General features: G+C 43.8%; 14 protein-coding genes, 3 long non-coding RNA genes and 1 pseudogene across 112 annotated transcripts; 13 read left to right on the forward strand and 5 right to left on the reverse strand.

The window, feature by feature from the left end:
- The first annotated feature begins 39,963 nt into the window (after positions 1-39,963).
- Positions 39,964-42,172, forward strand: LOC144984079 (uncharacterized). The gene is made up of 4 exons (XR_013647716.1): positions 39,964-40,102; positions 40,245-40,306; positions 41,118-41,210; positions 41,700-42,172. It is a non-coding gene; the product is annotated as an uncharacterized LOC144984079 (long non-coding RNA).
- A 54,073-nt stretch (positions 42,173-96,245) lies between these two features.
- LOC101171606 (transmembrane protein 121) lies at positions 96,246-100,495 on the reverse strand. Its single transcript, XM_011484726.4, has 2 exons — positions 99,749-100,495; positions 96,246-99,512 (listed from the first exon to the last, which is right to left on the reverse strand). The coding sequence occupies exon 2, from the start codon at positions 99,314-99,316 to the stop codon at positions 98,372-98,374; it is 945 nt and encodes a 314-aa protein (XP_011483028.2). The 5' UTR covers positions 99,317-99,512; positions 99,749-100,495; the 3' UTR covers positions 96,246-98,371.
- Positions 100,496-132,133: 31,638 nt separating this feature from the next.
- Positions 132,134-140,101, reverse strand: LOC111948796 (uncharacterized; annotated as a pseudogene).
- A 23,143-nt stretch (positions 140,102-163,244) lies between these two features.
- Positions 163,245-170,236, forward strand: LOC111948844 (uncharacterized). Of its 2 annotated transcripts, none has more exons than XR_013647720.1 (3): positions 163,245-164,758; positions 166,806-168,394; positions 169,773-170,236. It is a non-coding gene; the product is annotated as an uncharacterized LOC111948844 (long non-coding RNA). The 2 variants fall into 2 exon arrangements; XR_002874835.2 differs by having other exon boundaries at positions 163,250-164,758; positions 168,267-168,394.
- Positions 170,237-189,835: 19,599 nt separating this feature from the next.
- On the forward strand, positions 189,836-241,160 carry LOC101172103 (phosphofurin acidic cluster sorting protein 2). Of its 4 annotated transcripts, XM_023962983.2 has the most exons (25): positions 189,836-190,188; positions 211,893-211,980; positions 216,438-216,527; positions 218,608-218,733; positions 221,499-221,661; positions 222,878-222,969; positions 223,126-223,206; positions 223,476-223,535; positions 224,447-224,592; positions 227,484-227,577; positions 228,231-228,314; positions 230,182-230,309; positions 230,424-230,556; positions 230,674-230,778; positions 230,965-231,071; positions 231,248-231,402; positions 231,473-231,583; positions 232,608-232,710; positions 234,597-234,629; positions 236,085-236,127; positions 236,205-236,247; positions 236,394-236,532; positions 236,609-236,832; positions 238,209-238,322; positions 238,884-241,160. In XM_023962983.2, the coding sequence occupies exons 1-25, from the start codon at positions 189,983-189,985 to the stop codon at positions 238,997-238,999; spliced, it is 2,784 nt and encodes a 927-aa protein (XP_023818751.1). In that variant the 5' UTR covers positions 189,836-189,982; the 3' UTR covers positions 239,000-241,160. The 4 variants fall into 4 exon arrangements, with proteins under 4 accessions (XP_023818751.1, XP_023818752.1, XP_078787690.1 ...); XM_023962984.2 differs by lacking the exon at positions 234,597-234,629; XM_078931564.1 differs by lacking the exon at positions 223,126-223,206 and having other exon boundaries at positions 189,843-190,188.
- mrpl2 (mitochondrial ribosomal protein L2) lies at positions 241,122-244,304 on the reverse strand. Of its 4 annotated transcripts, none has more exons than XM_011484728.3 (8): positions 244,174-244,304; positions 243,219-243,302; positions 242,977-243,145; positions 242,012-242,153; positions 241,812-241,927; positions 241,628-241,738; positions 241,482-241,555; positions 241,122-241,407 (listed from the first exon to the last, which is right to left on the reverse strand). In XM_011484728.3, exons 2-8 carry the CDS (start codon positions 243,288-243,290, stop codon positions 241,198-241,200), a joined length of 894 nt encoding a protein of 297 aa, XP_011483030.1. In that variant the 5' UTR covers positions 243,291-243,302; positions 244,174-244,304; the 3' UTR covers positions 241,122-241,197. The 4 variants fall into 4 exon arrangements, with proteins under 4 accessions (XP_011483030.1, XP_011483029.1, XP_004077536.1 ...); XM_011484727.3 differs by having other exon boundaries at positions 242,977-243,148; XM_004077488.5 differs by having other exon boundaries at positions 243,219-243,358; positions 244,174-244,278.
- Positions 244,305-246,164: 1,860 nt separating this feature from the next.
- klc1b (kinesin light chain 1b) lies at positions 246,165-267,808 on the forward strand. 16 transcript variants are annotated; one of them, XM_011484729.4, is made up of 17 exons: positions 246,165-246,277; positions 250,938-251,208; positions 251,365-251,595; positions 251,703-251,784; positions 252,105-252,333; positions 255,365-255,452; positions 257,092-257,193; positions 257,643-257,816; positions 258,183-258,282; positions 258,837-258,889; positions 259,007-259,074; positions 259,150-259,258; positions 259,400-259,408; positions 260,134-260,286; positions 266,475-266,599; positions 266,685-266,742; positions 266,816-267,808. In XM_011484729.4, exons 2-17 carry the CDS (start codon positions 250,960-250,962, stop codon positions 266,891-266,893), a joined length of 1,908 nt encoding a protein of 635 aa, XP_011483031.1. In that variant the 5' UTR covers positions 246,165-246,277; positions 250,938-250,959; the 3' UTR covers positions 266,894-267,808. The 16 variants fall into 16 exon arrangements, with proteins under 16 accessions (XP_011483031.1, XP_020565440.1, XP_011483033.1 ...); XM_020709781.3 differs by having other exon boundaries at positions 266,819-267,808; XM_011484731.4 differs by having other exon boundaries at positions 251,706-251,784.
- Positions 267,809-271,160: 3,352 nt separating this feature from the next.
- ptk7b (protein tyrosine kinase 7b) lies at positions 271,161-325,239 on the forward strand. Of its 4 annotated transcripts, XM_078931569.1 has the most exons (20): positions 271,735-271,750; positions 296,197-296,210; positions 307,059-307,355; positions 311,886-311,988; positions 312,082-312,266; positions 316,667-316,814; positions 317,232-317,362; positions 318,230-318,496; positions 319,141-319,413; positions 319,692-319,811; positions 319,885-320,034; positions 320,121-320,268; positions 321,221-321,348; positions 321,498-321,698; positions 321,923-322,084; positions 322,162-322,394; positions 322,482-322,562; positions 323,487-323,638; positions 323,725-323,903; positions 323,973-325,239. In XM_078931569.1, the coding sequence occupies exons 3-20, from the start codon at positions 307,136-307,138 to the stop codon at positions 324,131-324,133; spliced, it is 3,042 nt and encodes a 1,013-aa protein (XP_078787695.1). In that variant the 5' UTR covers positions 271,735-271,750; positions 296,197-296,210; positions 307,059-307,135; the 3' UTR covers positions 324,134-325,239. The 4 variants fall into 4 exon arrangements, with proteins under 4 accessions (XP_023818847.1, XP_078787695.1, XP_078787694.1 ...); XM_023963079.2 differs by lacking the exon at positions 296,197-296,210 and having other exon boundaries at positions 271,161-271,750; XM_078931568.1 differs by lacking the exons at positions 271,735-271,750; positions 296,197-296,210 and adding an exon at positions 289,259-289,301.
- Positions 325,240-327,016: 1,777 nt separating this feature from the next.
- On the forward strand, positions 327,017-345,301 carry srfb (serum response factor b). Of its 4 annotated transcripts, none has more exons than XM_011484747.4 (8): positions 327,017-328,152; positions 330,028-330,294; positions 341,217-341,445; positions 342,722-342,883; positions 343,058-343,168; positions 343,340-343,537; positions 343,613-343,714; positions 344,005-345,301. In XM_011484747.4, the coding sequence occupies exons 1-8, from the start codon at positions 327,523-327,525 to the stop codon at positions 344,043-344,045; spliced, it is 1,740 nt and encodes a 579-aa protein (XP_011483049.1). In that variant the 5' UTR covers positions 327,017-327,522; the 3' UTR covers positions 344,046-345,301. The 4 variants fall into 4 exon arrangements, with proteins under 4 accessions (XP_011483049.1, XP_011483048.1, XP_078787740.1 ...); XM_011484746.4 differs by having other exon boundaries at positions 343,613-343,689; XM_078931614.1 differs by lacking the exon at positions 342,722-342,883.
- On the reverse strand, positions 345,158-354,853 carry fhip2a (FHF complex subunit HOOK interacting protein 2). Its single transcript, XM_020709784.3, has 18 exons — positions 354,698-354,853; positions 353,686-353,840; positions 352,390-352,468; positions 351,277-351,446; positions 351,083-351,187; positions 350,872-350,994; positions 350,596-350,790; positions 350,322-350,518; positions 350,133-350,247; positions 349,969-350,045; positions 349,698-349,890; positions 348,138-348,301; positions 347,679-347,822; positions 347,514-347,604; positions 347,295-347,438; positions 347,050-347,190; positions 346,781-346,884; positions 345,158-346,712 (listed from the first exon to the last, which is right to left on the reverse strand). The coding sequence occupies exons 1-18, from the start codon at positions 354,702-354,704 to the stop codon at positions 346,601-346,603; spliced, it is 2,316 nt and encodes a 771-aa protein (XP_020565443.1). The 5' UTR covers positions 354,705-354,853; the 3' UTR covers positions 345,158-346,600.
- ablim1a (actin binding LIM protein 1a) lies at positions 353,837-394,149 on the forward strand. 50 transcript variants are annotated; one of them, XR_002874683.2, is made up of 25 exons: positions 362,417-363,008; positions 373,718-373,855; positions 375,338-375,521; positions 376,981-377,090; positions 378,751-378,877; positions 378,980-379,073; positions 380,628-380,715; positions 381,320-381,384; positions 381,611-381,655; positions 383,185-383,262; positions 383,355-383,513; positions 383,594-383,638; positions 383,727-383,762; positions 384,868-384,997; positions 385,317-385,436; positions 385,829-385,933; positions 386,072-386,119; positions 388,322-388,462; positions 389,003-389,088; positions 389,157-389,280; positions 389,457-389,518; positions 391,486-391,546; positions 392,264-392,338; positions 393,009-393,089; positions 393,314-394,149. XR_002874683.2 is itself a non-coding variant. In XM_078931604.1 (25 exons), the coding sequence occupies exons 1-25, from the start codon at positions 366,238-366,240 to the stop codon at positions 393,425-393,427; spliced, it is 2,289 nt and encodes a 762-aa protein (XP_078787730.1). In that variant the 5' UTR covers positions 366,075-366,237; the 3' UTR covers positions 393,428-394,143. The 50 variants fall into 50 exon arrangements, 38 of the variants coding, with proteins under 38 accessions (XP_078787713.1, XP_078787729.1, XP_078787724.1 ...); XM_078931604.1 differs by lacking the exons at positions 362,417-363,008; positions 381,611-381,655 and adding exons at positions 366,075-366,259; positions 391,746-391,753 and having other exon boundaries at positions 385,329-385,436; positions 393,314-394,143; XR_002874684.2 differs by lacking the exon at positions 392,264-392,338.
- A 5-nt stretch (positions 394,150-394,154) lies between these two features.
- On the forward strand, positions 394,155-398,535 carry LOC101172603 (putative E3 ubiquitin-protein ligase TRIML1). The gene is made up of 6 exons (XM_078932410.1): positions 394,155-394,175; positions 396,083-396,178; positions 396,240-396,515; positions 396,588-396,625; positions 396,694-396,836; positions 396,911-398,535. The coding sequence occupies exons 1-6, from the start codon at positions 394,155-394,157 to the stop codon at positions 397,480-397,482; spliced, it is 1,146 nt and encodes a 381-aa protein (XP_078788536.1). The 3' UTR covers positions 397,483-398,535.
- Positions 398,536-398,770: 235 nt separating this feature from the next.
- LOC101172520 (factor VII-activating protease) lies at positions 398,771-402,161 on the forward strand. The gene is made up of 13 exons (XM_004077493.5): positions 398,771-398,923; positions 399,128-399,272; positions 399,358-399,450; positions 399,539-399,649; positions 399,728-399,844; positions 399,918-400,028; positions 400,116-400,287; positions 400,371-400,468; positions 400,545-400,860; positions 400,935-401,077; positions 401,273-401,407; positions 401,507-401,652; positions 401,727-402,161. Exons 1-13 carry the CDS (start codon positions 398,864-398,866, stop codon positions 401,889-401,891), a joined length of 1,812 nt encoding a protein of 603 aa, XP_004077541.3. The 5' UTR covers positions 398,771-398,863; the 3' UTR covers positions 401,892-402,161.
- Positions 402,162-403,817: 1,656 nt separating this feature from the next.
- Positions 403,818-407,357, reverse strand: LOC101172841 (E3 ubiquitin/ISG15 ligase TRIM25). 2 transcript variants are annotated; one of them, XM_011484749.4, is made up of 6 exons: positions 406,692-407,357; positions 406,514-406,609; positions 406,202-406,435; positions 404,840-404,862; positions 404,632-404,765; positions 403,818-404,544 (listed from the first exon to the last, which is right to left on the reverse strand). In XM_011484749.4, exons 1-6 carry the CDS (start codon positions 407,238-407,240, stop codon positions 403,952-403,954), a joined length of 1,629 nt encoding a protein of 542 aa, XP_011483051.2. In that variant the 5' UTR covers positions 407,241-407,357; the 3' UTR covers positions 403,818-403,951. The 2 variants fall into 2 exon arrangements, with proteins under 2 accessions (XP_011483051.2, XP_020565444.1); XM_020709785.3 differs by having other exon boundaries at positions 406,202-406,609.
- A 1,279-nt stretch (positions 407,358-408,636) lies between these two features.
- On the forward strand, positions 408,637-417,180 carry LOC101173087 (delta-1-pyrroline-5-carboxylate synthase). Of its 2 annotated transcripts, none has more exons than XM_023963373.2 (17): positions 408,637-408,832; positions 409,220-409,343; positions 409,434-409,585; positions 409,668-409,817; positions 410,097-410,201; positions 410,269-410,427; positions 410,864-410,954; positions 413,117-413,241; positions 413,328-413,472; positions 413,554-413,627; positions 413,730-413,829; positions 414,070-414,290; positions 414,375-414,512; positions 414,591-414,786; positions 415,932-416,053; positions 416,151-416,433; positions 416,514-417,180. In XM_023963373.2, exons 2-17 carry the CDS (start codon positions 409,238-409,240, stop codon positions 416,693-416,695), a joined length of 2,349 nt encoding a protein of 782 aa, XP_023819141.1. In that variant the 5' UTR covers positions 408,637-408,832; positions 409,220-409,237; the 3' UTR covers positions 416,696-417,180. The 2 variants fall into 2 exon arrangements, with proteins under 2 accessions (XP_023819141.1, XP_023819142.1); XM_023963374.2 differs by having other exon boundaries at positions 410,269-410,421.
- Positions 417,181-417,398: 218 nt separating this feature from the next.
- Positions 417,399-464,000, forward strand: ate1 (arginyltransferase 1). 5 transcript variants are annotated; one of them, XM_078931617.1, is made up of 14 exons: positions 417,399-417,571; positions 422,129-422,192; positions 422,453-422,515; positions 422,667-422,770; positions 422,868-423,077; positions 426,985-427,181; positions 429,814-429,942; positions 430,740-430,868; positions 434,841-434,873; positions 438,959-439,140; positions 442,740-442,839; positions 458,054-458,174; positions 458,292-458,378; positions 463,446-463,582. In XM_078931617.1, the coding sequence occupies exons 1-13, from the start codon at positions 417,463-417,465 to the stop codon at positions 458,327-458,329; spliced, it is 1,479 nt and encodes a 492-aa protein (XP_078787743.1). In that variant the 5' UTR covers positions 417,399-417,462; the 3' UTR covers positions 458,330-458,378; positions 463,446-463,582. The 5 variants fall into 5 exon arrangements, with proteins under 5 accessions (XP_078787743.1, XP_078787741.1, XP_004077543.1 ...); XM_078931615.1 differs by lacking the exon at positions 458,292-458,378 and having other exon boundaries at positions 463,446-464,000; XM_004077495.5 differs by lacking the exons at positions 430,740-430,868; positions 458,292-458,378 and having other exon boundaries at positions 463,446-464,000.
- Positions 464,001-476,821: 12,821 nt separating this feature from the next.
- Positions 476,822-480,553, forward strand: LOC144984082 (uncharacterized). The gene is made up of 2 exons (XR_013647731.1): positions 476,822-476,904; positions 479,973-480,553. It is a non-coding gene; the product is annotated as an uncharacterized LOC144984082 (long non-coding RNA).
- An 8,189-nt stretch (positions 480,554-488,742) lies between these two features.
- Positions 488,743-523,786, forward strand: fgfr2 (fibroblast growth factor receptor 2). Of its 13 annotated transcripts, none has more exons than XM_011484752.4 (18): positions 488,743-489,501; positions 491,139-491,378; positions 497,373-497,630; positions 499,114-499,188; positions 503,316-503,485; positions 504,571-504,694; positions 508,521-508,711; positions 509,739-509,883; positions 511,334-511,533; positions 512,440-512,579; positions 514,589-514,710; positions 515,457-515,567; positions 515,951-516,141; positions 516,710-516,832; positions 518,597-518,667; positions 520,683-520,820; positions 521,127-521,232; positions 522,300-523,786. In XM_011484752.4, exons 2-18 carry the CDS (start codon positions 491,210-491,212, stop codon positions 522,462-522,464), a joined length of 2,499 nt encoding a protein of 832 aa, XP_011483054.1. In that variant the 5' UTR covers positions 488,743-489,501; positions 491,139-491,209; the 3' UTR covers positions 522,465-523,786. The 13 variants fall into 13 exon arrangements, with proteins under 13 accessions (XP_011483054.1, XP_078787746.1, XP_011483055.1 ...); XM_078931620.1 differs by having other exon boundaries at positions 511,334-511,527; XM_011484753.4 differs by lacking the exon at positions 509,739-509,883 and adding an exon at positions 508,921-509,059 and having other exon boundaries at positions 488,803-489,501; positions 491,111-491,378.
- Positions 523,787-572,040: the final 48,254 nt, after the last annotated feature.

Genomic DNA, 572,040 nt, shown 5'->3' on the forward strand with positions numbered 1-572,040 from the left:
AAGGAGCCAGTACTCGCACCTTGATAACGACACCATACGACGGCATGTAATTTCCATTATCCTTATGAAAACTTCACGATAAATTTGCCAAACGCAAGGCAATGGTATGTTCCATTTTCATTGAAACCCTTAAGTATCCCCAAGTGAACTGCAAGACACACCCACTCCCTTTAGATGCAGCTGCTCCAATCAACGACCCTCCAGGAACCCGGACGGCCCATAACCCCACAGAACCCACTGTGGGTCAACCCCTGTACAGGTGCATGTGACTAGGTCTCAACCCAGACACCTCTATTGTTAGAAACTGGGATTGGGCCCTACCTGTCATGAGTAAAAGATCTTATCACAAACTTACTGAAATGCTTTGGATTTTGCCAAAAAAAACAACCCACAACAACAAAGAACTTGACCAATGGGTTCAAACGTTGGCAACAGAGCTGCAGGATGCAGGAAGTGATGGCAGCATTCCTGAATCTAAACGATGTCATTCATTAACTTATCAAGAACACGATCAACAGTGAAACAAACATGCTAAGTCGGACATGTTAATTAAAAATAAAAACCATTCTGGACTTGCAGTCAGAACGTGTCACTGTGGAGGTTCGTCTCTTGAACCCCATTGAGGGATTTGGAAGAAGCAGATTTGTAGTTACTCAAGGATGGAGGGGAGGACTGACGTGTGAAACAACAATGAATAAATGAGGAAATGTCAGGTTGGTAATTTTATTTTCACACTTTAATGGCATCTTCTGTCGTGGTATAAATGAGAAGTGAAAGAAGCGCAGATTTTATTGACTGCTTGACATTTAAACCATTGCAGGATCCCCTGGCTTCTCCAATTATTCCAGCTTCAAACAAACGTTGCCTTCCAGTTTTGCAGAACAGGCTCTTGCCTGGCTTCACCCTGCTGTCAGGCGTAGCAAGCAGGCAGCAGGAATTGATGGCGCCAATGACGAGTAAATACACTCCCCAGGGCAAACATAAATATTTGAACAAGGACATTTTATTTTAAACGCTTCGGGGCTGCAGGGTCGTCCCACTCTGGGATTCTCTGAAATGAATCTATTTGGAAAAAGTTTAGCATATAAAACCGCTGCAAACCCATTTTAACTTTTCACAAAGGTACATTTTTGGAAAAATAAACTGCACTTGTGTTTAAAAAACAAAACTTTGTATGAAAAAGGGAGTAGTTTTAGTTCAGTTATGAGCTTTTTCCCCCAGTTTACGGGTCTGATGTCATTAGTGAGTAGTTACTGCTCTTTGACAAATGACTGTTTTCATTCCAGTTACGTGCGAACTCTCCACCTGCCCTGTCCAGCAGGAAAGGTGAGGACAAAGCTTGCAGGTTGAATGGAGGATGTCACCTTCACCACATTAAGAAACGATGTTGTTGCATCTGATCTAGTAGAAAAACGGGCCAGGATTATTTGCTCCCGGTCCAGTAGAGTCCTTGAAAGACTCTGCATTATCATCCATCAAATCCTAATATCTACAGTCACAAAACTGATGGAAGCAAAGGCATTTTTCTGTGTCATACTGACAGATCGGCTTTTCACTGCAACAGCTCACTCTGTGACAGCCAATCATCTATTCTCAATCTACCAAAGAGGATTTTAGTGCATCATACATCACTGAAATGCAAAAAGCCTTTTTCCTCCCTCTGAACCAAAACAGCACAGAAGAAAAAACACTGATTGGGATTTTACTTTGAGGCAACAAATCACTTTCTTTTCTGATGTTGAATTCTTATAAAAATGTTTACATTTCTCCACATTCAATCAATATTTTATACCCTAGCAGACAGAGAAAAGTTAAGTTCAGCAACCTTTTCTCTGAAGAATTCAAATTAGCTGAATAAAATAACAAGACATGTTCAGGAATTCCTCCAAATAAATAATAGCCATGAGGTTGCCTCCCTCCAACCAGTATTAAAAACTACACATTGAATTAGCATATATTGTTGGTGTTGGTGTCTTATCAGTGTGATGGGATAGAGAGCAGAACATTTTATTATTACTGTGGTAGAATTACACCAGGCTTTATTGTTTGTTCTGATCTCAGATTCAGATCAACTCTGTTGTCCATGGCAGGAAATTGCCTGCGACAAAAAAGGTTTCTGCTAGAAAGTCATAAAGGATGTGATGTTGTTTATCTGGAGGAAAAATTAACTTAATTTGTCCTAAATGATGAAACAATAGAAATACCCTCACTCTGTGTTTTCCTCCTTTCACATGATTGAAGTTGAGGTCTGGAACGTTCTTTAGTCCTCACATCTGCTACCAGTCAGTTCAGTCGAGTTGGAACTCATAGAAGGAGCTCAAACAGCAAAATGAATGCATGCATTCTGTTTTGGGAGATCCTTGAAAACATGAAACGGTAGTTCAGAGGAGATTCTTTGAGAATTCTTCTTGCAGCTGCATCGTGGCGACCCTCCTGCTCATTGCAGACCCGCCCTCAAAGCTCCCGTTGCCGGGTCATTTCGGTCCTAACTGGCACACAGGAAGGTGCAAAGCAGGATTTGAACCCGGGTCTTCTCACTGTGAGGCAAGAGCCCCAAACACTGTTCCCCCATGCAGCCCCCATGTACTGTGATAATTATAATACAGGGGGGCTGCAATAATAATTATAATCCATTTCTCTGACGTTGCTCATCATAAGTAACTCCATAGACAAGCATGGCTTACTTTGACTTTGCTGTTGGTGGGAAAATTTGGCGAGATTTTTAAAATCTCTCATCACAGCTCATATAAAACTCCGCCCACTGACATTGAGCCGCCCTTTAATTTTTTCACTCTGCTCCAGCGACATGACCAGAAAAGGTGAACTCAGCTGTGATGTTACATAATTAAGCTTTCCCGTTAAATCCAAATGAAATGACTTCAAATTTGCCTAGAATGTGTTCAAATGCTCGTGTTATGGGTAGATTTTCATTTATAAAAGGCTACATCATCCACACTGTACAGATGCAGAGCGTATGTGTTGAGGAGCTTCTGGTGTTTTAATGAAAGTAAAAATCTTGAGATTAAGGCACAACATATCCCTTCAGGGATTGCTACAGCCAACCAGCTTCCACTGATCCCCACAGGTGGTTAAGCAGAGATTTTCACGCCGGATGCCCTTCCTGACGCAACCCTGTATTTTGTCCGGGCTGGGGACCGGCGCAGGGAGACCCAGACTTGGGACCCGTATTGGATACATAGTTGGGCAGCAGCATGAGGGCCTTGTCCAAGGACCCACACTGGCCAAAGCCCATTATGCCCCCTGGGAATTGGACCTTGGTGCTAGTCCTACATGCAGCCAACTGATCCACCCAACCGCTTTAAAGACAAAGAAAGAAAATGCTGCAGGTTCTTTTTTAGTTTTTAGGTTCTATTGGTGTCCAGAGGGTGACGAAGGAGCTGCTAGAATCTATCTGAGGATAAAAGAGGAAAAGTTCACACCACTGACCTGAAGGAGACTTGGCATGTAGCTTTATTTTTGATGAAAGGCAGTCCTGAAGTTCCCCTCTGCTGCCAAAGTCACTACTTTAACCCCAAAACATTCTCTCCTTCCATCTCAACACTAAAACGATGATGACCAACCACCAGCCAACCTAACTTTTATGAGTCTCTGTGGCCCAGAGAGAACTAAGGCATCCATGGATCCTGCAAGGTGGAAGCATCAAAAAAAGTTCCAGAGTAAATAAAAATCATCTTAGTGGAGAGGTTTGTTCAGTTTAAGGTCCCTGACCAGCTGGGTGTCCTGTGTGCTGGGCGTTCTTTAGGGAAAAAGGAGATTGCCTTTAGACCGCCTGACCACTCTGACCACCCGGATCCCCCCACAACCCCCCGCTCCAGCTTTTGACTAGAAACTAGAATGTTTTTTTTTCTCTTAGCCCCTTGACCCCTATTGATGTCAAAATGCAGTAAACCACTTTCCCTGAGGCTACCTTATTTCCGCATCTACTTGAAAGCAAAAACAGAAGTGACATTTTTCAGGCGTCAAGGGGTTGGAGATGGAGTTTGTATTTTTTCTTTTTGCATTTTTCCAGGAAGTTATTTTCAAAGCACAGTCTTTTGGATGTGGGTCCTTACAGAAAGACAACTGAAGGATGGTCAGGTCACAGCGGCTCTTACATCCTCTGACGTATGTATGTACGATCATCAGCCACAGGAGGCAATTATGTGAAGCATCCTCTTCAGTGGTTGCTGGCTGACGTGTTCTGTGCATTTCTGTACCTTTAATAAAACATAAAAATGTCGTCTGTGTTGAAGTGAGGCGGCCGCTTTGGCCACAGGTGCTTCCTCTGCAGCCTACAGTTTAGTCTCATCAGAAAGAAGAGGTTGAAAGGACACAAAAATAATGACTCATGTCAAACTCTGAGCTTTTATTCCTCATATAATTTGAACCAATTAAGCAACATGTGGTTGAATATTTTTAAAAAGCTTGCCCACATTTTTTTGCCTTGCATATCTTCAGAAGATGAATATTTCTCTGTACTTTATGCCTGATATAAAGGTTGGAAACCTTTTACCATTTACTTCGTTTTTGAATTCTTTTTTTTTCTCCTTATGGTTGCTTGGCAACTGATCCCAGCCCTGAAGTAAACTCCACTTAGAGCAACGGACAACTGTTTTCTCAATCATTGTCTCCTGCAGTTGTACTGGATTTGTGACCATCGTTTGTGCTCCTTCTGACTGCAGCTCCATCGTTCTGTGGAAGACAAACATGTCCAGAATTTAGTTTTGTCTCCTCTTAAACATTTCCCAATTTGACTTGACTGCATGAAGCAGCGGCCACAAGTCTTTGTTTTGGGTTCTGCCACCACAAAACATTTATATCTGTGTCCCCCAACCGGCTTCAGGCTACCGATGGGTAATATGGGAGGGAATCCTTTAACTATTGATGTCGTCATGCTTTGTAAAATATCTCCAGGTGCTTTAAGGTTTATTTGTACGCTAGATTTGCTGTGGAAACCATTAAAATTTGATATACTTGACCCATAACTGTCAAAGTAAAAGCTTAAAAATCTTTTTTACGGCTGGGTAGCTCTGTTGGTAAGGTGAAAGATTACCACGCAGGAAACCAGGGTTCGATACAATGGTAATGGCGCAATTACCATATCAATGGCGAGCAATTAACAACACCCAGGTTAAAAACCCTTAAATGCTACAGCCACGTCACCTGCAGCTCACCGCTCCCCTAGGGGGTGTGTGCAGTGAAATGCAAAGAACGAATTTCACACACCTAGGAGTGTGACAGACAGTGGGACTTAAACTTTTAACGATGGATGAAAACAAAACAGAACCACTAAAAGTACTATTTTCAAAAATATAATAATAACATGAATCTACCATTTGAACAACTTTATTAGCAGCAACCTTGTGACAGACAGCCGGTTTCTGGATATTCTGCATTAATATTGTTATGGTCTGTGGGAACAACTGTCAGAATCTGTATTTGGAAGAAAGACTTCTAGTTTTTTCCTGGTAAGTGTAAATTTCTTTTGTTTTTACATTGAATGCTCTTATTCTGTTTCCTCTCTGGAGCTCTTCGGAAAAAAAAAAACTTTCCAAATGTATTTGCTTTTTGTTGAGTTTTCCAGCTTTGGGAGCTTGAGGGTGCAGTTGCTTTGAGAAAGCGGCGGATGGATTTTGGACCGAGCGACTTGAGATGCGTCAAAAGTGAGTCTGATATGGAGGAGAAAATCCAGTAGTTTTCCAAAACGTAACTTCCGTCAAAATCATATTATAAAATAAACGGAAAAAATCGTAAATCGGCCCAGTACGCCTGCTTTAAGGTAGTATTTTATAAAGATACCATCAACTGAAGCCACGTCTTCATTTTATCTTTTCCACACCGAAAAAAAATGGAATTAAAGCTGCAGTAGTTCTCTGGACAAACTGAAAGAAAGCAGCAACCACAAACAGTCACCTAAATAATGATCACACCCATGAAAATGCAACTTAAAGCCACACTTTCGTTCTAAAAGTTCCTGAGAGCCTCTGGTCTCAAAATTTTACCAACATGTTTGTCCCCAGGTTGAATAATGGTTGGAAGTCCGTTTTTCTAAGTGGCTCAGCCAGGTCCCGACAGACTGCAGGTCAGGAACCCATGAAGTTCTGGTGATGGCAGCGGGTTCCTGCAGAAGGAACAAAAACATTTGGAGCCGGACGGCTTCATTCAGAACAAGAGCTGAAAGCTCTGAAGCGTGACTGTGCCTCGGAAAAACCACCAACCCCTGAAGGTAACTAATGACTTAGCTTGAAATTCAATAAAAATCATGAAATGCTTTAGTTTCTCTCCATAAACTGGTTTATTTACCCATAATGCCCTCTTTTGAGACACTTCCAGCATAAGCCTCTTTTACTGAGGAACTCATGATAAATAATTTAGGATTAAAGTCATTAAAAAAGCTTATTTTGGTCATTTTTTTTAAGAAAGCGTGTGAAAGCTGTCAGGAAGTGGAAATTCGACTTAACAATAACCATAGAGGAGCATCAACAACCTGCAACAAAGCAGTTTGCTAAATAAAGACAGAATAAAATAACTGAAAAAAGTCTTGAATTGATTCTGTTTTTGAGCATGTAGTTTATCGTTTCCATCAGCTAAAAATGATTGACTTCCCCTCTGTTCAGTTGTAATGTTCTACGGTCACTCTAAACAATGCTGACTCTCAAAACAATCCAGCTGAATGGTGGGTGCGACTTCGTGGATATTCAAAACCTTTTCAAAGCTCAATTTATTCTGTTTAGAACAGAGTGTTGGGAAAAAAGCAGCTCTTTCTTTCCCTTTACCTGCACTTCTTGACTCTGATACGCTTTAAAATGATTGTCCAAAAATAGTGAGTAGCAAAAAATAAGAAATAAAGCATCTACCCAAAAAAAAGACTCCTGAAGGACACGAACTGTGGTGTCAATATTTAATCAGATTCTGCATCCAATCTGGGGTTTCTTCTGGACCAGAATTTTTCTTGTTTCTCCTGCAGGAGCAGCAGGATGTGGTGCAGAGCACATGGATGTTATAAGCTGCTTAGCATTTCCAGAAACCCCTGAGACCGTGCTGCATCCACAATTGATTTACTTTTTCTGTTCATACTTTGAGTGCATCAGAGCATCAGTCCACTCGAACACAAATATAAATATTATCTATAAAATAAACTGTTTTCGTACAGTACAGCTACAGCGGAAGGACTTTCACTTGAAGATGCACGTTCTGCAGAGCACCAGTCTTAAAACTACAAAAAACTGTCAAAATTTCAAAATCGCTTCTACATTTGTTTTGTGTTTTCTTCTGGTCTGTAAAGGTTTTAAAAAATTCTGTTCAGACAGAAATCCTTTGTTTAGATTAGATTAGATTAGATTAGATTAGATTAGATTAGATTAGATTAGATTAGATTAGATTTGCTTTATTTAGACAAGCTGCCAGGCTGCTCCAGAGTTTACCAAAGGTAACAGCTTAACTTTTGGGTTTTCTTTGTTCCTTTGCTGCTTTTTTGTTTTCTCCATCGGCTGCAGTTTTAGGATAATCTGTGATTCAGATTTGACTGTGGGGTGTAAAAAGCGTAGTCTCATTGGCGGCCTGTTGACTTTTCCACAGTGCAGATCAATGCTCAGTATCTGATTTAAAAAACCAAAAAACATCGATTCTCCTGCAACCTTAACTGAGAGGAATGAAGATAAACAAATGATCTTCTGCTGTTTGTTGCCTTATTACTTGTGGGTTTATTGCAGTAAGGAGTTGCAGCATGCATAGCGGCAGCTGGACGTCATGTTTCCATTGCCTTGAGGAATAATTTTAGTTCTTGCTGCAGAGACGTGTTCGGGTCAAAGATTACTCTTCAGTATTCATCTCGCCTCCAACAAGACAACAATTTTTCTCCCAGTTTGTTTTACTGTTTTTGCAGATCTAGTGATTTTATTTTTTTTATTTTTTAGCTCACTTGTGTAAAAAATATTGACAACATTTACAAATAAAGCAGCTGAAACTGAGGCAGTCAATCATTCTTTACATTCACTCGTGCTGCAGACGTAAAAAGAATTGATTTGTCTGAGCGTTGGCGTGAAAACAGAAGAGTCTGACTCATTATGACCCTTTAAAGAAGACCCACTGGATTGGAGCAAATAGTTGTAAATGCATTAAAAAGCAAAATCTTTTTGGGTTTGACAGAGAACAAACATGGAATGAGGATTGTAGTCATTAAAAAAGGAATGTGCAAATAAAGAAAGCCCGGATCAAACGCAGGTGCATGCTTCTAAGCGTAATGAGAAGAACCGAGTCAGACAAAGGAGTTTCTGCTTCTCAGGAGTCCAGTCCTTTGATTCTCATTTAGATTAATTGGTTAAAAAAACTGTTTGTGTTTTTCAGACATAATCACCTAAATAAGTTTCTTAAACCAAATTGTGTCCATGAATGCTAATGTAATTAATGTTAGTATTTTTTAAATCTAAATATTACTGTATGGATGTATTTAATATGAATTTAAATAATATTTTTCATGTTTTGGAGGTTTCAGCGCTGTGAACAGTTTCAGGCTTAAACCTGCAGCTCCTCTCCTCAGCTCAGACTGCCTTGGCTAAAGTCAAATGCAATAAGGGGATTGTATGGAAACTTCCCAACCAAAGGCAGGTTGATGGGTCAGCAACAGTTGCTTCCATCAGATGATGTCTTCCCTCCTCGGGATTGCATTAACACAAACCTGGATGCTTCAAAGCAGCAAGCTTGCAAAACGCCTGCATTAACAGTGCTGCTCACACTTAGCATCAGATAATCGAGTGCTTTTGATCGGCAGCACTTGGCTGCTTTTCACCTTCTGGAGTGAAGTAGCAGCAGCTTGTTCCACCCGCTCTGCTCATGTTGTTACAGCTTTATGTACATCAGCTTTTCTATTCCTTCTTGAAAGCATTTTTCTGAGCTGTTTTAAATGCTAAGTCATTAAGAAAGAAAAATAAGCATTTGAAGTTCTCTGTGTTTATAATGGTGTTGATTTTGCATTTATTAAATTATTTACAAATCAACAACTTCTTCGTCATCTGTAAAAAAAAAAATCTACTAATGTTTTTGAGACATTTTTACACTAAATTTCTTGTAGTAGCATTTCATTTTAATAAAAAAGCTTTTTTTAGACACCAAATCTTTAAAATATTGAAAACACAAACTTCGGTCCCATTCAGACCGGTCCATGATAAACCGCAACGCAGCCTGAAAAGGTTCTGAGGCGACTGCCTAGCTTACAGCCGCTTCCGTCCCCCAAGCTAACATTAGCGGTGTGGCAACACTGGCAGCAATATCGGAGCTATTCGTCCGTTCAGTTCTGATCCAGATTCCAGCTCAGACGAGGAAAACAAAGACCTTCATGGATCTGTTGGTCTGACAGTGGATGATCAGAATGGAGCAGAGCAGAGAGGTTGTAGCCCCGCCCAGAGTCTTTTCTATGTCACAAATACAATAATAATAATTTGTCTGCTCCAGATTCACAAAGATTTGAATAAAGAAATACCGTAATTTCCGGACTACAAGCCGCTACTTTTTTCCTGCGCTTACAGCCCTGCGGCTTTTTCAGTGACGCGGCTAATTTATGGATTTCATTGACAGCCGCCGTGTATGTACTTTTGAACTCAGTGAATAGTTTGAAGTCTTTATCCAACTCCAAGCACAAGGCATTTCTTTTCAAAACACCTCTTGGCAGCCAAACAGCATGGACTTGGCTTTAGGTCTTAGACACTTCAGTCATGGTTCAACAAAACGAAACACGCATGCCCGGCCGCATCCCAGAATCCTTTGGGGCCATTAGACCCAACGTGCACGTGATCGCCGCTACAATATGATGAAGCTTTCAAGTTAAAAGCAATCGTTAAAAGCAGCGTAAAAAAGTCCACCATCACCAACGGGTTTGGAAAAGCCGGTTTGCTGCGTGACGGAGAGAACAGCGCATGGAGTGAATTTACACTCCATTTTGCTTTGAAAAACTCACAGCCTCCGTGTGAGCTGGAGACATCTTCTCCTGCTGATTGAGCTGCGGGGCCGATGGCAGTCTGATGGCTCCCACACGTAACAACGCATCCGCCCCTCATACACAAAACGTACAGTATTAAGTCCGATTGCTTTGCACAGAAACGATTTGCTCCGTCCACCGGCGCAACGGACACGAAGTGCTCCTCCTTGAAGCTGCCCTGGCCAGAGGTGTCGGAGTAGATAGGAAGGGGAGACAAGGAGCGCGCGGGGCGGCAGCGGAGCGCACAGGCGTCCGCGGAGTGCAGAGGCTTCTGAATTCTGACGCACGCGCCGCACTGAGGCGCGCGTATCGCGCTGAGGCGCGCGCTTTTCAGTCGCCGCTGCTTTATTTTACCGGTGTGTTTTTTAACCAGCCCTGTTACTCCCATAACGCTGCCGCGACACAAGCGGAAGGAGAGCTTTACCCGTTCACCCCTCCATGCACTGCTGATACTTGCTCATTCTTAAACACGTACAACAGAATGGCGAGCCGGGCGTTGGCCCCGCCTTTAGCCCCTAAGACTCATGGGAAATGTGGAATCGCGGATGTAAATTTCCTCATAACTGAGGGATGTAATGTTGATTATATGGCTACTGTTTGTAATTTTATGTATGATACCTAGATTGTCAATAAGTAAAAAAAAAAAAAAAAGAATGAAATAAAAACACCATAACTGAGGAACTTGTGAACAGAATACAGGTCCATGCTGTTTGACAGATGTCGATACACTCAAATGCATGGGCCAGAGGCAAAGCTGGCTACACCCACAACATACTAATGAACTGCACTCACTCTGGGATGCTGGCCGTGATCTGTCAGGATGACAGTATCGCCTAACACATGCACGGCTTGTACTCTGACGCGGCTTGTGTATGTATAAAATTAATTAAACACGTAAAAATGGGTGGGTGCGGCTTGTAATCGGGTGCGCTTTGTAGTCCGGAATTTACGGTACTCAGAAATGCAGTTTTAAGGTTAATTAACTTTATGCATATCCTTGATTATCAGGAAAATGCTGCAACAACATGTTCAAAACACCATTTTCATCAGAGTGGGTCGTTAACCTGAAGAGCAGATGAGGAGGAGGAGGAATTGAAGTTGCAGAGGCCATCCTTCTTCCAGATCTGCTTCACATATCAAAAGTACAGGAGAATATGCTCAAATTATCACAAGAAAACTAAATCTGAGCAGGAATGAAGCCAGATTGAGTCCCAGTTCTCCATGTGAAGTTGTATTAAACTGTGTTCTGAAAACATCTTTGATTTCCTGAACTCGGATTGATTTTCAGACTCTCAGAGACACTTTGCGCAATCCCCAGAGATTTAGTCTCTATAGAGGTACTAGTACTTTGTCATAGCTGCCTTTGAGAAGTTTTACTGTGTTCCAAAGAGAAGGAGGAACAAGGAGAAAGTGAATAGTATAAAATCTCACATATTGCTGAGATTCAGTTGCAGATATACTTGCAATATTCTCAGTTAATGTAAAACATGGAAGCTTTGTCTGCATAAAAATGCTCTTCGCACATGAACAAGTCTCTCATTCTGAGGCAGAAGGGGAACCAGAATATTCTAAATCTCATTTGGTGTTGACAAAACATTTCCTGTTTTTCATTTTCTCTGTTTTCTGACCAAAATCATTTTGTAAATTCAGACTAATACCGTAATTTAAAGAACATTTCTGTCACCACTATAATGAGTTGAAATGATGCAGTGTGAAATATCGGCTGATTTATGAGGATTTTGTGAGCACCTCTCTGCTTGTAGCACGTGAGCGCAAAGCCGCTTCACAATCTGCTGGAGTTAAATGTATAAACGGTTGAAGAGTTACAAACGTCATCATTGGAGCTGAATTTAGGAGGTTGAGGAGGAAGTGAGATCCTTCAGGTCAGCCGTCTGTGTCTGTGCAGTTTGGGTTTGTTACAGTCAATACAGAAACCTGTCACAACAATTTTCTTTCAATCAACTTTGGTCAAATGTGGTCTAACTGATAAACAGTTGTTCATTTCTTCCTATGGATCTTCAGATGTAATTTATTGTTTTTAGGTTTTTTGCTGCTGTCATTTCTTTGTGTGGAGGTGATCAGGTGTTGCTTCCTAACCCCTTATAAAAAAATGATTTCTCACCAGCGGTTCAAATGTTATTATTCTATCTGTAAAGAAAAAAAAACACCCATAATATTATTCCTGGAAAGTCTCAGAGCATTGGCCTCATTTGAAAAGGCCAGCAGGCCTTTTCCTCAAGTGTCTCCTTTTTGTCCAAATTAGACCATCAGACCATAAAGCAAAGGAGACAGAAAGCAGACGTGGAGCCCTGGGACTGTCGGGTCACGGCGGTGCCGCTGGATTCTTTTAGTACAACCGTTACCCCCGCGAACCACACTGACAACTCCCTCTTCAGCAGATTAAAGCAGACACCAGTCGATAGACGGGGGAGCGTTCAGAATGAGAAAGAGATCAGATTGTTTTCATTGTCTGCTCCGGGCGTTTCTTTGTCTTTGCTTCAGGTGAACTTCTTCTGCTGAGAAATGTGGACAAACAGGAATCAAGTCATTCAAGCTAAATTAAAATTCAAACTAATGCATCATGAAATTAGAAAAGCAATGATTCGGCAGAGCGTCGATTACACGGAAAATGGTCAAGTTGTTTTCAAACCATTTGATTGAATTGTAGCTCAGCTGATCCACCAAAAAAGAGACGATTCAAAAGCCCTCAGATGAGTTTCATTCAATCCCTTCAGCTGTTTGACTGTGATGGGGGAAATAAAAATACTCATTCTCTTAATCTTTTTGTGCAAACACTGCAAAAATCCAAAAGCGATTGCATGGTTCATTCCCTTTATCCACAAAAACATGAATATTTAGACATTTTGGATTGGGTTTTTTCATGTTGTATTTAAAACAGATGCAGTTTCTTGTGATTTCAAATTTCAGAAATAGGAGGGTAAAAATGACCACAGAGAATATTTTGCGGGTAAACCTTTTTGATGCCAAACAGAAGTTCCTTAAACTCAGACTTTAGTTTGATGGTGTCACAATGAGACGTCCCAACAATGGCAGAAATCGTCGTGTTCCTGTATCGTCGTGTCCTCACCCTAACAATGTTGTGGAGTCATTTTTATGAGGAAAAAAACCTTATTTGTTTAATTCCAATGTTTATTTTTCTGATGTTCAGTGTTTGACTGTACATACTGTGCAGCTACAGAAATAAAGAGATCTCCTCTTTACCTTTCTGTCTCAGGCTCCTCCCACCAGAAAAGCCCTGACATTTCTCACTGAAAGTAATGGGGAAGCTGAGACCCCACTTAGAGTCCTCTGTCAGACCCATTGATCCAGCATGTCCCCCTCCTCGGAGGGACCTTTTGGACTCTAAAGTGGCTCTCCTGACCTGCTCTGAGGCTGTGTGTAATTGGCCACAGCCATCACTCACAGCTCACATTGTCGACATTTTTAAAGCTGAAACAAAGACGAAGATGGAAAAAAAAATCTGCTTCTGACAAACTACTAAAACAGCCAATGAATATTTTCTGGGTCCGGTCATTAAAATCGTGCATTTTGTGGTAAAAACATCAAATTAAACCTGATCATAGATGGATGTTTCAGAAAGGAACGTTTGTCAGAAGAAAAATCTATGATTTTATACAATCGTATGCAATAAATATATGTAACATTGTGCAGTTACAGATCATGTTGTTGAGACTGAGAGTTAAAATCTGTTTATTAAAATGGCATATCTGAATATTTCTTTATCCAAGTTGTTGTGAATCAGCAGCAGAGGGAAAAATGCTGCGCTCCATTCTGACCGTCCACCTGCACACAAACAGATCCATGAACGTCTTGAACGTCCATGAACGGCTAAGATACTGCTCGCCATTTTTGTAGCACCTGTAACATTAAGTCGGGGGCGTGAGAGGCTGTAAACTAGCGGGCGAGTACATAAACTAATGGGAAAGGGGGCAGGGTTGCCCTACGTCAACAGTCCCGCCCAAACCTCAGAGGGGAATTTCTGATGAACTCCTGCCGCTCTGCAGAAACTATGTCCCTGAAAACGACATAATCGTCATTGAAAGAGCCCTGGAAAATAGATGAGGGGATCTTACAAGGCAAATTTAGAGCTTGATCCTCAAAAGGCACGATTTTATCTGGCAGATCAACCCAACTGGCTATGGAAACAACTATGCTGCACCTCTGCATGACCAACCGCCAAACTGTGTATGTGTGTGTTTGCTGAAACGTATATTTTTTAAAAAGACAAGCAAATGTAATGATTTTTTTTTCATGAAACAGGTTTGAAATCATGTTTATGGAGTCAATAGAAATGCAAAAACACTTGTTGGTGGTTCAGAGAGACGATTGTAATGAACCAAAATGTCTGTTTGGCAAACGCTTGCCGGGAGATTGATGGGTTTATCTGTCCGAACACGTGAAGGCCGCGTTCCCAGCGCCACTCGCAGCAAAGGTTGACATGCTGCGACTGGTTTTTGTCTTCCGCCATTCAACGCTGCGCTCCATAGTTGGGGAGACACTGTCCTCATTTCTGTCCTCTCTTGCAGTCAATGTTTTGCCACAGGTAGATTGGTAATGATCGGGGGGGGGGGAACTTCATCTTTTGTTTCTGCCACATTTCTAATGACAGCTCGTTTGATACATTGTGGTCTATATTTGAAAATCTAGTGAGCATCCATACTCACTAGATTTTTGGCGAACGCCCTTTTCCAGTGCACCAATCAGGGAGTGGTGAAGCCAGGGTTTGCGTTGGTTCCCACCAGATCTTCGTCACTTGTTTTGGTTTTTCCTTTGTCACAGATTCGTCCATTTTTCCTTCTTTCTCTGTTGGAGGTTTGCCCAACAATTCTAAAGGAGGGACATCAGGAATGTGAGTAGAGATCGATTAATGTTGAAGAAAAATATGTACGTCTTTGGCGGTTCTGCTCTGGGCCGATGACGCCGTCACACTTGGGATGAAGAAAAGCTCAGAACCTAGACGCTGACGAGAGGCCGGACCATGACAACACATGACTCTCGGTGGAGATGAGGATGGAGGAGGGCCGGTGGACCGTCAAGAATGCAGAAAGAGACGACTGTTCATGAATTAAAAAGGAAAGATGGGTGTGGTTGGATGAGAAGAAAGACAGTCTAAAGTAACCTCTGGTTTTCTAGCGCGACGCACTGATCCTGTTAGACTTATTTTTGTGTTCATGTGTTCACACATGTGTTCATGGAGCACAGTAGAGAACATATATGATGCTTTGCAGGCAGAGGTGAGAAAAAATCTGAGCGCATTTTGCCTCCAAATTTGTATTTGGGTCCAGCTGGGACCTTTCGACAGTTTTCAAATTACAGGGACAAAGGATTTTCTTTAACCACAGCTTCTAAGTCCAAACACAGCATTTCTGCTCGACCTTCTGAGCCATCTTTCTAAATCTTCATATATTGAAAATACAAACTCACTTTCAGGACATGGCAGAGGGGATAAAGGTGTCAAATCCTGGTGACTTTGTGAGGCGAGCGGCCCAAGGTTGGCTGGTTCTGACGCGTGTGACGGTATCTGAAAGAAGAGAGGCCTTATGACTCCGAATCAGACAAAGGAAATGAGGTGAGAATGCATTAAGAGAAACGGTCCAGAGAGCAGAAGCTCTGCAGGAAATGTCTCTCCATCTGCAGTATGCACGGCTAACAATTAAGAAAAATATGAAGAATCTGCAGTTTTGAGTCTAATAAACGTCACAAAAAACAAACAGGCGCTTCAGGATGTTAATAAAAGGAAAATCTGGAAGACCTTCCATTGAGTCGTGACGGCGCTTAAAAGCTGGTGTTGTCAACAGCCGTCTTTTTTTATTTTTTATATTTAAAGGATTTTGTTCATAAAAGCTGGAAGCACTCTGTGGAAAACAGCCTCGGGATTCAGGCGGGTCAGAACTTTTCTATGCAACACCTCAAAGCAGATAAAAAGATTTAAATGACATTTCACTTTTCACAAATGAAATGTATGCTTCCTAAATAAAAATGACTCAATTTCTTTATTTCAATTCGATTTTAATTCAAAAAACATCTGAAACATCTCAGATGTTCTGGATCATTTGAGAAAGTCTATCGGTGCAGACTGAACATCCAGAAACGTGTTGCATCTGATTATATGCAGCTATACTAAGTTATTGAACCTCTGTAGGATTTTAATGATTTTTTTTTGGACAGTGTTGTTATTTTCTTTATGCTTCTGGGAAATAACCGAAACTCGCAGATCTTTAAACGCTGATTGAAGGCCGAGGCAAAAGCCAGAAATGCTCATCGACTCCTCGATGGAAAAGTCCAACTTTACCTCAAAAATACACAAACTGCCAGGATCAGACATGGATTTCTGCTGCCTACAGCTGAAGTTTGCATCTGCACCTAACCTCAAAGCTCTTTTCCAAACTGTGTGTTTATGTGTGAAGATTTTGAATCTGCTCATTCAAAAGAGCCGAACTCAGAAAAGCCAAAATCTTTTCAGGTTTGGATTCATTTCTATTCAGATTGAATTTAGTGTTTGAAAGATGAAACCTTTCACTTAGTTACATTTAGCTGCTTTAAGTCTCTTCATGAAAATCAAGGTGAATGCTGCTGACCTGAAACTAAAGTGATGACATTCATTTCACTTCGAATTTCCATGTTTCATCTCGTTCCTCTCCTGAGTCGGAAACTCGAGACTCGACTGCAGAAACCGGACAGGTCGCTTTGGTGAAAGAAAATAAACTTTTTCTGGCATTTTTATAGATTTTGGGACAATTCCACCTTTTGTTTTCCTCTCTGAGCCCAGCGTGTTCTGTTAACCTCCGTTTAACCCCTTCCTCTCCCTAAATCCAAGTGAGTGACGGCTCGTTTTTATCTCCAAACCAGCCACATTGTTTGAACTGTCAGAAGAAAAATCTCTCATTGCATAATTTGCCTTTTATCTCCATAAAGAAGCAAATTTGTTGTAATTTGTAACAAAAAGACAATAAATCAAATCTGACAGTAAGAACAAGCGCTATCAAGACAGCTGCCAGACGCTCCAGCTGCCATGATTGATATCTGACAAAGACAAATCAGGACTGTTAGATGAATAAAAAGGGAAAAACGCAAGGATTAGAGCTGCAAAACAGACAGGAAAAAAACAAATAGTTCAATGAAAGCAAAAGACCCTGACGGTTAAAACCACACAGCAGAGTTGTCCTTTTTTAGTCTCTCTGTCTGATATTTGAGCATGATATGAAAAGAAAGTAGAGGAACGAAGCAGAAATCCGTCGGACAGACGAGCCTCGGCTTCATGATGCCTTTTTGTTCCGGGCTGTGACCCCATGATTCATGAGGAGATGGTTCCGTCGCTTAAATTGAGATCTGAGCTTAATTCCAGCAAATGCAGATTAGCTCTTATTTAGATCCACATTTCTTCAAGCGGACTCATGCTGGGCCTCAGCATCGCTCCCTTCCAGGTAGGCCGCCTTTCACCAGACTCGGTTTGCATACGTGAGCCTTGAAATATCACATGGAGCTCCTGGTTTTTCGTTAACAGCCTGGGTCGCTGATGCTGTGGATGCTGGCGGTCAAAATGCAAATCTCATCAAAGGTGGCGGCGCTGCTTTGATTTCTGCTGTGTTGCTCTTTTCCCAAAAAGGTAAACACAACAAACTTCTGCTCTGTAACAGTGATGCTGTTTGTGTTTGTCAAAGATGAGCTGCAGAGAGAATCCAAGCACCAGCAGTCTTTATGCCATTTACATCACTTGTACTATAGGTTTGTAAAACCTGGATGTAAAGGATAACGGATACATATGGAAAAAAGTGTGGGAATAACAGCAGAATCCGTTGAAAACCACTGATAGGAACAGGATTATGTTGGTAAAAAAGTACTTAATTGATCAGGAAGTAAAAAATATATTTCCGTCAAACTTTTGTTCATCTTTCTCATGTACATGTGCTGCAAACAAAAAGACGTTTCGTTCTACCAAACCAGTTTCAACTGATGTGTTGTGTTCATTCAACTTGTGAAAACTTTTTTTCACAGCACTGCAATTAATTCCTGAACTGGAGAATAAAACAGTCTAAAAGACCCAAAATGCAGGTTTTAGCTGTTCCATCAAAGACCTTTTTGTTTTTGTTACTTTAAATAAAAAGGACCTTTAAGATAGAATGAGTTTCTTTTGTTAAAAGTCATTTTTGTATTAAACTGTTAAAACAACAGAAACCTCAAAACTTCAAAATCAAACTGATGAGAGCCATTGAAAATTGTTTTTAAAATGTTCTTTTGGCATTTTTCTGATGATGATATATACAGAAAAATAAGCTCAAAATGTCATTTCTGAGTATTTCTTTCTTAGTATCAGTAGCTGAGTTTACGTGGACTAAAGTAATCGGAGTGATCGGAATAAAAATGTGTCATGTAATCACGCCGTTTGGAATACCATGCTCCCATCAGACTCATTTGGATTTCCTTCCGATGGAGATAGGTGGGTCGTGCTGATTGTTGATGCGATCGTGGTGCATTTAAACAATTTATTCCGCTTGTGGGTCACTACTGCTCTGGCTTTACGTCAATGTGGCGCTTTGGGGCTCCCTGCAAGCAGACCGCATCTCTGAGCAGAGCAGCCGGACTCGTGGCTTTGTGTTTGCAGGCAGGGGAGGGTGCTTTGTTACGGTGTGCGCTCCGGAAGAGGCTTCGGACCGCAGTCCGTCCGGTCGCTCTGCGTGAGCGAGCAGCCGGACTCAGGAGAACCGTGTTGAATACAGAAATGCCGCTCTGCACGGTCCTGACAAAGCCTGTCAATTATCCTGTGAATTCATGTTTCCAGTCGTGTCCAGACAAAATAAAGGCGGATGTTTTTCCCACATATCTACGTTAATGGCGTATACTTATATAGCACCCTTCTTCCTACAAGGACACAGCGCTTTACAGTCACAGACCCATTCACCCAGTCACACACACATTCACACACTGGTGGCCGTGCAGCCAAGATGCAGATTGTAGCATCGACCGCATGGATTTTAAATGCATCCAGAGCTGTTGCTGGCACAAATTAGCCTACTCCTAACCTTTCTTTTGGGTCTGTGCGGCCAAGAATAAAGCACTGGCCGCAAAGATTTAAAAAATCATGAGCAAATAGAAGCACGATCAGAAGATCGTCTCGCTCCATGCTGCAGCTTGTTTGTTTACAATGGACTCTATTTTCTTCTTCTAATGGTCATTTCCTGTATTTTTGACAGTTCTACACATGTCAAAAGGAATTATTCTTATTGAAGGTGTGACATTTGTAAACGTGTGTTACATGCGGATGACGTTTTTCAAGCCCATGTACATAATTCAATTCTACTCCGATCTTTGGACCCGATCAGACATTTGGCACACGGAACCGCAGCTGCTGTGAATCAGGAGCCGATGATAAAATGCCGTTGGAAACGGGTCGTATTTCTGACGTTAAAATAAGCTGGGCGGGTCACAAGCTCCCTGCTCCTCGCCAACAGTCCCGCTGTAGGTACCATAACCGTTCAGCCTGGAATTTCCGTTCCGGGTCCTGGGACTGATGCTGGAGTCACATCATGTGATTGGCTGTCCGTTGGTCTGATGATGTGTCCGATAGTGATTGGTCTGGACAAATTAGATATTATGAAGTCTGTTGTCAACAAACGTGCCTTTATTATTGTTATGATTATTATTGTAAGTGCATGTTCTCTTATAGTTTATTAATCCGTGCGCCCAGTGCTTTATTATTGGCAGAACGGTCCTGGAAGAACAACATTTAGCCGTGCTGAAAACATTTTCAGCCACGGCTGAACTTATACTGGTACAACAAGCGGATTGTGGCAAAATCTCTTTATAAAAATTACGAAACCTATTGTCAGACACAATTTATGAGGGAAAATAACTTTAGGCTACAAAAGGGAACGTGAACTGAAAATTTGTAGAGCCCAAGCAGATCTCCACGCTACGTAGTGTGACGTTACCTTCAGTCGAAAGGACCCCGAACGGAAGTTCCAGGCCGAACGGTCATGGTACCTACACCGCCCACAACTTAGAGGTGGATTTCTAACCAACTCCTGCCGCTCTGCAGACACTATGTCCTAGAAAAGAACACAGAACCATTGGTCCAGAGAGCTACTTCCCCTGAGCCGTCCCTCTGATGAACTCTTGACCAATCGGAGTGAAACCACAAACATGAGAACTTTGAAACTTAGAAAATGTTTTACACATCTTTTTTATAATTTTTTCATATTCCTGTTTTATACCTTTGTATGCTTAGTCTTTGTCCTGAAGAGCATAAGTCACAGAAGCCACATTCCTTCTATTTTCACTCATACTTGGCCATTGAACTGAATTGCCCTTTGGGGATCAATAATGTTATCTATCCATCTAGATCCATCGATCTAAAGCTGATATTTTGGATCAAACTAAAATCAAACACACACAGCAAAAGCATTCACGCACATATATTAAAATTGTAAGTAGTTGTGTGGTAAAGTCACCTGTTTATAGCTTTGCTAACATTTTATGTAAGTACAAATAAAAAGAGGGTAAAAACGTGTTTGCTGGCTTGGTAAATGGTTAGAAAGTGGTTGAGTAGAGAGACAGTGAGAGCGATTTCCACCCCGTGTTTGTGCTTCATCCCTTCTTCTTATGAAGAAAGTGAAAGTGGTATATTTTAGCTGAAAAATAAAGAGCCATTATGAAACCCAGTGAACTCTGCGACATAAAATGCCGTTTTTATTCTCTGTGTCCGACTCATTTACAACACCGCCCAGACTCCGTTTCTCAGAACCACTTAAGCCGCCTCTTCTCTCTGGAGAAAAAAACACACATATTACTCTCCATCTTCCTCTCCTCCTCCTCCTCCTCCTTCTCTGCCTCGCCTTTTTATTTACATTCCTCCACAAAAATCTCCACGACATGTTTCTCTGTTTGCTGCTGGTTCGGTTTTAACCGGTGGAGCTCAGAACTTAATGAATTCACTCTGACGAGTCAGAATCTCCACTTCCAGTCCAGAATTGAATCAAAGGGACGGTGATTTGGTTATGTTTGATGTGCTGGTGTTCATCCTGCCTGAGATATTCCTACAGAGTGGGCTCTCCTCGCTGTGCTGGGGGGCGGGGGGCATAAATAAGCTATTTTCCCTGTTTCACTTCCTGAACGTTGCCATGTATTTCAAGCAACAAACCAATTTCAGTTTGACCTTTAAAGGTCACCCCACAAGTTGCTCTTTCATGTGTTGGTGAAGTCAGGAAAATCAGAAATGCTGCCAAACGAAATCTTAAAAACATTTAGGATAAATTCCTAAACATGTCCAGCTGTTGACACCCCCCCCCCCCCCATTTCCCACTTTAATGTCTAGTTTTACAGTTTTTCTAAGTTTTTTTTGGATCAAACTGACTGATAGTCTCATGATCAGAACACAAGACGGACCCAGATGCTGAAACCCGAAAGAAGGAGACAGGTAAGAGGTTGGTAAGTAGAAAGTTTACTTTCTTTGCTGGTCCAAGCAGTGTTGTGGGTAAGCGTGGCTGGAGCTCTTGGTGAGGCTGGAGATCTTGAGGAGCACGGAAGCTGAGGCTCTGGAAGGTGGGAGTCGTCAGCGTGAGTGGAATGAAGATGCTGCTCGACGTGGTGTCAGACTCAGGTGACCCTGAGATAAACCATCAGGGTTAACGAACTGGCGAAGAATGCTGGAGCTGGGTCTCCTTATATAGAAGGTATAGAAGGTGGCTGATGAGATGAGTAGTCAAAGCTGGTGAGTCTGGAGCAGAGCAGAGCTGGGCGGGGGAGGAGTCTGACAGAGGCACCATGACAGATAGTAGTATTAAATTGTAGTGTATAGTGGATTTCATGTTTTTAAATAAATAAGATTAAAAAAATATCTGGAATAGCACACCCATTACAATAAGACAAAGCCATCTTAGTTATATTCTAGTCAAACTGAGGCTTCAAAATTCTCCAATATGTCACATATGACCAGGAATCCGAACATTTCATAACTACAGACATTTATTTTAAAATATTTGCTTCAGTTTTGTTCTATTTGCTTTTTGTTTATTGTCTTTCACCTATTTGTTTAACTCTAGAATTGTGGGCTGGACCGTTGGCGCGGAGGAAGCCTGCTGTCGTCTGCCATCATCCCTTAGTTTACACTCTCTCCCACTAGCTTACAGCCCACAACCTCAACCTAACATTACATCAAAAATGGTGAGCATTATCAGAGCTAACCAGCCGTTCAGTTTAGATCCAGAATCCTGCTCAGACGAGGAAAAAACAGTTTTGTCTACAGGGGGATGCATCGGAGCAGAGCAGGGGGCTCGTGGCCCCGCCCAGAGTTTTTTTTTTGTCGCATTTATGTCTCCTGATTCACAACAATTTGAATAAAGCAATTCAATGGAATTTTTAAGCTTCATTTTTTTAATCCATCAGAAAACACCACAAGAACATTAAAAAAACACACCAAAAACACAATTTTTAATGGAGTGGATCTTTAAAATATGTTTTATTTCTTCCATACTATCAACATACTGCAAATGGTAATTACCCTATGGCTAAAATTTGACATATTTGTTTTTAAATGTTCATTATTATGCAATGACACTTTCTTAATTGGTCAAATAAAGTAAGGACATTTCGCTCTTCTAATACATCTAATAAAACGCAAAAAAGACAAAATATAAAATCTGTGACATAAAATGGGTGTCGGTCTTATAAAGATAATCTTTAAAATAAACGATTGACATTATTAAAGGAGCAGTTCAGCTCTGGAGGGTACAGGAAAATCACAGCAGAAAGGTCAGGACAATCAGGAAACGTGAGGATCTTTGTTGCTTTTTTACCATTGAGGTTTTGGGTTTTTTCTTTAGTTCTCATAGACCTGTGAAGGTTACTGATCAGTCAATCAGCTCCTGGTTTTCTCCGCAGGCGCACTCATACTTGTATAGATTAGCTGTGCAATAAAAAAAAAAGAGCGCCAGCCTTCCTTAGCACTTCCTGGTTGAAGATGCTTAAAAATGAAACCATTTGCAGTTCACAAGTGCCTACATATACCTACAATCTCAGCCAATCCAACTTTAAAAACAAAAAATTATGATGACTATAGATTTAACTGAGGAAGTATGATCAATTTCCTAAGCCAAAGAAAATGTGGCCACGCCCACCTGCCCATTTTTGGAATGATTGACGCCAAAGATTTGAACACACATTTTAGAGTCACATTTTTTATTTTTGCAGTAAGTGTAGAAGAATTTGGAGAAAATATTGTGATTGTGTCTTCTGCCATGTGTTCACACATTTATCAGAAACACAAGCTTTTCCAGAGGAATTCTAGGTGTTAATCTGATTCCTCATAATTTTAGACGACTGCATCACCGGACAAACCAGATTATCCTGTTTACATGGTCATTTCTAAAGCCTTATAAACCAATAATGAGTGGACATTTGGTGTGGATGTGGATAAGGAGCTGACGGAGGAGGAAACACAGTTTTTTTTAACTCAAAAAACAATTCACGATGTTTAGATCAAAAACTGGAATCATCACAGAGTGTAAGTGGACACCAGAAGATCTGGGAGTTAATCTGACAAAATGAGGTTAGAAAATATGCAGCAAATTTCACATTTGTGTCATTAAAGTTTTTCTGACAAGAAAATGTCAGAAAAATCTGGTTCTGTTGATCATTCTCACCTTGACTGCAGTCAGAGCACATTTTTGTTCATTTTAACATTAAATAACAATCTGTCTACATTCCTATGGCTCCATTGTTTGACAGAAAGAATTTGTAAATTCATTCACGGTTTAATTTCAAAAAAAAATTCAATGGAAGCAGCTTGAGCTTCAGACTGAATGGAAAAGAGAGAGAATGATTATTTAATACTGGAGAGAGGTGAGGATGAAATCTTACCGAAGGAGAGAGTCAAAAAGTTTTAGAATAAACTTTAGAAAATCATGCAAACGTCTCACTTACTGCACTTCCATTCAAATGGAAGTGCAGTAAGCAAAGATGGAGAGAACATTATAAGGCAGAAGAGGAAAACAAAAGAAGACCTAAAGAAAGACGGAATAGAACTGAAAAAAACAGAAAAATGCGATTAAGCGCTCCTGTTTTTAACTGTGCACAAATCATTTAGGCAGAAAACTGTAATCATTTGAAAGAGAAATAGATCAGGAGAACAGTGAAAACATTATCTGACCATCAACCGAAGAATTCCTTTCACGTCCACGCTGATGCTCAAACGGAGCCTTAATGAATTTGGACGGAGGCTCAGTGATGAGCATGCTGTAAACTGTGCGGTGTTTAATTGAATTTCCCTTGCTTTAAGGGTTAGTTTATATATCAATTTAGCATCTCCTTTATTTATGATTCTCAGCTGCTTGTTAGCTTTTACAGTCAGCCTAAGAGTGCAAATGGAAAAGTGGCTGAGAGGACGGAGCTGGAATTACTTCAGTCCCAAACTTTAAAAGAGAAGCTTCTATGTGGACGGATGAGTGTTTTCTTAACTCCATATAAGAAAGTTTTCTGATCCATTTTATCTGTTGTTCTTTCACTATTGACATTTACACAAGAAAAACTAAATCTCACCAAGTTTCTCAATGAAAGAGAGTATAACACTTCATATAAGGGTTAACCAAATTATTTGTCATTTTTTTGGCATCCTGAGTTTTACATGTAATATTTCTAAAGAATATTTTTATTTTACATATTTTAAAGCAGAAGTTGTATTCAATGATGATTTTAAAGACAGATTTTGCCTTTAAATGTGTAATTCCAGTCTAATCTTTAGGGGATGATGGTCTAGGTAAAAAGGACAGTTGGTCTGTTGTGCTGCTTAAAATTAAAAATATTAGGTCCAAACATGTATAAACATGTTAAAGTTGAAAAGGTCTTATTTTTAGAGATAATAATTCCAATTACAAATACACCTAAATAAAAGTGTTAATAGCTCATTTCAAGATTTAATTTTGTCTTTAGTGCAGGACACCATAACGTTTTTTAAAGAAATCTTCCCAAACAAACTCTGTTTTTTGGCAGATTTTTTACCTTATAGCAAATAAAAAAGCATCTTGTGTTTTATACTTTTAGAGTGTATGTCATGTTGTGGTTGTTGAATGGCTCCTTTTGAAACGTTTTTCTTAAGTTCTAAGTTTTTTTTTCTTAACCTAAAAAGGACTTTTATTCTAAACTAAAAGCAGAAGAAAAACTTTTACGTATTCGATGGGCGCTCAATAAGACCTCTGGACTCCTCTTTGCAGCTTTGTACCTCCAAGCTCCCACAAAAGAGCCCATCCTGAGGGGTGGGGGGGTGGGGGGGGGCGGCTTGTTTTGGAGACGTGAGAGGAGGTAACGAGTGTCGCTGCAGCGCAACTCTGATTACACAAAGTCCAAGGATGCCAGCAACGGCTGTGAGTGATTGGAGTCATTGTTACTCAGCTGGGGCTCCAAATAAACCTCATAATGTCAGACATCCCAGCAGAACGCCATCACCTGGCAACATGATGATTGATAGCAGCAGGGGGAGACTCCACCGCATCATCCCGGGCAGATTTATCCATCACCAGAATTTGGATTTGATGAACGATGATATGAGACGATAACAACAGAAGCAGCCGGGCGGGCTGTCGGGGGGGCAAAGGGACAGAAACGTCCGGAACAGATTCATTTGCTGTGGCTGACATGGACAGGGCAAACACGCATGTGGAGGTTGGGGCGCGTTTGTCTGCAACATGCTCTCCGTTCGGCAGGTTTTTCGGTACCTCACATCTGCGATCTGTCCGTCATGTTTAGCAGCTCCGCTGCTGCAGGAGAGGGCTCACTTTGGCAGAAATCTGCTGAGGTTTGCTCGCCTTCCAGGCTGTTTGCAGTGGAGGGTGACAACTTAAATGGCTGATATAAATTCTGACATGACTAATCCATCATACATCCCCTCCTGTCTGCTTGGAATTCCTCCTTTTAGGGATGGTTTATTGTACGGCTGTAAGTCATGATGCACAGTATTGCTGCCTGTGGCCTTGTACCTTGTGTTAGCGGCAGAGGAGAGAGCTTTGTGACGGTTGTGAACTTCTGATGCTTGCACACAGCTTCTCAGGACTACGTAGCAGCATTTCCGCATTCCGCGGTCCTCCTTCGGACGCACCGCGGTTCATAGAAGCTTCTCTCCGGGACTCGCTAACTCTAAATCATCAGATGAATTTGTGTTTCCAGTGGTGTCCAGACAAAATAAAGACTGATGTAATTCCCACATATTTACATGCAAGATGCTCATTGCGGCATTGCCCGCACAGAGTTTTGAGTTCCCCCACGGCCAATGTTTTTAGCACGTATTGGCCTAATGCTAACCATTATTCTGGGTCATTGCAGCCAAGAAAAAAGCACTGACCACACAGATTGAAACATTTAGGAGCGAGCAGGCCCTTAATAATAATCATAATAGTAATAAAGGAACATTTAGGAGATAGTCTCCTGCAGCTTCGCGCTGATTTTGCAATGAGCAACTTGGATGTAAATATGTGGGAAGTACATCAGCCTTTATTTTGTTCTGGACACAACTGGAAACACAAATTCATCTGATGGTTTTGAGTTTCTCAGATCTGTGTACCAGCACTTCCACCTTCAGCGATCTGGAGCTTCGGGTTGTGGAGCTTTGCGCTCCGCTGTGCAAAGGCGGCTGCCGGTCCAAAGACAAAGCTTGTCCCGCGGAAAGTTTTGATGAACCGCGGTGCGTCCGAAGGAGGACCGCGGAAGGCGGAAATGCTGCTACGTAGTCCTGAGAAGCTGTGTGCAATCATCAGAAGTTCACAACCATCACAAAGCCGTCTCCTCTGGCGCTAACACAAAGCTGCACTGCTCCTAGCATGTCTGTGTCTGTTACCAGACACACGGAGATAGCACTGACGTCATCGCCCCCCCTCCCCGCTGGAAATGCTTATTCGAATTTAATAATGCGACAATGTTTGCAGGGTGGATGTTAAAAAGAAAATGCAATCCCCTCTTTGCATTTTCATTGTATTTATGACACAGAATAAGCAGTTTTTAAGTAGAAAAGGAAAAAGCATTTTGAAGTATTGCTAATGCATTTTAATTTTGAGTCATTTGATGCAGTTGAATTTAGAAAATGAAACAGCATTTCTGTTAATCCATTTTAATTGTCAAATTAGACATTTCTAAATGAATTTTGCTACACATTTACCAGAGAAATTTTGAAAATGAAATGTCAAATACCATTTTCTTTATCATTTTAATTAAGTGACAGAATAAGCGGTGTTGAAAAAGAAAATGAAAAAGCATTTTTGGCGGATTGCTTTTTCATTTTAATTTTGAGTCAAAAAATGCAGCTTCAAAATGAAAAAGCATTTTTGGTTTTGACTTTTATTTTTAATTATGCTACACAAATGCTTCCATAGATTACAAGATAGGAGGAGAAAAAAACACCCCATGCCTTCATTTATACACAGAACTCATTCAGTAGGTTTAGAATTAAATCTTAAGTTTGACCTCGAAGGGCAGATAATTCTTTAAATGCCTATTAATGATCAACTTTTATGAATCTAAAACCCTTTAATCTGACAAATTAATTAGAATTATCTTGCAGTGTAACAGTTAATAATCCTTACAACTTTATCAGGCATTTCTGTCACTGCGAACTGTGAAACTTCAAAATAAGAGTCTAAATATTCAATAAGGGACATTTTAAGTCGTTTAGTAAAATGAAATTAATATTTTAACCCTAAAGAACCCAGAAAAAATTTTCTTGGGATCTTTTTAAAGTTCACTAAACTTTTTTTTTTTATTGTACGTTGTTTTTTCTGTGACACAACACTTAAAATTTTGCAACACAACACAAAATAACACACTACAATTTGTCAGAACACTAAAAAACGAAAACTTTCATTGCAGGTATACTTTCGTTTTGTTTTGAGATAAAGTATTCTGAGTTATTGTTTCATGTTGTGAGTAAATTTTTTTAGTGTTGTGACAAATTGTAGTGTGTTATTTTGTGTTGTGTTGCGATCCTTCTAGGCTGCATCTAACAGCAGCTGATAAAATAAAAGTAAAAGAAGTAAAAGAAACCCATTGGGTCCTCTAGGGTGAATTTAAAATTAGTATAGCATCACTGCTGCTAACATTCTCCATGAATGTACAGTGTGTCTCATTACTGCTGCCCTTTCTGCTCCTCCAGGCAGGTGTTTCCTCCCGGTTGGACATTTCTTCATCTCCATCTGCTGCTCTGTGCACGTTCTGGATGAACAGAAAGAATCAGATTAAGCTGGACTGAAAAGAAATAAATAGGCTGGAATTAGATAATAGGATTGACTGGGGCTGCATTTCATGGGATTTGTATCGAACTCATTTGCTTTGACTGTAAAGCGTCTCCAGATTACCTTTGTTGTGATGCGGCCCTGGACACAGAAACCGAATTGAGCTGAACAGAAGTTCGATTCATCAAATTAAAACCGAGAGGCACATTCTTGCACACAGCTTGTTTTTTTAAAATCAATGAAATTAAATGACGTAAATTAGTTGCAATATGTTCAAAGGCATAAATAAATTGTTTCAATGTTGAAATACCTCCGTGGAACTGAAATGAGACTAAAGTTTGTTGCTGCAACACTGAAATAAGTGAATGATCTATTTTCATTGCACAAACCATCAATTAGTTACATGCATCTGCACCTTAACTCCTTAAGAGCCCTATTAAAGTAAAATAAGAGGATCTGTGGCTTCAGCACTTTCAACGCAGCATCCAGACTTCAGCAAGAAATAGGAATGAGAGCAACGCTCATTTAAAATGATTCTGGGTCAAGCTGCAGCCCACTAAATGAAGAGTTACTGACTGCTGGAGTTGCATGAAAATAAGCAGCCAAAATTCTAAAATCTATTGAATTCTCTGTTTTTTTTAATTATTACGACAGTTTATGGGTCTCCTGCACATCCAGGAACAGGTCATTAAAATTAGCTTGAAAAGGTGACTTTATGAGCCGTGATGCAGCTCGTTTGGGCATTTAAAAATCTGTGCGGCGCCCTCTCATGAAGATGTCAGAGCGGCTCCGGCCGGCGCTCAAACACATCAGTCAGCAGGAAGCTGGAGCCTCTCCGCTGCATAATGCAACACCCTTCTTCCTGTCAAACACAACTAACCTTGTCAGGTGTGTATCGCCATGGTTACAGGGGTTTAGCGCTGCTGGTGTTTTTTTTTTTAAGTCCTGGCATTCTGCAGGAATACCGTTGCAGTAGAACTGGTTCACATTTAGGGTTCCTCGTTTCTCCACTCTAGAACGACCTCCTGTTGGCGGACACGACCACCGTCCCCAAAACACATCGCTTTAGTCATTCCCTAAGGCCTCTTCTGTTTGAAAAGTGATGCTTCTGATCAGCAGAGATCTGAAAAAAAAACGGCAATTAGAGGGTCCTTTTTTCTGCACAATAATACATACAAAAGGCTCTGAAATGATTTTTTTAAAGGTCTCAGAACAAACAAAATGCAAATTCTTTTGACTGATGGCTGTAATTCTGTAGCTATCTTCCTGGCATTTCTGCCTTTATTGCGTCATGGTCTGGAATTTAAATTGATTTTTGGGAGCGTTTTGAGCATTTTATCAAGTCGATGTTTCCTGACACTTATATCAATAATATTTCACAGTGATGACACATAAACATTTCTGCATCAGATGTAGACACATGTATTTCAGAGAGTGGTCTTTGCTACTCCTCACTATGGAACTGCTGTTTGAACCCTTTAACTCTGGAGATGTCAGCGGCGAAAGGGATTTAAACGTACAGTTTCATATTTTAATGGATAACTATCATTCTCAAATATATATATATATATATATATATATATATATATATATATATATATATATATATATATGAAAAAAAAAGTCCAACTGTTAACTTGCATATTTGAACTCGGCTGAAAACGCCTCTTACATCGCTCTCTGGGCCATCAGTGCTCTGCACGGCTTGGGTCCCTGTCTTTGTATATTAGAACTATTATCATATAGTCAATGGTCTCTGTACGCAGTGCGTTGCTGCTGTGACGTCGTTAATGTGCGACTTTGTAGTTCGTTACAGAACAAACCCAAACAAAGCCACAATGTCATAAGATTATCGATTATGTAAGGGATAAAGCCTTGAGGTGGTAGTTATAAATGAATCTTATCACATGGTACTGTAAACTGAATAAGATATGTCAATATATATATCCTAATATTGAAAATGTGGCCAATGTTTGTTTTAGATTGTACAGGGAAGTGTTCATCTGTTTTTTGGATATGTTAGAGTAATGGAATCTGGATCTGATGTTTTGTTAAAGTCTTTTTTTTTTTTTTGTTTATTGTTTGGGATTGGGAAGAAAAAGGTAATGTAAAAGTGAAGGTTGAAAGTCTTTTTATAATAATAAAAACTTCCTAAAGGCACTTTTCAGTTGATCTTTTAGTGCGCCACAATGTCACGAACGCAAATAAAAAATGTGCCTCAAATTTAAACTTAAACAGCAATTTTTAGGTTTGATTAAAAATAGATGAGATTGATCAATTACAGGCCACGCTTAATTGATCGCGTAAAAATATTAACTGCATGACAGCACTATCTTTGACATACTTTTCCACCACTTTTGCAGTCAACATAGAACAGCAGATTCTGATGCAAAGAAAAGCAACTTTTCAGATCAGCTTTGCACTAATATGTAATTCCTGCAATTCAGAATCAGATGATGAACATGCATAAACCTTTTTCTACGATAGTGTTGCACATCGGCGCATGGCTGCTTTTCCATTGGCAAAAATGGTGCTGCTTGCTGACGATGTCTGGCTCCAACATGGCAGCGTCCATATTGCGGAAAATGGCGACAAAACTGACTTCATTTGGTTGGAGCCGGAAGTAAACATTTTCCATGGATGAGTCTGTCCATTTCTCTGATACAGTCAGCCGTTCCACCTCAGAGGAAAAAAAGCTGTTCAGTCAAAATTGTTTGAAATCCACCAAGAACTAAAATTCCCAGAGCCCCGCCCCCTTCACATTTGGTGTCTTTGAAAAGCAAAAAAAGTCCTCTGTAGAAACCAAACGGAGCTCTTTCAGTAGAGTGCAGTGGTTGGGAGATTTGCGGGTTTAGAAAGTCCTCTACAGAAGACACATTTGCCGGTTTATATACATTTATCTATTACTTTAACTCTTATTCAGTTCATCATTCTGAATGTTTTTTTTTTTTTTTTCGTTTCTTGAGTTCACTTGCTTTCAGCTGGAGAAAGTTACCACTTGTTTGTTTGTGTAAACCTTTGGGACGATGTTACCGAATCATTTCCATCTGGGCTGTGGGGTTCTGTGTTCTGCCTGTTTTTTTATATTTTTATTTATTTGCCTCCCCCAGCTTCCTGCCTCCTTTGTAACTTTTTCTTTTCCTTTTTCTTCGGGATGTTCGGATCAAAGGTGGACACGGGAAATAAAAGCATGTGATTCTTTGAAGTGTTTGCACCTATAGGACCTGTCTTTGATTTTGTAACCTTGGATCTTTTTGCTTGTTGGTTGAAGACCAGAGACTCAGGGTGAAGTAAAAAAGCCAGACTTCATTCTGAGTGAAACATGAATCATGGGAAAATGAGCGGCCCTGTTGGAGATGTGAGAAGCGTTCTGCCTGCAGAGCGAATGCTGAAATGCTGTTTGCTGTAATTGCAGAGAAGCAAAAAGGCCAGTCTGTCAAAACTCATTAAACCTTTTTGTCTGCTTTCATTGAAGAGAAATGGAAAAATGGCAGCTCAGTCACTGGGAAGAATTTGGAGGGACAACAAAAACATGAACGGCTGAAGACCCACTGTGACAAAAATGGTGTTTTTGGTGTTTTTAACATGTTCTTGCAGCCTTTTTCTAATGATGGAGGACAATTATGAAGACAATTAAGCTCAAAATTGCATTTCTGGGTATTTCTTATTTAAATCGTTGTAAATCAAGAGAAGACCAAAAAGAATCTCTTTGTCTGTGATGTAGACATAAGCTGGGGAGGCCACAATGGTGTTGCTTCACACAACGGTCCTGCCAAAAGTTGGAGGTGAATTTTTTTTTGTTGGGGGGGAGTGTTAAGGGCACAAAAGAGAGGGAGAAAAAAGGAGGGGGGGTTAAGGAAATAGGATTATTATAGAAGGGGGGGGGGGATCATGTAGCAGCAAGTTTCTGGAAGTTCATAATCATTACTGTCAGGTTAGTCTAAAAGGGGCGGGGTCTGTCCACACACTCAGATGTTCCAAACATACCTGTTGGTTCCAAAAATGTTCACATACAGGCACTTTGTAGTCTGAATGCATTCATTTATAGTTTTATTATTTTTCTGCTGAATAAATGGGCTGTGAAGTTGGCTTTTCTGCAGCTCTGGCTGAAGGTTTCTCACTACCGTGATTCTGATTTGTGGGGTTTCTCACCAAAGTCTCATACGTCTCTCACTTCCTCCCTGCTGTCACTGCCCTCTCTTGTCTCTGGATCTCATACTTGTTTCATTTCCCAAGGCGGCTGTTTTTTGTATTTATCGGATGCAGCCATTACATTTTTTCATCTTCACATGCTGCCAATCAAAGCAGAGCTCAGCCTTTGAGGGAAACAGAACATTTGACACAATGGTGGGTGAAAGCTTCTGAGTTTTAGGGGGAATATTCTGGTACTCTGGTACTATGCTGCACATTCACAACTGAGAGTTTGCAAATATTTCATGCATAATTGATGAGCACTAGTTTCAAACCAAATAAGCAGAAAAATAAATAAATGTGTGCCTTAAATAAAACCTAATGCTGTCATGGAATGTATGTTTTCTCTGGTCTTCACAGGAGATTGGGATTTAATGTATTCATTCTGATGCTGCAGTCTTAAAAACGTGGCTGCTCTGTCTTTTTTTTAGCTTAAGGTTGTGTTTGAACCTGCAGAAAACATAAACATCCTCTTTGTGGAGAAGTACTCTCCTCCTCAAACAGTGTTGAGCATTTGCAGAGTGAATCCATCCATAACTATCTGTGGAGGATCCGAGGTAGGAGTTTCGAGGAACCAGTCTGGATCGCTGTGTGGGCGTCTGGTTAGTGGTTTGGTTTTCTTAAATGATGAGCTCCTTCACAGAAAAAGCAGTGCAGAGGGGTCAGGCTGTGGATGTAAAGCTCAAGCCTCACGCTTTCTTTCATGCACCACATGTAGATCCATCATTGAGTGAAAGGACTAGAAAAACATTCTATAGTATTCAATTTAGAGAAGGAGTTTCAGCAAACAATATTCCTGCTAAGAAAAAAGGATTTAAAAAGGTTCAATTCAACATTTGTTTCTCGTATAATTAGGTGGAATTTTTGCCATAGTTTTCAAGAAATTAGTCATACTTTCATTGTTGTTTAAGTTTTCAAACTATAAAGGTGAGAATGTTGCCACGGTACCATAATCTTTCTAGTTACTAGACGTCCATGAATCTTAATAATCCATTAACTGTTTATCTGCCAGCTTTTAAAGGGTCTGTAGTAAACATCCTCATTAAAGCAGCACCTTCTCTGCTGGACGCGTTTACAGAAAGTTTCTTCCAACCCTTTGGAGACCCTGAAGCAACTCGAGCTCTTCTGGGCTCCAGCGTGGCCTTGTGTCAGAACTTGACCTGGGATCTGTGCACGCATAAGCAGCTGCAGAATCCTCTCCCAGAACTCCTTAGCTGAGCTTTTTGTTAATTATTAAAGCATCTGCACAAGCCCCCCCCCCTAAATACCTGGCTCCGTGGTTCATGGTAGGGCCGAGAGCGGTAATGAGTAAAGCCGGGCTGCAGCAACAAGACGTGCTTTTACTAATTCATGCTTCACCAAGAGCAATCCAGATCCCTTCTGTTTTCAAACAGATCCAAAAACTTTTCCCGTTCCAGTTCTCCGCTGAGCATTGTAGCGTTGTGTTGGTCTTTTTTATGTCTGCCACTTCCACAGGGGTGTAACCTCCACAACGACAGAAGAATGGAGCCTCAGAGGACATGCCCTTTTATGTCAGAGGAGTGAGAGGAAGGCAGGGAGGTTTGTGGGACGGTGGGGGAGCCAAGCTAAACCTCCACCCTACTTGGTATGCATGTCTGCGCTCTCCGGCTATGCTTAGCGCAGGGGGAAGGCAGAATTTGTCACCCAGCTCAGGAAATTATTCAGAATTAGTCAGACATGTTTGATATCTCGGGCTGCACCTGCCATTTATATGATGTATTTACATACTGGGGTTCAACAGAGTTGATGGGGGAATAAGCAAAAGCCTGTGCATGGGTGTCTGCTGTCGTTATCGGTTAATTCTTCAGCATTTTAAAGACATGGGACATTTAGGCCTTCCTCCTCCTGTTGTGGCAGACGAACAACGTGCAAACAACAGTGAGAAACCACAAATAAAAGCAAAGATTCAAATAAATCAGTGCTTTCAGAGATAAAAAAACTATTAAAAAACATTGTGGATTTCATCAGTTTAAGACACCAGAAGTAGAAAAGTTATGCAAACGTTTCATTACTGGTGCTAAAAAGCATAGATATTTATTCATAACGCAGACACAATTTACATATCTGCTTCATCATCACTATGATTTATGAATATTTATGGTCTAAATTAAGTTAATAATTTGATCAAAGTGGATCATTGTTAAGATACCATGGATGAAGTAGAGCAAACTCTGACTATATTTCTTGGCTAAAACCGACTCCAAAATAGGGTTTTGGGTGTTTTTATTTAGTCAAATCTGTGCCTGAAGCTAATAGAAGTTACCCACAGCTCAACCGGCAGACTGAACAAACTGTTTATGTGCACTCTGCACAGTCCCACAGATTTATCTAACGATTAAAAACACAATCCAAACTCAGTTAAGGATGCAGATTGAAACTTAAATCACTGTTTATGGTGATTAAAGTCCCAATTTGAGACATTTAAGACGGGGCAGCAAACAGCTGCCTGCCGTATGGAGGAATGCTGGTGCTGATGCTGTTCCCTGGCAGCACAGCGCTCTCATAAGCTGATGGGTTTTCATGAGGAGAGTCCAGATATGATTTTTTATGGCTAAAACATGCGAAAATGATCATCTGTCTTTAAGTAAAGCATCACTTTTATGTTTTTATTTTATATTTTTCTGGCGGTGAGTTATCTAAGGCCTTGTATTTATCTTTAATCCTAAAATGTTTGACGTTATTTTCAGATAAAGACATCTTCTCAGAGCTCCTCTGGGAGTCTACATCTCAGAGCCGACAGCCTCCAACGCCATCGAAGGTGACTTTTGACAATTCTTTAAGAGATAATGGCGAGCCAGAGGCAGCACACAGGGGGAATTTCTCCTGATAACCACAGATTTGCTGCTTCAGACCACCTATCATGAAGTTTAATGCATTTAGGTTGAAGAATCCAAAGAAAAATTCTTTCCCTTTAGACTGAACCAGTCTTTTTTCCCCTCTTTTATTTCAGACATTTGAAACTCATAATGCCCCAATGCAGACAAGAGGAATTCACTCATTGTTTAGATCACTGTAATGTGGCAAACCATAACCAAATTTATGTTTAAAAAGAATGTTTCAAAAGAAAGCAATGTATGTTTACTCTAAGCTTTTACATGAACGGAAATGTTTAAATTATGCAACATTTTCCAGTTCTAAAAACTGGATTAAGCTGAAATCTATAATTTATTATCACACATTTTAACATTTTCCTCTTTTGAGTCTCTTGTTCTACCCACAAATGAACAAAATTCATCCTGGTTTAGGATTTTGAAACATAAATGTTTATGGATTTAATGCATCAGGAATGTATGAGTGCAAATATGTTTAGTTCTAATTAAGAGTAAATATAATTACATTGTCTGGTAACTTATATAAAGATATGTACACTCACCGGCTGTATTATTAGATCCGCCCCAGTAGTACCGGGTTGGACCCCCTTTTGCCTTCAGAACCGCCTTAATCCTTGGTGGCATCGACTCAACACGGTTCTGGAAACATTCCTCAGACTTTGGTCCATGTTGACATGACAGCATCACTCAGTTGCTGCAGGTTTATCTGCTGAACATCCATGATGCTGGTCTCCCGTTCCACCACATCCCAAAGGTTCTCTACTGGGTTCTGGTGACTGTGGAGAACGTCTGAGTCCAGAGAACTCATTGTCATGTTCTAGAAACCAGTCTGAGATGATTCCAGCTTGATGACATGGAGCCTCATCCTGCTGGAAGTAGCATCAGAAGATGGTCCACTGTGGTCAGAAAGGGATGGACATGGTCAGCAACAATACTCTGGTAGGCTGTGGTGTTGGAACCATGCTCAGTTGGTACAAAGAAAACATCCCCACACCATGACACCACCACCACCAGCCTGAACTGTTGATACAAGGCAGGATGGATCCATGCTTTCATGTTGTTGAGGCCAAACTCTGACCCAACCATCTGAATGTGGCAGCAGAAATGGAGACTCATCAGACCAGACAAGGTTTTTCCATCTTCTATGGTCCAGTTTTGGTGAGTCTGTGTGAATTGTAGCCTCAGGTTCCTGTTCTTAGCTGACAGCAGTGGTACCCGGTGTGGTCTTCTGCTGCTGTAGTCCATCTGCCTCCAGGTTGGACGTGTTGTTCTTTCAGAGATGCTCCTCTGCAGACCTCTGTTGGAACCAGTGGTTCTTTGAGCTCCTGTTGTCTTTCTATCAGCTGGAACCAGTCTGACCTCTGACCTCTGGCATCACAGAGACATTTCTACCCACAGAACTGCTGCTCTCTGGACATTTTCTATTTTTGGACCATTCTCTGTAAACCCTAGAGATGGTTGTGGGTGAAAATCCCATTAGATCACTAGTTTTTGAAATCCTCAGACCAGCCCGTCTGGAACCAACAACCATGCTACGTTTAAAGTCATCAATCACCTTTATTCTTCATTCTGATGCTGCTTTCATCTGGAGATCATCTGGAGCATGTATACATGGATTGAGTTGCTGCCGTGTGATTGGCTGATTTGAAATTTGTGTTAAAGAGCAGATGGACAGGTTCCTAATAAAGTGGCTGGAAAGTGTAAATGTGTATGTGTACGTAAATGTAAAAAGATTTAATTGATCCTTTAACAGAGAAATTAATTTGTAACCAAACTCCATAGAATAATAGATAATAACAGATGATGAATAGCATTAAAATTATACAATAAATAACACAATGAAGCAAAACTTAACATGAATGCATATGTGTAAGCCTATATATGTACAGACATTTTATTTTACTTCATAGCATTACTTTATCATAAAAAAAGATAAATAAAAAACAAAAAAAAGAATAAAACAAATGATTAATCAATTATTGAAAATTTTCAAATTGATTGACTTTTAATGCTATTATCTCACTTGCTCCAAAAAATTGATAAGCTGATTCATGAACTTTTCCTAATGTAACATAATTTTGCACATATTATTAACTATTGATACTTGATCAAATTTTGCCATGAAAATTCCTGAAACAGTGTTATGTCTATTTTACTGATATAGTATTATTTTTTAATCATATCAATGACTTTTATAAGTAACATAATCTGCATATATTTTGGATACTTCATTGCCATGTTGATTTCTAAAAGTTATTTTTTACAAAATAATTCAAGTAATTCATCCAAGTTTGATTAGTTATTGTATGAATGTATAACTGATAATTGTATTGTTTTTGTGTATTCCTTTTTGATTGCTTGAAATAAACCATTTCAAATAAAATAAAAAATAAAAACATGTGCGTATTTCATTGTTTTCTACTTTGTTGTTTTGTCACTAATTATTTAAAGTGTGATATTTATGTATATACTGTATAATTCTTCCTTTCCGCCCTGAGGTGCACGGACAGTTGACAGAATATGGTCTGCACTAATAAGAGAAAGTAAAAAAGCGTCGTGACAAAAATTCCAGCAACTGAAAGACTGGAGCTGTTCACTTATCAAAGCAACGAGCAGCAGCTGAGCAGACGGATATGAAGGTGCGGACATGACGAGAGCCGGAACATGGAGCAGAAAGCCAGCATGAATTTAAACAAATACCTCTATGCTGAAACTGAAATATCCTCCAACATTTTTACTGCTTGCATTCCTGCCTATGAAAATTTGTTTTTCACCAAATCTTTTTAGGGAAAAATAAAACAGAATGAAATGTTTACAACCCAGAGACAAAAACCCTTTTAGGGAAACATTTTTTCTCAGGTTTCATGGTGAGGTTTAAAAAAAACAAAAAAGCCTAAAAACGTCTTTACATCGACACAAATGCATGACAAGCGAGAATCCTGACGCTCTGACCTTCGTTATAAGTGAAAGCATTCATCATGAGCGAGAAATTCTCCCAGAGCCACTTGCATATAAATTGTTTTTGATGATAGCGGGGGTGAAAAAAGCAGATTGCAATTTTGGTGTCAGTCCATTTATTTACTGCAGCCTGAAATAAAAAAGGCTGTGGCCGCTCCAGAGTTTGGCTCACACAAAGAGCAGAACATTTTCTGATAACCTCACTGCACAACCAGTCCTGTAAATCAATGGAATGCAGACAAAGTTGGTGTTAAACTGAAGAGCAAACAGCCTTGACTGTGTTTTCATGTAAAAATAAAAAATCCACCTACTTTCAAAGGAAGAGGAAACAAAACACGTTTCTATGAGGGGCCGTATAAGACATTATTTATTCTGAACCATTCACATTCATACATTCTTGCTCTCACAGTCATATATACTCTCTTTCGCATACATATATTCTCTTACGCATCCATATATTCTCTCTCTCACATTCATACATTCTTGCTCTCACAGTCATATATACTCTCTTTCGCATACATATATTCTCACTTGCACATCCATATATTCTCTCTCTCGCATGCATATATATTCTCTTACGCATTCATATATTCTCACTTGCACATCCATATATTCTCTCTCTCGCATGCATATATATTACTTTACACATACATACATTCTCACTCTCATTGTCACTCTTAAAAAAGAATGTATGTATGTGAAAGACAAGTATATATGAACGTGTGAGGAAGAGTTTATATGTGTGTGTGAGAGAGGAGTATGCATGAAACGGAAGTTACTTTGCATGAAAAGGAAGGCACTTTGAATGAAAAGGAAGGCACTTTGAATGAAACGGAAGGCAGATGATTTCTCGTGCTCTGATTGGACGAGAGGCCGCCACCTCCCATTTTGAACACACTCTAAACCCTATCACTTGTACTGACTCATAACTATTAAGGTTACACAACTTAAATGTCATTTTGTAGTTGATTCAACTATAAAGTATTAAGCTTTATCAAGATTTTTTCAAATTTAACTTAACAGTGCTAAATATTTTAAAGCTTATTTGTATCTGGCACTCAAAAATTTTAAGATCCGTGAAGTAGCGTTATGACGTCATCACGTACTGGTGGGAGGGTCTTTCGTTTTCTCTACGTTAGCTCAGGTGGCCATGTTGGATTTGCCGAATGCGAGTATGCGACGTTTGAAATTGAAAGTCGAGCATTTTATTATTCTGCAAAGCGTTGCGATTTCGTCCCGCTTCAAGACGCCCCAACCTCGGGTTTTTTTATTCATCCGCCTCATCGCTGATGGTGCCGTCTTGTCTTCAGCCCTGATTGAATTTGGTAAGTATCGTTCATGGTTTATGAATGAATGCTTTAAAAATGCTCTTATACTACCGTAAATGTGATTTACTGTTGTTTAAACATATGTGTGTTACGATTGTTTTAGAGCTTAATGTGGCAATGCATACATGATTAGTTTGTCATATTAGCAGACGTATGGCGAGCCAAACCCAAAATGCATTTCTGCCCGTAAGTTACGACAGTGATGAGGTTTTTTTTTTTCAGAGGTAGAAATGATCTGTTATGCTGCAATCACACTAAACATGATCCGCGTGTGAAATTCGCGTTGGAGGCCTCTGTCTGTGGCTAAAGTTTGCTGCTGGACATTTGTCCAAAAATGTCACTGAAAGCCTCTAACGGTTGTGTGGGAGGAGCTACCGCCAACAGTTTTAAGCCTGGTTGCTACATGGAAGCATTGGGTTTTGAATGCAGCTTTAAGCTTTTATAAATCACTGATCTCCGTTATAGAAAAGGTTTTTGTAAAAATAAATTAATCAACGTGCTCGTGTTGTGTTCAGGTACCGAACTACAGAGTGTTCAGTGTTTCACCTCCAGGTAGACGCCAAGGCCAGCGAGGTAACTTGTCTCAGTTATTTGTCTAGAGCTATTTAAAAAAAACAAAAAATGCAATAGGTTGTGTAGTGCAATAAATGTTTTTTGATCAGAATATAATTGAAACATTTTTTAACATTGAAAAATCTCTTTTGGACTTTTTCAGATACTGAACTTCAGAAAGTTCACCAGAAAGTCACCATTTCACCAGAAAAGAGGTGTCAGTGGGTGAGTTTTATACTTATTTAATACATTCATCCTGAACTATTACCATTATTAGATTTATACGGCAGCATGGAAACATTTATGCACATTTTAACTAGCCAAAGGTCTAAATAGAGCTGAAATTATTTACAATTTAACTAAACATATTTAGATTGCAGGCTGAAGGTGGCACAATGGAATGGAGGTGCAAGTTGTGTTCTGTTACTTTGGCACTATGCAGTACTACATATAATACTGCAGTACTACATAGCAAATATTCCAAAGTGTTTCCACTGCCATGTATGTGGAGACACTTTGGAATATTGTCATGTCTTTATGACAGTATATTACAATAATAAAATGATGTTGCATTAGCACCATTCCATCATTTGAAACCATGAAAACTCATCTGTCAAGATCTGAAATGGATTTATGTAGAGTAGATGCAGTCAGAGGAAATTGTGCAGTTTTTACATGTTTGTGTAACTTAAAGCTGCCCTTTTCTGAGACTAAGTCCACCAAAACAGACAGGAACTGGCCAGCTTGGTTAGGATTTATGACCTCCAGGTGAATTTCTAATGTGCATAATTCAAAAACGGATAACAAATCATTTGTAAACAGCTGTAAGAAGCCACGGTGTAACTTGCCTTCAAATGACTTTGGGTCTTTGACCTGAAGTGGATCATGACATAAACACTGTATTGTCCTCTTACTAGAAATAGACATCTAGAAAAGGTATCATTTTATTATTTCTTAAAGTTCCTTAAGTAAATATTGGAAGTGTTTGCTCTGCATTTGCTTCAAAGGTAATGGATATTTCTTTTTATTCTTTTAGGACCAGCGTGACGTGAACATGAGACGGGCACTTGTCCTTGCACTTCCTGTTTATCTGCATGAAGATGCCTCCAACTTCTTCAAGACCTGTACAGTAAGTGCACACGACTCCCTGTCAATGGTTTTCACTAATCCTTTAATATTGATTGAGATTTTATTGAGTGACATAATAAATAGGGCAATTGTTTGTAGTTTGTAAACTGAGTGATATTTTTAAATGGTTTTAAAACTGAGACGGAAGATGAAAGGCGAACATCAGGGACTCCTGATTGGAAGGAGTGGAGTTTCGTTTACCTTTTCTGCTCCTGATCCATCATTATTTGAATAAAGAAAAATGAAGCTTTAGTCTTAAATTATTTTATAAATGTCCTCCTTCAGAAAAATGCTAAAGAACTTTTTAAAAACACAATTTTAATTGGAGTTGGTCCTTAAAACATCATAGCCAGTTGATTAAAAGCTAACAGAATGTTAGCATGAAAAGATTCCTATTGACAGATGGCAGGAATGTCAGTTTTGGACATTAGTGTGATGAATATCTTTGAGGGTCTGAACTCATCTGTGTTTTTTGTTTTGTATTTTCCAGAATACCAGACCTCACAGACACTGCTGTGGGTATCTTCTCAGTTGTCGTGGTGACGCTCCGGATGCTGCCGTCAGTGGTCCCACAGATCTGGCTGACTAATCTCTTCTAACTCTTCGGGGACATCTATGCTCTGGACCTACAGCACCCCAAAAAACTTGAACTTGCCTTCATATTTATTCAGAATGCTGCCTTGAGGACAGCAAACCACTGAAAGGACATTTATTGACGCTGAAGAATGTTTCGTTGAGTGAGTCTTCCAGAATGGACTATTTGTTGGTTTAAGTGTTATGTAACTAATGTGTTTTGTTGTGATCATTTGCTTTTTCTGCCGTAAAATACAAAACCAACTCTTTTTGTCAATATGTTGTGTGGCACTCTTATAATGCAGTTTTATTGCACTTATTGTTTCTTCATCCTCTTGATATTTGTGCTTTTTTTTAAAGAGCAATTAAAAAAAGTGTATTAAGCAATCACTATTGTGTGGCCTCCACGTTTGTTGGTTTTTATCAATGTTAGCCTTTAAAATGTAGTGGGGCAGTATCAATATCTCTGTTTAGAATACATTTTAAGCTGAAGAATTTTAAATATTTTCAATGCTACACATTTAATGAGTTAAAGAATTTATAAAGCATTTGAGTGAATTTTACATATTTTATGAGTTGAGTAATATAAAAATATAGTTAGTTAAAGCGTTTTTTAGTTGGAAAATATTAAAAACTTTAAGTAAATAATCTCTCTTTTATAAGTTGAGGAATCTTAATATTTTTTATATGAAATAATACAAATGTAAGCCAACTGACAATATGAATTTTAATAAATGTTAACTTAAAAGTTTTAATAATATAACTTAACTGTTGTGTAATCTGTTACAAAATAATTTTTAAATTCAGTCAACTCGCTAGGGATTACAGTGCAGACGCTAACATGAACAAGCAAGAAATCCCAAATTAACAGACTTGTGTTGTGGAAAGGTATGTTTTTCAGCTAGCAGGAATAATCAAAGTATCTGTTCTCTGTTTCAAAATGAGATTGCCACAAAACCGTATGTTATCTCATACTGGAACAGCTTTGGATGTAGAATTCAGTGGGAAAAGGTTTGGACCCTGCCACAAAAGTATTTCATCACCAATAAAATCAGAGAAATTTCTTTCAAAATTCTTCACAAATTTTATCCAGTGAAACATTTCTTTACTAAGTTTAAAAAAGATCTGGACATAAACTGTTCATTCTGTCATTCCTCACCAGAAACTGGGCCTCATCTTTTTTGGTTTTGCTCTTTCACTCAACTATTTTGGAAAGATGTGATACATTTTATAAGAACTCATCTATGTGAAGATTATAGATTATTTTACGAGCATATTATTTTTGGATATTTTACACAAGAAAGACTTAATGCAGAAAAAATATATGTAGTTAATTTACTTATAATTATGGCTAAATACTTTATACACAAGTGTAAATATGCCAACAAAAAAACCGTGTTTTATGTTTTCCAGAAAGAAATGGTTTTGTATGTGAACAGTATTAAATCTTCCACTAACAAAAAAGCTGTCAGAACAGTTGAAACATGGTCTCTCCTGAAACTTTAACAGATTCCTTTGCCTTATTATTTTTGTTTTCTTTTTGCATAACCTGTTTTACATGGTTATCATTATGTTTTTTTGTTCATTCTCATGGCGAACGTGAAGATTGTATTTTGCACACAGTGGAGTTTTGTGTTTGGTATTTTGTATGTGCAAGATATTGTTAATAAAGTTTATTTTTAAAAAAAAACGAACCGGCAAGAAGTAGCCACGGGGGTCCTGCAGCCATCGGAACCTTAACAAATATTTCATCTCCACCTCACCGTTGCCTTTTTTAAGAAATGACAGCTGGTTTTCCCACATTTATATGTAGTTATGGATCGAAAACAAGAGGAATTTGTTTTAATGTAAATGCGTGTTCCAGCGTCTACAGGAAGTGTCGCCCATAATTCACGCAAAGGCTCATGGGGGCTAGGAATAAGGTGGATACGGATTTTCTGTTTAGGTGGCAGTTCTATTACCATTATTGGTATTTGAGACAATCCTTTGTGTCTCTAGAGATGCAGACAGATTTGTGACCACTTGAGGTGAAGATAAAATATTTCTTAAGGTTCCGATGGCCTTCTTATTGGTTCGTGTTAGCGTCTGTTCAAAATGGGAGGTGGCGGCCTCTCGTCCAATCAGAGCACGAGAAATCATCTGCCTTCCGTTTCATTCAAAGTGCCTTCCTTTTCATTCAAAGTGCCTTCCTTTTCATGCAAAGTAACTTCCGTTTCATGCATACTCCTCTCTCACACACACATATAAACTCTTCCTCACACGTTCATATATATATATATATATATATATATTTTTTTTTTTTTTTTTTTTTTAACTTGTTCTGTCCAACAGCTGAGCAAACAGATTAGAGCTGAAGGCTTTTTGTGTTGGACAGGTTTTACTATTACAAAAAGAGGTTATATAGCTTCAAGAAACTAGAGTGTAGATTTGTATAAACCCCTTTTTGTCGTATTATTTTTTATTTATTTGTTACATTTAGTGTGTGTGGGGAGGGAGAGGGGAAGAATGTGAGGGGAGGGTGGAAGAGAATAAAAGGAAGAAAGGTGAAAAGGTGGGGGATACAAGCACTGATTTGACTAAGTTATTAATTTAAGCTGTAACAATTATACCAGATCTGCTGGAAAGACGAATGTTACATCAAAGGTGAAAATCTGACACTAATATGAGCGAGAAAAAAAAACTGTCCATCAATACACTGTAGGTAAGGAGGAGGGATGAAGCAGACAGGGAGCAGTGTGGAGTGTGCACGTGCACGTGGGGGTGGAGATACATGCATGCTGCCGACGTGAACCGTGTGTTCATAAAGGGAGCCAGATCCTACCCAGCCAGACCAGCCAGACCAGGAGAGGGGAGGAGAGCCCCCCAGGCCAGAAGCCCCCCCAGCATCCGGACCCAGGCAGCCCGGGAGGGGAGGAGGAGGGGACCGCCCACCCCACCAGCCAGGCACAGAGAGGGCCCCCCTACAGGGGCCCCCCCAATGCCCAGAGGCACAAGCGAACCCAGTGTCCGGCCCCCAGGCCACAAGACAGGAGCGCTTAGCCGTACCAGGCGGCAGCCATGGGGGCCACCGGGCGCCGGACACCGAGACAAAGGCCAGGGACGAAGCCAGGGCCCCCGGAACCCAAGAGCCGGCCACCACCCGACCGGCGCCCCGTCCCCGCAAGCCAGCCCAGGCCCGCGACCTTAGCAACCCAGGGATCGCCACACAGCCACAGCCACCCCCCTAAAACCCTACGCACTACCACCCCCCCCCCGCCATAATATCTGACCCCCCCTCCCCAACCCTCTCAGTGCCCTCCCCTCTCTGTGATGGGGAGGGAAAGCCCCAGAGGGTCCCAGCGAGCCAGCCCCCAGGTCGGTCCTACCCATGCACTCACACACACATACTCACAATCATCTGGTTACCCTCCCTACCCCCGCCGCCAAGCAGCAACCCCCCCCCCAGCCGGCCGACCCCCAGCGCCGCATGCCCGACCCCTCCCGCAGCCGACAGGACACCCATAAGCCCGGCCGCCCTGAGAGGACCAGGCGGGTGAAGACCGGCCGCCCCCCCCCGACCCCACCCATGTATGGAGGTGTGGGAGTGCTGTGTGTGTGCTGCAGGTAAAATAGGAGGTCACCAGTGTGGGGGGATCCACCGCTGCCAAGCCGCAAAGCCCCCCACTCCGGAGTCCCTCTGTGAGTGGTGTGTATTTGCTGTGTGTGTGCTGCTAGCATGCAGTGTGTGTGTCTACAGAGGAAGTTAAAATTGTGGGGGGGCCAGCGAAAGGTGAGCACGGATGTTTCACCGTGCCCCCCTCCACCAGACCCTCTCCACAAGGCCCTAGATGAATCAGTGTCTAATATGCAAGTAAAAAGCGGGGAGGAGGGCGGGTGCCAACGAGAACCCAGAGAGGGGCATCCCCAGTGAGCCCCGCCAGCATACCCCTCCCATCCAGATCCCGGGGCCCTATGTGCCTGTGTGCAATATTTGTTTGGGTGAGAGCGGGGAGGAGCGGGCGGATGGGCACAACCGGGGGAGAAGGCTCCCCCGAGCGACCGGCCCCCCAGCCGGCCGCGGTAGGCGCCCCCCCTCCCAGAGCGGCCGGGCAGCCAGAAACGCCAAGCCAGCCGCAGTCGGAGGCCAGAGCCTCGCGGCGCCGAGAGACAGCCAGCAAGGAAGGGTCCCGGTGCCAGAACGGGGGGGCAGGGGGTCCAGCCCCACCATTCATACCCTGGCCCCCCTAAGGACTAGCACACTGCCCCCCCAGCCCCCCCCCCCCCCCCCCAAAATAAATAAGTAATAATAATAATAATAATAATAATACTAATAATAATAATAATAGTAATAATAAAATAATTAATATAATAATAATAATAATAATAATAATAATAATAATAATAATAATGAAATAAACCCACCCAAGTGAACCCATTAACCCCTGCTGTGACTGCGGCGCCGACCCCCGGGGGGCCAGGCCACGCGCCAACTACCGGCCACGGGCGAAACACCGGCCACGGGCAGACGACCCCAGGCCCCAGAGCCCCAAGCCCCCCCCCCAGCCCCCGCCACGGCGACCAGCCACCCAGCACGGCACCCGGCCGCCGTTCCCGGTCAGCCGCACTGCCTACCCTGCGCCCAGCAGGCACCCGCCCAGGAACCCCTGCCAAGTTGCCGGCAGAGTGTGCGCCCCCACCACCACCCCACCCAGGCAACCAGAGCCCCGAACCGGGAGAACGACAGGCCCGGCAGAGCCCACCCCCCCAAACCCACCCCGGCCCACCCAACCAGCCAGGACCCGGCTCAACCTATCACCATCCCACCCCCACTAGGTGATGTGACTAACCAGCTGGAGCCAGGGAGAGTCTGAAGCCGACAGGTTTTTTGTGGAGGACATTATCTCTGAACTAATATGCTCTGACATGAGGTTTCTGTAGTGGTTGATGCTAAGATTATTTTTAGATTTCCAGTTTAGGAGGATAGTTTTCTTTGCTATACATACAGCGGTGAGAACCATATAAGCCTTGTTAGATTCCATGTTGATGTTATTCAGGTCACCTAATAAGCAGAATTTGGGGCAAGCAGGAATCTTATGATTAAACCAGATTGATAAATCCTCACAAACCTTACGCCAGAATGATTGGACAGGTGGACAGACCCACAGGGCATGCAAATAGTCGTCTATGTTGTTACCTATGCACTGTGTGCATGTAGCAGACTGATTGAGACCCATTTTAAATAACCTCTGTCCGGTGTAGTGAGTTCTGTGGAGAATCTTGTATTGAATAAGTTGCAGATTAGGGCTTTTGGTCATATTAAAGGCATTCAAACAGATCTGTAGCCAAAATTGATCACTAGAATTCAATGATAGCTCAGACTCCCATTTTGTCATGGGTAAGTAAATGGTTTCATCTATGTCTGATAACATCTTATAAATTTTGGAGGTGAGTTTGGGATTTTTAAGGTCCATGAAATGTGTTACTGTAAGGGGAGGGTCTAGGTCTATTTGGGTCAGGCAGTATTTAGTGCTTATAGCTGATTTAAGCTGCTGATATTCTAGAAATTTGTTTATATTAATTCCATAGGTTGAGGATAACGTTGAGAGGGACATAAATTTTCTATTCTGAATTATATGCTGGAACTGCTCGATTCACACGTTCATATATACTTGTCTTTCACATACATACATTCTTTTTTAAGAGTGACAATGAGAGTGAGAATGTATGTATGTGTAAAGTAATATATATGCATGCGAGAGAGAGAATATATGGATGTGCAAGTGAGAATATATGAATGCGTAAGAGAATATATATGCATGCGAGAGAGAGAATATATGGATGTGCAAGTGAGAATATATGTATGCGAAAGAGAGTATATATGACTGTGAGAGCAAGAATGTATGAATGTGAGAGAGAGAATATATGGATGCGTAAGAGAATATATGTATGCGAAAGAGAGTATATATGACTGTGAGAGCAAGAATGTATGAATGTGAGAGAGAGAATATATGGATGCGTAAGAGAATATATGTATGCGAAAGAGAGTATATATGACTGTGAGAGCAAGAATGTATGAATGTGAATGGTTCAGAATAAATAATGTCTTATACGGCCCCTCATACGTTTCATTGAGATGAATATGATTTAAACCATCAGGCTGGAAGCATCACTGATTTTGTTTTTATGAAACTTCCGTTTATGACAGACTCTGAACTTGACTGATGCTCAAAACTGCGTATTTGTAAAACAAATGATAGTTAAGCCAGTTTCAGTGTGAACGTCTGCCTCTGTCCGTATTTTCGTTTTTTCACTCTTGAAATGTCTGAATGTCTCATCGGTTCACAATAAACCTACATTTCTCTGTCTTTGACCCTTAACTTCTTGATTTCAGCCCCTCTGATGGGTCTGTCTGCCTGCAGGAGACATCATCAGGAGACACGGCATTAACTTTCATAGCTATGCTGATGACACTCAACTGTATGTAGCTGTGTCTCCTAATGACATTGGACCCGTGAATAGCTTTTTACATTCTATTTTAGATATTAAAATATGGATGGGAGAGAACTTTTTGCTGCTCAATCAAGACAAAACTGAAGTCTTGGTGAAGTCTGAACCTCGGTGTGATTCTAGATGCAGATCTGAGCTTTGACCAACATGTGAAGCAAGTAACTAAAACTGCATTTTACCATCTGAGGAATATCGCCCGAGTGAGACCCTTTCTCTCTAGAGCCAGTGCTGAAATCTTAATTCATGCTTTTATTACATCAAGATTAGATTACTGTAATGCGGCGAGGCCTCATTTAGAAACCACGGGCCTCGTCTGTGGAACAGCCTGCCTGAGGATGTGAGGGCCTCATCCACTGTTGAGGTTTTTAAAAAGAAATTTAAGACCCATCTATTTAACTCAGCTTTTAATTAGATCTACTATGGGGGAGCTAACATTTTCCTGTTATATTTGATGATATTTTACCACATTTTTATTTGTTTAATATGTGTTTTTTATTATTTTTTTATTTGTTTTTGTCTTAACCTCTTAACTTATTCTTATTTATATTTCAGGTGTTTTAGAATTTTTATGCATTAACTTATTTTAATTTTTTATATTTTAGCTGTTTTTACTTTTACATTTGAGACAGTTTATGAGTGTCCCCCCCCCTTGGCTGGGGGGTTTGTGTCTATGCTGACACCCAGGCCAACAGCAGGACAGAGCAGACGGCGCCTTCCTGATTCTCTCTTCATTTCTCTTTTACTTGTGTCTGTTTTTGTGTATTTTATTATGAAGGGCTTAGTTATTTCTTTTTTGCATCCTTGTTGGTTTTTCTGTACAGCACCTTGAGCTGTTTTCTTTTAATGAAAGGTGCTATAGAAATAAAATTAATTTGAATTTGAGTTTGAATCAAGGCCGTGGAGCGTTCGCCGGCGTATCCGTAATGTGTCGTGGTCTTGGGTGTTTTGGTGTTGGCTATTGCAGACTCCTGATTGGGTGCAGCTTTTTCTTTTGGTTAATTGTGTTTCAGGTGTTTAGGGAGTCCTCACAATGTCGCTGGTGTTGGAACATTCTGTTGGTTTTTCTTTTTTCTCAACTTGTCCCGTCCAACAACTGAGCAAACAGATGAGCCGAAGGTCTTTAGTGTTGGATAGGTTTTACTTTTACAATAAGGGTTTATGCACCTTCTGATAGCCAAGGTGTATATTTGTGTAAAGACACTGACAGCATCACCCACACGTCAAAAGTGTGTGTAATTTCCATTAGCCTTACAAATGCTTCACAATACAATGACCACACGCACAACAATGGTACGTTCCATTTTCACGATGTCCTCTGAGGTGGCCGTACGAGCCTTAAGGGAACTGCAGATTTACCTGAGCTCCCCCTAAAGATGCAGCCACTCCTCTCTATGACCCTCTATGACCCTCCAACGATCCAAAAACCCGCAGAACCTGTATATTTGCATGTGACTAAAGTTTTACTGAGACTTTTTCCAAATGCATGGGTACCAAGGACCTTCAGCACACAGCAGCAGCTGCTCTGATTCCATAACAAGCCCCTAGTGGTTAATAGGTGAAGTAGCACGGCTCCAGTTAATTAAAGTTTTAAACATGCTTCATTCTGGAAGTCACCATGTCGCTCTACAGATAAAACTAACAGACAGACAGATCCAGATGCTGCAGCCTGACATTACTTCCCTTATCTGTTTGAGGTGTAAATCATTTAAATTTTAAAGTACCCTTAAAGCAAATCCATTTGAAGTTATTGCAGGGAAAATATATTCTTATCTGAAGACGCAAAGCGACAGCTTTCGTGACTAGAAATAAAAATCGTCGCAGCGAGAGTGAGATCATTTTTACGCAGCTTGAGTTTGTTGTGGTGAAACTGCCTGATGCTCTGAGTATTTGATGCAAACTGTGTCTGTCAGCAGCTCTCATCAGGACCATCATTCAGAGACGGCAGAGACACAACAACACAAACATTTCTGTGGGGAAACTGCAAGGTAATTAATTTCTTTAAGCCGAAAACAGATTAGACTTTCACCCCACTTGATAGTTTTTAAGATAATAAACGGTTTTATCGCAGATGAGGTGTATGTCAGATTTCTGATTACACATATTTAAAGCTGATTTAATTCCGATCTCGTCCGCCGCACTACTTTAAAAATTGTTTTTATGACAAATGTCGTTATTAGGCACTGCGCGAAAGCCAAACACTGCATGGCTCCATGTTTACGTGAAGCACACACCAAAAAAAAATCTGTTTGCTGCATAGAATAAAGTTTCCTTTCCTTTGTAAAGTTCAGCGTCACTGAAATTACACAGGAAGCAGTGAGAAATGTGTGACTCCGTCCTGCTGAATTGACCGTTGTTTGTTTTGGTCTGACTCCTAAAATATTTACAGCCAATGAATATGAGAGCAGGCGACGCAACCATCCTACCTGTCCCGAGTTGTAAAGACTTACGGCGACGTGAGGGTGCATCTGTCACAATGGGGTAAAACAAAGCAAGGTTATGGTCAAATGTAAAGTGGTGCAGGGGGCTTAATGTGGGGACATCCGTCTCTGTCAGAGCTGGCTGAGAGGGAGTCGTGTACAAAGCTGTGCGACATGGCGAACATCCGGCGATGTCAGCAGGGTGAGAACGGCCTCATTTACCTTCAGTCAGCCGCAGCCTCACTTCAGCGCTCCTCATTTAAAGAGTCTACGCTCAGCTGTCTTTGGGACTAATTAGTGGATTTAAACTTCAGACAAATTAAGTTTTTGCAATGGACTTCTCCTAAAATCAATATATTGAAGAAGGTTAAAAAGGTGGAGCTCTTTATTGACGAGGAAGTATAATATTTTCACATCGCATCAGTCCAGACAGGTGATGCTGGCTCCCACATTTCTGTGAATTTTCCATTTGCAGTGCATGTTTTATTCATGCCGTCACTTGTCAGCCAGAGTTCACCCCCGAGTCTCAAAAGTGTTTTGTGTCTCAAAGTGCCGGAGTGGAGCTCGGAGGGATTCCACGCCTTCCAACACAAACACGTGTTCTGCGTCTCACTGGGTCACAACAACGCGACCTGCGTCTCCGTGTGCAGATCTCAGCTGCAGCGCAACACAGTCGCAGCTTTTTACTGCATGTGAAAGATGGGAACCAACTTTCAGTATGAATAATAAAAACCATTTTCATCTCATTTGAAAATGTAATGTGTTGATTTCCTGTTCAGCCAACTGCCTGCATTAAACTTTAACATCCTTCACTCATCGCTTCTTCTCAGATCAATACAATACACTGTATTACCAAAGGTATTGGCTCCCCCATCCAGATGATCAGAATCAGGTGTATTGATGACTCGGCCCGAGCACAGGTGTATCAAATCAAGTTCTCAGGCATGCAAACTACTTTCACAAACATTTCTGAAAGAATTGTCCGCTCTCAGGAGCTCAGTGAGTTACAGTGTGGAACTGTAATAGGACACCAGCTGTGCAACAAATCCAACGGAGGAATGTCCTCGCCCCTTAATATTCCACAGTCCGCTGTCTGCTCTATCAGAACCAAATGGAAGAGTCTGAGAACAACAGCAGCTCAGCCACCAAGTGGTAGATCATGTAAACTGATGGAGAGGGGCAAGCAGGTGCTGAAGCGCAAAGAGGTCGCCGACTTTCTGCAGTCTTTTGCTACAGAGCTCCAAACGTCATGTGACCTTCAGATTAAGTCCAGCACACAGAGCTTCATGGAATGGGTTTCCATGGCTGAGCAGCGACATCCAAACCACACATCACCAAGTGAACGAAAAGCGTCGGATGCAGCGGTGGAAAGGACGCCGCCACTGGACTCTAGAGGAGTGAGACACCTTCTCTGGAATCACGAAGCTTTTAGATGGATATGCCTTTATTGTCACTGTCCACTTGGAAAGTGAGAATAAATCTGGTAATCTGATGCGACTGGGTTTGGAGGTTGCCAGGACAACAGTACATTTAGGACTGTACTGTGCAAAGCGTAAAATTTGGTGGAGGAGGAACTTTTTTCTTCAGGACTTGGACTTGACCCCTTAGTTCCAGTGAAAGGAACTCTGAATGCTTCAGGATACCAAAACATTTTGGACGATTCCATGCTCCCAACCTTGAGGGAACAGTTTGGAGCGGCCCCTTCCTCTTCCAACATCACTGTGCACCAGAGCACAAAGCAAGGTCCATGAAGGCGTGGAGGACAGAGTCTGGAGTGATGGACTGGACTGACCTACACAGAGTCCTGACCTGAACCCCATTGAACACCATATGGGATGAATTAGAGCAGAGACTGAGAGCCAGGCCTTCTCCACCAGCATCAGTGTTTGACCTCACCAATGACCTTCTGGAAGAACGGTCCAAAATTCCTAGAAACACTCCTCAACCTGGTGGACAGTCTTGCTAGAAGAGTTGAAGCTGTATCGCTGCTAAAGGTGGATGACATAATATTGAACTGTATGGGTTAGGAATGGGACAGCAGGTACTACCAAATACTTTTGGTAATATCCTGTAGATCCAGTGTTCAGATTTTCCTACATTCTTCTGTGATAAACCATTCATGAGGAAAAGTAACATTTTTCCAGCGTTCATGAGCTTTAATGTGGCGGTCCAGGATGCTCCACCACTTTTTCTCAGAGGCCACAGAGAGCAATATCTGAATGACATTGCAGACTAATTGAGTCTGTGCAGAGAGCTTTTTTTTGCTGAGAAAGTGGCTCCAAAGCAGAGATGTACATTGCCCAATTATTTCCAATCCTGTGTGATTGTGTGGAGCCTTTTTTAAAGTGGCTGTAATGACAGTCTGCCTGTGTCTCGCACATCGCTCCGTCTTAAGAGTGACTGCAATGATCGAAATCTTCTATTATTCCATTCTGATGAATTTGTGTCTGAATACATCTTGTTCAAGCAGAGTTGCACTCTTGTAATTAATGTTGTTGTTTTTGTGTTGGCAAATAAATGGATCATGTCAGAACTCCTGGGAAATGAGCTTTCCTTTTTTCCACTGGAACTGTTTGGATGCGGTGTTGCGTTATTCTTGAATCAACTAATGTGAAGATCTGCATTTTAATAGAACATTATGCCCCCCCGCTCCACCGGGAGCTTGGGAAAAAATCCATTTCATGTCAACTCACTCGTTCATTCGCTTAATCACCTCTTTGTTGCCGTATTGACATAATTATCAGATGCTATTTCAAAATAAATACATTATAAAGTCAATTTAAATGGGTCCATTTCAAATGGTTCCTTTTAAAAGTATGAAATTATAGATTGAAAGATATCCAATTACTGTAAAGCAACACTTCTTGGCAGCAGACAAGAAAAAACTGAAAGGAAAAGATGTATTTTTTGCAGATCTGCTCACAGCACTGAAATATTTCACAATAATGTAATTCATTTCAAAATAAATGGCCTGACTTGGGTATTTAGAGTAAACTGGGAGTTCTGCAAGCGTGGCTGAGTGTTTGATTGGGGTCTTTCTGGTAGGACATTTTGGTGCCTTTGCTGACCTTTTGTTCCTGCCTCCAATCTTTCAATGTGAGAAATCACTAATTAGCAGCTCTGCATGTTAAAGGGATAATACTGTCTTCTGTGTATGAAATTATATTTATGCTTGTAAATAAAAACTCTTCCTCTCTCTGTGCCACCAAGAAGCTAGAAGAAGTACAGAAGCTCTCTTTTTGGTGAAAAATTACACACTAAAATATGTTTTTCTTAAGCTAAGGCTATATTCAGACTGGACACATTTGGTTCGCTTAAAGTGAACCAGAGTTTGTTTCCACCGAAAATCTGGAACACATTTTCAGGCTGAATAAACCCAAAGGTTCACTCTGAGATTCCTCAGTCTGAAAACAAACTGGATCAAAACATTCACCATAGCCGGCGTAAACAGAGTAGGAATGAAGCAATAAATGAGCGACGGACGATTGTCCTGTTCTCAAGCAGAAAAAAGGTCCAAGGTTTGTATGGTTCAGGACTCGAGCCGGACCAAAATAAGCGGACTGGTTTCGGAACAAACAGCTTTCCCATTCTGCAAAACACCCTAAGATTACTTTATTTTGAAAAACTTTCCTAAAAACAAGGGTGTTTAGGACTCAGTTTTTACAGTGCAGATCCTATCAGATTCCATCAGGTCGCATCTTATTCTATCAGATCTCATCAGATTGTGTCAGATGCTGTCACACTACAAAATTAAGCCTGTGTCACAGCTATGTATGTTTTCCATGCATGTAATATCAGTCTTTCGTGAAACATGCATGATGTGATTCTTAAGTCATGCGTACGTCATTCGTCGATGTGCGTTGATGCTCATGTAGGGTTTCAGCCAACAAGTCTTCAACTGAATTCGATTTTGAGCTGCACAAAATTTTTGGTCAGGTGAGACTTGCACAGTTTATGCATATTTTACATAGTTTATACACAATTATTACATCAATCTTACACAATTGTGCATGATTTTGGGAGGATGCATACGCAGATTTGTGTATTTTCACGACCACGTATCCATGCGTGTCTAAAGGACTTGTCACGCATGCACCACCGATTTATAACTTTTATATTGTGTATCGGTGCACATATCACGTACAAATTACATAATTAATGCAACAATCACGAATGTATGGCATATAAACAGTGCAATAATCAGATAGTTCTTTGCATGTACATCGTGTATTTTGTATGGCGTGCCACGATGTACATACATGATGGTAAGTCTAAAATTTGATAAATTCTCTTTGAATAAGCAAAAAACATTTTTTTTTTCCCTTTCGTAAGTCTTGGTGTCTTAGATTTAGATCCCATCAGATTGGAGACTTGTATCGGCACAGGTAGCCCTCAGACTCCTTGATGTATTTTTGCTAAGCTCTTTGTAGGTCACTGCGATCCCACTGTGAGGAGCTTCTGATGAAGCTTAGCGCTGCTGACAGGTGTGGACGGGATTACAAGATGGCCAGTGGCGGTTCATTTACCTGACACAGCTTTGAATGTAAAATCTGACTGGTGTAAATGGCCTTTCCCTTTCCTTACCTTCAGTTTTAGTTGTTATCAGATAGAAACTAAATAAAATCTGAGAATTAAACAGTTGTGAACAAGATCACATTTTCAAAACTGTGAAGATATTTCTTTATGTAGCTAATATTTTACTTTTTTTTATCGTTGTGGCTTCTTCATCTATGGACAATAAGGATGTTTGCACACAGAAATAAGATGGTGATTTATTGTCATTTTGCTTTTTACCCCGAGAGTAAACACTTCAGCTTCTCTCCTATCACATACTCAGGTTAGGAAGCCAAAATCTAACCCTGTGTGAAGAAAAAGAGGTTACTTCTGCAGGTGCAAGTGCCAGTCAAAAATGAAAGATGTACAGAAACTAGAATGGTTTACATCTGAATGTTTAACCTGCAAATGTTGCATCAAATCTGACCTCATGACTTGTTCTCCAACACAACAAGGCACACACTGCGTTGTGGTCTTGTTAACGTCTAATTAAGAGCCACAAATCGGGGTTAACATCAGCTTGATCATCGATCAGCACCTTCTTTCATATTGGCGAGCAACTGAAGGATTCAGAGAGTTTGCATTTAATGGCTCTCTTTAATTGAAGTCATTACATTGGGATGTTTTCACAAGGACTGTTTCATTCATTGGCTAATAACCATCTTTACTAAATAAAAACCATTTCAATGCAATTAAAGAGGATAGTGGGAATCCAGCAGAAAACTCCTCGGATGAAAAATGCTCGATTTATCTGAGAAAGCCAAAGCAGCTGTTCTGGTGTCTGGTTTTACACATGGGGGGGTTGATTTTCTGCAAGACTACAGTTCATTCTTATCACTTTTCTTCTCTCGTTGTCTTGATAAGAAACAAAAATGGCCAAGCGAAAAGGTCCTCCTGTTGTTTGGCTGCAGAAAATGTCCCCAGAACCAATTAAGGACGGAGTTTGTGCTGCATAAAAGCATCTACAGCTAAAAAGAGAGTGCAGCAGCTCAGTAATGCACAAACCAAACATGCCCATGGTGTGCAGATTGATCTGTGATTTGCTAACATGATTAAGCGTTCACCCGGGAAGAGCGCCTCAGCAGTTTTCCTGCAGTCATTGGACTGCCCTTGTTATTGGCAGAGGATGAGCCAACGTGTCCTCCACTTTCCATGGACATGAACAAATTCTTTGGAAAGGAAAGGTCTTGGTTTGTTCCAGATAGAAGCATAAATGAATTCAGCAAGTTGCTCTTCTTTTAACTGCAGCTAGAGTGGCACAGAGGTTACCGTTGTGACAGATTCCAGGCTGCATTTGTCTGGATAACAAGCCGTTAATAGCTCTCATGCTGCGTTTACGGTTTTATATTCCCACAAAATGGGGCTCAGATTTGGATAGCCTTTTTCAGAGATGGAGACCACTCGCTGAGAAATGGTCTTTATTTTTTCCACACTAAAGCCGTACACTGGGTCATTTAAACTCCATTTGCTTGATTGTTATGCAGCCATCTCGCAGACGTAACATCTGATCACAACCTGCATCGTAACATCAAAGCTGAGTAGAAAGTAATCAGAGGATTTCCGAGCAGATGATTTGCGGGACCAGAATAACCTCATCTCCCTCCCATCTGAATAAATCCATAACTGACCATTCATGGAAATGGGAAGCCCTCTATTAAAGCCAAAGTGGATGCTTTCCTGACTTCGTTATTTCCTCAGGCGCTTCCTTAAGAATACAGATGAACTCTGACTAAATGTCAGGACTTTGCCATTGGCTAACCACACATTCATTTCAGAATTATCATAATTCATCTGCGTCAAAAAAGTGTATTTTTTTTACAGTTTCCATTCTTTCTGCAGTCTTTGAGTGTTTCATTCATTGGCATGTTAAACAGCTTTGGGGGTTTTGAACTTTGTCATCAGTCCAGATCCAACCAGGAGGCTTTTAAAAAAGGAGAACTGAGTCATAATTAATTGTGACAGTCTGTTTCTGGGAATAATCTTTGAATTGCAGCCTGGTGGAGTTCACGGCCTTCACACCTCTGCGGTCGCTGTCTTTTCTCTCGCGGTACATTTGTGGCTCCAGCAGCAGAGCAAAGAATTATTCTGTCGGTAATGAATCACCGAGTAACCAACTCCATGACACCGCGTAGAATCCATGTCAACATAGGTTCTCTGACTGCGGGAGATAAGCTAATTCTGTGATTTTATTCAACCATCACGAATGGAAATCTATTCCAAGGCGGGATTTGTGGAAACTTTTTCAGCGTTTTGGTCTGCATCAGGTTTGGAGGACAGCGTATGACTCTGCACACACTAAAACCACAGATGACTAACCAGGCTAAAGCCTTATTTTATCAGCAAGGACCCTGCCATATTTTCTGTGTCTCCTATAATGGATGTTGGATATCAGGCCATCTACTTAATAAATGAAAGCATAAGAAAGAGAGTTTCAGAGGATGATTATTTTGGGGCTCCTTTATTGCTCTGCCCCTTTGCACTGCCTGCGCGCTGTGATTTGTAGACGGATTGAAATGAGGCTGGCTGGTCGAGCAAAGACTAGCACTTGATTTACACACCCTGTTAAATCACACAGACAGCCGGCTGCCCGCTCTGCCCACCACCCCGCCTCAGACATCCTTCTCCACGCAGGGCTTCTTCCTCAGCCTTATGGCACAGTAACGCCGAGCTTCCAGTCAGCGATGCCGCCCGCTGAGGACGGCGGCGGCTTTTGTGCAACAACCGGGGGATAAACGTCCTCTGGCCTACAGCTGTGCCGAAAGAACACCAGAGCAAACTGCAGAGAGAAGAGCAGAACGGGTGGCAGAGAAAATGGGGGGAAGAACCTTGCATTCCTGTCTTATTCTGGTCTAGATAGACATGTTAAAAAGGCCAAAATCCAACTTTTCTTCATTTGTCTTGTAACCCTGCCCTGAGAATAGTGGACTCCGCCTTAATGATCCCAAAGAAAACAGTAGCTCCATGGTAAAAATCTTGTTTAACTCGACAACAACAAAAACTATAGGATATTCATAGATTTAAAAAAAAAAAACACTCTATAAGGTGAGTGATAATGTACTGAACTGTATGCTTGTGATGGGAATGACGTTGTCACATATGTGGTTCAAATTTGAGGAGAACAGTGAGAATCATGTCCGGTACGGTTCACTGTGGAGCTGAACGGGTCTGTTGGACAAAGAACTCCTCCGCTTTTACAGTCTGGTGGAGGTTAATTCCCTCATTGCATATTTAATTCAGTTCCCTTTGATTTATGTAGCCCAATAGCAGAGCACTGCTGTTCAAAAACATCAGTCATAAAATATGAACAACAGCTAATTGCCAAACTAAACGGACCCTGGACATCCCGCCCTTAGACCTTAGAAGGTCTATCAGGAGTTGGTCGTTTTTTCTGGGTGTCTGAATCTGTAATTCCACAATTCACTGCTCTAGAAATTTCCCAGAAGTCTCTTCAAAAAACAAATCAGTGCTCACTAGATTGGTGAATATGGACCATCATTGTTTACGTTTGAACCATTTGTCATTTGAATAAAATGTAAGTAAATGTAGCATCCATAAATAATCCAAGTTTTCATCATAACAACCCAGTGAATTCATGCATTAGTCTTTATGAAATAATTATATTCATTAGGTTTTTGTCGCAAAAAATGGGTGATGTTACATTTGACACTTGGAAATAAAGTAGTTAGCATGTGTCGGCATTGCCTTAAAATCCAGGGAATAGTCCCGCTCTATTTAGTCTGGTAGGAGTTAAGGAGTGGACAGTTGCACCTTTATTAAAAACCGGGTAGTGTTTGAGGTTTAAGAAAAAACAGAAAAAAAGGGTTCAGTCTCCAAATGAAATTTCTAGCGGTGACTCACGCCGGTTTTCATGTCAGTGTTGGATTACTGAGTCATCACTGAAACAACAAAGCTTCACTCTTGCATCATAAATCTGGAAAATGCCCTTTTTTGTTTACCTGATGCTATTTTTGTCTTGGCTTTTGAACCTACGTTCTCCAAGCGTTTGCTCAGGAGCATGTCGGTGTGTTGCCTCTCCCGTATCCTTGAAGTCTTGGAACAAAAAGTGACATTTACAGAGCTTCGATCAGGACAGAAATCTGTCACACAGAAGCTCATTTGAACAACGGCTGAAACGTTGCGGCCAAGCCCTTTTAATGGAGGATTAGTGTCGGTGTGGCTTTTTACCTTCTGTGCCGCACGGCTGGCATGAAGCACCTGCCGGCAGCTGAACTGAGGCAGCCGCTGGGGTGTTGCCACTGTTTAATCTTATTAGTGCAAAAGACCTCTTTTCTTCAGGCGACAACATGTTTCCTAAATAATTCCATGTCAGCTTTCAGTAACCGTGTTACTTTTTAGTCATAACGCCATGGAGCAGCGTCAGTACAGCTCAGGTTTTACACAGCTGGTCCTCATGATGAAAATATTCATCATTGGTATGTAAGAACTTGAAATAAAATGGACATAAGTTTATCTAGTATGACAAAAAAGCTAAATTAAACTATGTCAAATATTTTGACCAAGGTTTAAAAATGGATTTGAGAATGGCTGATTAATTCAGATCCTGTTAGTTACCTGGCAACTTCTGAAAGTAAAGAAAAGTCCATTTTAAACTTTGTTGTTTCAGACTAACAACAGGGTGTTAATTAGTAAGGATTTTAGTTCCCCTAAAGGGGATCTTGTTACCCATGGACACAGGGTCCATTAATCTACTTAAAGAGCCACTCCAATGAAAATGGTGTCTTTAGTCATTCTAACATGGTCTAATATGGTCTAACAAGGTCTAACATAGTTTTAAGGTTAGATGAAAATTAAATGTGCTTGAAAAATGAAATACCAAACATGAAAAATCTACTATTAAAAAGCAACTTTAGAAAGGATTCAAAAAGTGAAAGAAGAAATCCTCATTTGCAGTTATAAATAGAAAACCAAGTTTTAAATATATATATATAATTTAATTTCTTTTTTCAAAGACCCCACCCTGCGACAGACTGGCAACCTGTCCAGGGTGTCCCCCCCCCCCCCCCCCCCATGACCCCGAAAGAGACCAAAACAGGTTTAGAAGATGAATAAATAATAAATGAATGAATTTTCAAAGACCCTCTGCAATGAAATCTGTGTTTCAAACATGTTCTTGTGGCATTTTTCGGATTACGGAGGACATTTAAAAAAAAAAAACTTAATTACCTGTAATCAGAGGATTTCTTCATTCAGATTGTTGTGAATCAGGAGCAGGTGAAAAAAGGAGTTTACTCCCTGCTCTGCTCCATTCTGATCATCCACTGTCGGACAAATACAAAGTGATTAGAGTGGGACTTTAGGGTGAGCAACTGACTGTAGCTCACCTCATTTTTCTAGCATTGATGCCAGGAAAAACACTAGACGTTGTGCCTGAAAGCTTGAACTGAAACAGATACTTTCCAATCCTTTTCTCCAAACCTCCCTGAACACTTATCTGTCTCTTCCTCCTTCAATCATAGCTCCCAGTTGCCAACATTGTCTCTGAGTTTAAGCTTCTTCCCACTCCATTCAGCTGCCCCGTCGCTAATTTGGTGACATGAGAGGAAATGTGTGAAGGAGTTTTATTACAGAGCAATGAAACCGGTCAAGGTCACGTAGGTGTTGGAGTGAAGAGTACATTTTTTTAGAAGAAACCTCAGCGGTGTGCGGGACGAGATGACTTCCCCCACACCGCATGCTGTCATCTGGAATATAAATTGCTCATCCGGGCATTAGTTGCATGATTGCCTCTTTTTATCTACAATATTTTATTAGCTTGGCAACTTGGCAGCTTAATATATTCCTCCTACTCATTGTCCAACACAATTTCAAAATTTATGGTATAATGAGCTTATAAATAATCCTTGAGTCCACAGACACCAAGAAGGTTAGCAAAGTCACTTCAGAGGGGGCGGAGACGGAAATGCGTCCTGTCCTGGGATGAAGGTTTGTCCCGGGAGACTTTTTAAAGACGGGTCACTTGAGTCAGCGTGGTTTGTGACGCACTGGCAGCGGGTTTTAAAACTCCTGCAGTGTGTTGTCAGTGACTAGCGGCTCTTTCCCTTTCTCCTTCCTGCTGCTGAACTGCAAACAGATCAACGGTGTCCAAGATACAGGATGGTGGCTGTTCTTTTACTGTAATCTACAGCATTCAGGTGGGATTTCACTTCAGTCAAGCACTTGATGCTGCCATAAAGAAGACAAACTATCAAAATGAGGGACAGAGCAATTTGACCAACTGGAAGGGGCGGGGCTAACAGCACAGTTCTTGCCACGAAATGGTTCATCCTTGTGAGCATCCTCTTTTTTTCCTTTTCAAATCTTCGGGTTCTGTTTTAACGGCATCCGTGGCACGCTGGTAGTGCTCAGCCTTCAGCACCATCCCAAAACTTTTTTAATGGTAACATTATTGCGACCGCGATCTCAAAGGAAAGCCCAGCGACTAATGAAATCGACAAACTCTTGGCTGAAGACAAATGAGCTACAAAGACTTCTTCTCACTAATATAGTCAAAAGTTACAGATGTGAAGTTTGGTGAAAACAGATGAGAGAAAATATCAAACCCACCTGACCTTTTGGAGGTTAAAAACGCAGCAGAAGGAAACTTTCATCTAGATTCTCTGATAGTTTATTTAAAGGAGCAGTTATGATGTAATAAAATGACACATTTTTCTCCCCTTCCTGTTTCAATTCCACCCCTCCCAGAGCACCAGAGACCTGTTCTGATTTTTGACATGTGGGTTTCCTGTTGGGTCGACTAAACGTTCCTGGCAGTTCAGCAGGGTGACCGTGGATCTCACTCCCCCAGGGAGTCAATCCCAGCTGTCATTCCTCCTCATTGTTAGGAATAATCACACCTTTTCTCCTGATCTGCCCCCAGAAAACCCATCGGGATAATCATTTTAGATAAAAGGTTTGATGATGAATCGGGATGAAAGGTTTTTAGTTTTTATTTAAGGTTGCTGATGTGTTTCTTTTTTCATCTTAATGCAACTAAGACAAAATGTGTATTTTATGACTCTTCTATTCAGTTCTTGTTTGAGTGTCTGCTCTCTAAATCTCTACAGATAATTAATGTGCTAAACTAAATAATCAGGATATATTTAGGGCCCGAGCACGTAGTGCAAGGACCCTATTGTATTTACTCGGATTATTATTAGGGCCCGAGCACGGAGTGCAAGGACCCTATTGTATCTGTTAGGTTTATTATTATTATTAGGGCCCGAGCACGGAGTGCAAGGACCCTATTGTATCTGTAAGAGTTATTATTAGGGCCCGAGCACGGAGTGCAAGGACCCTATTGTATCTGTTAGGTTTATTATTATTATTATTCTTCCGACTTTTCCGTCGCCTTTTTGAGGCCTTTAACATACCCCAAAACTCACCAAATTTTGTATACACATCAGGAGTCGCGAAAAATTTCATATTTTATAGGAGAACGGCATAGGTAAACAAAAATGGCTCGATAGCGCCACCTGCAAAATTTGTTTTCGCGAGCACCTCCATATGCTTTATAGTACAAACCTGATTTTAACAGGGCATGTTCATCGGATAGAAACCTACAAAAAAGTCTCTTGGGACCAAGCTGTCAGTCGCACAGGAAGTCTGATATTTTGATGACAATATGTCATTTTTGCTGTATTTTGGTCATTTGCAGGCCTCGCTCTAGAACGAACTCCTCCTAGAGATTTGAGAGTAATGACTCCAAACTTTGGTTTTGTAAACTAGACACATGTCCGATGTTAAATTGCAAAGCTTTTAAGTTTTTATGGATGTTTGTGACCATGGCGGCGCGTCAAAATTGGAGGTCGTTTCGAAAACACGCCATGAAAAGAAAAATGGCCATTACTCAGCCATGCATAATCCAATCTGATCCAAAATTGATGTGCATGATTGTAGTCTGACTCTGAACACATCTGCAGTGAAAAAATCTGGAAAAAGTGTAGCGCCACCTGCTGGCAAGAGGAAATGACATGTTTTACTTGGAGCATCACTACTCCGAGTAGGATGAGCCGACACACCTGAAAATGACGTCCACCTGTTGAAAAGCCATTGAAGTTTACTCTGACAAAAAACCATAACTTTCAATGCGGGGGTGTGGTCGTGACAGAGCGGCAAAGTTGGGCATCTCGCTATGCACACAAAAGTTGCTCTCACGTGCACATTCCTTGTCCAATCTCACTGAAATTCAATGGATATGATGAAGCTTCTATTCTGAACCCATGGATATGACAATCTTGGACGAGCTCTATAGCGCCACCTAGTTATTGCATTGGGCACATTCTGCCCTGTATTTTCTCTTTGCTTTGTCCGATGTGCATGAAATTAAAACTGGAGATACTCAGAAGGGTCCTCTCTCATCATGTAAAGTTTCATGGGTGTACACCTGACGGTGCCTGCGTAACAGGAAGTGGTCGATTATGTGCACCCAAATAATAGAAATTTATTATAAATCAGCCGTTTGTCTCAGGAAGCTGAGATTTCAGAATTAGATGCCTTTAATAACCTCCAGCTTTGATATGTAACACTATAGGGTCTACGAGAAACTTCATCACTTGATTTTTTTAATGAAATTTTGGACTGAACAAAGATTTTTAGCATAAATTCTGTTTAGGTTATCAGCACCAAGAATTCAACTTTCATAGGCATTTATGTGCTACTGCTTCCTAAAAAAATTCAGAATGATTGAAGTTACAGGTGACATCTTAGAGAGCATTACATCCAAAAAGGTCCGAAAACGTCTTTTTAGGCAAAACTACAAACACCTATTTTTTTTCATAACTTAATCATCATATATCAACACCATTTATTTTTTTAAATGTAGGGATCTGTGTTTGCTGCCTTCCATATTTTTTTCAGAAGTCCAGGTGAAACAGATGATTTTAAAAAAATCCTGATTCATCCCAAAACCTGTGCTTTTTCCGTCTGGACTCCAAACAAGTGTGTTTTAAAATTACTTATGCTTCAAATATCCACACCAAGTTTCACACGCATATAGCTGAACATGTCTAAATGCTTCTTGAATATTCTTTACAGATATAAAATGAACTGGTCAACTGTAGGATGTCATTTCCTCTTACATGCTTAAGTCTTTTCCTCATGCTGCAGCCTGCTCCTCAATCATCCCTGTTGCTGGAGTCAAATTTCACCCCCCCCCCCCCCCCCCCCACACACACACCAGCTGCCAGTTCATATGCTAACTAACCCAGAAGTGAGGTGACAAGAGTTTAGACACAAGAGGGAGGGCAGACTGCTTTTTCATTTGTTTTGTATGTCTTTCATAGATTTTTATGAATAATCATTGCTTTTCTAGTCATGTAAAATGCAATTAACCTAATATTTTATCTTTTTTTTTTACAAACAAAACATATGAATGTGCTCCAAAACAAAACCCAACTCTCAGTACAGTTCTACAGATGTAACATAAGACTTAGACAGTAAATGTCTCTTTTATCCTTTTTTAATCAATGCTGCAACTTCTTTTCCTTAATATAAATCCAATGAAATTAAACTACAAAACCAAAAAACACAACGTATAGCAAATTTCTCTAAATAAATTATGTGTATATACAATATGTAGCACTTTTAAACAAAATAATAACAAATCCTTCCAATACAAGCACAGAAAAATGGAACACAAAATTTAAAACCCAAATTTGAAATGGCAATTTTAAAAAGATAATTTTTTCAGCCTGCTAAAAGTGCACAATTGTAAAAGCTCTTTTATATAGACAACTGTTTGGTTGCTTAGAGCTCTAAATATAAAAACAATGCCATTATGGACGTGGCACGGATGGCACGGATGTTCAGCAGGGTAAACCCCAGGAAAGCGGCGGGACCTGATGGAGTTCCCGGAAAGGTTCTGCGGGCCTGCGCCGATCAACTCTCCCAGGTCTTCACAAAAATCTTCAACCTGTCGCTAGCTCAGGCTTTCATCCCTGCTTGCCTGAAGTCATCCACTATCATCCCGATACCCAAAAAGTCCTCATCCACAGCCTTCCTCACGGACTTCCGCCCAGTTGCACTCACTGCTGTCATCACAAAGTGTCTGGAGCGGCTGCTCCTGGGACACATCAAAGACTCCCTCCCTCCAATCTTCGTCCCCCACCAGTTTGCTTACAAAGCAAACAGATCAACGGATGATGCCATTTCCATCACCCTCCACACTGCGCTGAGCCACCTGGAACACAGAGACACCTACGCCAGGATGCTCTTTGTGGACTATAGCTCAGCCTTTAACACAATCATTCCTGACATTCTGGTCAACAAACTGTCTGAACTAGGACTCCACCCACTCACCTGCTCGTGGATCAAGGACTTCCTGACAAACAGACCACAGACAGTCAAACTTGACCCCCACCTCTCCTCCACCCGGACGCTGAGCACAGGCTCCACACAGGGATGTGTGCTGAGTCCTCTGCTGTATACACTGTACACAGCAGACTGCAGACCAGCCCACACCAGCAACACCGTGGTGAAGTTTGCAGACGACACTACTGTGGTGGGGCTGATCTCTGGGGACGACGAGACGGCCTACAGAGACGAAGTCCTGAAACTCTCAAGGTGGTGTCAGGCTAATAACCTCATCCTGAACACCACCAAGACCAAGGAGATCATCCTGGACTTCAGAAAAAACAGAACAGATCCACCCCCACTCTACATCGATGGAAACTGTGTGGAGAGGGTCCACAGCTTCACCCTCCTGGGCACCACCATCTCTGCTGACCTCACATGGTCTAACAACACCATGACTGTCATCAGGAAGGCCCAGCAACGCCTGCACTTCCTGAGAAAACTTAGGAGGAACGACGTCAGCCAGGAGCTGCTGGTAACGTTCTACCGCTCAACCATTGAGAGCATTCTGTCCTATGGCATCACAGTGTGGTTTTCCCACTGCACTGAAGCAGAACGGCAGAGCCTCCAGAGAGTGGTAAAGACAGCGCAGAGGATCATCGGCTGCCCCCTCCCCTCACTGAAGGACATTTACCAGTCTCGCTGCCTCAGCAGAGTGACTAGCATCACCACTAACTCCACCCATTCTGCTTTCCCTCTGTTTGAACTGCTGCCCTCTGGAAGGAGGTACAGGTCCATCAGAACCAGGACAAACAGACTAAGAAACAGCTTTTTTCCACAGGCAATTATCATACGGAATGCACATACGTCCACCAACCACACCTCACTCTAATTTTACTACAATGCGTGCAATATCCTGACTGTCTAACCGGGTCACTGTGCAATAACTTGATATTTATTAAGCTGTGCTCACAGCAACTCATGTAATTCCATTCTATTTTATTCACAAATATTTAATATTTAACAGTTTCTGTCCATATTGTTCATTTTTTGTTAAGAGTTGTAAATACAGTATTTCTTTTTCTATTCTATTTTTATTTTTATTTTATGTAACTCCTTCACTCCAAGGCTGCTGCAATTTCATTGTATCCCCATGTACAATGACAATAAACGATTCTGATTCTGATTATATCACTTAGACACAGATGGAGAACCATATCAACTGGATTGGTAACAGCAACAACCACCGACCAAGCCGGCAAGCCCTGGCAGAAAAGATCCCCACAAGAAACACTGCAGGCTGTTCCATAAAAAATATAGTTTTACCATTGCCTTGCAGATCACAGTTGAAGTGGTTTATTTTTCCTAAAAAAATTCAGAATGATTGAAGTTACAGGTGAACTTTTAGACAACATTTGATCCAAAAAGGTCCGAAAACGTCTTTTTAGGCAAAACTGCAAACACCTATTTTTTTGCATAACTTATCTTTCAAATATCAGCACAAAAAAATTAAAAACGGTAGGGATCTGTGTTTGCTGCCTTCCATATTTTTTTCAGACTTAAAAGTGTAACAGATGATTTATAAAAAATCCTTTTTCATCCAAAAACCTGTGTTAAATCTGTCTAGACTTAGTATTAAAAACTCTCCAAGATGAATGTGCCTGACTCCACCTGCAGGTGGATCACAGACTTCCTGACGGACAGACAGCAGTATGTGAGGCTGGGGAAGCTCGTCTCAGATACTCGGACCACAAGCACCGGATCCCCCCAGGGCTGTGTCCTTTCACCCCTGTTACTCTCCCTGTACACAAACAGCTGCACAGCTGGTCACCTGTCTGTCAAACTCCTGAAGTTTGCTGACGACACCACACTCATCGGCCTCATCTCTGACGGAGATGAGTCGGCCTACAGGAGTGAAATAGCCAGGCTGGTGTCATAGTGCAGCGCTAACAACCTGGAGCTTAATGCTCTGAAGACAGTGGAGATGACAGTGGACTTCAGGAAGGCCCCAGCCCCCCTCCCCCCTGTCATCCTCTGTGACTCCCCGGTGACCTCTGTGGAGTCCTTCTGCTTCCTGGGAACCATCATCAGCCAGGACCTCAAGTGGGAGCAGAACATCAGCTCCATCACTAAGAAGGTCCAGCAGAGGATGTACTTCCTGAGGCAGCTGAAGAAGTTTCACCTCCCTGAAAAGATGCTGGTAGACTTTTACACCGCCATCATCGAATCCACCCTCACGTCCTCCATCACAGTCTGGTTCGCTGCGGCCACGGCCAGAGACAAGGCCAAGCTGCAACGCGTCATCCACTCAGCAGAGAAGGTGATCGGCTGCCACCTCCCGTCTCTCCAGGAGCTGCACATCTCCAGGACCTGGAGGCGGGCAGCCAGGATTGTAGCCAACCCCTCTCATCCAGGACATAATCTCTTTCGGCCCCTCCCTTCTGGCAAGAGGCTCCGGTCCATCAGGACCAGGACCTCGCGCCACAAGAACAGCTTCTTCCCCACTGCAGCCAGCCTGCTGAACAGAACCCCAACTCCCCCAGGTGACCCCCCCCCCCCCCCCCCCACCAAAGGACTGTCGGTGCCACTTACAGGCCCCACCATCCCAGCCCATCTGTGCTCCCACTTTAATTCACCTTACTCTACTGTATATAGTGTGTTGTTGTTGTTAACTTAATTTTTAACTTATTCTTAATTGCACTATACACCAAGTCAAATTCCTCGTTTTGTAAAGTGCGCTCTACTGAACCTGGCAATAAAACTTTTTCTGATTTCTGATTCTATTAATCATTGTTTTTATTCATTCAAAATGCAATTAAATCAATATTTTATCTTTTTTCTTTTCCTTTTTCTTTTTTTTATCTCTTATATCCTTTTTTATAATCAATGTTTGAACTTCTTTTCCTTTCTATTGTCATGGTTTCAGTTTGTTGTCTTTTTTTTCGCTTTAGTTCTTGTTCTGTCTTGTTTGGTTCTGTTTCCTGTTTTATTTTGAAAGGTTTCCTGTCTTGTCATGTTTTTGAGTTTTACTTCCTTTGGTCCCCATCTGCCCTAATCGTGTTCACCTGTGTCTTGTCTGCCCTGTCTGTATATAAGTCTTGTCTCTGCCTTCCTCCTGTGCTGGTCCATTAACTTCTGCTCATGTTGATCACGTCTTCTTGTCTGGCGTCCATGTCCCTTGCCATGCCACAGTAAGTTTTTGTTTTTAGTTTTGTCATCCTGCTCTGCAGCGCTTTTTGTTAGTTAAATAAACCCACTTGCCCTGAACCCGTTTGCCTCCCGTCTCTGCGCCTGGGTCCTACCTGCTGTCGAGCCTCCCCCCCACACGACATCTATACATCCAATGAAATTAAACTACAAATCAACAAACACAACTGATAACAAATGTCTCTAAAAAAATGATGTGTATATTTGCAGAACCTTAAAAACACCAAACAAATAACAAATGCTTCCCAAATAAAGCACAAAAAATGGAACACAAAATGTAAAACCCAAGTTAGAAATTGCAATTTGAAAAGATACTTTTTTCAGCAGCTTTTCAAAATCAATCACCAATTCTACTCTTCTGTGGATGAAACAAAGAACTCCAGAACAATGAAGCCATTTCTCTAAGTCTCTCTCACCTTCAGTTTTAAACAAGGTCTGTGAAAATCCACCATACATTGGTCACATGAACTCAGAGACCTGCTAAAAGTGCACAATTGTAAAAGCTCTTTTATATAGACAACTGTTTGTTTGCTTAGAGCTGTAAATATAAAAAAAAATGCTTTTCTATCACCTAGACACAGATGGAGAACCATATCAACTGGATTAATAACAGGGTGGCATGTTTAGACAACATGAAGCTGTCCATCACATTTTTGACCTAAACATGTAAACACATCCTTGGCTCTGCGGTTAGGAAATGGTATTTGGGAATCTCTTTATACCAGGAGCCAGCCTGGCCATTGGAACATCGCCACAGTGCCCATCCAGACTGGGACAGCAACGGGGTCCACTTCAGAGCCGTGAGCTGCTGTGTTTAACTCCAGCTGTCCCAGCAAGGGAGACAACTGCAGCAACATCCACTGACCAAGCTGACAAGCCCTGGCAGAAAAGATCCCCACAAGAAAAACACTGGCTCAGGCAGGCTGGTCAAAAAAAAATAGTTTTGCCATTGTCTTGCAGCTCGCAGATCAAGTGGTTTAGTTTTCCAGTAATGTCAGTCAAGAATGCAAGTTCAGATTCACAATGTTCATATTCACCATATTCAACAGACATCTCCTCCAATAGCACCTTAAAAATCCTGTGCTGTTTTGCTTTGCAGCTGAGGTTGTTTACGATTTTCAGAATAAGAGTCATTATATGTCCAGAGCCAATCACTTCTGCACATAAGGCCTGCTGGTGAATGACGCAGCAGTAATGCAGACATTTTGGAAAGTCTGGGTCAGCTTTACAGTGAGTGATGAAACCTGTTTGTCTATTGATCATAGCAGGAGTCCCATCTGCAGTCACTGCTACCAGCTTTTCTAATTGTACCTTTTTCTGCACAAAAACTCCTTCACCGTGTTATACATTTCAACTCCTCTTGTAGTTGTCTGTTAGGGCAGATGTGTCAAGAGTTCTTCTCTTGTGGAAACCAAAAGCTATGCTGTACTGTTGCCGTCCACAGACTCATTACACTGGACGTTAACCACCTGCACTTTGCAAGATCCCGGTCCAGCTAATTGGCCAAGTTATCAGACATAGCTGACACTCATCTAGACATTGTAGTGGAAATTGAATGAGTTCTATTGTTCTCATCCTTAGGGACAGTGATAGCAATTATCATCATTGCTTGAATTTTTTTCATGCTATATGCAAAAGTCTTTGTCCCTTAAGGCAACAGATTACAGCCCCCCCCCCCCCCCCCAGGCTGCTGTCGTATTAACAATAGCTTGGAGCTCCAGAATGGACAAGAAAAAACGACGAGAATGGCTCGAGCAGGGCGTTGCTCACGGGGCGGTCGCTCGTGCCATGCGGTCGCACGTGCTCGGGCCCGCTAAATGCTACTTGTAGCTTTAATTATTATTATTCTTTTTCTTCCGACGGAAGAGTCGCCTTTTTGAGGCCTTTAACATACCCCAAAACTCACCAAATTTGGCACACACATCAGGAGTCGCGAAAAATTTCGTATTTTACAGGAGATTGGCATGGGCGCACAAAAACGGCTCGACAGCGCCACCTACAGTGACATTTGTCCCGAGCCCCCGCATATGCTTTGACATACAAGCTTGATTTTAACAGGGCATGTTCATCAGATAGAAACCTACAAAAAAGTCTCTTGGGACCAAGCTGTCAGTTGCACAGGAAGTCTGATATTTTGATGACAATATGTCATTTTTGCTGTATTTTGGTCATTTGCAGGCCTCGCTCTAGAACGAACTCCTCCTAGAGATTTGAGAGTAATGACTCCAAACTTTGGTTTTGTAAACTAAACACATGTCCGATGTTAAATTGCAAAGCTTTTAAGTTTTTATGGATGTTTGTGACCATGGCGGCGCGTCAAAATTGGAGGTCGTTTCGAAAACACGCCATGAAAAGAAAAATGGCCATTACTCAGCCATGCATAATCCAATCTGATCCAAAATTGATGTGCATGATTGTAGTCTGACTCTGAACACATCTGCAGTGAAAAAATCTGGAAAAAGTGTAGCGCCACCTGCTGGCAAGAGGAAATGACATGTTTTACTTGGAGCATCACTACTCCGAGTAGGATGAGCCGACACACCTTAAAATGACGTCCACCTGTTGAAAAGCCATTGAAGTTTACTCTGACAAAAAACCATAACTTTCAATGCGGGGGTGTGGTCGTGACAGAGCGGCAAAGTTGGGCATCTCGCTATGCACACAAAAGTTGCTCTCACGTGCACATTCCTTGTCCAATCTCACTGAAATTCAATGGATATGATGAAGCTTCTATTCTGAACCCATGGATATGACAATCTTGGACGAGCTCTATAGCGCCACCTAGTTATTGCATTGGGCACATTCTGCCCTGTATTTTCTCTTTGCTTTGTCCGATGTGCATGAAATTAAAACTGGAGATACTCAGAAGGGTCCTCTCTCATCATGTAAAGTTTCATGGGTGTACACCTGACGGTGCCTGCGTAACAGGAAGTGGTCGATTATGTGCACCCAAATAATAGAAATTTATTATAAATCAGCCGTTTGTCTCAGGAAGCTGAGATTTCAGAATTAGATGCCTTTAATAACCTCCAGCTTTGATATGTAACACTATAGGGTCTACGAGAAACTTCATCACTTGATTTTTTTAATGAAATTTTGGACTGAACAAAGATTTTTAGCATAAATTCTGTTTAGGTTATCAGCACCAAGAATTCAACTTTCATAGGCATTTATGTGCTACTGCTTCCTAAAAAAATTCAGAATTATTGAAGTTACAGGTGAACTTTTAGACATCATTTCATCCAAAAAGGTCCGAAAACGTCTTTTTAGGCAAAACTGCAAACACCTATTTTTTTGCATAACTTATCTTTCAAATATCAGCACAAAAAAATTAAAAACGGTAGGGATCTGTGTTTGCTGCCTTCCATATTTTTTTCAGACTTAAAAGTGTAACAGATGATTTATAAAAAATCCTTTTTCATCCAAAAACCTGTGTTAAATCTGTCTAGACTCCAAACAAACATTTTTTTATGGTAACTTATGTTTCAACAATCGACACCAATTTTCACAGACCTATAGCTAAACATGTCCCATAGCTCCCTGAATATTTTCATAGATATAAAATGAACTGGTCATTCTAACATCTAACATCTTACATGTCAAAGCCTCTCTCAGCCTGGCTCTGCTGAAGGAGTCGTGTTACAACCCCGCCCCCTCCTGGTGGGACCCCTGCTCCTATGTAAATTAGCAAGCAGTGAACAGAGAGATGAGGAGTAAGAATGGCCATTACTCAGGCATGCATAATCCAAAGACAGCCAGTTAAACACTGAAAGACATATTTTTTCGGTATGTCTTTCATACATCTTTAGTATTAAAAACTCTCCAAGATGAATGTGCCTGACTCCACCTGCAGGTGGATCACAGACTTCCTGACGGACAGACAGCAGTATGTGAGGCTGGGGAAGCTCGTCTCAGATACTCGGACCACAAGCACCGGATCCCCCCAGGGCTGTGTCCTTTCACCCCTGTTACTCTCCCTGTACACAAACAGCTGCACAGCTGGTCACCTGTCTGTCAAACTCCTGAAGTTTGCTGACGACACCACACTCATCGGCCTCATCTCTGACGGAGATGAGTCGGCCTACAGGAGTGAAATAGCCAGGCTGGTGTCATAGTGCAGCGCTAACAACCTGGAGCTTAATGCTCTGAAGACAGTGGAGATGACAGTGGACTTCAGGAAGGCCCCAGCCCCCCTCCCCCCTGTCATCCTCTGTGACTCCCCGGTGACCTCTGTGGAGTCCTTCTGCTTCCTGGGAACCATCATCAGCCAGGACCTCAAGTGGGAGCAGAACATCAGCTCCATCACTAAGAAGGTCCAGCAGAGGATGTACTTCCTGAGGCAGCTGAAGAAGTTTCACCTCCCTGAAAAGATGCTGGTAGACTTTTACACCGCCATCATCGAATCCACCCTCACGTCCTCCATCACAGTCTGGTTCGCTGCGGCCACGGCCAGAGACAAGGCCAAGCTGCAACGCGTCATCCACTCAGCAGAGAAGGTGATCGGCTGCCACCTCCCGTCTCTCCAGGAGCTGCACATCTCCAGGACCTGGAGGCGGGCAGCCAGGATTGTAGCCAACCCCTCTCATCCAGGACATAATCTCTTTCGGCCCCTCCCTTCTGGAAAGAGGCTCCGGTCCATCAGGACCAGGACCTCGCGCCACAAGAACAGCTTCTTCCCCACTGCAGCCAGCCTGCTGAACAGAACCCCAACTCCCCCAGGTGACCCCCCCTCCCCCCCCCCCGCCCACCAAAGGACTGTCGGTGCCACTTACAGGCCCCACCATCCCAGCCCATCTGTGCTCCCACTTTAATTCACCTTACTCTACTGTATATAGTGTGTTGTTGTTGTTAACTTAATTTTTAACTTATTCTTAATTGCACTATACACCAAGTCAAATTCCTCGTTTTGTAAAGTGCGCTCTACTGAACCTGGCAATAAAACTTTTTCTGATTTCTGATTCTGATTCTGATTCTATTAATCATTGTTTTTTATTCATTCAAAATGCAATTAAATCAATATTTTATCTTTTTTCTTTTCCTTTTTCTTTTTTTTTATCTCTTATATCCTTTTTTATAATCAATGTTTGAACTTCTTTTCCTTTCTATTGTCATGGTTTCAGTTTGTTGTCTTTTTTTTCGCTTTAGTTCTTGTTCTGTCTTGTTTGGTTCTATTTCCTGTTTTATTTTGAAAGGTTTCCTGTCTTGTCATGTTTCTTGAGTTTTACTTCCTTTGGTCCCCATCTGCCCTAATCGTGTTCACCTGTGTCTTGTCTGCCCTGTCTGTATATAAGTCTTGTCTCTGCCTTCCTCCTGTGCTGGTCCATTAACTTCTGCTCATGTTGATCACGTCTTCTTGTCTGGCGTCCATGTCCCTTGCCATGCCACAGTAAGTTTTTGTTTTTAGTTTTGTCATCCTGCTCTGCAGCGCTTTTTGTTAGTTAAATAAACCCACTTGCCCTGAACCCGTTTGCCTCCCGTCTCTGCGCCTGGGTCCTACCTGCTCTCGAGCCTCCCCCCCACACGACATCTATACATCCAATGAAATTAAACTACAAATCAACAAACACAACTGATAACAAATGTCTCTAAAAAATGATGTGTATATTTGCAGAACCTTAAAAACACCAAACAAATAACAAATGCTTCCCAATTAAAGCACAAAAAATGGAACACAAAATGTAAAACCCAAGTTAGAAATTGCAATTTGAAAAAGATACTTTTTTCAGCAGCTTTTCAAAATCAATCACCAATTCTACTCTTCTGTGGATGAAACAAAGAACTCCAGAACAATGAAGCCATTTCTCTAAGTCTCTCTCACCTTCAGTTTTAAACAAGGTCTGTGAAAATCCACCATACATTGGTCACATGAACTCAGAGACCTGCTAAAAGTGCACAATTGTAAAAGCTCTTTTATATAGACAACTGTTTGTTTGCTTAGAGCTCTAAATATAAAAAAAATGCTTTTCTATCACCTAGACACAGATGGAGAACCATATCAACTGGATTAATAACAGGGTGGCATGTTTAGACAACATGAAGCTGTCCATCACATTTTTGACCTAAACATGTAAACACATCCTTGGCTCTGCGGTTAGGAAATGGTATTTGGGAATCTCTTTATACCAGGAGCCAGCCTGGCCATTGGAACATCGCCACAGTGCCCATCCAGACTGGGACAGCAACGGGGTCCACTTCAGAGCCGTGAGCTGCTGTGTTTAACTCCAGCTGTCCCAGCAAGGTAGACAACTGCAGCAACATCCACTGACCAAGCTGACAAGCCCTGGCAGAAAAGATCCCCACAAGAAAAACACTGGCTCAGGCAGGCTGGTCAAAAAAAAATAGTTTTGCCATTGTCTTGAGGCTCGCAGATCAAGTGGTTTAGTTTTCCAGTAATGTCAGTCAAGAATGCAAGTTCAGATTCACAATGTTCATATTCACCATATTCAACAGACATCTCCTCCAATAGCACCTTAAAAATCCTGTGCTGTTTTGCTTTGCAGCTGAGGTTGTTTACGATTTTCAGAATAAGAGTCATTATATGTCCAGAGCCAATCACTTCTGCACATAAGGCCTGCTGGTGAATGACGCAGCAGTAATGCAGACATTTTGGAAAGTCTGGGTCAGCTTTACAGTGAGTGATGAAACCTGTTTGTCTATTGATCATAGCAGGAGTCCCATCTGCAGTCACTGCTACCAGCTTTTCTAATGGTACCTTTTTCTGCACAAAAACTCCTTCACCGTGTTATACATTTCAACTCCTCTTGTAGTTGTCTGTTAGGGCAGATGTGTCAGGAGTTCTTCTCTTGTGGAAACCAAAAGCTATGCTGTACTGTTGCCGTCCACAGACTCATCACACTGGACGTTAACCACCTGCACTTTGCAAGATCCCGGTCCAGCTAATTGGCCAAGTTATCAGACATAGCTGACACTCATCTAGACATTGTAGTGGAAATTGAATGAGTTCTATTGTTCTCATCCTTAGGGACAGTGATAGCAATTATCATCATTGCTTGAATTTTTTTCATGCTATATGCAAAAGTCTTTGTCCCTTAAGGCAACAGATTACAGCCCCCCCCCCCCCCCCCAGGCTGCTGTCGTATTAACAATAGCTTGGAGCTCCAGAATGGACAAGAAAAAACGACGAGAATGGCTCGAGCAGGGCGTTGCTCACGGGGCGGTCGCTCGTGCCATGCGGTCGCACGTGCTCGGGCCCGCTAAATGCTACTTGTAGCTTTAATTATTATTATTATTATTATTCTTCCGACTTTTCCGTCGCCTTTTTGAGGCCTTTAACATACCCCAAAACTCACCAAATTTTGTATACACATCAGGAGTCGCGAAAAATTTCATATTTTATAGGAGAACGGCATAGGTAAACAAAAATGGCTCGATAGCGCCACCTGCAAAATTTGTTTTCGCGAGCACCTCCATATGCTTTATAGTACAAACCTGATTTTAACAGGGCATGTTCATCGGATAGAAACCTACAAAAAAGTCTCTTGGGACCAAGCTGTCAGTCGCACAGGAAGTCTGATATTTTGATGACAATATGTCATTTTTGCTTCATTTTGGACATTTGCAGGCCTCGCTCTAGAACGAACTCCTCCTAGAGATTTGAGAGTAATGACTCCAAACTTTGGTTTTGTAAACTAAACACATGTCCGATGTTAAATTGCAAAGCTTTTAAGTTTTTATGGATGTTTGTGACCATGGCGGCGCGTCAAAATTGGAGGTCGTTTCGAAAACACGCCATGAAAAGAAAAATGGCCATTACTCAGCCATGCATAATCCAATCTGATCCAAAATTGATGTGCATGATTGTAGTCTGACCCTGAACACATCAGCAGTGAAAAAATCTGGAAAAAGTGTAGCGCCACCTGCTGGCAAGAGGAAATGACATGTTTTACTTGGAGCATCACTGCTCCCAGTAGGATGAGCCGACACACCTGAAAATGACGTCCACCTGTTGAAAAGCCATTGAAGTTTACTCTGACAAAAAACCATAACTTTCAATGCGGGGGTGTGGTCGTGACAGAGCGGCAAAGTTGGGCATCTCGCCATGCACACAAAAGTTGCTCTCACGTGCACATTCCTTGTCCAATCTCACTGAAATTCAATGGATATGATGAAGCTTCTATTCTGAACCCATGGATATGACAATCTTGGACGAGCTCTATAGCGCCACCTAGTTATTGCATTGGGCACATTCTGCCCTGTATTTTCTCTTTGCTTTGTCCGATGTGCATGAAATTAAAACTGGAGATACTCTGAAGGGTCCTCTCTCATAATCTGAAGTTTCATGGGTGTACACCTGACGGTGCCTGCGTAACAGGAAGTGGTCGATTATGTGCACCCAAATAATAGAAATTTATTATAAATCAGCCGTTTGTCTCAGGAAGCTGAGATTTCAGAATTAGATGCCTTTAATAACCTCCAGCTTTGATATGTAACACAAAAGGGTCTATGAGAAACTTCATACCTCTTTTTTTCCTATGCAATTTGGGACTGAACAAAGATTTTTAGCATAAATTCTGTTTAGGTTATCAGCACCAAAGACTACACTTTAATAGGCATTTATGTGCTACTGCTTCCTAAAAAAATTCAGAATGATTGAAGTTACAGGTGACATCTTAGAGAGCATTACATCCAAAAAGGTCCGAAAACGTCTTTTTAGGCAAAACTACAAACACCTATTTTTTTTCATAACTTAATCATCATATATCAACACCATTTATTTTTTTAAATGTAGGGATCTGTGTTTGCTGCCTTCCATATTTTTTTCAGAAGTCCAGGTGAAACAGATGATTTAAAAAAAATCCTGATTCATCCCAAAACCTGTGCTTTTTCCGTCTGGACTCCAAACAAGTGTGTTTTAAAATTACTTATGCTTCAAATATCCACACCAAGTTTCACACGCATATAGCTGAACATGTCTAAATGCTTCTTGAATATTCTTTACAGATATAAAATGAACTGGTCAACTGTAGGATGTCATTTCCTCTTACATGCTTCAGTTTTTTCCTCATGCTGCAGCCTGCTCCTCAATCCGCCCTGTTGCTGGAGTCAAATTTCACCCCCCCCCACACACACACACACACACACACACCAGCTGCCTATTCATATGCTAACTAACCCAGAGGTGAGGTGACAAGAGTTTAGACACAAGAGGGAGGGCAGACTGCTTTTTCATTTGTTTTGTATGTCTTTCATAGATTTTTATGAATAATCATTGCTTTTCTAGTCATGTAAAATGCAATTAACTTAATATTTTATCTTTTTTTTTTTACAAACAAAACATATGAATGTGCTCCAAAACAAAACCCAACTCTCAGTACAGTTCTACAGATGTAACATAAGACTTAGACAGTAAATGTCTCTTTTATCCTTTTTTAATCAATGCTGCAACTTCTTTTCCTTAATATAAATCCAATGAAATTGAACTACAAAACCAAAAAACACAACGTATAGCAAATTTCTCTAAATAAATTATGTGTATATACAATATGTAGCACTTTTAAACAAAATAATAACAAATCCTTCCAATACAAGCACAGAAAAATGGAACACAAAATTTAAAACCCAAATTTGAAATGGCAATTTTAAAAAGATAATTTTTTCAGCCTGCTAAAAGTGCACAATTGGAAAAGCTCTTTTATATAGACAACTGTTTGGTTGCTTAGAGCTCTAAATATAAAAACAATGCCTTTATGGACGTGGCACGGATGGCACGGATGTTCAGCAGGGTAAACCCCAGGAAAGCGGCGGGACCTGATGGAGTTCCCGGAAAGGTTCTGCGGGCCTGCGCCGATCAACTCTCCCAGGTCTTCACAAAAATCTTCAACCTGTCGCTAGCTCAGGCTTTCATCCCTGCTTGCCTGAAGTCATCCACTATCATCCCGATACCCAAAAAGTCCTCATCCACAGCCTTCCTCACGGACTTCCGCCCAGTTGCACTCACTGCTGTCATCACAAAGTGTCTGGAGCGGCTGCTCCTGGGACACATCAAAGACTCCCTCCCTCCAATCTTCGTCCCCCACCAGTTTGCTTACAAAGCAAACAGATCAACGGATGATGCCATTTCCATCACCCTCCACACTGCGCTGAGCCACCTGGAACACAGAGACACCTACGCCAGGATGCTCTTTGTGGACTATAGCTCAGCCTTTAACACAATCATTCCTGACATTCTGGTCAACAAACTGTCTGAACTAGGACTCCACCCACTCACCTGCTCGTGGATCAAGGACTTCCTGACAAACAGACCACAGACAGTCAAACTTGACCCCCACCTCTCCTCCACCCGGACGCTGAGCACAGGCTCCACACAGGGATGTGTGCTGAGTCCTCTGCTGTACACACTGTACACAGCAGACTGCAGACCAGCCCACACCAGCAACACCGTGGTGAAGTTTGCAGACGACACTACTGTGGTGGGGCTGATCTCTGGGGACGACGAGACGGCCTACAGAGACGAAGTCCTGAAACTCTCAAGGTGGTGTCAGGCTAATAACCTCATCCTGAACACCACCAAGACCAAGGAGATCATCCTGGACTTCAGAAAAAACAGAACAGATCCACCCCCACTCTACATCGATGGAAACTGTGTGGAGAGGGTCCACAGCTTCACCCTCCTGGGCACCACCATCTCTGCTGACCTCACATGGTCTAACAACACCATGACTGTCATCAGGAAGGCCCAGCAACGCCTGCACTTCCTGAGAAAACTTAGGAGGAACGACGTCAGCCAGGAGCTGCTGGTAACGTTCTACCGCTCAACCATTGAGAGCATTCTGTCCTATGGCATCACAGTGTGGTTTTCCCACTGCACTGAAGCAGAACGGCAGAGTCTCCAGAGAATGGTAAAGACAGCGCAGAGGATCATCGGCTGCCCCCTCCCCTCACTGAAGGACATTTACCAGTCTCGCTGCCTCAGCAGAGTGACTAGCATCACCACTAACTCCACCCATTCTGCTTTCCCTCTGTTTGAACTGCTGCCCTCTGGAAGGAGGTACAGGTCCATCAGAACCAGGACAAACAGACTAAGAAACAGCTTTTTTCCACAGGCAATTATCATACGGAATGCACATACGTCCACCAACCACACCTCACTCTAATTTTACTACAATGCGTGCAATATCCTGACTGTCTAACCGGGTCACTGTGCAATAACTTGATATTTATTAAGCTGTGCTCACAGCAACTCATGTAATTCCTGTCTATTTTATTCACAAATATTTAATATTTAACAGTTTCTGTCCATATTGTTCATTTTTGTTAAGAGTTGTAAATACAGTATTTCTTTTTCTATTCTATTTTTATTTTTATTTTATGTAACTCCTTCACTCCAAGGCTGCTGCAATTTCATTGTATCCCCATGTACAATGACAATAAACGATTCTGATTCTGATTTTATCACTTAGACACAGATGGAGAACCATATCAACTGGATTGGTAACAGCAACAACCACCGACCAAGCCGGCAAGCCCTGGCAGAAAAGATCCCCACAAGAAACACTGCAGGCTGTTCCATAAAAAATATAGTTTTACCATTGCCTTGCAGATCACAGTTGAAGTGGTTTAGTTTTCCTAAAAAAATTCAGAATGATTGAAGTTACAGGTGAACTTTTAGACAACATTTGATCCAAAAAGGTCCGAAAACGTCTTTTTAGGCAAAACTGCAAACACCTATTTTTTTGCATAACTTATCTTTCAAATATCAGCACAAAAAAATTAAAAACGGTAGGGATCTGTGTTTGCTGCCTTCCATATTTTTTTCAGACTTAAAAGTGTAACAGATGATTTATAAAAAATCCTTTTTCATCCAAAAACCTGTGTTAAATCTGTCTAGACTCCAAACAAACATTTTTTTATGGTAACTTATGTTTCAACAATCGACACCAATTTTCACAGACCTATAGCTGAACATGTCCCATAGCTCCCTGAATATTTTCATAGATATAAAATGAACTGGTCATTCTAACATCTGGCATTCTAACATCTAACATCTTACATGTCAAAGCCTCTCTCAGCCTGGCTCTGCTGAAGGAGTCGTGTTACAACCCCGCCCCCTCCTGCTGGGACCCCTGCTATGTAAATTAGCAAGCAGTGAACAGAGAGATGAGGAGTAAGAATGGCCATTACTCAGGCATGCATAATCCAAAGACAGCCAGTTAAACACTGAAAGACATATTTTTTCGGTATGTCTTTCATACATCTTTAGTATTAAAAACTCTCCAAGATGAATGTGCCTGACTCCACCTGCAGGTGGATCACAGACTTCCTGACGGACAGACAGCAGTAAGTGAGGCTGGGGAAGCTCGTCTCAGATACTCGGACCACAAGCACCCGATCCCCCCAGGGCTGTGTCCTTTCACCCCTGTTACTCTCCCTGTACACAAACAGCTGCACAGCTGGTCACCTGTCTGTCAAACTCCTGAAGTTTGCTGACGACACCACACTCATCGGCCTCATCTCTGACGGAGATGAGTCGGCCTACAGGAGTGAAATAGCCAGGCTGGTGTCATAGTGCAGCGCTAACAACCTGGAGCTTAATGCTCTGAAGACAGTGGAGATGACAGTGGACTTCAGGAAGGCCCCAGCCCCCCTCCCCCCTGTCATCCTCTGTGACTCCCCGGTGACCTCTGTGGAGTCCTTCTGCTTCCTGGGAACCATCATCAGCCAGGACCTCAAGTGGGAGCAGAACATCAGCTCCATCACTAAGAAGGTCCAGCAGAGGATGTACTTCCTGAGGCAGCTGAAGAAGTTTCACCTCCCTGAAAAGATGCTGGTAGACTTTTACACCGCCATCATCGAATCCACCCTCACGTCCTCCATCACAGTCTGGTTCGCTGCGGCCACGGCCAGAGACAAGGCCAAGCTGCAACGCGTCATCCACTCAGCAGAGAAGGTGATCGGCTGCCACCTCCCGTCTCTCCAGGAGCTGCACATCTCCAGGACCTGGAGGCGGGCAGCCAGGATTGTAGCCAACCCCTCTCATCCAGGACATAATCTCTTTCGGCCCCTCCCTTCTGGCAAGAGGCTCCGGTCCATCAGGACCAGGACCTCGCGCCACAAGAACAGCTTCTTCCCCACTGCAGTCAGCCTGCTGAACAGTACCCCAACTCCCCCAGGTGACCCCCCCTCCCCCCCCCCCCGCCCACCAAAGGACTGTCGGTGCCACTTACAGGCCCCACCATCCCAGCCCATCTGTGCTCCCACTTTAATTCACCTTACTCTACTGTATATAGTGTGTTGTTGTTGTTAACTTAATTTTTAACTTATTCTTAATTGCACTATACACCAAGTCAAATTCCTCGTTTTGTAAAGTGCGCTCTACTGAACCTGCCAATAAAACTTTTTCTGATTTCTGATTCTGATTCTGATTCTATTAATCATTGTTTTTTATTCATTCAAAATGCAATTAAATCAATATTTTATCTTTTTTCTTTTCCTTTTTCTTTTTTTTTTTATCTCTTATATCCTTTTTTATAATCAATGTTTGAACTTCTTTTCCTTTCTATTGTCATGGTTTCAGTTTGTTGTCTTTTTTTTCGCTTTAGTTCTTGTTCTGTCTTGTTTGGTTCTGTTTCCTGTTTTATTTTGAAAGGTTTCCTGTATTGTCATGTTTCTTGAGTTTTACTTCCTTTGGTCCCCATCTGCCCTAATCGTGTTCACCTGTGTCTTGTCTGCCCTGTCTGTATATAAGTCTTGTCTCTGCCTTCCTCCTGTGCTGGTCCATTAACTTCTGCTCATGTTGTTCACGTCTTCTTGTCTGGCGTCCATGTCCCTTGCCATGCCACAGTAAGTTTTTGTTTTTAGTTTTGTCATCCTGCTCTGCAGCGCTTTTTGTTAGTTAAATAAACCCACTTGCCCTGAACCCGTTTGCCTCCCGTCTCTGCGCCTGGGTCCTACCTGCTCTCGAGCCTCCCCCCCACACGACATCTATACATCCAATGAAATTAAACTACAAATCAACAAACACAACTGATAACAAATGTCTCTAAAAAATGATGTGTATATTTGCAGAACCTTAAAAACACCAAACAAATAACAAATGCTTCCCAATTAAAGCACAAAAAATGGAACACAAAATGTAAAACCTAAGTTAGAAATTGCAATTTGAAAAAGATACTTTTTTCAGCAGCTTTTCAAAATCAATCACCAATTCTACTCTTCTGTGGATGAAACAAAGAACTCCAGAACAATGAAGCCATTTCTCTAAGTCTCTCTCACCTTCAGTTTTAAACAAGGTCTGTGAAAATCCACCATACATTGGTCACATGAACTCAGAGACCTGCTAAAAGTGCACAATTGTAAAAGCTCTTTTATATAGACAACTGTTTGTTTGCTTAGAGCTCTAAATATAAAAAAAATGCTTTTCTATCACCTAGACACAGATGGAGAACCATATCAACTGGATTAATAACAGGGTGGCATGTTTAGACAACATGAAGCTGTCCATCACATTTTTGACCTAAACATGTAAACACATCCTTGGCTCTGCGGTTAGGAAATGGTATTTGGGAATCTCTTTATACCAGGAGCCAGCCTGGCCATTGGAACATCGCCACAGTGCCCATCCAGACTGGGACAGCAACGGGGTCCACTTCAGAGCCGTGAGCTGCTGTGTTTAACTCCAGCTGTCCCAGCAAGGGAGACAACTGCAGCAACATCCACTGACCAAGCTGACAAGCCCTGGCAGAAAAGATCCCCACAAGAAAAACACTGGCTCAGGCAGGCTGGTCAAAAAAAAATAGTTTTGCCATTGTCTTGCAGCTCGCAGATCAAGTGGTTTAGTTTTCCAGTAATGTCAGTCAAGAATGCAAGTTCAGATTCACCATATTCATATTCACCATATTCAACAGACATCTCCTCCAATAGCACCTTAAAAATCCTGTGCTGTTTTGCTTTGCAGCTGAGGTTGTTTACGATTTTCAGAATAAGAGTCATTATATGTCCAGAGCCAATCACTTCTGCACATAAGGCCTGCTGGTGAATGACGCAGCAGTAATGCAGACATTTTGGAAAGTCTGGGTCAGCTTTACAGTGAGTGATGAAACCTGTTTGTCTATTGATCATAGCAGGAGTCCCATCTGCAGTCACTGCTACCAGCTTTTCTAATTGTACCTTTTTCTGCACAAAAACTCCTTCACCGTGTTATACATTTCAACTCCTCTTGTAGTTGTCTGTTAGGGCAGATGTGTCAGGAGTTCTTCTCTTGTGGAAACCAAAAGCTATGCTGTACTGTTGCCGTCCACAGACTCATCACACTGGACGTTAACCACCTGCACTTTGCAAGATCCCGGTCCAGCTAATTGGCCAAGTTATCAGACATAGCTGACACTCATCTAGACATTGTAGTGGAAATTGAATGAGTTCTATTGTTCTCATCCTTAGGGACAGTGATAGCAATTATCATCATTGCTTGAATTTTTTTCATGCTATATGCAAAAGTCTTTGTCCCTTAAGGCAACAGATTACAGCCCCCCCCCCCCCCCCCCCCAGGCTGCTGTCGTATTAACAATAGCTTGGAGCTCCAGAATGGACAAGAAAAAACGACGAGAATGGCTCGAGCAGGGCGTTGCTCACGGGGCGGTCGCTCGTGCCATGCGGTCGCACGTGCTCGGGCCCGCTAAATGCTACTTGTAGCTTTAATTATTATTATTTTTCTTCCGACGGAACAGTCGCCTTTTTGAGGCCTTTAACATACCCCAAAACTCACCAAATTTCGCACACACATCAGGAGTCGCGAAAAATTTTATATTTTATGGGAGACTGACATGGGTGCACAAAAATGGCTCGATAGCGCCACCTACAAAATTTGTTTTGGCGAGCCCCGCCACATGCTTTGACATACAAGCTTGATTTTTTCAAGGAATGTCCATCAGATGGAAACCTACAAAAAAGTCTCTTGGGACCAAGCTGTTAGTTGCACAGGAAGTCTGCTATATTGATGTCAATATGTCATTTTTGCTGCATTTTGGACATTTGCAGGTCTCGTTCTAGAACGAACTCCTCCTAGAGATTTATGAATAATGACTTCAAACTTTGGTTTTGTAAACTAGACCCATGTCCGATGTTAAATTGCGAAGCTTTTAAGTTTTTACGGTTGTTTGTGACCGTGGCGGCGCGTCAAAATTCGAGGTCATTTTGAAAACACGCCATGAAAAGAAAAATGGCCATTATTCAGCCATGCATAATCCAATTTGATCCAAAATTTATGTGCATGATTGCAGTCTGACTCTGAACACATCTGGAGTGGAAGAATCCGGAACAGGTGTAGCGCCACCTGCTGGCAAGAGGAAATGACATGTTTGACTTGGAGCATCACTGCTCCAAGTAGGATGAGCCGACACACCTCAAAATGATATCCACCTGTTAAAAAGCCATTGAAGTTTACTCTGACAAAAAGCCATAACTTTCAATGCGGGGGTGTGGTCGTGACAGAGCGGCGAAGTTGGGCGTCTCGCCATGCACACAAAAGTTGCTCTCACGTGCACATTCCTTGTCCGATCTCACTTAAATTCGATGGAGATGATGATGCTTCCATTCTGAAACCATGGATATGACAATCTTGGACGAGCTCCATAGCGCCACCTAGATATAAACAAATACATTTTTTGTCACATTTTGACCTATCTTTTCTCTGTGCTTTGTCAGACGTTCATAAAATTACAACAGCAGATACTCACAAGGGTCTTCTCTCATTGTTTAAAGTTTCATGGGCGTACACCTGACGGTGCTTGCGCAAGCCACCGCCAAACAGGAAGTGGTTGATTGCGTTGCAGTCAGATAATTAAAAATTCATAACAAATCAACCGTTTGTATCACGAGGCTGAGATTTCAGAATGAGATGTCTCTTACATATCTCCACCTTACATATACAGCTCTCGCATGGGTGCACAAAAATGACTCAATAGCGCCACCTACAATGTTTGTTTTCGCGAGCCCCGCCATGTTCTTTAACATACAAGCTTGATATTTACAGGACATGTTCATCAGATGGAAACCTACAAAAAAGTCTCTTGGGACCAAGCTGTCAGTTGCACAGGAAGTCTGCTATATTGATGTCAATATGTCATTTTTGCTGTGTTTTGGTCATTTGCAGGCCTCGTTCTAGAACGAACTCCTCCTAGAGATTTGTGAACAATGACTCCAAACTTTGGTTTTGTAAACTAGACACATGTCTGATGTTAAATTGCGAAGCTTTTAAGTTTTTATGGTTGTTTGTGACCGTGGCGGCACGTCAAAATTCGAAGGCGTTTCGAAATCACGCCATGAAAAGAAAAATGGCCATTACTCAGCCATGCATAATCCAATTTGATCCCAAATTGGTATGCATGATTGTAGTCTGACTCTGAACACATCTGGAGTGGAAGAATACGGAAAAGGTGTAGCGCCACCTGCTGACAACAGGAAATGACATGTTTTACTTGGAGCATCACTGCTCCAAGTAGGATGGGCCGACACACCTCAAAATGACGTCCACCTGTTGAAAAACCATTGAAGTTTACTCTGATAAAAAACATATCTTTCAACGCAGGGGTGTGGTCTTGACAGAGCGGCAAAGTTGGGCGTCTCGCCATGCACACAAATGTTGCTCTCATGTGCCCATTCCTTGTCCAATCTCACTGAATTTCAATGGATATGATGAAGCTTCCATTCTGAACCCATGGATATGACAACTTTGGACGAGCTCTATAGCGCCACCTAGTTATTGTATGGGGCACATTCTGCCCTGTATTTTCTCTTTGCTTTGTCCGATGTGCATGAAATTAAAACTGGAGATACTCAGAAGGGTCCTCTCTCATAATCTGAAGTTTCATGGGTGTACACCTGACGGTGCCTGCGTAACAGGAAGTGGTCGATTATGTGCACCCAAATAATAGAAATTTATTATAAATCAGCCGTTTGTCTCAGGAAGCTGAGATATCAGAATTAGATGCCTTTAATAACCTCCAGCTTTGATATGTAACACAATAGGGTCTATGAGAAACTTCATACCTCTTTTTTTCCTATACAATTTTGGACTGAACAAAGATTTTTAGCATAAATTCTGTTTAGGTTATCAGCACCAAGAATTCAACTTTCATAGGCATTTATGTGCTACTGCTTCCTAAAAAAATTCAGAATGATTGAAGTTACAGGTGAACTTTTAGAGAACATTTCATCCAAAAAGGTCCGAAAACGTCTTTTTAGGCAAAACTGCAAACACCTATTTTTTTGCATAACTTATCTTTCAAATATCAGCACAAAAAAATTAAAAACGGTAGGGATCTGTGTTTTCTGCCTTCCATATTTTTTTCAGACTTAAAAGTGTAACAGATGATTTATAAAAAATCCTTTTTCATCCAAAAACCTGTGTTAAATCTGTCTAGACTCCAAACAAACATTTTTTTATGGTAACTTATGTTTCAACAATCGACACCAATTTTCACAGACCTATAGCTAAACATGTCCCATAGCTACCTGAATATTTTCATAGATATAAAATGAACTGGTCATTCTAACATCTGGCATTCTAACATCTAACATCTTACATGTCAAAGCCTCTCTCAGCCTGGCTCTGCTGAAGGAGTCGTGTTACAACCCCGCCCCCTCCTGCTGGGACCCCTGCTATGTAAATTAGCAAGCAGTGAACAGAGAGATGAGGAGTAAGAATGGCCATTATTCAGGCATGCATAATCCAAAGACAGCCAGTTAAACACTGAAAGACATATTTTTTCGGTATGTCTTTCATACATCTTTAGTATTAAAAACTCTCCAAGATGAATGTGCCTGACTCCACCTGCAGGTGGATCACAGACTTCCTGACGGACAGACAGCAGTATGTGAGGCTGGGGAAGATCGTCTCAGATACTCGGACCACAAGCACCGGATCCCCCCAGGGCTGTGTCCTTTCACCCCTGTTACTCTCCCTGTACACAAACAGCTGCACAGCTGGTCACCTGTCTGTCAAACTCCTGAAGTTTGCTGACGACACCACACTCATCGGCCTCATCTCTGACGGAGATGAGTCGGCCTACAGGAGTGAAATAGCCAGGCTGGTGTCATAGTGCAGCGCTAACAACCTGGAGCTTAATGCTCTGAAGACAGTGGAGATGACAGTGGACTTCAGGAAGGCCCCAGCCCCCCTCCCCCCTGTCATCCTCTGTGACTCCCCGGTGACCTCTGTGGAGTCCTTCTGCTTCCTGGGAACCATCATCAGCCAGGACCTCAAGTGGGAGCAGAACATCAGCTCCATCACTAAGAAGGTCCAGCAGAGGATGTACTTCCTGAGGCAGCTGAAGAAGTTTCACCTCCCTGAAAAGATGCTGGTAGACTTTTACACCGCCATCATCGAATCCACCCTCACGTCCTCCATCACAGTCTGGTTCGCTGCGGCCACGGCCAGAGACAAGGCCAAGCTGCAACGCGTCATCCACTCAGCAGAGAAGGTGATCGGCTGCCACCTCCCGTCTCTCCAGGAGCTGCACATCTCCAGGACCTGGAGGCGGGCAGCCAGGATTGTAGCCAACCCCTCTCATCCAGGACATAATCTCTTTCGGCCCCTCCCTTCTGGCAAGAGGCTCCGGTCCATCAGGACCAGGACCTCGCGCCACAAGAACAGCTTCTTCCCCACTGCAGCCAGCCTGCTGAACAGAACCCCAACTCCCCCAGGTGACCCCCCCCCCCCCCGCCCACCAAAGGACTGTCGGTGCCACTTACAGGCCCCACCATCCCAGCCCATCTGTGCTCCCACTTTAATTCACCTTACTCTACTGTATATAGTGTGTTGTTGTTGTTAACTTAATTTTTAACTTATTCTTAATTGCACTATACACCAAGTCAAATTCCTCGTTTTGTAAAGTGCGCTCTACTGAACCTGGCAATAAAACTTTTTCTGATTCCTGATTCTGATTCTGATTCTATTAATCATTGTTTTTTATTAATTCAAAATGCAATTAAATCAATATTTTATCTTTTTTCTTTTCCTTTTTCTTTTTTTTTTATCTCTTATATCCTTTTTTATAATCAATGTTTGAACTTCTTTTCCTTTCTATTGTCATGGTTTCAGTTTGTTGTCTTTTTTTTCGCTTTAGTTCTTGTTCTGTCTTGTTTGGTTCTGTTTCCTGTTTTATTTTGAAAGGTTTCCTGTCTTGTCATGTTTCTTGAGTTTTACTTCCTTTGGTCCCCATCTGCCCTAATCGTGTTCACCTGTGTCTTGTCTGCCCTGTCTGTATATAAGTCTTGTCTCTGCCTTCCTCCTGTGCTGGTCCATTAACTTCTGCTCATGTTGATCACGTCTTCTTGTCTGGCGTCCATGTCCCTTGCCATGCCACAGTAAGTTTTTGTTTTTAGTTTTGTCATCCTGCTCTGCAGCGCTTTTTGTTAGTTAAATAAACCCACTTGCCCTGAACCCGTTTGCCTCCCGTCTCTGCGCCTGGGTCCTACCTGCTCTCGAGCCTCCCCCCCCACACGACATCTATACATCCAATGAAATTAAACTACAAATCAACAAACACAACTGATAACAAATGTCTCTAAAAAATGATGTGTATATTTGCAGAACCTTAAAAACACCAAACAAATAACAAATGCTTCCCAATTAAAGCACAAAAAATGGAACACAAAATGTAAAACCCAAGTTAGAAATTGCAATTTGAAAAAGATACTTTTTTCAGCAGCTTTTCAAAATCAATCACCAATTCTACTCTTCTGTGGATGAAACAAAGAACCCCAGAACAATGAAGCCATTTCTCTAAGTCTCTCTCACCTTCAGTTTTAAACAAGGTCTGTGAAAATCCACCATACATTGGTCACATGAACTCAGAGACCTGCTAAAAGTGCACAATTGTAAAAGCTCTTTTATATAGACAACTGTTTGTTTGCTTAGAGCTCTAAATATAAAAAAAAATGCTTTTCTATCACCTAGACACAGATGGAGAACCATATCAACTGGATTAATAACAGGGTGGCATGTTTAGACAACATGAAGCTGTCCATCACATTTTTGACCTAAACATGTAAACACATCCTTGGCTCTGCGGTTAGGAAATGGTATTTGGGAATCTCTTTATACCAGGAGCCAGCCTGGCCATTGGAACATCGCCACAGTGCCCATCCAGACTGGGACAGCAACGGGGTCCACTTCAGAGCCGTGAGCTGCTGTGTTTAACTCCAGCTGTCCCAGCAAGGGAGACAACTGCAGCAACATCCACTGACCAAGCTGACAAGCCCTGGCAGAAAAGATCCCCACAAGAAAAACACTGGCTCAGGCAGGCTGGTCAAAAAAAAATAGTTTTTCCATTGTCTTGCAGCTCGCAGATCAAGTGGTTTAGTTTTCCAGTAATGTCAGTCAAGAATGCAAGTTCAGATTCACAATGTTCATATTCACCATATTCAACAGACATCTCCTCCAATAGCACCTTAAAAATCCTGTGCTGTTTTAGTTTGCAGCTGAGGTTGTTTACGATTTTCAGAATAAGAGTCATTATATGTCCAGAGCCAATCACTTCTGAACATAAGGCCTGCTGGTGAATGACGCAGCAGTAATGCAGACATTTTGGAAAGTCTGGGTCAGCTTTACAGTGAGTGATGAAACCTGTTTGTCTATTGATCATAGCAGGAGTCCCATCTGCAGTCACTGCTACCAGCTTTTCTAATTGTACCTTTTTCTGCACAAAAACTCCTTCACCGTGTTATACATTTCAACTCCTCTTGTAGTTGTCTGTAAGGGCAGATGTGTCAGGAGTTCTTCTCTTGTGGAAACCAAAAGCTATGCTGTACTGTTGCCGTCCACAGACTCATCACACTGGACGTTAACCACCTTCACTTTGCAAGATCCCGGTCCAGCTAATTGGCCAAGTTATCAGACATAGCTGACACTCATCTAGACATTGTAGTGGAAATTGAATGAGTTCTATTGTTCTCATCCTTAAGGCCTGTTCACACCGGGACGAATTTCGCCGGCGATTTTCGCCGACGTTTAACGCCTCGTGACTAAACAAAGGGCCCCAATGAGAGTGTGCACACCGACGCGAAAAAACGCCAGGCGTTAAAGCGTTAAAAAAAAAAAACGCCTCGGGTTCGTTTTTTTTTTTCGACGCGTCGCGTCGAAATCTACTCGACCAATGAGAACGGCGCTTTTGCTCACGTGTCTGGAGCTTCTGAAGTTACAGTAAAACACAACTTGGGGGCGCTCAAACACAAAACTGCCTTGCTGAGCACACATACCAGCGAAGAAGATAGACGCCAAGTAGCGTCTACACAGCCGCGAAGCAATAATGACGGACATTCTAAAACATCCCCGAACCAAGCACCAGTTGGAGCTACTGGTGCTTGAAATATTCATGTTTTCTTTGTTTGATTCTGACAAGCGTGTAAATACTTGCTCTCTTCTTCTGAGTGAAAAGCGACTTTAAGAAGCGTAAAGTTGCGCAGCGCCACCTTGTGTACAGGAGTATTTCTGTTTTACATTAAGCGCCATCTATTGTCAGGGAATGAAATTGCATGTTCGCTCCACTCATCGTCAGCGAAAATCGCCTGGGTGTGAACACAAAAAACGTGGCGAAAAACGCTGGCGAATAACGCCTGGCGAATATTCGTCCCGGTGTGTACGGGCCTTTAGGGACAGTGATAGCAATTATCATCATTGCTTGAATTTTTTTCATGCTATATGCAAAAGTCTTTGTCCCTTAAGGCAACAGATTACAGCCCCCCACACCCCCCCCCCCCCCCCCCGGCTGCTGTCGTATTAACAATAGCTTGGAGCTCCAGAATGGACAAGAAAAAACGACGAGAATGGCTCGAGCAGGGCGTTGCTCACGGGGCGGTCGCTCGTGCCATGCGGTCGCACGTGCTCGGGCCCGCTAAATGCTACTTGTAGCTTTAATAAAACTTATTTTTAGTTCTGGTTTATTTCCACCATGGAAAGTTTGTTGCCGACCCTAAAGTGCTCATTTACTGCAACACTTTGTCTTTGCTGCTTTGTCCAAATATCTTTCAGTGTTTCTGTGGCAAGTCTAGGTTTTAATCATATTTAAATTGAAATAATGTACTTAAGATGAAGATTGATTAAAATAATTGAAGCATTATCAAGTAAATTGTTTTATTTGCTCAGACGTTTCTAAAGCCCTGATGTGTTTCTCCTGTTCAGACTGAGGAATCTCAGAGCGAACCGAAGCTCAGTCCGATTGGAAACGAACCCCCAAATATGGGTTGGAGAGCGGTTCCTGGTTCCGGACCAGGGTCCACTTGAGTCTATTCAGACTGAAAATTTGTTCTGGATCATCGGAGGAAACGAAGTGAACCAAACGTCTCCAGTCTGAATACACCCTAAAATGATGTGGAGAGGAGGAAAAGACCAACTCTGGAGTAGAAGATAAAACGTTTTACTCAAAATAAATCAAAATAATGAACATTGATCTACATGTTTTATTTGTTTTTCTTTGACAATTAAAAAGAACATTAATGCATATTTCTAGTTAGCATCAAGTCAGAAGCAACAGTTTAAAGATGTTAAATTCTTTCAGCTCAGATCGCAGTCTTTTCAGGTGTGTGTGTCTAATCCTTGATATTTACCCCAACCTTTGGAAATGAGTTTATTTAAAGGATCAACCTAAAAACCAGAGATGCTTTTGCACCAAAAACATCATCAGGTCTATAAAGCCTCATTTAGCTCAAAGTTCAGCTGATGACATACTTACACTGCCGATTGCATAAAACATACAACATAAAAACTGCAAAATCACCATCACACAATAAAGGTTGAGTTTTGCACATTCCATACAACACTATCGGTCGTTAAAAGAACCAACTTTCTGCAAAAATGAACAGAAGAAAGCTAAATGACTGAGGTGGGAGCTCGCAGTCATATTTATAGTGTTTTTAAGTGTGTGTCATATTCACCTGTTGAGATTAGTAATGCTTCAGAAAAAAGAAACGTCTGAGGACCGAGCTTTTCTAAGCGGGGTGAAAACCTTAAGCCTGCATTTAGTTAAAGCTGACTTTACTTTTGGTTTTTAAGGACACAAAGCCTGTTGGGCTCTGATTTACCGTATGCCAAACACATTGTATGACCTTTGGTCTGATCAACCATTTATGCCCCTGACGGGCAGATATGGGCTTTCTGCAGCTGATAAATGGTCAAACCTGAATGGGACACGCATGTGACCAAATATGGAGTTTGTAGACCGTCCAGCGAGCCCTTCTTTCCAAACTCTGCGCAGACCTCATCAGTGCTGTTCACGTGGTACGTGCACAGTCCTGGCTGTTACGTAACACGTGCACAACCCAGGAGTCCAGCATTAGTGAGGAGCCAGTACTTCCACCTTACCAACAACTAGACTGTGGCGTTAGGACTTTTGTTATCCTTACAAAAACATTACAACACACACACGACAATGGTACGTTCCATTTTCACGATGTCCCCTGAGGTCTATGCATACGAGCCTCAAGGGAACTGCAAGTCACACCTGTGCTCCCCTTAAGATGCAGCTGCTCCTCTTCATGACCCTCCACGGACCTGGACAGCCCAAAAATCTACAGAACCCCCCCAACAGGTGCATGTGACTTAGGCTTCACCCTCCCCACTGCATCTAGTCTGTATGTCAGTTTGATTTATTCTGCCAGTTACACGTTTGTAATACATTTTCACTCAGTGAATCTCTTTAGATTTTCCTTTTTCTCTTTTACCCCCTCCGTCTTCCCTTTACACTCTATGAACAGAAATCTATTTGTTCTGTGTCCCACGGAGTCCTGACCTGAGGAAGTCTGAGCCCAGAGGGGGGAGTGTAAACACTCTCCCTCAGAAAAACAGCTGAATTGGAGCAGTTTGTTGGTTCTGTTCAAGCAGACTTGGTAGCAGCACACCTGCTAAAGCAGTAACTGCATCTGCATGAAAACAAAACAGCAGATCCTCATTGCTGTCCCGCATATGAACTGTTTAAATTCACTGCTTTCAAACTATTTCAGATGTCGAACCTCAGACTCCTGAGTGCACTGAAGGGTGAACATCGGCTACTACCCTCAAACATTTTCCTCAAAGCTCGGATGAGCTCTGCATATTTTAAGAGTCTTCTAGTTTCATTGCTGTGATGAAGCTCCATCTTCAGCAGCCCCGTTCTGGATGGATGGGACGTTTGGAGTTTCAGAGCAGCTAAAATAGAGTTGGCAGTGACAGAAATATGAAAAGTTATTCAAAGATCAAAACTTAAAAAATATCTTACTATACACTTGATATGAGAAAAGAACAGGGAAATGTAAGAACTGGTTTACAGACAATAAATCTTTAAAAAAAAATCCTTGTTGAGTCATTCAATTGAAAAAAAGGATATTTTAATTCTTTTTTTATTTCACATAATGTTTTTAAGCAAATGTTTTGTGAAGGGTGGATGGTTTTGTTTCAATAAACTAGCTTGAATTAGGAAAACTGGAAAGTTTAATTGGAATCAACATTCTTAGCACAAATCTATCTTCTGTTGTGTTTTTTAAGACTTTAATATGATCATGGTGGAAATAAGCAGCATTGGACTGTTGTATCACCTAAACAGCTGTATACACAGGTATATCTACACAAAGATGTAAAATGCTATTATGCTTATACAGGCTCATTTTAAGACAATGTGTTCATTTGCTTGAGTATTACACATACATTTAAGTGTTTAGAGCTAATCTTACCATGACAAACCCCAATTGTATTGTACACCTTTTATCATGTTTTCCAGTGTTGGCATTGATTTTAAAGTGATGGCATCAATGACTAGTTTTAGTAAAGATGTAAGTCCATTTTTAATAATTCTCCCCAAAGTAAAAGTCATGGAAAAGGAGATACCCTGCATTAGCAAAGGTATTGGCTCTCCCATCCAAATGATCAGAATCAGGTGTCCTAATCACTACGCCTGGCCACAGGTGTATCAAATCAAGCCCCCGGGCATGCAAACTGTTTTCACAAACATTTGTGAAAGAATGGGCCGATCTCAGGAGCTCAGTGAGTTCCAGCGTGGAAATGTCATAGGACGCCAACTGTGCAACAAATCCAGAGGAGGAATATTCCACAGTCAGCTGTCAGCTCTGTCAGAACCAAATGGAAGAGTTTGGAACCAACAGCAACTCAGCCACCAAGTGGTAGATCATGTAAACTGATGGAGAGGGGCCAGCGGATGATGAAGCGCAAAGAGGTCGCCGACTTTCTGCAGTCTTTTGCTACAGAGCTCCAAGCATCATGTGACCTTCAGATTAGCTTAAGTCCAGCACGCAGAGAGCTTCATGGAATGGGTTTCCATGGCCGAGCAGCGGCATCCATCCACACATCACCAAGTGAACGCAAAGCGTTGGATGCAGCGGTGGAAAGGACGCCGCCACTGGACTCAAGAGGAGTGAGACGCCTTCTCTGGAGTGATGAATCACACTTTTCCATTTAATCTGATGGACGAGTCTGGGTTTGGAGGTTGCCAGGACAACGGTATATTTAGGACTGCATTGTGCCGAATGTGAAATTTGATAGAGGAGGACTTATGATGTGGGCTTTTTTTTTAGGACTTGGCCCCTTAGTTCCAGTGAAAGGAACTCTGAGGACAATCCATGCTCCCAACCTCCCGAGCTGCAAAAGGTGGACCCACATCATATTGAACATATGGGTTAGGAATGGGATAGCACTTCAGTCAGAGCGGGGATCGATCAGCCAACCCTTTGGTTGTTGGATGACCTGATCTCCCGCCTGAGCTAAACTCCCGCCTTTTTTTTTTATTTATTTTTTTACTTTATTTATTATATGTGAGTCAAAGCAAGTGAATAAATACATATGTTGTAGAATGGATTCTGGAGATCTTTTTTCTTTGTCTAGATCTTCTCAGTTTTTTCCTAAAAGTGTCTGTATTTGGCTTATTCATCATCTCGATGTCGGTCTTATTATTTTACATGTTTCCTGCTACATTTTTTTCTGGTCGTGTTCATCAGATTCAGTTTTCTTTTGAATCTGTCCAACAGTTTTCTCTGCTTAGATATATAACAATGATTAATTCTACATTTTCCATCTTCACTCCCAATAAATCAGTTTTTCTTCACCCGGTTGCTGCTCGCTTTGCTCTTGCATTTCTGCGGTCTGACAAAAGCAACACAACAAAAACTTGATTTTATTGGTTTGTGCAACGTCTCTATCCGGAAGAATGCCAAATATGAGGGAACATTTTTTCATTTTCATTTTTAAACTGATTGTTTAAAAATATAAATGCTTGTCTTTCAACACTGTTGCAGTACTACCAAAACTAAAAGTAGATCTAAATCGCTGATGATGTAACTTTACAGGCCAACAACATTGAGAAATTATTGCTGACTAAAGCGGTCTAAAGCGGTTTGTGTCGCTCAAAGTTGCCTCCTTCCCTTAACTGAGCTGGGCTTAGATGGAAATGTTGGATGGATTCCTGCGCCCTTTAGAGCTTTACTTTACTTTACTTTGGAAAGTGTCTTGCTGTATCTATGGGACGACTTTATCATTCCTCTCTGAGCAACAAAAAAGGTTTGGAATGATCGTGCTTGGATAAAATTTATTCTGCTATAGAGGGAAAGAAAAATCCTCTGAGATTGTACAGCATAATTCAGAAAAACTCAATAGAATTTGTGTCATTTGTGCTTTTTCAGATCAGGACCGGAGGAAATGATTGAAAAATTTGCATTTCGATACAAAAAAATACCTGCACAAGTCTGAATATAACACTAAAAAGTCTTTAATTATAGCACTAAATAGCTCCTGCACCTTGCTGATTGAGAGGAAATGTGCTCCCAGCAGGAAAGCCGGTGCTGCAAACAATAAAAACTGCAAGAAAAATGGTTCTTTGAAGAACTCTACTTGGAGTGAGGGGAACGATGATTGTTAATCAGCTGCAACGTCTAATTTTTGGGACAGGAAGTAAATCTGGAAAAACACAGAAATTCAGTGTCAGATAACTAAATGCGGGGAATAGCCATCATGAGGTCAACATTAAAATAAAACAGCGAGATGAACTTCCACCAATGGTAGTGATTTAACATTTGCACTGGTCAAATGATGGGATTGAAGGAAGACCTTACTTTGGATTTTCATTTGTCAGAATGGACAACTGTGGATACATGCCGTCTGCGGCCAAAACATCTGAGCAGGGCATGAAGGTCGTCTCAAGGTCTTAGTCCGCTCAGTGAATCCGTAGAGAGAACATTTTCAAGGATATTTTTTCTACAGGCATGCTGTGGGCAACCGGTCATTGCAAACAGGTGTGTCTTGCAGTTCTCTTGAAGCAACATCATGAAAATGGAACGTACCATTGTCCTGTCTGTGCTAAGTTTATTGTGAAGCATTTGTAACAAATAGAAGCAACACACACATAATGTTTGGATAATGCTGTCGTACGGCGTCCTTACGCCACATTATAGTTGATAGTAAGGTCAAAGAACTGGCTCCTTACTGACCGCGCACAAATGCTGCATGCACGACATGTGCACGTGATATGTAAGTGCCCAAATGATGTCCATACAAACTAATTTCCTCATTTCTAACAGTGGCAAGGAGCCCAACAGTTGGGACTAAAGCATAAGGTTGTTTTTATGTATCTGTTGACTATGAAAAAAACCATCAGCAATAAGGAAAAAAGTCCAGCCTTGACTGATGCTGATGAAGAGAAACAGGTTTTGGGAAGAAAGAATCATTTTTTAAGAAGAAAAACGACGTGTTTTTGCACAGATTCACATCTCTGAACCACTTTGGTCTGAGAATCCCCACAGCCAGTGTGTAAACATCAGCACAGACTGCAGTTCCGCATCTACAGAGGACATGGAGCAGGTTTTCATATACAGAGCCGTTTGTCCTTCTGCAGATTTGCTTCTTATGAAATCCTACAGGAACAGCACCACACTCAGCCTTTGCTGTAATTAAACTGTTTGTCTTCTGCATTTATTTTGAATGTTTTCATCCGATCAGAATCGGCAGCAAAGACATTTGAAGCCATCCATAAATGACCTTGTAAAGGCACTTCTTCATCAAGTAAGTAAAGTCTCTGCCGGGAGACAATAACTCAAATAATTAGGAGATTTTCTGTGAAGTTTAATTGAAATAAAATCTGATTCATGTCTGGATTTCTCCTTTGATGAACCCACTAAAAGCCAATGAAAAAGCGGGAAAGCCTTTGTCTTGTCCACAGTACTTTATCAAAGAATCACATAGAAAAAAACACTTCTTTCAACACAGAGTTTGACTTCTTTTCACTCCCATCACTCTGATCGTTCCATCAGCTGTTCCATTTAAAAGTTTAAGCCCTCAATAACAGAGAAGAACCGAGCAACAGATAAACACAGCACAGGACAGAGACCCTACACTTAAGATGGGAATGCATCACACACAGGTAAAAAATATATCCTCTACTTTCATAGTTGCCTTTTTAAATTTGTACAGTTAGAAAAAATACACAGTAAATACGATTTACTAGGAGAAATGTTTACAAAGTCACACTTGATTTTGCACCATGACGGCTCTGACGCCACAGCGTGATCCTCGCCACGGCGTCCCGTATGCCGCTTCACCTTTCATGATTTCCTGAGCGTTCACACCACCCAAAAGGTGCGGAGCGCCGCATCCTGAGGGTCATGTTTTCAGTTCTAGGGTCCCCCCACCCCCACCACTGTTATGTCATGTGTGTTCACAGGTTGTCACTTCGGGGAGAGGCGTCTGCTCCTGCGTGACAACTTGGGGAGGGGTGGGGGCGGGCCTAGCCACAGAGTTCTTCTGCAGCTCCACGCCGAAAGCGGGCGGTGCATTCTGCAACTGTCTCCTGTACTGCACGAAGCTGCAGGTCTTTATTATGATGGCCAGAATGTTCTTCCCTATCAGGATCCCAGATACCCTGGCGTCCCTGTACAAAATCATGTTCCCCCCGCGGATGAAGAGTGTGATGATGTTTATGGTCACCAGGCTGAGGATGGGGTACAGCAGCATCTTGTGGGGCACGATGTTGATGCCCTGCATGCTGATCTCACTCAGTGACACGCAAGGCAGGACCAGAAGAAGGATGTAGCAGTAGAAGAACATCAGGCCCTCAGCCCAAAGAGGCAAGCCCTTCTTCTGAGGCTCCCACAAGTTTGCCTGGATGTCCAGTACGTCCAGCAAGTCCACCACCACCCAGAAGAGACGATTGCGGATCTCTTCACGCTTCTTGAAAGCCCGGACATATTCCATGTGGTCGATGGCCACCAGGACGATGAACAACACCGGGATGCAAACAGACAGCAGCAACGTCAACGCTTTCCTCGCAAGAGCGTCCAAGCTCTTCCGGTCCGCTTTGTAGTTCTGATACACAAAGTAGACCTTGATCTCCAACACGAAGATGTAAAGGAACCAGAGGATCATGGCGTAGCCTCGCTTGGCCGTGCGCACCTCAGCGCCCACCCACACTGCCACGTAGCGCAAAACAATCAGGAAGCAGATGTCACCCACCATCACCATGATGCAGATCCCAATCTTTCGTGGTCCGTGGTTCTGCTCAACCAGGTAGGCGTCAATCAGTGCCATGCTGCTCATGATGAGGATAGTAGATAGGCACACATGGGGCTTGTTAGTGGGGGGTGGGGGTACCATCCTTGCCCGTGAGGAAGGGGGGAGGAGGAGTGTGGTTGATCCTGGGAAGCAGAAATTCTTCCGTTTATCCAGCGAGGAGGCAGATCAGATGCTAGATGGTGGCGTTCCCCTCCATGGCTTCTGTGTCTGGCAGGAATCCAGGAGGCATTAATTGAATTCACTCAGATCAATCAATCCTGGTCTGTGCCCAAGTCACCTGCCAGGCAGACAGTACCGCTTATTTAGTTATGGATGTTCATTGGTAAATGATCTGTATACACGCCAAAATAATACAGCAGGATCTGCCCTTAATCTACACGTCAATCATCTTCCCTCCAACACAACAACTGCAGTTTGTTGCTGATGGCTGAGTTTTTGCTGCACACTCACTCTGACAAGCCCGTTTCTCTGTACAAGATCAACCTCAGCGATAGAAATCCAGCAGATACTCACTTGTGTCCCTGTTTGTACTTGAGCCCAATGCCTGACATCGAGTGTTTGTCCACGAGGCTGTGGAGGGAGATCATGAGATCCATGTGTAATCCACAGGAGGAGAAAGGAAAGAGGGATTTTTTGCCGTGCCCCTGCAGAAGTAAAGCATCCAATCGCCGAAAAGATCGTTTTCTCTATGAAGCAAAAGAGGAATCCCAGAAGATGGTCGTGGTAATCCTGGTCATACTGACGGAGGCATCCTCATTGTCGCCAGCAAAACTCAGTTTCTTCAATCAAGAGGTTGCTTTAAGTTGTGCTTAAAGGGTTTAGAGGCCCAACTCCAAGGAGAAAAGTTAGTTTAAAAAGATTCAGCTAAAAGCTGGACTGAAAGCCGGTTTTTCCTTTTCCTGACTGAAAAACAAAACGTTTTTTTTTTCTTTTCTGTGCATCTCAGCAGAAGAAGAAGAGCAGTGTTGGTTTTTCAGAGGAGCTCAGCTTTCAGCTGTCTCTGTTAAATGCTCCCCCCTTGGCATATCCTGTCTGCTCTGCCGTCTTCCATCTCCTGTTCTTCCACGCAGAGACGCCGCGATCAACAGTGCCAGCGGATTCCCCCGGTCTCCACTCAGCCGGCTCGCTCTGCCAGAGCCGTGATGCTCCAACTCTGCTTCCCGTCTGTCCGTGCGCTCCTCTGCCCTCCCTGTGAAGTGCAGGGACGCTCCTCTGGTGCGTTCAGGCGCTCCTACCGCTTCTCCCTCTTCTGTTCAAGTAAAGGCACTTGCTGTGTGGAGTTGAGCTCAGCTGCAGAGAGACGGAGAGAAAAGAGGCAGCGAGGAGGAGGGAGCCTTTTTCACGGGGGGTGGAGGGAGGGAGGAAAACTGAAAAGGGGGGGGGGGTTGCAGCTCAGCTGAATGCATAACTTCTCTCCCTCATCCTGTTTCTCTTTCTGTGCTTATAACAGACATGATATTTTCAGTGTCAAAGACCCCCCCCCCCCGGTGTCCTTGTTCTTTTACAGGGGGGCAGGTCTTTTCGCTGGAGTTGGAGATGCAGATGTGATGCTGAGCAGAGAGGATCAGTGATCTGGTCTGAGCATGTAGGAGTCCCAGAAGACTGTGTGTCTGCAGTGTGTGGAGTCATGGGGGGGGGGGGTCTTTCTGACAGAGAGCCTTTCTATTGATCGACCAACAGAGCAGTGAATCAGGACACTGAGATGGGGCCAGACACCAAAAGTGAAGGAGGTTAGAGAAGATTGGAAAGTACAGATGTGGAGGATTAGAAAACAGGACGAAGCGGCGGACCGATGAGTACGAGTCCCACTCCCATCATTGTTTGATCTGTTTTCAAAGCGTGCGGTGGTCTCTTAGTTATAATTACGTCCCTGTTGGTAGGGGTGTAACGACCAATCAGTTTATCAATTAATCGGTTAATATTTCTGCGATCCAAGCAGATCAATCTGTATGAGACAACTTGTTAATCGAATCATTTTCTAAATGAATTAAATCGATAATAATTCATTTTGGAAAAGGCTTAAGACAGACTGGGGGCCGGTCCAGGTTGGACCTTTCCTTTGCCAAACGCTAGCTGGGACAGGCTCCAGCAACCCCGTGACCACAAAAATGTACAGCAGGTTAAAAAAATGGATGGATCTTGGAAGATACCATTTGGATTGAGGTACAGTAGGTCTATGTGACTCTAAGGTAAAACCGACCCATCACAGCGGACAACACGCATGTGACATCAGTCCATCATTCCAGTCCAATGTGTGGACAGACTTTGAATAAAGTCATGTGACCATCCAGTGTCTAGAATGTTCTAAGAATGTTCCCTTTGGATTCTTTGGATGTGGAAAAACAACAGTGGTGAACTTTAGGAATCTAACATGTGAATGGATTTGACATTCATTCTAGTTTACTTGTTGGTTTGGACTCAGATTTCATTTACACTTAACATTTGTGTAGACTGAATGTCTTGTTTATTTATTTATTTTTGTGTAGTCGTTGTTGTGTTTCTTTTTGTCCTGATGCTGCACTTTGGTTATTTATTTATTGAGTATTTATTTGGTGAATTGAACTGAGTGACTGTTGTTGATGCTCCAAACGCATTTTCATTGTTTCACTGACAATGAGAAAAATAAAGGAAATCTTGAAATCTTACACTTGATAATCTGGAAGAAATCCAAGACTCTGGAAAACTTCACTGTTCAGTAGCAGGAATTTCTGTCTGAGTCTCACTGCTGGAAGTTTTGGAATAAAGTTGTTCTGAATCCATTTTAGGTAAGAGAATCTGATCGTTCAAAATGATCAAATATCAACTATGAATCCTATCAGCAACCACTAATTATAAACCGCTAATTATAATTAATTATACCACTAATCACTAATTATGATAGGAATCAATTAGTTGGTAAAAAGAAATCGTTCCACCCCTAGTTTCTGGAGACTGGTAGGAGTTTCATTCGAAAATCAACTCTGAGTTGAGGTCTTAATTGTTGAATACGAACCCTCACCCTGTTTCCGTTCTATTGGAGGGGGCTCATGACTCATGACATTCACTTTACACTGACTCTGTTGCATCACTAGTTTCCTTTTGAAAGAACAATGGAAGTTTTTCTTTTAAAACTCGGAACTTTGCTGCGAAAATGACACGTCAACGGACTGGAAGTGGAACTCTGGCATAAAGCTTGTGTTGCTGTGCGGAGGGTCAGATGTGGACAGCAGACATGACGGAGGTGATGCAAACATTCTGATTGAATAGTTCAAAGGTTTTTTTGTGTTGACGCAATGCAGACACACCTTTGGAAATCAGCCTTCAGATCCGTAACCTAGCATTACCAATACCAGCAATATCAGATCTATTCAGCTGAACAGTTCTGATCCAGATTCCAGCTCAGAGCAGGAAAACAAAGACGTTCATGGATCTATTTGTCTGTAGTGGATGATCAGAAAGGAGCAGAGCAGGATGCTTGTGGATCTTTTCCAAACAGCATCTTTTTGTCTACTTCTTATTCACAATGATGAATGAATAAATACTCAAAATACAATTTTAAACTTAACTTTCTCTTAAAAAAATACCACAAGAACACAAAGTGTGTCTTTAAGAGAAATAAGAAGCATCATTGAATTTTTTCTTTTAATTTTTGTCTCATAGGTGTCAATGCCAAAAAGAAAAACAAAGGATAGTAAAAAGTTTGCACGTTTAGTGGTGCAGTATGCTAACACTTAGCTCTGTTTATCCAGATGGGCCAATTAGGGATAATCCTTCTATAGAGGAGCCAAATTGCTTTCATTACTCCAGTAGAAAGCCGTTGACTACTTGCTGCATGAATTGAAGTTATTTCAGAACCAAACATATTGGTTTTCTTTGCAGTGTGGGGGCTCTTTTCATCCAACTGTGTCATGACAGCTGAGGATAATTACAGTCGGCCTTCCTGATGTTTTTTGCAGGAATGAATGGATGAGGCGACCAGCTGCAGATCAGCTGACAGTTGCCATCATGGAGGTTTATGGCCTCTATCATGCCTTTTACACACAGGCATATGGAGGTGGAGAAGTGCCATATAAGTCAAGCGAAGAGCCAGCTCCTTTCATATTCACCTTCCTTCTAGATTTATTGAGCATAATTGAGCCGTGGCCGCAGTGAGTTATCGTTTTCATTGGTAGAGATGGTATTAACCTACTTCAATGCTGTTGGTCGTTCAATCCTCTCGATCGGCAGAACATCCGGTGAAAACGATGTCCTTTTTTTTATTTTTTTTAACTTGTCCTGTCCAACAGCTGGGCAGACAGACGAGAGCTGAGGGCCTCTTGTGTTGGACATATTTTGCTTTAACAAGAGGGGTTATTAATCTTCAGACAAACCAAAGGTATGTCTGAATAAACCCCTTTTGTAATTGAGGCCAAACTTTATTAATTTCAATCATGTCTGAAAATCTTTGGTGTTGGACCGGACGGAAAAGGAAAGAGGGGAAGAAGAGAGAGGGACGTTAGAGAGAGGGGGGGGTAGGAGGGTGATAATAGGAGGGGAAGGGGGGTAAGACCATGAAGCAGCATAAAGCAACAAGTTTACTGGTTGTTAATCATTATGGTAAGGTTCAAATGCAGTACAAAAAGGGCGGGGCCTATCCACACACACACTCAAATGTTATAAACACACCTGCTAGCTGCAAGAATGTCCACCTGTCGACATGTACACAAAACAGATAGTGTTCACACGCATACTTATGCCTTTAAACCAACTAGTGTGAAATATTTCAGTCATTCAGTCATGCAAACTGTTAGTGCAGAAAACGATGTCCTTGAGTGGAATAGTGAACTGCTGCCTTCTTAACTGAAAGTTGCAGCACGATTCTTGCAGTAAGCTAACAGTACCAAGCTTCATGCAGCCCCCCGTGTTAGCTGGGTGTCAATCTCTCAATTTCATTTATTTAGAATTGTATTAATAAATAGTTATAAGCTTTATTTTGCTGAGTGCGTAGGGTCAGGGTGGTTGTGAGTGTTGTGTGTTGTTACAAATTGTGTGTGTAGGTCTTTCTTTCGCTTTTGTTTTGTTTTTGTTTTATATATATATATATATATATATATATATATATATATATATATATATACACACACACACACACACACAGAGACAAACAATAAACAGCTACGCACTGCCAGTTATCAGATACCCTGCAGGAATAATAAGATGCCCAAAGGAAGAGATACAGACCACGGATGTTAAAACACGAAAGCTCCTCACCATGCATGGAGGGTTCCATCCCAAATCCAGCACCCTGAGACTGTATGCTAGCCACAAGGAAGGAGGCCGAGGACTAGTGAGCGTAGAAGCCACTATCCAGGATGAAACATCCAAGATGCATGAGTACATCAAGCTCAAGGCCCCAACTGACAGTGTGCTCAGTGAATGTCTCAGGCAATGGAGAGAAGAGGATACAGTGCTGGAGGACAGATACTCATGGGAGGACAAACCCCTGCATGGGATGTACCACCGGACCATAACTGAAGTGGCTGATATCAAGAAGTCCTACCAATGGCTAGAAAGGGCTGGCCTACAGGACAGCACTGAAGCACTCATCCTGGCAGCTCAGGAACAAGCCCTGGAAAGACCTCAGACCTCTCAGTCCAGAAAAGAACAGGAACAGCTAAGATACTGCAGGACCTAGGTGTGAGTGTGAGTGTGGGTGTGTGAGTGTGAATGTGTCCCTGCGACAGACGGGGGACCTGTCCACGGTGTCCCCTGCCTTTGCCCACCAGTGGCCAGGATGGGCTCTGTGACCTCGAAAGGGAGAAAAACAGCTTAGAAGATGAAAAATATAATGAAGCTTTTTTATTTTGTTTTTTCAAATCAAATCAAAACCCTTTTCAACAGCAACTCAAATTTTTTACAGACTTTAAAAAATAAAAATGTGATGATAAAATACTCATGCCCTCAACCCTCCCAAACCTATGCATCCAACACTAAGAAACATAAAATGACACGAATAAAGTTCAAAATAGAAAATAGAAACCAGAGTGGACTTTTTAACTTCTCGTCTTCCCTCTGCTCTGCCTCAATCAGTTCCTGCTTCTCCTCAACAGAGAGCCGTCCTTGGCTTCCTGACAAGGCCTCTGCATCCTGACTGCTCCGCTTCAGGCATTCCCACCAACAGCAGCTGATAAAGCACCAGCTGCATGCTTTGTAATACCACCAACTGTTGGCATCTGCAGCAAACAAAGAAGTCAGAACGAGGACATTTAGAGGCGGTCACGCTGTGGTTTCCTCAGCTTGTTGTCTAAAGCTGGTCCCAAATTTGTTTCAAGTTCAAAATCTCAACGTCTACTTGTGGAAATTTCCTTTATGCAAATATCTGAAGATGCTTTCGTGGCGTCTTCATCCTCGGAACTCCACCCATCAAATGCAATAACCTTTACATTTGTTGGCATCTTTTTTTAAATTAGAAAAACTCGATGCTGCAAAACCGCATCTCAAACTGTACTTTGAGAAATCCTCAATAAAGTTTCCAAACACTGCAGCATGACTGAAAAAAAGCTCTCCTCAGTTACGGCAGAAAAATTGCGTTTCAAGATCCGTTCCTCCTGTTGGCTGATTGCGATTTCAATCAGAGGTCTATTCTTTCCTTCTCATTTGCTCTCACAGTTTATGGCGGTCAGAGCTAAGATGGGAGGAGCCACGTGCACCACACAAGAGGTTGGTTGTCAAACTGAAAGGCACAAAAAATACTGATGCATAAACTTAAAAAAAACGACCAAAAAACAGACGAGAGAGACGATGGAGATGTAAATGGAGACAAAAAAGCAAAGATTTGAAGAGGGGACAACAAAACCTCTTCAATATTTCAACAAAGGCACTGAGCCTAATGCATTACCAGCAAATGTAGATGTTTTAGTCCCATAAGCCTTTAAAAAAAACATTTAGAAAATCGTTCATTCAAACAGGACTGGAAAAGCTGGTTGAAGTCAGAGGTAAATAAAAAATCAACCATCAACCCTTTACAGCGTGAATGAAGCAGGAAAGTTCTGATTAGTTTGTAGCTTCTGACAACTGCAGCAAATGGAGCATCTCAATGTTTCATCCCACAGAGGAGCTTTCCTCAGAGAGTTTGGTAAATGTGGAAACTCAGACTCTGAAGTGTACAGTAGCCCAAGTAAACCTTTTTTCATCTGCTCGATAATGTGGGTTTTGGTTCTGTAATGATGTACCTGGTTCAGTATGCTTTACGGAGAACACAGACGAACCCAACAAAGAGGGTAAAAAACACATTTCCAGAGTAAAAAAGGCCAATTTGTTAATAGAAAACTGACTTCTCAGTTCCAGATTTTTAGCCACACCACAGTTTTGGGTAAACACAATATAGTAATTGTTACGTCTTGCTGCTGCTGTGCTGCAAAGAATATTTACTGGTAAGGCACAGCTAACCACTGTGAGACTGGACTATGACAAGATGAAAGCTGTGGTGCAACATGCACCACATGCCTGAGGCTTGTGGAGGAGATACTGGATGTCGTAGGAAAACAAAGCCCTGCTCAACCACCATGTCGCTCCCATTTCCAACCAGGTTTCTGATACAGTTGTAAAACATCCAGAAGTTTTCCCTGGAATCTACGGAAAAGGACTTTCAAGACCTGAGTGACAGTTTCATGGCTCATCTAGAGGCACCGACCTGCAGCCAGTTGAGTTTCATGCTCACACTGGTGGCCATGAGGCTAGAGTCCCTGATCCTTCTCCACTTGGATGTTTAGGCTTTTCTGGGATTACTTTAGAGGAATGACAGTGTTCCCTCTGAAGCAACTGGTCTTGAAACACATGTTTGCCCCTTCATTTACACCCCAATCGCATTTAGTAATGGATGCTTGTGACCATTTCCCTTGGATTGAGACAGGCTTGCCTGTCTGGGCCATAACAATGATGAGTTTCCTTTTTTGACATTTTGCTTTGGGTGCGTTCTAGGAAAAATTCTGCCCTCAAATGAGCAGAACTCTGCGTTTTTTGGGGTTTTTTTCATGGCAGCTTGGTCCGATTCAGTTTTGAGTTTATGAATCTAAAATATATGAAAAGGGTTCAAATTATTCCTGTCCATTCAAACCCAGTCCAGGGAGCAGCTCAGTGTGAAAACATCCTAATGCTGAGGGTCTGAAGTCTGGAGTTCAGAAAAGGAAGTGACTTAATAATTATCAATCAGCCTTTATTCAGTGAAAATGTTCAAAAGACTTTTATGAAATACTATTTTGACAAATACTTTGTCGTGAAAACAAAGTTGACATTTTTTGTCCTCGACCACCGATTCTTGAAGAATGCTGAGAGGAGACGTTGGTGTGCGCTTTAGAGCTGCAAGAAGAGGCATAATTATAGATCACTAAATGAAGAGGTCGATCTGATTTATCCTGTGTTCAGACTTCAAATGATTTACTTAAGAGTTAAGGAGCAAAATTAATTCCAGAGCTTCATGCAGTGTGAAGGTGAGCAGAGCCATGAAATCTGTGCAGGAAAACGGTTTCTGTCTTTGTGTCAGAATGTGTTCATGTGTTAAAACGCTGGGAAAAAAAACATTTAAATGTATTGTTTTACAAAAGAAAACAAGAAAAGAAAGTGTTGGCGAACACAGATGATTCACTCGGGTTTGGCAGCTGGTTTTCGGTGTCAGCAGGTTGTAAACAGAGTGTGGAGTTTACATCAGGAAAGACAATTTGTACACGAAGCATAAGAGTGGAAATAGAAGACATAAATCACATTAGCTGTAATCTCGCGTCTGCCATCGATTACCTGCAGGAAAACAAATGAGGGCGTGCAAGCTCCTCTTCCGCAAACACACCCATCAGGGGTCTTAACCCCAGAGGGGGATCAACGCAGAACATGGGCTAAGTAGCCCCCAGAGGGGCCGTTAGATTAAATTGGGGTGAGAGAAAGTGTCATAATGTCCAGCGCTCGCCCGCCTCCTTCCTGGCAGACATCCATGGCGGAGGGGGCGCATTTCCGCCTGTGGCTCCGGGAGGCTTAGTGTTGCACCAGTTTTCAGATCTCGTTCAGCTTTTTTCTTCATTTTATTTCGTTTTTCTCATAGTTTGTTCAAATTCAAATCAATAAAAACCTTAGATCAATGTGTGCTACATTTCTGACTGAGGTCAAAAGTGGTAGAGCTTCTCGTGTTCAGTGTGTTTCAGTTCATCGGCTCCTCAAGTAAACGCATCAGCTCTCTGCCTTTATGATGCCTAAAACTTAAATAATGTAATAAAAGGATAAACTTACAAAACAAAAACACATTTTTCTGTTTTTGCTACATTTAAAACATTTAAATTATCACAGAAGCTGCAGCTAATACAAAGAACTACAAGGAACTCTGCCTCAGTCCAAAACTATCCAAACTTGTAATTGGTTTATGTTTTCACTACCCACTCCGATCCTCTTTAGTGTTCCCAGTGGTCCTTTAATTATGATTATAATGTTTTTAGCCAAATGTAAAAAAACCTTTGTCGTTTTCTCCACTTACAGAAGAAGTTACAGCTCTGTGAGAGACAAAAATCCTGCTTTTTACAGATTTTCCACCAAAATTTACGGATAAATTCTCTAAAAATCAGACAGTGTGGTTTTCTGAATGTTTTTTCTCATTTTTTCTCTCATAGTTGAGGTTTAGCTATAGTGAAAATTCTTCTTCCCTCGTCTTTTTAAGAGAGAAAACTTGCACAATTGGTGGCTGACTAAATGCTTTTTGCCCCTCATATATTCACGTATGACCAGTTATCATTAGATTAATGTGCACACGCTGTATAGTGGCTGTGTGACACAGCCTTATGGTTGTGGTTTGAAAGACATTGTAGCTGAAATGTTGAAAGAAAATTGTCTTTTTTTCTTCTGTCTCCTGCATTTGGCTGCTCAATAGGACACGTTTTTATCTGCGCCTCTCCATCTGGCTCAGGCCAGCCGTCTCCATGCCTGCATCCAGCTGCCACTGCAGCTTTTGGCAAACCATCCGTGTCCATGTTCCTCTGATGCTCCTCATCCTGCCCGCTCCAGGAGGCTACCTGACAGGATTCTGCCCCGCATTTCCTCATGGAGCCGTTTTTATTGCTCTGTTTTTGCTGCAGCTCTCCTCCAGCTTCTCTCCTCCCACCCTGACCGCTGATTTTAGGACGACTGGTACCTGGACGTTTGAAGAGGGTCTCTGGTTTCCTTCTTCTTTCTAAATGGTTATTTAGGTTTTGCTTCCTTCCTGCCGCCTTATTAAATGTGAGTTTGTAGTTCCGTTTGTCAAATCTTCTTGGTCGTATGTGTTAAAAGTAAAATAAAAATTAGTTTAGCTGAATTCAACCTCTGCCTTTGTTTCCTAAAAATGATTGTTTCATCACCATGAAGGCTTTAATCATTAATCTTTCTTATGTTTGATTTTAAACCTTTCATGATGGACAGATTTTATTTTTAGTGTCCTTTTTCGTTTTGTGTGAAATAACCTACATGAAGAAAGACATGTCTGTAGTATTTCCAATAGCAGCCGGTCTAACCACAGATAAAGCAGAGCAGCATGAACAGAGAATCTCAAAGGAGCTTCAGACTCCGGTTTGGTCCAAGCATTTCTGATCAAACTAGCTTCAGACTAAATTACAGAAAGACAAACCTTATTTGGTCAAATTTAGTTTATCTTTATTGTTCTGTGCTTTAACTTGCCAAGTTTGTAGCTTAAAAAAAACAGAAATCCTGCTTTAATCTTTGATGATACAAAATTACAGCACTTACTGCTAATGAACATTAATGTAATAAACAAAGCCAGCAAATAAGTCCATCACAGATGGAAATAATTAAGAGGAGAGTCAATGATGCGTCTGTGGTACCAGAGCAGAGTTTCTCTAAATGACAACAGAGTTTGTGATATTATTGTAATGGTCGTAGATAATTTCCTCTATTAGCAGAAAGTTCAGACTTTCAGGACATATAATGTCTTTATAAGATAATGGAGTTTGATGAACAAAGTATTTCCTTAAAAGCGCCTTTGCTTCTGTGTAGAAATGTAGAGCACATTTTCACTTAAATGGCAGGAAATTAAAATGAAGTTTTTATTTAATAGATGTGCATCAGGGGAAGGTTTTTCATGTTTAGAGATGAACATTCTGGTTTTTCACATGCAGGTTTAGGAGGTTCAGGGCCACACGGCCAAAGAAACCAGATTGAGTCTACGATCACAACCAAAGTTTCGTTGACCTTTGACCTTAGGAAAAGACCAACGTCTTGAATTTTCCATAGGAGTTCCCTTTAGGACCAGCTATAACCTGAAACTCCTCCTATAGTGTTCAGCTCCTAACTCATCATTTAGGAGCTGATTCAGCATCAGTGGAAAAAATGTTGGTTGGTTGAAGTTGGAGATTTTCCGTGGCGAGCTAGCAAAAAGAAAAGTGGCGTTTCCCTGTTGATTGCATATTTTTTAGCGGGATATTGAGAAATTCTTAGACATGAATTGTCGGCTCAAGCTGAACAAAACATTATGATAGACAATATAAAGATATAAAGAATGTGGGTTTGGTTAATAAAAAACCTGTGTTTTCAAGGACATCCAAAAATTTACTTCTGCTGATTCTTCTAGACAAGGGGTCGGGAAACTATGGCTCGCGAGCCATATATGGCTCTTTTGATGGTCACATGTGGCTCGCAGACAAATCTTTAATTGTACTTTTTTTTTTTTCTTTCATTAGACCAGTCCTTCTCGGGCGCAATGCGATGCCAGAGGCGCGCAGTAGTAGCGGTGCTTGGAGAGAAAACTACAAGTTTACAATTATCTATTATTTCCAGAGTTTGTACCAGCCGGAAACCTGTGAATTGCCGTGCCTAAAACTACGCGCTCCCGTCTCTGAGAAAGAGCGCGCAGATGCGGGGACGGGATGTGTGAGGAAGAAAGCAGAGAGAGGGGGGGTTGTGGGGACCAGCAGCAGGTGAATCGCGCAGGGATTGTAAAAACGTAAAACCCGCTTCCCGTCACTCACTGCAGTGTGTGAGTGTGTGTTTGGGTCCGGATCTGCATATGATCAGTCTGTCTCACTTCTAAAGAACATTCAGACCTACGATGACGTTTAAAGTCTCAACGCCTGCATGAAGCAGAAACTCACCACGTATCAACCAGACTAGACCATCAGCAAAACTACCACGAGAAATACTCATCATTTATTAGCAACAGCATAACAATGTTATTAAAAAGAATCCTCAGACTTATTGTACTTTAAAAATGTTGAAATTACATCAAATACACACGTTCACTCGTATATTTAGTTTTAAACATACCGTTGCTTACTGACTTGGACTGGGTGGCTGTTGGGCCGCGTTAAAAGTTCTGGAGTTCATTGAACGCATCAAGCAGAGATCTGATTGGCCCTCAGTTCTGTCGCTCAGCCTGTTGTTAGGTAATTTGGAGCAATGGGGTTCAGCTATGGGCCGAATAAGGGAAATGGGAGGGCTGGAGCGGGAGGGGGGAATACAAACTTGGGAGAAGTGCTTTCATTTCATAAAGAACCTTAAAAGAGGTTAAGTCTCCGTGCCTCAGTGTGGGAAAGGGACACTACATTATTGTATGGCTCTTTGGAAATTACATTTCAAAATATGTGGCGTTTATGGCTCTCTTGGCCAAAAAGGTTCCCGACCCCTGCTCTAGACCTTTCCGTCATCCCAGTTGACCCAAAATAAAATGGTTGCTATGGAGATAAAACCAACAGAAAAGTTGCCATTTGTACATCACTCACTGCTTCAATTTGATATTTTTCAGTTGTTGTTTTTTTTTACCATCTGAGAGTTGGATGTACAGCACCACAGATGCAAAGAAAACTTTTCTATAGTTTGCGACCCAGTCGTCTGTTGTAAGTGAAATTGCTTCTTTGGGCTGGTTCCAAATGAAGAGCCGGGTCCTGCTCCAAATAAGCCTTTTAATAGTCCTAAACAAGCTTAACTTGGTTTGTCTTCCTCCTGGCAGAATCTGAACGGACTCCTCTGCCGGTCCTAGCCCTGAACATGCAGGCTTTAATCCAAAAAGGGTCGATGACTAATTCTCTGCAGCTGCAGTTTGGTAAAATCTGATGACCTAGTCACAGAGAAGTTATTATGCCAAAGGAGAGACCCAGCTGCAAGTGCACGCTTCTGTAAATTGTGTTTAGATTTTGTAATAATATGTCTTACTGTTATTTTTTAGCATTTTTTTTTCAGTGTGGATGCTCGCTGACCTTGTGCATAAAACAGAGCTTAGGAAAAGCCTCAAACCTTTGGATAAGTGTTGTTTTTGTGCCTCACAGGGAATCGCTGAGCAACTCAGAGGGATGAATAATGAGGGGAGGAGCGACTAACATCATGCAGGTAAAGCAGGACGAAACAGATCCCAGGTGTGAAAATCTTTTTTTAAAAGTTCTGCAACAACACAGATTTTAATCCAAAGGCATGACGCAAGAAACATACAAATTGTAAACAGCATTGAAGGTTTAGGAGGTTCAGGGCCACACGGCCAAAGAAAAGACTCTTTTTGGACAGAAAAAGTGTTTTATCCTTCAGTCCTGCAGCCGTCCTGGACTGAAGGACCAGGTCCTTTTCACATCTCTACACTCTTTCTGCGCCCCTAAGGAGAAATCAACCACAATCAAAATCTTCTGCTGCAAAGGAATTATGGACAAAGTGTCTGTGTTTTTCTATGTGAGGAATAATCAGCGTTTATGTATTTGGGTCTGGGCTTTTATTTTGTGATTATTCTTTTGGAAATGGCAGATCAGGGAGTTCCTGCATAAACAAAAAACCTCACCCTGCTTGTTTTTTGTCTTTTGCATAATTAGAAGTGTCCATCATTACAGTCGGACCATCCTCCTGCACCAGCGAAAAACTGCACCCCTGTATTAGGTGATATTTCAGATGTGCAGAGAGCAAAAAATGTCACTGCAAAAAAAATACACAAAAAATCTGTATATAATTTTAGCTCCTGGTAAATGCATGCATTAATATCTCACCAAACCTGGCAGTGCCTATTAATCACAGTGTGGGGGATAAGCTTGTTTTAAAGCCATTAAAGCTTTTGCCATTGCACATGGATTTTAAATCTGTGCATGGCAGTAATGAGCTGAAACACTATAGCCAGGTTGTAAATCAGGTCTGCAGACAGGAAACCTGTTTTCAGTGATACTAAAGGAGGACTGAAGCAGGACATGGACGGCTCAATTCAACAGTTTTCGACGTCACAAATGTGATTTTCTTTCACTACAGTTTTTCGTCTGCCCCTGTTTCACAACCACTTGAATAAAGAAATACTCAGAAATGCTATTTTCATCTTAATTTTGTGTAAAAGTGTCCTCCAGCATCATAAAAATGCCACAGAAACATGCTAAACACCATTTTTATCAGAGTGAGTCTATCATGCTGCTCAAATTGTGTGAATCAGATGGATTCTACTCTTAAATAACGGGGATTCTTCTATTCCAACCCATCAAAGCTCCATCCCAACAACATGCATTCAGTATGTGTGCACGAATGCTTATGGATGGCTATTTAACAGGACTATCACTGCCAATTATTTGGTTTGGAGTTGTTTTTAATATTGGAATTGACTTATTGACTTATCTGTCAATAAAACGTGAAACCGTTTGTTAGTGAGAAACTAAACTCAACTTAGGTGCAATTTATTGAAAAAAGTAGCAGAAAAAAAGCCAATTGGTCTTGAAGAAAAGGATAGAAGAAGTTGAGGTTTCTCCAATAGACTGAATGCACTTTGATTCATTAATGGTTAAAGCCAAAACTCCTTCTTCTTCCTCTTTTCTGTCGAAACTTCCCTGAAGCTGCTGCCTCTCTCTGCTCAGGCAGAGCAGACACGGTGACTGACAACAGCTCTGATCCGTCAGGTTCAGGTCCACGGCGCCGGGTAACTGCCGCCAGACGAGAATGAACCTTTCTTCAGCCGACCTTACAGCTGCTGCTGCTCCACTGTCGCTCTTTTTAAGCGTGTTTTGCTTCACCATTAGAACACTTTCTTAGCTTGAGACGGTTCAACGGCTCAGTTCTGCACGCAGCTGGAGACGTCACCAACCTTTTGACCCTTTTGCATCACGTCAGACTTGCTACATGTAGGTTAAACATACGGAATTCACAGGGACCGTTTTAGCTGAAAATGACCAACGACATCAAAATCAAACGACATTTGAGGCTTTGGGCGCCCTCGTTATGTTGTCTTCTTTGGTCCAGTGTTTATTTCTGTTCTCTCGTGTTGTTTCGGTCCAGAAGGTCGTTGTTTTTTATGCAATTATTACTGACAGAGACCATTTTAGAAAAACACTTTCCAGTATCTCTTCATGAGAGTAAAGATCCTTTCTTAAACAATATTGTAGTACTACTGTAATCTTTCTTTTTTTAAACATAATTTACAGTCAGATCAAGTCTGGTTTAATGTTGGATCAACTCTCTGTTTTCATCTCTGGATCTTTTCTTTTTGTTGTTTTTTTCTTTGAAGATGTTCGTAGTTTTACTTTGAAAGGATTTCTTGTTTCTTACAAGTTTCCTTTCGTGTTTCGAACAGCAGAACAACCAGAAAGAGGAATAAAAAACAGACTTCTGAGGGAAATCGGAAATCTTCTTTAGTTGTCATTTTTCCTTTTATTTAAACAGAGATTTTTCTCCTCCATCTTTGTAAATGTAAATGTAAATAACACCTCTACCTCTACTGGCTCATTTATGTATATATATATATATGTTCTGATTTTTATGTTATTATTACTGTTTTTTATATAACTGGTGGAGTATTTTTCACCGAAGGAAAAAAGGAACATGTGGCATCAGTGGAAAATGAAACCATGAACTTCTAAAGCATTGAGGCGCGTTTGCTATTTTCTTGGTTTGTTTATTGGAATTTCTATTGCTTGGAATTTCCCAATTATTGTTGGGGACAGTAATTCTTCCTATAACTGTAAGGTGGAGTTTCCTCCCATGATTTTATGCTGGATGAGAGATTTGGACTTTAAGTAAAAGTTGTGCAGCCCCCATCTGAGGGGGCTTTTATGTGTGTTAACAAAAACATCAAATGACGGTAATAAGAATAGTCTCCACTTACAACCAAATTTAGGACATTTTGCCAGAATTTCTTGGTTTCACATAAAATGTTATTGATGCAGAATTAATTCATTTGAATCTGTCTTGCAATGTCCTAAAATCTAAACTCTGTAAATAAATAAATACTGTCAACCTGCTGAGGAATTTAGACAAGTAAAGTTAATGTTTGCCTTATTTTCATTATTTCTACAAGTCGTGCCTTGTTTAGTATTTTATATTTAGCATCGTTTTTTTTTGTCCATATTCTGCTGAGCTTCTTTCATTATTATGTCCTGTGGGATAAGTTCAAAGGTGGGGAGGCCTCCATCCAGAGACCATCTGAGTAAAGTTTTGCAGTAGGAAAGATGTGTTCCCTGATGTCTGCATGGATGAATGTGCTGCTGCAGCTCATAGTCAGCCTGCCATAAAAATGTCCACGGTCTTAGAAAGTGTTCCACAGGTTTTTGAGGGTGTCTTTTTTTATTTTCGTCCTCAGTCTGAAAAGGCTCCATGCTCGGAGCGGAACAACTGGACAGAACGGCCACACGCCACTTTTAACCTTCTTAAAGTAGGTTAAAAGTAACAAGACACTTCTAAAGTGACACACATCATTTATCACGGTTTTCCTGACAATCCATATGTCGGAAAAACTTACCAGCGTAGTTTCCGCAGTAACCGCCTCGCAGCACGCCTCTACCGGAACAAAGTAAAAAGTGTTGAACCTTGATCAGTGAAATATAAAGTTTGAATTCCATGGTGTGATATTTCTACCACTACGTTGCACACAAAACCTTCTATTGAAAACGAAAATATTAAATATTTGCTTTTCAATTACATTTTTGGCCTTCGATCTTTATCTTTTTTTTAGTTTTTAAATTTTTTTTGATTTTTAAAAACTTTTTTTTGCTTTTGAAATTTATTTTTTTGCTTTCAAAAAATATTTTTGCGTTTCTAAAACATATGTTTTCGCATACATTGTGTCACATCTTGCTGTTTTCCTATCTTTGATTTTCCTGACTACTCTGAGCCCATCTTAGCGTGACATAATTGCCACCGCCAAAAAAGTTTTGGTTGTGTATCTTCTCACTTTTTTCCTATCTTTGAGTTTGCTGAGATAAGTTTCAGTTTAGCTCGACAAAGCTGCCATCAAACAGCTGCTGATTGGTCAGCTGCTTTGTCACGCTAAACTGAAACTTATCTCAGCAAACTCAAAGATAAGAAAAAAAGCGAGATGTGACAGCACGCGTGTTGTGCGAACGCAAAAAATGTTTTTTGAAAGCAAAAAAATAAAAGAAATTTGAAATCAAAAAAATGTGTTGAAAAGCAAATATGTAATACCTTTATTTGCAACTTAGAACGTTTTGTGTGCAATGTAGTGGCAGAAATATCACTCCATAGAATAGGTGAACTGCAAAGCGCAGGACCACCATTTCTCTTTCACTGGTTGCTTTGCCCCGCCCACATAATTCCTGGCCAATGAATGTCTAGATCTTCGGTCAAGTGGTTTTCTTTAGAAGCTCTGGTTGAAAACAGAAAAGTCTGCTCAACTGCAGTCTGAATGCAGACGAAACACGAGATTCAGGACTTGACCCGTCTGGCATTAAAGCGGTCTGTGGCCCGAAAGAAGGTGGAGACGAGTGGTCTAAACCATCCTCACCTGCAGCAGCAGGTAAAGATGGTTCTTCAATATCCTGCCTCACTCCTCTGGCCATTCATTTGAAAGCCAAAAAAACATTGTTTGTCCCAACCTCATGGTCTTACATGAAATTTTCTATGATTTTCAGAGGATCGTCCTCTTCTGTGTGAAGGTATAAGCCAAGCGACTTACTTTATTGCGGTTTAGCTGCTTCCATTCTAATCCAATGCTAATAGGATATCTGAAGGTGGAGAGGAAGATGCTTGTAGGTGGTAGTGATCTCTAAATCTAATAAAGAGAAAGACAAAGCAGCTAATGTCACTCATAAACCTTTACACAGTGCAGGGTTGAGCTTTTTAAAGAGGATTTCATTTGAACTTTTTCTGCACCTTCATATAAAAATCTAATTACAGCATTTATGAACCTCTTGAGCTAAAAAGTACGGTAATAATATTTAAAAAGATCATTATTTGTTTTTCTTCTTTCATGTGTCCTAGATTTCCTTTATTATTTTTTACTGAAACTTGGCTCTCAGTTGGTTAAAAGGGGGGGGGGGGGGGGGTCTGTATTTTCTGCCTTCTTTTGTACTTTCAATCATCTAAGGTGGCTAACTAGGGCAAAAAAAACAAACTGCAGAAATGCAGTGAGGAGATAATGTCACCATGCAAAATACTGCAGAAACATTTCTCTTTCATGTGCTTTTTTGGCCCAAGACTGAGTAGTGCTTGCTGGCGAGTGTTGCGCTCTCCTCCTCCATCCCTTAGTGTGGAGGGAGGGAGACGGAGAGCTTGGCAGTCCTTTGAAATTTCAATGGGGAGAGACGCTCCATTCCAAACAGCAGTTTACAATAAACCAGAAATGTGTTATTTCAGGCAGGAAGGCAGGTATGGAGCCAGATCTAAATCTTTGAAACAATAAAAAATGAATGTATTGTTTAGGGATATAAGACTGTTTTCAGGAACTGCAGGAAAGGGACTGGATCCATTTATAGAACAAAAAAAACTTTTAGAAGTTTTTAAAGACTCCATGAAAATTGTGTATTCAATATGATCTTATAGCATTTTTCTGATGATGGAGGACATGTGGAAACGAGATTACGTTTGTGAGTATTTCTTTTTTTAAATCGTGAATCAGGAGCAGACGACAAAATGCAGCCGGAAGAAAGCTTGTAGCAATGCGTCAGGTGGCATCCTGATGCATCCACGTGCAGACAAATAGATCCATGTGCGTCTTTTTTTTTCTCTGAGCTGGAATCTGGATCCAAACTGGATAGCTACAGAATTGCTCGCCATTTTTGTTGCACTGCTAATGTTAAGTTGGGGCTGCAAGCTAGCAGGAGAGCATGTGAATTTTAATGTAATTTTACGCATCTTATTTTCAATTGTATGTTTTTTTTTTCTTTCTTTTTTATGTTTTTAATTTTAGCATCTTATGATTTTAGCCCCAGTGTTTGTTGAGGGGATCTTTTCCTCCAGGGATTGCCGGCTTGGTCAGCGGTTGTTGCTGCAGTTGTTGCCCTTGCTGGGGCGGCTGGGGTCTAATTTTACAGCTTTTGGCTGTGAGGGGGACCCCAGTGTTGTCCCGGTCTGGGTGGGCACTGTGGCGATGTTCCGGTGGCCAGGCTGGCTCCTGGTATGAAAGGATTCCCAGATACTGTTTCCTCACAGCAGAGCTAAGCCATACTTGTTTATTTATTTATTTATTTATTTATTTATTCTTTTACAGTTACATAGTCATATTTCATTGTACGTGGGAGCCATGGGTCATGTGGTTTAATGGAGGGGAGTGGGAAGGGTGAAGGGTGGGTTGGGGTTTTTATTGTAATGTTGTGTGTTTACTGTTTTTAGTGTTAAAGCGCTTCGAGCTGCACAAAGTGCATGAGAAGCGCTATTTTATAAATAAAGTTTGATTTGATTTGATGTGAACAGATGGATGATGGGAAATGGAGCAGGGTTTACTTTGCGTTAACAGTCCCACCCACAACTCAGAGGAAACATTTGCCACTCTACAGAAAGTATGTCCTGAAAAAAGTTTTCTTTTATTTTGGCTCAAAATTACCTGATCATAGTTAAAAGACGACTGGGAACGCTTTAGAAATAGATCAAAAGATGATCGGAGTGAGACTTTACAGAATTTCCAGAACTGAATAGTGAACCCTTGTATTGTTCCGTCACAGGTAACCCCTTAAATCTGGCGTGAGGTCCATGAATCACTTTATCGTGTAAAAAAGAGGCGCCGCTACAGTATTTGGGTCAGTCGCGGCCCCGGGAGGCGGAAGAACGCCACCCAAAGGCACAGGCATCGAGACACACAAGCAGCTTCGGCAGCTGCATGTGCTCAAACAAAGAGGAGAAAGAAGCTGGGCCGCCACCGCCGCTTCCACCAGCCACCACAAAGGCAATTGTCAAGATGTTGGCAAAAGGTGAGAAACACATGTGGAACGAAGGAGGAGAAATAACGGGGCTGATGTTGTTTATTTGAAGAAATCCAATTTAGAAAACTGGTTTGCAGAAAACCAACAAGAGATTTGGGAGAATAATTCTCTTCTTTGAGGTTGTGTTTGGGTCGGGGGAACGGCCTCCGAAGGATGAGCGGAACACAAAAACATCCTGTCATCAGCACAGAATCAGAACACCTCCTTTTCATCCTCTTAGATGCAGAACAGAGGGAGGGAGGGAGCAAATACAAAGTGAGTCTGCCCTACATTTTGGAGTTTTTACTGTAAAGTGATGCTGAGGATGGGGGAGCAGAGTGTGTGTGTGTGTGTGGGGGGGGGGGGGGGGGGGGGGCTGTTTTCCTGAGCAGGAATAGAATCCATTTCCTTTTCAATGAACTCTCCAGGCCCTGAAAGAAACTCATTCTCGTCTCTTTTCAGTGGGAAAAAGCTTCATCAGATATCATGATTTTCTCCCTCACAGGGCTTTTCTCTGAGCCCCCCAGCAAATGTTAGTTTGCCCGGAGGAAGACAACGGCTACACGTTTGAATGGACAGTTGTACTTTCAGTTTTTGTTTTCTAACGTTGGAGAAAAGTCAAGATAAAAGCATTTTTTGTTTGTCTGCCAGCGTCTCCCAGAACAACACGTGTTTACTTCACAGACAGTCGGGAAAAACGAAAAAGGTTCAGAGGCAGTTTGTTTTACCAGCGCATTTCATTTTTAAAGACTACGACTGAGTTTTAGGGCCACCAAAAAAAAGTAAAATTATGAGATTTAAAGTGGGAAAAACTCGTAAATTTACGAGTTTAAAGTGAAAGTGAGCATCAGAGCAGCAAGTGAACGCCGCGCAGCAGCAGACCCACTAAATGTAATGGAACAGGTGAGTTAATGTTCCAAATGTTTGGAAGCTCATTTGTTTGATTTATGATTTATTCATGTTTTGTTCATTGATGGGTGGTTTGCAGGATCTCTGCAGCCGTCGGTGTCCCTGCAGATGTCCACTTCCATCCTTTCTTCCTCCATGAAACCAAGATCTCTACGTCTGTGTGACGCTTCCGGCTGAAGAGGAGCACTTTCTGGCATTTGGCATATAACAAATTTTTTTTCTTTCATCTTTGTTGTTTTATGTTGAAATTAGACGTTTCATCTGGAGGAGGGGGCTTGTGCAACACTGTTTACCTTCTGCTTTGGTGTTCTGCGCATGACAGGTTCATGACGTATTGAGAGAAATGGACTTCTGGTTATGTGGATGAAAAGGAGAATAAAGTAGTGGTCTTCTACACCCAAACGTGTCACTGAGCTCCTTATTTTACAGATGAAACTCCGCTTTACTGACACCAAACCCCGGGAAGCCGGCTACACTAACAATAATCTGATTTTGAGTCACCAAAAAGTTCAGAACTTCTTTGTTTTTTAAACCTATCCGGAAATAAAACTTTGGTGATTTTTTCTCGTTAATTTATGACTTTTTTCTCATAAATTTATGACTGAAAAGTCGTAATAATTTTTTTTTGTAAACTGGCCCTAAAACTCCTTTATAAAAGACAACTCAAAGCGATTTACATAATATATTAAAATAAACTTTGAATAGAAATATTGATAATTAAAATAAAAATTTAGCCTGAGATTCAGCTCAAAGAAAAATATGTTTAGCAATTACATTTAGAAATAAACTTTTCACTTTAAAAATTTGTGTGGTGGATGGGTAAAAACATGAAGATACAAAAACACAAAGAATGTCAATATGAAAAAATGCTTTGGGGAAAATTGCAGTTGGTATAATGTTGCACATTTTCTTGTGAAAGTAAGAGTGGGATGGGGCCGATCGTTCAAATTACACAGTGGTTTCAAGCTGGAACGCTGTGCTGTAGAGGTAGACAATAGCGCTTCTTCATCTGAGGAGCCTCAGTGCTGCAGTGAGTTCAGTGAAAAGAAACTGTTTTCTGTCTGTTTGGTGGGGGTTCGGATGAACCTGCAACAAAAAAGAGGGACAGTTTTACTAATAGTTTACATGTTTTACTGGGTTTTTGACCTTGTCTGACTCAGAAATCTAGATTTTGTTTTTAGGAACCTATAAGCTGTAATAGATGACTGCAAACTTAATCTCCCAAATTGTTTCATCCTTCAAACCGTCGCCGCTCCTGTCCGCACACCGCCTCAGCTTCAGTAATTTTACGTCAGGCTCAACCAAAACCAGAAAAACTGGAAGGAGCCAAAATAAAAATCCCCTTTTTAAAAAAGAAGAAAAAAAGCGGGATATTGTTTTTGGCTGTGTTTTATGTGGGCCAAATCTCTTTTGATTCATTCAAACGTCACGTTTTGCATCCAGGCAGGAAGCTTAGGTGGGTCAGTGGTTCCTGTAGAGTTGAGGACATTTGAGTGATTACAATTATGCAGCATTTATATGAGTGGTCTGCCAAAGTGAAACTCTTACAACGCTGAAAATGCAGAGTCAGATTAAGGCCAGATAAATCTATGCAGATCGGAATGAAAATTGACTCTTTTCACTTACAATAAATGCAAAAGGGTAAGTAGCTCATGGGAGGGAATCCAATTTGGCCAAACAAGCTCAGGGATTTTCAGTGTTCCCTCTTCAAGTCGTGACCCTGTCCACTCTGAGTGCAAATATCAAAACAGTGTTTTTGATTAAAAACCTCTGGAAACCCATTTGGTTAAATCTGCACTTTGGGTTGTGTGGAAAACAGAGAAAGAGGCACATTTCAGAGATGAGAAGCCTTGACACCAGGAGTAAGAAATAAATCGACTTGAAGGCACGGGGGCACACTGTAACAGGATGTCAGGATCAAGGAAATAGTGTGCAGCCGTTCCATAATACAAAAAGCAGCGGCGGCTCAGCGGGGTCACCAAGGTCAGACCACGTGTCCTCCTCTCGGCGTCCCCCGCCATCTCCACCTCATTCACTCCATTCTTGCTTTGAGCACGGAGAGATGAGCCGCTGGGGAATCAATTTCTCCACCGGCGGTTCAGGTCCATCTACATTTTTCACTTCATTTATACTCATTAGAAAGAAATGGCTGCAGGCAGAAGCAATTTACACACCCCTAATGTAAAGTCCCCAAAATAATTTCTTGTCACAGTGTTTTGGTTTTAAATTGATGTCATCAGTAATCAGGTGAAATGGAACATTTAGCATTGTTGTGGGAACATAAAACAGTGCTGCTTAAGGCTGCCTCCTGTTTACCTGACTCCATTTTAAAAACAAGGATAGAAGAATCGGGGAAAACAATATTTGTTGTTTCAAATTCAACAGTGGCGGCAAAGCACCACGTGAACGTTTGCTCCAGGAGGCTGTAACCTGCAGCTCTGGAGCCACATGTGGCTCTTTAACCCCCCCCTTTAACCCCCCCTCCCAATGTGGCTCTCTGGTTAAAGACAAATAAAATGTTTCTCAAAAAAAGTCAATTCAACCCATTCACAAACAGTTGAAGCTAGTGACATGTAGTCAGAGCGGGCAGGTGAGGCAAGAGAGGCACAGCCTCACCTGTCATAATCTTGATAAAATAGAAAAAGGTAAATTAAAAAAATATTATTTTACACTGATCTGTGTTGAATATACATTTTCAGTCAACTCAACACGTTTTCCACAGTTTCTGAGGTTAAAATCCTTGAATTCCAGTGTTGTGCAATCACAGACGGGACTAGGAAACTCCGGGTGAGGCTCTGAGGCGCGATGCCTCATGTCTGACGGCAGGACTCTTTGGCTACGTTCACACTGCAGGTCTTAATGCTCAATTCCGATTTTTTGAAAAAAATCCAATTTTTTTGCAGGGCCGTTCACATTTCCAATTAAATGTGATCTTTTGTGATCTCCTGTGTGACCGTGAAATGACCCAGAAGTGACCCGCATGCGCAGAAGAGTCCTCAACGGTGAACATCACTCGTTGTTTGCGGAAGTAGCTAACGTTAACAATGGATGTCAACAATAGAGTTGTCAACAGCAGAGCTCTGTTTGCATTATTACATTTATTTTCACAAAGGAGCCAGTATAATTACAATCTTCTCATTTTAAGAAGGCATTGGAGCCTGGATCGTCTGGACCCACTGTTGTGGAATGGGAATGTTTATGTGCTGCGGCCACGCGCGTGTGTGTGTGTGTGTGTGTGTGTGTGTGTGTAAGAGAGAGGAGAAGAGCGCGTGTGGCGAGGTAGAGAATGGGTGGGGGGCAGTGTGGGCGCGCATTCATGTTGTGTGTTATGGAGGAAGGAGAACGGTGATAATTCTGGCTTCCCCCAGAATAAACGCTATTGACTCTTTATTAACCCGCTCTGGAGAATCTGAGGGTCCGAGCGGGGAAATGAACCCCGAAGAAGGATCCGCCTTCGGTCCCCCCCGCTTCTGACCACGGTCGAAGGGGAGAATAAAAAGTCATGGCGGGAAAGGTTCAACACCACACACTTGTCACCCAGGCGTTATTCGCCAGCGTTTTTCGCCACGTCTTTTGTGTTCACACCCAGGCGATTTTCGCTGACGTTGAGCCAAGCGAACATGCAATTTCATTCCCTGACATTAGATGGCGCTTAATGTAAACAGAAATACTCCTGTACACAAGGTGGCGCTGCGCAACTTTACGATTCTTAAAGTCGCTTTTCACTCAGAAGAAGAGAGCATGTATTTACACGCTTGTCAGAATCATACAAAGAAAACATGAATATTTCAAGCATCAGTAGCTCCAACTGGTGCTTGGTTCGGGGATATTTAAGAATGTCCGTCATTATTTCTTCGCGGCAGTGTAGACGCTACTTGGCGTCTATCTTCTTCGCTGGTATGTGTGCTCAGCAAGGCAGTTTTGTGTTTGAGCGCCCCCAAGTTGTGTTTTACTGTAACTTCAGAAGCTCCAGACACGTGTGCAAAAGCGGCATTCTCATTGGTCGAATAGATTTCGACGCGACGCGTCGAAAAAAAAAAACGAACCCGAGGCGTTTTTTTTTTTTTGACGCTTTGGCGCGTGGCGTTTTTTCGCGTCGGTGTGCACACTCACATTGGTGCCCTTTGTTTAGTCACGAGGCGTTAAACGAAATTCGTCCCGGTGTGAACAGGCCTTAAGGACGTCTCTCTCCATTGAGAGGGAGACACTCATATAAACTTAAGGAAAACAAGGAAGACTTTACAACAGATCATAGAGCTTTTTGTTGAGAAGGATCGACACATGGACTCAAAAAGTATGGCCAAACATGTTTTTCAATGTTTGTTTTTTAAAAATAACATGGGAGTAAGAGGAAAGAAATGTAAGTAAAATCCTTTATTTTATTTTTCTGATCATTTTCACACAACATTTGAAAAAACTGATTAAAGTACCAGAATTTGAAGTTGGAAAAATACCAGAAATAGTTACACTGTCACGGAGAGCGGATGAGGGAGTACCCAGGCGCAGAGAGGAGAGGAGGCAGGAGGATGCAGGGAAACGGGGTTTAATAACAAAACTAAAGACAAAACCAAAACCACTGCATACGGCAGGCAAAACTCGAAACACTAGACAGACTCGAAACCGGGGAAATATACAATATGGACCAGCACAGGAGGAAGGGAATGACAAGACTTAAATACATACAAACGAGACACAGGTGGAAACACTCAGGAAGGATGGGGACCAAAGTAAAACTCAAAACTACAACAAACCAGGAAACACTACAAAATAAAACAGGAAGTTAAACTCAAAACATCACAGAACAACAAGGAAACAAGGCACAAGGGCAAAGAACAGAAACCGTAACATACACAGGGTCAAATGTGTGCTGAACATATCTGTATACTTTAATTTGTTTACACTACATATGAATAATTTATACACAAGAAGAGTGTTTTATGATCCATCTATAAAATAAAAAATATTTTCTGTAGGACAACAATTTTCTTGAGTGTATTTTATAAGCTGCTATTGGATGAATGGGGAAATATTTAGGTATTTCATTGTAAATCTGATTCCAGAGGAGTCGGTGCCTCACCAGCCATCAACCTCACCGCACGTCCCTGCAAAATGTAGCCTAAAAATACATACATTTAATAAAATAAATATAATTTTTTTAACAAAAATTAATAATCATTTTTTACACGTCTGTTCTATGATTACTTTTTTCTGTTTGTTTGGTTTTTTTTTTGGTTTAAAAAAATGTAGCGAACTTACAAATTTTCTGTTGAAATATATGGGAAAGCAGCAGGTGAGGCCCATGCCTCCCCTGCACCCAGGCTGCACTGCACACACTGACTGACACGTGCGCTTTCCTATTCCGGTCTTTCTATCATCACCAACCAATTGCATTGGTGCCAGTTTGTCATTTAGTCATGAAAAGTAGTCATGACTACTTTTGGGCGACCAAAAGCATGTCACTTTTTAAATGTCATTTATGCCATTTAGTCTTTTCAATTGGCTAAAAATGCGCATTAAAAATACAGCAGGTGAGGTCTGCAGTACGACTGCCTGGTGGTGGTGATTCCAGAGAATGGGACACCGCGGCTAAGGAATAATAGGTTTAGCGACATAGCAAGTCAAGTGCAGCCGTTCAGTTCTTTTTTAATATAGCTTAGCAGGATTTTCTAAATGGGGGATTTTGTGTCTAAACTGAGGAATTTCTGGAGACACATCTCTGGCGGTGATCTCCATGGAGACAGAGAGACTTTTAAAACTGCAAGAAAAGCAACAAACAGGTTCTCCATGCGTGTCTTCAGAAGGATCAGTGCATGAACTTCATTTATAAGTAAAAGTAAGTCAATAAAAACAATTATTGTGATTTTTTTTTCTCTACGCTACAGTTTGTTAAGAAGAAAAATGTTGAAATGAATTTATGAACTACCCGCCAATCAAATGGTGAAAAAGCTCCTGTGTAGGGTTTATTTATTTGTGAATCTGACTGATGACATCACTCCTTTACCAGCCGTGAACCTCACCGTACGTCACTGGTTGAAACACACATCACTCCACCGAACTCCAGACTACAGTAACCAGAATGCTCCAACAATCCATCAAGCTTTGTAGTTTTATCAAAGTCATATTAAAACATTAAAACAACAGATTTTGAGTGCGTTGTACCTCGGAAAATCAATTCAGTGTCAGTAGGCACAACCAGAATTTATACTTAGGGTGTGCTGGAATTATAGGGTGGACTGTCTTTATTTTGAAAAAAAATCTAAGAATTTAAGTTATGGAACAAAAAATAAGGTAAGGGTCACTTCATTATCTCTGATTTAATTTTATTTAGTTAGTTGGATTTCTGGCAGAGATGCAGAACAAACTGTGAAATTAAGTGCTTAATCAACTGCTGACATTACACTACCTACATTTGATGCATTGAGATATCTTTAATTTTGAAAGGTCATATGAGCTTCTCAAAAGATATAAACTATGTAAAAAAAAAAAGCAATTTTCTATGTAATTCTTGCTCTATTCACTAAAAAGAACAAACTTTCATTTATGGTTATCTTCTTCTTTCTCTTTCGGCTTTTCCCATCAGGGGTCGCCACAGCGAATCATCCTTTTCCACCTCACTCTATCATGAACATCTTCTACCCTAACGTTAGCCAACTTCATGTCCTCTGTTAAGACATCCATGTATCTCCTCTTTGGCCGTCCTCTTGCCCTCCTGCCAGGCAGCTCCATCTCCAACATCCTTCTACCAATATATCCACTATCCCTCCTCTGAACATGTCCAAACCATCTCAGTCTGGCTTCTCTGACTTTGTTGCTAACACAGGCAACATGAGCCGTCCCTCTGATGTACTCGTTCCTTATCCTGTCTAACCTGGTCACTCCTAAGGAGAACCTCAACATCTTCATCTCCGCTACCTCCATCTCAGCCTCTTGTCTCTGTCTCACTGCTACCGTCTCTAACCCATAGAGCAGAGCTGGTCTCACCACTGTCTTGTACACCTTTCCTTTGAGTCTTGCTGGCACTCTTCTGTCACACAACACTCCTGACACTTTCCTCCAACCGCTCCAACCTGCCTGCACTCGCCTCTTCACCTCTTTTCCACACTCCCCATCACACTGAACTGTTGACCCCAAGTACTTAAACTCCTGCACCTTCTTCACCTCAGCCCCCTGTAACCTAACGCTTCTACCTTGATCCCTCTCGTTCAGACACATGTATTCTGTCTTACTACGACTGACCTTCATGCCTCTTCTTTCCAGAGCAAACCTCCACCTCTCTAGCTGTTCCTCCACCTGCTCTCTACTCTCACTGCAAATTACAATGTCATCCGCAAACATCATTGTCCAGGGAGATTCCTGTCTTACCTCATCTGTCAGCCTGTCCATCAGCATAGCAAACAAAAAAGGACTCAAAGCTGATCCTTGGTGTAGTCCCACCTCCACCTTGAACTCCTCTGTCTGACCTACAGCACATCTCACCACCGTCATACTTCTCTCATACATGTCCTGAACTACTCTGACATACTTCTCTGCCACTCCAGACGACCTCATACAGTACCACAGCTCCTCCCTCGGTTTATGGTTATCATATTTGTAATTAATTATTCTACTAAAAGGTGAAGTGAGATTTTGTGGCTCCTACTGCATTGTCGTAAGTGAAAAGTCGATCTGATTGGCTCTCCAAGTGTTGAACGTTGGGGGCCCCTGGTTTAGTGGAACCACTTGTGGCCCTAGCAATAAGTCAAAATGGCTTACCCCATTGGCAGATTTCCTTTAACCCTTGTGCTATCCTATGGGGTCCAGATGACCCCACCCTTCCATTGACAAGTTATTCCTACCATGACAAAGGTGGATAAAGGTGGAGAGATTTTCATGTAATCCATGGACACCAGTGAAGATCACAAATCATTGAAGAAAAAAGTTCAGAGCTCTGTCTAGTGGGTCTAGATGACCCCACTCCCAATGTTAAAGTGCCTAGGATAGCACAAGGGTTAAATAAGCACAACAAATCAGCCAGAGGGGGTAAGAAAATGGTTTTACCAAGAACTTGTATTTTAAGAGAAACTAAGGTTTTCCGCTATTGAAAAATCTTTTTTTGAATGAAATTATTTTTCTTGCAAGACAGAAAAACAACTTTTCTTGAAGCAAGTGTTGATTTCCTTCCTAAACTAGTTTTTCTGGAAGGATTGAGGTCAGGAAGAAAACAGCTGTTGGAGATGTTTGGGCCGTTTTTGGTTGGTCTCTCACTCAGTTACTCACTGTTTACTGAAATTCTAGAAGAACATTTTCTGAGGTTAAACTTGTGACATGTCAAAAAAATCTGCAGCGGACCTAATCAGAAAAATCTATGCAAAAAAAATCAAATGAAATAACACAGTAGGGGTGGGATTACATCAATTTGCTCTTTTCCATTCCTTTTTAAGCAATAAATCAAACTCTACTTGATTTAAGTTAATAATCAGATTTATTTAATCTAATGTGACCTGAGTGTGTATCTATTTATGTTTATGAGTAATTATACGGATATTTTCTTCTTACGTTTACATGAATTAACCTTTGTTTTGTTTTTACATCAGTGCATTCCGTTTTCCTGTAATGAGTTTGATTTCTGTGGGATTTTTTTTGTTGCACTGATTACAGTCAATGCCTGAAATAAACCAATAAATCACATCAAATCACAACACAAAAATGGAGTCCAGGGGTTTGCTGCTTTCACACACTTTAAGTACTCTTAAGGTAATGTACTGAAGTGGACCTCTGGTTCCCTGGTTCTGAAGAGGAGCTGGTTTTCCTGTTGGATCTGAGTACAGGTGAGCTTTCACACCATTCGAGCAAAGTGGTAACACACTTTATGTCTGTGTCTGCTAAACGGTGGTACCTATGTTTGAAAAGCTGCTGTCTTCTTAATTAACAGCTAAAGTCAAGAGTATGGTTTGATGGTCCACCTCAGCCTTCACTTTCATTTCCCTTCTTTCTTCCTCCTTTGATCAGAGACATAGTAACAAGCAAAGATGAATCAGAAACTATCCAGTTATCAGGAGCCTGTTTATAACAGAAAACTCACACTAAAGATCAAGAGGTTTTACATTTTTTGGCATAAGAACACACTTCTAATAAAACTTAACTTCCACAGAACTTACAGATAAAACATTCAGCTGCAGTCAAATTAAACAAATCCTGGATTCATAGCATCATACACAATATTTTCCTGATTCTGAATTGTATTCTCACCCACTACCCTCTCTGCTCTGTCTTTATTTTCACTGCCCTATATTCATATGAACAAAATTTAATCCAACTGTTATAGCAGCAGAGGTTGTATCATTAAAAACGTTCTCATCTCAAACTGCTTCCTTCTCTCTGAATAAACAAAAATCCACCTGAGTGAAAGAAAGGTTTGCACCATGAAGCTGCTCCCTTAAATATTTTCTCAAAAAATTCTCTACCACATGTACGGCTCAGAGCGGTCTACGACCTACAAGTTTGACCATTTTATTCCCTGCAGACATCCCACATCAACCTGTAAGCAATGTTGGGACAAAGGCATAAGTGTACACCGTTTACAGTTTCCATAGAGAGGGAAACAGAAAAACCTGCTGGCCATCTATATGACTGGTTACAGGTAAGTCAGTCCATCCAGCCTTCATCTGATTCAAGCACACAATCCCATTCATTTCAATGGGCCATTTTAAATTTAAGTTGAATTTTGAAAAAGCGAAATCTCCTTGATATCAAGTGTCTTTATGAACCACTTTAATTTGAAATGTGTACCGGTACACAACTGTTTTACATAGTACTGTTACACAACTGTCTTAACCCTTGTGCTACCCTAGGCACTTTAACATTGGGAGTTGGGTCATCAAGACCCACTAGACAGTGCTCTGAACCTTTGTTCTTCAATGATTTGTGATCTTCACTGGTGTCCATGGATTACATGAAATCTTTCCACCTTTATCCACCTTTGTCATGGTAGGGAGAACACGTTAATGGAAGGGGGGGGGGAGGTCATCTAAGATAGCACAAGGGTTAAATAGTACTGGTACACAACTATCCTTATTTGTACTTGTACACAACTGTCCTAAATAGTACTTGTACACAACTGTCTTAAATTATACTGGTACACAACTGTCTTAAATCGTAGTGAACGATTAAAATAAACTATTGCTCTTCCTGAGTTTACGGGACCAAAACACATAGAAGAACAGCTATAAAAAATACATGTTTTCTTTAAAAGGCTGAAGATGTTTTATATTTATGAAACAGACAGAAAGCCAGTAGCATGTTTGAATTCCTATCAAGACTTTAACAGGAAGACAAAAGCAGGGAAGAGAGCAGCGTCCCTTTGATCCAGGACTACACCTTTTCAGAGAGCGTGATGGACAGACAGCGGGGAGAACGTCTCTCTTATAACACGTCCAAAAAACTGTGCAGCAGAAGAACCGTCCGCTTTTTTCCTTGGAGGTTGCAGCTCAAAGACGTGGCTGTTTGCTGCATCACTGAAGGATGATGTGATGGTGTCAGGAAGACTTGTGATTAAAAAACAAAGCCTGAAAGAAAACGAGGTAAAGAAGAAAATGATGCATTCATTGAAAATAACATCCGTCTCTGCTGAGATTCCAGGCCCTCTTGGGATGTTTCTGCCACAGAAAGACGTTTTTGCAGTGATTTCTTATTTGACCAGAGTTTTGTTGTCTGAGCTTGGAGTCGTTTTGCTTTTAAAGACAGAAACTATTGGCTGAAATAGACATAAACATTTAGGTTAGACCTCAACAGATTCAATTTATCTCCTTGAAATTTCCAAAGTGCTTTTACGAGATTTCAAATGGGCCATCTTGGAGCTGTTTAGTTTAAGAAAAAGGAAATAATCAGACAATCGTCTGGGGAATTAGAGCTAGAACATGCCTTATATAGCTTAGATTGCAACTATTCATCTTCTGGCTGCTCATCTATTGAACATTTAAACCTTTCTGCAGCTTTTTCTCTTGTTGGAAATTACTTTTTCATTCCACCCAAAAGCCAGATCTTCCAGGAGATAATAACCTGGAGCGGCCGTTCAGATGGAAGTGGAGCTGATAATGACCACTGTCACGGTCTGTCAGCAAGTGCAGCCAACAGCTGTGTGTCAGCGTGCCCAGACACAGGTGAGACCTGCAGGAAACTGCAGATGTAGTGCAAGCACAATGACCAACTCATGGGCTGCATGACTCACCATCAGGATTGGGGAGATACATACAGCGGCCAAGAGGTGCAAGACACGCTTACATTTAAGATACTACAACAACAAATCCCAGTACAAATGAACAAATGCTGAAACACAACAGCAAATCATGAAACTAATTACAGAGTCCTGAAACACAAAAGCAAATCCAGGTGCAAACCACCAAATACCGAATCACAAAAAACAACCCTGTTACAATTGACCAAATCCAGAAACACAATAATGAAAGCGGAGACACGGCTTCTAACATAAAAGGACATAATATAAAACCAATCGTGTATGATTTTATAAAGTTATTTATTACTGTTTTTTATGTCTATGAAGACTCTCATTCATCCAGGTTGATTCCATCATAGTAGTAGGTTTAGGGGATGTCATCTGGACTTAGTTTTTAAAGTTAGAAGACGTTTCACCTCTTATCCAAGAGGCTTTGTCAATTCTGAATTAGCTGGTAAAAGAGCTGGTTTATATGTGCTCATAGGGATGGTCAGACCTGAAACTGGATGATATTGTTTACTTAGACTACATGGTTTTGAGTCGTTATGAGTTCTTTGTCCTCAGCTGGGGTTGGGGAGACAGGGACTCCCTCCCCAAACTGGTCATCTCTTTCAGCTGTTGACGACCCAGGGTGGAACTGGTTTGGTTTGTTTGGGTTTCAGAACACTGCCGTAGATGGATGGAAGAACAAACCTGAGACTACGATTCACTCAACATTCATTTCACTCCTCGCTCAAACCATTCTTTCTCTCTGGCTAGAATTCGGACGTCACTGTCCTCGAACGAGTGGTTTTTGGACTTCGGGTGGAGGTGCACTGCAGACTCAGGTCCACTAGGGTTGGCTCTGCGATGTTGGTAAAGCCGTTTGTGTAGAGGTTGTTTGGTTTCTCCTAAATACTGTTCCTTGCAGTTCTCTTTGCAGTGGATAGAGTACACAACATTACTCTGTTTGTAGCTAGGAATTTTATCCTTTGGATGAACCAGTTACTGTCTGAGAGTATAAACTGGTTTGAGATTAACTGGGATGTTATGTTGTCTGAAAATCCTTTTTAGTTTTTCAGACAGGCCTATGATATTAGGAATTGAAATACTGTTCCCTTTCGTCTCTTGTTCCCTCCTGGCTTGTTTTCTTGTATGTTGGGATCTGGTGAAAGCCCAGTTGGGATATCCACAGGTTCGGAGGGCTTGACGGCTATGTTGCTCTTCTTTCTTCTTTCCGTCAGAGCTTGTGGGCACCTCCTGGGCTCTGTGTTGTAATGTCCTGATCACGCCTAGTTTGTGCTGTATGAGTAGGCTTCCTGTACACTTCAACCTGGAGCTGTATGTCATCTCCAATGATCACTGCACAGTCTAGAAAGGCTAGGGTGTTCTCCTTTGTGTCTTCCGTGTTGAACTTCATGTTCTTGTCTACTGCGTTGATATGATCCGTGAAAGCCTCCACTTCCTGGATTTTGATCTTGACCCAAGTGTCGTCCACATATCTGAACCAGTGGCTTGGAGTAGTACCTGGGAAAGAGTCCAGGGCTCTTCTCACGACTTCTTCACGACTTCTTCCATGTAAAAATTGGCCACAATGGGCGAGATTGGAGAGCCCATAGCACAGCCGTGCCTCTGCCTGTAGAAGTTTCCCCTGAATTGGAAATATGTGGAGTTGAGGCACACTTTCAGCAGTTCGCAGATGTGGTCAGTTGTCAGATTTGTTCTGTCTTGTAACTTAGAGTCCTGCAGTAATCTCTTCCTCACTGAAATCACTGCCTCTGTGGTGGGAATGCAGGTGAGGAGGGAAGTTACATCATAAGACACAATCGTCTCGTCAGAATCCAGCTTTGTTGTTATCTTAAATGTAAAGGTGTTTTCCACCTCTCGGCCACCGTAGTTACATTTACAAAGAACTTCCAATCTGCTCTGCTAGTTTTATTCTTGCTTTATTTGTTTAAAATGCAAGAAATTTACTTTTTTAAAATAAAGTATTAAAGAATTTGAAGTCATGCCTATGCCATCTCTCCTCTGATGTGGAAGGAGGACACAGACAGCTCCAACTTTGGGAAGAAATGACGTCATGAACTTTATCACCCAATGTCAATCATGTCCCAGTAGCCAATGGGCTCAAAGTCCCACTCCCCCAAAACAAAGTCTAAAAAGATAAATGATAAAGGACTCAAGGCAAAAAATAGAGAAAACAAAAATGGAACAGCATCACTTTTTTCATGTAGTAACAGTTTTAGGTTTATCGTTTTTTCTCTTAATATTTTTCAACGTTTCTTTTAAGTTTGCAACTTGTAAATTTTGAGCTTACGATGTGTACTCTTAAGCTGACAATGTGTACTTTGAGTTGAGAATGCATACTTTTAAGTTTATATTGTGTACTTTTGAGTTTATAAGGTGTACTTTCAAAATTACAATAAGTACTTTTTAAACTATATTGTGTACTTTTAAGTTTACCGTGTGCACTTTCAAGTTCACAATGTGAACTTTCAAGTTTACAATGTGAATTTTCAAGTTTACAACATATACTGTCAAGTTTACAATGTGTACTTTCGAGTTTACAACGTCTACTTTCAAGTTTACAACGTGTACTTTTACGTTTACAATGTGTACTTTCAAGTTTACAATGTGAACTTTCAAGTTTACAACATGTATTGTCAAGTTTACAATGTGAACTTTCAAGTTTACAATGTCTACCGTCAAGTTTACAATGTGTACTTTCAAGTTTTCAACTTGTAGTTTAAGGTTTACAATGTGTCCTTTCAAGTTTTCAATATGTACTTTTAAGTTTACAACGTGTACTTTTAAGTTCACAACGTGTACTTTTAAATTTACAGTGTTCATTTTCAAGTTCGCAATGTGAACTTTCAAGTTTACAACATGTATTTTTGAGTTCACGTTCAATTCAATTCAATTCAATTTTATTTGTATAGCCCAAAATCACAACAGTCGTGTTGTGCACACGGTAGTGTACACGGTAACGTTGTGTACCATTGTACCATTGTGTACCATTGACTTAACAATTTGTACTTTCAAGTATATAAGTTGTACTTTTTAGTCTATATTCTGTACTTTTACATTAACAATGTGTGTCTAACCCTTGTCCTATCCTAGGCACTTTAACATTGGGAGTTGGGTCATCTAGACCCACTAGACAGTGCTCTGAACCTTTTTTCTTCAATGATTTGTGATCTTCACTGGTGTCCATGGATTACATGAAATCTTTCCACCTTTATCCACCTTTGTCATGGTAGGGAGAATACGTCAATGTAAGGGGAGGTCATCTAAGATAGCACAAGGGTCAAGCCGATCCTGATTTGACCCCGTATTTTTAGCTCGTCAGCTGGTTCTGGTTGAAGTCTTCAGTGTCTTCAGCCACACCAGTGAGAAGCTCTAATTTACAGCCTGAACTCACTCTGTCTCTGTTAGATTGTCTCAGTATTTCCCTAAGATAGATGAACCTGTTTCTCTCTGACTCTGGTAACCTGTCTTTTTTCAGATCTACCTGTTTGAGCTCTGACCATGAATTTTTTTTTCATTTTATAGAAACTGTACACATCTGTTGAGGCTGAAGGTGACTGTGTTTTGTTCTTTTCTCACATATTTCAATGGTTTCATACATTTAAAAAGTGAATCTCCTTCACTCTATTTAATTAGCAACTCTCCTTCTGTTCCTTCTAAATGTTTCCCAGCTTGCTCCAATACTAAGATCTCAAACTTATTTCAGAACGAGCTTCATTGAAGAATTTATGACTTCATACTCGCTCAAAGACAAAAGGAGATCACAGCTGCACAGCATCACTATCTGTGCTAAAATCAGCCGTAGCATCAGTCGGTCCTAAGCTTGCTTTGTTACCAAAGTCTTTTCATACACTTTAAAGCTGCTATGACATCCAGCTTTAACCCTTAAACCTGCTTTTCTTTTGAAGTGTTTTAGACATTGTCTTTGTCCGTGCTAATTGGATATTCTCTCATGTGCTGGCAGCACAGGTACCCCCCGAACCCCAGCCTGACCTGCATCCCACACAGACGATCCACAGTCTGCCGGAGGGAGCCTTGAGGCTTTAGAGAAGATGAGCAGAGAAAAGACAGCTAACAGATGTTTGAAACTTACTCTTCCCTTTTAAACTGTGGCTTCACCTGTACGTCTTATTGTAACCTAATACAGCAGCTTTCCAAGGATTTATGTAGTTAAAAAGAAGATGCTTTCAATTGTTTTTGTAGTAAACCACTGCAAGTGCAATTAAAGTAATGGAAAGAGATGGGTTTTGCCCCTTTATTCTATGGTCATAAATACAACTGCCACCATGCAATAGGGACACACCGGCAGAATCTTCAAAATAAGCTGCCGTCCCTTAATTAAAAAATATATATATATTGTTTCTGTGGTCATGAATATAGACGGTGACCTTCAAGCATCAGTCTGTCAGACGGGGATGATGTCACTACGAAATTGGACGGCCACAGGACGGTAGCAGCCGGATCGCCGGCCAACCACAGCTCTGATTGGAGAATATGTAAATGTGCGATCCGGGTCGGGGTCGGAGGGTAGTGCTCCACAGGGACAGGCTGGCCCCTAACATGCTTTATCTCCTACTGCACAGACAGACAGGGACAGTTCTGCAACCGCTGTGGGTGATGAGCAGGACGATGGTGGACAAGGTGTTGGTGACTCAACAGCAAGGCCGACCCGGACATGAAGGCAGCCAGCTCGGTTCATTAACTGTTGCTTGGTTCAGTGGGTGTGTTCATGTGTTTTGTCGATTGTGTTTATTTGGGTATGGTAATTCCAAGTTTTGTGAGGGTTGGGGTAACCTTAACCCTCTTAGGTGGGGGCAGTGTGGCGACCTGAGGGTCAGCCCCGCCTATGGCCACTAAGACTCATAAGGAATCTGAAATTCTGTACCATAAGGGGGAACGCCGTTAAGGGAAGTGACCCTCATGTTGTGCGCTGCTTGTGTGTTGTACTCTAAAAATGGGCTTTAATGCCAGAAAGGAGACTGCATGATCTGCTTGTCTGTCACACCCTCTCTGGGACTGTTCGGGTCATGCGTTGTATGGGGCGCAGACAGCTCTCCAACTCAGCCAGATAGTTGCTTGGCTCTTGCTCCCCCCGCTACAAGTGATGTTCCAGCTGGGTGGATACAATATTAAATCATTTTCTGTAGCTGTGGATTTGCGTGATTTCAACTTTTTAATGAAGAGGATCAATGTTTTATTCCACTTACATTAACGTATAATCCTATGTGGACAGAATCTTACTTGTGGTAAAAACAGCAGCTCCTACATTTCACACGAGTGAAGCTCACAAACGGAGACTTTGGGCGAATGTAGAATGCAGCAGCTCTGATTTGACGGGCTTTATCTGAATGGCTCCATCTCTTCGTAAAAGCTGGCTGATGCTTGGCTCCCCTCTGTCAAAGTCCTTTGGAGAAAATGCAAAACAAAATGTCTTTGAAAAGTCTGCACAGCGCAGAAACTTTGGACTTTCCCTGTGTCATCAGTTTGGCTCCCGCAGTGTCTGAAGAGGCTTTACTGAAATCAACCATCTTAAAGGCTGCTCTCCTTTTATTCATCTAAACAAACAACAGAGAAACAATCAAAACGTACACAATGGTTTTATTGTTTTCATTGCCTCCTACATGGACCCCTTCAGCCCCATAAAAAGTCTGTCAGCACCTTGAAAACCTCAGAGACAATTGTGGAGTGATCGCAGAAAGACAAACAAGAGTGGCAGAAAAAGGCCTACGGCATCGTAGTACAGGAAAATTCCTCTGAGGCCCTTCAAGTCAGAGCAAAAGCTTTATATCCGCCTATTTATTATGTTTATGATGGACTGAAAATGAGGATAAAACAAATATGGCTCCAAATAACTGCTGAATGTGAGCCCTTTAGACCCGACCTAAAAAATGGTGGTTTGGGTGTTTTTAACATACTTTTTGTAAGCATTTTCTCATGATGGAGTACATCAGAAAATTAAGATCAAAATTGCATTTCTGAGCATTTCTTTATTCAAATTGTTGTAAATCAGGGGCAGAAAGAAAATGCTGTTTGAATTAGATCATATTTGTAATTCAGAAAACTCGCTGGGCGGTCCAGAAGCTTCCTGGTTATGAATTTCAGGAAATAAGTCTATTTACACATTTTTCTGTCATTTGAACTGAAAGTCATTTGAACGGAGAGTCATTTGGCATGAAGCAGAGCAGTGTACGCTTAGTATAGTAGCCTATGTGGACACTGAAGACACATTTGAAAAAACTGAAATGTCAAAAATCCAATGTCCTTATCATCCAGTCAGCGATGTCCCATTGTATCTACCTTTTCTGGTTTCTTATTGCGTTTTGTTTTTTGACATTTCATTGGATTTTTTGTTACTTTTGTTCTCTGAAACATTTCATTTTAATTTTGTCCCATTATTTTACAATGTCTTTTTAATTACTTGTTTTGCTTTTCATTTTGTTATAGTGAACTGTAATGTGTTTTTGCATTGAGTGATTTGTTCTTGTGATTTCCATATCAGATGCCCCCCTTACCTGGGTCATGTGACTACATCTGTGGTTAGTCAAACGCATCAAAAACATGGCCCATCATTCCAAGGCCCCCTGGTGGGGGCTGATAATCAGAGGGTCATTTGGGGGTGCATGCCTCTCATACCTGGGGCCCCTGGTGGGGGCCCATATTCATGGATCCCTTCAAGGGTACATGACCTTCATAGCTAGGGCCTCCTGGTCATCTAGGGTGGGACCCAGAGACGCCAATCCGGGTGACACAACTGATCTTTGATGAACCCAACTATGAATGAAGTTCAGAACCGCTCTTAGTCCGACTCTTCTCCTAGGATCTGTCTACCATAGGAGACCCCACCAGGGGTATTAGCCCATGACAGCTTAGCTCCTAGGAGAACCTGAGCCCTCAAACCCCTCCACCACGGTAAGGTGGTGGTTCATGGAGGGGGAATTTTTTTAATTTATTTATTTATTTTATTTTTTTAAAGACTGAAAACTTATTTCTTTACATTTTAAAATTAAACTTCAAAGTTCTTTATTTACAATAAGTGAATGAACATTTTCTTTCTTTCAGATTCCTGGTTACTGAATTGGGGCTTCCAGATTTGTGAACGTGTGTTTTCTTAATTCTGAGTAATTACCCCTCATGGCTGAATTCAGCATTGTTTTAAGAGCTGAGTTTTTTAGCTATGGCAGCATTGACCTTGACCTTTAAATCACTTGTTCTAATTACAATTTTAACCACATCCTATAATTATAACAAAATCCTACAAATAAACCTAAATCCTACAAATTTAACTAAATCCTAATATTTTAACTAAATTTACATTTGTTCTAACAAATGTAACTAAATCCTACAATTTTTTTTGTTTAACTAACAAGACTAAGAATCGCTCTCGACCACACCTCTGCATGGACAAAATAGATTGCGCATGCAGGTTGCAAAGCGAGACAGTCCTCTTCTGAAGCGACTCTTCTTGCAGGGTTCTTTCCTTATTCCCAGGTGCTCCTTTACACAGACCATAACTACTTCAACAACCGAGTCAGGTGATGTCAAAGCAGCTTTAAGGAACTTTTCTGAGTTGCCAAACTTTTCCTGGAGGTCTGTGATTAGAACTGTCTTTATGTTGTTCAGAGTCTCAGGTACTACAAGGCTTTTGTAGATTTCAGATGCTTTTTTGGGTAGCACCTGGACTGACAGACTTTCAATTAAGGTCTTGATTTCAGCCGCCTCCTTAGAGTTCTTCTTTTTCTCTTTAAGGTGGTTTGATAAAATCATGACCAGGAAGCCTGTCAAAACCGTGTTGTTCCAAGTTTCATCTGTGGGTGATGACGCTTTGGCTGATTTAGAAGAGACAGGTTCTCCACTTGATGTATTCACTGTTGTCTTATCTTCATCAGACAAGAGGGATGGTTCATCACCTTCATCATCATCGTCATCATCAGATGAGAAGGATGATTCATCACTGTCATCATCATCTTCTCCATCAGATGATTCTTCTGAAGACTCTTCCTTGTTAGAGTCCTCTGCTGTCCGTGGCAGCTCATTAAAGAGGTCCTCAATGTCTGTCAGAACTTTTTTGACTTTATCACTTGAAGACAAGTCACTTGTTAGCTCTTCTGTTGTCCACAGCAACACCTCATGCATAAATTCTTTTACGGCGTCTCTGGTGTTGGACTGGAGAACCTTCACTGCCTCTGACTTGGACTCCTCAGTTTGGTCAAGATGATGTTCGTATTTTTTCATCATGTACTCAAACAGAGCCTTGTCCAAATTTTGTGACACCTGTGAGATTCCCTCTTTGCTTGAGACGGTTTCCATGTTCAGAAGATGTGGTTCTGTTTCTTGGATCACGTCAAGAAAGCTGAGCAGGTCATTTAGGATCAATTCCCAGTCCAGCAGTGCACAAGCTTCTCTTTGTTGGGCTTCCACTGTGTGCTCGGATTGTCCAGGTAATGTCCCAGGGGATTTGGATGCCTCCATCAAAAGGAACTTCTGGCATTTGAATTTGAATTCTTCGTTCAGGTATCTCAACATTTGGTCGAAGAGTTTCCTTGCAAATGCCGCAAAGCGTTCCTTTGGATCATCTGCTGGTGAGTGTGAGGCAAGAAAGTCTTTGACAAGGCCCATCACTACACTGACACAGGGCTGAGCCCTGGTGGAAGTCCTGGACTCTTCCTCCATGTCATTCATTATGGTAGTGGTGATCTCAATTGCCTGATCCACACACGCATCTTCTGAACAGTTGGTCCACTTTCTGAGGATCTTGATCACACCCTCCACAGCCTCACGAAAATCATTTTTTTTCTCCTGAGAGCTGTCTGGAAATGAGTAAACTGATTCCTCAGTGAAATCTGAGTCAGTTGAACTCCTGTGTGTCCAGTCCTTTGTGATCCTTACCCTCTGTAAAAAGCTGTGCAGAAGATTGCCAGTGTTTTTCACCATGAGACGAAGACGTTTAAGGTTTGACACACATCCAGAGACATAAAGAGACGCTGTTTGGGACATTTCCAGTGCTTTCTTCAATGCCTTGTTCACCTTTTGTTGAATTTCATGCTCAATCATTTCTGTCAGTTCCTTGGTCTTTCTACAAATTTTCGTTTTTAATCCAAGGACAAGAGCAATGCTTTTGGAGAGGCCATTTCCCAGCACGGTTTTTATGGATGGGAGCTTTTGACGGGGAGAAACTTTCTTCTGGACCATTGGAATCAGAACCTTCAGAACATCAGTTGCTGATGTGTGTATGATTTCTGTAACCAATTCAGCCAGAATGATTAAGGTTTCCCCATCAATGTGTCCCTCCTTCAGCAAAGCCCACTGCACAGAAGAGATCTTGTTTAGGTGTCTCTCCACAACTGGAACAAGGGCATTGACTCCAATAAGCACAGTTTTGCCTTTTATTTGGACCCTTTCTTGAAAAACCCCGTCCGCCTCGTCTTGTGAGGGATCAGGAGATTTGGGGGTTTCCAACTCGTGAACCTCGGAGGTTTCAACGGATGCCATTGTTGGGCTCTGTTGTTGTTGTGTTTTCTGTCTTTCCCCGGGTTTACTTGTGGGGCGTTTTTTCTCTGGATTCATTTCCTCTGATCTTCCCCGCTTGCGTACACTTCAACAGAGTTGAATTTACAGGGGGTCTATATGTAAACTTTTGTGTCATATCTTATGATGTCATATGATGTCTTATAATGTCTTATGATGTCTTGTGATTTCTTATGATGTCATACGATGTCATACGATGTCTTTTTTAAAGATCTCATGACATGGTTGCATGCACAACTGCATCATGATGTGACATAATGATGTCACGCATAATTGTGTGACATCATGCTTATCATTGTATGATGTCACAAAATCGCCCTCCTGGCCCGTTGTCAGAATTTCTCAATTTTCCGACTTCCAATTGACTACTATCTTAGATTCTGATCAAACTATAATATTAGGGGATTTTAATATTCATGTTGATGACCCCAGTGACTGTCTAGGAAATGCTTTTGCAGCTTTATTAGATGATGTTGGTTTCACCCAAAGTGTGAATGAACCCACTCACTGTCATAAGCACACACTGGACCTTGTTTTAACCCGTGGTATAGAGATCAGCCAGCTGAGTGTCCTTCCTCTTAACCCCATCATTTCTGATCATTTTCTGATTACCTTCCAGTTTACATTAGAACATCCTTCTGCCCCAGTGAATAAGAAACAGCCTAGAAGAACCTTATCTGACCGTTCTGTGTCTGAGTTTAAACTCACAGTTCAGCCAGTACTTAGTGATATTCTGAGAAAATACTCTGAGTCCAGCTCCCATAGCATCAGTCCCAGTATAAATGACCAATTTGTTAATGATGCCTCTCAAGCCCTTAGGAGTACACTCCATGTTGTTGCCCCCCTGCAACATAAGCTTGTTAGTCAAAACCGAATAGCACCGTGGATTTAACACTGAAACACGTTCTCTTAAACAAGTAACCTGTAAGTTGGAAAGAGAATGGCGCCGCAGATACAGCTGCAATATTAAGCACTGCAGCTGTATCTCATATACAAGCGGCTTTTACCCAAGCAAATTCATAGTGCTTTTATTTTGGTAACTTATAATATAAAAAGTGAACAGTCAACACTGTTTGATTTTTACAACAAATATATTTCAGTACAAGAAAAAGAAGATTGAATGAATGTGTCTTAACTAACGAGGTTCTAAAAGTAGGATTTAGGAAATAAAGTTCTGTTTGTTTCCAATATTGCTTAATGTAGCTTCTCCAGAACATTTAAACAGTTCAGAAGTCTGCACGGTGCTTCAAAAATAAAGGGGGGAAAAAAACACCAATTCTTTCCAGAAACAATAAAGTGATGATGATGAGGCAGCACGACAGGATGGAGGAGATGCTTTAATGTGGCTGAGATGCTTTATTTCCACGACAGTCTGCTCTGCAGCTGCAACTCCGTTTTTTCACACGTGGAAGTAACCACGGATATCAGCGTTCATCGCCTTTTTTCAGAGCGTTGTCCACATCCCTCTGATCCATCAGGTCTCTGAACTAGAATCTATTGCTGTGAAGTTCTGCAGAACTTTAGCCCGCTTTGCCGACAGCATTTTGGCTACGTGCATTAGCTGCTGTGCAGCTGCAGAACTTCACTTGTTCTTATCTGTGCTACAAAGAACCACAATCCACATTTTTATATGATACTGGCAGCAACAAGGCACAGAGTTTGGGTACGGAACCATCCAAAGTAAAAACTAAGTAGTTCATGTCTCATAACAACAGAACAAGCTGCTTCTCGCTGAGATCTTGTAGTTGTTTTGTGCGTGTAGAGCTGCTCAAAGAGGCTCCGTGTTCTCTGCTGCCAACTAGCGGCTGGAGGTTGAAGTGATAAAAACAAGAGTCAGACGCTGAAGGACGCTCAGAAATATTTAATCAAATATCGTCCTGACAGCATTTTGAATCGATACAAATATCTCCAAACAAAATATCATGAAATATCGGCGAATTGATTTTTCCGTATACCCATAGTTGAGACAAGTAATATTGGGCTAGATGAATAAAACTGAATTAAATTGAATTAAACCTCTTCTTTCTATTGTTTATTTTAGGAAATCCGTTTTAATTTTCTTCTCTGTCTTTAGTCTCCCTTCATGAACACCAGTGTTGTAAAGTTTGCCTGTTTGCCTTTTCCTTATTTACATCTGTCAAAGTGAGAAAAAGCAAACTGCCAAGCTGTCTCCATGTTTGACGGTTATGGATTACTTTCTTTTCATTTGGATCAGCCTGCGGACAGAAAACTTTGACTCGTACTCCTTAAGCAAACACCGGCACAGGTACAAGTACAGAATGTAAACGAGTCTCCTGACAAAAGGCTGATGCAGACGCAACAGGAAATCAGAGACTATCAGCAAAAAGTATTTGAAAAGCAGCTCAAAATTACTCTCAGAAATGTAAAGTGGGGCAAAAAACGTTTTTTAATTAAACTTTACCATTTTAGATGTAGTTCAAGCAGAAAATACTTTAAGAAGAAGCAACAAAAAGAGGAATTTGATGAATTTAGATGTTTAAATAAAAAAACCTAAATGTGAAAGCTTAGTGTTCATATTTGACGAGATTATTCAGTACTTTAACAAAGTGTTTGAAAAAGTTTGTATTTCTAAAATTCAATTTTTTACTGAAAGTTCTTCTGACCCTAGAGTCACTTTAATGATGGATTAAAGACCTGAGGAACTGAACGTGCTGCTAAGGTCACCGTCATCCAACAATGAACACCGTCACGCAAAGCTGCACAGATTTTAGCCAAACGGGTGGAGACACCTTTGATAACAAAGTCGTTCCGAATTTTCTGAACTTGATTAGGCCAATCAGAGGCTCCCATTTTCTTTTGTCCATCTCAAATTAATGTCGCCCCCCCCCCCCCCCCCCCCCCCCCCCAAAATAAATACATTTTTCAGAATGATAAAATGATTGAATTCTCTTCTGGAGATTTGTATGTATTTTCTCCCCAACTTCGTAAAAACCCAGGAGAGCACATTGGCAGGACTGTGTTCACCTTCAGCAGCCACTTTTCCTTTCATTCCACTTTCATTATCCTACTAATGAGCCTCAATAAACGAGGAGCTGGACTCTGCTGCTGCTGCTGCGCTCCGTCCCAGACCGGCTGCACTTCATCCACATGCTTCACTGTCACTTTTCTGGAGATAATCACGCCAGCATTAAGTTCCTTCAGGCCTTTTAGTAAAGTATCTGAGGTGGTTAAAAACACTCATTTGACTCTATCTTTGCTATCCTGTTCTCTTTTTTTTGGGAAATATGGGTTTTAACTGAAGCAAAAGAACAAACAAAAATCCCAACAGTGGTAAAATAATGCTCCAGAAGCAGTTACATTAAAGTTCAAACAACTTTATTCAAGGTTTTGCTTCCACTAATAGATGTGATTGTGTGTAATGTTTGTCTCAAATCTTCCAAAACATCAGAATTCCTCTCAGGTCCGTCCTGTGATGAAGAACTGTGATGATGGGAGGTCGTCCTTTTACTAGAAGCCTCTGGAAATCTCCACACATCTCCACTTGCATCATCAGCGCAGTGATGCAAATGCATGTGTCGGACAAACCCTCATTGCCAACGAGGCCGAGCGACTGGACACCAGCCTCTAAAGACTTCTGCAAGTTTTCCTGAATAAATGAATATGCAACTAAATGAAGCAACAGTTAATCAGTCTGATGTGAGCACAAAGTGAGGGAGAACAAATACATATTAAGTAAATATTAATACAAGTAAATATTCTTGATCCGCAGGAAAACAGGAGTACGTCTTAAATGAGTTAAGATGTGAAGATGAATGAATCTAAATTGACCAGAATAGCTTTTTCCTATTCTATTTATCACTAACTTCCTGCCACTTTCCTTTTAAAGTTCTCCTCATACGGCCCACTTTAGCCTTTTTATGCGCCACTCATCGCTCATGTGGTTTTTCTGTTCAGCTGCTTTGTGGTTTTGAAGCCGTCGTTCCTGAGCCGAATCGTTTGGTTGTGTTTTCCAAAAGACTCTTTCAATTCTCCAGCAGTCCACAGAGCAGCTCTGAGCTCGCCTCCTTACAAGCAGGCTTTTTTTCTTCCCGTATCAGGAATATCCAGCGTGACTCCTGGACCCCGGGCCTGATTACGTCCTGGAAAGCGTAAAGTCGAGCGCATCATCGGCCGCAGACGCTCCGACTAAAAACACATCGAAACTGATTTGAAATTACATCTAAAAACCAGTTTGTAATGCTAAAATGCTGGTTATTTACTGCTGTTGTTCTTGTTTATCTCTTTTCCATGACGGAGCCCATAGAACAACCCCCCCCCCCAGCCAAGCCCCGACACTGTTACAGTAAATTTTTCCAGGTACTTCTCAGAAATGGCTTTTTGTTGGAATAAGCAATTGATTATCTCTGGCAAAAATGCTTTTCTTCCAGCTTTTTTCTTTTTTTTTTAATCGGGGGTGACCTTCAGAGCTGCTTGCAGGGGGGGCTATCAGAATAAATTACAGGCTGCTGCCCTTGTCAAAGAAGCCCTGCTGGTGGTAATGACAGGGGTGTGTGAGATCTCTCGATCTCTGTCTCTGTTACGCACACACAGCGCTTCTTACAAAATGACACAGAACATTGAAGGCTGCAATTATTACTGTGTGCCGGGTCGGCATGGGGCCAATGGAAATGAGACAGAAGAAGGCATCAAAGATTAACTCATGGAATCACTGAAAATATGGGTAAAAGATAAACACCTGAATCCGTTTGGTGATGCCCCACACATGAGTTTAAAGCAGGAAGTAGTCCGGGTTGATCTCACTTTGCTTTCCATCTTGCTAATACTACGACTTTTTGACATTTTTTTTCATTTTCCTGGCAAACGTGTGGCTAAACACACCTGATCAAGTCAATCAGCAGAAAACAAGGCAGGGTTTCTGGAAACCCAGCAGGACACCGACCCTCAAGGCCTGGAATTGGGCCCCCCTGGTGTGGAGTTTCAACATTTGGTATTTTGTATGTGTAATATTTGTTAATAAAGTTTATGTAAAAATAAAAAATCAATAAAAAAACGTACGTTTCCATCCAGCCGTCGTGCAGCCACGGTGGAGTGCCAGGCGACTTTGGGATGGGGGGACGAGCTTTCTCTGAGCCCACTTTTCACCCTTTTGCTTCCACGATCCGCTCTCTTCTGCATCACATTCCTCAATCCCACAGGTTTCCCTCTTCCTGCTGTCAGCTGGAAGATGGGCGTGTTTAAAGAACAATGAGGAAAAGTGTTACCGGCTCGCAGAACTAAATGTCCACCATTCGTCTGACCGGGATGGCGATCGATACCAGTGACAGGAAGTCACTCCAGGTGCTGATATATTTCTTTTTCTTAACATTAGGCCCTTTTTTTTTGGATCCTTATCAAACCTTTGACCTGCTTTATGGGGAGACGGCGCTGCCAGGAGGAGAAACGTTTGCAGAAAAACACTTTTTAAAAAGGGGTCTTCAGGTTCATTTCTCTTTTTTAAAATCTAAATGGTGACCGAATTTTTGATCCCAAAAAACAGCGGAACAGAAAAAGGTAGTTTATTCAGATTTTTCTAAATGGTGTTTTTGGTGTTTCTAACAGGTTTTGGCCACGTTCACACTGCAGGGCTCAATGCTCAATTCCGATTTTTTGAAAAAATCCGATTTTTTGCAAGGCCGTTCACATTTCCAATTAAATGTGAACTTTTGTGATCTCCTGTGTGACCGTGAAATGACCCAGAATTGACCCGCATGCGCAGAAGAGTCCTCAACGGTGAACAATAACGGCCTTTATTTTATTACTGCAGTGTACATTTGTACCTAATTGCTGTATTCAGCGCACTGTGTGCATGTTACCTACTGTATATATTCATATAAAGTAAACCTTTTTTGAACCTTTTTTCTTCAATGGTTTGTGATCTTCACTGGTGTCCATGGATTACATGAAATCTTTCCACCTTTATCCACCTTTGTCATGGTAGGGAGAACACGTCAATGTAAGGGGGGGGTCATCTAAGATAGCACAAGGGTTAAGCAGTTCTAGAGCTGAAGATTGGATGATCAGCTGTCAATCAAAAAACTAGTACAGTTTCAAGGTCAAACACAAAAAAGGTTTGTCAATTTAGCAAAAAGAAAACAAGTAACTTGAACTGTTTTTAAGGTTGTAAAAGTTTGAGACGGTTTGGGACGAGAAATGTTTAATCAGTGATTTATTTCTGTTTTTTGTTGCATAAATAAACACACAGGTCCTTGCTGTTTTAGGGATGCAACACTTTCAAAGTGTTTAGTTTCTGCAAGGAAGTTCAGTTTGTGTCTGTAAACTTAGTTCACACAAAATATTTGATCTCACTTTTCTGCATGAATCTTCATGTTACCATTTCTATGATCATGCTATCATCATCATACTGTTGTTAAAAAAATTTCTCCATAATCAGACAATGAAAGTTATTGACGATATAAATGATAAAAAGGTAATAAAATAAAACATTGAGAGCAAAGAAGCTGAGCATATAAAACCTTTTATAGGCTTTTTGTTTTACTGAATTGTTTGGATTCCAAACTTGCATCTGAATGAGGTAAATTGTGAAGAGTTAAATCAGTGACAGAGAAAGAAAGGTTTGTGTTTCGTGTTCTTCCTTTCATGAGTTTTGTTAGATGATTTTCCAATCAAAATGCATTTAATGTGTCTTTTTTTTAGATTTTTGTTTTTCCCACGTTGTTGTGCGGCACAACCACACATCCCAATATGACTGCAATGTTGTTCAACAACCTCACAAGTGCTGTGCGACTCCCGCGCCTGCATGCAGGCGTGCTCGGAATCAGCCAATTATCAGCAGCGAGCGGGCTGTTTTCACATAGAAAACTGGGGCAGCATTAAAAATTCCAACTCTGATTTCAGCTCAGGCCGGTGAGGAAATCCTTCTCATCAAAACGCTTTCAGCTCGCCGGGCCCTTCGTGTCAGCGGTCCTGCAGAAGGTTTTTAAAAAACATTTGGATGAATGCAAATAGATAATTAAGTTGAGTGGTTTAAAAAAAAAATGCAAACGATCTCAGAGTAAGAACTGCAGCGATGAGGGGCAGATGAACAGATTTTGTTTTGATGTTTTGTAATAAATAGAGCCAGAGCTCCCAGCATGTTTTGCTAACAAGCTGTGAAATAAGAGAAAATGGTGAATTCCCTCCCCCTGCATCCACAGCAGGAGTTCAGTCCCTCTTGTATCGCTGCATCAGGAAAGTGGAGCGGCCTCCCTGCAGGTCCTTTAGTGTTTGAGCCGTGAATTCACGGCTACAGTGACGGATTCATCGACTCACCTCTTCTCCAAGAAACTCCTTGTTTGTTTCCATCAAGGTGGGCTGACCTCTGACCTGCATTTATTCAAAGCAGACTGACCTGCCAGTCGATACAGAAAAAGTCTGAGTTAAATCCACCGTTTCTTCAAGGGATTCGCTTTGGGTAGGAGGAGCAGTAGTATTGGGGTAGGATTCCAATGAAAATTTATAATTATAAAATAATTTAGGATTAAAACTGCATTTCTGAGTACTTCCTTCATGTTGAATTGTAGACATCAACCCACAGTCTGAAAAGAAATCGGGTTTGTGATGCAGCAACCACAGTGGACTGAACAAAGTCGTCTCAAACGCTGCTGCATCTACTGTCAGACAAACGGATCTATGAACGTCTTTATTTTCCTCGTCTGAGCTGGAATCTGGATCCACACTGGCTGGGCAGCTACAATACTGCTCGCTGTATTTTTGTGTGTGTGTTAGCCTGGCTTGTGAGGTGCTACAAGCTAGCAGGAGAGAGTGTAAACAAAGGGTTGATGGGAAATTAGTTGAGGCTAACAGTCCTGCTCACAACCCAGAGGCCAATTTCTGATGATCCTCCGTCACTCTGCAGAAAAATAAAGGTTTTTTGATTTTGGCTAAGACCTTCAAAATCATAATTAAAAGGAAAAAACACTGCACAGGTGGAGTGGGACTTTATGTTTCATAAAATTCGAAATGTTAATATAAATATTGTTTATCTTGTCCTTGTTCATTTCCTTCTGTGCTTGGAAACAATTGATTGAAATTCAACATTTTAGTCTCCAAACCAGCCACGCATCTTTTTTTCTGATACTTTGTCGAAGAGCTACATGTACATGTAGTAATAAGAAAGTAGGTTATTGTTGAAGTTAGATGAAGGCTGTAATGTTTGTCATCAGATGCAGTTTCCCGTTGTGTTTCTGTTTTCTCTCTTCAAAGAAAACAGAAAAGCAAATCTGTCTAAAGAGTGGGATTCAGATCTGACATTTGGGAGTAATTCGTCTTTCACAGCCGCTCCCACTGAAATTAGCCTCTCATGAAATAGTTATGGCTATTGTAGAGCTGAACAGACTGAAACCAGAGGAAAAAGCTGGAGATGCTGGAAGATTCTGTTTTATTTAGTGTTCATCAAAAGCTTTCTGCTTCAGTTTTATCACGCAGTCATGTCAGTCTCCTTAAACACATTCAGATCATGTTGTTCTTTTTGCCTTCACTGAAAAGACGAGTTTGTGCCTCAAAGGCTGAACTGTGCATTCATGGAAGTTTGAGTGTCACTTTAAAGACTTTAAGGCTTCAGGCTGATTTGATTCTGTTCACTGCTGATTACTTCAATGCTAATTATTTAAACTGAAACATGCATTGTTACTTATGTATTGTTAATTATCACCCTTTAATTAGAGAGAATGCCCAGACCGCCTTCTTGCAATCCCTGATCAAGCATGTAATTGGACAGCTGGACGTCCCACAAGACCTAATCAGGAAGGTCTGGGTGGCTTTTTTGTAACATATCAGACATGAAGCCTATGGCCTGGTTTATACTTCATTAGCAGTCACATCTACAATCCAGCGGTCTAGGTTATACTCTTGTAGTCTAGTTTTGCCCACGACTGTCCACGATAACTGTGATGAAGTTTTGAGTGGTGTTTATATATTTTTCAAGCCACGCATTCGTCTCCAGACTATAGTTTTAACGTGAAGGACATCTTGACCCCACACGTTTGCATCTGCCAATGCAGGTACATAACAGGCAGAGGAGGAAGTGGCGTGTTCATCCACCGAAGTGACACACGTCGCCGATTGTGTCACCAGAATGATTTCCATGAGGAGTGTTGTATATTCTGCTCTTTAACTCAAATCCTTTTGTTGTTTTTTTGTTTTAAAACCTGCGTGTTGGAGACGCCATCTGAGCGGCGCCGCCTCTGGAGGACCGCGTGGCAATAATGCAGTGACGCACCAGCAATTTCTAATTAAAAAGTCCTTTTTTGGTAAAGAGCAGCTGTCTGCCAGAAGGAGGTCCCACGAGTGGGAAATGGGCCACAGGGATACTCGGCTAATAAAAGTCAATAAATCTACTTCTGTGCTTCCGTTCATAAAATTTGCTCACTCCCTGATGGACTCGTGGGCCCGCCACCGCCAGATAACATTTCTGTCCCATCAGGCTGCTCATGGCAGACAGGTAGATGTTTCTCCTGTAAACTCAGTCGCTCAGAGCTTCTGTTCAGAGGTTTGGACAGGCAGACACAGTTTCAGCCTTTTTAATCTATGGTATTTCTAAACATTTAAGCAACAACAGGGGGGGCAGTACTGCTCTCAATGATAGCAGATTCCTCTTGATGTGATGAAGCTCCTGTGCATTCACTAACAACCTTCCTTCTGCTTTATTGCTCCTCATCAGTAACTCTGCAGCATCTCCATGCAAAAACATGCAACCTGCAGCTCATTTAAGGCCCACTTTTCCCTGCAGAGGGAACAAAAATGTATGTTCTTGAGGCAGAGAAGAAATATTCTAAAGTTCATGAATGTTAGCTAATTTAACTTATTAGTAGTATTATTTTTTTCAGCTTTTATATTCTTGTTGTTCACATACATTAAAATATTTAAATACATTTCTGCTGCAACTTTGTTTTACACCCTTGGCTTTCTTTATAATTCCAGTACTTTGTCCAAAAACTGATTTCATTCAGGACAAAATGCTAAAAGTGCTCCCTGGTGGTGGTTAGGATTCGGCGCTCTCACCGCCACAGTCCGGGTTCGATTCCCGGTCAGGGAACTTATTAAACTGGCTTAATAGCTCGGTTGGTAAGGTGAGAAGCTACCATGCAGGAATCCAGGGTTCGATTCTCCGGAGGGGAATGAGCAATGGTACTGGGGGCATTTACCATATCAATGGCGAGCAATTGTCCTTAGGCAAGACCCTTAACGCTGCTGCCTCCCGTGCGTGGTCAGGCTGCAGCTCACCGCTCCCCCAGGGGATGGGTCGAATGCGGAGAAGAATTTCCCCATTGTAAGTAAAGTATCAGAAAATAAATAAATAAATGTTTGAATTATTTATTTGTGTTTACACTTGTAGCAGTGGATTATACAAAGGTCTGGATACACAAGTTGCAATGTTCCTAGTGTGTGTGTGTGTGTGTGTGTGTGTGTGTGTGTGTGTGTGTGTGTGTGTGTGTGTGTGTGTGTGTGTGTGTGTGTGTGTGTGTGTGTGTGTGTGTGTGTGTGTGATTAAATGAATGTGAACATGCAAACGAAAAAAGAAATCTGATATAGAAGATCTAAAGGCAGAGAGGGTGCAAAGGTAGTGGTTCTTGCATGACAAGTGCAGATAAGTGATGATGTGTTGATTTCAACAGAGCAGGTGATTCCTCAGCCCTGCGGGTGTAGGACGTGGCTCTGCGGCGTGCAGAGACCGCAGAAACATCAAAAACCCAGCCAGCTCGAGCTGCACCTTGTAAAATCAATAATAGAGGCTCCGTCTACAGCTGTTGGCGCAGGAGGTGTTGTTGCTAGAAGTGTGAAAAATGACTGGGAGCTCTGATGTGCTGTGCTCATTATGTAGACTTTTGAAGTGGTTAGGAAAACTCATTGGTAAACATGAGACGCAAATCTTAAGGAGAAGGGAAGAGGTCACTGAAAGCAGCCGATGCAAAGGAAACGCTTTATCGCCGTTCTGTTTGCTAAAAACTAGAATTCCACATCAAACGTAAAATTATGGAGAATGTCGCCGTATGAACCTAAACAGCATCCAAACATTCCAAGACATTTATTTATCTACTTGCATGCACATTAATCCACACCCACCGTAACTAGACAGTAACAGGTGTAAATAAAACAGATTATGGCAAAAAAGCTCATTTACATCCATCCCAACATAAAAAACAAGAACATGATGAGGCACTAGTAGACGTTAGATCACAATAAAAGAACATCAACAAGACTGTGCATTACTAAAGCCGTAGTCCCAACTCCTCTTCTGGTGGATACGGCTTGTTTGTGGGATAAATTGGTCAAACCTGTACAGGACTCGAATTTCACAAACACAATTTACTGCATCTTTTCTTCTGCTCCTGATTTACTAGGATTTTGAAAAAAGAAATACTCAGAAATGCAATTTTTGTCTTAAATTCTTTCATATATGTCCTGCATCAGAAAAATGCCACAAGTACATGTTAAAAATACCAAAAACAACACAACTTTCATCAGAGTGAGTCTTTAAAAACCCAGATCTTTTGTGTATTTTTTCCCAAACGAGGGATTAAGGAAGGAAGCCAAAGCAACTCTTTGGACAGACTTTTTAAATGCTTTTTGAAGATTTCAGTCTCACCAAGAAGACACACCTCCACACATTACTGCCCATGGTGGGATCATAATGAGACAAATGACACTCTGCAGGTTTCCATATGGCAGCAATATGAGATAATTACTGTAACTGCGTTGAGTTTTTTCCACACTCCAGACCATTTGCCCCACCAGCTGTCTTTGTGAAGGCACCTGCTGGATGCTGCTTCATGCAGAGCGCGCCTTGGTCCGCTCCAGCCCGCCCAAAGAAACATCTTCATTAGCTAACATGATAAGGACAAGCGGTAATGCCTCTCCTCTGTGGTCTTTGTTTTCCGTCCTCCCTGTAAATGGCACATCCGTTGGTTTAACAGGTTCTTCAGCTTAGCGGCGCCGTATTTAATGCAGGCTGCTGCTTCCTCTGTGGGCCGCACTAACGTCCCACTGAAGATCAGCCAGGACTGCTAACATGGCTGAATTTTAATTAGTTAATCCTGTGATATTGATATACTGTCTGGCCTTGTCTCAAAGGATACCCTTGGAGAGAGGTTTCTAAAGTGAACGTATGTTTGCCAACAACACGCCTCAGACATGTCATTTCATGTCAGAAATGAGAAGGAATGTGGTTTTATTGTTGCTTTTTTAGCATCTTCAGGAGTGCATGATGGGGAGGTTGGCCTTGAAGCATCATCTTTAGTTCCCTTCCTCTCTTACCCAAGGTCCTGCGTCTCCACCTGTCACTCATTTGGATAAGTCATCTCCAAAGGATACATTTAGCCTCGGGCTTGGAAAAGTGCTTTCAGTAAAGACACAACAAGCAGCGCTGGAAAGCACTCATGATCTGCAGGACGTGAACCAATGGCGATACATTCATTCAGCAGAGAAAACTGTTGCATCATGCTTTCACACTGAAAGGGGCACTTTTTCACATTCACTGAGTGTCAGCTTTCATTTAAGACGTTTCTCACAAGAGCAACGGTTGAAAAAGCAGCATTTGTTCTTCTGACACATTTACTCTTCCTTTGCTTTCTGCGGCTGGTTGATCTCACAGGCCTGTTGAGCTCATCTGACAAGCATGTCGGATTCATATTTAGACATTGCTGCAGTGATCTAATCTGTGCGGATGTGAAAGATGTCAAGCAATTTTTACCGTTCCTGTGTTGTCATAAAGTCCATGCAGACGTGGTCCATCCACCTCTGGATGGAAGGAATTGATTGAAACATAATAGAAAAAACTTTACTGGTATTCTGACCTTATAAAAACCTGTGAGCTTTCATTTCTGCAGAGGTGCTGGCATATCTCCACTTAGCTCAGCTTCTTGACACAGTTTAGAATTTTAAATCACATTACATTTGATCATGGTTGGAGGTTTTAGAGAGAATGCTGTTGGAACTGAGGCCAGTTTTATGAAAAGGGATTAAAAACCACAATTCTGTAGCTGACAGGGAATTCAACACATTTAGTTCTCCATCAACCCAACATTCACTTTCATTAATTGGGGTCTCAGTACTTTGTTACTTACCACTAACACTCTATTACCAGTGTGAGATCAGCATCTCAGATTAAAGCCTCAAGCTATGTCCACACCCTGCAACAAGCGTTCAAGTGGCCACTTCCAATGAAAGGTCTATGAAGACGCATCGAATAATGCACATTTAAGGCTTCCTCTCTAAAACTCTCACCTTCATGCGTCGCTATGCAAGTTCCTGTCATCTTTTTTGGGCTCTACATACGAAACGCGTGGCCATTGAACACACATTGAAAGTTAAAGAGGTCAAACTTTGACCAATCAGGGACTCAGATTTGGCAGTGGTGCATGGACGGCGTCCCTTTAATTCATGTAGGTGCTAACTGTTGGATCATTGATCACGAAGGAGAATTTAATCATTGCGGTTTGTGTCCGGCCAGAATTCCATGACGCCAAGTTTTACATTTATCGGAATAGAGCTGTGACAGAAAAAGTCTGGAACAAGACTCGTCCGATTTACACCGCTTCCACATTTCACAGCAAGCCTCTTCCAACTGTAAGTGGAGGACATCCGCTGGTAAAAAGTAGAAAAAGACAAAGAAGAAAAAGAAGAAGAGGTTTTCTTTTTTAGTTTTAAAACGTCAGTTTAATCAAGGATCACAGACAACAAGATAAACTACAATTACTCACATAAAAAAGGAGCATAACAAAGTTTACCATTTGACACACGACATAGAACATTGCGCTTCCTGCTTATGTGAATCGCAAGTTTCGCTTCACCAACAACAAAGTTAAGCAGTTGCCACTTTTCTTTGTCTTTCTGCTTGAACCCGGACCCATAAATAAAACAACGAACGGAAAACATCACATTAAAAAGCGCAAACACAGGAGAGTAAACGGACCTGAAAGCCTCTCACACTCACTAAAAACATGAAAAATCGTTTCTCTCTGAACACAAAATGGGCAGCAATCAGAAACAGTGGGGTTAAGAACAGAGATAAGAGTTCGAAGCAACATCACCATGTAAGATCTGCCATTGGAGGTCTCCGGTTCTCTTTCGTATGGGAGCCTTGTAAAGAACTCTCCAATGTGGTCCGTCCTTACCTCCACTCAGTCTGTCAGTCCACGCACTGGGAAGGCGGTTCTGTAACTTAGCCTTGTTTAAAACCTTCACACAGTTTATATACAATGTCTTTCTGTCCGCACAGTGAAGAGACGGGCCGTTGGGATTTCAGGGATGAAACAGCTGTCCAGTAAGTCCACCCAGATCAGGACTCAGAAACACGTCCTGACGCAGGAATGATGTATGTTGGGTTAAAGCAGCTTTTCAGACACTTTTATTCTGTTCTTTAGTTCAGTTGTTTGCAGGTTTCCGAACAATCGCCACATTTCCTTCCATTCGTCTGTCATGTTAACTGAAGACCGTGTTAAGAAAGCGTTTTCTTTAGACTCACTCTGTCTCGTTTGTGAGCAGTAAATTCCTTAAGGCTGGTCTTAAATCCTTCAGAAAATGTTTGTCATTCCTGTTCCCTCTTTTCCCTCAACCAGCATGATTTTAACTTCTTCAGAGCGCTTCCACTTCACTAAATACTTTAGAATGATAAACATTTTATTCACCAGGAAAAGTACCGCTGAGATTATTAATCCTGTCCTGGCCCAAACAGCAGGACAGATTAATGCAAAGCATTAAAAGACAACAATACAAATAAAAGTCTAATGAACGCATTTACAAGTTACAGATCTCATTTCCAAGCCTTTAAGAGTTTAAAATGGTCTGTTTGGACCAGATTCTTTTCATTTCCAGTCCTTTTGTTAATGAGTCCAGGTTGTGTGGGCAGAGGATTAAAACATCACCTTTGCTGCTTCTGTTTGAACACTTGGTACAGTCCATTTTGGAGACGGCGCTCTTGGTTTAATGTATTCATTCATGTATAGGGAGCAGATAGTCCAATAAATAAATCTGAGTCTCTAGTGTTGGCCACCCCACACGTGTTCAGTGTTTGACGTTCACAGTCTCTTGACGGCGTCCGTTGTCGTTTTGAAACGTATTATAGAATTAAATCGTTGTTTGCAGATGTTTTGTTGTCTGTCAAAAATTGTGTTTCACATTAGTTGAATTGATTCCCAGTTTGCGAGTCTTGACATATTTAAGAAGAATGTGACTGTGCACGAGCAGTTTCTTAGTCTAAGAATCCAATTACCAATCTCAACGTTTGCCATTGTGACAGTCCTATAAGCTGTCCAGTAAACAGCCAGCCCAACAGGCACAGCTCACTGCTAATGAAAGGCACAGGCTCCCTCGCTGAAGCATGGTCGATGTGCAGAACAATATCATTTGATTTTGCTCCAGAACAGCTTAAAGGCATGTCAGACTGATTCTCCACAGCCCCTAATGATCAACACTCCAGGGCTCCAACAGCCATCAAGCGAAAATGTTTCCCATCAATTCAAAGACAGGAAAACTTCTGGAGAAATACAGACGCTGTGCAATAGTGCTGGCTGAACATTTGACTATAAACCTGTTGCACCTCTCAGTGATTAAAAACACAGTTTCTGTACTTTTTATTTTAAAACAGTATAACAGAGTTTTTCAGACCACCTATCATGGAACGCGTTCATGTATTGCAGCTCCTTTGCAAACTTCAGTGGCCGGCCCTCGCGGTCCAGCTCCTGGCTCGCCTTGCAGAGGTGAGCTGCAGCACCTCTTCTCAAAACCTGGATGAGGGACGGCAAAAAGAAGGGCTAGTTACCACACCCTACTGTATTGATGTACTGTTAGCCATCCCTGAGACCTGAAGGTACTTTTAATTTGTTTAATTGGAACCCCGTTAGCTTCCACAGAGCAGTCGCTAATCTTCCTGGGGTCCATAAGCATTTGACCAATTCCACAATAATGGAAAATGATTTCTCAAAACTAATTCATCATTTTTACCTTAAAAGCTTCACATGTTAAAAAAGGTTAAAAACAATTTTTTGTACCAGCATATCAACAACACATACAACAGAAAATCACACAAATCATTAGTTACTGTAAGTAATCCATGTCTCTTAGTTTTCAAATCTTTTTGAAATGATATTTGTTACTAATAAGCCTTGTCCTCCCAGAAAGTTGATTCCACGCAGCAGAAGATCTAAATAGTACTGTTCTTCTCGTACAATTGGACCTTAAAAAATGAACAATCAAATCACCAGAGCTGACCAGACGAGTTTGACATTGATGACAATACCCACTTTATAATACTTATTTACTCCAAATTGTGGGCATTTTTTTTTAAAATTACGTTATGAGCGGAACACTGTACAGAGGGTTGTCTAAAATACTGCTCATCATTTGGACAAACAATGAGGAAGAAAAGCCCAGAAGCCTCTGAACTGTCTGTGAACCGGCTAAAGTGAACAACCACAAAGAACGTCTGTTGTTGGGTTTATTCTGTTAAGAAGAGGCCAACAAAAAAACAAGAAACACACGATGAAACAGTTACTTTGGTTAAACTTGCAGTCCAATAAAATACTAATCCCGCATAATAATGTAATATTTGCACATTTTAGTCATGGAATCCTTTATTTTTCATATTTGAAATGTGCTTTAGATCACTTCCTCCTCCTTCTGCAAAGAATTCCTGGATGGGTTCAAAGGCCGTGTCTTTCGTACGTTTTGCTCATATTGCACCAATGAAAACTAGTCGTTTACGTGAAGTTTTCACTGATGTATCCTAAATTTTCATTTTTGTTTTATTTTTTTTATTCATTTAACCTTTATTAAAAGCGTCCTGGCCAAGAGTGAACAAATGAACCACGTTAAAACCACGACAGAGGTATGAATAAACCACACAAAAAACACCTCAATCAACATAAAATCCAAATCTGGACCAAAATGACGTAATTTTAACATGATATGTGCGCCGTATACGTGATATAAGTTATACATCAGTGGTGCATGTGTGAAAAGTCTATGAAATGTCACAGAAAGCCACAAACTTGCATCTTACAAGTGTTACGCACAATTGTGTAAGATTTACGTAATATTGCATACGTAATATGAATAATATGCAAAAACGCCGTAATTCTTAACCAGTCAAAAATTTGGAGCAGCTCAAAATTGAATTCACGTGAAAACCTGTCTGCAAAACCCTCGACAAATGTAATTCCAAAATCGAGTGCCAAAGAAATTTCCCAGAAGCCTCTGCGAAAAACCAGTGTGCTTTGATGCTCACTAGATTGAGGAATATGGACCACAATGCATTGTGTTTCAACAACAAATGTAAATTGAAATGTATTTTTTATATGAACCATCAATGTTTTCATCATCAGAACATTAACAGTTTTTGTAAAATGCTTGTATTGTTTAAAAAAAATAATAAAATAGTGAGCATGGTGTCTGAATTGTTTTTCCAGGGCACTAGATGGTCCGACACCATATAGTTTTTTTATTAGTTAGGGGATAGGGAGAGAATTCAGACATAGTCACTATTTTTTCCATATCTCTCTACTTGGAGGGATAAATGTAGGAATAGGGAAAAGCCCTCGGAGTCGGGAAGAATCTGGATTCAGACCAGGTCTCCATTTCTCTGTCTGATGTTTGGAATTCCATCAAAACTGTATCTTCCCAGACGTTGTGCATTCGAACAAAATCTGAAAGTTTGGCTCCAAGTTCATGTTTGTTGTGACTAACTTTTGTTGTGTGATGCTCAGACTGTCACTTTGGTATACCTTGTGTCTTAAACTGTTGCTGTTGTTCTCTCTAAAAAAGTCCTTTGAAGCTCAGAGCTCAGACTGTTCCACGTCTTCATCAGCAACGTCTGGATGACGGGAATTTTTGCCTCACAGCACATTTTATTGTTCTCTCTGTGGCAGAGATACTCATTTGGGATATCATTTGCAAACATTTTTTTGTGTTTTTGAAGATTAATAGAATAAATGATCAATATGAGGTCAATGTTGTCAAAACAACAGCTTTTTTGCAGAGATTTTGTCCAAATTTGGCTAAACTAAAAGCTTTTTACAGTCACAGTCTTTTCAATTCCTGCAAAACTATAAGTTTGTGACTTTTATTTGAAGCAGTTCTCTAAGTATGTTGTTAATTATTTCACAAACTGACTAATCTAGTGTGTCTTTCAAAACGTCTACACTGTACTACACAGCCTGCTCTGAAAAAAGAGAATATTCTCAATCAAGGACGTGTTTGAATGAGCTGCAGTGTTTACATCTTTGTGAATGTTTACATGAAAAGTGTTTTTTTTTATTTTAAAAACAACCACATTTTCTGGACATTCTGCATTTATGTCAGTTTTAAAATCTACAGATCTTCACAAACGGGTTCACAAATTCAAGGAGCTGCAAGAAAACCTTTCAAAATGTTGAGAAAGGGTATCAGGTGATCCTGGAGGTTAATAAATCCTAACAAAAGGATCCCTTTACCCACTGACTCCACCAGAAAACACTGAAATATACATCGGTTCACAAGAAACCAAAGTTTTCAGAGGAAGAAAAGGCTTTTGTTGGGCCTCAATTTCACACGTCTTACCAGAAGTCACACACTGGGTTCCTGGCACAGAGAAAGTGGAGAATTAATGGCCGCATGTGTGAAACTGAAGGTTGTTCTGCACAGCGGAGGTCAGAGTAAATTAAACTTATCGTACATAATAAGAAATATGAGGCTTTAATGGAACTAATGTAACACCACACCTGAAATGGGATGAAGAAAGTGCATGAAAGGTAATCATGGTTCATTAGAAAAGTGCTTCTGAGGCAGAATTGGGGCATTCTCATGGGATTTCCTGCTAGAGGTCAGCGTGACCTGATCTTCCAGTAAACATTGGATTCAACAGAAGAATTATTTAGAGTCACCTCCTCAAAAATCAGCTATTGAGTTCCTCAGTTGGACCAAAATACAAGAACATGACCCTCAACCTGTAGGTCTGGGGGTCCAACCCAGATCATGAAAACAGATGTGGTCAGATCAGACCAACGTGGAGCTCTTTGGCATCAACTCAGAGAAATGCTGAAGAAGAACACCATCCCCGCTGTCAAGCACGGACGGAGGTGCAAGCATTATGATTTGGAGGGGTTTTTCTGTGGATGGGAGGATGGTCAAATCCTGAGTGAGAACCTCCTTTCCTCCACCAGGAGGCTTTAAATGGAGGCTGGATGGGCCTTCCAACAGGAGAATGACCCAAAACAAACAACCAAGGAACGACTGGAGAAGAAGCAGATCAAGGTCTTGGAGCGGTCCATCCAGTCTCTGGACCTCGGTCCTACAGAAAACCTGTAGAGTAAACAACCTGCAGTGGAAACTGCTGTAAATGCTAAACGTGAGCGCCGCTCCTCTCATGACAATGAAACACAGAAGAAATGTACTTTCTGACTCCAACCCCTGTGCCATCCTATGGGGTCCAGATGACCCGATCCTTCCATTGACGTGTTCTCCCTACCATGACAAAGGTGGAGAGGATTTCATGTAATCCATGGACACCAGTGAGGTTCACAAATCATTGAAGAAAAAAGGTTCAGAGCACTGTCTAGTGGGTCTAGATGACCCAACTCCCAATGTTAAAGACCCTAGGATAGAACAAGGGTTAAACAAGGAACCCAATGAGCTCTTCCAGTCCCTTTTCCGCTGCAGTTTCACCAGGAGCCTGTTTTTTTTTAAGTAAAGCGTTCACATCTCAGACATTTTATCTGCTCTCAGAGGGGTTATTTTGCACAAAAGCCCCGCTCACATCCCCTGCTAATTTCCTGAAATGTTAATCAAGGTGAGAAATTCTGATGAAAAACCAGCCAGCCAGCAGGCGGAGATCCCAGCCAAACACTTGGGCATCACAGCTCTGTTTCTTCTTCCCCTCCCTGGAGCCACAGCCTCCCTTCATGTGAGCGACTCCTTCCTCTGATCTCCTTCCTCCCGCTCAAGGCCCAGGGCCCAACTTGGCCACAGAAGTCCCATGGGGGCGGGGGCTGCACCGTCAGACTGTTGCATGGCTGTTCTGCCTCTTACCCCCCTTGAACCCTCAACAATCCTCCTTTAAAGGAAGCTCATTAATTATGTAGTGCTGCCTTTAATGATTCATCTTGCACTGTGCATGCATTAGCATGCAGGGAGGCTCTCCGCTTCCACCTTTTTCAGCAAGGGGGGGCTTCTACTTCTCCAGCATGCAGCCCCCTTCAGTCCAAAAATGAGGCTAACAGCTGATGCCAAGTTCTCCTCTTGAAAGGACTGTGATTTGGGAGCTTAATTTAGCTTCTGTCTGATTCTCATGAATCCTCGTGGGCTTCTTTAAAACGCCTCAGAAGTCCTTTAAAGCGGCCGGCCCACAGTGTTTACTCTCCTACCTCGTCTGTGAGTTTATGGCTTCAGCCAGCCAATATTCTGTTTACAGGATGCGACCTGAGCATTTTCTCTCACCCTGCAATCTGCTCGTAATTTTGCGAGGGCTGGACTCCCTCCAGGAAAGGTCCGTCTATTGATTTAGCTTGAGCGTGTGAGTGGTTAATGTGAAAAAGTTTGAAATTCTCCATCAGCTGGATACTTCTTTTATGGCGAACTTTAACTGTGTTTCCAATTTCCTTTTGTTTGACATATATGTATTTGAAAATGACGGGAAGCTAATCGAGTTTTGGACAGGAACAAAGTCGGAGGCGAGTTCAGAGAAGGAGGAGCTTTTCTCTTCTTCTTCTTCTTTGCTGTTCTCACCAAAGAAAGTGATAGTTTTTTTTTTTTTAAATCAGCTCAGCTTTCTACTTTTTTACAGTTTAATTGTTGGTATGGAATGAGAGACAGAGCAAGAAAAAAGCAGCCATCCCCTTTCAGTCTCGTCACAGGTTATCCTCAACGCTGGTTTTTGAAATCTTTCCATGAAGCCGAACATCTTTACAGGTCAGACTTCTCTGCTGCTTTGTATCCGTCTGACAACTCTGTAATTGAATCATTTCATGAGTAACATAATAATCCTCAGGGCTTAATTCCCCGTAGAATTAAAGAAAAACTTCACAGAAAGAGATGCTGGCACAACTATAGTCAGGAAGATTTGAACAAATACGACTCATGAATCCTCTCTAATTCTTTACTTTTATCTTTTGGAAAACAACAAATCATTGATGGTTCTGTGTGTGGATGACTCACGGCTGGAACTACCATCACAGATCCTGCTTCTCAGGCTTCACCCAAGTCATCCAATGTAAATCATTTCAGTCTCATCCGTCTCTTCTGGTGTGCCACAAGGTTCTGTCCTCGCTCCTTATCTTTTCATCACTTGCCTCCAACCCCTTGGAAATACTTTCCAAATCTAGTTTCATTGTTTTGCGGATCAGCTCTGGTAAACCTGACTCTTCTCTTCCACCTTTCTCCCACTCTGCCTGTCTATCTAAAATTAAAAACTGGTTCACCTTAAACTTCCTGAAACTCAATAGTGGTAAAACTGAACTACTTCTTCTCGGTTCCAAATCCGTCCTCTGCAAAGTTACAAGTTTGTCTCTTTCCACTGACTCATCTGTAGTCTCCACCTTCCTGCAGGTTGAGAGTCTGGGTGAACAGTTCAACATCTTTTCAATCACATGAATATCAGTGCTCGTTCGGTCTGCCCTTTTTTATTTACGTAACAGAAATCACCTTCTTCCCTCCCTCACCACCCACTCTGCTCCCTGTTCACAGTCTGGTCATTTTCTGTCTAGATTATTGTCATCCTTTCCTCTTTGCTTCCCTCAAAAAGCCCTCAATAAACTCCAACTGGTTCAAAACTTTGCTGCCTGCATCAGAACTCCATCCGTTGGTCATATGACCCCGATCTCCAGCACTGGCTTTCCAAAACCCCCACAATCAAATTCAAGGCCCTCCTTAAACTGGCTCCTCCTTCTCTTTCTAACCTTCTCCGTTTGAATGGTCCCTCCATTCGTCTGTGTTCCCCCCAGCCCGGCTCGACATGGGGACTCGAATCTTCAGCCACTCGGCTCCCAAACTCTGAAATTAACAGACTCTCCAACCTTCAATCCAAAATCTAAATTCATCTGTTTAAATCTGCATTTTCTCTCTGATTTCACGTTCTGTCAGCTGTGATTTATTCAATCACTGTATTTTTAAAATAATTTGTTGGGTTTTGTCTTTTAATTTCCTTGTTTTTTTTATCTTTTTCTAACTTGATTTTTTGTCTGCAGTCAATTGCTGCTATCCAAAATGAATAAACAACAACAACAACAAAATGTTAAATTGACTTTAAATGCCAAGGAGAAACATGTTTTTAAATCCCCGTAAGTGCCCCCCGCCCCCCCCGCCCCCCACTCCAGGGGGGTAATTCCAGGAAGCAGGTTCTGCTAGCTCCCACGATAAGTTTGAGGCTAAGGAAGTTGATAACCTCAGCTTTCAGTTCCAAAAACAGAGGTATGTTTCAGGGTAGGTCAAGTTGCCATAGCAACTCATGCTCTGAACATAATCTGGTCGGGAGCAGGTTTAGTTGAAGGTTTGTTTGTTTATAGAGAGGTGAAGCAGCATGGCGTGTCCATTTGAAGATGATTTAGTGGATGAAAAAGCTCAGATAATACTTTTTCCACTGTGAGAGGGTGATTAGACCACATATGGATGTTTGAAAATTAAACTTTTTTACTTTGATCTAACTTAGTTATTTGCTTCAGTTAAGATAAATTATTTGTTTGTTAAGTCAGTTTAAAAATAACACATAGTTTTCAGACAGTTATTTCACTTTCATTCAAATTAATTCAATTAAGTAGGTGTAACTTTGGTGCTGCTGTTAGATCGGCACCGCAAGGGATTGTGGGATACCATTCCCTTTGCCTGTCTGGACGGATTTTGGTTTAAGTGTGGGTTTTTGACCAAATGTTTTTAGTTGTTTAGCTGTTTTACTGTGTTTTGCCATGTTTAGCTGAGTTATTTTGTCCTACTGTGCTTATGTCTCTGCACCATGAGTAAGAGTGAAGGAGAGGATGATTAGTTTATATAGTACCCCAACCATCTATTACTGTTATGACAATGAGGGACAATTTTTCAATGAATTTGTGCACATTGTGCATTTTTCTCCCGTCCTTTTTATTGTTATAAAAATGAGCATATCTGCTGGCTCAAACTTAGACATATGAGAGATCAAGAAATATAATTAATTAAGATGTTTAACATATTAATTGAATTGGAGTAATATGACATTTAGTTAGATAAATACATAAATTTGAGTTGTATTAACAATTATTGAGTTTTATAGACGTAAGAAATTAGGTTGAATAAATTTAACTCAATTTCTTACCAATAGAAGTAATTCATTTAAGGTGGCAAAATTGGATAAGTTATATGCGTCACAAGGAAAATGGAAATAAGATCAGAAACTTGTGCGTTTACTTTGTCTGTTCTTCTACTACAAGCAGAATCTCTTTCTTCTGAAGATGCAGCCGTGTTACTTTTTTTGATGGACATATAATCTTCATACGCCGTCATTGAAATCTCAGACTCCGCCTCACTAAAGTATTGCGCTCTCTTTGGTTCTCCACGCGTTTCCATGGTGAATCCGGAAATCGGCGATCTATTGAGAATGTCTTTATGTACCTTCCGTGCACGAGCATTAACCCAGGGTTACTAAATCGAGCGTAATTACGCCAACTCATATCCGGTCTTTTGGAACCGACATACCCAGAGTAAGCGAGTTCAGGCGGATTTCAGCCAGAGTTCAGGGTTAAAGTCAGGGTAGTTTAACATGCTTCCTGGAATACCCCCCAGGAATGGTTTGCCCCGGCTTCTACCCAGCTGCCGGAGTGAATCACCGGACTCACCTGCATGGGGCCGGGCCACTTTCAAGCTCCTCACAAAACAAAGGTAAATAAACGTTTCAAATTAGATTAAAACGTGTAAATGTGTGCCCCCATCTGAGAATATCCTCCATTCTGAAATACAGTCAAGTAGAAAATAATACTTTTGTGGTTTATTTAAGAAAGACAAGTGCTAACATTATGGTGGAACCGCCACACTTCAGTCATATTGGTTTTTTCCTGCCATGCTTTAACTTTTTAACTTCATTGGATTTTTTTTTTTATTTTTTTTTCATGTTGGGTTGAAAATCCAGTTTTAAGTGTTTTGTTGTCCATCTGCCTCGCTCTTTTTGTTAACAGGAAGATTAGAAAAGATGTTTTACCTTCTGGTGATTTTGGAGCTGATGAAGGCTCACTTTTTATCAGTGTAATCCTGTTTGTGGGTTTTTTTGGATCTCGGTCCCAGTTTGTTTTGTGTTGAGTTGGTTTTTAGTTTCTCTTGGACTTTCTGTCCTGCTGTGACTTCAGTTTCTTAGGGAGTCATTGAGGTTTTTTGTTTTTCCTCTGCCCTGGCTGTGGTTCTGCTTTTGGATATTCTTCAGTGCAAAATATATCCATGGCTCTGAATTATTGCAGAGCAACGTTGCAATGGCAGTTTTTGGAGTTTTAAGACACTGCGTTGAAATGAAGGATTAGGAGATTGATAAATGACATGTAAAGTGTCGCACAGAGGTTGAACTGGACGCTCTGAGTCAAATATGGGTCAACCTTTGGTATTTGTTAGGGTTGGGCGATGTCCCCTAAATTGGCCGTTGACGATGTTTGCTGTCAACCATCAGGATGGACGATGACATCGTCGGGGGGGGGGGGGGGGGGGGGGAGTATTTTTGCATTTTTCGTTCTTATATAACTGCTATTCGTTATTTTGCTTTTTTCATTTTATTTCCCAACTAATGGTTAATCCGCGATGATCCAGTATAAACTGAGGGAAGTGACTTTAACAGAAAAAGTAACAAGCAAGATAGAAAAGAAGTAGTCCGCTCCCGCACTTAACTGGCGGAGTGGACCGGCGGAGTGCCCGTGTTAGCATACTGCTAATCCTGGCTACGTTCAGAAAAAGCACTGACCACACGGATTAAAATTCAAATGATGAGCGAACAGGTGTTTCATAATAACCGTAACATTATTAAAAGCACGTTTAGAAGATCATCTCGTATTTTACCGAGCTGACATGTCAATGTATACAGCCGCTCGGCGCTGTTATCGTTTTGTATTGAATTGTTACATTCAATAAAGTTTGGAAAAAAAGCCGCTCGGCGGAAGTTGTATCCCCTTCCGGTTTTCAAACTGCGCATGTGCGAATGATTTATTCCGACCGAAATTGTGACCTTAGTGAACGTTTTTATATTCTGAAAACATTTTTCTGGGCCCATGTACACGGTTGGATACTAATCCGACCATTGATCCCATCAAGATATTTTGTACATGTAACCGCGGCTTATGGTGTCGACGCGCAACGTGGCGGGGGCGTGGCATCACGATGGTGGTCTTTCCATCGGGATGTCAGTCACCCATCACGATGGACGATGATATCGTCCATCGGCACAACCCTAGTATTTGTACATCAAAATGATAAAAAGGAACCTTTTTTTGCTCTGTTTTGTGGCTTCAGGCAGGAGAAGTGTTAATTCAAAAACTGAAACTGAACTCTGACACATTTCTGATGCAAGACAGAAGCTTAGGCTTGTTGCTGCTTTTGATGCAACATTAGTTTTTCATTACAGAGAGGCAGAAATAGCATGAATCTGAACGGTCAGGACTTCCCAAATCAAGGGAAGATTTCATTTGGGTTCATTACAAATCCTGAGCAGCAAATTAAAAACTAGGTTTTGTCACCAGATACTTTTTTTTTAAATTTTCCTGGAGTAAAATTTGGATTTTGTAATCATTATGTAATCATTTTCTGCAGAGTCAAATAGGAGAGTCTCCCTGCGCTGACTTTAAAGGTTCACTCATAGAAAATCTGATTCATGTCTGGACTTTGATTTGTTAACTCCAAAACCTTTGTCTTATGTAATGATTTTGTTATTTTCATCATGTTTTTGCTGTGGCAGCCCCTAAAGGAGGCGGCAGGAGGAAGGAAGAGCAAACCAGAGCAGGATTTGCTGCAGTTTGTGATCGTTGTCCTGCTTTGTAGCAGCAGCAGCAGCGCCTCGGGTCTCGCACTGATGGATGGACTCTGCTTTACGATTAAAACACTCGTCTGGTCTGAACTTCCTTTCCATGGCGGCGTGACGCTGTGCGTGCCATGTCTTTTACTTACCAGCCGGCGTATTTCTCATTGATTTCTTGATTCAAGAAGTCTGGCTGTTGTCAGGCTGGACTGAGACTCGCCTCAACTTCAGAAAAGCAGTTTAATCACAGGCATCAATTACTTTTTTGCACTGAATGCTGGGAGATTTGGAAACATGTTTCCTTTAATAAGTAAAAACATTACAAATTCATGCTTTTTAGTTACTTAAATGACTTTTTCCATTGATATAACCTTTAAATACGACAAACATGCAAACTAACAAAAGAATAAACGGTTCTGTTGTGGGTATGTGACCGGTTCTGTCCCCCCAGCTCCATGAAAAGAACAGTTACTGAGGCATTAGAAGTTGACTTCTCAGATAGAAAAGGATCTTGGATCTGCTGCTGCACTGTGGCCGCCGTAACGAGACGTCATGCAGTTGCATGTTTGAGGGAGCGAGCACAAGGAAGGGCAGTTTAAATTGTAAAGCAGACGGTTGTCAGAGGTCCCATCAGACCTTGAAAGCATTTAAGTGCAAACGCAAGGCGCCACCAAGACGTCTGGCATCTTTCTGAGCCAAAACTGAGAGCAGTCTGAGTACATTAAACACTTCGCTCTGACTCGGCTTCGTCTGTGATCCCCTCTGAGTTCCTTTAATCCTTGAGCTATCTGAGCAATCAGAAAGCAAAACTTTCAAACAACAGAGGCGTCTGCACTCTGATTGGATAGACGGGACAAAGACAGACTTTTCACCAGATCAGGGGACAATTTTCACTTCTTTAGAAATAACTGCATCATCCCGATGCGCACATGTCTAGAGGTGACTTTCTGGAGCCGAAAAGAGCCGGGGATTCTTTCTTCTTTTGAACCAAATCAGACTACAGAGAAGAAAAATCTATTCCTTTGATATAATCCCAGGATAGAGAGCTCTGAAGAAAAGTAAGCTGCAAAGTATGGCAACTCTCAGGAAGAAGTCGCAGAGAGCCAGGGAACGAAAGTTGGCTAAGGTCATTGTTAAACCCTGCAGAATAAACTTCACAACAACAGATTTAGTGGAAGAGAAGCAACGTTTTACAGACGCGGTGCTTAAAAATGCTGAGCACACGAGGGAGAACTGTTGCTGTTCTTCAAAGTTTGACAGATTCCACTTTCGGAGTGACAAGAGGCAGAAAAAAGAAGCCGTTTTACGCCAATGCTGGCTTTTCTTCTGAACGCTTGCTGGTTTTGTGACAACTGTTTGACACAGTTCCCCCTCTGTTTGGGCTGTTTCACTCCCAACCAGGGGGGTGGATGTACCTGTTCATCTTTATGCTGCAGCTCCTCCGAAGGGCAGCAAACAGACGGAGGAATCGGCCCCTCAAAATGAGGACAGCAGACAGCTGGACCTTCGGGGGAAAACCCCAATAAGAGGTTTTTGTTCTTCTCATCAATCCCAAAACTGAATTATTTATCCACTGTAATTATATTCTGTATTTTTTGTGATTCAAAGTAAAATGTGGGCGTAAGACTCTGTTCTTTCAAGCTCGGAATTGTTGGCCGCTGGCTCTGGAAACAAGTTAACACAAAAGAAAAAAGAAAAAAACAGCCTCATCTTTAGAAGGCGATGCTTGTAAGACCAGCTCTGATTAAAAATGACAGAAACTGGGATTAGCATACTGATGCAGAGCTAAAGTTTTTTTTAAAAAAACCTCCACAAAGTCACAAAAACACATTATGAAACTCTGCAGTAAAAAATATGATTTACCTTAAGTTTTTGCATTTTTGTCCCCAGATTTGATGAGCAGTGATACTTTTGTTTTTTTAAGGGTTTTTTTTTCCTTTCATTTTTAAGGATTACAATCTTTGGATTTTGGTCATAATTTCAGTAACAAGTTGCGTCTTTTGCTAACAGCAGATTATCAGTTGCCCTTTACTGCAAACTGGGTTAAACCTTTTTTTTTGCATCACCCTGTTGCATCATTTATAGACCTGTGAATCCTCACAAGCAAAAATGCAATTAGATGAAAAGCCAAATGTACGCAGTAACGAAGGTTGTGGTCAAATGTTATTTAGCCGCTAGTATCCCACTCTGATCATCTTTTGGTCTGTTTTTAAAGCGTTCCCAGTGGTTTTTTAATTAAGATTAGGCCGTTTTTAACCGTCTTCTAGGACTTTGTTTTTGCACAGGGGCAGAAATTCATTAGAAATTCACCTCCGAGTTGTGTGCAGTACTGTTGTCTGGGAGTAAGCCTGCACTCATTTCCCATCATCATCTCATCCCAAACCTAACATTATAGCTGTGACACAGAAATGGTGATATGAGAGCTATCCAGTCTTGATCCAGATTCCAGCTCAGACGAAGAAATCAGAGACGTCTGTGGATCGATCTGTCTGCAGGTGGATGATCAGAATGGAGCAGAGCAGGAAGCCTGTAGCACAAATACGGTCGTTTTCCAAAGACAATATTTCATCTGCCCCTCATTCAGAAGTATTTGAATTAGGAAATACTCAGAAATGATCATTTTATACAAGAATCGTAGAAAAATTCCACAAGAACATGTTAAAGACGCCATTTTCATATTTTTATCAGAGTCTCTTTTTCTACAGTTTTTATATCTTTGGGTGAATTAACTTGGTTGATCAGGCAGATGAAGTAGAAACGCTGCAAAGTAGAAACTTCTCAGCTGCTGCATGCCTGCAGCAAATGGGGAAGCTTTGAGGTTTCTCCGGATCCTCCAGGATGGATGTTAGCTTGTTGTTCTGTCAGTTTCCCCCCCAGGAGACTGAAGTCTCATTGTTTCTGCTTCAGCTGTAATTCCCTCACTGCCAACACTGCTGGGACCAGAACACTCAGGTTCCACTCGTAATGGAACGGCAGCTCAGGCCAGACGGCAGTCACCACCAAAGGATGACCTGCAGTCCACCCCAGAGGCTGCAAAAATCCCTCTTCGTCCTCCTCGCCACGGTTCAGTAGGCAATGCCACCGGGGGGGTGGGTGGCGGTAAAGACGGAAGTGCTTTTCTCTAATGGGAAGGAGCTCAGGCAGGTGAAACGGGCATCAGACTTTATTCACTCAGGGCTCTTCAACTGACAGAGATTCTCTTTGATGTACTAAAACCAAAATAAAAGGTAATCTAGTTAAATTAAACCTACTAAAAACTGCAATTCCTAGAGCCCCGCCCCTTTGCTTTCGGTATAATTGACACCAAAAAACAAACTTTATTTTTAAAGCACATTTACACAACAGCCACATAAAGGGCTTTACAGACTTAATACAATTAAAAATGAAAATTTAAAAAACACCCTCAACCCTTCTGACCCCCCACACACACACACACACACACACACACCCATCATAATGAAACATTAAATGACTAAACTCAAAGTGGAAACCTGGCCTGATGCTCAAGTGAGGACATATATTTTTGGGATCAACTCATTCATGGGACACCCCCTGATGAAAGCAAGCTGCCCCACCAGGGAGGTCCCACCACAAAGACCCCCGTTTGGTCCATCAGAAGGGTTGATCACTGTGTGGAGGGGTCCTGCTGAGGACAACGCTGCAGTTAAAGTGAAAATACATACAGTTAAAAGATTATTATACAAATAACAAAATTAATAGACCTTAAGGGACAGGTAAAAACCCAAAGTCACGCATCTGTATTGTATTTCTGAGACCCCCATCTCATTAATCCAAACTTTCCTTAAAAGACACTGATTTTAAGAGTTTTCTGTCCTGCAGTTCATTATCATTCCACTAGGGGCAGTAGTGGAAGTTGAAAGTAGTTTAGCATCTTGAACTAATATTATTATATTATATTAAGATTATTGAACTATTGTTGTGAGCAAAAACTTACCGAAACACCCAAACAATCTTTTAGGGATTTCATCCTTCATTCTTAATTCCCCCAAAAATCTGCGACAGGATTTACAGAGTTAAATATCAACTAAATATAAATTTCAGTGAAAAATTGTTTAATTGACTGATCTCTGTCTTTCACAGTTGGTGATGATTTCTGAGAATGTTTTTCACATCATTCACACATTTTATTCATCTGCTCCTGATTCACAACAATTTGAATAAAAAAAAAACTCATTCGAAATTTAATCCTAATTTCCCCTACATACAGTACGTCCTCCATCATCAGAATAATGCCACAAGATCTTAAGTCAACTAGTGTGAATGTTTCATTGGTCTGGGAGCTTCAGTTTGAGTTCATCTGAGGATAGGTATATGGACTTTACTAAAAGTTTTTTACTTACTGAAAGCTTCTTCCTCATCTTGATCGTCTCGCACAGTTTTCTGGAAAAAAACAAAAAAAGCAAAAACCTCTCCAAATCCTGGTTTTTGCAGTGGTTTACTTCCAGGAAGAGAAGTCTTTCATGGAGCAGTCAGTCTGCATCGGCTGAGCCATTGGAAAATTTGTCATGCTTGTATCCCAAATTGAACTTCTAAGCTTGATAAAAGTGAGGATGACAGAATCAGAACTGTGAGAATATTAGCCGGCTGAGCTTTTTGATGATGAAAAGCCTTTGTTCTTTAGACATCACAAACAGCAGGCAAGCCTTAACTCCCACAGATATCAAAGCCTCCATGTCCAGCATTTGCTGCAATAGGGAACTTTCCAGAGCATTATTAGGATTATTGGCCTCTCTGCTCCCTTCATCCCTTTTATTTGTTTTTTTTTTTTTTATGACAGCCAGGAATTATCAAACAATATTAACAAAAGCAATTGGGACAGGGCATCAGCTAAAGTCCATACCGGGGGTCCCCAAACTTTTTCCAGCGAGGGCCACATGACAATTCCATTCTCTGATGGGGGGCCAGGGTCAGTTTGAAACAGAAAACGTGTGACAGTCGCAGGGGGGCCTAAATGTAAACGTTCATCGTTTCCCACAAAGCCACACATGACCAAATGTTAATAAGCCGATCTGATATCAAATAATCCTCTCTGGGTTCTTCACCAAATAAATAAAGAAATTATAATAATCAGCAAATATATAATAAGACTCTTTATGAAATCAGTTTAAAAACAAATAACCCTCTCTGGGTTCTTTACATAAAAAGTCAGTAAATATAAAGTAAAAGTATTTTAGATTTAAGAAAATCAATAATATCCAAATAACTCTGTGGGTTGTGTGTTGTTCATGCACAATCTTAGGTAAAAGTTCAACTTCAGTTGTTAGAGCAGAATCTCTTATATATCTTATATTATATCAAATATAATAGGAACATAGCAGATGTTTGCATAAAATGTGGACATAAAGGTACATTGGGCAGCGTGGTTTGGCCCCGCAGGCGCTACTTTTTTGACGGTATTTTCCATAACAGGTTTTGATGAAAAAGCGTAGTGATTGATTGATTCGTTTTGTGAGGATGACCTCAGTTAAAGCTCCTGCCTGTGATCGATTTGACGGGTTTGATTCATTTCTGACCAAATATTTTAATACGACTATTTTCTGAGTTCACCGTATTTTAGGGGGAAGACATTTCTAATCCACAACCAAGAAATTCCCCTTAGCTGTTGGAACACAGCATGAAAGTTAAGAAGCAGAAAGTCTGAGCTGGAAGGATGGGGGGGGGGGGTGGGGGGACTAGTATGTGAGTGGGGGGGTCTGTTTGTGATTTTGCATAAGATCATGAGCTGAGTCATTAAGGTGACAGCGGATGGCCTGGACCGTAAAAACATCACATCCTAAAGAAAGGAGGGAGGGACTGGAAGAAACTGATCTGTGCCTGAAGATGTGAAAACCCATCAACCACACAGAGATGACATCTGCTTTCTGGGCGATAACAGACCGTTTCACTCTTCTTTGCCTTTCTAATCCTCCTGCCACCACCACCCCACCCCCATGGCCGTAAGCAAACTCTTCATCTTCCAGACGCCCAAACTTCTAAAACTGCACAAATGAGCGACCTTGGGCGCCTTTCAGGCAGACTACTCTAGCAGTGTTTTATGCGGTTACTCCCCTAGGGCGGCTCAGTTAATCAACTCACCTGTTCAGCGTCCTATTTAAGTCCAGGTGTGCAGTTGTTCACTCTCTTCTTTTACCGCAAGCGCTGCGTTCGTCGCCCCATCCTCCTCCCTGGCTTCCACCTGTGAGCTCCGTTAGGGGTAGTTATTACCCAACGTTTTATGGAAATCTTATCTCATGGAATTGTACAGAGCCAAAACTAAAAGAATGTGAAAATGAATATTTTTTACTGCATGAGTTGTCTGACTGAAATGTTGGGTTTGTATAAATGATCACACTCTTTAAACCACCCGATTTGAGAGCAAATGGCTGACGGGGCTCCGTGTGAAAGCTTTGGACGCGTTTTTCCATTTTAAAAAAAAATGGTGGAGGTACAAACTGTTATCACCAACCTTACAACTTACTATTTATTTATTCTGGTTCAAAATGAACCAATATTTAATTTGCTCTTTTCAAATTTTGGAATTTTAACATTAATTATATCAAATGTTGAAGTGCTTCCTTCTCCATCCACCCCAACCCAGAGCTTCAGGTTCTCCTGAAGGCACTAAGGTCCAAAAGGAGGAACAAGAGTTTTCAGTCTGTGGAACCACTGAACATTCAGCAGAAATCCTCCCTGTCTGTTTTTAAAACCCTTTAAACTCAGTCTTTAACACAGTATTTACACTTTTGTGTTGGTACAGTATAAATAACTAATCAGAAGTTAAGAAGTGGATCATAATAATTTATGCCAAAAATACAAAAGTTAAGTAAAGCATCGCAGGGGTGGGATTCTCTCAATTTATTTTCTCGCTCTCTTTGTTCTGATTGCCTAAAATAAACCATTTCTAAATTCAAATCAATGAGTCTGCTGGTTTTTTCATGTGCTTTTGCTTTTAGAAGTGTTATTATTTGACTGTTTTACTTGTTTTTCAGTTGTTGTTGATTTGATTTGATTTAAAAACCTTTTTTATTTTACAATCTACAAAATCAGATTTTTTTTTTAAAAAGCATCTTTTTGTCCAAACAAGCATTTCAACAACTCAAAGGCCATCTGATTAAAAAAAAAACATCTATTTAACTGAGAAGAACCTTATTTGTCAGGTCTGAAGGGTAACAGCACAGGATAAATCAAGACGATAACTGTGGTCCTTGATGGGAGCAAAATCCAGCCAACAGCTGGCGAGGCGACAATCTTGCTGATTCATTTCACCGTGTGATGGATTGTGTGGCTGTTGTAATGGAGGAGGACACAGCCGTTATACTTCTTGACTTATTTCATGCAACTGTGCAGGATTAGCAGAAAATTCCATAAAAATAAGTGGATTTTTGAGAACATGTCTCAGCTGTACCTGCTGACGTTTTGACAGAAACTGATGCTTTCATTTGCTCTTTGCTTTCCTTTTATGTCCCAAAAATCTCAAATTGCTCAAATAAAGATGCTTTTGCTCCAGATTAAAGAAAATTCAAATAATCAGAGAACTTCAACTGAGTTTCCACATGTTAAAAGTTTGTGAATTTGCATGTGTTCTACTGTTAGGTAAATTCTTCTTAATGCCACATCATCACATTTTCTTCAGCACAAAAGGAAGTTAAGTCTACAGTCGCATATTCCAAAATGGCACCGCGCAGTCATCTTTTTTTTTTCTTTTTTTTTTTTACTTGTCCTGTCCAACAGCTGGGCAGGCAGATGAGAGCTGAGGGCCTCTTGTGTTGGACATATTTTACTTTAACAAGAGGGGTTATTAATCTTCAGACAAACCAAAGGTATGTCTGAATAAACCCCTTTTGTAATTGAGGCCAAACTTTATTAATTTCAATCATGTTTAGAAATCTTTGGTGTTGGACCGGACGGAAAAGGAAAGAAGGGAAGAAGAGAGAGGGATGTTAGAGAGGGGGGGGTGATAGTGAGAGGGGGGGGTAAGACCATGAAGCAGCATAGAGCAGACAGGTTTACTGGTTGTTTATCATTACGGTACGGTTCAAATGTAGTACAAAAAGGGCGGAGCCTGTCCACCCACAATCAAATGTTATCAACACACCTGCTAGCTGCAAAAATGTCCACATGTCAACATGCACACAAAACAGATAGTGTTCAAAAGCGCATAGCTATGCCTTTAAACCAACTAGTGTGAAATCTTTCATTCATTCAATCATGCAAACTATTAGTGCAAAGGTGAGCTAACACCTGTGCTCAAGTGAGTGTTTATGTTCTTCTAAAATGGATGGTGGAATGTGAAAAGGAGGAGGAGCGCCCAGCCACCCCCACACCCAGACCCCCGCCGCAGCAGCCGGAATCCCCCCAACGCCACACAGGAACAGGCAGGGAACAACCGCCCCCTGGGCGACCAAGACCGCCACCCAGGCCAGGGCCAGCAGGACCGCCGCGAGGCCCCCAGAGCCAGAGAGCAGGGAGGCGCGGAGGGAAAGAGAGCGCCGCCCCAGCCCAGCCAGGAAAGCAGCCCCCCCGCCGCGCCGGGAGAGCCCAACGCAGGACCCCACCGGAGAAGGACACCCACAGCCCCAGACGAGCACCCCACCACCACCCAGGAGTTCCGGGCATCCCCCCGCCCCAACCCCAGGTACGAGCCAGGACCCCCCAAGGGAGACCCGCTCCGCACTCGAGGCAGCCACCCACCCGGCCCACGGTTGGTCCAGGGAGGAGCAAGGCAGGGGCCCGCCGCCCCCGCCCAGGAGGGGGGAACCCCGGGGAAACCACAGCGCAGTCATCTAAATGCAAGTTTTTCAGCGAAATCGGCAGATGGTCAAGCGGCGGCGTTTGTATTCTGGAGGTGGCCATCACATTTTTACACGGCAGCCGCCAGAGTTTTAAGAAAAAGTTTACGTTAAATGGCAACTGGACGAAGTTTTGACATCGGCCGCCCGGGCACATCTGGAGGTGGTGCGGTGGCCGTCCGGTGGCATCAGCGAGATGACTGACTGATAGGAGGGTGTCCAAGGTCCCCAAATGACAGGCCACCCCCCCCTGCCCCGTCCTGCCGTCCCACTGCCACCGTCCGATTGTTAGAAATCCCACGGTAGCAGGGCGGGAACTAGACGAGGGCTCGGCGAAGACCGGACATCAATGTGGCGATCCCGGTCTCCGTAGATCAAAAATGAGGAGACGGCAGAAGACAGAAAATTTCTTGGGAGTCGTGTTGTCTAGGAATTTTAAAATTTGTGAATTGACAAGATTCGAATGCGAGTTCAAAATCTGAGTTGCGAATGACCAGTCCTGCAGAATGGTCCGCTTTTCTATAACCCCTGGCTACCGGGTGGCGGCAGCCGTTGGCACTTGAAATGGACGGCGGTCATCCATAGACATTTACACACCGTCCAATCGGAGCTACTGCCGCCCAGCTGTGCCTCATTCCATGAAGGCGTCAACCTAACCTGACTGCCGCCGACTGCATTCTTTTTCTCTCAGCCTCAGATCTGTGGACTTAGTGTTTTCCTTTAAAAAGCAGCTAAAAACATCTTTTAAAATTCTGTGTTTTACTGTGAAGCACTTCTGTGATTTTTATCTTAAAGGTGCTATACCAATAAAGTTTATAATTATTATTATTCAAGACCACGTCGACAATTTAAAAAAAAAACATCAGCGGCATTAAAATCTGACAGTTTTTGTCGATGCCTCCCCATCGCGTGGCGGCAGTTGTGTTTGTGACCGTAGCACAATAAAGAAGTCATTAAATGTTTTCTTGGCCAAGAGTCAAATTACAAAAAAATCCGAGACATTTTATACATTTAAAAGGGGTAAATAAAACACGTTTGTGATTTTATTTTCAGGTCATTCATAGCTTAGACAAAGCTGTGAGACGTGCTTATTTAGTTCCTGCAAATCTTCTTGAGGAGATGATTTTCCCCAAAATGGGAAAGTTTGGGCTCATTTAAATATAACTCTAATTTATTGACATCCTCCTTGTTGGCCAAAAAAAAAAAAACCTGTTGGCTGCGGAAGATGAGGACAAACCCAAGATAAGAAAAGGTAACATTTGAGACTTTAATAATGTCAGGAGCATGGTGTAAACTGCAAGTGCTTGTTTGCTCCATTTCCCAGCGTGTTCAATATACAGCAGCTTATTTGAACCTCCAAATGGCTTTTCGCCCGAGGCGTCCCCATCCTCCCTTAATGTCAGGCTGATGGTACCGGCCTCGCTCTGTGACAGAGCTGGTTCTGACAAGGGTCAGGAAAAAAAAGCCTGACATTTCAACAGGCTCACCAACAGGATCAAGACGGCGCTGTTTTTCTGCCGTCGGCCTTCAGGTGATGTTTGCAGAGCGATGCTCTCCCCGTTCTGCTCTGCTTGAATTCAGATTTGGCAGTTTCCCACGTTGCCTGGAGCACGCCACAAGCACAGGGGGGAGAGAAATCTGTGACAAGTTATGGACAAAGTTGGGGTCAAAGCGTGGCTTGTTGACATTCAGAGCGTGCCGCTTGCCTCCTGTCACACCCCAGTGCCTGCTAAAGGACAACTTCAAGCAAGGACAAAAACTCGGGGCCCACTTTATCTGCTAACGAGCACTAACCAGCTCAAAACAGAGACACTTTCAGGTCCTCGCCGGCAGCCTGGATAAATGGATCATACTTTCATTGCTGCGTGGGCAGTATTAAAAAACAGCAACATGTTGACGTTATCACAGAAGCTTCTTCACTGAAGTGCTTCTGCATCTTTTAGTTACGCAGGTTTGGAGCTGAAGGCCTCCAGAAGACGACACACATCAAAGCAGCTTTAGAGCCACTCTGATGAAAATTGTGTTTTTAACACGTTCTTGTGGCTTTTTCAAACGAATGCGGACATGGATAAAGAAAATTAGCTTTAAAGTTTATTTCTGAGCATTTCAATCTGAATCGAGAGCCAAAAAATGTTGGAAAAAGCTTGTAGCTCTCTGCTCCGCTCCATTCTGATCCATGAACATCTTTGTTTTCCTCGTCTGGAACCGCTGGGATCTGGGGGGGGGGGAGAGATGGGAAACTATGTCCTAGAAAAGGACACAGGTTTTTCTAATTTGGCTAAAAACGGCATCTGGCACAGTTTCTGTGAGAAAGATCACCTCACTTCCAGGTAAGCTGTATTCCTGCTCCACTCCTCAATCAAGCCCTCACTCTAAATCAATAACTAAATTCCCCGTCTTCTTTTTTCAGACAATCGCAATCATATTGTGTAGTTGATTAATTAAAATTGAAGGAGTAAATGTGCATATATTTTTTTGGTTCAAAATGCAGGCTGGGCTTAATACTTGAATAAAGATCATGTTAGTTTTCTTTAATTTGATGTACCTTGATTTACTTATTGTTGATTAGGCTATGGGGGCAGGTAATGTAAGTTTTCTTCTTTCTGCTCCTTTTCATTTATTATTTTTTTTTGTATTCTGATGTTGTGTATTGTTTTGATGTTATTAAATAAAATAAAGGTTAAAAAGTTTTTTATGTAAATTTCTGCTGGTTTGGGGACCACAGGATTTCCTCTCTGCTCTTTGCAGATGATGTTGTCCTGATGGTTGAATTGAGCCAGGACCTCCGGTGTACATTGGGGCGGTTTGTGGCCGAATGTGAAGCGGCTGGGATGAGGGTCGGACTGCAAGTTCTGAAGCCATGGTTCTTGACCGGAGAATGGTAGTTTGTTCTCTCTTGGTGGATGGAGTGCTCCTGCCCCAGATGGGGGAGTTTAAATATCTTGGGGTCTTGTTCATGAGTGAGGGAAGATCGGAGCTTGAGCTCAACATGCAGATTGGAGGCGGCGTCTGTCGTTATGCTGTCACTGTACCGGTCTGTTGTGGTGAAGAGAGAGCCGAGCCAAAAGAAGCAAGACCCCGAGATATTTAAGCTCCTCCACCTGGCGCAGGCACACTCCACCCACCGAGAGATGGCAAACTACCTTTCTCCGGTCGAGAACCATGGCCTTCATGATCATTTATCACAAATAAATCCTTTAATTTTCTCTCCTTATTGAAATTAAAAGACCACTAGAAAGACTTTGACAATAGATTAAAGGAGGATCGGAGTGGGACTTTAACGGAAAACGTTTGTTTATTGCACAGTTTGTGCCTGTAGTGTTGCTAACAGACATGCATCCTCTGAGCTAATGCCACGCTGACTGAACTCCTGTCTGAGGCTGATCTCATCCCCACACAGAGTTGAAGGAAAACTTTAGCTAAAGCCATCTGTCACCTCAGTCTGCTGCCGTCAAGCTTTATGTAGAGACGTTAAGATGAAAATCCCAACTATCAACCATCTGACTGAACCTCTGACTCAATCTGAAAATGTCTGAAGGGAAATGTCATTTTTGTGTGTTGATCTTGGATCCTCAACATGATCAGTATTTGCAGAAAAAGGCCCCATCACTGTTAAAAAAAAATGCCCTTCTCAACTCTTCCATGGAGGCTTTTTTTTTGCATGCGGTGACTTGAGGGAATCCTGCGACTCACAGATACCTTTCTGATTTGACTGGGAAGTTTAGGCGATTTAATTAGGGCTGAGTTCAAAGGAATGGGAGTGCGGAGAAACCCATCCCGGGGCTTTGGATGTGAAGGTTAATGGTGAGGAAAACAGAGAAAAATCCGGCTACAATCCCCAAACCCCAAAAATCTGTTTAAAATAACTCATTAGGACTCGATTCTCCTCTCTGAACAGCGTGCTGCCGAGCCAAACGTTCTCCTCTTTGCCTTTTTTTTTTTTTTGCTTTGGGAAATCTAAATGCAGAATGATTTCCCTAAACAAAGACTCCCATCTGAATGCATTATAGAGAAGGGGGCTGGCAGGTGTATTTGCTGCTTCTACATAAATAGGTATTTTAAAAGCTGCTCAACCTTTTCCTGATCCTGGCTGTTGTCCAGAGTTACCTTTGTGAGGCCGCCTCGCCTCGCCGAGGCCCGGCACAATCGCAGGAGACGCTGCAGGTCTGCAGGAGCCTTTGTTTTCCTGCTTCCTCTGACATTTATGCAAATGGCTTTCAAAGCTTCTTCTCTTATCTTTGTTGGCTCCAATTTTTTTTTTACTAAGCCAACACAATGAATGTCAGGGGAACGTGCTTGTACGTTCTTCAGAGATCAGTGGAACGCCACAGCTGAAAAGACGGAGATTAAATTCAGAGATGACATCACGTCTTTGATTTGCAGATATTTTTTAAATGTGTGCCATCTTTTTTTTATTTTTCTAACTTGGTCCATCTTTACTTTTATACCATTTTTTTAACTGTTCTATAGATCGTCTTTGATCTGTAATTATTCGTTTAAAAATGTCTAGAAAAGTTGATTAATAAAATGTTGATTTGCTTGGCAAATAAAATCCTGACTAAAATAGATGTGTCGTGTGCAGAAACACCTTAAAGGCATAAAAGACACCCTTTATTTTCTTTCTGTGCTCCACTTGGAATGTGATCAAAGCGCTGAAGAGTCTTTCTTTCATCTGAACCCTCAAATGAGATTTTCTCTTTAAAACAAAGTGTTGAAAGCAGCCACTTCTCCAAGTCATACATCTCTTTTTATTGCGCTAATATGTGGCACTAAATAAAAACTACATTCTTAAAGGCGAAGCTGTATCCATGCTCCTGCGGGAGAAAAACGTGTCTCACATGAACAACTGTGAGACAACAGTTGTTGGACGGTGTCCATGGAAACAGAAAAGCCCTGAAAATGCCCTGTTGTAAAAATAAATAGAATTTTTCATGATGTTTGTGAGAATAAAGCCTTTCAACTTGTCCATTAATGTTTGTCAAAGGTCTGCGTCCCGCTGGGCTGCATTTGTTTGTCACGTCGTCCAAGAAAGAGGAGCTCAAACGAGGGAAAGGACACCTCCGAACTAAAACTAAACCTCTTCAATTCACTCAATCTAAGGTCAAAATGATGATAAATGCCGTCAAATGTGATATCTTGGTGTAAGCTGCAATGAACCTGTTTAGGTTATTTCTGTTTTACGAGACAAAAGCGTCATTTATGATCAGACTGCAGTTTTTATTTTATTTATGATCACAGCAGCTCGTTTTTTTCCGATCCACCATGTCTGTCACAGTGAATCAGCCTCACAGGTCAAACTACACAAAAATATGTACAAAGTACATTTGTTCTTAAAGTGGAATAATGGATAAATGTATCCATATGTTGACCAGGGCTATGAACCAAGTAAACTAAAGAATTTAAGAAAAACTAGAAGGAGCTGCAAGAAAATCCAGGGTTTAATGCTATATTGCTGAATGAAAATGAAACGTAAAGGGTCATGATTGGAAAATAAATAAAGAAATGATCAAAGTTGACCATAAATAAAGTGAAAATAGCACAATAACAAAAAATATGTTTGTGAAAAATGCCAGAGCCGGGTATCGAACCAGCGAGCTTCTGCACCAAGGATTCCCCATTTATTTCAATGGAGGCAGAAATCCTGGAAATCCTGGAATATCTGGAAAACTTCAAGGATTTGAAGGACCAAAAGTCAGAGCTGGAAAAAGCTGAAAGAGCTGAACATTTGAATAGTTGAATGGTTAAAATAGCTGAAACATTGTAGGAGGAGTTAAGCGCCCAAAAACGGTGGAAAATACTAGAATAAAGAAAGAGAAACAGGAAAACAATGGGTTCAATGCATTATAGCAATCAACCAATTATAGAAATATGATTATTGATAGATATTTGCATGTACAGAATACAAACAGACATATATCAGCAAATCTTTATGAATTTGAAATGTGTGGGGGATGCATTTTAGTGGGTCGGAAATGAAGATTTAAACTGAACTAATAAGTGTTTTTACATGACAGTGTATCGGATTGTTTTATGTGTTTATTGGATTTGATTAAATGAAAACTGCAATAAAACAGATCAAACACTTTTCAGACATCAATTATTACGTTAAATATATGAATAACAAACGTGTTAAAAAAATGATGACATCTTCTTGACATTTTCATAGACCTTTTTGCAATAATCCATAGATGTCCCTTGTTTTAAATAAATCAACTCTAATCTCTGTATAGTGAAACAAAAATTAATTTCTAAGGTCCAGATGATCTGCTGCAGCTCAAAGCAGCATCAGAATGAGGAAGAAAGGTGATTGATGACTTTAAACGTAGCATGGTTGTTGGTTCCAGACGGGCTGGTCTGAGGATTTCAGAAACTGCTGATCTACTGGGATTTTCACCCACAACCATCTCTAGGGTTTACAGAGAAAATATCCAGAGAGCAGCAGTTCTGTGGATGGAAATGTCTCATTAATGTCAGAGGTCAGACTGGTTCCAGCTGATAGAAAGACAACAGGAGCTCAAAGAACCACTGGTTCCAACCGAGGTCTGCAGAAGAGCATTTCTGAAAGAACAACACGTCCAACCTGGAGGCAGATGGACTACAGCAGCAGAAGACCACACCGGGTACCACTGCTGTCAGCTAAGAACAGGAAACTGAGGCTACAATTCCCACAGACTCACCAAAACTGGACCATAGAAGATGGAAAAACCTTGTCTGGTCTGATGAGTCTCCATTCCTGCTGCCACATTCAGATGGTTGGGTCAGAGTTTGGCCTCAACAACATGAAAGCATGGATCCATCCTGCCTTGTATCAACGGTTCAGGCTGGTGGTGGTGGTGTCATGATGTGGGGATGTTTTCTTTGTACCAACTGAGCATGGTTCCAACACCACAGTCTACCTGAGTATTGTTGCTGACCATGTCCATCCCTTTCTGACCACAGTGGACCATCTTCTGATGCTACTTCCAGCAGGATGAGGCTCCATGTCATCAAGCTGGAATCATCTCAAACTGGTTTCTAGAACATGACAATGAGTTCTCTGGACTCAAACGGCCTCCACAGTCACCAGAACCCAGTAGAGAACCTTTGGGATGTGGTGGAACGGGAGACCAGCATCATGGATGTTCAGCAGACAAACCTGCAGCAACTGAGTGATGCTGTCACGTCAACATGGACCAAAGTCTGAGGAATGTTTCCAGAACCGTGTTGAAACAATGGCACATGTTGTGTGTTCAGAGATGTTCTTCTGGCATTGAGGTGGTTCTGAAGTCAAGAAATATGATTGAGTCTTAACTAGTCTACAGGAAGTGACATCCTCCATGTGCTAGCATTAATGAATTAACTGCAGTTTCTCTCCAGCCTCTTCGGTTGTCGGTGGTGTGATTAGCAGTGAGAGGAGCACGGAGAGGACGATGCATGCGGCCGATCGATCAGCTCCTTTAGATCCTGGAGCATGGCGGTCTTTCCACTGGATTACAAATAGACTGCTTACCAAACAGCCATCTCTGTGAGCTGTCAGTGGATCCAGCTTCCCTCATGAATGAGACCTCCTTTCAGCTTTGAGGCACTGTGAGGTTAACCAGGAGACGACTGCGGTGTAAAACGCATCAGTGAGAACTGAAAGCTCAATCAAACCTGCAGGAAACAACGACTTCCTTCTGTTGAAGCTAAAAACGGAGCAGAAGGTGGAGGTACTTTGATCTGCTTCTCTTTCAGGTGTGAAGTCACTCAGCATGAAACGAGTTAAGGAAGCAGATGTTGACTCGTCAGTCTCTGGAGGAGCAGAAGAATGGAAGTGCTGCAGGTAGCATGCAGGCCTGCATGCTGCTGTTCACTGCAGGGGTCAGTTTATGGCTGGCAGTCATCCTTTCTGTGCCGTTTGATGAATGTGTCCGTGCGGCCCAAATGCAGGCCCCCACCTGCAAGCGATTGACAGATCTGATGGATTTGCTTCTAGAAAAATGATGACATTGTCAGTATTGATTCATTGTGTGTTGCCAAACTGCGGTAAAATCCAGCCTGTTTCCTGTTTTTTCTGATTCTGGAGTTGAAAATATCTGCAGGCTCCTCCATAATTCTTGTCCTGGTCCTGAAAAGTTCTGCGCTGCTCTGACTGTTCTTCAGGTTTTTTAAAAACTCCACAAAGATTTACTTTTAGACTTGCTTGAGCACACTCTGTGCCACGGTTGGAAAAAAGTCTTGTTTTTTTTTTCATTAAAGTTTTGTTTTTAAGCCTTTTTGATGGTGCGGGGGCGGCACATGCGTGCACAGAGTGACGACGCTGAAACAACAGATGACTGCTAAAAATAAGGATGTGCTTGCAAAACATGTCTCTGTTGTTTTGCTCTGCGTTTAGGAGAAAACAGGTGTCAGGAGAAACACAAGAGGCTTTCGCCAAACATGCAGGGACGGCTCTCCTGCTTTTGTCGGACTGTCAGCCGGCTCCTCTGAAGGAAGAATGTCCTGAAATCTCCTTCTGCACTCACAGTCCTGTGTTTTCTGGAGCACTTTGATGCAAAGCTGTTGTTGCATGTTTGTGTGCCGTCAACTGTATTTGTTTTTTCTCCTCAGCAGCGTTCAATAATAGACTTGCTTATTAAGTGTCAGTCTGAGACTGTGGTGCTGCAGGAGCATCTGATGTGTCACAATATCTGCTCCCACTCGCTCTTGGAGGAGGAGATCCACTCAAAGGGGTGTCGACAGACTGGGGGAGTCAAAAAGGGGGGAACAGAGAAGCAGAGGAAACATTATTTAGACTCCAGCAGTGCGGATGGAGTGCCATCTACTGGACAGATCACGACGTGGGGCTGAAAACAGTAAAAAAACATCTTTCAGACACTAGATGGCGCTGCGCTCAAAAGATACACTGACATCATGGCGAGTTCTCTGGGAGGGGAGGAAAATTCTGTCACAAACTTTTTCAAAAACAGACACTTGTCACATTAGATCATGTTTTCTTTCGTTTCCCCTACCTCCAAAAGAAAATAAAATCAGGTCCACTTTGAAACAATGAATGACATCCATCATGTGAGGAATTTTTACGTGTCAGATTTAATATACAAGATCATTTATGGCCCATGTACAAAAAGATATTGAAACTCAAAAGCACCTGTTTCATGATTGCATTTTGGTTAAAATGTCCTGGAATGATTTATATAATTAGCTTTCAACAAAAAACTCAATCCCTACATTTTCATACTTTGATATTCAATTTGGTTGTTTAAGAAAAGGAATTTTCCATTTATTTTTAATAATTTTGTTACTTTTAGGTTAAAAAAAAAATCATAAATGATGTTTACTGAAAGACACGCCACTTTTTTTGTATTTCAAAAATAATCTCCTGCTTTTTTTTTTAATAAATCCCTTCAAAAAATACATAAAAAGAAAGCCATAAATCTCTCAAACTGTTTATCGGTTTATGCCTTTTTTTTTTATTGCCATTTTTAGTTTGGATTTATATGTCTATGTTTTAGTTCTTTTTATGACCTATTACTCTCTTTTTTTATATATATCGTTTTCATGTGCTGCTTAGACTTTATTCTAGTTTTCTAATTGTAAAATCCTACACTGCCTTATATTTTAGATTTGACTGTTCCAAATGGAAAAAGGGCTGTGTAATTTTGAATTTTGACAATAATTCAGTTTAATAAGACGAGAAGAGGAAGTTGTGTGTCAATGCATTAACATACTGCATGTGCATTTTCTAAATATTTAACACCCATGAGGAAAGATATGGACTGTGGTGAAACGTAAACTTTGAAACTATTTCTATTTTCTCATAAAGGACATTTCAAAATGTCCCAAAATGACTGATTTGCATGTTTAAGAAGTTCTTTTTAAGCCGAAAATAAACAATAAAGCTGAAATAAAGTGGCTGCAAGCATTTTCATTGGAAAAACAAATATGGCCTACAATAGAAGTTTCTCATGAAACAAAAAGACTTTTCCTGCATAATCATTAGGTGGAAGATTGCAAAATGGAGAAGTTTTGTCTGAGAGACGAGCTCCAAAGCATACAAAATAAAAAAAACGCTTCAAAAACATGACGCTGCAGAGTGGAGATCTGATCTGAAGTGTAACTTTCTTTAAATGCTTTATAAAAGACCCAGTTCCATAAAATCCTGTTTCTGATGTTTTTGCCAACAGCTCAGAGGTGAATTTCTTATGAACTTCTGCCACTCTGCACAAACTATGTCCTAGAAAACGACACGTTTTATGGGGGGATAAAAATAATCCAATTTAAAAAATACTTAAAAGACCACTGGGAACGCTTTAAAAATAGATCAGAAGATGATCGGAGTGGGACTTTTAGTGTTAAAATTACATTTCCCGTTGTCAGCAGAAGACGTTCCTCCAGACAGAGTAATATTTGCACATTGCATCACTGCACAACCGGAAAACCCATTTTAGGTTTTTTATTGCACACATTCTTCACTTGGTCTGATTCTGCACGTCATGAAGTGTTTCACATCAGTTACACTTTTTTTGCTGGCTTTACTGTTACGGTATCACGTAACCCAACCCTCTGGAGCGTGTCCAGTCAAGTCAGGTCGGCTGTCTTAACTCACAGTTCCTGTTTCACAACACTTCATCTGGTGAGCTGTGAATGAAGCAACTACAGTGCCAGGTGTAATACAAGAGCAGCTGAGACACGGTTTTGATAATAAAGTCCTTCTGTTAAAAACCGTACAGTGAAATAAAAAGAAGAATTTGAATGAACACTTTTTATGTTATACTAATCTCTACTCAACTCCCAAAAATCTACTCCAAAGATTTCGAGCAAACCTCCCGACAGAAACAAACCAATCATTGGTTGAATGCTATAAATCCTTCAACCATTGTTTTCCTGTTTCTCTCTTTATTCTAGTGTCTTCCGGTATTTTTTGGCGCCTAACTCCTTTTACAGTTTGTCACTTATTTGAACTATTCAACTATCCAAATGTTTCAGCTTTTTCCTGCTCTGACTTTTGGTCCTTCAAATCCTTGAACTTTTCCAGATATTCCAGGATTTCCAGGATTTCTGCCTCCATTGAAATAAATGGGGAATCCTTGGTGCAGAAGCTCGCTGGTTCGATACCCGGCTCTGGAATTTTTCACAAACATGTATTTTTTGTTATTGTGCTGTTTTAACTTTATTTATGGTCAACTTTGATCATTTCTTTATTTATTTATTTTATTTTATTTATTTTCCAATTATGACCCTTTAAGTTTTGTTTTCATTCAACGCTGCATTTTCTTCTGGAAAGGCCGCTCCTCCTAGATAATTTTCCAGTTGACTGTTTTTTGCTTTATGAGACCAGGCGTACATATTTAAATCATAGGCCACAACTGTAAATCAAACATGAATCTGTAATTCATCAAGAGTTAAACACGCTAGATTCTGGGTAGGATAATACCTAACCTTTGTTACAGTTCAGCTCGCCGGCGCTGACTCGACTTGGAATGGGAAAGATTGATGAGACCTGCAGCTCGTGGCAGTTGGAGAGTGGGCAGACTGGCTTAAACTCCACGGTTAGGCAATCGGCTGGGCGAAACCTGCAAAGCACAATTAAAAAACAACAAAAAGATTACCCAACTGCCTTCCACCTTCCCAGATAAACTCTTTTGTTACAGAACGGAGTGGTAGCTGCACAGGAGCCTGCAGGCCCTGGAGGAGGAATAAAGGAGATTCCTGTTCTAATGGAAGTAAAAAAGAACAACTTGACAAAGTCAATAATGTTACAGATTTCTGTGTCCTGGAGGAAGACAGGAAATGTGGGCATAAGTCTGAAGACTCTCATCAATTGACTCCACCCAGAGAGCTTTTGAGTTTCTTCAGAGGTTTAAAAGGGATTATTCTAGAAGGAAAGTATGTTTATAAAACAAGTTGATATACTATTTGTTTTTAGATGTGTTCTTGTGATACTTTTTGACAAAACAAAAGTCAAACCTCAACTATCATGGAGATTGGATCATTCCACTGTTACTTTTTCACCTTATATTAATAAAACTTCATAAAATACAGCAATAAATCATAAAAGTAAATATTGTTCTGACTGTTTTCTGTTCAAACCTTGACTTTGCACACCTTGTTTTTTACGCTGAGCATGCATATAAGTGGAAAATTGCAAAAATGCCAGCCTTTAAGATTTTATGAACACGTATAAAAAAGATAATGTGTGTGTAGATGAGCTGCAAGTTTTCATAAATTGTCAGATTTTTCCATTTTGGTGGAGAAAATGCTTACGTATCACTTGGCTGTGTGACTCATACTGTACATATGTTTCTTCACGTTAAAGTTGTGCTGTTGGCTTTAAATCAGAATTTCGGTCAGATGTTGAAAATTAACATCAGAGTTTAAAAATAAAATACAAAACAACCACAAGATATTCTATTTAATTTAGTTTATTTATCTATAAAAGGCCAGTTTGCAATCAGAGTAGCAGTTGGCATGCAAGGGAACACGCTAGCAAAACAATTCAAAAAGGTCCAAACACAAATAATCTTCAGCAAAAGTTTCTAAAACGCTGAAGCTGGAACAAGATTTAACTTTACATGTCCAATGAATAAACATCTAAATAAAAATGTGAATCTTTGGTCCAATTTTTGCATGTTTTCTGGCTGACAGTGTGAACCCTGAGGGGTTGAGATGTGAGGCTCCAGTCACCTGAAATCTACTCGAACGACAGCGTGGAGACCACATGAAGTGAGCATAGCCTTGTGTTGGGCCCTCAAGTTAGCCCTTTATAGAGTGGGGGTCTGCAACATGATGCTCCAGGGCCTCACCCCTCCCTCATTGTGGCTGACAAAAAGTAAAATGATATTTTACAGAATAAGGGTACTAGTGAACAGAGATTGAAACTTAGTCTGATAAATTTATTCATTTATGTCTCCTAACATGAGCAAAGTTTTTGTTTCATATATTGCTGTTGAAATCACGATCAAGAGGCCCAGTGGGATCTACCGTTCCTCCAGAATGCACACATTTTAATTACTGAGTAAAATATTAGTAAAAAGTTGATCTTCTTTCAGCTCACTGTATTGTTAGCGTCCATTTGAAGCAAAACAAATGTTTGGTTTCTGTCCAAGGAGAAAACAGAAAAACAAGTATTTGTACGGCCTTCATATACTTTTTACATTGGGTCTAAAACAAAAAAATCATATTCAGATTTGGATTAAAATGAATAAAAAGGGAAAAAGGATGATGAACCATGCCCCAAAGTAGACTTATTTAGCTCATATCTGCCTAAAATGAGATTAAAATGGTGTCTTGTATTTATACTGCCAAGTTTTTATTCATCCCCCAAAAAGCAAAAGTTCAGTCATATCTATATATACACACACACACACACACACACACACACACATATATATATATATATATAAACAAATTGATTGATTGAATATATAACAATAATACAAAGACGTGTTGTATTTTTCTGCAGGACGATCTTGCGGCTCTTAAAAAGTTTTGGTTCATGAGAAGCCGGCTTCAGTGTTGAAGGTTGCAGACGCCTGCCCTGGTGTGATGGTTGGGTCATTTCTGGAATTTGGTCTTAAAACTAAACCGTATTTTTACTCCATTGAATTGAATCGTGGGGAAAGTGAATCTTTGCTATTGCATACCAGTATGTTTACACTGAAGGTGTCAAACTCATAAGAACACGTAAGAAGGATTTTTTGTTTATTGTTTTATTACATTACACCAAGCCACCAAGCAAACTGAAAGGTCGTCCTGATTCTTACTTGCTTATTAGCTCATTTAAAATGTTTTCTTGAATTTATTTATTTATTTATTTTTTTGCTTTTCCTTTGTAATGAAAAAAAACACATGTCAAAACGAAACAAAACCGAGACCCAAAAATCAAGGTTTGAACCGAATTGTGGGGAAAATGAATTGTTGCACCCCCTATGTAATGCAAAGTGTGGTGATGCAGGGATGCCCTGCCCTCGCTACTTTTCACATCAGAAATATTAATTTTAAATAAAGCTAAAAAAAATTGAATACATGTTTATGTTAAATGGCTTTAAGCCTTTAAGGTGTGGTGAGATGCATCTTTAGGGGCCTGCTGCTCACTGGACGCCCCGCCCCGCTGCTCCCTTTCTGAGCCATAGGCCCCGCCCGGCTAGTTCCTTTCTCAGTGGTATGCCCCGCCCCGTTGCTCCCATTCCGTGTGACAGGCCCCGCCCCGCTGCTCCCTTTCTCAGTGACAGGCCCCGCCCCGCCCATCACCATCCACAGTCGATGAAGGGAAGCTGGGAGACCGAACGAACAGGAGCAGGCGGTACAGGGCTTAGCGGCTCCCGCGTTTGTCCGACCCTTTACTAGAACTGCTCCCAGGCAGTAGCGGTAATGATGGCGGCGGCTGTGGAGAGAGGAGGCGTGCGGGCCGCTTTCCTGAACCCGGGCAGCGGCGGTGGACCCTCACCGACCACCCTCCCGACAGGAGCGCTAGCCGGGGCTGTGGTCATGGGCTCCGGCTCGGGCAGCATGCCTGTACCCATGAACCTCTTTGCAACCTGGGAGATTGATCGCTCATCCCCCAGCTGCGTTCCGAGGTAAAACTCCTCATTGTCCCAACAGAGCACACATCACCTGCAGGGTTTGGAGAGAAGGAAACAGATATAAATAAAAATAACGGCAAAAAAAAAACGCCCACCGCAACACATCCTAAACACTGTCGGATTGGCTAACTGGCAAGCTAGCTAGCAAGGTGGCTAATGCTAATGCTACCTAGCAAATAGGACGGGCGCTTAACGTCTCGTTTTGAAATATACTTTAATCTTTTTTTATTTAATCGCAATAAATGTATATATTTAGTGCTTTTGAAGTTTGGCAACATGACGACGCCTTAATTTCACAGAAGCAGTTGAAGTGCCTGGAGTGTTAGTGTAAACATGGGGTGTAATCAATTTGTTTAGAGACCGTTAGATGAACTAGCAAACAAAAGTTCCGTCGGAACTGCGGCGGTCGTCCGCGCGCAGGCTGCGCGAGCCGCGTGCTCCTGCGGCCACGCGCCCGCTGAGATTTACGGAGCGCCCGCCACCTAATAGCTACATAACGGGTCTATAAATACAGGGACATGGATGCCGGCGGCATAATTGGCATCCTTTTCGTCCTGGCTGCAGCGAGCAGCTGGCTGGCCCTGTACATCAACACAACTCTGTGGTTGTTTGTTTGTTTTCATGTTTGTGTCAAAGCATCAGCAGAAACACAACCAAAAGGGGAAAATAGAAATTACATTTTGGTCGTTTTGTGGTTGCAAAGGTTCTCACCCTCAGGCTGTTCATCAGTTTTGTTTTGTTGACACGTTTTGTCGTCACTGCTTTACTTTGCAGGTTTTTTTGTTTCACAAGTAAGTGTGCAGTTTTGCCACCTGACCAAAAAACCTCTGGGGGGGCTGCAGGCGCATTAATCAGCTTTGACCCAGATCTGCTTCACTCATTGGAACAGAAGTTGGCTTGTGAGGGGAGGGTTTCCTTTGCTGTGAGCGTGCATGTGCGCTTGTTTGCACGCTGTTGCTTTTGCATCTGCATAACTGGAAGATGACGTGCTCGATTAACTTGCAGACATGCTGAGCTTTGAAATCCATATGTGAAAACTGTCCTGTTGTGGAAAAATGGCACATTTGGAAGCAACAGGGGAAAAATGCTTTTTTTAAGTGACTGTGTCCTAAAGGTTTTATGGACAAAGATCACGCCAGTGCAGTCATGCATTTTGCACTAATCATATCTACTTTCCCACACTGCAGATTACACTAGATAACTGTAAATCATCGTTTCAAAACTTGTTGGTGATTATTATTATTAACCAAACGATTGCATGTTTGTTTTGGCTGTTAGTCTTTGATGTGGAGTCCTTTACTTCCTCCATAAGCCCCGGCTCATCCGTGTTTGAGGCTGCAGAATGAACTGGTGTGCAGAGCTGTGCAGAGCTCCTCTCCAGACTGTTTTGGGGATTTTGCCTCTGCATTCTTTCAGGGGCTGGGTCACTCTGAGTGCAGCTGTTGGCTTCTTCTCAACAAATTGTGTGTCCAGTTTAGTGGCATGCGTTCAAATGAAGACATAAGGCTTTTATTACTGATTCAAAAACCAAGCCTCTCCCAATGCCGTTTTTGTCTGTTATTCCTTTGCAGTTAGCTTGATAACATTGAAAGAAAAAAAGAAGGCTTAAAACATATTGAATCCACCTTGAAAAGCATTTGTCAGCTTTATCCAACCCGTCTCCTGACAAGTTTTGTTACTGATCCACCTTTTGGATTTAAGCCCTAAGGTTGAGATAAACCTCCCAGTCAAGTGAGATTTTCCTTTTGTTCAGTTTATTCAGAAAATGGTACACGTTTGCATGTATGGTTTTGTTTAAGGTTAGACTGATTGGTGTCTGGACTAAGATTGCTTTCTAGCTTCACCAGCAGACACCACAGGGTTTCCTATCCGTCTTACAGCAGAACACAGAGAATGAATCTGCTGTTTACTAGTGGATCCATATTTGTTGCAGAACAGTTTCAGTTCCTCGTGTAAAAACATACTATGTTTACATGAAACAGATTGCTGTTTTAGAATAAATCCTTATTATCTGTCTAGCAGAAGAGATAATTAATGATGATCTAAGTTAAGATCACAGAAAAAATCAACCAGCTTCTAACTAACCAACCAGCTTTAGTTTAGTTTTTCTTGAATTATTCTAGAAATGCTTCATTTCTCTTTCCCCTTTTCTGGACCATTCCTCATGAACTGACTATTTCAATATATTTATTATTATTATTAATGGATTATTATTAATAATAAATATATAGTTATTAATACAAACTCTGTTATTATTATTAATTATTAATACTGCATTTGAAATTCACCTCTGAGTTGTGGGCGGGGCTGTTGGTGCAGAATTAACCCGCCGCAGATATCCCATCATCCCTTTGTTCACTCTCTACTGCTAGCTTATATATATATATATATACACACCTGTATGTGACTTAGGTTCTTCTGTCATCACACGGTTGTATTTTATTTCATATACGTCACATCACACCATCTGTTGACGACTCTGATCAGGTATGTGAAAAACACAACAGTGTGTGATTACAGAAGTACTTAAGAAGTCATATGTATGTATGTATATATGGACACAATTATACATATCCGTGACTTGTATAATTGTACGAACAGCTGGAGAGAGCACCAGAATTTTTATTGTGTCACAAGCGTCTTGTGCAACACTGACAATAAAAGGATTGCTGATTCTGATCAAAAAGTCCGAGCTCTTGTAACGGTTGCAGTCGTTGACATCTTGTGTGTGAAGTTTATCGTTGGTTTGTCTGTGCTTGAGAATGATCTCCTTCTTTGGTGTGCAGCTTTAGACCAAGAGACCTCTGGGAGCAGCTGTTTCTCCTGTTATTTTAGGAAGAATTGTTCTTTATTTAGAAAGACAGGGACGTTTCATTTAAGTGTTTTCAGTCTATGATGGTCTTAGTTTATTATGAGATATGTTCATCACATGTTCTGATTTTTAGTACGGGGGAGGTTGTCTGAGTTTTGGTTTTATTAGATTCTGTGCAAAGCATGAATTATTGGTGAGGTTTGGATGGTTTTCTGTCTTGTATCCAGGTTAATGCGGCTCCTCACAGATGCTGCGTCTACAGATCTGACTTGATGAATAGAATGTGCTGTAAGAAGGCCATTCCATCAGGGTCTCTCTGGTCTGTAGAGCATCCTCTCTGCTCATTAGATTCATCTGAGTCACAAGCTGTCTTGTTAAGGTCAGAGCCTTATCTCAGCGGGCTTTGCAGACTCTCATCAGATCTTTCTTTCTTTCTATTCGGCGAATCAAACTGATGTGCATCATTTGTGTCAACAAATGAAAGAGACAAAAGAGTCAAGATAGGAATGCAGCAATGCAGTTCTGTCTTCTAGGTCAGTAGACACGTAAACATCAAATGTTTTATCACATTGTGATGGATCATGGATGCAGGATTTACTGCGTACTGAAGGTTTCTCTGTTAGGGTCTTGTCTCCGCATCGTCTGAGATCCTGATCTTTTTACTTTCATTTGTTATTTTCTGTGTGTTACCCGTTAGACCAGGGGTCGGGAACCTTTTTGGCCGAGAGAGCCATAAACGCCACATATTTTGAAATGTAATTTCGAAAGAGCCATACAACAATGTAGTGTCACTGAGGCACGGAAACCCTACCCTTTTTTAAGGTTCTTTATTCTGGTTACTGCAGACCGCAACAAACGCCGTACAATTAATTCAGCAACTCCTGAATCTCTCCCGCTGAGACGAGAGCACTTCTCCCAACTTTATATTCCCCCCTCCCGCTCCAGCCCTCCCATTTTCCTTATTCGGCCCATAGCTGAACCCCATTGGTCCAAACTACCTAACAACAGGCTGAGCGACAGAACTGAGAGCCAATCAGATCTCTGCTTGATGCGTTCATTGAACTCCAGAACTTTTAACGCGGCCCAACAGCCAAGTCAAACTCAGTCCGCGACAATATGTTTAAAACTAAATATACAAATGAATGTGTGCTTTGATGTAATTTCAACATTTTTAAAGTACAATAAGTCTGTGGATTCTTTTTAATAACGTTGTTATGCTGTTGCTAATAAATGATGAGTATTTCTCGTGGTGGTTTTGCTGATGGTCTAGTCCGGTTGATACGTGGTGAGTTTCTGCTTCATGCAGGCGTTGGGACTTTAAACGTGATCGTAGGTCTGAATGTTCTGTAGATGTGAGACATTCTTATCACATGCAGACGCGGAGCCAAACACACATTCATACGCTGCAGTGAGTGACGGGAAGCGGGTTTTACGTTTTTACAATCCCTGCGCGATTCACCTGCGGCCTGTCCCCACAACCCCCCCATCCTCTGCTTTCTTCCTCAGACGTCCCGTCCCCGCAACTGCACGCTCTTTCTCAGAGACGGGAGGGCGCAGTTTTAGGCACGGCAATTCACAGGTTTCCGGCTGGTACAAACTCTGTGAAATAATAGATAATAGTAAACTTATACTAGTGCTGGCGCAGATTTCTCTCTCCAAGCACCACCACTACTGCGCGCCTCTTGCATCGCATCGCGCCCGAGAAGGACTGGTCTAATGAAATAAAAGTATAACTAAAGATTTGTCTGCGAGCCACATGTGACCATCAAAAGAGCCATATATGGCTCGCGAGCCATAGGTTCCCGACCCCTGCGTTAGACCCTAAATCCAGTAGGGGAAATAAAGAAAGACCTGTTTGTTTGCATAATTTCCCCCTTAATTTCCCATTTTACCTAAAAAAAATAAGGAAGTTCCTCTTAAATCAGGGATGTTGCTTCTCTTAAACAGAGAGTTGAGATCATCTGATTTCATAACAGGAAAAGAGGAACTCGTAATCTGATGCAGCACACTCTGACACTGGCTGCTTAATCCACTGCTTCCTTTTGGAATTATAAACAGGCCCCCTCCACCCCACAATCCAGTTCCAGTTTAGGACAGTGACACAGCAATATTTCACAGCAGCAGGGTCATATTTACATACTTTTAAACAAATGGCTTCTGAAAACTGATCATACGTGAACATACATAAAAAAAGTGAGAAAAGTTGTGGTCTTCACATGAAATTTTCACAGATGTGTCACGAACGAACCACGTTAAAACCACGGAAGAAGTACGAATAAACTACACAAAGAACGCTGGCTGGGGAGAGCGGGGATTGATCCGCCAACCCTTTGGCTGCTGTACCTACCGCCTGAGCTAAACATATAGTTACATGTGCATCAGCATGCTTTTCATGTTTTGTATTTCCTTCATGTGTCAGTGGGTTCCAATAATCTAAGTCCCATCTTGGCAGCATGACCCAGTGTTCTGTTCACACTCTTCGGTAACAGTCAACCAATCAACGCCTTCACTCCCTTTTTCATCCTCACTCCCACTGCCTGAGATGTGTCAGAATTCTCTTGCTTTCCTTCTTTCCTGGGGGAGGAGGAATTTCCTTGGGAAGCATTTCGCATTCCTGGCAGCCGGAGAGCCGTGATTGCAACTGAAGCTCTTCTGCTTCCATGTCTTTCCAGCTCTATTGTTCACTAACAACAGACTCTGGGGAGAGGAGGCCAGGTTGAAGCTGCTGATTGTCGGTTTGCTGACTCAATCTGCTGCTGTACGGCAAACATGTCCTGAACAGTCATGGTGAATTCCCTACTTGGAGAAGAAATATTCTTTTCCCTTTGCCTGGACCGCTGAATGGGAGAAAATCTCAATTCTTGTGTGGGCCTTTCCGTGGGTCCCAGAAAGCAAAAGGGGTCCAACTTTCTGTGCCAGAGGGAGATCGCCTTCTGATGCAGATATAGTGGATTTCTCTACACATTGCATGTTTATGCAACCAAAAAAACAAAAGCCTGATTCAAATGTTGTGAGGTTACCACACACGGGTGGTTTGGAAGGCTGCTTGAATGTTTTTTGATATGATCTACCAGAAACCACACCGTCTTTTACCGCAGACACCAGGCTTTAAGTTTCACTCCCATCATCTTTTGATCCATTTTCAAAGTGTTCCCAGTGGGTTTTTTTAATGATAATTATTTCCTTTTTCAAACAAAATCCAAAACTCTGTGTCGTTTTCTAGGACAAAGTGTCTGCAGAGCGGCAGGCGTTTATTAGAAATTCACCTCTGAGTTGTGGGGGGGACCAATGGCATGGCGTAAGCCTGCCCCAGTTTCCCATCATCCCTTTGTTTACATACTGTCCTGCTAGCTTACAGCCCCTCAAACCGCAATCTAACATTACCGCTGCAACAATAATGGTGAGCAATATCGTAGCTGTCCAGCCGTCCAGTTCTGATCCAGATTCCAACTTAGATGAGGAAAACAAAGACGTTTAGAGATCCATTTGTCTGCAGGTGGATTATCAGAATGGAGCAGAGGAGGGGGGCTTATGGCAATTCACAGTGATTTGAATAAAGGGATACTCAGGAATGCTATTTTAATCTTTGTTTTCTTTATATATGTCCTCTTTCAATAGAAAAATGCGACAAGAACAATGCTAAAAACACCTGAAACACAACTTTCATTGGAATGGGTCTTTAAAGGCAAAAAAATAGAACTAAGTTAGACTGGTGCTCCAGGTATTTCTGTGTCTTCAATAAAAATAAATATGAGTATTGAGGATATTAACAAAGGTACTGCTAAATATTTTTAAGGTTGTTTAATGTTTGTGTTTGCTATCATCGATCCATCCATTGTTAAAATAGACATATTCTATCTTTAGAACCTGCTTAATCCCTTTCTGGGTCACGGCCCGGTTGCTGGAGCCCACTCAAGCACTGTGGGGTAAAGGCGCGACACACCCTGAATGGGTCACCAGTCCGTTGCAGGGCTTCACGCTCACTCCTAATTCAGAAACATCAGTTAACCTATGAAACATGTCTTTGGACTGCGGGAGGAAGTCTGAGTGCCCGCAGAAAACCCACACACACACAAGGAGAACATGTAAACTCTGGTTGTGAGGTGAGAGTGCTAACCACTGCACCCATTTATTTTTATAAAATAAATATTTATAGTTAGTGCCATTACATTGTCCGTTCCAAGTTATTAATTCTCCTTTCCTTAAAGGAGCCCTGCCATAGTAAAGTAACGAGCACCAGTTAAGACCCGGCGTTTATTGGAAGATGCACCGTATTTAGTTGTCATGTTTTTTGTTGTAATATCATCTTCAACTACCGTACATTGTGTGTCATGATCTTTCTCCTGGAGGAGCGTATCATCTTTTGGACCGGTCACTTAGCCCCAGATTAATTACTGCACTGGCAGCAATGTTAGCAGCGTAGGAGGTGATGGAGTCGACATGAAGCATCCCTCACAATAACCTCGTGGCTGTATTGATATTTAATTCTTCTGATGCATCACTTTAGGAGCACAGGCTGCATCTGAAGCATCTTTTCATCAGCTCTGTCATCAGTTCTGTCTATATGTGGAGATAAACTGCTTTCTTCAACAGATTTCTCAGAACTCTCACCTTTCCTGTTATTTGTGACGTCGTCTTAGGTCACGTTTAACTGGTTCAGACAACTGCGCTGTAATATTGGGCTATATAAAATAAATTGAATTGAATTGGTCCTGATTCATGAGTCCAATTAAAGTGCTTTGCAGGTAATTGGGTCATTTGGGATGTTGATGGAATAGCAGTGAATATGCTGGTAAACACATTGGAGAGACGGACCACAATGAAGAGGTGTCAAACAGAACATCTAGACGGAAGCTATACTTCAGGGGTGCTCATTACATCGATCACGATGGATCGGTCGATCTTCATGGACATGATGGTAGATCGCAGGCCAGCAAAGATAAATAACCAAAAAAATGTTAATATATTTCTAAAAAATCCGTCAGCGAATGAAAATCCTCACCGAGTAGTCCATGATTGACATGCAGAATGGCCAATCGATCCCTATATATGTATATATGTATATATATACATGTATATATGTATATATGTATATATATACATATATACATATATATACATATATATATGTATATATACATATATGTATATAGGGATCGATTGGCCATTCATAAAAAGCTCTTATTTTGCTTCCTTGTGTTTACTGTTTGTTCATGTACAGCTTCTGAGTGCATGGTACAAATGTAGCAACTATTTTTTTGATTTTACTATAAACCCCAAACTCCTTTCACTTCAGAAGGAAGGTGGGATCAACATTTGCAGCACAAATGACCAAACTGATGATGTAAAATCTCATATTCTAATCCCAAAAACTCAGTACACATCTCAGATTTGTATATTTTATGGTTATTTATTCCAATCAGAGACCCTGCTGAGCTGATTATTTGGGATCAGTTCTTATTACTCTCCTTCCAGAAAAAGGTCTTCAAAGCACCAGACCTTGACATATGTGTTGGCTACAGAGTGGGCAGTACGAGAGTCAAATCCCAAGCTTCCATGTGTTTTTTTCCCTCCATGTGTCTGCCTCTGCCCCCCCCTCTTTGTGTAATCACAGATTAAGCGGACTGAACTGTCTGGAGTCCTGCTTTTGTCTTTGCATCTCTCCAAAGTCAAGCTTGTGTTGAGCTTTGCTCCACGGCTTCTTTAAAAACGACATTTTCAAACTGAATGTCGTTCTGTTGGCCTACTTCCTTCATTTTAAGAGGCGTCAAGAACCATACAAGCACCTTTACTTACTTCTAATTCTAAGTAAGTCTTGCTCTTTGTTTTAAAACTATGTGCTCATAAGGAAAAACTGGAAAAGGTCAAATCTCTGACCATTCATCCGTTGAACATCAGTAAGTGTTGGATCTGGGTTTGGATTAGAGTAAAATTCAACGAACATCTTGAATAAGACATTATCAAACATTAAAATCCAGCTTTAGTGGTCTCTTTAGTTTATGATGACGAACATGAAAGGTTTCGATGATTCAGTTAAACCGCCTGACTTTGTAAAACCGGACGTCTGAACAGCTGCAGTCAAGTTAACATAAACTCAGGCAGCAAATACCAGTTCATCTGGCTTTTCCAATGTCTGACAGAAACAAAGGAGTGTTACTGTGTCATTTAGTGGATTTTATTGTCTAGGAGGCACAAATGGAAAAAATGCGGCGTAAGCTTTACTAACAGGTGGGTATTTGGGTGAAAAATGGTCAAACCTGTACGGGACACGCGGGTGACCCACAGGAGACATCAAGGTGGTAGACCGCTCAGTGTACCTGCAGAGAGAAAATGTCCATGCACGTTTTTTCACGGGCACACTGCAGGGGACACTCAACCAACATGTAATGGTGAGGAAGGATGAAGTAGGTGAATCGCAGGCATGTTGTAGGGATTTTTCATTGTTTTCAACCCCCACCAAATCCAGCAGACTGTACAAGGTGCCCGTTAGTGCTGTTCACGTGACACGTGCGCGCTCCTTGCTGCAGCCTGACTGTTAGAAATGAAGAAATTAGACGGAGTGTAGTTTGTTAGGACATTTTATGGGCGTGTTACATGCACATCACATGCATGCAACAGTAATAAACCACTACTCACATCCTACTAATGACTAGAAGGTGACGTGAGGACGCCACCGTATGACCATCAGGCGTACGTCATGAGTGCGTAACTTCCATTATCCTTACCAATAGGCTCCGTGCACGTAACTAAGGAGTTCTACTTCCGCCGCCTTGAGTGTGAGGCCGACCATTTCCGGTTTGCGACTTCTGTAGCAGCGACACGGCAGATTTTGATTGCGAAAGATGGCATATATCACCCGTTGTATACAAGGTCTCCCGAAAATCGACGTGAACGACATCTACAGGATTGTCGACCAGTGCGTGGTTACATGGGCAAAATATCGTGTCGAAAAAATATAGTGTCGAAAATACCGGAAGGGAAATGTGTCCCGTTGTAAACAAACCTTTGCTGTCAGCGTGTCACATATATTATGCAGCAGCTCGGTAATATACGAGGCGATCTTCCAAACGTGCTTTTATTAATGTTAGGAATATTATGTAGTGCCGGTCCGCTCATCATTTTATATTTAATCCTTGTGGTCAGCGCTTTTTTTGTGGAAGAAGTACGGAGCTGGAAGAAGAACCCAGTGTTGGGAGAGGCTAACAAAACGGGCCAACAACATTAGCCTTTTGATGGACACAAAATCCAGGACCATGCGGGAAACGCTGCAATCTGCATCCTGGCTGCACGTAAATGTCTGGGAATAACATCAGCCTTTATTTTGTCGGGGCACAACTAGAAACATAATTCCATGTGATTTTTTTTGAACAGTTTCTAAGGACTGAGCGGCATTTCTGCTCTAAGCTCACACACACTGTGTGCTCTGCTCTGCCCTCACGAGTCCGGCCGCCGCTAACCCAGAGCGGCGGTTCGGCTCGCAGTCCGAATTCTCACACATAACAAAACAACAAAACGCACACGTAACAAAGCACCTTCCCCTCAAACACATTAATGAAACCGGCCGCTGTGCTCAGAGAGGTTCACTCGGCCCACTGGCACCGGAGCCCGAACGCAGAGCTCGGTTGATGCCGGGTCCAGACGTCAGTGGACACGCACCCCTCTGCATCTCCCTCATAAGGGGTGAAAGAGAGGGGAGAGCCAGTGGGGCGAGAGCGGAGCGGCGCTTTTGCGCGGGGCGTCCGCAGAGCAGCTGATCGGTCCTGTATGAGCTCCAATGCTTTCTCTCAGCGAAACACCGTCTATGCATGACGTAACCCAGAGCAGTAGTGACACACGATCGGAATGAACCGTTTTCATGCTCCACGATCAGATCAACGATCGGTATAACCCACCTATCTCGATCGGAAAGAAATTTTGATCCGAACGACTCGAGTCTGACCGGGGCAAAGTATTCCGAACGGCGTGTTTATGACGCATTTTCTTTCCGATTGCTGCAAATACGAAACACGACTCGTCTTGCTTGGGGTGAAGTCCTCCCGCCGTGTTCACCATCCATTCGGCTCTCACCGACACATCTACTGGAAAGCTATGAAAGCTTTTAGTACTGTTGTACTTTGACAAATTCGCACACGGGTACACAACAATGTTGTGATGTCTTTGTCACGCGTTGAAACACCAAACGCCTTTCTTTTACCCGAAATCCGCTCCTATTTACTCAAAACTAGCAACTCAACAAAACTCCCCACAACAATAACACGACCAACAGGAAGTTGTCAGCCTTACACTCGAAACACGGAAGTTAACCGGAAGTTCTATCGTGCACGTAGGCTATTAGGGGTGTAACGATTAATTGACTTAATCAATTAATTAATTTCTATTCCTATAATCTAACCAGATTAATCTGACTGAGGTTGTTATTTGAACTAACGTATATTATTAAAAATATTTTAAAATGAAATAAATTGATAATCAATGTTGGAAAAATGCCTTTAGGAAATGGTAGGTTTATTTTATTGTGCATTAGCAGAAACGGATCCGTCCATCATTCCAGTCCAATGTGTGGACAGACTTTGAATAAAGTCATGTGACCATCCAGTGTCTAGAATGTTCTAAGAATGTTCCCTTTGGATTCTTTGGATGTGGAAAAACAACAGTGGTGAACTTTAGGAAACTAACATGTGAATGGATTTGACATTCATTCTAGTTTACTTGTTGGTTTGGACACAGATTTCATTTAACTTGATGATCTGGAAGAAATCCAAGAATCTGGAAAACTGTTCAGTAGCAGGAATTTCTGTCTGAGTCTCACTGCTGGAAGTTTGGATCAAGAGGATCTGGATCCACTTTAGGACAGAGGATCTGGATCCACTTTAGGACAGAGAATTAGATTGTTCAAAATGAACAACTAGGGCTTTTTACCTTCATTGACTTCATAATTTGTAATGAGTTACATGCAATTATTTCTGACAGAGTGACACACGAGTAATGTCTAGTTTGTTCAATCATGTGCAGGAGATAATTATGTTGCAAACTGTTGTGCATCTCATGACCGACAGCACTTATGTTGACCTAATGAGGCTTAACTCCAGATCCTCAGTGACCACTGCATCAAAAGTGAACAGCAGAGCTGCTGTCATCACACATTCAGTTCAATTTAATCCAAATACAATTCTCTGCATTAGCAGGAGCTTTGTTTACTTTTTAGGACATTGAAATCATATCTTTTTTGCTGTCTGTTATAGAGTTATTGATTCTTGCAGTCTCATTTTGAATTGATTGTTAGTCTTTGTGTAAATCTGAGCAGAAACTAGTTTCAAGTACGAATGGTTCAGCAGTGACACTAGCCAATTTTCATTTGTAAAAGCCAGACCTTTTTCTGCCTGATGCACCGTAATTACTTCATTAGAAGGGTTTCTTCTGCGCCTGCTGGCAGGAGAGGCCTATTCTTAAATTTCTCATCACTAATGAGAGCGAACAAATGAAGAGGGTTATGGTGGTTGTGAGTTAAAGGGCAGGCTTAATCCTGTCTGATGCTCAGCTGAGGCTACATTAAATATGCATGATGAAACTCCACTGATGCTTTATCAGGTTAGCAATGGTGGTGCAGATGCTGTCAGATATGTCATTTAGCTGGTTTCCTGTTTTACAATTTGACCTCAAATGAAGTTAAAGAAAGGCCTTTAAGATGGGGTTTGGATTCTTTGTTCTCATGCACTAAGCTATGCACGTTAACGCCACACAAAGATTTGAGCTTCTCTGATGTTTCGGGAGCTTTGTAGGTGTTCAAGCACAAATCTCAAAATCCGAATGAAATACGAGTTTTTCTGTAAGAGAAATGGTCTTCAGTATTAATTAACAAATACCGTCTTTTTGTGCTTTTATCCATGATGTTTTGCACGTTCGTTTTTATTTTAAATCACAAAATTCTTGTACAATTACTCTTTTTGCTATAAAAAAAAGGTATTTTTTATATTTTATGTACCCCCCAAAAAAAAAGAAAAAAAAAAGAAAAATCTGGTCTCTTTTGGTTCCATGTTGAAATGAGTGCAGTTAGTGAAAACATTTCTTCAAAGTTTGGTCTGCAGTGAGATGATAAAGTCCTGTGACGTCTTCTGCATGGAAACCCTGTTTGGAGCCATTATGAAGCATTTCTGCGTCTGTCCTGCTGACTTCATCAGTTTAGGGTCAGGACAGAAACAAAAGAATTGTGAAGCACTGCAGGAACCACAACAAAGGATTAAAGCTGTGTAATGAGTTTTAGAAAGCCCGGCCAGAGCACTGAGGTGTGAAGGAAACACCAATCATTTCTGACTGTAGACCAAGAAGAAGAACTAACCGGGTTAGCTTCATTCACCTGGTTTCAGGAGGAAACGGCTTCTGTTTCTGTCTGTAGCATTTTTAACGTAAAAGAGGTTTTGTCTATTTTACTTTAGGAGAATCTATCCAGCAGCCTCACAGGCTAAACTTGATTGTCTTCTGCTGTGAACCCTTTTGCATCAGTTTAACCAAATAAAGATGTAATCTGGCTCGAAGTCCTAATGTGGCAGCATTTATGAAAAATTACATACAATTTGGCTTTAATCCCAACAACGAAGCTAAAACCCAAAGAGGGAAAATATTTAATGCTGCATGTTCTTGTAAAAACTGCATGTAATGGTCAAAAACTAACTAGTGAGAGAAATTAGACAAAAAATAAAAACAAAAAGTGGATCTCATTGAGTTACACAAAGACTTGGATACTTTTGTTTTTTACAAAGACTAAACTGGGAAGAATATGTTGGTGGAGTTGTGAGAGATGAAATACCAACAAATTAGACTGAAACTACAACTTATTAGAGCAGACATATTTACACCAGAACTGTAAAAGTTAAATAATATTTTTGTTTACAGTCATGTACCTTCCAGAAAACCAGAACATCAGCAGAACCCATACATTGATTTTATTTCTATGTGGGAAACAGATGCAACTGTGACTAAATAATGAATGGCAGTGATGCTCTGACACTATTGAGTGATAATATTTACTTAAGATTTCCCTACAAAGCTCTTAGCTGCAGCTTTCAGAATATTTTCAAGGTTCTCCAGGGAAATGTTTGCATTTTCTTCCGAGTCTTTTGACTATATTGCGTGTTAAACATTTGGTGCTGCTGCTGTAGATGTTGTGACAGTTGGAAATGCAGACATTATTATAAATACAGTGTTGTACGCCAGAAAAGCCTCGTCTTGCTGCCTCTTTAGTCTCTTCCTGTTCTTTCTCAGTGACTATAAGGAGATCTCATTCCGGGAATTAAAGTCTAACAAATATATGCTCATATGAGACACATAACCAGAAGTCTGAGATTTAAAATAGCTTTTGCATGCAAGCCTGAGTACAGGATAAGCTTTTATGGCTCATTTGGCTCCATATAGTCCATATAGTTTTAGGGTGTATTCAGACTGGACACATTTGGTCTGCTTAGAGTGAACCAGAGTTTGTTTCCCCCCATAATCAGGAACAGATTTTCAGTCTGAATACAGCCAAGCGGACCCTGGTCTGGGACCAGGAACCAGATCCTTTCAATGATGGTCTTGGTTTGTGCCAAAACGTGATGCAAATGATGAGACACAGCAACTTATTGAAATGTGTTCACAACCAGAAGATTGTGTGTGTGTGAGAGTGCATGGGTGGGGACAGACCTGGGGGCTGGCTCGCCGTGACCCACAGGGGCTCCCCCTCCCCATTGCAGAGGTTGAAAGGCATTAGAGGGGATATGGGAGGAGGGGTTGAGGAACATGGCGGGTGAGGGGGCCGTAGAGGGTAGAGTAGTGGGGTGGAGCTGTGGTTGCGCGGTGATCTCTGGGCTGCTTGGGTCGGGTGCCGGGGCTGGCTCACGGAGACGAGGCTCCGGCTGGGCGGTGGGTGGCTCATGGGTCCTCAGGCCCCTGGCTTCGTCCTGGGCCTGCGTCTCGGTGTCCGGCGCCCGGTGGCCCCCGTGGGTGCCGCCTGGTACGGCCGAGTGCGCCTGATGCCGGGTTCACCTATACCTGGTCGGGCTGGGTAGGATCTGGTTCCCCTTTTGAACACATGGTTCACCTCGGCAGCATGCGTGTATCTCCATCCCCATGTGCACGTGCACACGTGCACACTGCTCCCTGTCTGCTTCATCCCTCCTCCTAATTTCCTCAGAGTTTCACTTTTGATGTAATATTTGTCGTCTCAGCAGATCAGGTATAATTGTTACAGCTTAAAATAATAAATTATTCAAATCAACGCTCGTATCCCCCACTTTCTCCACCTCTCTCTCTTTTATACTTACCCCACCCCCACCCCCACACACACTAAATGTAACAAATAAATAAAATATAATAAAAAGCAAAAAGGGGTTTATACAAACGTACACTCTGCTTTTTGGAAGTTCTATAACCTCCTTTTTGATAGTAAAACCTGTCCAACACGAAAGGCCTTCAGCTCTAATGTGTTTGCTCAGCTGTTGGACAGAACAAGTAAAAAAAATGTGTTCAGATGAATGCAGGCTCATTAAAACAACTTTTAGTTAAGTCTGTTTAGTTTAGACTAGCAATTAGCTATTGAATTCTATGACTTTATATGATTCATGTTTATTACACAATCAGCGGCATGAAGCCCATCCTGAACACAGACCAAAACTGAATACTCCCCAAGTCCTCTGGGTTGCTTTTATTCATGTAAGACTTTGATCATTTCACTGGTTTGTGAATTTGCTGTCATGTCTGCATCATACAGTCTTTGTTATGCTTACTCTGAAAATAGCAACAATTAAAAGGCTGTTGCTGCATGAGCACATTTCCAGTGTTCTATGCCCCCCCCACCATTATATAAAATGCTACGAGGAAATGAAATATTCACAAGACGCAGCTTTTAGACCAGCGTTCCCATTATTTAGAGTAAATTATGCATAAAGACATGAACAAATCACTGTGTTATTAAAGAAGGAAGTGCTTTCGTCAGAACAGAAAAGGCTTTGACTGTATAGAAGTTTTTTGGGTCAGCCTCTTCCTCTAGTTCATCTGCAAACTTCCTTTAAAGCAGAAAGCTTTGTAATACAGGCTACAAGGATTGGTTTGTTGAAAGCTCTGAACGCATTACTAGAAGTCTTTCTTTTTCCAAGGAAGCCCCTCAGCACATTCCAAACGTACACAATGTCTTTTTTTCTCCTCGGTTACATCGGTCACCCCCCATCCACCACCTCCCCTTTCACTGTGCCCCCGACAACTGCTGCATTCTGATCCAGAAGAACCAAGCCGGGATGAAACTGCGTCAACTGCTGAACACAGAAAAAAGGAAAACTCGTATAGTTATAAGCCACATTCCTCCGCAGAAGGACGAATGTCATTTAGCGAATTCTGCACAATGAATCAGCTGGTTTCAAAGCAAAGAGGCTGCTCTGGATTCTGTGTTTTCAAAGCAAAAAACCATCAGTTTGGTGTAATAAAGCTAGAAGTTTAACAACAGCTGTTTTTTATTACCATATCTAAACCTGACTGTTCATGTTCTTTCTCAGGTTTTTAATCTAACCTCTGAAGGGGGATTACAGCTGCAGCCTCTTTGTAGCCTCTTATGCCAAAGTGTTCCAGCCACCAGAGTTATAAGTGATTTGGCTATCGCACAACCGTCCAGAAATAGCCCAATGATGGCAACCACATGTAGCTGTGAGTGGAGGCACAGGTCTGAGGAGAGGATGTAGATGGATGGATGTTTGATTCAGTACAGACACTCCTCACTGATGTTCTGCCGTCTGATTGATGGATTTGGGGAGTTTCTTTAGGGAATGGATTAAGAAAAAGGCTTTAAGGTCCTCATGAAGGAATGTCTTCCTTCATTTCTTTTACTCTACCGGCACCGTTACACCGGGATCTTTCAGATCGATAATCTTCATATTTACATTTAACCAGATATGCAAGACTTAAAGGAGGTTGAGAGCAAAGCTTTCTGTCTGAGAAAACCATCAAGGCCGTGTCACAAAACCACTACGTACATATTCCAATCTACGTTGAAAAAGTGAGAAAAGTTGTGATCTTTACATGAAATTTTCATAGATGTATTAAGAATTAACCGTGTTAAAACCGCAGAAGTAGTAGGAATAAACCACGCAAAGACGTCGTGAATCTACGTAGAACCAGAACCGTGCGTGATTATTTCACTGTTTATATGGAATTCATTAGTGAGCCGTGCGTCAATGATATCATTTTAACGTGAAATGTGCGCCGGATACCTAATATGAAAGTGATACATCAGTGATAAATGTGTGAAAAGTCTGTTAAATACGTTGAGCCACAAATTTGCACATCTTGCAAAAATCACGCACAATTGCGTAAGATTTATGTAATAATTGCCTATAAACTATTTAAAATATGCGTAGACTGCGTAATTCTCAACCGACCAAATATTTTGAACAGCTCAAAACCGAATTCACGTAAAGACCCGTTGGCCCAAACGCTCGACGGACATCTGCGCACATCGATGAATAACAAACGCAATGATTCACGTATATCACGCATTATTCACATAAGTCCGACATTTAAAACATTGAAAATTTGTATGTTGTACGTAGTGGCTGTGTGACACAACCTTCAGCTCAGGTGAGGCAGCAGGTGTGTGAAAGCCGTCAGTCAGAGGGTGGGGTTTAGGGAGGAAGGACATCAAAGGATTTTCTGTTTGTGTTTTTTCTTTTTTTTGTTTTTACTCCCGCTTTGTTTGTATAAGAGAACTGGACTGAGTGACCCCTCCCCCCTGGCGTTCCAAACAGGAAGTACTTGTTGGCTCCAAGAAGCCAAAATCCCATAGACTTCTATTGAGGAATAAACAGCTGTTACTCAGACTCTATTGGTCAGAAGAACCATTCTTGCTCTACGTCCTTTTTTAACATGTTCTTGACGATCCTCTTAAGGCCCGTACACACCGGGACGAATATTCGCCAGGCGTTATTCGCCAGCGTTTTTCAACACGTTTTTTGTGTTCACACCCAGGCGATTTTCGCTGACGATGAGCCGAGTGAACATGCAATTTCATTCCCTGAAATTAGATGGCGCTTAATGTAAAACAGAAATACTCCTGTACACAAGGTGGCGCTGCACAACTTTACGCTTATTAAAGTGGCTTTTCACTCCGAAGAAGAGAGCAACTATTTACGCGCTTGTCAGAATCATACAAAGAAAACATGAATATTTCAAGCACCAGTAGCTCCAACTGGTGCTTGGTTCGGGGATATTTTAGAATGTCCGTCATTATTTCTTCGCGGCAGTGTAGACGCTACTTGGCGTCTATCTTCTTCGCTGGTATATGTGCTCAGAAAGGCAGTTTTGTGTTTGAGCGCCCCCAAGTTGTGTTTTACTGTAACTTCAGAAGCTCGAGACACGTGTGCAAAAGCGCTGTTCTCATTGGTCGAATAGATTTCGACGCAACGCGTCAAAAAAAAAAAAAACCCGAGGCGTTTTTTTAAAAGTGACGCTTTGACGCGTGGCGTTTTTTCGCGTCGGTGTGCACACTCTCATTGGTGCCCTTTGTTTAGTCACGAGCCGTTAAACGTCGGCGAAAATCGTGGGTGAAATTCGTCCCGGTGTGAACAGGAATTTACAAGCCACTCCTGATTGGCGAGAGTGGTTGCCATAGAAACGTTGACTCAGACCGACTCGGACCAATCACTGCCTACTGACATCGTCTGGCTCCGACATGGCATATCGTGAAAAAATGGCAACTGAATTGATATCATTTGGTTGGAGCTGTAACCCGTTTTCTATGGGTGATGTCACACTCACCCACTCCAGATACAGTCAAATGGTTCCAGCTGGGAATCATCTCCCACAATGCATTTGGCCTCCTGTGAGTGATCAAAAGTGTGAGGGAAAATGGTGTCAGCCAAACCTCTGTTCTCTCAGCATCACTGAACGTAAAAACAGTTTCCTTTTTTCACAGCAGGTGTGGAAATGCCTCTTCACTTGTTGTCTTGTGAATAAACGTCTGATGGACTGAAACCAAAATCAGAAATGATGATAAATGCTACAATCACAGAACTATAATCTCAAAGCAAATATTTGAGCACTTTGAATGAGTTATTTGATAAGTTCTCTTGTTTGTTCAGTGGAGATAAAGTATGTTGTTGTAGCTGTCAGCTCCAATTTCCTGTCTGGAGAATAAAATCATACGGACTGGAGTTTAAACCAAAGGGGATGTTTAGGATAAATTACAGGTTTTCTTGACTCTGTATCTTTTAAACGGTAGAAGCTGAAGACTCCTTCTGGATTTTCTAAATCAAGATTTTCTACATTATTTCTTTTTCTTATTACCCTGGGAGATTATAAAATTAGTAACGCCTACATAGGTTTTAGTGCAAATATGTTTCCTTTTATAAATATGACTACGGTATTTCAATACAATTGAGTGTGGGTTAGTCTAATTCTTTAAGTGTTTTTCTGTCAGGTTATTTTGAAAGGTTAAATAGGACTTGGCCCGCAGCAAACAGCTGCTTAAGCAAACAGATATTTATATATTTATAGACTTTGAGAGAAATACTCCATCCTAACGCCCTCAGGATGTGGACGGATGGACAGATAGGACTGAATGCTTTGATCGTCCAGTGGTTGTTGATACGTTGCACAAATTTCAGATTTAAAAGGTAATACGCTGATAAAATCATTTTTACCTCAAATTTTTCCAAGTCTTTTAAACTTGGAAATTGTCCAAATTTAGGTCACAAACCAAAGAATAAAAGCTTCATAAACAGTGCTGCTATTAAATGGCTTTTGTGCTATTTTTAGGCTGCAAAGTTCAACCAAAAATGAGTGATCTCAAGATAACGGTGAGCAGTACTCTTGGTGCTGTGACAACAGACAAATAGACTTAACCTTCTTTCTTCTCCATTCTTACACTTACTGAGTGCCCTCAGTCCATAACTTCTCTGTTTGACTTCGTCACCCATTGAAGACGTCAGTGTGCAGTGATTTGCTGTTGACTGGAAGACGCAGACCGGAGGACTCGTCGTGATTACTCCTCTTCTGCCTCAGGGTTTGCTGTGGATTTACTGTCAGGAAAGTGGAACAGCAGCAGCTCTGAAGGCAGAGTAGTCATCTGCTGATGGCGGTTGTTGGTTTGATTCCTAGGGATGCTCCTCAGTACGACACCTGAGCATTTGTATCAAATAAGAAGGTTCAACATTAACTGGTGTGAAAATGCAGTAAATGAAGTGTAAAAGCATCTCAAGTGATGATTTAAAACTGTTTGAAAGCACAGTCAGTCTTAAGTCTGCTTTCAGGAAATGCTTAAGAAAAACCAGGAAGTGTAGGAAATGCATTTGTTGGAATAAAATGAGCAAACCTGTAAGATTTGAATTGTACTGCATATTTTCCCAACGATTATATACCGTATTAATTTTTTCAAAGGATTTTAAAATCATACATCCAAAGTTTTCATTTACTGCTGAGTGAGATGATGAATTCCCTAAAGAGCAAGTATTCAATCAAACCAAGCTGCTTTTGAAAGAACTTTTTCTGTATTTTGGTTCTTTTACTTCAGACGTCTCAAACCTTCTTGTTGCATTTCATATCTGACTTTATTCGGCATAAGAAGTGTTTTTCCTTTTTTCTTTAATTCTTTTTTATTTGTATGACAAAGGTGTTGCCTTAAGAAACACCCTGTTGTATTTTTGGGAAGAGAAATACAGAAAGTCTGTAGCATTAGCAGATTAGAAGACTGTTTTGCTCAAGCAAAGCAAAAAAACCTAAATGAGGAAAGTCGTTCCTCATTAATGTCCGGCGTTTCTCTTTAGGTTGACCTGGTCTGCGGATCGCTAAATGGACACGAGAGTCGATAAACAGGATCCAAATCGATCAAAACCCTTTTATGAGGCGGGGCGTGGAGTGTGAAGCCTTAACCAACGTAACCACACCAAAATTGAAAGGATTCCCCCTGGGGGGCACTTATCAGCTGAAGGACAGACTGTAAACGTATCGCTTATCTTTGGTCTTCACCGCCTGTTTGCAGAAATATCCAACTGCAAACAGACTTGTTGATGCTCCACCCACACAGCTTTCTGATAGCGGTTTGGTTTTGACCCAGTTTGGCAGGCGTTGCATGTTGTTCTGTGCCAGACTGTATCTGGGAAGTTTGGAATAACAACAGAAAACGAAGGGTTTGTGATCGTATGAGGAGCTTTTGTCTCTTCTCCGTTTAATTTAGAGCTGCATTTCCAGAGCGGAACCGCGGCACAGAGAACCACCGTCACACAAACACATCTGACTAAACTGCAGTCCTTTCTAAAGCTACAGAGACTGTCTTTAACTTAGTTCTTGCTGATAAGTCTGTCACTTCAGTTATTATTTGGGTTGCTAAACAAACTGGCAGCGAGTCGAAGCAGAGACAGCCGGACAGCAGGCGAGAACAGATGGCCGTGACTTTCAGAAAAAAGCACTGTGGCGAGCAGGACCGGAGAAGATGCTTCTAATAATGAAAAGGTTCCCTGGACCCCGGAGAACCTCCAGCCCTTTTAATTACATGTGAGTTAGTATCCTAAGAAAGAGCAAGACATGAGAGGAAAATGAACCTTCACCTCCTCTTTCTGTCCCTGAATTACCTCCACGGTTGTCATATTTACCCTAAAACTGCATGCTGTAAAAAAAAAAATAGTTATGTTGTTGCTGTTTGGGTCTAAAGGACAGGAAAGCTTCTCACAGCATCTGGATGTAGATGCTGAGAACTTCATTCACCAACTTGGAAAAGAAAAGTTAGTTGTTTGACTTCCTGGGCAGAAGAATGACAGAAATAAGAGCTGCTGTGTGGGCCGTGTTCAAAAATCCTTTCATGACTGTGTGAGACGTGCTAACAAGTGGCACGTTTCCCTAAATGTCTTTTCTCCTCCTTCTATGTTTCCCACAGGCTCTGCAGCCTGACTCTGAAAAAGCTGGTCGTCCTGAAAGAGCTGGATAAAGAGCTGAACTCCCTCTCCATAGCTGTCAAGATACAGGTGGGTGTGCTAATCTCCCTGTGTGATCGGAACAATGGGCTCAGTTGCAGAACATTTGATAGCAGTGTTTCACAGCGCGGGGTCTGTTCTTCGGTGTCTGTCGGTTTCTAAATGCATTCGCAGCCTGGTTGATGCCAAGGCAGGCTCCTAATCCTCCTCTCCTTCCTGTCACAGAGAGCTCAGGAGCTCCACATCCACGCAGGTCTGCAGAAAGCAGGAGCTTTAGCACCTCCACACAGAGCGGGACTCCTGCTTCCATCGTTTCTGCATGCAGGCCTTTCAGTCTATCTATTCAGCATTATAAACATGGGAAACATGAGTCTCATTGTGTTTAAGGACAACAGTTTATGTTGCCCACGTGTTGCTCAAAATATTGAAAGCAAATTGAACGCCAAAGCAGAGGTTTAATAGATCATGGATGGTAATGACTGATGACATGAAAGTCATTGACTCAAACTTGATCCTAAAAGGTGACTTTATCATAAATTTGAATCTTTTTATGTGGAAAATAATGATTCATTTGAAATGTGTTCTTTATGGGACACAATCTGAATGCATGGATGATATTGACACTTTTTTTATCCTTAAAACAAAGACATTCATGGATCTACTTGTCTGCAAGTGGAGAATATGGCCTCTAGCTCTTTATTTAACCAGGTGAAACCCCTTGAGGTCAGGATCTCTTTTTCAAGGGCGGCCTGGCCAAGAGGTCAGCAGCAAAGGTCACACGAGGCAGCGGTGGTTCAGGCGGTTGAGCAGGTCGGCCAATGATCGGCGGATCGAATAAATGAATAGTAGACACATTGTTAGCGCTTTGAGTATCTGGAAAAGCACACATAAGTGCAATCCATTATTATGATTATGAATAAAGTTAAAATATAAAACCGAACGATGACTTTAGAATCTTACAACCTAAAACGGATTTGAGGAAAACTTGCAATATTACTGATTCATATTGCGATGACGATATAACTTGCGATACATTAACAAATAGGAAAACATCCTAAAACATTAATTCCATTTCACTGCAACAGTTTAAATAAGAGTCGACATCACTTAAATTATTCTCCAAATGACCCTCGTCTACATAGGAGGCGAACATCTAACGAGCTCCATCTGATTCAACAACGTGAAGTCGTCCGTCCATCCGATTGGTCAAATGCATAAATGGATTTGTTTGATTGGTTATATACTTCAAGCTGCCTTAAGTTTGTTTTGGCACATTTAAGGTAACCATTTATTGCAATTTTCGCCATTTTTTGCGATATGCATATAGCACAGCTAGATATCGCGCTAAAAAATACATTTGCGATTTATCATGCAGGCCTATAGTCCTGGGTGTTAAAAACACACATTTCATTGGAGGGTGTTTCTGTCCCACTGTTCATGCTGACAGAACTCTGTAGAACTAGAGGAGCAGCTTTAGTTCCCTCTCATCCTTAAGGAGAACGCAGCCAACCAAGTGTGGCTGCCTCCATGAGCCACGTTCCCCCGCGAGCATCAAGTCTACAGTTTCTGCTGAGCTTCCCCGAGGAAAGGTCTGCTGACTGCCGCTCGGGAACTGGAGCATTTAATGCAACTTCCAGCAGGTCTGGAGGCAAACGGCACGGATCCTTAGACTCTCACCCATACATCCATTCATTTTCTTTGCTCTTTAGTGTCACAAACGAGTGTAATGACGACCCAGATTTCACTCCAGATTTTTATTATTTTAGAAAACTGGCTGTAGGTTTTCTTCCCTTTAAACGCATCAGGTTAGATGGTTTACATTCACAAACACATGATGATGTAATGGCTGACCATGTGATCAGCCGGAGCAAAAACCGTAAAAGCGCTGAAGAAGTAGTTTAGTTTCCTCTGAGGAAGATGCTGCACCACATCAGATGGTGTGGTTCACTGTTCAATATTAGTCTGGAAGTCTTCCTGTCAGTGTGCTGGACGGAGGCAGAAGGTCCACAATCTTTTCTGCAGCTTCAAGTCTCTGTCATTTCTGCAAATAAAGAAATGACTTTCAAACCTTTCAAAGTGTGTCCTGAAGTTGCAGATTCCTCCTGCTTTCCCACAGGTTTGCATGAACTGCTGAAGGGTCTGTGAACCCCCCTCAGGCCCCGGGAAAACAGAAAAGAGGGCCAAAAGGGAGCCGAGAACATTCAGTGCCAAGGCTTTGCATAGTTAATGCCTGTCATGTCGTAGCGGGGTGCTTGGTTTTGTCTCTTGATTCATTGTTCCAGTCAGAGCTTAAAAGAAAACAGACAAGGTCTCTTTGTTTCGCTTCTGGTGTTGACCAGGATGGATCTTTCTCTTTTTTATGCTAAAAATGTAACCAACAAGTAAAGACAATTTTCTCAGTTTCTATCAGTTGTCCTTTAGTTTTGCTGTTTAATTATTTATTAACAATGTGGCAGTTCAAGCTTTTAGAGCTCTTTCTGTTCAATCCAGTGGAGCAAAATGCTTCTAATAGTGATGGGATTTTAGTTTTGGCACACTTAAACGAAAGAATTTCCCCATTGTGGGATCAATAAAGTACCAATTATTACTATTATTATTATTATTAAACCTTTAATATTTCCTTTTGGATAATAATGGTTTCAAGTAAATGGTTATTGTCCTCAATAACAAACAAATAATATTTTTTTTCTAGTTTTTGCAGAAAAGCAAAGCAGCAAAATGGGACCAACTATTTGAATTTTCCATTTTTACTGATTTTGGCTGAATCAATCACAATAAACTTAAATAATTAGAACTAATTAAATTGATAATGAAACATTTGCCTTTGGCAGATGTTTCATTTTCCATCAACCCAGCAAAATTCAGACGGTTTAGGACTGCATGTTTGTTAAAGTCCCACTCCGATCATCTTCTGATCTGTTTTCAAAGTGTTCCCATTGGTATTTTCATAATGACGATGTTGTTTTTAGTCGTTAAAACACCATTTCCGTTGGAGTGGGTCTTAAAATTCACTGCATACACATTAGATAGAAGAATACGCTCTAACTTCTGTTAATCTCATGATATAATATTTTCGGAGGATATTTACAAAAACGACATCTCAATATTTTCACGTTTCTATATTTTTTTAACCGTCCGGGTCTTTCTTTTATTTTGTTCAACATGTTTAACAGTAAGCAGCATTTAAGGACCGCTTTGTAATCTGATGATCAGAGCATTTCGCAGATCCAGCAAAGCTCCATGCCACTGCCCGCCCTCTCTGTATATTTACTAAACTTACGCAGCTTTTACAGCCCTAATAAGAACTTTATAATCAGAGTTATTACTGCGATTATTGCTGTTTTTGAACTCCATTTTTTCCCCAAACATGTATGATCCAGCTCTGTTCTCACATACTTGGGGGTTCGAGTGTTACCTGATCTGGGCTGTTTAGCTGTGGAAGTTGATCCAGCTGCTGATTCCTCGACACCAGGAACCCACCTGTGTTTCAGGATCCCTTACGGCGCTTCTGGCAGCGCAGATGACGTTCGGATCCAGTGTCATTATGTCACATCCTAAGTAGGAGTTTATTCCAAAGGAGGCTTCATCATAGCATTGCTCATCAACATTGCCATTGTTGATAAGCGACCAAAAACGTTGCACAACAGACTTGCTCTCCATTGCTCATAGTCTGATGTGAAACGATGAGACAATAACCTTCTGAGTCATTCTTAACTAAACAATCAAAAGGTTCGATCAATCCTGCAGTTTGGCCGGTAGGATGATGGAAACCAATCCCTGACATGGAGGACGAGCTCCCTTAAGACCAAGTCGTTTGGGGATACTGACCGTCCTGTAGGCTCTCTATTCTTAGGAGACGGGCTTCATCTGGTTCAGAAATCCTTCAGCAGGTTTGTTCTGGCTCTCTCTCAGGTTGAGCACAGGTGATCCTTCCTCAGGTAGAGAAACAGATAGCAGAGTTAAGAAACCTTCATGCTTTGGTTGCTGACTGCTCCTTCAGCTTAAAGGCTTTGTGTGACGTGACCTAATATTCCATTTTCATTACATCTTTTGGGAAGTTTTGGAATTTTTGTAAAGAAGATGAATATCACTAATTCTCGATTTTCTTGAATTATTTAAACTTCAATGTCTGTCTCCATCTCAAACATTTGAAAACATATCAAATACATTTTTGAGAAAAGTTTATTATTATGTTGATTTCTTGTTTATTTCACTTTTGTGCTGATAACCGTTAAAAGAGTTAAATACAGTATTTTGTTTTCCATTAAGATTTCAGGTTTTATCCTAAAGTTTAGCTGAAGCCTAAATGAAAGTTTTTTCCTAAAACATTGTCTTTAAATTCAATGTTTGGTTTTGTCTGAATAAACAGCAAATATGTCAATCATTGTCTGTCATTTAAGAGAAAAGTATCCAACTGCTTAGCTTGGTTTGGCCCTGCTGGATTTAAGGCATCGTGGTATTATGGTCTGGTTTGCATTGTTTTTATGTTGTTTTTCTGTGCTTCCCAGGGTTCGAAGCGTCTTCTCCGATCCAACGAGTACGTCCTCCCTCCCAGCGGACTGATGGAGACGGACCTGGAGCTCACCTTCTCACTACAGGCAAGTTCTGACACCAAACTGAATTCTCCGTCAGACATGGAGGGTCCTTGAACAGCCCATGTTCCCTCTGCAGCTTCTGTCTACGTTTCTCTCACACTTTTTGTTTCCAAAAGCAAGGCATGTTAGTTTTACTGACCCAAAAGCTCAGAGTAAAGAGTTTTTTTTTATCAGAGCTTCATGTACAGCAGCACAGCTCCAAACTTCCTGTGTTCCCCTCATGTGAAGGTTTCCCTCTGCAGCCGACTCACAACCTTCCATTTGAATGAACAGCTTCATCACGGCTGTTCTCTTTTTAAAATGTCATTACTGAAGACCGATTGCTTTAAAATATCATCTGTATAAACTGCACACAAACCCAGCAGAAACTGCAGCTAAGTGAAGCTTTAAAAGGTCACATTGAGTTAGAAACAATCTCTGAAAGGACCTTATTTCTGTTTTCTCTGCACAGTCTTGCTTTTTGGGGAATGCTCTACTGAAAAACTTTTTCACTCATCCTGGGATTTGTTGTCTAAAAAAGTCTGAACTATTTTAAACTCTACAGAGTTTGTTATTTTTTGCTCTACTTACTCTACGATCAACCCACTGTCCGTCAAACATGCGTGTCTTATTGACTGCTCCTCTCAAAATGCACAAATAAATCTGATCAATACCTGAACATGCAGGAGAGGAAGGCTTGTTGTTATGTTGCAGCCAGGCTCGCATTTTCTGCAGACCTACGTCTTAAACTGTGATGATGCTCAAAATCCAGCAGCTTGATGTGCCTATGCTGCAGGCACCAAAGGAAGAGCAGAAACAGAGGAGCTGATGGGGGCATGAAGGGATCTAAAGCAATTATTGCTCCACTTATCTGTCAAACTATTCATATACCTATTCATCCATCCATCTTCTCCTGCTTATCCTGAGCCGGGTCACAGGAGCAAAAGAGATGCTCAGAAACTCCCTGAAACTGTCCCACAAAGTCCCTCCACTGGGTCCTGGGTCATTCCTGGGCCTCCTCTTCGTTGGACATACTCAGAACATCTCTACGGGGAGGCGTTCAGGAGGCAAACACCTGAGTTCTGAGTCACCTCGACTGGCCTGGATGTTGAGGAGCTTTACTCTGAACCCTAAGGGAGCGGCCAGCCAGCCTGCAGGGGAAAATCATTCCAGCTGCTTGAATCTGGGATTTTCTCCTTTCCTACCATGACCAGGAAATCCAGAGCTTTGTCTTTGGCCTCCGCTTCTTGTTCACGAGAAATGTATCAAGACAGCGACCGTAATACTGCAGCTGCTGCACCCACCCACCTGCAAGTCTCACCTCGGACAAGACCCCAAGATATTTAAACTCCTCCACTTGGGGCAGGAGCTCTCCACCAACCCAGACGGGATGAACTACCTAGAAGATTTGCCTCTGATTTGGAGATGATGATTCTCACACCAGCTGCATCACACTTGACTACAAACTGCGTCAGTGGACACTAAAGGTCCTGGTTTGATGAGGCAAACAGAACAACATCATCTGCATAAAACAGAGATGAAGTCCTGCGGTCCACAAACCAGATTCCTCTTCAGTCCTTGGCTATACTTGGAAATTTTGTCCATAAAAACTATGAACTGATTAACAGAACCGGTGACTAGGAGCATCCATGGTGGATGCAACACGGGCTGGGAACTGGTTCAAGAGACAGCCAGCAGTAACTTGAACATGCCGTTTGGTTCTGCCGGTAACACAAACCAAACTCCTGATCCGGTTGTTCTGGACTCTTATGATCTGAGATTATAGTTAATGCAGAGATAGATTTCATACATCTGAAATAATTCAATGCTGATAGAAAAAATCTCACTGGAACTTCAAGTTCTTCAGCCCCCATTTAAAGATCTACTGCTGGTGTTTAAAGTTTGAATTCTTATGTTTTATTAGGAACCATCTGACAGTTTCTCATTACTAATTCTTCTGACTTCCAAGACCAACAAATTCTTCTTTCTATTGTCTTTACATTTTCAATGTTTTTCATGAATGTTGTTTTTTTCTTACTGAAAAACAAATTTACAGCAAAGGTTTGATACTTTGTTCTTTTTTTTCCTTTTCTTTGTATTTTAGTACCCCCATTTTCTTAAGAGGGATGCCAACAGACTTCAGATCATGCTGCAGAGAAGGAAACGCTACAAAAACCGAACCATCCTGGGCTACAAAACGTTGGCGGTGGGAGTTATCAACATGGCCGAGGTACTGTATGCTGACCCTTTCATCTTCTCCAGAACAGCGTTCAGCTCCTGTTATTATTGCTTTCCTCTGATTAAGACGGCTCCGCCTTCTTTCTGAACGCTTCCCATGACAAACATTATTTAAATGATTCCTTTTATCTTCACAATACGGTGTGTTGATGTTTTTATAGTGCTCAATTCGGAAATGTTTAATAAGTGTTTATTTCTTGAGACATTATTTATAGGAAGTGCAGTTAAAAAAGTGTCAATGTGTTTGTTGAAACATTTTTAAGGTTTTGGTTTTGTAAAGTTTCTCGTGTCGTCACATAAAAGGTCAAATCCTTTAGTGTTTCCATAAGTCACTCTGGAGTTTTGGCTTGATAATGATGAGACAGTTTTGATCTGTTCAATATATCAAATGCATCGTCATCGCGGTTTGCGCATCACAAAAGGCGGCGTAAAATGTAAAGTAAATGGCTTCCTTAAATGTAAACGCAAAAGCTAGACCAGCTTAAAGTACCGTATTTCCACGACCATAGGAGCGCCCTGTGCTGCGGTGCGCCTAACGTGTTGTTGCTTGACTTGGTTAAAGAGGATGTAGGAGAGGACAGCATGAGAACGGTAAGGAAGGAAGTGAGGACGTGAAAGAAGACACCCCCCCCCCCCCCCCAAATAGTACTACAGTGCAGGTATGTGCATTATGCAGAACAGCATCATTTTGGAAACCCTGAAAATGCAAAGCGACACGATTATGAAGCCCAGTTTAAATTGCAAGCTATCAGCTATGCTGGGAAACATGAGAATGGAGCAGCTGCCAGAGAATTTAGGATGAATGAATCAACGGTTCACTAGTGGAGGACGCTGGGAAATGAACTCCAACGAGTCAAGAAGATGCAGCTGAGTTTCTGTGGAAACAAGGCGAGGCGGCCCGAGTTGGAAGACGGACTGGAGCGATTAATGATCAGAAAGCACCTGGGAGAAGCGTCTCTACAACCACCGTTCCACAGAAGGCAGGAACGCTTGCAGAGGAAATGAAAATGGAACATTTTGTCGGAGGTCCGTCATGGTGCTCTCGTTTTATGTAACGGTGCCATCTTTCTATCCGGGCAACGACTACGGTGGTGCAGCAGTGGATTACAATGAAAAGCTGTCCGTCTTTGCGAAAACACTTTTACTAAGACTGGGAGGCGAGTTACGCCACACTTTGTGAATGGACTGCAGAAGCTTGGGCTAACGTGTCTGTCTTGCACTGCAAAAGCCGGCATCATTGATGAGGAGCCGCACGGCAACGAGACGGACTCTGACGACGACGAAAGGGAAGCTGGCGTGTCTGATAGAAATGTGGCCCAGCTGTTCATTTCAGATGAGGACTGATGGATTTATGAACACTGACTGATGACTGAAAGATAAAAATAAAAAGCTCCCGCTGCCTTTTGTAAAACAAACACCAGCATGCTCGTTTTACCAGTATGTTTTAACGCGCCTGCGCCTTAAAACCCGCTGCGGCTTTTGTCTGTTAAATACAGATAAAGCACCTTTAACTGAAACTGCGCCCTATACTCCAGTGCGCCCTATGGTCGTGAAAATACGGTATTCAACAGATCAAATAGAGAACCTTGTGCATTTGACCAATCGGATGGACCCCTTCACATCATTGACCATATTGAATGGAGCGCTTTTATGTTAGGGTTCTAAAATTTGACAGAAAAACAACAAATTTTCCAACACCCAAAAATGCAGAATAACTCTGCACCAGAACAAAGGTCAATGTATTTATATTGCGACATTTATGGGTAGATACCAGAAAAGGCACAATAAAAAGGATTAAAAGTATAAATTATTACAGTTTGGCAGGCCTGAATAAATGGTTTTAAGGGCCACATATGGCCCCCAGGTCATAGTTTGAATCTAAATACATTTGAATGGATGAAGTTGTATAAGAAGTTTTCTCCTAATTGTTTTTCATGGAAAATTAAACTTTTTAAACAATCTTCAGTTTAAATCATTTCCAGCAATTAATTTTCTATAACAAAAAAGTTCATTTTATAATGAGAAATTTGACGAATAGATTAATATTTCCTTGCATCTCATGCACTGTCACTTTAGGAATGTTAATTATTCTAGAATTAAAACGTGAAAAGGGTAAAAACTGAGGTTGTTTGTTGGAACAGATATAGAAAAAGAACGTCACCCGTAGAACTCAGGTGTCCCGTCTCCTTTCCTAATTACAGTAGCAGATGTGCCGTTTTGTTCATTTTCCAGAAATAGTCTCTGGGCAATCATTGACTGGCATCTGAGAACAAGACTAATGCATTATTGTGTTTTAAATACCTCTCAGCCGCTGTGAGAAAAGCCACAGGCCTTTGTGATGGAAGCTAGATCCTGTTGAATTAATGACATTGTCATCTCTGGTCTGAAGCCATTGAAGCCTTGTGTGGGAGGAAATCACTTACTGGACTTTAGTGTGAAGCTCTCAAACACACCCCTGCCAGCACTTCACTCTGAGTTTTCTCCCAGAACAATAAAAATTCACCAGATGAACATTTCAGAGTTTTTTCTCCATATTTGGGGAAATGTAATGTAAATGGAGTTGGAGCATTGTGCTGCGTAGAGTTAGTGTCTGTGCATTCAAAGCCACAGAAGGGTTTTTTGCAGAAATATCAGGTCTAAACGGAAGGTCTTTGGATGGTTTCGGTTCCTAAAAAAAATCAGAATCTGTTAAAGATTATGACTAAGAACAATCATTTGGTTGTGGATCTCATGCTCAGTTTCTTAAACCATCATCAGGTGATGCAACACCCAACAGACGGAGGACAGATTCTGGGTCTCCATAGCAACGTGAAGGAGGCACCAGTCCGCGTGGCAGAGATCAGCGTGTTCTCTCTGTCCAGCCAGCCCATCGACCACGAGGACGGCAGCGGACAAGCTGGTCGAAAGACCAAAACCTCAGGTGGGCACTGCAGTCTTTACCCTGCCCCCCCCCCTCGCGGGGGTGTTAGACAGGCCTGGAGCCACGCCGTCCAGCCGAATCCTGCAAGTCGCCGCTCCGTTTCCCAACTACGAGCAGAACGAACACGTATCAATCCAAGGTCATCCTATGGCCCGGGGGTATGCCGTTCTTCTCAGCGATGGCCGCTGTGTTGATTTGGGAGTTGAACAGATGTAGGGGGCTATTTCCTTACACCGCTCTAATTCTGGACAGGACGGATCACTGGACCCCATTTGGGTCCTGAGGCCTCAGACTCTGGATGTGAAGGAGGCCGCTCAAACACAACAAATGAGCTCATGCAGCAAATACTAAACCCTCTTTTGTCAAAAGTGCCAAGAAAATATTGGTCTGTGTGCGCTGCGAGCACGCCATCAGAGCGGGCATTCAGTGCGGCTGGAAACATCGTCACCCCGTGAAGGTCCTCGCTGAAACCTGACAAGGTTAACATGTTGGTGTTCCTGTCACGCAACATGAAGACGGACAAATAAAAGCAGCAGCAGCACCACTCATTTGAGCGGCACTTGTTCACTTTTTGCTCTATTTTGCACTTTGGTTGTTAATGTTTACCTGTATAGTTGGCTAATTAGTTAGTTAGTTGTTGTTACTCTTATTTGTTTGTTACATTTACTGCGTTCTAATTATTCATTTCCATTGTATCCATTTCTATTACAAGCTTCGGTCGCCCGCCGGAGGATTTTGTGTTGGGGGGGCAAGAGTCCCGACACCGCGACTCTTGCTGCTTCATCACCGCGGTGATCAAAAATCCCACACCGTCACATCTCTACTCCAGAGCGGGTTAATAATAATAATACAGTAACAAAATAAAATAATAAGGTATCAATCACCGTTCTTCTGGGGGGGGGGGACCTTCTTTTATTACTGTTCTCCTTCACTTCGTAACACCAAACATGAACGCGCCCCCCCCCATTTCCATTGTATTCATCTGCGATGCGGCCGCCGGGGGAATTTTGTGGAGTTTTGTCTTTTGATCACCGCGGTGATCAAAAATCCCACACCGTCACAGCTCTAGTTTCACACGAGTCTTGTGTTCAAATGTTCATCTGAATAAAGTTTTCACTCTCTGGTCTTCATTTTAGAACAGAATTTATTGAAGAAAATCAAAGTTGACGTATTTCTGCTCTTTTTTTGGGGCTGACGTTTGTGTGTTTGTCTTCAGACCGCTCCCCAGACATGGACAATTATTCAGAGGACGATGACGACAGCTACTCGTCGGAGCAGGAGGCCAGCGACGACGCCGTTCACGGCCAGGTGAGTGTCAGGAGTCACCCATGAAACAGACCCTCGATCAGAGTCGCAGGTCCTCCTGCTCCTCACATCATCACATGTGAAGAAACTAAGCTTTGTTAGCCCCTTCACACTTTCCCTCCTTCAGTCTGACTTTAGTCATTTCATTTGTCCTCTCAGGATCTTTACGATGAAGATGATGAAGTCAGGAAGCCAAAGAAAGCTCGAAGGAAAATGATCAGAACCACCTCCATGACCAGGGTTCGTCACCCCCCCTCTGCCCTCCTCGCCAATCATTGACCGACTTTAAGAAAGAGAACACGCCGTTCCATTTGTTCAGGCCATTAGCGCGGTGTGAATGAGCATGTAAATGACGGCCTCAGCGCGCCGATTAGAGCAGTCTTCATATAGAAAGTGTGATCCTGTGGGAGGTCCGAGTGCGTCTGTCGTTCCTGGTTCCTGTTGGCATTTATTCTGTTTTCTGACACTTCTTTGTTTATGTGTGACTGTTTTTTTCCCCTCTGTTCCAGCAACCAAATTTTAAGCAAAAATTTGTGGCGCTGCTGAAGAGGTTCAAGGTCACAGATGAGGTGAGTTGTTTTTTTCTCCGGAGGGTCAAGTGTGATATTCAGATGTGTTAAAGTCCCGTTAAAGTCAACAGAAAATAGGCATTTAGCTCAAAAAACGCTGATGTGTCACTGACTGTCAAGAAACCTCTGTCAGAATCAAACTGCAGACGGCTGGATCACTTCTGCACTCAGAAAGGTCTGATGCTCTGGTTTCTACTAGCAGCAGCTCACTTATAATATCCATTATCGGCTTCATTCTGCCCTCTTTAAGCAGACAACTAATGTTGTGTCTTCGTCCTAAATGCTCTTCTATCAGTTCTGCACAGTGGCCTGTAACTGGATGACCTCCAACCATTGAGCTGCAAAATCACTCAAATACCCAGGGACTGCATCTTTTTTCTCTTAAATTCTAATTAATTAAATCAAAAGAACCGAAAGATAAATGTTTGTGTTATTAATCCAAATTTTTTTTCTGTTTTATTTAATCTTCTTCAAACACTGTTGTGTCTAAAAGCTCCGTTGAACCCAATTCCTCCAGATAAACGGCGCTGTGTTTTTATGGATGGTTCTGGAAGCTCCAGGTGGCCCGGTGATCTTTTATCACTCTCCGTGTTGCTAATCTCCTCCTTGTGGTGTGCAGCTCTAAAAATACATGAGCGGGAGGAGGAGAAGGGGCAGACTATGTTTATCTGCTCCCTGCCAACTCCTGCCTTTATGGAGTGGCATTAATCACCTGATTAGTCCCCAAGTCTGCCTGTTTGCAGCTCCCATGATGCATTTCCCTGCTGTGCAGCGGTCTCCTGGTCTGTTCCATCTGATTCCTTTAAGTGTGTATTCATCAGTTCTTCATTGGAGCATTGCTTTTTCCACCGTTTTATCCTTTGATGAAAAGTCTCTGATTACGGTGAAGATGTGTTTCACCTGTGCACTAGGTCCTGGATTCTGACCCGGTAGACCAGACCCAGGAGGTGGAGGAGGACCTGGATCTGCTTTACGACAGTCTGGATAACCAGAGTGACAGCGGGCCTGAGGTGGAGGACAACGAAAGCGTCCTGAGCACTCCCAAACCCAAACTCAAGTAGGCTTGCTTCCTGAAAAGCGCTACTTCATTTGAATTGATTTTTATTTGAAATGGTTTATTTCAAGCAATTAAGTAGAAAAAATACACAAAAGCAATATAAACATCAGTTATACATTCATACAGTAACTAATCATACTTAGGATAATTAGACATTAATAAATATTGCTTGAAATGGAGTGGAAGGAAGCAAACTTATATAATCCCACCCCGTTATACTGTAACCATTTTATTACATGATTTATCAATATCTGGTTCCCCGTTTTTATCAGACAGAATTGAAAATCATAAGATATCGATAAGGCACATGACAAAGATGAATTACTTAAGTATTACGTCAAAAATAACTATTTTAGAAATCAACATGGCAAATGCAGATCAGTCATCTGAAATATATGCAGATTATGTTACTTATAAAAGCCATTCATATGAATAAAACATAATACTATATCAGTAAAGTAGACACAACACTGTTTCAGGAATTTTCATAGCAAAATTTCATCAAGTTTCAAAAGTTAAAAACGTGCAAGCTGTGTAACCCGGAACCGGTTCATCAGTTTCATGTGTGTGAGGTCAAATCAGGATCAGCCTCAACTGAATGAAAAATACCCTAAATTTGATTAAAAATTTGAAAGAAAGAAAGAAAAAAGGTTAAACTTAAAAGATACATTGAAAAACCTTAATTAAACCTAAAACTGTAACCAAATGAAGATAATGTTTGTTCCTAACAGCTGCTGCTGTTAATTTACCTTCAGCTGATCCCGATTTGAGGCCATGTAAATAGGACAGACTCAGAAACTGATAAATAAAAAACACGATTAAAAGTCTTTAGTCTGATAATCTGATCTCCAAACACTGTGGTCCACAAGCACAATATTTTAGTATTTTAAGTTTATACAGTGAACGCAAAAAAATATTTAGTCAGCCACCAATTGTGCAAGTTGTCCCACTTAAAAAGATGAGAGAGAGGCCTGTCATTTTCATCATAAAATGAAGTAAATTAATAAAAAAAGAGTCACATTTTCTGAAATTTTTTTAAAGAATTTATTTGTAAATTACAGTGAAAAAAGGTATTTGTTCACCTAGAAACAACCAAGATTTCTGTCTCTCACAGACCTGTAACTTTTTTTGTAAGAGGATCCTCTGTCCTCCACTGGTTACCTGTATTAATGGCTCCTGTTTGAACTGGTTATCTATATACAGACACCTGTCCACAACCTCAGACAGTCACACTCCAAACTCCACTATGGAGACCAAAGAGCTGTCTAAGGACACCAGAAACCAAACTGTTGACCTGCAGCAGGCTGGAAGACTGAATCTGCAACAGCTTGCTGTGAAGAAATCACCTGTGGGAGCAATTATTAGGAAATGGAAGACATACAAGACCACTGAGAATCTCCCTCCATCTGGGGCTCCCCCCAAGATCTCACCCTGTGGGGTCAGAATGGTCACAAGAACGGGGAGCAAAGATCCCAGAACCCCACGGGGGACCTAGAGAATGACCTGCAGAGAGCTGGGACCAAAGTAACAAAGGCTACCATCAGGAACACACTACACCACCAGGGACTCAAACCCTGCAGGGCCAGACGTGTCCCCCTGCTAAAGCCGGTACATGTGCAGAACCGTCTACAGTCTGCTAGAGAGCATTTGGAGGATCCAGAAGAGGATTGGGAGAATGTCCTATGGTCAGATGAAACCACAATATAACTTTTTGGTAAGAACTCTACTCATCGTGTTTGGAGGAGAAAGAATGCTGAGCTGCATCCAAAGAACACCAGAACTACAGTAAAGCATGGGGGTGGAAGTATCATAGTTTGGGGCCGTTTATCAGCAAAGGGACCAGGACGACTGATCCGTGTAAAGGAAAGAATGAATGGGGCCGTGTATGGGCAGATTTGGAGTGAAAACCTCCCTCCATCAACATTGAAGATGAACCATGGCTGGGTCTTTCAGCATGACAACCATCCCAAACACACGTTGCCCGGGTAATGAAGGAGGGGCTTCATAAGAAACATTTCAAACTTCTGGAGTGGTCTAGCCAGTCTCCAGATGTCAACCCCATAGAAAATCTCTGGAGGGAGTTGAACATCTGTGTTGTCCAGCATCAGCCCTAAAACATCACTGCTCTAGAGGAGATCTGCATGGAGGAATGGACCAAAACATCACTGCTCTAGAGGAGATCTGCATGGAGGAATGGACCAAAACAGTTTGTGAAAACCTTTCGAAGACTTACAGAAAATGTTTGACTGCTGCCATTGCTAACAAACGTTACATAAAGTATTGAGTTGAACTTTCATTATTGACCAAATATTTATTTTCCACTATAATTTACAAATGCATTCCTCAAAAATCAGAAAATGTGATTTTCTGGGTTGTTTCCCTCATTTTGTCTCTCATAGTTGAAGTTTACCTTTGATGAAAATTACAGGCATCTCTCATCTTTTTAAGTTGGACAACTTGCACAATTGAAGGCTGACTAAATACTTTTTTGTCCCACTGTAACCGTTATTTTCTCTTCCTAGTGTAGAAAACGGCTTTTTCATGTACTACATAATTTAGCTTCCTTTTTCTTGAATTTTTCACTTTCTGTCACAAGTTTTTTTTAATCCTTCTTTTCCACGTCGTTGCTTTTTTCACAAGGAGCTCCAGAGGACAACAGCACTGTGCCAAATATCCTGCTGTTTCGCGTTAGCACAGCTCTCAACAGCTTGATTTATTTCAGATGAAATCTTAAAAATGTTTTCCTCCGTGTTCTGCAGGAGGACTCAAGTTTCTGACTTTTTACTCACATGTCTTGACTGTAGTACTGATTTGATCTGATTTGCTGCAGGGATTTGATGCTAACTTGAAAAGAAATGGCTCTAACGGTGTTTGAACCTTTGTGGTTTCAGGCCGTTTTTTGAAGGAATGTCTCACTCCAGCTCTCAGACAGAGATCGGGAGCATACATAGCCAGAAAAGCCAGCAGAGAGAGCTGTCATGTCCCGTAAGTACGCTCCCCGTTACCATGTGAGCTTGGGCCTCAGTGGGTTCACAGACTTTTCTTACAAGCAGCATTTTTAAACGGATTAGCTGGTTGTTGATGGTGGCTCGGGGATTCCCAAAGATATACCAGGCAGGGGTGAGCTTGAACAAGATGCAGCCACCAGCCTGAAAGCTTCTGAGGACTTAGCTCTTTATCCCATCAACCTTTGCAGCCTCTCGGTATTTTTAGGGGCTGACACCAGATGACCTCTCTGCTCACGAGCAGACGCTGCATTGTTGCCACGTTCCAGGAGATGAATGGATGGAGAAGTCCCGGACTGGTGGGATTTATGGCCTGTTGGAACGACAGGAAGAGATGAGGAAAACAGACATGTAGAGTTCGATATCCGGAGCATCGCAGCAGCTTTTAAATGTCTGGGAATTCATTTTAGCGTGTAGTAAAACAGCCCTCCGTTTTGCTTCAAATGAAAATCCTTTGATCTGAAATAAGAACAACTGGAAGCAGATGCTGCATCTGACAAACAGGAGTCCGGATAAATCTGCCTGTTCTACTGACCAGAGGCATAAACTTTCATTTCAAGCTCGGCTGTGTCTTTTTATTTCCACCGGTAGGGAAGGAAGGTCAAAGGTTGTTTTTGTGTTTTGACCCTGCAGAGTGGAGACTTTCTCACTGTGGACAGATGTAAGGTGCAAGGAAGCCCGTATCAGGAGGACGCCAGCGCAGACGCAACTGTCGGGGTACGTTTGTCAGCTCCTCATCATCACATTTTCCTCTTCCTCCACCTTTTTGCTTCCATGGCTCTGTGGAAAAACGGGGGAGTGGAGAGCGGACAGCATCCGGACGGAAAAGCACAGTCATCCATTATGGATCAATACAGCTCTGTGGGGCGGTTGTGGTTATTTGGGTGATGGGCTCTGCATCTCCGCTCTGACCCAGTTTCAAGAAGCCACCTGCTACCGGATCATAGCGTTTCATCTTCTGTGTCCTGTGGGGAGGGGTCTTTATCCTCAGCCTTCTACACAGAAGCCGGTTCTTCACTAGCTCCTCACCTCAGGGATCCTCGAGCTCTGAGGTCTGGACCGGTACCGGGCAGCAGACAAACAAAATACACCCTGTAACCTACATTATTTTTATTTTCCCATATTGAAAGACATTTTAATTTGAAGCATTCATTCCAGCACGTCCATCTATGACTCACTTTCGCCTCGGTCCTAAATAAATCCAATTCCTTCTGAAGCGGCGGCACCGGCGCTCAATCAAAAGCCCAAACTCAACAAAGTTGACAAAAAAAATAAATGTTTCTTTTTAGCAGAAAAAAGACTGAGAGGAAACCGAAGAATAAATAAAATGAATTAATTTGCCATGCATCTGACTTGAAGTATGGATTTATTGCGACAGATGCTCTTTCACACCAAACCTGCTCTGGATAAAATGACTCTAATAAACTCACTGTGGATTCACTATATTATTATTACTATGATATATAGAAAATACCTTTTATATGACAGCTGTATCCTTTATTTTGTGGCATAAATTTAAACTTACAGCAAATTTATGTTTTTGTACATGTTCTATGAAAAAGACCCAGTAATGTTGCCTTTATTATACATTTTAACAAATAAAGAACCAACTTCTACAAATCAACAACTTTGTTTTGTGGAACTTTAATCCTCTAAAAACCATCTACAGACATTTTCAGACTGTCTTTTTAAACTACATTCTACAAAAATTGATTATCCAGAAACGAGATCTTTAAAAAAAAGCAAAGGCCAACTTCAGCCTCGTTCAGACCAGTCTGTGAAAATACTGTCTAACAGTAAACCGGACCGTGGCCCGCTAAAGGTTTAGAGCCACTGCCTCATAAAGCCCACTGCACAGAAATAAAACATGAAATGAAAGTCGGTTCTTGATGTTTCATATCCCTGACTTTGATCAGGAAGAACCTAAATCTGGAAGCTTTAAAGAAAAACTATATCTGATCATGATCAAAACCGTGACACATCTGAAGGTTGAGGAGCTCTAAATATGTCCAACTTTCTGCAAGTTTGGCACAGAAACAAATCTTTGCCTGTAAGGGTTCACACTCTGGATACTTTAATAAAACTTTCAGATCTTTAAAAGACTATTTAGCTGAAAGATTTTCAATGTTTGTGAATGAATGTCTTTTCCCACATAGATCAACCTACAGTAGATGTAACTAGATTTGCAATTCCTTGAAAGAAATTGCGTCTGCTGAAAGCAATCAAGATTTTAAGCATTTTAAAGCTGTTGCTAACAAATGCCAAAAATACCCAGATTAAATTTGGATGCACCTTTAAGCTTCACAAATCTAGAGAAATAGCTGTTCAAACCTCCTTGCAAGGTGGTTCTAAAGAGTTTAAACTTTATTATACAGGACAATTTATCTTTTATAGTTTTAAAGGTCTCACCTTAACTGCATCAGCAAAACAAAAGCGTCCTGAAATATTTAGGGTTCTTTCTGTGTGTTTTGTTTCCTTCCTGGTTTCTACGTTGGGTTTCTTGAACGCTTCGTCCCGGTGTGTCTTCATGAATGTGTGTGTTTCCCCCTTCCACCCCGTTTCTAAATGTTCTCGTTTGTTTCAGGAGCCAGAAAATGAGGACAATGGAGCAGGACCAGGAGAGGTCAACAGCTGGGAAGTCAATCCTGAGCGGATAACCAGCCCCGTTGGCAAGCTCTGCAAGACAGAGTCCCAAAACCACATGTCTCCCAGGTAAACCGCCGATCCCAGCACCTGCAGACACGCGTTGTACTGGTTCTGCAAGTCTAGTCTTTGTTCTTATTTTTGAACCCATCCCTTGACATTTGCTTTGTTTCATTTCCTCAGTAAAGTGGAGAACAGGCTGCAGAGACGTCCACGCAGCACCTCCATGAAAGACCGACAAAACTCAAAGGCACAGAGCGATCGGACCAGCAGCATGGAGAGCGAGTGCTCACCAGAATCGCGGCTAATAGCTCAGGTAGACATCCTGATGCTCCTGCAATTCATTCTCCTGCTCCTTTAGGACCTTCCATGGATGTTTGGATCCAGGTGGAAGCATGCGGGATCATGTCAGACTGTGGTTCTAATCCTAAAGGTTCCCAGGAAGTCGGTGTACGACCAGCTGAACCAGATCCTGATCTCAGACGAAAGGCTGCCGGAGAGCATCATCCTCATAAACACCACAGAGTGGCAAGGCCAGGTGTGTTGGTCCACACCTCACAAATTAAACAGAGGTCACGAGGTCACTCAACCTGATGGCTCTGAAGTTTGACATCACTGTTCTGACATGCAAAAGTCTTCATTTCTGCTTTTTCCGAGCCAAGCGGCGCTGCCTCCTGCGTCTCCGTGAGCTCATGGCGTTCCTGTTGTGTGTTGTTTTGTTTAGTACGTAGCTGAGCTGCTCCATGAACAAGGCCAGCCCATCGTCTCCACCTGCTCTGCTGCAGACGTTCAGGCGGCCTTCAACACCATCGTGACCCGCATCCAGAGATTGTGAGTCTCAAACACGCACTGCGTTTGCGTGACGCGTCTCCTGCAACAGGACATCTGTACCCAGACATCTTCTATAGCATAGGCGATGCAAAGTTCATAAGCAAGAGCATCTTCCTAAGAAACATGAACCACTTTTGTATGAAAATGCTTCTTCTGATCCTTTTTGACTCCTCCAGCTGTAACTGCAACGCACAGACCCCTCCCACGATGAAGGTGGCCGTGGCGGGCGACCAGAGCTACCTCAGCACCATCCTGAGGTTCTTTGTGGAGCAGCTGGCAAACAAAACACCCGACTGGCTCAGCTACATCCGCTTCCTGGTCATCCCTATTGGTGCGTGTGGCCGTAAATGTGCCGTGGTTTTTAGATCCGGTTCATCTGACGTCTTCTCTCTCTTACGCAGGTTCACACCCCCTGGCAAAGTACATGGCCTCCTTTGACAGCCGCTTCAACAGCATCTTTATGGACACGGCCTGGAGGGAGCTGTTCTGCAGGACGGAACGGCCCGCCTCAGGTAGCACGCGTCACTAAAAGCAAGTCTGCATGCAACTGTTGTGCAGTCGCTGAGAAATGAGGTCAGACATGTTTGATGCATGAGCATCTTTAGATGTTGGCGCTGAATCCCTCTTTCCTGTGAACCGCCTTTGACCTGCACATTTTCTAATGGACTCTCCCCTCAGCTTTAAGGATTTTGGCCTCCAGACTCTTTATCTTATGTCATACGCTTCCATGAAACTGCAGAGCAAAAGCAGCTTCCATCTCTGTCAATGTTTGTCTCCTCAGCATCCTTTTTGCATCAAATCCTCTTTTACACCTCAAACCTTTTCAGTTTATTGTTTTTTGTATTTTCATCAGATTTCTTTTATTTATTTTTTGTTTAAAGGGGTCACACAGCATTCTTAACCATGTGTGAAGCAGAAAATGTTTAATTCTCCTTCCTGGTTCCTAACCAAAAACGCTTTCTCCTACCTGGTCAGGGATAACGGGAAGTTTCGACCACGAAACAGAATCTTTTCACACCACGGGAAAGAAAACAAACGTCCAGAACTGATGATTCATGCTGTCACTAAAGGATTGTCTTCATAAACCAAACCCTCTCTAAGCGTTTGTTTCCTAAACTGCTTTGCCAGAGCGTACAGCTCCATCATTCACTGGGATGCAGATCATTTATAGATAGATAGATGATAGATGATGACTTTATTAATCCCACAATGGGGAAATTTCATATATCTGTGGCAGCAAAAAACGACATTCAGAAATAATCTATATAACATCAAAAAATGACATAAAAAATGACATTCACATTAAATTATTAAGAATATTGTATTATTAAAAATTATAATTACAATTATTATTCCAATTATTATTGAAAATGAGATTCATAATAAATACATAAATAAATATTAAATACTAATAATAATAATACTACTAATAATAATAATCACAATAATAAATATGTGGATGTATGTGAGGATCTGCACGCTGGTGAATCAGCAGCTCGATGGTCAAAGAGTCCCAACCGCCTGTCTCTCCTGCAGACTCCATCGACGTGGCGGGAAGAGTGGTTCAGTATCTGGGCGGGGCCAACGTCTCCCACCAGTTCCCCATCTCGGAGGCCATGCTCACCTACAAACAGAAGAGGTAAACGGGTCTGGACCGTCCGCCGCGTTCACGCCGAGCTCACCCGTTGTGCACGTGTGTGTTTGTGTCCTGTGTTGCAGGGAGTTCTGAAGGTTTTGTGTTTGGTTCAAAATCATGACGTCAACCACAGATCAGCTGATCTTCATCAGTAAAAACCAGCTGAGCTGCATGACGGCTATGTGGAAATGCACACGCATGCAAGCATGCAGCTGCAGGCACATCCGTGCTTTTACCAAAATACTCTAATTACTCAGACAAGAACAGGAGTAACTGTAAATATGTTTAGTACTTCTATGGGGTCAAATCAGGATCCGCTTGAAATGAATGAAAAAACAAATTAATAAATTAATATTATTATTAATAATTCTTAATAATAATAATTAATAAAAACAATATTGAAAAATTTGAAAGCGGTTTTTAACTTGAAAGTAAACAGTGTAGACTGGAAACATTTTTTAAAGTCAATTTGATTAAACAAATATATTTAAAATTTAAAGAAATACTGAAAACCTGAAAGGAAAAAAATATATAAACCTAAAACTAAAGATGCAGTCTCAATGGAATTTCCTGGTAAAATAAAATAAAAGATTTGTAACAGCTGCTGGTTTGTATTTTCAGTTTCAGTTTTCTTATTTTTTCTTCACTTTCAGTTTTAACTTAGAGTTTCTATTCAGACTTTTCATTTTCAGAATAGAGCCTAATCTTATGTGGGGGTGGAGCTCTGAGCCCATTGGCTACTGGGACATGATTGACATCAGGTGACAGAGGTTATAGTGACGTCATCTCCGCTCCCACCTTTGACGTACCACTACTGCTCCCCACATCAGAGGGGGGAGGATGCAGGCGGCGCCAACAGCAGACGCTGTTCTGAAGCAGAAACGATGTCTGTCAATCATGTCCTGGTAGCCAAAGCCCCACCCCCAAGCAGTGGCGGTGTTTTCCAATGGGCAATGTGGGCAGTCGCCCAGAGCGCAGTCTTGTAAGGGGGGCGCAATTGTGAATTCAACTATAAAAGTAAATTATACTCTTTTACTTTAATATGACCATTAAAGTCAAATAACTAATATATTTTGTTCTTGTGGTTGTATGGATGCAGGCTTTGAGTTATTGATGCCAGGGCTGGAAAGGGGGGGGGCGTCCAGGGCATCAAACTAGCCTCTGCCCCCCAGTGACATTAGGCTCAAATCCTAAAAAGTAAAGTCTGAATTGAAAATGTAAGTTGAGGACTGAAAGCAAAGAGGGAGAAAAATTAAACTACCAAACAGCAGCTGCTTTGTTTTTCCTTTATTCATATTTGGGTTTTCGTATTTTCTGCACCAGACAGACTGAAACCATCATTACTGTGACGACGCTAACTCCTGACCTACAGGAACCACGCTCCGACAGCGCTACACTTTACTAAAGGTTACTAAATAAACCCCCATCTGGTCTGCAGCAGAATGATGTTACATTTATGTACAAAGCGCTACGGATTAAACGTCAGTAAAAGTCCGTTTTTCAAAGAGATAAAAGGTTTCAATGTGAAGAAAACACGCCAACAGTTTTTGTTTTTTTAAAGTTTTAAGTATTTCTTTCATTTTTTTTCTCCGATTTTCTAATTTACAATGTTTTTCTTTGAATTTAACTGTTTTATTATATTTTTTATTTGCTTTTAGCTGAAACTGATTTGACCTCTTAAACGTCTCTGGTTGATAAAAGTTGATCCATTTTTGTGGCATTATGTGGACGATCCAGTAAATTTCCATTTGTTTGTTTGTTTTTAGATTTGAATGAAACCCCTCCTCTTTCATTTAGAGGCTTCCTATTGGTCAGACGGTTTTCAGTACAACCTAGTTTTAACACTTGCATTCCTTCTCCTCCCCTTTCCCCTTTGATTTGCTTTCAAGGAAAAGAAGTTTGTATTTTGATTTTTACATCAGGTATCGACTCTTGTTTCGCCCCTCCCCCCCCTCAGTGTGACCTGAGCTCCTCGCCGTGTCTTAACCCCGCCCCTTTCCATTTTCCACAGTCTCCAACGCTGTACCTTCACTGTCCTGCTGTGTGTCTCTGGTTTGCCGTGCCTCTGGTTCTGACTCCGTCCTTTGTGTTGTTGCCGTGACGATTTGCCTAACAACCTGTGAGACTAACATTTGCCATGCAAAGCGGCACAGGGGCTGCGTTTGGACGTGCGTCCCGGTTCAGCTGGTGGCGTTAAACCCGTAACAGGCGCGTTTGTTTCCTGATATTTACATGCACAGCTGTACGACGCTTTACTTTCTGCTACACAATTACTGAAAGTTAAACACTTTTTGTTTGTAACATTGTGATTTATTTGGACTTTTCTTTTAGGTTCTTGATCATTTCTATTCTAAAATTGACCAGAATGATAAAGATGTCTTAAATATTGGCTTCTCTTTGAACTAAATGACCTCATCAGAACTAAATAAATGCACAAATATCAGTTCTAATAACTGCTATAACATGTATTTCTCACTCAAAGCCTCAGTTCTGATGTACTTTTTCTAACCACACGGACTCAGTACATGTAAAGGTGTGTTTTTAAGAACAGCCGTGTTCTGCTGGTTTCTACACATATTTTTATGTGACCGGACATAATTTCCCAATCCAATTAAAAAAAACTGCATTTCATCAGATCCCAGTTATGCTGTAAATGCAGTTCAGCCATAATTTCTGTTGCAGATGAAGGAATGAGCGTCTATATTTAGTGGGATTTGGATGAAAAACTCAATAAAAAGGCCAGAATTGTCTTAAAAATTCTCGTTTTTTTAATCAGAATCACCAGCTGTAAAAATGAGATGAAGAGGAGCGAAGACGTTTATGCAGAACCGGTCCAGAATCAGAAAACGGGCCACACAAACGCCACCGTCCGTTTCTGTTCATTCCAAAACCGAATTTGAAAAGTTTCCTTTTTTAATTGCTTTTCTCTTTCCAAAGTATTCAACTGTTGACCCTTTTTCCTCTCCTGACAAAAATGGTGTTTTGAAGATGTTGTTGTGGCGTTTCTCTGTTGACCTGCTGATGGGCTGTTTGCTGAAGGTCAGCAGCTGGCGGCCCTTTAGTGAAGCTGAACGTTGATGTGAAGAGATTTGTTTTTGAGGCCAGACGGGGGATCGTGTCAGGAGGTCAAAGAGACTGGAGGGAATCCCTGTAGGTCTGGTTGTAAGGAGCAGTCCTCTCATTCATTTCATCGTAACGTGACCCTGAGAAACCCCCATCCCACCCGATCTGGTCATGCGCCCCCCCCCGCTGCGATGGGACTCGGTGTTGGCCGTCCCACGACTTCACCCCCTCAGGACCATTCCGTGTTCATGTGACACAGCTGGAGCTCGGACTGTTCGAACCCCCTTCTGACGCCTTCCTCTCTGTGTTCGCAGCCCCGACGAAGACTCCTGTCAGAAGTTTGTGCCGTTTGTTGCGGTGAGAGTTTGGTCTTTGTGCTCTGGGCTTTGATGCTGTTGCTCTTGGCGGAAACTGTGAACTGTTTATCTCCACAGGTTGTGAAAGTTGGGATTGTGGAACAAAATCTCTCGACTTCAAGTAAGAAAAAGATTCAGGCGTTCTTATTATTTAACTTCCGAACTGAAAGCCTGATAAATATCAGGAAATGGTCTTTTTTTTCCGTGTTTGGTTGAATTTTCCTCAGACTGAAGCTGGAGATTAATCTCGTTTTTTGGTTCTCTCAGTGGACTCTGATGATGCCATGGGTGGAAACACGAGCATCCTGTCCTCCCCGACGCCGCCATCGGCCGGCCCGTACGGGAAAGAGATAGGGAGCACCCCCCCGCAGTCTCCGTCTGTTTCCACGGCCCTGTCTGGAGCTGGGTACCGTTCAGCCAGAACCTCACCTTTCCCCCTGCAGCTGGGCTCTGGTTCAACGTCTGCACGCTCTCCTCCGCAGCTCTCCGTGCTCAGGGAACGAGCTGATGGGCCTGCAGGTGGACTACTGGACCTGGCAGGGCCCAGACAGAAAGAAGGAGGGCGAGAAGAGGGACGTGGGGCTGAAGAACACCCTGAAGAGCAACTTTCGCTCGCTGCAGGTCAGCCGCCTTCCCAGCGGGGGTGAGCTGACTCCTCCCCCCTGCATGGCCATGACTGTCGTCACCAAGGAGAAGAACAAAAAAGGTCAGTTTGTGGCCATTTTAGGAGAAACCCTAATGGGAATGACTGAAAACAATCAGCCATAAACAACCTCCATGAATAATTCTAAGGCGGTAAAACTCCTCACTTCACACTTTCTAGACTTTTCTTTCCTGTTTAAACTCCCAACGTTCCAGAATCACAGAAGGAAAAACAAAGATCTGATCGGAATCAAAGATTTACATAACTCTGGCAAACAGGCACGGAGGAGATTGATTGACAGGGTCTACAGCCAATCAGGAGGCAGGACAATGTGCTGTAAAGACTCCAATAAAAACAGGGTAAAAACAGCGAGATCGCAAAAGGTGAACGGCGTTAGTGAGGCGACAGTGTACTCAGTAAGCAGAGGCAGAGTGGTCGACCTCTGGTCAGAAGGTCGATTTATTGTTTTTATTCTTTACTTGATGCAGATTTCAGCTTTAAATGAGAATTCTGAGTTGCAGTCCTCACAAATCTCATAATTGGAGGGTCTAATGGCAGGGGGGGGGTCCAGTTTAGTTTAGTTTAGTTAAGCAATCAGCTGTTGTATTTTATGACTGATTTCATGTTTTTGTGTAATTACTGGTGTGAAGCCTGTTGAGATATTTGACTATACAACTATAATAAATATAAATAAAATTGAATTGAACTGAATTATTAGCTCAAAAATAGCCAAACTAATGGCTATGCTGTATAAAGTGAAGTGGCCATTAGATACCAATGCATTATGTTTATTACATAACAGTGTTTATTCAATTCCTTCATCAAATAAACTGAAACTAGGAAGAAAAACACATATTTAAAAATCAATAGGAATAATTACAGAAGGTAACTATTTGAGCCCGTCTACTCCAAGGATAATAAAATGCAAAGATTTAGTCAAATGTAGTGTTTTAAAATTGATGTATAAAGTGGGTCATAAATGTTTACCTCATAATATACAAAATAAATGTGAAAGAAGACAGAATAATAACAATCTAAAAGGCCATTCCGTTTTCAAGGAACCACAAATCAAAGAGACTAAATCAATAAATAGTTTTCAATAATTTTAACAAGGAATTTTCATTTTGTCTGTATGTTGTGTTTAAACTAAATAATCCATTGTTGTTGGTATTTATTATATTTAAATTTTTTATTGTTTTGAGAAAAAACAGCCATTAAGCAGAAATGATTAGATTTCTCTGTTTTGTTTCCCTTTCATCGTCGTTGGTTCGTTTTGTTTTTGTTCTGTGGGGATGAAATAAATAAAACAGGACCACTTTATTTTCTTCATTCCATCTTTCCGGCAGATTTCTGAGCTAACTGATCCTTAACCTTTCGTAGGTGAGCCGGTTCCGTGTCTCAGAGGACCGTTTTGAAATCCTCTTTGTCTCTTTTCTCAGTGATTTTCCTCAGCAAGAAGCCCAAGGAGAAAGATCTGGACTCCAAGAGCCAAGTGATCGACGGCATCAGCAGGTTGATCTGCACGGCCAAGCACCAGCACACCATGCTGAGAGGTGAGGGGGGCCCCCACAGGGGAGGCTGCACTGCCCCCTGCTGGTCTGCTGCTTCCCTGCTCCGGCAGGAGCCGTTCACTAGTAGTTCAGTGTCTTCAGGTCGATCCAGATCCTCTTGATCCAAACTTCCAGACAGAAATTCCTGCTACTGAACAGTTTTCCAGATTCTTGGATTTCTTCCAGATCATCAAGTTAATGAAATCTGTGTCCAAACCAACAAGTAAACTAGAATGAATGTCAAATCCATTCACATGTTAGTTTCCTAAAGTTCACCACTGTTGTTTTTCCACATCCAAAGAATCCAAAGGGAACATTCTTAGAACATTCTAGACACTGGATGGTCACATGACTTTATTCAAAGTCTGTCCACACATTGGACTGGAATGATGGACTGATGTCACATGTGTGTCGTCTGCTGTGATTGGTCGGTTTTCCATTACAGAACTGGTGGAATCAGAGAGAGATCTGTTCGTGGATGAATCTTCACATTTCCTGCATGTGAAGATGGTTTGTTTTGTCCGTGGTTGGCGGCGCCCTGAGCCTGTCGTTCTCTGTCCTCAGTCACCATCGACGGCGTGGAGTGGAACGACGTGAAGTTCTTTCAGCTGGCGGCTCAATGGCCCACGCACGTCAAGCACTTCCCGGTGGGAATCTTTGGTTACAGCAAGCCCGTGTGACCGCTGTTCACCCCAGCCCGAGCTCAGAGGAACGGGGGGCGCCGCCCCGCCCCGCCCCGCCCCCGGAGCGACGCTTTTCCTGTGGAAATCTGAACGACTGGAACCGCTGGTTGCAGAGCTCAGCGTTCATGTCGTCCGTTTTGATGTTGTCGGGTGGTGTTGTTGTTGTTTTTTACACACTACGAGAAGAACAAGTCCTGTTTTGTTAGATTGGTGCCGCCGCCCCAGAGGTCTCCGGAGCGATCGCCACATTTCAATATAGCAGCTGTGTTTGCACTTTCTGTTCAAATGTTATTATTTCTGTGAAATCCTACATTATTGTTACTCTCTAGACAACGGAAGAGTGTGGTGGTGCTGTGCAGTGGCGTGTATGAGATTGTGTTTCGGTGTTGTTGAAAGTATTGCTGTGAATTTAGGTGGAATCCTTTTCTCCTGTTTTTTTACTCGTCCCTTTACTTTTCTAAACTGAAGGGTTGAACGTTGCTTTGAAGCCAATCAGAGGTTTAGACGGTAGCTATAATGAATGTAGCTCCTGACTTTGCTCTCAGTTCGTTGTTGACGCGCCTGATGTGCGTTTGTGACGTCAGATGATGCACCGTCGCATTAGAAACCACGCAGATGCAGGTTCAAGTGTTAGCAGAACCCCCAGCAGTTAAGATCCTCTTTAGCTGAGTCGCTAGTGACGTGTCTGCCAGGCCGCGCATCATCCTGGCTGCGCGTTTAGCAGTGTGTTTACTGGGCTGCGCATCTGCTGAGCAGTGCATCTGCCTGGCTCCATGTTCAGCATGCAGTCTGCGCGTATAGCAGCTTGTTTGCTGGACTGCGCATTTTCCGGGCTGCACATCTGCTGGACTGCGCATTTTCCCAGACTGCACGTCTGCTGGACTGCGCATTTTCCCAGACTGCACGTCTGCGTATTTACCAGGCTGCACGTCTGCTGGACTACACCTTCACTGGGCTGCCCTCTTGGATTTTAGTTTGACCTGAAGATTGCAGCAGCAGGACTGAGCGCAGTTGTGCCAAACTTTTCTCTACAGTGCATTCACTTACCGTTTTGCTCAGCCAAGCGTCTGGTCATTCTGAATATTTGGCGTCTGTCCCCGTAGACGTCAGGATTACCGACTTGTGGAGTTGCTCCTGCAACGCTCCATGTTGATGCCAAAGCTTGGAGCTCTGAGCATCAACCACAGGGTTGATGGGTAACTGGAGAACAGGAGCGCGTTGAGTGCTTTTCAGCCGGAAGGCGGAGTCCAGCGTGACATCGCCGCCCGTGTCCGGGTTTGATGGTACTCCCTAAAAAGTGTTACACTTTGGCAATAGGAAAGCCTTTGGAAAAAAGGGCCTTGTTTATGAGTTTTTCTTTTTTATATAAATCTATAAAGTGAAGAGCTTTGATAGGCTGGCTTTTTTATGACTGTGTATAAATGTAAACTAAATGTAAACTATATATGACTAATATGGATTGAAAAGTTTCCCCTTTGACTCAATTGAAAGCACAAATAGTGCACCTTTATTCCTCTGTGTAAATGCCAAATATATCGACAGAACTGACTAGAAAGTTAGCGATAAAGCGCGATTTTTGTCTTTTACTTTGTCAAGCACTTTGATTTTCTACGTCCCTCAGACGGAGACGCACTCGTTTCCGGGAAACCACTTTTTATTTCAGACCGGCGTTTGAAATCCGTCACGGCGGACGAAGGTTTTGCCACTTGTTACCGATGCGTTTGGGTTCTGGTCCGCTCTTCATCGGCGTGTCTGTCGTCCCACAACATACATGTTTGAGGGAACTCCTCATGCAGCTTTTTCCTCCAGAACGACCTCGTTCTTTCTGTTCCCGCTCCTCCTTCCGGATCGTTTTGCAGGCCAGGATCCACGTTTCCTCCTGGAAGTGTGGATGTGGTCATTGCGGCTCAAACTAGCTACTTCCTGCGGTCTCATTGTTCCCGTTACTTGATGAAGCACCTAGTGTCTTTGCACAAACCTTATTTTGAAAATCCATGACAGTATTTTCATGTCACCACTAAAAAGAAAAGAATATATGGGTTATTCTGCATGTTTTGCTATAGATGTAAATATGTTTTTGGATTTTTATATTTTTTTTCTTTTATTGCGCTGACAGGCGTTTGTGTTAAATAAAATTTTTAATCTTCTGTACACAGAACTGGTCTTTGCGTTCCGTTTTATTGCAGGTTCAGGGGTTAAGCAGCAGAGATCGAGGGCCGGTTGACGTAACTCTTCATGGGGGGCAGCGGTTTAATCTTCCGTCCCGCCCAGCCCCCCTTCCTCTGCCACAGGCCGCTGGAGGGTCGGATGCCCAGCCAGCGGTTGCGCCCGGCTTTACCGATGACCCGTTTGTTGTGGTCGACGTTGGACACGCGTCCCACCGTCACCATGCAGGTCTCCAACACCTGCGGGGGCCCACAGCGGGGACGTCAGCTGAGCAAAGGGCGTGCACGTGAACTCTCTTTGACCCCGCCCTCACCTGAACCTGCTGCTTTGACGGAAGCTGGACGATCGCCGTGCCGTTCACCTTCCGCAGCAAAACGCCGCTGGTTCCTAAAGAAACACATCCACAGCTGAAGAAGAAGCTCCTCCCACAGTCTCCTCAGCGGCAGATGATTGGATCACCTGCAGCACGTATGTATTCTGCCCCCCTCCCTGGTTGGACCTCCAGGTTGTTGACCAGCGTCCCCACAGGAAGAGCCCCCAGCGGGTACGCATCCCCCTCATTGGCCGACACTGCAGAGGTCACAGGTTTTTACGCGTCACCTTCAGCGGTTTCCAGGGAAAATCTCGGGGGGGGGCTTCCTACCTGCCATCCTCCCGATGACCCCCGAAGTTTTAATGATGTTTCCCGCCTGCATGGTTTCCGTGGCGATGATCCAGCGCTTCCTGTTGCCTCCTGCCACCAGGGCGATGTCAGCCGACCTTTTGTTACGCAGAGAAACCGGGCTTGACCTTCGTTCTCGTTGGCCCGACGGCATTCTGGGAGGAAGCCGGGGCAGATCTCACCTGCAGGGGTCGTACCGGACCTCCACCACCTTCTCCTCGAAAGGCCGGCCCCCATCGGGGGCTTCGTAGCGCAGTCGCTGGAAGTCTATCATCCGGTACTTCTGTTTGTGGCCGCCGCCGATGCCGTGCGTTCGAACTCTTCCTGTGGAGCACGTGGGGGGTGGGGGGGCAGAAAATGGTCACAAAGGGCAAACACAACTGCAGCCCCCCATGAGTGATTTGACTTTGTGTTTTTGCAGAATTTAAAGAAAAAACTTGAGAAACGAAAACTGAATCCAGAGCAGAGAGCGGCCAAAAACCTCCGTCTGATACATAAGCTGATAAAGAAGTATTTAAACTACAGAAAATACTGCAGTGAAAGTAAATCATTCATAAATAATACTTTTTAAATGGTCTGACCGATAAACAATCTGATGGTTTTAACAAAAAACCTCATTTTTAGGAAAATAACCTCAACTGTGTTTATCGGCTCCATCTTTGCACTACAAAAGAATAAAATATAATCTTGTTTATCTTAAAACAATTTATTTTTTATTGTTCTGCACTAATAAGCAAATTTCACATTAATTTCTTCCTATTTTTTTATGGTAAAATATTTGGGATTTTAAAGTAAGAAAAGACACACAGTGAGTTTATAAGCAGAAGTTTGATTTTTACTCATTTATGGAATCTGCAAATGAATGTTTTAATGGAGGCTTTTTTTATTCAATTTTATTTACTAAAAGGTTTTTCTTTTGTATTTTTGATCGGCTACAGGGACATTTTTAGGAGCTCTAATGTAGAATTACCAATAAAACATCTGAACAATTTGACCAAAATATGCGTCTCTAAATCAGCATCAGACTTTGGGACCTGGAGCAGAGTTTGACTGTTTCCATAGCAACAACAAAGTGCTGCACAGATGTGGCGTCTTCACATCCGACTGATGTCCAGTTCAAACACGTCCCACCTGTCAGCCTCCGTACCTGTGTGATCTCGGCCTCCAGTTTTCTTCATCCCCATTGGCCGGATGCTGTACTTCTCCCTCTGCTTCCAGTAGGTTCTGTTCTGCTCCAGGGAGGCTGTGGTCAGGAAGCCTCGCCACTGGCCGGCGCCGCTGGACACCAAGGCGCCCAGCTTCGGCTGAGGGGCCGCCTGCTAACGCACAGACACGCAGGATGGGTGGACGCCGCGAAGGAAAGACAGGTCGGCGAGCGCGTGGCTTTACCTGCGAGGAGACCAGAACGGGCCGAGAAAGGCTCAAGGAGCGCAACGCTCGGGTTAAACACGACACCGCCATGACAGCAACGTCCTGCAGACAGAAGACCAGACGTGATCGTCTTTGTTCCACACGCAACAAAGAAGAACCTTTAAAAAATAACATACAATAGAACGGTCTGAAACCAGAAAGACATCTAAACAGTGAATGGATATGCCTTCACTGCAAGCAAAGATTCGTTTACATTAAAAAATGTAGGTGTGACGGCAGACTGGAGAAAACTTGAACTTCTGAGTATGTTAGAGATCCAAGACTATTGATTATAAATAGAAACTGAATGGGGTGAATGCAAACACTTTAGAACCTCTATAAACGCTATCAGTCCTAGTCATTAACTGACAGCTGGACCTAAAGGAACCTATTTACCTATTTAGGAAGAATGAATTGACAGAAATGCTGTTTCAGGCAGAGGCTGAAGTGCCAGAAGCTCTTCAGAAGGAAGAGATTCCTGACAGCAAACAGACTTTTGGATCAACTGTTTTCATTCAGGAAGTCAAACAGGAACTGCGCATGTCACAAACCTTAAACACTTTTCAGTTTGTTCGCCAACTGTCTCAAGTGTATGGATTAAAATGATGATACTATACAAACTCTAATGTATATCACGGTTAATCGATCTGGATAAAGATTCATTGTTTTTCTCTCTCGTTAAATTCAATAGTTCAGCGCAGTCTTCTGAACAGTTGGGTTTTAACACGACTCTTATCGCGCTGTTTGGAACCACAGACACGTTTCTACGGAACATTTTTCTTAAACGACAACGTGGAAACAACATAAGAAGCCACACTTTTCCCGCCATTCCGGGTTCTAACTGCTCATTTCTCAGTTATGACAAAAACAAAAATCTGCGTTTGTATCTCTAGTCGTAATTTAAGTCATTAGGTAATAATATTTGTGATCTAACCTTCACACTTCTTGTGTTTTACATTCCAAAATTCGGCGTCCTTCACTGTCCAGCGCGACGTCGCAAGCTGATGACGTAATGGCGTAGCGTCAGCTATTTTTTCACGCTAACAGATTTAGAGAGAAACAAATACTTCAATAAATGGTTCCTACCGTTTATCTATAAATAGGCAAATAAATAAAACACCAAAAGCGTTTATTTTACTGTGTTGAAAAACACTTTGGAAATGTTTCCTATGTTTTAAAAATAAATGTGGATTCCAAGGTTGGTCATAAAAATACCTGCAGGAAGACGAGCAGCTTTCAGTTCTCTTTTCCTTTTTGACCTTTGATGGCATTTACTTATTTTAGAGTGTGTTTTCTTTTTGCAAGTGACTAAGCAACATTTTTAATTTAGTTTTGTGCATTTAAAAAAACAAATTTTTACCGTTTTATCCTGTGAGTCTGGGATCATAAGCACATTTTATTCAACAGAAAACCTTTTTGTGTCAATTGGCGCAACGTTTACTTTTGCCCAGTAGATGGCAGTATTGTGGGTTTTATGGTTTGACAATAAATGAAGTGTTTTGGCAAATTTACATTTTAATAAGAGTTAAAAACTCTTTTAATAAGAGTTTCAAAAAAACACAAACAACAAAACACACATACATTTAATGTGTTTTATGTATTTTTTATTATTATGCCACATTATTTAGTCCATTTAAAAAATTTAAAGCAGAGGTTTATGCATTAAAACATTTCATTCATTCCATTGCCTTTTTATTGCAGCCACAAGCAGCTTATAAAATGTTATATTACTAACCGAATTTAACTTAAGTTAAGCAGTTCGCTGCTTAAAAAATCAACAACATTTTCTGCTTTAAAAAAAATTGCTTTTGTGCAACATTGCAAGTGTCTCCCTATTGTACTGTCGGTCACGTGCACGTTGGGTCTGCTGGCAGCAGGGGATTGTGGGATGTGGTCCCCTGGTCAAAATGGGGCTGAGCGTGGGTGTTTCTTTTTGCCCACGTTTCTTTTCACATGGCTGTCTTGTTGTTCCACCTTCAGTTAATTCTTCCTGTTATGTTTGTTTCTTTTTGCTGTGTGTGTGGGAAGGTGATGACGCACGTGCGATGTTCAATGTTGTGTGTGTTCAAAATGAACGGTTGATGCCGGTGAGGAGGTTTCTCATTCAGCTTCTCTCTCAGCCTCCTCCTCTCTGAGACCGATCGCAGTCGTGTCGCTGATGGTACACGGTCTTCAGTGCAGACAACTGATTGACAGCTCGGCTCTCGTGCCAGCTGGGTCGTTACACTACATTCAGATGAAGCTTAATAACTGAAATAACTTGTAGAAAAGTTTACATGAGTGGGTAAAAGAAAGATTAGAAAATGCATTTCATTCCTCTTACCAGGAAACACAAATCTAATCTTTTAATTCTAAACGATTTCATTGCTTATTTAACTTTTCTTTGACTTTATTTTGAAAAACGGAAGTACAGAACAAAACACAATTTTACAAAATAAACTTCAAAAATGCCAGGTGAGCACATATTATATGCATTTTACATAAAAACAATCAAGTTTTTACAAGTTTCATATAAACATACATCTTTCTGGTTAAGGCTGTTAGAGATGTACTGAGATACATTTAAATTTGTTTGATTAATACGGAGGAAAATAGAAGTTAACGAAAATTTGCATTTATGAATATAAAATTTGCTAAATGTAATAATAAGGTTAATCATGATTTTTTTAACTTGAAGTTTTTATTATAAAAAGCCAAAAATTATATATTCAAATTTCAGAGTGAAGTTGGGGTGAATATGTTTTTTGATAAATTGTAAACACTTTTTCCAAAGAATTCTAATTGCATTACAGTTCCAAAAAAGATTGTTCATTGTTTCTGGATGTTCGTTAAAAAAAAGTACAATTAGGGTCAATTGTTTTAACATTTCTTAGCATGAATTGATTGATAAATTTTGTGAATTATTCTAAACCTCTGCGAAAAAGATGATAAACCAAATGACGTCATTGCACAGAACGTAGACCGCAAGGGCTTCTGGGAAAAGACTGCTGCGTTGGAGACATTTTGGCTTTAAAGGGACTGAGCTAACCCGCATCTCGGTAAGTGAAGTGCGAGTTGACGCGTTCACAGTTGTTATAAATGTGTTTTGTGAGTCAGTGTCGCGTTGGTTTTTCATTCGAGTCGTACAGAACCGGGAGTTGGAAGCCGCCGGAACCAGCCGCAGGTTGGGATTTCAGGGAGTGGTGATGCTAACGGCTAGCTAGCTGAAGCTAGCGGAGCTGTAAACAAATCGGAGCGATTCTGAAAAGTTCCGTTGGTCAAAAAACGAGATTAGGAAACGGAAAACAGGGTTTTAAAAAACTAAACCCCTGTTTAAAATGTTTGATAAGGGAATGAGGTTTATAAATGGGAGGCTGATGTCAAACATCATGCGGCTGCAGTGAGTGACGAGCTGCGTTCATGATCACGTCAGACTGTTCACTGCAGAATTCAGCATCAAAGATGATGATGATGATGATGATGAAGAAGAAGAAGACGCTTGTTTTTGTACACGTCTCCGTCCTCCAGACCGCGTCAGGTGCGTCGTTTCCTTTCCTGCCCGGGTGGCAGTGTTTTTGTGTGGGGAGCGCGTCACACCCTGACGCTGCGGGAGTGATGGATGACTGTGCAGCAGCTCTTCCTCTCAGCGCCTGGCGCACCCTCCTCCTCCTCCTTCATGCTGCTCTCCTTTTGTGTCTGCCAGTCACCCCGTCTGCAGTGAGGCGCTGTTTGAAATGCATCAGGATTTCAGTCAAAACAAACTTCAATAATAAAATAAAAAAAAGGAATCCACACCAACCTGTTCTCTTTAAAGTCTCGCTTTGATCACCTTTTTATCTATTCTCAAAGTCTTCCTGCTCTGCTCCATTCTGATCATCCATCTGCTGCAGACAAATAGATCTCCTGGAATCTGGATCTAAACTTTACGGCTGGATAACTGATGTTGCTCGCCGTTTTTGTGGCACCGCTTGTGTTAGCTTGGTGGATGTGAGGGGCTGTAAGCTAGCGGAAGAGACTGTAAACAAAGAGATAATGGGAAGTGGGGGTAGGCTTGCTCTGGACCAACAGTCCCGCCCACGACTCGGAGGTGAATTTCTGATGAACTCCTGCCGCTCTGCAGAAACTATGTCGTTGCTGGAGCCCATCCTACCTAGTATTGGGGCAGGGGGGGGGGCACTTGTTAAATAAAATCCCATTTTTCATTCATGCTGCTGCTTGTGGAAATGCCTCCATGTGTGATGATGGCGTTTTATTCTTAGATCATTTGACATCAAACGTTCTATTTAGAGAATTACCTGCTCACTGAAGGAGAGCGTCCTCCCAAAGCCCACGTGATGTTTGTCTGGGGAAGACGAATAAAGACTTGTTCCCTCCCCCACCCGACCTGCTCCTCCGCCCCGCCCCCTCTTTCCTGGCGTTGTGGGCGTGGCTTTCTCTTAATGTGCCCCTGGAGATGATGCTGGGTATTCTGACGAAGCAGCGGGAAGGTCACAGTCATCCTGCAGCCAGCGCTCTTCATCCTCTGCGGCTTTGGCGTGCACGCCATCTGCCTCGGTTCTTTTAGCCTTTGTTCCCGCCGAATAGCGTGGGGATCCGGTCAGCAGCGTCATTAATGCTCACGCTGGGCTTTCCTGGTGAAGGTGGAGTCTTCATCAGTTCCTTTCTGGGACAAACTATGAGCTCCTGACTCTGGATCCGAGGTTTGTTCTCTGGTTCCTCTGAGTTCATCGCTGTCATAAATGAGGACTGAGCTGCTTTTCTGCTTTTAAATACTAAAGTAGTTTTTTACAGGATGTAAGAAGATGTGTTAAACTTTCATATATTAACCGTTTTAAGGATTTTTATCATCATGTTTTGCTGAAATGTCCCCTAAAGACTCAGATTCCAGGTTTTTTTGTGTGTGAACCATGCAGAATGACCAGTTTCAGGCTTTGTAAAAATCCTCATGTGTGCTTCGTGAATCAACCAACCACGTGATTGAAACTGCCTCAATCCTCCGGTTAAGTGTTGATCATGTGAATTTCTGTAATCTATGGTTTAGCAAACGCGCTGGCCATGTCTTTATTAGATGTAATATTTGTGATCATCTGTTTTTCTCTTTTTCCGTTTGCTGAACTGTGTTCTGTCCATTTTCAATGAAACAAAGGTTTATAGAAAGGCGTGTTGTTAGAGGTTAGCCTCGTCAGTCATCAGATGTGTTGGACTTTATCTTTCTTTTTAACACATATTAACTAACTCCATCTTGAGAAAAGGACTCCTTGAGGATTTCTGAAAATTGCTGATGTGAAAGAATTTTTTTTTGTGCATCTTCAGCTTCTCGGCCTTTTCATCCTGGCGGGTGTTTGACAGCCTGAACCAGAAAGCGTCTTATCCGGGTAATGAGCTGTCTGATCCGTGAACAGTCGTCGTCTTTTAAGGAAAACATTTGATTGGACGTTGATGAAGCTAAAAGCTCGGTCTGGAGCTCGTAGACGTGTGGCTCATGCAGTTTTTATCTGTTTTTCTGTCGTTTTCTTTGACATTTCAGCCGTTTTTTCACTGTGGATGCAGAACTCTGTTGGTCTCCTATTTCAGGTGAATTTGTTTACATCTGAACAGAGTGTAGAGATAAAATGGTGACGCAGACACATTCTATGTACCGTGACAATTCAAAGTGCTTCACACTAAACATCCAAAGCTCTGACACTGGGTAAAGACTAATGAAAGCAGCTCATATAAAATGAATAGAGTGCAGATCTAAACGTTTGACAATGAAACAAACAGGATTTAAATAAACGGAGCGGATCTAAGGCTTTCTGGAAGTCTGTTCCAGATCTGCGGAGCATAGAAGCTGACTGCAGCTTCTCCATATTTGGTCTGGACTCCAGGAACAGATCTAGGTGACCCGGGAGGTCTGACCGGTGTCTCCTGGGCCAGACGTGGGTCGCTTTGGTTTTTCCATGAATGTGTTTCCAGTTGCTGATGTGGCTGTTTTGTATTCTGCTCATGTTGTGTTGTTGGCTCAGACTTTGTGTGCATTTCAAACAGAAGTCATTTAGCCGTACAATGAGGGCTTCTATTCTAGCCTGACTCGATGCTGTTCAGTTGGATTTTCCTGTTTGGGATTTTGGAAAAACAAAAACAGTGAATCTGTTTTTATATTTATTATTTTATATTTATTTCATACATTTTTCACTTTTTATTTTGACCTCGTCTTTGCTGGGTCTGTATACTTTGCTTTTATTCTAGACACATTTGACGTGAAAACAGTTTCATCTCAATATTTATTATTTTTGCTGAAAAAATGCACGACTCAGACGTGAGCTTCTTTTGTCATGTGATGAAACAGATCTGTGGGGAAAATAAAGCTGGGGTTGAACTTAAAAGATGGAAATCTAGCGTCGTTTCATGGGTAAATGATTAGAGAGAAATGTTAAGTACGGCAGTAAGAAAAAAGCTGCAGAGTACTAAGGATGAAGTCATGATGATTCTGGCACCTCTTAGCTGGAGTTTGACCTCCGTTAAAGTTCAACTGAGTCAAACTTGTTGTAAACACGGTCCGGTGCCGACCCATAATAAAACCCTCACTGCCTTCCCGCCTGACATCCAGCTGACCACAGTCAGAGCTGCAGTGCCTTGCTAAAGTATTCGGCCCCTTAAACTTTTCAACCTTTTGCAACATTTTAGGCTGCAAACATGAAGATGGAAAACTGTCATTTTTGGTGAACAACAGCGTCCGTTCAGAGGGTCCGATAAAGACGTCATAAATTCATTCAGGGGTGTCGATGTTCATTTAAAATGTCTATAACGCCCCCTTCCCCATTGATTATCTATTCTCACGTCTTCCTGAGGAACCGGTTGCTGGGTCATTAGCAGATGGGTCACTTTCAGAGGCAGTAAAGCACAGGCTGACTTCCAAAGGGGCAATTAAGTCACTCAACAAGCTTTAAATACTGTGGAAGGAACACAATAAAGAACAAACTCCACACATGAAGGCGGGATTTGAACCACGAACCCCTCCTGCTGTGTAGAGACTGAATGATGCTTCTTTTCTCATTGGAAGTTTATTTAAATTATATTAAACTACTGTTATGATAAATAGTTTTGTTGGAAATACTTTTTTAAATCTTTTTTTTTTTTGTGATTCACAGCTTTCAGAAGATTTGAATGCATCCAGGTTAAACACCAAGTTTGTCGTTCATACTCTTAAAAAAACATTTTTTTCATTTGTTTTGCTCTTTTTCTGCTCTGTTAGGAGTCACTGTTATTTTTTAGGTCCTGAGAAAATATAAAATCTTTTTGAAGATTCTTTGCATTAAATCTTTTTTAGTTTCATAAAAAAATGACTAGATAATCTTCCAAGATGGATGATTGAACATAGAATTTAAACCTTTTTGCAAACATTTTTATTGAGAATTTTGTCTAACCCTTGAGTTTAATGGTGTTAACCTGGGCGGGTGTCGCTGCCAAAATCCTGAATTCATTCAGGTTTGATGAACTATTTTTGTCTTTTAGTAAGAATGTTTGCATTAAAAGCTAACAGGAAAACATTTTTTGCCCTAAAAATGATAAAAGGAATTACTGTAAGAGACGATAAATACCTTAGGGCTGTCTATTTTGTATTTTCTGACTTGACTAAATGTTAATCAAGTCTTAAAGAAGTGGGTTTAAGCTGAAAATACTGTTTTATGATGGACCCTGTTTGCATTGTTACAGCCTTTTTAAAACTGTTTTTTCCAGGTTTCCTTGAGCCGAAGGGAAGATGTCCACCATGGTGTACCCACAGGAAGAAAAGCTGGAGAAGCTCTCCCAGGAGGAGATCATCTCCAACACAAAGCTGGTCATCCAGGGGCTGGAGGCCCTGAAAAATGAGCACAACTCCATCCTTCACAGCCTGCTGGAAACCATCAAGTGCCTAAAGAAGGACGAAGAGGCCAACCTGGTCCACGAGAAGGCCAACCTGCTCCGCAAGTCTGTGGAGATGATCGAGCTGGGCCTGGGAGAAGCGCAGGTAAAAGACAAAGACATGTCTGTTTACTGCAGACGTCCTCATGGCTTCCTGGTTCTAAACATGGAGCGGTCTGTGATGGTGATTCACCCTGAATCCGGCCCTGAGTGGCCCCCGCAGCCTGCCGGCCCTGCTTCTAATGGCTGTTGTCTGTCGCAGGTGATGATGGCGCTGTCCAATCACCTGAACGCGGTGGAGTCTGAGAAGCAGAAGCTTCGCGCTCAGGTGAGACGGCTGTGCCAGGAAAACCAGTGGCTGCGCGACGAGCTGGCCAACACCCAGCAGAAGCTGCAGAAGAGCGAGCAGAACGTGGCCCAGCTGGAGGAGGAGAAGAAGCATCTGGAGTTCATGAATCAGCTGAAGAAGTACGACGAGGACGTCTCCCCCACTGTGAGTACCGCCCATGCCGTTTCAGACGTTTATTCCCTTCCATGCAGACATAAACCCTCCCTGTTGCTCATTCAGAGTCTGATTTGTTTGTTTGTTTGCTGCCTCAGCAGGAAGAGAAGGACAGAGAAACACCAAAGGACTCACTGGACGACCTTTTCCCCAACGAGGATGAGGAGAACAATCAAGGAAGTAAGTACAGCGGCCCGCTGACGACGCTAACGCCACGCTGCCTTTCCGTCCACTATGAAGTTACCCACATTATCGTATTTATCGCCGCTCCATAAGACGCAGACGTCAGTTCTAGTGTTTAATATCTTCATTATTATTGTACAGTTTTATTGCACAAACAAGAATAACAGGAACAAAAAACACACCCAATGTCATGAAAAAAGAACACACTTCGTCGTACTTTAACTTACATATTCAAGACCACAACCTGACCCTGACGGTCTGGCTGTGGTCTCATGGTGGTCTGCTGGGACTAACAGGCCGACTCTGGTCCTCCACAGTGCAGCACCAGCACAACAGTGCGGCCGTGGCTGCAGCCCAGCAGGGCGGCTATGAGATCCCCGCTCGTCTGAGGACCCTGCATAACCTGGTCATCCAGTACGCCTCTCAGGGCCGCTACGAAGTGGCCGTTCCCCTCTGCAAGCAAGCTCTGGAGGACCTGGAGAAGACCTCCGGCCATGACCACCCTGACGTGGCCACCATGCTCAACATCCTGGCCTTGGTTTACAGGTCAGAGGAGAAAACGGTTACAAGCATCTTCATTCATGGAGATGCTCTTGTCTTGGTTTGATGTATTTGCACATAAAAATGAACTTTTTTAAGGTTGTTTTTTTTTTGACATTCCCTTAATAAAACAGAAGAGCTAAAACACACAAATCAACAATTTAATCGTGAAGATCACATAATATTCATGAAGATCAGCCTCATAAACAATTATGTTCTGATTATATTTAAAGATACAAATATATACGAAACTGCACACATCAACAATCCTGACGGATACATTATGACCAAATCTGTCTCTCAGACCTGGAAATCAACAGTCAAATAATCACATTTATGTACTTATACCATAAACTATCATACCTTTCTTTGTGAAATGGGAGAGCATTTAGAAAAACTGAATAAATATCAAAGGATGTTCAGGGCTCCAGACTGCGACCATTTGGTCGCATTTTGCGACCAAAATTTGAGAGTGTGCGACTGAATTTTACATCCAGTCGCACATGTGCTACCAGTAAATTTGCCTCCCCCACCCTCCGTATTTTTTATACATCAAACGTGGAAGGGGCACGTCAATGATCAATGAAATAATCAATGTGACGCGAGCGCACACGCACGCAAACACAGGCACAAACCCGCACACATACTCATGAGACGAGAGCACACACTCGCGTAAGTGAGACAATAATTTTTGCTCCTGATGACAAAATTCCCTCCATCAAAAGACACCTTGGTTCACTGAGCTCTTCTGTCCAGCCCAGTCTCAGGAATCTTGGTGTCTGGTTTGACAAAGCTGCGTCTCTAGACTCTCACTCAAAGCTCTTGGTCAAAAACTGTTTTTACCACCTGGCTAAACTGAAGCCAATGTTGACTAGATCTGACCTTGAGCTGATCATCCGGGCTTTTATTTCCTCTCGTTTAGACTATTGTAATTCTCTTTTTACTTGTTTTAACAAAAAGTCTCTTAAACGTCTCCAACTGGTCCAGAACTCTGCTGCAAGGCTTTTAACTGGAATCATTAAGCGCACTCATACCCCCCCTCTGCTTTTATCTCTACATTGGCTTCCTGTTAAATTTAGAATAGATTTTAAGATTCTGATTTTAGTTTTTAGAGCCCTGCACGGACAAACCCCGATCTATATTTCTGACCTTTTAACTCCCTACACTCCTGCACGTTCTTTGAGGTCCACTGAAAAAAATCTTTTATGTGTTCCAAAAACTCATTTTAAAACAAGAGGAGACCTCGCCTTTCAGGCAGTTGCTCCCCGACTTTGGAACGACCTCCCCCCGTCTCTGCGCCAGATTGACTCAGTCGAGTGTTTTAAAGCTCAAGTTAAGACCTTTTTATTTAGGAAAGCTTTTAGTTGACTTTTACTTGTGTTCACTTTTGCCTGTTTGTTTATTTCTATGCCTGATTCATTCTTCCGACCTGCGGCTGGTGTACCAGTGCCAGAGTGTACAGCAGGGGTCTCAAACTCGCGGCCCGCGGGCTATTTGTGGCCCCCACCTTGAAATGAAAGTTTAATTTTAATGCGTCCTGCCAGTTTGTGAATGACATCTTTCCATTGTCGTGTGTGGAGCTGACAAACCAACCAATCACAGTGGAGTAAATGACTATTGGGGGCGTGACAATGACAGGGCTTGAAAGCAGGAAACCTGACAGCCCCCTCCCTCCCCGGACCACATGAAGGAGTTCCTTACTTTCCTTTAGAACGTATCTATTCGCTCGTAATTTTCTAAATGCATGCAGTCCGTGCTGAACTTTTCTCTGGGTCACACAGACCCGGAGGTTACGGGGGTTACGGTTAAGCGCGCGGCGTCGCATCCCCCCAACCAAACTGTTCATGCACGGCTGTTACGGCAGCACACCGCTCCCGCAGGAGTCGGGTCAGCTGAGGAGAATAAATGTCCCACACCTACATGCGTGACAGCTAACGGGGCTTGAACTTTAAACACGTGTGAGCAACAACACGGTTTAGTCCGAGACGCACTTAAAACACGTGGTGAAAATGCAAGGAAAGAAGTGTTTGAGATGAACCAGCGGCTCGCCTGGATCACTGGGGAGACCAGGCCGGGGGGGAGGGGGTGATGGCGAATCTGCAGCGAGACTGAAGGAGAACAGGAAGTTGAAGTTCAACTCAGTTCAATTTAGTTTTAATATTCCTCTCCCCCTTAGTATGATCTGTGTTATTATATATTTTATATTTATTTGAATGTTTTGTAATGGATGTAGCCTATTTTTAATCAATTGGTATTTTAAATTATTTCAATTTCTCACTTAACTACAAAAACCATCAGGACACATGTCCCATAATGCATTGTTTTGTAGTCATATGGCAGCTTTCAATCAGTTCAGTACTAAATTTCCAGCTGCGTTCGGTAGGTTGGGGCCTTGCTGCTCCCGCCCCTTTCTCCTGATATTTTTGTGATGATTGACAGGTGATGTTGGAGCAAAAACAAAAATATATGTCACACACCAGGTGATCTGAACAGCGTTGCGTCCACCTGGGTGATCTCAAACACGCTTATTGTGCTTCTTGGCTGCACTTATTTGGTGTCACCAACATAAATTTCCATCAGTTTTTGAGCCTCTCTCTGATCTCAGGTATCTGTATCGATTGTTCTGATATCCAGTGAACATCGCCCGTTCTTTTACAGTTTACCTTCTTCTGTCAGTTTACCTTCTTGTTGCATCTTCAAAAGTGCAGAATAAAATGTGACACTGCATTTGAAACAGCACATTGTAATTTCTGCATCTATTAGTAAAGTATTTATTCATAATACAGTGGAAATTAGTAGATTTGGTTAGCATGTTGATTTACGGTATGCACCCCTAAATTTTCTGGTTGTGCCCCTAAAATTTTCAGTTGGGGGGCCACTGTGCTCCTAGTGAAAAAAGTTAGTCTGGAGCCCTGCAAAGGATGTTTGTTCACTTTTTAAAATTTAATTATATTGTGTTTGTGGTAAATCCTGAACATTTTTGGATCTTCATTCTTTTTGACGCTCCCATAAAGTCTGTCTGCTCTTCTTCACGCAGGGATCAGAACAAATACAAGGAGGCAGCTCACCTGCTGAACGACGCTCTGTCCATCCGTGAGAAAACCCTGGGCAAAGACCATCCCGCTGTAAGACTCCCCTGCTGCCATGGCAACAGCCACATCCACTCAGCTCTTTGTTCTCTACATTTGACTACATCACAGTCATAAACGAAAGATTCATAACCCTTTTTTTGTTTGTACAGAACACAAACAGACCACTAATCATCAGAGGAAAATCTCTAGCAAATGGTCAAATGATTCTCCACACAGGGAGTCGGTTTCGTTTAGCGAGAACGATTTTATAGAAAATATCCAAATTTAGAAACAAGCAGCTCCACCCAAGCATTCAAAATGGGAAAATAAGTTTTAAAAAAAGCTGTTAGATTCTAATTGAATGTTATGCAGCTGAATTTTTTAGTTTGAAGCAAATTATTGTTTTTTTTCCCGTTTTTATTCCCCGTTTTGTAGTTTAATCAGTAGTAAAAATCTGAGCTAAATGATAAACTTAATAAATCCCGATTAAAATCTAAGTTTTAATAACATTTTTCTTTCTAAAAGATTTCTAAAAGATTCAATGTCCAACTTGTCAACATTCATTGAATTTATAATGTTAATAAAATCCTTAAAAATGAACCAATTTTTTAATCAACTTTTCTGTTAAGAGTTTGAGGCAGAAGGATTTGGACTTATTTAAATAATACTTTCCTTATTTTTAGGTCCTAGCTCTAAATGAGACAAAAAAGTCTCCTCTGTGTTGATTCTGACATCAGCAAAGAGAAGTCACAACAATTTGAAACCTGCTGAAATATATGGAATGTCTAAACAGGGCTGCCCGTGACGTCGATCGCGATGGACATGAGGGCAGATCGCAGGCCAGCAAAGAGAAATATACAAAAAAATATATTTCTAAAAAATCCGTCAGCAAATCGAAATCCTCACCGAGAAGTACGGGACTTGATTGACATGCAGAGCGGCCAATCAAACATCCTCTGATACAGACGTCACCGCACACGCGTGTTTAAACACACTGAGCGTACATTCTGTCTGTCATCAGAAAGTCGCTACTCGCCCCGCGGCACGCCGAAGACCACTCCGGCCCACTGGAGGGTTTGAGGCTCGCGTCGCCCCGCAGTGTTTTCCTGTTTTCCACGGGCTGCAGCACCAGAACATGAAATGCGATAGTCGCTGCTTTTGTAATAAAACGCCTCATCTGTTAATACTGAAGTATCTCCTCACAGAGTTTTGTACTCCTACCGTGTAGTTTTTGAATTATCAAAACATAAACAATGTTATGTACTAATAGTTCAGAATACTATCTTTATTAAACAGTATTTTACTCTCAAAATATTATAGATAGAGGTAGATCTTTACGACATTGTCGTCTCAAAAGTAGCTCACATGTTTTAGACTAGGGCCCCCCTGGTCTAAAACAATTCAATAGTGTTGATTTTTTTCTCTGGACTGACTTTTGCTTCCATCAGGAACACAGACTCAGAATAAAGTTCATTCACTCTTCCCTAGAAGAGTTGTAAAGGTGCTTTTTCTCTCCGAGCTCCTCCCTGTTCCTCGTAGTTTTCATGAAATCCCGACATGTTTCCGTCACTGACGGCGTCTGATTCCTTCACAAGCTTGACTGAAAAAAGCAGAAGAGGGTTTGTTTTTTTAAAACAACACCTAATAAAGGCGTGATTTTAATTCCCCGCTGGTTCTTTCTGCCTTTTCCCAGGTTGCTGCGACTCTGAACAACTTGGCCGTGTTGTACGGAAAGAGAGGGAAGTACAAGGAGGCGGAGCCTCTGTGCAAGAGGGCTCTGGAGATCAGGGAGAAGGTAGGCCACGTCCCTGGACGGCACCCACTGCTATTAAGGCCTCGTCTCCCGGCTGAAGCGGCCAACGTTCGGCTCTTTGTGCGACAGTAACGATGTTTCAGAACAGCCGGTTCACGCTGCGGTAACACGGCCGGCTATAAATAGAGGGGCGAGTAAATGGTCTTCTTAAAGTGTGGGTGAATTTTGCGCTGGAGGCTGCTCCCGTGTTGGAGGAGAATCAGAAGCTTTAATGAGATCACAGCTGAAAATGAACCGTATGCAGAGCAAAGAAGACTGAGTCCCCGTCACCCTGAAAGGTTGCTCTGTGTCACAGATATTGATCAGCTTATTGGATTAGCCTGTGCCTGCAGCAGGAAGAAGCTCTGTTCTATGTAGGATGGAGATATGGGAGCAGGCCGCTGCAGGGGGCCGGGACACGATGCCAACATTTGTTCCTGCATCTCCACCAGGTCCTCGGAAAGGAGCACCCAGACGTGGCCAAACAGCTGAACAATCTGGCCCTGCTGTGCCAGAACCAGGGCAAATACGAGGAGGTGGAGTATTACTACTGCCGCGCTCTGGAGATCTACGAGTGCAGACTGGGCCCCGACGACCCCAACGTGGCCAAAACCAAGAACAACCTGGTGAGATCCGGTCCCAGTTAAACCCAACATTTGCACTTTTTCACCAAAGTCCACCAGGAGAACAAAGTCTTCAACTTTCTGTCTGTTTTTATTGAACTTGAAGGTTTTGAAGATGCACCTCAAATATTCAGTTTGAAGATTAGTAACATCCGTGACTTGAAATGTTTTCCAGATAAAAAGCAGCTTCTTCAAACATTTTCACTCTTTCTTCATCAGAGTTCTGATCTTCTGTCTTTAGGCTTTTTGTTTTATCGCTGCTCGTCAAGGTTTCAGCCGTTAGGTCTGTGTAACCATGGAGACGACGATGCGGTGCAGCCTCAGTCTCCGTGATCTTGACGTTGACGTCCTCCTGTGTTTGTCCTGCAGGCGTCCTGCTTCCTCAAACAGGGGAAATACAAAGAGGCTGAGATTTTATACAAAGAGATTCTCACTCGGGCTCACGAGAAGGAGTTTGGATCCGTTGATGGTAAGAGCTCCCTGCTGATGCTCCCAGAGGACTAAAAGCCGCTTTAACCCAGTAAATGCTTATCGCAGTCACCGTTGGGCTGACAGATGTCAGAACCGCTCTGTGAAGAAGATTCTTCTGTTCTAAAAGTGAAGTCTTTTGTTGACTTTCCCTTCAAGGACAACAGAAAACACTTTGAAAGAGGAATGAAAGCGACAGCGAGCGCTTTTCAGCTGTCAGAGGAAGAGCTCCTCGTCTTCCTCTGAGTGTCGTTCAAACAGACTCTCCTCTGAACTGAGCAACAGGTTTCACTCCATCGTTGTGACTTTTTTCCTGCAACGTCAGACCAACTGTTCTGCTCCTGTGACAAAAAACACATCTTGACCGTTTTCCTGACCAGCAGGATTTATGATTTGTGTCAAAACTGTTTATGTCCTTTTTGGGTTTTGTCTTTCATTGAAAAACAATAAATTTCAGAAATATTTGATCCAAAAATGTCAGAAATGCTTTACCAAGCTTCTCCAAACAGGCCGCCATATTTAGTGGTTGATTCCAGGTTTTCCATCTGTCTGCAGCTGAGAACAAGCCCATCTGGATGCATGCAGAGGAGAGGGAGGAGATGAGTAAGGTGAGGAGCAAACCGCACCAAAACAAAGCTAAAACGCTGCCGGCCGACGTGCCTGTCTTCCTAAACGCTCGAGATGTTAGGAGAGGAAAACTTATCTTCTTCCTCGTCTTCTTCCAGGGAAAACACAGAGACAACACTCCATACGGAGAGTACGGCGGCTGGTACAAAGCCTGCAAAGTCAACAGGTGAGGCATCTACACACGACTTGCTGTTTGGTGCTTTTTGTTTTATTTCTGCTGATGCCCTCTGTTTCTTTCCAGCCCGACAGTGAACACCACCCTGAGGAACCTGGGCGCTCTGTACCGCCGACAGGGCAAGCTGGAGGCTGCAGAGACCCTGGAGGAGTGTGCCGTGAGGTCTCGCAAGCAGGTCAGTACTTCCAGGTCTACCAAGGTCCCTTTACATGAAAAAAAAAAACCCACAGTTCCTAAGAAATGCCCCCCACCCCCGTGGTGGGCCGGCTGATCTGACCGTGTTTCTTTCCCTCTCCCTGCATTGCTATGGATCCAGAGCAACACAGTAAGTGATTTGTCTGTTGGCTCCCCTAGAGCGTCTCCTCTAACATCACCCCCACCTCACCGTCATTAAAAATGTTCATTAACGTCCCACTCCGGTCGTCTTCTCATCTGGTTTCAAAGCAGTGCTCTTTTCATTAGAATGATGCCGTCGTTTTCTAGGACGCAGTTTCTGCAGAGCGGCAGGAGATCATCAGAAATTCTCCTCTCATTGTGGGCGGGACTTCCTCTCGTGGTTACTGTTTACGCTCTCTACCGCCCCCCCAAGCTGACATTGGCGTTGCATCAAAAACAGCAGCAACATCAGATCCGTGTATCCGTTCAGTTCTGATCCAGATTCCAGCTCAGACCAGGAAAACAAAGACGTTCATAGATCTGTTGGTCTGCAGGTGGATGATCAGAAAGGGGCGGAGCAAGGAGACTGTGGCCCCGCCCACCATATTTACTACGTCCCTAATACGATCTTTTTCTAACGGCATTTATTCGTCTGCTTCTGATTCACAACGAAAGACACTTTTTAAGTTTTAAGCTTAATTTTCTTAATTTATGTCCTCCATCGTGAGAAAAATACCACAAGAACATCATTAAAGCACAATTTTCATCGTAGTGGGTCTTTGAGAACCTTTAAAGGAACCCAAAACACCAAGCCGCTGTTGTTCCTCCATGCCACGCCCGCCTATAACTGTCTGTGTGACCGTGGGCTCAGCCTGTTGGTGTGGCGTTCCTCAGGGCATCGACCCCATCCACCAAAGTCGTGTTGTGGAGATCCTGAAAGACACAGACGGCGACCGGCGGAGGAGCAGGGACAGCCTGGCCAGCGTAAAGTATGAGAGCGGCTCGGAGACCGGCGAGGAAGTGAGTATGGGCGTGGAGTGGAACGGGGTGAGTACAAATCCACTGAATCCCAACCCAAACCAGCACATGTCTCAGAGAGTTTTGGGCTGGTACCGAACCTCCTCCAAATGAACACAGTGTGGTGAGTGACCTCACTGATGATGTCAGAGCCTCAGAGGCAGCAGGACCCAACGGATCGGTACCAGCCCATCACTCCTCTGCATAAGAACCAGGACCTTTTGATCCCTGAAGCTGATTGACTGTCGTGGCATGCTGACCCCCTGACAGCGTAGCCGTTTGTGTTGTTGTTGTGTTTTGCTTGCTTCTGCTGTAAACAATAACAAAAAGGCCCAAACTCAGCCTGACGCTCTGGCAACACACGGAATACGAGCGCGGCGCTCTGCCCATCAGCGTGTGGCGTGCTGCGGCAAACTCCTGAAACATCCTTGATGCTGGTTTCCGTGCAGATTAAACTGAGCTCTGCTTTAGTAAATCTACCCAGATGTCTGTAGAAACCAGGATGCACACTTTGGAGTTTGGGATGCTGATGTCAGAGCTCTGAAAGCTCCGCCTCCTCCTCCTGTGTTGCCAGGGAGGCCTCCTCTGAGTCTGCGCCTCCCCCTCACATGTTTGCTGCAGCCTCTGCATGCATGCACGCACGCATGCGCCAGCCCTAACGCGCACTAACTCAGCGCGTGTTTTCACTCAGCAGAGGGCTTCCTCTGCCCGCCGTGGGGGGCAGAGGAAGCCCTCTGCCCCCCACGGCGGGCTAGCGCTTCTGTTTTTGCCCCCGTGGGTAACGCAGCTCCGCGTTACGCCGTTGACTGCAGCCGTCTGCATGTTGTCCTTCCACATGTCACGCTTGAAGAGAGGAATTCCACACTGCTGTTTGTGAAGGGCAGTTTCTGTGTCCATCCGTCCGTCCGTCCGTCCGTCCAGAGACAGTCGCAGCTCGGACGCTTCAGCCGCCCGGCTCCGTGGAGAAATCGCTGCAGGCCGGTCAGCTGTGGCCTCACCGACGCCGTCTGTTCCCCGAAGCAAACATCTGCTGTCTTCTCTGCAGGAGCCGCTGAGGCGGAGCGGTGTCCACATTTGACCCTGACCTGGCAGCGGCTGGTCAACCTCTTTGTGGCTGTTTTTTGTTCTTGATGGTCGTGCGTTTATGAGAAGCCCGCATGCTCGCCTGCAGCTGCTTTGTGTCCCGAGACACGGCGTGTCGGACGTCAGTTCGCCTCTTTTCCACCCTTCCTCTTTTCTTTTTTTTTTTCCTCCTGTGTTCACCACTAACCTTTCCCTCCATCCATTTGTCTCGCCATGACAACCAATCAGCCTGTCAATCAGATTCCCTCTTCTCATTTAGTGGATTGTTCTCTCCCTCTCACGATAATCCTGGGTGGGTTGATGTACAGCGTAGTTAAATCATTATTACAGACTAGTTTTGGTTTGCTAAGATAACGGAGCGCTAACTAGTGTCTGGAAAACCTGGATACCAGTTAATGACTGCCGTTAAGGACCCACTCTGATCCTTTACTGATCTGTTATCAAAGTTTCCCCTTTAGTTACCATGATGTCGTTTTTAGCTAAAATCAAAAAATCCTGCGTGTCTTCCTAGGACATAGTTTCTGCAGGGCGGCAGGGGTTTATTAGTTGTGGGCAGGACTGTTGGCGTGGAGCAATCCCGTCCCCTTTCCCATCAACCATCTGTTTACACTCTCTCCTGCTAGCTTACAGCCCCAACCCAACAGTAGGTGAAGGGATTCTTCTCGTTCATAGTCCGGGACTTTATCTGACCGCTGGTTCAAGACGCCGCCTCGGTAACGCCCGAGGGCGGGGCTGCCGGCCCGGCTGAGGGTTACCCGTACAAAGATGGGCGAGGCTTTTATACTGGAGCTGCATAGCATGGCGTGAAACTTTTGAAACGACGTAAATCGGTTGAGATTGAGATACATCGGGGTTCAGACAGGAATGAAGACGTTTGTCAAGAACCAAAAGAAGCAGATTTACTGTTTAGTGACCCTCATATAAGTCATCAGTAAAATGCCATAAGAAGGCGTCAGAACAGGAGTTTGACCGGAGTGGGTCTTTAATGGAGCCGGCGCTGCTTGACGCCACGTGTCTGCAGTGGTTGGCGGGGGGGGCCTGAGCCAGAGGCAGGTTTTCTGCCGCTCCAGTAGAAACAGAAAAGAGCCGAGTCACTGCGACTGCAGCCGGCGAGCAGCGAGACCAACCTGCAGCGCATGGAAAGCAGCAGGTCGGCTGAGTTTATGGAGCAGGAAACCCCACCCAGACTCTAAACCTGTGTGTCCTTTTGTCTCCTTTTCTCTCTTTTCTCTCTTCTCAGGCCTAAAGCCATCGAGATTATTCCTTCATCCTTCTCTCCTTCCCCAAACACAAACATAAAGGCTGGTGTGCTATCGTCCCCTCTGGCATCCTTTGTCCCAGCAGCTCCTCTTCCATTCCTGGTGCCCCCCTCCCTCGGTGCGACAGAGGCTCAAAACACCCCACCCCCCTCTGTCTGGGACGTTTGGGCTCCTCCTCTCTTTCGCTCTGTCCTCTGCTGTCGCTAACCGATGTCACATCACGTCGCTTCAGACTCGTTTCCCGCCGTAACTAAAGAGACGTCGTGGCGCGTGTCGTGTTTTTGTCACCCGCACAACCCCCCTCCCCCCATGAATGCACACTGAGTAGTTATTTCTGGATGACCGTGCTGCCTTCAGGGGCAGTCTCACCCCCCCATCATGGCTCCAGTTAGTCGTTTCTAAGCAGTCGTGGAGAAGTGGACCTCAGCCATAAGAGTATATTTTCATTTATTTAACTCTTTTTTTTTTTTTTTTTTTTATGTATAATTTGCCAACGGTGATATGAAAGGGTTTGAGTTTGAAAAGCGTGAGAACAGATGGAGATGAGCGGTACTGTACGGTAACACGTGTTGTTGTCGTCTGAAAGTGGAGGGAAGAAAAAGGGAACGTTGCCTTTTTTCCTCTCATTCTCTCTTTTTTATGATTATTGTTTACATTTTTTATGGATCCGTGTTGCTTCGTGGCTGAACATAGAACGGCTTTTATCGCCTGCTGTCAAAGAGCAGAAGTGCCGACGACAGACCTCTCGGATCGCGGCGGGATGCGGTTGCCGTGGCGACTTGTTCTCTCTCTCCGCTCACTCTGGTGCGATGGCATTTCTGAAGGTAGCCCCTCCAACCGGAATGAGAAGAAACACCTGAGATGTCTGAGGATGCACCCGTTTGGAGCCAGCATGGCCTCCGTCTGCTCCTCCGCGTGTTCGATGGCGGTCAGACGTGTGTCGGCTCGTGCTGGGGCGTGGCTGTGGCGTCGGTGTGTGTGCTTGCGGTGCTTAGAAGAGTCACTTTTCAGCCTGGATGCTTTAGCACAGAGTTCAGTGGAGGTCCTCACCTGTTCTGTCACACACCTGTCTGACGGTTGTCACTTGTGGTGGACCTTTGGTTATTTTGGCGCCACGGTCCCGGAGTGAGCGCTCCTCACAGTCACATGTTAAACTAACTGAATGTAAATCACTTTGGTGGAGAATTTCTTTTCGTCTTCCGTGTTCATGCGCAGCTCTCTCTGTCAGACCAACCAGGGGTGAAGGTGACCTTTACCTGACAGGTTTCAGCTCTACGGTCTGCCACCATCAGCTGTTGTGGTGGGCGTGGCCTTCCGCACAAACTGGTCAGGTGGCCGATGGCTATCCTTACCCGAAATGCAATGGCGACGTGTACGCCTCTTCTTCCAGACTTTCTCTTGTTCCGACGCTTGAACCTGTTTAGGTCTGTTGGAGCTCAAAAATAAAAGAAGCAGAGCAACAAAAGGTCCCATCATGCTTTGGGGCAACACAACAGGAACCAAAACCAGTTCAAAGACGATGGAAAACAAAAACCGTTCACTGGGTTGATGAGGAGGCGAACACAGACAGAAGGGGGCGTCGTCAGCCACGCCCGCCACAAACAGCTGATAGTGACGCTTCATCTGAACAGGAAACGGGGAATAAATCTGCATCCTTTAGTTGTCAGACAGACAGAAAAGGCGTAAAAGACTTCTAGATTCTTCTGTGTGAGCCCCTCGCCTTCATTCCTCCCTCTGAGCACTCCTCTGCTTCTACAACCACAAAACCGTCGCTCCTCACATATTTATGACTATATTGTTGTGTTAGTGGAATGCTTATTTATTGACCTGTATATTCTCAGACTATATAGTGTGATCCATACGTGGAAAAGCATAAATGCTAAAGCCTGTAGGCAGCATCTTAGTGAGTAGGACTGCATTATATTCTCCATTATGCATTGTGAAGTTTATGGCATCAACACCTGTTCAAATAAAGTTTTTCATTTGTGAAGTTTGTGGGTTCTTTTGTCCCCTGCTGGCCGTCAGCGTGTACTGCATGTAGAAGAAAAGCAAACGTGGATTTATACATGAGGACGGACGGACGGACGGATGGATGAGCTTTAATTCTCTCTTTCCTTTAGTTGGATGAATTTTTTTTACTCAGTAATGGAGTCATTCCGTTTTGTAAAACTTCAGTTTGTGGTATTTATTTTTCAAAATAAGAATTGGCATAAAAACAGAAAACTGGATCAACATTTATCTGTCTTTAACTTTAAATTAGTTTAATACATGTATTTTTATCTATAAATTCAACATAAAAACGTGATGTTTTTGCTGGTTTCAGAGGTTAATGCCAGCAACCACGTCAAACAGGTCACCAGGCCCCATGGGCGCCACCTCCTGCTGATCACCTGGAGCAGGTGTGCTCCTCTAATGAGGAGCAGCGGGGGCGGGCGGGTGGAGGAGCAGCAGCTCTCCATGGTTGTCAGAATTTCCTCCTTACTCGTTTGCCATTTTCTTTTGTCTGTCTGAATCTACAATCCCCAAACCCAGTGCCCTGGAAATTTCCCAGAAGTCTTTGCAATAAACCAGCGTTCATCTACGCTCGCTAGATTGGCAAACATATAGACCACAATGCATTGCGTTTGAAACCATCCAAGTTATCGTCATCCGAACACAGAGGATTCATCAAAAAAATTCCTCTTTACTGGTTTTTTTACCTCGCCAAATGGATGGCGTCATAAAAAACCGTGATGTGTCGGAATAATGTTCAAATCCTGAATAATCCCAGACTATTTAAACTGTGTCCGGATTCCCGCCATAACCCCTAACTACTAAAAAGCGATATAGTGCGGGTCTACGTAGTTCCCTGGATTTGAAAAGTATTTTGTACACCAAGCACACTACTTTTTTTAAACTACAGATATGACGTCATCGAGTTAAAATGTAATTGAAATGAGCGTTTTACGATTTTACGATTATGAGTCCACTGTCTTCTGAAGATGATTGAGGGTTGATGGTTTATTAAAAAAATACATTTATAAATGTTTTTGGCAAAAATTGTTCAGACGCAATGCATTGTGGTCTATATTCGCCGCTCTAGTGAGCATCAATGCACTGGTTTTTTGCAAAGACTTCTGGGAAATTTCTAGGGCTCTGGATTTTGGAATTTGTCCGAATTCCTTCCCTACTCACTCTATAGTGCGCTCTCCATGTTCTAGTTTGTCTGATTCTACAATTCCAAAATCCTGAGCCCTAGAAATTTCCCAGAAGTCTCTGCAAAAAACCAGTGTGCATCGATGCTCACTAGATCGGCGAATATAGACCACAATGCATTGCGTCTAAACAATTTTTACCCAAAAAAATTTATAAAATGTATTTTTTCTAGAACCATCAACATTTTTGTCCTTAGAAGACAGTGGACTCCTAAGTAATCTGCTCAAAACGCTCATTAATTACATTTAACTTTGTGAAATCAATGACGTCACATAAAAAATAACGTAGTGAGTCGTGTCTGAATTTCTTTTCATATCCAGGGCACTGCATGGAGCTTAGCAGTTAGGGGTTAGAGCGGGGATTCAGACACAGCGGCGAACGCACCACAGAGTGCACTACGCAGAGAGTAGTGAGGGGATTCAGACACACCCATAGTCTTTTGGGGTTGGAGAGAAGTGAGGGAATCTGGACTGATGATAACAACACAAACACTGTGAAGCAAATTCAATTCACTGATTTAAGCTGCTTTTAAGTCTCTAATCTGAGATGTCGGCGTCCCTAAAGTTTGAGGTGGTTGCAGCATGAAGGTCAAACCGCCACGAGCATGAATTCACGTAGAAGCAGAGCAAGCAGACGCTCCTGCGGGCCGTGGGAGATCTTGAGGGGTTTGTGTGTCTGCAGGACGGCAGCGGGGCGCTCCAGCGCAGCGGCTCTCTGGGGAAGCTCAGAGACGTCTTACGGCGCAGCAGCGAGCTGCTGGTGAAGAAACTGCAGGGCAACGTTCCTCCGGAACCGCGAAACTCCAAGTAAGAGGCTGAACGCCACGTGTGAATGATGGCTCATTGTGACGAAGCAGCTCTCTGCTAAACACGCTGATGATTCCCCCACCAGCATGAAGAGAGCCGCCTCCTTGAATTACCTGAACAAAAGCAGCGATGACTCCTTCCAGGTGAGCGCCCATCGCATTTTTCCCGCCCTATCCCAGAGCTTTGCTCTCTTCCCACCTCCGTGTCTTCCACCAGCAGAGCCGAGGCGGCCACAGCTTCAGCGGCAGCCGGGGCCTGAGCTCCAGCACCGTGGACCTCTACACCGGGAACTGAGGCGGGTGCAGGGGGGGCTCAGACCACCACCGCCACCCAAAGATCCACACCAGCCACACTGTAATTAGTGTCCTCTAGTAAATCCACGTCTCCCTGATTCCCGCGTTGCCTTGGAGACGCTGAAGCGTCTGGGGACCCCGTCCCCGCCGTTCACCGCACTTTCCGCTCGTCTTTTGCCATAAAGTGTGGAGCTGCTCTGACTCGGCAGTGACTCTGTTGGAATGAGCTCCCGTCTGCACACAAATCCCCTTTTCCCTCTCTGACTGTCGCTTTAGGAAACCAAACGTAAAAGCTTCTGTTTTTCTGCGCCTGTTGAGATTTCCCTGCAGATCGTCGGGTAAAGTTTAGGGGGTCAAACGTTTATCCTAATTTTAGGGGCACGTGGACGTCCACGGACCTTAAAGTGCATCTTTAATCTGCAGCTTTCGTCTGCGTTGGCTGTGCGTCCTGCTGCTCCGGCTCACTCTTTTCCAGCGAGGAGAAACGTACAGTGAACACGAGTTTGGCCTTCAAAGGCTGGAAAAATCTACTTTCTAGGGGTCTGGATTAACAGCTGCTCTGTCCTGATAATCCAGGATAATCTGGTGCCATAAAGACTTTTCACTCATCTGTGTAAATGTACAAGAATGTTTTCCACCCGTAAACAGAAACCAGGAGTAGATCTTCAGCCAATCTCTTCCTGTCTCTGTTGTCCTCTTAAAGTCTCTAAAAGATCTGGTGCCTTTTTTTTTTTTTTTTTTTTTTTTTTTTAAGATTTTCTCTTGTTTTCTGTGTTTGTTCAACGTGTTCAGTAATCTGATGGATTGACTTTTTTAATCTGTCTGGAGGTTGGTGGGAGTAGAGCTTTGTGAGCATCGACCGTGTGTACGATGACCGTTTGAGGATCAGGGTTCATGAATAAAAGATTCCCGTTCACACGCGTCCCTTTGATCCAGGTTCACATCCAACGTCTGAATGTGTTCAAAGCTGCAGCTCTGAGTCCTTTCAGGTGTTGTGACATCACGGGTCTGGATCCGACTCCAGCGCAGAAACTGGATTTGTTCTGCTCACTGTTAATCTGGATTACAGTTATGCTGAGACGTTTCAGAGGAGCGTGTGAACGGCGTGGCTACCTGCATCATTTTTATTCCTGTAGGCTTTTGGAAAATGATCCACGCCAAAGATCCACGTCTGCAGAGGTGGATAGTCGACCTTCATGTTGATCAAATGTCTGTCAACAAGAAAACGTCGACTCTAACTTAATCTATTGAAGTTTCTGTCAGTACTCTCAGACTGTCTGATACATTTAAACAGTAAATTATATTTCACATTCAAAGTTTTACTTTAAATGGGTGATATTTGAACCAATGCCACAAATGGTACGTTTACACCTCTGTGCATGTAAACCACACTCACCAACCATATTATTAGGTCCACCTCTGTAGTACCGGGTTGGACCTCTTTGCCTTCAGAACCGCCTTAATCCTTGGTGGCATCGACTCAACACGGTTCTGGAAACATTCCTCAGACTTTGGTCCATGTTGACATGACAGCATCACTCAGTTGCTGCAGATTTGTCTGCTGAACATCCATGATGCTGGTCTCCCGTTCCACCACATCCCAAAGGTTCTCTACTGGGTTCTGGTGACTGTGGAGAACGTCTGAGTCCAGAGAACTCATGGTCATGTTCTAGAAACCAGTCTGAGATGATTCCAGCTTGATGACATGGAGCCTCATCCTGCTGGAAGTAGCATCAGAAGATGGTCCACTGTGGTCAGAAAGGGATGGACATGGTCAGCAACAATACTCAGGTAGTCTGTGGTGTTGGAACCATGCTCAGTTGGTACAAAGAAAACATCCCCACACCATGACACCACCACCACCAGCCTGAACCGTTGATACAAGGCAGGATGGATCCATGCTTTCATGTTGTTGAGGCCAAACTCTGACCCAACCATCTGAATGTGGCAGCAGAGATGGAGACTCATCAGACCAGACAAGGTTTTTCCATCTTCTATGGTCCAGTTTTGGTGAGTCTGTGTGAATTGTAGCCTCAGTTTCCTGTTCTTAGCGGACAGCAGTGGTACCCGGTGTGGTCTTCTGCTGCTGTAGTCCATCTGCCTCCAGGTTGGACGTGTTGTTCTTTCAGAAATGCTCTTCTGCAGACCTCGGTTGGAACCAGTGGTTCTTTGAGCTCCTGTTGTCTTTCTATCAGCTGGAACCAGTCTGACCTCTGACATCACAGAGACATTTCCATCCACAGAACTGCTGCTCTCTGGATATTTTCTATTTTTGGACTATTCTCTGTAAACCCTAGAGATAGTTGTGGGTGAAAATCCCAGTAGATCACTAGTTTCTGAAATCCTCAGACCAGCCCGTCTGGAACCAACAACCATGCTACGTTTAAAGTCATCAATCACCTTTATTCCTCATTCTGATGCTGCTTTGAGCTGCAGCAGATCGTCTGGACCACAGGGTGGCGCTGTTGAACGTAGTTCGTCCGTCAGGAATGAGGACCGGAAGTGACTCCAGTAGGAAAGTGAGGATGACATGTCAAGTGAACAAAGTTTAGCCTCTTTATACAGGATGTAGTTTGTAATGTTGAACTAAAGCATAGATCTGCAGCCTGAGGCCCCAGAGCCAAATGTGGCCCCTTCATCCCCCCACTTTGACCGGAAATGCAAACAAAATGAATAAAAAATTAGTTTGGAGTTTTATTGTCTTCTTGTATGTTTATATATTTAACATGAACTGAGTAAAATTATAATAAATGTCTAATCTACTGTCAGAGTGGTTTATTATTAGAATCCCATGATTTCACATTGTTTACATGATACAGATATTTGGATTATAACCAACGTCAGTTTATATTTGATAGTGAAAAAAAGAAAATGAGTGACGGCAGACCGAAGTCAGAATGATTTAAAAATTCTTTATTTCAGGTAAATCTACTGAATCGGGAGGATTTTAATGGAGATTTTTTAAATGAACTTGTGTTAACTGCTGTCAAAGTAAAATAAATATATTCAATTTTCAATTCAATTCAATTTTATTTGTATAGCCCAAAATCACAACAACAGTCGTCTCGATGGGCTTCGAAGTAAAACGTGAACTCAAAAGGATCACGAATACAAAGAGTTCAATAGAAAAATACTAAAATGAACTAACAAACTGACTAAGCTATACTGGCATCACTGCCCTTAGACCCCCCTTCGCGGTAAGGAAAAACTCCCAAAAAAACCGGATTCTGGAAAAAACGAAGAAACCTCAGGGGTGTCCACATGAAGGAGGGATCCTCCCCCAGGACGGACAGGCGATTTACCAGAACTCTTAGAGAAGAATTAACTTATCTAAATCTACAACTACATATATAAAAGTCCAGCAGATGAGCTTCATCCAGCCGTGGTTGGGGGGACAGTCAAAGGCGCGAGTCGAGCCGGAGACAGGAACCACAGCCAGGTGTAGGAGCAGGAGCAGAGACGAGGTAAACGGTCAGGAACTGGAGCACGGATGAGCCAACTGGAGTCTGGAAGCACTCCCACTCCCCAGGAGGGGAGAGGGAAAGAGGGACAATACATGAATCACTGCACCAAACAGAGACATGGAAAACTAAATGATGAATGATGATCAAGAATAGAGGAGAGGAAGGGTAGAAGTAGAAGAGAAAAGAGGACAGAACCCCAGTGCACCATAGTTACCCCAGCTTCAACTTCTAGCAGCCTTTTAAAAACAAAAAGTTATTGTTATTAAGTTTAATTTAAACACATTAACATTAAGTTAAATAATCTCTGAATACTAACTAGTCTGACAATAAGTATGTAACATAATAATAATAAACTGTATTTGTAAAAAGTGCCCATACAATGACCGAAAATAAAACACGTAAATAATCCGATAAAAATAGATTAAAAGTGTTCAATTGTACATTGTTAAAACAAAACATATCACAAACATTACAAAAAAGAGTATAAATGAAAACAGTTAAAAGTTTGTGCAAAATGTGAAACTTTTTATTTGTATTTTACAGGAAGCTTAGAATTAGATTAGCCTTAAATTTCAATGAAATTACGACCAACAATATGAAAGAGGAGAACAATTTTTTATATCAGACGAAAGGAAAAAGATGATTCATTTCTAATTTTTTCACTGACATAAGTTTACAGTTTAGTAAAAAATTGAAGTAATTCCTGTAAACTACGTAAAGTTCTTTTCTAAACGTGAACAAAAAGTAAGAAAAATTTAGTGCTTTGCGTTGGGCTTTTATTTTGAAACATACAAAGAGGATGTTACCCTACGGATTTCCGCTAACTTGACCCCCCCGCTGAAAATGAAATGAATAATGACCCATGGAGGAGTAGGAGGAGGCGGAGGCAGCAGCGGCGGCGGCGGCGGGTGGTGGGAGGACGTTAACTTGCAGTCGGTGTGTCTGAAAGTGTCGCGCGGCGCTGCTCTGGTCTGGCGGCTCTCGGTGCTGAAGGACGGCGGCGGCTCAGACTCGGCTCACGCGGCTGGGATGCGCGCGGACAGCCGCTCCGCGAGGATCCCTGAAGTTTCCGCGTCGCTCCTAACTTTCCGCCGGGCTTCAGCCCAGCCTGAACTCGGCCCGTGAACCGTCGGTCCCACATGCGTCTGCCCCCCACCCCCATTCAACCAGGTGAGCCCGCCGTTCGTTCTCCCGAGGGGGATCGCGCCGGCTGCAGCGCCGGTTTGGACCTGTTCGCACGCGGCTGCGCGCGGATCTGTTTTCACGAAGGCGCCTCGGGTTCCCACTGGAGAACATGACCGGAGAACTGCGGAGCACCGGGACGGAGAGCCGCCGCAGGAGCGGCAGAGCCCCGGGAACAGCGGCGTGGCTGCTCGGCTTCTTCAGCCTCCAAGGTGGGTACCGACCGTGACCGGACCACAGCCAGAAAACCCCAACGTTTGCGGTTCTGGGGATCGAACTCGCGCTTCGGTGGCTCGGTAAACGGAACCGTCCAAAAGACTGTTTCCCGCCCTCGTCCTTTTCTAATTAACGAAAGAAAGGAGTTCAGGAAAACTTTGTTGGGGGGCCCTTCCCCCACGGGGTGGGGGGGGGGGGGATCACGCGTTTAGATTAAAACCCAATTGAAGGTGTTTTTATGCGGGATTTAATCCCTTAAGGAACATTTTTACAAAGAGGAGAACCCAAAAGATCAAAACCAGATCATCACCAGATTAGGATTTTATTTTGAAAGGTCCTGGTCCTGCCAATGGTGTCAGGTTCTGCTGTCTGTAACGTCGGAACCGATCACGGAGAACGTCCAGTATTAATTATGGCGGAGGCGTGTCCACCACAGTCCACGTGCAGCTGCATGGGAAACGCTGTGATCCTTCAGGATCTGGAGCTTTGTGACCTTGCAGGATCCAGAACCCTGATCCTGTGGGATCCAGTTCGCTGTGACCCTGTTGGATCCAGAAGCCTGTGATCCTGTGGGATCCAGTTCGCTGTGACCCTGTGGGATCGGTACGCTGGGATCCGGAATGCTGGGATCCTGTGGGATTCAGAACAGTGCAATCCTGCCATATCCAGATCGCTGTGGTCTTTCAGGATCTGGAATTTTGTGACCTCGCAGGATCCAGTATCCTGATCCTGTGGGATCCAGAAGCCTGTGATCCTGTGGGATCAGGTACGCCGGGATCTGGAACACAGTGATCTTGTGGGATCCAGTTCCCTGTGATCCTGTGGGATCAGGTACGCCGGGATCTGGAACACAGTGATCTTGTGGGATCCAGTTCCCTGTGATCCTGTGGGATCAGGTACGCCGGGATCTGGAACACAGTGATCTTGTGGGATCCAGTTCCCTGTGATCCTGTGGGATCAGGTACGCCGGGATCTGGAACACAGTGATCTTGGGGGATCCAGTTCCCTGTGATCCTGTGGGATCAGGTACGCCGGGATCTGGAACACAGTGATCCTGTGGGATCCAGCCTGTAGTCTCCGTTCTGCTGTGATGTTTGGAGCTGAGACATTCCTGCAGTGTGGCCCCTAACTCCCCCTCCCCCGGTCTGCTCCCGGTGCCGTTTTGGGATGAATGCGGCGTCTGTGCGGCGGCGTCCGGGCCGGGGATGCGGGGTTTGTGTTGCTAAAAGTGTGGCCCTCTTCAGTCACGCCAGTCCTGCTCCTTCAGGAGCCCCTCCCGGCCGCAGAAACCCAAACTGTGGTCCTGAAGCGGACCGCCCCAGACGACCCTAGTGGTTCCTCTGATCTGCTGCTTTGCCGCGGGGCCAAACATTTGGCTCCAGCTGGAATTCTCCGGAGGAAAAGCGCTGATGGGATCCATCAGAGGAGCTCGTAGACCAGAAACCGTATTTTTCTGTCACGTCAGAGGAAACGTTGGTTCATCCTCACATGAACGCAGCAGCAGCTGCTGCTTAATGCAAACATCTGCACGCTTGGCGTTTCTGCATATCTGCGCGTCTGGAGGCTGTTTGGCCGCTCGACTCTTTCATTCTGAAACACGTGAAGCAAAGTTTGGAGCTGGAGATAAAAACACGGATGATGTTCAGTCAGACCGGAAGTGCCGGGATTTCATGACTCTTTGGTGGCAGATGCTTTTCCTGCAAATATGAAACACAACGTTTATCTAAATAAAATATTTACGTCTTTCTTATACGTTTTGCTTTGATGGACGCGGAATGACCAGACTCCAAGAAAGGGGAGGAGTCTAAATGCTTCCAGAACCGTGGTTTTTGGGAGGTCATGGCATCAATTCTCACATGAGGAGATGTTTCACCGCTTCAGTGGATTTCACTCTTAAAGCTCAAAATTGCATTTCGGAGGATTTCTTTATTCAAATTGTTGACTCTGAAGCAGACATTTGTGACGAATAAAGACGGTGGGCGGAGCTACAAGCCTCCTGGTGCGCCCCATTCTGATCAGACAGGTAAATCCAGGACATTTGTTTTCCTGGAATCTGGATCAGAACCGGACGGCTGGATGGCTAAAAATGTTGCTCTGCATTTTTGATGCACTGCTAATGTTAGTTTGGGGTTGTGGGGGGCTGTAAGCTAGCAGGAGGGCATGTAAACGGAGAGCTCTCAGCAACAAGAAGGGGAAGTCCCGCCCATAACTTGGAGGAGAATTTGGGATGATTTCCTGCCGCTCTGCAGAAACTGTCCTAGAAACCCACACATGGTTTTGGATTAAAACTGCATCACATAATGGAAAGACCACTGCTTTGAATTATTGTGTAATTTAAATTTTACACTTGTACTTTGTTTTTAAAAAGTTCCTATAGTTTTTAAATCTGTTGAGGTGTTTATTTTGATCTATTTATTCTTTTTTTTCTTCTTCAAATATTTAATAATCTGTTTTTTTTTTCATTGTTTCTCTTTTAACCGTATGGTTGGGAGCTTTTATTCTTTACCGAGCTTCCTGCTTTAGTCTGCGTTCCTGAACTCTTCAGCTCTTTTACTGTTGCTGTGCTGCAGCGTCCAGCCTGAAAACCAGGATGTTGTCGGCGTTCACGCACGCCGCTTGTTGGCGAATCTCGGTTCACCGCCGTTCAGGTTTCAAACGGCGATTTTGTTCTGAGCTCATCTGGATGGAAAGCTGGTTCTGGATTAGCTGAGGTCTAATGGGGGGGTGGGGGTGTATTTTCATAGACTCTTGTTTTGTTTGCAGCCAGATGTGAAGGAAAGGCGCCGAGGTCCACATGCATGCAGTTAAACCCACCGTGAGGGCTCCTCTGTTGTAGTTTAGGGGAACTCTGTCTGCTGGAAGGTTCTGGTGTTGGGTTCTGCTGGAAGGTTCTGGTGTTGGGTTCTGCTGGAAGGTTCTGGTGTTGGGTTCTGCTGGAAGGTTCTGTGCAGCAGGAACTCCAGCGGGGGGTTGTGGGACTGTGGGAGGCTTTCCCGTTGGCTCGTTCATCCGGCCGCGCTGATTCAGATTTAGGCTCCAGCCCGCTTTTCTCTGCGTGTGCAGTTCACTTACACTCAGTTAAACAGAGCGCCGCTCTCGAGGGAGGATCTTCTTGCAGCGTTTCAGAGGTTACAGACGTGGCGGCTCCTTCTCTCGTGTCTGGTCTTCTTGTCGCCGCCATCTCCTCCGTTTTCTGTCCGGCTGCCGTCCGTCAAAAAATCATCTGCTGACTTCAAAGACGTCTTGCAGCTTTTGCGACATGCGTATCAAAAAGCGTGATATTGCGATAACGATACATTTGCGATTAATCGTGCCTAATTAGCATCCATGTGGAGTATTGTGTGTAATCATAATGATCTAAATGGATGAACCTTGGTCTTTTTACAGTGGGTTATATTCCTGTGATGGTGGAATCCTCCAGTGTCCTCCCAGTATTTATCATTTATTCATCCAAAGTTTTCTGTTGGAGAATCCATTTCAGATAGATTTTTGAATCCTGTCTTACGTTCTGGCGTTCCTTTTATTTGGCGGCGTCACCGGGCCGTGCCTCATCCGTCATAACGGTTCCGAAAAAGACCTTCTGAAAACTGAAGACGGTCAGCTGTTGTGAGGAGGACTTCCTGCATCACGTCCCCCTTTTTAACCGCGGTTCCGTGTCCCTCACCTGCTGCAGGTGGGAGCCCCGCCCTCCTGTTCTTCCTGAAGATTACCTTCTTTCTACCGACAGTATGACACCCTGCTGATGTAAGCCTCTCCAGAAAATAGTAAACCCTTCCAAGAGCGTTTCCCCTGCAGGGCAGGTGTGAGGCCCGGCGAGGGGAGCGCTCCTGCAGAACCGCCGCTCGGGCCCGTTCCCACGTCTCTGCAAAAGCACGAGCGCCGCTGCATTTCAATGCGTTTGACTGGAACGTGCAGGAATGCCTCGCTTGGCTTTGGCCCATTTGGGAAGCAACGTGGAATAAAGGAGCAGGGGCAGAGAAAGGCGTCTGGCGTGCCGTTGCATAATCCCAGCAGCCATTAACTCTTTGTATCCCGAGGCATTCATGAATTCATCACAGCAGCATTACAACTGCAGTGACGTCTGGCAGGTCCTCAGCGGTGCGTGGAGCCTGCAGCTTCCAAGGACTGCAGATCCGTTTCATTTGGTGGTTTACTCTGAAAGGGAGCGGCTGGCTTCACCGCCTTCTGCCTTTTGCTGGAGTCTTGTGAATCTTTCACAGCTTCCTGGTTCCTTTGAAAATGTGATCATGCGTTGTGGCTGTCGAACAAGCGCAGCAGTTCTGCTTTGCAGCACATTTGTCCTCTCGGCTGTCAAAGCAGAGGAAGATGTAACCTCGATTCCTCTGTTCCTGACACTTCTACAGAGCGTCACGGAGGAGTCCAGACAGCCGCAAACACCACGACGAATTTCTCCCCACAAAACAAACAGAACTGAACTTTTTGGGGGTTTTTTCTTTTGTTTGTTTTTTAATCATACATTTTTATGTCAGGATTGGGTAGAGCTGCAGATAATATTAGTATTGAATCTGCTAGTTAAGGTAATGTTGATTATTTTTCTGAATATTTCCATTAAAAAGCCATAAATGTTTTATTTTCACAAAACCAGAGATCTAAAAAAAGTGGGACATTTTGAAGGAAATTATGATTGTTTTTAACTCTGAATACCGTAAAAAGCTCTGTCAAAAACTCCCTATAGGAAAATCAATTCATGGATTAATTATTCTGGATTTAATGACCAATTACAGGTTTTTATTGCCATATTTTTTTTCAATTTTTTTCTTTTTCATAGTTTTGCCAGGGGTGCGACTTATACTCAGGAGTGAATCATCTGGGATTTCTTTCTTCACATATTTATTATTTTCCCACCAATGACCACTAGAGGGCGCTGTAGGTGAGTTGTCATTTGCTACTGACAGCAACGCAGAAGAAGAAGAAGCGCAGTCCAAATCAAACGAGGAGAATTTTGGGACCAGCATTGAGTCGGATGGACGTCAAAAAAGAGGCAGCAGATGTGAATCCGGTTCGGTGTGAACGCAGCAGAACCAAAAGTGCGACTTGTCTGTGATATTTTTTGTCATTGTGATGCTTTGTTTGGCTCGTGTGACTTTTCTTCTGGAAAATAGTCGTTTTATTTTTTATCTTGTTGCTCATTTATAGTATTTAGAAAATGTAACGGCTGGATCCACACTCACGAAAACCAGGTAAAGAAACATTTATGAAATGATGTTAAAGAGTATAAATTCAAACGAGAGGTTAGACCCTAAACTCTCTAAAACCTCCTTTTAGAAGTTCAGCCCAGAACCGGAACCTGGAAAAAGATGAGAATCCGTTTCCGAATGATCTCCATCCCAAAGATGAGCATCCGAAGAAAGGAGCCAGTCTGGAATTGATTCAACCAAAGAAGAACTTTGGTTTATGTTCAGGTCTTCCTCAGCCGTGTGAACAGAACAAAACGTGTCTGAATCGTTAGTCTTCAGTTCTTTCCCCTCTCAATTCATCCTGATTGAAACCTCCGTGCTGACCTCTGGCCTGCCGCTCCACCACGCTGCCACGATGAGCTCCCCTGGTTGGTGTTGTGCGTCAGCAGACGGTGATTGTCGGAGCTGAAGGCTGCGGGTGTCGAACAACAAGTTTGCTTGATGCTGGTTAACAGAAACAGCCTCTCACTCCGTTTCACCTTCCTCTCCTCCGCCCCACTTTTACAACTCTACCCACAATCCTTCAGGGCCCCATCCTCCTCATGCTGTCCTCGGTCTGAACCTCCCTTTGAAGCTGAGGAGATGCTGCAGAATCCCTTCAGAGTTCTGGAGGTTTGCTCAAAGCAAACGGAAGATTTTCTCCTGCATGAAGGATACAGATGACAGAAAAGTCCCGGCCACACGCGTGTTGTTGACGTGTTCATCAAAAGAAGAGTTTTGATGCGATGGTTGGAGGAAGCATCCTGAGAACCACGCCGCTCACTCAGAAATCTTCAGAAGGAGGAGTCCTGGCGGCCTGTCCACTTTCCGGTGGTTTACGTCTGCTGCACGCTGCGTTTTCGTCAGTCTGCTCACAGCACGCCATCCGTTCTGTGCCAGAGTCCGCTTGAGTGGCGGCTCTCTGAAGTGTGCCGCAGCGCCGTTCTGTGGGTTCAACATTAGTGGTTCTGCTGGCCTCCTGACCAGAACGTATTGGAGACGCCACGGTTCAAAACCAAAGTGTTTCACCCCAATGAACCGTTGCATCTCTGCTGCACGGCCCGTCTGTTCACGCTGACGGTGTCGTTGGTACGAAGGAGCCGAAAGCTTTTCCTTCATTGTTGCCTATTTGTTAGCAAACCTTTAGTTTGTTGTCGTTTTTAAAGCACAAATTGTATAATAAACCAAAACAAATCTGACCAAAATGTTGAGGTTTGAACCAACTGTTAGAATGTAAAAGGCCGGCTTGTACACGGTGAGGCTGTTCGGGCCGTGATGTCGCCTTAGAAACCCGACAATGATCCGGTCTGGATGTTAGGAGTCGGCCGGAACCGACGCCAACGAATCAAACGGTCGCAGGTTTCTACTGTTTATTACAATCAATCAAATAGATTTTTAACTAAGTCGTGATAATAAATCAAAGACTCCACTAGGGCTGCACGATATGAGGAAAACTCTCAATATTAGTGATCATTATTGCGATGACGGTATAACTTGTGATACATGAACAAATTGCAAAACAACCAAATACATAATTTCCTTCCACTGCAACACCATAACCATCTATCACACATAAAGATGCATTTCTCTTAAAAATGATGAACATTTTCTTTCACCAAGCTTTTGTTTGTTGAAATAAAACCATCCCGTCGTTCACAAATAAGACTTCTGCAGAAAAATATGTAAAAAAAATGGGTTGATTAGAGATTGAGCCTAAAAAAGAAGTTTTCCGGATCAAATTGACTTTGAAATTCCAGAGAGAAAAGACACGATGGTGCAATTCCAGCTCACTAGATATCGGATCAAACAAACGAGAAAAAAGACACATAAATGACTCAACAAGACATTAAAGATTTAGTGTCTTAAACAGATCCGTGCTAGTATAAACTGATACTGTAATAATAAAACGACGTTGGAGTTTCCTCTGCTTTTTTTGTGGGATTGTGTCCACGAAGTGTCTAAATAAAGTTAAATTCAGGCCTTATCTGTAGCCGTTGTTTTGGGTTTCTGTCGGCAGCTCCCTGCTCCAGAACCGGCGGGTCACTCCACACGTAGGACAAACACGGTTGTGGTTGGACAATAAGGCGCTGTGTGCAGGTGCAGCCAGCGCACACAGGACGCCGTTTCCTGTCCTTATCTGGTGTGGCGATGACGGACAGAAATGTGTTGTTCCTCATCATTCGCGGAGGCCTCCGGGTCACCGCCGTGTGCCAGACGGCGGGGGAAATGCAGGTTTTGTTGTTACTTCCTGCTGCGCACACGCAGACTTGAACCGTCACCCCTCTGCGTGCTCATCCCGGGTGGGACAGGGTCGCGGCCCTGCCTTTCCTCCCTCTCTGTGGGTCCGGACAACAGTTGGAGGTGAAGGCTGACAGCTGTTTGGATGCTGACTTCCTGTGATTGGAGACCTCATCCTGTTCAACACCAAAGAGGATTTTACCGCCACGCTGCAAATATGGAACCAGACTTGTAAACAAAAATGACGGATTAAATAGATCTGCAGCTACAAGATCCTGTCTTAGGTCATGAAATCCACAGATCACCACGTTTATTGTTGTTTTGTTTTTTATGGGAAAAGACTTTTGTTCTCAGCAGATCTGGGTGATGTGACCAGAGAATTGTGTTGGCGTGATCGCTCTGCTTCCGTTCTCCAGGACAGACCGCCATCCTGCGGAACAATGTTTAACGCTGAACAAAACACGACGAGGACGCCATGACGTCAACGACTCATTTGGTCAGTCACAGAGGAGAGAATCTGCTGCAAAACCTTCCAAACACGACGACAAAGGAGTCCATGGGGTCTGCTGGGAGGGGGTGGGAATATCCCAGATTAAATCCCAAATCTACACATTTCCTGGAGAAATGGATGATTACCTGGATGGTTAGAACCATCGACTGACATCCTCCAACCCAACACCGCCATGTTGGAGGCAGACATCGTGAAAAGCAGTGATTGGTTGGTCTGAGTCATCGTTTCTACGGCAACCACTCAGGGTGAGCTTGATGGAAGGCCACACCCCTACCCATTGAAAGTGGGCTACACCAGGGCCATGTCCGAATTCCCGCCCTAACTACTAAAAAACTAAATAGTGTGGACTATCTAGTGCCCTGGATTTTAAAAGAAATTAGGACACCATTGCTCACTTTCTGCTTTTTATTTTATTTTTTTAAACAGCGGATATGACGTCACCGCCATTCACAAAGTTAAAATCTAATTCCCATGAGCGTTTTGGGACGATTATTTAGGAGTCCACTGTCTTCTGAAGATAAAAACATTCATGGTTTATTAGAAAAAGTACATTTTTTGGCAAAAAAAAAATTGTTCCGACGCAATGCATTGTGGTCTATATTCGCCGATCAAGTAAGCATCGACGCACATGTGTTTTTCGCAGAGACTTCTGGGAAATTTCTGGATTTGGGAATATGTTGATTGGGACAGCGCTACAAAATGGTGAACGGACTAAAGTGCAGTGTGTAGTGAGTGTGGAAGGAATTTGGTCACAACCTTTAAATCTGTACATTTATAACGTTGGATGTGAGGGCCAGCAGGCTCCACCCACTTTTATCGAGTCATCTGATTGGTCAGTTTATTACTACCTAAAATAGATTGAACTACAGAAAAAATATAAAAATACGGATTATCAAGAACACGTTTAAACAAAGGTATCAAGTCAAGAAGGGTACTCTGACCAACAAGCCAGTAGTTACTTCCTGTCTGGAACGCCAAAGGGGAGGGGCCCCTCCAATAGTTAGGAGATTTTAAGTGGAGCTGGCGACAGCAAGCGATTAACTCTTGCCGTCTCCAGGAATTAAACATTTTTAATTAACCGATTAAAATCTACGAATTTGTGTCTCTGAATTTGAAGCTGTTATGAAAACGGCTTTTTAGGACCAAGAAAATCCTCTTTCTGAAATGCAAATGTAAGCAAGGCGTTAATCAGAATCAACAGGAATTGGTCGGTGATTCCAATCTGTAGTTTCCCTCATGCATGGATCATAATCTGCATCACTCTGGGTAGTGTTGCTTAAAAAAGATAAACATGTTCTGATGAAATCCCTCACTAAGAGCTGAAATGGAGAGCTACTGTGTGAGGTGGGTCTTCAGAACGAAGTTTGTATTCAGACAAAGTGTGATGAATTTTACGGAATTATTGCTATTATTATTTTTTCCTGTTTGTGGTTATATTCCTAAATGGTTCTGATGTGTAGATCAGCTTTACCTCTCTGGATTTGAGCATCTTTGTAAGCTGCGATCTGTCGGTGATGAACCGTCATCCACCATTGAAGATGGAACTTCACGTTTTTGCATTTTTGCGGCGTGACCTCACCGCTGGCCCGTCATTCATCCGTGGATGGTTTCCAGGCAGGTTTTGTCTGGACGCCGCTCCTCCTGTCATTCTGGAGGAGGTGAAGAAAGGCTTTCAGTGAAAGCTACACCCCTGCCTCCCCTACAACCTCCCAGGTCCATCTGGAAATGAGGTCAGATGACACATGAGCCCTGAGTGAACCCGCCTCCCTCGCCGCTCCTCTGTGGCGCTCTTTGAACACGGGCATGGATGGCAGCGTGCTGTGAAGGAAGAGAAGTAGCTTCCTGCTCTGGGGGAGGACGGGTTATTCTTTCCTCACAGACTGAAAAATGTCAGAAGCTGGTGGTGTTGGGAGTCTTCTGAATGACATGTTTGAGGAAAAGCAGCTGTAAAAGTAGCCGTTATCTTTACATCCACTGACAAAAGCAGGCCGTTCTGCTGGTTGGGGGGTGGGGGGGTCATAAATTAAAGAAGCTCTGCTGCTCTAAGCCTCGTGCACAAATGTTCCTCGTCTCAAATGAGAGCTGAATGTCCTGCAGCTCTTCCTCCTCCTCCTCCTCCGTTTGTTTGATCTTTTTGTTTCTGGCTCCGTCTGAAGGTCTGTGCCGGTGCTGAAGCGCCAAACATGAGTCGTCCCCCCCCCCCTCCCCTCCCCCCGCAGCAGGGAAACGCCAAGGGCATGAAGTTTGCACAAACTTCACCCGTGTTGGTTATGTGGGGGAGGTTTTCAGGTCCAGATGTTATCGGGGAAAGCTTAGTGCCGTGGTGCCGCGGCCGGCCGTGGTGCAGCAGTAGGGCGGTCGACCCATGATTTTAAGATTGCAGGTTCGATTCCCGCCTTGCACGCCCAAGTGTCCTTGGGCAAGACACTGAACCCCACCTTGCCTCTGGTGGGAGGTTGGCGCCAGTGTTCGGCAGCGGCCAGCAGTGTGTGAATGTGTGTGTGCTTGGGTGAATGGGACTGTGACTGTAAAGCGCTTTGGGCCTTCGAAAGAGGGTAAAAAGCGCTATAGAAGTATACGCCATTTACCATTTAGTCCCAGCCGCCCACACGGGTGGCCCGCAGGTCATGTTGGGGGCGTAGTCCCAGTGAACCCGTAAGGAGAAAATGTTTACGCATATCTTTTTCTGCGGGCATGCTGCATGTTCTTGTAGAGAACACTTGCACAACGCTTGAGGGGGAAGTGCACTGACCGCACACAACAATGACAAACGCGAGACACACCTGAGATGTAGCTGCTCCTCTCTACGGACCCGGACAGCCAGCAGAACCCTATAAGCGCTGTTGGGTTCAGTTTGTTTGCTTTTAGCACAAAATATTTTCACTTTGAGGCTGTTGGCAAGATTCAGCAAAAATGCAGAACCTGGACCAGCCGGGCAGCAGGAACACTGATTGTTTCTAACGGTTGATTAAGCTAAAGCGGGAAATCGGACCCGTGTGTCTGCAGAGGCGATCAGCTGTTATTGAGTTAGTCCGCCAGAACATCTCTGAATCTCTGCTTCCAGCCTGGCCTCAGCTCTAAATCTGGGTGGAATCAGGCCCATATTTAGAGGCAGGGGCAGGTGAAAGGGTCACAGGGAAGCTGGGGTTAACCCCCACCCCCCAAACGAGCTGCTCACATTTCAGATGGACTCTTAACAAACACTAAGCAGATTCCCACTAAGGGACGTCGTGCAGAAATGCATCAGCGGGCGCAGAGAAAGCTTTCAGTTTAGGAGAGAAATGAGCGACGGACGGTCCAGGATGACATCGGTTTACTTCAAACTCCTTTAACTCGTCGTTTATCTGCCAGAAATGCTGCGTTTGTTTGCAGACTCCGGGCATTAGCAGCTGCAGGTTTTCTGCCACAGCTCGGTGATGTTTTTTCCAGGCTGCAGAGGCTGAAAGTACGCAGCAGAGCTAACTGAATTATTGCCCGTCTGTCTTCTTCATCCTGTGACAATGATCTGATTAGCTTTTCCTCGTCTTTTTTTCTGTCTGTGCTGCTGTGGAACAATGTGCAGCTTTTTCACAGGAGGAGAAATCTTTATGGAGCTAACTTCATTATATCTAGTGTTGGATGGTCCATTTTTATGTTTTTACCTTCGTATGAAGGAGCAACTGTTTTTACTGTTGAGTTAAATGAAAACTTAACAATTCACCTTTTATCTGAATACAGTAGTTATTTGAAATTCCTCCATAATTTGTGTTTGATCAGAATCGCCACAGATGACATGAGTCGTGTTCGGCTCAAACCTGCTGCAGCAGCACTTTTTTCCTCTTCTGAAGTCCATCAGTATGCAGTAAACTAACAGCGCTGTGATTTCCAAAAGGGGATTTCGTTCCCTCTGCCTCCAAGCGCCTAAATACCTCTGAGTGTGCAGAGAACAAGCCAGTCTTTCAAACACTCTGCAAGGTGAAACATGTGATAATTTGATTTAAGCCGCATGCTTCCTGTTGAGCTAAAAGCTTGGGTTGTTTTCCACGTGCTGCGATGGCGTGTGCGGCCAGCAGGACTCCGGTAGACGGCCGATGAAGACGCTAAATGGATGCCATTTGGCTGAGGGCCTCCATGTGACTTCAGCCTGAAGGAACGCCGTCTCAACGCATCCATGTCGACTTCCCTTCAGACAAAAGCAGATCCTGAATGGAAGTGCTGTTTTGAAGACACCAGTGGAAACCCATCAGGTGTGAGACCGACACCTGAAGGCCATTGACTGCTGGGACAGCCGGCCTTTGCTTTAGCGTCTGTGTTGTTGATTCAAAGACTTTCCTGGATTTTTCTTTGCCCCAGCTTTTCATGTGACGTATAAAAGAATGGCGTGTTGGGGCTCTAAGCGGTGAGATCTGTGTGGGGAAAGTGGGAGCTCTCACTCTGACAGGAATGACAGGGATCAGTGGCTCTTTGTTAATCTGTCTTTTGACCTTCAAAACTCTTCTCTGGCTTTTGAGTCAAAGGTCAAAGTGTGTTTTAACCTCGGGTTCTCAAACACTTGGTCGTTCGTATGGCTTGACCTTTAGTTTTAAGAGTCTTCATCATGTTAACATCTTTCTGTCTGCTGTAAAAGGTCTGTTTACATTGGAGTTGTTGCTGCTCTCAGCTGGTCGGGCCGTGTTTTAATCCTGTTTGTGATGGTGGTGTGCTATCCTATGGGGTCCAGATCCTCACATTGACGTGTTCTCCCTACCACAACAAAGGTGGATAAAGGTGAAGAGGATTTCATGTAATCCATGGACACCAGTGCAGATAACAAATCATTGAAGAAAAGAGGTTTTGTGGGGTCCAGATGACCCCACTCCCAACGTTAACGTGCCTAGGATAGCACAAGGGTTACAAGAACAACAGTTTTCCCTACGATCTTTGTCTTTCAGTGCAGAAAGATAAATCTGGGGCGGCGGGGGGGGCAGAAAAACAGGTTTACTGGTGATAAATGGCAGGCTGGGGTAGGAAAGCGTCTCCTCTTTGACGGAGGATTGGGCTTTGTCTTGAAATGCGAGCTACCTGCTTTTCAGAGGCTCTAACTTTGAACACAATGGAGGTGGAGGAGCAGAAAGGTTTGTGATATGGGGGGGGGGGGGGGGGGTGTGAAGGGATTTGAGTCGCTGTTACTGTCTGTTAAAGGGGATTACTGTTTAATTAAAGGTCAAGGATCCTTCAGACCGCCTTGATTTACTTAGAGCGAAATTCTCCTACATCTATTAATCTGTCAATCTAGAAATATTGAATAGTCTTTACTTATAACGGGGATTTCTGTGGGTTTTCTTTTTTTGTTTTAACTATCGGGTGTCTTGGATTTATAGCCTTTTTTGGAGTTTTTTTCTAGGGAAGAACTCCCCTTTCTTCATATCTGAAAATTGGAATCTTTTTCTCTTAAAGCTTGCTGAATGACCCTGGAAATCCCAACAGCATAGACTCTTTTTTTAGTCGATAATGTATTTAAGTCTGATTTATTTTTAGGGACTTCTTGCAGCAACATTTCTAACAGTCACTGCTCGGCGTTTCTCCCATGAAACGTCTCCTATAGAACCTTGAACACCATGTTTGCACGTTTGGAGATGCCATGAGGTCAACTTTAGATGGTTTCACAGCAACCGCCGTCATGTTTACATCCCTTTCTCCGCACATCACCGTCGTCTTCTGCACTCAAACGGGGGTACCTCACAAACAAACACATTAGAAATGAAAGCATTATGACCACTGAGATGGGAACAAAGCGCCAGGGATCCTGTTTCCGTGGGAGTGAACCCTGCAGGAGTCGTGTGTTGTGCCAGGTGATTGATAGAGTCCATCTAACCCGGTCCGCTCCCTGTTATTGATCGACGTGTATGGCCAGAGGATTGTGTTGGCTCATTAACTGCACATATTCCTACCTTTATGTGGAGAAAGGCTGACGGATGTGTGTGAAGTGGCTTTTTGGAAATGCTCATTAGCTCAACATGGGAGAGTGTGACTCACAGGATTCAGTGAGATTAGATGGAGATATCTTATGTCATAGTTGAAACTGTTGAAGCCTCAGTCGCTGGCACCCGTCCGGGAGGTTGAACCGTACGAAGGCTGCGGGTTTTTGGGATATTCTGGTCTGTGGAGGGCCATAGAGAAGGGACGCCATGAAGATGGAATATACCGTTGTCGTGCGTGTGGTAAGTGTACCGTTGGAAGTATTTTTAAGAACAATGGAAGTGCAGTGATGCTGTCGTACAGCGTCCTGACTCCACACTCTATAGTTATTAGTAAGGTGTGATACTGGCACCTTACTGACCGACAGCAAATACTGCAGGCACGGGGCATGCACGTGGTGCTAAGGGTATATTCAGACTGGTGAACCAGTTTCCTCCGATAATCCGGAACAAATTTTCAGTCTAAAGCGGACCGTTGTCCAGAACCAGGAACCGTTCTTGGACCCGTCTTTGGAGGTGGTCTCAGTTAGTTTCCAGTCGGTCTGAGCTTCGGTTTGCTTTTGGGATTTCTCAGTACGAGTAAGTTCTGTGCTCTGAGCGGAACAACTGGACCAAAGTGACCACGTTAGCCGGTAGTCACGGGACGTTAACAGAGTAGGAATGAAGCACCAGATGATTGGCCTCGCCCTTGTAATTCTTGGCCAATGACTGAAGAGATCTTTAGTCACATGGTTTTGTTTACAAGCTTTAGTTTGAAACGGGACAGTCCATACGGGCAGTTGGGAATAAACCATTCCTCTGGTTCAACAACTAAACACGGATGGAAAGCTCGACCTGCAGTTGCCACGTCTGGATAACCTGTGCCAGATGCTGGTTCCTGCTGGGAAAAACGGCGTTCCTGGGTTGGTAGAAATTAACAAAGAGGTCCGGAGTGCAGACCATCCCATCCCTCGCGGAGCGCTTTGATCAACAGGCAGACCAACAGGGAGTAATCAAGAGTCCAGAGCTCCTCAGTGGACCATGACTCATTGACCAGACGAATCTCATTTTCCACAGAAACAGATGTAATTAAAAAAAGACACAAGGAGACGCTGTGCTGCTGTAGAACATCCTATTTAAGAATATGATTTATTCGGGTCAATGCAGCTTACAGGGGTATTATTCTCACTGTCAGTGGGGCAATTAGTGATTCTGGATAAAACGGTTAAAGCTACCAATTATCTTTTTACAAAAACAGTTTTCTCCTGCATTTTATTTCCATTTAAAGTTCTAAAAGTCTAGACATTTTTTCAGGCCGGGTTAGTGGAGTTGACAAATCCAAAACAAATTAAACTTTAGACTTGAACCCTGGAATCCTCCTGCAGTTTTCCGCCCTACTCCTTCATTTTCCCATTAGGACATCCTAACCATTGGTACAAACGTGAACTTTCACGTGCACGGCAGCGCGTCTCCACTCATCTTTACTTCAATACAAAGAGTGTCTGTGATCTGCAGACACGTAAGCCCTTAATTGGCGGCTTTGTCACTCCTGTAAGTCCTGGTTTACTCCGACGATCCCTCTGCTTGCAGGACCCCGCTCTATTCCTGTTTCAAGTGTGCGTCCGTGAACATTTTACACGCAAACACCGTGTCTGGTAGGTAGACGGCCCCCTCACCCCCCTTCCATCCACACCCTTAACACCCCCCCCCCCCGCCTCAATCCTGAAAGAAGCCAAACATTGTTCTTTCTCTGCGTGCATGACTGCAGGAGGTGGCGGTAAAGCAGGAAGTAATTAAAACTAATTATTCAGCTCTAATCAGAGTGAAGGAACTCTGCGGTTACTTCCTCACCACTGTGGGGCAAACCCTCCATGATCACATTTACATATAAAAGATTAAAGAGCTGTTTAGACTTATTCTCCTGTTTTTTAAATATCATTTCAGAGCTTCAACCGTTCAAACTAAAACAAGTGAAAGCGTCAAATGGTGTTTGATCAATCCCCAAAAGAGACCAAACGTTTCTGCTCCTTTTAGACAAAATGGTGTCACTCAGAGAAAAAACTCCAAAGTTCATCCAAGGATTCCAGCTTTTGTTCAGATGGAAACCTGATTTCCATGTGAGGGACTTTCTACATTAGCAGCACTTTGATGATTTAATGTGTTTTCACTCCTCTTTATATTCACATATTTCTGTCAGCTCCTCGCCAGCTGCCAGAACTGCCATTGGTCTCAAACATTGGCCCTAAATTCTTCCTGTTGGAAAGGAAACGATGCGGTGGGAATCATTTATCATGCCCCCCACGTGCTGGAGACGCCTCACAGAGGACAGCCGGAGACTCCTCTTCATGCCACGGCCCGGTCTGGGAAGTATTGACCCCACAACTTGTTGAGGACTACCTCGGGGGAAGTAAGTGCTAATTGCCCCGGGGAAACCAGATCATTTTGTTGGCAGGGTTCTCTTGAAGGCCGTTAAGTCGGCGTCTTTTATCTGAACGTCTCCTTTGTTGTTTGCAATAAAGTGAGGAAGGACAGAGATGTACCACCCCGGTGCTAAAAGACGGTGTGTGTGGGGGGGGGGGTTTGAGCGTCATGTTGTTGGGACGCCACAGAAACAATGGTTGGGATTGTGTTGCCCGGAGAAGGCTGGCTAACTGAAAGCAACTTGTGGATCTAAAGATGTGTCGGGACCGATGGGCTTTAGGAAAGCCGTTACTCTGCATCTCAGTGGAGGCGCTTTCACACCTGCAGGTTTGATTCACACCAGGGTTCATTTTCATGGAGAGTCGGCTCACTTTGACAACTGTGAAAGATCACTTATTCTCTGCTGTCCATCAAATCAGTGAACCCAGCAACAGAACGGGGGGGGGGTTTGTTTCTGTTTAAAAAGAAAAACATGGAGCGGGTTGGCCCCCCGTGTGAATGCAGACAGACTCTCTGTAGGCCAAAGAAGTAGAAGAAATGACGTTTAGAGCAAAAAACGTCCGATTCATGGAAAACGTTTGTCCAGAAGGTAAACGGCGTGTGATTGGGAAGAGCGGCGCCTTTCAGCTCCTATTGGTTTGGTCAAACCACAGACTTCAGCCTCGGTAACCATTTGATGCTGCACGTTTGGGGTTCCGTTACTCGCTTACTTACTCTAGAACAATACAGAGGGACCGGGGGAGGTACAGATGGAATGGATGTCTGTGAAACCCTCCAGCCAAGCATTTACGACGGTCCTTCAGCGTTGCTGCTTCCCACTGAAGCATAAAGGAAGCCACAGAGACGAAAGGGAAGCTGCGCCGCGCCAAAGCGTTTGGAGAAAATATGGGATGGAAGACGTCCATGGCCCAACTCTATTCACCAAAGGAGCAGCTGACAGCCGCAATTTAATTCAAGATCTAATTCATCCCTTCATCCGGGACCCCTAATCCACAGCTCACTTCTTTTTAAGGCCCCCCCCTCTGCGCCCACATGGCCTTTTGTTTTACCCCCTTCCTTTCAGACAAACTCCTAAAAGTTGGACGCCTGGAAGGAACATTTTTACTGCTTTGCACAGCTCTGTCTTTGTCCCGCTCATCACGATTTAATTAAAACATCAGAGACGGCGAGTGAGTGTTTGTGTGGACGGAGCTGCGCTCGTCTGACCTACTTTTCCATCACTGTTGGGGAGACGCTGCAAACATCCAAGCTGTTGAAGTAGACAAGTTTGTCCGTTAGGTTTGAGGTTTGTGGGTTCAACTTTTCTGAGAGGAATCGTATTTTGATCTTTCCATATTGCGTCAGGTCTTGCCCTCATTGAAAATCATCTTTTTTCCCCGTTTTGTGGCCGGTTGCTATGGATAAAAATGGTCTGTTATACCATCACAAACCTTGGTCATGGTAATTATGACCATGGATTGTTTTTTTTTTAACAAGTTCTTTAAACTTCTTGTGTTGTTGCTTCCTAGGACCTAGTTTCTGCAGATGTATTTGTCCAGAAGTGGATGCATCAGAATAGAGCGGAGCCGTTTGTGGTCCACCCAGCGTTTTCTTTACCATCTTTTTCAGACGTCATTTTTTCATCTGCTCCTGACTCACAACGATTTGAAAAAAGAAATACTCAAATGCAATTTTAAGATGAATTTCCTTTCTATAGGTCTTCCATCATCATAGAAATGCTACAAGAACATGTCAGAAACACAATTTTCAAAAGAGTGGCTCTTTAAAAACTAAATCATTAACCACAAACTCCTTTTCAGGAATGTCCCATTCTGATGTCAGTCAGACAAACTTTATTCAAACGTCTAGAATCCTTATTTAGGGTGTATTATAGCTCCAGGTTAGTTCATTATAACGTAGGTTTACCTCTGATCACCTCACTAGTGTACCTGTGGGCATCTTAAAAGTAAAAGTGTTGTGGCCTTCAGGGATCAGATGTCACTCAACAGTCTTCATGTTTTCACAAAGTGACATCTGTAGTGCAAATGACGGCAACATCCAGTCTGGATCAAACTAATCAGGAATCTATGACTTGAGCCTGTGTGTCTGCAGGATGTCTGAGGCATGAGTCGGATGAATTCTCATTCTAGTAGTACTCCAGAGCCCTGAGCTTCCTCTTGTTCCTATGCCTCTCACTTATGGAGAGGGGCTTGGCAGTCCAGTGGCTCTCCCTGTGAATGCATCATTGTCCCTCCGGTTGGAGAGGAACTCTAGAGTCTGGTGCTGGACGTGCTGGCTGTGCTTCAGAAACTCTGCAGGGCCTGAGATTAGCAGGGCATGGTGGGATGCCTGATAACTGACACCCTCCACGCAGGCATTTGAGCGCCTCTCCGGTCTCACTAAAGACTACAGCCACAAAGGCGCCTTTGAGCATCGGGCATGGTGTCTCTAATCCCCAAAGCACAAAGACCTGAGCCATCGATAGCATCTAAATAACTCCTCACTAAATGTCATTTGCCTGAATTAGCGATATAGAATCTCTCCTTGTTTTTGGATTGCTTAGTGAGCTCTATGGAAATATTTGGGATTTCTTTTGATGCTTTAAGTGCCGGCAGTGAACACGTCACAATGTTAGGTTGTCCACTGTGATGGGTGGCCTCTGGCTACTTGCCTCCAGGTTTCAGGCAACTGGGTTGCAGCAGCTTTGAAAGGTCTTTAATATTCATGAAGCATCAGGCTCACTGCTGACTTCAGTGTTTCTTTTTAACACTTTAAAGGGCTGGGAAGGTTAAGCCCTGGATGAACATCAAAATCCGTAAAGTTTCTATTGGTTTGGACATTTTCTATGTGAAATGACTTCTGGGAATTGTTTAAATTGCAGAAGGATTCAGGTCACTAAACAATAAAGGGAGGCTGGATGGCACTTCCATTACTTTGCTGTTTGGATCTCTGAGGACATTAAAGTGAAATTTTCTGTCCTGCTTTGACAGACGGCTGGCATAGCCACACAAATCCACAAGAGCTAAGCTTTTGCTACGTGTCGCTAATTAAAAAGGTGAAATTTGTCATTGTTGAAAGACGACTACAAAGAAAACACACTAAGAGAACGTCGACCACCGCTTCTCCTGCCAAAGAAATTACCCCTAATTGACCTCTTGTAACTGAAGAGCCTGCTTTCCCCTGGAGGACTGTTGTCCACTAGTTTCCCTGGCAACACTAAAGAACTAAATCACAGTTGGAGGAAAAATGTTCAAAGCACCTTCATTTTTATTTTAATTGCATTTTATTTTGTGCACATCCTAAGACTTGTTTCACATTTGCACCACAGAAGCATATTTTATTTGCCTTTACAGTTGAAGTTTTCCTAACTATTAAAGGAAAACTATTAACATGGTTTTTCATTTTACTGTCCGTCTGGGAAGAACATTGGAGATTTTTATCTCATTCAGATCTACAGCTTCCTGACAGGAAGAATGGAATCAGTCTGCGTTTTGGTCAACAAGGAACCACTTCTAGCCTGATGGTGTTTCTACCCCCCAAAGTATTTCTAGATACATTCTGGAATCCTAAAAGCTTCTTCTCCTCTGGGTTCATTTCATTTAGTGTGACATCTGAGAACTGGACCAGGACAGTTGTTGATACTTTGGCTTGTGGCCCCTGGCCAGATTGAAAGATGGATCCTTGAGATGGGTGAGACTGATGGTTGGACTCGTGCCCAAAGAGAACTTTGTTCTTGCAGTGTAATTCAATCGCTCATTGTTTCCCATTTGTCCAGAACCCATCAGTTTTTCTGTTGACACATTCATTTTGGCAGCAGGGGGGTGGGGGTTCTACGGTTTAGGGAAGGATCGGTTACCGAAGGCCAACCAGCATTTGGACCCTGTGGAAGAATGGTTGTAAATCTGACTCTGGAGTGATTTAAGGAGACCCTGAGCTGCTCTTTGTGTTACTGATATGTTTGTTGGGATGACACCATCGCCGGTGACACTTAACACTAAGAACCACTTTTTTCCCCCTTTAAAAGATGATACATTGGACATCCTCTTTAAGATGTTTTTAAAAAGACCCACTGTCAGCTTGAACCTTTTTAAAATGATGACATATTACAGAGTTGGAGGGGGATTTGAGTCTTTGTCATGTGGTTTAACAAAAATCCAAAGCAAAACATGGAAGGATTGCAGTTTTTGTGTTTGTTTCTACTGTTTAGATCGTAGTGGGGGGTCATGGAAATCTGATGTATCTTGGTGCATTTCTTCCAGGGAAATCACTCGTTTCCTAAAGCACATCTAGGAAGTTGTTGGCGTTTAAATCTGGTTATTCCTGTGGATTATTCAAACTCAGCTAATGTATCAAGTGAGCAGGAATCCAACAGTAAGAGGAGCTAAACCAAGGACTATGGAAAAAATAGATTTATTTTTAAATGCTTTTGGCCTTTTTAGGACCACTGACTGTATATGACAGTGATGAAAGTCTTCCGGGAATTCCCGGAAATCCGGGTTTTTGAGCAAACCGAACGTACTTTCCGGGAAATAAAGACCTGATCTCTAGGGACAAATCGCTTTCCGGATTAGAAAATGGTCTGAAATCAGCTAATTTTAGCTTTATTTTCTATATTTCTCCGCAGATCGCTTCCTCTATGGTCGTGGCCATCTCTCGTCTTCCCGGCCTAATTGACCAATGACGGGACGTTTTAGTTGCTTTCGGATGCGTCGACGGGTCTGATTGGCTCTGTCTGCACCACGTGGTCAGCGTGACTTGCTTCCCTAGAGACCAAAACTGGCGGACCCACGCTAAACTTTCACAAACACATCTGAAGAGTTTGCGATCAAATTTGTGTTAAAATAATGGCAGGCATCGTCATTATTGAGCGTGGTCACGACCTCAGTTGTGAGAAGACGATAAAAAACAAATTGAAGTGGTCTTGGCTGGAAAAAAAAAAGATTTTTAAGGTAGTGTAGGTCAAATACTTTTTTGTGTAAAATAATCTCAAAACCACATTTTGAAATAATTTCAATTTTAGTTTTGAGTTTCAGTTTTTATTTTGAATACATTTCTCTATCTAATTTATTTGTATTTCCTAATTACCATGATTTAGTTCAGTATAGTTGACATTAATTATAAGTATTTGATGGTTTGGACCCGCACTCCCTTAAAAAACAATGTTTACAATGTTTAGTTTAGTTTGTATGTTTGTTTTGATATTTCCCAGATTACTTAGTATTGGTGTTAAAGAATTGATGTATTATGTTATAGAATTATAGTTTAAAGCAGATCCCATATTTTGATGTAATTATAGTTTGAGAAAAAAGTGCAAGTGGATGTTGTACATCAGTCATTTCTAAAGCAGAAATAATGTATAAATAACTGAGGTATTTTCATAGAATATCATAGTTACTGGTGTTCTTTTTGCCATTTGGGGCTTTGATGTTACTATATTTTAGCAATTGTATGTTTTGCAGCTTTAAGGAAAAGCGTAGATTGTAGGATTGTGTTACTTTGAGCAATTTTCCAAATTCTTTTTTAGGACCAGCAAGTCCTTAATGGAGAGTCAAACTAGGGGTTTGAATGACAAATCATGATGCTCCAATTAGTCTTAGTTTCTTGATAAAGAAGTGAATAACTAGCTGCCAGAATGCACCAGAATGCATCTAAGACCACGTATTTTTCCAAAATTTCGCTCTGTGCCCGCCATATCGCTCAAAGAAAAGTTCAGGGATTTTTTCCTTGCCTGACTTTCATCACTGATATGAGAACTGGACTGAGTGGCCCCGCCCCCTTTGCAATCCAAACAGGAAGTACCTGCTGAAGCCAAGATGCTATAGATTCTATAGAGAAATCAACAGCTGTTACTCTATTGGTCAGAATGATCATTAAGATCTTCTTGATGATCTTCATTTATTTTTCCTGTAGTTCGTTAACCAAGTTAAAAACTGACAAATCAGAGCTATTAAAGTGGGCGGAGCCTGCTGGCCCCATGTCCAAGATTCAGAACTTTTGATCAGTATAGCCTGCTTTCAAGTGGTGGGGGTGTGGCCTTCCAACATGATCACTACTTACTGGCAGAACTTTAGCTCAGGCGGTAGAGCAGGTCGTCCAGCAACCGAAGGGTTGGCGGATTGATCCCCAATTGACCCCCAATCCCCAATCCATCAATTATTATATTACTGGTGAAAGTGGTTGGCAAAGAAACATTGACTCAACCACCTTAAACCAATCACTGCTTTCTGACGACATCTGGCTCCAACATGGCGGCGTCCGTATGGCGACATATGGGCGACTGAATTGATTTCATTTTTTGTTGCCGGATGACGTCACGCTCTTTTATTCTAGTTCTCGTAGACGTCAATGGTTGGGACATTCGATGGTTAACATTCACATGGATTCATTGAACTTCAATTGACTGCTCTGTGCTTTAGACCGCAGCGTTACAAATACACAGCTGTTATCTCCATTAAAGCCTTTGGTTTGATGGAATATTTAGGACTTTCATTCATTTTAAAGCTAATTTGTTTCAAAGGTCAGGGGTCACTTTTTTCTTAAATATAAAAAAATTACCGGTTTCAGATGAACAAGAAGAAAAGAGTTTTTGTTTCTTAAATTTTCCTTTATTCAATGTTACTACTGGAGTATAAGAAATGGCTAAAGAATAACCATAAATATGTATTTGTTTGATGGCAATTATGCAGTATTTGTTGTCAAGACGTTCAAAAAAGTAAAGTATCGAAAGACTAGATTTTAACTTTAGTTTAAAAAAAAGAAAGGGATTAAGTCAAGTTGGAACTCTTCATATTTTAAAGTCTGGAGGAAATCACAAAGTCTCAACAGAAGAATAGGATTTAAAGGAACAGAAGAACAACAGAAAACTGGAGTCAATAAGACGGCAACACAACCGTTGTGAGTGAGCGCTTTAGCCCTGATTTCCCATGTAGAGTGAAGCAGACAGCAACCGCCATCATTCAGTCCTAAAGAGCAGACGGCTCTGGCTTCACACGCAGGTAATTGGCTGTTGACACGACAGACGGCTCAGCGGGAAACCGTATCCTTTATTCCAAACACGCAGACGCACAAATTCAAATCCTCTGCTCCTCACCTTTGAGAGATCCTGCCGCCCCCCACCCCCGCCGACTATTCACCCGCAGCCAAGCAAGCCAATTAGAGGCCGAAAGGCGTATAATTGTGCGACTGTGATTTCTGTGCGTGCGCGTTTGTGTGAAGGTGTCATTTCACCAAGTCTCAGGGGGTCGCGCCACCTCCTGCAGTGAGGAGTCTCCCTCCCCACAGTGTGAGTGACAGGAGACCCAGAAGGAGGTCTTTGTTCCGGTCAGGCCTCACTGCTTCCCAATGCTGTTTACATGAAGTCCAGAGGCAGAGAGACTCGCCTTTGTGTGTTTGGGTTTCACAACAGTGGAAAAGCTCACAACACTCTGGAGAGAGAAAACTACAAGGAGCACAGATTCACTGCTGGAATGTCATGATAGTGTAGCGAGCGTTTACATTAGCAAAATGCCTTCAACTGGTTGAGAAACGGTCTTTGGTCTGTCCTGCAGCCGTTTTCTCAAACCTTCTTTCTTAGTGTTCTGCAACTGTAACCAAAGTTTTGTCGACCGTTGACCTCGGGAAAAGGCTGCCACCTTCATTTATCCCCCCCCAGAAACTCACTTTTTGGAGCCAGCTACAAATTTAAACTCCTCGGAGGGATTTCAACGGATCCCCTATTTACTCCTCGAGCACCTGGGAAAACATTTCAGAATTAGAAATGGTAGATTTTGAACGCCGTTCGTTTGATCGAGCTTGCAAAGGTAGTCTTTTACTGTTGCTTTGAAAGTTTAATGCAAGTTCAAGATGAATGAAACGACATGATATGACCATATAAGGAATGTGGGCGTGGTTAACAAAAAACCTCTGTTGCTGAGGAAATCCAAAACTTTACTTTTTCCTATTCTAAAATGACTCCAAGGCAACCAAACCATAAAATGGTTGCTATGGAGATAAATCCAAACAGAAAATCTGCCATTTTCAAAGTTTTATTCATTGATTTATTTGTAAATCAATTGGTCACGTGCTCCGACCAGGGTGGCAGAGGGAGAGAGTAAGGCAGGTTGCGGGCGATACAACGGCCTTCACTTTATGACGCATCTCTGAGTAAACAGCAAACACACAAACAAACTGTAATCTGACAAAAGTGTCATTTCTTCCATCAGACGGAGCAGCATTGGTGAGTCTGAATGTGGCCGGTCAGCACCACCACAGGCTTTTCTTTCCACCATCACCCTGAGAACTGAACCCTGAGCAGAAACAGAAACGGCGGCGTCCACTTTCCAGCTCTGAACACTAGCAGCAGTCTCTTTAATGGTATGGGGGGGCCTAAAGGGGGACGGGTGGGACAACGGAAACATGTTCTCCACTTTTGGATCTCTTTGTCTTGAGGGCTGTCGGTTGTTTCGCCTCCCTGCTGCTCTGGATCCATGAAAACTGCAGACGTAGAGACGGATCTGGTAGAAACTCTGCTGTAGGTTGTTGCAGAAGCTCCATTTAAAGGCTTAATTCATGTCAAATGCAAATGGAATGTTTTTAACGTTTGCTGATGGTGGAAAACCTGATCGACAAACATATCTGTAAGGTTTTTCAGTTAATAAAAGCACAAAGTCATGCTACACACATGCAGCCCTTTCCCTCAGGAGGGGGTCTCGGTACTTTGCTCTCCCTTGTTGATGTCTAGATGTTTATCTGCGCACCCTGCTGTAGGACAAACAATACTCCAATCCTAAAAAAAAAAGCCCAGACAAAACATTTCTGTTTCTGTCAGTGTGCAGAGATGTGCAGAGGATGAAACCTTGAAAGAACAGGAAAAGCTCTGCTCTGTGGGACGGGTGAGTGCTTTGGAGCTGTTCATTGATAAAACAGTCATCTGACCTGCGTTCAAGTCGAACGGGGTGGCTGGAAACGTGACGAGTAGGACGTGTTGCCGAGTAACGTGGTCAGCGTGTGTGGGTTGTCCTTGGCGGTGATTGTTGGCAAGAGGCTGAGGAAAAAGAGCTGCAGCGTTTGGTTGCTCTGAAGCGTCCAACAAAGACAAAAAATGGCTTTGATTTGGAAAAAGGGATTGAGTTTTCTTTAGTGTTGTAGTTTCATCTCAGTGTTGACGTCACGTTTATGGTCATTTATCTGAAATCCAGGGTTCTCATCTCACTCTGCAGCAGTCAGACTATTAAGAATTCATTTAAACAAATTACAACAAATGTTTTACTTCTATCCACGCTGACTCGCATAACAATCATAACGTGTCAAATTTAACCGTCTAAGTGTTGTAAGAAAAACATCTCAACTCCAAGAAATACTAAAATAACAGATAAAACTCATTTAGGATGTAGGGCTAGATGCCAGTTTGATTTGAAATTCTATCTAAAATGAGTTTAGTTGAATATAAGAAGCTTTTTTTTTTTTTTTTTTTTTTTTTTACAAAACAAGAGATTTAATAAATAAAAATGTAATTTTCATCCCTGAAATTAAGAATTTTAAGGTTAAATATGTTGGATTTTTTTGGATAAATAGACTTTTTTTCTCTCCAAATCCAGCATTTGAACGGGCAAACCTGCCGCAGTCTGGGGGAAAATGACCACAAAGCGGCCATAACGCATGAAAAACGGGCACGGTTTATTAGAGAAAGGGGGGAGAAGGGCTGTGCAAAGCAAAAGAACAAAATAAAAGCATTACTGTGTTGGTTCCAACAAAAGATCCTTCAGGATTCCTGTTAGGTTAAATATGAATAAATAATCATCAGAATTTTTTTTATTTTGGATCTTTTGTTTTTGGAATTTCAGCTGACATTAGAACTGAGAGATGGATGTGAAATGTCATGGTTTGTTGTTGCATTCATAAAACCATCCATCCATTCCCATACAGCCTCCCACCCCCAGAGGGGCAGCAGGGCCTGCAGTTACAGTAGACGTCTGTCCTTAAAGGCTGCAGCTGATAAAACTGGAAACCTTCAGATCTGCTGTGAAAGCTGCTGTCCAGAGCTGGCTGCTGGTTGCCAGGTTGGTTTTTAGAAATCACCAGGAAATGGAGCGACATAAAGTACGTCTCTATTGGACGGCTGTTTCAACAGTTTAAACTCTTTTTTTGTAAATGCTTTGGAGTATTTTTAGGAGCTGAAGTCCTTTCAGCATTGCTGGAATGGTGAAAATGCAGATTGCTGCTTCTGGGGAAAACCAGGAAGCTCTTAGGAAACATTTGCCTGAAAGCCATTTACTGATGTGCACTTAAAGGGGGATGGAGAAGCTTTATGGATCCCAAATTGTCCCCAGGAGCTTTGTGGATAGAGTGCAGGAATCCACATTTAAGGAATGGGAATGTGCATTTATTCACCATTCCTTATTGCACTTTCTCATCTTTGCAGCTTCCCTTTTTCTTCCAACAGTTTTTTTATTTAAATGAACATTTTGGCCGATTTATCCTTTAATTTTTTTGTTTCTTGGTGAACTCCTCACATCATTTCTCTGTAACTTTAGCCATAACAGTGGAATAATGAGCTGAACAGATTCTGCAAAAGCCTCAAATCTCTGTGGGACAGAAACGGTTGTTTTGGCCCCCGTCCTTCTGGATCGGCCTCCTTGTTTACCGCCATCGTGTCTTGGACAAAGCCTCCACGGTCCTGGCAGGACTTGGTTTCAGAGCGGTCATCGTCCCATCTGCATTTGGCCGCAATCAGGTCTTTCTTGGTGAGTTTTGCTATCTATCCGTGAAGGTTTTCTCCCTAAAACCTCAGAGTTTTGGAGGACAGGAGCCCTGGAGACCCCCGTCAGCCTTCTTCCAGCTGTTTTGCTTCTTCAGTTGTTGCTTCGCAGGGATTGAACCTGCGCCTGCAGAAAGACGCTGCTGACCTCCTCCCACGTCAACAGCAGACTCGTTACATTTATCTGACTCGCGTCCTCGTCGGCATGAAAACTGCTGAGCCGCTCTGTTCCACTCCGGCTTAATCCTCCATCTTTGGCCGGCAGTGTTGGAAAATCTGGGACTGTGATTCCAGATGTTTGGATCGGCTGTTCTTTTGTTCGGTTCTGCAGAAAGTTCCGTCTTAAACGGCGTTCTTGCCGGGCCTGCAGCTTTCATGCTGGAGCTGTGTAGAGTCCTCGTGTGTCTCCAACCTAAAAGCCAAACGCCGAGGAGGCCGCGTTCCTGGATTAGTGCCAGTGTGTCCGAACCAAAGAGACGGGAATGAACGGGTCTGCTGTACCTGAGGAACGCCTAATCCCTCCTAATCTAATAATTGCTCCAGTGTTTTCTCTGCCTCAGAAGAGCCCGGCTTCTGTGCACAAAGCCTAACGGTGCTCACCGTTCTTCTTACAGGGATCTTCGGATCTGAAGACACCACAAATGTTTTTCCTGATCATTTCTGCATTCCAGACAAACTAGGCCACCTTTAATCTGCCTTTTTTTCTGGGGTAGCTCCTCCACTCAGCCTGTTTTCAGAGGCTCATAAGAGACGCTTTATGCTCCCCGCGTTTCAACAGCTAGCTTCTTATGAGTGGCTGTTGAAAGGGCATGAGGGCTGCCTGAGCGCAGATGTCTCTGTTTTAGATAAAGTGTGACAGTTCTGAAGCTCGCTGCCGAGAACTCGATGAGCGATGGGGCTCATAAGCTGCTTGAAAGAGGCCTTGTAGGTTTTGGAGCTCCATCTGTGTAAAGCAGGGTGATTACTCTGAGGATGGAACAGTGACGCTTTGTTTTGAGGTGCAGGTGATCAAGTTTACTTCATCCAGGATTGTGAGGAACTTTCAGAAATAAAGCGGCTGCTTCAACTGGATTTTTATCAATGGGTTATTTAAATTTTTTTTACTTTTGTGTGTTTCTTTCTATTGGCCGTATCGTTTGTGAAACCAAACCTGCATGAACCGGGGCCCCCCCCCCTCATTTAAGGCTGAAGCAAACGGTGGAAGTGAACGGCAGGAATATCCTGGATTTGGTGTTTGGTTGATAAATCCCACAAGGCTAAACTAAAGCAGTGGTTTAAACATTTACTGCACTTTAGGACTGGACTGAGTGACCCCGCCCCTCGGCGGTCCCAACAGGACGTACCCACTGGCTCAAAAAACCAAAACAGACTTCCATGGAGAAATAAACAGCTGCTACTCCGTCATTCTACTGGTCAGAAGAACCGTTCTGGCTCCTATTTTTAACATGTTCTTGATAACAAAACTCAGTTTTTCCATATTTTTTTCAGTAGTTGAAGTTATAAACATAAATTAATGTGTATTGAGCTTCATGTATGAATGAATGAATGAAGCTTTATTTATACTTTACAACTCCTTTAGGACAGAGAAAGTTAAAATAAAAAAATTAAAAACAGCATAAAATAATAAAAAGCAGTCGGCATTAAAATACAGAAAAGATAAATATGCAATAAAGCAAGTAAAAGAAGATAAAATGCCCACAGAGCATTAGGAGCCATGCTAAAAAGATAAGTTTGTAATTAACATTAAAGCTTCTAAGCTCAGATCTCATGCACAGTTCTGCAGTTATTCCATAAGGGAAGGCCGGCAATGGAAGAAGCGTGGTCATCCCGGTGTTTCTGTGGTGACCTCAGCACATCAAGATTATGTTGATTAGCAGTCCTTAAAAGTCTCTGAATGCGGACCGTTGAAAGCTCTGATACCATGAAGACATTTATGAACAAACAGGCAACGTTTGAACCGAATTCTGAAAAGAACAGGGAGTCGAGTACCGGGGTGATGTGTTCACGTCTGGATGTTCCATGACGCATAGGAGGAATGTAGCATGTCAGAGCAACATGTGAACAACAATTCAAATGATCAGAACACGCTAACAAGTCCACTAGACTCTTCAGATGGCTTAAATCACCACATCGGTTGAGTTCTTCAACCTGTGTGTCACTTTGGAACAATTCCACTGACGCTGGTGTACAACTTAGCGGCACTCCGTCTTCTGCGTTGCTGTTAGTAGCACACGCTGATATACCCACCTACAGGGCCCTCTAGTGGTAGTTACCATTTATTTGTAAAAAAAATCATGTATGTTGCTCCTGAGTATAAGTCTCACGCCCGGCCAAACCTTGCAAACCACCACTTATACCTCGAAAAATACGGTATGTGGCCCCACGTCCAACGTTCAAAACGTTTGACAGATTCCTGTGGCTCTGTAAGTGGAAGGGGTGTGGCCTTCCAACAAGCTCACTTCTGATTGGCCAGAGTGGTTGCCCTAGAGATGTTAACGTGGCGGCGTCTGTATTGTCAAAAGATGGCGACTGAATTGACTGTCGGAACCAGAAGCGGGTCATTGGTGTGACATCACACTGACTCGATCCAGTCTTTAGATCCAGTCGATGTGTCTGAGTAAACGTGTTGTACTGATGGACGACCCACTTTTCCTAAAAATAAAATGTTGTGTATTTTACCACAAACCAAGTGGACCACAGAATCTATTTCTGAGATCGTCCTGGTACACCGATGTCATCATGGGTCAAAGAACGGATCTTGCTGGTTTTCTTCTGGTACCGCCCCCACCCCCCCAGCTTGGTCAGGCCTTACTGCCCCCAGGTGAACAGCGTTCAGGATTTTTCCAGCCTCAGTCTTTGGTTCTGTTCAGACCCGGTTCATGAGACCATCCTAAACGTTCCTGAAGTCTGACTGTTACCTCTGAGTCCTCATAATGTGATAATGACTTGAGTTCTTATTAAAACACACCTTGAGCAGTGCTGGGGGCGGGTCCTGGAGGCTTTCCCGTGTTTGCGAGTTTCACCCGATTCCTCCTCTGTTTTTTCTTTTTTTTTTTTTTTACATTTCTCGTTATGTAGACGCATCTTCATTTCAGAGGCTGACAAGCAGGGACTCGTTAGAGCGGATTACAGGTCATATCATTACTGCTCGTCGGCGTTGGCGTGCTGCTGTCAGGCTTTCTGAGGTAAATTAAATTCTGTCATTCAAAGGATTCTGCTGATAAATGAATGTACGAGTTGTCCTGACCAGGATTGCCTTGGAAACTCCATCACAGCGTTACGGATGGCTGCTGTTGCTTTGTGTAGTAAAAACGGGAAAACCGGTTGGCCTTTTGACGCTCCAAAGTCAGAACAGCCCGCTGAAAAGGTGCAGAGTCTGTCCTGGTCTGACGCAAAGCTGCTGCCTTTTGTCAGAGGCAGGATGGAGGGAGACGTGCACGGACCGACGGTGAGGCGGGTTGTAATGAGCCCCAGGATTCCTTAGCAAACGAGCAGAGGGAAATCTACCCGCCACAATAAAAGCAGCAATTGGATTTCAGCATGCATTCATGCCTGGGTCAAAGCGGCCGTCAGCGTCTGCCGCTCTTTTATCATTGGCGTGACGAGGATGTGTGCCGAGCACACGATTACATCTGAGTTTCTGTGGAGACCAGATCCTTAGAAATCCACCTCTGAGTTGTTGGCGTAACCAATGGCGTTGAGCAACGCCCTCCCCCAATTCTCTCCCTGTCACTAGGAGCTCTGTGTTTACGCTCTTCCACTAGTTTACAGCCCTTCACACCCCCAACCGCAGATGGCAGATTTCATGACAACAACTTGGACAACTAAAAGAACAACAGGAGGCCATTTTTTAAATGCTTTATTTTAAAAGCCTGACATACTAATAAACAAAAAACTACTTTTCTGTCTATCACAGATAAGTAAAAAAAAAAAAAACATTTTTTTTAGAAGAGTTGAGTTTTCTGCCTTGTTCATCTTTATTGTCTTATTAGTCTTTCTGATCTTTGTGTGGTTGTTTGGAGGAGAAGCATCTTTTCTTCTGACATGCGAGTCGTCTAAACACAGACTGAACCGATGGGCGATCAAAACCCCGATGGAGCTTCACTGTGTTTGATCTGTTCCTTCAGATATCATGTATCCATCATCTAAATGTTTGTACGACACGTTCCCTCCATTCCTTTCTCCTGAGGCTTTCATGCAGTCGCATAGATTCGTCACGCTGTCAGTCATCGTGTTTCTTCACGTGTTTGTCGTTTACTGAACCAGAAAAACCTCTTAGAAAATACTTTTTTGAGACTTGAAGAAGTTAGCTCGGTTTTAAAAAACACACGCATGCATTCACGCACACGCACACTCGTCCATCCAGTGGTTTCTAGACCGGCCTTGTTTTTGGATGGAGATGCTAAAATTGACCAGGACCGTTATCCGTTAAGACAACCTTGTGGACAACACGGTGAAGTGAACGCATTTGAGTAATCAGAGGGAAAATCCAAAAATCTCAACGTTTTAGGAAATATTACTTTGTTTTTTTTTTTAAGTTGAGTCATGGCGCCGTGTGGCAAAAAGTTTCCAGAAAGAAGATTGTAAAGGGCCTGCATAATGATTGACTTAACCATATATATAATCATATATGACCTTTGGCACACTAAAGAACCATTTTTTAAAATTTTTTAGATAAGACGACTCGATCTCTGAAGCTCCGCCTTTCTATGGGTCCCGCCCATTTCATGACATCATCTTAGGGTCGACTTCAGCATGTCTGCGTGTCTGCGTTTCTACCACAGAAGATTGATGCACACACTGTGTATAGAAAGGGAAAACGTTTAGTCGATCACTGCTAGCTCCTCAGAGAAAGTGGGCGTGTATATTAGCCTGGGGGGGGGGGGGAGCAGCAGTACAGACTCTTCCTGGAAGGGGTGGTTCCTCACCTTGTGATGTCACAAGGCGAGGACCCGGTCATTTTTATGGATTGGGAGGCGCTGAAACACATGGCCAGATCAAAATGCCACTTTGGGGTTGTTTTTTTGAGGAATGAACATTTCTAAAACACAAAAAGCAAAGAACTGCTGGCTTTAAATAAATCTTTTTTCGGCCTTGGGGGGGGGGGCTTTCTCCTAGTGTTTTCTATTGTTCTTCATGGTTTGGCCTTAATCTGACCTCTCGATTGACGGGACAATCCGAGGAAGCTTTGCTTCAAAGTCATGGAGGCTGTTTTTATTCATTATTCATGGCTGGAATCTCTATAATGGCGTCTGTGAGTGACGTTCAAAGGAAGTTTGAGTCTGAGTCTGTTTGCCGCTTTTGTTTCTTAGTTATTCTGCAAGCTGTGGGAGTTTCTGTGAAAATATGCCTGTTTGGACGGGGGGGGGCTGAGATGACTATCTAACAGCATCCACCTGGAACAGTCCAATCACGGCTTCACGCTCCGTCAGCGTTCTGCGACTCCTCATTCCGCAGCCCCCCTCGCCCAAAAATACCCCAGCAGCTGTCTGGTGTCGATACGGTGAAGTCTTGAGCCCCACACACATGGGGGGGGGGGTGTTCACAGTGGGAGTGCCTGAAGTGTTTGTGGGTGTAGCTGCTCTTGTCTGTGCATGTGGAGCGCCCTCCTCCCTGACCTCCACCAGCAGCGTTTCGCATCGATGGTCGACCTCAGACTCTCTGTCTGAGGGGGGGGGGGTTTGCTCTGAAAACACTGAACTTTTACGCTGGAATAGCACCTTTATTTGAAAGTCAGCCCTGTAACTGTCTTCTCTCCACATTGGTGTCATCGTTCATGTTGCAGTCGTCCTCCGGCTCCCACACCGGCATCATTCCTCTCAGCTCCGCGTGTTTTTCCTCCTATAATGAAATCTGGGTTTCCTGTTACCGTTTGTGGCGTTTGAGAAGCTAAAAACAGAAAGAACAGACGCTGGAGCAGCTGATTAGCTCCTTACGGTGGATGTCGAAAGTTCCACCTGACGACGGCGACAGCTCTGCTTGGCTTAATGGGGTCGACTGTTCGGTGAGCTGAAGAGGAGCGTCCCCAGTGTAGACATCAACCCCCCCAGTGTCTTCCATCTTTGTCTTCATCCTTGTTACTGTCCTGTCCTCTCAACTCCCAGGTGCATATTCAAAAGTGAACTCCGTTACCAAACCTGCATCTGCGTTTTTGCTAATTAACGCTGGAATTCACGAAGGTTCCTTCATTTAATCTTCATCATCAGTCACTGAACGCCCTTCTGCTTTTTAATGCCACACTGCTCTGTTTTTACCCCCCCCCCCCCCTGCCCCCCAGTCCTTTATATGGCATAAGCACTTTTTCAGGACTTGGTTAAGAGCGTGACCCTCCTCTCTGCCCTGCAGCCGTCTGCGTGCATCCATACGTTGTTTGCGTCTGTCTGGATACATGAACGGTCTGCTCTCTGCTTTGTGTTTAAGCTGCTCAGGTAAACGCATGTCAGAAGTTCGGGTTTTAGTTCCTGCATGTGAAACACCTTCCCTGTCTCAGCTCAGGCTATTATGGGATGTCAGTTCATCTCAGGCAGGCTCCCCCGCGTTTCCAGTAAAGCCCTGAACTGCTCCGGGGGTGGGGTGGGGTGGGGTATCTCGTGGAGACGGCATCTCATTACACACCTTCAGGTTGGTCATGGAGGAGGAAGGCCATCGGGATATTATTTTATTTTGGTGGAAACTGGAGACTCGTTTGCAGGTCATAAACTAACCTGCAAACGAGTCTTTGGTTCAGTAACGCTCGTCCATGTTTGTCAGCATTCAGACATTATGGAGGTTACTTATTGATCTGTGACTTAATAATCTAAGCGGGTGTAGCTGATGCATCTCGTCTTTAAAGCCTTAGTCCCACCTGTCCTTGTTGTTCAGGCCTGGTAGACTGCTCAATTATGCCCATTTCTCCTACGGGCATGCTGGGGGCGACAGGTGGTAGCAAACTCTTATACAACAAGTGAAGTTACCCCCCCCCCCCCAATCGTGCAGACTGTGTAGGGAGCCCAGTAGTGTTGTTCATGCGATACGTGCACGCTCCTTTCTGCATCCTGACTGTTTGAAACGAGGACATTACAGTGTAAGTTGTGTGTTCATCCTACGGCAATTTACGCATCACCTGAACAATCTGAGCGGTCAGTAGGGAGTCGGAACTCCTACCTTACGAACGACTACAGTGAAGTAAGGACGCCGTACGACAGCGTCACTCATACGTCATAAGTGCGTGGAACTTTCGTTAGCCTTATGAATACGCCACGATACACTTACCACACGCACAACATTGGTACGCTCTATTTTCTTGACGTCCCATGAGGTAGTCTGCGACCCTTACAGTTGTAAGACACACCCTCTAAGATGCAGCTACTCCTCTCTACGACCCAAAAAAATAACTACCGTATTATTAGGATTCTAGGATATTATCAATCCATCCATGGGTGTCTATCCATCAGGCTGATCAGCATGTTTCTGGAACACTGGAATCAGCCACAATCAAGATATTCAAATGATCGGATTAGTCGGCGTTCCTCTCTGGTCCTGATGGCGTCACGCGGCTGTACCGGTGTGAAAGCTAGCGTCACGCGTGTGAACCATGACCGTCGGGGGTGAGAGACTTTTCCCAGCACAGATGTTTGGGCTTCAGGATGTGAAACTAAACAAAACTCCTTCAATAATGAGATAAATCCAGCTCTGCTTCCCACAGTGTCCCACCTCCTCACATGGACCCCCCCCTCTGCTCCCGTCTGCCGCTTCTAACCTAAAGAAGACGAGCAGGAGAGCGGAGGATCAGGATCATGCCTAATCGTCTCCAGCCGTGAATCAAACCTTCAGATCTGATAACACTGTGTCTCTGGGGGCAGAGCAGGACCTGCCTGGACCCCCCCTGACTGATCTCTATCGCAGGAAAAGGCATGGAATGTTGCAGCGTCTGGATTTTATTTTCTCTGCAACAATAAGTATCGCAGCTGCAATCATCACATCATCTAAAAGTCAGGATTGTGTGAAGTGTTTCAGCGTTCACTTTGATGTCTCCTAACGAGAGTCTTCCTGTCATCCTCTGACCTATGACGGCTACGTTCAGTCCCTCTGCTGCCTTTATTTCCAACTCGTTCTCACACGTTGCATGTGGGTAACTTGGGCCTGTTTGCCGCCTGGTGAGGTCAAATGAAAGGTCCAGGTGTGCATCATCACATCATATGTTGGAGGTGTTGACTCCCGGCTGCCAGGGCAGTGCTCTCACCACGTTGGCACTAAACGGTTCGGTGTAACGAGCGGGAAAAGCTGTAAACCTCCAAAAACAGCCTCAGTCTCATTATTCTGTCTCTTTTCTGTTTTCCGTCTTCTCAGTGTTGGCCAACCAGGCCGCCGCCATCTACTTCACCAAGGAACCCACGTCCCAGGATGCTTTGCACGGCCGCAGTGCCATGCTGCGCTGCGAAGTCGGCAATCCGACGGATGTCACGTACAGATGGCTTCACAATGGCGAGCGCCTGGAGCACGATGAGCGGCGCTTCCAGGAAGGAAGCAACCTGAAGTTCACGGCGGTGGACCGGCGGCTGGACGCCGGGAACTTCGTGTGCGTCGCCGAAAACGCAGCGACCGGAGAGACGGCCCAGTCCAGCAACGCCTCCTTCAACATCAAGTGTGAGTGTCAGACGGCTGCTGTGTTTCATAACGGCGGCGTTGGGTTTCTGGGTCAGGAAAGGCGGACAAACATCAGCGTTTCAGATGTCGGGGGGTTTGAGGTGGAGGAATGTTTCCACCTTGTTCTTCGTGGCTCCTTTCTTCTGTTGGGAACTGGATCCGTGTCCCGTCCAGCATATGTTTCTTATTTCGTCTTTTTTCTCTCAGTTGTGCAACCGCCGTCTTTCTCACACGGACGTTCAGAAAATGCTGGCGTTGTGTAACTTCTAACAACTAAAGCAAATGATGATGGAGTTTGCTGTGATCGCTTAAAGACTTTGACTTTTTCTTAGCTACTTTTCGTCTTTTCTCAAAGAAAGAGGTTTTTTTCTCCAGCGACCTTCTTGACTCTCCCTTGAGGAATGCCGGCTCTGTGCAGGATTAATAAAAACCACATTTGGGTTTCTGTTGGGCCCTCAGGTACCAGTCGTTACTTTGTCTCCCCCAAACACGGCGCTCGCATCCATACCAGCCGGCTGGAGAGCGGCTCCATCTGGAAAACGTTCTCCTCTGTGGCGAGGATAAGCCGGGAGCGGTTCCTCGTTCGGTCGCTCCTCCTCCTAGCAGACGGATGCAGAACCCGTGAAGCTCCACTTGAAACTGAATCACACGCGCTACCATCAAATCCTCCTAATCTAGGGTTAGCAGGGTTACATTTTGGTCAGGAAAAGTTAAAAAAACTCAAATAAATCTGCAGTTTTTAGGGGATTCAGTTACAGTTCAGCCGTTTTCTGGACATTCATGTCATTTTTGAGTCCTTGAGGCCAAATTCAGTTGGTTTATAACCTGAATGAAAAACTCCGATTTTTGAAACTGGCTTTAAACACGTTTAGTTTTTAGGGCAGGCGAGCAGGAGTTCCCTAAAGTCACCGTGAAGCAGCTTTAAGGCCTGTTCACACCGGGACGAATTTCGCCGGCGATTTTCGCCGACGTTTAACGCCTCGTGACTAAACAAAGGGCACCAATGAGAGTGTGCACACCGACGCGAAAAAACGCCACGCGTTAAAGCGTCAAAAAAAAAAAACGCCTCGGGTTCGTTTTTTTTTTTTCGACGCGTCGCGTCGAAATCTACTCGACCAATGAGAACGGCGCTTTTGCTCACGTGTCTGGAGCTTCTGAAGTTACAGTAAAACACAACTTGGGGGCGCTCAAACACAAAACCGCTTGCTGAGCACACATACCAGCGAAGAAGATAGACGCCAAGTAGCGTCTACACAGCCGCGAAGCAATAATGACGGACATTCTAAAACATCCCCGAACCAAGTACCAGTTGGAGCTACTGGTGCTTGAAATATTCATGTTTTCTTTGTATTATTCTGACAAGCGCGTAAATACTTGCTCTCTTCTTCTGAGTGAAAAGCGACTTTAAGAAGCGTAAAGTTGCGCAGCGCCACCTTGTGTACAGGAGTATTTCTGTTTACATTAAGCGCCATCTAATGTCAGGGAATGAAATTGCATGTTCGCTCGGCTCACCGTCAGCGAAAATCGCCTGGGTGTGAACACAAAAAACGTGGCGAATAACGCCTGGCGAATATTGGTCCCGGTGTGTACGGGCCTTTACTCAAATATCAGTGACGGACATCAAGATTTGTCTTTATTTTGAAGTCTGCTCATCACCTTTTTATTGATCCAGGTTCAAACATTTAGGAGCAAATTCTATTCTACCAACATGACCGGGTCACGAAGCTCCTACAGATGGTTCAGGCAGTTTTTGAATGATGCAGTTTTAATCTACATCATCAAAAAAGTGTTAAAAACACCACAGACAGCCTTTACATCCGAGTGGGTCTTTGAATTCACATGAAAGTGTCATCATTGACCTTATTTCTGACCGTCTTTACAGGCTTTGTGTCTATAAAACACGCGTGCTACATGTATGGCAGGTCATCAGTGTTGAGATGAAAATCACCATATTTACCCAACATATGTCAAACAACCATAGAGTGACCCCCCCCCTGCAATAATCCTGCATGTGTATTAAGTCATGTGTGTAAAAGTTTGCGTGCATCGGGGAAAATGTGGGTTGTAAGGAGGGGTGGTTCCAAATGTGATGTACATGTAATGGACTGACGTGTTCCCCCGCCCCCCACCGAAGATGGGGGCTGGGGGGGTCCATTTATCTTGCTTTCAGTGGTGGGTGGGCTAATCCTGCCAGCAGAGTTACTCTAGGGTAATTATTCCCCTTCTGTTTTCACTAGTTCTGTCCCCCACCCCCCTACCCCCGGGGCCCTTTGTGGGGTAAGACTGCACCCAGCCGGAGCGTCAGGCAGAAGTCCCACCATTGTTGGGCTGCTTCTTACTGCTGGGGGGGGGGCAAAGCACTCACTCTCAGAATGTGCTTTGGGTTCATTGGCCTCCAGTAAGGAGGGAAAATATTCAGTCCCCCCCCCACACACACACACACACACTCACACACACTACCTGAGCCTTTCTCCTCCTTTCACGTTTTAGGCTGCCAGCCCGTAATGTGACCCCCCCCCCCCCCCCCCCCCCCCCCCCCCCATACCCGACTCGTCCACCACGGAAACGGTTGGGACAGATGCTGAGGAATGAGCCGTCCAAGCATCTGCCTCTGCTGCCTGTTCTGCCTCCAACATAGTAATTACGGCGGCCCCGATGACGCCGACGGCCTGATGACGGCGTTGGCCTGCCAGGCCCGCTCAAACACTTAGTCATGCATTCTTGGAGGGATTATGGGAAGCCATTTGCCATCAATGGGTTATGAAAAGAAAGGCTTCTGTATGGACAGCTGGAGGAATCCCAACTATAAATGAAGTTGTGAAGCCTCCTAGAAAGACCAGGAGGAATTAGAAAGAACCTGATATCCAGAAATCCATTCAAAAGAAGAGAGTCTGCAGCAAAAAATGCTTTATGATTATTTTATACTGTAACACTTAAACAATTTATTCATAAAACTCCACCTTTGTTTAGATTAAATGAATTTTTATAGAAGAAACCAAATTCCTGGAGTGGAATCGAACTGTGTTGATTTGGAAATGAAACGAACTTGTGGACAAATTGAGAACAAGAATAATTATAGAAATAAAGTTTAGTGTAGTTAACCTTAAGGTGCTAACACATTAACCCCTATCATAAAAAGATTTTTAGGTAAAAATAATTAAAAAAAGGATCATAAAACATGAAGTATAAGCGATTAGTTTTGCACAATTACCATATTTTTCTGGATTTCAGTTTTTTTTTCTCCATTGTATGGCCATGGGTGCGACTTATACTCAGGAGCGACTTGTATGTGGAAAAACATAAATGGGCTCATATATTTATTTTCCCACTAACTGCCGCTAGAGGGAGCTGTAGGTGTGTCTATCGTATTTGCTGCCGACAGCAACGCAGAAGAAGAAAAGCCGTCAAAAATAAATATGGAGAATCTGAACGTTTTTCTCCTTCATGATAGACCTGTGGAGGGGTCCTTCTGCTTCAGAATGATCTAATGAGCGGCTCAGATGGGGAGACGAGTGAAGGCGGAGCTTATTACTGTAGAGTCGGTTTGCGGTGATCCCTCAGAGAACCTCCAGCTTCCTGTTTTATTCATCCTGACATTTCTTCTTCTGACCTCTCGGGGATGCTGCATCTCACCCTTCCTCCTCCTCGCCGTCTCAGGTGAGGAGGAGGAGGAGGAGGAAGGGGATCATATAATTCATAGATGATCCACAGTGAGGAGATGCAGCAAACCCACAGACGGTATTGGAGCTCTGCATCCGAGGAGTGGTTGCAGAAAACGGGCTCGGTATAGAAATCCCACAGAGCTGATGCAGCCCAAACAAACAAACCCCCACTGAGTGCATGCATGAGTGCATGCGTGCATGAGTACGTGCGTACATGCGTGCATGCACTCGTTCCTGAGTGCATATTGGAACATAAATTACAACCAAGCTGAAGTCTTTGTCTAGTCGGCGTGCAGAGGGATGAGGGGAATTCCTGCTCTGAGGACACGGACCTCCTCTCTGCTCTGGTGCCTTGCTCACCAGTTGACAGTTTTCTGCACCTTTAGTACAATTTCCATTTGAAATGTCTAGTGCAGGAGGATTTTATTATTTCCCCGTGTCTCTTGGACGGCGTCCTTTCATTCACAGTGATCGGTGTTTTCTATTTCAGGGACAGCTGAGCTCTGTTCCTGCTTGGTTTCCCCTCCGTCACAGTCGATGGGCTTCACGCCGTTCATGCAGACGATTCCTCCTGACCGTTTCTGGTTGAAAGTGTTGACACACCTGAGTACAGTTTGTTGGCCTCCTCACTCGTCATGTGACGCCTGAGAAGGCTTAGCGATCGTGACTTTTTCTTGTTTTATTTTGAAAATCCTTCAAGTTGACTGCATCAGCTTTTTGTGTTGGGTGTTGTCAAACCTGCGAGTCTGATGTGTGGCCTGCTTTCATGCACCGTGTAAAGAACGCCAGTCCACTCAGTGATGTCGCAGCGAGGCGGTTAACGGTTTCCTGCTGTCCTTCTCTGCTCACGTTTCTTCTGCCTCTGCAGGGCTGGAAAGTGGCGCTCTGACTCTGAAGGAGCCTCTTTCAGAGGAGGACATCCAGAGCTCTGCACCGGTGACGCTGCGCTGTCACATCGACGGACACCCTCGGTAGGTCCCAGCGTCTGTCCAGACTGATCCTTCCAAACGACGCCTTCCCCGCTCAGCTTCCTGTCTCTGCTCTTTCCTCCTCATCTGTCTTAGACCAACGTGTCATTGGTACAAAGACGGCGTGAAGCTGACGGAGAAGACCCATCAGATCAACAACAAGGAGCGGACGCTCACCATCAAGAGCGCCAGTCCGGATGACAGCGGCCTTTACTCCTGCTGTGCCAAAAATGCAGCCGGGAGCGTCTGCAGCAATCCAAACTTCACTCTCAACATTATAGGTGTGCGCACGTTTGGGAAACGCCTCCCTCCAAATGTTTGCTCCAAACAGTCTGTTGTCCTGACATGTAACGTATACAAACACGCCGATTTTCTGAATGACGAACACTGTACGCAGGTTAAAACCACATTTCTGCTCCAATATTCCCTAATATTAGAACAAACCAGGAAAATGAAAGTGCAGAAAGATCTGACCTCTCCACTCAGAGAAATGCGGTCCTCCTGACGGCCGCCGCTCCTGCTGAGGGTCGTCTGTATTCATCAAAGCGGCGAGTGTGAGAGCGGGCGGAGTCTGCTTCCTCCCCGCAAAGCTTTTCTCGCTCCACGTTTTCTCTGCTTGAACTGACAGAAAGCCCATTAGTGGAGCGAGCAGGGGAGATGCAGTTTCAGCTGTCATTATCTGAAGAGCGCGCTTCCTCCCCCGCCATCCACGCCGCCGAAACGCCCCGCAGAGCGAGCGGGAATCTCAGTCAAGTGCTGCTCCTGATCTGATTCTCGTCGCCCTTTCTGGCTTTCGTTTGCTGGTGCTCCCAAAAGCAGGCCTCAGCCCGGGTCCCGTTGGTACAGAACCTGCCTGTGTGGTTCTGTTCTAATTGGCCCCCCGCCACAAAGACGTGCAGGCTGAGCGCCTGAACGATCTTTGACATGCGGGTTATGGTGTCACCGCGCCTCTGCTGCTCTTCTTGGAGCGCCGCTTTGGTTCCTGGGTGGGCCAGGTGTTCTGTGGGGGCACGCCCTCTTTGTCTGCACACCAGCCCTTAACCAGATCCAGTTTCTGCTCCTGGCAGCCACTCCTCTGTGAGCTGGCAGCAGGTAAAGTCTTGGCTCACCTCCGTAAGCCTGGATTACAGCTACTTCATGTTATGGAGCCTGATCCGCTCCAGTTTTCCTGCAGACTGCTCTGTTCCCAGTCTTTGCTTTGGCAGAACTTTTTATTCCTAAGGTGGTTCTAAGAGGCCCGACTCTGTTAAAACCAATGAACTTCAGGTCATTTTTGTGATTTAAAACTCCACATTTTATTCTTCATTAATCAGGAAATGGTGTTTTCCCGTTTTGTGTTTTAATCTAAAATCTGGGATTTTTTATTTTTATTAATTCAGGGCTCCAGACTAACTTTTTTCACTAGGAGCACAGTGGCCCCCCAACTGAAAATTTTAGGGGCACAACCAGAAAATTTAGGGGCGCATACCGTAAATCAACATTCTAACCAAATCTACTAATTTCCACTGTATTACTAATAAATACTTTAATAATAGATACAGAAATTACAATGTGCTGTTTCAAATTCAGTGTCACATTTTATTCTGCACTTTTGAAGATGCAACAAGAAGGTAAACTGACAGAAGAAGGTAAACTGTAAAAGAACGGGCGATGTTCACTGGATATCAGAACAATCGATACAGATACCTGAGATCAGAGAGAGGCTCAAAAACTGATGGAAATTTATGTTGGTGACACCAAATAAGTGCAGCCAAGAAGCACAATAAGCGTGTTTGAGATCACCCAGGTGGACGCAACGCTGTTCAGATCACCTGGTGTGTGACATATATTTTTGTTTTTGCTCCAACATCACCTGTCAATCATCACAAAAATTTCAGGAGAAAGGGGCGGGAGCAGCAAGGCCCCAACCTACCGAACGCAGCTGGAAATTTAGTACTGAACTGATTGAAAGCTGCCATATGACTACAAAACAATGCATTATGGGACATGTGTCCTGATGGTTTTTGTAGTTAAGTGAGAAATTGAAACAATTTAAAATACCAATTGATTAAAAATAGGCTACATCCATTACAAAACATTCAAATAAATATAAAATATATAATAACACAGATCATACTAAGGGGGAGAGGAATATTAAAACTAAATTGAACTGAGTTGAACTTCAACTTGCTGTTCTCCTTCAGTCTCGCCATCACCCCCTCCCCCCCGGCCTGGTCTCCCCAGTGATCCAGGCGAGCCGCTGGTTCATCTCAAACACGTCTATCCTTGCATTTTCACCACGTGTTTTAAGTGCGTCTCGGACTAAACCGTGTTGTTGCTCACACGTGTTTAAAGTTCAAGCCCCGTTAGCTGTCACGCATGTAGGTGTGGGACATTTATTCTCCTCAGATGACCCGACTCCCGCGGGAGCGGTGTGCTGCCGTAACAGCCGTGCATAAACCGTTTGGTTGGGGGGATGCGACGCCGCGCGCTTAACCGTAACCCCCGTAACCTCCGGGTCTGTGTGACCCAGAGAAAAGTTCAGCACGGACTGCATGCATTTAGAAAATTACGAGCCAATAGATACGTTCTAAAAAGGAAAGTAAGGAACTCCTTCATGTGGTCCGGGGAGGGAGGGTTGTGCCGATGGACGATGTCATCGTCCATCGTGATGGGTGACTGACATCCCGATGGAGAGACCACCATCGTGATGCCACGCCCCCGCCACGTTGCGCGTCGACACCATAAGCCGCGGTTACATGTACAAAATATTTTGATGGGATCAATGGTCGGATTAGAATCCAACCGTGTACATGGGCCCAAAAAAATGTTTTAAGAATATAAAAACGTTCACTAAGCTCACAATTTCGGTCGGAATAAATCATTCGCACATGCGCAGTATTCGCACATGCGCAGTTTGAAAACCGGAAAGGGATACAACTTCCGCCGAGCGGCTTTTTTCCCCCAACTTTATTGAATGTAACAATTCAATACAAAACGATAACAGCGCCGAGCGGCTATATATATTGACATGTCAGCTCGGTAAAATACGAGACGATCTTCTAAACGTGCTTTTAATAATGTTACGGTTATTATGAAACACCTGTTCGCTCATCATTTGAATTTTAATCCGTGTGGTCAGTGCTTTTTCTGAACGTAGCCAGGATTAGCAGTATGCTAACACGGGCTAACAACATTAGCTTTGGGTGGTGCTGCTTGCTGTGAACAACATCAGCCTTTATTTAGTCGGGACACGACTGGAAACACAAATCCACGTGATTGTTTGAATGTTTTCTAAGGACTGAGCGACATTTCTGCTTTGAAGCTCAAACCGCTGTTTGTCTGCTGACGATCCGAGCTGTGCTCAGACACACTTTTAGACCCGGTTCTGAGTTTGATAGCTTGTACCCCTAGAGCTGCGGGACGGATCGCAGTCCTAAATCTCCCACACATACCGCTCATGTACCCCCCCTCCTCCCCCCCTTCCCATCAAACACAAAGCTGTAAATCCGCACTCCGCCGGTCCACTTCGCTAGTTAAGTGCGGGAGCGGACTACTTCTTTTCTATTTTGTTTGTTACTTTTTTTGTTAAAGTCACTTCCCTCAGTTTATACTGGATCATCGCGGATTAGTCATTAGTTGGGAAATAAAATGAAAAAAGCAAAATAACGAATAGCAGTTATATAAGAACGAAAAATGTAAAAATCCCCCCCCCCCCCCCCCCCCCCCCCCCCCCCCCCCGACGATGTCATCGTCCATCCCGATGGTTGACGGCAAACATCGTCAACGGCCAATTTAGGGGACATCGCCCAACCCTACCGGGGAGGGAGGGGGCTGTCAGGTTTCCTGCTTTCAAGCCCGGTCATTGTCACGCCCCCAATAGTCATTTACTCCATTGTGATTGGTTGGTTTGTCAGCTCCGCACACGACAATGGAAAGATGTCATTCACAAACTGGCAGGACGCATTAAAATTAAACTTTAATTTCAAGGTGGGGGCCACAAATAGCCCGCGGGCCGCAAGTTTGAGACCCCTGCTGTACACTCTGGCACTGGTACACCAGCCGCAGGTCGGAAGAACGAATCAATGGTTCGCTTGCTCATAGCTCAGACGCACGCATATATCAGGTTGTGATGATATTTGTCTCCGTTTCCTTCCCACAGATGTTTACGAGCACTCGATTATCTCTAGGCCCCGCCCCCTACACGCATTTTAGCCACTTACGCGAGTGTGTGCTCTCGTCTCATGAGTATGTGTGCGGGTTTGTGTGTGTGTTTGCGTGCGTGTGCGCTCGCGTCTCATTGATTATTTCATTGATCATTGACTTGCCGCTTCCACGTTTAATGTATAAAAATATGGAGGGTGGGGGAGGCAAATTTACTGGTCGCACATGTGCGACTAGATGTAAAATTCAGTCACACACTCTCAAATTTTGGTCGCAAAATACGACCAATTGCTCGCAGTCTGGAGCCCTGTATTTATAAGTGATCCTCAGATTAGAGAGTCTCCTCCGTTCATGATTCTATGATCTGAGAGAAAAATAGACTTCAACCTTTAAGCTGCAGGATCTTCTCAGTAAGATCTTCAAGGTGGGGGGCGCATTGATCTGGCTGTCTGCAGATCTGAAGGCGCCCCCCCCCCTGACCAGGTGGTGGTCAACGGCGTGCAGATCTAACCTGCTGATGTCCGTGCGTCTCCTGCAGATGAGAGCTTCCCGCGGCCGGTGGTCACTCCTGAAGACCAGGTGGTGATGAAGAACGAGGAGGCGGTTTTCCACTGCCAGTTCACCGCCGAGCCCCCTCCCACGCTGGAGTGGTTCCACGAAAACGACCCGCTGTCCAACAAGTCCCGGTACGGCCATTCCCATCATGCACCCTAACTCTATACCTAACTTTTGTCCCACCACATCTGCCGCATCACCTGCATCTCATCCAAATATAGTCGGAATACAGAATTCTATGCATCACTTCAAACTTCCTCTGCCGTTCATATTACAAGTGTACCTAAAAATGATGTTTGTGCAGCATCTGTTGTGCATTTCTGAAACAGTTACTGTGTTTTTGTGAAACACAGCGTGCGCATTTGTGAGAAACACTTACTGTGCATCTGTGAAACACAACATGTGTGTTTGTGAAACAGGTTGTGTGCATTTCTGATTATTGAGACTGAATTAACTCCATAAATTTCCACTCAAAGGTGAAAGAATTGGTCTGGTGGTTCACCTGGATTCACCTGGATGTGAATAGCATATTTTCTTCCTTTCTGCAGCATCTTCCTGTTGTCCAATGGCAGCCTGCTCATCACGCAGGTCAAACCCAGGAACACGGGAACCTACCGATGTGTCGGCCGGGGCCTCAGAGGATCCCACGTGGCCCTGGAGGCCTCCCTGCTGATCGCTGGTACCCACACCGACACCGGGCTCGTTTCCTGTTGCTTCCACTGCAAGCCAAGACTCGCTATTAATAATCCGATTGTCATATCGGCATCCGGCCCAGCAGAACTGAGCTGCACCGGATTCTGCTTCCAACTAATTCTGCTACCTCAGATGGGCCAGCTGTCCGAGAAGAGGTGTCCCCAAACGTCTAGAAAACATTCAAACCGCTGCGTCTGCAGGAAGAAAAGTCACCAAATTACAAGTCAAACCGGTTTCATTGTTGGAAGAAGACATGAAAGCATTCTGAGCAGCTTCTTCAGACTTAAGCCGGTTATTTCATGTCATTAACCAGCTCCAGCATGCAGCTCCATTATTCTCCATAAGCGCGTTTTAATGCCCTGAACGCTGGTTTCCCATAAACGGTTCCTTTGCCCCCCAAAGGCTTTGGATTAATGAGGTACGACTGTAGCTGCAGTTTTAACTCACTGAACCGCAGCTCTGTTTAAATGTCTTAATTCACTTAATCTGCTGGTAATCCCTGCAGGCATGATGGGGGATTGTGTGACAGCAGAATTCCATATTCAGGAACCAGTTTAAAGAACTCCACCTTCGTTCATGTTTGATGCGTCTCCGTGATCGGCTGTTTTGCGGGCCGTGGCGGTGGAAGGTCCTGTGGGCTCCAATCCTGCTCCGCTTTCTTTGCAGGAGTTTGATATGACCCGCCTCACGATGGTTCCGGTTTATTCCCAGCGGTCTGGGATTTGACTACGGTGCTCTTTGTTCTCCGATAACCTGCTGCTCCGGCCCGAGGGCCCAGTAAATCTGTCGACGGGTCCAACCTGAGGCTCCGCCCTGCAGCCTGAAGTGTGTTCCTCTGTCCTCCGCTCTACAGAAATAGAAGACATGGAGCCCGAGAAGTCGCTCGTCTTCCAAGCCAACACCCAGCAGCGAGTGGCGTGTCGGCCCCCCCGAGGCAAACCCAGCCCCGACGTGTGGTGGGAGAGGGGCGGCCAGCGCGTGCCCGCAGAAGGCCGGGTGTTCCAGGAGGGCCTGGACCTGGTCTTCAACCCGACGGCGGAGGGAGACTCTGGCGTTTACACCTGCGTGGCGGAGAACAAGGCGGGACGCAGAACGCAGGAGGCCACCCTCACCGTGGCCAGTAAGTCACTCGCATACGGGAGGGGAGAAGGGTCAAAAAACCGTAGACGTTAACACGATCATTCATTTCCTTTCATGTCATAAAACTGAAAAGCTTTAAGGGTCAAGTCTGTGATAATTATCTGGTAATAGAAATATCGTGCTTCCTCACTTTATTGCAGCTACAATTTTGCATCCATTTTTCTTTACTGCGTGGCGTTCTGCGTCCTGATTGGCTGTAGACTATTGTCTGTGCCGTGTCTCCTGTACAGAAGGCCTTCATTTTGTCAAATCCGCATAAGTCTTCTATCCCGATCAGATATTTGTTTTCATTCTATAATCCTGAAATCATTATTTTGTGAAGGTTTGAATTTGGAGAGTTTAAAACCTGAGGAGTTTCACAGCCTTAGAAAATCCATAATCCTACTTTGTGGATTTCACCTTTCGCTGATTATCTTTAGAACGTAACTCCGGGGATAAACGGAGGAACGCTCCAAACATCCAGAGCTACCGCCAAGATAGTCAAGTGCTCTAGAAGTCCACGCCGTTTACCATTTCCATGTTTGCCCTGCTGTACATCCGTTAGCACACTAGGAACTCCGGGAGTCTGTCACACACCAGGACTCATTACTGTGTGTGTGTGTGTGTGTGTGTGTGTGTGCACAGCTCGTCCAGAGTGGGTGACGAGACCTCAGGACAGCAACTTGGAGGAAGGTAAACCCGGTTACCTCCACTGTCTCGCTCGAGCCAACCCACCACCCGAGGTCACGTGGATGCGCAACAACGCCGTGGTCAAACCCGAGGACCCGCGCTTTGAGGTCTTCCCCAACGGCACCCTCAGGATCAATAACGTGGAGGTGTACGACGCCCACATGTACAGCTGTGAAGCCAGGACCGCCGGCGTCAGCCTGTCCGCCCACGCTCGTGTCGCCGTGCTCGGTGAGGCGGGGGGGATCAGTGACGTCTAGACTTTATTGATCTTCTGTTAGAGGTTTTGAGAAGAATTGTGGGTAATTTCTGCTGAAGGGAGGTGTAGCAGCAGCTGCTCCTGAGGGCCTGTGTTCCTGCAGGAAGGTGTGAAGCGTGACTCATGCTTCTGCTTTAGAGCCGGGTGGTCATGAGGCGTTCCTGTCCGTGGCGCTGACAGATGACCTGACCCGCCTCTGATCTCAGGCTGCATGTTTCTGTGAACCACATGTCGTATGTCTGCTCTGTAGAGAAGCTGAAATTCACGCCGACCCCCCAGCCGTCCCAGTGCCTGGAGCTGGATAAGGAGATCACCATCCAGTGCTCAGCTACAGGCATGGAACCGCCCACAATCCGCTGGACCAAAGCAGGTACGACGGCGAATGAGGAGTTTGAATCTGTCCTCGTCCGCTTTGATGAAACGTCCCCGTCTGTGTCCTGCAGATGGAGGAGAGCTGCTGCCTCACGTGGAGCAGAAGGACGGCCAGCTCCACTTCAGCAAAGTCACCCGCAGCGACGCCGGGAACTACACCTGCATCGCCTCCAACAGCCTGCAGGGGGAGATCAGAGCCCTGGTGACTCTCATCGTAGCTGGTAAGCTCCTCCCACTTCTGGCTTCAGAGGCTGAAAGCGAAAACCACCCTCTGGACTTTGGCTGATGGGACGATTTGCATCTGCAGTGTACATCCGGTTCAAGTTGGAGCCGGAAAACACCACCGTGTACCAGGGCCACACGGCCGTCCTGCACTGCCAGGCCACCGGAGACCCCGAGCCCCGCATCCACTGGATGCTGAAGGAAGCCATGCTGGACATGAAAAAGAACAAGAGGTGAACGGAGCTCCAAGGGGAAGCCCGTCCACAACGGCTGTGCATCTGCCTGCAAACCTGCTGTTTCAAACCCCCAACAAATGTGTTTTTGTAGTTGTAACTTGTCTAATGTTGTGCATTTTCTGGATTTCTTTTTAACAAACATCTTAGATTAACAACATCCAGCAGCCGTTGCCTCTTTGATTTGGCAAAAACAAAAGTATGACCTCCGTTTAGTTGACCTGACCTCCTGAACACGTCCAAGCGGGTCTGTGGAAAATAATGAAGAGGTTTGGCGGGAAACCGGTGCTGGACGAGCCTGAAGGATCCACCTTAAGTCTGTGTTTTTTAGGTTCAAATTTCCACAACAGAAATCTTGATTCTAAACGGAGCTTCTGAGAATAAATCTGAATCACAAACGTGAACTCTTTGGGTGAAAAAAGTGATTACACCATCGTTAAAAACCACTTTCAGACGCCACCGCAGCTTCAAATGCCCCTAAAGTTGGAGCAATGGGGAGGAGCCAGAGGGGTAGGGAAGCCATTAACATTACTCCTCATCTGAGAAATCAAACATAGAAACGGTGCAGATTCAGGGAAACGTCTTATCTCTTTATGCCACATTGAAAGCAGTGTGTTCATGAGGAGCTGTTTCGCCTGGAATCAAAGAAAAACTTCCACCTGCTGCTTCTACTTGACCAAAACACCAGAAGGTGGAAGATTTCTCCAGGAAAATCTAACTAAAACATGTTTCTCAAGTGGAGTAAAACGTTTATGTGATGTTTACTGATAAAGGAAATGTTTTAGAAACTCCAGCGGGTCAAAGACGGATGAGGCGAAACAAAGAATCCATGAAAGATTGTTAGAAATCACAGCTAAAGACGTCTTTTGGGACAAATTCAACCCTTTTTAACCCTTCCAAACCTCTTTTCCTGAGTTTCTGACAGCAGCACTTCTTCCTCTCCGTCTTCCAGGTTCCAGAAGATGCCCAACGGCTCCTTGGTGATCTTTGATGTCACCACAGACGATACGGGCAGGTACACCTGTGTGGCTGGGAACAGCTGCAGCATCAAATTCCTCGTGGCTCAGCTGTATGTAGTCGGTAAGTCCGGCTTTTCAGAGGTTTGAGTGTAACTCCTGTGGATCAAAGGACAGCGGCTGGAGGCATCTGATGTTCCTACGTTTAACTGCTTAAAAGGCTCCTTTGAACGTTTTGTTTTGACCGATCCGTCGGATTTCTTTGCCCAACAGAGAAGCCGACACACGCCTACGACGTCGATGAAGACCGGGCTCCGTACAAGATGATTCAAACCATCGGCCTGTCTGTGGGGGCGGCCGTGGCCTACATCATCGTGGTGCTGGGACTGATGTTCTACTGCAAGAAGAGGCGGAACGCCAAGAGGCTGCAGAAGGGCCCGGAGGGCGAGGAGCCCGAGATGGAGTGTCTGAACGGTAGGAACCTGCATCCTCTGTATCCTGACAAAGCGGTCGAAGCTCCTGAAACTGTTGCGTGGTGTTTGCTGCCACCCTGTGTTCACTGCGGGCATTGCACACAGCAGTAGATTTTGATGGAGGTCATTTCAGTTGAACGTTGAATTAAAGGACCGGTGGCTTTAAACAAACCGGTTTTGTTTGTAATAATTGGGCAGAGTTGAGGTTAAGGTGTGTTTTACCAGGCGGTGCTGTTCAGCAAAACGGCCACACCACCGCCGAGATCCAGGAGGAAGTGGCGCTCGCCAACATGGGAACCAGCGCGACGACTGAGAAACGCCACAGCCACGTCAACAGCGACAAACTTCATTTTCCTCGGGCAAACCTCCAAACCATCACCACATTAGGTAACCATGACAACCCCCCCCTCCCTCAGCCTCTGTCCTCCTGGGATCTCTGATCTGAGGCGGGAACGTCTGCTCAGGTAAAGGCGAGTTCGGCGAGGTGCTGCTGGCCAAAGCCAAAAGCATCGAGGAGGGCGAGGAGGAGACGGTGGTGCTGGTGAAGAGTCTGCAGACCAGAGACGAGCAGCTGCAGCAAGACTTCCGCCGCGAGGCGGAGATGTTCTCCAAGCTGAGCCACGCCAACGTGGTCCGCCTGCTGGGCCTGTGCAGGGAAGCAGAGCCGCACTACATGGTCCTGGAGTACTACGACCGGGTACGCGCACATCCGTGTGTTGACACGCTAAAAACAGTTCAGACGCGTTTCTCCTCATCACATGTTTGCCGGCTCTTTCCCTCACAGGGAGATCTGAAACAATATCTGAGGATCTCCAAAAGTAAAGACGACAAAGTGAAGTCTCAGCCTCTGAGCACCAAAACCAAAGTGAGTCTGACCTCAGGAACGAATAAAAAATCACCCACGTTTCAATTCCTCCCATATCCTCCAGCATCATTAAGAAGCAGCTGGGGAAAAAAACATGTTGGTTTTACAAGCTTGTAGATTTTTAGCAGCGTGCAGAAGTGGCGTTCCTCTGTTGCTCGCAGTTTTCTGTTCCTGAAATATTGGGAAAATTGGATAGCAAGGAGCATGAACAGATTAGGAATGTGGGTGTGGTTAAAGAAAACTCCTCTGTTGCCAAGGAAATCCCAAAGTGTACTTTTACTATTCTGGAGATAAAACCAACCGAACAGCTGCCAGTTTGAAAAATGTTTTATTTTTTAATGAATTCTTCATGCGCAGCTCTGACCAGCGTGGTTAGAACAGCATTAGCTACCATAACTATGCCGATGACACACACACACACACACATATATATAACACAGAGCTTCAATCTATTCATCTGAAAAGCACCAACCAGGCCAGAAACATTCAAGGATTAAAGATCTGATGTCTAAGCGGGAAAAAACAACTTCCTGCGTTCCTCTTTAGTGGGCGTGACCTCTGTGACGGTGGTTTTATCCCCAAAAAAAAAGCATCAACCGATTCAGAACTTGAACGCTGGGGTTATCACAGGGACCAAAAATGTAGAACCGCATCGGTCCAGTTCTGAGGTCTTTCTTTGAACGGTTTAGCACCAAAACACATGGGTGACCTCTTGACCCCGTATGAACCAGCCAGACCCATCCGCTCATCGGGATCTGGTCTTTTGTCAGTTTGTCCTGTTCTCAGCTGCATATGATTAGTTTATATTCAAAGGTTTACATCCTGTTACCTGAAGATTTCTTTAAATCATCTGATGTTTCTCTGAAATGTTTCTGTTCTGACGTTCGGATGATCTCCCTACAAAAGCTTTGCCTTTCTGTCCAGATGTCTCTCTGTGCTCAAGTGGCTCGCGGCATGGAGCACCTGTCCAACCATCGCTTCGTCCACAAAGACCTCGCCGCCCGAAACTGTCTGATCAACAGCCAGAGGCGGGTCAAGGTGTCCTCGCTCAGCCTCAGCAAGGACGTCTACAACAGGTCTGCTGGGGGGAAAAAGGCGCCAAACGCAGGAGGGCGGGAACTTTGAGGAGTAAGGTTCTCCTTTTCTTTGCATGTGTGCACAGCGAGTACTATCACTACCGACAGTCGTGGATCCCGCTGCGCTGGCTGCCGTCAGAGTCCGTCTTCGAGGACGACCTGTCCACCAAGTCGGACGTGTGGGCCTTTGGCGTGCTGATGTGGGAGGTGTTCAGTCACGGGGAAATGCCGTACTCCAAACTCGACGACGAGGAGGTTCTGGAAGGTGAGAAAAGCCGCCGGCTGTCAGAACGACCGTCCCGCTTTTTTTCTGAACCTCTTTTCGGTGCTGCAGGTCTGAAGGCGGGGAAGCTGAAGCTGCCCCCCCCAGAGGGATGCCCCTCCAAAATCTACAAGCTTATGGCGCGCTGCTGGGCGCTCGGCCCCAAGGAGCGGCCGTCCTTCACCGACATCGTCCACGTGCTGGGGGAGCTGCCGTCTGACAGCAAGGTCTGAGCAGAACCCCCCCCCTCGCGGCTGGGACACAAATGCTGGATTATGAACCGACCCGGGAGGTGGGTTGAAGAGAAAAACGACTTTATGACTCGATCCGGAGCGCGGATCAGACTCTTGATGTCAGTTAGTGTGAACGTCCCTCTGAGCTGCGCCGGAGCTCCGCCTTAAATGCAACCCCCCCCCTCCCCCCGGTGATCTGCAGCCCCTCCTGGACACAACCGCAGTGCCTCCGCCCCCCCTCCACCCCTGACCCTGTGAGGATGGACGGATGCTTCCGTTAAACCCTCCAAACTTTCAAAGTGTGTGTCTGTGTGTTTGGGGAGTGAATCACGTCTGCATGAAGGTTTGTCGTCTGTCGCTTCGCTGATCCACAACAATCCACGAGCAGAAGATCCCGTTTTATAGCCAAGGACCACAAACGGATGAGATTGTGCCAGTGTGAACTTTTCTATGTTTTTCTAATGTGGCTTTTCTATTTTGGAGGCGCTTTCTCGCCTCTGTTGACGTGCAAACACCACCATGCGGACGCCACGGCGATTCCGCCTGTCGCCAGATTTCACCCCGCGACTCAAGGGTCCAAACGAAACTCCGAGGTCCAAAAATGTGTGGCTACCACGTGGCCCGGCCCGGCACGGCCCGGCCCGGCCAAGTGTTTCTGATGCAGAAGCGGTGCACTAACTTCAGGTCACGCTCCTTCTGCTTCCCGCTGTGCAGACGGAGACGCAGGCGCCTGCTTATTTATGATGACGGTCCTGTTTCTGCAGACGGACTGTGAGCTCCTTCTCTGTTCATTCCACAGTCTGAAGGCGCCGACAACAGAAGCCAACAAATGCGGGTCACCAGAACTCCTTTAAGTGCCTGGAAAATGAAGGATTATCTTAACCAGTCCCCCCCTTTTTTTTGGGATATCTAATCAAATGCAAGTCCTTTTTTATCAACTTGTTTTTTATATATATATATGTGGATTTTAGTGTATTGTTTTTAAATGAATGCTAGGAACTCACTCCTAGACTTTGTTTTAATACGCTTCAGCAAAGGTTCACAATAATCCGATATATTCCAGACTATACAAGCTGCTGTCAATAAAGGTTCGTTGTTTTCACTCAGGTTGGTTCTCGTCTCGTTTCTCTATTGACGATATTGTCATTTTCTAATGCTCTTTTTTCTTTTCTTCAGAAAATAACAAATATTTGCTCCAACGATTTTAACAGCTGAAAAAACATTTCTTTCTGTATTATTTAAAATCTTTTGCTGTCTAAATATGAGCAGAAATGGAGTCAAAGTGCTCTTCCTGCACGCTCCAGCTCGTGGCAGAGTCGACGGCCTCTGCTCGCAGCTGCGTGGTTAAAAATAACGAGTGATGTCATGTTGGCGACACTTCTGTTCACACTCTGACACTTGAAGAGTTCTAGAAGACATAAAAAAGTATCGGGGATGTAAACAGAACATGGAAATGTGGTTCTGAGGATTCGAGTCAGAACCACAAGAGGTGGCCGTGCAGTAACCTAAACAGCCACTAGGGGGAGGTGTTTTTATGTAGAAATGGATTTAGTTTAAAAAAGAACATGGTCTCAAAAATCAGTGTTTAAGTGTTCTAACATTTCATAATTAGGTTTAATATTCATTGTTATCAAAGCTTGTGGAATTTCATAAATATTTGCCAGATAAGTTTTCAGTCATTCTTGATTATTTCTAAATCCATCCATCGTTGAGGGAAACTAGTAGCTCTTGGGCCCGTTTTGATCTTGTTTTTAAACTTTTTAAACCTATTTTTAAAAAGAAAGTTCTTTATGCTCATGTTTAAACTAATGTAGTTTCCTGTTGACTTCCATGACAAGTTTAACCTGACATATATACATATATGCACACCGTGATGATGACGATGGATTTATCCTTTAATTTCTTAGTTTGAGCTCAGATTTGTCTTTTTTTTTTTTTGATGGAACATAACTTTACTTTTTCTAAATTCCATTTTTGAAATCTTTGAAGTTCTGCTCATCATCTTCTGCCCTATTTTCAAAGTCTTCCTAGTGGCCTTTTAAAAGTGATGATGCCGTTTTTAGCCTAAAACAAATCTGTGTCGTCTTCCACCGAGGCTGTTAATGTGGAGCCACCCCGCCCCCTTTCCCATCACTGTTCTGAAAGCCTAGACCAGCTTGTGACCACCCAGCATATTTATGAATCCTTTTCAAACAGCATCTTTTCTTCTGCTCCTGATTCACAGCGATTTGAACAAAGAAATGAAATGTCAATTAGAAAAAAGCCACATTTTTTTGGGGGGGGGGGGGGGGGTTCTTTAGGTTGGGTGGTGTTGGGCTGTAGCTGCTCCAGATTTGGCTGATTTAATAAAGTTTTTTTTTTTTTTTTTTTTAACAGGAACCTTTAGAATAAGAGGAATATGGTTTTGGACCAGTTTTGACCTTGAAGCTCTTTTCCATCCGTGACCTTTAGACTCAGTTTGGTGACCTCAGCTCATTGGTCCAGCCGTCATAATAAAGGTAGACCAACAGGTGAGTTTGAGGCCCGAGCAGACTGAAATAAATCACCACGCGCTTTTTGTTGTACTTTTTGTTTTTCACGTTATTTTATTGTTGGCTTGTAATGTTTTTTTTTCTACATTTGTGTTGATGGGGACAAATGTTTGAATTACAAACTGCGTAACAAAAAACTCAAATAATCTGTAACGGAAAACTTTGTGTTTTTGTTGCGCTTTTCGGCGACATGAGCGTTGACTGTGACGTTGACATCACTGCAACCATTTTGGTATTTATTCAAATGAGCTTCTATTATCGTCCAATCACTGCTTTAGTCAGATAATCTTCAACCAATCAGCAGGCGACGTTGTGACTCACCAAATAAGGAGAGACAGCACCATATAAGGAAACGTTGTATCTCTTTATAAGGAGGAAAGTAGTTCCCTGGCTCTCGTATCACTCCGCCGTGGCGATAACTTTTTAAAATGCGGGATCATTTTATGCATTTCTGATCCACGTAAACTAAATAATGTAAATAAAGCGACGCCTTCACGTTTTCGCGTGAGTACATAGGGTGTTATATTCGGCCTTTTTTTTTTTGCTCACACGGCGAACTATGTGACGCAGCGGAGTCATATCGACGGAGCTGTTCGCGCTTTCCTTTTTGAGAAAGTACGGAGAGTTTTGGAAATAGAGGAGGAGTGTGGACCGAACGGAGCCGGGTTCGCGGGTCCGGGGGCAGCGTCACTCTCAAAGTCTGGGTCACTAATGTCTCGTAGCGTCCAAATCAACTGAGCGCTTTGTTTACATTGCGTGGCCCCGGCGCGTGCGGTATATATCAGGAGGCACTCACGCAACGCCACGCTCCAGCTTCTCCAGCTGGTGTCTCGGGACTCGGTCGGTCACCTAAATATAATGTTACCCAGCCAGGCTGGATCGGTACCATCTGGAAACGGGTCCGCGTCCGGCAAGGGCAGCACCGGTCACAGTTCGGGGGTTGTCGGCGGCGGGATTCGCCCCGTCCTGGTCCGACCGGGGCTAAGCGACGGCGCGGGCGCTGCGGGGCGACACGCCGGGGACAGGGACGCGGTTGGGATGCTCGGAGCCAACGGTCCAGGCGGCTCGAGGGCCGCGAGACCGGGAAACGGGACCGGAGGGAACCCCCTGCAGGCTGCCGTACCGGGACACATGGTGGGGCTGAACGCGGGCGTCGTGCTGCCCATGGGGGCCCGGTTCGACCCGGAGCGGGTGTGCAGCGGCTCCGACAACGACTCTGAGTCCGGGGACGACGACGACCCGGTGGGGTCACTCGGGGACAGCAGGAGAGGGGTGAAGCGGGAGAGGGGGGAGATGATGGAGGCTGCGGCGGCGGGGCAGGAGGCGGGAGTCACCCCCGGAGATTACGGCATGGTGTCCGGGGGAGTCGCCGGGGCAAAGCCCGGGAAGAAGACCCGGGGGCGCGTGAAGATTAAGATGGAGTTTATAGACAACAAGTTACGGAGGTACACGACCTTCAGCAAGAGGAAGACGGGCATCATGAAGAAGGTGAGTGTGTGAGGCGCGTGCACGCTCATTGATTGATTAAGATGATTGGTTCATTGATTTGTGAGCTGACAGCTCCCTCAGAGGAGGAAAGCATGTCCAGAGTTTGGGTCTGGAAGTTCTGACATCCTCCTCAGAGGATGCAGGATCCCGGTTCTGCTTGTGACGAAGTTCACCCCACATAACTGTATGCAGCTGCATGCATGCATGCATGGAGCTGCATGCATGCATGCATGCATGGAGCTGCATGCATGCATGCATGCATGTATGCAGCTGCCACATGGCTTGCAGGCCTGCATGTGCCAACAGCTGACTAAACCCCCGGGAACCGGACCAGACGATTGCACAGACCACCGTATGGTGCACCCAGAACCAGGAGCAGAACCTCATTGAATACTCATGTTTGGTTCTTCTGCACACGGAACCGCTCTCTTAAAAACCCGATCACACAGAAATATTCTGCTGATCATCTGAAGGTCATTAGGAGCCAGATTTCATAAAAACTCCTCTTTTTTTCAGTGTGTTTTTATTTCCACAGCACCATCTAAACTGTTGTGTTTTGATGCATCCCAGACTGTTGTCGTGGAAACTGTGGTGTCTTCATGTGGGCTTTTGGCAACAATGAGGGGATGGAGATTTCTGTTGCCCACACTCCGTCAGCCCTGACAGGAGCTGACAGGTGGGTGGAGTGGGACGACTCATCGTAGCTCTGAACTTTCATTTTGACGGATCCACGTGATGCTGGAGGTTCTGTTCCTGGTCCGTAGGTGGTTCCTTCTCATGGACGTTTTGGTTTCTCCTCGGCGGCGAGCGGTGGAGTCGTTCGTGGTGAACGCCGTGTCGTTTACAGGGAGCAGGGATCTGCCGCTGGTTTTCAGTGGCCCCCAACACGGCCTGAGATAAAGTGATGGTTCGGGCTCCTGAGTTCTTTTGCTAGGACGTTTCGAGTCTTTTTGGACCCGGATGAGGCCTAAGAAAACAGCAAAGAGCCAAAGTTTTTATTTGAACTTCTTTACGTCTGTTGATGCATATATGGATCAAACCACTTTGGCTCCAAAATAACTTTATTGAGCATCAGCCTGAGAACAGCTGGCATGAATACAGGCGTTAAAGGGTTAACATATGCCTGTTATTGTACGGCAATTCTCGTTAATGGCTCCGCTTTAGTTGTGCCAAAGGAACCAATCAGGCGGAGACAGCAGCCCCCCACCCCCACCTGCAGCTACTCATATTTATGTGAAAATTGGCAGAGCGAGGAGCCCTATTAAAGGCCGCCGTCCACGCTCAGGTTGACAAATGAGTCCGTTTTTCCAGGCTGGACGTTGGCCAGACTCGGCGGTGTTGTTGAAGCGGCGCCGCGGTAGGCAGCGAGGGGAGGTGAGCGTGGAGTCACGGCGAGGAGCAGAGGGGCTGGACGATTGCTGCTCTCCACCGCTACTCTGAAGCTTTCGCCGGTTTTACAACGGCTCCATAAAGTTCTCAAATTTGAATTTGATTTGCGAGTTCTGGGGCGACGCCCCCGCCGGCGTGTGCTGAGGGGGATGGCGGCCTTCCCTGACGGTGACGGGAGCATCTTCAGGATGAGCGATGACTCTGAGGGGAGTTCAGGCTGAGTGCAGCCGTTTGGTCGGATGTGTGTGTTGGATGCAGTCTGAGTCCAAGCATCTGCTGGAAGCCATTCCTCCGTCCTCCTCGCTGGAGGGACGAGCTTCTCCTGGACTCGAACCTTTATCTTCTGCTATTTTGGTCTCTGTGGTGAAATGCATCACTTTTATTTCTGGATTTTTCTGCAGGTTGGAGTTCTGACGTTCCCGTTGAGATGTTTGAGGGCCGCGTTTCCGCTCCGGTCTTCATGTTGTGTTGTCGGTCTCGTTCCAGGCGTATGAACTGTCCACCCTCACAGGAACCCAGGTTCTGCTGCTGGTGGCCAGTGAAACGGGTCACGTCTACACCTTTGCCACCCGCAAGCTTCAGCCCATGATCACCAGCGAAACGGGCAAAGCCTTGATCCAGACGTGCCTGAACTCCCCGGACTCGCCGCCTCGGTCCGACCCCTCCATGGACCAGCGGATGAGCGCCACGGGCTTCGAGGAGACGGATCTTACCTACCAGGTGTCGGAGTCGGAGAGCATGGGCGACACGAAGGTGAGCTTCAGGAGCGAGCGGCGCCGTCTGACCCACCTCTGAGGGGGCTGTGGAGGGACGGTTCCGTGTCGTCATTTGTAATCTGAAGAGAATCGCTCCAGTCGCTGCCAAATGTGACACAAGCAGATGACATTGTTGGAGTTTTACGGACCTTAAACCTGAGAACAGCCTTTGTTCACGTTCCAGGGTTTTTACAGACGAGGTCGCCATGACGCCATCCTAAATTCAGACATGATTTCTTTCAGACTCGGTCCCAAAAAAAGGAAAAAACGAAACATTTTCGCTGCACGTTTACTTTCTAATGCGACTAAACTTCAGCAGTTTCTGAAGAAGATATGAACCAGCTGCCAAATCATCTCAACCCGACCTTTAGTTTTGGTTTAGTACTTTGGCATGTTTAGGCTTTTAAAATACACAAAAAAAGAAAAACCGGATTTACCTCCAACCTCGTCTCGTCTGCCCCATGAATTTACCCCAAACGTCTTCAAGTAGGTCAAAGCATCTTGATGGAGCTGGAAAAGTGTAAACGCCACGCGTCCCGTCTCCCGCCGCGCGTCCCGTCTCCCGCCGCGCGTCCCGTCTCCCGCCACGCGTCCCGTCTATCGGGGACAGTCAAAAGCGAGACCTGGAACTAGAACACACGATTGCGGCTGGGACGCAGTACGATTCCTGCGATGGCTGAGGTCTAAACCGGCAGGCCGACGGATCCTCCTGTGCACCTCCCCTTTGACCTCTGCCCCCAGGAGGAGCAGAGAGGTCAGAGCAGGTCTGTGGATGAAGAGCATGGCGGCGTTCTCGGAACACGTGACCCGTGCTTTACGTTCAGAACAAGAATGAATGAAATGACTTCAGAAGTCGTCTTCTCCGGCGACGCCACCCCGTGGGCAGTCAGTCGCATGCTGGAAGCGGGGACCGCCCCCTCCCCGGGTGTTTACACGGCATTGAGGACGGCCCGTTAGCCCGCATGGTGTTTTCCCAGCCGCCAGCGGAGTGTGGGGGTGCTCCTTCGGGGTGGGGGCTGAAGCCGGCGTGCGGTGCCGCTCTGAACCCCCCCCTGCTCATTGATAAAAATGAGATTCTGTCTCTGAGACCATATATGGTATGGTTTCCCTGCCTGCTCTCTTGGCTGAGGCCCCTCACATTCCTTATAAGCTGCAGCTGTCTTTGGAGTCCTGTGATTACACCCCCCGCCACCCCACCCCCAACTCCCCTCAGTGATACGGAGGGGAGGTATGGATGCAGATATGAGCGCGCGGCGTGGAAACCTCTAGACTTCCACTGCCGTGAGGGCGGAGGTCAGAGCTCTCCACCCAAAGAACGCTGGAAATGTCGGGAAGGTTGCCGCCGCCGCCATTTGGATGCTGCAGGTGGACGCGGTTCCCACTCGGCTGCACGAGCGTCTGCAGAGTCTGGATCACATCCATCATGAGAGCGGGATGTTGCGCAGACGTCCAAGCTAGTCTAAACACAACATGGTGGGGGGAGACGCCAAGAGGCTTTAAGGTGAAGGAGACTGTTGGGATGAAACCACTGATGACATCATCCTGAACTTCCAATAACACTCAAACACCAGGAAACCATGAATCCTTGGTCCAAGTTTGGTTCTGATCATCAGGTTTGGGTCTGAAGCTGCTGAAACATCTGAGAACTTGGACTGTTCCAAAGGGAAATCTATACGTGAATGTGGCAAAATGTATTTATTTTCTCTTTCCTTCCAATGTTTAAAACGTAATTATTTACATACCTTTCCAGAGATGACCTCTCTGATGCCGTGGTCATACCAGGCGTCGCATCGCTGCTCACTGATACCGCCGCACGTCCTCACAGTCGGTGCAAATCTGGTGAATGTCGCTCCAGGCTTTTTCTTTCACAGCTCTATTCCGATAAGTGAAAGACATGGCGTCGTAGAATTCCAGCCGGGAACAATATCCTCCATACGTCACCACCAAATGTATCAGTTCCCGATTGGTTACAGGTTTAACTTTCAACGAGCGTTCAATGCATTGACAGCAAATGAGAACTGAACTGGGTGACACACCACCCCCCCCCCCCCCCCCCCCCCCCCCCCCCCGGCGTTCCAAACAGGAAGTACCTGCTAGCTCCAAGAAGCCAAAATCCCATTGACTTCCATAGAGAAATAATCAGCTGTGACTCATTCTATTGATCAGAGGAACCTTTTTTTTTCTCCAACACCTTCTTGATAATCCTCTTTTTTTCATGATACTTTTGCTGTAGTTCAAGTTATTAACTGACCGATCAGACTCCTCCAATAAAAAATTACCCCCTACCGCTTTCAGTGGTAGGGGTTGCCATAGAAATGCAGACGGATGAATCCCGGCTCACTGAGGAGGCGTGGCTCCAACATGGCGACGGACATTTTGTGGAAAAACGGCGTCTGAGTTGACTTCATTTGCTTTGACCCGGAAGAGAGTCATTTTCTGTGGACGACGTCACACGCGGTCCGTCCAGTTGTAATAATACATGGTCAATGGTTCAATGGCCGCCCATTTTGGCCGTACAACCCCAAAAACGGCCGTCCCATGCAGGCGTTTCCGAGGACGGCGTGATCATAGCTTTAGATATTTTCTGATTCCCGTTTGGCATAAAAAAGGATTCAATCACTTTTCGTTCGTTTGCAGCCTTAAAATATGTTATTGTGCTGCTTGAATGGAAGTTCTTTTGTCCTGATAGTTTTCTCCTACAAAGAGCCCCGACTATGACTCCTCCACCGCCATGCTCGACAGCTGAGGAGTCAGTAGCTGCGTTTACATGGCGTATGGTAAATGGCGTATACTTACATAGCGCTTTTCTACCCTCTTTCGAAGGCCCAAAGTGCTTTACAGTCACAGACCCATTCACCCATCCACACACACATTCACACACTGGTGGCGGCTCCGCTGCCGAACACTGGCGCCAACCTCCCACCAGAGGCAAGGTGGGGTTCAGCGTCTTGCCCAAGGACACTTCGACTCATTGGCGTGCAAGGCGGGAACTGAACCTGCAATATTACGATTATGGTTTGACCGCCATACCGCTGCACCACAGCCGCCCGTGGACAAAAGTAATCGGAAAGAACGCCTGATCGGAAGAAAAACGGCGTGAACACGCCGTTCGGAATACTCTGCTCCGGTCAGACTCGTTCGGATCAAAATTTCTTTCCGATGGAGATGGTGGGATTGTTGATCCGATCATTGTTCATGGAAACAGTTCATTCGGATCGTGTGTCACTACTGCTCTGGCTTTACGTCACGCATAGACGGAAGAGAAGGCTTTGGAGCTCAAACGGGACCGACCGGCTGCTCCGCGGACTCCTCTGCGCTCCGCCCCCGCCCCGTGGGCTCCTTACCTCTCCCTTCCTATCTTCTCTGACACCCCCCGCGATGGGGGCGCCGGGGAGGAGCGCTCCGTGCCCCCTGACGTCTGGGGTTCATCCAGGCTAAAAGCTGTCGTTAACCCGTGTTGGCCTTCACCTAACCCGCCGTCCGGCTTTGTTTTGCCACAAAAAAAGCACTGACCACACGGATTAAAAATATAATGATGAGCGTACAGGCGCTTCATAATAACATGAATAATAATAAAATAACGTTAAGAAGATAACCTCGTACATCACCGAGCTGCTGCATAAATGTATACGGCAGCTCACTTTCTTAACAGTGGAACTCATTTCCTCTTCCGGTATTTTTTAAACACTCGTGTGCAAATGATTTATTCCGACTGAAAGTGTGACCATGTGAACGCTCGTTCTAATCGGAGTTTTTCTGGGCCCATGTGCACGGTTGGATTCTGATCCCACCATTGACCTCATCAAGAGATTTTGCTTATGTAACCGCAGCTTTTTTTGCTGCGAAGTCTGAAGAGTTCGGTAGATGAAACGTTGGGGTTTGAACCTTCATCAACATTTCTACTTCCTGTTTTCATTGGAACTGGTTTGAAAACTCATTTCTGTGGAAGCTGTCAGGACGTTTTCATGTATCACACATTTCTTTTTCATATTTTGACGTCATAAGCGGATCAGTGCTGTGCGGTTCTGGTCGTCCGTCTCTGTACTGTTTTGAGGCGGTCGTGATTTCAACACATTTTTGTTTTCATCAGCACGACTAAAAACAGGAGAAAAAGGAGGAGACAGTCAGGTTTTGGCGCCGGCTTTGTGCTCCCACGCAGAACGTTAGATTTCCCAACTGTTCCTCCTGACTGTCACAGTTTGGGTTACATTGGACTCTGTGTTTGCTGAAGATTTCAGGTTATTTCATCCTTTTTCATTTCTTTTGGGGGTTTCTTTGATCTTCTTCCTCTTGCGTTGGAGCATTCTGACGTTTCGTGAAACGGCGTTTGGCTGCCCTGGTCAGCTCATCCCATCCTGATGAAGACGCCGTGTTGCACTACAGACCCCGATGTTTGGAAAAATCTGACATTTTACTGGGTTTCTGTAGAAAAGCAGGAAGTCGCAGACTTTTCCTTCCCGGGAAGGATCTCTGTGGTTTTGAGGTTGCAGCAAAAGTTCGATTCGCAGCTAATTTCTTCATTCTGAACCCTCTGGCCTGTTTCCTCCTCCTCCTCTCCCTTCATCCCTCTCTCTGATCCGCTTGTTTGAAATCCTGATTCATTTCATTTCATCGTATTTCCTTCTGTGAGCTCCTCCAGCCCCCCAGCCTCTTTGGAGGCCTTCGGGTGACAGGCCTGACGGCGTCATGATTGGTTGAACGTGCGTGAAGCATGTCGGCGTGTTAAAGTGGGAGGAAAGCAGCAGCCCCCCTCCTCCACCCCCTTATTTTACAGCGAGCAACTGGACAGGTCAGCCGCCATTGGCTGCACCTCCTCCTCTTGGGCTGCCTTGCCTTTTTTAGCAGTCCCAAATGGAGCTGTGAATTCCATGTTGCTGGCAGGGTGACAGGCTGGGAGACGGGAGCCAGCAAATGGGAGGTTAGACGAGGCCCGGTCACCAGAAGAAAGCACAATCCCAGCACAGCGCCAGCCGGCCAGTTGTCACCTTCAGTTTGGAGATGAATCCACTGTCAACCACCGGGAGTCCCGTGTGTCCGTCTCTTCTGGTTCCTTGTGAGATGAAGGAGATCCCGCTACTCCCAACACGTTTTGGATATTGTTGTTTACATGAGCACGTTTCCTAATGCGGCCTGTGGTTCAGGCTTCCTGAAGTCCAGCTGTGACCGTTCCGGCAGCGTGTGGTGGAGCGGGATCATCCATGAACAGGGAGTTGAGGGTGTTTTAGTAGAATTGGGGGATGATGATGTCCCTGTCCTGACATGGTGGCGTATCGCTCAGACACTTGCTGCGTGGTCACATGGTCTTCACTGCAAACGCTCACGGCGGTGTCTTGGTGTGGGTGGAGTCGCCTGCAGCGGTTGTCTGTCATTCCAGTCAAAGGGGTGGAGTCGGTTGTGAATGGTCAGTCTGGAGACCCCTCACATCTGGTGAACGGGCCTGCAGCTGTGTGGCGTTTGCCAAACCAGCTCGGAGGTCAGAGGTTCTGGTCATGGTTGTGGTCTGTCAAGGGGGGGGCCTCCACTCCTGGGTCGGTCCCAAACTCTGACAGTAGTTCTGGGTCTTCATGCAAGTCACCTGACCGCCTACCAACCGGAAGGCGCTGTGGTCGGGTGATGCTGCCCGTCCGTCAAGCGCCGTCGTGTTCGTGGCTCTTTGAACGATGAACCAATGAAAACTGTCTCCTGAACATTTCAAATCCTCGGATGTCACAAAAGATCAAAGACTTCCAGCAAAGATCCAGGTTGGCTGCAGTCGAACCATTCCTTTCCTTTTAGAAGTTCTTGGCTGGTATTGATCCGTCGCTGTGGTGCAGTGACCGGTGCAGCTTTAGAATCAATAGAGCGGCTCCAGGGAGAGCTGGACGTTCTGCACAGATTTCTGCTGACGTTTGGTGACGTGGACGAAAAAAGACAAAATCAGTAAATCTGGAGAGTTTCTGTGGAAGATGGATGTTTTTTGGTTTGTTGATCACGTTGAGGGTTTGAGTCCGTGTGGACGATGTCCAAAGTGAGACATGTTGGATTACGTTGGGAGGTTGGGGACCTGGATTCAGCTTTGATTGGAACATTTACCAGTAATGTTCACTTAAAAGATCAAATCATCGAACCTGCACATCAGTTTTGTTATGAAGCATTTCCTTCTTTTTTATTTGAGATGTTGTTAATGAAATGATTCCTCGTCTTCACGCTGAAATTTTCTTTTTTTCCACAGCTGGATCCTTCAGAGACGTAAAAACAAACCTGGTTGGGTTTAGAACAGAAGCATGAAGTCAATATTGACTCGGATTGATTTTGGATTTTGGCAGGAATGGTTCTGGCTGCAGTTCTGCGGTAAAACGTGGAAAGGCGCCAATCGGGTCGGTCACTTTTGATTCTTTAGAGACCGGTAATGGAGACATGGGTCAGTTCTTCAGGTCTCCATAACATCAGCAGTCTTTATGAAATGAAGATTTTCTAAAGCCTGCAGCCTCGGAGCGACGGCTGCTCCGTGGAGACGCAGAGGAAACGTTTCTGCTTCAGTCCGGACCAGATGAAGGAAGGGAGGCCTCAACGCTTTCAAAGGAAAAATGGAGGATAAAGAGAAACTAATGTCAGTGTCTGAGCGTTAAAAATCCTCTGGAAACATTTTGTGGGGAAAAAACGTTTTCTTGTAGTGAAAAAGCCTTTTTTTAAACTGTCAATGGTTCCACTGACTGTATAGGAGAACTGGACAGAGTAACCCCGCCCCCCCCCCTAGCTGTTCCTCATTTTATTGGTCAGACTTCTGGCTCTTCATGATACTTTATCTGTAGTTCAAGTCATAAACTGACCTCAATTAAAAGTAGGTGGAGCCTGCTGGCCAAACCGTTTGACAGATTTCATGTAGCCTGCTTTGAAGTGGGAGGGGTGTGGCCTTCCAACAAGCTGACTCCTGATTGGTGCGAGGGGTTGCCATAGAAACGTTGACTCCGACCTCTGCTTACCGACGACGTCTGGCTCCGACTTATCGGCATCTGAATCAGGAAAAAATGGCAGCTGAACTGATTTCACTTGGTTGGATCCGGACCAAACCGTTTTCTGTTCCAGTTCTGGGTTCAGGTGTTCAGTGAAGAAAAACGTTCATAAACGCTGTTGGAGAGAGCGGTTCAGGACCCACGCGGGTTTATTCTGACTGTTTCCTTCTTCCATCGGTTCATCAGTCTGCTGTTGAATATTTAAGGTGGAAATTTTAAAAAAAGGGAATGTTGGACTCTGAAAAAAAACTCAAACTAGAAACCAACATTCGTTTGTTTCTACTTGTCTTTTGAAAAGGTTTCTTTGCTTAAATGTTTATCTGATCTAATGTCATTAAGGCAACAATAATAAACCTTAAAGTAATCTGATTACTACCAGAGAGGTTCAGAGCTGTGATCCTTTCTCTGTTTTTATGGATGATGTGAACTGTAGTGATGCAGCAGCAGCTTTGAAGGCTTCAGTTACCTGATGAAGATCGCCGCCGCCGGCGTCTTCATCTTCGGCTGAACTGCTGGTTGCTGTTGGCTGTGGTGACTCTGAAACCAAAGCCGGCGCCGTTTATCCACGGAGCGTTTGAGCGGCGGTCAAACACAACAGTAGGTCAGTCCCTTTATACGTCACGCAGATCATGCAGCTCTGAATGCTGGGTAATCAGGTGCTCTGGACCTGTTTGAAACTCGGTCAGGCCTCCCGCGGCGCCGAGAAAAACCGCCGCATTTGCCTCCACAGAGGAGCGAGGCGAAGCGGGAAGAGTCGGTCCTGGGCCTTTTTTGAAACAACTTTCTGAAGAAGGGAGCATCTGGGTCTGTCACAGGAGCGCTCAGACCCGTGGCGGACATCTTTAGGGGTCTCCTGCTGCCTCATCTGCCCCCCCCCCCCCCCCCCCCCCAGAGGGGCTCGGGTTTCCTGCCAGCTGTCTGCACCCTCAGCTGTCTGTAACAGCGTCATACTTTTAGTTCTCCTGCTGAACTTTGGTCTCCTGGGTGACGCTCAGAGGTCCTGCAGCAGGAGACGTTCCTGAGGCCGTTTGGAGCGTTTTAGAACCAGTGTGAGGAACCGGAGGATTTTCTGAGCGGCTTTGACGGGGAGATCCTCCTGTGAGAAATGTGACGCAGTTCTGAGTGGATTTAGCGCCACATGATGTTGGAATCAGACGGCGGAGCCGCAGCTCTGTTGGCTCCTCCCCCTCCGACGCTCGAGCTGCTGTTTAACCACGGAGGGAAAGGACCTTGGACGGACGCTTTACTCCCATTAACTTTGAGCTCCCTACGGTTCCGCCGCCCCTCCCCCAACCCACGCTGGATTCTCCACCTCTCACCCACGTAATCGGTCACATATAAAAACCAACAGAACTCTGCCAGGACGGGTTGGCCCGGCCTGCTTCTGCCTCCGCTGGGAAGGAACTTTTGAGGCAGTTAAAGTTTAGAAAAGGCCGCCGTCTTCACCTTCATTCGTTTACATGCAGAGGAAGTCTTTTATTCTGAAAGAACAGGGGATCCCGAGGTGTCCAGACGGATCATGAACCTTCCACTGCCGTGCACAACAATTACTTATTTGAACTGCTTTTTACAAATCCTTCATTTGCAAAGGATCATTTTTTTATACATTTTATTTATAAAGTGCATTGCTTTAATGCATTGCTGCTAGCTCCAGATCATTCCTGCTGGATTTAAGGACCTGAGAAGATCCGGGACGTCTTGGTTCTGACATATAAAAGCGGGTCATCTACAGAAGATGCTGTGAAGCGCCGTGGCCCACAAACATGTTTCCTATCTGAAATATTTGGGAGGTTATCGCGTCTATGCTGCTCTCCACACCGCGACGACATGCAAAACACGCCTCAGCAAACTCCAGCTAAGACTTCATTTTCATGTCGGCAGAGATAGTCGGATCTGTGAAGCGGCGCGCGTTGGTCGGTGAGGTTCTGATGCTCCGCTGTGACCGTGTTCCTGATCTGTGGAGCCTGACGGTTCGGTTCTATGGCCCACGCTGTGCAGGCGGGACGTGTCAGTGGAGGACGGAAATCCTGCTTGGGTTGACTCCTGCAGAGAAAATCTGAATGATTTTGGACCGTGGAGAGCGGCCCAACCAACTGGGGAACTCGCCGTGCACATTTCTGCTCCACACCCCCTCTGTGGGAACGGATTCCCGTGGAACCAAACCCTTGGCTCCAGTGGTTTGTGGTCCATGCTGCTCTTACAGATCATTGGTATTGTGGGGGAAGAGCGTGGATGGGGGTTTGGAAGAGCGTCGTAGTTCCCGGCTGACACCCACTCCTCTCCTCATGCGGCCCACTCGCCAGCACATTAGCTGAGGTGCAGCGTCTCTCCTCTTTTCATCGTCTCATCTGCCGCGCGTCTTTGTGTGTTTTTGCAGAGTTGCCGGGTCCGTTGTCATGGTAACAGGAGTGATGCTATTGTTCTTCCGATGGAGCTGCAGGATGAATGGGAGGGTTTCATACGTTCTGGGAGGTTCTGTCATGGTTGTCTTTGGGGAAAAGTTCAACATTTGTTTGCGTTTTTCTCCAAACGTGTGACTAAAACCTTCACCTTTGCTGCTGGTTTATTTCTCTATGGTTCACTGCTCCTGTATTAACTCCAGACAGCGGGAGTGATCATGCATCGTGATCATGATGGTATTTTACCTTCTGATCCTCAACTTCCGGATTGAAGCCTTTTTTCAAAAAGTCCAGTTCTCTATGGCTACGTTCACACTGCAGGCTGAAACGACCCAATTACGATTTTTTTTTTTTGCCCCTATGCGATCTGTATCTGATCTTTTCATGACGGTCTGAACGACACAGATCCGATCTTTTCAAATGAGATCCAGGCCACACGTATCCGACCCGTACGTCATCGATACGCTACAAACGTCATCATTCTGCATTGAAGTAGGCAGGAACTAGATCATAAACATCAACCATGGCGGACGATGCTGCTGAGACCAGTCAGTGGAAGGGAAGCCAGGTCACAGATTGGATTCATTTTTGGGATGACAGCTCTATTCAGGCCAAACTCCAGGACTCTAATCGCAACCGAACGGTTTTTAAAAACATTTCCAGCTAAATGGCCGAGCGTGGTGTTGAACCTTTCCCGCCGTGACTTTTTTTCCTTTCCGACCGTGGTCAGAAGCGCGGTCTCCAAGGCGGATCCTCCTCCGGGGTTCACTTCCCCGTTCGGACCCTCAGCGGGTTAATAAAAAGTCAATAGCAGTTCTGCTGGGGGGAGCCGTCTTTTATCACCGTTCTCCTTCCTCCATAACACACAACATGAATGCGCCCCCAATGCTCCTCTCTCTCTCTCTCGCTCCCCCCCCAGCACATCCACATCCCCATTCCACAACAGTGGGTCCAGATGATCCTGGCTTCAATGCCTTCTTAAAATGAGAAGATTGTTATTGTTCTGCTCCTTTGTGAAAATAAATGTAATAATGCAAACAGAGCTCTGCTGTTGACAACACTGTTGTTGACATCCATTGTTAACGTTGGCTACTTCCATAAACAACAGTGACGTCGTTCACCGTTGAGGACTCTTCTGCGCATGCGGGTCACTTCTGGGTCATTTCAGGGTCACACAGGAGATCACAAAAGATCACATTTAATTGGAAATGTGAACGGCCTTGCAAGAAAATCAGATTTTTTTGTGAACGTAGCCTATGTAACCACTAGGGGGGGTTCTTTCATAGGTCCTTATTTACCTTTGGACACCTTTAAAAAAGTTTGCACATAAAGTTTCATGTACTTACTTTGTTCCCAAATGTGGGCGTGGCCTATTGGCAGACAGACCTTCAGGTGGTCTTCTACCACCGTTAATCACAGAATCGGAGCCAAAAACGTATTTCCCGCTCGTTTCAGCGCCGCTCCTACAGAGTTGATTCTAAATCTGTTCCGTTTCTGCCCCCCCCCTCCCCCTCCCCCCTTCATCACAGGAAGCCCTGAAGCCTACGTTCACCGTGGCCAACATACCGGGCAGCACGAGCACCCCCGCCGTGCCCACCACCTCCACCACCATGCAGGTGAGCAGCGGGCCGTCCTTCCCCATCACCAACTACATGGCGCCGGCGTCGGCCAGCGGCAACGTCAGCGCCAACGGGACCGTCCTGAAAACTGCCCCCGCGGGAGTCATGCAACTGCCCAGCGGCTTCACCTTCATGCCTGGTAGGGAGGGGGGGCTGCCACCGTGGGATGTCCTCTCTGTCCTTGTCACGACGTGGGGGGGTTTCTCATGTCACACAGCAAAGAGATCGCCCGCGGTTGTCCCGGGGGGCCACTTCTATGCCTTTGTCACTTAGGGACAGTAATAAAGGGGGGGGGGGGGGGGGACTCCACAATAAATCATGAATATTTAATCAATTCTGCTGAAACGAAAACTAAGACTCGATCTATGGAGTGTGAACCAGATGTGGCCCCTCCCCTCAAGAGAGTTTTACTTGAATCCGTCCGGGACTGAAGGAGCAGATTGTCAGGATTCTCCTCTGATGACATCACAGCCGGAATATTGGTCAAGAAAATTAACGCGTCCAAAATGTCTTCCTGGGCTCCGAAAAATGTCAAATTCTACATACAGAACCAAAACACGCGTGTCAGGAGGAAATTATTATGGGATGGCCACAGGACATACAGCGAGGTGACCATTGGCCAATTGAGAAATTTGGTGATTTTTCAAATTTTGTGGGGGAAAAAGAAGAAAATGTTTGTTCCCAAAATTTCACACAACGCCACTTTCTTTTTTTTTATGAGGGGGGGGGTTAAGGAGGATCATGTGAGATTGTTTTTGCTGAACCTCCATGTTCTGATTTCTGTCAGGCACTGAGTTAACCGGCCGTGAGGACGGACAAATGCTGCCCTCTGAAGGGTCCTCGGTGTTGTTTTTGACTGACAGCCCCCCCATGCCCTTTTCCCCTCTTTTCCTGCCTCCTCTCTATCTGCCCCTCCTCCTCACCACCTGTCCGCCACATAGCAGCAGTGCCAGGTGGAACAACAACCCCCCCCCCCCCCCCCACGCTGACAGCTCCACAGTAGACAGCTTGAAAGCCGCCCCCCCCCGCTGCAGCAGCCACCTATGGAGCTGCGGCCATATGTGGGGGTGTGGCTCCAGAACCGGGCTGCGTCGTCGTCCTGTTAACGAAAGGCCCCCCTCCTATGCGGTCTTACTCAAACAGGGGGGGTTGAAACGGCGCCGCGGCTCGGACTCCGGGCCGGGTTAATGTTAAACTCATATCTGAAAGTTCTGACTAGATAAATAAAGGCGCCGGGTCATCAGTTTTTAGGCCCCGCCTCCTCCGGGGTGTTGCACCATTTGGCAGCGGGGGGGGGGGGGGTTTGTTTGTAAAGGAATTTCATCCTGTTGTCAGCTTCTCTTCCAGCTGTTTCTGCCTTTCACCTTTAGTCTCCGCCCCCCTCTCTGTGTGTGTGCGTGCACGCGTGTCTGCAGCCGGCACTCCTCTCCCCCCCGGCACCCCCACCATTCCTCTGAGCCAGCTGCAGCAGCATTCCCTGGCGCTGCAGGGGCAGCATGGCCAGGCGCTGGCCGCCCCGCCGCTGCAGCAGGGACAGCAGGCTGTCTTCCGCTTCCCTGCTGCTGTCTCCCTCACAGGTGACCTGCTCTGCATGGTGCCCCCCCCCCACACCTGCTAATCCCACCCGTGTCGGTGCTTCGTAATGCTCGAGCCGCTGGTTCCTGCAGCTCTGACTGCACCAGCGCACGGCGCCACCACTGCTGCGCCCCCCCCCTGAACCGGGACCGGCCTCATGTCCCCTGTGTTTGCAGGACCCGGCATTCCCCAGCAGCTCCAGGCTATCCAGGTCCACCAGAACACGCAGCCCACCTCCAACAGCGACAGCAGCCCCGACATCTCCCACACCTCCACCAACTCCACCAGTAGGTCCCGCCATTCAGGCTCCACCCACATGTCGTTTCTGCACCTCCTTCAACAGGTTTAAGGAGAAATGTTTGCTCCTCTGATGGAAACGCCTCTGCAGCTAGCAGATTCGTGGCGCCCTCTGCTGGTGGACGCAGCTGTAAGCGGCGCCTCCCTCTCTTTTTCTGCAGCAACCGTAAGTCTCCCAGCAACCATCGTCACCTCGTCGGTGCCGACGTCTGTGGCGGGTCACATGATGTACCCCAGCCCTCACACGGTCATGTACGCGTCCACGCCGGCGCTGGCTGACGGAGGGCTGGCCGTGCTCAACGCCTTCTCCCAGGGGACCTCCGCCATGCAGGTTTCCCACGCACAAGCCCAGGACGCGGGTGAGAGGCTGCCCCGCCCGCCTCCCGTGGAAAGTGCGCGTTGGCGTGGCTCACCTGCTGTGTTGTCTCCGTCAGGTGCGGTCTCTCAGGTGTTCCTCACTGCACCTCCAGGAACGGTGCAGATCCCCGTCTCGGCTGTGCAGCTACACCCAGTACGGCAAGATCTGCATTTCACAAGTGAAACTCTCATATTCCCTCTGCAACCAGCATGCCACGTTGACTGCACTGACGCATCCTGACTGCGGCGCCACAAACACGCCTCCGTTTCTTTAACCATCTGCAGGCGTCGCCTCGTTTGCAGCCCAACTCGCACAAACGCCTGCAGCACCGCATGCCAGTCCCAAACGCCAATAAATATCCCAGCTTTTTGTGGCTTTTCCTGATTCCCAGCAGGACCGCCGTCTGTGCTGACTTGTGATTGGCTGTTGGGTTGTGCCGTCTCCTCACGCCGCTGTGTTTTGCCGCAGATGGTGATTGGCCAGCAGTCCAGCGGCGGCAGCAGCAGTAACCTGACGGAGCTCCAGGTGGTCAACCTGGATGCGGCGCCGAGCTCTAAGAGCGACTGACTGACGGGCGGCTGGAGCTGTTCAGCACAACACAAACACAACACAAACACACACAGATGTCTATTTATTGATGCCTTCCTAAAAAAAAAGCTTCACTCTTCTGAATGTGATTTCTACACATTAAAAACACACAATCAGGGGCGAACGTGTAACCCAGCTCGCTCAGTTGGTTTTTTGGTATAGAGATGTGTAAATATAAATATGTATATCGCAAATGAATCGCAGATATATCACTGTAACATCAGAGCCTATTTTCTACGCTGTTGGATTGTTACCTTCGTGGCGTGAGCATGTATTTTTCTGGGGGTAACGTGTAATTACAGACACGCACGCTGCCGGTGCCAGAGCTTCACACCAGCCAAAGAGACGTTTCGTCCGAATGTTCCCGCCGTTTCAGCACAACCGTAAAGAAAAACCTACATTTGCTAATGTAAATATATTTTTGTTAATTCATGAAGTGTTTTTTAACCGCCTCAGTTAAAACTATTGAATATACTTTCACATGGTTTGACTTACTGTCACTAGTTTTTTCACTACCAAACGGGAAAAAAGGAATCTGGATTATTACTTTAGATATTCTGGATTATCATGCTGACAGACTATTTACTGCCGTTGTTTTTCTTTTCCTGGAATATCTCAAATAATCCGTTAAAATGTCACCGAATCCCATGAATCCTTCATTTGGTTGTAAAAACGATGACGAGACAAAAACACAGTTGCCTCATTTCAGGCCATTCTCCTGTTTTTGTTCGGGTTTATCTTCTGATGAGCAAAAAGTGCAAAGACGATCCGTTCAGTCGTGACCCAGATGAACTCACGTTCAGGATAATCAGACATGGTGGGTCTCTCCTTCTCAAACTCCTCTTGGCTTACGAGCCGAACCGGCTGCAATCACTGAGTCGAGCCTTTCTGCACCGCCGTGCCTCTTGATCCGTGGCTGAAGAGTTTCTTCCTTTGGAACCGTCGCCCCATCCCCCGGTTCTCCAGGAGGACCCGGACCCCCGAGCAGAGGACAGTGGTGTTTACGTCCTGCTCCTTCTGAGGAAAGGGACTCTTTCTGATGGCTATAAAGGAATGTTTATTTTGAAAGATTGAATAGATTTGAGTGGTTTTCACCTCATCACTGACAGAAATGCTCTATTTGTGTATTTTTGTTTTACTGTACAAACATTTTGTAATAAAAGAAGATGACTCGACAGTCTGTGAAGAACGGCGTTTTCCCTCTGAAGGGGTCTTATTCAGACGGAGAACTTCCAAAAGGTCCTGAAAGTTCCGCTTGGGCTGCAGGGAGAACCTGAAGCCAGCGTGCGCTCTGCAGCAATGATGCAACCACGCTCAAACTGACCGCCACGCGCCGGACGGACCAGCTTAACGGGAGGAAGGTGAGGAAAGCACGTGGAACCGAAGTAGGAGAACCCAGAGGTCCACCCACGCCTCTGTGACCGTAAAACAATCCTTACTGATGCACTTACACCCGGTAGGATTTCTCTATAGAGAGTACACAGTATACGTATGTATTTATACACACAGTTGATAGAAAATGTGCATGATTGACAGTTTAAAAACATCACCATCCACATAGGAATGTTTTCCATCAGAATCCAAATTTCTCTTTTTGGTTTATGAAGACAAACGTGACGATGAGTCATTGGACTGTCGCATAAGGAGGAGCGACAGGGTGGATGTGTGGGCGGAGCCTGAGAAGCAACCATGAAGACTCCAAAAACAACACAAACTTTCCAATCAAAGCTGGATCTTAAATGTCCCAGTTAACACAGAACCAGCGGGGCGGTTCTTTAAACCACAATGAAAAGGGAAAACTGCGGCGGTTCAGGTCTGGAGATGCTCCTGGATGAAATACCTCTGAAGGGTCTAGAGGTCTTTAGGACACGCGAGAGCGACATCAGCCGTGCGTCGACACAAAACATCTGAAGATGAACACAAGCAGCTTTACAAATAAATAAGTGACTGAGAACATGGATGTTCAGAGGAACGCAGCACAACACCAGAGCTTTTCCCTCCATGAGCACGAGTGACAGCGAGGTCCAGATAGGACCGCGTGACGCTAAGCGGATCGTTTGAACGCATTTCAAGATGGAAAAAAACAAACGACGCTGTAAAACAGCAAAAAAAAAAGGCAACATGGAAGCAAAGAGTTCAATACGAGGGCTTGGCATTTAAAATGAGCTGCAGTATCATAAATACTGAACTGCATTCTGGGTAAGTGCAGGCTCGGATGGCGTTTTCTGATAGAAACGCACAGATTCGCTGTAACTGAAGATGCGTTTCCACACGTTTACAGACAGAAAATAAATACAGGGGGGGGGCGCCTCTGGCCGGACAGTTTTCACAAAAACCAGACCGGGTCTTCACGGTGGATCATGGGGTCTTCAACAGTCCTCCAGCCCGCCCCCGGTGAAGCGGTAATACTTAAAAAACCCTGTGCCTCCCGTCCCACAGAACCACAATGTCCCGGTTAGTCCCGACGGCGAGGAGGTCAGGGCGAAGACGAGGCAGCGGCGTGGAACTTGACAAAAGCGATGGCGGCCAGCTCCTTGCAGAACTCCTCCAGGACAATCACCCCCTCCAGGAGAGTCCCGTGGTCGACCCTGCGGAAAAACAGAGGTCAGGTCCTGCAGCCGGCGGAGAAGCGAGCACGGCGAGAAGGAGGACGTACGTGATGCCCTCCGGCTCCAAGCCCAGGAGCCTCTTCCTCACCAGCAGCAGTTTGGGGGTGAAGTCAGGGATGCGCTGAATCCTCAACATGAGGTCTCCAACCACCTGAAGGACACGAGAAGCAGCAAACTGCAGCAAAACCCTCCTGAGGATCAGCGATGGGACGTCCTCCAGCATCGACATGTCCTTTGTGAAGCGGTTCGGTACCTGCCGCTCAAACGTTTAAGCAGGAGTTGCGGGTTTGAGAGGAGCTGGAGGCGGGAAGCTTACCCTGACGATAACCGAGAACAGGGACCTGCAGCCGGGGGCCAGGTTGATGTAGGGGTCCAGCAGGTATTCGTGCAGGTGTGGGTGTGGTAACAAAGACAGCTTGGAGAGCACCGCCGTCACCTGTAAGTTCACATCGTAGGGCTGCGGGATGAAGAACGGGTGAGAATCACGCCAACGTCTGCTCAAACCCACCATTTATCCGCATGATGAAAAATATGTGGATTCATCCAGTCGATGGAACTCACCTGATCCAGAATTCGGCCCATTCTGTCAAAGAGAACCTTCAGGAAGTGACCCTCGAAAAATGGGGAGTCCAGGTTACATTTCTCTAAGGGTTTGGGGTGTCCTCTCCAGTCCCACCGCTGGCAGATCCCACAGTAGTCCCTGAACTAAACAGAACCCATAGTGAGCGCAGACGCTCTGCTGATGGGCCGGGCCGGGCCGGGCCGTGAGCGGCAGCTCACCTGTCGGTGTGCGTCTCTGAGGTACGTGTCGTATCCGGTTCCTTCCACGTGATACGAAGATTTGGCCTCATCGGGAACCAAACACAGGAAGCTGCAGCGACAGAAGGTCACGGATCAGGCTTTGGGGCCAAGACGGACACATTCAGCAGAGCGAGGTGAGCGGACCTGTTGACGATCTTGTGGACCTCGGTCTTCCCGTCGGCCTTCGAGTGCTCCGGACTCTGAGGCGGGGAGGAGCTGATCCACTCGGAGGCCAGCCGGCTGTCTGGTGAGAGGTCATCGGCGAAGAGCGGATCCTCCTCCAGGTCTCTGAGGAGAGAGTTTGATTAAACTAGAACCCGGAGCCTTCAGCCATTTGTAAAACCTTCAGTGCAGCAGAACTGATGTCAGTCATCTAGATCCTCTGTTTCCATCACATGTGGGCCAAAATCCAGAGAATGTGGGGATGAATCTGCATTAGTTTGCATCAAAACCAGAGGAATGGATGTTACTGATTAGATTATGCATCAGAACCGGATCCAGTCCTGAAATCCAAACGCGAGTAGAAGAAACCAAAGCAGCTCCTCGATGCATGGTGTTTGGTCCACCAGGGAGGGGGGGCCAAAGGCCTGAAGGGGTCCTTACACAGCGTCATGAGGCTGGCCGTTCTCCACAGGCTCGCGCTCCTCCTGGGGTTTGTTCTCCAGGTAGTTCCTCTCCTCCAGGCTGCGCAGCACCAGACTGTGAAGGATGTGCTGGTTGGGCTTCTGGATCAGGTGTTCGAACAGGCGGAGCGTCATGATGCTGATCTGTGGAGACAGGAAACGGGGCTCAGCGGGCGGCACAGAGGAGACGGCCGCTCCACCAGGAGGTGAGCAGCAGCGGCAGCTTGACTGTGGAGATGTGATTCATCCATGTTTGGTGTGAGGAAAAGAATCAAAATTCCTGCTGGCCAGAAGGTTTTCAAAGATCAGAGAAGAGTTTTTACTCTCAGAGATCCTAATGCTACTTTGCCTGTGCGTGCTGCGAGTGGGAGGAGCTACCGTCAAAGGTTTTTAGCCTCACCGCTACATCACGGAGGATGAGGGTGAGAGATCAGGAGGATTGATTCTGAAGAAACAAAACATCGGGGATCACATCTCCGTTTCTGAGACTTTCCCGGTACGGCGAGCTTGACCGTCTGAATCACGGCGCTTTCAGCGGTACCTCCGTCTCTCCATGACCCAGTTTGACGACCTGATGTCCCGCATTAGTCCGAGGCGGGAGAAAATAAGTAAGGGTTAATGGCCGACAAAGTGTGCATTATCAGAAATGAATGCACACTTCATCTGCCATTAACCCGCTCATACCGCGATCACCTACAAAAGAAATTAACCAGTTTTTAGTCCTTTATTCTTGTCATTTTTACGGTTTGGATCACTTTTTTCACAAAAGCGGACTATTCGTTACGTGGTCCAGCCTACAATCTTGACTGAAGCGGCAAAGGAAATCGATATTTATGCTGATGATCACCATGTGTTAAATCAAGCATCAGTTCAGAGAGAAAGTTCTCCTTTTACCGCATATTTCTGTCCAGATGATGAAGATAAAGTTTGTTTGAACGAAACTGGCGCAGTGATACAGAACATTTAAGATATGTGACCGGAACTACTTTTTTAGGCGTAGGGTATCACTTTCAATGCACACCCAGCAGCCAATCAGAATCGAGTATTCACCCGGACCGTGGTATAATATCGGAGAAAATTGTCATAAAGTCCAGGAGAACTTCAGGCTCCTTTGCTGGCTGTGGACTCTGATTACATCATCAGGGGGGGAGGAAAACCTGTCATTAGATCATTTTCAATAATTGAGAATTGTATCTGATTTAATGTAAAAACACACAAACATGGTGGACCCTGCCGATCACATGACCCGACCCCCCCGAACTTCGCCTAAAGCTAATATTGCGAAACATTTAGTTTTTTTCATGGTGGACGGACAAAGGGCTTTGGACGCCGTGTGCTTGTTGTGTCGTCATGTCTGTATTTACTTCCAAAGGAAAAGTAAAATAAACCTTTTTCCGTTCAATGAGATGTTGAATTAAGTGGAGTCCTGGATTCAAAGGTACGCTGAGGCATGAAGGGGTTCCACGCCGTATTCAGACAGGATGTTTATTAGCTGTATAGGCTATGAATTTGTTTGTCTTGAATAAAGAGCAATAAAGACCTCGTCTGACAGGTGGTCGCAGTGCTCGATGAGGCGGTGGCGGAGCTGATTCTGCGCCGTCTTGGCCGGCGTTTCGGGTTCCGTGGCCTCTCCCAGCAGGAAGTACACCATCTCCTGCAGCAGGGCGTCTGACGTCACCTGCCGTATGATCCTGTTCAGCAGGGCGGTGGAGGTCAGGATGCCCACCTCGGACCTGCGGAGACCCACACAAAGCTGTGGTTGCACTCTCAGGGTGGGGGGGTCGTGGTTGGCGGTTCGTGACGGGACTCACGTCTGCATGAGCCGCGGCTCCATCACGGCCATGAAGAACCGCTCCTTCACAGCTTTCGCCATCACCACGGCTGCTGACTGTAAGACAAAAGGCAGAAAACGCTGCAGCTCAGCCTCCTGCTGCTTCTGTGGAGAACATCTTCAAACACAGAACGTCTGAGGAACCTTCTGAGCCTCCTTGATCAGCTGATCGCAGTAATCCAACCACGACAGAAATGAGATGAGAGCTCTTTTTCCCGTGAAGATGGCGGCGTCTTCCTTCAGGTTATAAACATCCAGACTGAAAGGAGAAACGACCTTCAGACTGAACCGCCGCCATAAAGCACAGGAAGACAAAAAAACAACACTATTTACCCCCAGTTCACCGACTCCACTGTCTCAATGTCCAGGGGGTCCATGGACTGCGGCAGAGCTTTGTAAAAGGAGACCAGCCTGTCGGTCAGGAGATGGCAGAGTTCCGTGTTTTCCGTCAAACACTTGGCAGCAGCCGGTTCTGGTAAACTAACCAGCAGCATCAAACCCTCGCAGGCCTTCACCACGATCCTGCCATCCTGACACCAAACAAATAGTGAGCAGAAGCCTTTGTGTCCAGGAAACGATGCCGGGAACAGAGAGGAAACCGCCTTACGGGACTTTTGGTGAGGTTGAGCAGCGATGTGACCAGGTTGTAGTTGTTAGTGCTGCTGGCTGGACCAGCGGCTGCCGCCTGCGCCTCCTCTGCATGCTCGTCTGCAGGAGACTGGCCCGTGTCTGGAGCCAAGGCGCTCTCCTTCCCGCCGTCCGTCCCCGCCAAGCTTTGGTTCTCCAGCCTCTTTGACTTGTTCTGCAGACATTTCGAAAGCGACTCAGAGGACGGACGCGTCTCCTCGATCGCGTTAGGGTGTCAAAGGTCACAGAGACTCACCTCTAGGAAGAAGTTGACGAGGTACGGGTCCTGCTTCAGTTTGGCACAGACGATACAAAGGAACTGGATCTCCTCGTTCTCTGTGGGCGCTGCCAGAACCTCCCCACACAGTCGGATCAGTTTCTGAACGCCGTGAGGAGAAACGTTCAAATCAGCGGCTCAGATCGCAGGACATCTGGAGGTAAAGGTGTCCAGGCAGCTGCACGCTCACCTGCACAGGTCTGTGGACGTTGATGTGAGGCAGCAGCGGCTGACGGATATGGGCCAGCAGTTTGGTGTAGAAGGTCAGAACTTGTTGCTTCATTCCTGGAGGACACTGATGACAAATCATGAAGAGATGGTTCCCATCAAACATGCATCACCTGACCAATAATTCCCACGGTCACTAAAGCCGGAGCGCCTTACATCTGCCTTGCCCAAAGTGTAGAGCGTCTCCAGGATCTTGTGGTGCAGGAGGTACTCCATGCAGGGGCCCGTCTCCCCCGACTCCCGTTCTGCTTCCTCCTGAGTCAGGATGTCCAGCATCTGTTCCAGGTGGGAGGGGATGTTGGTGTCTGTGACGGGAGCTTTGTCGTCTGGCAGGAGAATGTCAGAAGATCCACCCAAAAAATAAAGAGATCCATAAGGATCCACCACGCCAGAGCAGGTGACGTCAGTATCAGTATGTTAGAGCTGCTAGTAACAGAAATATGCTGTGTTTTCCTGTAAAATAGCCTAGAAACAACAAGAAAACTCTGGGATTTCAAAATAAAATCCAAAAATATATGTTTTATAACATTTACAGTAAAACTTGTTTTTATCTGTTACTTTTAAACCCCGGAGAACCAGCAGCAATTAACAGCAACAAATTAAGAATTAACTTTTTAAAAATAAATCTAAAAAAAGAAATTATTAAAAAAAAAAAAAGCGGCCAAACTTGACCTATATGGGTTTTCCAAAATTCAAAAAACATTTACCTATCTGTTTTAATTACTATTTACTAATGATTTAATGTAAACCTCATAATCCTATAACAACTGTTGTTACAATAACACGCGTACCCCCCCCCCCCCCCACACACACACACAACACTTCTTTTCTGCCTGCTTTTATATAAACAGACAAAACAGATCGACGTCTTTCATTCTACAAAGATCCAAAACTAGACATTTATCTTGACATTTTAGTTTTTTTCTGTAAATAATTTCCTGACAGTCGCTGTGTGCTTTTATTTTTCAGCCTTTGGTTGAGGATAAAAATATAATTAAAATTCACTGGCCAAAATAAAAAACTAACAGTAAACGTCAGTCAGGACACAAAAGTTAAATAGGTTTCTACAATTCCAAATAAAATGGATCCTACACGAGTTTCTAACGCAACATGGAAATGCTTATGGTCTGTTTGTTTCGAACCACAAAGCCAACCGGGTTTTACTTTAAAGCACTACAGAAAAACAGCACTGTGGCAGTTTCCTAATGCGGGGGGACAAAGAAAAACCAGAAACACGGCTTCACCGTCACCAGAATAACGTTGGTTTACCTGAAGTCTCGATGTAATAGTGCGTGATGGCCTTCCAGTGATAGACAAAGTCCTCCTGCAGGGGCAGCGACGGCGCCAGCTGGAAGAAACAACATTTCACCTTCATTTATTCAGACGTGAACGGATATTTATTCATCCAACGCCGAGCGGCGCCAGCGGAGCACCTGGGCTCAAGGGTACAACAGCAGGGTGGATGATGGCGGGCAAAGCACTGCAACGGGAAGCGTACTGCCGGTCCAGGAACCCGGACTTCAACTCCAGATGTTCAAAACTAACCATCAGGCCGTCGACAGGTCTCATCCAGATCTCAACGGTTTGCATGGAAGGGAATGGCCCCCCTATGCAAACATGCAGCATGTGAAGCTGTGACATCCTTCTCATAACCTATGCAGTTATGATATAGACGCATCACTTCCAGCTTTGACTGCTTCCTCTTTCTGCAAACGTCTCCCACAGGTTTAGGAGAGTTTATCAGAACATGTGACCCTTCCTCCAGAAGCACAAGTGTTCAGTCGCACTCTAATGTTGAACAAAAACCTGCAGTCTTTGCTCTGATTTATGTAGGGTTTCCACTTTGGGACGGAGTTGAGTCCGTGTTTCAGTGTAAAGCACTTTGTGTTAAGTATGAGAAATGCTTTATAAAGTTTGCTTTGTGATTCTCAACCTCTCCCCTGACTGAGGCAGAGTAAAAAGCTCATAGATGTCAGCAGCTGATCGTTCACAGATGAAAATCCTCCACACCTGGAATGATTGGAACATCTGGTTCAGAATCATGGATCCCGGTGTGGAGGAGAAACTGCGGGGGAAAGACAGAGCCGCTCGGAATCAGGTTTAACCCGGTTACAAGCGTATACCGGGTTAGCCCGGTTTATCTTTGCAATAACACGCGTGACATAATCGTTTTTAGCGGCACCAGAAGTTTGCGCAACTTTAGCAGGTCTGTCTAAGAATTTCGACACGACTCGTCATCTGTAACGGGATGCTAGCTGCAGAGTTAGCTTAGCTACTTTTAGAGCCACACGTCTTTAAAAAACACCTTAGCGTCATTGTAACTAGTTATTAGAATTGTAGTAACGAGTTGCTATAAAACAAAGTGTTACGATTTGTATTACTATGGAAAAAGACATAATAATGAGGAACATTAATGTATAAACAAGCTAGCCCGTTAGCCGTGGTTATTTAAGCTAGCTGCTAGCTTGCACACCAAATGCCGGGTTGTTGTTGGTAAAAACGACGTTTTCAGCGATAACAGTGGAGAAAATGTGACAAGAACAATCGTTTAACCGAATCACTTACCGCTTCCACCGCGTGCTGGAGAATGGAGGTAAATTTGGAAAACATCTTGTTCTTCGACTGTACAAGTTTCTCCCGAGAAGACCTAGAGAATTCCTCTATCTTCTTCTTCCTGTTGTTGCCGCCTCGCTCCAGATTGGAGGTTTCATATAATGACCCTTGAGACGAAAGAAATAAACGTAAGCAATAAAGCCGTAACGCGCCGTTCGCTTCGGGGGGCTTCAGGGGCCTGGCATGGCCGGTGAGTGTAAACAAGACGTCGCTGACCGTCTCAGGACACCGTGGCACTTCCTCCGCCAAAATGCACTACCGAGACGCACCGCCAGGGGTCGCCCGTGCGCCGCACAAAGGCTTCTAATTGGTGAGAAGCGTCGGCGCATACAGATGAGGCGCGAGCCATTCCACCAAATTAAAGAACGGCGTTCATTCTGGGATGCATTTTAATTACTAAATGTTAATCCTGCGCTTATAATAACTGCTGTGAATATCAAATCATCACTGTAACCCAAATACAAGCAGATCTCTAAATAGTGCTGGATTCTCCCCACATATCTGCTTTAGGTTTCATGGATCTAAGGGGGGGTAAGAGCATTAATGATGTAGAAGATTTTTGAAATATAAAAACACGGAAAAAAAAACTTTCAGATTGATCCTAAATACCATTCACCAGAACAGCGGTCGTAGGATTAGAGGCTGTCTGTCCTTTCCTCAGCAGCAGCAAAATGAACGACCATGATGGAGCTAACTAACTGTTCTACAGTGCTCCGTCGTGGACAGAAACTTGGTGGAAAATAAAGCAGGATGCTGTCTGTTCCTGGACACGCCCTGTGGCTGGAAACGACCGTCTCCGCCGCGCAGTCCGCTCCGGTCTGCAGCGCGCGCAGCGTTTTACCGACGCGCCACCAAACGCCGTGAAGAAGCGACATCCAGAAACTTCATGTTCCGTCCGCCTGCTCCTCTGGGGATGTTCGGCTGTTCCTCATAGCTGCTGCAGGGAAAGAGCGGCTGTACCTACCGGGCATGTCTGCGGGAGGTGAGTGACTGAAGGTCGGCTCTGTGCTCCAGAATCTGAAGAAAAGCCGCTTGCGTCGGTGTTCAGGAAAAACTGGGCTGAGAAAAAAAGACTAATTTAGTAAGTAGGTTACATGGCTCCACTGCTGCACCCTTCACTGGATGGAATCAACTTCCTGTTCCTGAAACATTTATCATTTACAATTTTAATGTTTCAGTTATATCAGATACTTTTAAAATGTTAATTTGAAAAATTCCCAGTGATTTGGGGCACCTGCTCTTGTTTTCTTCGACATAAACGGTGCAGGTGGATTATGCTTCCATCTGTGCTGATTTAGGACTCAGCCTCCAGCTGTTCCTGCTGGGATCAGATGGCCTGCCTCCATGACTGGAAGTTTGGAAGAGAAAAAAGTGCTGGGACCGACACGACCCAAGGTCACCGTGATGAACCTGCTGTTGGATGGATTTGATTTGTAATACAGAGAAAAGCAGAAGCCCGTAAGAAGCTTTCTGCTGGGTTCATCTCTGTCCCTCTGAGCAGGAAGGCTCTGATAGAGGCTTCATTCATTCTCCTGGATCTGCCCTCCATGCTTGTTGGAGGAGATCGATGCAGCTCAGAGCTCCACAGCTTCTTCACTTCATACGGAAGACCTGATTAGAAGATGAAGCTCTTGCAAACAATCTGTCTTCATGAGAAGCAAGTCGCTCCTCTCCTCTCTGGTCAGGAGTTTCACAAACATGAAGAAATCTTTACGAAAAATGTCTGAAAAGACAGCTCAATTATTAGAAACACCTGGATTAACTTCAAATTATACTGAAAAAACAAATTTTCTCGTTTGTGCTGGGTCTATATTGGAACAAGAAGAGAACGCTGAGAATTAGGGCTGTTTAAAGGCGAAACAATATGTCCTAAAACTGTAACAGAGACGATAAATCATACAACTTTCACATGAACACAATTGCACTAAATCCATTTTATCAGAACGTGAAGCACAATAACTGTCTCCTGTACAAGTTGCGTTTGCCAAAGCAAATTCCAAGCGCTTTTATTTGGACAAATTATCACATATTTTTTCATTACTCGATGTTGAATTTCCACAACAAATAATTTCTCAGTAGTTAAAAAAAGCCTAAATATGCTTTAACCAATAAGGTTATTGAAGTATTTTAAGAACATAAGTCTCTAACTTTAATGTACTTTATACATTTAGGAAACGGCTGCTGGATACGATTTCCGAGTTGTATCACTGAGCCGTGGAACAATACGGTGGCCCTGAAGGGGCAAAAACATTTCAAATGAAAAAGGCAAACAAATAATTAAAACAACACATTACAAAACAGCATTTCAGAAACCAGCATTTAATTCTAATAAACCAAAACATAAAATAAGAAAGCAGGAAAGGCAGGGATTATGGGATGTCGCGTAATGGATGTAAACATTTGTTCAAGCGGAAGTTATTAACATGGAAATATCTTCAGACAGGAGAAATTTCTTTAGTCATCTGTTGATCTGTTTTCAAAGCGCTCCCAGTGGTCTTTGAATTCTGATACTGTTTTTACAAAAACCTGTGTCGTTTCGTTGGATATCGTTTCTGCAGAGCAGCAGAAGTTCATAGGAATTACAATCTACAACAACCCTTGTGGGCCCCCCTTCTCTCTGGGGTGCCCCCCTCCTGGGCGGGGGCGGCTGGCCCCTGTCTTGCACCTTTCTGGACCATCTGTGGCCCTGGTGGGTGGCTGCCTGGAGCGCGGAGCGGGTCTCCCTTGGGGGGTCCTGGCTCGTACCTGGGGTTGGGGCGGGGGGATGCTCGGACCCCTGGGTGGTGATGGGGTGCTCGTCTGGGGCTGTGGGCACCCCTCTCGGATGGGGCCCGGCGTTGGGCCCTCCTGGCGCTGCGGGGGGGCTGCTCTCCTGGTTGGGCTGGGGCGGTGTTCTCTTTCCCCCCATGCCTCCCTGCTCTCTGGCTCTGGGGGCCTCGTGGCGGCCCTGCTGGCCCTGGCCTGGGTGGCGGGCTTGGGCGCCCGGGGGGCCGCCAACGCCTGCTGCCGCATTGCGTTGGGGGCCTCTGGCTGCCACGGCTGCTGCGGCGGGGGTCTGGGTGTGGGGGTGGCTGGTTGCTCCCCCTCCTTCTTTCCACATTCCATCATCCATTTTAGAAGAACATAAACACTAGTTGGCTGGTAGGCATAAGTATGCATGTGTGAACACTATCTGTATTATGTACGTGTTGACATGTGGACATTTATGCAGCTAACAGGTGTGTTTATAACATTTGAGTGTGTGTGTGTGGACAGGCCCCACCCCTTTGAGATTTGTGCGCTATCTGTACCTTACCGTAATGATAAACATCCAGTAGAGAAAAAAAAAAAAAAAGTTCATAGGAATTCACCTCTGAGTTGTTGAAGTGGAATACGCCTGTCCTCCTCCTGTTCACACGCTCCGCCGCTAGCTTAGAGCCCCACTCACCCCCAACCTAACATTAGCTGTGCAACAAAAGTGGTACAGGTTAGATCTGTTTGTCTGTAAATGGATGCATCAGAATGGAGCGGAGCTGGGAGCTCGTGGCCCCGCCCAGCGTACGTCACAAATACGATCTTTTTCAAACAGGGATGCTTTCGTCAGCTCCTGATTCACAACGATTTGAATAAAGAAATACTCAGAAATGCAGTTTTAGTCTTAATTTTCTTTTTGTATGTCGTCCATTATCAGAAATGCAGCAAGAACATGTTAAAAACACCAGTGGGTTTTTAAGCTTCAGGCCACTGCCAGCAGTGTGGGGATCATGGATCAATCAACTCTCCACCACATTTCAGGCTAAACATCCTTCTGTTGTCCCTCAAACATCATCATCCAATCAGTGGTGTTCCTTAATACCTAACTTTTCCAGTTTATAATTTTGTTTCATTTTTTAACGTTTGGTTTTGATTTCTGGAAGATTCTTTTTTAACATTTTGGTTTCTGTAAATTTTGCTTTGATTTTTAAAAGATAATGTTGTTTTTTAAACATTTGCTCTGCTTGCTTAACCCTTGTGCTGTCCTAGGCACTTTGACATTGGGAGTTGGGTCATCTAGACCCACTAGACAGTGCTCTGAAACCTTTTTCTTCAATGATTTGTGATCTTCACTGGTGTCCATGGATTACATGAAATCTTTCCACCTTTATCCACCTTTGTCATGGTAGGGAGAACACCCTACCATGGGGGGGGGTCATCTAAGATAGCACAAGGGTTACTCGTTGTTGGGATCTTTAATTTGTGTTTCTGAGTGATTTGTTGTAGTGATTTGTACTTCAGGGCCACCGTAGTGTAACAACAACTCAACTCAACTCAACTTTATTTATATAGCACTTTCATACAACAGTAGTTGAGACAAAGTGCTGAACACAACAGTAAAAAACATTAAAACATGTTACAGGGGGGAAAACACAGAGGGAGATAAAACTATAGAAAAACAGTAAACAGTTAGAAAAACAGTGGTCTTCATATTGGGTTAAAAGCCAGAGCATAAAAATGGGTTTTTAAACGGGTTTTAAAAATGGTCAGTGAAGGGGCTTCTCTAATGGCCAGCGGCAAAGTATTCCACAGCTTTGGAGCGGCTACAGCAAAAGCTCTGTCCCCTCTGAGCTTCCGTCTGGACCTCGGTACCTCTAAAAGCATCTGATCAGCTGATCTGAGGCACCGTGCCGGCGAATAGGGAGTGAGAAGCTCAGAGAGGTACAGCGGGGCAAGACCGTGTAAAGATTTAAAAACAAGCAGAAGAATCTTAAAATGAATTCTAAAATGCACAGGCAGCCAGTGAAGCGATGCTAGGATCGGTGTGATGTGGTCTCTTTTGCGTGCTCCAACCATAAGACGAGCAGCTGCATTTTGAACACGTTGGAGACGCAAGAGAGACGACTGGCTGAGTCCAAGATAAAGAGAGTTGCAGTAATCCAGCCGGGACGTGATGAAAGCATGGATTACTGTTTCAAAGTGTGCAGGTGTTAAAAAAGGTTTTACCTTAGCAAGTTGGCGAAGGCTTAAAAAGCTTAACTTCACTACAGAGCTTATCTGTTGGTCCATCCTAAAATTACTGTCCAATTTAACACCCAAGTTAGAAACAGTTGATTTTAAGAAATCAGTCAGAGAGCCCAGATCAATCGGGGAGGGTCCACTAAAATCATTCGGTCCAAAAATTACAACTTCTGTTTTCTTTTCATTCAAACTCAAGAAACTTAGGGCCAACCAGTCCTTAATGTCATGGAGACATGACAGGAGCCGCGTCACAGAGAGATTATCCTTTTTTAGCGGCAGATAGATCTGACTGTCGTCAGCGTATAAATGAAAGGAAATGCCGTGTTTTCTTAGAATGGACCCTAAAGGTAACAGATATAAAGAAAACAGAAGAGGTCCCAAAACCGACCCTTGTGGGACCCCATAGGGAACCCGAGCTGTGGTGGATTCATAACCACCTAAACTGACACACATGGTTCTTTCCGCCAGGTAGGATTTGAACCAGTCCAGTGCAGTACCTTGAATCCCCACCAGGTTCTGGAGCCTAGAAATTAAAATGCTATGGTCTACGGTGTCGAATGCTGCAGTAAGGTCCAGCAGAACTAGAACAACATAATCTCCAGCATCACTGGCCAAGAGAATGTCGTTGCTGACTCTCAGCAGTGCTGACTCCGTACTGTGAAGGGGTCTAAACCCAGACTGGAAGACTTCAGGAATTTTATGTTGGTTTAAGAAATCCTCCAGCTGTGAATAGACCACTTTCTCCAAGAGTTTAGAGATATAGGGCATCTTGGAGATGGGTCTAAAATTGGCCAGTACAGCACTGTCCAGGCTGGGTTTTTTAAGTATCGGCTGAACCATTGCATGTTTAAAGGTGGAGGGGACGACACCAGCAGCAAGACTGCTGTTGATAATAGAGAGGACCGTCTGTGCAATGCTGGGGAGGACCTCCTTGAAAAACTTAGGAGGGATGGAGTCTAGGGGAGAACCTGATGGTTTGCTTTGACTGACTAATTCATTTAAAAATTGAAGAGACGCTGGCTCAAATTCTCTAAATACAGCTGGGCAGAGAACACAGGTCGAAGGGTCGGAGGAAGGTAAAGTAATGTCAGCCCTTATATTTGATACAACTGCCAGCCGAATGAACAAACATCCACGGTGAGATGGTTCTGGCAGGATCATGTGGGTGTGCTGCGCTGCAGTGTTCAGGGGTTGAAGTAGATCACAAGAGTAAGACGCTAAACTACATTTTTGCTCATAAATAATTAATTAAACATTGTTTCGACTGCATTTGATGGATACCATTATTGCCAAGTAAAATATTGTGATAATTGATTTTTTTTCCCTAAAGCCCTACTTAGAGCACCGAAACCTTGCAAGGTTTTCCTTTCCCAGAATGCATTTCTCATTGCATTTCTTTCCTTACCTCTAACATCCTTTGCTTTCAGTCCAGCTGTTTCCTGGAGGCATCTCCATTAAAGTCATCACTGTGATCTAAGCTCATGGGCCCGTCTGTTGCCTTCACTCCCATTGCATTTCTAGGTTTCTTTCTTTTCACTTAGCGTGATCTTAATTTACGTATTTTTCACGAACCCATTATGGTGGCGGCGTACCTGTGAGCTGCCCCGCCTGATCCGTTATTGATGCACATTAAGGAGCTCAGCTGCAGCCACCAGTTTAAGTGGAGAGCTGAAGGTCAACGGAAGAGCGATCAGATGTCTCCGTCTGCAGAGCATCCGGTGAAATCAGATCAGCTCTGCCATTAAATGTAATTCTCTTAACCTATATGTATGTTTTTTTTTATATTTATTCTGTGTCTTTGTAATCATTCATGCTGGTGCATCAAACCACTGCTTTGCTTTACTCCTAAAAAAAGACTTTTTCTGCTCAAATCTGTCATTGTTTTGCTAAATTTGGACATGTTATCAGGTAAACAAACATGTTTACTGTCATCCTGGTTAAATATTGGGTACAGTTTAGCAGAAACGGCTGGTTTCCCTCATGCATTTCTTAACATTTTGAACATTTTAAAGACCTTATGGTACCACTCCCTTAAAAGTTTGATATTTTCCTCATAAATCCAAAAGTGATCTTTGAAGCCTGCCTCCTCTTCCTCCTCCTCCTCCTCCTTCATCCCACCTTTTCCTAGAGCAGGAAGAGCACTTCCTGTTACCTGTTACACTGTGGTGCAATCTGGATGACCAATGGTGGATGGAGAGAAAGATTGTTTTGCAGCAGCTGAATCCGGTGCCTCCTCCCTCTTTTTTTGGTACCACCGGAGGGGGCTTGCTCCTCGCTGCATGCTGCAGACTCAGCACTTTCCCCTCGGTCTGCCTGTCTTTCTGTGTTATGTGTCTGAGCGAGAGAGCCGGCGTGCGCGCGCATGCCAGCGTCCCGGCAAACGCTTGAATAATTGATAAGCAGTGGAAGGAGTGAAAGCGGTGCCGGACGGGACGGTGTGTGGGAGTGTGTAGAGATGGGGGAGAGGAACACAGGGAGGGAGCAGCCTGGCTACGATGGGCTCTGTAACTACGCCCAAAAATTCACCTCCTGCTTCGGACTAGATGGTAAGATGGGGGAAAATATATTGAAGAGAGTCAGGTGTGGGGAAGGGTGGTCCATTTGGACTAATTAAGGATGATAGAGGACATATATTCTTTACGTGGGGGTGTTTTCGTCAGCAGTGTTGTTTTTGTGCATGTCTGTGTGGATCTGTGAGGGTGGAGGTAGTTGTGGGAAAGCCTCCACAGCCTGGAAGAGAGGTGGTGCCTCACTGCAGCAGAGTGCCATGTCCTCAGCTGCCTCCAGGTACATGTGGGTGAACTACTTCTCGCTTATCCTTCACCGTCTCTCTGGCTTCGGGAATGAAGGTGTTTTTGCACACAAGTCAAATGACAGAGAAGCTGAAGGAATGTTAAACTGTGGCGCCCCCTGAGACAGAGGTGAACGTCTAATCTGAGCCCTACACCTCCAGACCGAAGGAACATTTGTGCTTCGTCATTGTCTGATAAATGCTCTTGACGTAGAGAAATGTCTTCATATGATAAAAAAGTTTAAGCCTCATTTATCTTCTTACCTCCCACTTAGAGAAATTTCTGAGTACATATTTGCCCAATCAGGAGTTAATTTGGTTCTGAGTTCTAGAGAAACCAACCAAAAAGTTGTAAAACGGCTTTTCCTGCATCCGAATCAGATAAACAGAAGACCAAAAACGTGGAAGATGTCATTTTGTGGAGTTCCATCAACAGAAATCCCTTTTCTCTTCCAGGTTTTTTCAATGCTTCCTTCTTTTCTGACTTCCAAGTTGAATTTCTTGCACTGAGATGATGCTGTTGGGGGCATTTCAAAGGCGTTGTGCATTGTTCTCTGCTGAAATCACCTTGTTGGCTGTTGTCCTCTTCAAGGACTGGCATGCACCCAATCCTCTGTGTGCTCTCAGGACACCGTAGGTTCCTTTAGCGCTGCAGGGCGATCCAACGGACCTGAAGAGAACCAGAGAAGAAAATATTTTAGTTTTATTTTAGTAGAATGGATCTCTTGTTTCCGACCGTTTCAATCAAAGCGTTCGTCTCAAAGAAGGTAATGAAGGTGTACAGGAACCAGGTAGTAAGGTCCCCCAGTGTGGGAAAAGTTGATATAGACCAACCTAACCCCACCCAGAAGATAATCGGGCTCAACGTCAGCCCTAAGCTGCTTAAGGCACCAGGCTGGTTGAGCTGAAGACACTCATCGTGTAAGCTTCTTTCTCCACATCTTGCCCCGCTCCGCCTGCAGCCGGGGTCTCCGACAAATTGCTGAGTGGCATCTCCACCTTGAGGTGGACACTAACAAGTCATGAGGGGTCTTGAGGACGAATCCTAGCTTTCAGCCTGGGAGCATCTTGAGGGTTTGCTTTGGTTGAAGGAGGATCTTCTGGGAAATTACCCATGAAGGTCCTCTTGAGTTCCTGAGGACTTTGGCCGGACAGGATTTGGAGCGGTTCTGATCCCAACGCCAGTTGAGCCGTGGAAGAGTCGACGGACACCAAGGCACCATGCCCACCCTGCCCGGCCTCAACAGCCTGGGCAAGCTGTGCAGCTCCAACCGCAGCCAGAGCGTCAGCCGCAGGCACAGCGCCACCCGCAGCCACAGCGTCAGCCGCAGCCACAGCGCCAACCGCATCCGAGTTAAGCGCAAGAGCTCGGTCAAGCGGATGTCCATCATCGAGGACGGGCATGTGGCCGAGGTGCTTTACCTCATCCCTAAACAGTACATGGAGCTTCTCCCGTTCCTCAATCCCAATGACTATTACCTAAGTGAGAGGCTGAACGATGTTCCCTCAGGTAGGACTAGAAAGTGGACCATGTTCTTCTGCTTGAACCAGTTAGGCTATCAATCACAATCCAACTTTTTCTTATCAACTGCAAACTCGTGGTTTTGAATTTGCTTCTTTTTTCTTTGCATATTCTGCCTTTTATGTGTTTTTTTAATCAAAACAAAAAAACTGTCAGTTGGAGTTGATGACTTGCTGATGACGTTCTGAGAACTGGACCACAGCGGGCTTTCACCTCTGGAGGCCTCTCCTGCGAATGTGCGAGCCTTTCTGCTCAACCAACTCTTGCCAGAAAGAGTCAGGAGTTTCATTAGCAGCCTCTGTAAAGTTGTGTAATCTACAGCGAATTAGCAGCAGAGGGGCTTTGATCCAGATTAGGAAGTGGGCATGAGGACAAATTGAGATTTCCAGATTTTGCTCATTCTCTGACTGCATGCCAGGCGCGGTGATAACATCATCATTTCTTGGCACTACAAAGAAAAGAAAAAAAATCCCCAAAAAGGAGCAGCTTGTCCTATTTTGGATTTACATTTTGGTGTGGATAAAGAAGGAAGGAGTGGAAATGTCGCTTACAGGTCACAGCTAAACTCAGTCAGCAGCCTGACCTTGGCTGACCTTTGAAAGGGTCAATATTTTCATTTGGCCTGTTGTCAGAGAAATTACGTGTTCTTCCTCCTCTGGTTTCATTTCCACCTGACTGTGAATTGATGATCAATGTAGCTTCTGATTGGCTGAAACAGAAGGGATTTGAAAAGAACAAACTCAGAAAATCAAAGCTTTTTGTGGGTTGCAGTTTAAAATATCTTTCTTTTTTCTTTTCCAGTTGCTGAAACAGATTTTAAAAGGGATTTGACTTTTATTGAAAGATTTATCTGTTTTTTTTCTGCCAAGAAGTGGCCCAGCATTTATTTTTATTTAGCATTATTTATTTGCTGCAATGAAACAGCTTCTTAAAGTCCCACTCTGATCATCTTTCATCTATTTTCAAAGTGTTTCCAGTTGTCTTTTAATTAGAATTATGTCTTTTATTCAAAAAAACAAAAGAAGAACCTGTTGCTTTAGGACTTAGTTTTTTGCAGAGCGGCTCAAGTTCATTTGAAATTCTCCTCTGAGTTGTGGGCGGGACTGTTGGCATGGAGCAACCCCGCCCCCGTTCCCTTTCCTGTCGTTGACAGTTTGGAGCAGGGAGCTTGTGGCCCCGCCCAGCGAGTTTTCTACGTCACAATTAAGTCTTTGTCCAACTGCATTTTTTTGTCTGCTCCTGATTCACACCTATTAGAACAAAAAAATACGTACATATATATGCAATTTAGAGGCTAATTTTCTTAATACATGTCGTCCATCATCAGAGAAATGCAGCAATAGCTTGTTAAAAACACTATTTTCATGGGAGGGAAGCTTTAATGCCCACAAATATCAGTGAGGCATGATTGTCCACAGGTAAACAGCAGAAAGCTTCCATCCATGCATAACAGCATGGATGAAGATTATAAAACTGGAAATGGCGTTTATAACCCATGGCGGGGACATTAACAGGATTTTTCTGTCTTTGGTGCATTTAGATCTAAGGCATCATGGGAATTCAGGTTAACATGCTTCCTGGTCACAAAAGGAAGGCAGGACTTTTCCAAACGTGGTGTTTTCCCATTTACTTCCCAGCCTTTCTTCCATTATGCAAACGTCCTGTAGATAGAGAGGCGCCGCTTTGGGTTTTCAGCCTCCAGTGGATCCACGCTCTCTGCATGCAGAATGAGATGCTTACATCAGCGTTTATAGAGACGCCGCTGCTTTTCTCCATCTCCGGATGAATCCGTTTCTGTTTGATCCTCAAGTTTCTGTCACCGCTCTCTGAATTTTCCGTTGTGATAGTCAGTGCGGGAGTCGGAATTGGAGCGTTCTCAGACCTGCTGGGCCTCAGCTCCATCAGCACTTTCACATGTTTCTTCATCTTCCTAACAGATGGGACTCAGGTTTATTTAGCAAGCTTTTAATGACATAAGTGTGGGTTCATCTGCAGAGCTGCGAGCAAATGTACATTTCACAGGGTTATTGAGGTGACAGCACACAGGAGCTGGTGAGGAAACCGCGCTCAGTCATTAACACGCTGCCATGTTCTCTGTGTAATTGGATTTGAAAGGATCCACTCATACAAAGCTACAGGTAGAGATCCCTGTAAGTCTGATCTGCCGCCTCATGTGACCTCCTGTGATCTAAGAGATGCTGCCTTTTATTTTAAACTTCGTATTAGGGGAGGATTTAATAAAGAACTGCTTTTTTTTATCTATGCTTGTAGAAGAAGGAATGGATCCAAAGAGCAAAAATGTCCTAAAATCATTTCAAAATGTATCTTTTGACTGGATCTATGGGTTATTTTGATGTTATTAGAAAACCTGAATGCCTTAATAATAATGCAAATGTCTAAAAAAGACGATTATGTTTCATCTTTTTTAAAGAGACCTGATCATAACAAGGGAATTGATCCATCTAGAGAAGAACAGGGGAGCTCTTTTTTCTTTACAAACTGTCACTAAACCAAATATTTTTACTTGTTTTTTTTTAATATTGTTTGTTGTAAAAGTAATTTTCAAGCCTAATAATGTCTTTCAAAAACAAGGTTTGCCTCATGAAAGTTCACACCCAGGCAAATATTAAAAGTTAAAACGTTTTTTTATTGACTAAGATTTAAAATGAAGTAAACAAAAAATGTCATTTAAAGAAATAGGACTATTAATGTAGCAGGGAAAATCAATTTCATCCAGTTTTAGTCCAAATGTATCTGAAAACTGAAAAGATAAAAAGAAAGACCATCTTAATAGGAACAAATGCCTGAGCATTTTCAAAATAAAACAGGAAAGGAATTGACCAATTTCAGATTAATCCCAAAACCATAAAACTGTTAAACATCAGAATGGAGTAAAGTGAGCTTTGAAGATCCTGAATTAAATCAAATCCTCTGAATCGTGTTGCGGATTGTGAAAAGTGTCTTTGCTGTGTCACAAACAGCAGCAGCCGCCCGGATGCTGCATTGAGGAGGCGGCTGACAACAGAGGGAGGGAAAGGGGAGGGGGGAGGAGGAGGAGCAGAGGATGGGAGGCAGGCAGGCAGTCGGGAGGCAAACCCCATGCTGGAGCAGAGCTGAGCAGCGTCTCTCCCGCTTCGGCGTCTGGACTTTTTCCCGCGCTGACAGTCTGGGATCCAGCGGCTGAAGTGGTTTCTGGTGCAGCTTTTCTGGGATTCCAATGGTCATGGTCAAAGAAAAAGGTATTTTCTCCGTGCTTCTCTGGGTTTGGTTCTGCCAGTCATGCTGTTGGGCGTCCCAGCTGGTGTGTCCTGCTGGGTTCTTCACGTCTGGATTCCACCTCGTTGGATTTCATGTTGCCGGTTGCATCTTTGAGGCTTTGGCATCATTTGTCCCTTCAGCTGTCAGGCTGTTTAAGGAATCTGCTCTTTTATCTTATTGTTATTTATTGTGTGTGGTCGTGTGTGTGTGTTTTGCTGCTGGACTCCTGAATTTCTCCCCTGGGAGTTTCATAAAGTTTTCATCTCTCTGTCTTGTCTGGATGGACTAAGGACTCCATCCACATGTGCATCTTCAGCACATCAGGATCTGGGCTGAGCGGCTGAGTTAAAGGTGCAACGCCCTTTCAGCTCCTGCTTGGAGTATGCAAAATGATATCGGATCACAGCATGTGTTCGTGTGGGGGGAGCTTGAGGCCGGTCATCTCCTGACATGCCTGTTTGTTTTTTTTCTTTGGGGGGTGGGGGTATAAACAACCCATTTCTGGACGAAGGGAGAACCGAGAAATGGAGCACTGGTGTTGGGAGGCATACTGCGCATGGCTACAGACCTGCACTCTGTCTTTCTCCCTCCCTTTTTTCACTCTGTCTGCAGCCGTTGTCATGGCAACCTTCCGATAGGTGCACTCCATTGTTGTCAGCGGTGGCCCCATTCATGTCGCATGGTTGGGCTCCTTTTACAAGCGCCGTCGCCCAGCTGTGCGTGATGATTCAGGAGATGGAGGAGATGTTTAACGCCGCCCGCCATTTCCCGGGACACGCAGTCGTGAGGCTGACCATTGTCTGACGGCGTGACTCACTGCCAGCAGCAGCAGCTGCAGCAGCAGCAGCAGAAACCGACTGTACCCTTCACAGATTGTTTCAGGGGAAATGTTTGAACCAAAACACAGTTGATCTTCTAAAGTGTTTTCAGGACTGACAGCAAAGTTCTGCTGTTTTACGGGGTCATTCTCTGCCTGGTGCCCCACATGGAGGCTATTTTCTAAACATGCTCCTTTCACATTTTTTTGGATCAGTTGAAAGACGTTTTCACTGAAATCAGAGTTCAGGGTTGTTGTTTGTAGCTGACGGCGTGCTGGCGGTTGGAGGCGGCGTCCAGCTGACCACAGTGAAGCATCCCGTTGCCATGCGTGGCCCGGCAGCGTTGGCAGAAGTCCTGTAACTTCTGGCTGCCACGTGTTCTCATGGTCCCTCTGAAGGCTGGAACCACCCTGCCTGGTGACGGTTGAGGTTTATAGAGGGAGAAGTCCAATTTTCAAAGTTTTTCCTGCCAGAAGGACAGTTTGGACTCCAGAGAGCTCATTACTCAAGCCGCCGGAGGCCAGGTGGGTTCTGGGATGCAGAGCTGACCCAAAACTGTGGCATCAGAATAATGAATCAGTATCAAGTGACTGCAGAGCTGCTCTGCTTTTGTTCCAAATGTTTAAAAGTCCTCATGAAATGTTTTTTTCTGTGGCGTCTTTTAGGACATTCTCCTTTTGTCGTCTTGGCCCTGAATCCTCCTGGCTTGGTTCTGTCCGTCTCACGTCTCCTCCCTTTGCAGCTGCCTGCTGCATTCGCTGCAGACAACCGCAATGCTGCCTCGTCTTTGAGGGGGGGGGGCTGTCACAGACATCATCGTGCACCGCAGATCGGCCGTGCACGGCCTCTGACGGGCTAAACCAACATGCACACATCCTCCTGGCAAAAAGAGGAGGATGGGTTCACGTCCTGCAAACACGGAGCTGTTCTCTGTTCTGGTGAACAGAACCTCCTCGGTTCTGGTCATTGTGGTGATGAATGCTCAATCGCTCACACTAACCTCTGCTTTGTGGCGTTAAACCACTCAGATCAGGTCATTATTTAAAGCTCAGGTCTCTGAGGATTTGCTGGTGGAGGCAGATAGACCCCCCCCCCCCCCCCCCCCCCCTGTGTTTGAAGTGCTTTGTCTGCTGGCAGGGGCACAGTGTTGAGGAGGGTCCATACATATTCATGTTGGGGAGGGGTTAGGACAAGCTTGTTATGTCTGGGTGCTGATAATTGGGGTTTCGTGGTGGGCGTGTCCTCTGCTCTTTGATGTTGTTGCTCCAAACTCGCCGCCTCACTGCGTCTCCAGCTGAGATGCTGGAAACAGAGTCGCGAGAATGAACATTGAATATTTCATCATTTCATAAAGCTTTCATCTATTGCCCCCCCCCCCCCCCCCCCCCCCCCCAACCACAGCAGAGGAACGAAAGCCGTGAAGTTGGGAACTTCCTCCGTAGATCCGTCTAAACCCACAATCTACCGGGGGCACGTGTCCCAGAAAAACTCTGTCCTCAGGGGATTCAACATGACCCTTCTCACTCCCACCCCCCCGCCAGGATCGTCTGCAGCCTTTATATTTGGCTCTGCTTTAAAGGGTGGGGGGTGCTTGACTATATGGTTGGAGAGAAGAGCCCCCTTTGCTCACCGGGCCCGGCTTTGGGACGCTGTGCCGGGTATTGTCCCAGCGGAAAGCTCATTGTGTCGTCCTGTGGTGATGTGGCAGGACGCCTCGGTCTGCCTGCACAGCCAAGACGCTGGAATGTGAGCGGCGCCGGATCAGGAGTATGTTTTCTGTCACTCACTTATTTCTGTCAGAGGCTCAGACGGAGCAGAATGTTCTGGAAACCCGCTCACTGTCATAGGAACGGGACGATTCTGTGCTCAGGCAAACCCTTCCCTCCCAGACCGTAAATCTCAGTTCTCCGGTCCAAACATCTGCCTTTTCCAACGTCACCAGTGTTGACTTTTCCATGCAGGGCAAGCCCGCCCCCCTTCCCCAAATGTTAAAAATAGCCCAAACAGAGGTATGTATGGTCCCAGATGTGCTCAGCAGGATTCAAACAGCTGCCTCAATCCCAGTTATGTGAAAGGTCCCTAAATTTAGGAGTTATTTCCCCCTCAGCAAGTTTTTTTTTTTGGCGGGGGGGGGGTGGGGGGGTCAGAGATCTGAGAAGAAGGAAGTTCAGACGTTTAGCAGCAAAAATTGATTTTATTGGTTAGATGTTATCCAAAGGATCCTCGTTGATCTCACAGTACAGGAAACGTGGATCATGATAAATTACATTTGATCATTTCTAGTCACAACAGTAGAAACTTTAGTTTTACTTTGAACTTGAACTGAACCACCTTCACATGATTTCCAACAGTGGTGAAGCTGAGCGCAGAAGAATAGATTGAAGAACATCCAAACATCACTTTGTTTTTAGTTTATTAATGTTTAAGGAGACAGAGCTTCATCAGGGATTTTTATTTCCATCTTCTTCACAGCATTGGAGGTTTTCTCAGGAACGGTTGGGGAGCATTTCCTCAAACTTTATAAAATGATATTGTTCTGAAAGAGTATTTAATGTGAAGAAACGATGCACTTCATTACAATACGTGTTTGGTGCATATATTAGTGCTGAAATAGCAACACAGCATATTTATATACTGTACTTTTGGGACTTTTAAATCTCGTTTATGTGGTTTTCAGTCAAAGAAGTGATTTTACTCAGTAAAGGAGGTTAATTCTATAGGAAGAGAGCAAAAACTCCCCTAACAGCAGTTTCTATTGGTGTTACAACAAATACATCTTCTTGAGAAAAGAGGAAAGTTTTTCCCCAGAAATCGACAGCAAAACCAACTGAAACAAATCAGTTTTACTGCAAGATTAGATTTATGTTTTACATATCAAGTTTTGTTGCATAAAATGTTGGAATCTGCAAAAGCAAAGGAACCAGTTCTACGTCTCTTCTGAGAGTCGGCATCTCTGAGGAGTTTTATTAAATATGATTTGCTCCGAACTGGAAATGTTGGTGTTTGATTACAAACTGTGACCAACCACTGAGTTTGTGTTCGTGACGTTGACGTCTGACTGACTCGGTGCGTCGGTTGGGACGATTTTCTTCTTCTTCGTCTTCGTCTTCGTCCTGTAGGAGTCTTTGCACTTTTTGATAGAAAACGTTTCCATTTCTCTTTCAAGTTCATGACATTCAGCTTTGTGTGTGTGTGTGTTTTATTAATGAATTCCATGCCTGATTCAATTCAAAAGATTCATTTCTTTGCATAAAACCAGATCAGCATTTTTTTTTGCGTTATTTTAGCTCCATTTCCTTTAGATTTAGATTTAGATTCTAGAATCTATTCAATTTTTGTTTTTGTTTTGGTTCAAAGAAACAAAATCTTTTAATTATTTATCTAATTTCTGAATAGATGCCCTAAATATGCCCTAAATATAAATATAAAATATAATAAATGCTATTCTTATTGACATTTTTCCAATTAGTTTATTTCAAGTTTATTTCAAGCAATTTTCAGCAATAACAACACATTTTTATTGCTGAAAAGTGCTTGAACTAAACTAATCCATCAAAAAGAGAATCAAGGTCAGAAAGCGGGACACCTTCAATTTCATTTGTGCTGATTCAATTTCAAATGGAAAGTGTTAAAAAGAAAGCCAAAGAATAAGAAATGGGATCTTTGGAGTGTGTCTAGAACAGGTTTGTTGGAGAACGTGTTTCATTCCGGTGTGGAGACGTCCAGATGGTCTGAGTGTTTTTCATGAAGGTGCAAAGTCACACAAAAAGCTGCTGGTCCTCAGTGTCCCAGCGGTCCGGTTCACCCACAGATGCCTCATTGTCCTGGTGAGTGTAATCACATTAGGGAGACGGGTCCTCCCCACGTTACTCCCCTCACAACGACTCCTTCTGTCCCCCCGTCCTCCTAATAGCTTCCCTTCTGCTTCCTGTGTCTTTAATTATCTCATGACTGCTTTTAGCACATTTGCACTAAAACAAATGTTTGAAAGAATGACCCGTTCAGGCTGCAGAGAAGCTGTCACTGTTTTTTAATGAATTATTTATCTAAATGTTTGATTATTTGACTGCAGCCACAGCCTTTCTGGATGTTGGAGGAACATTACTGCTGTAAAAGTGGAGTCAGGCCAAGTCATCAATGATCTCCAGTAATGCCTTTCTTCAGCAGACTATTGATCGCTTACGCTGCTATTTCTGTTCTTCTGCTGGTGTCTTAATTTAGCCCTGCAGTCTAATGATTCTCTGCAAAGGAGAAGACATAAAGAGCCTCTGATGTGTGCTGTCGCTGTGTGCGTGCCTTTCAAAACCAGGCTGAGGATGAGCGGGAACGCTTCCGAGGGCTTCAGACGCGTGTGTGCAGTGCTGCACTGCAGCAGCGCTCATGTACAGTAGCAGAAGATTATGCTGCATGTCAGAAAGCCCCCCCCAGCAGAGATGAAACCAGCTGATGAGAACCTCTGCCTCATATTATGCATGTCCTAACACATAGAAAAAGAGTTTTGCGGGGATGTTAGGAATAACAGCTGTAAAAGTAAATAAAAGGGAGGACTGCACAGCAGTTGATGAATCTGGGTAAAAAGCCACATGTTAGGATCCGAGCTAAAACCTCAGGCTAAATAAATGTTTGCTTCACTTCATTCTGGGAGACTCCTGACAAAAATGGGAATCAAAGATGTGACCGAAAACCAAAATGGCGAGGTACTGTCCTATTTTGGGTTTTCAGTCGCATAAAGGTTCATCATCACAGCTGTGTCAAGAATCAGATTGCTGATGCAATGCTTATGTTCTCATGTAAAAAAAATAGTGTTATTTATGTCCTTTGAATTCCCTGTTGGTCAGGGTTGAGTCCTTGTGTTTTTGTTGTTCTATTTTCTTTTTTAATGTTTCATGTCATAAATCCTGTCTTTCTTTGCTGCTCCTTTGTGTTCCTCAGCGAGTTTCACTGTCAGTGTCTCTGCTAAATGCAGCTAAAAAACCTCCATGGAGAATAGCTGATAAATGTCAAACCGGGGTTTCAGACTTTAATTCACCGACTGCACGCAGTGACTCTTTACATTTCAGTAAATGTAGACTTAAAAACAAGTTCTTCTTCTCTTTAGCTTTGCTAACCATAAAGCTGCAAAAGAGAAGCAGAAAACATAATTTCTGAAAAGCAGTCCTACTTCTTCATAAAGGAGCAGATTTGACCTTTGATTAAATAAAAAGAGCTGAACATTATTCCACTTAAAAACGTATCTTCACAGCCGTGCAGCATCATTGTACGGAGCCCCCCAGGTGCCAGTGGTTATAAAAAGAAATCTGATAAGCCGTGCGAACAGAATAATCAATTGTCCTTGTACCAGACTCTTAGCTTCGTGTCTGCGGGCAGGGGAGGGTGCTTTGTTACGGTGTGCGCTACGGAGGAGGCTTTGGACCGCAGTCCGACTCAGGTGAACCGTTTGCTCTCCTGCAAATGCTAACTGGAATTACATTATGCTACACTTTTTGTGTGGTCGATGTGAAACCAAAAATGCAATCCCCTCTCTACGTCATAGCTTTAGTTATGTCACAGAATAAGCGGTCTTTAAGTAGAAAATGAAAAAGCATTTTGGGGAATTGAGTTTTAATTTTATTTTTTAGTCATTTGATGCCGTTACATTGTAAAAAAGCATTTTTTGTTAATTGTCAAATTAGACATTTCTAATTGAATTTTGCTACACATTTACAAGAGGACTTCTTGAAAATGAAATATCAAATACCATTTTCTCTATCATCTTAATTAAGTGACTGAATGAGCGGTGTTGAAAAAGAAGAAGAAAAAGCGGTTTGGCGGATTGTTTTTCCCTTTCAATTTTGAGTCAACGAGCGCAGCTTCATTTTGAAAATGAAAAAGCATTTCTGGCATTGACTTTTGTTTTTAGTTATGCAACACAAATGCTTCCAGACTGCGCATGGCACAGTAGCCTGGGTATCGTGGGCACAGTTTATCAGATTCCTCTCTTTTTTTTTAACTACTGGCACCTGGGGGGCTCCGTATCATTGGCTGGAGTTTGACTCCATACAGTTATAGTACGTGATGTTATTTTTGCTTTAACTATGGAATCTGTAAGTTGTCAGATCTTCACCGAACACTATAATGTGTCAGTTTTCCTCTGTTTTGACTCCATGAGAGGACATTGGCCTCCAGAACGTGTGCCTCTGTACCTTCATGGTGTCTGAGTCCGTTCAGTTCAACACAAGGAGAAATGATGTGTGTTGTCATAAAAACAGGTATAATTCTCAAAGAGAGAAAAGTCAAACATATTATAATTAAAATGAGTTGTTCATACCGGTACTTTACTCTTTTAAACATGGAATGCAGCCTTGGGAGGCTCACACCTATAGGAGGAAGAAGGCCGATTGATGATTTTATTGATAGTTTTTTACTGCTTCATGACCAAACTCTGCTCCCTCAGCGATTCAACTCTCCACCCATCAGGATGGACTTTATGGAGCCGGTTTCTCGTCCAGCCTTGAACCCGAGGCGGCCCGCTCTTCCCCTGACAGACTTGTCCGTTCATCTTCTGCAGATCCTCACCGGACAAACGGATGCGTGGAAATGAAAAGAGGCTCTGCGGTTAATGATGTGCGCTGTGTGTTGCAGTGGCTCATGCGCAGGACACACACCATCACTCCAAAGAGAAACCGCTCATCCAGTGCCACAAGTGTGGGGAGCCATGCAAGGGGGAGGTGCTGCGGGTGCAGAACAAGCACTTCCATCTGAAGTGCTTCACCTGTAAAGGTACGGCAACTTTTACGCGTCAGAAAACAAGCCCTTCCTCTGTGAGGAGGATGGATGGTTTGAAAACATTTCAGCTCGCGTGTGAAACGATGGAGACAATGATCAAAGAAAAATAAGGGGGGCCACCTGTGTGTCCCGTACAGGTTTGATCATTCCCCCCCCAGACAGCCGTGTCCACCCGTAAGGACAGTTGGTACTGAGGCATAAAGTCTGTCCCAGAATTAACATTAAACGGCATCTGGATCTAATCATTCCATCTGTCTAGGACAATGCAACAATCATCTGATGAGGCAGTTCCTCTCTGATGTGAATGAGTTAGTCTGTTAATCTGGAGCATCATGTCAGGCTTGGTTCGGTCCGCCAGGAGCTCAGTATAACAATAGAAAAACTCTGAGATTATCGCCTAAATCTGTCCTTTTTAAGATCATGTCGGAGGAACAGCTTCCATATTTGTTCTGTTCTTCTTCATCCATCAGATAATCCTGCTGTCACACAATACCCCAATCAACAAAAGCAGACTTTAAAGCATTCGCCTGCTAGTCAATAGTAGAATACAAAACAAAGTTTGACATTTTGGAATGATCCTTTTTTTGAGGAGCTGCAGGAGGACAACAAGGATCTTCTCTTTAGTCACAGTGAATCAAATCGAAGGCATAAAATCTAGAATTGTAGAATTTGATTTTATGAAGTAATTAGGCCAGCCGGTTGGTTTCAGTCTGCTTTCTGTAAAAGTTTGAGTCCAACAAAAGTGGAGGAACTCAGCATCCAGAAGCCCTCTGAACCTCACTGAAGGTTTTCTTCGACTCCGTTAGCTCAAAAGCTAATCTCATCATCCCTGAGCCTTAATGCAATTAAAGCTGATTTTCCCAACCTCACTGGCTTCATTCATCTCCAGGGTTCAGCGCAGCTCATTGCGTAACAATGCTGTTATTTCAAACATCGGCGTGCTTTCTCATTTAGCCGTGGCATTTCCACAATGCTGCCCATTCCTCAGCAGAGGAATGACGGAGGAGAGGATTAAATGTATCAAAGAAATTCCTTAAATTTAAAAAAATATATATATTTTATTCTCTTTTTCACATGAATGAATACAAGGAAGAATGAGACCCTAAATCAAGAAGATTAAAACCATAAAACCTGCAGACCAGAACAGAGGGGTCTGCTTCTCGTTGTTGATGAATGGTTTTTTAAAGGTCGGAGGTCAAAGCACCAAATGAAGTCATTTCTTTTGGACCAGTGCCCCTCCACCCCCCGTTTGGAGACAAAGATCCATGTAGTCGACCTTCCTGTAGAGGTTTACTGGAGCTGACCTCCAATCATGACTTGACTAGACTGGTCTAGACTATTTCCTGGGTTTCAAAACATAGAATTCTTGTTGTGTGGAATATCTATCTTCAGACATCTGTGTCCTAACAGAGTCATGGAGGATCCAGCTTCTTCATGCTACATGACTTTAGCGTTAAATGTGTGTCCCTTGCACAGTGTGCGGCTGTGACCTCGCCCAGGGGGGCTTCTTCATGAAGAATGGGGAATATCTGTGCACACTGGACTACCAGCGAATGCATGGCACCCGCTGCAACGGCTGCGGGGATTTCGTGGAGGGGGAGGTGGTCACTGCTCTGGGAAAGACCTACCACCCGGCCTGCTTCGTCTGCACCATCTGCAAGTAAGAACTTTGACGGCGGGAGAAGAAAAAACACAGAGATGGATGGATGGATGGATGGATGGACAGATAGATATGCTTTTATTGACTTGTCCACAAGCACAAGTAGGTTGAATCGGACACTATTCCAGTGCAGAAAAAACAATATAACAAACATGTTTAAAAGCCTCTATAGGATATTTATAAGACATTTACAAGCATTCATAGATGTCTTAATGCCTTAGGTGTTAGTAAGACATTTGATTGCATTTTTAAACCCTTCATGAGACTTTTCTAAGCACTTATAAATGTATAAATCACAACAGGTGTTGGTTATGTGTTTAATTACATAATTTATTAATTCGATATAATGAAGATATTTCTTAGCATCTGTCAATGTCTTGCTAATGCCTCATAAGTGTTAATATGCTGCTTATAAAGACCTATATTTAGTATTTCTAGATGTTTTACAAACAAACTTTAATAAATAAAGTGATTAATGGAATTGAATGGTATAAAACTCTTCACCTATGACCTTTGGTCCTTCATGTTGAACTTTTCAAGATATTCCAGGATTTTTACCTCCATTGGGGAATCCTTGGTGCAGAAGCTCGCTGGTTCGATACCCGGCTCTGGAATTTTTCACAAAAATATATTTTTTGTTATTGAGCAGTTTTCACTTTGATCATTTCCTTATTTATGTATTTATTTATTTGTTTATTTATTTATTTGTTTATTTATTTTTTGCCAATTATGACCCTTTAAGTTTCATTTTTATTCAGCAATATAGCATTAAACCCTGCATTTTCTCCTGGAAATGCAGCTCCTTCTAGTTATTTTTCCATCACTTGTAAGTGATGGAAAAATACATGAATTATGTCTGCGTTAATTACTTATTGAGGGTTTTGCAGCGTTTTGCCTTAAATGACATAATTATATGAAACATTAACTGTGAGACATCATACAAAGCTACAAACATACTAAAGTTGGTGATTCTGTAAGAAACCCCAAAAAATACTGATGAATTTTTTCTTTTCCTTTGTGACAATAACACTCTAGGATTTCTCAAATGACATTTCACTGGAGGAAGGATTTTTAGACGACAAATAAAAAAATGGGGCATTTCTTGGTTCTAATTGCAGATCTAGTTAGCTTATTAAAAGCTAAAAAAACTGTTATTTTCTTAGAAGAGTTGTTTCGCTTTTTTCAGTTGATTTTTTTTAAATGATCAGAGCTACTTTAATAAAAACAGAGAAAAATCACAGATATATTTATATTTTTGCAGCTTTTCATCAGCCGTGTGCTGTCTGTCATTTCTGTAGTGACCAAACAGGCTACTCTGGCAGACTGTGTGGATGCAGATCTGCGTCATGTGACTCTGTCATCTCCAGAGCTGTCAGATGCCCCACAGTCCTCAACTAATGAACTCTCCCACCCATCATGGGGCAGCAAACTCATACTTTGTTGGTTGGTTATCTTCCAGACGTCCGTTCCCTGCAGGGGACAGGGTGACCTTCAATGGGAAAGACTGTCTGTGTCAGTTCTGCGTGGAGCCCATGTCTCCAGGACCCAAGGACATCCCGGGCTCCAGCAGTGAGTAGCGATTGGCTGCAGGGATTGTCCTTCACAGGATGTCACTATGGCGTCCAGGCTGGGAACTCAACCGATGAACTGAGACTCTGACTTTCTGAGATATTAACTTGAGAAACAAAGAGTCACTTATGTAGAAATATATAAACAGGTTTAAAAGATGTTTCCTCATTGAACCAGATGCTGTTCCTCAAATGATTGCCAATAGAAAAGTGAAGACATTTCAATTTTTCCCCAAAATTATTGACATAAACAAAATGTTTATAAAGGCATCAGTTTTAACCAAACGGATGTGGATTAACATAAACACAGTGAACCTGATGCACCCCTCACTTGTTTCACATCTCAGCTGTTCCATCCCTGTGCTGTTCCACCCCTCAGCTGTTCCACCCCTCAACTGTTCCACCCCTCAGGTGCTTACCCCTCAGCTGATCCACCCCTCAGCTGATCCACCCCTCAGCTGTTCCACCCCTCAGGTGCTTACCCCTCAGCTGTTCCACCCCTCAGCTGATCTACCTCTCAGCTGATCCACCCCTCAGCTGATCCACCCCTCAGCTGATCCACCCCTCAGCTGTTCCACCCCTCAGGTGCTTACCCCTCAGCTGTTCCACCCCTCAGCTGATCTACCTCTCAGCTGTTCCACCCCTCAGGTGCTTACCCCTCAGCTGTTCCACCCCCTCAGCTGATCTACCCCTCAGCTGATCCACCCCTCAGCTGATCCACCCCTCAGCTGATCCCCCCCTCAGCTGATCCACCCCTCAGCTGATCTACCCCTCAGCTGTTCTACCTACCCCTCAGCTGTTCTACCTACCCCTCAGCTGTTCTACCTACCCCTCAGCTGTTCCACCCCTCAGCTGATCTACCCCTCAGCTGTTCTACCCCTGTTTTGTGCATTTAAAATATACATTTAACACATTTTTACTATTTGTCAATCAGTTAAATTAAAGTCTCTGATGAGATTCTCAAATCTACAGGATCATGAAAAAGATGAAGATGCAAAAAGAGACTTTTGCATCTTAGGAAGCTCCCAGCTTGCATCATATTTCCTGAAGGATCAGCCTCCATGGTGGTGGAGGAGCATCATTCAGGGGGATCCTCCTCCTCTCCTCTCCTCTTCTGAAGCACAACCCTCCTTTGCCATTATCAATTTCTAAATTATTCATCTTCCTTTTTTTCTGGTGGAGGATGTGAAGAGCCTTGATACCCCTCCTCTTCCAGCTCCTCTGCCTCCCTCCTACTCTTCCTCCCCGCTCTTCCTCACCCATCCCTGCTGGTGTCTCTGTTGGCATTTTGAAAGCTTTGAGACAAGGTCACCTATAAATAAGGTATGCTGATTCTGCTCACGTCATCATCACGCAACCTTGTTAGGCCTCTCAAAGTCAGGGCCCCCTGCGGTTTTTGGCGGCTCTGAGCTGCTCTGCTCATTATGGAAGAGACGTCTGTTTGGAGGCCAGTGGAGCCCCAGATGCTACTTTATAATAGATGGAGCTCAGCCGTGTTCTCTTTATTACCACCTAGTGTCTGGGGGTCACATTAAAACCACCGGGCCCCTTTTTTAACGCAGGATTTGATCTCCTTTCAAAATAAAGTGTTTCTATTTCAAACCAGCGTTTTGAGGATCCTCCTAATCCCGTTTTTAAGCTTCAATCTGTGATTCTCCCAGATTGTGCCGGATGTGGGCGGGACATCAAGAACGGGCAAGCTCTCCTGGCCCTGGACCGACAGTGGCATCTGGGCTGCTTCAAGTGTAAAGCGTGCAGCAAAGTTCTGACCGGGGAATACATCAGCAAGTAAGCAGCCCGTATGCTGCAGTTCTAGTCCTTACATGATCCAGGCCGGTCTGGCAGGAGGTTCCCTGAAATGTCTCTAATGTTTGACCTCTTGCTGCTCAGGGATGGCGCCCCCTACTGTGAGAAGGATTATCAGATCCACTTTGGTGTCCAGTGTGAGGCGTGCCATCAGTTTATAACAGGGAAAGTGTTGGAGGTAAGACCAGCAGGTTTTTTAATCATTATGGGATGGCCACAGGACCTATGGCTTGGTGGTTATTTTGTGACAAAGTATGAAATTCGGCAACCCCCCCCCCCAAATATTGGAAAAGAAAACTTTTAATGCCAACTTTGTTGACCTTTGACCTCAGGAAGAGGTGACCATCTTGATTTTTTTCCCTCCACAAAAATCCTCTTTATTACCTTCTACAAATGAAAAGGAGTCCTCCAGGGATTTTGACCCATCTCCTCCTAACCCCATGGAAGCTTCCATGAAGGGAAGCTTCCATGGGGGAGACATGTTTCATTTAGAAGTTGTAGGTTTTAAATGACGTTAGCGTTTAAAAGATGTTTGCTCATTGAACCAGATGTTGTTTTTCAAATGATTGCCAATAAAAAAGTAAAGACATTTAAATTTTTCCACCAAAATGACCAAAATGTTTATAAAGGCATCATTTGTCTATTGTTTGCACACTTTTTTCTGGAAAATTTTACACGTGAACCGTTGATAAAATGGTCGCCATGGAGGTAAAACCAGCAGAAAAGATTCGCCTGGGTGACCAGGGTGACCAGGGCGGCAGAAGGAGAAGGTGAAGGGCATGAAGCAGTCGCTCAGCCAGTGAGGGTGGGTCATTAGGGGGCAGCAAAGGTTGGGGGGTGGGCCATACAACGCCGCTCAAAGCTTTGATTGCAAAATATGCTTTGAGCCATAAATGAGTGTTTGAACATTCAGAGGTTTTGTATGAAACATGCTGCAGAACGGTGAGATGTAATTTTGTAATCTCTGCTGTAATCTCCTCAGCAAGTAGAGCTGTGACATCTCTCCGAAAGATTAATTCTTATCATTTTTTGGTTTTCCTAACTCTGTCTAAATACACATAATTCCCGTACGAGCTTAAACTGCATGAACGACATGAAAATTACGTCAATAAAAACTCACATTTATGACCGCTGCCCTCTGTAAAGCTGCATGGCGTGCAGAATTTCTGTGCAATAATCTGTCCGGCATGTTGGAGCCTGTGGGTGCTGCAGACACTGATCCAATCAGCTGCTTTTATTTGGGGTATGAGGGGTTACAGTGGTCCCATCAGGCTTAATCCAGGACCTTGTGAAAATAGGGACGCAGAAAAAGCTTCAGAAAGGTTCGTTATTGGACATCAAAGGACAAGGCAGCTGCTGTCGAAATGCAAATATCAGGATTCATATCTGAGTAGCCACTTGCATGTGGTCAAACAGCAGGTTACAGTTCATTTGGGTGTTTATCAGCTGTGGTCAAAGCTGCACATTATTGACTCCTCTTGCATGAAAGAGCAGGTTTTGGATGCAGATGCGCCAGGTCAAAGGAGTAAATGTGGTGAAAGTAACACCTTTAGTTAATTTTTTATAGCTAGAGCTGCTTTCATGATGTTATCGAGTGGAGGAGGATGGAAATGTTAAAGGCGGAGCACCTTTTCAAGCAGGCCCCGCCTCAGCTTCCCTCGCCGTGCTGCACATTTCCTTGATTTTCCTTTTTCCTCTGATGTCAAGTTGGTTTTGTGTCCTGGGTCTCCAGGCGGGCGATAAACACTACCACCCCAGCTGTGCGAGATGCAGCAGATGCAATCAGATGTTTACAGAGGGAGAGGAGATGTATCTGCAAGGTGAGTGCATGAAAAGCGATGCATTTTAACCTGAAAGCAGAAAATCCTCAAAAACGTTTTGATGCTGCTTTTGTACCCGGATATACTTTTGACATTTCTACAATAGATGTTCGGGTAAACTTTCTACGCACTGAAGAAAATTATTTTTAATGGTACTTTAGATTTATTTGTGCACCAAAAGGTTTAAATTTCTGCACATAAATGATTAATTAACATGAACCTCATGAGGCTGCAGCTTTAAGCCTTGTGATGTCTTGTGGGGTCCAGATGACCCCACTCCCAACATTAACGTGCCTTGAAGGTACCTTAACATTGGGAGTGGGGTCATCTAGACCCACTGAACCTTTTTTCTTCAATGATTTGTGATCTTCCATGGATTACATGAAATCCTCTTCACCTTTATCCACCTTTGTCATGGTAGGAATAAGACGTCACTGTAAGGGTGGGGTCATCTGGACCCCACAAGAGAGCACAAGGGTTAAGCAGAATCCCAGAAATTCACCAAAGCCTAGAGTTCAGATACAAATACCACTTTGACAAAACTCCAAATGTGCTTTTTTCACCAGAAGTTTATAGAAAAGACGTTTCTGTCTGTGTTTCTCAGGGTCAACCGTGTGGCATCCCAACTGCAAGAACACCACCAGGGCGGAGGAGAGACACAGGGAGAGGGTAGGAGCATCAATGCTGCTCCCCGTTTCCAGGAGCAGATGTCAGATATTCTCTGATGTTAGGGCTTCCTCTCTAGACTGTTGAAGCTTAACCGGCTGTGGTGGAAGTCATTTGCGTGCTGACTCAGCGATGTGTGTGAATGTTTGACCGTATTTACATGTAGACTCTGAGTCAGGCAGGAGAGGCACACCCCCTGTGTGAACCCCCCCTCTCCCTTCCTCCACAGCTTTTGCCTCCGTCCCTCTCATTTCTCCACAAAACAGAAAGGCAGGTACTGTGAGACATTACTTTGCCCCCCCCCATGAATATATTCAGTCATGTGAGATCAAAGTGCTCCCTCAGTGAGTTCAGAGGTTTTACGAGCGATAAAACGTTTGAGCCAAATGCAGAGGATGTCTTTGGGATCCATCATTTCCCAGAGTGGGAGATCCTCCCAGGGCTGGACTCATTTCAGGCATTTAGTCTCTCCTGGGGGAGGACATTCCATCAGCCCCAAAGTCAGAATATGCACTCGTGAGAAAATGGGGAAACATGCTTCCTATCAGAGCTGTCGACCTCTAGAACCCCATAGGTCACACAAAAAGGACAAATGTGAAGCTTTCCAAAGAGTTTCCGAGGCGGATCGGGACAGAAACGGTTAGGCTTCCACAGCAAAGTCAGACGAGAGGCTTCAGAAGTCCGGAAAATATTCAACCAAGCAATGATGAAGCCGCTTGGATAAGTAGCTCCGCCCACAACTCAGAGGTGAATTACTGATCAGCTCTTGCTGCTCTGCTGGAACTATGTTAAAGTTAAAGTACCATTACTTGTCACACACCTAGGTGTGTGAAATGTGTTCTCCATATTTGACCCCTCCCCTGGGGGAGCGGTGAGCTGCAGGCGGGCTCGGGAACCATTTGGTGGATTAACCCCCCCAATCCAACCCCTTAGTGTCAAGCAGGGAGGCATTGGGTCCCGTTTTTAGAGTCTTTGGAATGACTCGGCTTGGATTTGAACATCTGACCTTCCAGTCACAGGGTGGACACTCTACCACAAGGCCGCTGAGCTGGTTAAGTCCTAGAAAACAACACAGGTTGATTGATTTTGGCTAAAAACGGCATCATCAGAATTAAAAGACCACTGGGAACGCTTTGACAACAGATCAGAGGATCAGAGTGGGATTTTAAGACAAAAAGCACCTCATAGTGCCTGCCAAATTTGGTGGTAGAGGAGTCATGATATGGGCTGGTTTGGCACAAACACGAGCCCTCATTTCTTCACCAACTCTTTTACAAACCAAACCCTCAGAGTCAGTTCTGGCCATGTGTCAGACATTATTTTACCGGCCCAGCCAGGACAGAGTTTAGAAATGAGTCAAACTTTCTTTCCTTCCAGAGAAGTAAAACCAAAGAATTTAAAGAGGACGTGCTTTGCCCCCCACATGACTGTAACACATGATGCACTCTGTGCTGCCACCTGCTGGAGGCAGCCTGCACTGCCCTGTCAGTGTTTCATTCATAGCCGCTCATAAAACTGGGTGCATGAGTCTCCGACTCATTTGGAGGAGGAAAAAAGGGGAATCAGGTGACCGTTCAGCTGCTCTCCATTCATTCTCAGTCTCTTCATTTTCATGATGACAAAGCATGAAGCATTTAGGGCGTTAAGGAATAGAGCATCCACACTCAAATGAATGCCATACGTGGGAGTTCCCTTGCAGCACTCATAGCATTTTTAGACCAGACGAAGACCAGAGGGAGAGTCTTCTTCAAAGTTTCACACCGATGTGGGGGTGGTGAATGTTTGTTTTGTGTTTCCTCACAGCCCACGAGGTCTTCGTCCGAGAGTATTTGCTCCAGACCGGGTTCAAGCATACCGGGTTCACCGGGTCACACCATTTATGTAAGAAATGTCACGGAAACCACTGGAAATGACCCCCACCCGTCTTCTGCATTAGTGTACTGATCCACCGTTGTGTGTTTTTGTCTCCGAAGGCAAAAGTAGACAATGAGATCCTTGATTACAGAGACCTAGCTGCCATTCCTAAAGTCAAAGCGATTTATGACATTGAGCGCCCCGACCTTATTACCTATGAACCCATGTACACCACCTCCCTGGATGAAAGAGGGGAGAGGCTGGAGAGTGTGGGGGAGGTAAAGCTACACTTTTGTCTCTGTCACATTTGAGCGCTCAGTGTAGACCGCTCAGGTAAATCTGCTGATGTCTTCAACAGCTCCACACTGCCAGGAGGGAACGCTCCCCCATGCCTGATGACAAAGTAAGAAGCCTCCTGATCCTGATTCACATCAGGCTTTTTCTCAAAGAAGAATTTTCTCATTGCGGTGTTTTTTTTTTTCTTTTCCAAGTCTTCAAGAATCATGTCTCCGACCCCATCCGGAGAGGTGAGCACTCAGACCTTTCAAGTTACTTCATCCAATTAAGTTTGGTTTATGCGCCGCCTGGTAGGAGGGGCCACTATAAGACCACAGGAATCAATGAAATATGAAAATAATCCAAACATACATCTTCATTTACCCCCACAGAGTCAAAAATTCCTTTTTCCTGGGCTTTCAATGTTGTTTTGACAGTTTCTGTATGGTTGTTCATTTTGGGGTGCAGCAATTGACAAAAGCCAAAAAAATAAAATTATTAAATTGAGCAAACTAGATCAAATAAATACAATTATAGAGACCCCCCCTTGTTCACCAAGAGACAAATTAAGCCACGAGCGGCGATGTATAGCCCACTGACTCAACCTGCCCTCGCCACCTCGCCATTAGCCCCTTTTTTGCCCGCCGTCACCGGCTGAGCAGCTGCTACACACCCCACACTCCCCCCATACACCCCTGCCAGCCTGGTCAGAGCTGCACACGTCAAATTCATGAAAAAAAACTACACTTTTTTTTTCAAAACAGCGGATTTTCTGTTGATCGATATCTCCATAACAACCACTTTATGTTTGGGCCGCCTGGGGTGGACGAGCAGAAAAATAGGCAAAAGTAACCTTTTGGATGTCCTTGGCAACAGAGGTTTTTTTCGTGACCACGCCCACTTTCCTAATAGGGTCACGATGAATGGGTTGAATATTCACAGTAAAAGAGGACTGCCACTTTTGCGAGCTCGCCACGTTAATGCCGTGATTTCCAGGAAGCGTCCCAATGATGCTCGAGGAGTCAGGACGAGATAGATCGAAATCCCTAGAAAGATTTACTGGCACTAAAAGGTTTTTTCTATGGGGGGGGGGGGGGGGGGGGGGGGTTCAAGATGGCAACCTCTTCCTGAGGTCAAAGGTCAATGAAACGTTTGTTGTAGTTGTGGATTTATCCTGGTGGCACATGTGTGAAATTTCCTGAAGATTCGTGTTTCCAGAAAAATGTGAAAATCGCCAAATATCCCACTTTGCCACAAATTGGCCGCCAAGCAGTGGGTCGTGTGGCCATCCCATAATAATTGGGAAACTTTTAGTTTCGGCTGCAGGACAGAACTCTGTGTGTGTTTGTGCGTCAGGTCTGTTACGACAGGAGGGAACGTATCCTCCAGAGATCCACCAGTCAGGGATCCATCGGCTCTCCGGTTTATAATCGCCATGGTTACACCCCCACCCTGTCGCGGTCGCCGCAGCATTTCCATCGACCAGGTGAGCTCTTGGAATGAAATGTTTAAAAAAAATTAACTTTAAGTTTGCTTTGATTTCACTGTTGCAGAAACCGCAAAGTTGATTTAGTATTTTATTGCATATTTTTGGTTAATTTCCGTTCAAAGTTTCCTTTAACGTTGAATCGTCTTCACTGTTTCTTCATCTCTCTCAGCTCTCACGTTCAGTCTTTTCTACCTGTTTTTATCAACTCCTGTATCTCCCCTTTTTTTGCCGTCTTCCCCCCTGTCTGCGACCCATCCTGTCCACCTCTGTTGCCTGGTCCTGGGGGGTCTGGCCCCCCATCCCACCCTCCTTACAGAGGCTCTGACAGGCATGCAGAAGCTCTGCTCCTCCCTTTGCAGTAACAGTGTGGGCTCCAAAAATAGTGACTCCCGGCCCACCTCCCCTTTCAGACACCACTTCCTCCCTCATAGCCAAGGTAAGGCAGACTCCATGACCGTGGAGACGCCGCCCGTTGTTCATGTGCCGCTTCTCATTTCGGACCACTCCTCATCACCACCCGCCGTCCGGCAGCAGCTTCCTGACCGTCGCTCGGCAGCGTCTCAGAGGAGCTGTCGGCGGGTTTCCCATGAACCTCTGAGACTATTCGGCTTTTCTCGTCTAAATACGAGTCCTGTACCTTAACAGGGAAGGAAAAGCGGTGCAACTGTTGTGTTGCATGCTGGGAGAAATTTCCCCAAGTCCCATCTTTAACTCCTCATCACCCATCAGCTCATGACCTCATATAACCCCTGGAGTGGGTCCGCATCTCCTGGACCTGCGGTTCCCTTTAGTGTTTCTGCTGATGTTCTGTTTCTGGTTCTCCTGGAGGCCTCGACCCGCCGAGTGGCCGGAGCTCCCCCCTCCCGCTCAGGCCCGACAGCCGTCCGATCACTCCGCCTCTCTGTCAGACCCCCAAACATTTCCACCTCCCAGGTAGGAGCTGGAGCGCACCCTGTACCTGCGGCGGTTCTGCCCTTTGCTTTGCTGTCATCTCTACAGCAGACTTTGGATTTGTCTACGGAAACGTTTGTCGACTCACTACACGTGTTGTGTGTCTCTGCTTGGTTTCAGATCAGGGCAGCAACATCTACAGAAAGCCCCCCATCTACAGACAACACGGTACTTTCACTCTCTGATCTGAGTCATGTGGACGTTTGAAAAGAACTGTTGGTTCCGTTTTAAAAGCACGATTGGAGGAGCTCTGAAGAACAAGCCGCTCAACGCAGAAACATATTAAAGACAATTAAACAAGCAAAACAAAGAATAAAATAGATCATTCTCTTTAGAAATCAAAATAAAACCCCAGAAACCCAAAATAAACTGCCAATTGGATGCTGATGTTGGTAAAAGAGGGAAACAGAAGGAAGTTTGGCCCGAACTGTGGTTAAAGGTGATGAACAGTCACCACACTTTTGCAGTGGGCGTGGCTAGGAGCCTAGAGGAATATTTATGTCGGAACATATCGCCGTGCCAAACAGCCTCTGTTGAAAAGGTGAACAAACGTCATCATTTAATCAGTGATATCCCATAATACCTGCCTTTTACCGGTTGCCATATTGTGCCAAGGTGGGAAATTTGTCGATTTTCACATTTTCGCACAATATGGAAAAAGAAAAAACTTATAGCGATCTTCACGAAATGTCACACATGCCGCCTGCTTCAGTCAACAACCACAGGTTGGTTGACCTCTGACCTCAGGAAGAGGCAGCCATCTTGAATTTTCCTCAAAAATCCCTTTAGGGCCGTTTCCAAAGGGAAACTCCTCCTATAGGGATTCCAACCTTTCGCTCCCTAACTTCTGGAAGTTAGGAACATTTGGAAGTTAGTTCAGAAAAATTTTGGTTTTAAAGTGTGTAGATTCTGAACGGCCTTATGGTTGCTTTTTTTAATTTTTTTTTTTTTTACCAGAATATGGTGATACATTTACTGTTGACTCAAACTGAACACGAAAATATGACCGTATTAGGAATGTGGGCATGGCTAAAAAAAGAAACCTCCGTTGCCAAGGAAATCCCAAAATTTACTTTTGCTTATTCTTCTGTAATTGACATTGCCTGTGTCTGAATCCCCGCCCTAACCCCTACCTGCTAAAAACTATATAGTGTGGTAGTATGCAGTGCCATGGATTTCAAAAGCACTTCAGACACCACGCTCACTACTTTTTTTTTTTTTTAACGGCGAATATGACGTCGTCGAATTTTAAATTAATATGAGCGTTTTGGGACAATTATTTATGAGTCCACTATCTTCTGAAGATAAAAACATTGATGGTTTACATAAAAAAATACATTTAAATACATTTTTTTGGCAAAAATTGTTCAGACGCAATGCATTGTGGTCTATATTTGCTGATCTAGTGAGCATCGATGCAGAGACTTCTGGGAAATTTATAGTGCTCTGAAATTTTGGAACAGTAGATTTGGACAGCACTAGAAAATTTGGAAGGCACTACATAGTGATTAGGGAAGGAATTCGGACGCAGTGATAGACCTGTTTCTCACCCCGAGGCGACCAAAACATAAAAGGGTTGCTATGGAGACAGAAAAGCCATTTTGAAAAGGTGTTTTTGTGTCCTGAGTTTGTCCTGAGCTCGCTCATAGGTGAACTTTTTTCACACAGAAGGGGAGGGTAACAGCCAGACAGTGAGGCACTGAGGGGTAGGAAGAGGGAGGGTTGGATAGCGCCTATGTGGCTTTATTTTGTTTCATTTTTTGACATTTTATTTTGATTTCCGGAAATGAGTTTGGTTTTCAAAACATTTCCTTTTGTTTTGTTTCATTCTCTTTGTGTGAATTTTTTTATTTAATTTTTGGGATTTACGTTATGGTCTTCTGGAAATTTGTTCTGACTTTTAAAAGGTAATATTGGTTTGGTTTTGTTTTTTAACTGTGATTATTAAAAATGTTTTTGCGTTGAGGGATTTGTTGATGTAATTTGCCCTTCAGGGCCACCGTACTCGACGCTCTGCGGTCAGTTGGGTTGTTTTTCTTAGTAGCTTTGTGCATTGGAATACTGTAATTTGACAGGTCGGTGCCTTTGTGATCCTCCTGAATCTGTGTGATCATCTAACCATAATCACTCCCAGCGCCATGTTTCTGTTTGAAGTCTTTCTCCAGCGGTTTTCTGTCTCCCTGGTAGTTCGTCCATCGAGGAACTGTGTTTCCGTTGAAGCTGCTGTGTTTACTTTTGTTCTCCTCCTTAATTCAGCCAAGACGGGATGGATGGGGAGTTTCTTTTTAGCACCCAACGTTTCGTCAGTTTTGAAGCTTTTATGAATGAACCCAGACACTGATAGCTCGGTTGCCATGGTTATCAACCTAGATTCCGCTGCCGTAGCCCACCAAAGCAAGTCTGCAGACGAAATCATCCGATCCGCCACCTTCCCTGCTGCCCATGCTCCCACCCCGGATGACAGCTGGTGGAGTGAGGCCGACTGTTGCCCCCGCTCTCTCACTCTTTTAGGTACAGTAGGCTCGTGATGGGCATGTTTGCACTGCTGCCTCCTGGTTGTACAGCACTCACCCAAACCAGACGCTGGTCCTCTGGTGCCGCAGAATTTACCTTTTAATTTCCAATTCATTCAGCAAGCGTTTGTTTTTGTTTTTGCCACTGTTGCATCATTTTACATGCTCCTCCTCCAGTGGTGAGCGTCACCGATGACCACGGTCACAATGATGGACAGAAAACCGGGACTGACTTCAAACTGTTGTCTGTCTGTCTGTCTGTCCTGCATTGTACTGATCTGTCTCTCTTCGTCTTTGACCCCCTCCAAAATCCTGACATGAGAGATGAAATCGGTCGTGTCATTCGAGCTCAGAGCTTCCTGTTTGTCTCCTCCACTTTGTCCTCCATTTGTGTTCAGTCCTCCATTTTCTGTGTTGTTTTTTTTCGTGACGTGCAGCCAAACCATCCCTGTCTGTCTCAAATGCACACCAAGCATGGCCTCCCGCTGGGACGTGAGCGTCTTTCTGTGACTTCTTCACACCCTTTTTGACACTGTAGGCTCAGAGGGAAGGAGGCGCTCAAGAGAAGACGAGGAGGAGGAGGCTCTGAAAAGAAAGCAGCTCCAGGAGGAACATCTTAGTAAGGTCAGGAGAGTGAGAATGTGCTAAAACAGGAATCGCACAAACACGACTGACCGCCAGCATTCGTGCAGATTCAGTCGGGGCTGGGAAAGCTCATCCTCAAGGAGGAGATGGAGAAACAGAAGATCAGAGAGCGTCACGCTCGGAGCCTTTCTGCACAGCGCTGCGACTCCAAACAGAGCAACTGTGATGCAGGTGATACAGCTGCACCGCTGCAAAGTCAGCAATGTACCACAGATCCATTTCTGCTTCCTGCATTTGTGTTCTTCTTTGTGTACATTTGTTTGTAGCCTAGAGAATAAAGATAAAAATACCATTTCTGCACACATGCGTTCCAACGACATTCTGGGCTTTTTTGTTTTGTTTTTCAGACCCTACATCTCCAACCAAGACGAACTCTTTGCCTGGTTATGGACGGAACGGGCTTCATCGGGTCAGAACTCAACTACTACTAAAATGTTTACATTTTATAGAGAACGTTTGGTAGCCGTACTGACAAGACGGTACTTTTCTGTACCTGCTGAGTCCTTACAGGCTATTTACATGGTACTTTTTACTGAGTACTTACATGGTACTTGCTGTGAATGCTTGTGGTACTTTTTGGTACATACTTATGTGGTACCCACTGGGCATTTATACTGTACACACTGGACTTTTACATAGTACTTACTACGTGTTGTGTTAATGTGTCTTTTATGGTACAAATTAAGTACCTTGAATTTACTTCTTTGCTTATTGTATTTTTCATAGTATTTACCATTTATTACAAGATGGCAGGTAAACAGAAACTACCTTTGAAGTTCTGAGAAGAAGGGCCTGGAATTTACTTTAAGTATTTAGTAAGTTTATATGTGTTTCATGGTACTCACCATGTGTAAGAGGATGGGTTTTAGGTAGTATGTATGTGGTACACATAATTACACAGAAAGTACCATTATTGTATGTGAATTTTACATGTTCAGTTATAGAGTGTTACGTAGTACTTACCATTGAAAAGGTAAGTACCAATAAACGTACAAAGAGACTACCTTTTAAGTACAATCAAGCTGGACTGTGACGAAAGTCTACCCTTCTTCCACTCTACTAAATGGTACTTGTAGGATTAAATGCTGAGCATGTTCACATCAGTAATACTTGGTATTTACCCCTCTGGTAGGCATCAACTGGACTGTAAAACAAAGTCAGCCGTATTTTCTCTCTTTTACTTGAAACCAAGTAGTACCTCATAAATACACAGCAAGTACCATGTTAGTAGAGAGTAAGTACAAAATATAAATAAAATAGTTTTTTTACAACTTCTCAATTGATGTCCTTTGCTACCTAAAACATCCCAATGCAAAAATGAAAAAAATGTCCTCAAAACAAGTAAAAATTTAGAAAAGAAGATGTTTTTCCTTTGTGATAAGTGAAAAAAAAATCTTCCAATTAAACTAGTAGAGTTAAGATTTCTAAAAGTAGGTTGGGATGTTCTGCCTTTTTAAGATGACGTTTAATCTTGACATTATACTCATATTTATTTAATTTCTTTTTTCTTTTCACTTTCAAAGTTTCTTTTGGGTATAAATGAGAAGGCATATCCGATGAATGTTTTTCACTGTAAAGCTGAATGCCTTCTCAAGGAATATATATGGAATATATGCCAAGAAAATTTATTTTAAGTCCAGCTATCCTTATTTTTAGATTAATTTAAACAAGAATCAGGAACGATACATTTCAAGATAAAGTTGTCTCAAATATATGGAAATGATGATCCAGAAAAACTTGAGATTTCTCTCAAAATACAGTTTTTAGGACCAAATGACTAAAAAGGATATTCAAGGTTTATTATCATAGTAAAGCAGAGTTTTACAACTCACCTAAAAGTTACTATTGTCAACTATCAAGTGTAAAAAGATATTAAAACTAGAAACTAGACCATAATACTCTGTGATATTTTGTGTTTTTGCAGTGCGTTTCCCCTGATTTGGGACACTAAAGTGCTCAAAACTGAAGCCGGCCTTCTCAGCTTTAGGACGATTCACCTGAATTTCAGTTGTGATTCAGTTGTGAGAGTTTTTTCTTCCGTCTGTGTGGATCTGCTTTTATTATGACCAATGTTGCACTCGTGTCAGAAGAAACTGCAAAAGCTTCTTAGCCTTTCTTTGTGGTATTTACAACACAAAGAGTGTGAGGATTTGGAAACGTTGTGTGTCCGTAACCAGAGTTTGACATAAAATGTGGCTTCAGGCTAAATCTTTTTGGCAGCTTCAATGAACCTGATCGACCCTAACTGATCTAGAAGGGAAGTTTTTGGACTTTGGAAACTGGAAAAGCGAGTTTCCCTGCAGTTGAAGACATGAAGTAGATCTGAAAGGAGTGTTTTTGGCCGCGGCTGACGTGGTTCTCTCTGTGTCTCTGCAGCCTCAGTCCACAGATTTCACTCAGTACAACAGCTATGGAGACATGTCTGGAGGAGGGAGAGGTGAGGCTCTAACTAGACCCCACAGAGAAACGGCTTCACCAAACCTATTCAGGATGGGCTTGCTTTGTGCTCATAATCAGACACACACTGTTAAAGTATTTGACTCTCAGTAGGGACAGCTTTGTTGTAGCCTGACAGGGGATTTGACAGCACAGCCATTAACTGTGAGTCTCATTTTTTGTCCCATTTTGTCCTGCAGAGTTTCAGGTATGTCTCTCATCTGCTTTTTCATACAGCATGCTTCCTCACCTTGCATCATATATATATATATATATGTATATATATATCTGCTTGCTTAGGAGTTGCACACGTTGCCCTGAATGCACAGCGTCCAGCCCTGCTTCGTGCCTGCGTCATTGCTTTTCGTTTGCCGTCAACCACGGGGCACGTGTTGCTGTGAACATTCTAGTTACAAGAAGCACGCCAGGCCCGGTAGCTGGATGACGTAGCGCTCTAAAGGCAGTGTACGACCATGGCCTTATGTCTTACCGTGTGCTGTGTGCGATGGCTCAAGCTTTAGAAAGTCATGTTAGAAGGAGAACCGGCAGCTGCATAGAACACATTTCCAGTCACTCATACTTGGTTATAATTCAGACACATTGAATCAACTTTCTCCATCCACTAAAAACTGACCCGCTCTCACCAGTGGACATTTTCATGTCAATAAACTGCAGTCCCCTTCCACTATATTACATTGTTGTATGTTTTATTCTTTAGCACATAAGGGATGGCCGTCCAGTTCTTGCAAGGATGGACAGGGGAGTATCTATGCCTAATATGTTGGAACCAAAAGCAAGTATCTTCTTCTCTATGCACCACTGACATGACTGTAGATCTCTCCACCGATTCATTAACATGAAGGCCAGAAGCAGAGTAGCAGAAACATGTGGAGGAGGAGACTGTTCTGATCCAGCATGCTGCTTAAGGAGCTGCAGAGTCATGCTAGCGCTCAGCATGCAGGCTTCTCCATGTTCATCTGCACAAAGCTTGGAGTCCAGGCGGGTGGATCCTGAATGCCGCGTACAGAGAAAAGATCCAACGTCCAAACAACTCGTAGCCCCACGCTGTGCATATGAGTTGCTTCACAGAAAGTCACAGAAATGTTGTAAACAAATTCAATTTCTGGAGTAGGATCGTTAAGGAGAGCGCCTGAAATTTCCAGGACACTCATTCCCATTTGAACCACTATAGAGAGGACTCTTATTTTGAAGTTTGCTCTACAAAAACACACCTAGCGTTCTTCCTGATGCATGAATCAATGCAGAGGCAAAAACACCATGACACCTGCATTTCCCCCCAAAAATCCACAGAAACAACCCAGTCAGCCTCCTGTCACATACCTGCTGTCTCACCTGATGTTTCCCACCTCACAGCCAGAATGAGCAAAATAAGCCAAAGCGGATGCTTTTGTGTTCTGGCCTGTGCTTCTGACCTGCTGACTGACAGATGTCTCCTTTTGAAGGTATATCCTTATGAAATGCTCATGATAACCAGTAGAGGGAGAGCTAAACTGCCCAGGGATGTGGACAGAACCAGACTGGAGGTATCGCCTTCCAAACTGACCTTCTTGCATTTCTCGATTTCAACGGCATGTCACCCGAATACAGCTGCAGCTGTGCAGTATTCATTGCTTCTTGTCATTTTTGCAGGGACCCGGTTTTTTTTTTTTGTTGTTTTTTTTTTTTTTTACAGCTTTGGCTCTAACCACCCCCCTCCCCACCCCCCCACCCCTTTGTTTTTTCTCTCCCCTTTTGTTCTCAATTCTAGCGCCACTTAGCGCCTGAAACGTTCTTTGACCTCTTTGGGATGGAGATGGAGGAGTTTGACAGGCTTCCTCTATGGAAACGCAACGACATGAAAAAGAAGGCCAAGCTCTTCTAGGAGTTAGAGCAGCATGCATCCCATCATCCATTCAGTCAGAGCGCACACAGCAACTGGAACCCAGACTCCGCTTTATTTCCCTTTTATTGGTTGTTTTCTCCTGATATAACTTACTGCTCCCTGAGGCCGTGAGCTGAAAGCCTGGACGTGTCCCACGAGCAACGACTGGAATCTCTACCACGCTCAAAAATGACAATGAGAATGGATGAAGAGTTCTTTTGCTTTGTTTGACCTCTTGCTTTGTTTTGTTTCCGTGTTTCTTTCTCACTGGTTTTCTTGTTCCTGTAATTATTGTCAGACCTAGTGCCGCCCTTTTCAGACGCTTGTAGCTCACGTCGGCTTTCCTTTGCTTGGGCTGGCGTGTGTTTAGCCCAAAGTTAGCAAGAATCGGCTCAGTGAGTCTTTGAATTAAAAAAAGAAAAAGAGGCAAAGTCTCTGAGAATGCAGTCAGGTAACTGAATCTGCATCCAGCCACTGGTAAACCACGTCACTTTCCCGCCTTTTTTCTTACCAAAACCTCTCTCTTCTCAGGCTTTCATGAACACAGTTCAACTTTTCCCCTTTTGCATTCATTCTATTTTATCCAAACTGACACAGCCTGACCGACAGATAAAAGCCCCAGTTTAAGGAACTGTATTTAAAAGTATTGTTTTTTAAATAAACCCCACACTGCCATTTGTTGTATTGAAATGAAAGCCAATAAATCTTTAAATCACCATGAATCATGATGACCTTCTGCTATGTCCAGGTTTCCCGCCACTTTTCTTTCATGTGACCTCTGAACAAAGCCAACATGAGTGGAGGGGGGTCATCTGGGGTTCTCTAAAAAGAAACAGCACAAGCAGCAGAGCTTTGCAGCATTTCCTGCAGTTCTACCAAAGTCTGATCCTCCCTGAAGGAATTATTCTTTGCTCTTTTGTTTGCTATCCCCTGCATCCCTTTACCTTATTTCCCAAGTTGAATGAAAATGTTCCATTTTTTCTGGACAATCTCGCTTTTTTTTAACCTTTGGTCCAAGCTGCTGTTCAGTTAATCTGCCTGGTTGTTTGTGAACGGAAATGTTTCTGTTCACAAAAGGACTCGAATGCAAACATGCAAGAAGGAAGGATGGCCGAAAAGGAAAAGGAATCGAGGGTTTCTGCTGTCATTTCACCACAACGTGAAACAATATCAGCATCTCTGGACCCGAGGTCGCCAATCACAGAGCAATAAATAAAAGATGTTGTTAAAATTACACTAAAACACAATTTACATTAGAGTAGGCTGATAAGAAAGCCAACAGTATAAATATAAACCCTACTGGATGTGAAATGATATAGAATGACAAACAGGCTGGGAATTTTGAACATTTATGGCTAAACTTCCCAGTTGTGTTGTGGTAAGAAGGAACGTGGAGGCAAACGGGTTGAGCGGCGCACGCCGGGACACCGGTGGGGTAGAAAATGTCCAAACACACCGAGAACCATCATAATCTTTATTGTTTCTTTCATCGTTTAGCTTGGTTTGTGGTTGTTTACCGATTGTTTTTCACCAAAAAAAGATAAAATTTAGACAAACAAACTTATATTTGTGTTTGGCTGAGTCTAAATGTGGAGAACAGCAGCGTTTTGCTGAAATACTGTAGAATCAAAGCTCAACTCGAAATTGATCGTTTCATTTTCTTGAAGAAATCTTTATTTTAATTTTCAAAACAGAATAAAACATTCCTAGTCCATTAAAAAAAAAATCACCATTTTACCTTCCTGTTAAGAATAAACGAAGCAAAGAAATAGATCAAATAAATTTGAATCTAAAAATAATTGACTACTTGAATAAAGGGGCATAAATGTCCAAACAGAAAAGCTCGGGTGTTTTGAAAAATCTTATAAGGAATCCACAGAATTTCAGACTTTTTCTTTCTTTTTCACATAAATGTCAGTCTCTCTCCAGAACTACACGTCATCAGCTCTTTTGTCCACATTTAAATAGAAGTTGTGTTCAAGATTTTCCACAACAATTAGCTTGAAAAGGTCCTGAGTTGATGAGCAGTGACTATTCATGCGTCAATGAATAAATGTGGGGGTTTAACACACAACGTCTCTGCCTGAACACGTCTCTCCTTCCAAGTATGAAAGATAAATGCAGTTTATTTCATATTTAATTGGCTAAAAAAAGATAGACTTATAGGAAGATCAAAAAAGGATTTTTTTTAATAAATAGAAGGTTAAAATCTTGTTAGTGTAAAAAAATATTTTCTATTGAAAAGTTCTGTTCTCTTATTTTCATTCAATGACCTTGATTATGAAAAAATGTTGTTTCTAGATAAAATGTAGGTTTTGAATCTCAACAGAATAGAAAATCTGACTCATAAACTCCCAAATGTGTGATCTCTTTTCATTTAAGATCCTCGTCATTTTCAACTTATGTTGCACCTGGATTTTAGGTTTGAAATCACTTAAAACATGTTTTGATTCACTGGAAAAAACTGGAAAAAAGAAAAAACTATAAAGTCCTATACGTTTAGAAACCATTTATTTCCTTATCCTTTTATAAAATGTCTTCATATCAACTTGATGAAAGAATGTAATTCTTAGAAGATCGCTTCTCATCGCTGCAAACATTTGTGGACTTGTGCAGATGAGGTTTATTCTACTGAGTATGAAACTTTTCCATTAGGAGACATTAGCAAAACACCAGGAGTGTCTAAAGAAGCAACGAGATGCCGTCAAGCAGAGACTGAAGAAGCTGGCAGCTCGGCAGGCGGACATCAAAGTGAGTTGTGTGCCGTGTTTCCCTCTGAAGCAGAGCGGCGTGGGATCGACCCTGACGAAAGCCAACCCGTCCGCTGACATGCTCGTGTTTGTGCTTGGATCAGAAAAAGTCCTCTGCGATCAGGGAGAGCGTGGTCCGGAAGTACCAGGAGATCCAGACGTCCCTGCAGGAGGATCTGAGGATCACTTTGTCCCACCTGGAGATGGAGGAGCGCGCCGCCGTCTCTGCCTTGGATGGAGTCATGGAGAGGAACTGCGCTCTCATTCAGGAGTTGGAGCAGGACTTGGCCCGGTTCAGCCTGGCTCTGGACCAGATCAACAGGGAGCCGGATTCTGCGGTACTAAACCAAAGTTAGCACATAAATCCATCATGTCTCACCACGCTGACACTCCTGCATGCTGTTCTTCAGGCCTTCTATTCGTACCCTGAGCAGCTAGACGTGGACAGGTATGGAGAATATGCTTCGTCATCCAGCGGTTCATGACGGAGCTTTTTTCAAAACCTGTCCTTTGCAGAGTGGTGGATGTTCTGGAGCAGTCGGACACGAGCAGCGTGAGCCTGGACGAAGCTAAAGCCGAGCAGATCCTCAGTCTCGCCAGCAACATGCTGCTGCTCGTCTGCTCACAGACTCCTCTGATCAGGAAGCTGCTGAAGAGCTGTCAGTTTGACTCATCTCCCTGGCACCAAGGCCTTGACCTCTTGACCCCAAAGTGATTCAACTTTCATCTCCAGATTCCAGTGAGGTACATCTGGATCCGGAGACGGCTCACCCAAAACTGATGGTCTCCCCCCGGAGGGACAGTGTGGCCTACACCGACGCCTGGCAGCCGCTCCCTGATGTTCCCGAGCGCTTCGACGCCACGCTGAATGTCATCAGTCTGCAAAGCTTCAGCTTTGGCCGCCATTACTGGGAGATCGATGTGACTGGGAAAACCTACTGGGAGCTTGGAGTCACCTACCCCTCCATTCTTCGCAAAGGTGCATCGGAGGACTGCTGGCTGGGCCGGGGGCCCGAGTCCTGGTGTGTGGAGTTCTTTGATGGGGAGTACACAGCCTGGCACGGAGGGGTCCCTCATCAGCTGCCGTTCACAACGGCCTTCTGTCGGATCGGCGTGCTGTGCAGCTTCCCCGCGGGGTTGGTGACGTTTGTGGAAGTGGACAGAATGACGCCTCTTTTCTCCTTCTGTGCAGGAACCTTCTCAGATCGCCTTCACCTGGCGCTGTGTCCCGGTCACAACCACGACGGCAAAAACGCCAAACCCGTCGTGCTTTTCAACAGCTCGTCTCCCACCAGTGATCTCTGAAGTGTGGATCCACTGAAGAGCTTCACGACTTTCCTGCTGAGACCGTGACGCAAAAGCTCTGCAGCAGGGGTCCGCGGCCACGTGGGGCTCTCCTACGCCTCTTCAAAGAAAAATATAACATTTAAAGCCAGTTCAAAAATCTGACTTTAGAGTAAAACGTTTACCGTTTACAACAGAAAGACTGGAGGTCAATCAGAATTACGGCACACCAGATTATAAAGCAGATTATCTATTTTGGAACACATTTAAGGATTTTAAGTGCTCCTTATGGCTCTAGAACAAGTGGTGGGGTCACTTAATTGGCTCTGAGTTCATTTTGTTGGTTAGATTGACACATTTTTGATGAGAACAATAGTAAAATCAACTATTTGTTTAAATCCCTGCTGACAGAACCCCACTTCCTTTGCTACATTTGTTTTGAAGGGAAGTCTTGAACCTCAGACAAAAGTTATAAACTAGTTATTATATTTCAATAAAGGCTGGATTCTCTTTATGTTTCATTTATACCAATAGAATTCATTGATATGTATCATAATAGTAACAATAACATCAGTTCACTTACGGTCTCTTTTTTTCCTAAAGGGTGAAGTCAGACTTTGTGGCTTCTTCTGGGTCGTGGTGGGTGAGAAATCCACCCGAATGGCTCTTTAAGTGTTGCAGACCCCTGGACTACATTTTATCAGCATTGCTTTTTTTTTAAAAAGACAAGCGTCTCATATGTAGAGTTTGACAAACGGCTGTTCCTGGATTAATAATAGAGTCCACAGAATGGCAGATTTAGCTTTTGGTAAACAAGCCTCGCATTGAACAAACTCTGAGAGAAGAAAAAGCAGGAAAAGATGTGGACGTTCAGAGGAAAGATGTGCTGTGTCATAAAACCAAACGCATATCCGGTTTTAAAAAATCATTTGTACCTGAAAGGACATTTTGCTGTCATCTTTATTCTTTAGCTACAAAAGAAAATCAAGGTTTTCTCATCAGCTTATGTTTGGATGAACCCATTGTGTGCCAATCCAAAGTTTAAACTAAAATAAACATCAACTCTGTAAATATACTCTTTTTTTCTGTTGCATCTGCGTGTTTACCCAGCTTTGTTCTTAACTTATGACATTTTTAAGGCTTCATAATCCAGAAAGTTTCCTCTCCTGAAATGAAACGGACTCAGTCTGCATCATTGATGTCCTTGTTTTTTTAAGCCTTTCTTTCACGCTATCTAGTGTTGCTGTCAAAAAAAAGGACATAAGAGTTTAATCGATTGGAGTAATTTTGCAACAGGGTGAAGGCTAGTAAAGCACAGCAGGTCAAAGGTCAAAGGTCTTTCCCTGGAGGTAGGATATGAGGGCCGAGCTTACCTGCCTTCACTCGCCTGAAAGCTGCTGCCATGAAACTGAAGCTGCTCCTGCTTTGCCTCTTTTTAGCGGCGCTCTTCTGCAAAGCTGAGGTTTGTCTTTGTTTCATCAGCCGCTCTCACATCAGTTTTTATTACTTTGATTTATTCAATTATTTGTAATATTGAGCTTTTTTTTTAGATCCAAAAAGTTATGAAGTTGGTTGTTCGATCATTTTCTTTTCAAAAATATTTCTGTCAACCATTTCAGCAGAAATTTCTAACTTTGTCATTGTTGGAATGAATGATTTGATTCAGCCAAAGAAAAAGGACAAAAACGGTCATGACAACGAGGAAGTCCACGGCCAACGCGGCAGACATGGCAACCACGGCAGACATGGCAACCACTCCAGACATGGAATGAAGAAGATAAAGAGAATGAAGTATGAGGACATCATTAAAGGTCAGTTGTTGCCTCTTTGTGTCCATGTTTGAACACGTCTGAAAAGGCTTGGAGCAAAGCAACTTTCCTTCACTGAACGATTCAGACGTCTTTTTTGTGGCGGAGAACACTGGCGATGATGAAGAGGATGATGACCAAGGTAACCAGGACTGGCTGTTTGACCTCCAAGATCCAGACGGTAGGCCTGCCTCCATTTCCACTCTCAGTATGCTTTTATTGTTGGGTTCATTGCGGTTGTAGATTGATATCATGTTTTAATTTCTCAGGCAAGTGCAACCCAAACCCTTGTTTGAATGAAGGAGTGTGTAAAGAAAAAGGCAAAAGGAATTACAAATGTGATTGTCCCAAGCCCTTCAAGGGAAGGAGATGTCAGAAAGGTCAGAAAACCTGCCTTCATCTGTGTTGTGTTGAGGTGCGTGTTTGAAATGCGTAAACGGAATTTTCCTTTGGCCCAGGACCGAAAATTTGTAGAATGGGTTTATGTGGACATGGAGAGTGTGTGCTGACCTCAGCGTCCCCGTTTTATGAGTGCAAGTGCAAAGAGCCCTTCCAGCCTCCAAACTGCAGACGGCGTAAGGAAAACGTGCACAATCTTTGCACATCGTTGGGATTTAGTTTAATTTTTTTGTGTTTCTTCCTGGGAAGTCTCCGTTTGTGAGCCAAACCCCTGCAGGAACGGCGGCAAGTGCATCATGGATGGAAACAACTTTGACTGTGTTTGTCCTGAGGGGTTCAGCGGACGTTTCTGCCGCGTTGGTGAGGGTTGCTTATTGATTATTTCTTCCCCAACCACGAGGATGCATCAGTCATTCACGTACTGGATGGGTGTGGTCAATCCATTAGGTCCAAATGACTGCTACTTGGATGATGGGGAGTCGTATCGTGGGAATGTGAGTGAGACGGACGATGGCGACGACTGCCTGCACTGGAACTCCCACTTCATCCTGGCCCACGGCGTCAATCCCTTCAAATCCTTTGAGGACAAAGATGGACTCGGACCTCATAACTTCTGCAGGTCAAGAAAAAAAGGAACATTTTTAAACTGCAGGGGGGATTTGTTCTAATGACCTTTTAGTTGATTTTTTTTCTGTCACACAGGAACCCAGACGGAGAGCCAAAGCCGTGGTGTTTCTTCCGAAGAGGCCGCAGACTTTTGTGGGACTACTGCGACGTGACGCCGTGTCCTCAACCAACAAGTCAGGTTTAAATCCAGGACGGGCTTTTCTGAGTGGGTCCTCCGCACATCAAAACATGCCATCTGTTTGTTTTCAGCTGTGGGACCGACTGGTGTTCCTCCAAGTCCACAGCCCACATCTGCCAAACCTCTGTTTACTACTTTGCCTCCACGACCTTCTGCTGGTCCCGCTTCCCCCACTGAAGCCGCAGCATCACAGTTTCTCACCTGCGGCGTGCCTCAACCTAAAAAAGCAATAACCCGAATCTTTGGGGGTCTCAAAGTCTCGCCAGGGGCGATTCCCTGGCAGGTTTCTTTGCAGCAAAAGCCGAAGAACTCGAACCTTCCATACAGACACGTCTGTGGAGGAGTCCTCATTAAAAGCTGTTGGGTTTTGACTGCAGGCCATTGCATGTAAGCATTCAGAAGTTCACTCAAACTGACAGAATGAAGAGAAATGTGACCTCTTCTGCCTGTTGCTTCCTTAGAGATAAAAGCAAAGACATGCAGGTTCTCATGGGAAGTCTCTCGTTGGATAAAACTGATCCTTCAGCTCAAACTCTTCCAGTGGAAAATGCCATAGTGCACCAGAGATACAGAGAGACGTCAGGAGCCGTTTACAATGACATAGGTAAGAACGCAAACCTCACTCATGCAGCAATAGATCATAAAAAAGTCTGGATCTTATTTTATATAATAAAACTAAAGCTGGGAGGCAAGACTTCCATAACCAAAGTCTCAACAATTATTTCATTGATGAATTTTAGGAGATGAAATGATGTGTACCTGTTTAATATTTGACCGGGCTTCATATTTTCTTTCAAAGCCTTGTTGAGGTTGAGGGGGACTCGGGGACTCTGTGCCAATGAGACCCAGTTTGTGAAGACAGCCTGTCTACCAGACGCACAACTTCCTGACGGGATGGAGTGCACTATTTCTGGATGGGGAGCTACTGAAGAATGTAAATCTATGCTAATGAACTCTGTTCTGAGTACCCCAGAGATGAAAAGCAATCAGGAACTGTAATAAAAGTTGTGTTTTACTAACCATGTCTCCTCAGCTCAGTATGGCTCTAGTCACTTGTTGGAGGCTAATGTTCTTCTGATCAACCAGGGGAAATGCTCTGAACCTGCCATCTATGGCAGCAAGCTTGACAGCACCATGTTCTGTGCTGGTCACCTGCAGGGAGGGGTGGACTCCTGCCAGGTGAGTCGGGAAAATGCTGACTTTGGTTGGTTGCAAAGCCGATCCCCGTTTAACGCCACCGTGTCTTGGTTCAGGGCGACTCTGGAGGACCGCTGACGTGCAAAAACAACAACAGCAGCGTCATCTATGGACTGGTGAGCTGGGGAGACCAGTGTGGAAAGCAGAACAGCCCTGGGGTCTACACACGAGTTACTCACTATTTGGACTGGATCAAGTCAACGATTCAATCCAATCCTTGAGCAAGCTTCCATTTCTCATCATGGCTGCATGTGGAGGCGTCAGGAGGAGGACGAGTACTTTTACTGTTGGAGTCTCTGATATTTTTGTTTAAAGGTCTAAATCTATCAGTGGAACATCTTTGTTGTAGTACATTTCATTAGCTTGTTCCTGTCAATGCTCCATAAGTGCCTTAATGTAAATGCACACAAAACAAGATTTACGCATGAAACAATACAGATGTGAAGAAGGAAACGACTCAATAAAGAAAACTACTCTAACTTACAGAGAAATCATGTTTTTTATTCCTTTGTCATTTTGTTTTATATGTGTAATCAATAAACACACAAATGTGTTGACAACCTCCTGATTTAGATGGGAAGAGAACTATTGACATTACGTGAGCCACTTGTGTAACCTTGTTTGGCATAATCCCCGTTTAGCATGTGAGGCCTTCAAACATTCAGAAAGAACTCCGTTTTTGTTTTTTTTTCTCAAGAAAATGTTCAGACTGAGCAGACACCAGAAATTAATATTTTAGTTTAAATATTCATGTAAATCCGAGAACAATAACCTCCTCCTGGCTTTCCGTAGATCTTGTGTTATTTGACCCCGTATAGTGCGAGTTTGCCACTGAGCATCAGCGGCCGCTGACGTGAGCCCGAAGGCTCTGGCCTTCAGAGGCTGGGATGGCTGCACACAAACACAAGCAGCCGCTTTACAAAAGTCCTTTGGAAATGTCTCTGGAGGTTGTCATCATCCAGGTGGACAACACTAAACAGTACAAAAGTCTTTAGCTCAGGACAAAAGTGTGGGTTGAGGGTGGATCAGATACCGCTAATAAAATATTTACACTCCAAAGGTCACGCAGAAGTGACTCTGCATTTAAACTAATGAACTCGGCTGTCAGGATCCCAAAACCCTTGGCGTGTTCCTTTATTATTTGTCAACCAAAACCCAAATGAATTGTGTGGCCCACTGGTGCCGCCTTTGACCCGGACTCACTTGCTGAGCGCCCGCTACACGCCCGTGTCCTCATGGCCTACATAGAAACCTTACTGTGCCTCTGGCTCTGCCAGCCTGTTCAGAGCTGCACAGAACAAATTGATGGAAAAAAAAAACTCTTTCTCCCCAAAAATGACGGCTTTTCTTTGGGTTTCATCTCTATAGCAACCATGTAATGTGTTGCCCCCTGGCAGTGGCTAACAAGTCCATGACATTTTTAGAAGAATCAGCAGAAGTAAACTTTTGGGTTTCCTTAGCAACAGAGATTTTCTATTATGTTATGTCACTTTGTTACATTTTTTTGAGGGCTTTTCCTGGTGTGATGTCATCTGTGTGTGTGTGTGTTATTCACCATGCCCAAAATTCATTTTCGTCGGGTAGCTACTAGGTTCTTGCAAATTTTGGTGAGTTTTTGAGTATGTTGGGGGGGGGGCGTCAAGTTTTCCCTTAAAGACGTAATTTTGTAGATGAGTCAGAAAAATTTGCAACAAAGGCTTTGTGTTGAACTCTTTCTGCCAGGTCAAAGGTCAACGAAACTTTGGTGGTCATTATAGATTTAATCTTTTAACATATGTGTCAAAGTTCATACACAAAAGTTTTTCAATGTTGTGGGAAAATCACATAATTTCACACTTTGCCACAAAAGGACCACCAAGCCACAGGGAGCCATCCCATAATGCTTTCAAAACTACCTTTGGACATCCTCAACACGTGTGTTTTGCTTTTGTTGGTAGATTATGAAATACATTTTTGAGCCCCATAAGACATTTGGGCCTCGTTCATGTCTTTTGTGGTTTCTCCCTCTGTGATGTCATCATTTTTTGGGGGCGGTCGTTCGCCATGGCCGAAATTCATAATTGCGTGAGTTTTTGAGTTTGTGGCGGGGATCAGATTTTCGGCCAAAGCTGCAGAGAGAAAGAGAAATGGTGAAATCCGTCTGTTCCCTGTGGTCCAGGACGGCTGTGCGACAGAATGATCATTTTTCTTAAGGACATCTGACACAAGATGTCAGAGCAAATAATCAGCACAAAGCAAATACAGCAAATCTGTGGTCCAAACTACATTTTGGTCTCCAAATTCATTTCCCCCCATCACCTCCTTGCCAGTTCCAGGAATCTTTAATCCAAAACAAAGAAAGCGGCTGCTTGTTCAGTCCGTTGATGTCGATGCAGGGGTTGAACATGGGGTAGAGAGGCTCTGTGGTCTGGATGTAGAAAGAATGAAGCAGGGTTATGGCATCGGCATCATAGAAGGACAGCTCCCCCTTCTGGATATTTGCCATGATGCCTAACTTTCTCACTCGCTTTGTCACTGAAAGCCGTTTTTCTTGCGTGTCATGACATGCCAGGTACTGTCCTTCTCCATGGTAGATGCACCAGGAGGTGTTGTCCACACCCAAACAGGAAGAACCCGGAGTCAAACTGGCGTTTCCATCCGCCGATGTGGTGGTGACCCCCACCATCCAGTAGGGTTTGTCCTGGACAATGACTTCCCAGTAGTGCTGTCCACTGGTAAAGCTCTCCAGAGCCAAGACACTGTACTGGGAGTCGTAAGGACGAGGGCCTGGTTCTCCACTGACCGGCTGGCGCCTCCAGAACACTTGTCTATTGTCCTTGGATATTTCCAGATTTGGGTGGGCCGTTTTAGAGTCCAGAGCAGGCGAACTCAGATCTGCAAAAAGGAAATGAAAAAGAGTTTCCATTTAATGAAAAGTAAATAAGAGAGAGTGACGGTGGATCTTCAAACGTTGTCACTAACAGGACCACATTCGTGGAAAGTGTTGGGACAGAGCCACAGAAAGGTCATCCACCAGCCTCTCGACTGTTCTCAGCTTCTCAGGCTCACACAGGTCCACATCGACGGTCTGGATCGGTGAGAAATCCACAGGATGGCTGCAAAAAACAGGACAAATATGGGTCAGGAAAGGGAATGTACTAAATACAACATTTCCTGTCAAAACACTCACCAAAGTTTCTGCGCTGTGATTTGCTGTTGTGGAGAAAAAGGTCACGTTAGTGTTTTCATTAAAAAGCCTTTGAGCTGCACATTTTTATCAAATACAAAGTCTGTCAATTCATTTGGACACGCGTGATGAACTATTGCTGGTAAATAACAAACATGTCATTCACACTTTTGAGAGCAGAGAAAACTCCCTGGAACGGCAGTTACAAAAGCTGCAGGGACTGCAGAATAAAAATAGCCCTTTGGCTAACTAGGAAATGTTTATTAATATGCGCTGTCCCCTATATTAAATAAAGAAAAAAAGAAAAAGTCAAATCCACAACCCACTGATGTGGGTGACGCTCCGATCATCTTTTGATCTTTCGTCAAAGCGTTCCCAGTGATTTTTTTTTTATGGTGATTGTGCTGTTTTTAGACAAAATCCAAAAACCTGTGCCATTTTCTAGAACATAGTCTTGCAGAGCAGCAGAAGTTCATTAGAAATTTACCTCTCAGTTGTGGGTGACACTGTTGGTCTGGACCCCCCCCCCCTTCCTAATAATATCTCAGCCACTAAAAGACGTTCATGGGTCTATTTGTCTGCAGGTGGATGGTCTTAATTTTTTTAAATCTATGTCCTAAATCATCAGAATAATGCCACAAGAACATGTTAACAACACCATTTTCATCAGAGTGGGTTTGTTGTTTTTGGTCCATGTGTGATTAGATGAACATGGTGAGATAAACCCTGATTTTGCAGAACACATTAAAGACCAATAAAGACAGCTAAATGTTTCCTTTTCATGTTTCTTCTGCTGTCGTCTGATTTATTATTATTATTTAGTATTATTGCCTCACAGCAAGAAGGCCCCCGGTTCAAGTCCCGGCTGGGGGACATGAAAAACACAACATCAATGGGGGACCTTTCTGTGTGGAGTTTGCATGTTCTCCCCGTGCATGCGTGGGTTTCCTCCGGGATCTCCGGCTTCCCCCCACCGTCCAAAAACACGCTACATAGGTTGATTGGCAACTCTAAATTGTCCATAGGTGTGAGTGTGAGAGTGAATGGATGTGTGATTGAGAATATTCCACCCTGCGACAGACTGGCGACCAGTCCAGGGTATCCCTTGCCTACGCCCAAGTGGCCGGGATAGGCTCCGGCAGCCCCGTGACCCCGAAAGGGAATAAACGGTTAAGAAGATGAATGAATGAATGAAAAAGGTATCCAGCCGATCACCTGGATTAGAATGTGGGTTTTGGAAAGTTTGGGGGCTCTTAATGAAACAAAAAAATAAAATAAAGTGCATCAGTTCACACTATTTAAGCAAAAACACATTAACATTAACAAATGCCTTACTTAGAACACGACATGGTTATTTGGGCTTACCTGTAGGAATTTGAGATCGTTTGTTTGCTGAAGAAGTAATTTGCTTCTGGTTCTTAAACTGTCAATCTCTTGAATCTGAGTTTCCATGATGCTCCTCTGGGACTCCAGCCAGTCTGTCATGTACGTCTCCTCTGCTTCGATGATCTGCATCATCAGGCGTTCGTCTGCATCCAGGACAAATCGGATCCTGCTGTATTTGTCGGAAATTCTTTCCCTGAAGTCTGCTGCAAACTTCTGGAAAACATGGAGCACAAAATGTTCAACGGAGAATGTTTCAGCAGCTAAAAAGGAAGGATGTAACCATGACGGTACCACAGTTTGTGTGTACAGTGACTCCAACGCCTTGATGGCGTGCTCAGCTTCGCCCCTCCTCTTTAGCAGCTGGCTCATGTTTGTCTCCAACATCTTCTAAATACATAAATAAAACAAGCATATAAAAAATGCATCAAAGTACTTTAGCAGAGGCAATACAGAAATGTTCAAGAAATACTTTTAGGTCTGCACTGGCTTCGTGGAGCTGAGAGGCCTTGTGGTGTTTGTGCACACCGACCAAAACACACAAACAGCACACAGGAACCATTTCCTCCACGCAGAAGAGCTTCAGTTGGTCCCGGTGCTCCCTGCACTTCAGCGAGAATGGATCGCTGGTTACATCCACCAGAGTGTGCTCCCTCAGAGCAGACTTCTGCCGGTGCTGAAGGGCGTGAGCCTGGCACACCGAGGCATCACAGGTCAGACAGGTCCTCACAGCCACCGACGGCTTCTCCAAGCAGTGATCACACCAGACCGTCTGCTCCTCTGCGGCTGCAGCCACGCCCTTCACTTTGGACCGGAGGACAGGATTCACCTCCAGAGTGGGCTCGCTGGTGAAGAAAATCTGACACTCTGGGCAGAAGAAAGGGCCCTTAGAAGGGGGGTCTGTTTCCCAGACCTCCTGAATGCAGGTCAGGCAGAAGTCGTGTCCACACTCGAGTGTCACGGGCTCTGTGAAGAAATCCTGGCAGACGGGACATTTCAAACCGTCCTCGGCTGCGTCCATAGCTCTGACTGCAGTGGTGACCCAGAGGGAACAGTACTCCCAGCCTTCCTGCTCATGAAAGTTTCACGGGTCTCTCTTGGTGAGTTTACATCCCTCATAAGCCTTAGTGTCACGTTACTGAAGACGAGCAGAACCCACTTCAAACCAGACAAACACACAAAGAAAGGACATTTTACCAAACGGATCTGCAAATCACCATGGGTCAAGGGAGATTCACAATTATTCTTAATGATTTAATGACAGTTAAAATCAGAATCTATGGAATCAACAGTATCTTTGGTATTTTATTAGGGGTTTAGATTTGTGATTACTAAAGTTCAAGAAATTACAAAGCAATATTTAGATCTCAAAGAGGCTGGATTCTTTTACCTCGTCCATTAAAATAACTACTTTACTTTGACACTTTATAAAAATGTACTTTTTTTTAAATTACTGGAGCGAAACACAAAGACACAACAACTGACCAAAGTTCTGTAGAAAATAAAACATTTTTAAAACAACTTCAGTGCCTAAAACAAATAAAAGAGCATGGAGAATCGGTGAACAGATGATAAAACACGGGGGATCTGCTCACAATGGAGGCAGCATTTTTGTACAAACTGAAATTGAGAGATGACAAATAGACTCACACCAAAAATAAAAAAAACATTGCTCTGACATGTTGCATCTCATGTCAGATGTACTTTTAATCCAGCCTTCGGTGACAAACCTATTGTTTCGAAGTACAATGTGAGAAAAGCGGCTTTAAAAGCAAATATTTTGTAGATAACGTTTTTACACAACTTGTTTAGAAATGCAACAGAAATGCAGAAGTAAAGCAATACAGAAATTGAAGTAAAAATAATCTTCAGTTATTTTGGTTCTCAAAAAGCAGTATCTTTTGGATACAATGTATTCGGTAAACTTTTCTTTGGTTGAATGCTGTACAGCCTTCAACCCATTCTTTCCCTGTTTCTCTTTCTTTATTATTATCTTCCACCATTTTTTGCCGCATAAATATTTTCCAGCTATTTTAACCTTTCAACTACTAAAATGTTCAGCTTTTTCTACTTTTGGTCCTTCAAATCCTTGAACTTTTCATATATTCCAGGATTTTTGCCTCCAATGAAACACATAAGGAATCCTTGGTGCAGAATCTCGCTGGTTTGATACCCGACTCTGGCATTTTGATATCTATTTTGTTGTTGTGCTGTTTTTCGATTGATTTCACTTTGATCATTTGTTTATTTATTTTTCAATTATGACCCTTTAAGTTTCATTTTCATTCAGCAATATAGCACCCAACCCTGCATTTTCCTCTGGAAACGCAGCTCCTTCTAGTTCTTGCTGCAATAATTGAAAGTTCTTGCATGGGTCAAATCTGATTGGTTCTTGTCTACGTGCGTGATGACGTACCTACGTAAAAAGCTCGAGCCCTTCGCGTGCTCATGGACGGTCTTCTGCGTAACTCTGTTTGGTGAATAGCTGCTAATGTGAGCTTCCCCAACAGCGTGGATGTGGATGTGGCAGCACCGGGAGTCTGACTGACGCGTCCCCTAACCGCGGTTCCCTCACTGTACATTCAGGAAAGCTTTTAGGTCCGACATTATCAGGTAAAACCACTTTTTGTAAAAACATTATTATTGCACTTTTTTCTCTAACAACAACAGCAGAAGTTTACAGTAGCTAAAGCTAGCTAGCGTTAGCTGGCGTCCGGCTTTATTGTTTGTACTACCGACACGCTGCCTGAGCCTGAAGTCAGTTTTACTGATATATTAGAATTACAATTTACTGTAATTCAGTCTGTCTGAATAATACCGATTTAATTTTGTGTGAATTAAACGTTTAACGAGTACATTTTCAGGGTAAAGTAACAGAAAGCTGAGGCGATGCCGCTTGAACGGTCCTGACCCCCAATAGTTTCTGATCTGACGGGAGGTCACTCAGTCAGTCCACTGAGACCGTAGCCCGGCTCTGACCCGCGTCCATCTCTGCTGCAGGGCTTCTGTTTCTGCACCATGTTTGCCCGGCTGGCCTTGTGCTCCCAGCTGCCCTCCAGGACCCGGCGCGGTCATGACGTCTGTGCAGCTTCCATCATCATCAGAACCTTCTCTCAGGCCAAATGTAAGTTTGACATGACTCTGGCATGATGCAAAAAAAATGGCTTCCCGCGTGGTGTTGTCACGCGAGCCTCTTCTTGTGCCCCCCCTGCAGTTTCTCTCCCACGGCCACATGGGAAGTCCTTTGCCCACCGCAGTGAGCTGAAACAGGCCAAGCGGATTGTGGTGAAGCTGGGCAGCGCTGTGGTCACACGGGGGGATGAATGTGGGCTGGCGCTGGGACGGCTCGCCTCCATCGTGGAGCAGGTGATGTCTGACCGGGAGCTGAGGAGATGTCCCCCTCCCCTCCACCGGCTCTTAACCCCAAGCGCCGTCTTTTCCCCCGCAGGTGGCCGTGCTGCAGAATCAAGGACGGGAGATGATGATCGTTACGAGCGGCGCCGTGGCTTTTGGGAAGCAGCGACTGCGACACGAGATTCTGCTGTCTCAAAGTGTCAGACAGGCTTTGCACTCTGGACAGAACCAGCTCAAAGAGATGGTAATGATGCCAGCAAGTATTGTGGATTTACCTTTCATAGGTGAAGTATGGTGGCCCAGAAGGGTCACAACACTTAAGATTTGCAACACAACACAAAATAACATGTTACAATTCGATTAATTTGATTTTGTCGTGTTGTGAGTTAATTTTTGTAGTGTTGTGACGAATTGTAGTGTTATTTCGTGTTGTGATGCGAAACTAAAGTGTTGTGACCCTTCTGGGCCACCGTAGTGAAGTGAACTGATTTATCTCTCAACCCGGATGCTTTCCATGATTCAGTCAGTTCCTGTGTTGGAGGCACGAGCGTGTGCAGCCGCTGGACAGAGCGGGCTGATGGCGTTGTATGAAGCCATGTTCACCCAGTACAGCATCTGCACGGCACAGGTATGTCCTCGTCTGACCGTGCAGGAGAACCTCACTGCGCGTTTATTAACGCTTCTCACATCTCTAGATCTTGGTCACAAACCTGGATTTTCATGATGAGCAAAAGCGGCGCAACTTGAACAGCACGCTCCACGAACTGCTGAGGATGAACATCGTTCCCATCATCAACACCAACGACGCCGTAGTTCCTCCCCCTGTTCCCAACAGTGACCTTCAGGGGGTAAATGTGGGTACTGGGTGATGGGCATGCTGGGAATACCAGGAGGTGGCGGGGAAATCCATCTGTGTAACATATTGCATGCTTCCTAATGGTCTCTCATCACATTACATGTATTTTTTTGAATGTATTTTGTTGTCATCTAACTTATTTTAATGAGCAAACATCAGCTGATGTTTGCTATTGGTGTCTACTTTAAAACATTCTACTGTTTAATGACTTTATTTGTATTTAACCAGGATAATTCTGGAGATTGAATCATTTTTTTGAATGAATAAAGCTTTAATGATATAGCACCTTAACACTTTTTGGGTTCCCTGAGTCCCAGACTGCTGCATAAAATGACATCTAATTACTTTTTAAAGTCTAGAAAAAGCAACAGTTTCGTGAAACCTCACATATTTGAATATTTATCCTGACTTAACGAAGTTTCTCTTAATTTCAGGTCATAAGCATCAAAGATAATGACAGCCTGGCCGCCCGCCTCGCTGTTGAAATGAAAGCTGACCTTCTTATCGCGCTGTCTGACGTTCAAGGTAACAGAAGTCGTTTCTACTTTGCTCAAACTTTGTTAAATCAAATCATCTCTTCAGCCACTGTGTCCAAATTGGAGGGCTGCGTTCTTCCTGCGCTGCATTTGTAGCTTACGCCGCGACAAGAGTTGTCCAAATTCAAAGACTTCTTCAATTGCTGTCAACGAATACGGCCTTCTTTTCCCCGATTTCAAGGATTGGTCTGGTGTATCCATCTTTGTTGTTCATATCCCAAGATGCATTGCAGCTGAACCCAGAGATTTTCTGACCCAGAGTTGGAGATAATTACACTTTTTTTATAATTAAACCTCCAAGATTAACAGTTGGATCAAATGAGCCAGGAAAATGTTGAGCTCAAACCCGGTTCACTACTCCTCTCTGTTCGGGACTCACGGTTGCTAGGCGACAGGACATTGACTGATGTAACGGCTGGAATGATCTAAAGCAGGGGTGTCAAACTAAATTTCACAGAGGGCCACATCCACATAGTGGTTGTCTTCAAGGGGCCAGATATTACTTATACGTGTAACCGAATGTAATCAAAAATAAATGAAACTACTTCTTCATGTTAAATCATTCATTATTTATTTATTGTAACTCTTTAAAGCAGTGCTTCTCAATTATTTTTTGCCAGGCCCCCCCTAGGAAAAGAAAATGTTTCGCGCCCCCCCTGACCCCCCCCCCCCCCCCATAACCCCCCCCCCCCCACACACACACACACAGACACACTCGCGCGGTGACAATACATCAGGTCAGTATCTATAAAATTTGTATACCTAAAATTGTATCTTTTAACACTAACAAAAGAAAAAAGCAAAATAAATCCACTTTCAACAAATATTAACTTTATTTAGCCACAGAAACCCTGTTCTAGTCTAAAACAGAAAAGAAGCTGAAAGTACCTGAAATAAAAAAAATCTGTCATTCCTTATTTAAACTAGAAACATTTTGACCAACTGAACCATTTGATGCTGAAAAAAATAATTCAATCAATAAATAATATTAAATCTAAATTGATCTGAAACATTAACACAGCAGCACCAATATATTTTACGTTTTTAGTCTGAAGAAATAGGTAAAAACGTGCTGATTTTTTTTTTCTAAATGACGGATTTTTTATTTCTGATCTCATAAAAGTGCAGCTGTTTTCCTGCATTACCTGCTGTCTTTATGTCTGTCTGACACCAACTAAACCACAGGCAGACAAAGAAAACATGGATGGAAAATAAAGACACGTCATCAAAATGTCTACAAAAGTTCATAAAGAATGACATTGTTAGCATGAGCTTAGGAATCTAAGGGCAGCGGTGATCTTGGGCAACAGGCAGCGGTAGCAGTGGTCCGCGTGCCCCGATTCCCCTGGCAGACAGGGCCCACACCACCCCTCCCCTTTCGTTCTCACTCGCGCAGCCGCGGACAGACAGAACAGACAATAGGAACCGAATAGTGGACCAGATTATTTTCCAAGCACTGAGCCGCTGTCACCGCTGCCCCCACGTTAAATTTGCGCACCGGACAAACCTGTGCCTAAAACCGCCACCACCGCGCGCCCCCCCTGGCATCGCTTCGTGCCCCCCCCTGGGGGCGCGCCCCACTATTTGAGAAGCACTGCTTTAAAGTGACAATTACAGATGCATAGAAACATATGTTTGCTTGTTACTTTAGCATAAATCCTTTTACGTTTGATTCTGTCAGGTTAGGTTATATGGACAGTGTTTAAGTCCTAATGTTTAGTTGCCCAATCCGATAGTTTAAGTTCAATTCCCCCTAGATATGAATAAATACACACCGATTTCTATTTTTCATTTTAAGAAGATAAAAACTCTTATGCTCTCGCGGGCCACATGAAATGACATGGAGGGCCACATTTGGCCCCCGGGCCTTGAGTTTGACACATGTGATCTAAAGGCTAGACTCGTCCACGTTCACAGCCGTTAACATCCGGCCCATCCGCTCGACGAAGGACCTGGCCAACGTCGCCCGGGAAGGACGCAGCCCTCAAATTTGGACACGCCCACTGTGTTTCCAGGAAGTGTTTGTTTAAAGTTTTACACACAAGAAAAGCAGAACTAGCCGGCTTTACTACAAGAATTGACCACTGGAGTGATACGTTTTCCGCTTTGGTTACTTTCTGTACTTCCAAATGACGACATTGTTTTGCGTAGGTTTGTATGACAGCCCCCCAGGAACAGATGATGCTAAGCTGATCGACATATTCTACCCTGGAGACCAGCAGTCTGTCACCTACGGTACCAAGTCCAGAGTTGGAATCGGTGGCATGGAAGCTAAGGTCCGCATGGCAGACCTCTTTTTATCTGGGTATGTAAACACGCAGCAACAAAGTGGCGTGATTCTGCTTCCTGCCGCCTGACACAGGTCAAAGCTGCTCTGTGGGCGCTACAGGGCGGGACCTCCGTCGTCATCGCCAACGGAACGGATCCTAAGGTCACCGGCCACGTTATCACAGACATCGTGGAGGGGAAGAAAGTTGGCACGTTCTTCTCTGAAGTCAAACCTGCTGGTATGGAATAAAGCGCTTTTTTAAGGAAAAATGGGCTTGTTTTGTTGTGTTTGTCACATTTGTGAATATTTGCAAAACTAGGTCCTACTGTGGAGCAGCAGACGGAGATGGCGCGGCATGCAGGCCGCACTCTGGCCTCCCTGCTGCCCGAGCAGGTGGGGTTGAAGAGGATGTGTACATCCCAAAACAAGACCTTATTTGTTTAATGACTAACTGTAAGTAGATTTTAACGAAATGTTAAAATCTCTGTTTTCCAGAGAGAAGAGATCATTTGCTGCCTTGCTGAGCTTCTAACCGAGAGAAAAGAGGAAATTCTCACAGCCAACAGGAAAGACATGGAGTTGGCGTCTGCGACAGGTAAGGTGAGACGGAGAGAAGACCTGAAGATGCGTCAAAATCCTAGTCTTCCATTTAAACACGGCTTCAGTCCAATTCTAGTTGGTTTTAGTTCAGTAATGTCTGTAGTTCATACTGTCTGTATTAGTAACTGACTTCTACCGTGTCTGATAACGAAGAACCTAAGTCTAGTTAGTGTTTAGTTTGCAGGATTCCTTTGGTTTTCTCTTGGTTTGTCAGCCATGTCTTTTGTCCTCTTAGGTTTTTTGCCGCAGCCCCTGATCAACCGTTTGAGTCTCTCAACCTCCAAGCTGAACAGCCTCGCCATTGGCCTTCGCCAGCTTGCCGTGGCGTCCCGCGACAGTGTGGGGCGGGTGCTCAGACGGACGAGGGTGGCCAACAACCTGGAACTGGAACAGATCACGGTTCCCATTGGTGTCCTGCTCGTCATCTTTGAGTCGCGGCCCGATTGCCTCCCACAGGTCGGCTGAGCATCCGTCTCTGCGGCTGAATGTGGATTTATTTTCATTTCGTTTAGATGAAATGTGTGTAACCTTTGAACCCAGGTGTCGGCGTTGGCAATCGCCAGTGGAAATGCTCTGCTGCTGAAGGGCGGGAAGGAGGCGTCCAACACCAACAAGATCCTCCATCAGCTGACTCAGGAGGCGCTCTCCATCCACGGGGTGTCGGACGCCATCCAGCTGGTGAGATAGATGGTGGTGTTTTTCTGCAGTTTCATGGAGTTATTGGGATCTAATCTGTGCCGCTGCTGCGTCTTGTAGGTCAGCACACGGGAAGAAGTGGAGGATCTGTGCAGACTGGACAAGATGATCGACTTGATCATTCCAAGAGGCTCATCCCAGCTGGTCCGGGACATTCAGAGAGCTGCCAAAGGCATCCCCGTCTTGGGCCACAGTGAGGGCGTTTGTCATGTTTACATCGACGCCGATGCCAGCATAGACAAAGCTCTGGACATTGGTACGTATTTACTGTGATTTACTGTGCGCTTCTTTTCCGTCTGGTAGTCATGTAGATATTAATCTATGTAAGATCTGTCAATGCTTAATTTAAGACATGAGTTTAAGGGTTTGGGGTCATGGAAGACATAAGTTACTTTAACTAAAACAGCAAAAATATATATATATTTCTCGTGTTTCTGCTTTTTCTAGCAAACGCTTTAATAATAATAATAATAATGGATTAGATTTATCTGCGCGTTTCCAGACTCTTCCAATGTGTCCATTATTCATTCATATACTTGGTGATGGTAACTACTGATGCAGCCACAGCTGCCCCGGGGCAGACGGACAGAGGCGTGGCCGCCCCTCTGTCCGTCACCGGGACCGACCTGCCCGACCATCTGAGCCACTGTCGCCCATAACTTTAGGGAGTTATGTTTTAAAATGTCTGCCCCAAATTTCAAAAGGAAAGAATCGATCCTATGATGTAAAGTTGTTGCTGTCAATTTGTCGTTTACACATCTATTATGTTATGTTCACTGTATTTGTCGTGACATCTGACATCTTATTTCCCTAATGTTTCGTTTTTGCAAGCAGCTCCTTCTTAAGCCGGAAAACTGTGGAGGAAAAAAATAAATTAAAGTCTGCAGCTCAATATCATTGAAAAGAAAGGAGAGAATTTTCCTTAAAAGTCTGATTTTTTTATTTCCTCCTATAATCAAATCTGCTATTGGGTTAAAACAAGTCTGTTGGTGCTTGACAGAGTTAAAGTCCCACTCTAATAAACTGCGGTTTATTAGATCCAAATAGCTGTGTCGTTTTCTGGGACATAGTTTCTGCAGAGCGGATAAATGCAAACGGATTCATCAGAATGGGGCGGAGCAGCCCACCAATTGTAGCACCTGCGTCACTGCTACAGGAGTTTCCAAACAGCCTTTTGTTGTTTTGTTTTTTTGTCTGCTCCTGTTTCACAACAGTTTAAAGCAATAAATGCTCAGAAATGCAATTTTTAATCTGAATTTTCTTTTTTAATATCCATCATTACAAAAATGCACAGTTTAGTCTGTGTTTTAGAATAATCCAACTCCAGACTTCACCCTACATATTAATATCTTCTTATTGTAACCCTGGATTTCTAATAACTTTTGACATCTTGTGTTCTAGTCAAAGACTCCAAATGTGACTACCCTGCAGCCTGCAATGCTATGGAGACCCTCCTAATTCACAGAGATTTACTGCGAACTCCTATGTTTGACCAGATCATTGATATGCTGAGACAGGAACATGTAAGAAACCTACGCACACACTGAAGTGTGGAGCTCATGGAGGTCCAGAAAGTTGTTAAGTACAACAGTAGTGTGTGAGCTTTTTGTCTTCTTTCAGGTAAAAATCCATGCAGGTCCGCGGTTCGCATCTTATTTAACTTTCAGCCCGTCTGAGGTGAAGTCTCTCCGCACCGAATACGGCGACCTCGAATGCTGCATTGAGGTGGTGGACGGCATGCAGGACGCCGTGGACCACATCCACAAATACGGCAGCTCCCACACGGACGTCATCGTCACGGAGAACGAGGAAACAGCTGAACAGTTCTTACAGCAGGTGGACAGCGCCTGCGTTTTTTGGAACGCCAGCTCTCGCTTTGCTGATGGGTACCGCTTTGGCCTGGGTGGGTATGCGTTATTTTGACACATTTCTGGTCATTGATTTACTTTTGTGTTCAAGCGGCACTTTTACGTTCTCGTTAAGGGGCCGAGGTCGGCATAAGCACAGCAAGGATTCACGCCAGAGGCCCCGTGGGTCTGGAGGGTCTCCTCACCACCAAATGGGTTCTTCGGGGAGAGGGACAGACTGTATCAGACTTCTCTGAGCAAGGCAGTATGAAATATCTACATGAAAACATCCCAGTTCCTCAAGGCGGTTTTCGTTAGGTGCACAGAAAGCTGTCCTTAAAGAGAATAAACTGTTTTGTTACTGCCAGTGGTCTGTCATCTGCTGCTTCATCACCTGTGTGAGTCCACTTCAAAGGTTCAGAAGTGAATTCAACGGAGAACAGATGCTACTCCTTTGACTCGATTGGTCAAAGTTCTCCATAAACCTGTGATCCTGTGCTTTAAATATATACAAACCTCCTGAAACGGCGATTTGATAAGAGGAAACTCATATTAATGTCATGCTAAAGTATGAAAGATTGCATTTAATGCACAAGATTTTTCCCTGTGAATCTATTATTTTAAGATAAAAATGGAGAATGATGGTTACACCTCCTGGTATTTTTATAATGTATTTTTTATACATTCAGATTATTCCTAACACTCAAAAAACTGCAGTTTTATTTTGTGTGGCATATTGGTTCTGATTTGGTTTGTCCCTTTTTGCACAGATAATTTAATAAATATTGTGAATACTTCCTTAATCATGACTTTGTGGTTTTATATTTATGACAAAACTCTTTATTATGGCAGCTTTGTGGTCATTTGCGTTTTTCTTTGTCACAAAAATTAAACTAGTTTTATAGTATCACTGTTCAGGCGGTAACTACTAATGGTTTTTGTGAAATAAAGAAAATCTTCCTACATATTGACATTTTCCAAGTTCCCACGACCTCTGAAGGCATCAGTGGTGACGCATGGAATGTGGGCGGAGTTTCCGGTGGTCGCCCTTTGACCTGTCGAAGTCAGCTGTGTGTCCTGCGTTGATGGTGAAGATGGCAGGGGACTCCTCCTATACCATAGTGGAATACTTCGGTGGGGATGACGGATACCGCTGCGGTTACTGCAAAAATGACAAAGGAAACTTCTCTCATGGTAATTTATTTGTCACGTAGAAACGCGGCCGTAGATTACATGTTGTGCTAACGAGCTAGCTTCATGAAGCTAGCCTCTGAAGTCACCGGCTCAGCTGTGGGGAGAAATGTTAGCCGTTGGTACTTAAGCTACATGAGCAGTCCGTGTGCGCGTGCAAGTTTTATAAAACATATAAACACATTATGTGCATGTTGCTCACAGTGTATACATAAAATAGACCTTTATATAGACGGCGTTGGATTACTAAACTAGTCGTGTGTTAGCTCCTAGCATCATGCTGCTGGTCGTTTTTTGTGTTTTTTCCCCAAGAAAAAAATAAAATTTCTAAAGAAAAGTCTCCCTTTCAAAAAGTTAAGTTTCCCTTCAAGAAGAACTACTTTACATCCGAAAACGAGTCTATGCGGACTAACGCGGGCGGTGCCGAACCATTGGTACTGGTCCTCCATGTAAAACTTATGTGGTTTAATAAAGTTTTTTAAAAAAAAATCAAAATATGAAACTGGTTAAAACAGTCAAGTTCATCTCGTAGAACCATTTTTTAATGTAAAAATTCATTTAAAATATAAGGATTCATATCTAAGCTAACAAAAATGGCACCTTTAAATTAGTTAAAATAATAAAAAGAAAAATTATGAATCTATATTTATTGAATCAAATTGAATTAGTTTAACAATTAAACCTCTACGTTTCTTTACAATGTTTGTTAAATGTACAAAAATCAACCAACTGATATTTCTGTTAAGTACATTTAAGCACTTTTATCAGTTGTTTGCAGCATTGTTATCCAGAGGTGATCATTAGTTCTGATCGCTTTTTGTTTAATGGCTACTTTTTTATTTTCTTCTCTAACCGGAGACATTTATATAAAACAGGATCCTGTCAGAAATTACATGTGGTTGTATAACTTTTCAGGCAGCATCTATACATAAATATGGTGGAAAATTTGAATATTACTAGGTATATTTATGTTTTTGAACACTGTGTAAAAGACATTTTATAACCTTAGAAATGGGATTTCCTGTGGAGATCATACTGATGTCAGAGGTTAAGGTCCACTATATTTAGTCTTCATTCAGCTGCTAATGCCGCCAATGAGCCCCGGTAAGATCTCCTGTCTGATCCAAGTCAGGAGTGTTAATCTGGTTGTGTTACATTCATTGACTGTAACAATGGACAGCCCAACCCCTCCAACCTCATGTGCCCAAACAGGAAGTACGAATGCTTCCTGATACGGGCGCCGCCATGTTCAAACCAGTCGACTGGGTTTTGGTCCTGAGTCATCGTATCTATTACATCTACTGTCACCATTGCCATCGATATGATGACTCGGACCAATCTCTGTCGACTGGCCTCAACATGGCGGCGCCCGTATCAGGAAGCAGCAGTGAGGGATTCAGCCTCATTTTGCGAGAGCCGCAGGTAAGGCATTGTCTGTGGGTGACGTCACACCTCCATTCCTCCATTGTTTTTACAGTCTATAGTAGGCCTGCACAACATACCGCAAATTTATTGTTATCGCATTATCAAGCAGTGCAATATCCGTATCGCAAAAGTCAGCAAAAATCACAATAAATGGTTTCCTTAAATGTGCTAAAACAATCCCTGAAGCATTTAACGAATCAAATGAATCCATTTATGCATTTGACCAATCAGATGAGCCCTTTTATGTTAGATGTTTGCCTCCTACGTCAGTGAGAGTCATTTGGAGGATAATTTTTTTAAACTTACAAATGGTAATGATGTTTTCGGTTGTTTTGCTATATTGCAAATTATATCGTTATCGCAATATTGATCACTAATATCGCATATCGCAGGTTTTGCTCATATGTGCAGCCCTAGTCTATATGTGCAGCCCTAGTCTATATGTGCAGCCCTAGTCTATATGTGCATCCCTAGTCTATATGTGCAGCCCTAGTCTATATGTGCAGCCCTAGTCTATATGTGCAGCCCTAGTCTATATGTGCAGCCCTAGTCTATATGTGCAGCCCTAGTCTATATGTGCAGCCCTAGTCTATATGTGCAGCCCTAGTCTATATGTGCAGCCCTAGTCTATATGTGCATCCCTAGTCTATATGTGCATCCCTAGTATATATGTGCAGCCCTAGTCTATATGTGCAGCCCTAGTCTATATGTGCAGCCCTAGTCTATATGTGCATCCCTAGTCTATATGTGCAGCCCTAGTCTATATGTGCATCCCTAGTCTATATGTGCATCCCTAGTCTATATGTGCAGCCCTAGTCTATATGTGCAGCCCTAGTCTATATGTGCAGCCCTAGTCTATATGTGCAGCCCTAGTCTATATGTGCATCCCTAGTCTATATGTGCAGCCCTAGTCTATATGTGCAGCCCTAGTCTATATGTGCATCCCTAGTCTATATGTGCAGCCCTAGTCTATATGTGCAGCCCTAGTCTATATGTGCAGCCCTAGTCTATATGTGCATCCCGTTTTACTCTCATGTCTTCTCAGGAAGTCACTGGGTTTGTCATTTCCATTAGAAAGCATCTAAAAGTGTTGATTCAGAGGCTTTTATTTTGTAGTCCTCGTTCTGCAGAGGTGTTTTTTTGTTGACCGTCTTCATTGTGATCGCTGCTTATTTTACAGTAAAGGCAGCTGCAGCGTCAAAGGCATTGATTCGTGTGCTGATGTTATCAGTGGTGGGAACGGAGCGGCTGCGATCTGCCATCGTCTGAGGCCGTTATGCTTCAGTGGAGGCTGAAGAACAGAGCGGCTCCTCCTGCCGGGCTGCTGATCCATTTCTACTTTTTTCATTCTTTTAAAAAAAAAGCTACTGGATTTAGAATTTAGTCCCTTAAAAAACCACACAGTCCTTTTTCATGATTCACAAAATGATTTGTTGGTAATTTTATTTACATTTGTAGTATTTGTACATGCAGGTCACATTAGATAAAAATTTTCTTCATCACGTCTCTAAAGAGTCCAGCTTCGCTCCACCGTGCCTCGCTGATGGGTTTGTCTGATAAAGTCCCACTCCAACGAGGTTTTCATCTGTTTCCAAGGCGTTCCCAGTGGTCTTTAACTCTGATGACGCTGTTTTTAGCCAAAATCAATAAACCGGTGTCGTTTTCAAAGATATAGTTTCTGCAGAGCGGCAGGAGTTCAGTAGAGAGTCCCCTCTAGGTTGTGGGCGGGACAGTTGGCGTGGAAGTAGCCCTTCAATGATATCCCAGCATTCCTTTGTTTACACTCTCTCCCGCTAGCTTACAGTCCCTCACAACCCCAAGCTAACACTAGTGTAGCTAAAAACAGCAGCAGTATTAGATCCATCCATCCGTCCAGTTCTGATCCAGATTCCAGCTCAGACCAGGAAAACAAAGACGTTCATGGATCTGTTGGTCTGCAGGTGGATGATCGGAATGGAGCAGAGCGGGAAGCTTATGACCCGCTAACCACCGTTTCTGTCACGGCTGAGCTCTTTCAAACTGCCTCTTTAATCTACTTCTGATCCATGGCGATTTGAATAAAGAAATACTCAGAACTTAAATCATAAATGTCTTCTATCATGAGAAAAATGCTAGAAGAACACGTTAAAAACACAACTTTCATCGCAGTGGGTCTCAAAGAACTGAACCTATGCAGTGAACCCCACTGATAATCTCATTTCACTGCAGAGTTTGTTACAGCTGTTCATCTCACCATGTGTTTCTGACACACGGCTTTACCAGCCCTCACCATCCTAACGGCAGCTGCACTGGGTTTTTATTTTTGTGTTCTTGTCATCAGTCTGGTAATGAAGGAAAAACTCACAAAAGTTACTGAGATATCTGAAAACGGACAAAACAAATCCTTTGTCTATAGCAGATAATAATAATAAAATAGAGCAAAAAGAGACATTACTTTTGAAACGTTGTAAAACAGATGAGACGGATGTGACGATCTCATTGCCCCCCAGGAAAGATTGTAAATGGTCGTGTTGTTTTGTATCACACCAAGTCTTCTGCTGTGACTGAGAACATCCGGCTTCAGGACTCGCCGTCAGCTTAGTGAACTGAAACGCCTGATGTCAACTTCAGCTGGAGCTCCGACCCGCAGAGCTGCTGGATTTTTGGATTTCCACTCAGGCGCTGTGGGAATGACCCTCACGGGATGCCGTCATCAAACAGTGAATTAAAAATGTCTTTTTTTTTCACCGTACAATTGACAAACCAAAAACCAATGAAAGTTTAAAGTGAAATTGATTTTGCTTTTATTTCAAAGTTTATTTTAGTAAAATAAACACATTGAGTTTGACAATGTGTTTATTGGTGAAAAAATTGGTTTATATATGGTGAAAAAAAACTTCCAGGTGTTTGTAATTTCTTACCTGATCTCATTGGCGGCTGAATGATGACTAAGTTTTCCTTTTACTGTTATCGGATCATTTGAATGAGTTTAAATACAGTTTGGGTTCATTCATGAAAAAAAGACACTTTAGGTTTTTATTTTGTGATATTTAGGTTTTTTTTAATGGGCATAATTAAAGTTCATAAAATGTATTGTGTCATTATTATTTAAACATGGCAAATTCTGATAACAAAAGGACTTTTTGGTTTTGTTAGGGATGTGGTCTCACACTATGACTGTTCAAGACTACCAAGACCTGATCGATCGAGGATGGAGGAGGTAAGATTTCCTCATGGGAAGGTTGCGTTTTTGTAATTAATATTATGTTCGTCTGTCTTATTTTGTGTAGGATTTTGTCTTCCTTTAGCCAAAAGCACGATATGATCTGCTTGTCATTCTAGTTTTTATGTCCAGTTTTTTTCTCTTTAGCCTCACGGTTTGACATGTCCTTATCTGTGTCTATGCATGTTAGGTATATTACTGAGCATGACTCCATATGCTGGTGTCTGTTTGTGGCCTAAATGCATTTTGTGTTTCAGGAGTGGGAAGTACGTTTACAAGCCCACACTGAAGAAGACCTGCTGTCCCCAGTACGCCATCAGGTAAATCCCCGCACTTCCTGCTGTAAATGAAGCTTCGTTAAAAAGAAAAAAGACTCCAAATGTTGAGTTAAAGACACCAGAACGACGTCATTCCATCTGGGAACACGCAACCACAACAACAACAACAACAACTGCTGGTTTCTCTGTCTAGATGTCATGCGCTGAAATTCCAGCCTTCCAAATCCCACAAGAAAGTTCTCAAAAAGATGAACAAGTTCCTTTCTAAAGGGGAGCTGCCAGAAGGACAGGAGCCTGGTCAGTTTATTGTGTAAAAATGACTGTTAAAAGGAGGATTTCCTGTTAGAGATCCATGCTCTACTGATCTGGATTCTGGGTTTTTGGGTTTTTGAAGGTGACCTGATGGACTCGGCGTGTGAAGATGCTGGTCCTCGGGGGTCCACGAAGGCCTGTCCTTCAGAGCTGAAGTGTGCCGCAGTGACGGACGTCGGGCAGGACAAAGCCCAGTCTCTCTCCGTCGCAGAAGTGTCTCCTCCTACAAGCCCTTTAGCATGCCAGAAGGATCCCGCTTGTGTCCCGAGTGACAGAAAAGCTCCTAAAGCAGGTAGGAACCGCTTCACCACCGGGCCACGGTTATCCCCCATCAGTGCTGGTGGGGGGTTTCCGCACCAGTAAACACAAGCTCACCTGTTTGTCACACATCAACTGCAGGACGTCATGTTTGTTAATCATTTTGGTGATGAGATGAGATTAGAGCAGAACCTTAAATTAATGAATGAATTCAGGAAAGTCAGACTGATTTTGTTTGTTCCATCAGTTTTTGGTCTTTTAAAAAATATATATTTATTTAAAAAACAAAACAACATCCCAGTATTTTCTATAGGAAAATCTTAAAAGACTTTTCTGGATTTGGAAGGATTTTTTTCAATGGCAGCTGCTGATTTGGTTGAAAACTTCTCAGCATGTGAAGCGTAAACCTGCAGAAATGTTTGTCCTCTGGAGCTCGTTTCACTTTTCAGTGTTTGTTTCCAGCAGACTCTTTTCTTTACGTCATGCATTGCATTGCTCTGTACATAAAGATGGCAATTTGTGGGACGCATTTGTTGGTTGTTGCGGTGCATCAGAGTCTCGATCGTGACCCTGAATCATCAGGATGAGCGTCTGAGGTTTGATCCCGCTTCTTTCTATAGATGTACTTCAAACTTTGGTAACCTTTTCATGATTTATCTCATTATTACATGTCTGTTTTTTTAATTATTTCTGGTATAGATTTTCTGCTCAGGAATGTTAAACTTTTATTATTCTGGCCTTTGAGTTGAATTTCCCAGGATTTAAATCAAATCAACCCCTTTTATATAGGATTTTTCATACAGTGGACTTACAAGGATTTAAAATCATTTCAGCTGTTGATGCACCTCTGTGGATGTGACTGCTCTCATTGTTGTCTTGTTATTGTTGAATCAATCGGTCTTTTGTGAATTATTTTGTTTAGATTAGAAAATCCACATTTATTTGAATAGTAATTGAGCAGTTTGTGTCATGAGTCTCCTGTTTTAGGATCCTCTCAGAGCACATATATATATGTGTATATATATATACACACACACACACACACACACACACACACACACACACACACACACACACACACACACACCCACACACACACACACACACACACACACACACACTATATAGTTTTTTAGTAGTTAGGGGTTATGGTGGGAATTCAGACATAGACATAGATGTGGATTTTCTGTTGTTGTTCAGAAAAAGCACTTATGAATGGAACAATTTTTTTTACAATTCAAGTTGTGGGTCATTTTGACCCCTTTGTGGTTTTGGCTCCAGTTGGATTCTTTAAAAATGATGAAAAGCCTTCTTATGTTCTGTGTGATTGTCCTGAAGAAGCCAATGTTCTCTACCTTCTTTCACTATAGTATTAAAATAAACATGGAATTTTAAAGCCTGATCGGCTGTTATATTAGTCTTCTTCATTTTGTCCATCCTCATCAGTGCAGCTCCATGAAGTCACACCAAAAAAGTACCTTCAGGATCCGTTTTTCCCAGCAGGAGCCTCATGTTGGTGTAGTTACCAGTTCCCTCCAGAGGGGGCCACTGTTGCTAATGTAAGGTTTTTTTGCTGTTCCTCCATATACAGCATATATATATATATATATATATATATATATATATATATATATATATATATATATATATATATATATTTATTATTATCGTGTTTTATTGCACAATTGAATTTTCCTGTCGTGGAATCAATCCAGCTTTTATATCCATAATAAAACAAATGTATGTTGGAGACGGGAAGCAGCTGATTCCAAAGACCAAGAACGTCAACAGCCAGAGGGAACTGCAGCTGTTTCTCTCTGAGATGTCTTAGTCAGGGCTGATCTCAGTGAAAGTGTCTGAGATAACAAGCCTTCACAGCACAGCGGAAGAAGGAGGTTTTTATTGTCTTCAACACCCCCTCCAACAGAAAACACCTGGACATCCACTCGCTCTAGATTTACGAGTGGAGTTTCTCAAATGTTGGGGAAGCTCCAGTCATATCTTGACTAAAGTCCTTTAATAAAGACGACCGTCTCCAGGGAACGGAGCAGGAGCTCTGTCAGGGTTTTTCTCCTGCATTTATGTCCACAGCAGGTGATGTTTGTCATGAGGGGGGGCTGTAAGCTTCCTGTGAAAGTCTTCAGAAAGTTGAAGACCTTCTGAAGTGCAAACTGCACTAACTGCGTGAGCGGGAACTGATCCGTCAGACTTTATCTGCAGATGTTTTTGCTGAGCAGAATCCCACTTTAGGATCTGTTCACGCAAATAAAGAACACAGCCGAGCAGAAGGTGGAGGACGGCGGGCGGAGGTGTGAGACCTGTGCTCCTCTGTGCTGGGGGGGCTCACTCTGTTCTGAGTCATCTCAGGGGAAAGTGGGTGAGCTGCTGGTGGTACGAGCAGGAAACGCTCGTTTCCTTATTGCTCCAAACAGGATGTAGGCGTGTAAACGGTTGACATGCGGCGGGCGGACGGCCAGAGATCCTAGCAGGAGCTGTTAAAGGAGAAGCAGAGTGAAAAACGGAGGAAAATGTCCAATGAGGGAATGTTTGTGCTCTTCATTTTGTGTAGAAAAACAATAAGACGAGGCTTTTGCCACCTGGAAATGTCTTGATTGTCCATCTACTTTGCATGCTGCCAAAATAATTTTCCATTAAACACATGAATTTATCTGTTTTTATTGATTTCTATGCTGAACCTTTAGAAAGTACTGGAGTTTCTCTTTTTAAGGCCTTGCAGATGGCTGTTAGGGCCTGTTTGTGGATAATCATAGAGATTCATCGTCTCTGAGCTCCTGATTGACTCTCACTTCTTTGAATCCCGCCTGAACTCACTCCAAAACCAGCTAAAGGCTTAGTCACGTACATCCGTACGGGTTCTGCAGGTTCTTGGGTCGTCCCGGTCCGTGGAGGATCTTAGACAGGAGCGGCTGCACCTTAAGGGGAGGGCAGGGGTGTCTTTCAGTTTCCTTGAGGCTGTACGTCCTCCCCAAGGGACGTCATGAAAATGGAACATACCATTATTGTGTGTGTGGTAGGTGTATAGTAAAGTACTCAGAATGGAAGTTACGCACACTCATGACGTACGGGTGACGCCGTCCCAACGCCACACTCTAGCGGTTGGTAAGGTGTGAGCACTGGTCCCTCACTGACCACACACACAGGGTGTGCACGTGATCCGTAAGTGCCCGTAGGATTCCTGTCAAACAAACTACACTTTATCTAATTTCCTCATTTCTAAAAGTCAGGGTTATTATTGTAAGATATTTGGCACTAAGCCTCTTCCAGCTGTAGGCACATGTGCTTTTATGGCGTCACATTGTTAACATAAATATTGTTATGCCCCATTTGATGACGAAGAACAAAACCAACAGCCGTAACAAATGTGAATTAAAAAAAATAGTCATTTTATATGAGGGGCCGTATAAGACATTATTTATTCTGAACTGTTCACATTCATACATTCTTGCTCTCACAATGTGCAAGTGAGAATATATGTATGCGAAAGAGAGTATATATGACTGTGAGAGCAAGAATGTATGAATGTGAATGGTTCAGAATAAATAATGTCTTATATGGCCCCTCATAATTTCATCCTGTTATGTTTATTTTCATCTGCACTATGAGTGACAGGAGGATGACCCGCCCCCTCATGACGTGGAACGCTGTGTGGTCCAAAAGTAAAGTTAGAGTTCATCATAACGGATCTCTCAGCCTCCTTAAGCTAACCTCACTAAAGTATAGTTTGAGATGTTGCCGGGCCATTCATATCAGTAACTGGAAATCATCTGGCGGGCAGGATGCGGCTCGTGGACCTTGGCGTTGACGCGTTGTTTAGATGGTCATGGGTCGCTCGTCCTGGTCTCAGCCGCTTGACTTAAGTGGGAGGCATCGGCCTAAACGTCACAGACTGAACTAAACGATGTCTCCTTACCTGTGTGCAGGCAGCGGTGCTGACCCGAGCCAACCTCCATGTCGGAAGGCTAAAGACCTGAGAAAGGAGCGCCGTCTTCAAAAAGAGCAAACCAGACAACATGGCGTTTCCCTCACAAAGCCGGCCCCCTCCCTCGCCATCCAACCCAAATCGCTCGAGGACTTGGTCAGTGAGTTGTTGCCGGATGACGCCACTCATCGGCTGGAGGTGAGCTGGAAGGAAGAGGCTCCTTTCCTTTCTCCTTTGACTTTCCCTCTCGGGTCTACCTGATGTCCCGCCGTTCCAGTGACTTCACCATGTGGACATCTGTCCAAAGCTGAGTGGACGACGACGTCTTCGTAGGTCCAATTCTGTCACACATTCTGGCTTACGTTAACGTTTAAATGAAATCTAGACATGAAAGGGAATGAGTGTGGGCCTTTGGCACAGAGCAGAGTGATTCAGAAAGCTGTTTGGAAAAAAGCCTTGAGGTTTGTGCAGTAACATCATGACAGCTCCTTGAAATGTGGTAAAGGGAGGATCTGTCTCATCATTCCACCTCGTGAGTACAGCTGGTAAGCAATTTTTCCCAAAAATGTGCAATAATAAAACAACAGATGTCCTTTTTCTTAATCTTGCTTTATATTTTATGTTTAGGTTTTCAGTAGAAAATGTATAGATTGGTTTAGTCATCAATACTTTTATCAATCTTTTAATGGGAGCTGCAGTTCTTTTTTCCTCCAGCAGAGGCCAGTGTGTCGACATGTCTGAGATCCCTCAGGCACCTCAGGGAAGAGTGGAACTGTCCTCTGCCTCTTCTCATTCATTGGATCCAAAAGTATTATTTTTAACACTTTCCTCTTTCTTTTTTATTGAAACTGCCACTGTCTTTCTCTCCGTCTGTTAAACTCCAGCTTCAAAGCGGTTACCGTAATTTCCGGACTGTAGATCACACCTGATTAAAAGCCGCACCCATTACATTTTTAAAGGATAAAACATTTTGTACATACATAAGCCGCACCTGTCTATAAGCCGCATGTGTTCACATTGAAACGTGTTGTAGAAAGAGGATGTGTATGTGCTGAAACCACGCGCCGCGTGTGTAAGAAAGAGGAGGGAGCCCATGCAGCAAGAAGGAGCACTCCTACTCACTCTTGTCTCACACTGACTCTTCTATCTCACTCACTGTTCTCTCTCACTCACTCTTCTATCTCACTCACTCTTCTATCTCACTCACTGTTCTCTCTCACTCACTCTTCTATCTCACTCACTCTTCTTTCTCACTCACTCTTCTCTCTCACTCACTCTTGCGCTGCTCCGGCTCCTTCCTTCTACACACGCAGCGTGCTGACACACACACACACACACACACACATAATCATTCCACAACACCTATATAGTCATTTCATTAGTTCGTTGTTACTGTTATTTGTTAATAAAGAATACTGGGTTGTAATTATTACTTGTACCGGTATTCATTTGCAACATGGCCGCCGTGGTATTTTGTGTTGGGGGGGGGGGGGTGTTAAACCGCAACACCACAACTCCTGCTGCTTCATCCCCGTGGTGATCAAAAATCCCACACCGTCACAGCTCTATTCCAGTGTGCCTGTGACGCGGCAGTAACACGGCAGCTATACGGTAGTAACGGTCCCACTACTACTACAGGTTAAAAATAAAATACTGGTAAAAGTCACTGAGAGCAGCAGTAACTTATAGGCGCCTCTGCGCTGCACGCTCCTCCTGTGCACTAAAACCATGGAAGTCTTCCTCCTCAGTGTGGGATTGGAATAGCGTCAGACATTCTTCACCATTCTCTCTCAGTCTCTCCTTGGTTGTTGTCAGTGTCACTCTGAGGTAAATTCCCTCCTGTTCTTCTCCTGTCGTCTCCGTCACGTAGCAGACCAGCTTTTCCAAACCCGTTGGTGATTTGTTCTTCTTGGATTTTCCATGATGAGGGTCTGTTCTTGCTATTCCTTCACAGAGCAGGAACTTACATTAAACCTGCGTCTTCCTCGACACATATACCATACTCCCCCTGGCTCACTCTTACCCTTTCTGCTTGAGCGCCCCCTAGCAGCCGTTAGAAAAATGAATTAAAAAAAAGCATAAATTAGCCGCATCATTGAATAACCTGCAGGGCTGAAAGCGTGTGACAAAAGTAGCATCTTATAATCCGGAAATTACGGTAATTCTTTTTCTAGAAATGTTAGACATAAGAAAAAGGTGATTTTTAGGTTTCTTTCTTCTGATTCCATAAAACTGGACTCTAAACTTTTAATCAATCAAATGTAAGAGGCGGATTTCTAAAGTTCGGTAGAGGTCTTTTTTTTTTAAATCTTTTACAAATTTTCTAACAAGTTTTCCTGCAGTGGATTCATATAATCAACACAAACCTCCAAACTAATATTTTTGTTTCTTCTGTTGCCGTCTTCTCTGACAAATCAGACGCCTAAGAATGCAACAAGTCATTGACTTTTGGAAGTTTTAAATGAAAAGAGGCAGAAACATAGATCTATGTAGTTTCTAGTGTAGCTGTTTAAACTGCGGAGCTTTGATTTGAAACCGGCAGGTTTACATAGAGATAAAGTTAAGAGTTTGTCATTAAAACAGCACAACATTCCCTCTTATCCATATTTGTCGGTAAAAAGAGACGTTCTGTTTAGAAACCTTTGTGCCATAGGTTGGAGACATTGTTGTGCCACGGATCTAGTAGTGAAAGGTCTGCACATTTGTCTGAACATGGTGAAGTCACAGAAAGAGCTGGTTGATCAGGACGTGACCCACGTGTTTCTCTCTTGTTCTGTAATTGCTTTTTGTCATTCTATGTAACCCTTCTTTGCACGTATTCTTCTTGAAGGTGAGGCTAGTGCGCTCCAGCCCCCCTAGCACGCAGTTCAAAGCCTCTTTCAGCGCCTCCTACCAGGTGTACAAACGCTACCAGATGGCCATTCACAAGGATCCTCCTGACAAACCCTCCGAGAGCCAGGTCAGAGGCGGACAGGCACAGGTCAACCATGGGGGGAGGGTGTTAGGGGGGGGGTGTCTGTGTAACTATTTTAAGGTGGTCTGTTCTGACATTGAGTCACGGCTTCTGTCTCATTGAAGTTCTCGGTGAAGGGAGCAGAGGTGAAAAGACCTTAGCAGGAGGCGGAGCCTCAAAGTGAGGCAGGAGCAGTAAAGGTGGGAGTAAGGCAGAGGAGGTTAGGGAAAGCGTTTCCATGCGGTGTTTTCTCAGGTGTTGGTTCCCTGTCCGCCGGCTCGTTGGCGGCTGAAGCCGCTCTGGCTTTGTGTGATGTCCGTCGTTTTACCCTCACAACAGTCCCGCTTGTTTGAGCTGGAAGCTCATTTTGGTTAAGTAGTGTGGTAATGAGCTTTTAATAAACTCTGTGTGCTGTTGACTTGATTGTATTTAGAGTTTGGGGTCCGGGACAGGAGCTTTTATGGATGGAGTTTAGATTATCGCATCATAGTTGATGGTTTTTTATCATGATTTTTTTTTTTACACGCACTGTGATTTTCTCCAGACACAGTTTGCTAATTGTCTCCAAGCGCGCTGCGGTGAAAGCTGAGGGGTGCACTAGCCTCATCCTCAAGTGTCTCATCCGTCTCCCAGAATGCAACGGTTTGTTTGCACTTTTCCAACAGTGATGCAGAAATCAGAACCACTTCAAAGCGCTCTTCATCCTTTCACTCTTTTGTCTTCGTCGTTTAACTACCTCTGTGATAAATGTCGGTGCTTATCAATCCCCTCCACCTCCTCTCCACCATACCTTGTGCTTGAAGGTGAGGCTAGTGCCGGTGAACTTTGAGGACCCTCAGTTCGCGGCGTCCTATCAGCAGTCAGCGGCGCTGTACGCCCGCTACCAGATGGCCGTTCATGGCGATGACCCCAGCGAATGTAGTGAGAGTCAGGTACTGCATGATTCTGATCACACTTCACCTTTTCAAGTTCTAACTTTAAGATCTTAGACATTTTGCATCCTGTGAAAGAATTTTAGAGTTCAGCTTTTTTCACTTCACAGTTCTGATGTCCTGAGTTGAGAGGGCCTTTACACAGCCAGGAGAAGTTAGCATGATGATACTCTGGCACACAAAGGTCTGACGTGTTAGCTGGCATAATGAGAGTTCATTGGAAGCACGCTCGCAGATGGATTTTAAGGCTATCGTTTGCACACGGTGGCCTCATTATATCCTTCAAACCCAAAAGGAATGAACAAAGGCATCAGGACAGGAAGTGCAGGCCTTCACAGTCTGCTTCTTTCTTCAAGCACAATTTACAGATGCTTGAACATTCCCATTTTCCTCTGGAAAAGACAATAAACAGGTTTAGACCCACATGACAGAGATGCTCGGCAAGAATAAAGACGCAGAAGAGTCCAGAGCAATGAGAAAACTGGGCTAAGGCGAATAAAAATCATAAAGGAAAACAGAAAACGGACTACAGATCTGCACACAGAGAGTAAACTATTGACATGAACTATGTGTGGTCTGATGAAGGTTGAAAAGTTTCATTCCAAGCTTTAAATGTTGCGTTGGCAGCAAATTGATTGATCCTCCAGACCGGCGATCACATCAACCAAATCACATGCTAAGACTTTTAAAGTCCCACCCCGATCATCTATTGATCTACTTTCAAAGCGTTCCCAGCTGATGATGCCGTTCTTAGCCAAAATCCCAAAGCCGGTGTTGTTTTCTAGGACATAGTTTCTGCAGCAGCACACTTAAAAACACGTTCGAAACAACCAGTTGGGCTGTGATTTGTCATTATTTTTTAAGGTAAATGATATGAATGATTGGAATTAGGAAGCAGACATCCGGTGTCTCAGAGCTGGAGAGCTTTCACCTCCTGCTCTGCAGTAAATGAACTAAACTCTGCGTCTTATAAAGAGTCAGGTAATAATTAAATCATGGAAGCTGTCAGGTTGGGCAGAGCGTGGCAGAATCTTTCCTGGTGCCAGAACACGAGGTGATGTGTTTGTGGTAATCACTTCAGAGTAGTAAAAACAGGGACTGAAGGGGTTTGGAATAACGGGAAAATAAATGTATAAAGGTGGAGAGTGGGGGCCATTAACCTGAATTTATCCTAAATGGAACGACTTATAATTAGCCTATACAGAAAGAAACCGCATCAACATTTTAGTTTATGATGAACTACAAGGTTTTGTTTTTGTAAAGGTATTTAGTAACCCATTAGAGTATTACCCAGGGAAAAATTTGGATTACCATCAGCAAGCTGTGGGTCACGCAACAAGAGAAACCTCCCAAAATAATGCAAACATTAACCAGCGTAATGTTGGGAACGGACGTATACATTTCCTGTAATAACATGATTGGAAACCATCCAGTTTTTAAAAAAAATCTGGTTCCAGACCGACTGGAGGCTCAAACTAACATTCGGTCCAAACTGCTCTCACATGTGGCAGTCATTTAGAGAAAAAACCCCAACAAATCCTGTTAATTAAAACTGCGTTTACTCCTAACAAAACACTGTTAGAAAAGGATGACAGATAGCTTCAACTCAAACGGCTGAAATTAATGTGGAAAATGAACCAATGTCAACAAGGAAGGCGTTTGCCTGCAGCATCAGTAGCTCTTTATTTGCACATTAAGTCAATCATTTAGAGCGGAAGGAGCAGATTTAAGTGTAAATGAGTGAATGCGAGCGACTTGTCAATCAACTGCAGGCAGAAAACAACGTGTTGTCGTTAGTAGCCGCTTCTCTTCAGCAGATGTGTGCGTTTAAGTGAAGCGTGCACGTGCCAGTGAACTGTGTGCGTCTGAGGTGGCGGCTCGCCGCCCTAATCATAGACAGATTAGTGTTTCCCTTAAGAAAGGGAGAGTGGAGGAGGAAGATGGACTCCATGTGTGCAGATGAGGATCCTCCACAAACCATTGTTTTGTCTTCGTGTCAGGCAGAAAGCGGTAAACATTTCCCTAATGAGGAATTTGTGTCGATTGATTTAACCGTAGCTTAAATCCGGATCTCCTGAAGCGACGGACTTTGCAGAAATTCCCTCAGACCCGGTAAAAGGCGACAGTCATGCTCATTATATTGTTAAATCGCAGTAAGGAATTGTAGTTTTTACCCTCTGAATGACTTCATCTCCTAAATGCAGCTGCTGTTCAGTTTCTTCTGTGGGTTTTATTTGTGCCCTCCAGCCATGCAGCACATCAGGAGGCGTCTGACCAGCAGCAGCAGAGGCAGCAGTGGAAAATTACACTTTACTGGCTTCATAACACAGGTGGGGGGTGGGGGGTTGCTGACAGGACAGAATTACTCCGTTTTTTCCTAATTATACAAAATAGACTGTGTAGAAGCCGGTGATTATTAAATTAAGCAGTACAACCAATGTCATTTTTGCAGAACTCCTGACAGTAAAACTAAAATCAGGCTTGCAGACTTTTATGGACTTACCTGTGAATTTTGGCCCAAATAGCTTAAAAAGTTTCAGGTTAAATGTCGCACAAATGATTAGATTATTTTTTTTTTAGGTTGAGAAGAATTCAGTCAGATTGAAGAATGTGGTCTCAAATATTTTTCATCTTAGTCTTCTTCCTCTTCCTCACAGGGAGGTTTGTGAAAATCCATTAGAGCTGCTTTAGTTTGGATCACCTTTTAAGTTCAGCATTTTAGTTCAAGCATGTTTACAAAATTAAAAGTTCTTCCTAGAAAATGAACATATTTTTTTACTACTTTTTAAATCTTTGCGTCTTCATTCAGACTAGACACATTTGGTCCGTTTCAAGTGAACCAGAGTTCGTTTCCGCCAATAATCCAGAACAAAATTTCAGGCTGAATACACCCAAGTGGACTCTGTTCCAGGACCAGGAACCGCTCTCTGACCCGTCTTTGGAGGACGTCTCGGTTGGTTTCTGAGATTCCTCAGTCTGCAGACAATCCGTCCTCGGGGCGGAACAACTGAACTGAACCAGAACGGCCACCGTAGCCGGTGGTCACGTGATCCAAACACAGTCTGAAGGCAGTAACAGATGAGCTGCTTTGATGAGCTGCTTCTTTTTTTTTCCCCTTACATTTTTCTTCTTTTATGTTGGCTCTAATACTCTGTTGCAGGTTTAGTTTCTGAATTCTGTATTGATTTTAAGTTTGAATTAAATGCATCTTTTTGGGATTTTAAAGCTCTCTCTTGGTGAGCGTCATCAGAAGCAGACACATGTAGTGCTAAAATAATTCAAAAGCTTTAATGTTCAGCTTTCCATAATCTGATCTGCTGCTTTACTCATTGTTTATATCTTTCTTTCATGTTTGTTATCTGTGATCAGACAAGTTCTCAGTTATCTGTTAATAAAGTCCTTTTAAGGTGGACTTGTTCTTTAAGGTGTCCTTTAATGATGAGGTCATCAGATGGCCCCTCTGGACTGAACTGGGCCCTCGTGGTCGACGATCCTTTTGTTGTTATTGTGACGCTCGGGTTGTGTAGCTCCTGTTTTGTGTTTTTTCGTGAGCATTGAACAGCGTTGGAGCCCAAAAGCAGCGTATTTGTGACCTCATCACGCACTTGTGCAGGAAACGCGTCCTTATTGTGGCTGTGATGTCATTATAAAACAGGAAGCGTACAGCGTTCGTCCTGCACATCTGTAACCGCGTGGCTCTCAGCTCCTCAGTTGGAAGTGGGGCACAGTGCTGGAAATGATGGAAGAAATGGTTTTGCCCAAAATCCTCCAGTAATTGTTATCTGGTGTGTGACATCAGAAGCTCATTAGTGCGTCTCTGTTGATCGGCTAAATGTTTGGGTAAATAAAGTGGCCGTGACACCTGACCTGCAGAAAACAGGAAGAGATAAACTAAACAGAACAGGAAAGACGATGCACATGATTTTAATTGACTTTTTCTCTTTTTTGTGTCTCCCTTCTGCTTCCATTCAGTTCCAGAGATTCCTCTGCGATTCTCCACTAGAGGTATGTATTTCATTTGTCAACAGTTGAACACATGTCTTCTAAAATGACGGATTTGCACCGACCAGGAGCGGATGAAGTTCCTGCCACAGAAAATGAATTTGTGGAAAAGTGTCCGCCGGTTCCTGTGGTTTGCCACATCCCGCTGCTGAAAGTCCCTCCCGCTGGACGGAGTGGGCTTTAGTGTTTGCTCTGAGTTGAAAGGAGGGTCTTTGAGGAGGACGTTTGGTGAAATCTGGCTTCCAGATTGTGTATTAGAAATGTCACTCTTTATTTTATTGTGTGGTCCAGATTACAGACCAATAGGGATTTTTTTTTTTATTAACCTAAAGCGATCTTTTAAAGCATGATGGGAAATTTTATGATGCCTAGTGTTGCAGTTACCCCAGTCTTTATGTTCAAGCTACATTTTTAGATTAACCCTAAACATCTGCTCTGATCATCCTTAGATCTATTTCCAAAGTGTTCCCAGTGGTCAGACTGCCACAAGTTCATTAAATTCACCTCTGAGTTGTGGGCGGGGCCTTTGGCGTGGAGCAAACCCCACCCCTTCCCCTCCCCATAGCTGAGATGTGACAAATCTGATCTTTTTCATCAGCTCCTTAAAGAAACGCACAGAAATGCAGTTTTAAACTCCTCCATCTTCAGAAAAACGCCACAAGGGCATGTTGACACCCCCCAAAACACCCTTTTCCATCGGTGTGGGGCTGGATTAGATAATGGCTCGATCTTCTCGTCTGAGGCGCCATTTGTTTCGAAACGTCTGTGGACCTGTTGGGTCAAGGCAATTACACCAGCAATTAGAGCAACAATGGGTTTCTCTGAGAGTCACTTTATGAGGATTGAGGTTCAGGGCACGCTCACACTGACAAACGCCGCCCGCCGCTGTGTTCGCTCCTTGGGGCCCCCGCAGGTTTTCCCTAATGCACGTCATTAGTGTTTATAGGAAACAAGCTTTTATCACCTCGTCAAGGCTGGCGGCTAGGCCCTCTGACTTTCACAGCTCAGTCCCGCTGCACGCACGGCGGCGCACCGACCGTCGCCTCCCTCTCTACCGGAATCTGCAGGATCTCCTTCCAAACGGCCTTCATCTCTGTTTGCCTCATCTGTCCCCCAGTGTCTCCTCTTTTTAACTGCATTTTTCTTCATAAAAGTCGGAGTTACTCTGCGTGTTTTTCTCCATCTGTCTCCAATCAGAGAGCCATTAGAGCGGCCTCACAGACTCGCACCACATGGACCTGGAAACCGTGCGGTTCAGCTCACATAAAAGCCGCTGCCTATACCGACGTATGCCAAATGCATGCAACCAAATCTGAATGTAGAACTGTTCCTGCAGAGGAGTCAGGCCAAACCAGCTACCTAAATGTGTCTGCATCAAATGGAGTTGTTTTCTTATTTACGTTGCACACATTTTATGTAGGTTTACCCCGTAACAAATGACATTACATTTCTTTTTTCTGTTTCTTTTGCCTGCAGAAGAACAATTCCCTCTAACAAACCATTGTGATGAAGCAGAAATCTGCATGTTCTTGTTGTTGCTCTTCTGTCCTCATAACCCATGTCTCACCTCACCGTGATGCCAGTCCTGATTGCAGCTTCTCCGCTGTCTGGAAGTGAGAAGCTTTAAAGTTCCCTGGAGTCCGATCTGAATGTTGTGAAAAGTTTAACAGTTTATCACGGATCGCCTTACATACATCCAGCTTCCACATGGTGATTCAAGCTAAAGCGAAAAAAGATAAACATGAACAAACCTCGATACAAAAGAAAAATCCCCTAAAATAGTTTGTTTTCATGTTTCATACATTTCTGTCAAAAAGCTCTTGGAAGTTGGACCAACAGAAGCTTTTGTCTCTTGTTTAGACGATCTAATATGATGGTCGATCCAAAGCTTATTTTCACAAAGTAAAGTTTAAGGTTTTCAGTAGTTACAGCAGGTGATTATTAATACTGTATTATCCTGTTTATGACCGTTTCCCCCCCTTTTTAGTTGTTGTTTTAAAAGAATTATTGTCTTTCTGTTGCCTTTTAACACCCGTATGACTCATTTTACATCAGTTTATGTAAACAGTTTCAGACAAAAATAGAGCAAGTCAAAATGTAGATAGCTTTAAATATCAAGTATCCTATTACTCTTTTTTTTTTGCTATAACCTAATTAATGTTTTGCTGATGCACAAGGCTCCAAACCTAAACCCTGATGGTCAAACTGTAAATTCCTGCTATATTCTGTTTGTCCGTCTTGCTTAGTCCAGATGAGGGTCACACGGGTTTCTGGAGCCTAACCAGCTACTGAAAGGTTAAGGTGAGGTTTACCTGTACGGTTCTGTGGAAGCCCAGAAAAAACTCACACGTATGTGAAGGCGTGTTTTTCACTCAAAGTCATGCATATGGAAAAATGTAGCATTATGGAGTTTAGTATTTTTTAACACAATGTGAAAAATTCTCATTTTAGTTTTGTCTATTTAGTGACTTGTTTTAAAAGTACATTTGGCTTCCATTACTTCCATTACTTCCATTACATTACTTCCCAAAGCACATTTTAAAAGTACATGTTTAAAATCTCTTTTTGTTGACCATAAAAGTACAAATATAATATTTATGGTTCAAGTAAAGTAATTTTTATAAATTTTGAAAATGATAATCTTCAATTTAGTCGTATTTATAATCTTGTTTTTAGGAGGAAACGCTTTCTAGATGCATTATTATTATAACAAAGACAGAAAATTTCATTTTTACTTGTTGAAGGAGTTCGTACTCATACTTTATTAGAACCCTTTTTTTTGGTTAGTCAGAAGCCATACCCACCTGTGTTTAGACTGGTTTTGCACACGGCGTGCCGGCGCCTCCTGTCCAGGCCATATGAGACCCATCGGGGGGTGGGGGGCTGCTTAAGAAGCTCTGGGTTGGTCTGAAGTGTTTCCAGAGGCGTTAGGATTGTTGTCACAGTGGCGAGGACACGTTCATTAAGCTGTCGTTTTGGGGGGCGGCGCACGGCGTCGGCCTTCGGGGCTCAACCCTTCCTGTCTTGGTCAATTACTTCTTTTTCGTATTTACCTTCATGTCATTATACCGTTCTGGAGGTGGAGTCGCCACAACACCTTTTCCTCGCGCTCTGAAATGATACGGCAGAGCCTCCGAAAAAGGCTGCAGTGTTTCTGCTGCCAGAAACCCCAGAATAACGGAGACGGCAGCTTCCTCTGCTGTGGGCTCAGAGCGTCGACCCGACGCCTTCAGCCTCCACGGCTCCACCGCAGAGTAGTGGCTGTTCTTCCCAGACATTTCTATTACCTGAACACACACAGGTAAAGGCAGCTGGAAGGCCAATGATCTGACCTGAGGAGGAAAACAGTTTGAAAAAGCAGACCCTCTCAAGAAAACTGTCAGCCCTCTGGGGGGGGGGGTCAGTGTGCGGGATCACCGGAGCGCGGGCTCCGTGTCGTGATAACCAGCAGCGTCTGCGTTTCTTAACTGTGTCCAGATGATTGTTGGTGAGGAGGAGGATTCTGTTACCAGCTCACCGAAGATTCCACACATGGAAACTGAACCAGCTCTCCATCTTAGCCGGACTTTAACCCTTCTCTGTTTAGTCTTAAGCTTCTGCTAGAAAAGAGTTTGGGTCTGAAAACCCAGCGTGAGCCGCTTTGGGTGTTAAATGCTCGAATATCGAGTTAATTGAACGGACTGGAATGCAGCCGAGCATTCCTGAGAGGAGCTGCAGGAAGACGCTTGGCCGCAATCCATCCCGGCATGGAGAAATTGAATTTGCTCCTGTGGTTCTTTTATTAAAAAAGTTCTCCCCTGTTTCTGCGGCCGCTTCGCCAGCCTTGCTGCTCCTCCTCCTCCTCCTCGCTCCTCCTCTTCCTCGCTGCAGCTTTCATTCCACATTTGGGAGCCATTAGCAATGCTGAATGTGAGGCTACTGTACACCCCCACACCTAATGCATGAGGCCTGACGGGGAAAGGGGTAATAATAAACCATCCTACAGGTGTGTGTATATATATGTTTGAGGGAGGAGATCAAAGGAAGAAAGTCGATATTTGGGTCATAAATTCCACATTTTCACTCCAAATCGTTTTTCTCTTCTGCAGGCAGAGTTTTCTCCGGATGGTCCTGAGGTGGGATACGGCTCCTTCCACCAGCAATACTGGCTTGATGGGAAAATTGTGGCTGTGGGAGTGATTGACATCTTGCCCACCTGTGTGTCATCCGTCTACCTGTATTACCACCCGGACTTTGCTGCTCTGTCTCTGGGCTCCTACTCTGCTCTCAGGTGAGTTATCACTAGCGTGGATCTTGGTCCTGACACCCGGAGAGGAAAGAGATCCGGACGCTCTCAGCTGCACCGTCTGCACAGCTGCACCGTCTGCTCAGCTGCACCGTCTGCACAGCTGCACTGTCTGCGACAAGCTTCATCTGATATTCATTTATGTACACCTGTGTCACCAATTCCTAACCTTCAAAATAAAAGTCAGACGTAAATACAGTGTGAGAACACACTAATCACAATAGTAAAAAAAGCATACTGTAGTTTCCATCCATCCATCCATCCATCCATCCATCCATCCATCCATCCATCCATCCATCCATCCATCCATCCATCCATCCATCCATCCATCCATCCATCCATCCATCCATCCATCCATCCATCCATCCTTTAAGCCACTCTGTTCTGTTTCGGGTTTGGAGGATGCTGGAGTTATTCCATCGACCAACCAATATCTATTGATATTGGTTTTCTTTTCCATTATGTCAAAGTTTTTCTCATTTTCATTGTGACCACCCTGCAGAATCACCTCAAAACCTAAACTTCTCAATACGTTAAAGTAAAGATCCTGACGTTAAAACTTAGTTTAGTCTGTAATCTAAAAAATCTCTCCTTTTTTTGAAAGAAGCGTGTTTTTTTTAAGATGTCTCAAGCGGTAAATAATGACATGTTCCTTACATGACGTAGCCGTTGTCCACACATGGATTCCTCCATTGTGGTGACTGTCCAGCGCTGTGATCTTTGGTTTCAGAAACATTTTCTTCTGGTCGTTCATCTTTTTAGCATCACAAGCTTTAATATACGGCAGAACTTTGCCTCTCCTGTTGGACAACTCTTGTCTGATTCATTGGCCTTCAGACAAATGTCTGCAATTTTCACTTAAAAAGCAAAGAAACTCCTAATTCTGTTGAAGATGTTAGTTTTTGTTGACATGTCTGGCATAAAACAAACAAATGTGGTATTTTTCAGTCTGTTTGAACATTTCAGACCTTCCAGTGTGTTCCAGCTTTCCTATAATGTTCAGTAAAAAAAACCCTCTTCAGTCTTTAGCTGACGGTGGCGTTTTCCTCTTGAAAACACGCGCATACCTACAGGCACACATGTCTGCCGCCTCCTGTCGAATGTAATTCAATAATGTGAAAAGGCTTTTTAAAATGTTATTGCACAGATGTGGGGATCTGGGGGGGTCAGTTCGTATAGGTGCTGCTATGTGTTGGCCTGTGTGCAGATGTTATCATGCTCTAAATCAAGGCTGCAGATGCCTTTTACTGCTGCTCATATAGAGGGAACTCCCTGGTCATCCTCAGGACAGCCCCCCCCCCAGCACTTAAGAGTAACAGAGAGCTCCATGTGTGAAGAAGGCTTTGAAGGGGGGGGGGGGGGGTACGTCTGTCACGTTTGTTGGCAGACGCCCTGGTTTTGATTGAACGTTCCTCCAAACTTCTGCATAATTGCCGTTTGCTCTCTTTCTGCTTTTGGATGAAAGTTGGCGCGTGCAGTTCCGTGGTGGAGCAGTAGAGGGCGATTCTCGGAGGACTTTTCTTGCAGAGGTTTTCTCCGCCACAGGCCATGAGGACCGTCGTAGGAGGAGAAGCTCCTAATGAGCTGCTGGAGGCTCCGAGTGTAGAAAACACAGCTGGTGTCCAACCTTTTTTTCCTGCAGGATGTCCTGATTAATGTACGCTGGCCCCATTTTAGCTAAAATACTGCAAATGTGTTGACGAGGCAGAAATGTACAAACTTAGATTTTCTTTGACATCATCAGCTGTTTCAGAGCAGAGTTGATCATTTATTTCCTTTTAGAATATTTATTAGGTTTTCCGGTGTGGAAACAGTTTTAGGAAAACGTAAATTGTGTTTGAGTTTGTTCATCTGACAAACATGGAAGGATTGATTCCGGATCATAATTCAGTGGTTTAGGACAAACACCTGCGACAGGTAACGTTGTTAAGTGAAGTAATGTGGTGGGAGATGCGGCAGAACCTCGCGGTGCGCTCCTTCGTGGGCGCGTCGCGTCTGCAGGGGGGGTGTGCACATCAGCATGGGGGAGCCGTGCAGGAGCAGAGGCCTTGATAATTGGCTTGTGCTGGAGTGTCAGATGGCTGAAGAGGGGATAATGGCAGGCTCAAGCTGCTGCCATGGGGGTGTAAGGGCCTCCAATGAAAGGGGGGGAACATGGCTTTTTGTGAATGCCCCCCCCCACCCCCCCATCCTGCGATTCAGGTCTGCCGGGCGCTTTTGTGACGAGGGGATGGGAACCCAGGAACCTGGCAGAAAGCGGGTGACCCTCCAGCACCTCGGTCTCTTCTGCGCTCCTTTCTCTTTCTTGACCTCCCCTCTTTTATATTCTCCTCCAGCGCGCTCCTCCTCCCCGCGTGCTCCCCTCTCGTTTTGTCCCGACTCTTATTTTTCACTTCATCCATTTTATTTTTAAGGCCTCCTCCTCTGTTTCTGGAGTGTGGTAAGAAAGGAGCCCCCCCCCCCCCCCCTCCCTCTAGCGCCGAAAGCACGAACGGTGGAAGGAAGAGCGAAACAAAGAGGAGCTGGAATCTGGTCACAGAGGAGCAAAGGAAATGGCCCAAGGAAAAGGGGAAAATGGCCTTTCAGTGAAAGGATGCAATTAAGGAAGAAACTATTGAGGAAAAATAAAGCAGGGAAGACATTTACTGTATTTGAAGAAGGTGTAGAAGTCCGCAGCTGTAAATCTTTTTGGTTGGTGCCGGGTCTCAGTGCCAGTGAAGGAAGGGGGGGTGTTTTTGTGGAAGGACTTGAGGCCAACAGAAGGAGCCCCTCTGAATGGAGGTTTTTACTTCCTCACTTTCATTTCTTCCACAGTCAGAGCAGCAGCGGTGACGCCTTTGTTTACAGGCTTCTGACAAAATAACGTTTGAGAAAAGTGTCTCCCTGAAAAAAGAAAAGACTCCTTTTATTTGAATGTGTTTTTGCATTTATGTTGCTTTACAGAAATCACAAAAGTTAACTTATTGCAGCATTTCTAAGTCATTTTTTGATGCACATAAACCAAGTTTTGGACCATTTGATTTGCAGCAGCAGAAAACATCTTTTCACACTCTGAGGCACACATTTTAGACTTTACTATTTCAGATTGTTTAAATATTTTTATATTTAAATTTTTTTATGATTTGCATTTAAACCCCTTCAAAACATCATCCTTTTATTGTGGTTACAGTGACCAAAAAGGAAATTCTGATTCTGGTTTCCCTTTAATCTTAACTTCTTTTAAACCTTATTTCAGTCATTTTCATGGTAAAGTTCAGTAAATCATATTATGAGTCTCTCCCTTATATTTAGGTAGTTCCTAATTCTGTTCATGTTTTTGATCAGAAAAGAAGCTTTTATTATTAGAACTTCTTGAGTTTTTGCTGTGCTTTAAAAGAAACAAAGTCATATTTAGTTTAAAAAAAGTTTTTTTCCTTTAGATGTGATTTGTCCTGATCATGTAATGAATGAAAGGCTGCAGACTCTGATGACATTTCTTTTTTTCACTTTTTCTAATAACAAATGCCATTATTTAGATATAATTGAATGCTGTATGTGTGAAGCTTTTCTCCTAAAGTTTAAAGTACTTTTTTTTACTTTCACAGGGAGATCGCGTTCACCAGGCAGCTGCAGAAACAGTCCCCAAAGCTGTCCTTCTACTACCTGGGCTTCTACATCCACTCTTGTCCAAAGATGCGCTATAAGGTACCAGTTATCGCACACGTGCACAAACATGCACACAACCTTTGCTGGTAACTTTTACTCATTACCGTTTCTCAAAAAATACAAATAAGCAAAGAAATGAGCATATCTTTTCCCTTTCTTATCCTCCTGAGCTTTAAACTTTTTTTACTCAGTCCCTAAAAAGTAAAAAGAAACACTAAAAATGAGCTTTTATCCTAAGGGACTGACTTTATAATCGTCTTTATTAATACTTTACAAAAAACTGGTGTATTTGCCTTTTATGCTCTAAACTGACATGTGCCTTCTGAAGTCAACATACTAACTAATAACCTTAAAAAAATCAAGGGGCAGCTGCCACCAGAGTGGCACAGTTGATGCCACATCAGCTGTTTTTGGGCTGCAGAAACGTCATGATAAAGTAGAGTACAGTGTCCTTTTGTTGATCCCGGGGGATATGATCCAGAAGTAGCCCGCCATTGGTGAAATCCATGAAGTAGGAATACAGATGTATAAGGCAGTAGAACTCCTCACTTTGTAGACTTTTCTCAGACAGACATGAACATTATCACACATTTTTAAAACACTGTTTAAAAAAGAAAAATTGGACTAAAAAAAACAAAAGCCACGAAGCGGCGAGATGGTGAAAAGTGAACCGCGACAAAGCGAGGGAACGCTGCATGCGTTTTAACGTCCTCATCTGACTGGAAGTGGAGGAAACTCGGACTGCATGGAGGGTGAGATTGAATCTGTAAAAACTTTATTGACCCTCAGTAATGGTTCAGTTGTTGTGATTTTGCAGACGTCACTCTGCCTTTGTCATTTCTGACTACCTTGCTTTTAGCATCTCTATCATCTAGATCTAGATTTTCCATGGAAAAATAACACTTCATGAATCTGAATTCCAGCTGTGAAATATTGAAAATGCTGGAATTTCTCCTATAGTTTATCATCTATTAATGCTGAGACTGTTTGTGATCTTTTTCTTTGACTAAATTAAGATATTTTGGGAGTTTCCCTCCATCCTAGCGGAAGGGTTTACTGCAAACATTGATCCGTTTACAGTTCACCACTAGAATTGGTAATCTAAGTCTCAATACGGTCCATCTTTGAACCCTGTCGTTCCAGGACTGCAGCGGTTAGATTTCCTGATGTGGTCCTGAGAGGAGGAGGAGGCAAAAACACATCTAAAATGGAACTGCTGTGGTCCGTTTCCACTAATGCTAGAACTTCACACAGAACCTGCTGCACAAAAGCAGAATTCATGCGGACTGAAATGAGAGCGCTGACCTAAAATGTCTGGGCACGTAGAAAAATGCATCACAAAGGTCTGGAGGTTTAGATGATTGTTCCGTCCTGGTGAAATACCTTTGATGTGTCCAGCTTTGGGGTTTAAATGTTCTCTTCTTGTTCTCTATGTTTTGAATCATCTTCTGGATGTGAACACCACCTTACTGTGGGATGTGTGGACGTGTTCTGCTCCATCCCCCCATCTCCAGCTTTTGTCGTTGCATCTTGTTCCCACTTTTTCCTATTGTGGCGGCTCTCAGGGTTAGAAGGTTGCAGAGTTCCCACCTCCAGGCTACCGCAGAAGTGCTCCCTGGCTGAAACCTGCTCTCAGCACACGCAGTGTCTGGCTTCTCATTAGCATCTTAGCCAAACAGAAGCATTAATGCACAGGCATACGGCGCTACCGTCGCAGCTGCCAACACTGCTTTGCTCTTGTGTTTTCTGGAATTTTTCTGAATGCCTTTTTCTTCTCTGCACTCAAACCCTGCTTAGACGCCATTTCTTAAACAGCCCTCCCACTCCCCACGTTGCCCACCCACTGTCCTTCAACCCCCCAGCCTCTTAGATATCCCTCACAAGAGCTCGCACGCTCTGTTGTGTTTTGATTTGATTTAAAACACAGGAACTGGCGCAGCTTTGCATTTTTCCTGGCTGGATAACAGTGGCTTAAAGACCCTACTTTATAATAAAAGTTTTTATTTTAGTTCAATTTTGTTTTGTTTTGCCAGTTTTCACAAACATCTGGTTTTCTTGGGTCTTTTGCACCAAAAGGTCCTTTCTGAATATTCAGTTCAAGTATTTTCTATTTATTGGTTTATAGAAATATGTGAGGTTCCTCACAAAGTAACATGTTCAGAGGAATCCAGGAAAAACTCCAAAACACTGTTCATATTTCACACAATATTTCATAGAATTCCCAAAAGTGCAAATGAGTTTGACTCTTGTTGTTGTTTTGAAGACTACAGCGGTCTGTTGATCATTTTAGAGCTCCTAAAGTGGCTGAACATCTCACATCGCCAAGCACCCTGGAAAAAAGCTGCATGTGGGATCAACTAAAAGCTCCACATGGTTCTGAAGCCTTTAAGGATCCTTGGAAGACTTGAAGTCCTGCCAGACTCTGAGGGCTGCCTGGCCAGTGTCAGACCCTGTCCTTTGTTGGGGAAGCTGGCTCTGAACGTCCCACAGAGTCCTGCTGGTTTGGCTGGGAGCTCCGGGGTTTGACGTGACATCCTGCCCCTGGCTTCTGTCCCTGCTCTGTTGGCCCTGCCTGGTCCTCTGATGTTAGGCTGTGAAGAGCAGAAGGTGGAGCTGTTGGAGGCTAAACAAGAGCAGAGGTCTTTGCCCTTCTGCTGCCCTCCTTTATTCACAATCCTGCTGGTGGGATGAAGCTGGTAGTCCTCTGAATGCTGTGGCTTTGAGACTTTTTCTAAGAGAGTCTTGTTTGATGCTGAGAGCCAGTATATCTTACATTATATTACTATACGTGTCACCACAAACTAGATTCTATAGGGACGGCACTCTGGAGCATTCAGCAGGTGTGTGGCAGGAGCAAACACTCTTCTGGAGGTTTCCAATACCTGCAGATGAGTTGAATTGCTTAATCATCTGTTAAACTAAAACACACACTGTATCCATCTTTGTTCCTGCTGTTCAAGAAAAACAAGATTACCCAATACAGCTGGGTAGGTACGGTGAAGGACTGACACGCAGGAAACCAGGGTTCAATTCCTTGGGGGGGAATGAACAAGCAAGCAATTGAATTGGTGAGCAGTTAACACCACCCAGTGAGACCCTTAACGCTACTGCCTACCGGTGATGGTCAGAGGGACCGTAGGCGCGAACCGGCAGCCATGATTTACCATCACCAAGTATGAATGAAGAGTGAATGAATAATGGACACATTGTAAGCACTTTGAGCGTCTGGAAAAGCGCAGATAAATCTAATCCATTATTATTATTACCTGCAGTTTCAAGATTTATCGACTTGGAAATTCCCAGAATTTCTCAAGATTTGGTTTAATTGTTTTCCTGACCTGAGCTGAGAGGAGATCCAAGTTCTCGCTTTTCTGTTTCTCCCTGAGTCTATCTGAGCAATTTTCTCCAAAAGCTGCTTTTAAATACTTAAGGAAAGTCTGTTTACAACAAACTGAGCTTTCAGCCACTTGTTTTAGATTGTAGTCTTTATCTGCTGTGAGATGTTCAAGTGAGACACGTATGCACATCCCATTTACAGTTTTTCCCTCTTTGACAGGACTCAAATGGTTGCATGAAGTGGCTCTTAGGGTTGTTATTATTGTTGGGGGAAAGAATGTCTTGTTCTGGGTGCAGGAAACCATTACTTTTTCCACAGAGCCAAAGAAAGAAGACGGTGTTGGCAAGTTGGGTGAAGGGAGGAGGTGGTTAGAGAGGGAAAAAAGTGGCAGAAAAAGCAAACGAGAAAAGAGTCGTTAAAAGGGTTGTTAGTTTCTGGTGGTACTTCTTCACAGACTTCACAGAAACTCTTCTTTCTGCTGCAATTCTGATCAGTTTAGTTCTTCTTCACCAATAACACTGGTTTTCCACATGACTAAAGCTTCTGAATCCATCTGTCAAAGAATAGAGGGGGACAGCTGGATATATTCAGTCTGTTGCTGCTCTTCTTAGATGAAAAGTGGCTGCAGGTTTGTCTCCATAAAGATGATTACGTCCATTAAAATTGAAAGTCTTCCATAAAGTTTCATCCCACCACAGAGTGCAAACCCATTTCCCAATCTTTGGGTTTTCTTTAAAGCCCCACTCTGATGAAAAGGGTGTATTTGGGTTTTGTAACATATTCTTGTGGTATTTTTCTGTTGATGGAGGGCACATTTATAGTAAATAAGGCTAAAATGTGCATTTCTGAGTATTTCTTTATTCAAATTGTTGGGAATAAGGAGCAGATGAAAAAATGCAGTTTGAAAAATATTGTATTTGTGATGTAAAAGAATATGCTGGCCACAAGCTCCCAGCTCCGCCCCATTCTGATGATGCACCTGCAGACAAAAAGATCCACGAACGTTTTTGTTATCCTCGTCTGAGCTGGAATCCCCATCTGAACTGTACGGCTGGAATGCTCTGATGTTGCTCGCCATTTATGTTGTAATGTCATCTTGAGGTTTTGACAGGCTGTAAGCTAGCAGAAAACCGGTAAACGGTGTGTCACAGTCTTCGGGCCCCGCCTCCTGTCCTGTCCTCTCCATGAGTGGCACTCAGCTGTCTGCAGTTTGGCTGATTTGTTTGTACACTATTGAAGTGTGTCGGTTTCTGCCTTCTGTGTCGGAGTGTTGTCTTTGTTTGGTCTGTATCTTGTTGGTTCCTAGTCCTGTTATGTTGTGGAGTTTTTTACCACCTAGTGTGGTGTTTTATGTTATTAAAAGATCTCTGGATCTTCCCTCAACTTTGGGGTCTGGTCCTGCATTTGGGTCATCCTGATCTACCGTAACACGGTGAGCTGCCAGCCGCCAACTCAGAGGGGAATTTCCAATGAACTCCTGGCGGTCTGCAGAAACTATGTTGTTTTGATTTGGGCTAAAAACAGCAGAGTTAAAAAGTCTACTGGGAACGATTTTACAATAGAACAGAAGATGATGCTTTAAAAGGAATAATACAAAATTATGAAGTTACTGTTATCTGGCCTCCACATTTTTTTATCATTTCAACAGTGAATCATTGAGTCATCAGTAAACAAGCGTATCTGTTGATGTAATTAGCCAGCTCTCAGTCTTCCAGATGCAGGTTCTGACATGCCCGAGCTGCAGCTATCACCACTGCAGCCCTTTTATTTTCTGTAAGGGGCACAGAGTTTGTTATGCGTACGTGTGCGACTACACATGGAACGCGCCACTTTGCGTGGAGCGCACCCCTTCTGCATCAGATTGAGTGACAGAATGAATTTGAGGCATCTAGGAGTGGGTGTTTCTCCAAGATACCCTCATCTTTGTACATTTTGCTGCAGTATATTTTTTGGATTTAAGGAAGCCTTGTGTTTGGTCATTAGGGTTGTGCCGTCATGGAGGAGAGTTGTTCTAATTACAGACATTACATACGTCAAATGTTGCATCCCATAAATTCTTTTATACAAAATATTTAACCAAATAACTTTATATCTGCATATATATATATATATATATATATATATATATATACACATAACCTGTTACACAAAGTGTGTTTCATATGAATGTTTACTGAAATTACGTAAGTGTTTTTTACAATGACCAATAAACACTCTTTTTTGATCTGATAAGGATCAGATTAGCGCAACAATGTGAAAATATTTGTATAAAAGACAAAAGCCAGTAGGGGTGAGATCATATATATTCTCTTCTTCCCACTCCTTTTCAAGCCACAAATCAAACTTCTTGACTTTAATGGATAATCTTTATATTTATTGAATCTAATGTGACATGTAAGCTTGTTGCGTTAAGCAAACAGGTCTATTTATGATTATGAGTAATTACACTGTCAAGAAGATGGGATCATCTTCTCACATCTTTACTATTTTCTTCTTTATTTTATATTTAATATGATCTGAAATGGGTTTGATGTATCTTTGATTTATAGTTTTTTTATGGTAGTATTCCATTAGTAATTGAAATAAACCAATTAATGAAAAACCCAATCAATATTTTCCAAAAGTCTACCCCCCCCCATTCTTCTGATAAAATTCCAATAAATGTGTAACTCAGTCGTTGGGATGTCTCCACTTTTTTTAAATCTATAACAAATGATATCCATATATGTGATAATATATTTACCTTTGGCACACAACATATTGATTCTTAAAATAAAGTATAAATTATTTTCACAGCTAATATTCCTACCCAGTGGTAAGATGACTCTGTCTCTGAGGCTCCGCCTTTCGCTCCTTTTGGGCACCGCCCATTTCATGACATCATCCTAGAGTTGGCCTCGGCGTGTGTGTTAGCCTTGGGGGCGGGGCTAGTAGTGCAGACTCTTCCTGGAAGGGGCTGTTCCTCACTTTGTGACGTCACAATGTGCGAGCCCACTCGTTGGAATGGGAGGGGCTGGATTGAGAGGGCAGGTTTTTAGAGGAAAACTCAGAAATGTGTGAACGGATAAAATTCCACTTTGGGGTTGTTTTGTGAGAAATGAACATTAAATACACCTAAAAGCTAAAAATAATTATTTAGACATTTTCCAGTAAAGCTAGAGTTTAATGTTTTCTATTAAAGAGCCACTCGTGTTTTTGTTTTTTTGTGTGTTTTTGTGGCATTTTTCTGAGGATGGACGGCATTTGTATAGACAATTGAGCATTTCTGAGTATTTCTTTATTCAAACTGTTAATCAGAAGCAGACAAAAAAAGTAATCGCATTTGTGACATAGAAAATACGCTCCAAGCTCCGCCCCTTTCTGATCATCCACCTGCAGACCAATTGATCCATGAACCTCTTTGTTTTCCTGGTCTGAGCTGGAATCTGGATCTAAACTAGCTGGATAGCTACGATATTGCTGCCATCTTTGCTGCACCTACCCTCAGCACTGGGTGTGAGGGGCTGTAGGCTAGCGGAGAGGGTGTGAACAAAGGCATGATGGGAAAGGACTGCAGGTTTACTGAGAGGTGAACTTCTGACTCCTGCCACACAGGTTTTTAGATTCTAGCTAAAAGCTTTATAATTATAATTTAAAGACCACTGGGGGAGCGTTCATAGACATGACTGGAGTGGGACTATAGGATAGTTCTGGTGCATCGTGAACTTTTTTTTGGTGTCATTATTGTTTATAATATAATATGAAATCGTAAATGTGTTTTTCAGTTTTTTTAAATCATCTTTCCCTAAATTTCTTGTTTCGTAACCACTTTTACCATTCGAGGCATTTGTTAGACTTCAGCTGCATGAGCTTCAGGTAAAAACCTGGAAAACTTGTTTTTTTAAGACTTGGAGAAGCTTCTGGGTTGTAACGAGTTTCCAATGAGCTCCAGTGTGAACGTGGAATTCACACTTGGTAGACGCTGCAGGCCCGGGCACAGAGCAAGCTTATTTTTCCTCTTTTTGTTTCTGTTCTTCTTTCAACAAGCGTTCCATAAAGCAGCCGCCATGGTGGTTAAGATGACAGATTGATTATGTCTAAAGAAGCTTTCAACTGATTCCATGTACAGATAAAACATCGTTTCCTTTATTTGGTTTAACATGGTAGGAGCATATTTGTACTTTTTCATAGCTTGGATCCAGGTTTTCAGAATGTTCTTGGCTGGCTTTGCTGCAGGACGTCCCATTATAAAGGGGTAAAAAGACTCCTTTGGTGTACGACTGTCATTTTGAAGCCTCCATTTCTGCCAGGAGCACCTTGTGCTACGACCAAACGCCCACAGCAATAATCTGACTCAGACCCATTTCCAGTCCACCTCTCATCAAAATTTATTAGGAAAAGCTGTTTTTCTGCCCCCCAGCTCCTTCTCCTCCCCCCATCTTACTTTCTGACAGAAACACTTGTTTGATTGAACTCGACAGCAGACCACCAACAGTGCTGCAACGTTTCTGCACACTTTTATACATTTTTCCTCTTTTATTCTGGTCGTTTCTTCCTCCAGCAGACTTGTGTTCTTAACAAACCATTAACAGGTTACAGCGTGGGAGGGGGGCGGCCACTGCTTGGCATCTCCCCGGAGGAGCTCTGACGGGGACTGAGGGAGCAGAGTTCAGGGGGTCGGGTCAGACCTTCTCACTGCGTTTGCTGGGACAGAGTTTGAAGGTGGAGTGGACAGAGGGGTAGGACCATAGGGGGGGCTCTTAAGGTCACCGGGGCACAATCGAGAGTTTGGATTTTGTGTCACGCTGAGCAGATCCAGGGACCTCCAGCTGCCAGCCTGAGGTGTTTGCTTTGCTATTAGCGCCACGACTATTTGTTTTCAAAAGTTCTGCAGCTGCAGCGTTTTTTCTTGAACCGTCTGCTTTCTTTCTGCCAGACTTTGATAAGCAGAGCTCATAAACGCAGCTGAAGTGCAGACGTGGAGGGTCGTTTGTCTTTGCAGCAGTACGGGCTGGGGTCTGAAACCTGAGATTGGGGCTGCGGCCCTGGCTGCAAATCAATATGGTGTGGTCAGTGTTGGACAGGCAGAACAGCTCACTTTGTCCATAAAGTCCAGGGAAGATAAAGAGATAAAAGTGCCCGGTCTGAGAGCTGATGCCCATAAAAGCACTGCCATCGCTTCTCAAGGCTTGGTGGAAATGTGATCCTGTAAAAATATTTTCTCCTCATTAACCTGTCATCTGCAGGGCTGTGACGCATAGCTGGGGAGTGCTGGGACAGAGCGGAGTGAGTGGAAGGAATTGTAGAGGCTGTCTGGGGGCCCAAGGGGGGGAGACTTAGCCAGCCTGGAAGCTTTATTTGAAAGTCATCCTGTGGTAATGTGTTGAGTTGGGTGAAAAGGCTTTGGTGGGCCCCGAGTGTTTAAACAGCAGCGGTTAGCATAAATCTTGCCAAATGTAGACCTCAGACATGTTCAAGCCCCTCCTGCACAGATGCACTGAGTCTCAGCACTTATGGCCATAGAGGTGCAGAGAGTAGCTCTGCATGGGGACCCCCCACCCCCATAAAAAAAGCTGTTTGTTTTGACATGTCTTTCAGTGAAAGCTTTAGTCCAGCCTCGTCGTCGCTGTCATTTGTCTACCTGCAGAAGTGTTTCTGCTAGCTGCAGCGTTTACGCCTGTCCGTCAGCAGCCGGAGGCCCCTTCGTCTGGGCAGACCGCTCTGTGAGGATGACAGAATGAGAGCGCTGTGTGCAGGACAGAGCACCCATGTCGGGTTCAGGGCTTGTTTATTGGTTTTAGACTCAGACTGACTCTGCGTGACCCCCGGGTCAGAGTGCTGGCCTGGGCCTGAGAAGGTTAGGCCTTCCTGCCTTGGGGTCACACTATGCCTCTTTGTCTGCTTTCTTAGTTCTTGCTTGGAAGAAAATGACTAGAAAGTAATGAAAGGATCTGTCCATCCAGCATTTTTACTAACCAAGAAATCTTAGAATCTAGAAACAAGGAGTTCCACACATGCATTCAAGAAGGGAAGAAAAGCTAAAAAAGCTAACTAAAAAAAGGAAAAGTACTTTTAGGCTAATTCTAAACAAATGATTTGTATTTTTATTTCGTTTTTATTAACCTATTTGCAGTTTATTACAATTAAACTGTCAAAAAACGAGTGTAATAAATGGAGAAACTCATTTTACAATAAAATGTGACCCAGATTATTGCTATTTTATTATTATTGCTGCTTTCTTGCACTATAATGCTAGTGAGAAACAACATCTCGTCTCACCTGTGTATTTCTCTGCAAAAACTATGTGTGGAATGACAATAAACAAATCTTGAATCAAATGAGAATCTTGGTAATCTAAGTCTGTCCATCTTAATAAATCCTCATAAAATTCAAAACACTTATTCTTAAAACATAAATGAAAATGTTTGTTTTGACAAAAATAAACAATAAATTTCAGTCCATGTCAACAAGTATTGAACTTTAAAATGACCTCTTTAAAACTGAGCCGAAAATTACACTGAAATGTAAGTTTTTTTGATTCCTATACCAGTTTTTTCTGTTGTCAAGCGTTTGGATCAACAGGACTTAAACTAACTTTAATAATAATTTCTTTACTTCTAGATCCTAGCTCTAAAGGAGACAAAAAAGTTCCCCACCGGGGTGATTTAGAGCAAAGAGAAGTTCAACCAAGTTATATCCTGCTTTTCTTAAGCCTTCAGCGTAAATTATATCCTTGCATTTGATCAGATATCACCTTTGGCACACTAAAAAAAGGATCTTTAATGAAATACGAGTTATTTTTGCAGCTCATATTCCTACCCAGAGTTAAGGCGTCTCAATCTCTGGGGCTCCGCCTTTCTCTCCTTGTGGGTGCCGCCCATTTCATGACATCATCCTAGAGTCGGCCTTGGCAGCGTGTCTGCGTTTCTCCCACCAAAACAAACCACATCTAAAGTCTTGCAAAGATTGATGTGCTTATTGTACAATGAAAGCATTTAGCCGATCACTGCTAGCTCCACTCAGAAAGTGTGTGTGTGTGTGTGTGTGTGTTAGCCTGGGGGTGGGGCTGGCAGTGCAGACTCTTACTGGAAGGGGCGGTTCCTCACTTTGTGATGTCACAATGTGAAGACCCACTTATTTTTATGGATTAGGAGGGGCTGGTGCTCAGAGAGCAGTTTTTAGAGGAATACTCAGCGATGTGTGAATGGATCAAAATACCACTTTTGTTGTTTTTATGAGGAATGAACATTAGAATACACTTTAAACGCTCAAAAAGTTGATTTTGGTGGAGATAAACCCTCTAAACCTGCTAAAATATTTGGACGGTCTAAAGACAAGGCTAGAAATCTTAACGAGTAAAAAATAGTTTGCAGCAGATTAAGAACACATCGCACAAAAATCAAGTCGCCTTACTTTGACTTGATTTCCGTTTGTCCACTTTCAGAGATCCAGTATGTATTTTCAAAATAAAAGCTTTTTCACTTCATTTGTAAAACGCCTTTGTCTTTAAGTGTATGTATGCAGGAGCTCAGCGGAGTTTACGGTTGTGATCTCTCCTGTTCAGATGTGATCTAATGCTTGAACACGGAAAGAGTCGCGCGCTGAAGCTTTGTGCACATGTGCAAACAAGCACGCAGTGAGACTTCATGCAAGCTCAGCTTGAAATGTTTCAAATATGAAGTGTGCAGCAGATGTAAAGTGGTTCCTCGCCTCTGCTGTTTGGTTGGGTGAATCAAAGCCATCTTAAAAAAGGTAGTTTTATCATTTGATGCTGAAAGCAGAACATAAGTGTGCTCTGTCTCTGATACCTGCTGTAGTCGTCTTCTTCGCTGCCAGAACCGTGAAGTGTGTCATTTCTTCTGATCTGTCGACCAAAACCGAATAAATTGGTGTTAAAATTGAAATCTGTCACAACACAAGTGTGCAGAAATTGTGTTTGATGAGTAAATTCCACGCTCGACAAATTTTCATCACTTTCAGAAGCTGAAAAAGACGTTTGAGGCCCTTCAAAAAGCGGCCTCCACGCATGCCGAGCCCGTTTTCCCGCTTCTTAGTGGGAGTCGGGGGGCGAATCAAAAGGGGAGAGAGGTGTTTGCTTTCATGAGGATTCCTCAGCTGCACTGGTGCATTCCCGTTTATGGCTCTTGACACATTGCTTTTCATATAAATCCCAGGTCTGAGTGTGCGGCATCGTTCACTGTCATGAGGTGTGAGTAACCGACAGAAATGTGGGAACAAAGGGAGTGGGAGGAGCCACAGCGTTTGGCTTGGTGATAAAGGTCACCGCTATCTCTCTGTGCGAGATCTGCTTGGGCTGAAAGGAATGACTGTTGCCGAGCGAGGAACATCTGCAAAGTGTTGGAGATCTGTACATCAACTCCAGCAGAGATTTGTGTTTATTTAGCTGCAATGACTGAAGCTGCAATTGTTTACACTGAAGCGGCCTGTTATTTAAATGAAGCTGAGTCATTCTCTTGTTAAAGTTCATTTTCATTGGGAAGTGAGGTTGATTGGTGTTCTGTAAACAGTGACTGCTGCTCATTCATTTGGAAAACACTGTAAAACATCAGATATAAACAGTTACCATCACATGTTGTTTAGCGGGATTCCTTCAAAAAAAAAGCTTTTTTTTCCCTGTCGTCTTAATCCTCTCCTCTTTCCTTCCAAGTTGTTTTCCATTATCTTCGGCTCCCCCCCCGCCTTGGCTTGCCTCAGCAGCGTTAAACACCATCGCTTCGCTCATCTGCACCTCATTTTCTCTTTCCCCCCGTCTTCATATTCATCTGATGGTGGCCAACTGAAACTTTTTTTTTCATCCTCCCGTGACTTTTCTGACTAACTGAGCCTTTCAGAGTCAGTCGGTCACCTTCTTCACCGCCGATTCCGTCTCCTCATGAGAGGGACGCTGACACATCAGTCTGCGTGGAAGACGTTTAAAGGGAATCGGACGGAGTTTCCAGAGTATAAGTTGCAGGAGCCAAAAAAAAAGGCTGATAAAGAAGAATAAACCACATATAAGTCGCTCCGGAGTATCGCACTTTCGGTAGAAAAATGTGATACTTCTGAACAAATTCAGCAAGCCCAGCTTAATGATGCATTCACACAGAATATGATTCACCTGTGTTCCCCCTTTCTTCAAACACGTCAAATTTGATGTTGAGTTCTTGTCCAAAAACGCCTTCATAAGCTAGACGCTCCTGTTGCGGTTTAGATCAGCTACATCAAGTTCTTAGCCTCATGGCTACATAGAGATGTATCTCTGTATGTCTCGTTTACAATGCATAGAGGAGGCAGAAGAGTTCCACAAAAACATCAGGAATCACGTCTCCATGTCTGGGTTCAAAAGCTCCTTCAGTTTTTTTATTTCATTGACATCAATCTTAACCTTCTACTGCATCTGAATGACTGCGCTTTCAGTGATACTTCTGTGTTTCTGTAGCCGTATTAACTTGTTGTCCCGCATTTGTCAGAGTAACTAAAAACTAGAATAAAATTGTCTGCATGCGAAACGGGAAAATATCATAAGGTGCAGCAGGAGAATGATCCGATTCACCTCCATGTTTGTTCTGGATGACACTTCTTCTGCGTTGCTGTCAGTAGCAAATACTGATACACGCACCTACATTGCCCCCTAGTGGCTGTTAGTGGGACAATAACACATATGTGAGCCTATTTGTTTTAAAAATTCATACATAAGTCGCTCCAGAGTATAAGTCGCACCCTTGACCAAACTATGTAAAAAATGCGCCTTATACTGTGGAAAATGGAGTAAACCAAAAAAGGTCTTTTTTGGCCATTGTGGGCTTCAAACCTGTTTTGATCATTTAGTTTGTTTTCTGTACTTTTTTGGATCATGGATTGAGAAATCTTGCCAACAAATTAGGTGCAACATTACTTCAGTCAGCTGTAAGTTATTGCCAGATAAAAAAGCGGAAACCTTCACAAACACAGAAAACGCAGGGCAATAGAGCAGCTACAGAAGCTCCAAGTTACCCGTGGTTTCCTTCCAAACAAGAAGGGGAAGGGACCGAGGCAAGATGGAGCAAGTCAGCGATGAGCTCAGCCTTCGTGTTCAGTCCAGTAAAGAAAACAAGCTGACGATTGCATGGTGGAGACCGAGTTTTTTCCTCCTTTCATTCCTCTCTCCTCCATCCAGACCACTAAAATCTGCGTCCCGTCGTTCTTGTCATCCTGCCTCTTTTCAGGGGAGAATTGAGGAATTGTGTGTCCGCCACAACCAGGCTCTGTGTATAATTTTGGTTAGATGGAAATCTCTTCCTTGAAACTTTATAACAAAGTGTCTCGTATATCATTGTGATCTGTAAACACTAAAGTATAGACTTGCAGAAAACTGGAATCCTTTTTTTTTCTTTTGTTGCAGACAAGAGAAACCCTCACAAAACTCTGAGCTGCTCTGACCTGAAATGTTTCGTGTTTGTTGGATCCTTTCACACCTCTGTTTGGCTTCTCTCCTCCACATTCAGGCTGAGTGTTTCTGTGCCACCCAGGTGTGCGCTTTTTGTTTAGGGGCGCGTCTGAGTGCTGAATGAATCCATACAGGTGAGGCTGAGTGTGAGACTCGCAGGCTCGAGCTGTTGGCCTTTGTGGAAGCTGCAGGCTTTCAGGGCGTCGATGCTGCTGCATCCGCTGCAGCTCTGGTTCATTCCACAACCGTCCGTCTGTTAGCAGCCACACTAAAAGCATCTCGTCGGCCTCTTGAGCTGGTATTGTCTCTTTGTTTTCTTAAAAACAAAGAGAAAAGTGTGTTTTTGGTGTAAACTTGTTCCTGTGGCATTTTTCTGATGCGGTAAATTAGGATTAAAAGTGCATTTCTGGCATTTCTTTATTTAAATTGTTGTGAATCCAGAGCAGATGAAACAATACGGTTAGATGAAGATCATATTTTTGACATAGGAACACAGCAACGGGGAGTGGAAGGGGGGCGGGGTTGCTCTGTGCCAATGGTCCCAACAGCAACTCAGAGGTGAGTTTCTAATGCTGCTCTGCAGAAAGCATGTCCCAGAAAACGACACAGCTTTTTGGATTTTGGCTAAAAGCTTCGGAATCATAATTAAAAGAGCACTAGGGAACACTTTGATCAGTCAAAATGGATCCATAATGCCATTAAATATGAATCACACTATAGTCAATAGAAGTCAGTCTCTTTTTTAAACATTTTTAGAGCTGATGGGTCACAGTCAGGCTGACTGTAGATGGTATTTCCTTTATCTTGCTTATTTATACTTGGTTGTGAGGACTGTTTTGCGTTTAATTATCAGCACTTCTGACCTCAGTTGTGTATGAAATGTGCTGCAGATAGATGCTGCAGTCTTTGTCCTGCAGTTTAATGTCATATAAACTCTAAATATTGTTGTGTGTGCTGAGGCGGGCCAGCAGGCCCATGGCGGCGCCTGACTGTTTACAGAGCTTTCTCAGCCGTTTGTATTTGTTTGGGGCCATGTGATAGAACGCAGGTTTTCTGATAATTGATTCTCCTTCCCTCCTTTCTGTTCTCCTCATCCTTCTCTCCGTTCTGCAGCTGTTTCTGTTCAGCGCGGTTTACTTTCCGTCCAAAATGTAAGGTCAAGCACAGACTCCTACCCATTTTGACAAGCACACATTACAAAATGCTGCCGTGTTTATGCCTGGCGCTCGGCGCCGCAGACGGCGCTCTTGACATGGAGAGGCGTAGATCAAACAAAGAGTTCAGCCTCAAACCTCTTCTCGACCCCGAGGTCTGTTTACATCCTGTCAGGCCTTCAACCCTCACCAGTCACTGTTGTGTGTGGAAGTGGCCTTCAGTTCCTTAGCTTCATGTAACCCACAGGAAATGATGTAGTGTAAATATTTCATTAAAGGCTGGAAGACACTGTATGGTACTTTAAGCTTTTTGAAGGTGTAGCAGGTACAAATGAGAATGAAACTTCTCTTTTTTAGGGGCAGTACCGGCCGTCAGACCTCCTCTGCCCTGAAACCTACGCCTGGGTACCGATAGAAAGATGCACAGCGCTGCTCGATGACTCCCGCTACGCCCGCTTCAACCAGGATCCGGATGCAGGTACTTTCTGATGCGCTGACTCTCCTCCTTTGTGCTCGACGGCGGACTGTCGAAAAGTTCCTCCAGATTCAATCATTGGACTGGAACAAACTTCTGTTTAATTGTCCAAAATATTAGGAGTGAAAGATGGAGGTGGGAGAGGCGAGGTAGAATGAAGCTGCCTGCTGGTTCTGAGCTGGAATGAAGAGATAAAGAGAAAATAAGGTGATTCATGTGGAGGAGGAATGAGGGAGTTGGTAGCAAAACCTGATTCCCATGAGGTCACATCTGCAAAGAAGGTGAAAAATGGAGCTTTGATATTAGTTTTGTGTTCCTTTCATGCGTTTCCTGCTGGTAGAATCAGATTAGCTGATTAAGTTGAATTTTAAACTTCACCTTTAAAAGATAAGTTATTGTTGTTCATTGTTCATGCAAGACATTTCAAAATAAAACGACTGCTGCGGGCCATAATTGAAGCTGTGAGCGCCATTGTACGGCCGGCGGGCGCTACCCGCCCCCCGCATGACCTGCAGGTGAGAAATTCATATTAAAAAACACCTTTTTTTCTTTTGTGTTGACTGACCTCCATAGAAAGCATTTCATGTTTTGGTTGACAGGTCGATGGATTTATTTTTTAAGAAGAATCGTCAAAAGTAAACTTTTGGATTTCCTTGGCAACAGATGTTTCTTGCTGACCACGCCCACATTCCTAACGCATTTGAATCGTATGTCACATTGTTCCGGTCAACGATTTGTGTTTTACATTTTCACAATATTCCAGTAAAAGCTTTTACGAGAGCTCGCCACGCCAACGCCGTTCAAAATCTGCTCATTTTAAATCCAACATTATTTCCTCCAAGTGGCTTCCTGATGATGATCCAGGTTAGGAGGAGATGGATGGAAATCCCTAGGAGGAGTTTCAATTCATAACTGGTAACTTTTTTGTGTGGAAAAGGTGATGACCTGTACTTAGGGTCAAAGGTCAACAATACTTGGTTGTGGTAATAGACTTTACCTGGTGGCGTGTGTGAAATGTTGTGAAGATTGCTTCAAAAATTTTGCCATATTGTGTGAAAAATGTGAAATTTTCCACATTTTCCAAAAAATGGCCGCCAAGCTGTAGTTTTTATAGCCGTCCCATAATAATTTTAAAACATTTTTGGGGAAAAAAATTCTGTTCTGGATTGGTTTTGGGTCTCTTGAGACCCATCAGAGATTTTGGCCCCATCTGTTTTTGGGGGTTTCTCTCACTGTGACGTCATCAGAATCAACTGTTTCCCAGACAGAAGAAAAGGATCTGATTATATCAGCAAAAGATAACAAACAATAAAAAAGGTCAGCAGTTATTCTTTCCATAATCATAAGCCCTTTCTGGACTGGACTTTATTAGTTAAGGTACCTGCTGGTTAAAGTGTTGGTTGGAGCACCAAACCCAGGTGAAAAGACAAACTCCTTAATAGCTCATAATCACTCATTTACAGCATTGCCATTAACAGCTTAGCTGGAGGCACTGCTGTACCACCAATCAGTGCGCGGGAACACACGCCTGTGGCCGGGAGGTCCCACAGTTGTGGGTTCTCACCGTAGCCAGCGCCGGTTTGTCTCTGTGGTTCTGCCGGTGCCCCCGCTCCAGCGGGGCATGTTGATCCTGGACCCGTCTGGGCTTTATTTCAGGCTTAGCTTTCCAAACACAGTGTCGACACCTCCCAGCGTTTGCTGCTCATCTCGGTTTTGGTGCCCAGCTGAACTGCAGTCAACCAGAAAGGCAGACGGCGGCGGGTTACTGTGCAGGCCGGTCAGTTAAAGTCCTGGAGGGGAGCTGCAGGGGCCCCCCGCTCCCATTTACTGCCCTTGTGGTGTAAAAGCGTTGAGGCGGAGTGAAATGTCTCTTCTGGAGCTGCTGTTTAACACTTAGTTGTGGATTTGACCTCAAACGGGAGGTTTGTCTTTCAACTAAATACATATCACTGTGATCATTAAAGTCTTTTAATTTTCAGACGTTTCAAACGTTTATTTCTTGGGTTTGTATTTGTCAAACTGGAGTGTAACTCCGACAGGGAACAGAAAAACCGTCAAGCCTCATGTGACCTGAGAAGGCAGCATTCCAGCCTCTTCCGCTGAAGTCCACGCCTCATTCGGGTCACTGAGCCGGCCCGTCAGAGCAGAGCTGTAATGAGGTGTGTTAAGACGGCTAATCTGAAGTTTACACGCCGCTCTTCTCACAATGATAACACCCCCCCCCCCGTTGACACACGGAGGGGGGGAGCGCCTCATTGTGACCTCTAACAAACGTACAGTAGGTCTGAGCGGTTCAGCGCAGGCGAAGCGTCTCTCAGAGTTTGACAGGCAGAGACCACGCAGCTTTAGCCACACCTGTCCTAACGAGCTGTCTGCGGGGGAGGGGGGGCACGCAGGTAAAGGATCAAGGGGGTAGACCACTCAATGAGAGGCGTTCAGGGAACACTTCTACACCACGTTAGGGTGAGTAAGGGGGACACAGGTGTGACGCAGGCGTGTCCCTCATCACCCCCCACCCCCGCCAGCCCGACCCCTGAACCCAAACCCGACAGAGCCGCGGCCCCAGAGCGGTGTGTCACCGAACATCCGGTGACGGGATCTGCAGCCACTCCAAATGAGAGGAGAACGGAGGAAGCTGGAGTGAGTGAAAGGGAGAAGAGATGTTTATGTGAGGAGCGGATGTTTGGATTTCCCAGACGAAGAGAGAAAGATGAGGCCTCTGCTTAGTGTCACCGCTGCTGTCAAGAAGACGTCTGCAAGCCGCATTTATCTGTCCAGCGCCTTCTGGAAAACCTGCACTCATTAATATCCTCACAACGAGACTTTGCTGTGGTGGAGTGGGCTGGCAGCCCTGATGAGGAACACCAGACCACGCTGCAGGCCTGCGGCGAGGAAGCAGCGCACGTTGAAGCGCTCCTGAACGTGAAGCCCTCATTCCGTATCCGTATGGAAGCTCCAGAAAATGTTTGGATCCTCAAACGTGATCAGGGCTGAAATGATCTTTGATTCCCTTTGTGTGACTCAGCTGGTTTTCATGAATAGAAGCTCATAAATAATTCTCTCATTTACAGTGAGCTTGTAAATGCTGGTTCCATGATGGGAACCTTGCAGAGGCGGGTGGATCTGCAGAACCTTTCCTCCTTTTAGCTCCGTTTGAGGCAGACGCTCTGATGGAAAAATCCTTTTTCATCTTTTGTTCTTCAGCACAAACTTTGGTGCAGCTTTTAACAAGATCGTCTTTCAGTTATGATTATGACATTTTTAGCTGTGGCAGCGTCTGCAGAGCGGCAAAAATGGATCAGAAGGCAGTTTGCAAAACCAGGATTTTTATGGGAGGGGGGGGGTGGCCTTTCAGATGTTGGACAAACTGAACCATCAGTCTTAGACTTTTCACATTTGGAGAAAATGAGCTTTTTTTTAAAACTGCCTTTAGTATGTTCGGGGTATTCTGGCTCGGTCAGCTATTCCTGCCCGCCACCCCCACCCCCCCAGAGCGGTCTTATTAGGCTACGTTCACACTGCAGGCTGAAACGACCCAATTCCGAATTTTTTGCCCCTAAGCGACCCAATTCTGATCTTTTCATGACAGTCTGAGGCTACGTTCACACTGCAGGGCTTAATGCTCAATTCGGATTTTTTCAAAAAATCCAAATTGTTTGCTAGACCGTTCACATTTCCAAGTAAATCCGAACTTTTGTGATCTCCAGTGTGACCGTGACACGACCCAAACGAGACCCGCATGCGCAGAAGCCAGAAGAACACTCAACGGTGAACGACGTCACTCGTTGTTTGCGGAGCCAACGTTAACAATGGATGTCAACAACAGTGTTGTCAAAAGCGGAGCTCTTTTTGTAATATTAAATTTATTTTCACGAAGGAGCAGCACAATTACAATCTACTCATTTTAAGAAGGCAATGGAGTCGGGATCGTCTGGACCCACTGTAGTGGAAGAGGAATGTGTATGTGTTGGGGCCGCGCGCCCGCGTGTGTGTGTGTGTGTGTGCAAGTGCGTGCCGCGATAGAGAATGGGGGGGGGGGGGGGGGGGGGCAGTGTGGGCGCGCATTCATGTTGTGTGTTACGGAGGACGGTAATAAAAGAAGGTTTCCCCCAGAATAAATGCTATGGACTCTTTATTAACCCGTTCTGGAGAATCTAAGGATCAGAACAGGGAGGAGGAGGAGGATCGCCTCGGGTCCCCCGCGCTTCTGAGCACGGTGGAAAGGGGAGAAAGAAAAAAAAGTTATCGCAGGAAATGTTCAACACCACGCTCTGCCATTTAGCTGGAATTTTTTTCAAAAACCGTCCAGTTGCGATAAGAGCCCTGGAGTTTGGCCTTAAAAGAGCGATCAGCCCAAATATTAATCCAATCCGTGACCTCCCTTCCCTTCCACTGACTGGTCTCAGCAGCATCGTCCACCATGGTTGATGTTTACGTTCTCGTTCCCGCCTACTTCAACGCAAAATGATGACGTTTGTTGCGTGTCGATGACGTACGGTTCGGAATCAAGTCGCCTGGCCGGTCAGACGGCGGTCGCAATTGAAAAGAACGGCTACAATTCGGAATCAGGACGGCAAATCCACGGGGCCTGGGTCGCAATTGAAAAGATCGGATCTGTGTCATTCAGACTGTCATGAAAAGATCGGAATTGGGCCCTTAGGGGCAAAAAATTCGGAATTGGGTCGTTTCAGCCTGCAGTGTGAACGTAGCCTCAATGACACAGATTGCCTTCTTTGACAACACTGTTGTTGACATCCATTGTTAACGTTTGCTCCGCAAACAATAAGTGACGTCGTTCACCGTTGAGTATTCTTCTGGCTTCTGCGCATGCGGGTCTCGTTTGGGTCGTGTCACGGTCACACTGGAGATCACAAAAGTTCGGATTTACTTGGAAATGTGAACGGTCTAGCAAACAATTCGGATTTTTTCAAAAAATCCGAATTGAGCATTAAGCCCTGCAGTGTGAACGTAGCCTTAGTGTCAGAGCAGGGCTCGTCGTTTTGGGCTCTTCTCCCCTCGTCTGACCTTTTGGGCCTCGTGGTCGCTGTGATGGAAGCGGATGGCGTGACGCACAGTTTGATGGTAAACTGTAAAGCAGACCGCCATGACTCCAACTTCAGGGCAATTAGATCTTAGGGGGGGTAAGACTGCTGTCTGAGCAACGGCGCTCCTCTGCCAAGCGACTCACGGGTTGGCGACGATGAGGGTGAAGTTTATGGGGGTGGAGGGTTCTACGCCAGCCCCTGTTTACATCCATGACCCGTTTCTCTGCAGGAGATAGCCGGGCGCTGAAGGATGTGGGCAGAGCTCTGGTGCTGCACCGGCGGGCCGTCATGCCCTACGTGACCTACAGCCGCAAACGCAAAGGCGCCAGCGACGAGAGGGAGGTGCAGCAGTACGCCAGCCTGGTGGGGCAGCAGTGCGCCGAGAGGATCCTGCTTTACCGCTCCTGAAGGCCGGCCTCCCGCTGAGTCCACGTCTGTCCTTGAAAGTGCTTTCTGCTGCGTCTCCTCATAGTCTCACCGAGCTGCAGCTCCACAGTCGCATGCTTTGATTCATCCATTAGTCTGAGAATCTTTCACCTTTCCTTCTTTTTCCTGATTTTTCCACGCCCCCCACCCCGTGTTTTCCATCCTTCATCCCTGCTTCCGTTCTGATGCTGGAAAAGAAGATCTGATTCATTTCAGCAGCATCTCCTGGAAATCCTCTTCACTTTCCAGAAGATTCAAAGAAAAAAGAACATTTGAATCTGTTTCCTCATCCCTTTAAGGCAGTGTTGTATTTGATGTTTTCATGTTCCTGCTGTTTTTAATAAAGATACTGCACACACCCCCTAGTCTCCTTTTCCTGGACACGATGACACCCGTGTGACGTGGAACACGCAAAAGTTCCTATACCAAGAGTAGACATGGTACATGTTCTAGAGCAAACGGTTGAGAGCTGGAGCTGCTGTTGGGATGAGCTGACCGAACGTGAGACAGCAGGGCAGCTTTCCTGAAACGCAGATTCACAGTCCTGAAGTCCTGAAATCCCAATGCTTGTTTTCACCTCTGTGAAGCTTTTGACTCTCAGCATTTTTTCAAGAACTCATTAACTTCCTGAGCTGACGGCGACGTTTGGGTGCTTGAACATATTTGCAGTGAATAAAGTGGTTTTATTTGCTGTTTTTTGCCTGACGGCCTTTCTTAGTGAAACAATCTCCTTAAATATGGAAATAAATGTTTAGGATCATCTATAGACGCTGAGCAGCAGCAGGAATCCCCACTGGCTCACCTGCAGTCGCGACCCCTTCCCTGACCCGTCGTGTTCTGGGAGGCGGCCCATCTGGAGGGGAACCCTGAAGATCGCCGATTTGACCTCATCCCAGACCGATGACTCACCGCCAATTCTCCAACAAGGTAGCCCTGATGCTGGCGGCATCTCCCCCTCTGGCTTGCCGTCCACACACTTGCAGACGGGCGCACAGACTCCTGGAACGGCCACAAGCTCTCTAAACGTTGGTGGACGCCGCAGATGAGGCCTCGAGCCAGCGCGGCGGTGGACCTCTCTGTAAAAACAAGTGGCCTGGACCGGACGGCTGTTTTATGAGCAGACCATAATACCACAAGAAGTATAATGGTGTCACTGCTCATAATTCTTTGTAAGTATGAGGTTTGTGCTGACGATGCTGCTGAAGTTCCGTTCAGCCAAGGGTCAGCGTCAGGGGAGGCTTGGAGGGGGGGGGCTTCATTTTCATGTCAGGCTTCAGTCACAGAGACTCTTCGGATCCCTTTTGGTTTATTTTCGGCTGTCCCGGTGCCAAATGGCTTTGATTTGTCACGTTGGAAAGCATGCAGATTTTGAAAAAAGCTGGAGGCGGAGAACCTGAGCCCAGAGCAAGCAGCTGAGGTTTCATGAACTGTATAGGACCGCGGAGAGTTTCCACTGTCAGGACAGATTCAGTGTCAGCTGAAACTCGACTGACCGCTTATTTATTAGCAGCAGTTTCATGAGAAAATGTTCCTGCTCCTGTTCACTCTGCGTTCTTTGCTCTTTTTTTGGAAACCTGCCCTGGAACTAAGGAAGAAAATCTGCTGCTGTTTACATTAATGCGCCTTAATGGTGCTTTTGTTTTGAAAGTCTGTTTCCTTCAGGGGTTTGGAAAACCAAGCTGATCGTCCAGCAGCTTCCTTGTGATGGGAGTGAGAAGACCTGGACGCCATCTGAAGGAGCGTCCACCACTTCCTGTTTGTCGGTTTGAGGCTGTGGGCAGCGGCCGCTTTGATCTCCGTCTTTTTTTGGCCTCAGAAATCTGTCAACACTGCATGCAAGCTTTGCTTCATTATACCCTGGGGGGAGGAGGGGTAAACACTGGCTGTGCCCACAACGTGTACAGTGTGTGTGTGTGCGTGTGTGTGTGTGTGTTTTCACTCACCAGCCCTCATGAGCGTGGGCTGCTTGTTTGGATTGGCACCACGCAAACATGGTGCAAAGTTACATGCTTGGCTTTTTGTGTTGTGTCCCGCCCACCTCCTCTGTCCATCATCTGTGCATCATGTATGTAGAGTGACCTCATGTTTGTCCTGGCCCCCCACACGGGGCCCGGCACTGGCAGACACTTCTGGGCCAGAGGAAATGCTGTGTGAATGAGAGCCACTCCCAGTTGAAGCGTATCGCACCCTAAATGCTAGCCCTTTCTCCCAGGGATTATGCAGTGGCTGGGGGGGGGGGCACTCCCACTGGGGCGCTGTCACCCAAATTCAACACAGTGGCTGCTCTGCTCTCTGGGCCCCTCATTGGGACGGGGCCCATGGGGGGAAGCATTGTCCCGTCAGAGACAAAGCTAAAGTGATTAGCTTGTGTTATTGAAGGACCATGGAAAATGCATTTTGACACGCGGCTTCGGGTTGATCCAGTTCTCTGCTGGACGCGCTGGAAGTCCTCACAAGCGCCGCATTGTTGCACACATACAGTACGTTCAAGCATTCTGCAGCCGAGGACGCCTGGAACCAGAGAGGAAGACCCCTGGTTCCACATTGCTCAAATTCATGGCATATCAATGCCTGAGGTGACACGAGTTCACATCCATCCTCAGGAATAAACCAACATTTCTTTGACATTTTTCTACATCTGCTGTCATTATATGGCTTCACAGAAGCTATAGATTATTGGTTTCTGAAAAGGCTTTTGCAAAACTTTGGTTCTGAGCAGCTTAAACCCAACAGGCAACCCAACCTGCCCCTCTTCGGGAAAAGTTTGGACACCCCTGCTGTGGCGCTAAAGCCACGCCCACGCCGCCCTCGGCAATGCGTTCAAGCGAGCACGTCTACTGAAACGTGCGTGAAGGCGCGCTTCAGCGTTCAAAACTCTCATGGTCGTGCATTGCTACCTATGTTTTTATGGGAGGAATGGATGGCATCCCTTTAAGTGCCAACCCATGAATCATGAAAGAGAATTTAACCATCGCGGTTCGAGTCCCGCTGGAATTTATGACGCCAACTTTTTTTAATATATCAGAATAGAGCTGTGAAAGAAAAAGCCTGGAGTGACATTCACCAGATTGGCACCGCTTTGACATTTAGTGCGTCCCATGCCCGGTGTGTCTGTATCTTCAAAGGTGATTTCAGAATAAAGATGGATATTTAAAGCCAAAAAAGCAAAACACTTGTAGGAGGGACATTTCTTTCCATTTTTAAATCTTTTTATTTGACACTCAGAGCTTAAATCTGATGGAGGCTTTTTCAATAAGATGCAACTTCTTTGAAATAACTGCTAGATTTCCAAAAAAATAAATGTTAATAAATATAAACTAGACTAAATTCAGTTTGGAACCATCATCTACAGATTTAAACATTTGTTTCTTGTAATTTTCTCTACTAACCCAAAATAAGTGTTGGACAGCAGTGAACCTGCTGTTTGTCACAGTCAGACTAAAGAACAATCAGGCGCTTTATGACCTATGAGATGATCGTGGTTGCCATATATTTAGGAATAAATCCCCCTCCTTGTGTGCTCAATGTCTCTCCTCTGTTTAGTCCTTCCTCATTGTCTGGTCTCCTCTTCCTCTGGCACAGGCAGCCTCACATATTCCCACTGGCATTAGAATACTAATGCGTCCGTATGAATGGAGGAAATCTGTCGGGTGGAGGAGACCCGGCCCACCTCTCAATATGCTGCCTCTGGGAATTGTCTGTCACTTCACTCTCTCCGTCTCCCTTAACCCCCCCCCCTCCCTCTCCTCAATACACAGCGAAAAATGGAAACTCTCCTGCAAACTTTTCCAGGAGCAGGCGTAGGTAAGAGCCCAGACCATCATTCTGCTTCCTCCTGTTTTCTTGGTGCAGAACGAGTGGCCAAAGTTTGTAAAGCTCTGAATCTTTGCCTGTTGAATGCCCCTGTTGTTGTTTGGGGGGGGGGGGGGGGGGGGGGTCCTTGGCATCGCCACGGTAACATGCTGGGTCTGGGTGTGAGCGTGCCCCCTTAAATGAAAATAACCCCCTCTAGGTGCAGTTAAGACGATCACAACACACACTTGTGGCTTTAATGAAGCCATCAGCTGATCATCATGGCGCTCAGGTCTGAGCGCCATGATGATCAGCTGATGCCGCTCAGACCTGAGCAGCAGACTTTCGGCTCTTCTGGGGTCAACCCATCCTCAAACCGTCTGGAGGGCGCACACTGTGTCCTGCAGCCGCCCTCACCTCCTCTACTCACACCTCATGCTCTAAACGCATTAGACTCCCAAACATAACCTATAAAAAGCCTAATCTTCCTCCTAACGGCCAATAACAACTTTATGAGACATTTTAAACACTTTTTTTATGATTGAAATTTACAATGTGTGCTTTTCATTTTTAAAGTCCCTGAGAAAAGTTTTGTTTTTGTTTCCTTACGTCTTCTATAACCATGAATACGTGGTGTTCGTATCAGTATCAGCATCTCTGTCACATTTGATCTTCCAGCTCACATGAGCAGTGGTTCCTGATGAAAACCCTCGGCTGTCAGCTGCAGCGCGCTCGTCTTCGTCACTCTGACGCCTGTCCGTCACTCTGACGCCTGTCCGTCACTCTGACGCCTGTCCGTCACTCTGCAGGACCATGAGACCGTCTGCAAAAACACTGGCAACGGTTGGAGGAGCTCCTGCCACAAGTGTGGGTGGCTTTTTCTAAATGGACGCTTGGAGAACTTTAGATGAACCGTCTGAGAACCTGAAGGTCTCCATGCTGATTGCAGATGGAGCAGAGGAGGAGCAGAGCTGCTGTTTTTGACTCATTTTTTCTGATGATGGAGGACATTTATGGAGAGAAATTAAGCTCAAAACTGCATTTCTGAGTATTTATTTATTCAGATTGTTGTCAATCAGAAGCAGAAGAAAAAATGCCCTTCCCCTGATCCACATGGGGAAGGGAAGGGGGGCAGGGTTGCTAACCAGCCCACACCTCAGATAAACTCGTTCTGATAAACTTCTGCCGCTCTGCAGAAACTATGTCCTTTAGAAAGCGACACAGATTTTTGGATTTTGGCAAAAAACTGATTCATCATAATGAAAAGACCACTTTGAAAACAGATCAGAAGATGATCAGAGTGGATCTTTAAATCTGACGGCTTGCAGGTCATCGGCTACCAACTGATCTGTGATTTTACAGAAGTTTAAAATGATCACCTGATGATGGTGAAAAAGAACCAGCCTTCTAGAATGAAGCTTTACTTCTTCAATAGTTTTTGCTTTTTTTTCTCTTTTTTTCCCCTAAACTGGTTTCTTTAAAATAAAGTAACTGAAGCATCAAACCAACATCCTGGTGTTTCAAAGCTCTGCAGATACATCCATGTAAAGCCCAGCCATGCTGAACACTTTACTTGATGCACAGACACTGAAATCCCTGATTATTGCTTTTTCTTCACCGATATCAATCAATCAAAGCATTTCATCCAGCTGGATTCAAAAGCTGCAGCCTCTCAACCACATGAAGATGCGAGGCTGGTCCCAGAAATCCCCAGCAGCACGCACACCGGCTCATCCAGCCACCGTGGCCTCTGGACCGGGGCCCGCCGGCGTCTCACAGAACCGTTCAACACAAACCGTTCCAAGCTACTGGTGTATCTGGGTGTGCATGAGAGCGCCGACTCAACGTCTTCTGGACAGATTTGTGGCTGACCCTGCTGCTGCCTGATCTGGGAATCACGTTCTATTCCTGCAGACCAGCAGTCATCCAAGGAAAAAAGCAGCTTTTGCAGAAAAGACTTTAGTTTCAACCTCAGCGCCCATTTTCAGGTGGAAGTTAGTGCTGAGCAAAGACAGCAGAGTTCAGTCAGGCCCACATTAGGCTGCAGTTACGCAGAGGGAATTTATGGGAAAAGATTCAGGACAAACTCCTCTAACCTGGGAGTTTGGGGGAGAAATGAGCAGATCAAACTCAAAATGTGTGAAAGCAGGTCAAACTCAACGCAGCGTTTCTGAGTTTCTCGTTAAACAAGGAAAAGAAAACGTAAAAGGAAACTTTGGGAGAAAGAAACATCATGGTCCTGGCTGCACTCTTGTTTCGTTTGGCGAAATGAGGTTTTGGCTCAATCACAGGCCAGCCAGGATCCAGGAGAGCTGGGAAGGAGAAAACCAAGCCGCTCCTTCCGTTCAGACCTTTTTGTCCCTCACTGCTTCCTTTACTCATCCCGTCTTTCTGCTCGTTTGTTTTTCAGAAGTATTTTTCAAGTCGACCCCGACTCGCTAAGGAAACCTCAGAGTGGCACACAGGCCTCATAGAGGATCTTTTGGAGCCAGCTTGGGGTTTGAATAAATGCCCCTGTTGGTCTGAGCAGGGGTGGATTTGAAGTGCACCACCTTGTAAAGGCTGGAGATAATTTGGGGTTTGTGTTTCTTCTGGGTTCTGGTGGCCAGAGGAGGAGAAGCGGAGCCGCAGGGAGGGAAGTGTTTTGCTCTTTGGTCGTGTGGTGAATATTTTTTCTGGAGGAATGGGCCGCTTGTGGCAGGAACGAGTCTCCGAGCCGCTCTGTGGCCTCTGGCTTTTCCTGTTCTGTAAACAGAGCGAGGAAGATGATGGCACACGCCACACATGTGGAGAACCAGAGAGAACTCAAAGACTGACAGCAGGGTTCAGTGGCTGGAAGCAGGAAGGCCAACATCGAGCTCGGAGATGGGAAAAAGCATTTTTGGAGGCAGAATGGAGTTTAAGTTCCCTTTTTTTAAAAAATGATGTCTGGAATATTTGCTTAAAGTTTTCCCGGTTTTCAGACCTTGTGCTCTGGATGTTTCCAAATGTTCTCCTTCAGCTTCACAGCGGCTTTCAGTCATGCTAAGGTGTCGACTTTTAGGAAAATACTTCCAATAATTTCTGCTTTTCTGCTATTTTGTTGAAGAACTGCAGCTGGAGAAAAACAACAGAACACTTATTCACAACCTTAAAAACAGACTTATCCTTTAGTTTGAAGAGTTAATGAGCCACAATTTTAATATTATGGGATGCATTGTGGTCTAGATTTATAGATATAAAAGCATCGGCACACACTGGTTATTGTAAAGGCTTCTGGGAAATTTCAAGGGCACCGGATTTTGGAATTAGTGGACTGTAAATGCTCTGATAGTGAGGGAATTTGGACGAAGCCGTCATGGGGAAGCTTTCATATTTGAGTTCTTTCTTATCTCTTTTTCCATGATCCACCTTTTCTGGGGGATCCTGTAGTGGTTCAAGAAGTTCTGTCTCCTGAAAAAGCCTCATTTGTCTAATGAAGAGTGTCACTCCACCAAATGAACAAATGAGTAATGTCTTCCAGGGAGGTTTGGTCAAGTGTAACTGTGCAGTGGGAGGTGGGAGTGTCATGGTGTGGTTCTGTCATTCCTGAGAAGGAGAGTTTCCCTCCAACTTTCTGCCTCGGCAGATTGGCAGAAAGTGAAAATTCTTATTACAAATACCCTTCCATGTGTCCTGCCATGTGATAGGGTGGGGGTGGGGTGGGGGGGATCATGCGTGTCCCGGTTTCACGCCACCCACAGTGTTGTCAAACCTGACGTGATGCATTCCTGCTCCTCCAAGAGGCAGAGGAGAAAACATGAGAATTTGATGTTGCGGGGTGGGGGGGTGGGGTCATGAAGTACTAGTCCCCCCCTCCATTTTCCATGTGGAAAAAAATGTGACGTCCACATTTTTCCACCCATTAGTGAGTTTCTGGCTGAATGGGAGCAGCTGCAGGAGGTGTGACCGTTTGGGGGGGGTTGTCAGTCAGAGGGAATGACAGACAAGTGGGAAGGGGTGACAGAGGGTGACAGAGGCCATCCTGGGCCTTTCTCATAAGCTAAAGGGTGTGTGGGGGGGTCTTTGGTAGCTTCATTGAGCAGCTGACCCCCCGTCCGTCACCCGGTGCACAGGAAACGATCCGACAAATGAATGGACAGATCACATCACCCAGAAGGACTTGAGACAGGACTCAGGGTGGGGGGGGGGGGGGTGTCTGTGTGTGTCTGTGTGTGTGTGGGGGGGGTTGTTGGTGAACTTCACCATTTAGATTCAAATTACATTCCTTTGTATTTTTTCCGTTCAAATTGAAAAAGATCGTATTTGTGACGTAGAAAAGATGCTGGGCGGGGCCAAAAGCTCCCTGCTCCGCCCCTTTCTGATCCTCCACCTGCAGACCAACAGATCCATGAACGTCTTTGTTTTCCTGGTCTGAGCTGGAATCTGGATCAGAACTGGACGGATGGATAGATCCGATACTGCTGCCATTTTTGATGCACCGCTATGTTACAGAGAGAGGTTAACGGGAAGGGGGGGCAGACATTCTCTGCATCAACGGTCTCAACCACGACTCTGTGGGGAATTTCTGATGATCTCCTGCTGCTCTGCAGAAACTATGTCCTAGAAAACGACACTGGTTTTTGGACTTTGGCTGAAAACGGCGTCATCATAAAAGGGAGACAATTTACTCTCATTTGTCAAAAATAGATCAGAAAGAGACGGGAATTATAGAGAGAACACGTGAAGTTTTGAAGAGAGAATAGAGCAGAGGTGGGCACTGAGAGCCGCATTCCTGCATGTTTTCCAGCATACCCTGCTCTGGCATGTTCTAATTGGCTGGACACACCTGAAGCAGGTAATCAGCCATGAGTAGGGCAAGACTATCTGGAAATCATGCAGACACACCGGCCCTCGAGGCCTGGAACTGCCCACCCCTGGAATAGAGACTACTTTTTGAACTTGGTTAGGCAAAAGTGATTAGCTAGAAACGTAAATCCAGTGTTTCCAGAACTGTTCCTACTACCAGCTATCAAGAGCATCCATGTTCTTCACAGACGTGGTTTTGACTGAATAACTTCCTTCACTCGGATAGAAACTCCTGTTCCTCTCTGAAGCCGTGAGGATGGCGAAGGCGAAGCCCCCAGTTTCTGTGTCTGTGGTTGGTTTGGGTCGGGCCGGGCTGTCTGGACCTCAGCCCAAGGCCTCGCCTGGCTGTCTGGGATCCGGCGTCCTCCTCCATCACAGCCAGCTTATTTATGACATGAGCTCGCCGCCGTCCAGGATCTGACGCGGACGAGAGGAGGACAGGAGCGCGGCGTAAAGCTGCTGCCGTCTGGCGTAAGTCATCTCACAGCAGCACAGAAAGAGAGCTGGAAATCTCTCAGGTCAGTCCGAAAACGAGCGTCAATCTGCAGACGGAGCCGTCGCTTCTACTCCCTGATGATGGCGTTCAAATACATTTTACAGCCCTGTGGAAAAGAGGGAGGAGGCCATTGTGGACTTTTACAACAACATTTTAAGCAGGGTTCAGTTCTGAAATCATCCTTTACAGATAAAGCATCAAAGGTTTCAGAACCTGCCTTCTAACTTAAAAAACTAAGTCCAGATGACGGCCCTAAACCTACTACTATGATGGAACCAACCTGGATGAATGACAGGTTTCAGAACTTTCCTCTTCCTGCGGGATGCTGGGGTCTCTGCTGCAAGGTCACATCAAGCTGGCAGCTTCTCCATGAAACCGGATCAAAATTAAAGGTGCTGTTGTTTGCTTTTTATTCAAGATAACTATATTACTGCTTTGAATCAAAGAAATGAAATGAAATGTCTAAAAGAAAACAAAAATCATTTCCCACAATATTTAATGCAATTCCCGTTACATTAACCCATTTCCTGTTTATATTATAGTAACATTCGCTGTGGCATCTTTGAGAAGATTGTTGTAAATGAGTGAACCCCTCCCATCAGAAACAACACAACAAAGTTTTTGTGCATCGATTTATCTAACATCTACACAACAACACAGTCCCTGCAAACTTTTACATGACTGCTCAGAGCTGGAGCGCTCTACGTTTGTCCTGGAGTTTCTCTTCTCTTCACGCTTTTGGAAATGGGCCGACAGGCAAAGCCGAGGTGGAGGTTTTCCTCTGCGGCGGAGTGCGGATGGGGCACATTCCAGAGGAAAGCTGCGTAAATCCCTTCATTGATTCGGTGCAAAAGCCTTCTGACCTCTGGAAAACATTAGCAGATTAGCCATGGAGTCCAGAGCACACCGCTTCAGCCCCATCTGCTCGTGCACTACCAAAGGACACGTGCACGCCCATGAAGAGTGACCTCAGCAGTTCAGTCTCGGGAACGTGCACTTGTGGTGGATCTTTCAGGTTGTCAGCATCCAAACCAACTGTTTAACCCTTGTGCTATCTTAGATGACCCCCCCTTCCATTGAGGTGTTCTCCCTACCATGACAAAGGAGGATAAAGGTGGAAAGATTTCATGTAATCCATGGACACCAGTGAAAATCACAAATCATTGAAGAAAAAAGGTTCAGAGCACTGTCTAGTGGGTCTAGATGACCCAACTCCCAATGTTAAAGTGCCTAGGATAGCACAAGGGTTAAGGATCGCACACGAGGCCGTTGACCCGCCGTAGCAACTCTGCATGTTGGGATGATCTTGTTTGGTGCTCTGGGTCAGGAGGGCAGGCGTCATGGTCACGACCAGGACCCCCGACTGACACCCCGCCCCTTTTCTTCACCTCCACTCTCCTCTTTGCAGTTTGGTTGTGTCCTGATTCTGGTTCTATTCTGGGGAGCCTGTACTCATCACTTTGCACCCGACCCGATCACTGCGATATTTGGAGTTGCCCCTGATGATGCTGTACCAGGGACCATGAAGTGGGCTTTGGCTTTTATCCCTCTGCTGGCCTGTCGTCTGATGTTACCGAACTGGAAAGATCCCCGCCCCCCTTCCAACGCCCACTGGCTCTGTGACGTCCTCTACAATGATAAACCTGAGAAACTGCGGTTCTCACTTAGAGGCTGAATGAAATCATTTCAGGCCACCTAGAATCCCTGTCTACAGTCTGTCGGTACCATGGTCTAGCCGTCTGATTACAACTGAACTCTACTCAGGTTTTCTACTCATGTTTTCTACTCCTAAATGCATAGTTTTACTCCAAATTTGCAAGTTTTTTTTAATTATTATTTATTTATTTATTTAGTTAGTTTGATTTTTGGCTGAGGAAAGGAGGGAGGGTGGTGGGAATGTGGGAGGGTGGGCTGGGGTAGATTGAAATGTGGGATGGATAGAGAGGAAAGAGGTTGAAGGGGTTTGGGGGGGTGACATTCTTTGATTGTTTTCCTCATCCATAATTGTAAACACAGAATGAAAGACACCACGTCTGTGAACGTCAACAGACTGGTTTGATCCAGATTTCTGTGAGTTCACCTGACGACGTAGACGCAGACGCAGACGTCATGGCTGCACAGACGTCCGGCTCGGACTCACAAACCCGCCACAGGTTGAACACACCGATATCCGGGGCAAAGGAAAAGATGAAAGGATGACATCAAAGCGGAAGAAACCTTCAAAAAGATGAATGGGGCCAAAATCCAAAACCCAAACACACGTGTCGGGGACATCCAAAGGAAGTTTTGAAATTATTATGGGATAGCTCAGGACCTACAGCCTGGCGGCCATTCTGTGCCAAAGTGTAAAATTTGGCGATTTTCGAATTTTCCCAAAATATGGGAAAAGAACACTTTAGTTCAAGCGATCTTCATGAAAGTCTACAACCACATAAAAGGCCAGTTGAACTTTGACCTCGGGTAGAGGCCACCATCTTGTATTTTCCCAGAAATTCCCCCTTTTTGTTTTCTAAAGTGTAAAGTCTTTATACGGATTTCCCTCTATCGCCTCCTAAACTCCTGGAGCATCATTGGGAAGATGCTGTTGGATTTAAAGGTTGTAGATTCTGAACGGCGTTAGCGAGGAAAGCTCACTAAAGTGTTGCTCGCTTATCCTTTAACAAAGTATTGAGAACATTTAATTTGAAATGAACATATTGGGAATGTGGGCGTGGTTACCAAAAAACCTCTGTTGCCAAGGAAATCCAAAGGTTTGCTTTAGCCGATTCTTCTAAACGTTACATCGAGCCCAAGTGACCAAACACGAAATGGTTGCTGTGGAGATAAAACCAAAAGAAAAGCCACCATTTTGAAAAGAATGAGCAGCTCTGACCGGGGTGTCCGGGGCAGAGAGGGAGAGTGAGGGCATGTAGCCGCTCATCCAGCGATGGTGGGGGCGAGTAGCAGCATACATCCACTGAACAAATGAACATGGTTTATTCTACAGCTAAGTCTGTATCATCCCAGGATTCTGATCTTAGCGTGAAAATATGACAGAAAATGAAAGCATTAAATTCACCAAGAAGATGTAAGAGGTTTGAAGCAAAAGTGGAACCGCTGATTCTAAAAAGTGTGTAAACTCTGTTGGTCTTGAGGGGTTTTAGGAGTTTTCGCAGTATGTTTTTCCTCTCGGTGTTTGCTCTTCGGGGTCATTTGTGTTTCTTTCATGTGACTGAGAGCAAATTCCCTCTTTTTCCAAGGAAGTGTTTTCATGCCCTGCAACGCCGAGCAGCCGGGTTAATGTTTACATCCTGAATGATTTTCCCTTTCTGAGTAACTCGAGATAAAAAAGACGAAACAGTCGATTGGTGCCATCGGCACGTCAATCCTCAGAAAGGCCGTCCTCTGCAGGAAAAACGGCTTCGGCTTCGGCTGCAGAACCAACTGCAGAAGTCCGGCTTCAATTCACGCCTCAACTTTGACTGAATTCCAGATCCTGTCCTCCTCCTCCTCTTCTCTCATAGTTTACCCCCCCCCCCCCAGCTTTTTCTCTTTTTGTCTTTTGCTTGTAAAAGTCTCACGGGGGAGAAAAATACTCTTTGCTTTTGCACAAGAAGCTCTGCTTTGGAGGAAAGGTCAGAAAGTTAAACTGCCCTCTATCTCTACCTCTCTCTTTTCCCCCCAGAGGTCAAAGGTGAGCAGCCCCCCATTCCTCGGCGTGACCGATCTCTGACAGATGAGGAGTGATTGTTTCAGAATTACGGCAGTCATAAAGCAAAAATCTTCATCCTCCTCTGCAGAGAGTCCCCGCAGGACGGAAGGAAATATTTCCCAGTTTTACAGCAAATATGACCGATAATAGATTCATATCCATAACAAAAGCCCCCCCCCTTTCTGCCTTGTGCCCTCCCCTACCCCTCTCCTTTCTGCTCTGTGAGGGATCATGGGTAAAGAGTAGTGAGGCCAGTTGTTTGTTGTCAGTGTGCATTATAGTGACACACTAAAGGAGTGACAGCGCGTGCTGGGCGGCGTGGAGAGAGGAGCGTGCATGTGCGTGTGCATGTGGGGTGGGGGGGGGGGGTTAGCCCTAACCATGCATTTTAAGGGAAAGTCAGGGGAGGAGCCATCAGTGTGAACGCCGGGGGTTCTCAGGAATCCTCTTACAAAGGTGTGTCTTCTTGACTTTCACTGTTACTGTAATTACAAGCGCAGGTTTTCCCACACTTCAAATGACAGCGAATGCAGCGCGCAACCAGAGGTTATTTGTGGCGCCAGAACGACAAATCAGAGATGTCATGTGCTTAAAGACAAATAACTATTTTAGGAGTTTATATTTGTGAAACCCGGTTACACATTAACACGCGTTGCTCTGTGGTTCATTTATTGAAGTTGCTGACTCAAGTAACAAGTTGCAAGTATGACGCAGTTAATACAAAAACCTAAAAGATCAATCAAAAAGGTTTTAAACAAATACCTATTTCTTTACTTTTAGTGTTTTTCTTTAAAGCTCCACTGGGATCATCTTCTGATCTATTTTTAAATCGATCCAGTGGTCTTTTAATTATGGTTTGGCTGTTTTTAGCCAAAACTAGGACATAGTTTCTGCAGAGCAGCAGGAGTCTCTTAGAAATTCACCTCTGAGATGTGGGAAGGGGTAAAGCCGCCTCCCCTCCCCTTTATCTATCTATTTCCACGCCATCCCCCCAGTCTAACATTAGCAGTGCATCAGCGATATCAGAGCGATCCAGCCGTACGGTTCTGATCCAGATTCGGTTCTGATCCAGATTTGGTTCTGATCCAGATTCGGTTCTGATCCAGATTCCAGCCCCGACCCACTGTGTTTTCATCATAAACATAATCCTTTTCAAATGGAATTTCTTCATCTGCTCCTGATTCACAAAGATTGGAACAAAGAAGAAAAATACAATTTAGAACTTATTTTTTAACAATTGTCCGTCATCAGCAGAAAAACGCCACCAGAACGTGTTGAAAACACCAAAAACAGTTTTTTTTTCATGGGGGCTGGTCTTTGGCGTCTTTTTCACCGTCACATTCACGTTCCCTGAAAAGGTTTCTTTCTCGGGGCTCCTTCTTTTTTTCCACTGTGGTTTAATCGTGATTGATGGAATATGAACAAAACGGGCTCTCACACGGCTGATGGCTTTGAAGGGAGTCAGACGCAGTGAAGTGTGCGCTCGCCAGCACACGCTCGCGCCCACACCACTGTTTACATGAAGCAATAATTGTCAAGACGATTCCTGGCAAGCCTCCACCCCTGGTGTAGGCCCAAACGTTAATGTAAATACATTAGTCAAAAGCTCCTTTGTGTTGAGCTGCGTGAACGTCTGCAGAGGAGTCTGCACAGGTGCCCCCATGAATACCTGCCTATTTTATTGGCCCAGCAGGGGTTTTAATCCTCCCCGCTCTGCACACGGCTCCGGATCTCTGCCATGGCTGTGGGCAAAAGGGAGGAAGAGAATGAAACTTGTAGCTGCTGAGAGATGAGATCTTCAGGGGGATGCCATTGCTCAACGGCATGATTAAGACTTGCAAAGTGCAGAACGACGCGGTAGACGGGAACATAAAGCTGTCAGTATGTGCTCCGGAGGTGGGCGTGCTGCAACCTGAAGCCAGGAGTCGATCCAGCTTGTCCACAGTTGCTTCTCTGTTGCCAAGAACAGTAGAAAAACACTGAAGTTTGGAAATTTTAGCTGTATATAATCCTCAAATCATTAGATTTTTTATTTCTCCTTCTTGTGCAGCTTTTATAGTGGATGTAGAGCAGAGGCACCATGTGGGGGTTAAAGGTCAGGGTCCAGGTGAGGAGGTTACTCCTCAGGAGGCCTTTTGGCTCAAATTAAGTCTCAGATTGGGTGTTCATGGTCAAAATAGTTAACCTTAGCTCACCTCACCGTCCCTTAAGAAAACACAAGCTTGAGAAACGTCTGTCCAGCTCCGGGAAGAAGCCGTGTTGTCTTTAAAGACCCCAAATCCTGTTCTAGCTGCTTTCAACATGTGGCATTTTTCTGATGATGGAGGATATCATTTAAGAAAATTCAGCTCAAAACTGCATTTCTGAGTATTTCTTTATTCTTTTATTTATTTATTTATTTATTTATTCTAATTGTTGTAAATCAGGAGCAGATTTACAACAATAGTTGTAGTTTGAGAAAGATCGTATTTGTGAAGAAAAAGGCACTGGGTGGGGCCAAAAGCTCCAAGCTCCGCCCCCCATTCTGACACATTCACTTTCAGACAAGCAGATCCACGAACGTCTTTCCTGGTCTGAGCTGGAATCTGGATCTAAACTGTACGACTGGATGGCTCCAATGTTGCACGCCGTGTTTGTTGCAGCACTAATTTTCGGTCAGGGCTGTAAGCTAGTGGGAGAGAGTGTAAACAGAGAGCTCTCAGCAACCGGAGGCGGTTGGGGTTTGCTGTGTGTCAACTGTCAGAGGTGAAAATTCTGATAAACTCCTGCCGCTTTGCAGAAACTATGTCCTAGAAAACAACTCAGGTTTTGTGGATTTTTTATTTAAACAGCACCATCATTAAAAACCACTGGGAACGATTTGAAAACAGATCAGAAGATGATCAGAGTGGGACTAATGCGTGTCCAAACGTTCCTTTTCAAAGCCGTTTTTGGATCAAAAAAAGACCCTGGGTGGATGAATAACTGCAGTTCGGTGAACATGAAGCTCCATCAGTTGTTTTGTGGAATCTCCTGGAACTAGAGGGCACTGAGACAGGACGTAGAAACAATAAACGGTTAAATGTGGGAGCATGGGATGGAAAGCAGCAGAGAGCCAAGGTCAAGTCTATAAGTGACGCCCCGCAGAATGATTTAGGTGCCCTGGGTTAGCGCTATTGCAGAGTTCGGCTGCCATGCTGGAGGTGTTGAGAGCCTTGGCAGTAATGACTTGCTGATGACATCAGGACATAGAGCAGAGGCTTTTCTCAGCTTCAAGGCTAAAGGTCAGACAACCCATTCAATGACCCCGGGATTTATTCCCTGGGTCCCCCCTCGATCCATAAACACAAAGAAAGCCATGTCTGTGCTGGGATGAGGTAAAGAAAGAGCCTTTCACTCTGTTTCTCCTGTCGCTCCACCTTATCGGGCTGTGGCGATAACTGCTCACTTTAAGTCACACGGGTTCATCTGTAAACGCCGTGATGAGAACGCACGCTGGACACGAGCAGTGAAAGTATCTCAGCATCTGTTCTGTTTCAAACCAGGGAGGACATCTCGAGGGATGGGCTCCCTCCCCAGCAGTGGATGGAGCTGCTGCTGGTTCAGGCGGCGCAGACGGCGCCGTGCACGGTGCAATGTTTAACCAGACCTCATGCTGCGCTGCTGGGCAGGGAAGCTGCAGAGATCACGGCCCTCAGCTCTACCTGGAAGCCAAACATGCTCACTGCAGACGTGACACAAAGACCATATCTGGCAAAACCAAAGATTAATGCCTGAAACCGCCAAACCGCCAGGCTTTATGCAACACCTCCCAAACCAGGAAGACATAGTCTGCTTGCTACCCCAGTTGACCAGCAGATTAACAGGAAACTTTTTCTTTTTTCCTCAAGAATTTACTCTCCTAATCAGCTATTTACATTTTTTTCTTTAAAGTGAGACCAAACATCTCGCAAATCCCATTTTTCTGGTTGTTTTAAAGCTAAACTCATTGCAATCATTGATGTTTTCCCTGAGAGTTTCAGGGAATGATAACTGGCATGTGCCATGCGTTTTTTAAATACATGGCGTTATCAAAGAATTTTCTGTGATTATCATTGGAAATGAATAAAAACAAAGAATTCCCTCATTTTCATTCAAAAGTATGTGCTGTAACTGAAAATATTTAATAGAAACAGAGTTCCTGGAGCTAAACCGTTGTTAGTTCGGTCCCCTTGAACAGCTGGGAGTTTCACGGAGCAGCAGTTCTGCTCATGATGGGGTTGGAGGGTTTTTCCAGAAATGCTGGCCTCCTCTCAAAGTCCAGAACCATGCCCTTTGGGTTCATAGTTTGTGGTCAGCAGAATTTATTAAGTAAAGCTTTTAACTAAAAGACCTGTGACAAAGCATTGAGAAAAACAGGACTGGACTGCTTGACATAATAAAAATGAAGTGAAATTTGAAGGATCAACAATCAAATAAGAAAAACATCCAGCTGACAGGCTGCTGTCCAGGTAATGATCTCAGAGATCCAGGTGTGACGAAAGAACACAAATCTGAAGAAAACAACAAAACTATGAGGGTTCCTAAGGAGAAGTGAGCTGAAAATCCCAGAATTCCTCAGAAAGTATGCCCACAAAAGGGATTTGAATCAACTTTTATTCCTCACGTTGAAGCCTGTTTTGGTATAAACTGTGGCCGCTTCCTGCACCTCCAGGGTCTGTTAAATTCACAAACTAATAAAGTTTTTATTCTTATTCTCCAGGCAGACAGCTTGGAACTCTAAACGCCATTCGAACATCATCACTTCCAAGTGAACCCTGGTGCGATTCTCTACAGTGAAACCGCAGATGGACTATCAGTAAACCAAAAACAGCATGAAAACCAACAGTGCCAAAAGATCGCTACATTTTCAGTAGAACAAAAACACACAAGGCTCACAAAGTAAATGAACCTGTGAACATTTGAGCTTCAGCTCCAGTGTTTACACTCTTTCAACTAGTGTAACTTTTTTACTGTTTACACAATTACCGTAATTCCAGTGATTCTGAAGTGGAAGTTGCGTCTCATTTAGATGTCTCTGGTGTTAACCCTTGTGCTATCCTAGGCACTTTAACATTGGGAGTGGGGTCATCTAGACCCACTAGACAGTGCGCTGAAGCTTTTTTTCTTCAATGATTTGTGATCTTCACTGGTGACCCTGCCAGCGGCTGGTCAGTAACCAATTCTTTCCATTGATCTAAAACTCTTCCCGACTTCAGAACACTTATACAAGTGTGTAAAGTGTCCTCATATCTTAGTTTCGGTCGACCAACAGGACGAATACCATTGTCGAGTTCACCGTAGAGGAGGGATTTTACAGGACGATCGTTATCCGTTCTAGATGCATGACCAAGCCAGCGCAAACGGCTTTTAACTAAGGAGATTTCAATATCCTCAGCATTCGCTCGCTGTAACACCTCTTTGTTACTTACGTAGTCGCTCCACTTTATCCTCAGTTTTTTCCTCAGATGACGCTGTTGGACTGTCCGAGGCTGATTGATGTTATGTTGGTAGAGTGTCCAGGTTTCTGATCTGTATGTAAGAAGTGGCGTCAAACATTGGGTATAAACTTTCAGCTTTGTCGAGGGTGTGAGGGTGTGAGGGTGTCGAGGGTGTGAGGTCATGGGAATCGAAAACACGTTGACGTAGCCGACCGTACGCAGATGATACAGTTTGTATACGTGTGACCAGGTCCTCTTTTACTGAACAGTCGCTGGTAACGATGCTCCCGAGGTACATTTTTGATTGGCTTGCCGTCGATGAAAAACTGGTCTTCCGGACCAATGCACACAGTTTCAGTCTTTGGGATATTGATAGAGAGACCCATTCGTTTTGCCATGTCGTTGTATGCCGTTAGCAAAGTCTGCAGACCAAGTGAGGAGTCGCTAAAGATGGCGATGTCATCAGCGTACTGTGCTTCTCTGATAAAGTTAGTAAAGGTTTTAGTTTTGGCTTTCAGTCTCTTTAAGTCAAAGAGATCACCATCGTAGCGGAATCTGATTTTGATACTGAATTGTTGGCTAATATTTTTGTATGCAAAATATAATAATGTAAAAAATAATTACCAATGGCTTATTTATTATGCCTTAATGTCACAGACAGAGTTACACCACAGAGACCTCTGGAGTGAGTATTTGTTTGTTCTGGGCTTCTGCAGAGGGATGGCCGGGCATAAAGGAGTCACTCAGGCAGGAACCAGGTGAAGTTGAGTTTAAAAAAGGCAGCACAAAGAGAACGACTCTTTTTCAAAGAATGAGTCATGGCTGGCATGACGTCTTCTCCTCCAGAGCAGCTTCCTGCTGTGTGTGTGTGTGAGCAGAGTGTCGGTGCGATTCCTGAGCCAATAAAAGGCAGAGAGGAGGAGTGGAAAAGAAACTTGTACTCGATGATAAGCAGAGGAAAAAGAAACATTCTCTATGTCATAAAGATGCCAGTTCCACTCAGCTTTTCCCTCTGCTCTCTTTGAAAAGTGTATTCTAATCAGAAGCAGGGCCAGTCAGGTGGTTGGAACACGCTCATCCATGTGGAAAAGTTGAAAAAAGAAGCTGCAAATCAACAAATCTTGGTTTCCACCAGTGTTGCTGTTTAACACGTGCAGCTAGAGGGGGGTAAAAGCACCAAAGTTTGCCTCTCAACCCGCCGTTCCTCTCTTGTTCCTCAACATCTGCAGGCATCCCAGCTATTTCAAACAGTCTGGAGCAGTGAGGTGGAAACATGAGAGGAATCTGGATCAATGATCCTCCACTCCCCCTCCATCCACTCAGTCTGATACCTGCTGAGGGGGAGGGCAGCGGGGGCCGCAGTGACGGTGAGGAGGAGGACCACCAGACTTAATGGGGATTTATCTTTTTAAGGGGAAAATACAGCAACTGTGGAGCTCAGGGAGGGGGGTTACTGGAGAAAGTGTCCCGTCTGGTTGGACAGCAGATTTCTGCAACGAGCCCCTTATCCTCGTCATGCTAGCTACTCGCACCCATTCCCCCCTTCCTGCTGTTACACCCAGAGTCCCGTCGCACCGCATACATGGTTCAAATTAGAGCCTCAGGCACGCTCACGCTCTCTGGAAGCCCCCAGCACCCCCCCCCCCCCCCCCCCCGTCACACACGCTTCATATTTGCTCCGGAAATGACTCACCCACATTTGATGTTTTAATTAGAGGGCTTCTGTGATACAGCAGCAAAAAGACAAGCATCTCTCCTGGATCTGGCACAGAGAAGGTATAATAACACATCACTGTTAGTCATCACTAACACCCCCCCCCCCCCCCACACACACACACACACACAAAAGAATAAAACAAAAAAGAGAACAAGAGGGTTTTGTGCTCTGGGGTTCTTAAAAGTTGAGGTCCCTGTTAAACGTCTCCACCATTCATGGCTGGAGGACCCTGCCGCGGAGGGGGCAGTCTGTCTATGCACTGCATGTTTCCAGCTCTGATGCATGTTTCCAGCTCTGATGCATGTTTCCAGCTCTGATGCATGTTTTCATCACTGATGCATGTTTCCAGCTCTGAATAATGTTTCCAGCTCTGATGCATGTTTCCAGCTCTGATGCATGTTTCCAGCTCTGATGCATTTTTTTCATCACTGATGCATGTTTCCAGATCTGATGCATGTTTTCATCACTGATGCATGTTTCCAGCTCTGAATAATGTTTCCAGCTCTGATGCATGTTTCCAGCTCTGATGCATGTTTCCAGCTCTGATGCATGTTTCCAGCTCTGATGCATGTTTCCAGATCTGATGCATTTTTTTCATCACTGATGCATGTTTCCAGATCTGATGCATTTTTTTCATCACTGATGCATGTTTCCAGATCTGATGCATTTTTTTCATCACTGATGCATGTTTCCAGCTCTGATGCATGTTTCCAGCTCTGATGCATGTTTCCAGCTCTGATGCATGTTTCCAGCTCTGATGCATGTTTTCATCACTGATGCATGTTTCCAGATCTGATGCATGTTTCCAGCTCTGATGCATGTTTCCAGCTCTGATGCATGTTTCCAGCTCTGATGCATGTTTTCATCACTGATGCATGTTTCCAGATCTGATGCATGTTTCCAGCTCTGATGCATGTTTCCAGCTCTGATGCATGTTTCCAGCTCTGATGCATGTTTCCAGCTCTGATGCATGTTTTCATCACTGATGCATGTTTCCAGCTCTGATGCATGTTTCCAGCTCTGATGCATGTTTCCAGCTCTGATGCATGTTTTCATCACTGATGCATGTTTCCAGCTCTGAAGCATGTTTCCAGCTCTGATGCATGTTTCCAGCTCTGATGCATGTTTCCAGCTCTGATGCATGTTTCCAGCTCTGATGCATGTTTCCAGATCTGATGCATTTTTTCATCACTGATGCATGTTTCCAGATCTGATGCATTTTTTTCATCACTGATGCATGTTTCCAGATCTGATGCATTTTTTTCATCACTGATGCATGTTTCCAGCTCTGATGCATGTTTCCAGCTCTGATGCATGTTTCCAGCTCTGATGCATGTTTCCAGCTCTGATGCATGTTTTCATCACTGATGCATGTTTCCAGATCTGATGCATGTTTCCAGCTCTGATGCATGTTTCCAGCTCTGATGCATGTTTCCAGCTCTGATGCATGTTTCCAGCTCTGATGCATGTTTTCATCACTGATGCATGTTTCCAGCTCTGAAGCATGTTTCCAGCTCTGATGCATGTTTTCATCACTGATGCATGTTTCCAGATCTGATGCATGTTTCCAGCTCTGATGCATGTTTCCAGCTCTGATGCATGTTTCCAGCTCTGATGCATGTTTCCAGCTCTGATGCATGTTTCCAGCTCTGATGCATGTTTCCAGCTCTGATGCATGTTTCCAGATCTGATGCATTTTTTTCATCACTGATGCATGTTTCCAGATCTGATGCATTTTTTTCATCACTGATGCATGTTTCCAGATCTGATGCATTTTTTTCATCACTGATGCATGTTTCCAGATCTGATGCATTTTTTTCATCACTGATGCATGTTTCCAGCTCTGATGCATGTTTCCAGCTCTGATGCATGTTTCCAGCTCTGATGCATGTTTTCATCACTGATGCATGTTTCCAGATCTGATGCATGTTTCCAGCTCTGATGCATGTTTCCAGCTCTGATGCATGTTTCCAGCTCTGATGCATGTTTTCATCACTGATGCATGTTTCCAGATCTGATGCATGTTTCCAGCTCTGATGCATGTTTCCAGCTCTGATGCATGTTTCCAGCTCTGATGCATGTTTCCAGCTCTGATGCATGTTTTCATCACTGATGCATGTTTCCAGCTCTGATGCATGTTTCCAGCTCTGATGCATGTTTCCAGCTCTGATGCATGTTTTCATCACTGATGCATGTTTCCAGCTCTGAAGCATGTTTCCAGCTCTGATGCATGTTTCCAGCTCTGATGCATGTTTCCAGCTCTGATGCATGTTTCCAGCTCTGATGCATTTTTTTCATCACTGATGCATGTTTCCAGATCTGATGCATTTTTTTCATCACTGATGCATGTTTCCAGCTCTGATGCATGTTTCCAGCTCTGATGCATGTTTCCAGCTCTGATGCATGTTTCCAGCTCTGATGCATTTTTTTCATCACTGATGCATGTTTCCAGATCTGATGCATTTTTTTCATCACTGATGCATGTTTCCAGCTCTGATGCATGTTTCCAGCTCTGATGCATGTTTCCAGATCTGATGCATTTTTTTCATCACTGATGCATGTTTCCAGATCTGATGCATTTTTTTCATCACTGATGCATGTTTCCAGATCTGATGCATTTTTTTCATCACTGATGCATGTTTCCAGATCTGATGCATTTTTTTCATCACTGATGCATGTTTCCAGCTCTGATGCATGTTTCCAGCTCTGATGCATGTTTCCAGCTCTGATGCATGTTTCCAGCTCTGATGCATGTTTCCAGCTCTGATGCATTTTTTTCATCACTGATGCATGTTTCCAGATCTGATGCATTTTTTTCATCACTGATGCATGTTTCCAGCTCTGATGCATGTTTCCAGCTCTGATGCATGTTTCCAGCTCTGATGCATGTTTCCAGCTCTGATGCATGTTTCCAGCTCTGATGCATGTTTCCAGCTCTGATGCATGTTTCCAGCACTGCAAAGATGGGGTGTTGTGACATGGATCATAAACTGTTTAAAGTTTATGATCCATCAGAAAGTAGAAGCTCCTCTGCTGTTTTCAATGAGTACAGGATACATAATACCCAAAGCTGCAGCTGCACCTCAGCTTTATCCAATGCACTCACCTGAATTAAAGTTGGGGGCAGGACTCACCTCTGCATCGATGTGCTGCTAAGAAGAGACCGACTTCATCCCGAACAGCAGGGAGAGCTCCTCACTGACACATTTCAGTCATCAGACGGCAATGACAACTCATCCATGTTGATTCCAACACTGAAAAAGGAGGATGAAGGAAAGCTCTGAAAGGTGACAGCTTGATGGATAACGCAGTGCAGGAGCGTTGAGTCCATCCAGTCAGCAGTCAAAGGGCCTCTGCTAGATGGGTTTTTTTCCAGCAGGAGGCCTGAATGGTGGAAAATAAATCGGCTAATTGTAAAAAGGACTGCAAGAAAAGTGCTGCACAGAAAGGGGAAGCTGCAGGCGGCCGATTTGTGCTTCTCCTTGAAAAATGTGTTTGAGTTTGTGGCCTCATCTCTGTCAGCCCTCATTCCCAAGCAAGCAAACAGTCAGCTGCACTGTTAACGGAGGGTTTTCCTGCAGAAGGAAGAGACAAAAACACCTACAACCGCCTATTCACTGTCCAAGCCTCCGCCTCAGAGAAAGGCTTGTTAGTGCCTCTTTTCAGCATGAATGGAAGCATTTCCCTCCTCTTGTTTAAGAAAAGAGAACTTGAGCAGTGAAAAGAAGACAAAGATAAAAAGTCTGTGGAGATTAGAGCCCCCCCCCCCGCCTCCCGGGTGTCTCTGTCAGAGGACTTGAACGCCTGAAGTGATGGGAGAGACAGCCGGGCTGTGGTTGGCGTTGATGTGGGGGCGCCTTCACTTTCCTTTGGGGAACTCAATTTACTGCAGACTCTTTCCAAATGAACAGACTTTCAGATTTTTTCCTTTTGCTAAATTCTTTCAAACTTTCAAACTTAAAATAAAACTTCAGGAAATGGCTCACAGAGCGGTTGTTCCACGAAACGTTTCTTCAGGGGAAGGTCCGGTCACATCTGATCCTTATCCCTTGTGCTATCCTAGGTACTATAACATTGGGAGTTGGGTCATCTAGACCCACTAGACAGTGCTCTGAACCTTTTTTCTTCAATGATTTGTGATCTTCACTGGTGTCCATGGATTACATGAAATCTTTCCACCTTTATCCACCTTTGTCATGGTAGGGAGAACACGTCAATGTAAGGGTGGGGTCATCTAAGACAGCACAAGGGCTAAGAGGATCTGTGATTTCACTACAAGCTCTTAGAGATATTGATTTTTTATGAATTTATAATGTTTTGAAGGAACTTTTACTGGAGAACACGTTTATAAAAAATGGGTGAGACTCTCAGGATATCTGCCTTTTTACCAAAAGTGAAGGATGTTCTGTCACTTTAAAATGTGACACTGCAGCAAGAGGACAGCTGTGCAGCTTGCTTTTTTCTAAAGGTTACACCTTAAGTTCATTCATTCATTCATCTTCTAATCCGTTTGTCCCTTTCGGGGTCACAGGGCTGCTGGAGCCTATCTCGGCCCCTTGTGGGCGAAAGCAGGGGACACCCCTGACCGGTCGCCAGTCTGTCGCAGTTTATTAAGTTTATTCTCAAAATAATTAAGTGAAAATAAATAAATAAATAAACCTCTGAAACATTTTAACTAAAAATAAAACAACAGTAAAATCAAGTCCTGTTGTTTGTTCCTCCAGGATCCAAAGAAACCTTATTGATGATCATTTCACATGCAAACTTTTGGACAACTGTACGGAAACCATTGGCTGTGATTGGCTCTTCGTCGTGTCTCTTTCCTCCTGAAACTTTTCTCACATTGATGTCAGAAATGTGAGAAATTCCTATTTCGGGTCACATAACACCACCGCGCCAAACCTTCATTTCTTCTTCGTGTGTTGGATTCCCGCTGAAATGTGACTTTCATCATCCAGATCTGATCTGACAGACTTTCCCAAAAAAACTGCTCCATGTTTTCCCGCCGCGGTCATCATCCAGAGAGAAAATCTTGAATCAGCTCCAGGACGGTTGGCGCGCGCAGCACATGAGTTTGCTGCAGTCGCGCGTTGGCCGCTGGGCGGCGCTGTTCTGGAGGGCGCGCGCGTTAGACCCATTAATGGGAGCGAGCTGCGCGCACGCGGGCAGGTCTGCAGCCTGATGGGCGGAGGGGAGGCCGGGCTCGAAGGCGCTGCAGCCAGGGAGCAGCTCAAATTACGCTCGGAGTGGTTGTGAGTGGGTGGAGAGGAGGTGCAGGGGGAAGGAGGAGGGGGGATGACACCCACCGGAGGGAAGGAGGAAGGCGGTGTACGGAGACGCAAGAAGGAGAAAAAGCGACCAAACCTGACAAAGCGGCTGAAGGCAGAGCGGAGTCTGTCGGTGGAAGAGACGCATGAGACGCCGCTCGCGCCGCAGGAGCACGCGCGCTGATGGATTTTAGGACGCCGCGCCCCGGACAGCTTTGCCCTCGCGCTCCACCAGCTTCACTACAGCCCCACGAACTTTGTGTTTAGCTGACAAGTGCGCCGCGAGAGCGGTGGGGATGTTTGCGCTCTAGCAGGAGGAACTCGGTGACGGGAGAAAAGTTTTGAGGGGGGACGGGGGGGACGGCGCAATGGTTACCGAGCTGTTTTCCAAGGATAACTGACGCGCGTAAAGTCGGATTTGTTTTTGGAGACAGTGGACCACGCAGCCAGACGGCTTTGGAATATTCTTGCGCGTCGATGCTGATTGTGGAATAACAAACGAAGAACAGGCTCCCAGATTGTTCCCGCTGTGTGGAGTTGGAGACATTCCTGTCTGTGGATTCAGCTCACGCTCACTGACTCAGTCCTTATCTGTGCCAAAACACAGATCATCGCGATTCCAGGCTCCCTGGTAAGTTCTTTTTTTCGGTTTACGGAAAACAGAGCTGGGAAAAAGCAGTCGCTTCTGTTTGTGTTTTTATAAACAACAATTTCATAAGCTTCCCTCTGCAGTTTGGGCTTTTCTTCACCTGAGTTATTACGTAATTTGGTGGAAGTTCTCAAGTTTTTGCTTCCTCTTTTATCCTAAATCAAATGTTAGAAAGGAAAAAGCAGCAAAGTGTCCGCCTGTTTACTTGAAGCGCGCACCAAACCCTCATCAACTGTCCTGGTTATTTATTACTTTGCTTCATTTTCTACATTGCATTTATGGTGCCAATTAGCGCGTGACCGCAGTTGTTTTTTCGCGGCTCGTTGCGGAGCCCTAAATCCCCGAACGGCTCCAAACGAGCTCTTTTGTGCAGAAAGCCAACTGTTTTGAATGTCAAAAGGAATTCAGGCAGCGCCAAAACATTTCATTCAAAGCGTGGCTTTAAATGAAGGCTTCGGTGGCGCACGGCGCAAAGTCCCACGTCACGTTTCTGCACTAACTTCTGCGCTCTGATGCTCGTTCCTGGGATTTTTGTAACATTGCTTCTTTTTCCTCCTTAAATGAGCTGAAAATCATTTGTCATTTTTTTCTTTTGCTGGTTTAATCAACTGGATTCTTAAAAAACGGATCTTTTGAACTTAAATGTTTTTCGTCCTGCAGAAAGATTCCGGACAGACAGCAGTAATGAGGCGGATTTTTGCTCTGATGACTTAGTTTATTTCTGCCTCACATGATGTTGGAGCGACTCCGAGCTGAATTGAGAGGTTAAAACGATGCATTTTCCCAAAACACACCCGAAGAAGTTCTGAATCTGCATCAGCATCAGGTGCGCCGCAGCGCCTGTGGCCCCCGGGGGGGCTTTAGGGTAAACAGCTTGTGTAGGTTTTGTCTTCGCCCTTTAAAAGTCAAACCACAAATGCCTTTGCGCGTAAAGACAATCGATACGTCCAGCTGGAGCAGAAGAAGCGCAGAGAAGCGTGACTTCAGCTAACCTCCAGAGGCCTGTCAGCCGCGCGTGTGTGCGGCGCGCGCGCGCCGTCCATATGTGTCTTCAGAGCCCCGGTACTCGGTTAAAGCCCGTAATCAGATCGCAGTGATGTAATAAAAAGGCTTTTAGGGACGCAGCGCATATAGGTTTGGCCCATAGGTTGCGCAGGAAAAGCGCGGTGACCTTTTCTGTCTCCCCGGCCCATCATATGAGGGAAGGTGGGCTGAGCTGCAACAGGTCATCTTATCAGAGCTTCTCTAGATCTGATTCTGTGAGTTGAATCAACTCCTGGAGTCGGATCTTCCAGCTTTGGCAGCTGCAGTTTGAAGCAAACAGGTTTGACGCACCGAGAGCTCCAATAAAATGACTCTGCCCTGTTTTTCGACAATATTGCCCAGCATGTGATTAGAACCGAGTGTCTGCAGCTCTGGTATGTCTGTGGCATGGCTTGTTTGACAGCTTTTCAGCTCCGAGCTGCTCCCTCTGCTGCATTTAAGGAAGGCAAAGAAAATCTTTGCTAAATCAGTTCTGGAGGATTCATTTCAGCTGACCCTCTTCTCCTCTTTTCTCACTTTTTCCTTCACCCCTCTTCCTCAACTCCAGCCTTTTCTCCTCCCCTTTTTCAATCCAGGTGATTGGTGTGAATTCCAGTGAGTGACCGGCCGACCGGGCAGCAGTTGATGGTTGGGCGGACCCCCTCAGATGGGATCAGTGTCCAGGGGGAGGTGGAAGAGGGGGGCATGGGGAGTGTCATCCCTCACTAACAGGATGGCCTGGCTGCTGGCCGCCATCCTGCTGTCCCTCCTGACCGTGGGCCTGGCCCGGCCGCCACTCACCGCTGCCAGGGAGGAGGCCACTTTGGAACCCGAAGGTGAGCGGCAAGAATCTGTTGGATGGGGGGGGGGGGGTGTCTTACATTATACTTAAATTATACCAAATAGTTAACAGCTAAAATAGTTAAAATTCTGTTTATGAAATATAAAACAGGACTGTGCCTTTTTGTCAGCAAATTTAGAATATATTTACTGTAACGTTTTCTGATTCAAAGTTGAAATTTTCCTTCTTTAAAAACAGATTTCATCAAAGTTCCTGTAAAACATTTTTTATGGTCTGCATTTGATAAAACTTGAAAGTTTGGGTGTGGAGGTTTAAACAAATAAACTAATGAAGTTCAGCATCAGGAGCTGCAGGTTTCCTCAGCTGGAGGTGGAGACGTCTTTACTGCTGTCTGGGCCGTCTGCAGTGTGTTTGTGCGCTAAAGCCGGGTTGGTGGTTCTGGGGGGCGCCATGACCCGTGATGGGGAGGAGTTTATGCTGACAAGAGAGACATGAGGAGGAGTGAAGAAAATCAGAACTGTGCTTCTTTTCAGACTTTTTCAGAAAATGCTTAAAGCATTTTTTTCCTCCAAAGAGATCTCCTCTCTGCTGCTTCGGCCCGGTTCCTGCAGCTCCGATGAGGAGGTGCCTGAGCTCTCCTCTGTTGTTTAATGTCAGACAGTTTGGCTCCAGACTGCAGCTCCTCGCGCTCCACAGTCTTCCAGAGCGGCACGCTCCTTTTTGAAACTTCTAAGAGGATTTGTGCGTATCTGACTTCTCCTTTAGGTGCAGAGATTAAAGAACTGAGCAGCTGTAGAGTCATGTGACTATAGATCAAGTGTGTGGGGGTCACATGATGGAGAGATGGCTCACAAAAAGCTTCTGATCTGACTCTCAGTTTCCTCTTTTGGTGATTTGGTAAAGACAAAGTTTGAACGGCATCCTCACCTGTTAAGAGAAAGATGTTAGATGGACTCATCCACTGACCTGGCGGCGAGGCCCCGCCCCCAAGTGCCTTGTGGCGGTGCTTACACTGCAGCCGGCGTCTGTGGGAACTTGTTGTAGATGCTTCAGATTGCATATCAGCGCTGTCTCTGCAGAAACGCCTGCACCTCTGATGGCCTTTGCTCGTATGTTTACCTGCGGCCGCGGTAACAGAAGAAGCGGAGCGAGCGCGGCGGTTGAGGCCACCACAACAAGCCCATTGTTGACGCTGCTGCCGCTTCAGGATCTGTGCAAGTGTTTACCTTGTTCGGGTCAGGTGCTCTCCATTTGCACAGCGGGTAGAAACACTGACAGGGCTGAATGGCTTTAAATGCTGGAGGAGCGTGCATGCACGCATGCATGCATGCATGCGGTTGACATCCATGTCTGCTGTTGAGTGGCGTGCTCTCGGTCCATCGCCCTGTTTCTTCATGGCAGCAGGCGGAGCAGCTGCAGCAGAGGTAGCTGCACTTTCCTGAGGCGTCTGCCAAACCGCATCCTCTCATCAGCCTGAAGGAAACACTTCCAAATATTTCAGTGGTCAAATAAATATAGGCTCCAGAATGCATGAAGCCAGCAGCGTCATGCTCAACCAGGCTAAGACAGAGGTAACACTGTTTTCTCTGTCACTTTCTTGGCACAGTTTGAGCTTCAAAGCTTTTCTGACATATTTGTATTTGCTGCTCGATTCCACCTGGAAGCCACTTTAAAAAAAAGAATCTAGATTAGATTAAACAGAGAAAAATGCAGAATTCATTTCAGAATGTGTGTGAATCTGTCTGAACTCTAAACACTGCTGTCCCCACAGTAGGAGCGCAGCTGTAAAAGTATAAAACTGTCGGTTAGCCGGTAAATGAGCAGCAGTCTGCGGCTGTGGACGTAAACTCAAAGGGAAAGTTCATAAGGGTTGTGGCGAGCAGGAAGTGGGGGGCAGCTGGACGGGAGGTTTTCACACTTTCAGGAGCTCTTCCTCCTGATCCTGTTACCTTTGGGGCAAAGGTGCTAAGAGACTGGTACCTGTCCCAGCTCAGGTGTTTGAGGAATCTGAGCCAGAAGTGAGCAGAAAATTAGATTAGATGTGCAATAGATTAAAAAGCTTACATTAGAGGTTTATTTTGTTTTTTTATTTGTTTACTAAACAGAATATTTTACACAAGATTTTATATCTGGGAAAGAAAAGAACAGGAAGAAGAAAAAACATTTCTCTGCCTCTTTTTACTCAAGGAAGAGAAAGCTGAAAAGGAAAATCCACTGTAGGTAAATGGATCTATAAATATCAGCTACATAGCATATAGGTTTGCCTGTGGTTTGAATGATGAAGAGGAGCGTTGGAATAGACAGAATGGAAGCAGTCAGAGTTTATGTGAAAACGTTCAGACGAGTTCGGCTTCGAGAATCCTAAACTTTGACCCGGCGACAGACAGAAGAAGAGAAACGGCCGACCAGCTTTGGTGGGAATTGTCTGATTATTGCAGTAAAAATGAGGTGATGGAGGAGGAGGACAGTCTGGATCCATCACGCCTGATTGACACCTGTATGAGCAGGAGAAGAGGACCGATGGAGGAGGCAACAGGTGGCAGCATGTTGAACCAACTTGAGAAAGAAATGGCTGATGGGAAATAAAAGCCCCCATTGCTCTCCCACTTCTCCTTGCAAAGAGAAAACGTTCCTAAAGTCTTCATCCCAGCACGGTCCTCTGTCTGTTCACGTGCACTGAAGTGTGCTCGTCTTTATCCCCGGGTGTTAGAGCGCACACGTTCCCATGAACAATCAGGTATGCTGGGGGGTGTCAACAGGTTAGCGGAGGGTCAGGAAGAGGTCGGGGGTCACGGGGGAATGCAGGGCTTGAGGATGTGAAGGAAGGGGGAGAAGAGGGCAAAACGGAAGGGGAGGTGAAGGAGACGCAAATAAAGACAGAGGAGGGATTGATGGAGGAGAACAGATGGACGCAGCAGAGATAAGACCAACACTTTCGTGAATCAGATGCACGTCTCCTGAAGCTCCTCCCCTTTCCCATCCCTCTGTTTTTGCTTGACCCCCCCCTCCCTCCCTCATTTGGACTTTACTGTAGAGCTTTTCTGTTGGGTGTAAAACACAGAAATGTTCCTGCATCGTCTCAGTGGATCCAGCTTTCACGTGTTCTCCAGGTGTTGCTGCCATGTCAGCGTCATCTCACGGAGAAGCTCCAAAATCCTTTTTCAGTGGTAGGATTTTATGATCACATGTCATAAACATGATTATTTCATGCCAGGTGTTGAGATCAGTTAACTTTAATCCCAGGTGAACAAAATAAAAGCTACATTTGACACAAAGAAGAAACGTCATGAAAACAAACGTGCAGAATTCTCTTCACAGAGGAGTTTTTTCTCAAACAAAGAAGATATTTAGGGCTCACCTATGGTCCACCAGTAAACTTCCAGTCAGTACAGGTCTGGACTTGGACTTGAAAATGTTAAGATTATGTTAAGATTATTCCGATAAACCTTTTTCCCCCAAATGATGGTCTCCACTTTTGGTTTTCTGTGTTTGTGTGGAGGATCTTAGGATCTGACTCATTAAATCTACAGGGGGATTTGAAATCCCTGCTCTATCATCAGAAGGAGTGACTTTAGACTCCTGTGGGTCACTTGGCCTTCCCCACAACCAAACCTTTGGAATACGCTCTCTGAGTGGAAAAACGTTGTTTTTGACAAAATTGTGGTTTGTGGAAACTTGTGAGTTTTCCTACTTTGGAGGGAAGTTCTGATACATTTTCAGACTAGAGCCCACTTAGGCCCCCATTTATGATTTCACCTCCATGAATTTCAACAGTTTGGATGTTAATTAACTTAACCAGGCGTAATTCTGACATGAATGATTGTCTTTAAAGATCCAGTCCAGTTAAAAATGATATTTTCGGTATTTTTAACATGTTCCTGTGGAACATGGATGGAGGACATATTTATAGAAAATTAAACTTAAAGATGCATTTCTGAGGTTTTCTTTATTCAAATTGTTGTGAATCAGGAGCAGATGAAAAAATGCCGTTGGGAAAAGATTCTATTTGTGACGTAGAAAATACACTGGGCGGGGCCACTATCTCCCTGCTCCGCCCCTTTCTGATCATCCACCTGGAGACAAATAGATCCACAAACGACTTTGTTTTCCTGGTCTGAGCTGGAATCTGGGTCTAAACTGGACGGCTGGATAGCTCCAATGTTGCACGCCGTCTCTGTTGCACCACTAATGTTTGGTTAGGGGTGTGAGGGGCTGTAAGCTAGTAGGAGAGAGTGTAAACAGAGAGCTCTCAGCAACAGCAGGCGGGTGGGGTTTGCTGTGTGCCAACAGCCCCGCCCACAACTCGGAGGTGAATTTCTAATGAAGTCCTGCCGCTCTGCAGAAACTATGTCCTAGAAAACGACACGTTTATATAAAAACGGCATCATCATAATGAAAAGACCACTGGGATCAGAGTGGGACTCCGTTCCTCCGACATGCTGGCTCATCCATTTCAGCTCATCTGCATGTTTAAAACCTTAAATTACAAAAATATTCCTGACAAATGTCCAGCAGTGATTTCAAACAAACAAAGAAACAAACAAACAAACAAACGAACAAACAAAAACAAAGCCACCAAGTCTGATGAAACACTGACACAGTTCCCATCATTCAGCACAGACCACACACATCGTGGGGCGGGGCTTCACAGTTTCCTGTTGGAAATAAGAAAAACAGAAGAAAAATGGGAACGCTGTCAGCTCGGCCTGCGGGAAGGCGCTCAGGTTTTCTCACCTGTGACTTTCCATTCCTTTTGAAGCTGGACTGTCTGTTCATGGGGGGTGTACCACTATGCTGTCAGCACAGGGAGGACATCTCAGGGGGGAGTGGGCTGTTTAAAAGGTGCACAGAGGGACGCTGGGAGCTCCTCTATAATTACATCTGTCACTCCTCACATAAACTTCATCACTGGCTTCTTATTTGTGCTTTTCCATTGCAGCTACTTTGATTCCTGTTTTTTTTTCTTTTGCCCCTTTTTAGCTCTAAAAAACAGGCCCACAGGCGTGCAAAAAACATTGAGGTGTAGAAGAAGTGAGGAGTTTGCCGTCTGAGTCCATTGCACAGTAACAGGACTGCACAAGTGCCTTGTGTGTAAATGTGGACAAACTCCAGCCTTTAAACAGAACCGAAGCATGAGTTACACAAAAGAGATTTCAGGCGTTGCTGATTTAACATGTCGGTCAGTCGTGCACTCACACGCAGACTGCGTTTTCCTCCTTCAAATGTAGCTTTTATGCACGTTGGAGCCGCTTCTGAGGTTTTCGGCTCGGCTGTCGTGTTCAGAGCTGCAGATCCTCCATGGCCATGTTGTAAAAGAGAAGGAAGGGCGGTGAAGGGTTTAACCGGTTCCTCAGTATAGACGCACATTAAAGCCAGAAAAATATCCCAAAAACAGAGAGCAAACTGCCCCCACCCCCAACCATTCCCATGCCCCCCCCCCCTGCCTGACAACTGCTTCCATTCCGGATCTTTCTGGCTGCTTTCCTCCCTGACAGGCAGACATGCTGGATCTGAAAATGCTCATTTTTTTAAAACTTTTTTTTTTTTAAAGCTACGGCAGTCTTTCTGCTCAGCCCCGCCTCACTCACACCGGCTGCTTGGCATCTGCATTAAAGTGTGTGTGGGGGGGTCATCAGAGGAGTCCCAGCGCCATGAGAAGCACCGATAATTTTACCCTCCACGCGTGCTGCTACAGCCTTAACTGCATGCCCTAAATCCGCCCGCCAACGGCGCTGCACACCTATACCACAGCCGGGGTTCATTTCCACACTGACTGGGGGTTTGGGGCATCGACATCATGGTGTGACGGTTTAAAACTCGGGCCTCTTCTCTGTTACGCTCCTCCTGCAAAAGTTGATTTCAGTGCATCCAGTGGGGTTTTGTGGTGTTTTGTTTCTTACTCTCTGGCTTCTTTCTTCCTCTTTTTTTTTCTTCACCTTGTGCACCCTCTTCCTACTTTATTTCACCCTACTTTCCCCCCATCCGCCCCTTTCCTTCACTCCCTCTCCTCCCCCCGTTTGCTCTGCAGAGGCATCGAACAAATACCAAATTTCTAAGCCCACGGTGTGCTCAGTGCACCCGGGGGAGGCGCTGAGGCTGAGCTGCCCTCTGCCCGCGACGGGGACTATCACATGGACCAAAGATGGCAGCTCTCTGGGCACCAACAACCACACAGTGATAGAGCAGGACGTGCTGCAGATCCGTGATGCCACGCCCAAGGATTCAGGCCTGTACGCCTGCACCAGCGTAGGCAAAGACACGGTCTTCTTCATAGTCAATGTCACAGGTGAGTCCGAGCCGGCAGGACAGGTCAGGAGGTAGAGGACTCGGACGTTTGTGTCTGACTTTTGAGTTCAGGGAATGGCCATGGAGCTGATCTGGTTAGGGTGAGATGCCTCAGTTACTTTCTGAAGGAGTAAAAATGTATGAAAGCAGCGGCAGACAAGTTTATCAATAAATGTCTTTCTTTAACGTCTAAATTTGATTTTGAATTACCGTTTTTTTCTGGAGTATAAGTCGCTGTGGGGAATAAGGTGCTGGAGCAAAAAATACATAGTAAAGAAGAAAAAACCTCAAAAAGTCACAATTTTAAGAGAAAAGTTAAGCATTTATGAACAAACTCGCCGAACACGATCCGTGCGTCAAATCCACGTCTGCGGCCTCTTTTGACGCGTATCAAATTTAATGTTCACTGCTTATCCAAAAATGTGTTCAGAAACTAGAAGCTCTTAGCGTGTGGAGACGCTACTGTCTGACGTTTTTAGCCCGCATGGAGGCTTTGGCTGCATATCACGTTTATAATGCAAAGAAGATACGGATGATGTTGAGAGATTATGTTTATTTATTTGGAAGAGCTCTACAAAAGCATCGATCATCTCCGGCAGTCTCTTTTCTTACCGTGATCGTTGCCTTTTGTAATGCAGGAGCTGCATCTTAAAGACGCTGGAATTGCTGGAATTTCTTCCGTCTCTCTGTGACCCAGTTTGATGACTTGCTGTCCCGCAAAAATCCAAGGAGAAAAAATAAAAGCAATAATAATAATGTCCCATCATAACATTCAGGAGAAAAACGATCAGATTCCGTGGGTGTGTCCAAATTCCTTTCGCTGTCCGAATCTAGAATTCCCAAATCCAGTTCCCCCAGAAATTTCCCAGAAGTCTCTGCGAAAAACCAGTGTGCATCGATGTTCACTAGATTGCCAAATATAGACCACAATGCAATTTTTGTCAAAAAAATGTATTTAAATGTAATTTTTTATTAAACCATCAACGATTTTATTTTCAGAAGACATTGGACTCATAAATAATCGTCACAAAACGCTCATATTAATTCGATTGTAACTTTGTGAAATCGATGACGTCATATCCGCCGTTAAAAAAAAAAAGTAGTGAGCATGGTGTCCGAATTGCTTTTAAAATCCGTGTCTAAAAAAATCTAGTTTTTTAGTAGTTCAGGGTTAGGGTGGGAATTCGGACACGGCCCTTTTTTTCTCTTGGGCGGCGCTTCTTCTGCGCTGTTACTAGCAGCAAACACAGACACACGCACCTACAGCGCCCTCTATAGGTTCTTAGGGGGAAAATAACAACTATATGAGCCTCTTTATGTTTAAATATTACAAATAAGTCGCTCTCGAGTGTAAGTCGCACCCCTGGCAAATCTTTGGAAGAAAATGCGACTTATACTCCAGAAAATACGGTTATCCAACTTTGAGAGTTGGGAGGTGGAGATACGTGAAGATGGGCGACTGTAACTGTAGTTACTCTGTGCAGATGCCATCTCCTCGGGGGATGATGAGGACGACACAGAGCGGTCAGAGGACACTGGCTTGGATGGAGTTCAGTCAAGTGAGTATGGGGAGAAGAGGGCGGGTGTGACCGAGCGTCACCAGACTGAGGCCCTGTAAGAAAGCAGATTATTGAGCCACACACTAAAACAATTCCATGTTCATAAATAGATCTTTGACTCATTCCTCTGCAGGAAAAGATGCAGTTTGTTTGAAACTTTCATACCATATTTAGCAAATATATCAATTTACTGTAGACCTCTTCTTAGCTCACTTTTATGCACTTTAAGTAAAATAAAATAAAAACTAACTTCAGGGTTTGTATGAATTCATAGTGGTTACTTACAGCTTGAATGATTAGCTCAGCTGCCAAAAAGCTTGATCTCAAAGTAAAATATTTCTTTGAACTGAAAGTGTTTTGTCTTGGTCATAATCTGGAGATGCTAGTTGTTAGCCAAACCCGCCGCTCCTTCACATATCACCTCGTCCATATTCCTGTCCAAACATATCCAGGGAGCTGTGAAAGTGTGTCTCTTCCATTTTAGATGCTTCAGGGAATTTAGGAATTCCTGAAATTCCATGTGCTAGCATCTCCTGGATAGTCGGAGCCTCTCAGCCAGTCAGCTGGGTCCACTGTGAAAGACACTCGCCCAGTGACCCACCTGGACCTGGTGTGTGCGCACGTGAGCGTGCACGTGAAAGGGAACGTTTTCCCTGAAGTTTCACTGAAGCGAGGTTTCTGCAGCCGCATGCACGCATGCATGCATGCGTGCATGCATGCTCTCCCTGCACGGACAGAGTTGCATTGCAGGCTTCCACATCTTGTTAAAATTCTCCAAACACCACCAGCTCTCCCACCCCACATCCAGGCTCACTGCAATTGCCTGAAATCCATTAAAAATTTGAGAGGGAGGATCTCGGCAAAAGGGAAAAAAGTGAGGGAGGGGGGAAAAGTCCAGCCGTTCTGCTGGTAATAGGCTGAATGAAGACAAAGGGAAAGCTGTTCTGGCAGGACGGTTGCAGTTTCTTCTAGTGTGTTTCTGAAAATTAAAAAGCAAAGATTATTATTAAAAGGGAGGGGGAGATGTGAAGGAGGGGGGATTGCAGGGGGAATGCTGGATGAGCTCCAGCTCTTCTCTGAGCTCGGCGTTGGGGATTGGATTCAAGCCGAGGACTGGAACGAGGAGGAGGAGGAGGAGGAGGAGGAGGGTGCATGTAGGCGTGGGAGGGAAGGAGAAAGCTGCTTCATGTTTGAGTTGACTTTTTCCTCGGTTCCCCAGCGAGGCTCACTGCAGAACGCTGCGTTTAGAAATGACTCTGCAGAAAACTGCCACACCGTGTTTGTGTCTGATGTCGGTGGAGACGTGGAGGAGCCTCCTCTGGGTTTGGGGGGCTGTGTAGGGCAGCGGGTGGAGGAAGCCAGATGGAGTCACTAAATCAAAGTGTGTTCGTGCTTTCCCTTAAAGTAGCTTCATCGGGTGGCTTTTTCAGTTATTTCAGGGCCTGAAGTTGTTGCGTTCTGCTCCTAAAATGAATGTCATGTCCCAGAAGGGACACGAATCAGAATCCAAATCCAGAAGACAAGTGCTGACGAGGAAACTCAAATTAAACTAATTACTAAACGTAAACTGATGTTTTTCATGTCAGAATGAAATATAAAATCTTGAGTTCCAGGAGAGTTAAAAGGATTTGGCTTTGAGTAACAAAGATTCATGGCCTTAGGAGTAAAGCAGGATTAGCTAAGACCAACGGAGTCACCTAACCTGCTGTCACGACCCAGGAGGAAGAGCAAAGCCCTAAACTTGAACCCAAATTGACTTCCAAACACAAAACCCAAGAAAACTAAAGTCCAAAGACACAAAACCCCCACAACCACGAAGGCCTGGGTAGCCAATCAGGTCTGCATTATTTAAATGAGAGAATTCATTTAGTTTCAGTTTCATTTAGTTTCTTTAAAACACCTGACAACAAAAATGTCTCCTGAGACTGAATAAAATACACAAACCCAGAAAAAAAATTACCGGTAATTGGTGACAAAAATTCAGAAAATATCATTAATTTTTTAAGTTAAATCCCAGGTTGTGAGTTTACAGTCCAGCAACGATAGAGGAAAAAGGAGGGACGGAGTTTTCTGTCAGAACCAGGCTCTGCCACAGCTCGGGTCAGAACACTTTTTTCTGTCTTGTGTTTTGTAATTATCATAACATTTTTACAATTATGGTTTAACTTGGATTTTTTCTGCTTGTTGTTAAAAACTAAACTGATCCCATTGAGAACAAACCCAGCCTTTTTTTAAACAATTCCAAAGCATCTTAAATCTCTACTGTCTGATCTCTGCCGATGTATTTTGTTACGTAACACGGATCTTTTTCTCAGCAGCTACGTTTTCTCCTCAGCAGCTTCTTGCTTTTTAACGTCGTGCTTCAACACGAACCGTTTCTGCAAATCCAGTGTGATGAAGTGTCAGACGCAGGAAAAAAACAGGCTAAAAATACACAATGTTCTGGTTTGCTGCGCCGCCTTTGAAGTCGAGCTCGTTTAGAATTCCTGAAAAAATTATTCTTATCTGAAAGCCTCTGTGAGCAGCTGTTGGCTTGAATCTCTGATAAGAGCTTTTCACTGATTTTCCAAACTTAGTTCTCCGACTGTTGTCTGCTGCAGATAAGACACTAACTTTGTCCAAAAGATAAATAACTGTCCAAAAACGTAGCATCCCCACCAAAAGGTTGACCTTTTACCTGCTTTTTTTTAAACCAAAAGAAAAGCAGTATTAGGTTTGTAAAAACGTCAAAACTTCAAGACTTTAACTCCTAAAAAAATAAACACAGAAAAAATATTTTTGACAACAGAAACTTTAACACGTTTCAAAAATGTTAATGAGAGTGAGCTCATTAAGATATTTAAGAAAGTTGGGTATGTTTGGATTAAAACAGAACATGGACTTGGAGCTGGAGTTGTACGACCTGGACTGACCCGGGCCGGCTAAGGATAATCAGTCCTGACTCAGGATCCGGATGATTTTGTCAGACTCTGCTCTCTGCAGCAGTTGGAGCAGTTTGGCATCATGTGGAGGGAGGTCTGAGGGAGCATGGGAAACAATCCTCACCTTTAATGTCCTTGGGACAACATAGCCGTCTGCTTCTGCCTGAAGATTCAGTGATGAGGAGGAGAGTGGATGAAGGGGAAACCTGCACCCTGAGAGGCGGAGATGAAGGAACATGAGCAGAAATTTAGACAAAAAAAGGTGGAAAAATGGAGGCATCCGATCAGGAAGGAAGAGCAACATTTACTGACCAAGTATGTTGGACACGTCCGGTTTCTGTGTACAGGGAAAAGGATGAGAAGTGTCTGATAGCACGCGAATCTGACAGCCATGAAAATAATAGGCAGGGGGGGGGGTATCCTGGCAGACTTTAAACCTTTGATTTACTGTTATTCTGCAGCTCTTCAGCCAGCAGGGCTGTTATCTGCGGGTATTCCCTCGGCACTCCTGCTGAACAAAGAGGAAGTGATGGTGTGGAGAACCGTTTGGGTTGTTGTTTGACTTCCAGTCCGTCTTCCCCTCCGAGCCCCATCTGCTTGGGCAATCAGGCTTCCAGGTGCGGGAGAAAGGGAGAGTGGAAAGCTAAAGAGCTCACAACTCCAGGAATGCAGCTTCCCTGCGCACCGGCGCTGGTGCCGATGGCTGCTGATGGGTGACCCAACAAACGCCTTCTTTGCTAACTCCAGAAATGTGACATTCATCTTCTCCCCAGACGGCTCATAATGATTTTGGATAAGCATCCGAGGCCAAGTTATGGGTATCTAGCAGAGTGACGCGCAGATTAACAGGGTGGCTACGGTAATTGGAGGAAGTGGAGGGAAAAAAGCTGCTCAGTGGAATAAGATGAAATTGAATGTGATGGTCTAGTTACCCTTCTGGCAACGCCCAGCCACCCTCTCCCTTTAGAGCTGCCCCCCCCCCCCCCACCACCACCACTTTGCTGCACCGTGTGGAGCACACAGGAAGAGAGTGTGTTTCTGTTTAGCTGTGGGAGCACCAGGTTATGTTGTTCCACACTGGGCCACTGTTACCGCCGGGCATGGGGGGGTTCTGGTGGTGTTGGGAATGCGGCCCCTGTTGTCCTGCTGTAGCCAGTCTGAGACCTTGAGCTCTTCTCCTGACTGAATACGCCCTTCTGGCTGCAGGGCCTCCATACTGGACCTCGCCGGCAAAGATGGAGAAGCGTCTGCACGCGGTGCCTGCTGCCAACACGGTCAAGTTCCGCTGTGCTGCAGGAGGCAACCCGAGGCCCAGTCTGCGCTGGCTGAAGAACCAAAAGCCTTTCCGCCAAGAGGACCGCATGGGAGGGTACAAGGTAGGACCTGGCCTCTTCCTCCTCCTCTTCCTCCTTCTCTTCGGTGCAACAGCCCCCTATCATTCTGTAGCCCTTCTTTCACCCTCCTCCACCCTTCACCAGACAGACGGGAGGAGGAGGAGGGACGGAGGGAGCCAGGGCAGGGTTTCTGGTGTGAAATTGGAATTGCTCATCCGTGTTCCTCCACTCACGGGGATACTTTGCAGAGCTTCCGACTGTAACCCGAAATTGCTCTTTACCCCAATCTATTAGAAACACAAACCCAGGGCTTCAGGGGGGAACAACCGACAGACGCACAGAGAAAAAGTAGGCGGTGGCGGAACTGAAATGAGAGCAGGATGTTCGGGTAACCCAGTCAGGAAGAACTGCTCACAGAGCGACTGGTCTAAGGGATTTTCTTGTCTGTAAAGTGGCTAACAAACATTCTTTAAGCTGCCTAATTTGGAATAAAAAACTGAAGGTTTCCTGAAAAACTGTGCGTCTCTACCTGACAATGCAGGAAAGGATTGGGTAAACGTAGCTGCTGATGTGGCTTTGGGCTCAACAGGAACAGGAATGACGTCGTCGGCCTGTCAGATTCACTACTTACTACACAAATGCTGGACAAAAGCCATACCTGAGCCCAACCCTGTGGCCTTACCTGTCCATTGTGTGGAATGTGAGGCTGCACAAGCAAAGGCTACAGTGTCCCTGTGGCCTGCAGAAGGAAACTATTGTTAGCTCACACCTGTGGATTCCACACACAGGTGAACCTGCTTTTGCAAATAAAAACTGAATACCTGCATACTTGAAAGAGCTTAGAGTGCAGGGGTGTGTTTTTCTACAGACAATGGCAGAGTTGGAAACATTCCACATCTCTGCTTAACGAACCGTGCAGGAAATTTATGATTTCAAAAACCTCAAACTAGTTGGAAACAGAAAAAGAACAAAAACCATCCCAATGCTGTCATTCCTGCAGGAAAAGACTGTCTTCAACTTCAAAATTGTTTCCCAGCTTCACCGTTTACACTCCACCCAAAATCCCATCTGCTACTTTTTTCTGATCAAGGCCTTTCATGTCTGCTGATCTTGTGTCTTTGACCCAGGTGCGTTCCCAGCACTGGACTCTGCTCATGGAGAGCGTGGTGCCGTCCGACAAGGGCAACTACACCTGTGTGGTGGAGAACGAGTTGGGATCCATAAACCACACCTACACCCTGGATGTAGTGGGTCAGTACAGACTCAGAGCTCACCTGAAGTTGAATGGATGTGACTGACATGTGTTAACCCTTGTGCTATCCTAGGTACTATAACATTGGGAGTTGGGTCATCTAGACCCACTAGACAGTGCTCTGAACCTTTTTTCTTCAATGATTTGTGATCTTCACTGGTGTCCATGGATTACATGAAATCTTTCCACCTTTATCCACCTTTGTCATGGTAGGGAGAACACGTCAATGGAAGGGGGGGGGGGGGGGTCATCTGGACCCCATAGGATAGCACAAGGGATAAACATTTGGTTTAGGAACCATTTGGCTATTTCCTCAGCTTAAACAGAACTCAGGAACTCAAACTCAGTTCCCTGAATGGAGAAAAGTTATCTAAAGGTCATAACTCATTTCAATTTAATCGATTAATTCATCTAGCTTGATTCAGTATGAACTTTCTTAAAGAATGAATTAAAAAAAGATTTAGTGTGTTCACAAACCAGATGTTTTATTCCACACTAATAAAATTCTAACAAAACTCTTTAAGAAGGTGGAAAACTTTAAAACCTGCCTTAAAAATTGACCAACAAAGATGCTATTTAAGATATGAGAAATGACATTTAATAATAAGGATGAGTGAATATAGTGACATTAATAAATAATCTTTTATTGATATAGGTTTGATTTTGTCAATTGTAAAAAAATAAATAAAAAAATTATAATTTGCCACAAAAATGAATGAATGTAGTTGTCATCTTTTCATTGTGGGCTCGCTGACAAAAGTCTTTTTTAAGCTTCCCGCTCCGTAAGTGACCGTTTTGGAACCACATCTGGGTTTACCGGCACCTCCAAATGAGCTTCTGAGATTTGGACCTTTCAGGTTTGCTCAGGGTCTTAATCGTATAAAGATGGTGGTTTGCGGCCCCCTCTCTGAGCAGGACGGCCTCATCAGTGGGAATGCAGGCCCAGCCCCCCCAACCCACCTTTGGAGCATCAGACGGTGTTTTTCTGTCAGCTCTGCAGAATCAATAGACAGCGGGAACAACAAGTGGAGTGGGATAAAGATAGCAGAGCCGTGTTTGTCAGCTCGGTTTTTTTGGCGTCCCTTGGCCCATTTTGTGAAGCTATCAGTTCATATCGGAGCTTTTCTGCAGCGGTCGTTCAGATAAGGGCGGCAGACATGACGCTGCAAAGGTCTGATTCCCGTCCAGCCTCCGTCCCAGTTCTTACAACACTCTTCTGACTTTGTCTCTACCTTTTATTTTCTTCTGCTTCTCGTTTGTATGGAATCGCCATGGGATTGCCCCCCCCTCCCCCCCCCCCCCAGTTAGCTCTGCCTCAGACACATATTTACTGCAGCACTAAGGCCCCTCCATTCTGCCCTGCTAACCTTTTTTGTCCTCTCTGCTCCACTACAGTGCAGTGGGCAGAGAATTGGGAGGGAGGGAGGGGGGGGGGGGTTCCTCTCTCTGTTTAAATAACCTGCAGGAGCGACTCTCAGGAAGAGCCTGACTTCACTGGTTCAGACTGGAGTCTGGACGTCTGCAGAGAAACCAGCAAAAGGGACAAACTTTGAGTCTTTCAATTAGATTTGTGGCGCCCTGGAAATGAAACACTTTTGAAAGAGGCGTGCCATCCTGTGCCATCATGCCCCCCCCCCTCGCTGACCTCAGAGCCTGTCTGCCAAACCGCCAGGTTACTCGGAGTTCAGGCTTCACGGGACACCGCAGCAGGAACTGTGTTTGGTCACTCCTACGTTTGGAGACCGGCGTCACAGAGCTTTGGTCGGAGCTTCTTGGTGATAAACCAAATTTCATCCTAACATTCATGCAAACAGATCCTAAAGTTCATCGTTGCATCCATTTTCCTCTTCACTCTTAAAGTTTTTCAAATCACAGCATAAAGAGGGAAGCCTAAAAATATGGAAAAGATAGAAATAAATCTCCAGGAAGAAGAAAAGAATAATACAGTTTACTAAAGAAATGTAAAATTAAAAAATTGAATATCTAGAAACAAGGACTTCCACACAAACATTGAAAAACGGAAAAAATGAGTAATATTACAGAGCTTCCTCACACAAATGAATTGAATATGTAAATAAAATGCCATGTAGATTTTCTGTGGGTTTTCTTTCTCCATCAAGTAAAAATAATAATTCGATTCTATATTTATGGTTGCCGAGTCGATTCCCTTTCGATTTTGATTCCCTTTAAAAGATCTGATTGGATTGATCCTCTGACCTAAAGTGGATCCAGATCCTCTTGATCCAAACTTCCAGCAATGAGACTCAGACAGAGATTCCTGCTACTGAACAGTGAAGTTCAGCCCACTGTGGTGTATAAAAAAGTGTGTAAAACAGTGAAGTTTTGCGTTTTGACTCCTGCTAGCAGAACACCGATCAGACTTTGGTTATTGGTGGATGCTCTCCAAAATCAAGCAATTGGTTTTTTGAGTCTTAAATCCAGTTTTTCAATTGTCAAGAGTCTGGAGCAAAATGCCTTTGACCCCCAGTGAGGTACCTAAAACATGTAAACATGTCCTGTCCATCACAGCACTGAGAATGTTCCTTTCCAGGAGAAACACCAGCCAGACTCTGAATTACAGAGCTGTTCCTGTGACGACCTGAACCTTTCAAGTGCAGAACTAGAGCCGGGGTTTCTTTCTAAGATCCTCAGATTTGCACATTTGTCTTCTTTTTGCTTTCAAAGTAGTTTTAGTGAAACTTTCAGAGGCTTTCACAAAGAAACTAAAGCAGAAAGCCGCCGACTGTTGTCAGAGTTAAGGTCTCAACCTTGTTCTGTTTGTGAAGCTCTGGAGAGGGGCAGTAAACAAAGACAGACAATAAACAAGGAACTCTCTAGGAATGTGATGGAGGGAGGGGGAGGCGGGCTGGTGGGGGTCTGTTCTGATATACTTCAGAGAGATGGGAGAATGCGACTGACAGGAGCCTCCATTTCATCTGCGTTCCATCCGTCTAACGGCTGTAGTCGTCAGGATCCGCCTCCGACCAGCCCTCTGCTCGCCACAACTGCACCCGTGTCGTTGTTTTGGAAGGTCACTGAAGCCCCTCCATTAGATGCCATTTTCCCTGCAGTGTTTGGGGGCAGTAGGTGGTGGGGGCTGGCAGGCTCTTGTGTTTGAAAGGGGGCATTGTTCCACAGGTCTAGCTCTGTTTGGATACGTAGGTCAAATGTTTACTCGTACAAACGATTCCATGAAGGTTTTTCAGCGGCTCACATGTGGATCGGCCCCCGCTGCTGCTGCACGCTTTAGGGAGGGGTCTCTGCATCCTCCATCTGACATGAAAACACACATCACATACAAAAACACAGGGTGACTCCTGACAGTTCATGCTGCCAAGCTAAAATAATTATGATTAATAGGTTATTTAAAGCAAGTTTTCATCTGTAGTCCTTCAAAAAACACAAATACATTTACAATAAAATACAAACACAAACACCTCCTATAGATATATATCAAATACGATATGACAACATATAACCACAGCATCATACTATGAAATTGCAGTTTAGGATTAACGTGTTAATCTTTTTCAAACCTACATTTTTACACAAAAATGCAAAGTAAAAAATATTTTTCCTCAGGTTTTTGGATTTATTACATAATTTAATAAATTTTATAATATTCTTCCCTGTTTAATAAGTAATTTTTTGCTTTTTTTAAATTTGTCTTATCATTCTCTGTGTAGCCTTTGTCTTGTTCACATGCTGTAATACTTTGTTTAAAAAATGTTGGGGTGTCCTGGTTTGGAAGCTCTTGTCTTTATGTTCTGAAAATGTGTTTATATTCAAAAAAGTAAAAAGAAAATGGTCGTTTTCTCCCTGCAGAGCGGTCTCCTCACCGTCCAATTCTCCAGGCTGGTCTTCCCGCTAACACCACTGTGCACGTTGGTGAAGACGCCCGCTTTGTGTGCAAAGTTTACAGCGATGCTCAACCTCACATCCAGTGGCTGAAGCACATCACCCAGAACGGCAGTCGCTTGGGTCCTGATGGCCACCCCTACGTCAGAGTGCTAAAGGTACGTTCCACAATCGTTTGCGTTCTGTTTTGAGTTCATGGACGAAGGTCTATCATGTGAACTTGCGTGCTCACACATGTACGAGCCGGCTCTCGGCGGTGATTTTGGCTGTGTCCTGTAGGCCCGGATCTCTAGCTGTCATCACACGATCCACCTGAATTTGTCTGCTTGTTTGTCTGATGTTCCTGAATTGTGTGTATGGGTTTCAGCGTTCAGGCATTAACAGCTCAGACGTGGAGGTGCTCACCCTCACCAACGTCTCTGAGGAAGATGCTGGAGAGTATACCTGTAAGGTCTCCAATTATATTGGGGAGGCCCACCAGTCGGGGTGGCTGACGGTCATCCCAGGTAACCTTTGAGCATTGACCCCCCTCCCCCTCCCCAGCGTGGGTCCTTTATTGTTCTCCTTTGGTCCTGCTGGTGGTCTCGTGGTGGTCCCAGGTTTCGGGGATCTTCTCTGTCCTCCAGTGTTACACCCCTCAGGTTTCCCCTCTTCATCCCCCTGTTGGAACTGGTGCTGCCATGGAAGCACTGGTTGGGCTTGCATACTTTGACAACTACATAACTAGCATTTTAATTCACTTTTTATAACTTTTTTTTTTTTAATTTTACTCTTCTATTTGAAGTGCAAGTTCCATCCAGATGGTGAACAGTGCTCTCCATGCTGTCCGTGTTTTTCCATGCATGTGTCCACGTTGGTGTTTGGATTAGTGCTTCCTGTTGGTAGGCTCTTCAGGTGATGGGTGTCTTTTTGTGTTTTTTTTGGTGCGTTGGTTTTTGTTCTCTCAGGTTTTGATGGTGCATTGGGATCTGTCTTTGTCTCTTCTCCATCTTCGCTCCCAACATCACCTCCTCCAGACGGGACTTCAGCGATGGACACTATTCACCTCCTCTGCTTCCTCTTTTGGTGTTTTGGGTCTCATTTTTTTCTCTTTCTTTCTCCCTTTTTTCTCTGGAATTTCCTCCCCCTTTTTTTTGCACATCTACCTCTATTCCTTTCCTCTTCCTCCTGCTCTTCCTCTCTCAGACAGCCGGTGTTAACACCACAGATAAGGAGATAGAAGTTCTCCACTTGCCCAATGTAACATTTGAGGATGCTGGGGAGTACACGTGCTTGGCGGGTAATTCTATTGGGATCTCCTATCACACTGCTACTTTGACGGTGCTTCCAGGTATATAAACTCCAATACTGTCCTCCTTGTGCTTCTTTCACTTTTGGCTCTTATGTAAAATTGTTGGAAGGCAAATCCCCCCCCCCCCTGTAAGCTCAATCTGTAGTGCTTGGAAAATGCAAAGAGCAAGGACACTCAGCAGATTGATTAAAATCTTTTTTTTAATTTACAAAATTACTTTGTAGACGCAATATTACTCGTAGCATCTTCAAACTTCATAAGGATTCAGGATTTGGGACTGCAGAGTGAGGATTTGGCCTTCCAATGCAAAAGTGTCCAAGGCACTTTTTCCTTTTTCTGGCTCTGATAATGGACGCATTTAAGAATCTTTATTTCATCCTCTTCAAATAAAGATTGAAAGCTAAAAGCTCAACATTTGCTTTATGTTGGCTTGACTTTCTCAATTATCAGAGCCAAAACCTCCTTGTGTTTTCTTAATAAAGTATATTTGTAATGAGTGTGAAGCTCATCATTATGATTATGTGTAATTACAGATCCATAGACTCCTTTGCTGTAAAGTCTCAAAGGCTGTGTGTGTTCTTTTTTTGGACCAGTAGACATCCAACAAGCAGGAGAACATTTCCTAGCAGTCAATTCATCCACATTTGATTGGCTGTTTAGTTGCCCAGGCAACACGTTCTCGCCCCAACCTGTCACATATGGACGCATGGGCAGGGACCCCCATCCGGGTCACATATTAACGCTTTGGATAATTCTGACTTGGTAAAGCTGAAAATGCTGGTGATTGATTTACGTTTTCAACCAAATGTAGAATATTTTAAGGGAAAGCAATACATCAACTGCTACTTTTAGACCATACCATGAAAAAGAAAATAAATTTATTTTTATCGTTAGTATTATTGTTAAGGTGGAAGTCAGAATTTGTGAAACTTTACTGAAGTAAATTAATTAGAGCAGGCAAACTCTTTGAAAAACAGCGATTTGGGTTAATCCAAGGCGACAAGATGTGGCGCGGAGGGGGGGCACCCGCCCATGTGTCCACATATGATTGGCTGGGGTGAGAATGTGGTGACCCAAGACTATACTTTGTGTTTTGCACTGCTTTGCAGGTGTTGGAACAGACTAAACCGGTACACTAGCACTCATAAAGTCCTTTTTATACAGTTCAGACCAAATGTCACAACAAAAGACGTGATTTTTGCATCATCGTTGGTGCAAGCCTTGTTTGTCTGAGCTTTGCCACTGCTTTCAGATTCAGGTAAATGAGCTCCAGCTGATCTAAACATATTTAGACTATCTCAGTTCATGTCTGCTGGATTCTAAAAAACACACAACAGAACCTCAAAAGTTGTAAACAAGGATGTCTATTAATTATAACTGATCTGTAGATGGGGGGTACATTGAGACTTGAGTCATCACTGGCCACATTTGTGTGTTTGATGGCCAGACTGTGTCTGTGTGCTCACCGGTGTCCCTTCATGTCACTCAGCCCCTGAGAAATCTCCAGGGCCAATTTCCCCAGACTACGTGGAGATTGCAATCTACTGTGCGGGCGTCTTCCTGATCCTGTGCATGGTGGTCATCGTGGTGGTGTGCCGAATGAGGACCACCGCAAAAAAGCCTGACTTCAACGGACAGCCAGCAGTCCACAAACTGACCAAACAGCTTCCTCTGCGCCGCCAGGTAACAGAAAGTAGATAAAGAGTTCTAAAGGCATCTAACACCTCTAGAGGAGAAAACACGCAAACATGTTTCAGAAAAAGGCAGAAAACTGAAGAAAACGTAGAAAAACTTTCAACTTCTCTTAGTTAACAGGGACTTAAAAAATCCATCCCACACAAAACAAAGAAACAAAGCTAAAAATATGGTAATATAAAAAATACAGAGGACTTGGTACAAGTAAGCATCATTTTAAACCACATCATGCTACCGAATTGAACTATTCTTTGTTTTCTTGACTTTCATAAAGTTTTTGGGACATGAAAACTGTCTCCGGCACCCCTTCCTTTATTGTCCTTCATGTCTGAAGACTCTGCAAAGATTTGGGTGTAGAAGAAATACTAATTTACTGTGTAAATACTTTTAATCTTTTTCATAGTCTTCAATAAAAAATATTAAACAAATATTAAAAGTAAAAATAGAATAACACCACCTGAAAAACTTCACATAGTTAAAAAAAACATTCATTTAAATCCACAAAGTACTATGGATTTTGGATTCAAAAGGATTTTTGATTATGTGACCTGCTGTTCCACTGAATGTAGATTACTCCACTTTATGTTAATTACATGTTAATCCAGAAATCATGTCTGGTTCATGTTGACAAATTTTTCCCCCCACGAGAAGTCAAATGCCCTGAAACTACAGATTCCTGTGTTAAGGTAAGGTCAGACTGGAGAAAGGAAACCACTAATGTTAATTTTTTTTTCCCAAATAAGAGACCCTCTTCTTTATCCACAAGCATGAAAATTATTCTGTTCAGATTAACGTGGAAATCTTTATTTCTAATCCCAAACTCCTCTAGCGATGCCTCTGAGCTCTATCTGATCTTTGAACGTTGACAGTTGTGACCAGCCAATTGCATTTTTCCTTTAGGTGTCATCGGATTCAAGCTCTTCCATGAACTCAAACACTCCCCTGGTTCGGATCACGACCCGGCGAAGTTCTGCCCACGATCTGCCCATCCCGGAATATGACCTTCCAGAGGATCCGCGATGGGAGTTTTCCCGAGACAGGTGAGGGCTGCAATTTTCTGCTAACTCTGTTCTTTTCTGACTCTTCCTAAAGCCGTAGTCACACCTGTCCATAAAGGTGGATACGGGTCGTCTGCGGGTAAAAAAAAAAGGGTCAAACCTGGACGGGGCACACGGGTGACCCACATAGGTCGTGGACCGCTCAGTGAACCCGCAGAGAGAAAAGGTTCATGCACGTCTTGATACGGGCGTGCTGCGGGCGTGGAGAACACACACATACAACGCACACGGGTGACGTAGGGGAAATGCAGGCGTGTCGTTTTAATGCTCCCTTTAAGATGCAGCCCCTCCTCTCTATGACCCTCCACGGACCCCAGCAGCGCTAAATCCAAGGAACCCATACGGGTCAACCCCCCCCCATACATGCGAATGTGACTGAGGCCTTAGTAGAACCTTTTATTTCCCAACATAGACTTTTGTTGTCATTTGAACGTTAAGCAAACTGCTAATAGACGTATTGGTGAGTGTTTGTGTGGGATCATTCTGCAGCCTGAAGTCACTAACTGGAGGACAACAGTACTGTAGTAGCAGCTGAGAGGAAGACTCCTGACTCATCTGCTGCAGTGAAACGACCTGCACATGGCGGCCAGGCTCCCCGCCTCATCATTTCAACCGCCACTCTTCACACTCTCACTCAGCCGCGGCCCCGCCACATGCTGCTGCTGGAGGAGACCTAAAGCCCTGTTAATTAGCGGTTAACATTCACAGCTTTCATCTGCATGTTTGGGCTGGGAGTGTTTGGGCTGTCTCATATCAGACGAGTTAACACAGATGAGGTTTCGCTTAGTCACAGTTATGGCAGCTAGTGACAAGCTTTAGGGTGGATTTAACTGGATAACAAAGGTTAGAAGGGTTTAATACCCAACTGTGGCCTCAAACTTTGAAAGAAAAGGGGAAATCCCAGACTGCAAATGTGAAGCTCTGTATTTAGTTAAAAAAAGGCTGTAGAAACCATCTTGGATATTAAGTTTTACCATCAATCTGATGTCATGCTACATTCTGTGCATGCATGACAAATAGCATTCTAGTTTTTTAATTGATGATCTGACCAAAAAGGATGCTTTGTCCAGATGGAATAAATCTCTGCGCCTCACTGTTTGGGTCTTTATTACCCACCTGTCATCCCAGCGCCTGAGGGATTATATTGGGGTTGCACTACATTAAGGAATGCTATTGGTTGCGGTTGGAGGAAAAATAACATAGATTATGTGTGGCTGGATGAGCAGAATAGTTGCCATTGAGTGAGGCGTGTGTGTGTGTGGACAGATAGGGGATTGTGTTACTACGGCAGGGCGCCGGCCTCAGGCCCGTGGCTTTGCTTTGCGCAGTGTTTACACAGCAGAACACTGGGCCTTTGGGGTGGGAGCAACATGTCAATCAAATGAGAAACTCCAAGGTCCACCACTTGGTCAGGGTCAGATGGGCGCTCCAGGTCATTGGATTAACTGTGAAAGAACACAGGTTGAAATGCATTTAACGCTGGTTTTGTTGCATTACCAGCAATTAGTTTTGATTCTAAATTTCCAATCGGAATTGCATTTAGACCCACCTTTAACTCCAAACAAAGGCAGAATTCCATCTGTCACAGGCTAATGTGTCAGGGCTAAGCTAAGCCCTGCGTAATGACTTGTAAAGAGTGTATACTAGAACATGCCAGGACAGGGTAAACAGTTTAGAAAGCACCGGCTCTCTCAGGCTTTATCAAGTGATTATCGTTGCCGTGTCTGCCTTCTTACCTACTACTCTGGCACAGGCTGCCGTCCCAAAGCCAATAAAGCACTCACACAGATGCAATCGGTCTGAAATCCAGCAAGAGTGACGTAGTAAGAAAAAAGATAGGCTAAGGTTAGGAATTTGGCCTGGTGCCTGGTTTCATTTACTCTTCCTCTTTATCTAACCTGTTTATTTCCACAGATGGGTTGGGTGTGTTTCAGCCTGTGTTTCAGCAACTAATCAGCTCCCTGTCTTCTGTCCTTGTCTGGTGGTTGTAGGTTGACCCTGGGCAAACCTCTGGGTGAGGGCTGCTTCGGCCAAGTTGTAATGGCAGAAGCCCTTGGCATCGACAAGGACAAACCCAAGGAGGCTGCTACTGTCGCAGTCAAGATGCTGAAAGGTAAGTGGGTCTCCTCTTGTTGCACAACCACAGTAAGGCTGTGTTGTCTTACGTCTGACTTGTGATTATATTCTGAGCGGTGGGATAAGACGGACACTGCTTTATTGTGTCTTGTCTGGTAAGGTTTAGGGCATACTGAGACTGATTTATGCAGCAATAAGGGTTCAGCAAAGGTGCAAGGTGGAGCCTGGGGCTGTCATTATTATTCCTTATTGGCGGTTGCTGAGTGACGGCTTGAGGTAGGAGGGTTGGGTAGGTGAGGGTTAGGAGTGGACACATACCTGACCCCAGAGCAGCAGCTGGCTAAATCTCAGTCAGCACCCAGACAAAGAAGCAAGTCACGCAAGCATTGCTGCTGTGATTAATGAAAGCAGAGGGAGGAGCGCTGAGCTACACAGTTTGAGCCGCAGTCGACCCACAGATTGACCCTTCTTGAGAACAGTGATGTGTCTAGAAATTGACTCCAGTGTGGTGATACATTACCATACTTTTACTGGCTAAAACAAAGCTTTGCCAAAGGTAACAAAGCCAACACTTTTTAAAAATTCCTCTTCCTTTCTCCTCACAATTGAAAAGCCTCTGCAACTGTTGTAACTTCAGCTTGATTTGTGTGTCAGTGCGTCTAATTCAGATTCCCAAACAAAATGCACTGTTGTCTAACTGGACTGCTAATAAGAGAAGAGCAGTTGTCAAGTTTCTTTTCTAACTTTGTAGACAAAACCTATTGAAACCTCCTCTTTTGTTAGACGATGCCACTGAAAAAGACCTGTCTGACCTCGTGTCAGAAATGGAAATGATGAAGATGATGGGCAAACACAAGAACATCATCAACCTTTTGGGTGCTTGCACACAAGACGGTGAGTTTCAGAGACTGCTTTTTTATGTCAAATTATTTGGAATTTGAAATAATATTTTTGTCCTAACTACTCAGATATGTTGAAAAATAAATCCCATACATTTATAATGGATGTAAGAATTCTTGAAACGTCTGCAGTTTCAGTGTAGCGTGCGTGAGCTGCATGGATGTGACAGTCGTGTGTGGATGCTGCTCAGTTCTCAGACGTTTCTTAAAAATGGGACAAACCGTATCTCTTTCTGCAACTGAACAATGCCGTTACTAAGAAAAGTAGGATGTTTGCTTCTCAGCAGAAACATTGCAGCAAAAATGTGTCACTTTCAGTTGAAAAATACTAATAACAACTAAGTTCAAAAGCTAACCAGAGTCTTGTCACATGTACAGGTCCTCTCTATGTGATAGTAGAATATGCCTCCAAAGGCAACCTGAGGGAATACCTCAGAGCCCGACGGCCACCCGGCATGGAGTACTCCTATGACATTGCTCGTGTCTCAGACGAACAACTGACCTTTAAGGATCTGGTGTCCTGCACTTATCAGGTGGCACGAGGCATGGAGTACCTAGCATCAAAGAAGGTGAGAAGAAAACGCTCGCTAACATAAAAAGGTTGGATCGCATGTTCAGACAATCCTTTGTGCCAGTGTTTGGGGGGACTGGCCATTTTGTTCAGGGACGGTTTACGTCACTGTGGGAACATTGTTTTTTCTAAAAACCACTCAGACCCCCTGCCCAATCCTGCATTGTCTCCCGTTTCATGACAAAAGCCTCTCTGTGCAGAAGAGTCGTGAAGTTTTCACAATGGGCTCCAGCCATGTTGGCCTAATGCCGCCTCACGCTTCCTCTCACTGTTGGAATGTGACAAAGCACGGAGTTTCACACGCACACCAATGCAGAGCTGCTTTTACGTTGATGCTCCTGTGCTGATGGACGGACCTGCAGCTATAGATGCAACTGAGTACATGAAGAAGCCACCGTAACCCAGGCGTGCTGGGGGAATAGTTAATGTGGCAGGATTATGGGCCGAACACCTTTCCGGACCATGTGTACTTTTGGTCAATAAATGTTTCTTGTGTATCAGCTCCCTTTACGTCTTTCTCTCCTTGACCTCGTCTTTTTCTCTGTTTGCTATTCTCTCCATCCCAGTGTATACACAGAGACCTGGCAGCCAGGAACGTCCTGGTTACGGAGAGCAACGTCATGAAGATTGCTGATTTTGGGCTGGCCAGGGACGTCCACAACATCGACTACTATAAAAAGACCACAAATGTGAGTCCTCAACATGTTTCTTGATGGACACATATGTCCTAGGGAAGTGGGGCTTGAAGCAGGCGTCTGGGCGACAGCGGTCCATCTCCTCTTCTGCGTTCCCTCCCTTCCCTCATCTTTCCTCTTTCATTCTTTTCCTCTACTGGTGTCTTGGCAGAAACAGAGGGTTCCCAGGCAGGCTGTGAATGCAGTTCCTCTGAAGGCTGTGTCTTGTTTACCCCCTCTGTCTCTTGTTCTTTTGGTTTCATCGACACTTATACAATTAGCTCAAAGGGGGACACAAAGAAGGGGGAGGGAGCGGCCTAAACATAATTGACATCTCCATAGTGTCCCGGTGGGTTCCTTCTTTCCCACCATGGAGAAGGACTAGCTTCATATCCTCATTTAATACACGATTGCCCATCATGCTGAGAGCAGCCATGATGACGGGGCGACAAATGCGATAGTGATGGCTGCTAGTTTGGGGATCACTCTAAATTAAAGACACAGATCCACACAAAGGTGAAGAAGATTTCATGTAATCCATGGACACCAGTGAAGATCAGAAATAATTGAAGAAAAAAGGTTTAGCGCACTGTCTAGTGGGTCTAGATGACCCAACCCCCAATGTTAAAGTGCCTAAGATAGCACAAGGGTTAATTTTGTGGTCTCTCTATTTTGCAGATTTTTTGTGTGCAATTATGCATGCTTTTTAAAAAAAAAAGTGCATTGTTTTCTGCGTTCTGATTGGCTGTAGACCATTGTCAATCAATCTCCTCCGTGCCGTGTCTCCTGTACCAAGTGCGTTCAGTTTGCCAGATTCGCTGTTATCTTGAATTGCAATCAGATCTTTGTTTTCATTCTTGAACCCTGCACTTATTTTTCTACGAAGGTTTGAACTTTGAGACTTTAAGCAAGAGAAAAAAGTGTGAAAATGTTCATGTCTGTCTGAGAAAAGTGTAGAAAGCGTGTAGTGAGGAGTTTCAGTGCCCTAAAGACCCACTCTGATTATCCTCTGATCTGTTTTCAAAGCGTTCCCAGTGGCCTTTTAATTCCGATGATCAAAAACCTGGGTCGTTTTCTAGCACATAATTTCTGCAGTGCGGCAGGAATTCATTTGGATTGTGGGCGATTCTGTTTGCATGAAGCAACCCCACCCCCCCCCTTTCCCCTCCCCATTGCTGAGAGCTCTCTGTTTAAGGGGAGCAGGGAGCTAGTGGCCCAATCCAGCGTATTTTCTACGTTACAAATATGAAAATGTTCCTGGTTCACAACAATTTGTATAAAGAAATACCCAGAAGTGCAATTTTGAGCTTTTATGTTAATTGTTTTAAAACATTTAGATGATTACTTTATGAGTTTCACCTAATGCGAGTTATTTTTAGAATGCTACTCCTGCGATAAACGAGAGGATCACTGTATTTGAACATTTGTGTAGCTTTCCTTGTTCAACAGCTCAGTGTCATGAGATAAGTCCAGCCTTTGGGCTTCACATTTATCAACTTTGTCAACCTCGCTTAGATTCCCAATCAGTCTTCATGGCGTGCGGAGATAAACTCTCCCCTCTGCCTGGGCCTGTTTATCAGTGGTGTTGCTCTAACAGAGTAAATGCTGCCCAGGAAAGTCTTTCGCTCAGACATCTGCTCATCTTGCGACGCATCTGGGGGCTCCTGTGTGAGCTTTGGCTGCAGCGACTCATTCTAAACATGTTGAGGACAACAGAAATAAAGTCCTCAGGTAATGAGTGGAGTTAACCCCAGTGTCCTCCTTTGTGTGTGTCCTCAGGGTCGACTCCCGGTGAAATGGATGGCTCCAGAGGCTCTCTTTGACCGGGTCTACACACACCAGAGTGATGTGTAAGTACACAAGAGTGTGTCGCTGTTACACTCTTTAAAATCAATAGAAACTCCAGTGGAAAAGCTGGACTCAGTTTGTACTTTTAGATTAAACGGGTTGTTTTTCTGGAAGGTGAAGGTTTCCGTGGTGCTGCAGTGGACAAAGGTGGTGCGGGGGGGGGGAGGGGCTGTCTTTAGGGGGGCAGTACTGGCCAGTCTGTGGCAAAAGTGAGGATTTCACGCTAGACTTGGAGCCAATGCCGTGTTACTAATCTGAGCGGCTTCAAAGGGCCTGGAAGGAGCTGGAAGCCCACCAGCGCCTCCTCCCTCCTCCGGCCCAGCTTGGAAGTCTCCGCACCTTTTTGGGCCTTCGCTCATGTTTGAACGTAACCATGCCGGAACTCTGCGGGGCTGGGTTTCATCCACCCCCCCTGCTCATTCAGCAGCATCGTTCTGGAGCAGCTCCATGATCAGAAAATAGCCCCTCTTCATCTCTGCATTCTGATTTTTTTTCTTCATCTGGTATGTGAATTGTTGACCCATCTCTGTCAACCCCCCCTTTCCTTTTTAAGATCAAGAGTTCTGGTTCTAAAAACGGAACAAAGGGGAACGTCTCCCTTTTTTCTGTCTTTGAGTCTTATGCAGACTGACAGCTTTGTTTGAAGTTTCTGCCGCAGACAATGGCGGCAAAAGTGTGTTGCAATTAGATAACTGGCTTCCACGCTGACCTTCAGGACAGGAGGGTGTGTGTGTTTGCTCTTATGGGGACTCATGTGGTACCACACCACACCTAAAACCACACTTAAAACACTTCTATATTTTTGAGTAGACTGCAGTTAAATTCACTGGGAATTAATGAAAACGCATAAAACAATAGTCTGTTCTAGTTATTGTTGGGTTGTTGACGATGAAAAGAAATGTAACCGCAAACATGTTTGTGTTTAAGTCATCCCGTCCTTTAATGCAGAATACGGTTTGTGTCGCGGTCGGGCTTGTTTGGCTTCGCACAGACGTCGTGCCTTTTAAGCTCCACAGAACCAATCAATACGGGGAGGGGGGGGCAGCACAAGAGGGTTGTGGGTATGAAGCGGCGCTCTTAGTCCTCCGTACATCACCACACTGCTAATTACAATTCATCACTCACTTATTGTAATTGGCTTTTTTCTGTAGCATGCGGAGGGGGCGGGGTCTGGCGCTCAGAGAGCGCTGGATCTATACATGACATCAGACTAAATGAATTCCAATGAGACCCGGCCTCTGCTGTTTCGACATGCAGCGTTCTGGTTTTCTGTTCATTTTGTTGCTAGTGGACAGGGACTCGCACCGGCGGCAGATTGACAAGAGCTGAGAGATGGTTACAAAGTGACACAGAAAGGAGAGACGTGTGTGTCAACAAGGACAGATACAAAGAGCTGATAAAGGACAGAACAAACCTGGTCGGTCGACTGGCTGTGTAAACAGATGGAAGAGCGGATAACACTCACTTTTCACGTCCTGCAAACTAGTTGGACCTCTAATGTGTGTGTGTGTGTGTGTGTGTGTATGTGTTGATTGTTATCATAAAGCAGGCTTCTTTTGCTGGCACAAACCAGGCATGCTGTCACTGCCAGATTTATCATTTGCGATGCCTTTGTTGCAGACAAAAACACAGCTTGGATTCACTGATATTTAACAACTGGACACCAGAACCAGGAAGCAGTTAATAACTATCAGTCTCTATGTCCATCTCAACACATGCCCTCTTTTTTCCATCATGAGTGGGTCAGTGTTTGCTTTGGTGGGGTGTGATGGAACAATACCAGTTTGTGGGACCAGCAGGCCGCTCACAAAGACCATCATTGTGACCATGGCCAGAGTAGCTCTTGCTTTAGCTCAGCACCACAAGTCACTGCATGGCAAAGAGTTGGGATTGAAGCCTCTTCATACAATGCTTTCATTTGACCAACCCTTTGTAGTGGCAGTGGGGGAACATCGATTGAACCTATAGGTGTTTGTTAGTGTGTTACCAATACAGATGTCTGTTGTCTCCACAACAGCTGGTCGTTTGGGGTGCTGATGTGGGAGATCTTCACCCTAGGGGGTTCGCCCTACCCTGGCATTCCTGTGGAAGAGCTTTTTAAGTTGCTCAAAGAGGGCCATCGCATGGACAAGCCTGGAAACTGCACCAACGAGCTGTAAGTTTAGCCGTTCCGCAAACACAAACGCATACATTTTACCGGAAAAAACATTCAGCTTGATCAGCGGTTTAAGTGTTTAGAGGATGGAATACATGGCAGCTTCTCCATTGGTGCAACACAGGCTTTTAAAAAGCCACACCCAACAAAAATATGGGGTGGGGCCAATCACTTTACTCCACCCCCCAAAAATCCACAAATTCAGAGTTTCTGAGAAAACTGATAAGTCATTTTTAGAGACACCCTCAAGAAATCAGGAGATGCTTTTTTTGTTGTTGATGTTTTTGTGGTTCTGTTCCCCCTCAGGTACATGATGATGAAAGACTGTTGGCACGCCATCTCATCTCAAAGACCCACTTTCAAGCAGCTTGTGGAGGATCTGGATCGGATCCTCAGCCTCAGCACCAACGAGGTGAGTGTGGCTCTGACCTTCACATCTTTACCTTTTTCAGACCCTCCTTTGGTCGGCGTGAAGGAGTAAGATAGGGCAGAGAAGGTCATCCTGTAACATCTACTTCTGCGTGAAGTTCGTGGATCATGTTGGTATGATTTCTGAAAACAGCTAAGGAATATCAGAAGGAATGGCCTGCATGTTTTTTCCTCTTGTCTTTTGCAATATCCATGTGTCGACCTGAAAAGAGGCTGTGGATGGAAATCTGTCAAAACTCCTAAGTTCTGGAGCTGGATCCAAAGAGATTTATGCCAAAAAAACAGCAACTGGAATTAGAGTCAGAACTTTAAAAAATGTAATAAAGTGCCCTTTTCTTGCTTTTTTTTCTCCCCCCTCCTTTTCCTGTACCCCAAACCGCTGGCAGATGTGGAGAACTTTAGTAATGCGAGCCTTTTTGTGTTGAGCTGGGAAAATGGAAGCCAGTGCTGATTTTTTTTTTGCAAACTCCTCCTCCAACACCGCCAGTCCCAGTCAAAACCGTGAAAATAAGGGGTGTGCTTGTGAGGAGGGGGGGTGGCAGAAACAACTTCACAAAACACTGCAGCAAGTGAGAAGTTAATAACGGGATTTTTTAAAGTTTTCTTCTTCTTCCTTCTTCATGGAGGTTTGTTTTTGCTCCTGCGAGAGTTTTTTTCCGAACCATCTTCCAGTGTTGTTATGTCAGGCGCTCAGTCTCATATATCACATCCGTTTAAGCTGAACATCATCTTTTGCCATTTCCCTAAATGTGTTTGTCCTTCAAAACCAAACCAGCTCCTCTAAAGTCCAACAGTTAATGACCTCCTTCTTTTATTTCCATGCATATTTCTTCGGTTCCATTTCAGAAACTTCTCTGGATGATTTGGTCGGTTTTAGATGAGAATCTCTATCAAGGTGAAAGTCTTCTCTGTCTTTTCACACCCTTTTCTGGAAAGTCCCAGTTCTTCTTGACTGGGCTTCAGCTTCCAAATCCTTTAAGGTTTAACGCCTCCCTTCTGAAATAATCCTGTTTCATATTTTGCTTTTCTTTTTTTTTTTTGTTCCTGCAGGAGTATCTCGATCTGTGTGCCCCGACAGAGCAGTATTCCCCCAGCTTCCCCGACACCAGGAGCTCCTGTTCCTCCGGTGACGACTCCGTATTTTCCCACGACCCTTTACCGGACGAGCCCTGCCTCCCCAAGTACCAGCACATTAACGGGAACGTCAAAAGATGAGCCTTTCCCCACAGGGCTCCAACCTCAACTTCACTCGGACACCTTCTCTGGAATCATCCGGCCCATCTCCTGGGCCAGGATGGGACGATGCTGGTGTCAGCGCTGCTGTCACACTAACACTGCCATGCACTCACACAACACACAAAACATGCTGATGTGAAGCCTTAAAGAGGAGGACTCTACAGAAGCTACTATAGACTGACTGAAGGAACTTCATTCCCCAGGGATGCTTCTCCTTCATCCTCCTCCTCTTCTCACAGAATAAACTTTTCCTGTTGGTTCTTATCTTTGCACCCAGAGCTTCAAAGACGTTTGGTGATCCAGTTGGAGAACTGGGATTCCAAGGTTTGCTGCTGGAGGAATGTATGGACTGGTGTGACCTTTAGGTGACTCGAAAAAGAAGACGAATAGGAAACGGACTGATAGACAGATTTAACTAACAAAACAGGAACAGGAGGAGAACAAGTATCAAATCTTCCCTCCTGTTTATTTTGTAATATTGGTACATTTCTTTTTATGTTTCTTGATAAACCTCCCCAATTCTTTTGGAGAAAGAATACACAGTATAATGTATAGTGCTGGGTATATTTGTAAATATATTCAAATATGTATAAAATATATATTTACTATGAATTATTTTTTGTATGAACTTGGAAGTAAGCCCTCTCCCATGTTTTGAATTTTAAAATGATGTGTCCTTTGGTTTTGCTTCATGGAGACGTGGACGCACACAGAAAACCTTCCTGCGCTTTTTTTTTTTAACAAAGTTGGCTTCAGGGACCGAGGTAGCGTGTTAATTTATTGACTTACGTACTTTGAGAGGAATCAAAATTTTTGAAAAATTATGATGGAAATGATGACATTAATAATGCTGATAGTACAAAAATAATCACTTAAATGTATTCTAATTTAAAAGCGATCTTTCAACAATAACAGGAAAAAAAAAAGTATTTTTAGAGCATTTAATGAAATTCAAGTTTTTATGAGTTTTATATATGAATGTGAATATTAAGTTAAATTTTAAAAAGTGTACATTTTATAGCCACTTAATCCCTTTCATGTGTAGATGTTTGTGTCATCTCTATCCAGTCTTTTGTAGCTGCGCTTTAGGAAATTGCATTTTCTGGATATTTATGTATAATTGAAAGACATAAGACGTTTACCAATCTGCCTCTGTACTTAGATAAACTGTCAAATTTACCTGAAAGGATAAAAATCTGGAGAAGAACGCGTCAAAGGTTTTTTTTTCTACTGGACCAACATGCAGTTGTTGTTTTGCAGGGGTTCCTACAACATTTGCAAAATAAATATGGAAATTTGTATTTGTGGTTTAGCTGTGACTTTTTGGACGGTTTAATGTGTGAATTGTGAACATTTTCCCCAAACCAGACATTCTTGTTTGATTTGTGGATCAGTTTCCACCTCTGGGAAACAGGAGAGACCTTTTTTCCACCAAATGAGCAGTTAGGTCAGACAAACTGGAAAAATCAGCAGCAGGATGGAGTGATCATGTGATGGTGCACTGCTATAAAAAATACTAACCTTTAACTGTCCAGGACACATCACAAATGAAATCTGATCAAATGAAGACTTTACTTGAAGAATCAAAGCAATCTGGTTAATGCAAAAGACACTGATCATGATAGCATGTCTGTGTCTCCATCTGTCTGCCTTTGATCATTTGAGAGACTCTCTAATCGGTCCTTTCATTGCTTGATGGATTTCCCCGTCAGGCTTATCAGACCAGATTAAATTCTGCAGAGCGAGCAGCGGATTTACCTGATTTAATGTAAGGAATCGTAGCAGACATATTAGCAAGAGTGACGGCTGGGAATGTGGTCACTCTTTGCATTGGGGGTTAATTACCAACCTCACATTTCACTGATGGCAGACGTGTGAAGAAGGTCATAACCACTGACTGTATGCGAGAACTGGAGTGTGTGAGTGTGATGTCATCCATAGAAAATGGTTTCTTCTGGTTTTATTCGCCATTGTTCCGCAACATGCCGGACGTCATCAGTAAAGGCCGTGTCGCACTGATGATTCATACAATTCGCGAGTTTCTCACACACGACATGTGGGTCTTTCATTATCCCTTGTGCTATCGGCACTTTAACGTTGGGAGTTGGGTCATCTAGACCCACTAGACAGTGCTCTGAACCTTTTTTCTTCAATGATTTGTGATCTTCACTGGTGTCCATGGGTTACATGAAAGCTTTCCACATTTATCATGGTAGGGAGAACACCTCAATGGAAGGGGGCGGGGGGTCATCTAAGATAGCACAAGTGTTATACATGCGTGATTCATGGAATTCATAAGTGTTTCTTGCGTTAGTCATTTGTCAATGTGCACAGATGTCCGTCCGGGTTTCAGCCGACGGGTCTTTATGTGAAGAAATTTTGAGCTTTTTGAAAGTTTTGGTCGATTTGAGATTTATGCAGTTTATGTGTATTTTACGTAGTTTATATGCAATTCTTACGTTACGGAGCATGATTTTTTTCCAGAAAGATATTTGTGGCACACCACCAGCGCCATACGTCCACATATGTCCACATGTGTCAAATGGACTTTTCACACATGAATCATATCGCATATACGGCACACATATCCCATTAATATTACGTAACTGACGTACAAATCATCATGTGTTTATTTTCATATAGAAGTCTATGAGATTTTGGCTTCTTGGAGCCAGCAGGTACTTCCTGTTGGAAACGCCAGGGGGGAGGAGCCACTCAGACTGCTGTACAATCAGTGGTCGTAACATGAGGTGCAGGGAAACTGTTACATCCTTTCACACTGTTGCAAATTCACAACATACCATTTAACCCTTGTGCTATCTTAGGCACTTTACCATTGGGAGTGGGGTCATCTAGACCCACTAGACAGTGCTCTGAATTTTAATTTAATTAATTTGGCATAACTTATTAGGCTGCATAGTGGTGCAGCGGTTAGCATGCTTGCCTCCCAGCTGGGACCCTTCTGTGTGGAGGTTGCATGTTCTCCTTGTGATGGCTTTTTTCCACTCCAGCTTCCTCTCACAGTCTAACAACATGATTCAGACTTTGATAGTAAATTGCTGACTCTAAGATGTCCCTATGTGATTCTGGCACTGCAGCAGACTGACAACCTATCCAGGGTGTACCCAGGTTAAGCAATTTAAATGTGGGTTATTGCATATTTACGTAACCCTAGTAATATCCTAGGCACTTTAACCCTTGTGCTATCTTAGATGACCCCCCCTTACATTGACGTGTTCTCTCTACCATGACAAAGGTGGATAAAGGTGGAAAGATTTCATGTAATCCATGGACACCAGTGAAGATCACAAATCATTGAAGAAAAAAGGTTCAGAGCTCTGTCTAGTGGGTCTAGATGACCCAACTCCCGATGTTAAAATGCCTAAGATAGCACAAGGATTAACATTGGGAGTTGGGTCATCTTGACCCCACAAGACAGAACGCTGAACCTTTTTTCTTTTTGTGATCTTCACTGGTTACATGAAATCCTTTCCACCTTCATCCACCTGTGTCATGGTAGGGAGAACACGTCAATGGTCATCTTGACCCCATAGGATGAAAGGGTTAATAAGATTCCAACCCTCTTTAGGCAGGGTGACGTGTGTTCAGACGACCCTGATTGTGTCAAGCATCAAAAGAATTCAGTAGAAAACATAATTTCCCTTCTGAAACTGGTACAGACATCCACAGAAACGTTTACATCATTTTTCTTTTCATGCTTGCCTACAAGAGAGTCAGTTGACCAGGAGGCGTTTCTCCACAGCAGGTCATGTTCTCCAACAACTAGGAGTTACAACAATGACTTATTTAGAAGGGATACCAAAGGTGTTCTCTAACATGAACCGGGACACCCATCTATTACCAGGCTCCAACTTGTTTGGAATAAACACACAAGTCCTCCTCCAGCAGACATGTTCCCTCTTGTCTTCCAAGTCTGAAAAGAATTGGAGGCAAAAGTCAGACACATTCCTCTTTTTCCATAGAATGAGGGTAAAGAAAAAAAAGGCACGGGGGATTGGACAGGCAGAAAGGGATGAACCACAGCAATACACTGCAATATAAATGGATGGAGTGAAGAGAAAAGGAGCCGGATATCCAGGCTGGATTTGATCAGAATGAAGGGCTATTGTGCTGCAGACTGATGACACACACAGGAAGGGGAAACCTTCATGGAGATTCCTGCACTGGGACAGTGTGGATTAGTTGCTTTGGCAGCCTTCACAATGTTCATCCATCTTGAAGAATTAAGCACACTATAATACATTGACGATTCCTTTATTCCATCAATATTTCAAACAAATATCACACAAAATGTGTGATATTAAACCCGCTTTACCTCTCCTGGTTGTGGATCTGGGCCATTTTCCTGTCCTCCACTAATAAACACAGAAATCTGCACACAGTCAGGGCTCTAAATGAGTATTTCCTTTGGAGGGATTTTCGTTGCCTAATTCCCTGAAGATTAACCCGCTGACCCTCAAATATTAGCTTTGAATGACTTAAGAGAGAAGAATCTGGAAGACACTGTGGAGAGGTTTGTCTTCCTCTTCCTCTGCTCCTTTTTGTCTCAGATGTGCTGCAATCTGTATGGAAAATATAGTTTTCATCTTAATATTTAGTAAGCGAGAAGATTTGAGTTTAAGAAACTTTCAAGAGAGCACGAAGAGGCGCAAAAGGCCGATGAACTCTGTCGCCTGACCTTCAGACTGATGTTTTTCTGCCTGCAGTCTTCCTCTTCATCTTCCTTGTGGCCCCATGCTCTGTTGTCCAGCCATCTGGTAGGATCTGGTGTGTTTGCACAAGGCTTGGTCCTCTGGAATGTCAACATGAGGCTTTGTGCAAAGCCAAAGGAGCCCACATCCACAGGAGATGAGTCCAGGGAGAGAAGGGGTCTGACAGCATCAGGGGGCGTGCAGATCCGTGGTGAAAACCTGGGCAGGACACCAGAGTTTTTGGTCAAAAGTTCACATTTCTGAGTGTGGCATGTTTTCTGTCATGTCATTATTTTACAATGTGCATCTACAGCAGATATTTCCTGATTTACCAACGCTGCCTGAGCTTCTGCCGCTCAGCCCAGCCTTTGCTCTGCACAGCAGATAATGAATGGTTCATCGCTGGGTCAGTACTCACGTATGGGCGGGGTCTACTTTTGTTTGATTAAGGGCTTGCAGGAACCGTGTCTTGTTCTGCATGGAAGGATAAACAAGGCAAGTCTGTGTTCATGTGAGTGTGGAGGTGATGTGAGCAGATCTTCTAAACATTCACTAATTGTGTCACAGAAAGCACAAAAATATAAAACTGTTTTAGGAGTTTAGGTGTGGGGGTTTTGCTTTCGCTGAACATCTGAGGCGACAAATCCTGGAGTGTAGAGGGAAAAACTGTTAAGGAGAAGGCAAGAGAGCAGATCTGCTAGATGTCAGCAGATTATTATTTATTGGTTGAAGAATAAGAGGTTTTCTTGAAAGTCTCGCTTCGATCATCTTTGGTTCTACTGTCAAAGTGTTCCCGATGGTCTTTTAATTGTGATGATGCCGTTTTTTAGCCAAAATCGAAAAAAGCAAAAGCGCAATGTTTTTTTAGGTCATAGTTTCTGCAGAGCTGCAGGACTTCATTCGAAATTCATCTGTGAGTTGTGGGCGGGACATAGACAACCCCGCCCCCTTCCTGGTTGAAGGCTAAAGCGGAGCGGGGAGCTTGTGGCTCACAGAAAGCCTCAATTCTGATCTTTTTCAAATGACGTTTTTTCGTCTGCTCCGGATTTACAACTATTCAAACAAAGAAAAACAATTTTGGGCTTAATTTTCTGCATATATATATATATATATATATATATATATATATATATATATATATATATATATATATATATATATGCATATATAGAGTGTATATATATATATATCCATTATCAGCAATGTTTTTTCAATGTTTTTATCACAAAACATGATAAAAACACAAAAACACATTTTAAAAAAAAAAATCACATCAGGTCTATAAAGGAGCTTGTTTCAGATAAAAAAAAGACGTCAATTCAATTAAAAAAGTTAAATAAATGTTAAAAAAAAACTTTAGAATTTTGGAAAATACTTTGCAGAACATATGGATTGTAAAAAATATTCAGAATATACAGTATAAATATGTACAATATCTAGTAATAGTAATACATAAATAGGAAAACTAGAAACAATACAACTGAAGTTCCCAACACAAACACAGACTCTCAAAAAGCTACAGACAAAACATTTTAGACAAAACCATGTTTACGAAAACACAAACATGATGTAGAAACGACAACAACATGTCAAACCATGTTTCTTCAAGTGACTCTGAATTGTGTGTCTGAGGGTTTGTGTTTCATGTGTGTGTCCCTGGAAGTGCTGGTGATGTTCTGGGTGTTGCCTCACTAACCCCAGTGCCCCCCCCCCCCCCCCTCAATGAATGGATGGGACAGATAGATGATTCGAAACACTTTCAACATGTCAGTAAGCATGACAATGAAAATGGGAAACAGGGAACCATTGTAACCTCTTTCGAGGACATCACATTGTGGGTTTATTAGCACTGTAGTAAACTCTGATTACCTGGGAGCCTGTGAGAGCCAAAGAAAAAAAGGCAAATTAAAGAAGAGCTAGGGTCTCAAAAGGTTAAAAAAGCAGCGTTTAAAGTCGATCGTCTTTCAATCTGTTTTTTATCGGATCCAGGTTCACAAGGACTTTAATGAAGAAATACTCAGAAATCGAGCTTTGAGCTTAATTTCCTTTATCCCTTGTTCTATCCTAGGCACTTTAACGTTGGGAGTGGGGTCATCTAGACCCACTAGACAGTGCTCTGAACCTTTTTTCTTCAATGATTTGTGATTTGTGAACTGGTGTCCATGGATTACATGAAATCTTTCTACCTTTATCCACCTTTGTCATGGTAGGGAGAACACGTCAATGGAAGGGGGGGGGGGTCATCTAAGATAGCACAAGGGTTACGAAAGTCCTCCATCATCAGGAAGAAGAACATGTTTGGTCTTCGAGAAACTCCATTGCTCTCCTTTCGCGAAGTTTGCTCTGAGCTCCATGATGGACTGATAGAAGAAAAAACGGATGTATGGATTTCTGTTCTTCCTTGCTGTTGTTTGCTGAAGCGTTGCTGCGGTTCGGGTCTTGTCGTGCTGTTTTGCACGTCAAAGGGTGCATTAGTGCAGGACTGTAAAGGGCTGCTGTGTTTGCCATCCTCGCCTGACACGCCGTGTTTTACGGCTCTGGGTGTGTTTTATACGTGGGCTGAATCATAAAGTTGGAGGTGCCAATCACAGCCCCTCGGCCTTTCGGGCAGACTCGTTCCCCTGTGCCTCGTCTCGTGGTCGTGACGTCAGTGGTGACATCACAGGAATCCAACCCTGACGTGCAGCGATCATAACCTGCCAGCTTGTTTTCCAACTGTTGGTTTTTCAAGCACAAATAAGCGTCAACGGCTCATGACGGATGCTTTGAAAGAAAACTCATAGAATTTGACTGAAATAAAGAAAAAGCTCATGTGTGAAAAACTAATTGTTACCCCATTAGAAGGTTAAACTTCTTTACTTTGTTGATTTATTTGAGAAACAGATGTTTTCTTTGGAGCTTTAGTGATGCTGAGAACACATTTAGTCCAATAATGAAGCTGTTCTTCCTTGACACAAGCTCTGCTGCCTGGAAGAGCCGTATTTTACTGGCAGGCGGACAGAAAGGTGGCTGTTAGTGTGATGTTGATAATAAAGAGTCTGCTGCCTCCTTTGGCCTTCATGACAGGAGACAGGCTGGATGGAGATATACGGCTGGTGCACCAGCAGAACTCTTACTGTCAGGAGTAAACACAGGCCTGGCCAATAAAAAAAAGAAGAAGCTTGTTAAAAAAATGAAGTGCTCATAAACGATGTTTAATTGAAACTGTGCAGGAGGGCAGCTGGACAGAGTTATGGCTCCCAGAACAGCACATACACACTTCGGTTGCTGAGGGAGGGGAAGTTTAAGGAGGAAGAGGACGAAGGGGAGGAAGAGCAGGAAGTGGAAGAATGATTGATTGAACCTAAGATTGTTTTCTCTCCAAAAGGAAGAGTGGATTTTGTCCATAAGTCAAAGCCAAAGCAGCTTCCACAGGTAGCAGAAAAATTTGCTTTTAGACTCTTGTCTTTGTGAAGATGGATCTTTTCGCGGATGCAAACCATGTGAAACGGCTCCAGACGGCGTTGAGTATTGAATGAAGTTTCCCATCAGACACGGATAATCCTGTTTGCACATCCTCAGGTGCAAAGGCTGGCGTCTATCTTTGGTTTTTATCCCTGCAATGACGAATGGTCACCATGTCAAAGCCTCAGTGACATCCATGGAATATAAATTCACTGGGAATAAATCCCCCTGCTTCATCAACATCCCTCTGTCCTGGGGTAACAAGAACTCCAAAGATTACCTGGATGCTAACGCAGTTTTCAATCCTTGCTTTGCTTTTGTTTTTTTTAGATTTCCAAAAGTCTCCTTTTCCTTTTCTCCTCTTTTTTTTTTTTTTTTTACTATTCAGGTGATGTTAGCCCAAACTCTCCTCCACTTCTTCTAAGGCTCGGATCATTTTTAGCTAAATGTTTGTGTGCAGGTGCAGGAAAAATCCTCCCTCTTTCTACTTTCCTCACAGTCAAGAAGTTGTTAAAAAGAAGTGAACTGTGAGTGATGCACTTTCCTACAAACCTGGAGTCTCAGAGGCAACAAAAGCTCCCTCTGTCCTGCCCGGGCAGGACGGCATAATTATAGCTCCCTCCTTAATCACGGCCCTCAAAGCCCTTAAATTTTTCTTCTTTTTATTATTTCTGGGTTTGCTGTCAGCTAACAGTTGCAAAGTGTTGCAACATTATGGATTGCTCCTTTCTTTCATGCAGAGACAATGATGGGTGGAGGCACGCTGTTAAGATTTTAAAGTGCAGACAAAAGAGTGCAGCTCAGGTTGTGGGTTCACTCGCTGGATGTCATCAATCTTCTCATGGTTTGACATTTGGGGCATTTTTCATGGTTTTCCAGACAGGGTTTGAGCCGTTGAGCCTTAGTGCTTCATGGATAAAATCATCGTAGCTCTTTTTGTATTTTTCTGGTGCAGATTGGAGTCAGGGAGTCGGTTTGTGCTGCTCGAGAAGAGCCTGAGGACATCACTTCTTGGAGGTTGTGGTTGTAGGCCGGCAGCCAGGGTCCTCAGACCTTCTTCCTGGCAGAGGGCTGCGCTCCCATCTGGAGCCCCTCCTGCTCGCAGCCAGGCTGAGCTGGTTAGGCTGCGCTGAGGCTCACCAAAGACCGCTGCAAAAACAAACCTTTGGGGCTTTGCTGAAATTCCTTGGCTGCAGAGCTTAACTCTGAAGGCCACTTTCATGGGAGAATGGGAGGGTGGCCTCACAACCATCCAGAAACCTGCAGCGTCTACCACCATTCCAGAAAGCAACGCGTCTTGTTGGTGTTCTGTGTTGGAGGATTGTGATCAGGACAGTGATGTTTGGATTCCACTGAGAGGCCCGGTGGCTCCTGAATGCGTTGACTAAAGCATTATTAGAATACATAAAGAGGAGAAAGAACCAAAGTGTGTTAGGCTCACATCAGAGGAGATTGATGATGTTTGTGAAAGTCTGTCATCAGCTTAAATGTTCAGCACACAACATGCTGCTGCAAAAAGCTGCAGAGACAGAGGGTCTGCGGGTGGAGCTGCTCTGCCGCAATAGTTTACTTTATGGATCCTATAGAGAGTGGGAGAGGGGTGGGGGGGGTGGGGGTGCCAGGCATTTGTTTCCCATTCATATATTTTCTGTGGAGAAGAACCTTTACTTTACAACTCCCTGCTTTGCTCATGAAACTAAAGCAAACCTCTTCTCCATCGGGTGAAAAGTCCCATCATTCCTACGAGTCAGAAAAATGTGAAACATATTGTTTCGGATCTTTTAAAGGGGGCTGCTTTCACTGCCCCCCCCCCCCCCCCCCCCCCTCCCAAACTACTGGAGCAGGAAAAAGCCTCTGCAGCCCCTCTGGAGCTGGCCCAAACCAAGCAAATTATGGCCCGAGATCTTTTTCTACGATCTTCTGTCACGCACAAACATCAGCGAGCGGCGCGTCGAGTTCTCCCAGCCCTTTGTGGTTCCCTCAAGTTCTGCTAAGTAAGAAAAAGACAACTAGAGAAGGTTGTTCTTCTGGAATAGAAGGTCGGCACACGTGAATATTCTACCATAAAGTCATCAGGAAATCACAAACTATCCGAGTGACACATCATTCAAAATTTAAAGACCCACTGCAATGAAAAGCGTGTTTCTGCCATCACCCATGTGTGAATCTGAATCTAAGATGGATGGTTTCGTTCTCAACTCGGAGGTGACTTTTCTGCAGACCTCCTGCTGCTGCAGAAACTGTGTCCCAGGAAATGATACAGGTTTTTGGATTTTGCTGTAAAAACGGCACCATGCGGATCAAAAGACAACAGAACGCTTTGAAAACAAATCAGAAGATGATCGGACTTTAACAAATAAGTAAAACTTCTTGGATTCTGCATCAGAGTGTAAACTTTTTATTTTAAGTCAAACTGATTTCTTCAAGAAAAATGATTGTTTGGTATTCAAACACGTTTTCTCACTTATTTCTCTATGAATCCGTTTCCCCCAGTATTTTATAGTCAAAGAGGAGAAAGTCTGGTGTTAGACTTTCCCCTTTTAAAAAACTAGTAGAGACACACAAGTTATTGTTTGTAAGATTTCAGATCAGCTCATTAATGTTTGGGAGTAAGACGCGTGTCCACAGCCCTTCAGAAGACAAGCTCTGTGGAGCCAGATCAAGTCCCCCCACTCCAGCTCAGCGTGGGTGGAGCCCTGTTGTTTACTGTAGTGTTAAGTGTGCGCCCCTCCAGGATCAGACGGGGCCATAATCCCCTCTTCATTCCAACGGTGGTCCAGGTTGTGTGTAAGTGGACATGGGTGATGGCAGACAGAGAGCGGCTCGCCAGCCCTGCTGTTCGGACTCGCCGTGAACCTTGGACCAGACAAAGAGAAACACATGTGGACGCGTTTTCTTCTCAGGCTGAAGCAGTCCTTCACAAACAGCACAGAAACGGAGAGAAAGGAAGCACAGGCGGAAGGCTTTTGTCTATTCCTGAGATCCTGGCGGCACTCTAATGTTCTCCCTGTGCTTTAATGTCATGTCACCTTATAAAAAGACATTATGGTCTCTCCAAAGAGTCCAGAGAGCGGGATTATGGGAGCTTTAGACTGGCTCCAGAACGGGCACTTACTGCGAGTGACAAGAGAGCATCTCCAGACCGCTGCCCCTCCCCGAACGGGAAACCTTTGGATTCCCAATCTGGATCCTTAACCCTTGTGCTATGCTAGGCAATGTTTTTTTTTTTTTTTTTTTTTTTTTTCCTTTTTTTTTTTAACTTGTCCTGTCCAACAGCTAGGCAGACAGATGAGAGCTGAGGGCCTCTTGGGTTGGACATATTTTACTTTAACAAGAGGGGTTATTAATCTTCAGACAAACCAAAGGTATGTCTGAATAAACCCCTTTTGTAATTGAGGCCAAACTTTATTAATTTCAAACATGTCTGAAAATCTTTGGTGTTGGACCGGACGGAAAAGGAAAGAGGGGAAGAAGAAAGAGGGACGTTAGAGAGAGGGGGGGTAGGGGGTGATAATAGGAGGGAAAGGGGGATAAGACCATGAAGCAGCATAAAGCAACAAGTTTACTGGTTGTTAATCATTATGGTAAGGTTCAAATGTAAAAAAAAAACAAAAAAAAGGGCGGAGCCTGTCCACACACACACTCAAATGTTATAAACACACCTGTTAGTTGCAAAAATGTCCACCTGTCGACATGTACACAAAACAGATAGTGTTCACACGCATACTTATGCCTTAAAACCAACTAGTGTGAAATATTTCAGTCGTTCAGTCTGTTGAGCTAATACCTGTGCTCAGGTGAGTGTTTATGTTCTTCTAAAATGGATGGTGGAACGTGAAAAGAAGGAGTGAGAGTGCCCAGCCATCCCCACCCCAAGACCCCCACCGCACCAGCAGCGGCAGCCAAATTCACCCCAACACCACACGGGAACCGGCAGGGAACAACCGCCGCCCGGGCGACCAAGCCCGCCACCCAGGCCAGGGCCAGCAGGGCCGCCGCAAGGCCCCCAGAGCCAGAGAGCAGGGAGGCACGGAGGGAAAGAGAGCGCCGCCCCAGCCCAACCAGGAGAGCAGCCCCCCCGCCGCGCCGGGAGAACCCAACGCAGGGCCCCACCGGAGAAGGACGCCCACAGCCCCAGACGAGCACCCCACCACCACCCAGGAGTTCCGGGCATCCCCCCGTCCCAACCCCAGGTACGGGCCAGGACCCCCCAAGGGAGACCCACTCCGCACTCCAGGCAGCCATCCGCCCGGCCCACGGTTGGTCCAGGGAGGAGCGAGGCAGGGGCCCGCCGCCCCCGCCCAGAAGGGGGGAACCCCGGGGAAAAAAGAGGGCCCACAAGGGGTGTTGTAAATATGGCCCGACCAGGCTCGGCCACAGTTGGAAATTTGGCGGGGCCCAGCACTCAGGAGCAAGGACCAGAACCCACCCCCCAGGGACACGAACACCCCCGGCTCAGATGTAATGTGAACCCCCCCACCGCGCGGAGAGAGCACCGCCGGGCCCAGGAAGCCAGCACCCCGGGGACACAGCCGCCGTTGCAAAGGGGCCCGTACCCCCCACCAGGGAAGAGGCAGGGGACAGATGGTCCTAGGTCCCACCTTCCTTGCAAAATGTGTGTGCGTGTATGTGTGTTTGAGAGAGTGTGTGTGTGCATGTGTGTGTGTTTATGTTGGGATGTATATATTGAGGGGGGAGGGGTGTGTGTACTAAGGGGGGTGCGGTTAAAATTGGCGGGTAGGGCACTAAGGGGACGTCTCCTGATTACTCACAGTGACGTCCCCTCACCCTCCCCACCAAGGGGCCCTAAATGTCTAAGGTGCGGTTAAAATTGGCGGGTAGGGTGCTAGGAGGACATCCGCTGCTTGCTGGCAGTGATGTCCAAGCACCCCCCCTACCAAGGGCCCTACATGTCTAAGGTGCAAATAAAACCGAAAGAGGGGGGGCCCACTCCATACGGCAACCACAGGAGGGGGGTCACTGCCTAGTAAACCCCCCCCCCCCCCCCCCCCAAGGCTCATCGCAGGCTAAGCCCCCCACCCCCTCACCCTATTATGAGGTTATATGAGGAAGGGGGTAAGTTGGGGACAGATGATAGACTGTCCCCCGGTGGTCAAACAGCCGTCCCCCGCCCCCCCCCCCCCCCCAGCAAGGGGGCCAGGCCCACCCAGCCCCGGGGCCCCACCCCCGGAGGCGCAGACACCCCAGGCCCAGCACCACCACCCCTACACAGAGAGAGGGGAGCCAGAAAGCGCCGGCCCCCCCCGGAGCAAGCCCAGGCCCCCACCCCCAAACGCCGGCCCTAGAAGAGCTCTGGTCAGGCCTCGACGGGACCGAGGCAGCCAACCGGCCGGGGAAACCGCCGATGGCCTCAGCGGAGACCCCGACCCGTCAACCCCCCTGCCCCGTACCAATAGTGCCCCCCCCCCCTCCCCCAGAATGCCCCCCCACAGGACAGGGCCGACAAGACCCCCACCCCACCCCACCCCCAGACCCCGCAGCCGAAGCGGATGACACCCAGAGCGACCGGGGGCCCCAAGAGGGTTGTCCCGTCCCGCCCCAGAGCCAGGGAAGGGCCGATCCCAGCCCCAGGTGTAGACGGGAAGCCCATCCAGCGCCGCTGGCCCCCCCCCCCGAGCAGCGCCCCCCGCCAACCCCCCCCGGCACAGGCAAAGGGACCACCCCCCCAAGCCAAGCCAGACCACCACCCCACCCCCCCCCCACCACGCACCCCCACACCCAAGCCCAGAGGACCACGCAGCGCCCCAGGCCGCCCCACCCAGGCGCCGGACCCGACCCCCCGACCAACGGAGCCCCCACCACCCCCGGCCAGGCACCGGAGGCCCCGACCCCCACCCCGGCCCACGGCAGAAGGGCAAGGAGCAGCGACGACCATGCCCCCCCCACCCCCTAAGTCACGGAGTTAGCTATGGGAGACCAGAGAGACCGAATTCTTTCAAAGTTACTTGAACTTTGGGCTGACATTTTTTCCAAGCTGATATGATCAAGCAGCAGATTTCTGTGTTGACTTATATTTATATTTTTTTTGCTTTTCCAATTTATTAAAATAGTTTTTTTAGCAATGCAAAGAGTTATGAAAATGATAGAGCCTAATCCTCCTTCTACATCGATGGCACTCATGTCACCAAGCACACAAAGTGACGGTGAAGCTGTGATTGAAACCTTAAGCCAGACTGATAGATCGGCACATACCTGCTGCCAGAGAGCCTGGACAGGCGTGCAGAACCATAGTGCATGCATGTAATTGTCGGGTAGATTACTGTCACAGTGCTGACAAATGTCTGAGTTACTGAGACCCATCTTGAACATCCTCTGTCCAGTGTAGTAAATTCTGTGAAGAGTTTTGAAATGGATTAGCTGCAGATTTGGATTTTTTGTCATTTTAAAGGTGTTTAGACAAAGTTCTGACCAAAAACTTTCATCTGTGCTGATGCTCAAATCCGCATCCCATTTTGTTGTCGGAAGTGAAATATTGTTATCTAAATTACATAAAAGTTTGTATATTTTGGAGAGAGTTTTATTCATTGAGAAATTGATCAGAGTGGTAACTACATCTGGTAGCTTTAAATCGTTGTCTCTGTATTTAAACTTTTTAGTAATAATTGATTTAAGTTGCTGATATTCCAAGAAGTTATATATTCCATGTTTGTCTTGAAGTTCCTGGGGAGTTATGAATCTTCTATCAATAATTATGTGCTCTAGTTGTTTTATGCCCCCTGCTTGCCAAGCTGGGAAGTGGATAATTTTTTTGTTTATGAGGATGTCTGGGTTGTTCCAGATGGGTGTCATTTTGCACGGTTGAATTGATGATTTTGATATTTTGAGAAATTCCCACCAGGCTGTTTAAGTGGCATTTATATTAATACTTTTGAAACAATCCTGTTTTTTAACTATTTGACTAATAAATGGAAGATCTGACAGGTTGATCTTTCCATATAACGCCTGTTCCAAGTCTAACCATGAGTTGGTTTCTGGATTATTTTTTAACCATTTTAAGATGTATTGTAATCTATTTGCAAGAAAGTAATTGTGGAAGTTAGGTAATTCTAATCCTCCACAGCTTTTTGCAGATTTTAAAGTTTTTAGACTAATTCTTGCAGGTTTATTGTTCCATAGAAAGCTTGATATGGATGAGTCTAATGTTTTGAACCATTTTAATGGCGGTTGTGTGGGAATCATTGAGAAGAGATAATTAACTTTGGGTAAGATTTTCATTTTAACCGTGGCTACCTTGCCCATAAGGGACAAAGGCAGGTTGGTCCAGCGTGTTAGATCGTCCTGTATGTTTTTCAGTAATGGGGTGTAGTTTAGCAGCACCAGTTCTGATATTTTGGGGGAAAAATAAATACCTAGATATTTTATATTGCCTGATTTAACTGGTATTGTGAGTCCTTGCTCCGCATTACTGTTCAGTGGTAATAAAACAGATTTATTCCAATTAATGGAATAGTCTGATATAGAAGAGAATTCATTAATGATTGTTGCCGTTTCATTTACAGAATGTATATTACTTAAAAACAGTAATATGTCATCTGCATAGAGACTAATTTTATGATGGCTGTGTTTGGTTTTAATTCCTTTAATACTCTCATTCTGTCTTATTGCTGCAGCTAGAGGCTCGATAAATATTGCAAAAAGCGAGGGGGAGAGTGGGCAACCCTGTCTAGTTCCTCTTCCAAGAAAAAACCTGTTGGAAGTCTGTTTATTAGTTCTAACTGATGCATTGGGGTTGTGATATAATATTTTGATCCAATTGATGAATGATTCTCCAAATCCAAACTTATGGAGGGCAGCAATGAGGAACTTCCAATTTACTCTATCAAAGGCTTTTTCAGCATCCAGTGATAGTATAGTCATTTCCTGGTTTTTGATGGTGGCAAAGTCTATTATGTTAACGAGTCTGCGGACATTGTCATCCGAGTGTCTGCCTTTGATGAATCCAGTTTGATCAAAGTCAATTATGTGAGGAGTGACTTTTTCTATTCTCTGTGCTAGTGCTTTGCAGATAATTTTTACATCTGCATTAATTAAAGAAATGGGGCGATAGCTCGAAGGACTCGTGGGGTCTTTGTCTGGTTTTAGAAGAAGGATAATGTTGGCAGAGTTCATGTTAGGTGGTAGAGATTGGCTTTCATTGATAAATTTTACCGTTTTATAAAACGTTGGTGCCAGTTGTTCCCAGAATTCCTTATAAAACTCTGCAGGAAAGCCGTCAGGCCCTGGTGCTTTACCATTAGGCATAAGTAACAGAGCTTCATGAAGCTCAGACAACGAGAGCGGAGAGTCTAAATTTGTGATTTGATCTTCGTTTAACTTGGGCAGGTTTATATTGTTGAGAAATGAGTTGATGCTTTGTTCTGATGGATTGATCTGTGGAGTGTATAAGTTTTGATAAAAGTCTTTAAACGCATTATTAATTTTTACCGGGTCATGGGTGACATTCCCTGTTTGGTCCATAATCGAAGTGATTGTTGATTTTTCTTTATTAATTTTAAGCTGATTAGCTAGAAATTTGCCAGATTTATTTGAGTTTTCATATCTTTCCAGTCGAAGCCTTTGTATCTGGAATTGTGTTTGTTTATTGATGATGTCATTTAACTGCAGCTTTAAATTTTTCAGGTCCCCCAGTATGTGTTCCTGTGCAGAAGCAGCATAAGCAGTCTCCAGAGTTTTTATTTTATTTCCTAATTCTAATAAATCTGCTTTCTCCTTGCGTTTTTTATGCGTTGAATAAGAGATGATTTTCCCTCTCATGACTGCTTTTGCTGCTTCCCAAAGAATACTTGGTGATATTTCAGAAGTATCGTTGAATTCTAAGAAGGTTGCCCACTCTTTTTTAAAGAATTCAATAAATTCCTGGTCTTTTAACAGAGACGTATTAAACCTCCAGGTTGAACCCGAGGGTCTGGGTACTTCCCTTGAAATAGTAACAGAAACTGGTGCATGGTCACTGATAATAATTGGATGAATGTTGGAACTTTTAATTTCTTTCAAAAGGGAGTTACTGACTAATAAATAATCTAAACGAGATTGTGAATGGTGAACTGGAGAAAAAAAGGTGAACCCCTTAGTGTTTGGATGACATGAGCGCCAAGCGTCGCAGAGACCCAGATCATTCATGTACTGCTTTAGAATACTTGCAGACTGCCATGTACGCTGGTTTGCTGCTGTGCTGAGTCTGTCAAGTTCAGGGTCCAAAACAAGGTTGAAGTCTCCTCCTATAATGATTGTGGAGTCAGAGTGAACTGAGAGTGAGGTGAAGAATCTGTGAAAGAAGGAAGAGTCGTCAACATTAGGACCATAGATGCTGGCTATGCAAAAGTCTTTATTCTGAATGGATATATTAATGATTACATTATTATGCTAGGCAATTTAACATTGGGAGTTGGGTCATCTAGACCCACTAGACAGTGCTCTGAACCTTTTTTCTTCAATGATTTGTGAACCTGACTGGTGTCCATGGATTACATGAAATCTTTCCACCTTTATCCACCTTTGTCATGGTAGGGAGAACACCTCAATGGAAGGGGGGGTCATCTAAGATAGCACAAGGGCTAAGCTACTTTGGTTAACTTGGGGTTATTGTATCAGGACACTTTCTGTCGTTTACTTACATTAGATATTGAATTCTACAGATTCTTTAAAAATCTGAGTTTCTGTCATGAAGGCTTTGTGCAGAAGAAACAGCCACAGGCTGATGGAAAGCTTTAGGAATTTATTATGTAAGTGGGAGAGAAATACTGAAAAGAAACTTGAAAAAATGCAACACGATCTGGAGGCGCCGCTGGTGATTTTCTACTCTCGACTAAGGACTGAAAGAACAAACTGGATAACAAAATGAAAGAAAAAACACAGAAATCCCTCTGTGTTTCTTGTATTTACATTTAAGCTTTTGGTCACATGTGAGGATTTTACTTTAAATTGAACTTTTAAGTGTTTTATTATGTTTTTCTGTTTTTTTCTTTCACATAGCTATTCATTGTTTTTTTTACATTTTTTATGATGTAAGGACTTAATCCACAGGAGCTTCATCAGACTTTTTGCTTTTGCGAAAGCACTTAATATATTATTAGTATTTTTATTATTAATATTATTATTATTGTTGTTATTATTAGTCACAAACTCTAAGAGGTAAAACCTGTTGGGTGTATTTTTAGGTTTTATGTGTTTTTTTTAAATTAAATCAAATTAGTTTAGTTTGTGTTGCTCAAAGTGCTTTAGATAAAAACATAATCCAATGTCAAAAACAAACGACATCAAACAAATATTGTGTCTAAAACTCATTCACCCCCCCCCCCCCACACACACACACATAGACCCATACACACAACATGGTAAAGCATAACAGGATTCACTAAAATGATGCAATGTAGAAATCTGGCTTTGTACTAAAGCGGGGAAACAATATTATGGGGACATGTCCACATCAGTGACCCCCCCACTTGGGACCCCCCCAGAGCCAGACCCGGTAGATCCCACTGCAACGTTCACTGAGAAGGATCAGTCACTGATGTGGAGGATCCCTCTGAAAAAAAGACTAAAATAAAAATAAAAATAGATAAAAAACCACATGAGTACATAAATATACCTTAATAGACTGACAAAAATTGGTAAATGTGAATTACAAATATATCAAATGGTTTAAAAGAGCACATAAAATAAGTAAAATATCAAATAAAAAATTTCAACTGAAAGCAGATTAAAAATGTCTTCCTAAAAACATGAAGTCTCTGCGGCCCTGAGGCATGCTGGGACGCTGGTCCACAGGCATGAAACCAGCTGCACCGTTTGGAACTATATTTACTGTTACCAAATTTGATTATTTTTACATCATTACTTTTTGTAGATTCTTCCTCTTTTCGTGTTTTGCTGATTAGACGTCATGTACCCCAGAAAATGAATCTAAAAGCTGGAGATTTACCAACTTTTACTGTTGTTCGTCTGCAGGACTTTAAACCGTTTTGTTTTGAGTCACATCATTTAAATCCAGATAAGGGCTTCATTATTTCAGACACTTTCTATTCTTTACATTTTTGTCCTTCTCTGTAAATTCAGCTGCACTTTCAGTCACATGTTTAGACGTTGACACGAAGACAGTTCAGTCCCCGTCTACAGTCGTGTCCGTCTGACCCAGATCTGGGTTTGATTCCCAAATGAAATAAAAGAAATGTAAAGAAACAAACATTGTTTTACTTTCTGATATATACCATTAATAATGAAAAGTTCCTGCTCTGTTTTTAACAGTTCATGTAAATGAACAGAACTCTCCACCAAATTCTGGAGTTTCCGGTCCTCCGGCCTCCTGGAGTCTGAAACCAGAGCCACAAACCCTGCAGGACCAGAACCCTTACTGACACGGACACGTGCACAAACCAAACCTCAAACCGTTAAAAAACGACCCATTTGCTTCTGTCTGCAGAAATATCAGCTGCAGCAGAGGATGAAGCTCAGAGAGCTGCCAGCACATCTTCATACCAGATCTAATCCTCATCATCATCAATCACAGTTCAGCTAAATATCAATTTGGAGATGAATCACGTTTGAGAAATTGATTTCGTTTCATTGAACAGGGGGGCTCAAGATGAGCAATGAGTCAAAGATATTCCCGAAAACTGATTTTCCAATTATCTTGCAGTGAAGAGGAGCAGCCACCATGAACATCCAAACCTTCACGGCGACTGATGGGATGTTGGTGAGAAACATGCACATGTTATCTGTTCGCATAGAACGGGAATATGTGGAGGATTCCTTCACATCCGCTGGTGCTTCAACTGGATGAATCCTCTTTGGAGGAAAATCCTTTTCCACATATGATGACGCCCCCCCATCCCCATCCTCCCCTGTAAGCGTGTGGGCTTGTGCATGTGTGTCCTTGGTTTCCTGTGTGGCGTGCTCGTTGGATTGCACTCTGGAAGGAAATTTACGATGGAGGATGTTTGGTCTTCCTTTCACTCCGGGGCAGGAAAAGTTGTTAAATATGTGCAAGCAATAAAAGAGAGCAGCATGTTTCATTTAAACAGAGAAAGTAATCGCAGGGTAAGTATGTACCCGTACTTATTGAGAAACAAATAACCATTTATTGGAGTTTGCAGTGAAGACAACAGGGAATATATCATAGGAAGGATGAAGAAAGATAAACAGAGGGGCTGTTTTATTCTTGACTGTATTTTCACCCTATTGCATTCCTCCCCAGAAGGAATGCAAAGTATAATAGCCACTAACTGCACAAGTTGTCCAACAATAATTTAGCCCGTTTACTGAGCTGTATATTACTGCCTGCGTAATTATCTGACTGCATTAAAACCGACCATTTTGACCAAACTTGGGGCTGGAGTGTTTGTCTGTGGTTGGAGTAACCTATGAAAGAATTACAGCACCATGAAGTGGGCCTTTTTTTTCTGGCGGTTGGAAAAACATTCCTCCTTTAGGTGTGAGGTTTGGACTTTGCTTGTCCCCTGCTTTTTGCCTGCCTGATGGAAAAGAAAACCCGGGAAAGATCGCCAAATGCCATGTCTTTCACCGTGTGCACAAACCTCTGCGGCGGCTTTTGTCCTCGCTTACCGAAACCGAGAAAGTCATACGTTTGCGCAAACGTTTATGGCACGGCTGCCTGGTGAGGTCATGTTTACTCACTGCTGGACACACTTTGTTTTCTTGCAATAATAAGTGGATGGGCTCCAGTGAAAATAGAATGAAGGAAGAGATGGTAATCTGTTTAACCATTCTCACATTCTTGGAGTGGCGGCGTTCACTTCCTGGAGCTGTGATGAAGAAAAGCCATTATATACTTATTTTTAAAAAAACCTTTCCATTAAAGGAGCCTGCTGCTTATGTAGGGTTATTGATCTCAAATCACATTTAAAAAATGCTGACCTTCACCAAAAGATCTGTGGAAGAGTGAATGATCCCCGGAGCAGGAAATCCTTTAATGGGACTATTGGAACGATGGTTAATCCCCTGTCCCCCCCCCACACACGCCCCCAACTTCCCACATGGCTGATGTCTCTACTTTGTGGCTTACAGTAAAATTATGGCCCAATTAGGCTGGAGCTATGTGGGGGGGTGGGTGGGGGGGTTGTTGGTGGTTAAGTTCCAGAGTTTAACTGCTGCTGCTGTTCTTGGCATCACTGTATCAGCTCAGGCGCCGGGAGGAACGGCAGACCACGATCTGGCCCTCACCCCCTTCCCCATTTAGAAACTAGGTACTCAGTGGAGCCAGTGGGACAAGCAGAGGCTATTAACCCCCCACCCCCCATCTGTAAATTGAAGGAAAGAGTTTGGGACGAATTACTGATGTTCATTTTTCAATCAGGCAAAATATATGTTGCTGCAGCGTCATGTCCTCTCCCACGTCTTTCAGTCTTGTGCGAAAAGTTAAGCAAACAAATAGAAATAAAAAAAATCCACTTGCCAACAACTTTACAGAACAACAAACCAAAATTGCATTAAAGTATTTTAGAAAATGCAAACTGAGAGAAGATCCAAAAGTGGAAGCATCTTGAATGGATTAGATGCAGTTCCAGACGCTCAAAGCTCACTGTGTCCATTTTCCTTCAGTCCTCATTCATACTTTGAGATGACAGAGGCGTGGCTGCCGGTTCGCACCTCTGACCATCACCGGGACATTCATCGGATGACCTGCTCAACCGCATGAGCCACTGCTGCCCTCTGAGTAAAAACAAAGCCAACTGCAGCGATGCAGTCTGCTTTGTTTTTACCCCAACGGGACTGTTGTGATGTCTGTGACATCACAACAGTCCCGTTGCTTCATCCTCCCCTCGCCAGTATTCGTCTCTGTAGTCCTGACAACCTTGAGATAAATTACAAACTGTCACAGTGTTCCAGAGTTTAGCCTGTGACGCAACCCATGCAGTCTGTCTGCAATAGGATGTACAAACAGCGATCGGGCTCTAATGACCAGCATTGACCATATGGTGGTCCTTAATGTCTTTGTCAGAACGGCTAAATCTAGTGGTTTGTTGAGGGAAACAAAGTGTTTATGTTCTTTTTTTAATGGAATTTGGATTTGTGCAATGTGTAAACACGACTGAGGAAGTGCTTTACAAAGTTTATGAGACAGTATAGGGATTGACTTTCCTTAAAGAGGATGCTTGCTCATCTGTTTCATCCTATGCGTTTGCTGTTCACTGGTGGTAAATTCCTGTTGTTTGTGTGAGACATGGATCATTGTGATTCCACTGAAATATTTCTTTTGCATCATGCACAGATGCGGGTGAAACAAAAGCACTTTAACAAGTCGAGGGCTAGTGAACCTGAAGAAGCAATATCTTAGGTTAGTGTTGGGTTACCAAGTGGGACGATTCTCTCCTCAGCTAACAGAGACTTGATTCATTGCAAAGGGTAAAAGGTGACCAGTGGTCCATTGCATCAGATAAGCACCTGACTAGGTGGCTGGATGGATCTTCTCAGGAACTGAGGGTAAACAATGTGCTCCCAGAGTCAAGCAAAAAGCCCGTGGAAATTGAAAGACAATTAAAGCTTTTCAGAGTGGGCAGTGAGCTGAGTGAACAGGTTGGATGAGAGCAAAGAGAGCAGCAGCAGCAATAAAAGCTCCTTGATGAACATGGAAATAAGCTGACTGATTGATTTAGGGAGCATGTTTAGGCTGGTGTGCATTGGGGGGGTTGCAGCACAGATGCTGAGGCATTAAAAAAGGCTTGTTTGGAGTTTCTGTTGATGGATGACGATGATGTTTGGATGAAAGTTTAATATTAAAACTCTAAAGAAGAAGAAGAAAGAGGAAAACTGGATTTTTAACTCCATGAGTCTTTTGTTTGTTTGTTAAACATGAAGTAACTGGAGTCAGTCCAGTTCATGATTTTTCACAATTTTGTTTTGATCTTATATTAGGACTCTCCATTTAAGACCAAAAAGGGGGCGTGGCCATTAATGAAATGACATGATCTTTCATATATATGATAGAAACACTGCAAACACAGGCCACCTTGAAATAAGTCAAACATTCTTACCCCATTGGCAGATTTTCTTTAAATAATCAAAACCGAGAAAATGCAGATGGTTTTATCAAGAATTAAGATTAATATTTAGTCACTAAAACATGTTTTCTCAAATTAAGATTATTTTGCCATTGAAAAACATTTTCTTGCAATTTTAATTGCATTTATTCTTGAAACGAGCATCTTTTTACTTCCTTAAGATTTAGTTTGTGCAAATGTTTCACAAATTTGCCCATTTGTGCAATTGCAGTTTGCGATTCATCTACTAAAATTGTAGTTAAATTTCAATTGCGCCTGGTGCAAAGGAATGGGTCAAGTGAGCACACCGTTCGTTCATTTGTCTTTCTTGTATTGTCTAAAATCAGGACGCTATGACCGAGAACAATGAGGCTTGAAGTGGTGCGGCCAGACTGACTTGAGTTTATTCAATCCAACATAACATTTGCAATTTTAGCTGTTAGACAGAACTGAACTAAGTGAGACTAAAGTTAGTTATTTTTAGCAAGTAATAAAATCAAAATAGATTATTTGTTGCCATATATATATTAAAATTGTCTAATTAAATGAACACATTTGTCTCAGCCTCAGTAAATAAGGGTACCATTTAATTACAGCATCGACTGTACGTCACGACTTACATTATCTATACATTAACCAGATTTAAAAACACTGTTAAACAATCAAATGAATGAACTCAGTAGGGGTGGGATTATATAAGCTTGCTTCTTCCCACTCCTTTTCAAGCAATAAATCAAACTCTACTTATACCTCAGTTAATTATCACTGTATTTAATTAAGCATATATGATTTAAGTGACATTTTTGTTTTGTTTTCTGTCTTTTTAATCTATGCATTTCATCATTTCTGTAATGAGTTTGATAAATATGTGTAAATTCTTTATTGCTTTGACTACAATGCTTGAAATAAATAAATCAAAATCAAAATCAAATCAAATCAAAATCAATTATTGTTAAAAATCTTTCAGGATACATTTACCACACGCACAACAATGGTACTGTAAGGATTCAGTGGTTTGGTTTTCTTTGTCATGTTTTTGGTTTCCTTGTCAGTCACACCAGTTTCTGGTTCATGATCCACAGCTGTCTTCAGTTCAGTTAATTACCCTCAGACTATTTAAGTGTCTTGGTTTCTGTTCATCCTTGTCAGGTCATCTGCTCTGTTTTGTCACAGTTTTGTTTCCCCTCATAGTTTTGTCATGTTTCAGTTTGCTAATTAAATGTTTTAGTTCCTGTCATCAAGCTTGGTCTCCTGCATTTGGGTCCTCCACCACCAGTTCGTAACAGGTACGTTCCATTTTTTTATGATGTCCTTTGAGGTGGTCTTAGGCAGTGTTTTTGGGAGATGGTCAGGTCTGCTGTGGTAAATTGCCTTCATCAACTGATCTAAAAACATTTTCCATCTCCAGGATATCAGCTCTGTGTTCATCCAAACAGGCCCTGATAAAACACTGAGTACTTTGGAAAATTGTAAACATACTTTTTTCTTTGTGTTTATTTGATTCTATTAAAGACACTTTGATAAGAATGACGGTACCGCGATTTAGCTGTAGCTTCAGACGTTTTAGGAAAAGTCCCGCCCCTTTAACTCTCTCCACCAATCATTCTTGGAGGCTTAATCATACATCATCAGTCTGACCAATCAGAAGTGGTTAAAGTCTTCACTTCCTTGTTCTGATTCTGCTCCTGAAGTCTATCAGTTCCAACAAAAATCCCAGCTGAAGCTCGTCTTTAGCGGTGTAGCTTTCCAGGGTTCAGATTTGTAAAACTTTTACACCGGAGCTTTAGCTCAAGTGTTTACGTTCCTTCAACAACTGTAACTTTAACGTGACCAGTGTGAATCAGCGCATTCTGTTGCAGAGCAAGGTGGCTTATGCAACACTTTATGTGCATATCGGTGGAAAGTCGCTGTAGAGTGCAAAGCCGCTTTTCTCTGCCCATCAGCTGATTCATGTTGATCGCGTACAGAGTTCTGGTCAGAGCAAAGCAGGCTTTCACAGAGACATGTCCAGTATTCAAGTTTTAATGTTTACAGCTGAAGAAACCTGTAACTGTTTGGGTCACCGGCTAAATTAGTGTTTTCGGAGCGAAATGGGGAGGCAGGAGACGAGATGTGAACGTCCGGTTCCAGACCTCCAGCTCTGTCTATTGATGTCAGGGCGCCATGCTGTTGGCTGCAGCCAGATTCTCTTGCAAAAACCCGCAGAATGTAACTAAGGGAGATAAACCTAGAAGACAGACTTTTTAATTTGTCCCACAATATTGTTAACATTGTTAAGTATGTTTATTTATGTAATGCTGTCTATTTTGCGGTGTGTTGTTAAGCAACAAACAGGGACACGTTGCTTTCCTCATCCTTCATGGCTTGGATTGTGAAAGAAGACGATCATTTCTAACAAACAGTTCAGTCTTTGTTTCATCGGGATGTATCTGATTATTGAAAACTGCTTTGATTATAGTCGTGTGACAAAAGTAATAATAAATTCTCTGAAAAATGATCTATCTTTCATTACTCGTAACTCAGCTGACCTAAAAGAGGAAATGTCCTCAAGTTTTTTTGTCTGAAATGAAGGAAAAAAGTAGTCATTCTCTAAACAACATAAAGCCATCTGGTTGCAATTGTCTCCAAGAATGTATTTACACTGACCAGAACCAGCTCACCAAAGAACAGTTATCCTCCAGTATTTGTATATATATTTGATAAGAAGTGTTTCCCCTATTAAGAGTAAAATATTTCAGAAAAACCTGAAGCTGTTTCCTTTCACAGGGCAGAAGGCGGATGATGTGAGGGGATGGTTGTGCAATTTGTGGGGAAAAAAAACAAATCTTCAGCTTGACGGGCTGCAGTAGTGGGTAATAAAGTACGGATCCTGTGTTGATACTTAAACTACAACCTAAAGTAACAAAAATGCTCTTTAACATGTCAGGAGGACAAATCGTCTGCAGGACAGGAGCCAAAACATGTCCTCATCCCCTCACGGCTGACACAGCGTGTCCGGATTAGATGCATCACATTTAGCAACTGCACGTATGCCATGTGCGCTTGATGAAAACCATCCCTCTGCGTGAGTCAAAGGTACCTGGCTGATGATCCTAACAGACAAGGAGAGCTAAAGGCACGTGAGAGGGACAACATTTACACTGGGCTGGGCTGAAGACTCAGGGGTCCATCAGCAGCTTTATGCACTGCTTTGTAGGAAGCTATCCAACAGGTCTGTCGTAAGACTAACATGCAAAGTAGCAGCTACAGGCTGCAAGTCAGAAAGTGGACCTCACAGAACATGTCAGCAAGAGTGAAAGCTGAGCGGAACAGCAAACTGGAGAGGAAAAAGTCATGACTGCATGCTAAGTGTGTCTGTGCTGGTCGTGTTTGATAGGTGAAGAAAAAGTGTAGCTGTTGAATGTTGTCCTGAATATCTGACAGAAAGCTCAAAGTGGAAATGAAGCTTTGCTGCTTACAAAGGCTCTACAGAAATGGCATTTAAGTTATGAAAAATCTTTATCATTTGTTTAACTAATAAAAACAAGAATAAAACACCTTTGATGAGTGAAGATTTCACAAAGCTATTCCTTCCTTTCCTTCCACTTTCGGCTTCTCCCATCAGGGGTCGCCTGTGTAAAAAATTTGGCAATGTTTTACGCCGGATGCCCTTCCTGACGCAACCTTCTCAAACCGGGCTTGGAACCGGAAGAGGTAGAGAAGGGAACAGGGAGCAGCCCGGAGTCGAACCCGGGTTTCACGGACGGAAGGCGCCGCAAACCAGCACGAGCTAAACTGGCTCCACAAAGCTATTCCTAATGAAAGGAAAATCAAGTCACAGCAGGAGCAGGAAACGTATCTTTGTATTCTTGCGGAAAGTAAGATTTATGAGCTCAATCAATTCCTATAACCTGTGGGTAAAAAAACCCCAAAAGGTGAAGTATTCAGTCCCCTGTAGCTGCATCATGAAGCTTGCCTTTAAGATCCTAACATGAGGTGTTTCAACTTGTCTGGGAAAAAAGTGGGAACGTGTTTCCTGAAAATTTGCTGAATTGTGAGATGATATCCCAAATGGGATGAGACACAGCCTCAAAATCGTTCCAATCCCAGGGGTTTATTTATTATTTCTAATGCTGCCCGCAGCTATAATGTGTCTCTATACCAGCCGAGCATTATCTTTTTCTTTTTCTCACAGCTTTTTGGGACTTGCCAACAAATCCTTGAGCAGGAACCAGCAGCCCGACACAATGAAAAAACCAAGTGCTGACATGAAGTCATCCTGCGAGACTGCACATGCAGCCTGAGCGGGAATTAAAATGCTTGAAAGAAAACCATACTTTATACAAACAGAGACAGCAATGTGTAATTTTTTTTTGTTAAATAAAACATGAACATCCAGTATTTAACTCCCACACAGCAAACAATCGACCACACCCAAAATCCTATAAATGCCCCTATAAACTTTCTTTCTTTTTCGACTTTAATCCTTTTACAAGTACAATTAACACTAAGATACACCGTGCAAATGATCCAGTCCTTTCAAGAATCCCACATGTTTAAATCTTTCACTTTTTTGTTTGAGTCACAGAGGTGATGTTTTTTTAAATGGCAAACAAACGGTTGGTCATCCCTTTAATCCGTCACAGAAGCTCTACTTTCACAAGGGACGGTTTTGATATTTCAATTATCGCGGAATCACAACCACAGTTGCCATGTTTGTTGATGTCATGGTGGATAAAATCTGACTAAGGCCCAGATTCACCCAATGACTGTGCATGAGAACTGGACTGAGTGACCCCGCCCCCCTGGCGTCCAAAACAGGAAGTACACCACTGCCTCCAAGAAACCAAAATCCCATAGACGTCTACAGAGAAATAAACAGCTAGTCATTCTATCGGTCAGAATAACCATTCTTACTCTGTCACCCTTTTTTAACATCTTCTTGATAATTTTCGTTTTCTTCATGATTTTTTTTTCTAGTTCATGTTGTCAGAAACTGACCAATCAGATGCCTTAATTAAAGTAGGTGGAGCCTGCTGGCCAAATCCAACGTTCAAAATGCGTGATTTCATGTAGCCCGCTCTCAAGTGGTGGGAGGGGTGTGGCCTTCCAGCAAGCACACTCATGATTGGTGAGACTGGTTGCCATAGAAACGATGACTCGGACCGATCACTGCTCATTGATGTCGTCTGGCTCCAGAATGGTGACAGAGTTGACTTCATTTGGTCAGAGCAGGAATTCACTGCACACAGAATGAGCTGGGGTTTTTTTTTTTTCCGATGTGGCAAAAATCCATGAAGGCAACGTGCAGAAAGAGCCCGGTGTGCTTTATTTTGAAACAAACAACCTTGTTTTTTTTTCATATTTGGTCATATTTGGGAACACATCTTGACCGGACTGGAGATGATGTTCACCAAAGCCAGTCTTGTGTGACCTGTGAGGACAGACCGAGGAGCTCATCAGCTGTTTAGGTCACATGGTTTGGCAGGTATCTCCTTTATGGCCAGGTGACGGTAGGAGACGATGGGACTGATGCATCACCCAAACAAACAAACAAGCTGCTTTACTGAGAGAAAGCCATTTCACACCAATCTAACACCCTGCGATTGTGTGAGAGCTTTGGAACAAGTAGGAAAAGGAGAAAAACCATTGAACAAGTGTGATGGAGGAAACACTCACATTTCACTGGTCTGTGGGACAAAGAAAACCCAATAGTAACCTCTTATGAAGACATTAAAGGCCCAGATCCAGCTTTCATGAATCCACAATGATTAAACTCTGTTGTTTAAATGCATGTGGCAGAGCATGGATTTCAAAAACAACTTAGCGAAAATGTGTGTTTCTCTTGAATAATTGATCTAACAGACGTTGACTGAAAACAAACATGTTCCTAAAGCAAAGGAGCTGGACAGAGGATTTGTCTGAGTTCCTGTGAGCTGTTCACTTCAGTCTGCTGATGAAAAATCTGCCACAAAGGTAGCTAGAGTTACCCTCTAACAAATGTATTGTCCCTCTTATTTCCTGCACCTTTTCAAGCCCCCCCCCCCATCCCATCTATTTCCCTCCTCTGTTAACCTTCCCTCTCCTCTTGTCCTCAGCGTTTGCTGCGTTCCATCTCTGTCCTGAAGAGCCTTCATCTCTGTCCACCCTCTGGAAGCTCTCCAGTACACTAATGGGTCTTCGTTTCTATTTTCTGCCCTGAATTTTTGGAGCAAACCAACTTTAAGCTTCTGGTGAGTCAGGCAGATGAGCTCTGTGGCGTTCAAAGGTGAATGAGATCCTGGATCTGTTAGTGATGAGGTAAACAGAGCTCAGACTGAATCAAATATCAATGCGGATCCTCCGTTTCATCAGGGTACACAGCTTCAATGTAAAGAAATGATAAATCCTACTAATGTTTTCCCACTGCAGTTTTTCTCATCCTTTTATAATTCACACAAACAGGTCATTGAAAAACACATCTGTGCATGAAGGATTCCACAAATTACACTTCAATTAAAAAAAGAGCAGGAAATTAAAGGAAGAATTTTCTCCTCTGAAACAGAGGAATTAGTTTGTAAAACGGCATTTCTCTGCCGGAGACGATGTCAAAATCTGTTTCTTTTTTATTGCACAGCTTGTTTAAAGTAAAGAAGGAGGAGCAGCTTGAAGACGACACTTTCCACATCTGTGAGAGTCTGCAAAAACAATGACCTCCCTGAGCCCGTCTGTCATCCAAGGAGACAGCGCAGGCAGAAACGCCTTCATCACCACAGTTCACCAGAATTAATGAAAAACAAACAGGGACCAGCGGGGAAGATTAATGATAACAAAAGGTGGAGGGGGGTAATGAAAAGAGCATGAAAACTATTGATGCTAAAGTGTTTTAAAGATGTTTAAACATGTTTCACATTTTAGAGTCAGTTTTTAACCAAAGAGGACTCTTTATAATTGTAGTATCTAAGTCTGAAACTAAGCCTCTGGTGGCGCCCGTTGTGCAGCGCCGCCGGTTCCTACCAACCATGCGGTCGTTGGTCACAACTCATTTAATATGAAACAAGATTTATCATTGCCGTTAACAGAAATATGTTGATTTCGATATGGCTGAAAAACCATCTCCTCCAAGCACAAACTTTTTATTTTATTGTTGTCTCACAATTAGGAGAATTTATTATCACTAAAATCGTTTCTGCGATCCATTTTTTGGCAATAGTTTTATCGATTCAAAACGCTGTCAGGACGATTTTTCTCTAATTATTTATGAGCGTCCTTCAGCGTCTGACTCTTGTTTTCCCCTCCAACCAAAAACATCAACCAAAATGCTGTCGGCAAAGCGGGCCAAAGTTCTGCAGAACCTCCCAGCAATAGATTCTAGTTCAGAGACCTGATGGATCAGAGGGACGTGCACAACGCTCTGAAAAAGACGATGAGCGCTGAAATCTGTGTTTAAATCCACATGTGAGCATCTTAAAGCATCTTTGCCACATTAAAGCGTCTCCTTCATCCTGTTGTGCTGCCTCATCCTCATCATCATGAATTGTATATGAGATACGGTGGCAATGATTAATATTGTGATCATTAAATAAAATAAGTTTTACAATTTTATTTCACTGAAAGATGTGTTGATATTCAGGTAGAGTTTTACTTAATAAGAGAAAAAAAGAAAATGTGTTCCAGTACAATATATGTATCGTATTGCCAGACTCTTGCCAACACACAGCCCTAGTTTTGACTGAAGTGTGGTGAAGAACCAATGAGCAATCACCAAACCTTTGAAGTGGGCGTGGCCAGAGGTTTTAAGACATCTTCTGTTGGAAGATGTCACTTCATGCCAAAGAACTTCCTGTTGAAAAGGTGAAGAAACATTTCCATTACTTTTTTTAAAATTACATTTTGGTTTAAAGAATTCTGTTTTGATTTCTAAAATGTATTGTTGTTTTTTTTTAATATTATTATTTTTAATGGCGTATATAATGTCACAGATTTCATGAAGTAAAAACCTGATAAACACGAACGTTTTACGACGACTATTCATGAATCTATTATGGTGTAAAGGTGTATAAAAAATATTTTTCTACTGGTTTTTTTCCGCAAAAATTGTTTAAATGCAATGCATTGTGGTCTATATTTGTCAATCTAGTGAGCATCGATGCACATTGGTTTTTCACAGAGACTTCTGGGAAGTTTCGAGGAAATTGTAGATTCAGACACAAACGCACTATATAGTGCACTAAGTTGTGAAGGGAATTCAGATCTTTAATATGTTTTTGGGTTGAGTGATTGGTACTACAGGGCCACCGTAGAATACTCTACTGCAATGAGAGCCATCACCACTGTTGCTGAGTCAGCGCTACAAGGCCTGAGCATCGTCCTTTTCTGCTGCAGTCAAAGAAAACAGCATGCACCCCATGAGTGCCAGATATACAAGTATTGCATGTCCCAGAGCCCCCCCGGTCCTGGTGCTCCTTTAGTCTCCACCGATTTAACCCGTGTATTCTGAATCCTCATTAAAAAACTGCTGTTTGCTCCTGTTCACCCATGTTGCAACCATTCTCAGTTAATCCCACTCAAATTTTCAACAAACAGCATTTCCAAACTTCTTGCGTTCACACTTCATTAGTGTTTGTTCGTAAATCAGCTTTTTAAAGTACGCGTCAACGCATTTAAGTCATTTTCAAAGATAATGTGCAGCTTTAATGTGGGGGGAGAACAGAGACGATCCTCCGCTGACTTACGCTTTGAAATGCTTGTGTTTACAAAAGTAGGTGTTACACCCAGAATTGCCTAAATGCAACAATCACACAGGGTTTATGCATCATCAGAGGTAATCTTTCTGGCACCAAATGGAGAATCCGTGTCTCTGACGCAGCCTCTGCACCAACACACACACACAAACACACGCACACCCACCCACACACACACTCACACACACACACACTGCTGCAGAAACAGCCAAATCGTGCTCTTGACAAACATGTGTCATGGAATTAGGCAACAAGCTGCTTCACTCTCCAGTTATAATTGATCTCAATCTGTATAATTATAGCTGGAGTGAAAACCACAAGAGTCCGAACAATACTGTTTGTTATGAGGAAGACGGCTCTGTCATTTGGGTCCAACTTTGCTATCTGGACCTGTACAAGCAGTGGCGGTTCTACACTAACTTACTCTACGGGCTAGTGAGCCCCGCCCCGCACACACACACAATTTGGCAACATCTTCTTCATTTACACAAAAATAAAAAAGTGGTCATATTTTAGGGGTGTCAAACTTAGCCGCACAGGGGGCCTAAATCCAAAACACACTTTAGGTTGCACTTTAGAATAACTCAAGTCAAACCGTAAATAACGTATAATATTTTGTTCCATAAAAATATATTCTGTCAAAATTATACAAATATGAATATGCAGCAGAACAAAACAAACAAAGCATGGAAATAATAATAATAATAAGAAATAACCAATCAAATCGTTCCGTTTTCTTTGCTCTTTTGTCATTTTTTAAAGCCGGACACCTGCATCATTTTTAGCAATAAGTTCATTCTTGCTAGGTGTGTGACGTCCTGTGTGTGTCTTTGTGTATTTTTTTAAAATACCTGTTATTGTGAATATCATTTTTAGGTCTTAAAAAACATTAAAAACTAAATCACTGAGATTACTCCAAAAAAATTTGGCATTTTTCTAATTTTGTGCAACACCAACAGTAAAAATCCTCCAAAAACCTCAAAACTTTCATAAACAAATGATCTATAGTTTGTTTATGATCTCAGAAAGTGCAGCTGTTTTACTGCATTATTAGCTGTCTTTGTGTCTAAAAGGTAAGAACAACAACTCTGGATATGGAAAATAAAGACACGTCATAAAAATGTAACACTAGTTAATAAATAGACATTATTAGCATGAGCTGTGTAATCTAAAGACGCGATGATCCAGATGTTGCGCAATCGTGGCTGTTACTCTTCGCAGTCTGCCCCCCACCCCCCACCCCCCTTTTCCTTCACACACAATTACAGTACTTTCTCAAAGACAGGAGTGCGTGCAGCTGCAGGGGCATCACGGCTCTCAGGCCGTTACACACTGTGATATAACAGATCATACAAAACAAATGGTAAACGATTGTTTATTTTGTGTAAAATTAAAAATTCTGATCAAAACAACATCCTTCACACAATTTTTCAAAGCAATAAAACTTTTGTTTTTGAAGAAGTAAACTATTTTTTCATTCTAACAAATGGAAACCTGGTGCATCATAAATATGAAGCCCTGAATCAGTTTGAAATAATGCTTAATGTTTATTAATATCTTATAAAATTTTATATGGGTTAGTGATTTTCACTAGTTTTTACTCAGATTTTTAGTTTTACTTTTATTTATTTATTTTATTCAGCAAAATTGAATTTTATTCACACAGCCCAATATTACAACAATGGGCTTCATAACGGTAATTGCGCTTTGTTCCTTTAATGGGGCTTTTATTTATATGTTAAAATTACATTTAAAATACTAACTTATACAAGTGACTGAAACGGAAAAATGTGAAGAAAATGTAAAATGCAGACCGACCTCCAAAGACCAGTTTTTTGTTCTTTTGTGCTTCCATCCTTTTTATTTCCTTCATGGCATCTGACAGTTCCTCTCAGCTCACATTTACATGAGGATGGCACATTTTATTCTAAAGAAGTGGAATTTCTTTACAGCAAAGTCAACTTCTGGAATAAACTCCATAAACACGTACTGATGATATCTCCGGTGCCTCTATAGATCAGTGGTGCCTCATCGTGACGGCGAACAGCAGGTTAAATGCCTGAAGGAACATGACAGCTGTCAGTGGGATGGAAAATTGTTCCAAACATTTTTGGTGTGGATGTTCTAACTGGTTTGTGTCACAGCAGGCGAATGGTTCAGCATGGTGGTTGTATGTGTGAACATCCTCTCTGCCCCGGTGAGCTGCTCATTCAGGCTGCAGACCTGAAACCAGGTTAGTAACTTGATAACAAGTGAAAACACGAGTCTGTGTAGTGTTGGGTTCCCAACTGTCCTGGGAAAGCGTTGTGTTTCAGTTTTCCCCTGGAATCCGAAAGCTCAGCTCAGCACGTGGACGGCTGCCCAAGAGGGAAAACCTCCCTTTGGACTGGGGGGGGTGAAAAGCATCCACAGCTTTGGTGACACTTCTCCACACTTGCATTATAATAAACAAAAATGTCATTGTTACTCAACCTTCTAGACCGACTCTTTCTTTTTTTAATCCAATTCCCACAAATGTAACAATCTTGTCCTCTCCGTGTGACAGAGGCCGGTCTGACGGCTGGCCAAGTCATCAGCTGAGCCACTGGCAGTAGGGGTAAAGCGATCCACCTGAGAAATGCCCAGGGAATTGTGGGTCATTGTGGCTAAAAGAAAGACGGAGCCCTGCAGCGTGTGTCTACTGAAAGGGAACCACTTGTGCCATTTTATCCAACACACAATATCAGTGCTGCAGGACAGACCAGTCGAGTCAACAAGCTATTCTTTTTCCCTTGTGCTGTGACCTCAAGTAGTAATACCCACAATTCACTTCCCACCCTGAGAAACAACACCGAGACGCCAAAAAAGCACCACATGACATTGTTTCTACCTGAAAAAAATATGCATCCTTGAAACATCATCCTGCAGCTCATGTTGATTTATTCCCATGGCAAAAAGAAAAATGAATTTCAACCACAGAAAGTAGGAAGACAAATAAGACAGGAAAAGGGGGAAAGTGCAAAAATACACTTCACTGTTGTCTTGTTTTCAGTTAGAGGCTAATTTGGATTTCTTTCATTTTTAGTTTACAAAGGTATAGAATAGCTCTATTGGGTGGTACGTATATTTTAACCTCCATGTTGACCTGTAACAATGCATTCCTTACTCTGATCACCATCTGATCTTATTTTGAAGCATTCCCAGTTGTTTTTTAATAAATGCAGTTTGTGGCTTAATCTAAAAACCTGTGTTGTTTTTTAGGACATGGTTTCTGCAGAGCAACAGGAGTACATTAGAAATTCACCTCTGAGTTGTGAGCGGGGACTGTAGGTGTGGAATTTTCTCTATAATTGTCCATTATCATCAGAAAAATGCCAGATAAAGATCATTTTCATCAGAGTGGTGCTTTATGCATCGGAGAAGAGTAAAAGCTGCAGCTGATGTGACTGAAAGGAGAGAGAAACCCTCCGGTGGCCCCTCTCATCCTGTCTTTTCTGTCACGTAGCTGTGAACAGACACGCTCTATGCTGGAAACCATCAAACTATAGATGTATATAGTGCAAACTGTTTATGGGGTTAATTTTTATGTCCAGGAAGGCACACACATTATGGTGATTTACAGTGACAGTTGGGGGCTTGAAGAAGAGGAATGGAGCGTCTGCGCTGACGGTGGGGATGTTTGAGGACAAGACCAGACAGATTACTGGCCAAATATACCAGCGATGCCACTTTTCCTGGCGCTTTCATGCCGCCTGTGCAGCTGCAGAGGTGAGGGAACACCTTCCACAGACAACGTGACCTTTGTTTCATAAGTCCCACCCCCTCACGAGAGCCTGTCAGTCACATAAAAACACAGATGAATGATGGCAGAGGGAGGGGGGGCTGTTGTTTATTGCTGCTGTCAATCCCCTCTCTCTGACCTCACCCACACATTCCTCCCGTCCTTTCCTTATTAGCCGTACATTAGCTAATCCATTTGCTTCTGCTCGCCCCCTGTCGGCGGTGAGTTGTCGCACGGCCGTTACCGACGGACGCGTGAGGCCGTTGGAGAGCCGAACACAAAGGCGGCTCTGTTTTTCCAGACGTGAGGCGGCTGAGGAGCCGGTGCAGACCCTGTGAGTGCAGCAGTCACCCACATCACTATCCGTGAACAAGCCAACCCCACCCTCCCCAGCCCAGACCCGGGACGGCCAACACCTGAAGCCTATTAAACATAAATCATGACTGCACCATAGATGAAACTGGAAACCTATATTGACATTTAGAGGGAGCTTAATAAATCTCTTTGCTTCTCTCCTTCCTCTATCATCACATCACTTTATCCCAGGGAATGTTGTTTCAGTGGGAAAACATTTTCTACCGGCTTTTAACTTCACAGTTGTGTGTCAGAAATGCAGCAGACGCTCACTGAAAAAGGCCCGATTGAAGCTGAAGTCGTCTCCGTTTAAAGTGGAAGCAAGCAGCGATGTGAATTGTGCTTGTGAAGAAAACATCCAACTCTTCATTCTAAAGGAATGTGCTAACTCTTCCTATTGTTGTGATCAAGGGGGCTTCACTGTCAAACACGACGTGCAGGAACACTTCCAGATGTTTCCCAGAAGTAGATGTTTTCAGCTGCTGAAATCATCAAAGAACAAAAACAAAAGTGACGTAAAAAAATGCTACTAAAAAAAAGAAAAAAACTAAAAACCAGAACTGAAAACTGAAAAATGGAAATTCCAGTCTGATTAAGCTCGTCAAACGTTGTCGCATTTAAATAAAAACGCACACTCCAACTTACAGATCTGATTGTTCATCTTCTTCTGCACACTCACTTATTTTATTTGGCTTCCAGACTGAATTTACTTTGGGTCTAAAGGCTCAGTTCAACAAAAAACCTGTTGGGGTTTGCTGTTTTTACACAGTCAGTCTTTTAGGGCGCAGCGGTAAGTTTGATTCCCCCTCATGTGTTGAAGCGTCCTTGGGGGAGACACTGAACCTCATGTTGCCTCTGGTGGACGGTTGGCACCAGTGTTTGGCAGCAGAGCCGCCATCGGTGTGTGAAATTCTGAATGGTACTGTGACAAGAATATGCTATTCCGTTTTGTTTGGGGTTCTATTTGTTTGGGGTTCTTTTTTTATGGGTTCCCTTGGCCCACGTTAATGGTGACATAGACTGATGTGACAGAGAATCGGGCAATTTTTTTAAAAATAAAACATCTTTCAGATTCCAATATAAATAAACCGGAAGTAAATTATGTCATTTATTATTTCTGTGCGGCCCGGGGTTGGGGACCACTGGTCTAGATGACCCAACTCCCAATGTTAAAGTGCCTAAGATAGTACAAGGGTTATAACTTTGCATTTACCTTTGCTAGTGTGGTCAAGTCCGGTCATTTCCCCATGTTGTCAGAAAAGTCCTTAGCGATGGAGCTGATGTCCAACTTTACAGCAAACAAACACAGACATGTCCAGGTTGGATCAAAGAAATCTGCTTTTGTTTGACCTTAAATTGGGTTCGTTTTTATTATTTTTTTTTTCAGTGGAGGGTGTCCTCAGCTCTTTTCTTTCTTTCTTTCTTTCTTTCTTTCTTTCTTTCTTTCTTGCACTGCATGCTGGGAGATTGGTAGCGGCGTCAGCATGGACGGTGTGGGTGAGTGAGTGAGTTTGAGAGTTTGACAGAAAGTTTGTGTGGTTTAGTGCTCCTTTGTTCGTTTTCTATTTTGAGTTATTTACTGTTTTTAACGACTTTCACTGGTGAGTTTGGGGGATCAGCGGTTCACCCGCCTCGCCGGGATGGCGTCTCAGACGCCGTCCTTGTCCCTGAGGCATGGGATCCGCGTCCAACCCGACCCACAGGTGTCTGTGGAGACAATTCTCCTTGCCGTGGGAGACTTAGTTGGTCACGCCAACATTACTTATGCTTCTCGGATGAACAAAGGAGTGATAGTTTTTCTGACGGAGGAGCGTTTGGTATCTGACTTGATCGCGTGTGGCGTCACTGTGGGCGGGGAGTTCCTGCAGGTGTCCCCGCTCGCGGTGCCGTCGACGCGTGTCATTGTTTCGGGGGTTCCCCCGTTCATTCCCAACGACGCTCTGGAAAAAGAGCTGCAGCGTTACGGAAAGTTTGCTAGCGGTTTCCGAACTGTAGGTTTGGGCTGCAGGAGTGAGAAGCTGAGACATGTTCAGTCCTTCCGCAGACAGGTTTTCATGTTTCTTAGCTCTTCTGCTCAGACTCTGGACGTGTCCTTCCGCGTGAAGCACGGGGATGGCAATTATTTGGTCTATGCCAGCACGGGAAATCTGAAGTGCTTTGAGTGCGGAAACACTGGGCATAAGCGCGCCGCCTGCCCTCACAGGGCAGCTGAAGGGCGGCCTGATGAGGCCGCTCCGGCCGCTCAGGTGGAGCAGGGGCTCGCCACTGCAGACTGTGTGGGTGTGGGGGACCCCGCCCTTCTAACTGGTACAGATCCTGGTGAAGGTTGCAGCTCTGAAGCTGCTCAGAGCAGCAATAGTGAGGTTAATGTTAGAGACAACACTGTTGCTCCTGCCTCAGAGCTTCAGGAGGAGTCTGAAGGTGGTGTGAGTGTCAGTGTTGAGAATGTTGGCGGTATTTCTGACCATTCTAGTGGTGATAAAATGGGCACAGGGGTGACTGGTGAAGGGGTTGAGTGTGCAGATGGACAGTCTGCTGTTACTGATGATTTTTCTGCTGTGATTCCTCCTCCTGTCACCACAGACATGGAGCTGGATTCAGACTCTGACTGTGTCTCTCTGGCAGAGTCCCAGATATCGTCCGATGACATTTATTCACTTGAGGAAATCAATCACTTCCTAGAAGATTCATTTGGTAGACCAGTTAAAGTGGCTGATTATTTTCCAGATTTGGAGAAGTTCATTCTGACGTCACTAACTTTGCAGAAACAGGTTGACTTTAATATACTTGATGAAAAGAAACGGTTTCGATTAAAGAAACATGTCACTACCGTTCGTAAACAGTTGAAGGCTTTGAAGGGTAAAAGCTCCAGGAGGTTGAAAATGAAGAAAAAGGGTGAAACACTGACGTAGTTATGACTGTGTGTGTGTGGATGATTCTTTTCCTGTTATTTTCTTCACTTTTCCTTCTTCACTCTATGTTTACATTTAAGGCAGGCTCTTTAAACATTAATGGTGGGAGAGATGCGGAAAAGAGGGCGATTATTAAAGACATTTTTGAAGATAAAGCTCTGGATATTTTGTTTTTACAGGAGACACATAGTGATGTGACAACTGAGGCAGTATGGGCTCTGTGGTGGAGGGGTCAGTCTTTCCTTTCTCATGGTACAGTCTTCTCTGCTGGGGTGGCGGTTCTTTTTTCACCTCGGCTGAGTCTTAATATCTTATCCGTTAGTGAGGTGGCCACGGGCAGGTTCCTCGCTGTGAGGGTTGAACTGAACGGGTTTAAATTTTGTTTGATTAACTTTTATGCACCTGCAGAAGGTGCTCACAGAATCCCCTTTTTCCTCACTTTAGAGGTTTTTTTGAAGAACTGTGATCCAGGGGACGTTATAGTGATGGGCGGTGACTGGAACTGCACGTTAGATTTTACTTTAGATAGAACAGGTGCAGAACCTCATTTCCAGTCATCATCGGTTTTATCAAAGATTGTTTCTGACTCTTCTTTGGTTGACGTGTGGCGGCTTAATAATCCCCAAACCAGACAATACACGTGGGCCAGGAATGTGGGTGGAAAATTGAGCCTCGCTAGACTGGACAGATTTTATATCACAGACAGTTTTAGAAACAGGGTTTATGGATGTTCCATTTATCCAGTTGCTTTTAGTGATCATCATATGATAACACTAGAATTACACCTTGGATCTTCTACAAAAGGAAGTTCATACTGGCATTTCAATGTGAAGCTTCTACTGGATAGAGTTTTTTGTGAGAAATTTGAGTTTTTTTGGGAGCTTTGGAGATGTAGAAGATCTGATTTTGCTTCTGTTAGCCAGTGGTGGGAGGTGGGTAAAGCACAAACACGGGTTTTCTGTCAGCAGTATACGAGCCATTCCACAGTTGCAACTAAGAGAGCAATATCTGCTTTGGAAAAAGAAATTTCTGGGCTAGAAAACACTTGTTCAACTCATAGTGCTTCACAAGGTCAATTACTTAAGAGCAGACGGGGTGAACTGAGTTCATTTCTCCGTGAAAGGGCTAAGGGAGCTTTAGTTCGAGCTCGGTTTACCACCATCAGAGACATGGATGCTCCCACGTCGTTCTTTTTCAACCTGGAGAAATCTGTTTCTAGGAAGAAACAGATGGTCTGTCTGCGCCTTCTTGATGGGACTGTTACTACGAGTCCGGCTGCCATGAGAACTCTTGCGGTGGATTTTTATAGCGGCTTATTCGGAAAAGAGGACTGCGACAGCGACTGTGTGGAACAGCTGATGGAGGGACTCCCACGACTGAGTGACGCAGACAGGGATCTTTTGGACTCTACAATCTCCATGGAGGAATTGACTGCTGCTGTGGGTCAGATGGCGCTCGGGAGGTCTCCTGGTTTGGATGGGCTGCCGGCGGATTTTTATAAACACTTCTGGAAGTGCCTGGGCCCGGATCTACTAGAGGTGTTCAAGGATTGCTCACAGACTGGATTGTTACCTTTCTCATGCCGTCATGCTGTTCTCTCTCTTCTTCCTAAGAAAGGGGACTTAACTCTCCTGAAGAACTGGAGACCGCTTGCCTTGCTCTGTACAGACTATAAGTTGCTCTCTAAGGTCCTGTCCAATAGACTTAAGAATGTTTTAGGTGTAATCATTCACAGAGATCAGTCCTATTGTGTGCCTGACCGATCTATTATGGACAATCTTTTTCTTGTACGTGATTTATTTGATGTTTGCAAACACTGTGACACCTCAGTTGGACTATTATCCTTGGATCAGGAGAAGGCCTTCGATAGGGTTGATCATATTTATTTATTTTCTGCTTTGAGAGCTTTTGGTTTTGGAGAGTTTTTTACGTCTTTGTTGGCTCTTTTGTATAAGGAGGCTTTTTGTTTAGTCAAGATTGGTGGCGGACTGAGCAGACCTGTTATGGTTCAGAGAGGGATTAGACAGGGATGTCCACTTTCTGGACAACTGTACGCTATTGCCATTGAACCTTTTCTCCATAGGCTACGTACTCTGCTTACAGGATTGATGTTACCAGAAATGTCCCACAAACCGTCTCTTGTGGTGTCTGCATATGCAGATGACGTAACAGTTTTTGTTCGACATCAGGCAGATATTGATTCTCTGTGCAATGTTCTGGATCTTTTCCAAAGGGCTTCTTCGGCTAAGGTGAACTGGGGTAAGAGCACCGCTCTATTGTTGGGACGTTGGTCGGGCTCCACATTGCCTCTTTTGCCTGGGAATCTTGATTGGGGAACGGAGGGGATGAAGTTTTTAGGAGTTTATTTGGGCAGTGACGTTTTTCAGAAAAAGAATTGGGAGGGTGTCATGGAGAGAGTGTGTGCCAGACTGTCTAAATGGAAATACCTGCTGCTTCAGCTTTCCTTCAGGGGTAGAGTTCTTGTTGTCAATAACTTGGTTGCCTCGACACTTTGGCATAGTATGATGGTGTTGCCTCCTCCTGCAAGCCTCATCACTGCACTTCAAAAGACCGTGGTGGATTTCTTTTGGTCTGGTCATCATTGGCTAAGAGCTGCCATTCTCTACCTGCCGGTTGAGGAGGGCGGTCAGGGACTGATTGATATTTCGGCCCGTGTAGCCGCCTTTAGACTGCGGACAGCGCAGCGTCTGCTCCACGGTTTTGGACTGCCGTGGTTGGATACTGCATGTGTGCTGCTGAGGAAAGCTGGGGGTTATGGATTTGACAAACATTTGTTTCTGCCCCAGCTTCATACCTTGGACCTGACTGGACTTTCACCTTTCTACTGCTCTGTCCTACAAGCCTGGCGACTGTTGCTCTGCAAAAGGGAAATAGTTTCAACACCTGGAATATGGCTGTTCGAAGAACCCATTTTTGGAAACGACCTCCTCAACTCACAGATTCTGGTTTCTGCTACCATGAGGTCGAAGTTGAGAGATGCGGGCTGTGTGAAGCTTGGACATCTCCTAATGACTCCTGCTCCTGAGCTTTCTGCTTTTACCGGAATAAGATCTCTCAGAACATTGGAAAATCTCGTGAAGGAGATTTGTCTCTCCTTGCCTGTGTCCTATCAAACCTATGTGATGGATCCTACTGCATCTAGCCAGTGGGTGGATGGTGTGGATTTCATCTTTCCTCCTCTGCAGGTTTCTCCGGCCTGCGAGGGATGGCAGGAGGACGGAACTAAACTCCTGTCCTGGACTACTCCTCAAATAGGAACTTTTGAAACGATTGGGAAGAAGGCTTTATATCTTTTATGTGTTAAAGTTTTGAACTTGCGCTCCTTGATGGACGTCAGAGTGTCGAGGTGGGCTGAGTTGTTTGGCACGGGGTCTTCCCCGAGGGGCTGTTGGAGATCCCTGTACAAAGCTCCTGTTGAGAAACGGGTAGGTGACCTCCAGTGGAGGGTCGTACACGGGATCATAGCCACGAACAGATATCTGGTGCATCTTAATCCTGGCGCGGGGGATGGGTGTCCGTTCTGTTCTGTTGCAGAAACTGTGGAACATCTTTTTTTGCAGTGTCAACGTCTGACTGGACTTTTTTCTCTTCTTCGTTCTTTTTTTGAGGGGCTGGGAGAACAGTTTTCATCTGTGTGTTTCATTTATGGGCCAAAATATTTGGCCAGAAAGCGGAGAGTCCATGTTTTGTTAAATTTTCTTTCCGGTGAAGCCAAGTTGGCGGTATGGTTGACGAGGAAAAATCGGATACGGGGAGTTGGGTCTGACGATGTCCTGTTTCTTTTTAAAAGACTTTTGGTGGCAAGGTTGAACGTCGAATTTGGTTTTTATAGGCTCACACATGCACTTGATGTTTTTGAAAATATTTGGGCTGTACAAAATGTTTTGTGTTTCGTCAAGGATGACTCTTTAGTGGTAAATTTTTGAGTTTGTTTCTTTGTTTTTGTGTTTTTCTTTAATTTTTTGATGTGAATATTTTATTTGTTTAATGATGATTGGTCATTAAAGGTGTTTTGAAACTCTCTTTCTTTCTTTCTTTCTTTCTTTCTTTCTTTCTTTCTTTCTTTCTTTCTTTCTTTCTTTCTTTCTTTCTTTCTTTCTTTCTTTCTTTCTTTCTTTCTTTCTTTCTTTATTTCAGATGCTCCAAAACCCTCTTCACACAGAAAGACCTTTGGCCTGTAAAAAAAAACCCAATTCTTCTACAGATCTACAGATCTGTCATTTCCCACAGGGACCTTTACAGTGAGGCTGGTGACCCCTGAAATATTCTTTATGTATGCTACGACAAAGACTTGTTCAAATTCTACAAAACGTGTTGGACAGTATACTGGAGAGTTGAGTGTCAAGCGATTTTTTATTTGGGTTATTTATTTTATTTGGGAGAAAAAACCTCGCTGGCACCAATACATCACACAGGAAGCTTAGAGAAGAATCATGGGAGATATTTTCCATCAAACAACCTCAAAGTTTGCTCTCAGACATCTCCATTTTGAACGGCAGTGAAACAGAGACGGTTAAATGTAGCAGCTTGAAATACAGGAAAGGCTTCTTGGGGGGAGTCTGAAGGTGCGCTCAGGTTACCTTAGAGATGAATACACCAGCAGGGGAAGAAAGCCTGAGAGCATCAGGGCTACAGAATATATCTGAACATCTGGGTGTGATTCCCATCCAGGCTAAAGACACAGCAGTAGGATGTTTCAGTGCAGGGGGGTTGGGAGGGGGGCGGATTGAATTGACTCTACCGATGCTAGAGTCCTGGGCTTTCAGCCGAAGGGTTCACGCCACTCTTCCCTCCCTGGAAGGAGTTACGGATCCCCACAAACAATAAAACCCAAGCCGTGGTCTGATGTGTGTCTGGATGAGACGGCGAGAGAGTGAGCCACGCTGGCACAGCAGAGGCAACGGTGTCAAAGAAGAAGAGGAGAAGAGGGAAGGTGCAATAAACCGCCCATGTGCACAATGGGCCTTCTGTGCCGGGGTGGCTGACGGGTCACTTTCACTCACACTCATGCACATATTCACCCACCAACCCCCTCCGGGGGCATGTTCCATGCTGGAGCCGCCCAGCCTGACATCACATAAATAACATATCAAATACGGGGAGAAAAAGGCCGAATAAAAGACTGGAGGAGCTAAAAGGAGGAGAAAGCTGCTCATTGAACGGGACTTTCTTCTCTTGTTTTTTAGAGGGGCGCTGAGGGAGGTGGGGGTGGGGGGGGCAGGAGACCTGTGGAATGTGTGAGCCTCAGTCATTACTCCCATTTCCACTATTTTGTGATAATAGTTGTGCTTGAAAACGTAAATACATCAATGGTTTCCTTTGGCAGCTGAAGCGAATATGACATCCCCCCCACCCCCACCCCAAAAAAAAAAAAAAAAGAAGAGATACTGGGACTGTGTGTGTCTGTGTGAGACAAAGCCTGTGTGTATTCACTGGGCTGCAGTTGTGTGTTTGTGAGTCTGCATTGGTTTGCACTTTTCACCTCCGGGAGCAGAAACCATCTGACATGTTGGCTGGAACGCCACTGCTGAGATTTAACGTAAAGCCTTCGTCACACGCAGAAACCATACGGGGCAACCCCACACCCCCAAACGGGTTCTGCCGGTTTCTGGGTTATCTGGGTCAGTGGAGGGTCGTAGAGGAGCGGCTGCATCTTACAGGGAGCACAGGTGTGTCTGTCAGTTCCTGTGAGGCTCATAGACCACCTCAAGGGGCGCCATGAAAATGGAACGTACCATTGTCGTGCGTGTGGTAAGTGTTTTGTGACGTATTCTCGGAAATAGAAGTTATCCTTATGACATCCTTATAACATACAGGTGATGCAGTCATACGGCGTCCTTACGCTTCTCTAGTCGTTGGTAAGGTGCGAGTACTGACTCTTTATTGACCACACACAAATGGTGCACGCACGGGGTGTGCACGTGATCCGTAAGTGCCCGTAGGACGTCCACACAAACTACACTCTGATTGTCTAATTTCCTCATTTCTAACTGTCAGGCTGCAGCGAGGAGTGTGCACGTGTCACGTGAACATCACTAAAAGGATAATTGTTAAAAACTGAACAGATCTGTTCGACACACCTGTGTCTCACCCACTCACTCACCCTTACGTGTTGTATTAGTGTTAACTACAACCTGCATGGCTGTAAAAAATGTGCATGAAAATGTCCTTTCTACAGGTTCACTGAGCGGTCTATGACCTTTATATTTGGTCCGGGTCACCTGCATGTCTCGTACAGGTTTGACCATTTTCCACTATTAAGGACAGTTCAGACCAAGGCTTTGATATGGAGGACAATTATTTTAGGAGAAAAGATGTCGTTAGTTTGTTTCCTGGGTTTTAAATTCCTGCAAATTTGATTTTTTTTCTTTTAAGGACATTGTCTTCCGGCACAGGGCGCCCCCAAAACCCACACGGAAGGGGGGCTCAAATATCCAAACATTATGACTAGAGTCACACACCAAGAAGGACATGCATCCAGCAGGAGGCACAACCAAACAAACCACAGCAGAGTGGAAAGAAGGCGCCGGTCTGAAGGTGCGTGTCACGACAGGCTGAGCACAGCCCCTTCCCGCCGCCGGATGAGTTTCCATATGGAGCTTCATTAACCCATAAAGATGACGCTCCTGATTCTGTCCAGAGAAATCGACAGCATAGGAAGCATGGATGAGAAGAATGGAGCTTAGAACGCAACAGTCCAGAAAGACCTCCTTTGGCCCATTTTCTTCTCTTCTGACAAAGAAGAATAAAAATGTTTAGAATAACGAGTCCCACATGAGAGCAAAAGCTTCGTCTCCAGAAAAAGCTCAGTGATTAGGGAAGAATTTCATTTGATGCAACAGTTGCCCTAAAAACAAACATTATGGCTCTTTTCAAACTGAAAAAGTTCACCTTGGTTTGTTTAGTATGAGACTGCAGAACAACTTTTTATTGTCTTTTACCTTCACACCACTGCTGTGTAACCCACTTTTAAACTGAAATACATTACAGATTACTCTCTTATATAAAAGTACTCTTATTTGGAATTGTATGGAATTACGTTACTGTTAAGTTACTGTCTTAGTTATGCCAGGAACAGTCAAACTACATTTTTTTTGGACTTCTGCCTTAAATAAGGAACAATAAATAATTATTGTCACTATATTATTTATGTTTGGGAAAAAATAAAGTACAGGAGGAATAACGATCCTCAGCTTGAGTCAGTTTGGATCATTATACAACAAAATATAGAATATCTGTATAATAAAAGAGAAAACAGACAAACAGAATGCCTCAGACCGATGTGCCTTAGGAAGGCTAAAAACAAAGTCTGCCAGAACAATAAAGGCTACTACTATTACTTCACCTTTGCATTAAGAATACCTCACATTTTATTCAGTTGCAGCAAAAAGTGATATGATACTGTAATCCATTACTTACACCTTACACAGTCCACACACTGGACTGTGTAATGTGTGAAAACTAGACAAGAAAAAAAGCCCCATCATCCCTCCATCCATCAGGCTCAGAGAACTTCATCTCCTGGTTCGGAACCAGAGTTCTCCTGTTCTGAGTTCTGACTCACGCCGGCTAAACGTAGCAGACTGTGGGAGAAAACCAAACATTCCACAAATGAGGCATGCAGGAGTCATTTAGATGTATTGAAATGCTTAAAATCTCAGCCAAACGGAGGAATTTGCATACGTTTGCTCATAAACTTCAAAAGTAGAAACCTGCATTCTTTTAATTTTTCTGGATGACTTCTCCTCAGACTTGCTGGTTATCTCTCCCAGGGTTAGGAGTTAAACTGCTTCATTGAGCTCCTAAATGAGGGTTGACCTCTGACCTCGTGCTAAGATGCAGCCTCGTGTTTTGCTTCTTTGGTCGAAGTGAGATGTGATGGAGCATGCAGATCTGAGAGGCTCGTTCCGCATCTGACATTATGAAACGAGAGAGGTGAGAGAAGCTAATCCACTCGGGTAACTTCCTTCATACGTCTCCTGTCGGTGTGCATCAGCAGGGTGGGGGTCTCTGCAGGCTTAGCTCACACACAGCAGACTTGACATGAGAGACAGAGACAGAGGGAATGCACAGCAGGGGGAGGGGGGGGGGGCAGGTATGGCTGCTGGGTGGGGCATGCCTTTCTAACAACCAGCCTCTCTGAGAGAACTTTAGAAAGGTGAGCGATGCTTGGTTGTGGTGTCTGAGTGTGTCTCTGCACGGGCCGATGCATGCCTCTATTTGCTGTTGCCTGTGGTGCCAGGAAGTCATTTGCAGATGCTGCCTCAGGACCCGGTGAGGACCCCCAGATGGACTTTTGGAACCTTTTCCAAGAGGGACAGTCCAGGTTTCTGTCTTGAAGAATTTGATGAGATCAAACCACAAAAAGTTCCTCCTCTTCATGTCATTGCTGCTGTTTTTTTTAGTTTTTTAATGTCAGTATACAGCTGTATACATAGAATTCAATAGGAAAATTCTAAACTGAACTAACTAGACGGACTAATTCTGGACAAAGTTGCCCCATTAAAACTACAAACTGATAAAGAGAAAGCTCCACCTCCTTGGAGAACGGAAGTTATTAAGAAACTTAAAAGAATGACAAGAAGGGCAGAACGGCTCACAATACATCACCAGATTTTTAGAAACACACCAATGTATTGCAATAATGCCCACCCTCCACCTCTAGCAGTAAAACCTGTGAGGTGTTTGCAGCCCACTTTAACACTACGATAGATGACATTAGATCATCTATCTTGCAGGGGAGGGATCAACAATCCCTTGTCAACCTTTCCACTGCCTGTCTTCCTATCAGTGAGAGAAGACTCGACAGTTTTGTCTTGATTGATGCTGCAGCCCTACAACAAGTGATGTCCCAAGACAGGCAGGCCTGCTTTGAGGGGACGTCCCCATCAGGCGGTTCGAGGCGGCGTTCTCCCACACCTGGACGGGGTTCAGGCCCCCTGCTTTAAAGAGCTGTCAGTCAAAAGCTTAAGGCCTGGCGTGCTGGCTCGGGGCAGCGCTTAGCTTCTCTGCAGCAACTGCGCCTGACCGAACTTGTGCTGGGACGTCACCTCCCCACAGGGGAAACAACACAACATTTACTCTGCGTGTTTGGGCCGGTGGGGGCCACAGTGGCACAGAAACAGGGAAAAATGGGAGAGCAGGTGGTCAGAGCAGGAAAAGGAAGACATCTCCACAGATTCCCATAGTTTTCATGGAGTTTGGTGGATTAAAGTGAAGTTAGAAACTGTAAGAAAATAAAAGACCAACTTTGATCAGAGAATCTCTCAATCGGTGAATCGAACGAAGCCAGAAGAGACGTGGGGGCTGTTTTCTGACAGGATAATTGCATTGTGGGTAAACTCTTTAGGGAGCCAGCCTCACATGCACGTGCTCACGCATGTGTGCACTTACAACACAGATCTCATATTAGCCTCAAACAACCATGAACCCTCAGGCATCCACTTTCACTCAGCCTGACTGCTGGTCCAGCAACTCCACTGTCCAGCATCCAAATAGAACAATTATCTACAATTTCTGCTCCGACGAAGTGGATCACTTACCCTGGAAGTCTCCAAGAGCAGTTTGGAGATAAGGTCATGGATACTTTCAGTGGTATGAGACAGGAGGAGGCATCAAGTACAGAAACCTCAGCAGAAGTGAAATTTTTTTCTTTCATAAAAACCTGTTTCCTGTGAGGAGTGTAACTTTTTTTGTTGCGTTTTTCACCCAATGAGGAAACTTTCTCTCAAGTACAGCTAACTCTTCAAAAGAGTAATGAGACAGTGAAATGCTGCTGAAATCCAGCGCTTTGCTTGGATCCGATTTCATCCCCATTAACTTTTCAGACAAGCATTAATCACTTAAACGAACCTGAAGGAGTCAGTGGCAAAAACAACAGACGTGGTTCTGTAAATGTTCTGGCCATTCTCCACTCAAACCAGGAAACACTACAAGTGTTTCTTTCAGTTGATGCTATGTGTAACGTTCAAACTGGGGGTAGGACAGTTGTCTCCGAGGATTACGAGTGAATGTTTGCCGGATTTCCTCCCAGTGTTTGGTTAAAGCAGACAAATAAAAGTCTAAAGTCATTTTTAATAAGCTGGAGTTAGGCCCTGCCGGATGTCATTAGGAATTCAGAAGAGTGCTTGTTGGGACGTGTAGGTTTCACTCATTCATTGGGTTAGAAAAAATGTATACAGATGAGCTTAAAAGCAGAGGAAAATTCCATCTCTGTGTTATGAAAGGTGATTTTCTGTCTGTATCTTAACTCTGAAAAACACAGTTTCATAGAAGGTCAGGGAGGACCGCCATGCTAAAAATAAAACCTTCAGAGGAAAGAGACATGTTGCAGTTTAAAAGGCTGTTACAACAGCAAATAGCAGATATGAATTCAATGATATGAAATAGGAATCCAAAGCCAAAATGCTGATTCAAGAAACTTTCAAATGAAAAAAGCCTTCAGAAATGTTCTTAGACGAGAAAATGAGCTGTCCATCCCCCTCACATGGTAAACCTTCATGACGTAAACGAACCTTCATCAGCTGAAGAAAAGTCTCAAAGCTTAATACACTAAATGGAATGAACATCTAAAGCGCTTTTCTACCTTCCTTTAAGGCCCAAAATGCTCCACGGTCCCATTCACCCATAAACA

This window comes from Oryzias latipes, chromosome 15 (genome assembly GCF_053564925.1).
Source record: "Oryzias latipes strain Hd-rR chromosome 15, Olatipes_Hd-rR_3.1".
Classification (NCBI taxonomy): Eukaryota; Metazoa; Chordata; class Actinopteri; order Beloniformes; family Adrianichthyidae; genus Oryzias; species Oryzias latipes.

Bases quoted from the DNA above. Each gene is read 5' to 3' on its own strand.
- LOC101171606 (XM_011484726.4), bottom strand. From the start codon at position 99,316: ATGGTACCCCCACCCCCCACTAACAAGCCCCATGTGTGCCTATCTACT.
- LOC101172103 (XM_023962983.2), top strand. From the start codon at position 189,983: ATGATGGCGGCGGCTGTGGAGAGAGGAGGCGTGCGGGCCGCTTTCCTG. The intron at 236,128-236,204 runs GTGAGAGTTTGG...TTATCTCCACAG, and splicing joins AGTTTGTGCCGTTTGTTGCG to GTTGTGAAAGTTGGGATTGT. The intron at 236,248-236,393 runs GTAAGAAAAAGA...TGGTTCTCTCAG, and splicing joins ACAAAATCTCTCGACTTCAA to TGGACTCTGATGATGCCATG.
- mrpl2 (XM_011484727.3), bottom strand. From the start codon at position 243,290: ATGGCGGTGTCGTGTTTAACCCGAGCGTTGCGCTCCTTGAGCCTTTCT. The intron at 243,149-243,218 runs GTAAAGCCACGC...TCTGTGCGTTAG, and splicing joins CCGTTCTGGTCTCCTCGCAG to CAGGCGGCCCCTCAGCCGAA. The intron at 241,556-241,627 runs GTGATCCAATCA...GTGTTTCTTTAG, and splicing joins AGAATACATACGTGCTGCAG to GAACCAGCGGCGTTTTGCTG.
- klc1b (XM_011484729.4), top strand. From the start codon at position 250,960: ATGTCCACCATGGTGTACCCACAGGAAGAAAAGCTGGAGAAGCTCTCC. The intron at 257,194-257,642 runs GTAGGCCACGTC...CATCTCCACCAG, and splicing joins CTCTGGAGATCAGGGAGAAG to GTCCTCGGAAAGGAGCACCC. The intron at 258,283-258,836 runs GTAAGAGCTCCC...ATCTGTCTGCAG, and splicing joins GGAGTTTGGATCCGTTGATG to CTGAGAACAAGCCCATCTGG.
- ptk7b (XM_023963079.2), top strand. From the start codon at position 271,651: ATGACCGGAGAACTGCGGAGCACCGGGACGGAGAGCCGCCGCAGGAGC. The intron at 311,989-312,081 runs GTAGGTCCCAGC...CATCTGTCTTAG, and splicing joins CACATCGACGGACACCCTCG to ACCAACGTGTCATTGGTACA. The intron at 321,699-321,922 runs GTAGGAACCTGC...GTGTTTTACCAG, and splicing joins CGAGATGGAGTGTCTGAACG to GCGGTGCTGTTCAGCAAAAC.
- srfb (XM_011484746.4), top strand. From the start codon at position 327,523: ATGTTACCCAGCCAGGCTGGATCGGTACCATCTGGAAACGGGTCCGCG. The intron at 328,153-330,027 runs GTGAGTGTGTGA...GTCTCGTTCCAG, and splicing joins AGACGGGCATCATGAAGAAG to GCGTATGAACTGTCCACCCT. The intron at 341,446-342,721 runs GTAGGGAGGGGG...GCGTGTCTGCAG, and splicing joins CGGCTTCACCTTCATGCCTG to CCGGCACTCCTCTCCCCCCC.
- fhip2a (XM_020709784.3), bottom strand. The intron at 348,302-349,697 runs GTCTTTATTGCT...CTGTCTCCACAG, and splicing joins GCGACCACCTGTCAGACGAG to ATCAGCATCATGACGCTCCG. The intron at 347,823-348,137 runs GTAAGGACCCCT...CTCTCTCCTCAG, and splicing joins GGCCAGCCTCATGACGCTGT to AGACCTGGAGGAGGATCCGC.
- ablim1a (XM_078931570.1), top strand. From the start codon at position 362,720: ATGCCCACCCTGCCCGGCCTCAACAGCCTGGGCAAGCTGTGCAGCTCC. The intron at 373,856-375,337 runs GTACGGCAACTT...TCCCTTGCACAG, and splicing joins GAAGTGCTTCACCTGTAAAG to TGTGCGGCTGTGACCTCGCC. The intron at 389,089-389,156 runs GTCAGGAGAGTG...GCATTCGTGCAG, and splicing joins AGGAGGAACATCTTAGTAAG to ATTCAGTCGGGGCTGGGAAA.
- LOC101172603 (XM_078932410.1), top strand. From the start codon at position 394,155: ATGACCTTCTGCTATGTCCAG. The intron at 396,179-396,239 runs GTGAGTTGTGTG...CCCTGACGAAAG, and splicing joins CTCGGCAGGCGGACATCAAA to CCAACCCGTCCGCTGACATG. The intron at 396,626-396,693 runs GTATGGAGAATA...TGTCCTTTGCAG, and splicing joins GAGCAGCTAGACGTGGACAG to AGTGGTGGATGTTCTGGAGC.
- LOC101172520 (XM_004077493.5), top strand. From the start codon at position 398,864: ATGAAACTGAAGCTGCTCCTGCTTTGCCTCTTTTTAGCGGCGCTCTTC. The intron at 400,288-400,370 runs GTCAAGAAAAAA...TCTGTCACACAG, and splicing joins GGACCTCATAACTTCTGCAG to GAACCCAGACGGAGAGCCAA. The intron at 401,653-401,726 runs GTGAGTCGGGAA...GTCTTGGTTCAG, and splicing joins GAGGGGTGGACTCCTGCCAG to GGCGACTCTGGAGGACCGCT.
- LOC101172841 (XM_020709785.3), bottom strand. From the start codon at position 407,240: ATGGACGCAGCCGAGGACGGTTTGAAATGTCCCGTCTGCCAGGATTTC. The intron at 406,610-406,691 runs GTATTTCTTGAA...TTATGTATTTAG, and splicing joins AAGCCAGTGCAGACCTAAAA to AAGATGTTGGAGACAAACAT. The intron at 404,863-406,201 runs GTAAGCCCAAAT...TCTCCACAACAG, and splicing joins ACGATCTCAAATTCCTACAG to CAAATCACAGCGCAGAAACT.
- LOC101173087 (XM_023963373.2), top strand. From the start codon at position 409,238: ATGTTTGCCCGGCTGGCCTTGTGCTCCCAGCTGCCCTCCAGGACCCGG. The intron at 410,428-410,863 runs GTGGGTACTGGG...TCTTAATTTCAG, and splicing joins GTGACCTTCAGGGGGTAAAT to GTCATAAGCATCAAAGATAA. The intron at 410,955-413,116 runs GTAACAGAAGTC...TGTTTTGCGTAG, and splicing joins CGCGCTGTCTGACGTTCAAG to GTTTGTATGACAGCCCCCCA.
- ate1 (XM_078931615.1), top strand. From the start codon at position 417,463: ATGGTGAAGATGGCAGGGGACTCCTCCTATACCATAGTGGAATACTTC. The intron at 417,572-422,128 runs GTAATTTATTTG...TGGTTTTGTTAG, and splicing joins CAAAGGAAACTTCTCTCATG to GGATGTGGTCTCACACTATG. The intron at 422,771-422,867 runs GTCAGTTTATTG...GGGTTTTTGAAG, and splicing joins GCCAGAAGGACAGGAGCCTG to GTGACCTGATGGACTCGGCG.
- fgfr2 (XM_011484752.4), top strand. From the start codon at position 491,210: ATGGGATCAGTGTCCAGGGGGAGGTGGAAGAGGGGGGCATGGGGAGTG. The intron at 511,534-512,439 runs GAAAGTAGATAA...TTTTTCCTTTAG, and splicing joins CTCTGCGCCGCCAGGTAACA to GTGTCATCGGATTCAAGCTC. The intron at 515,568-515,950 runs GTGAGTTTCAGA...TCACATGTACAG, and splicing joins GGGTGCTTGCACACAAGACG to GTCCTCTCTATGTGATAGTA.